General features: G+C 38.4%; 6 protein-coding genes across 13 annotated transcripts; 4 read left to right on the forward strand and 2 right to left on the reverse strand.

The window, feature by feature from the left end:
- The first annotated feature begins 21862 nt into the window (after positions 1-21862).
- On the forward strand, positions 21863-64093 carry IRAG1 (inositol 1,4,5-triphosphate receptor associated 1). Its single transcript, XM_009477556.2, has 20 exons — positions 21863-21931; positions 28492-28592; positions 31422-31492; positions 37310-37483; positions 38499-38576; positions 39016-39065; positions 39499-39540; positions 40114-40707; positions 42878-42956; positions 45822-45942; positions 48814-48844; positions 49931-50071; positions 52918-53049; positions 53806-53947; positions 54608-54657; positions 56293-56400; positions 57670-57737; positions 61369-61488; positions 62403-62534; positions 63853-64093. The coding sequence occupies exons 1-20, from the start codon at positions 21863-21865 to the stop codon at positions 64091-64093; spliced, it is 2544 nt and encodes an 847-aa protein (XP_009475831.1).
- Positions 64094-70221: 6128 nt separating this feature from the next.
- LYVE1 (lymphatic vessel endothelial hyaluronan receptor 1) lies at positions 70222-78917 on the forward strand. Of its 2 annotated transcripts, none has more exons than XM_009477545.2 (6): positions 70222-70501; positions 73171-73330; positions 73432-73571; positions 75922-76221; positions 77000-77078; positions 77830-78917. In XM_009477545.2, exons 1-6 carry the CDS (start codon positions 70420-70422, stop codon positions 78014-78016), a joined length of 948 nt encoding a protein of 315 aa, XP_009475820.1. In that variant the 5' UTR covers positions 70222-70419; the 3' UTR covers positions 78017-78917. The 2 variants fall into 2 exon arrangements, with proteins under 2 accessions (XP_009475820.1, XP_075568473.1); XM_075712358.1 differs by having other exon boundaries at positions 76123-76221.
- Positions 78918-81692: 2775 nt separating this feature from the next.
- RNF141 (ring finger protein 141) lies at positions 81693-93396 on the forward strand. 2 transcript variants are annotated; one of them, XM_075712278.1, is made up of 6 exons: positions 81693-81740; positions 83377-83576; positions 85087-85195; positions 86228-86409; positions 89624-89731; positions 91446-93396. In XM_075712278.1, exons 2-6 carry the CDS (start codon positions 83392-83394, stop codon positions 91594-91596), a joined length of 735 nt encoding a protein of 244 aa, XP_075568393.1. In that variant the 5' UTR covers positions 81693-81740; positions 83377-83391; the 3' UTR covers positions 91597-93396. The 2 variants fall into 2 exon arrangements, with proteins under 2 accessions (XP_075568393.1, XP_009487053.1); XM_009488778.2 differs by lacking the exon at positions 81693-81740 and having other exon boundaries at positions 83335-83576.
- Positions 93397-100130: 6734 nt separating this feature from the next.
- AMPD3 (adenosine monophosphate deaminase 3) lies at positions 100131-134341 on the reverse strand. 6 transcript variants are annotated; one of them, XR_012831126.1, is made up of 15 exons: positions 130653-130878; positions 127955-128150; positions 127324-127489; positions 124816-125035; positions 121892-122021; positions 111887-112081; positions 111503-111634; positions 110442-110605; positions 109111-109237; positions 108111-108274; positions 105892-106012; positions 104260-104433; positions 103062-103172; positions 101307-102132; positions 100131-100831 (listed from the first exon to the last, which is right to left on the reverse strand). XR_012831126.1 is itself a non-coding variant. In XM_075712419.1 (15 exons), the coding sequence occupies exons 2-15, from the start codon at positions 130871-130873 to the stop codon at positions 101956-101958; spliced, it is 2298 nt and encodes a 765-aa protein (XP_075568534.1). In that variant the 5' UTR covers positions 130874-130878; positions 134322-134341; the 3' UTR covers positions 100131-101955. The 6 variants fall into 6 exon arrangements, 4 of the variants coding, with proteins under 4 accessions (XP_075568534.1, XP_075568537.1, XP_075568536.1 ...); XM_075712419.1 differs by adding an exon at positions 134322-134341 and having other exon boundaries at positions 100131-102132; XR_012831127.1 differs by lacking the exon at positions 100131-100831 and adding an exon at positions 100876-100894.
- Positions 134342-172335: 37994 nt separating this feature from the next.
- Positions 172336-173697, reverse strand: ADM (adrenomedullin). Its single transcript, XM_075713120.1, has 3 exons — positions 173600-173697; positions 173170-173310; positions 172336-172645 (listed from the first exon to the last, which is right to left on the reverse strand). Exons 1-3 carry the CDS (start codon positions 173695-173697, stop codon positions 172336-172338), a joined length of 549 nt encoding a protein of 182 aa, XP_075569235.1.
- A 7157-nt stretch (positions 173698-180854) lies between these two features.
- On the forward strand, positions 180855-469153 carry SBF2 (SET binding factor 2). The gene is made up of 41 exons (XM_075713224.1): positions 180855-180909; positions 232505-232590; positions 304429-304566; positions 321009-321122; positions 322785-322895; positions 325279-325384; positions 347226-347358; positions 348964-349072; positions 349805-349918; positions 350758-350835; positions 353745-353858; positions 354363-354491; positions 355262-355360; positions 362206-362410; positions 364681-364790; positions 366302-366451; positions 392188-392256; positions 409909-410079; positions 411664-411920; positions 413184-413356; positions 413623-413696; positions 414087-414282; positions 415481-415608; positions 418237-418412; positions 419367-419512; positions 423423-423621; positions 425705-425901; positions 430666-430803; positions 432007-432102; positions 438684-438868; positions 442758-442934; positions 445605-445706; positions 446910-447095; positions 453620-453746; positions 455087-455214; positions 457217-457450; positions 464016-464120; positions 465546-465739; positions 466164-466251; positions 468620-468751; positions 469055-469153. The coding sequence occupies exons 1-41, from the start codon at positions 180855-180857 to the stop codon at positions 469151-469153; spliced, it is 5628 nt and encodes a 1875-aa protein (XP_075569339.1).
- Positions 469154-535108: the final 65955 nt, after the last annotated feature.

Consider the following 535108-nt stretch of genomic DNA (forward strand, 5'->3'; position numbering starts at 1 on the left):
CTGGCTCTGACTGTAAATTTAAATAATTCTTTTAACAAAACCACAAATGTCATGTTCAGTTAGTAACTTTATCCTCTTATTCTGTAAAAGTATACTTTTTTTTTTTTCTCCAGAAGGGTTAAAAACAGAACACTTGGAGGGAACACTTAGAAAATGAATTTGTGGGTTGCCATTAGGCGCCATGGAAATTAAAATAAACATTGTTCTAACTAAGAAACATTAACAACAACAAAAAAAGTTTGTGTTGGAAAAAATCTTCACATGCCTTAGAAACACGTTCAGCACAACTTGACGTTGTCTTATTTACACAGATCAAACAGTATCATTGTTATTAATTGATCTTTAGATTTAATTTTTTTTTGCATAGATATAGACATTGCATATCTTGTTTGTTAAGCTAGCTTGGCAAGTGTTCTTGTTTGTAGTCAGTTGTTACATGTTATAAAGAAGAAATAAAGGAAGGATATAAAAAGAGATTAGTGGAACATACATTAAGTGTTTATAGAAAACGTAGTAACTCTAGTTCTGGCTTTGTTTCTTTCAATTTGTGAGGCAAAACTATGGGGAAGATGGTTTCCTAATGACTGCAGCTTGGGATTTGGATAGAAGAGAAGACTAATAAAGAGAATTAAGATTTTAATTCTTAAGAGTTTAATTTTTTAGCCAATAAAATTAAGAATTAAGAGAAGGATAGACACTGTCTCTCTTCAGCCTACTATTCTTTCCCCTGCCCCAGGCAATTTATTTGGAAGGTAATCTGAAGTAAGTCACTTCAAGAAAGGGTGGGTTTTTTTATATATATATATATATATATATACACACACACACACATAAAAAAAAGGTTAATTTTAACCTAACAAAATTTGTCTCCCTGGGCTTCCCCTGGAGTCAGATGAGAAGAGAGAGTTTCCTCCAGAGAGCCTAAATTAAATTCCTGATTTTAGGGCAGGAACTTAAGTTGACTTAGCAAACAAAAAACCAAACCAACCAACCATCAGAAAACTTAGGGAGACAAATGACCTTAGGCTAAAGTGAGTCTCCATGAAAGGTCCCCTTTATACACATTCTCATGCCTCTGAATCTGTTGAAGGCATGTGGTATTATAATTCTTTTATTGAAGATGATGTACGGAATGGAATAGGTCTAGGCTCTTTTTCATCTCTTGCTCCTTCCCCTGCAGAGAACATAAAATCTGGTGTTACTGGTTTTGTTAGAAACATTTGAAAGAAATCTTAGATCAGTATTTAGCAACTGTATCCAGCCACATACCAATTGGTGAATCTTTGAAGCATTTTCAGTTGACAAGTAAAAGCAAATATCTGTGTTATTTGTAAGGGAAAAAAAAAAAAATCACTTCCTCAGCTTATCAAGTTTTGCTTTCTTTATATGAACTCTAATAACTATAATAGTACTAATGTAAAGCTAGCGTTTGCTTCAGTTTAACTGAATTGATAAAGAGATATAAGTAAACCGGAGAAAGTTTCATAGTGGGTACCAAAACACAATTTCTAAGGGAAAACTTGAGAGCTTCAAGGGCAAGAGTGATATTAAGATGAGAATTAAACTTTTGAACGCTGGAAAAACTCTTTTGAAAAGTTCTCTAATGCTTTATTTATGTGCCAAAGCAAAAAAAGTTAAACCCCTCTTTTTCCTTGAAGAAATTGTCATCATAGTGATGGGAACAAGCAAGTTATATTTTGCTCCTACTTTGTAGCACATGTAGATAGATTTTGTTTAGATAAAGTTCTCAATCCTGATGATTTTTAATTGGAAGAAAATATACCATTTTAAATGCTTGATACTAAAGCTTTGTAGCACAGAAGCTTTGAACTTGGAATACATATGTAATAAAGATGATGACTAACTTTTCATAACAGTTCCTCCCTGGGCCAAAGACAGGAACTGGAATAAAATCTTTTTAAATAAAAAAAGCATACCTGTAAAACTGACTATGGAAGCAATCACACAAGGTACCCTGAAATTACATATATTTCACTTAGAATAAATATGTTGCTTTAATTAAACTACAACATTTTTTTATACATCATTAAATCCAATTATTCTTAAGACAATTCCTGTTTACAGCCAAAAAGAGGCAATATAGCAAAACTCTAATGGAAGCAAATAATTTTTAATGAATTAGTGACATAGGCTATTTTTTGTCTTCAGATATTAATTTGCAATTTGTATTTTGAGAATGCATGTGCAATAAAAAGGGCAACAAGCCCAGTCTTAGCTCATTTATCAGTATTATGTTAGGAGTGCTACAGTTTTGTGGGACAGATTCTCACTACTGAGAAATTTATACTTTGTGTGCCATAAATGTATATTTCAACCCATTTGACCCACCTCAGTAGAAGAGGCAGTGAACTGGAAGAATGTATTCCTGTCCAAACCAATTATGCATGAATACTAACTGTTATTCCACTTTTTCTCTCCTCTTCCATGATAAATTTTAAAACCTTTATCACCAGGATTGAAAAGAATTGTTTGGTTACTTTCTCAAAATAAAGCTTTACTTAGTTTCATGAGCTGTTTCAGGTGTAGCTACCAGTATGCCTTTTGACATGTAGCTGGAGAAGATGTTCTGCAAGATAATAAGGGTCATACTAGACAATAGAACCCAAGTATAGGGTAAAAGCATGGAAAGTTATATTATCTTCTAGAAAACATGATGTTTCATTTAAAATTAAGTTGAAAAGGAGGCAGTATTGCAGCCTCTTACTTGTCTGTTATCAAGACATGACATTTTTTTCCAAAATTTTCATACTGGCCTTATCCTGAGTAGTCAAGCAAAGCTCTTATGATGTCAGTGGGTAAGAATGTTGGCTTTTTTATTTTAGAAATTATGAATTATTTTAAGTTCCTTCACATACGATCATTGTGCCTTTATTAAGAGACACTCCCCTTCCCCCACACCAAAAGACAGATGCTTGCTGCTTTCTGAGTAAAAGTCTTCTGGTGAAGTTAATCATGGAATGGGTATTCAGAGACCATGAACGAAGCATAATAGCTTTCTAAAAATGAGAGTTATTCCCTGCTTGGGTATCATGTTCCTTTGCTTGTCTGTACTCCCAAGATTTGAGGTTAGTAAGCTTTCCTTGCTTACTCCTGTCCTGCAGCCATTACAACAGGAGGACAAGATGTGGCCCCCTAAGGTTAAAGGCATAATATTTAACTCTAGTGTTGCAGCAATCCAGCACCAGGAAAACTTGGAAGTTTAGAGGCAAAGAAAATGCACAGTCTGTCTCTTCAAAGCCTTTCTGTAGTGAGTGGAAGCTTTGATTGTGCTTTTCATTACTGGAAAAGAAAGTAGGTTGCTTACAGAATTTGGTAGACAAGAATTAAATATAGTTTGTCTGCTTTGATCTTGTGCAGGGACTGTTAGTTGTCTATGTACAGTTAACCTATGAGGTAGAGACTAGCAATAATGCATGAAAGTTGTAATATATATTATCTCTTTGTTAAAGCAACCTCATTGTGGAATTTCTCTTACAGATTCAGCTTATGAGGTATACAAGGGAAATATTACTTACAGTGTGAAATAGCTTTTAGAGTTGTAAAATCATGTGGCTAATACATAGTATTTCTAATTTTTTTTTTTTTCAAAATTTGAATACCTTAGGGGGGAAGTCCATCCATCGTATCCGAGACCAAGCTTTTTTTTTACGTTTCCTTTTCTACTGACACCTGATTTTTATACTGGCTGAACTAGAAGGAAATATTAGTTAGAGGAAGAGAAGAGATACTTCCAGCATCTAGCTCAGAAAGCTTGATTTATTCCTTTGCACTCTACTGGTATAGATTCTGTGGGGAAAAAAACAGTAGGAGTTGCAAGAGAGTCTTAAAACATTCCCCCAGTTTGTACTGCTGATTTGAGAAGAGATTATTTTAATGTTTTTTCCAACTTGGCCACATGTGAGGCTTTGGGAGCAGCAGTGTATGCAACACTCTGCAACTGAATATATGATAGGTAAGGGGATGGCAAAGGAAGAAACCGGTAGGCTAAGATAATAAGAAGGAAAAAAGATGGAGAACGGCAATAATCCTTTGTAATCAAGGGGTGTGTAAACCTTCATGCCAGTCTCAGTTTCTTGATCTTCTGGGGAAAGGAGGAGGGGAAGAAGATTCTATATTGATTTTCACCTGTGTCTTCTATTAAATAGTATTGCAGTCAAAAGAAATTTTCTTCATACAGCTATAAAATTAGGAACGTAATTTAGTGTGTGTGTGCGTGAGCAAATGTGCATATGTATATGTAAGACTGCAAAGTTTGAAAAGTGTTGGCTCACTGTCTTTTCTACTGTGAAATACAGTACTTCTTGTATGATGAATCTTAACTGAAAATACTTTCAGTGGCCTGCCACCCAAATAGCCTCTTAAAAACATCTGAAGTTTGTTCATATCCAAGAATCTGAAATGTGACAAAAGAGGGAGATGCCAGACATTCTTCAGACTGAGATATGTTTACTTCTTCAAGAAGGCTACTTAAGAATCCAGCACAGTACTATCCTATGGCAGCAGAATCTTAGTCCTGGATATGGTCTTAGCATGTCCTGTCTCATTGACAAGAAGAAGTATTTTTCTCCCATTACTTTCTTCTCTCTGTTCTCTTTTCTATCTGTCCCTTCCTTTAGCATTGCTAATTACTCATAATGGACATAAAGGCAATTTTCCTTTGTTCACTTTCTCAAATCAGTTTCTTTCAGAAATTGAACCTGCTTGCACCAGTGAACATTAGAACTGCATATCCAGGTCATGCAAACCATTCACCTAATTCCACATGAGGATCATGTTTACATTACGCCAAAAGCAGGAACATTCTTTAACCCTCCCTGATTTCAACCATCTGCAGGTTAGGGTTTTCCAGATCCAGAGGCTACTACCACTGTACCTCTCCTCCGAATGCATCAAATACCTTTTTGAACTCACTTATATGCTCCAATTCTTTTACAACGTCCTGTGATAAATTAAATTATTTAATTATATACTGTGTGAAGGAGCTTCTTTTGTACTTAAACTATTGCCTAATAACTGCTTTTGGCATCTTCATCTTTGTGTACTGTGAGGAATTGTGAGTAAGTAATTAAGAGGCTACCCTCTCCAGTCTTTTCATGATTTTTTAAAAATTTCTAGGCTGTTTCTATCCAGAAGTGTCCCCTTTTCAAGTTGAAGTGCTCTAGTCTTTTTTGCATGGAAGCCATTTGCAATTTCTGATGATTCTTTCTTCTGTGTACCCTTTGTATTTATGTCACATTTTTTTTGAGATGCAACTAGAACTGTTTTGAAGATTTGGGCATAGTATGCTCATAATATATGTTGTTCTCAATTCTTTCTTACTAATTCTTAACGTTTTTGCCTTTTTGGCTGCTGCTGAATGCTATTTTCAGAGAACTATCCAAAATGACTCAGATCTTTTTCCTGACTGGTAAAACATAATGATGGGGTCTGATTTAGCTAAGTATATTTTACGGTTCTTTTTCCCCGTGTGCATTGATTTGCATTTTTCAGCAGTGTATTTCAGCTGCCATTTTATCCTTCAGGTGCTTAGTGTTCCATAAGTTGCCTTGGCTGGCTTGAGATAGGATAATCAGATCCAATCTTTAATCAGGTGTACACACCCTCTTTTCCAGATTCTTCATGACTATGTTGAACACAGTCCCTGTGGGAGTACAATCTCTGCAGCAGAAAGGAAGACCTGTAACTCCTACCCTTTGTTTTCTTCCTTAAATTACAAGAGGTGTTTCCCTCTTGTTCTGTGAGACCAGTTTCCTTAAGATGTTTGGTAGACAACTTTGTGAAAACCTCTCTTTGAAAATACATATTGCCTGTATTAAAATGCTTGTTGACTTCTGTAAAAAATTTTAATGAAATAGCAAAGTTTGGAATGCTGTACAGCACCATGTTAATTTATCATTCTCACATCTGCAACTATTTAGTAATATTACATTAATTTCTCATGTAGAACAGTTATTATCTTAAAGGTAGGAGCTAGGATGAAAGCCTTATGTGATAATAAAATTATAAAGCAATCAGTCCTCAAATGAGAGGTTTGTTTTGTTTTGGTCTAATAGTAAAGCACTTCAAGGTCAACACCAAAATACTGAAGGAGGTGTTTGGAAAGAATGAGCATCATTCACTGCTTATACTGTTTGCCTGTATCTCAGTCTCTTTAAGGTTTGGGTTTTTTTTTTTAATTTGCCCTCCACTACCTCAGGTAGTTCATGTGCAGCTTTTTCTCTCCACATTTGCCAGAATGTTGTTCAGAGGCATTCTAAAACCCTGAAATTTTGATTAATAATAAAAGCATTGGTATTTCAGCATTTCTTCCATTTTAGATTAGTCTTATCAGTGTAGTTCTATGGTATTGTAAAAATTACATATATCTTCTTTTAAAACACATTTTCTAAATATTTTGCCTTGTTGTGTATTTTTTTATAATATATTAGTCATTGAATCTTTTTCATTCTGTAACTTTCTACAGCTGTTTTAAATTTAAAATAAAGTAGCCACATTGTTACTTTAATATAATTTTGTTTAGCTTATTCTCTATAAGGAAAGAATAAAAAATGGTAAGACAATAAATCTCAATGTATACAGACTATATGTTTATTGTATACACATTTTTATAAGTATACAAATACAGAATACCGTTTTGTCTGATTTTATATATAAAGTTATAAAATGAGCAAAATTAGATACACATCACAACTTAAGACAGTAGTGACGATAGCAATATTGAATTCTAACACAGCTGATAAAGTGCTATGAAACGGGACAAAGAAAGATAAGTTCTGGTAGATTTAGCTCATATCAAGGTGTGAATGCTGCTGCTCCCCCACATTGTCACAATGCTCCTCTGCCAGAAGTTATCAAACTTTTAGCAGCTGCAATGGAACAGGACATGTTATACAACCTCAGTCATTGGCAGCTTGAGCTGAACTACTGGTTGCAAACTGAGATGACTGAGAGGCAAGTATGCACCTTATTCACTTGCTCTTACTGTAGAGATGGTGTACTCTGGAAGAGACACAGAGAACAACTGGTGTGGGATCTTAAATTTCTATTGCAAATCATGACCCATGATATGTCCTGTTTCTCCTTTAAAGTCTCTTCCATGAGTAACTCTGCTCCTTTTACGTCCTCCTCACCTCCCCCATTTTCATTTTAGGTTTTGAGGCTAAAACTTTAAAACCTAGTATATAAAATCTAAACCCAAAAGTCTATAATTCTTTTTCTTGTAGAAGTAACACTCTGGTTTAAGCTCACCTCTTTGCTTGGGGCTCCGTGTGTGCAACACTGATAAAACCATAATACATGAGTGGGGTTTTTTTAGATGTTGATAAGATGAGATTGTGCAAAAAGCTGGTAGATTGGTTTTGCATCAACTCCTGGATATAATCAGTGGTGGAATGGTGTTGGCTAAATAATTTTATCAGGGAAAGATTTTGACAAATTGGTCATGAGGAACATTTTGCTACTTTTGGCTTGTGCTATTCCAGAAGAGCAAAGCTGTTTGCCTCAAAGTTTTGTTATGAACTGTCTAATAAAAAAAAAAAAGTGGTGTTTTGATACAGTACATGCCAGTCAATCCATAAAAATTTCTTTCTTGTTCTGATAGCTTTGATCTTTATTATTAACTTTCCTAGTTGTGGGTTTTGGAGAACAATTGTTGAAAATAGTAAAGATAAGGTTAGCAAACCATCTGTTCTTAAAGACTTAGAGATTTGTATTTGGTAACTTTCTAAAGAAAATGAAAAGTTACTGGTTTTCTTCCAATGCTTTCTAGTAGACATAAGCCAATGAGGATAGTTTCCAAATTAGAGTACAAATTGTAAAGCTCCTGAATCTAGAACTTTAGCCAGTAACCAAAATGGGCCTCATTTTCTTCCATAGGAATATCCATAAATCCTGCTGAGAAGGACTTAAAAGTAAGAGGAATTATATACTTCATTCACTTAAATCTGGTTTTAGGAGCATAGCTTTGATGTTGCACATTTGGAAATGCTGACTTCAGTGTAGTCCATGTTCAGTATACATCTGTGTTTCCTCAAAGTGAGGAAACCAGCAGTAGATAGTTAAACTCTTCTTTGGGTCCTCAGTGTTAATATCTTGAAGGTCAAGCAGTATAGAATGATTGAGCTGCTATTGGAGTGGATGGTCTAAGAGAGCTTTTTACTTTTAAGGATACCTGCAAAATAAAATATTAAGTCGTCACTTTTTTGTATTACCATGTTTTCCCAATCCTGGGAGTCTGTCGGTAAGGACTTTGATGATAGATATAGTGGAAGGCAGCTCTGGAATTTTTTTTTTTTTTTTTTTTTTGGTACTAGCAATAGACTCTCATACCTCACTTTCAATTCTGATGAAGCCTAGGGGCAGAGCTTTGAGAACACAGGAAGTGGGAACTTGCTTTTCTTTTCTCACAAACAACTGTTTGCTTTGATTTTCTGACCATCCTTTCTGCAAGTCAGCAAATATCTTCTTTCTGAAGTGATAAACAGTATGCTTTCTCCCTTTTCCTGACATTAAAATAAAGACCTCAGGTTTATTTTTCCTGAAGCTACCTCATCTGCATGTCAAATAAGGATAAAACAAGGGCAAATTATTTCTCCTGTAATTTTGGCTGTGGGTGCTAGACTGCAGCCAGTGGGAAGTCTCCTTCTGGTAGACTTTCTGTTCCTTGATGAGGCCACATATAGGTCAGGCCAAGTAGCTGAGTCTGGCATCTAACAGCAGGAGAGAATCATGACAGTTAACTCCTCAAGTCAGATATACAGCCAGAGATTACTTGAGAGAGGTTTGCAAGTGCTGCCTGAGATTGTCTCCCTCCTGGGATACTGATGTTTTCAAACTAGGAACAGTAGGCAGAGCCTTACTTCTATAATCAGTTGAAGTACCTGTGTAGTTAGTTAATTGTAATGCTAATACGATGCACTGCTTTATTAAAAGTTTCAGTCAGAACTCAGCTGCCCTCAATCATTTGATTTCAGGGACTCGTTTGCATTGGGAGTTTGGAACATGCACTGATTCAGATTGGAAATCTGAACAAAGTTTGGAAAGCTATAATGTGGGCTGCTTGCAGAAGGGTTCATCTCGCAAAGCTCACCAAATGTTATTTATGACTGAGGTTTAAATCAGTGCTGTGGCTGCATTATGAAATACCCATCTAAAGAATGCAAATTAATATTTTATTGTATAAGACCAGCCATCTCATGAGTGTCCCTGATGGAACAGTTTATGTGCTAACATGCTATTTCCGCATGATGTGTGGAGTTCAGAGTATTTATTTTACCTCAGTCTTAATTACTACATCATCCTGTCTGATAGAATACCTATGCAGCCCTCAAATTATTAAATCAAGTACTCTTTGTTGGTTTCACCTTGAAATTTACAACTGTCTCAATTAGCACAGTTAGCTGAAGAGGAAGCACAACTCTGAGGAATGTTGCTGTTTCAGCTAATGTATGTACCTTATGGGAGAATCATCCAATCCATTTTAACTTGGCCAGTAAAACGCACATTGAATTCCTTTGCTAAATTCAGCAGTATCAGGGTGCTCTTTCTGTCTCTAGATATTGTGGGTCTTTGTTTTTAAATCGCAGTACAAAAAAAACCCACTTCCTCCAAACTATTGAAAGTCTGACTTTATACAGTACATAAGTTGAACTGTCCAGTAAATAGGCTGCCTCTTCCCATCACACCTTTTAAAAATTAAATTTAAATAAAAACCAAATCAGTTAGGGAACGCTTACTGTAAGAACTTCTTAGTGTGAAAATAATACTGTGTGACTACATCTGAAAGGTGCTCTTCAGCATATTTTTAATATGATCCCAGCAGCATACTTTCAGTAGCAATGAATAACACAGCCCACAGAAAACAGCAGATGATTCAACAATACAGGCAAAAGCCCTTCTGCAAAGTAAGTTTGCAAAATCTTGCATTGCTTTAATAGATCTTTTGAGCAAAATAGGACCTTTGGCCCTGATTCTGCATTGACATCACACCTGAATGAGACACTGAGAACTCTCCCCCTCCTCCCCTTTGGATAATACTGAAATGAACAATCATCCTTTGTATCATTAATCTTTTTTTTTTTTTTTAATCATTATTATGACCTGTTTCTGAAGATAGCTATTGATGAGGGAAACTAGTGTAGTTGCTGGCTTTCAAGTTATTTCTGTTTCCAGCAAAAGAGCCTAAAAGATGGCATTACAAAATGTTATTGCTTATTCACAGTTCTATATCATACGTTAGCAGGCGGCAAGAGGTAGGTATGTTGTTTTTTGCTTCTTCACACACAGCTAGGCCTGCAGAATCAATGTGTAATCTAGGGTTAAAATTGGACTGTTTCTAGCAAAAGCAGCAGTTCTTGTGATCTAATATATAGCATCCCTATATCCAAGCTGGGACACTACAGTCTAAATGAATGAACTACTAGATCAGTGGAAAAAGCAGCTGAATAATTAGATTCAAATAATGTAGTTAGTTCATACTACTGGCATTACATGTCACCTGGTGTTACAAGTGAAGTTCCTTGAGGGCTTATCCGTTTATTAGATGTGGAGGATGAGTAGGAATACATTTTCATTGGATGTGGTTTACCACATCTGGTTTTGGGCCCCAAGTGTTGATAAACTTGAGCAAATCCAGGGAGAGGCGCTATGGTAGTCCGAGGCACATATCCTGTGGGGGGATGCTAAGGGAATGAACTGGTATTGCTTAGTCTGGAGAAGAAACTAGTTGCAGTCTTGCAATACATAAGAAGATGTTACTAAAAAGATGGACTCGGGCACTTTACAGAGGTGCATGGCGCAGGAGAATGAGAAACAATGATCATAAAGTACAACAAGGGATGTTCTGACCAGCTGTAACAGAGGAATTACTGTGGGGGTACTTAAACACTGGATCAGACCTACCAGAAATTCTGCAATTTCTGTCCTTGGAAGTTTTCAAGTTTCAGCTGGACAAAATCCAAAGCAACTTAGTCTAATTGCTTCAGTGCTGACCCTGCTTCAAGGAGGAGGTTGGTCCAAATGACCTTTCAACCTGAAGAATTCCTTAATTCTGGGAATTGATCCTCCAGTCTGGCCAGCATACAGTAACATACGAGTTAACTGTAGTCAAATAAGCAGTCAAAGTCCACACGATGGCTGATTATTTGAACATGTTGATACTATAGTTATTTCTTTCCTGGTGTACAGCAATATTTAAAAAAAACTCAGTGGAATTATATTCATAATTCTTTTCTTATAAACAAGGAAGTGAGATGCATTCATGCTCTTTTGGGTGTCTTGATTTTTGCAATGCGAACAAAAATGTGTACATGTGTCACTAAAGTAAGCAACTGTGAATCTGTTTTTGTACAGGAAGCATAAAATGAGAATAAAATACTTTGCTGCTTTTCCATTTTTCTGTGCAAGATGGAGAGCTGAGTATAATCTCCCTGCTTGAAAGATCACAATTGCATTTTAGGATACCAAAGCAAGCTATTTATTGTTGGTTTGTTCAACAAATTGTGCCCTTTGGGATTACCGCTTGTAATTGGGAAAGAAAGAATTTTGTTTAATTTCTTCATTTGGAAAATTTTTTGCTTGACTAGCAACAAGACTCCTAGGTCACTAAGCAATAGTGTTCTGCCCTAATTGCCTTCAACTTATTTATGTTTCTAAGTTAGGCCTTTGGTAGTTGTTTTTTCCAAATTATATAAAGTTGATACCCAGCTGTTCTGGAAAACAGAATAGTTTATAGAATGCTTATATATAAAAATTGCATTTGAAAATATTACTTCCTGTAACAATCTTAAGGTTTTTCTTAAACAAGAATGATTTGGCAGCAAAGGACATGATTTTTTTTTTCCCCCCTGATCTTATCTGTTTCCCCTCCCCACAAGCAAATTTGTTCTCTTTTTACATTAACTAAGAATATAGTCAAGCGGCAATTTGAGAAAATATCATCTCAAGTTCCCAACTCTGCCTACATCATAGACAAAAATAAATGTGTAACTAGATTGTGATGTATAATACATGCAGTCCAGACAGTAGAAACATACCTAGGTTTGTCCAAAACTGTGAGAAGGAGTAGAAGAAAAAAGAAACCCAAATGACCCTGTGTTACTGAGTATGTGATGCTCATTTAGGCAAAAGCATGTTTGGTGGTAATATTATCTCCTGATATTATTAATACTGCTATCATTAGCAATTTCTGTTGGGCAATTTGTCAATGCATAGGTCCTGCATCAGAAGTGTCTTTCATGACCATGGAACAAAGATTGATGCTGCCTCCTAAACAAATTTTCATGTTTCTTTCAAATAGTAAGTTGTTTAGGAGGAGGAAGAGAGCAGCACTTTTTACTCGCATATCATTTTCAACTTTTTTGGATTTTCTCCTATTTTAAGGTCACTGCCTTTATGTTGTAAGACAGTAGGTTTTTCTCCAGATACTTCTTAGCTCTAGATTTCTTTTGAACTACCCTTCTGAATGATACTTAATGTACTGTTCTCCTACTCTTACCTTCACGCTTTCTCATATGCTGTTCCTTACGCTTAGAAATCCATATTCTCCATGCCAAATATCCACCCAATTCATGGTCACATTCTTCCCTTAAACTGCATTTCCTTGAAGTCTATCAAAAATAATCTGCAAGTTAAGAAACGTTATCAACTCTGCCGTGAGATCTGACAGCCTTCTGATCATCAGATTTGCTACTGCAGGCTGAATTCTTTAACTTGTGCATAATACTGAATAAAATCACAGTTTGTTTTTTTCCTTAATATCACATGTACTATCTTTTTCACCAAATATATATTTTTTTAATATATGTATATATATTTTAAAGTACCCCAAAGTTCAGCCCAGCTGGTTTCCTAGAGGCCATCTGGCTGAGCTCTGCTGCTTGTTATCTTGTTCTTGTCATTCTAGCTGAAAGCCTACTGATGGAAGAAAAAATGAGGTCAGTAAGAAGTAGGATGAAGTAAAATTTTTGTTTGCAAGTTAACAGAACTTATGGAAACAGCTATGAGTTGTAGAGTGCTGGGATTTTTTCACATTGTGGGGTTTGGGTTTTTTTGTTTTGTCGGCGTTTTTTTTTTTGCGTGGTATTGGGGTTTTTTTTACAAAAAACAAGGGAAAGAATTGCTGAAATGACAAAAGCATGTTTGTTTAGGAGTGATTAGTTGAAATTTCAAATGCAGGAGGCATATCTAAAAACTTCTGGGTGGTAGATCTGTTAGGCAGTTAGGACTATTTCATGACCTAGTCTGGCATCTGGCATGCTGGTGCACTCTGTTCATCATGTATAGCAAAGGTTTGTTATGTGGCAAGACAATTTCCTGTGAGGTAAAGGACCTACCATAATTAAAATTTTAAATCTCTAACTGGTTCATTGTTGGAGAGCTTTCTCTAAATAAGGATTTGAGCATAAACTTTTAGGAAGCTCAGTGAAATATATAGGTGGCTTTCACTATTCTGTTTTGAAAGACTGAACATGTGGCTTCATATTCATTTTAATTTCTCCTACTTTCTGAAGTAACTAAGAAATACGCATGAGTACTTGGGGAGCAATAAAAGAACAAAAAAACCATGTAGATGGGAGGAAAAGAAAAAAATAAAGAAGGAAAGGAAAGAGATACATGCATCATTTTCTCATTTGCCAGAGAGTCCTTGGCCATGTTACTTTTCTGCTCTGGAGAGAATGTCTTAAAAGTGACCCTGGAAACAGCTGCCAGTTAAATTAATGTAACTGTAGTTCATGCTGGATGCAAGCCATTGAATGAGGGGGAACAGATGAGTAAAAGCTTTCAGGTCTGGAATCCCTGAGATAGTGCCACCTCCCTTTGGTTCTCCTGCCACAGCCATCCTGTTTCTCTCAAGCATGGGATGTGGGGAGTGCCAGGTTCTTGCAATGGCATGACTGGGCAGAAGCCTCGGCTCTAAGAACGTCATAGATCCGTCCTTCCACACAACTCCCTTTGGCTGTCCTTTCCATAGAAGAGCTGGGTCCAGTATCTTAAGCACATACTTAACCAGATAAAATTATGTTATTGGAGTTTTGTCTTAAGCCGATTAGTTCCAAGAAAACCCCAGAATGAATAAAAACTACAAATGAATCAGAACATATTTTTTGTGAACTTGTATATAATTCTTAAATCCATTTGTTCTCACAGGGAGTCAATGCTACTTATAACCTCATTTCCTTAAATTCTTTTTAGTGCTAAATAAAATAAAAAACTGAGAAAAAAACTTTGCATCCAAAACAGAGTAATTCATAAAAGTTTGATTCATGAAATACTAACTCCTAATTGCCCCTAAAAAAAAATGGAATCAGGAAACTTTCAGGCTGCCTAAAATACACTTACCTTAAAAGAAAAACTTTTTTTTTTTTTTTAATCTGGGTCTAGTAGTCTAAAAAGTTAGTGAAATACTGCTCCTCAGTATTTCTAAAATATGTACATTCCTCAGTTGTTTGCTGATTGTCTGAAGCATGAAATTCAGCCTAGAATCCTTGCAAAAAAAAAAAAGATTGTAAGCCACTCCTCCGATTGCTTTGCTGCAAGAGAAGTAAACCTAAACATTGACTGCTAACGAAACAAAAATTGTAACTATCGCTAAAACAAATGAACTGGCTGATAGTATTTCACAGCGAAAAATGCTAACCAGATACAGTTGTGATCTTTTAACAAGTCTTAAATTTCCATTTAAGTATATTAAAATAATTGTCTGTGCGTGAAATTGGGTCCAATTGATTTTTCTCTTAATGTATCAGGGAAAAGCCTAAAGCTGGGACCAGAATGGATCCTATTGGAGTTACGTGCATAATTCCCAGAAAATATTATCCATTAAACTCTGTAGGAGTTAGCTATCAGATTTCTTTAAACTCTGATATAAAATTTTAGATACCTAACCAAACCAAATGGCCTTGTTGTAGGAGTTGTTCTTGTTGGTAATGGACCAGCATCACCTCTCACCCCAAACTTCTTGTTTTTCTGTCAGCAGAGTGTCATAACTAGGCATTACTAGAGATATTTTCCTGAGTGCTCCCAATCAGATCAGGCTGGACATGCATCAAAGGAACATTTTACTTTCTGCCTGACCTAACTTTTCCTTTCTCTCATTCAAGCAGATTATTGAAAACCATCAAGTTTTATGTGTTCCTGAGCTATGAGGAAAACAGGAAGTAGAAAAGGAGATTCTTTCCTGTCATGCTGCTCTGTAAAGCAAGTGCTATATGGGTAGCTTGTAGTCCTGAGGAAGACTGTACCCACTGAGTTTGAGACACAAGTTTTTTAGAAGCTGGGGGACATTTGCTGTATTCTTCTTAAGCATCTGTTAGTTTCTTCCTTTAAAATATTTTTGTGACAGAATTATTCACGTTTATCCATTGTCTCTGAGGTTGCAACCTGGGTGCTGTTTGTCAGGAAGTGTTATTTAAGTCTCTCAGGAATTAATCTCAGTGCTTCTCAGAATGAAAACAGGTGCTTTGAATTCACATAGTAGTTGCATATACTTTTTACGCTCCACCAGTATTGTTCTGTATCTTATAAACAGAAGCATCATTTTGTCTTCCAGTTTTTACCTTGTACAGTTGTATGGATATTACTGTGGGTAGAACTCAGATCGTTACTGCTATCATAGAGATACATTATATTAGTCCTGGCGCTATGACTGTGTTTTGGTAAACTGACTGAAGCAGTATCTTAGTATCTTGCAAACATAAGTATTTAATATGAGAAATAACTCTCTTGTCATAGGAATTAGACGCAGTAGGCAACAGTCAACGTTTTTGGTGATTCAGACAATAAAGAAAGTGTCTTCCAATTTCCATGTAGTATCTTTTGTCACATAGGGTAAGAATGTAAATGAGTCAGCTTTAGTTGTGGGTTTGGTTTTTTTTCTTTTCCAGTGAATGTTTCTGTAAACAAAAATTTTGAAGTCCTAGTACAAAATATTTAAGGTTTTCTATTAAGATATTCTGGATCTGGTTTTATAGGTTTGTTTTGGTTTGGTGAGGTGGTGTTTTAAAATTTTTGAGATAGCTAATGTATGCCAATCTTAAATACTGTAACCATGGTTAGTGTTTAAAAACTTATTCTGTGGTACAAACATAAGAAAAACACCCTGTTTTGCTCATGCTTGGTTTGAATGAAGTAAGTTCAGTGTTTTTTAAGTACTTCAAAGCTGCAAAACCTAATTCAAAATGCTACATCAATTCCATATGTTCCATTTTACAGCTATACAAAAGGAGTGCAAAAAGATACCTTTCTAATATGGTAATGTTTTACAACCACTTTTCAGGACAACAAAGAAAAGAGTTACAAAAAGCAGCTCAGAATTGTGCAGTTCAGCTGTGCTCACGAGTATGCAACTCCCATTGTTGACAAATGAGTTGCTTGACTTGACCGCAGGCAGTATGAGGTCAAGAAATATTAATAAAATGCTTTCTTAACTGTTTATTTCTGCTTTTTTATATATCCTTGTTGTGATATGACAGAGCATTTGAGGTCAACTGCCAAGCTATCAGTGGAGATGGAGTAAAGCACCTTTATCTAAGCTTTGCTAACACGATACTCAGCCGTGACTCAGAGAGGGTAAGTTAACTGATTATACTTAGCTTTCTCTACTATGGTAAAATGAGTTGCAGAGAGAACACACTGAAAGCCAAGGGCCTCTAAATACTTTTCCCTTTTATGGAATAGAGCTCCCAGATCACCATTTCCTGGAGATTGTACTCTAAGCCTACACAGTGGTAAAAGAAAGTTCTCTGCATTCACTGATCTATATCTGACTCCAAATTTGAGCTCAGGGGATCATTTTTTTCCTAACTATTTTAAGCAGTAAGTTTACAGTAAGAGACCAAAACATCAAAAAGCACTGAATCCTCTCTTCTTTCTTTCTTTTTCTTACTTTTTTCTTTACATTGTCTCATCTTAGTGTGGGAATAGGCAGAATCTGGTGAATAGGATAGGTAATTTGTTTTTTTTGTTTTTTTAAACTCATTTTGTAGGTGCAAAAGGCTTGTGCAGACTAAGATTGTACATCTTCATCTACATCTACTCTTCTTGTGACATGTGAGCTTACAAGTATTTAATTTTAAAAGGTAATTTTGAAGCTCTTGCAATTTCTGAAAGACTGGAATTTGGAGGGGATCATTTACTCTGATAAAACACTACAGTAATCTCATGACATCCTTTGATAGGATAGAGGTAGGCCAGACAGTTTGATCAATACCTAACAAAAGAAACAACAGAATCTTGAAATTGTCTTAGTGACTAGGATGCTAACGTGCTTATGCACCTTGACCGTTTCTAAAGTGCAGATATATTTTTTTAATCTATCCTTTCAGTATCTTCAGGGACAATAATTACAGTTGTTTCAGTTGGTATCTCACTGTATTGCATGTGTTATTAACATATCATTTCCTTTTTTGAATGAAACATGTTTACGCTTGTGGAAAGGAGATAAAGCTGGCAAAGCTAATGGCAGCATGATTCCAAAGGCTGTTCAGCTGGCAGATGAGCCAGCTTAGAACCAGGATAGTTGTGCTCTCTGCACTTTGGCTCAGGATTCAGTAAGGCCATAAGCTGTTTTTGTAGATAGAGGTGCAAATTTCTGTAGGTTCCAAGGCAGTACTCCTCCCTAATGCTCTACTGAAGAAGAAAAAATGTACCTTCCAGGAAATAAGTTTTCCAAGGACATTTCTTTCTTTCCTTCCTACATTTGTGAGATGCAGATAAGCTCCTCTAATTCTTGTTAGAGTGTTCTCATGAAGCCCCCTTTTTCTGTATGTTTTGACTCTCACTGACATTTACTGGGGCTATTTTCATTGCCCGATATTGTGGTTTAGCCCCACCACGCAGCCGCTCGCTTACTCCCCCTGCCCCAGTGGGATGGGGGAGAGAATCGGAGGAGTAAGAGTGAGAAAACTCCTGGGTTGAGATAAGAACAGTTTAATAATTGAAATAAAGTAAAATAGTAATTTTAATAATAACAATATAACAACAACAATAATAATAGTAATAATATACAAAGCAAGTGATGCAGAATGCAATTGCTAACCACCCGCTGACCGATACCCAGACAGTTCCCGAGCAGCGATCGCTGTCCCCCGGACAAACCGCCCCCCCCCCCCAGTTTATATACTGAGCGCGACGTCATATGGTATGGAATAGCCCTTTGGTCAGTTTGGATCAACTCTTCTGGCTGTGCCCCCACACACACACTTTTCTTGTGCACCTGGCAGAGCATGGGAAGCTGAAAAGTCCTTGACTAGCATAAGCAGTACTTAGCAACAACCAGAACATCAGTGTGTTATCAACATTGTTCTCATACTAAATCCAAAACACAGCACTATGCCTGCTACTAGGAAGACAATTAACTCTATCCCAGCCAAAACCAGGACACCCAATCAAATAGGCATAAGGTCACTTCAGCAGTGGTGGAAGAAGAACATTTATTCACTAGTATCTTAAGGTTCCATCATTTCTAAACCTTTACCTTTCCTACTAGTATCAGAAGGCAGTAACTGATACAGAAAATGGCAGAACTCCTTGCACAGCATGGAGCCAGAATGTGGCTCCATTGGTTATATCCATTTGCATTTACAAGATGTGATGTTTGTGCTGGTTAAGCATCATAAAGTCTTGAAAGGATCTGGACTCTGATTTTAAGAACACTGCACAGGTTAAAAATAAGCTTTTAGATTGAAAAAATAATCATTCGAGAGTTCTAAATCGTATAGCTTATGAATTGAACTATGTCCTTATATATTTTGTTGAAATACCAGTAAGTAGTAGCCCTTACATGGGCACCTTAGAGGACTGCAGCAGTGCAGTCAAGGTGTGCAAAGACTGCATTTTTTTTAAGAAACCTCAGAATATGAATAATTAATGCAAGCTTTCACTGCTCCAATACAGTCCTCAGCACTGGGTTTTTTTGGAGAGATACTAGGAAAAAAAGGAAGTCAGAAGAAGAAATTTTCCTACTGATCAGCACCACAAAGACTTGGAGCTTTTTCCTATTTGCAAGATAGCTCTGTAAGGAAGTCAGAGTAAGGTTCTAATCGTGTCAGAGACGGACTGAACTCAGTACCCTCCAAATCTGAGTGGTGTTAAGGTGGTGTAAATTCATCCTTCTACCCTCCGTTCTCCCTTGGCTGTACTTTCTGTGCTGCATCTCTAAGACAACACAGCTCGGGATTTGTCCCTTTCTATTCTTAGACAAGCCTGCTGATTTTTTTTTTCTTTTAAAGTTTTTTTGCTTTTTAAATCTGAAAAATGAACTGAAACTTGATGTGCTTAATAGCTCTTTCTTGTTTCAATATGACTTGTGTTACTTTTTTAAGTTTAGTATGTACTAGGAACTCAGCTAAGACAGGGAATAAACCACTTTGATGCAATAGCTTATATAACTCCACACAGGACAGCAAATACACTTTGGCCATGACTTGAAACATTCCTGATTTTTCAGGCCCGGCATTCTGTTGAGTTCAGCCTATCAGAACCATTATAAATTCATAAGGCAAACAGTAAGAGGGATTAGATAAACAACCAAATTTATATCTTCTCTTTTTTTGTTATTGTTTGAATTTGAGTTCTTGCAAACTCAGAAATTGTGTAGGATGCCAGGATTTTGTTACAGAGATGAAAAGCAAGTCCGTGTCACTTTTTTTAGTTACCTCACTTCTATCTCATCTTCATGTGTTGTTAATAGTTGGTGACTGTTGTTTGATACAAAAATACTTAACTGTTGAAACGCACAGATGTTTAATGCTACTGCTACCTGCCTAATCTCTGTGGGTTTATTAAAATATATGTAATCATAAATGTCTGATTTGGATCATAGTAGGGACTTCTAAAGGCAAAGTTCCTTAATAAACATTTTGAAATCTTCTTTTTATTCATAGAAAGCATCCTCTACTCTTATTTGAAGTCAGAGGTGGGTAAAATCATGATGCAAACATGAGCTTCCATTTTTTGCAGTAGAGCTAGAAATTCACCTGCAACAGGTTCAAAATGTCTACAACAGCTTGAAACATGCTGTTCCTCCAGCATATACTGCTCTGAAAAAATTATGCTCACTGTTCAAAAAAGTCTTTATCTTGGTCTTCATAATGATGTCATATGTGCTGTATCTTTTCCACTGTCTTTATTGTAGAACTTCAATGAAATAATTATTTTTTCTGAACACACTAATACTTGTGTAGAGATATTTTTTACAATCTATTAGTTCTCCACTAAATTTTGTGTGAGGTGGCCTTGTGTTCCTCTTCTAGTAAAAGAGAAAATTCAGTTTCCAATATAATACGAAATAAATTTAATAAAAGCATGGGTCTTTAGCTGCTTCTGTACTCCAAAGTTTTCACACATTCTGTAGGTTTTACAACACAGAATTTTTTCTGTGAAAGCTGAGGTGAGGAACTTGTCACTACTGAGGTTGCTTCACTACTGAGGCTGCTTCAGTATTTCCTGTGAATGGTTTTGTCTTTTTTTTCTTTTTTTCTTTTTTTTTTTCTTTTTTTTTCTTTTTTTTCTTTTCTTTTTTTAAATCAACACAAGTATTTTTACAATTTTAATTGTCAGCCTCAATAGACCAACATGTTCCTGAATACATTTCTTTGCCCTTCCCTGAAATGGAAGGGAAAACTGTAGAAGGTTAGTCTTACAACACTGCTAAGTGCCTTGAACTTCAAATCCTCTCCCCATCTCAGCCTCTTTGTTCCATCTATCTTGATTTCCAGAAGAGTAAAAGAATTGAGATGAGATTAGTAATTCAGGTTTGGGAGAAGATAACATGTTTGGGAGGCTGAACCTATCCTTTCTGGGTATATTTATCTCCTTGACACACTATTGAAGTTATATTACTGTTTGAGTGTGTAACTCCATTCTATACACAGCTGTGAATTAACTGTAAAGGGAATATAGTTAGCTCTTATGAGTCCAGACAGAAACTGTGTACCAGATTGTCTCTGATAACTGCATTGTCTGTCATCTGTAGGCATCACCAAGGAGTCAAATGATTTATTTATGAGGACTGTTCCTTAACTATCCGGTAGGTGTCATAGTAAGTCTTGTAATACATACACTGTAGCTATAAGGATTAACATTTCTAACCTTCAGACTACTGTACAGGCTTTAATACAAATAATATCCTTGTGAAGGCAGTAGCTCCCGTTGATGCTAATAACAAGAGTTTTCTTAGCTAGTAGGCAGTGGTTTGTTTTTTTTTTCCATTTGGGCATTACTGCTGTTTTGCTTCTGAATTGTCTTGCACAGTGTTTTCTTGTGCAGATGTACACCAAGTCTTTGCACAATTCACCTAGGCCTTGCTCTTGCTCAAAGGAAGAGTGCCACCATCTGGGTTTCCAGTTTTACTCCTTTCTTTGAGACCTGAGATCACGCTCTGTAGCGTTAGGACTTTGTGAGTTACTAAAAAGCATACTACGGATATCCACGATGCTGTTTCCTTCTTGGAGAATTTTTAGAGAGGGTAGTTTGGTCCCAGCCAAAACAGTCATAGTAACAAAAAAAAAAATCTGTAAAATGATGGAAATAGCAACAAGAACGGAAGGTTGTCCATTTTGAATGCATTTACTAAGTTATACTTGACCTTGAAAACTTTAGTTAATAAAACACGAGATAGCATTTTTAATTTTAAACCTTAATACTGTTTGTTATTGTAAAGTGATCTCAGTGTTAGAGCGTAGTTTTAAACAGCTTTGATTCATCTTTTTGGCATCTAACAGAGCCTGCGGATCACAAGGCCTCTCAGCGCTTATGCCTTCAGGCTAATTTGAAACAGATATTCTCAGCAGTGCATGGTCCTGTTAGTCCACATTGCAGTTCCACGTGTTTCACGCTGTCCACCATGCCAACCTTACCTGAAGACAAAGGACAATCAAAAGAGGCACAACACAGCAGTTCTCCTCCAGCCAAAGTAAGCACTCTTACAAAGGTGTTTTCTGACACTTGTTGGAAACCTGAGGCTGAAACCTGTTTGTGTATATTTAGTAGTTTATAAAATAAAATCTAATCATTGCTATGTATTAGTGTGTTTTGATTACTTGATGAAGCTGTGAATGATCTTTCAGTTGATATTCTTAGAATTCTTCAAATATTTTATAGACTAAGGAATGAGAACTGAAGTTGCTCAAGCACTTGTTTATCAATTTGATCTGGAGGCTTATATGTCTGTCTCTTCTGAACCATTTATATCAAAGCTGTCCAAAAATGTCCTTTGTGATGTTATTAAAGAAAACTTTAACCTTTGAGAAAAGAACTTAGGCTTGTACTTTACAGTAGTCTTGAAACATCTAGCGTTGCCTTTACAGATACAGAAGATGCTATGCAATTTATGTGAGTGTGAAAGATAGAAATCTACTTTTTGGTTTGTAGTCTTTCTCAGTGCTTTATTTGCCACAGCAGTAGCTGAACATACAGTGGAACTATACAGAGAGCAGGTGGGTGCTCCCCAGATATATTCGTCATTTTGCTACTCAAATTTGTGGCATCTACATGTTTTTATATGTTTTATTTGCAGATAAATTTAAAAAATCAATAGAAGATGATACTTCTCCCTTTTGAATAATTTATACCACTGATAAAAAGTCATTTTATGTTCTAATAAAATGTGAGGTTTTTTTGAATTGTTAGCTTAGCTGAAGTAAAGAGCCTTACTGTGATTACAAAATCACAGGGTACCCAAATTGTCCTGTTTTATGCAAACTGGTGTAAAGAAAGAGAGGATTTATAGTCTGGCACATCCTCAGTTAAAAATGTATCACTGTCACTGGATCTGAGGACACTGTATTCTACACTTTAGGTGAAAACATCCGCTACTTTAACATTGCTGGAAAACATTGTCAGCAGTGAGCCCTACACTGATTTGTCATGCATTCCATCTAAATTGCATATTGTGCTGAGTGTTAGTTTCCTGACTTAAGATAAACACCCCAGATGGATGCAAGTTCATCAGGCTATTAGCTGAGAACATATATTAGGTCAAGAAGACTTTTTTTTTTTTTTTTTTTTTTTTGGTAACTCACCTATGATTCTATGTGAAGAGTATTTCAGTACAAAAGACTTTCTGGATAAAACATACCCAAAGAGAAAAAAATATGAAAAATCTAGCAGACATGAATGAATCTAATCCTGAGTGTGCTTGTCAAATGGGAGAAATGCAGAATTCCAACAATCTAATCTAAAAAAAAAAATTTGAAAACAATTTTTGAATACGGTCCTTTTAGAGGTAGGTCTTAAATGAACTATGATAACGTGGTAGTTCGTGAATCAGTTAACTGTGCATACTTTGTGCCTAAAAATAATTTAAGAGTGGAAGGATTTTAACCAACGCACTGCTCATAAGCCTACTTAAGTTAAGGATTGCAACTAGGCAATGTTGTGAAAATTTGATCTTGTTCATACCTGTTATCACTCTTGGGTCTTGCTGCAGTCCAAGTTCTACAGCATGACTATGTAATAAGTAAAATAGCTTATCATTGTGAGATAAGGACTTGCAAGCAAGGAGAGGGCATCAGAAGGAGCTAACAACCAGTGGACTTGTTTTCTGCCATTGAACGAAACTTTCCCAGTCTGGAATCTCATCTTTTCTAAAGTGCTGTCTGGTGTCTAACAGCTCCTCATTCTGTTTCAGGAGATGTTTCCCCACCTTTTCCCTGCATGCACAAATGCACGCACATTCACAAAACAGTTCTGAGAAAAAGAAAATAAACCTTACATCACATGTAGTTTCTTGTTTACTTCAAGTATCTTTTACATGATGGGAAGACCCAGGTTATATTTCTCAAATTCATTTTGAGAAAACAAATATGGTTTTCCATTTCATTATTTCTTACAGCAGCCTATGTTCACCATTCCGACTAACTCTAAACAACATGCATCGAAGTATTTATTAGCTCGGTGTTCCGGAGGGAAGTAGATGTGAAATTCCCATCAACACAGGTGTGCGGGCAGTTAGCCTAATTCAAAGAACTTTAGCCCCTTGTTTGAAATGGTATCTGAATTAAGAGTATGTAGTTGAACTCAGTTTGTGTGCTGTCTTGTTACAGTAAGTATTGAACATTTTACAAGTGTTTTATACAGAATCATTTCTCCCACCATAAATCATAGAACTTCATAGTCAGATGTCATTTTTAATAATTTCTATATTTTAATTTAATTAGATTTATTTCACATAGAATAATATAATATTATAATATGCTTTCACAGATACCCTTAAAAATTGATTTCAGGTTTTTAGTATTAAAAATGTAATTTCTATATGTGTAATGCATACCTGCAGCAAAGAAAATTAGATCCTTACGGGTTATGCTAAGTTTTATAGTGGTCTATAAATCTCCCCACACTTTCAGGGTTGGTTGTGAGCTGCCATCTTTCCCCCTTTTTAAATCAAAAATCCCTATTTCTATTTCCAGCTTTCTCCTGTCTTTGTATCCTGAACACTATTTTACTGGCTCTTCTGACTGCTGAGTCCATCTCTCTGATGAGTTCTTAATGTTTCTCATACACTGATTATTCCATCATTCAAGCTTCCACATTTCTTTTTTTATTATTCCTATTTAAATTTGTATTGTACTTTTATCAAATCACTGCGTGTTATCTGTTTTGTTCTGAAGATGTCCCATGTTTACTTTCTTCTCCTGTCTGTTTCAACTAGATGCAGTTACAATTGAATTTCATTACCTTACTTGCTAAACTCTAAGCTCAGCACTTCACTTAAACATCTAAAATTAAGTTTATTTAAAACCCCATCTCACTCAAAAGACTGCTTTCTGAGATGCATGACTTTTCTGAGGCATTTCACATTAAGTGTCTGTTTCAGGCCAAATTTGTTCTGAAATTCAGTCCAGACCTTTAATTAATTTCTAAGAATGTGGCCAGGTGGCAGAGGATTCCCCCCCCAATGCTTTAAGGAATTCAGGTGGTATACAGTAAAGCTTTATCATCTGACTGTCCTGGTGGAGTAGCAGAGAGATTCCTCCCCGCCCCGCCCTCCCCCCCCCCCTTACTGTTCAAATCCATCCAAAATAGGCTGGATTATAAAACTTCTAAAAATGCATTTTCTGTATGCTTAGTCAGGGCTTGGTAGAGCTTAATAGCCAGAACGTCTGCAGATCCTGTCCACCCTGAGTATCCCCGAGCCTCTTGGATCCTCTGTCACGGACCAAACTGCATGTGCCATCCTCTCAGCCCTGCACAAGCCTCGCTGCAAGGCTAGATGGCGCATGATCATCCTTGTAGAGCATGTGGATCAGTTTCCACCTGAGCCGTAGAGGTGGAATCAGTTTTACCCTACATTTTTATGGGAGGAGGGCTTGGGACAAAAAGGAAGCAAAGACTTGGTAGCAGGCAGTCACTGGTGCTAGGAGATGAGGCAGCTGTTGGGAATAGCTTCTAGACAGGTCTGCTTTTCAGCTAACATGGAGAGGGCAGTTGCAGGCAGGCAATGGGAGGGTGATGGAAAACTTCTGTATCATCTTCGTGCAGATGTACAACTGTGAGACAGCTTAAGCTTCCTGTTAAAGCTTCTCTTCCAAGATCTGCATATAGCAGCCTGACTACTCTTCAGAGTATAAAGATTTCTTTTGATTCAAGCCAGCTGGCCTTGCAAAGAGCTTCATGCTCTAGCTCTTCCTGCCCCTCTCCTATACAGATCTACAGTAGGTTTGGACAATAGGAAGCATGAGTTTTCGCCTGTATAGAAGTTGAACTGCTATAGCTGCTGACAAAGATTAATGTATTCTACTTGAACCGAACCAGCCTTGGCTACAGCCATTTTCTTTTTCTTTTCTTTTTTTCTTTTTAATGAGCTGGTTTTAGAGTCCTAAAATGGTCTTGAGTGACTTTAAGGCTGTTAGGTCATTCAAAAGCTTTTGCTCTTTAGCAGTCATAAGATTAGTATAAACCATGTGCATGTGTACTCAGCTGCTTTGCCCTACAAGCAAGGCAGTCACCTGAATTTTTGGCATTGACTGTTAGACAAAATACGTTGTTACTTAGTAACATTTTCAAGAATACTACTAAAAATGGCTTTCAAACTATTATCATACAATGTCAGTTGTGCTCTTGAATCACATAATATATCATGCTTTTACATTCTAACATTTCCAATGTTACAAGGATATTTTTCTTAAACTTAAATCTTCATATTATTTTCTTGGCATGTTTCCCATCCTGCTGTCCTGTGACTGAAAATGTGAACTTGCTGAGGAACGTTATACAAGAATTATGAGTATAGAAGTGTGGAGCTGCTTATTAAAAAAAATTTTATTATTAAAAAATTATTAAAAAAACTTTTATTATTAAAAAAAGTTATTTACGAACGAATCAAGATGTCCAAATCAAAGCATATTTTATTGCCTTCGAGAGGAAGAAGGGTTATGCTATATGCTTTAATATTATACCATTTTCAAAATGCTTCTAGAGTTCTTTAAACTGATCAGAAAACACATTATTTCAACAAGAATAAAATGCAGCACTGGGAGAGATATTGAAAGGAGTTCTATTGTGTTTGATAAGTATTAGCAGTCATGTAGCTGTTAGCTTTCTGGATGTGTGTAATTCCATTTCAATTTATACTCTTGGATACTTGTTTATTGTAACAAACCTTATGACTATGCTAATTTCTCCACATGACAGTAGATGACTAAAACAGTTATTCATTGATGGCCTTTGTTTCAAATAATTGAAATTATTTCATTTTCTCTGTTCTAAAATGTGACTTGTTAAATTGTGAGCTATTACATGCTTCATTCTGTAAATGCCTAAATTAGTGCTTTTATAACAGCTTTTTATTACCTGCCTGTTTAATGAATATTACTAAAATAAATGTTATCCTGAATTCATTACACTTGTGTCAACCTCTAATAGGTAAACACTCTTAATAGGACTAAGCAAAATTGCCAGCAAATGCTATTTCAGTAAAAGCAAAATGATGTTTATAACAGTTGAATGTAATTGGCTTTGTGCTATGGAGAGCAAGCATGCTCTTTTAGAAAATTCAGAAGCACCGCTTCTTAGAGAGGTGGTCGATGCCCCAAGCATGTCAGTATTTAAGAGGTGTTTGAACAATGCCCTTAACATGCTTTAACTTTTGGCCAGCCCTGAAGTGGTCAGGCTGTTGGACTAGATGATCGTTGTAGGTCCCTTCCAACTGAAAATATTCTATTCTATTATCTAATCCAATGCCAAATGAAGTAAAAATTTCTTATGAAACTTTGGGATGTAGTTTCAAGAAAAATTTAGACTCCAAATAACTAAATAAAATAAAATACTCATACATACCAGTGCCTAGCAGAAGCAATTAGGATTTGAGAATTTACAAATTATTCTTTAAATTTTACAAGTTGATTGATGGCAGTCCCCTGCCACTTTTGGGAAGCTTTCCCTCCAGCTATAATTACTCACCTTCTACAATATGTTCTACTTATGACTGTACTCTAAAATAAAAATTGCAGCTTCTAACAGGTGCCTACACTTTCCCCCCTCTGCATGATTTTATGTGAATCACTTTTTTCAACTTCTTGACTGACCGTAAACACCAGATTGCTTATGTAGCCTTTCAACAAGACAGGGGTTGTGTTTGCTTTTGGGGTTTGGGTTTTTTTTGGTGAATCTGAATGTAGTACATGGGGTAGAAGTAATCATTTTTTGACTACATATGAGAAATCCACAGTTCTTTATTCCAACTTGATGTGTCTCCATTTGGGATATCTCACAGGAAACAGATTCCTTCTCTTCAGCTGATTAGCATCATTGTGGTAGAAGGTGTGGGATTAAGTTCTCGCAACAAGTTCTCATATTTTTTTTAGAACGCAAGCATACACTGATACTCAGTGCCAGTTTCTTTTGTCACTTAAAAATTATATTGTATTTTGTTAAATATTGCAGTTATATTTAAAAAAAAAATTCCAATTAATGGGAGGGAAAACCAAGTAGAACCTAACAAGATAATCTTATAATTCTTTTTTTTTTTTTTTTTTTTTTTTTTGGATAGCATGTGTACACTTAATACTGTATTTATTCAAGCTTTCATTGCACACTAGTACCGTTCAGAGGTTTTGTGCGCCTGATTTAGCCCTGTTATATATAGTTGCTTTTCGCTCTTGCATTCAGCTCATAAATCCACTAAGTGTTGTACATGTACTTCAGTAGAGGAATGGTTTGCTGTATGAAAAATCAGTTGCCTACCATCTTAAAGCTTTCTCATTAGTTCTATGCTTATTAAATTTAGCTTGTGTGCATTCAAAATTTATAAAGAAAGCAGATATTCCAACTCTTCATCATCTCTTTTTAGCACTTTAAGTATAGGCTTCTAATTCACATTTGTTTTATCAAACAAGCTAATTGTCACTTAGTTCAGTCATTTTCTCTTTTAGCTAAATTGAGCAATACACATTATTTTCCACATAGAGCATCAATATTCAGTGTTTGAATTTCTGTTTAACTACATTTTTATATTTGTCATAAACCATTCAGGACACTACTGTTGAAGGGACAACATGCAGTACACCTTCTATTGTTCTTCCAGAGAATGCTGTTACGCCAGATGTAGAAATTGATAAAAATCTGGTAAACAGGTACTATATAATACATTACCAATCTATGCATAAATTGTACAGTAATTCCAGGAGCTGTGTTTCTAAAATATTGCTTTGAAATGTATATTGTATTAAAATATTATTGCTGTATCTCTATTTGTAATTTGATCGTATTGTCTTTGCATTTTGATGGATTTTGTGGGTGCAGGGAAGGCAGGGGGGACACAGGAATATAATTGATACTAAAAGTAGAGTTTCATTTAATACTAAGCCTGCCAACCTGAATCAGTATACTTTAAATTTACATGAACTTTCTTATATTTCATAATAGCATAATTTGAAACTAAAACAAAAATGTAGATTAAAGTTTTGCATAATTTGGACTAGTAGCTGTAACTTTTGAAGTCCATCCTTTTGCTAGCAAATAAAATCTGGCCTGGTGAGGAAAAAATTGCTTGGTCAAATCCTTTTATAGACATATAGTGGTGTGCGTGTGTGCACTACAATCCTACGCCTACTGCAAGGATGACTGACAGTTGGATTCCTCGTGTTCTGTGCATGGCAATGTGCAATACTGTCCTTCTGTCCAAATTTTAACCTTTACTTAGACCTAGTCAATGAGCAACTGAGACCAAAACAAGTACAACTGAGCATTTTTGTGTTTCCTGAAGTATTCCCCCCCTGGAAATTTTTCAATTCAGTAGCTAAATCCCTAATTCTGGTCTACTAATTTTATATGTACACCAGTAGTGCTGCCTTTAATCATATAAGTATTTCCACTGAATCAGTAAGATCTTTGCAGACTAATGTAGAGTTAGGAAATTAATCCTTGTAAGACTTAAAAAAAATCACTGTTTTTTAAATACTACAGATGTAATTTCCTCAAGGTATGCTCAGCCACCAGTGTTGACTCTCGCAAATGGGTACATTTATGTACAAAGCCTGTGTTGTCTGTTCCGTTCTTGAATTAAAGAACTAGCTATATTACCATCTTATCACAATAGTCTTAGTATCATGCTGAAAAATAGACATTGTAGCAGTCATATTTGCAATCTGTTGTAATTGTTTTGTCTATTGAAAGGAAAATGCAGCAACAAACTGTTGCATGATTCTTAAATTCCTAAAGTGTGTTTTAATGAAGAAGAAATGTTTTTGGCAAAAGGTGGACTTGCAGTGTATGACAGTTTGTATAATAAGGCTTATTTGTGAGGGCAGAAAATTTCCAAGGAAGGTTTATGATCATAAAAATACTTTGCAATTTTTACTAATAGCTTTTGCAAGTATTATATTTATTTTTATACTTAGCATTTTATAGTTTTATGAACTGCTGAAAATGCTTCTTATCTTCTTTTGACAGCTTTAGCATATTACATATATCTTTCAGAATAAATCTGACTTCCAGTCTTGTGCGTATTATCTTGGTATTGACTTAAAACACATACTGTTTTATATAACTTAAGGTGATGATGGTGAAGCTACTCTTATTGTATATTGTTTCTTTTTTTTACAAAAATTGTTGGTAGTCTGGCATTGTTGGCTAACTTTGTTTCGTAAGATAATATTCTGAGATATTAGAATATCAAGATACTATTAGCCAGCATCTTTAAAATTTTCTTCTAAAACCAATTAAGATATGCACAGTTCTTTTAAAGTCCTGAGTTGAAAGCATTGGAAATTGAGTTACTGGACTTTTATTCCTATCTAAAAACAGATGCAACAAGTGTAGGCTTCTTTCCCTTCCTCCCTTGTATGTGTTCTGTCCTCCTTACTGTTTCAGTGAAGCTGCAAAAGAAACTTCTGTAGCACCTGGAAACTAGGATAGGACCACATTCCTGATCTTGTGAAATAAAATAGGTCTCAGTTGAAAATTCAGGTAGATAATGTTTCTAAGCTAGACAATTGAACAGCTTAAATGTCTAGCTTGAATACTATAGTACAGTGAATTTTGAAGCAGATAGCATTGTTTAGGTTGGAAAAGATGATCAAGTCCAACCATTATATGTTTGGATGTTTGGGCCTGATCAGGTAGACAGGGCAAGAATACCACCTTGAGGTTAAGCATATGTGAAAGTAAGCTGTTGAATGGTAATAATAATCCTATTTGAAGTTGAAAACTTCAATTATATTTTGAGTTGAATTAAGGTTATTTTCAGTCTTCTGATAAAGCATACTTCTTGACCTGGGATTTTTAATTTATTGACCTGCCATTAGACTTAAAATATGGGAGAAAACTAATCAGAAAGTATTGATCATAAATTTATACTATAATTTGCTTGTGTTTTTAAAATGTACTTCTCCAAACTTCAGGATCATTTAAGAGTCAGAATTACAATGCTGCCCTTTAAAATCAGTATTATTTGCTGGATCAGCATTTAATTTTCTGCAGTCATTTGAGACTTTCACCTGGTTTTCAATCTAGAAAGTTCCTGTATTGCTCTACAGGAGTGTCAATGTGAGAGACTAAGAAATTACTTCAATCATAGAAGTTAATTTAGGAAGCATTAGCAATTTACAAAGACTAAATTTTTTTTTTTTCTGCAGTGTACCATATTTACATGAGTTTTAAGTCATGATAATGAACTAAAGAAATGTAGGTTTTCTGAGAAATCAAAAGTTCACAGTGTATGGGTTATCAGCAAATGTCAGAATTCCTTTGAGAGTGCAGTTTCTGTAATTTTCCTTTTTTCTGCAATCTTCCTCCATTTTCCAGTTGTTTGGAGATGAGAGGAATTGCAATGAAACCTTTCTGGTTTCATTTTTTTAATCAAAGAAAAGTGCTTTCTTTTTAATGTTAAATTTTTATAGTGAAGTAGAATTTTTTTTGGTGGCCTACTCCCATAATTCTTATTTGTTCACTTTTCTCTCTAGGCCTCGTAGTCCTCATAGGAGACATTCTAACCGTGCCACTAGGAATCCAACAAGTTCATTGACTTCCGTTGGTAAGAAGAGATTATTCATTTAAGCTAGGATGTTTTCTCAGAAAATATGACATGCAATAAAGACCTATATAGAGAGTCTGACTGTATTGACTACAGCTTTTTTCCTGTGCATGCTGTCTGTAATACATGCACAGGGAATACTGCTAGCATGTTGAATTGTGATCATGAGTTTATGGTCACAAGTGGATTGCATGCAGACAGATCCAGGGAAATATGCATGTTGTTAGTTTCATAAAGGTGTTAGTTTAGTGTGTTAGCTTAACATTTTTAGAAGGCTGGAGATATACATGCTTAAAATTCTTGTTGTACGCAAAATACTGTTCAGTACTGTTTTTGTTACTTTTGAACAACTGGAACTTTTTAGCAAGGAGCTTAACAGACACTTAAGTCTCAAGTTACTTAGTTTGGTTGTCATATGAGATTAAGCTTTAAATGAAAACAAGCTATCCGTGGGAAGGTTTTCTCCATTTCTTCACTTTCTAATGAGCCTCTTACTATGTAACTAGTTCTATTAGTTTTCCGGTAGCTACCTGTGGAGTAAATTGTTATTCAAGGGGACTAATGGTGCAGATGCAGATTTGTGAGTACTACAAACTGAGATAAATGCTCACCCTGTTAAGTCAGTGGCAAAGCTCCCATCAGTTCATAGTCTTTGTATGTTTGCATTTGCATTGTTACTTGTCTCCATTTAAAAATAAAAGTTGAACAGAGTTGATAGAGTGTTTATACTATCGCATGTAAAGGCCGAAGGAATAAGCATATGAGACCGCCTACCAAAATGGGGGGGTGGGGGGGGAATCAGAAATTTAGAATAAATTTTAAAAATTATTTTTATCTTTACAACAACATTACTTTCTCCCAGCCATTAATTTAATTTGAGCCAATTATCACTGGTTTATGCTGTGCATGAAAACAGTTTTCTGTGAGATCATGGACTTGTGTGATCATTGCATACCTTAAAAAAAAAAAAAAGGGTTTGTGACACTTAAAACCAAGTTTATCAGGTGACTATTCCAATACTCCCAGAGGCTTTTAAAGGGAAGCACCCTTTCTACTATGACTAAGGAGCCTAGTTATTAGGCATCTTGACACAGATGCATCTGTATCTTTTTTTTCCATTACTAAAGCACCAACAAACATCAGAGCCCTGCTAACTCTCTGATACTCAAAATATTCAGAATAAAACTTCTGTTTTATCAAATCAGATTGCTCTTAATAATTGAGATTCTAATAAGGACTCTGATTAATAAGTCCTCTTATGTGTTTTTATTAAGAAACTCAGATGTGTGGAGTTGTTCTTGGTCAATATATTGAACATAGGCATGGGGGTTCATGGAGCATTTGTGAATTTTCCAATAGCGAAGGGATTCCTGGAAGTCTCAGCAAATATTTCTTATAAGAAGCACTGATCTGCTGATGATAGCAGATCATGCATCCCCAGGGTTGAAAAATGGCTACAGCTAAGACTACTTTCCCTAAACTATAGGCATGTTTGTACTTCCTCTTATATAGGAGGTATTGTATGAAGAAAAAAATTAATTGGTACCTCTGAAAGTAACCCAAACTCTCTCTACTATTATCAGTGTATTTCCCGTATTTTTTTTCTTTCCAGTGGTCAAAACAGAGAGGCCAGAACCCTTTCCAGCGGAACTTAACGTATTGTTCCACATTTCATTTCCCTTTGTGTGGATTTATGAGGGTTAGTTTGCTAGAATTAATTGGATATTTGTGACATGACAAAAATACAATAATAATTTTATACACCTGGGATCCTGGGCTAGTTTCACAAAAATAGAGAATTGGAGATTTTTAAATTCAGCAGAACATTCTTAACATTGCCTTTTTCTTAATAAGATAATACAATATTTTATTTAAGTAGTATTTCCACTGTTGTACTAGACTTAGCTTCTCAGCCATGCAGAGATAAGGTGCTAACTATTCATATCAATAACAGTCAGAATTAATCCTTACTAGTTTGTGATTCTGATGCTTTCGTAACTGGGTACTCAGTTGCATCAGTATGCCTATAAAAGTGTAGTTGAGAGAAAGCCCACTGAAAGATTGTTAGGAGGCTTCAAAGAGTTGTGACTTCTTGTGCATTTGCTCCAGTTTTGTGATTGGTCCTTTAAATTCATGAGTAAAATGTTGGTTTTGCCTGCTTTCATTCAAAGGGAAACTTCCTTTATATGTCCTATAAAACTAAGATGGAGATAAGATCCATGTAAATCAGCTCAGATCCACTTAAGGGAACTTGGACACTTAAAATCTATCTTGCTTGCCAGCAGTTGATTTTAGAGGTAACTAAACTCGTGGAAACTAAATAAATTTATGGAACTATACTTCTAGAAATCAGACATTCAAAAGAATGATTATCCCTCCATATTCAGAGATGCAGCAGCAAGAGCTTCTCCCCCCTGCCCCCCAAATCTGGTATCCAAATTATGACTTTACAATCTGGATGGATGGACAACTGGACAGGTAAAATATTGGTTGGATAGTTTGGCTCTGAGGGTAGTGACTGGTTCATTGGTCATATGCTCCCTAGACGTTAGCAAAAGGAGATCTTTGCTTCAAGCCTGCTTTCTGCTCCAGCTGCTGTGGCTGGCCTTTGGCTGTGTCTTGGAACCCACTCAAGAAAATGAGTTGTGCTTTCCGTCTTTTATCAATGACCTGGAGGATGATGGAGTGCACTCTCATCAAATTAGCAGATGAAATCAAATTGGGAGAGATTAATTAGTAAATGCTTGAGGGCAGTGCTGCAATTCAGGGAGACCTAGACAGGCTAGAGGAATGAGCCAGTAGGAACCTTACGAAATTCAGCAAAGACAAATTCAGAGTCCTACGTCTGGGAAGGAATAACCCCTTGCAGTAGGTACAGGATGGGGATTGGCTGGCTGGAGAGCTGCTCTGCTGAGATAGGCCTGGAGGCCTTGGTAGGCAGCAGGTTGAACATGAACCAACAGTGCGCCCTTGCAGTAAAGAGGGCTAACAGTGTCGTGGACTGTACTAATAGAAGCTTAGCCAGTAGATCAAGGAAAATGTTAATTCCTTTTTACTTAGCACTCAGTAGACTGCAGGTAGAAAACTGCATCTGATTTTGGGACCTTCCATAAAAGAAGGATGTTGATAAATGGGAGTGAGTCCAATGGAGGGCCACAAAGATGGTCCAGGGGCTGAAACGCTTGCCCTGTGAGGGAAGGCTGAAGGACTGGCCTAATTTAGCCTGGAGAAGAGATGGCTTTAGGGGAAACCTAATACAGCCTTTCAATACCAATGAGAAGATTATCAAGAAAACAGATCCAGGCCCATGGCAGGAGGAGAAGAGGCAATGGACGTAATTTGAAACAAGTGAAGCTCTAAGTGGGTATAAAGAAGAATTTTTCACTCAGTATAGAGTCAAGCATTAGAACAGTCTGACCAGAGAGGTAGTGCACCTCCATTCTTAGAGGTTTCTCAAGACCAGATTGTCTTGAAGGACCAGCAACCTGGTCTAATTTCACAACTCGTTCTGCTTTGAACAGGTTGGACTAGATGACCTCCAATAGTCCTTTCCACCCTGAATTACTCTATGATTCTAACATACTGCTTTTCTAAGTTAGGTATTTAGTAATTAAACCTGTTACAAAAGATCTCCTGTTGGACGTCTGACTTGCCTAAAAGAAATGTAATTTCATGAACATGTACAAAATCATAAACTTGTAGACCTGAAATAATCAACAAGTGATTCTCTGAACACTTGTCATTTGTAAGCAGGTGCTAGGGTGGGATGCAGCAGGAGAAACTAAAGGGAATTCATGGGAAAAGAAGAAATGGCAGCAAAGGGGAAGGGAAATGGAAGTGATGAAGAGGCAGAAGGCAAGGCAAATATAAAAAGGCAAAGATGTTGAGTATAGTGAGGAAAACTTACCTGCTCAAGGAAGATAGAAATTACCATGCCTTACAGCTCTCCTCTTTTGCTGGCCCAAGGAAAGTGCCATGGGAGGTCCTTCTCAAACTTTAAACACACAAATCTTAGTGTAAAAGAAAGCAGATATGTCATTAAAAATAGATTGCTTTAAGAATATCCAATCTGTGGGCATGCTTATTTACAGCCTTGAAATGGAACTAAATTTATGGAGATTAAAAACACTCCCCTCAAAAAAGCCAAAAACCAAAACCCAAACAACCCCACACCCACAAACCAGAAACCCTTGAGTTTTTGCTGCTTACTTATGTCCTTAGCTTTTCTGAAGACTGATTGTTCTGTAATGGCTCTTGTCAAATTGAAAAATATTTTTCTCATATTAACTGATGACTTCCCTCCCCCTCAGCCAAGTTGTTCTTTAGTAAGTTGTTCTTATTGCAAAACAGTGTTATAAATTCCCTCTTCCCTAACAGAGGCATCAAGCTGAGGAAAGAGATAGTCACAACTGATATTTCTTAGAACACATTTGATTCAGTAAGCTGTTGTAAACGTGATCAAATTGATATTAATACCAGATAACACTTCACACAACACAGTCACTTATTCACTCATACAGTTAGTTCACTCACAGAGTCACAAATTTTCTCATAGTTACCTGAAAATAAATGTCTGACTTGCAGTCTGTTGTTGATGTTAGTGTGTGCCAGTGGCCTTCTACAGATTGAGCAGACTCTTGGTGATCCATTTATTAGTTCTTGCAGATCCAACAAGCTTACTAGTCTGTAGAGTTTATCAACCCATAAAAAACTTGCACACACTACCTTGTCAGCATGTATGTTTCCTTTCTTTGGCCTGTTGTTTTCAGGTAAGTCTTTCTCCATACAAGCCTAGATGCTTACAGAAGCCATTCATACCAACTCACACAGAAAGGGCCTTTCTGACAACAGGCTACATTCTTTGCATAAACATAGCCTGGAGAATTGTAAAAACTAGTGCTCAAAATTTAGTGGTTTTGACCAATTTGGAAGCCAGGGATTAATGGGTTCTTTCTACATCTAATTAATGCATTGTTTGCTAGACAATTTTTAATCCAAAGGTTTAAGTATAAGGCAGTGGCTTTTGGTTTGTGGTCCATGCATTCTCCTGGGTCACATATCTAACATATCAACTTAAGTGGGCATGAGGAAAAGCAGTCTCTCACAATGCCTTCTTTAGTCATTGGATAATCTAATGTGATTTTCAGTTCCTTTGGGAAAGTCTTGCAGGCCCACCACATGGAAGAGATTGATTTGCTTTTTGAAATAGCTTTATAATTCTCAGGCTTTAGCTATTCAGCTTCTTCTGCCTGCAGCTTTGCCAGATGCATCTTTACTGTTGCTTCTGCATTTGTGGGGAAAGCTCTTCTATCTGCGTAGAATAAAATCTTTATACTTCCAAACTCTGCACTTTAATTTATAGATTATTTGATGGAATCACCTGTATGTTAAAAGTAGTGTGCATAAATCTTTGCCAGGTGAGTTTGTGGGACCTTAGCCTTGAAAAACTGGACTTACAAAACCCGTGGGAAAACTGAGTCTATGATAGAAATGCCATGACTGCTAGTTGAGATGGATCTAATGCCACTTTTACTGATAAATTAGAAAAACTGTACTGGGGACACAGCCGGAAAAGCCAGACTAACATATCAGAGCATCTTTGATTATAGTGACTTAATCTTAGTGGGTTATCTGTGTTTTTGAGGACTTGCTCTAAACTTGAGAATATAACAACATTAGAAATGAGCAAACATTAATGTTTGTTAAATGCAAGCTCAAAGCTAAATTTATAGATATGTTTTGTACTTGTTACTCTGAAATGCCACAACCTATCTGGAAATATGAGGTACAGCTCTAATTCTGACATTGTCTATTCAGACAACAGTGGCCATGTGATTGATCTGGTAAATGATCAGCTGCCAGATGTCAAAATATCAGAGGAAGACAAAAAGAAGAACCTTGAATTACTAGAAGAAGCAAAGAAAGTGAGCGAGAGGTTTCTAATGCGCAGAGGCAGAAAGTCAAGAAGCAGCCTTCCGGAGTCACCCACAGGTAGGTGCAGATTCTGAAAAGAAGATTTTATATTCTACTTCAAAGATCTGCAAAGGCATAAACAAGCATCTACTGTAATGCATACATTGCTGCTGTATACGTACAATTTGTTAATTTGAAGATCAGAATCCCTCTGCCCCTCCTCACAATTCCATGTAAAACAGAAATGACCAATCTCTATATTCAGATGTAACAGTGGAAGATGGTGTAAAGTTTTTAAGTGCCTGCATGACACACTGCAAACACTGTAACAGGAAAACGTGAAGTATTTCTGTTGGAATCTAAAAAATGGTCACAAATTTCTGTTTGTGAAGATTTTCTTCCTAAAGCTCCTATTGTACATAAAACGAAATTTTAATGGCTATATTAATACTGCTGAAAAAACATTCCCCCCAGGCATAATTACACAGACTCTGTTTCTGAACATAGTCATAAACTAAGCTAAATGGAACAGATCCTCCTTTAAAAGAGCAGAATAAAATGTTTTATTCTAGAATTCCAATTTAAATTATTTTTTTCCCCTCATATGAAGTGTTTGAAAACTAGGACAAAATGCCATTTTATCATGAAGTAGGACTTTCATTTAGCTTTGGAATGCCAATGCAAAGCAAAGTTCTATGTTAAAATTGCCTTGACACTTTCTGGAGGAAAAAAAATCCTATACTTTTTAAAATTAAATTTTCCTTTTTTTCCTAAATTCCTTATGAATACTTCTCTTGTGTCTACTTCTCTGCAGTGCTTACAGTATCAGAACACTGAGAAGAATAAGGATTCTGTGTATCAACAGAATTGTATTAGTTTATGGCAGGTATATGAGACAAAACCTACTCTTTAGTTCCTAATTGCCAAGTGCAACTTGGCAATTAAAATGACTTGTCAGGTTCTGGACAAACACATGACTGATGACTATGAGATTCATGTTTTAATCTTATTTGAATTTTAAAAATTCAGAAGCTACAAACCTAGAAAGTAAAATTACCTTTTTTTTTTTGTTTTTGTCTTTGTTTTAATGAAGCAGTTTCCCCTACACTTAGTCCTAAAGTTTCACCAGCAGCATCTCGGAGCAACTCCCTCACTCTTCCAGTTCCATCAGGTAAAATGATCTATGCAGGCTCAAACTTTAACTTATAAGAGCTCACCAGAAATGTATTTTTTTAATATTTCTTGAGGAGAAGTCAAAATCTGTAGATTCAGGTGTCTCCTCCTGAATATAACAAAGCTCATGGATGCCCACAATATATATTTTTACATACATGGTTTTTTGTATTGTATTTTTATTCCTGTGGTGCTGCTAGGTTACGTGTTCTATTTTTTTATTCTTTTCAATAGTGGAGTTTTGAGAAGCTTTAATGATCTTTCATTTACTATATTTTAGATATTTTTTTTCCCTTTTAAATCGTATTTTCCACACTTAAATTTTGTCCTTAATATATTACATGGAACTGTGCACGTATGTGTTTGCTAATGCTGTAGTAGTAAAAATTTTGAGCAAAACATCAGGATATGCCCTAATTATGTGTGTGTCTTTCTAGGGTCTGATGCATGCACAACCACTAGTGTCGAGTCAATATCTCCAGGGCAGGTAAGAAAGAGCTGAATAGTCTGCACAGTAACCTGGTTATTACAGTATTATATTACACTATGCGGTCCTGTTAATCCCTGAGGAAAATGGGATGTTTTGAATACTATTTTATATACCAAGATTGGATTATTGATATGTTTTTTTCTGCAGAGTGAGGGACTAATAAATGTTTACTCTGAAGACAAAAATCCATGAGGTAACAAGCGCTGAAGGATCATAGAGGTCTGTTAAGTGTAGAAAATGGAAAAAGATCCAATATAATCGAAATCTATGGAAGAAAAAAAATCCCTAAAATTACTTCATAAATAAATGTGACAAGCAGTGTAAAAATTAAGAGGTTCAAAGTTCATCCATTAATATCTATATCTAACATTTGCAGCATAGATGCGAGAGATAACCTTGTAAGGCAACTTTTTTCTTCCTTTTTTGCTAGAATAACAGAACTGTGAAAGAGGATGACAGGCAAACTGCAGAGGTAAGTGTTTCACATTGTGTTGAACAAAATCTGCCTGTTTGTCTTAGGACACATATGACTTATTTATGTGACTAAAAAGGCTAAAAGACTGTTCACTGAGTGAAAAGAAAAATGATACTGATCTAAGAAAACATGAAGCACCTTCAAAAGTAGTGGAGGACACTGGGCTTACAGCTAGCCTTTGCATCCTATCATGCACCCTGCTCTAGCTCAGTTAAAATCAATATGCTAAATACCTTTATAAGTCAAGTAAAAACATCTACTCTAGCCACTTTGGTATATATGGTGTTTTAGACAGACATCCTCTTCCAGACTCTTCTGGCTTAGTGGAAGATGTTACTGTACCTCATGGTACATGGGAGGAGGTTATCTCAAAAGTTCGGAGAAGAGTTCCCCCATTCAGTGTTCTTTCAAGTGCCTTTTAAAAATTATTTCTCTCATCAACAGCACATGTTTAAAAGCAGATGTCACTGAAAAGGAAGTGGCTTTTTACAGTGAAAATCTGTCCTTGGGCAGGGGAAAAGAGAAATCTGCATTTGTTTCTCTGTTTTATGTGTGTCCCTCTACTTTCAGAATGCTGCAAAAGGATTAGTTGATAGAAGGCAGAATGATCAAAGAAAGATTTCTCAGGGAAGGTTGGTTCCTCGTTCTGCTGGTTTTGAAAACTCCAAAGAGAAGCTCTCAGAACAAAAAGAAAACTTTGATCCACGTAAACATATGGATACCTTACCTAAATGCGCCCCTTCAGGTGGTGATGGTGGCCGAATGTCTCTTAACACTTGCATGAATGTTTGTGAAAATGAACTTGGAAAATCATTCCTCAAGAAAGCAAAAGAAAATGATGTTCCTTTAAGAACCCATCTACCAGGACCAGGAATAGGAAATATAGACTCAAAGCTAAAAATTCCTGTTCCAGAAATGAGGGACCATAAAGTTTCATGTAAACCAGAATTTAAACTGTGTGGACTGCGTCCTCCTCTACTACGGGCTGTATCGTGGGATAGCTTGGAGCCTGGACAGAAAGATAAAACACCTTTAAAATTACCATCTGAGGAAGATAAAAGCTTTGTTGTTGATAATAAATCCAGCAATCAATTAAAGGCATTCAAAGACCTTCAAATCCAAGTTCAACCGGTTCGAATGCAGAAATTGACAAAGCTCAGAGAGGTGAGTCCTAGTCATCAGTTGTGTCCTGTTTTAAAGTTATTTTCATGTCTCACTAAACTTTCAACTTGCTTAGCATTATTTTTATCATTGCAAGAAACATAGAGTAATATAATGGGAAACAGTTTCAACAGAATCAATACAGAATTGTATCGTGTTTTTCCTTTGCAACTTTAGTAAATTGTAACCTGTAACTAAATTCCATGGCATTATTCTATTTCTTAGTTGTCTTCAAATATGCATCAGCTGCACTGTGGTCTCTTCAATATGCACATATGCATGTGCATATGGTCTTGCACATGCAGGTTTTGGCCCCCAGAAAAAAATTGTAACATTGGTGTCAAGAAAGTACTAATTGCTTTCCTTGTGACAGAAAGGTAGTCTAAAACACAGTATATCTCATTTTTGCATCATCTACGTGACCTATAAACAGGAAGCAGCTGACTAACGGTCATGTCATTCGTAAAACGTACTTGGGACTAAAATGATCTATTGTGATTTCTAAAGAGAATTTTATATCTAAGGAATCTTTCCTTCCTCAGGATGTAACAACATTCTCTTTAAAAGGGTCACTTGTGCTCTTTTGCTTCCTGTGCTTCCCTGTGTCATGCTTTTTCTGCTCCTTTGGAGTTGTCCTCAGATCCACAGGCTCTCACAATATGTTGACTGATTGAGTGATTTCTCTATGAGTGGGCTGAGACCTGCATATAAACAGAAATCTTTAACTGAAGCTTGGAGATGGTTACTATACTCTTGTTTCAGGGCTTACAAGCTTCTGCATGTCATATACTATTTGTAAACTTTCTTTGGATTTAAAAATCACTTTTACTTCATTTAGCTGAGTGGTTTTGAGTCCTGTATTGGTTGGTGTTCTCCCTTGTAAGGGCAGTAGTTCTGTCATTCAAGAATACTAGCCTTTGCAATACATTACATTTGCAAGATCTCAGGGGACAGGAAATTGCTTTGGTATGATTTTTTGCTTACTGAACATTCTCAGAAAATGTCTCAAATTGTCCAGAGTTTTAAAACTGGGTGTGTCTGAGAGGAAAGGCAGGTAGAGGATGGCCAGACTTACAGTTCCTAATTCTAACATGGTGCAAATGTGTCAGCTTCTTGAAGGATAGACTTAAACTATGAAATCTATAAACTAATCTGTTGTTAAATAATTGTCTAAATGATTGGTAAAAATTAAGAATTAAACCCTAAGAATTAACCAGTGTATTGAAAAAAGTAGAAATGTCATGAAATGATAAACCACCATCGTAAAGCAACTACCATGTGTATATAGCAAAAATGACCTTTGGAAGAAAAGAAAAAAAAAAATGTAGCAGTTACCTTCCTTAACAGCCTAATAAGAATATTTTCTTTGACCTCCAGTAGTTAATATTTTAAGACGAACACAGGGCTGACAGGTGAGGACATCAAATTCTGCACTTTGGTTATTTCATGCCCATTGTATTGCTTGAGAATGGCAGCTTAGTTTTTCATCTTGTCCTGTTCATATAATACACATATTCTTAGCATATATGAACTGGAAGTTTTGGTTATAGAGACACTTGAGCCACGTAATTTTGAATGTCCTAGAAGCTGTTAAGCACAAATAGTAGTTAGAGTCAGAAAATTAATACAATATGATATATAATTCCAGTTGTGTGAGATTTGAACTCTGTCTCCAGTAAGAATTGTCTATTTATAAACAAAAGCAGGTGTTTGTGAATTTTAAACATATTTGAGAATATGAAAGTAGAAAATAAGGAGATGATAGAAGGAGAAATAAGATAACAAAGTTTAATCCCTGAGAGTACATTCTTCCCTACATGCAAGGAATAGGGGCGGAGTACAGTAACAGTGAAGTATTAACTTGCAGCTGTACCATACCAAGCTTCAGTGTGAATAGGTCCTACTGAATAAGTCAAAGTGGTAAAGTCCTATATATCTGATTTTCTGAATTTTCTCTCCTTTCTGGGATACTTACTTATTGCTATGGCTATATCCAAAATTGCTTTTTTCACTCTCATTTACTAAATATAGCATCTGACTATAACTAAATATAAATATTGCCATTATGTTTATTAACTAAAGTGAATGTTATATTTAGTGATCACATGACAGGGATAGTTAAATTGAGATTTCTAGTTAAGTTACTCAGAAATGTTACTGTTTTTCTTAACAGGAGCATATTTTGATGAGAAATCAAAATTTAGTCGGACTTAAACTTCCTGAACTTAGTGAAGCAGCTGAACAGGAAAAAGGTGCAGTATCATAAAAGCTGGAAGGAGTGTTTGTTATAAACTGATTCTTATAATTGACTAATATGGAGGAAAACAAGTCTCTTCAATTGCAATAGTAGTTGTAATGAAGCAGTCATGGAGGAGGGTAGTAAATAATGAATGAGAGAGACCAATAATCGAACTACCTGAATTTCTTGGTGATCTGAGCCAAGAAGATACTGTAGGTATTGTTACAACCAAATGAAAAGATGCATACCTGGAACAGAGTGTAGCTCATATTTAATAGAGGGAGGACTGTCTCAAGCTTCAATGACTTTCTGAAAAAAGTTTCAGCAGTGATGGATTGAATGGATGTGACCTCTGCAAGATATTCAAGATATTGTGGCCATAAGGGTGAATTTGATCCTTGAAAGACAAATAAGAGATGGAATGCTTTATTCCTGCTTTTTTATTTTAGTATATGTGTGGCAAATATTGGAATGGCATGTTCACTTCTGGTCCACAGCTCTCTGTCAATATGTATAAGTAAGAGTAAGGCCAGAGAAGAGACATAAATGTGATTGAAGGATTGGAAAAATATGCCTTACAATAAGTGTGTGTGTGTGTGTGGGGGGGGGTAGCTCAATTTGTATGATTTTTTAATAAGGAAAAGGCTTAAAACTCTACAGAAATGAGGAAACAGAAATCTGGCAGCAATTTTTTTTTTCCGGTCTAACACAAGCAAATGAGATTTGATGCGTGTAGGCTGCATCTAGAAAGATTCAGAATAGAAATGAATGGGAAAGATATAATCCTGAGGACAATTCAACAACTGGAAGAACTAAATAGCAGTAGTGCTGAGTGATCAGTTGAAAATACCTAAACCAAAACTGTGTATTTGTTTGGAAGTAGTTAAGTCAGAACTCGTTCAGAGTGTTTCTAAGGCCACATTAACTGAAATAGAGATGGTTAATATGAAAAGAGCTGAAATTGATTGTCCAAGACTTGATCCAAAACAATTCCCATTTTTCCTAATACCGTTCATTTTGCTAATTCATAGATTTGCTTTGGGACTGTTTCATAATGCTTAAAGTTTCTGTTACACAGATGGCCAAGATACTGCATTTCATGTTATCTCTGGAAGCAGGCTCATCTTCAGTCTGAATGAAACAAGATTAAAAGAGACTTCTTGTCCTCTTTCTGTGTTTAGTGATTATATCTTCAGATTCTTAGATATGGTAATATTATTCCTGTCACTCTGCTAATATATCATTTCCCAGAAATTATTTAGCAGGCTCTGTTTGAAAGTGTAAAATAGCTGCCATTTTACCAGCCTGTTACATATTTTGGCAGATTTGAAACTTTTAAGGAAAACATTATGAAACCCTAAGCATTATTTTATTCAGCTTTTCAACAAAGACCTCATGAGCATCATGAGCTTTTTAAAGTCTACTAACTTATCTAAATGATAGCCAGAACTTTAAGGGTCAGGTCCTTGTCCTCAGTGGGGAAAACAAATGAGGGGTCAAATCCTTAGTTCATTTGTTAGGGAGACTTACTTCCTTACATTGTCATAAAAGCCCCCTTGTGCTTTTTAACTGGAGTAGTAATTTTGCTTCAACAATACGAAATAGCCAGCTACTTCATTCGTACTCTTATGAATCAAATGTACTGGCTCCATCGTGTTTTGCTATCAATGCCAAGTTATTGTGATCATCTTAGGAAACACAACTTTGCATATATGGAAGTTTGGATAAGTGGCATATATTAGTTCTGGAGACATGGCGATGTCTGGCTGGCCTTTTTGTGGGGACACACATGACTGCTTTTAAGTAAATACTGGAATTTTTAAATATAAAGGAAATGCACAGAACTAAAATGTAGCTAGAAGGAATCTCCCATTCTCTTTTGCCTTTCATGTTAATGCTCTCCACATTTACAAAATTTGAGCTTTTTCACATTATTTGTTTTGCACATCTAAGAATCTTTCTGCTATGCCAAATGAACAAGAGAGCTGTACAAAGATGTCTTCCCAAGTCTGAGATTCAGACTGGGGAACCTGACTTTGCTGTAGGAGAGTACTTCATTAAATTTTGGCAAGATAGAAGGAGATAAGGGAATTATTATATATGAAATTAAAGAAAATGAAAATTAAAAAGTTAAGTAACATGAATTTAAAAAAAAAGTTTAAGCCATGTTTTGGTCCTTATGAAAGTGACAGAAGTAGAGAATGCAATTATAAACTTTATGTCCTGTTTCAACGAACATGCAGTGCAAACAAGTATATGTTGTAGATTCATCACCATAAATGGTGCGCAAAATCTGTAGTATAGTACATTATACCAGACTTCATCTTGGCAGGTGGCATTTAAAGCCTTAGAAAATAACACTACTCTATTACAAAATCTAAACTAAAATATTCCAGAAATGATGTAACTGTACTGGTAAAGCACAAATGCAAAATGTTAGGTTAGATGTTCTAGTAATGAATTTGGGTTCAGTTTGAATTCTAGGAGAAATACTAATACAATAATTATTTTTCAGTGCATTAGAGACTGTCAGAATACATATTACTTCAGTCTTTCTACACAAAAGATGACAATTTTACTGATTACTTTTGTTGCCACTGCTCAAAAGGAAAACACAGGATCTTTACTTTAGTAGTAAAGGAGAGAAAAGTGATGTATCACTATATGCAATAAAGGAAGTAACATTCTGCACAAAGGGATGGACCTTTTCTTGTTATTCACTTTTGCTCCCAGTAGAGTTGGGGTAAAATCCTCGTTGACTTTAAAAAGGACACAGTTACGCTAAAAGGTTCTTTTTGGCTCTGAGATGCTGACTATTAATAATTAATGCATTACTTTTCAAATAACATAAAAGTTTTTTATCTGAAAATGTCTTTAGGCCCTTCACCTCTCCCCTCCCCCACTGAAGAGGAAGAGACAAAGAATAGCTCTGATGTCATGCCCAGCATTCCTGATGTATTGCTGCGAAAACTACGAGTGCACAAATCACTTCCGGGAAGGTAAAAGCTCATTAGAAGTAGAAAGACATCATCCGGGGGAAGGCACACTAATGGTTTCCCTTTATGGAGTTCCATTCATAGGGGATCCATATAAGTAGACAAATTGCTGCATCTTAAAACATGCAACACAGATTTTCTGAAAAATTTTGGGGAGTGCACCAACTTCCAGTAACTGGCCACCTTTTAAAATTAGTTTGTAAGTTCTACATAAGAAGCCTGAAACCTAACTTGTACACTGCAAGTACATTTATATACAGATTTTTCTACCGGTCTGTCCACTCTTGGTCTTCAGGATTGCTGCTGCAGATATAAATTCATGTTGAAAATGTTAGTATCTCTATCCCTCAGAAAAATAATCAGGTCAGATAATGCTTTCCAATGGTAAAATTTGGGCATGTAAGAATTCTGCAGTTTTTCTGCAGGTGACGATTTTTCAGGGAAATGGAATTTATTTTGCAAACATAGTTGAAGGACTCACTTGCTAATTCCCTGACCTTGGGCTGTGCAAGTAGGCACTTATCAACAGATTGCTTAACACCTGCCATGGCTTAGGAGTTTCTCCTTTCCATCTTATGCAATCTGAAACAGTATGTCTGCATGTTATAGATGTGTAGGGTAGCACCATACAAGAGATCATTTGAAACTAGAGCTATTGTTGCATAATGCAATGTAACTATAGCAAGGGAGTCCTCTGGTCCATACTTTTCTGAGGTAGAGTCATAATAGACTATACCTGCCAGGTGTTTGTCCAGACCTTTATAAATACCACTTTTCGTTCCAATTTGAGTTTACTGCTATCCAAACTTAACATTTTCTTAACAGAATTTAAGTGGAATCTTCCTTTTTGGGGGGAGGTTTATGTTTAAAATGATACAAAAGTCCACAACTTCAGAACATATTTTGCTCTGGCCCAAGAAATATAGGGAAGACAGCTCAAGTGAAGCATTTATCACCACGTCTTGCGTACCTTGCACCACTGATAATTTTAGAGACTCAGCATATTTTATTTTGTATTGCATTAGAATAAAGCTAAGCTTCTTCCTTATTTCTGCATAAGCCTTTTCATTGAGAGAAATAAAACCATAACAAAAAAATGCTTATTAGACGTTAAAACAATCCAAACATATTTAGCCAAAACTATGCCTACATTCATCCATGTGTTTTTATACTATAAATACCAGAGGCCTTCAAATATTTGAAGTAGTTAATAAGTGTTCTCTGGGCAGATGAAATAAATATTTAGCATTTGTTGTGAAAGAACTGTTATATACAACATTTTATATAAATGAATGAATAAAAGAAGTTCTAAGAGACCATTGCTTGATTGTAATCGAATACTGAAAAGAGAAGTAATTTCATAGCTAAGTACAAAACAGGTAAATGCTGAACTGGCTTTGAGGATCAGATAACATACAGATCTTCTGTTCTTCAGGTCATGTTCTTTCATCAGTTGGCTTAATCTATTGATAATAGATTACACAGATAACTTTTCATTCTTACTATAATTTTCTCAGAATGTTCCCAGCCAAAGACAAGACACAAATTTTATCATTCTGTGTTGCGTTATATAACACATGCAGATGCTTGAACTTCGTTCTAGAAGGGCTACTCCTTCTAGTAGTCCTCCTCCTAAAATAACAATAAGTAATATGAGTACTAATATTTTAGGCACAAAATGGTTTTCCAACACAGGGGACATGCTGGCCTCCCTTCTTCTAGTCACTACTCTAAGTATCAATATTATTCTACCCAACAAGAAAAATCTACTGCTCATTTATGCCAGATGCATTGATTTCTGGATTTAGGATTAATGGTGCAATGAATATTACAATAATATTTGAATTTTCTGAAAGTGTCATGTCTGCACAGTGCATGACAGGTATGAGAACCACAACTCCTATCATGGGCATCTGCTAGAATTTGTATATACAGTCCTGGTCATTTCTTTCAGGTGTTTCATGTCTCTATTCACTTGCATAAAACCAAATAGCGCTCTGATGTTTTGGAACAATCACAGGGAATGAGAACCTGTAAATTAAAACACATGGGATGACTGCCTTTAAGTGAGATCTTGCAATATAGTGTTGTCTATCTCATTTCTTTTATAGTATTCTGTGAAACTGCATTTGGTAACTTCTTCTAGTTTTTGCATAGTCAGTAATCATTCTTGTGGTGGAAAACTCATAAAACTCAAACATATATTTTATCAGTGTCAGAATCATGGTCAGAATCATTGTTAGCTAACTTCTAACAAAGTTAGCAGCCAAAACAGGATAGTTCAGTATACAGTGAGCTGGGTTTTGAATTCTGCCCACCTGTGATTATCTCTGATCATCATCATGAGGTTTCAACTGTTAACAGAAGGAAAATGGGTAAAGATAATAATCCAAAGTATGGCATATTAAGTCACCCACAACTCCAAAAGGGTAACGTCTGTCTTGTACTCTTGTACTCACAATTTACCACAATGTAGTGCAGATAGCAGTATTTGCAGTTGCCAGAAACTTTAGTATGTTTTTGCCAATGCTCAGGTGTTACTGTGCTGTTGCTTTTTAAAAAAAAAGGGGTTAGCCATAAAAAGTACAATGGAATTAATTAAGTACTGGTTTCACCTAAAGAAAGGCACTTCGGGACATGGTTTAGTCTAGTCTACCTTGATTGGTTTAGTGTGGACTTGGTAGTGTAGGTTAATGGTTGGACTGGATGATCTTAAAGGTCTTTTCCAACCTAAATGATTCTATGATTCTATGATTCTATGAAAATATTTAAGGGGAGGATGTCTTTTGTTGTTCTTTTTGATTAAACATTACAATAGCTTTGTTTTTAAAGACAAAGCTAATTAAAATGTGAATTTTTTGCTTTTATTTCTAGCTCCCCTCCACTTACTGAAAAAGAAGTTGAGGTAAGTATGTTCTTGAATTCATTATTTTAGACATATGCCTCAATTTTAAGTGGTTGCTGTATGTCTAAGGGCGGTTATTAGAACGAAGTAATGGGATTTTTTTCCCAAAAAATATTTCTCAGGAAAAAACTACATTGAGCTCAATGAAAATAACAATTTTATGAAATATGGGCAATTGTCCCAGGCAATATAAACTGTAAAAAGAGTAGGAATAAGCAAAACACTTCTTTGTGCATTCTTCGTAATAAAATATGCATTCATTTTGGAAATTATTATAATGTACTTAAAGTAGTAAAGAAAATTGAGATTAAATGAGACCAGAAACTAAATTAGTTAAATTGCATTTTTGTATTGGCCAATAGGAGCTTTGGGGCAGTTTTTAATGATATCTTGCAGTTAGTTTACATAGTTTTTACTTTTTCAATTCAAGCCAATAATTTTTTTATAGGTTGCTGTTTAGCTTGCTGGCTTTGTTTCTTCTTTTTTTTCACATACCAGTCAAGAAAAAGATCTTTAGTTACATAGCTCCAATCTAATGGAACTGTTGGTGCCTTGTGCTTTGCAAAGTGTTAATCCTAAGAAATAATGCATTTGGTAAAGAAAGAAACAATCTTTAAAAGCAGAGTGCAAGAGAATAAAAATGTTAGCACTTAATCTTTTGCTGGCTTCAGTGGTAGGTGTTTGTCCCTTAGGTAAAACAATGCTAATGGTGAGCTCATCCCTGGACTTCCTCTGCACAGACTATCTGTTTAAAAACCTTGGGGACCCTTGGAGGAAGTCCAGCTAGAAAACAGATCCATTGTGATTCTGATACTTCTGGTAGGCTACTTCCTTCATTGTGTCTCTGCTCTACTGATCTCCCAGAAAAACATTCAGGAAAAGAGGCAGCAACACATTTATTCATATTTTAGAGGAAGGAAACAGAAGTGATTTTTTAAACCATCTAATTTAAAAAATATTTTCAATTTTCTGTTTCAGTACTTATTTAAGCACCAAAGTTTGTTAAACACACCTTATTCATAAGTTTTTACTGGAAATTACGTTACTGTGACACTTATTTAAAAATGCCTTTTTTAATCCAAACAGAATGTATTTGTACAACTTTCCTTGGCCTTTAGAAATGATAGTTACACCTTGGAATCTAGAATTAACCAAGCAGAGAGAGAGAGAAATCTTACTGAAGAGAATGCTGAGAAGGAACTGGAAAACTTTAAAGCAGCCATTACGGTAAGAAAACAACAATAATTGTTCTTCTGAACTGTAGCGTACATGAAAGTGCATGCACATTTGAAATATGTGTGACTGTGCTTGCTTATACCTATTCTAAATTCAGCCCCAACTCTTCATTTACTGCTGCACAAGCTCCTTACTGTAAGCTGCCTACCACTCTATATGAGAGAGACCATTTTCTGCCAGAGTGGGCCACCATTGCTGGAAATGCATAGAGAATGTTGCCCTACTTCTAACAGATTTCAGGAATAAATACTATGAATTTACTGTTCAGTTCTTGGAATAAGCCTGTGACAAAGCTAGTAGCATTCAGAACTGCAATTTGAGCACTGATCCATGCTCTCCTGGGCAAGACCTTCTTTAGCAGTAAATTTGAGGTGTCCACTTTGGTGAGATACTGAAATGATCTGAGTACTGAGATTTGTGACTTGAAAGACCTCTTAACTGCAGATAATAGGAGGTGGTATAGGAAAGGAAACAGCGAGGATTACTTAGGAAATATGTGCAATCCCAGGATCAGGTTATGGGCCTGAATACATTCTCATTCCAGCTGTCCCTGATGTTCTTTTATCAGCAGTAGTTTTCAGTCCTTCTTGCCAGCTTTCTCTAGATTTTCTAACTGAAATGGCAAATATATCTCTGTGTCAACTTATGTGCTGCACACATTTTTGTGCAAAAAAGGAAAGAATGCTTAGATACCATGCTGCTAAATGAAATACTCATAGACCCAATTTGCATGTTACAAGGAGGTGCTGCCATAATTCTGAGAAATAGGAGAACATACTATTCTCCCATTTACTTTATCAAGAATATCATCAGGTAAGAAAGGGTACAATTTAAAAAAGATTGTGATATTTGCACCTTTTCATCTGGAATTTCAAATCTGCATTCCCAGATTAATTGTTCCTGGGGAAAAAAAGGGTTTTGAATGTTTTGCTGCTCTTCCCTCTGTTCTCTGTTTAAAGAGCAAGCAGAAACAACCTGTTAAATCTCTGGGGTTTATTTAGTGTAATATTTTGTGTACATACACATTTTTACTAGTGTATAAGGGCTCTTAAAACTACAAACAGTTAGTCTGTTAGATTTGACATGTATTTCTGTTGAGAATCCCTAGTTAGGCACCAAGGACCATGTTGCTAGCATGGGACAGATGTGATCAGCTTTCTCCTCCTTTGTGCAGTTCACAAGCTACAGTCTGGCTTTTACAAGCTTTTTTAAGTAATTTATAACAAAATGGAAACTGCCATTTTCATATGAAAGCTTTTGTTCTGTACAATGGAGTAAACTAACAAGCAATTAAATAAGTGACTTCTGTATAATCTGTATCATATTAGACCTAGACTTGTTCCAGTCTCAATGGGGGGTTATCTTAATTTCTGTAGGACAGGCACATGTTATATGTCTCAATGACAGTTCTACTAGTCTTTATGTTTTTTTATCAATCTTGTGATAACTGATGTTTTATTCAAAAACCCAACTTCAAGAGAAAGCTGATTTACATGAACTTCAGATTTGTTCGAGAAAATAAGCAAGCTACAGTTGCCAGGAAAAACTTGAAAATCTGAGATTTCGTGCATGTTTTTCTGAAACACATTCCCTCATGCCTTCTTGGGTCTTGCAGTCAAATTTCGGTTGCAATTTGTAATCGCACTAGCTTCAGTGATAAATAAGTTTAAGACTTTGTTGTCGTTGGAATTGTTGTTGGGCCAAATTCATCAGTATCTTGGCTGTGTTTCTACGCCAAAGGTTTGCGCTACAAATGCAAATTCTCAGATGGCTTTACCCAAAAAGTTACTGCACATCACTCCCTTTTGAAGGGGGGTAGAAGAAGAGGAGGACGTGGAGAGGTTATTCTTTTCACACAGATAATTTCAATGCATTGACTTACTCTTGCAGTAATACAAGTGAGGGGTTGCAGAGAACTAGGGCACAACGCAACTGGTCAGAGGGAGAATTGTGTGAACGGCAACACAGTGATTAATTACTTAAGACAACCTCAATGCCAAAACTGGTGCATCCTGAAAATGCACTTTAAGAATATAGGAATCATCCAGCACCATAAAGTCTGTTTGTAAGTCTGAACTAAATTGTATTGGGCTTTCTTTGTCAAACTTTTCTGTGAACAGAAAACTCCTTCAGTGAAGAGGTGTTCACTAAGGCTTTGGCTAATAAAACATCTACATTCACTCTTGCTTTTGGTAACTAATCTGAAGGAATTTATATGCTTCAGTGCTTTTCAGTATTAATCTGAGCTATCAAAGTGACGATATTAATCCAGTGCAGAAACGTGTGTATTGATTGACAAAAATGGTTAAGAAATTGCAATTGCCATTTGATTTACAGGCCATATTGGTTTTGATTACTCTTTTACATTTGGAAGTCTAGAGACTATAATGTCTTATTTTCCAAATAAGTGAAGTACCATGAAATTGAAAGAACATAAATAGCCTTCTTAACACCTTGTATGCAGCAAATTAAAATGTTCTTTGCGTTTCAGCAATCATTTGTAAGTACTAGTTCAAATAAGCTTGTCATTTGTAAAGTACATAGGTAGCTAGGCATGATTCATCATTAATTTCAAAAGGAAAAGTATTGCAAATGTGCTTAGCCCTTTTTAACACCTGGAAGGGTGTGCCTGCAGTATGCAGTGAAGCACCATTCTGAAATAGAGCAGCAGCACTCACTAGGTTATCTCTGGTGGTAGTGATGGTACTCCTCTGGGGCTAACTTGTCCATGTGTAGTTCTGCCTAGACATGTCCACCCCGCTTCTGTGGCTCAGGCTACTTCATCTGAACTAAAAGTGGCAAGACATGACAACAAAGTTTATGTATTTTCACTTCAGTCTTCAGCTCACTTATGGCATCACTATGAACACAGAGAAGCTTACCAGAAGCTATTGGAGGATATTGCTGTTCTGCGGCGTTTAGCTGCTAGACTATCTAGTCGTGCTGAGATGGTTGGAGCCATTCGCCAGGTAAGAACATCCTTGTTTCTAACACGTATCCTGGCTGCACGTGCTCTCTCTTTCTCTTTTTCAGCCATAGCTGCAGGTTATATCAGCCCTTTGAATTTTATTTCCCATTTTGACAGATTAAAGACGTTTATTGTAGTGTCAGATAAGATACTTTTTTGGTCTGGAAATAGAATTCAATCAGAAGAAGATTACCCATGAAGCTATTCAACATCTGTACAATAGGAGCATATATATTGTTCAGAACTATAGCTGCATCACAAGAAATTTATTTAAAATCAGTGCAGCATGAATAAGAAAACTTTTCTGGGTCAAAAAGCTCATCTAGTTCAGTAAGCGGCCTTTGGCAATAGCTTAGTCAGACAACTATAAAGAGTATAAGAACAGAGCAAGTATAAATGAGAACACAGCAATATCCTCCCAGATTCAACACTGTTGCCTCTGCCCACTAAAGTAACTAGACTGATGCCAGTGACTGAGCCCTTCGAGGGTTTGAAAACAAATGTACATATACCACATAACTAATAACATAGGCACACAGGCAGACTGTATAAATACATGACAAAATAAATTATGATATTCTGTGGATACATGTGAATGCATGTGCATTTGTATTCTAATTAACCTCAGAATTTTCAGTCATGGAGGTACAAACATTTCTTTAAGAACAGCTGTTCCAGATTTAGCCCTGACAGGGAGTATATGATTTGTTTGAGAAGCGTAGAGGTTACCTGAGCATTCCCCTCTTTTCTTCCTTAGGAGAAGCGTATGTCAAAGGCAACAGAAGTAATGATGCAGTATGTGGAAAATCTGAAAAGAACATATGAAAAGGATCATGCTGAACTAATGGAGTTCAAGAAACTTGCCAATCAGAATTCTAGCAGAAGCTACAGTGCATCTGGTAAAAAAACCAAAGTGGGGGGAGGTAAAAAGGGTTTGTCTTGCCTCTCTGTACAGCGAGGTGTCTGGTGCTATTGATGATAAAAAGTAAAGTATTGTGAAACCTGTTCGCGAAGTTCTGATCTACAGGAGCAGATTTCAAAACAGCTAAAATATTTCATATAAGCCATACTTAATGCTATGGTACAGTAATTTAAAATCACTATAACTTACTAAACTCTGATGAGATCCAATGACATTTTCATTGGCCTCTTGCACGTATGCATAGCTTGCAGTTTTAACGCACCTACCTCTTAGATGACAGAAAGGGCAAAATTTCATTATTAAAAAAATTATTTTTTTCTTTTTGCAACCTTTTCTTTCCTAGTTTGCTGGAAACTGAAATATGAGTATTTCTTTTTGCAAAAACTTGTATATGGAGGCAAATATGGGACTTTGCCTGATCTCAGTAAAGACAGTAATGGTTCAATTCTTTGCAATTATTTCAAATTTCTTCTGCAGGTGTAATGGAGACCAAAACTGTGTGACAGATAAATGTGCAGTCACTACAGACCTTATATAAATATACTGTATCTGAGTTTGAAATACAAGCAAGGGGTCTATTAATATTATAGATACTCATATAGTCTAAGACTGTTCTTTATCTACTGTTTTTATGCAGAAGATGGAGTACCTCGTTCATCTAGATCCATGTCTCTTACTGTTGGAAAGGTATTTCTACAATATAAAGAAAATGAAGTGAATGTTTAATATAGTGAAATTTCTTTGTCTACATACATTCAATTTTATAGGTTGTGTTCAAAACATAGTGCTGGTAAATTCTCAATATTGTTCATGTAATTTAGTGCAAATGCTTTGTAATCTTCGATACATGATTAAGAATGACTCTGTACCATAATGATAATGCTTGCTGTGAAGCTATAAATAATAAAGACACCTATTTATTTAAGAATAATTGTATTCCAGGCCACATACCTGTGCTCCAGAGAATGGCTTATGTCCTGTGCTTTATTCTAGTTCCTCAGTGAGGAAGCTTAACATTGGATCAAAGCTTACTATATGATTAGGGATTCAACGATCATATCATTTTCATTACCTTAAGAACTGTATCATGTTCAGAGTACTTTAGATGTAAACAGTTATTTTTAAGTGGGGCTCATTTTTCAGTTAGCATCAGAATATCTTGTTTGGTTTGACAAAGCATTCAGAGTGAGAGATTATCTCAGATTGTTTTGGCTTGACCTATTAATAACTTTAATATGGCCAGTGTTCCATTTCTGCTAAACTTCCAAGTGTTGGAGATCAAGTTTATCACAAAACTTCCTAAAACAACCAGTGATTTGAGAGAGCCAAGTCCCAGTGTGACCATTATGAAATTTGGTGGTCAGAGGCATTATATTATTATTGTCTACTATTACTTTTCATATTTTTATGTGCTAGGGTTGTAGTTCTTTAGGTTTAATTTATTCCTGCCACCTCTGAGTGCTGAACAGAAACAATTAGAGCACAGAGCATGCTGAGGGCAAGACTGGGTTTCAGAATGAGAACCAGATAAGTTGAAACAGAGGTGCCAAAAAAAGATGAAATTTAACAAGGACAAGTACAAGTCCAAATAATAAAGGCTGGGGTGGGGGCGACAGGCGACCACCCAAAATGTTAGAACGGACTGCCTAACATGGCTTCAGACTCTCCAGTAGAGTTTTTCAGGAGCACATTAGATAAACCTCTGTCATTAATGAATAGGTATAGTTGGTTTTATCTAGAACCGGGATCATGGAGTAGGTGACTCCTTCTAGATATTTAGTAAATCTGTGTTTAACTCCTTTCCTGTGAAGTTATCTAGAGCAGAATCTTAGAAGTGTTTGGGTATGCACTAAGATGGTGCTGTTAGATGCTATATGTGCTTAGATTTTTTAGTCAGTGGGAAGTGTAGATTTCACTAGGGGCATACCATAGGATGAACTATTTGGCTACTTACTTAATGACAGCAAAAACTTATATGACCTATACTAGAGCTCGAATATGTTGTGTAAAGCTAGTATGTGTTTATCGTATAAAGAATTTCCATAGTCTTTGGGAAATATAAGCAATGTCGCAAGATGCTAGATAGATATCTAACGACTTAAGGGTTGGGGAGAAGGCTCTGTTCTTTTGTGGAGGGAACAGATGTTATTGTTTCTGTAAGTTATAATTTGTAGGTTTAGAAATAATTAATGTATCATAGTGGGTACAGTTTATCATAATGGGTACATAGCAAGAGAATACTTTAGTTAACCTATTAACTTGTAGAATTATTCTTCAGCCTATCTTGTTGTATGATAGGAAAAAAAATGTTGTTTGTCACAGAATATGCCTCGGAGGAGAGTCAGTGTTGCTGTTGTTCCTAAATTTAACTCCTTAAACATTCCTGGTCAGTCATCAACAGCTTCACCTATGCCTTCAATGCCATCCCTGGTAAGTAAAACCCAGAGTTTAAAGATACTAATTTTTGTCTAAACCATTTTTGCATAGGGCCAAGCCATAGTTACTAAAAAATGTAAGTCCTTTCATTGGTTTAATTTATTTTGACTCCATCCTAGTGAAGAGAATGGACAAAGGTAATTCCTGCTGTGTAAGGGACATATGCCTTCAGAATCTACCTCCATAAATGATCACTTTGGGCACAGAGCTGAATAGGGCTAGCTGGTGATTCAGAGGCATTAGACATTAGTTGAGGCAATTTTCCTTTTTATCTGTAGTAACATACTGAAAAAAAGTAGTAAAAATAATTGTCCACTGTAGGAGAGAAGTTTTAATGAGAATCCATAGAAGATGATGGGTCTGCTTCTCTTCATTGCGAGAAAGTCCACTAAACAGAAAAGCATGTAATTAATGTACAGAAATGTATGTGATACAAATTCAGAAGTTCTGTGATGATCTGGGATTAGTGGAGCTATCAGCCTTTGCCTTGACTTTTTGTTTATAAAATTTTAATAAATTAAATGAGAGTCTAATCTGAACCTAGTAAATCTATATAAATGCTTCAGATGGAAACTGCAAGGCATACCAACTGTTCGGAGATGAGGCTAAGATGGCACATAACCTGAAAACTATGCAGTTTTCTGTTAAAAATATAGGGCTATTTAAATGGGGGGTGTTGCTGAGAATCATAGAAATCATAGAATCATTTAGGTTGGAAAAGACCTGTAAGGTCATCCAGTCCAACCATTAACCTAACACTACCAAGTCCACCACTAAACCAATTAAGGGTAGAGTAAAATTTCCATTTTAGTTTTAAGAAAACAGTCTGTGCAATTTAGTTATAATGTAGTCAGAGTCAATTGCTTCAGGAACCAAGTGTGTTTATTTACCATGATTTATTATGATTTATTTTTGTTTAAAATTTTCCATTGACAACTTAGCTAACAAATTCTTGTTCCTAGGCTAATATGGAGAGAAGTAATAGAGTAAGTTTACTGTTCAGTGATCAATATATGAAGAAGAAAGACTTTTCTTGGAAAAAATAAGCATGGTAGAAGGGAATGTCACAGAAAGTTCTTCTTAGTGTGCAAGTCCATTGTTCACTGTGGTTAGTGGGAGTAATTTGGAAGCTCCATATTAGAGATAGGTTGCTCATGGGTGTGGGAAGAAAACCTAAGCAACACATTGACTCTGTCATTTTACTGAAGACTCAATTGAAATTAATTCATGGATGTAACATTTATTGCTGTTTTTCACTTACAGTCTGAATCACCTAGTAATGGAAGAAGCAATCTAACATCTACTCCTGTTCTGCCAGCACTTTCAGAAAAGTGAGTTTTCTCTAGGTCATCTCATTACCTATTAAATCCTAGCATGAAATGAAAATGTTATAATTTCTATCTTTCCTAACAGAAGTTATACCAAGGCATAAGGTATTGAAATCAGTGACACAATACTGGCTTAGGATGATTCATGATCTGGTAAATGTATTTTACTATGTAACCATCATATTGTTGTTTTCATGTTCAAAGGGTTTACAAGCAGTATCTCAGAACTAAATCGAGCCTGCTATGATCATTAGAACTCATCAAGGAAAACTGCAGCAAAAGATTATATATTTATATATTTGAGTAGGTCTGCCTTCAGAACTTGACAAAACTAGGAGTATTGCATACAATGCATGTGGCTTTTTTTTTTTTTTTAATACATTTCCTGGAACAAATTAATGCTGTATCTAAAGTTGGCCATGAGCAACCCTGGGTATGAAAATTCCTTAACTTGACTCTCCCAGTAATAGAAGTTTGTGTTCCACCCTTGCCTTTTCAACATGTGGCCAGCTGGTAAGAATAATATTTTGAAATACTATGATATCCAGCATCATGTAGATTTTTAAATTTATATGAATAAACATAAGTATAAGAAATTCAAAAGTATAATTTATCATAATAGTAGATCATCAGAATTTTACGGAAGTCAAAACAATTATTAAATTGAGTAGTAATTCTTTTTTAGTATAAAATGAATTGAACTTTCAACTAAATTAAAGCATTAGGTTTGAGATTTTGGTTTTAACAACCTGAGTTTTAGTTACAACAGCCAGAGAAGTTTGCATTTTAAAACTAAAAAATAGACATATGAAAGAGGAGAATTTTTTTTCAGCCTGGTGACAGGCAATTACCTCAATATCTATGTTTTTCTAGTACCTATAAATTGCAAAAATATTTTTCATTAAAGCATTTGCCCTTTTGACTCTGTTTTACTTACCATTAGTGTAGATGTCCTGGCTGGATTGAGGTGCGCTGTTGTGTCCTGGTTTTGGCTGGGGTAGAGTTAGTTTTCTTCATAGTAGCTAGTATGGGGCTATGTTTCGGATTTGCGCTGAAAACAGTGTTGATAGCACAGGGATGTTTTAGTTACTGCTGAGCAGTGCTTGCACACAGTCAAGGCCTTTTCTGCTTCTCACCCCACCCCACCAGCGAGCAGGCTGGGGGTGCGTGAGAAGCTGTGAGGGGACACAGCTGGGACAGCTGACCCCAACTGACCAAAGAGATATCCCAGACCATATGATGTCATGCTCAGCATATAAAGCTGGGGGAAGAAGAAGGAAGGGGGGGGATGTTTGGAGTGATAGCATTGGTCTTCCCAAGTAACAGTTACGCATGATGGAGCCCTGCTTTCCTGGAGATGGCTGAACACCTGCCTGCTGATGGGAAGTAGTGAATTAATTCTTTTTTTTGCTTTGCTTGCTTGCACAGCTTTTGCTTTACTTATTAAACTGTCTTTATCTCAACCCATGAGTTTTCTCGCTTTTACTCTTCCAATTCCCTCCCCCATCCCACCAGGGGGGAGTGAGTGGCTGTGTAGTGCTTAGTTGCCGGCTGGGGTTAAACCATGACATGCTCTTATCCATTTTCCATAATAGTTCCATGAGTCATTCCATGGGTTTAAATAGTACTACTTTTGGAGCAAAATAATAGTTATATGGACAAGGAAAGCAAAGAATTTCTCTGCTGGAAAGCATGTGCATCTGCACGTTTCTGGAAAGAACTTTTAAGTTCTTCCAGTTGAAATTCATGTAGACATGTAATGTAATTTTATACAAGTTCTTGGAATGTAAAGCCTCTGCAGTAATAGAATACAAAGATGGGCAATATGAAAACATGTGAGACTGGGATGAGAACAGAAAGCATACTCAAGCTGTTCTACAATGTCTTTGTAAACAGTTACCATTATGGATACAGGTACTGGTGCATTTGCAAACCCGTGTGTGTGTGTGTATACTTTATTCATATGTATAATCAGCCTAGAAAGCCAAAATAAGATAATTGTCAGGCACCTTTCCAAATACTTATCTCTTTCAGGAAATGTTGCACATTCTAAGGAAGTTGCTTGCTGATGTTTCAGAAGTAAAACTTAGTAAAACATCACATTGATTTTTGTTGTTGTTGTTACTAGTACTACTTTGGTCATTTATACTGTTTACAATATCACAATAAAATATCTGCAATACTAATTTAAATTAAAGCTTGTTAGGATGCTTTAAACATGCAAATTAAATGCTTTAAAATACATAGATCTCATGTCAGTACAGAATCTTGATTTTCACATATTTTAGATTAGTGCTGAGGCAGGACAAAATTTATCTTATGTCTTTGTTTTATCTTTATGCTTTACCAAGAATGAAATTATGCAATAATTGGGAAAATAAAAACAGTGAACTATGGCACTAGTTGTTACAATTCAACAGAACTCTGCACAATTTAGACCATCTTTTGAAACTGTACAGAAATTCGGGGGGGGGGGAAAAATTTAAAACCTTATCAATATTTCTTAAGAAAACAAATCATGTTATCAAGTAACAAAAGTAGAACTTGAAATTCAAGTTTGAGCATAAGTATATATGCATGGGACATGTTATAGTAGTGTAAAATTACATAGTTCAGCAGAGTTTTGTTTTAAGCACTTCAAGCTTATATTCATGATGTGTTTAAAGTCCAAGTGAAAATAATGTCTACTGTTAATATGATTTCTTGAGAGAAAATCCATTGCCCACAGACAGTGTCAATCAGGATGAATTATTCTGCCACTGATTTTAGTGCCAGAAAAGTAAGGCCTACAAAAAGGGTTAGATTCTAGAAGTTGAAAGGGAATCCACTGTTGAGCTTATTAAACCTTGACTTTGATAGATTTGCTAAGTCATGTCTGAATCACGTAAAGTTCACAGGTTCAATCCCTGCTTACTGCAGGGGGGTTGGGCTCGATGATCTTTCAAGGTCCCTTCCAACCCAAAGCATTCTATGATTCTATGATTCTATGATTAAACTCTTTGTTCCAGACTTAAATAAATACAGACAGGTAAGCACTGCAGAACGAAAGCAACATATAATAGCTTATCTTTAGGCTAAATGCTCAAAGCTTTTACTTAAGAAACATTTTAGTGACAGAAGCTATGTATGTGTTTGTGGTTTTTTAACCTGTATGTTCAGTGTGTAAAGTCAGCAGAGAGGAGTACCTAAAAGGCAAATAAGAAAAACGTTTTGTTAAAGTAATATTTGGTATTATTTCTATTATTTTCCTCTGATGTAGCAGGCTACAATTTCTAAGCTGATTTTTAGAAAGTTGAGGGGAAATATTTTAAAGAATAACAAATAAACGCCATGGATAAGCCAGGAAACAAATGCTCTTTTCTTTTTTAAAGAAGACGCAACAAAATGCAAGTTTGTATACCTTAAAAACATATTAATTACTGTTCTTAAATTACAACATTTTGAAACTAAAATTTTGCTTAGTGTTTAATCTTTTTCTTTTGAAAGACATTTTATTTCTCCCATGTATATTAAAGAAGGAAAAGTCAGGAGTCACAAAATTGTGTGTTGATTGTTCTTGTTCAGTAGTATACTCCAAATACAATATGTTTCAGTGGTGTTATTTTCTGTTTGTCTGTTTGTTTCATCTGGGCAGTGGTAAGACTAATGGAGAGCCTGACTGTGAAACCTCTACTTCTGTGCTGACACAGAGTGGGTCAGAAGAAATCAGTCCTGAAACTAAAGCCAAGATAGAAGAGGAAGCGTATAACAAAGGGTGGGAATACTTTATGTGAACTAGATCTGTATATATGTGCTACCAGATGAGGACATGTTTTTGTAATGTAATTTTAAATGCAAAATTAGTGACATAATCCATATGAGCTCCTAGGAGATGGAATATTTGAAGTAATGTGGGAAACAATGTGAGTGAGCTTCACTCATTGTATTTGCATTGTAGCTGTTCACTTGCATCCTTTATTAATGTTAGCCAGACTGTGGGAGAAGAGGTACGTCAGAGATTCTGAGCTGAGTGGGTGTTTTTATGTCAATAGTGTTCAGCTTCATGATTGGGTAATCCAAAACAACTTTCTAAAATGTTCATTCTGAAAAGTGTACATGGAAATGAGTAAAGAGTAGGTATCAACTTTTGCAGTAAACTCATGTTGTTTGTGTCACGAAGTTCCTTACACGGCATGTTTTGGGGCAATTAACAGCTTTGGGATCTTTTTCTGAACATCAAGCAAAGAACTTTGTACTATGTGAAGAGTGAGACAGAAGTTTTGATCCTTTCCTGCAGAATCCAACAAGCCATCTGTCTTTAGCGTTGATTTGCACTTATTTCCAGGAAAATAAAACATCTAGAGGGTGTTCAAAATGATTGAAAAACAGTAGAGAAATACTTACCAACTCCTTTACAATAGACAAAAGTTGTGCTCTGCTGAGGACTCTAACCTCTTTTTCTTTTTCAGTATGATAAATTTGGTAACAGCTAATACAATCCTCTGTTAAGGAACAGTGATTGTCTGTGTGCCATACTCATGGTCTATAGCTAGTTTTTACTCGTCCGAGTGCTGCAACACTTCTGCTTGTGTCTTATTGCATGTAACAAAACATAAAGCTGATTTTTCATTACGTAGGAACAGGCTTATACAGTGTGCTAGACTAAGAAAAATTTTTTGTGTGTTAAAGCTATCAAGAAGGCTTGAAGAAAACCAAAGAACTTCAGGAACTGAAGGAAGAAGATGAAGAGACACCAAAAGAAAGTCATGATGAACATGAAGAAAGTGAAAATGAAGATGAAATAAAAAACCTGAAAAGCAGGTGAGACAGTGGTGTAATATATCCATACAAGAGGACCCACTTTTTTCTATTTGTGGTACCCAACTGAATATTGTATACTATTATCTTGAGATGCTCTCTTCCAGTCTAGGGAAGCATATTTGAAATAACAGTATTTTCACAGAAAGGCATATTCCAAGATAACACAGTTGCAAAATGCAAAACTTTTTATTTTGATATTTCAACTAAAATTGTACGTTGACATCAAGATGCTTCATCTTGATCTTCATATTGATGGGGTGTGGTTTTGATTTGAGGTAAAAAATATTCCACAAAAGTTGTTTAGATGCCAGAATGTGTATCTCAGTAGGCATGCATTGTCTCATGAAAGTTGTAATTCAGGAATCTGATGCCCATATTTGTGCCCTATGTCATTCCCAAAGGGTCTTCACAGGTGAGTCTTTCAGTACATCTGCAAGATGAATGCAGATTAAGACAAGCTCCTCAGCTGTGTTGGACTTGCTCTGACTTGGATAGGCAGGTGCCTGCTCTCTCTGGAAGCTGCGTAGATGCAGCAGAAAAGCACTATGCTGGAGTTCCTGCCTTTCAGCAGTGACATGTTTACTGCATTTGTCTGTACCCAGTGCTCTTCATCTATACTGGAGACTTTTGAATCCTCTGCTTATTGTCTTACCTGAAGCATTTAATGCCTAACTGGAAAACTTCTCTGAAATTTTCAACTTGTCTTGGAGTTTATTGTCAAGTCTCCTCGGTGGTTCTACCACCAGTTCAATATACCTGCAATTTCCTGCATTTTAAAAGCAAGGAGACTTTTGTATTAGAGAGTAATTAAATGCTGGCCAAAACAAGTAGTATGTCCCATTGCACGCTAAGGTAGGAATCCTTACCTGATCCAGAAGAATTAATTTCCATTCTGTAAGCATTATGGTTATAAACATCTGTTAATTCGAGATTTCAGCCATGTTCAGAAGGGCAGCCGTCTCCCTAGTCATGAAACAGTCATGAAAATGTTTACAACATGTTCTAATGTTTAGTTTAGTTGAGCAAGCTATGAACAGTGCAGAATTTTACATCATATCAAGTTCTGAGATTTGCCAGTTGACAGGTGGGAGAAATAGAAGTCAAGTTTACAGTCTTCAGCCATCTTGCAAATATCACCCACATCTGAGTGTACAGCTCTTCTTAAAAGAACTTAACAGTCTGATTCTTCTTTGACAGGGTGTTTGTATTTGGAAGAAAGATGGTGCACCATACATCTATGAAACTTCTCAAATTGAAAAGCTTAAGATAATAAATTTGTATATGATTAATATATAACAGTTTTCTTTTAATTTTACAGCAGACTTGAAGTCATCCTTAATTATTTACATATACTGTACCCCAAACTGTGTAAACACTGGAATGTGGTATGGCTTGTAGTGGCTGCGATAATCATTTTTGCTGTGGTGTTGGGAATCTACCATTCGTACAACTCCTGTGATGAAAAATCAGAGGGACCTGAAGGAAAGGCCAGCTGTTCTGCTGCCCATCAATATTCCTGGTGGAACTCAGGATTTCAACATGAGCAACGCACTGAATAATAAACAACCAACCATGTATTTATGGTACCTCAGCAAGTACACACATTAGAACACAGTTGTTAAAGGTAGTGCTTAGTCATCCTTACGGTTGTTAACTGTGATCTGTTAGACAAGTGAGTTACTCCACACCGTCAGGTTTGGGGATACATTGTGAACATACCTTGCCAAAATGACAATCTGATAAATAATGCTGTCTGTCCTCTTACTGTAAATTGCTGATACAAATAAAGTAATATTGAATCATGATAAGGTTGTGGCAGTAATCACCAACCAGCAAGATATTTAAAAGAATGACTTGCACAGGACATTCACGTCTCTGCTATGATTTTGAAGAAAATTGTAAAACCTGCATTTGGAGTTAGTGCTTTACTTTGCATTTCCTGAATTTGTTGGTGATTGTTGAAGTACTGATGACATTTAAATCCTTTGGGTTTTAAAAGTCTAATTCATTCCCTTATTCATGATTATTGGGTAGAAATAGAAACTCTTCTATGGAAGGTTAGAATTATATTATCAGACCAAATGCCTTGCTGATAAAGTAATTTTATAAGAGGAATCTGTGTGATTATTTAAATGGAATACTAAGTACATGCATAAATGTGGTTTATGATATACTTTAAGAATGGGACCGCCACTTTTTTTTAAACAGGATACACAACAAATCCTAAAATGAGGTCTAGGTGGCACAGCTGATATTGTCAAATAAATCTGGGAACTTCTGATATACCAAAGGGACATGCTTTGCAACAAATTTGTGTATGCCACTCAGTCACTACTGGTTACAGCAAAAAGTAGTTGCTGTCTGGAGGATTAGATATGTTGCCCAAGCCCAAAATACAGCAGTCTTGGGTGTGGGAAGCCATCTTCAATTCTTTTTAAAAAAAAAAAGTCTTCAAACCTGTGTGTATACAGGTGATCACACTAAGTGGACTCTGCCCTACTGCTAATACTGGAAATAGATATCCTTTGAGATCTGCACTAGGAACACAGTTCTGCGTACAGCCAAAACCCTGCCAGTGCCTAGATGAATCAGGACATGAAAGCAGTGAGGACTTTGAAGAGGTCACTGCATGTTTTTAGTAGTTCATTTTCAGAATCTGATGCCAAGTATATAACTGTTTTAATATGCTTTCAAAGCTAAACTATCAGGTCATGATAGATTAATCTTTCGCCCAGATTTTTTAACAGTTCTGCCTATTTAGAAGTTGAGAGCTCTTATACAAGAATGTGAAGCCTGAAATTTTTAGACAAGCAATTTCAAAATGGTGAAGCCATTATTTGTAAAAAAACACACCACCTAGGGCTGAGACCAAAATGCATGTCACTTAAGGTATACCATATGTACCTGCTGAATATCGCTTCTGATTGAAGATGAACTACATTTGTCTTTCCATAGCTATATGCTTGATTCTAACCACAATATCAAAAATCAGTGTGACACTTGATTGCACTCATGTCTTACATTCTTCTGGCGTTTTCTGACTGATGAACAGGTCTTTTTACCTGTTTACCTGAAGGACAAGTACGTTATGAAGTACTGTAATTTCAGTTCAGATGCAGTTAATATTATCTTCTTTTCTTTTGGTGTAAACACTGAACGTCAAGCTAACTATCAAAGAAAACAGGTTTCTAACTCAGTCATAAATTTAATTCACATATCTGGCACTAGTAACAAATATCCTGCTGGTGGATTTTGTTTGTTACATCTTTAGTCACATGTTTTTTAAGAGACATTTATATGGAGAAAGAAAATAAAAATAAAAAAAAAAGTAGACCACTGCCACTTTTTTTTTTGGGGGGGGGAGGTCTATAAACAGTTGGGAGGTTTGTTTTTTATTTTAAAGTATGTATTGTTGAGGAATAGTGTGCTTAAGGAAGTTCAAAAAGGATAATGGGAAAGTGTCATTTGGTCTAAAATTGTAATTGGTAAAGAATAAGACAGAAGAAGGTTTCTTGCAAATTACTTGGTATCTGTTTGGTTCAGTTAGAATATCTGACTATGAAGAACTACTGTGACATTTCATGTACTTTCACTATTTGAAGAAACTTGTCAGATGCTCTTTGAATACTTCTTTATTAAAATCGTTTCTTTTACCTTTACTCTTGACAAATAGCATTGATAACTTAATAAGGCAATAAAAATTGAAGGGAAATAGTCCTCAAGATTCAGAATCCTCTATGCCAAAAATTATGGCATATATTTGATTATGTGATTGTGGAAATGTTGGGCTGCACTGAGGAAAAATAATTAACAATGCCTGTAATCAAATTAATTTGCTCTTATTTACATCTGCACTGATGTGGGTCGAACACTTTATTTTAAGTACATGTAGAAAGTTATTGATATCAATAGGACTCTTGAACTGCTTAATGTTAAGCACGTGCTAAGTTTTTTTGGTCAGTGCGTGAATGAGGTCTCCATCCTCTCTTGAAATTCAGAACACTGGCTTTTTGTGAACTTTGTGCACAAGGGCAAATTTCCATAGCAGTTGTACTGATTTGAAGTGAACTACTTGCATGTCTAAGGCAAGTGTAATTTAGCCATGAAGATATTAATTGTTGTGTGGAATGGACTGAAAGAGGCAAGAGATTTTAATGGGGATGAAAAGATGAAGATAAAGTTTCTTTTTAAAAAAAGTGTTGTTCTTTTTATAACTACTTTGAGCAAACTGTCCACTAAAAATAATGAACCACAGTGACTAACAGCACATTAAATATTTTTGCTTATATTTTTCAGTTAGTTAATGAAGACACCTTTTTTTAATAGGAAACTAGATTGAGCTCAAAAGCTATTCTAAGTGTAATTTTATCCATTGGATATTAGTTTGCTTTATCTGGAAAAAAAAAGCCCAACCTCTTCTGTGTTCAAAGATCACATCAGATAACAAGAAATAAACCTATTATTTATGCTATTAACACTGAAATAGTTTTCTCGAGGCGCAATATTTATTTTTCTGCTTTAACAAGACACGTTTATTGTTTTTCCTGCACAGCACAGATGTCTAGTAAAAGGAATTTTAAAGGGCACTATTTTTGTGTATCATATTTAAATTTGTAATATTGTAAGATTTTGCACAAGTGTGCTGGTATTGTACTGTATAGTATCACATACTTGAGATTTGAAATAAAAGTATGGTTTCAAAGTCCTCAATGTTGCTACCTTAAAGGTTTGTTTTTTACATGCGCTCTGCTCTGTCTGCATATTAATGGCTATGTTCTTATGAAATACATAGTGCTTTGTCTATACTGTGTAATGTAGTGCCATGTTACACATATCAAAGATCTTGTTCTTAGTCTTTCAGTTCTTCAGGAAAATCATGTAGAAGAAGCAAGCAAACTCCTGTTTCAATAGAGAAAGTGTTTGTAAGCAGGGTCATCCCTGTCATACCCTAGAAACAAGATGAGAGAGGAAACTGAAATATCCTGGAGAGAGTTTAACTCCTGCTTCAGAGGGAGGCTGCCTGTCACTGAGGAGGTTGAACATGGAAAGCCACAAGGGAGATCTGTATCCAAAGGAGACTGAGTGAAAGGTTAGGATTCTTTATTTGCTTTGGTTTCTTGTAGGCTTGGGAGGTCTGGGAAGCCTGGGCTTTGTGGAGAGCTGAATTGCCAGACCAGTGGGAAGGAGACAATGCTCAATTTCCACAAAGAACAGAAATGTCACTTCTGAATCTCTGATGGTCTATGTCAGGGTGAAAAACTTTGGGACAGCGACAACCTTGAAAGGAATGACTGTTACCAGGAAAAGCCCCTGATATTTGTATTTCCTACATAAACATTTTTTTAACTTCTTTCCTATCCTGCTGTTCAGGCTTCAAGGTTCCTTTAGAAATGATTGTAGAGAACAGTTAAGTCTGTTCTCCCATATCAAAAGTTTTCTGTTTAGCAACCCTCATCAGCATTTTAAAACATGCTGCATGAGATGCTGGGAATTTTCCTTATAGGTTACTAGAAGTATTTAGGTCAAATGCTAATTAAACATTCAGTATAAGGCTGCTTTTTTTTCACCACACAAGTTAAAATAAAGACCCACAAATAGGTTAAAGACCTTTTATACTGTTCCAGTCCAGGTAAGTGATGTTCCACACAGTTTTGGAACAGCTGAAATATAAAAAGGAAGAAACTGACAAAAAAAAAAAAGATTATTTCAGTCTCACTTCATCATTCTAAACTTCTTTTCTCCCTCTCCTAATCTGTAGTTTGCTACAAAACCATGTGAAGGAACCTATTTTTTTATTTGGTGTTACAAAGGTGTTTATCTCATTTTTCCAGCTAAAAATCCTACTAAATGTCAATAGCATGGACAGAGTTTGACTAAAGGAAATTTGCCACAGTGAGGATAATAGGCACAAAGTGTTAAAACTTGGAAGGACAATTAGCATGCAATTTTAAAATGTCAGAAACCCAGCTTTTGATTAGTTTTCATGGTAGGAAATACTTAGGAAATTCAAGGTAAGCATGGAGATGGTAAGATTTTATTTAATGTTCTCGGTGGTTTACAGCCACAGTCTACTAGTCCATGAGAGCTACAGAATAACTATGAGTTTCTGCTCCTACATTATAAATGCAAGTGAATCTACTTAGAACTTGCTTCAGTGAGAGTAAGTCTGATTACAGTATTTGACATTGCCATCACTTTGTAGAGGCAGGTAAGTACAACACAATAAAGGAGTGAATAGAAATTGGAGCAAGATTGTCTTAAGATCAAGGAGTTTTACCAACATTCAGGTCCAAACCACAGCCCAAACACAACCCAATTTTCATTTCTTTATTGCTAATGGAGACATAATTTCATTAACCCACAGCATTCTCCACTTGGCTTATCTGTGTTATAGGATACCCATAACCATGTTATATGCTGCTGTAAGAGATTGGGCCTGTGCTCAGATAAAAGTTAATACTATCTTAATATATTAAGTGGGAACTTTCTACAATGCAAACTGCAGTTTAAAGAGGTAGCTACCGTTACACTTATGTTTACGGGACCTTGAAAACAGCCTGGGGATGTAGGACATCTAAAAGTTTACTGAATCACAAACTGAACATGATGTAACAAAATCATCCTGTTACAAAAAAAGGCTCATACCATTCTGAACTGTATAAACAGGTAGAGTAATTTATTGAACAGTACTTGGCATTGGCAAGGCCTCAGCTAGAGAGAAAGAGTGAGCAAGTTTGGTTTTCTTAGCTGAAAGAAAAGCGGGGGCAGAGGCATAACTCTTTAAATAAATAAGATTGTTGCAAAATGTAAGGGAATAAACTATTTTTCATGCCCATTTCCAACAGAAAAAGGAGTGATAGGTTTACACTGCGATATGGGTAAGTCAGCTTAGAGTAGGGAATACCTTTTAACAGTAAAGGACAGTGAAGCACTGGAATAGAGCGTTTGAGGAAATGTTAGGAATTTGTCACTGGAAGTCTTTAAGAACAGGTTAGACAAACATCTGCCAGCAATAACATAAATACAGCTGATCTTACTGACAGTAAAGGGAACTAGCTGATCTCTTGAACTCCATTCCTGCTCTATGCTTGTTGGAATCTCTGCAAAAAAATAATTTCTTTGCTAAGACTTCCTGAAGGTTTTCTGAGTTATAGCCGTGAGGATCATCTGTGTTTTGAATCAGTCTATTGGAATCACTGTTTGTTGGAACGTCACAAAAGGCAGCAGTGAAGGGACTGGCTCCCACCTCTGTCCCTACAGTCTCACAACAATCCCATTTACAGTAGTGTATCTCCAAATCTGTTCAAAACTAGGTATCATATTATCTCTGTGTTATGGTACCTATCTTTGCATTGGAACTCTAAGACGAAGGTAAAAGTACTACATCAAGACAAATAGGATATTGGGGAATGGATGCCCTTCCAATTCCAAAAGAAAAATCCTGCCTGACATGCTGTGATACAATAGAGAATTCATTTTATTTACCAGATGAATAGACAACATGAGTAATGAGTTGTTAATCAGTAAAACAGGAAAAAAAAACAAAAGAAAATCTCCTTTCAAAGTGTTTACTGCCTTAGCAGTCTAACAGTCTTATCTCCCTTCCTCAGCTGTGTTCTGAGTCAGCAGTAGTTAAATTTTCCAGCAAGCCCTACATGAAAGAAGGTGTTAAGGGTGATTAGGGATTTCCAGTCAGTGACCTCACCTTTGAGTGGGACAGTCAACACATTTGCTCTGGCATTCTTTCTATGAAGCAGTGCAGTGACAGCTGAAGTTGCTTTCAAGAAGTCATCTCAAAGGTGGTCTGACAGTACCCAATACCTTAACTTTTCTTAGCACAGGAGACAAATCACCGTGCATTTCTTAATTTTCTAAGTTGGTGACAATGGCAACTTATTTTGGAGTTACCTCAGCAGTGTTTTTCATCTGGGTTATGACATTCACGGCTCAAACTTACTTTACAACAGGTACGTAAAGTTTTGCTTTTTAAAGCATCCTAGTTGAACAATAAAGTACTTGAAAAAAAGTAGCTAGATTTGCAAGCAAAAATGTGGGGAAGGGAGCATGTGTAAATGTGTTTCTGGCATAGGAAACCACAGAGTTTTGAGAATACAGTGCAATGAAAACTACTCTAGCATATAAGGGAACTGAAAAGACTTGAAGAGGCTACTGTTCTCTTTCTGGATTTCTTCCTCACACTGTAAAACTATCTGGAATGTAGATTGAAGCTGATAACTTTTCCAAAACATTTCTTTTACTTCACTGTTTTGTTTTAAAAGGTTTAGCGAATTCTAAGCTACAGCTGTGGACCATGTCCTACAGTCACTTTTCTTATCACTTAAGACTTCATTTTCTGGTACTGAATTTTTATATTATGCTATGTATCTATCATGCAATTCTCATGTAAAAATATTTGTCCTGTAATTGAATGACTAAAGACGGTAACAGTTTACAAGTATCTAGGCAACTTTCTAAGGTTTCAGGAAATTCCATTCAGTCAGCTGCTCAGCTTTATTTGAAATTTGTAAAGTTGGTCATTGAGAAACTTTGATACTCAACATTACATTTTTTAAAAATTGTATTAGCTCAAATCTAAAGATAGGAAAATAATTGACTAAATAAGCAATAAGAGTAAGAGTGAAGTCTGAGCATAAAAAGTAGTAAGGAGAGAAAGGAATTAGGCATAAACCCTAAAGGAGGAATGGGGTCTTCAAAACTAAGAAAGAGGGGTGGGATGTGCCTCAGCAGCTGCAAGAGGGAGTTATTCAGGAAACCAGAAACGATTCTCAAGAGGACCAGAAGAGTTGCCTGTTAGCAAGAGGGAATAAAGTAAACTTAACACTGGAGTACATAGAATAGAATAGAATAGAATAGAATAGAATAGAATAGAATAGAATAGAATAGAATAGAATAGAATAGAATGGACTACTTCAGTTGGAAGGGACCTACAACAATCATCTGGTCCAACTGCCTGACCAATTCAGGGCTGATCAAGTTAAAGCATGTTCTTAAGGGCATTGTCCAAATACCTCTTAAACACTGATGGGCTTGGGGCATCGACCACCTCTCTAGGAAGCCTGTTCCAGTGTTTGACCTTTCTGACACAAAAGTACTTTTGCCAAAATGAAGACATAGAAGAGGACATTCATGAAGACAGGCTGGCTGAAAAGAAGAAATTTGACATTGTGAATCATCTTCACACTGGGACTACTTGGATAGACTTGAGATCCTCGATACCTACACACACATCTTCACTGAGCAAAAGGGTTTCTCTGCATCCTTATGCAATGTTTGGACTTGTCTTATGTTCAAGTCAGGGCTGGATGCAGCCACAATTTGGCTATGGGGACTGCTCAAGTGTTCAGTGGCTCACCTGCCATGTGACTGGGTCTACACCATACCAGCAAGTGTTAATGGGGGCCACAGCTTCCATTGCTGTTGAGATAAATCCACGTAATTCAATGATTGCTCTACCAAACATTTAAGTCCAATTAAACTAAAGGTAAGGACAGCAGAGAGGCATCTTTTACCAGAAGCCATTTCCAACCCCATCACACCCAGTGGGAGCAGGGATGAAATGCCTGCCTTTCTTTTAGCACTCCACAGAAGCTTAGTCATCTTTTTATCCCCTTCTCATCATGGGAGTGTCTTGGCTGCTACTTCTATCTTTTCATTCATAAAATTCAATTTAACCTCTGTTGCTAAGAAGTCATGTGGTGGATCTGTAGGAGTCACTTCGTCCTGCCTTGGGAGCTTGTGGGTGCCTGTATTCTGATGCATAGGTTTTATGAAGTATTCATTAATGTACGTACCTGGTGAGCACACAGTCTGACAAGCATATTGAGCGAGGAAGTAACACCTGTGGCTGTTGGTTATCTGAAAAGTTTGCAATGAAATGTTGAAATGTTTCATTTAATACAGCAATTACTGTATGTAACTCAAAAAGAAAAAATCTTTTTTTCCAGTATATGTTTCGAGTGACATATGGAGGCAAAAGAGTAATATCCTTTCTCCTTGTCTGTGTCAAATCCTGAATTCTGTCCTATGTCCTTAACACAGGCTAAGAAAGTAGAGCAGGTGCAATCAGACCTCAGCTATGCTTTTCCTGGTGCAGGTGTCATGAATAGTGTGCCAGCCGTGGCTATCTAAAAAAGCTGGATGAACTACCTATGGAGGAGGAATGGGGAAAACTGCCATAAATTGAGCCGGCCTATCCCTTCTTTTCCTGCTGCCTGCCAAGCACTCAGTAGATTGAACACCTGACAGTGGCTGGCAGGTGGAAGCATCATGCCAAGCTAGGAAAAAAAAAAAAGATAAGTCTAGGAAGAATAAGGAACATAAGGAATGATAAAATCTTTATAGGAATATTTTCTTATTGGTATATTAATTCCATGGAAAATTATGTATAATACCTTTGATACAACTTATATTGGTAAGAGTGGTGTACTGACAGAATCAGCACCTTAGTGCCACTGTTAGTTTTATCATTTTAATTAAAAAAAGGAAAAAAAAACCCTGTCTGATTACTCTTCCTATTTTGCATGAATAAGTTCTTCAGTAAGAAACTTAAATTCTTCATGAGGAATAAATGTTAGTATTCAAATACTAACCTTGAATATTTATGTCTAAATTACAGGTTCCATTCTTTCACCTTGCAGGATCACAGGTGTTGGAATTTATCATGAGAAGAAAGCTAATTTCTCAGAAGCAAGTAATGCATGCAATCAACTGAATCTACAACTGGCAAGTAAAGACCAAGTTGAAAAGGCTTTGAAACATGGCTTTGAAACATGCAGGTATATGACATCAGCTAGGGTCTCATTACCTTTAGTGAATGCCTTTACATACATCTGAGGCTGGTGATTAATATTAAAAGGACTGATGCTTTTTATTGTAGCTATGGATGGGTGAAAGATGGATTGGCTGTCATTCCTCGGATAACATCCAACAAGAAATGTGGTCAGGGCAACATTGGACTAGTGCCATGGTATGCTGAACCCTTTAAAACATTTAAGGTTTACTGCTTCAATTCCTCAGGTATGTAAGCATGACAGCTACATTTTTTGTGTTTTGGTTTGGTTTTTCTTTTTTTTTTTTTTTTAATATCTGCATGAAAAATTCATAACAAGTGAGTTCTTATAATTTGTTGGCCCTTTCACCTGCAGTCTTAAACGTTGTCCATCTCTACTTAGCTCTGTAGGGGAAAACAGCTTCCAAGAAAAAAGGTCAATTCAGTTAATCTGAATTAATAATTTGGTGCAGCCATGAAAGCTCTTGAAGAAGAGTTGCTTTTACCATTCTGTAATGTTGACACAATGTTCTTAATATGTTTTGATTATTTAGGCACGTTAATTTGAAAGATAGTGAACCGAATCTTTAACCAGGGTGTCTGGTTGTGGTGTGTGTTTTCTTGCAAAAAGACCAAGAGTGGGGTACTTCAGGAAAAGTTGAATGTTTTTTGATAAAAGGAAATGTATCCATTAAACTAAATTAAAATATAAGCTAGAACAGCTGAGACACCATAAAATTAACTAGATTCCCAATCTAGTATCAGTAAAATCAAAAGTTTTCTTTAATGTGCATCATCATCCCATGTGTGAAAAGACCTGTCCTTCCTCTCATTTTTGACTGTCTATTCCCAGATTGAAGATACAACAGTGAAATTTGGCCTTGATATGTTAGACCTTCTCAGCACAAAAGATCTGTACTGTTTCTTAATGACTTCTGTGGTATTAACCAAAAATAAGTATTTAAGTATTAAACTAGAGGCATTGTGTTCCTGCTAGTGTCCCATATCTATGGTTATTATGTAACAACTATCCCAATAATTAGACCATATACAGGATCAATAAATTATTTCTAATCAGTCCCTAGACCCTGCCAATGAGTTTTAGATAACAAGAGCAAGATACTGTGTACAAAATCCTGAATTTTTTCAGGAAAGATGTGTGAACAAGGGTTGGAAAGAGCAGGAGAAAGATGGATATGCAGGATATGCCCATGCAAAGATATAAAGACCTAAGACCATGCCTGGTGACTGTGAACATTGGAGCTTATTGCACTAACTTAGTTTTTCTCTACAGTCCATAGCTTTTATTGATGAATGCATAGGTGAATTAGTACTCAGGTAACATGCTCTAAGAGAGGTTGCTCCTATTGGTACTGTTATTTCTTCTGTTCCTATGCAACATAGTGTTTCAGTGCATGAAATATGTGTCATTCTGCATCAGAAGTGCTGGATACGTTGAGTAATGCTAAGGAGGTAGCAAGTCATTCCAAATTACTTGCTTTGTTTAGCTTTAATTAAAAAAAATATACTGTTACAGTATGTGAAGAAAGTTAAGCTTGCTGAATGGTTAGAAAATAACTTGAAGTAATGTATATTTAACATTGGGATGATTCTGCATTTATCTTAATTGCCAAACGATTGCTTGTTCTAGGTATTTCTTACCCAAAATATTTGGCAGAAGCTCATTCTGTCAATTTTCTTTGTGCCAAAGAAATGCCAAAATCACTTGAAAACTGTGGTGGAAAAAGTAAAAAGCTCCTGCCATTCAGCTTTTTATTCTGTGAATCTAACTGCGTCATCAGACTTCCTATGGGGATTCATTTGGAGAACAGCACATATGCCATTTCCCTGTTATTTATGTTGTAATTTGCTTGTTACTTTAGTGAAATTTTTATAGCTTTACAGAATACAGAACTTCACTAGAAAGGAAGAATTTTCACATGAGCCTGATTCAGAACTCAGCTTTTCCATTTACATACAGAAGTCCACTTGCACCCACGTTTTTATATAGACAACATTCACATAATTTAAACGGCTTAATTTCTGAGTGTGCCTGAAGTTTGCTTCTTTCTAGCCCTGGTTAGAATTGTGTCACCTTTTTCTCTCACACTGGTGCCTGTTTTACCTGAAAGTTTTATGGGCTACTTTTGTTTCCAGGAAATCAAAGTAGTGTTCCAAGTATCAACAGTGCATGCATATGTTTTGAACATATACATAATATAATAGAAATTTTTTTAATCTTGGATCTGCAGGCAAGTCTCCTGCTCTGCAGGAGGTCATATTATTGTTTTTGTATGCATTATTATTCTAAGTACTTTTCAGGGAGAATCTTGTCATTGGTATGCAATTATAAAATGAGCACCACACCTGCTCAAAAAAGTGTTTAACTATGTGAGTAATAATAAAAGGTGCATAATCTGGGTTGTAGCCACATGTTTGAAATAGGCATGCCTGACTTGGGTAAGGCTTTTGTGAATAAACGAATAATAATTTGCCAGACGGGAATGACTGAGGAACAATTTCAATAAACATGTTTGTACAGTAAGTACAAAACTAACATACAACACAATTCTTACGTATTTCCTTTCCCTGTTGCAGATGTTCAGATTAATTCATGTAAACCAGATCCAACTACAACCATATTACCTTCATCAAGTGCACCAACAAACTTAACTGCATATTCAGGCTCTGATTTGACTGAGAACATCACAGCAGTGCCCAATGTGGCCGAGTCAGAACAATCGCTGAAAAATATAAAATTTCGCCTAATATGTATAACTGAAACTATATTACCAACAGAAGCAACTACTACAAAAATGCCAGAGGAAGACCCACCAACTGACTCTCCTAACTACACTTCCTATGCTGCCTTTAACAATGATGCCATTGTCTTTGGAGGTAAAGGCTATTGGTAGCTATTTAATCTGAAGAGCTAGTTACATAGATGTTAGTAGTAAAAAAGTTTACTGCTATTTTTGTTTGCTACTCCAGCATCCATTTTGATATAGCTGAACCTGGAGGCAGAATAGGAGTGTTCTGGTTTTGTAAAAGCAAAGCTTATAAGGCAGAGGATTTTAAAATAATTTTTAAGTAGAAGTAAGATCTTATTTTATACTCTTCGATAATATTTTAATATGAAATGGTGGAAATTCATTCTGGTTAATGTGATTTGGGGTAAATAAATTTCTGAGAAAGTCTTAGCAAACACCATGTGCTCAGAGGAATGGAAAACCCAGCAGGCTCATAAAAACAAAAAAGCCAAGACAGTTTTAAGGACAATTGTTGTTCTCCAAACATGGAGGTGTTCTCGAGATATGAGGTGTGAATAAGTAATCCTAATATACAGCAACTGAGAAATAGACTAAATACAAGGAAAAGCAATCTAACTGTAAGGATAGTTAATCGCAAAATTGTGTTCTCTAGGCAGGCTGTGAAAACCCTCCAATGAGCAGATTAGACAAACATCTGTCAGGGATTGCCTAAATACCAGTTTTACTCTCTCTTGAAAAAATGAGCAGGAGTAACTAACCTTTTGAGATTCCTAATACCTCTATTCTTGAGTTGATGTGTATGTACCTCTTATACTAGGCTGTTTTTAGAAGAATCTGGATTTACGCTCATGAGCCTTTAGAAAGTCAGAATTAAGTATGTATGCTTACCTCGCTTTTATCTCTAGGTATCCCCACTGCACTTCTTGTACTGGCAGTCATCTTCTTCATTATTTCAGTTGTTCTAGCAGTCTGCTATATCAAAAAGTAAGTTAGTTGGTTTGTTTTTTTTTTTTCCTCCTGGACTGAGTTAACTCCTAGACTACCACCAGTAAATATTTTAAATATATAGTTAAAGAGCAGAGAAGTAATGATAATGACATAACAGTGTAGCACAAAGAATAAAATCTTAAACCCTGTTGTTATGCAGATAAAGTTTGTTGTTGCTATTGCCATTCCCTGCTTTGGAAAAGGAGCCAAAGACAAATATTGCCCTTTTTTGATTGGGCAATTATGCCTAGTGTGAAACGTTTCCAAGAGTGTCCAAATAGCAGCACTGAAGTGTGCATCTGTTTGTGTATAAGCCTGTTCATGCAGTCTTAGTCTTGTTTCTTTCTACATCAGACTCGAGGTAAAAGTTTTTATTTTTGGACTATGATTGTGTTCAGAAAAAAATAATTGTTGAGCTCATTTGTCATGCATAAAGGTCTTCAACACAGTGCATCATTAAGTCATATCAAGAAGTTGTGTGCATGTCTTACATCCTAGCCCAGATAGCTTTATCATTATGGACCATGAATCCTGAATATACATTGTCTGTTTTTAAAAAAAAAAAATTTCTTTAAAAAGCACACTGCTTGAAAAAGCACAATGATCTAGCATACCATTATTCTCTGTGAGACTTTTCCTTGAGTATGGCAAAGAAAGTTAATTCTAGATATTTTTCACTTTATTTCTTGAGTGATACTACCAAACTATGTCAGTGTTACTGCTTTACTATCCTTTTTTCTATTTCAAGGTACAAGAAAACCTTCCCATTTTCAAACAAGAATCAGCAAAAAGACATGGTTGAAACTACTGCTCTCAAAGAAGCTAAGTCAAATGACGAAACACCTAAGAAGAAAACAAAGAATAATGGAAAAAAGGTAGAAGAGTCTAAAACCAAGCCTGAGGCCACAGTAAAATGTCTAGAAGCAGAAGTTTAAGGGGAAGAATGTACACTTCTTGATAGAAATATAAAACAAAGCACACAGAACTTAGCAATGCTTTTAAACGTGGGTGATTGTAAATACTCATGAATTAATATTTTCTCTATCTTAACACATGAAAACTTGTTTTTTTAATAATTACATCTTCACAGCTTCAACTATAAATGTTCTTGCAGAAGAACATGGTATCTCATTTACTTGAAATAAATAAAAATTCCATATTGCAGCTCATTTTTCATCTTTAATAAAGAAGTAATTAGGAATATGCTATTAACAACATGCAGTGTGTTAACTATTTGCACTGAATTCAGATCAATATATAATGAAAAGGGTTTTTTATCTGGCTGGAGGATATCTGCTAACTTAATGTCTGAAATAAAATTATGATCCTGTAGCTCTTCCTCATGTAGATTAGCTTATTTCCATTAAGTAGTTGCATACTGTTTTAAAAAAGGCTGTTTACAAACAGAAGAAATGTCTGTTTACAAGAGAGTAAAAAAATCAAAGGATCAACCCACTGTCATTCAAATACCCAAGGAAGGGTACAAAGATGCTGATGTTTATATGTATACAGCAATTAATAACTTTCTTAGATATCTTCATCATATCGTAATTTACTGTTTTATTTATTAAAACCTGTATCATTCTGCTGCATCAGATATTTGACAGGGGAAAAAAAAACCTTGAACTGTATCTCAACAGTTATATTTAAGATCTTTTGTGTATATTTAAGTGTGGCTTTCATAATGAAGATCTCAAGTGGTATGGGACGTTTACAGTACTTCATAAAAAAATAAAGTATGGTAGATACGTTTGTCTAGACAATTTATTCTCATGAAAACTGTCTCAGTAAAAAGAGCTCATATAACTTTAATGTCACAGAAGTAATTAGTTGTTATAAAAGAACACTAGCAATTTATCAAATATTTGCTTGAATAAATGGTTTGGATAACTTATTTTTATATATGAGGGAGGTTATTTTAGCAAAGGAAGTCTCTTCTTAGATCAAGCAGCTTTAAAAACATAGTCTTAAATAAAATAGCAATAGAACTGCTCACCTATATTGTGTTTTCTACAATGTAGGATAGTGGGTTATGAACTTTCATATTTTTGATGCACAGAAATTTCAAAATTGCCCAGTGGTTATATAATCCACTAGATAGTGAGTTATAGTGTATTGCTAATAGCATACTTAGACATTCCCCGTGTTGTTGTTTGTTTTCTTTTTTTTTTCTTTTTTGATAGCTCAGAAATATTTCATGGCTCCAAGAGTCTGGACTGTGTTGCTATGCAGTCCACCACTGCCATTAAATCTATACTACTGCAGAAAGACTGTGATTCAGTACAACTTTAAACACCGCTAATTTCAGATGTCCATCAACAGAATTTTGGCAGAAAAATGCGCAACAGAGGAAAGCACTAGATACAGCCTTGCCACTCAGTTAAGTAATTCCTCTCCTTGCAAAATACTGCAGTAATGCCATGTATCTTTCCTTGCCACCTGACTGAAAGCACTCTGTGCCGTGTGAGCAGTGAGAGTAGACAGCAGAAATAAGGGCATCAGGAAAGGCCACAGCCAATACTTGTCATGATGGTGTCAGAATAGCAATTGGGCTCAAGAACGCAGGCTACGCTAGTGGATACCAGGTAATCTTGGACTTTTTTGTGACGTTATTACAATTTCCCTTCTGCCTCTCTTTTCCATGTTTTAGAGATTAGAAATCACCTGTTTCTCTCTTCTTATCCGTACCACCAAGAGATAATTATCTGTCACTTCTCTTACTCTCCTACTAACATCACCTCTATTCCACAGGTATCAACTTCCTTTTCTCTCAGATTGTCTCATTCATATCTAAAGAAATTTGGAAAATTGTTCTCTAGTTCCACTCAGGCTGGACGTTTGTTGCTCCTGGTTTAGATCTAAATAAGGGCTTTTTTTTCCCCAGAAGAGTTTACCTTCTAAAAAACCTATACTAGTGGATATAATAAGATATTGCCTTAACCTATAAATGTCTTGTTTTATCATGTACCTTAAAAACTCAGGTAGCTTTCATCCTGACCTTCACACTGACACCTGGCCAATGCAGTTTGATCTGCTCCTCCTTTCCATTACACAATTTATGCCAACACTACAAAGGCTAAAAGGAACCTGTTACACTATTCTGTATGTAATAAAAGCTAGCTATAAGTACTAATCAAGTACTCTATTTGATATTGTCTGTATATAATCAATACTACTCAGCCACATTCAAATTAGAGAGTACAAAATGTTCTTGCTCATAGTTTTATAGAATTGCAAGGGATGTACCACTACAAAGCAAACAGGAAACATTTATTTAAGTTCTAGACAGAAAGTGTCAAGAAGCCAAACCCTTAACTGGTAGTAGCAGAAACTTAAGGGAAATTCTTCATTATGTTTCTGGCTTTTCTCAAGTGTTGTGCTTTTTTTTAACAAGACATTCTCAACAGCTATGAAGTTCCTTGATGTCTCAGAAATTGCATTATGCTCAAGTGTCTTGGACAAATAATTCATTCCACCTAGCAGGAGATCACAGTGTGTATTAGTCATTTGACAGTAACACTACTCGGATTCCCACACTGAGGCTACAGATGTTTGCTGACCTTAGGCGAAAGGGGTGGTTGGCCTGCAGGAAATACAGCGAGGTTCCCAGTCCAGCCCAATCCCTGTCTGGAATACAGGGGTGCCTTTATCGTGGGAAGTACGTGTGTGTCTATGTGTGAACAGAAGTGGGCAGGAAGGGGAAGTACTACTCCTTTTCTCCTCTTTAAATTAAAAAAAACCCAACCCCCCAAAAACCCTCTAGAGTTAAACCTCGAAGCATCAGAATGCAGATGACCCAGAGGATGTTCTAGGATTTCTGTTCCTAAATGTCTTGTTATCATTTATGGGTGTTTGGGGTTTTTTTGCAAAAATGTCAGCGAGCATTGACCTTTACCACACACACCCAGTTCCCGCATCCTCCGTGCAGACCGGGGTGCAATCTTCCCCCACGCCCCTGGCTGTTCTGGCAGCGTGGGGGCTGTTTTGCACGAGCAGTTGCCAGCCTGTGATGATCTCACCAAGGCAGGCACTCAGACTGCATTAAGTATCATTTAAACTGCTATTTATTAGAGCTAATAGAAAAGAGAGAGTAGTCTTACGTCCCTTCAGAGGCTGGGAACCCGGGGCTGCGCAGCACCGAGTGGGCACCTGCTGCGGGTGCAGCAAGGCCTGTCTGCGGCAAAGTTACCCCATTTCGGTCATTCAAGCTATTACAGGATTTTTCTTCAAAGAAAACAACTCAATGCACCGCTTCTACCGCGGCACAGAAAGGATGTTCAGGCGGGGCCTGCTCAACCCTAACGCGATCGTCGACTCCCCCGTGCGCAACGCTCTTTCAGCCCGGATCGCTACCGGCGGGGGGCGGCGCCGGGCCGGGCAGCGTCGCGGGCGCCGAGGAGGCCGGCGGCGGCCCCGGCAGTGCCGCCTCTGCCCCGCTGGCTCCCCGGCCCGGCCGTGCTGCCGGGGCCCCGGCGGGGCGGGCCCGGCGTCCGCCGTCTCCTGGCAACGGCGCGCGCCGCGCGGTGACGTCACCGAGCCGCGCCAGGAGCCGCCGCCGCCCCTGCGCATGCGCCGCTCGTCGACTGCCGGGGCCCGCGGGGGAGCGGCCCCGCTCCGGTCCCCGTCGGGCGGCGGCGAGCAGGATGCCGGGGCGTTGGGGTGAGGCGGCTGGCGGGGCCCTCCGGCCGCGGCCCCTCGGGGGCTGGCGCGGCCCACACTCTCGGCGCCCTGGGGGGAGCGCAAGGCTCGGGGCCCGGGGCGGGGAAGAGCCGTTGGGGCGGGGAAAGCCGTTGCGTGCGGGCGCCCTGAGCAAAGCCCGGTCGTCTCCCTGAGCCGGGCCTGGCGGCGGCGTCCGTCCGAGCAGGACGGCTCGAGTGGCGGTTACTGGCGGTTACTAGCGGTTACCCGCGGGCACAGCGGCCACGGGGAAACGGCGGGGGCGCTGCGGGTGTGACGCCGCCGGGCTCGTGCGCGCGGCCTGCCTCGAGCGCGGCCGTTGCGAAGGGCTCACGGGCCGGGCGACAGCGGCTGCCCCGCCCCGCCCCGCCATGGCCCTCAGCGGCGGCGCCCGGGCGAGAGGGCTGGAGAGCGGGAGGTGGTTTGGAAGGAGGACAGCGGCTTGAGGGGGAGCACATCTGTCTGAGAATAGAAGCTGGTCAGAATTCAAACATTAAACTGGAAGCTTATTCTCTTCTGTGAAATAGCGGAGTAGTTCGTAGGACGCTCTGATATGAACTCACCTTATGTGTGCTGTGTTTTTCTTACACCGTGGCAAGACCTTGACAGCTGTAGACCCTGTTCCTGGGCAGTTTTATGCCCAAATGCAGCTCTCCGTACATGCAGGATAACGTTCTGTTTTTCTGTGATGTCTCCCCTAAGGTGTTTGTAATGCCCTTAGTATCCCATTATTCCATGTTTAAGGTTGATATTCTGCAGTTAGCTTGCTGTTGCAGACCTCTGTAGAAGTCTTAAAAGGGTGTGAAACTACTGCTTTGCATTACAAGTGACAAACTCTGTACAGACAGAATTAATTTGCATGCCTCTGCTATTTCAAGACAGAGAAAAGAGAAATTTTGGGAGAATATCAAATGAGAGGGATCAAGGGGAGGAAACGGATAAAGACTCAGAAGGCACAGGGTAGATCCTTATGCAGACTTTTGGGGAAAAAGATACGAGCATAAAGGAAAGGTGAAATAAGTTGAAGTTGGTTTGAGCAAGTCAGTTCTGTAATACATCCTAAAGTTGAGGTTTTTGTGCAGGTAGGGAGATTTCTAAATTGGTTTACCCTGGCCCTGGATTCCTTGGCTTACTGGTTTAATAATGCCGTGAGAGTTCTTTTGATCCACCAATGTCAGTCTGATGTAAGAAAGCTAATTCCTAATGTAACATCTGTGTATAGACCTACATTGATACACTTATTTGTAGACATTCTGATTTTCAAATGCACAAATATTTAGGAAAAACAGGTTGTCATACATTACCACTGTCATCTTAAAATTTTCTTTTCCATTCCATTGGACATATTTATACGTGTGTGTTGGAGTTGCTGAAAAATCTGTGTGAAAAGTGATCAAGTATTGCTGTAAGCAAAATAATACATTTTTCATAAGTTGTTAATGCCATATTGCAGTCTCTTTTAAGTGTTCTGCTTTGCTTCTGATTTGACTGTTCAAGTTGTGTTACTGTAGAATAATTAGACTGGTCAGTGGGCAGCTAAACTCTTACACTAAAAGGAAATGAGGGAGTAGCCATTCATAAAACACACAAATGTAACTCTCTAAAATATTTTTAGCAGAGACTCTACAAGTGAATGAGAACTTCTTTCTACGGAACTGAGGTGAAGAACTTCACCATGGGTCAACAAATTTCAAACCATACACAAACTGTAATTAACAAGTTGCCAGAAAAAGTAGTAAAGCATGCCTCTTTGGTTCAAGAAAGTGGTTTCCTAACGTATGAAGAGTTTCTGGGAAGAGTAGCTGAACTTAATGATGTGTAAGCCTTACTTTGTTTCCTTCTTTTTTTCATGTTTTACAGAGACCTTGTATGCAATATATTCTCTTGTGCTGGCTAAGCCAGAACTGGCCATCTGGTTTTGAAATGTTTCCTTCAGTTCTTAAAGTTTCTATAAGGATTGTAATTACGCTCCAAACCCAAAGCCATTTCTCTGCCTTAAATTCACTTTTCTCCAATACTCTTCTTCCAGCAAGTGTTGCTTCTCTCTTAGAAGTTCACAAGAGGTAGACGTTTAGCAGTATCTTTTTGTTGGTGTTACCTGTCTCCCTTACTCTTCCCCCCTCCACCAACCACATAAAGATGCAATGCTGCTTCCTCTCTGCCCATCGCTTTTAGTAGGAAGTAGCAATATGAGCCCTATAAAGACAGTACAGCTACACTAGGAAGGTAGTACCTGAGACAGAAGGGTTTGTGACCATCTCTCCCACCTCTGCGGATGTGCAGTGCCGTTCCTCATTAAAGATGAGACATGCCTTACTATGTGAAACCAGTGAGAAAGATAATCCCCCAAAAAAGGCTGCATAAGTAATATTTCTCATAGCCTGCCTTTTGTTTGATTGGTACATTGATAGTAAAAAGAAATGAGCAGAAAAGCAGGGTGGTCATTTTTACCCAGTATTTATGGTATAAAATGATACAAAGTGGAAATGTACAGCCTGAAAAGGGGCTTTGTAGTGTGTGGCTTTTGGTAGTGTTTGATGTTTAATGCGAATTTGTATTCGGTTTAGAAATTGTCTTGTACGGTGTCATACTTCTATGAATGACCTTCAAGAAGAGATAGCTGTCTTCTGGGTAGACACTTAAATAGATTTTGAAGAACATTACTTTAGGTTTTGCCCGAGAATCTAAGCATATCTCAGTATAATTAATTTCAAAACAACGTTGTTATTCAAGGGGTTTTTTTATTTCTTTACAGTGTTTACTTCAGCCTGAATGTAACATAGCTTGTTATGATTCTTACGGAATAGACCTTTGTGTCTGTGTTCCATTAAAAAACAATACAAAACCCCAAAAATCTCAGGATCACCTGAAGCTTTCACCTGGCTGCTTCATTATTAATATATACTAACAAAAATACACCTCATCTGCATGTGTTGGTACATGCATGCTTTCTTTGCATACATGGTAAGGAAATAACCTTTTCAGATTGGACCACAAGATTGTGTGATTACTGTAATAAACAGTGAAAGTGTGTGTAAATTAAAATGTCTATAAAGGATCCTTGCTTGTGGATGCTGGATCAAAAGACTTGCACATCATTTTCTGAAATTTACTGTGCAATTTAAAGTGAAATGGACTGTGTATTTTATATTTAATGACATGCTAAGAAGGTCATTACTCTCTAATTTCATGTCTCTGGGCAGTGTCGATAAAATCTCTTTAAGGATAAAGAGCACATAGGTGAACAAGAAATAATACCGCAATGGCTGAGGTTGCTGATCTTTGCATGTCTAGCACGTGGTGTAAAACTGATGTTTCTTTATTTCAGTACTGCAAAATTGGCTTCTGGACAAGACAAACATCTGTTATTTGAAGTGCAGCCTGGTTCTGATTCTTCTGCTTTCTGGAAGGTGATCGTTCGGATCATATGTACTAAAGTAAGATTGTTGAAAATTTTTATTTGGTGGGGGTTTTCTGTACAGCTGTTTCAGCACTGTCACTTTTACTTGGTAAAATCCAACACCTGCTACAAATATTTTGCATATATATTTTGATACAGATGATGTATTCAAGGATACTATTTGAGATAAATTAAGTCCAAATTCAAAGTTTCTGCAAAAAGCAGGTTAACAAAAACATTTTCATAGCTAAGTTTAAAAAAATGATATCTTCTCATGGAGCACTTACAACCTATTAGTTACGGATTCAGATGACTTGTGAGGTCAAGTCATGGTAATCAAACAGTACAACAAATGGAACTATGTAGTTTGGTAGTAGCAGAAGTTAGTCAGCAATTCCAAGCATTATTAGTTGAGCTAGTGTAACTAACTGTCTATGTTCTGATTCCGTAGAAAACCAATCTAAAAGTTAAATGTTTAACTTAGTTTGAAGACCATGACAAAACAGAAAGTTGGTTCTTTCTAATGAGGAGATTTTTCCCCTCTTGTGTCCTATCAAGTAACATCCTTAAATGGTCCGGAATCCACTGAGCAATCTTAACATGCAGTTTCAACCAAGCCAACTCTCAAACTTTGTTTGAAACTAACAGTTTGTAATTTTCTGTTTGCTCTTAGTTTTCATTAAGGCAGCCGTCATTGTAGGCTATTTTAAGTTCAAATATGAAATGACTGATTATTCTGTTCTTTGTTCTAAGTTTAGCCTAGTTTTTTAGGCATTAGGTCCCTACTCACGACTTAATCCATTTGAGTAGTGATGGTAATTGTCTTGCCCTAAAAATGTAGTCCTAACTGTGGTATTCCTCATGATGAAGCAGCTGTGTTTGCAGGTGTTAACTCTTACTGAAGCAGACTGCAATTTGCTAACATAGTGATGGACACTTGGGAAGGTGGCTACTGCTGTGAGAATTGCAGTGCATTAAAACAGTTTTGAGCAATGTCAAGTAAAAATCTGATATGTAATTGTAAACAATTCTTATTTAATTTAATTGTAAACAATTCTTATGTCTTAAGATAAATAAAACAAGTGGCATTGTGGAAGCTTCAAGAATCTTGAACTTGTATCAGTTCATTCAACTTTATAAAGACATCACCAGTCAAGCAGCAGGAGTTCTTGCACAGAGTGGTACTTCTGAAGAAGCTGCTGAGAGTTTGATGTCTGTGTCATCTTGTCAGGCCAGCTTGTGGATGGGAAGGTATTTTGATATCCTCTAGCTTCTAACCACAGTTACAACATAAATATTTTAGAAGTTGTGTGTAAAACGTGAACTACAGACACCTAATGATCAAAACTGCATGCTCTTGGCAGATGCAGACTTTGTATCATCACAAACATGAATAGCACACCTTCTCTTGTACCAAGAGAGCTGTAGTGTACTTTGGTGAAGTTCTGTTGGTGCTACCATACCTTAGCTTCAGAATAATCATTTTAATCATCGGCTCTAATAGAAACATGGTATATGTTGAATATCCTGAATAAGGAAACAGGAGGAAATGGAATCAGCTGCAGCTACAAATCTAGGGGTTTTGACAGTGTTTGTTTAAACAGATTTTGTTATTGTTCCACTTAAACTTTCTCTTCCTCTTTTACATTTTGGCATGTGAAAGTTCCCATCTGTTGCCACTAGAAACTCATCAATTGTAGTAATAATTTAACTTGTAAGACTGGAAAAATATGAACTGTCTCACACATGTTGACATCCTGCTTTGTTAACTAGAGGAAAAGCAAAAGACTGAGGTCAACACCTGCAATAACTTCAGTTCAAACTGAATGTAACAGCAAGAAGCTTGTCACCCTTTCCCTCTGTGGAAATGTTGCTACCAGTCATTCCTTACTTTTAACTTTCCCAATTAGTTCAGAGTTCTCGCTCAGTTTTGAGTGAGGTAAAGATAGGTTTTACAAGGAAAAGTAGTAAATGTTCTCTGTATCAACCAGTGAAGAGCTGGTAGCCAGGTATTTTAACAAAACAAGTTGCTTAGCTGGTTAACTGTCTTTAGAATGTCACACTCCAGCTGTTAGAGTGAGAAAGGGGTCAGCTATGTTGTCATTCTACAGATAGAGCCCACTGGTTTTTCTACATCAGTGGATTGTGGAATGTGTTCTTTTCATTTAACTTCCTGTTTCTCTTGTTTGGGAACAAATAATCTTAAATTATTGGCTGTTCTGAGTTACTGAAATGCTAAAATTAGGTAGCAAATGGTGGACATGTTTGGGAAAGCATATTTTCCCGCTCTTTCTCAAGGATACATGGTTATACTAGAACACAGGTATATCTGGAAATGGCCTTTTACTTCAAACCAACAAACCAAACAAAAAAATCCCTATATGCTTATGCAAAACAACTTCATATATTGCTGAAGTCAGTGAGTAGATACGGGGTTTCCTAGGTGAGTTTCATTTTTCAGACTTGAGATGGGAGAGTTGAGCATCCTTCGTGTTTGTAAACTTCATCACTTGAGATAGTATTAGTGACAAATAACAACAAAAAAAGAGTATACTTCTCTAATATGCTGGTAAAACACTGGAATTTAGTGAGCTTATATATTATCCAAGTTTTTCAAGTCATTGAGGAAAATACAGGCTGAAATACCTTCAAGTATTTTACACCAAGGAAATCTTCTGTTTGTTTTTCCGTGATATCCTCCCACTTGCCTAAATTCTTCTCACCTTTAGACATCTTTCAGCTCTGCAAGAGCTAGCCATCACAGTACAAAAATAGTAAATATTATCTGTTTCATTCTTATCTTAACTTCCTCCACTGGAATAATACCCCATTTCTCTAGAACATCCACTTCCTACTCGGAGCATTCAAAAATGTCCATAAGTGTTTTATGCTTTCTGATAATGAAGGGACAAGCATTTCCTTAGTTTGTCACTCTTGTATTTTACCATTTCTTCAGAAACTTAGTCCTATGGCTAAATCTTAGCTGCCAGAAACTTTATAAATAGGGCATCCATTTTAAGTATAATTGCTTGCATATACACCAGCAAATCTCAAAAACTGATGTGTTATCAAAGGTTAGTTCTCAGAGTTGCATGGGGGAGGGAAATGAAAAGGAGCAAGTCCAAAGAACATGGTGAGCTAATCAAAAGATAGGTGTTTGGAAACTGTTGTCCTCGCTGTACGTGAATCACCATCTGTAATTCTACAAAAAAATCTCCGAGCATTCTAAAGTAATTTCTCAAAAAGCAAATTGAAAAGGAAACCCCAAGGACCTACTGAAGAATAAAACACAAGCATGTTAATAGCTGTCCATTAGCTGGCCAATGTGTACAGTTAAAAAATTACTCTGTATTTGACAAACTCCCAAGATACCTAAGCAAAAGCAGTCAGGTCTATAGTCATTAAGGTGGACTGTCTGTCCTGAAATGCCATTCTTCCTAGAATGCTGGCTCTGTGCCCCAAGTCACAGAAGAGATTACCAAGTCAGAATTTTTGGAAAACCTAAAAATCTCAGAACACTTGCTTGGCTGTCTTGGAAGTGAGCCATGACTATAAAATTAGGGAACTTTAGATGTCTAGTTAGGTCAGTGAAAGCTGAGCATTCTGTGCACCTTTTCATGCTTGCAAAGTCTTAATAATGCAAATATTTGAGATACTACTGTTAAGAACTTTAGATATAGATGTCTGTTATTGGGGGGGTGGGGGGGGAGACCGATAAAATGAAAATGTCTGTCCTAATTTTTAAACTTCCCCCTCCCGCCCCCCTTCCCCAGCAAGAACACCTAGAAAACTGGAAAAGCTGTGATAACAGTCAACTTGAGAGAGAGTCCTAATTTGAAGGAACAATTATGAGGAGTGTACGGCAAGCTAAAACCAGCCTTTTCAATCTAGTGAGCAGTTTAGCTCTTGGCATTTTGATGGCATGTGAAATTAGTGAATATACATGCTAGTAGCGATCCTCTCAACATTGCACGTTTTTATCTAGGATATAAGCCATTACACAGAAATTTGACAAAGTTCATTAAGAAATAGTTCAGCCTGACACTCTGAAAGGAAGGCAGATTCTTCTCCTGCTTTTAATGCAAACAGTGTTTCTGTTCTTTCACGGGGTCATGTGATATGTAAGTTACAACTTCTTGCGCTTCCTCATTGATATGAAAAAGGATTTACATAACCCGTTGCAACACCAAAAGCACCACATGACACAAAAAATAGATGCATATTCTAACTTAGTTTAGCTCATTGACTGCTGTTTGTTGGTAGCTTGAGGCTGTGTCTGCTGACATAGACTGAAATGATGTAACTAGTCCATTCACAAATGACATGTTCCTTGCAGATAAACACAGGTGTTTCTTGCTGTCCATCACTAATTATTATGAAAAACGTAGTAACTAGCATAGTTATTAGGGCATAAATATAAAACTTAGTAGTTATCTGGGAGAAAATACTGTCTTCTCTTCTGCAGGGTAAAACAATTGACAGATGAAGAGGAATGTTGCATCTGCATGGATGGGCGTGCTGATTTAATCTTGCCATGTGCTCACAGTTTCTGCCAGAAATGCATTGATAAATGGTAATACACATTAAAGGATATTCATTATTTTATAGTATGTACTGGGTATCTGATATGTTTCAGTTTGGTCTGATGGATTCCTTAGTTCCCATATAATTTAATGTCTGATGATGTTTGCAATGCTAATGTACATATGACACATAACAAGCTTGAGTAAAACCAGACTGCAGCAGAAGGAAAGGAGGACTTCAGAATTTGTAAACGTCTTGTGAAGAATTTCATTTTGGAAAAAGAGATGCGAAAGTGCTTTTCAGCATTTGTTTGGTAATTTCTTATCTCTCTTTATTTTTGTAAAATTAAATTACTGTATTCTTGCTTGAAGACTAGAGAAGACAGGGTATGTGCTGATGCTGGCATGTTGTGCTTCACAAAATCTCATTAAAAGCTTTTTAAGGAAAAAATCAATAGTTTATAAGACTCTACAAATATGAAGGCAGGTTAGACTGTCTTATCACTTATTTGGAATATAACTATCAGAGGGATGTTTTTTCCATATATTATGCTTTCACTTGAAATAAATGGCATATGTTTTACTAATTTAAATATATCAGACTTTTCCAGGAAAAGATTTCTTGTCAATAGCAATGCCTTCAAATTTATGTATAACATGTATCAAATATGTTCAGCTTCATAGTAAACTGAACAGCTTTCAGCTTCTGCATCTGTCTGATGCACCAATTGTTGGAAAACTGAGAGAGAAAAATTGCTTTGTGGAGGAACATAGCTCTTCTCTGACCATGCAGAAGACCTGCAAGGATTAGGCAGGTGTTCTGACAGTCTAGCATTAGGTGATACAGATATTCTCAGTTAAAGGCTTTTTTTGACTAGTTAATGTAAATGATTTTACATTTAAGTCACATAATTTGTGCATAAGAATTTCTTTTGTGCCTTTTTCAAAGGCTTACTGAGAAAGTTACTCTTACAACACCATGGTCCCACAAGGAAAAAACGTAGTAAAAATTGCTGGATCTCAGAGTGTAACTAGTCATCTCTCTTTCCTGGGAAAATATTTTAACATCGATCAGCAATACAGGGCTTAGTTTTGTGACCGTGGTGGAGAGCGGATTATATTCTACTTTGGCTAATGAATCAGCTGAACTCTTAACTAAGTTCCAGTTATACCATCCTTTTTTTGGCGTTCAGTTTTTAAGGTTCATCTCTTCTTAACCTAGACATACAAAGCAGACTCCCAGCTCAGAAGCAATAATTGTTTGGGACCCCCGAGTTAGTCAGTGGAGGGAGATGGGACCCTGAGGGACCGATTCTAAACTTCAGTGGGCTTGAATGACCCAGGAAAAGGGTTCATTTTTCTCTATATAGGAAGCTTATGGGGACTAGTTTCTGAAGTACCTCAGCTGAATATCTAAAGATAGGAAGAATTAATTTAGAATGTGGATTTCCATTTAAACTTTCTGGACAAGTAGCTAGATGCATTCTGTTTAACCTGAGCAAACTTGATTATGAGGAACATGAGTCTGAATTTGTCAGTCAAAGAATGGAGCTACATTCAGAATTGTTGGCCAATCTTCCTCACAAAGAATGAGTTTTTAAACAAAAAAAAAATGCATAGGTGGTCTAATCTAGTTAACCTGATCATTCTTGAAGTTCTCACTGGGTTGTGTGGGTTTTCTTGTCTGGGGGCTCTCTTGGGGTTTTGTTTTGGCCAGGAAGAGACTATCAATGAAAAATACTCATTTCTCTGGCTTCCTAACAGGAGCGATCGTCACAGAAGCTGTCCTGTCTGCCGTCGGCAAGTGACTGGGGCAAGTGATTCTTGGGTGGTCTCAGATGCACCTACAGAAGATGATATCGCTACTTACATACTTAACATGGTAGATGAGGCGGGCCAGCCTCACAGACCCTGACACTGGCCAACAAGCTGATAATAGCAGAAGCACTTGAAGCTTTCGTTTTCACGAACGTCTGTTTTTACCTCTTGTTGCCGTTCTTCCACAGTCTGTCTGCTCTTCTTGGCTGCTGTGAATCTACGCTGCGTTTTTAAAACACAGGGTATATGAGCCAGTGTATATGTGTGCAGTCTTAATTATTAATCTGTACTTTCAGTAAACTCTTCGATCATTAACAAAGTTTATTTTAACAACTTTTGATATTAATTAACAGTTCAACTGCTAGATGAAGCAATTTATAACAGCACAACTACAACTGCTGACTGCTGTTTGAACATCACAGCGTACTGCTATAGAAGGTGAACCATGTCAGACGGCTTGACCTCACGGTTCTTATCTCCCTTTTAGTTTCATGATAAATGTGAATAAAGATGATGAGTTAGCACTAGTGATTATTAATTTGAAATTTTACTGCTGAAACTTGAAGATGTCCCACTACCTGTTCTTCAGTAGCCAGTTACTGCTGCTTTTAATGTTGCCAGATACTGATTTCAATCTGATCTGTTATGAGTTTTAGTATTAATTATTTTAAATCTGTTTTGGAGAGTGTAGGCAGCTCTGTATATGTACTTGTGCACTTCCCTTTATTCTTCTAAGATTCTCTCTTAGAATATTTTTTTAAATATGACATTTAGCATGGTCTTACTAGCTTCAAAACATTAAATGGTTCCATATGGAAGCCTAAAAAAAGTAAATCAGTTTCTTTATAGTTTTTTGATCAAGAACAGCCAAAATTATTTTTAAACATTAGGCATATCCGAAGAGAATGACTTTATTTGAATTGGCGGTTAAGGTGTAGTTTAGTCTGATGCTGTGGTTTTATCTGCTTCTCTTGAGTTTTTGAAGTGATGAAATCAGAGTTATAAGGTATACTAAAAGTTATAAGGTGATAATCTAAGTAAGGGTGCTGTGCTTTATATCTACAAGTGCAATATGCTTTTATGTAGCAGAGAAAAACTTCTACTTTAATAATAATGTTGCTTGAAGCGAGATGTGCATGTGACAACTTGGGAAGAGGGGTATCGCAGCTGGAGTGCAACAGTGTATTTCTGTGTCTAGCAGAGTAAAATCTTTAAAGAGCTGGGTTTAGACAGTCTAAAATAAATTGGTAGTATTCAAGAAACCCATCTGAAGCCTCTTTTGCATAAATAGTGTTATGGAAATCAACTGCTATTGTAAAGAATTAATGATTTTTTTTTAATATATATTAACAAATACTGCTCTCTTAACTTGAGGCTATTGAGTGAGAAATACTCAAGTATAGCATTTGAGGGAATATCAGCATAAATCTTGCTTACTGTAAGACTGCATTTTTAATTACCATACTTGTTAAAATTCTATGATGCCATAAGGCTAAGGCCTTTCATCACAAACAGGTTCTGAACTAAAGCATGTGTGCCCATGTAGACATGCACATTTGGGTTATTTTTCTTAATTGGCTACAAAATAATTTAAATAGGTTAGGGATCAGATCCTGGGAATTTCTCTATTACGCTTCTATTTGTTAAGGAACGTGCATAGCTTATGGCACCTGTTTGAGCTTGGCTTATGGCACAGTTGTCAAATTTATCATAGATGTTAAGACAGATAAGCAACATACTCTTCTTGTGTGTATCATCTAAAAGCCAGTATGGCTTAGCGTGTAAATCTGTATTTAGCTATTGAAAAATCCATTTATGAATGTATATAGCTTAGAACTAATTTTTTCCCTTTGTTAATCCTTTGATATCAAGGAGATACTCTTCAGAAAATGTATGGACTGTTGGGGGGCATAAAGACAGTTATTATTTGGGCTGAAAATTGTTAATGGTCAGCAATTTTCACTAAAATATTTGCAAATATTCCTAATCACACACCAGTTTGGTTTCTTTTTGCTTTTTGAGCTTGCATTAGTCCATGTTCAGAACTTTAAAATAACCTTTGAATTTTTTAAACTTTTTATATCACTGGAACAGAAAGAGCATCTAAATTAAAGCTTCAAGCTAACTTTATTTTTCAAGTATTTCAAGAATTATACTTCTGAACTGAGCTTTTGTAAGTTGACTTTCTGCTGAGAACTTACATGAACTTCTTAAAATGTAATTTTGTAATGATGCAAACAGATTATTAATTGCAGCATAATGACACTTGCAATTACAATATAAACTAATGCAAAAATTATTTAAATAGTGAAAAGGTAAACTTTGTATTCTGTACAGCTTTTTTTAATTAAGTTGCTGTAATTCACACTGCTGTGATGTAGGTACTGTAATGTGTGCCTTGTAAAATATATGTACTGTATGTTATATGGGGTAATAGGCATGTTAACACTGAAAAACTTGGTACCTAATTTGGTACTGGTGGTATTACCTAGTCTGAAGTGCTACATTTGGCAAACGATTTTGGAAAAGGAAAAGGAATCACATTGGCAGGGACACGGCAATGGGTTCCAGAAGCTAGACCTTGAAAATGTGAGTTACTACAAATAGCTGTCGGTGGGGGGCATTAGAACCAACTAAACTTATGTTAAGTAAAGATTTCTTACAGGTTTAATGTGAAATTGTAATTTAAACATTATAGATTGTATTAATATATAGATTGTATTAATAGCTAAGGACATTCCAGTATATTAAACTTTGTGTATGAATCGTGCAATAAAGTTACTTTGGAAGAAATATCAAAGTTCTTTTAAGCTTAAGGAATCTCTTGGCTCTAACACCACAAAAATCTGAAAACTGAATTTTAATTTTAATGCAATTCCATTGTACAGGTGGTAGTGTTAAAAGTATGCCGTTATGAGTCAGATGTCTCCTGAACTTTGAAGTGTGATACTAACAAGGTAGCTTAAATGCAGCTCTGCAAAAATGACTCACTCCTATTCTTCTACTTTTCTTTTGTCAAAATAAATAATTTGGGACATTCTGCAGTGATGGGAAAAATTAAACAACCAACCAACTCTACTTCTTAAAAGGACAGTACTGAGGAGCAGTTTTTTGGGGGGAAAGGATTTTTTTTTCTTTTTTTTTTTTTTTTTCAGAGAAGTGTGGTTTGCTTTTTCCCCAAGTTATTCCATCGTGTTTCTGGTAGTATTTTAAAGCTTAAGAATGGTAAGGTTTGGAGTATTCTTTCCTCTCAGATTTTTTCTGGTTTTTAATAAGAATTGAAGTATATAATTAATTTGTTTCCTCTGTCTAGTTACTTGGTTTATCTGCTTGGATCTTTCGAAGCCAAGTGAGAAATGTGAGAGGAATTCATTAACAGATCAGGAAATTAAAATTGGAAAACTTACCAGTTGACAGACACACCAGGAGGTAGGTGCACTTGAGGAATTAACAAATGTTTATATTTACTGGGTTTCACGTTTAGACACCATATTAAGGTAACATGCATGTTTCTTCTTTTTAGTGGGAAATGGCATATTTAACTTATGTATCTTTTCTTTAAAGAGAATTCTGTATATAATCATAAAGGTTTTCTAATCCATACTCATTCCAGTTCTGGAAACACAAGGCACCCAGGGAGATCTCTGTGCTGTAGGTTTGAACTGAACTGTTAAAATCCACACCTACATAGCTGTATGTGCCAAACGGATTATTTTTAGAAGCAACATCTTAGCTATGGTTCCTTGTGCTTTGTGTCCTGCTGAATCCTGGAACAGTAGCCTCCTCAGGGAGTCTTAAAGATGCTTGATATAAGTAAGTGGCATCTGTATGTTAACCTGTCCAGCCTTAATTCTTGACACTGCATATATATATTCTTTACTTTTGTATCCACTAAATACACACGCTCTGTAATGGAAGTAATAATATTATGACTAGTATTACAGTAATGAATTATTTTCTTTGTTATTCTTCTGTTAGAGCACTCTTGAAGATAACTTACCATAAGGTTTTATCCTCACCTGCGCTAAGTGGGTGAATGGAATTCTGCTTCCTTATAAGTGTCTCTTAAACATTAGTAATTTCAAAACTGAATTTTTTTAATTGTAATTTCTTCAGATGTTTGGTTCTAAGGCCTAGAATTTATCATAAGGCAACATACTCCAAGGACTGAACATTCTTCTTCTGTTGCTACGTGTAGCTGAAATTAACCTGAATGGGACAGTGTTCTTTTCCAGTAACCACAGTGTACAATCACCAGATAATGCATTTTGCTGTGAACTAGCCATGTTCCAATTAACGGTATGTCTGTGAGGGATCTGACAACATGTTCTGCTTTTGTATCACCTGAGCTGTCAAGATGTTAATCACCAGATGATTGCTTACCTATTGCTTACCTCACTAACCTAATTATTGAGGTTAAAATACTAAACACTGAGCATGGGGTTTGTAGGCCTGAAATTTTTAAAAAAAAAAAAAAAAAAAATCAGTTTTGTGAACTTAGATGGAACTTTGCCCAGTGTGAGTCTGGTGGAATGAAGAATACTATCCAACAGATAATTAAATGAGCATTCTTCTTTCATTCAGAATGCTATTTAAAAATACAAGGTGTTTTTATGAATTAAGCTTAAATTAGTCAGAAACCTGCCCTTCTGGAATTTGATGGTATGTGGAACAAGGTAGGGTTTTGATACAGGAGTCTATGCTTCCATGCTAAGGTGCTTCCAACCTGCTTTAATAGGCCTTCCAAAAAATATTTTTTTATGTGAGACTGTACCCCTTAGTCACGGTTAATGAATTAGCGATGTTGATGTCTCACTGTGATATATACTATTCTCTGTGCTGCTTAAAAGTGATATTTAGGGCTCTGAGAGGCATGGGGAAAAAATACGCATTCTTCAGTTACAGATGAATCTGTATTCTTGAGCTTCATGAGTGCTGCTTGTATACAGAAAAAAAGGGTTTGTGTACAGAAGGAGACACATTTTAATCTTCATCTAAAAATCTTGATTACATTACATCCAGTTGGTGACTGGTCACGAGCGGTGTTCCCCAGGGCTCTGTTTTGGGGCCAGCCTTGTTTAATATCTTTATCAACGATCTGGATGAGGGGATTGAGTGCGCCCTCAGTAAGTTTGCAGGTGACACCAAACTGGGCGTGAGTGTTGATCTGCTGGAGGGTAGGATGGCCCTGCAGAGGGACCTGGACAGGCTGGATCGATGGGCCGAGGCCAACTGTATGAGGTTCAACAAGGCTAAGTGCCAGGTCCTGCACTTGGCTCCCAACAACCCCATGCAATGCTACAGGCTTGGGGAAGAGTGGCTGGAAAGCTGCCTGGCTGAAAAGGACCTGGGGGTGTTGGTTGACAGCCGGCTGAACATGAGCCAGCAGTGTGCCCAGGTGGCCAACAGCATCCTGGCTTGTATCAGGAAGAGTGTGGCCAGCAGGAGCAGGGAGGTGATTGTCCCCCTGTACTCAGCACTGGTGAGGCCGCACCTGGAATACTGTGTCCAGTTTTGGGCCCCTCAATACAAGAAAGACATTGAGGTGCTGGAGCATGTCCAGAGAAGGGCAACAAAGCTGGTGAAGGGTCTGGAGCACAGGCCTTATGAGGAGCGGCTGAGGGAACTGGGGTTGTTTAGCCTGGAGAAGAGGAGGCTGAGGGGAGACCTTATCGCTCTCTACAGCTACCTGAAAGGAGGTTGTAGTGAGGTGGGTGTTGGTCTCTTCTCCCAAGTAGTTAGCAATAGGACAAGAGGAAACAGCTTCAAGCTGCATCAGGGGAGATTTAGATTGGATATTAGGAAAAATTTCTTTCCTGAAAGAGTGGTCAGGTATTGGAAGAGGCTGCTCGGAGAGGTGGTGGAGTCACCATCCCTGGAGGTGTTAAAAAAAAAAATGCGTAGACGTGGCACTTTAGGACATGGTTTAGTGGGCATGGTGGTGTTGGGTTGATGGTTGGACTGATGATCTTAGAGGTCCTTTCCAACTTTAATGATTCTATTCTAGTTTTACCTTCATTAAAAAATAATCCAGCCACCAAGCCAGGAGACACAAAATTAATTATTCCTCTACCTTTAATTGGTTTAGTGGTGGACTTGGTAGTGTTAGGTTAATGGTTGGCCTGGATGATCTTAAAGGTCTTTTCCTACCAAAACGATGCTATGATTTCATACCGAAGAAAGTAATTTTTGTTAAACTTTTTTTTCCTCAAAAGTCACCTTGACTGTAGCAGAATGTCTATGTTGGTATTAACTATTTATTTCAATTTGTCACTTGTTGGCTTCTTAGTTGTGTTCTTTTTGTCAAAATTGTTCTGTGTACTGTTTAAATTGTTTCAACTGTGAGTGTCAGAACTGCTTTCCTGCTCCCAAATTCAGTTGTTTTGACTCTCAGTTTAATACCAAGATGAGGCTCCAGGATCAGGAAGAGGCGCTGCATGCCCTGCCCTGATGGCCAGTTTGGATGAGCAGGGAACCAGGACACGAAGAGCAGGGGGGGCAGCCCTGCAATACTACTAAACTTCAGGACTTAATGCCAGCTCTTCTGTTGGCACAAAACAGAACAGTTGGTTTTCATTAACACTGAATTGCTTTAAGTCAGCTTTTAGCTGCTTCTCCTAAATATTGCTTATTTTCTCTATCTCCACTGGGGTTTTTTCAGCTTTCATGCTGTGGTAGTCCTTAATTTCAGTTTAGTCTTCTGTACTGCTCACAGTTTAATTGCACAGGGTTTTAGTTGTACTTAAATACGGAGATGTTGAGCAGCTACTTTTATTGAGAGGTATACACACACAAAAACCCTAAACATATTCTTTTATAATTTATTTGTGAAATGTTTAATGCTTCCACGAGGCAAATAAGAAACATCATTTAACGCAGGCACAGAAAGAAAAAGCAGTTTTTACAGACATCACCACCACCACCTTTTTCAGATTTCGATTTTAACTAGGCAAAGAGAACAGAAACGTTTAGCCACAAGTAAAGAACAATGATATAAGAAGGTAATGGTAGCTCTGGGGTGAGGAAAAAAATGTATTATCCAGTGGCAGAACAAATGCCTTAAGTTTGCTAAAGTAACATCACAGACTGGAAAAAAGCATCACTAGAAATTTTTCAGCTAGATATGTTGTAAACATCAAATAACCGTAATTAACCATTTTAGGTGAAAGTATAAAATGCTCTGAGCTAACAGACTTAAGGAACTCTTGAATAACGTTTGAACCTTAACACCGATGAAATGCTGAGAAAATACGAGATTCTCCCATTCTGAAGCAACACTCACCCCAATCGCCACCTCCAGTGATGTTCTTCTAGTCCCTTTCTGTTTGACTAAAACGTCAGCTGTGGTATAACCAGGTTTGATCTCAACGCTGTTGGGGGGGCGGAATCGGCAACTGCCCTGTCTTGCATTTGAGTAAATATGTACAACAGTAATTCGGATGTCAGTAACACTTCACCACTGGATCTGCCCTTCATTACATACATATCCTAAGACTGCAAGGTTATTTTGAAGAGCCATACATTAGAACAAAAGTGCAACTTTAAAAAGAAAAGATGCTGAAGAACTGAACTTGAGAGTAACTTTTGCCTAATTAAAAAATGACCAAAAGAGATGTAGCAGTGGAAGGTTGAAACGATGTTGGTTTGTTTCCCTAAATATAACACTATTAACTCAATTTATCCTTAAAAGCAGCACACAAGGAAGCACAGAAAGCAGAACTTGTGGTCATGGCCACTTGTGTGTTATTGTTATTATTGTCAAAATCCCAATTACTGTCCATTAACTGAGAATCCAGTTTTGGGTTTGTTTTTTTTTTTTTTCCTTAATAAGAGCTACAGACATATTAGAACCTGATGTGGTAAGGAAAGCTGAAAAGGTATTAAATGTACACCAATTTGGTATAAAGAAAACTAAATCAGAAATCTAAGTGACAACAAAAGCAGCACTAACAGCAATCTTCAGGTCAAACAACCCAAGTAAAGCAATGTTTATCAGATGAAAATACTTCTTAATTAATACAATTTAAATTCTTCAAACCAAGTATGTTGCTTATTTAGCCTGGATGCAGATGCTTTTCTCAGATAAATAATGTTATGTTGATAACAATTTATTAGTAAGTTGTACTAATGAAAACAAGATGTCTGCATTTTATGCAGCTAAAATGCTTGAGCCACTGTTTTCAGGCTTCATCCTAAGAAAATTACACTCACCAATCCTTGTAATGCATTATATGAGCTGCTAAAGTTTCTAACAGTGAGGACAATAGGCATTGTTGACTAAGAACTTTGGACAATTTTATTACCATACAGTTGAGCAGCATAGCACGGTTTCACACAATTTTTTTTAGCTGCACAAGGAATACAAAATCAATCTGGTACGAGTCGAACACTGCAGACATTCGGCTAGGTCACTGAAGAGCTAAAGTCAAGTCTCCCACCACCTGTCTGTGGCCACATGTTGGATGAAGAGCGTCTGCAATCACTGCAGCTCCCTATGCATGACACTGGCTAACAGTAATGGTGACCGGATGGCCAGAACTCTGTTCCTGCGCCTCGGTCTCCCTCAGAGCAGCCTTACTCCAGGCTGCTCCCTAAGGGTCTTTAGGTTTAATCTCTCTTATAGGGCTCTTATAGGGCTGCCCAGCTATAGGAGGTGATAGGGAATTCCTCCTTCCCTTCCTTTGGTGCCACTTCCCTGCAATCACTATTCAGGACAGCAGGTATGTTAAAGAAGCGTCCTTGTAGGTATTGCTTTGAACTGCCACAGCCTGAGGAGGGAGTGTATGTGTTCAATGCGTATATATACATTTGTGCCATTAATGAGTTGTTTGGTACTGGTGATGTCACCACTGCTACTTCTGGCTGCATTTACAAGGGAAAGTGAGGCCTGATCAGCTCTTGAAAGGAAGCATGTAGGTGCCCAAGCCCCAGGAGAAGGGCCTGGCCTAAGAAATGCAAGTGGCACAAGACGTCTGATGCAGTAAAACATGCAGGGTTCTAGGTCTAGTGAGGCTTGATTGGCTAGTATTCGTTATTTGCTTTTTATGCATTAATTCCAAATTACTGTTCTAAGATGCCTAACTTGCCTATGTATTATATTAGATACCCAGGTCTGTAACCCTAGGCTCAAGATCCTAACTTAGGGACTATAGGCCTTCAAATTAAGAAGTGTAATGTTGGACTTACAGGCATCCACATCCTCTGCTGCCCCTAGCCTGGAGTCGTTTCTGGTGTGAAACTACATGCAGTTTCTGCAATACAGAGATGCTATCATGTTATTACCTTTAATCCTTTCTGAATGAGTAGTACTGTGTCTTAAGAAGAATGATCAACTAAAAAAAAAAAGATTGGAAGTGATAAATGTTCCAGTAGCTGTATTTTAGTAGCCACTCCATCTTAAAAAAAAAAAAAAGTTAAACATAACATGATTTGAAATGACATATTTCAAGTGGGCTAGCTTCTGTATAAATAGACAGTTTGACTTCTCATTCAACTCTAATTGACTAAAATACAAACTAACACAAATGTGTAAAAAGATGTCAGAAGTAGGACCAGAACCCAGGTCTGGAGTTTCTACCACTGAGTCATAAGAACGCTTCCTTTGTTCAAGTAAAAAATTTCTTTTTACATGCAACCAAAATTATCTGCATAAATTTCCAAGTAATTTGAACTGGCATATCCACATATTCCCATTACAAAGCAATAAAAAAGTGTTCTCAACTTTGAAGGCAACGTTTTCGTGATATAATTAAACTCATTATTACAACGTACAATAGTGATGATTTTGACACCATGTTTTCTACTTACTAGATTAAAAAGCATTAACTGCTGTTCTTCACAGACATCCTACATGACAACAGGAAGTGATTAATTAGTCATTAAACAAGACTACCGGATTTTGGTTTTTCTTGTTTTCCAGTGTAACTGCTGAAACATTAAGATAAAAATTGTGTCACAACACCTTCCCAAGTGAAAGGGTAGCCTCAAAATTATGCACCCCATACAAACTGCTAATGAATAAAGGGTTAAAAACTTACAAATGCAAAATGCCATGATTGCTACTGAGACTAGCCGGACAAAAATGGGTGCATGTATACTGGCAGCATCTGCAGAATCCTAAGGTGCATATCACAGATGCGCTATGAATATTCTCTGTTGTTTTCCAAGCAACAATACAGTGCACAGTTAAGACAGTATGAAACAAATATTACATGATTCTGAGTTTGCATTTAATATTTACAGCAATCTTACAAAGCCTAAGGTTTGTAGAAACCGAAAATTTTGCAATGAGAATAATGCAGTAAAAGATAACAGCAAACGCTGTTTACCTTCCATAGATACTCTATTTTTCTCTGTACTGTTCAGTTATTTCTTGGTGGCAACAAAGAAGATTCAGTGTTAATTAGCATCTTATCCTGCTTCGGAGTGAAATGTTCTGGTTTCTCCGAGTTTGTAACTACTTCGACAGAGTAGAGATCTCTTCTGTTCTCATAGCATCAGACAGGAAACTAAGTTCATTGCACAGCGTCTCATACCTGAAGGCCATCCGGATCTGTGCAACATTTGTCTTTCGAATGTCATTTCCCTCAGGCCCTTCTTTACAGTAATTCACCCCTAAGAATTTCTGTTTTTCCTGTGAACGGGATTAAATGTCAAAAGGAAGAAGTCAGTTCAACTGCTTTGATTTATTGTATAACTGAGTATTTGTTAGTTGAATGACTCCAGTGCAAGTGAAAAGAGCAGCTTCAACCAGCTGGCCATTGAACTTTACCTCAGAGTCTTAACCGGTTTTGGAGATTTTAAGGCCAAAGTTTATATAATTACTCAGCAGTGCACTCAGTCTGGCTCACTAAACCCTTCGTGCTAGCGTTCAGTCTTCCCTACTACATCTTTCATGTGACAGGTCAAAAAGAGGCTTAGGTTTCTTTTGTTAGTTAAATGTTGCACAAGAGGAACATTAGTAATTGTCACTAGAGAATATTGGAAGAAACGACAGAATACACTTGTAAAGCCCCTTTGTGTACGAGCTCCTTGAGAGGAACGTTTGAAAGTGACTTAGAAGAGAGGATGCTCTGAAGTAAGTCCTGGAGAAAGCCATGGATGTGTAGAATTTTAAAGCCAAAAGGGAATTTAGTCCAATCTGACTGCCTCTCTAAACCAGAATATTTTCTGTAGTACTCCCTTCTAAGCAAAAACATGTCTTGCTTGTGACACGCGGTTTGTTTTTATTCAGTGCAAGACAGGGTGTATGAAATTACTGGGGATATCACCCAAATAATCAAAGGTTTGGGACTGGAGGCAGAACCGAGTATAAACAGGCACCTGGTCTCTCTGCCTGTCTTAAGAATTCCAAAGCAAAGCTAATGAGAAAAAACGTGACATTAATACTTTTTTTAATTGTAAGACTGCATAGCACATAGTTTGTGAATATTTCTGGAAAAGAGGACAGGAGTGTGCACAAATACGTCACACGAGCACCTACTATTCAATTTTCAGACTATTGACTTCTCAGTTCCTACTTGCTCTAATATTCACAGAAGAGATTTTTTCAGACATAATTACCTTATCTGACAAACCACTCTGTAGTACGCTGTTTCTTGCTATTTCACACAAGTCACAGGTACTCAGTTTCCACACCTGGGCTGCAATAGCATATTCTTCCATGAGAGCTTCCTGTATTACCAAAATATGTTTAGTATTAAATTATATGTAAATAAGATAGAAATGGAGATATGTACTCAGTACTAATTAAGGAATTTATACATGCTCTCTAGATAGCTGTGAAAAATTAGAGGTTTCAGACTTTAACATCACAATTACTAACGAACAGAATTGCTTATTTCAAATTTCCCAAGGGCGACTGTTAAATAATTAATAGGCACTGGGTATCCACTGGGTATCTTAGGCTAAGAAATTGCAGCCTGCAGTCCAGATCCTTAGAGGCATTTATTAGGCAATTTCAAACGAGATCCCAGGGTATATAAACACCTTGGAGGATCTAGTCATAAATCTGTAAGGAATATGTACATAGACAGATAGCAGGGCAATTTCTCACTTCTGACATTCCACACAAGGAGGTTGGGTCTGACCCTAGTGGGCTCTCACAGCTGAGGATCTCCCACGCTACGTGTAACTCGGCTGGTGCTGCGTTACATCCATGCAGAAAGCCCCCACAGAAGCTCTCTGTCTTTTCTAGCAGGGACATGTCATGGGCCAGAACACAGACAACGGGCAACGTACAGGCCACTCTAAGGCACAGCATGGCTCAAGTCAGTGCCAACCACAAGATTGGGGCATCAAAACCAGTGACCGGGCATTTCTGTCCTGCCAGGCCACCCAAATACAAGAATGAGTTTCAATTCACTGAGCAAACAGCTCATACGTCATCTTCAGAGATTCCACATGGTGTTTTTGTAATGTACTTCCCCAGATTTATTAGTAAGGAAACTGGACTTTCCTGGCACTCTAGAGGATTGTTTATGAAGGCTCAAACCTCCCTTCAGCCTCATCCTTCATTCTATACTTCAACAGCCAACACTGGAGAGGCAAGAGTACAAAAGAAACATAATTAGGAAATCAGACATTTCCCTCTGAAACCTAACAGTGAGTAGTAGACTGAGAATGAGGAAGAAAATGAATGAAGTGACTGAGACATGAAACTTTGTATCCTAAGCAATGATATAAAATAGCTTTCAGGTCATTCTGCGCCTATGCGGTACCGTTGCCAAATTCAAAGACAAGTGCTTTTTGCAATTCTTACCTTTGTATAATGAAACTGCATAGGATCATCTGTGGAGAGAGAGACATGAAGTCCCTTATGTAGAAATTCCCGTAGTGGATTTTTTGAGTACTCCAGGAACAGGCTGTTGTTACTAAGTGGAGACATAGCAATGGGTATTTGTGCAAGATAATAAAGATACTGGAGGACAGGACTCTGCAAGACAAAACAGTCAGCATTTAATGGTACTATAGGATAATGAAAAAAAGAAGGATTTCCCTTGGATAAAATGGAAACAGCATTACAGAGGGAGGACGAAGACCAAAAAAATTTAGGTTGACACTAAACTCTGACTTCTTTAGAAAATATTTAAAAGTCTGAATTTTAAATGTTACTGATCTTCATAAAAATGATTTACATTCTTCAAAATATATGTCATCTTTTTAAAAATATGGTGACTAATATTACTGTAGATTAGTAAGTATATATGACTATCAAGGGCACTGCATTTGATACTAACCACATACCTTCCCCCAAAACCTGAAAGTCACAGATAACAGATGTGTAAGAACTGCTAAGCAATTTGTTATTTTCAAAACTGCAGTCCAAATTTTAGGAGCAGAAGAAGTTTTAATTTATCAGAAGTCATGTGTTGCTGTTGCACATAATATAAATAATCTCTGGGCACCACATCTTTATTACTAGTTTTGGCTTAACCAACCTGTGAACCTAACAAGTGCCATTATTATTATCTGCTATGCCAGGTTACTGCACCAGACTAAGCAGCAGAGAGTGAAGAGGAGAACGCTTTGGTCACATACAGCCTTAGTACTACTCTGTCTGGGTCTAATTTTAGGAATTACTGGTTCTGAGCACAACATGAGACATGATTTCAGGCAAAATTTTTCTTTGTTCTTTTATATTTTGAAAAATACAGAAAGAATTTTCCAGCATTAACCAGAAAATCCAACTTACAAGAGAACTCTTTCCAAAAAATTACAATAAACTCAGTGCAAGTCTGCCACCCACTGACCAATTACTTTAATTACAAAACAGTGGCCTGGAGTTGTGTGATGGTTTTTAACTGATACACCAATGTTTGTCCTGTCATAACTATCAAGTTGTAAATAAAATATTGCTGTGTTATACAGCTGTGTTAAATTTCTTGATCAAGTGATCCCAGTCACTCTAGATATAAATAATCAAAACCTTAATGAACTTCTGAATGAACACTGAAATACAGGGATGCCAGTCAGGGAAAATGACCTTTGTCCCTGTACAGAAGAAACTAGAGCTTTCCTTAAATTCTTCTGGGACCTAAACCAGGGAGTAGTAACAAGTCTAAGCAGTTTCTTCCATGTAATTTTGGCTCTGCTTGGAGTAACCAAAACCAGGTGCTGCCAAGTCCTTGACATATCTGAACAGTTACCTTCCCTGTAAAGACATAGCTTTAAAATATTCACATAGGAAAAGCGGTATCTTTGTAGCTTAAATAAGAAATAAGAAGTTCAGCTGAGCTTACTTATTTCTGATCAAAGTGAAGGGTTACTTGTGCCTTGCTCAGAAAATTAATTTTGGGCTGCCCAGATAAAGTCAATTTGGTGACTGCTGTTTGAACCAGTGACTGATGTCTAAGCAGGTAGTGATTAATTTATGTGAGCAACCAAGCAATACCTTCTTCAAGAGCAATCCGTGAGAAATGTTGTCTGCTGTCAGAAAGGCCGATACAAGGTGTGTGATAGACCCAGCTTCTCCACAGTGAGGTCGAAACAAGAAAGTACACATGCCTCTTTCCCTGAGGAGATTAAAAAGTTCCACTAACAAAAAAAGGCACTGTTCTTCATCTATTTTGTATATAATTATCATTAATATGGGAATTTAAAAAAAAAAAAAAAAAGTTACACGTTCTCATACAATTTGACATGACATCTAATCAGGCCTACCTGTGGGCTGCTGTCAAAAGGGGCAGGTCCCTCTACCCACGCCCCTTCCACCACCTGACATATTTATGTCTTCCTTCTTCTTTCCTTCCCCAGTTAGATCTCATTTAGCAATTGCTTAGCTACGGTGCAAACAGTTATTGAACTACTTCAGTTGAGGGAACTGGCAGATAGAAAGCTAAGTGAACTGATGCAACCTATGGCCACATAATTGCTGGATTCAAAATGAGGGAAGAAGTGTAAGCATATTGCCAAGAGTTAGCTAACACTACCTAGGGTGATGACAACCTGCCATTTCACCGGGTTAAGTGTAGCATAAAACACACCCTCAGTAGCACAGAGATGATTTAGGAGTGTTAGTTATTACAACTAGGCTTCACACTATAATTTCTAGAACTATTTTATTTTTATCATCTATATTAAAAATGATGCTGGGTTTCATTCAGTGCAGACAATGTCCCATAATTATTGAGATGTTCAAAACAAAGAATTTCAACAAGGACTACTGAGTATAAGGCAGTTCTAGGATGGATGTTTAGTAACATTTCTCCTGAAAATGGATGTGAGGATGTAATCCATCCTTGCTGCTTCACTAATACTACAAAAAGTATAAAACAGTCTTGTAATGGACTGGCTGTGGTGCCTCAAATACTCAGGATGTTTAACAGGGTGAACAGTTTTACTGACTCATTGATGAATTGTGTCATTATCTCACCTAGCTGTAAAGAATATTTAATGATTATCTAAGGAGATTTTCAAACAGTAGTTGAAATGATCTTGAGGTAAAAAAGAAATGCGTAAGTTCCGACTGAATCTCTGTCTTTGGAAAAGAAAAAAAACGTAGACTACAGAGAATGTAAAGGAAGTCACAAGAAAGGGATGACTTAGATATCTGCTGTACTGTGTCCTTTCCATTATAGAACTAACAACTAGGCCTGTTTGTTGCAAGTACAAGGTCATTTAAGGTGGATGTTTTTATTATGAGTTTTGATTATATAGGGTGGGAGAGAACGAAATGCTTCAGGTATCAGTGGGAGAGAAGAAATAACATTTTGAATGTTAACTTGGATAAGACCTGTTAAAATGACAAATCTGTGCACCTCCTATAAGAAAATCCCCAAATGTTTTATAAATAATAATGAACAAAATCCTTGCAAGGTATGTGATGACACCGTAATGTCAAGGGATAACGTCACTGTGCCTCAATTTGAGTCAGTTGTGCAGATCACTCCGTGAGTCAGCCTCAAAGTCAGGAACATAACCTCAAGCTGAATTTCAGGCTTTATTGAGCCTGACATCAAAATCTACTTTTACAGTCATGATCTCACATTAAGTATCATAACTCCTTGCATTCCTTGCCTAGACATCAGTCTCAAAAGTAGTAAAACTGAGTGAGTCAATAAGCATGCTAAAGTAAGTTAGCTACATGTGTAGTTTATAATTATGTCCTTCGTCTATCTTTGATAACAGCAGAAGCCCTTAAACCAACATTTCACAACATAACTTTGTATCTCTTAAATTACCAGGAGATAGCAAGCTACCAAGAGGTACATTATATTTGGAAATCCACTGTGAATCCAAGCAAAAGTCAACAAGTCAGTTTTGTGGGGTTTCTTCTTGTCGTGGTAAATTAACTCTATCCCAGCCGAAACCAGGACACTTCTTTTGTTTTGTTTGATATATTCAGGTTTAAGGAATTCGCAAAACAAAAATACACACAAATGTCAAACCAAGATATTAATCTGATGCCTTCACAATTTCTGAATATTTCATTTGAATTCATTTTGCAGTTACCTTTTCAAAATAACTCATGTACTGCTCTTGGACTCTTTAAAATAATTCAAGATAACCTTTGCTTCAAAAGATACATGATCTCGACACTGACTGAGATTAAGACCAAGATTATTGATTTTTCTTTCTGGAAGCTTGTAAAAGAGAAAAATTACTACTTACCTCCTAAGGTTGTTTAGCAACATGATGTTCACATACATATAATACAAATAGTAGCTATACGGGGGATTCTTCTCACTGGTCCAGAGGTCAGGGTTAAGGCTCTTGTCAGAGAACATATGGCCACTGTGTTTGGATTCATCATCAACACTGTCAAAGCCAGTCACCTGGCGGGAGAAGAGATTCACAGACATCAGTGTTTTCAAGAAGCAAACTTCAACATTACTTACTCTTGCTTCAGGACTTGCTTGTACAAAGCATCTAGTCCTCTTCTGTTTCCCTCGTTATGCTAACAGTCCTGCTGCTCTGCCCTCCTACCACACCACGCAGACAGCAGGAATAATGTGTTTTCTCAAAAGAAGTTTCACCCATTTTTTTCTTGAGACAAATAGGAGGCCCAGGTGCACAACAGCCCGCAGACTCCTGTGGGGGGCACAGGCCTGTAAGACTCCCTCAGATCCAGATTATAATCCTTTAAACTCACCTGTTTTGTTATTTGAAAAGCAGCTGAAAGCCAGAGGCTCCCAGAAAACCTCCCAGTTCTGATTTGGGGCATACTCAGAAATGTCTCTTTTAGTCACGTCCCAGCAGCTACATCCCCACCTCTCTCCTGAGTCCCATCAGGATCTACACAATGCTTCCTTTCAGTTGCCTCCTTCTTGGAGGCCAGTCCCAGAGGCAAGCTCGAAGTACACATCCTGGATTATGATGCTCCCTCTGCACAAGAGCATGCAAACGTTTTTTGGTCATTCTTTGTAGAGAGGATTACAGAGAGGACAAATAAATAGCTGTTGAGCTGTTTCAGAGGAAATAAACAGCAACTATTTGACAACAGGACCTTACCCAGGCTTTTATTAAATTGTATGTCAGGGCTTTAAAACAATAATACAAGTAATCTATGGAGGAGGAAGCTTTTTTAGTGTCTGGAAACAGCTGTGAACAAACAAAATTTATGAGTAGGAGGATCCATTTCATGTGAGAAAGAAAATCCAAACATACTTACATATTTGAGGAAAAGATGCAATTCTTTGTGGTCTTTGGGATTGATAGTTGCTTCAAACAAAGGTACAAAGATGTTCTCCAACATCTTCCCAAAACTAGGCAAAATATTTTTTGACCTAAATATGTCACTGAAGGGGAAAAAATATACACAGTCATGACCATTCTTTAATCAGCTTATATTTTTCCTCAACTTTCATATTTTCTGTTATTTGTGTATATTCTACAGTTTCAGTTCTACCAGGATTCAGAAATTCAAAGTTTATGTCAGGGCAGAGATTGTCTCTGTGCTCTGTTTCCTGCACTGCCGGCACCCTGCTTTATCCAGGCTCTGCTGAAGCTCCCAAGTGCTCCAAAAATAGAGACAGTATGCAAAGGTAGATGCTGTCTCAAAACAGCGACCCTTTCCCTTACAGCAATCCAAGTACTAATAGGAGAGATAAGGAATTACCTCTTGTGAAAGATGCTGTTTTCCAAAGTTGTAACTACTCACAATGAAAGTAGAATGTTCTGCTTTAGCGAGCCTCTCGGAAAAGAGGGACAGTACTTCAGTGTGTCATTACGTGCATGATTTAATGAAAGTGTTGACTCCGCTATGTACATAAGAAATTGCTACATAAGAAATTAAAGGAGAGAAACTTTCTCGCTAATGAGAAACACACTCTGCGGGATATATGCAACCATGACAGCTCTTTCTCTACTCATATTCCAACTATGCAATTTCAAAACATGAAGCTCAGCTATTAAGGCTGACAAAATTATTGTTGGAGACTGTATTGCAATATACAGTACTAGAAACAAAGAACCATTTAATAAAGTCCCAGAGGATGCTTAAAAACTAAGAAAAACTGATATTTATTTAAGCTTGCAAATCAGCAATCTGGGTTGCGTTTCCAAAGTTCACTGTCATTTAGTCACTGATTCTATGATCTTGAGGAAGTTTGATGATAGCAGTTTTACAGAGCATTTTCTACTCCTTTATGGAATTCAAGAGTTGATTTATTTTCATTACTGAATTGTATTTTAACTTGCCTTTGAATGCAGCATTAATTTCACCCAGTTGTAATTTTTTGTTTTAGTATCTTCAGACTTACAAATAATTCACAGTAGTTTTGAATAGCTTCATAAAGAACAGATTCAAACCCTATCTCCTGTCTTCCACCCCCAGACTGTCAGGAAAACTGAAGGAATGGTCAAGAATAAGTTTCCCAGGCTGTTGCTTATAAATAGAACTACAGGACAGCTCATAAGCCATCTAAAAAATATCAGAAATTAAACCAAACCATTGGTATGATTTCAAACTAATGAAATTACCAAGAGCTCCTGATTACTTACTAGATTCTGGGAACCTGAATTATCCAGCGCATATTAGGGGAATAAACTTTATGCTTAATGAACCATTTTGCCAAGTTCAGCCATTCATCTGGAGACCGTCCATAAATGGATAAGCGGGGCTCTGTATACTGGTACTTACTTTCTTCTAGTTCACGGGCTACTTCCTATTAAGTAATAAATATATTGCTTTAGTATGGACACTGAAGATCATTTACAGCTAGTAGTATATTTATCATTGTATTTTCCACAGACCAGACATAACTGTATTGTCACCCTTTAAAGATAAAGGGAATCTCTTGTCTATTAATCCATTATTTTATTTTAGGCATCTAAATATTCTACTAGTAAGCTATCTCAGATATCATTTGAGTATAACTAACTGTAACACCAAGATTTAGAGGACAGTATTCTTGTGCAGTTATTACTAACACCTTTGTAAGACAGATGTTTAAAATTGGTAAATCAGAATTATACTATTTAAACTGTAGTAAATGACAACATAAAATATGCAGACCAATGGAGAATCTGACCCAGAATCCATGGTAGTAAGCAATTGTAAGGCTATTAGTTTTAGATAAGCACTTCTATACATCTAGGAAGAGCTGACATCTAGTTCATGAAAACTACTAATGCTTTTGTTGTAAGAAATTAATTTGAAGCCTGTGCATGCATGTGCAGATATAGATTTATGCAGAGGCACTTCCCTAGCTCCTCCTTCCCTAGCAGCTACCACTAGCCAACTACATGCTAACAAAATATTAAGCCAGTGAACTGACCCTTGGCTGCTCTCCATTAGTTTGAAACTGCACACAACTCTGCTCTGAACTCATACACAGCTTACGTTTCTAACTCATAAAATTATTTAGAAAGCAGCAGTGGCTGACTTAGCAGAGATCTTTCTCTGGTGAATTGCTAGAGCAAGCCCAATACTTGGAATCACTTAATCATAGTGTTCACTCTATATGATACATTTTGATATTGATAAAGATACAATTATGACATCACAAATCTTTTACAAACCATCATTTCTCTACAGCTGGAAAAGCTTGAAACTTATTTACCTTGACCATACGAGCAAAATATTCACCACCAATGTAGTTCTCGGTTTTCAAATACAAGTCCCTCAGCTCACTGGCACCAACTGGATTGTACTTGGAATTGAATTTGTCAAATCGATGAAATGTTTGACGACCCTGGAGGAGGAAAAAACCCAAATAACAATAACCATGGTTTTAAGTATACACAATAGTTTATAAATTAACTTGCCTAGCAATAAAAGGCACAGAAAAGAAAAAGCCTATGCTAACTTACTTCAAACATGCAAAGTAATGCATGAGTTCAAATTCTGATTTAATAAGTTATCATGCAAAAACTGTAGAAAACAGAATTTCACACTTAGAAAACTTAGCTTTTTCTCGTTTATTTTGTCACTTTAATAGACTTACTGCATGGACATCTAAAGAGTCTACAGTGAGGTCATAAGGGTCCATGTGAAGGCTTTCGAAGACTTGCTTTAAAGTCATCTTCTTGCCTTTTTTCTCTGCAACAATCCTGTTGGGCTCTGTTTGATACGTGTGCTTAATAAACCTCAATAAGTGTTTCTGGTTCATGCAAGCAGCAGCATGGATATGAGTATCAACCTGAAATCAAAAGGTTATTCATGCTCATCATCCATATACATAAACGTAAATTAGGAAGGCATCTATGTCAGTGACAACAATGACTAAAGCCTTCTAAAATATTCCTTAAGTAACAAATGGATTAGTGCCTAAGCAAGTCAAAATGTTTCAGAACCCTGAGATTTTGGTTTTGAAGGAACTAGTCAATAACCAGAACTATAAATAAAACAGCCCTCAATTAACAGTTTCCTATTTAAATAAGAAAATTTTTAACAAGTTAAAATACATTATAAGTGCCAATCACAGAACCTGGGTTCAGATTAAATTTGATACTTCCTTAAAGGACACTATGATCCTTTAGTATCCTTTTATTTCATCCATGAATCAATAATGTCTTTCTAGTTATAGACTGTAGTTATAACCATCCTCTCTGACTGGAAGGACCTGGAATTCTCAGCCATTTCCAAGAGCATAATTATTTTTTGTATTTCAACCACATGAAACATCTTAGTTCACTAGAACTGCAAAATGTACACATGAGAGATTTTGTCGCTATTTTTTCCAAGTTTAATTATAATACAGCAACTCATAATGCTGACAGATTTTTCAGTTTCTTCAGATATTTTCACACACTAAGGGAAGTGCAAGCTTCACAGAAGGGCTGAGAGTACTCCTTCAGTTTTTTGTTGAAGTCCCATTTTAAAAAAAAAAATTGACAAGAACCAAGTGGTTTCCACAGGTATGCTCTTCTTTTGCACACAAGTTTGCACTGCTATTTGAGCAGCTTATATTAGAACACAATCCAAAGAAACAGCTGATGAGATTTGGGGGTTTGTTTGTTAAGTTTTCCCTTCAGCATGTGTAATTCCTTAGGTGCCTCCAGCAAGCATGTAAAACAAATCTGCTGCAATTCCTTGCAGTCAAGGGTTTATTAACTACACTGATAAAGAATAGAAAAAACAACAGGTATCTTCCCCAGCTGCTTCCTGTTTGAAAAGGCAGGTAATACTAACTGCAGTTCCTAAGGACCAAGAACCTGGAAGGGAAGAATAGGCCTTAGCTAGGATAACGGCCTTAAGGAATCTAACAGCACAGCAATATCCAGTGTGTGGAGCAGCAGAGCTCCATTTGCTTTGAATTTCCTTGAGAAATTCTGACTGAACAACAGGACAGCCTAATGCATGTCCTAGGCAAAACAATTAAATTACTCTACCAACAAATTCTTATCAATTTAAAACCAAACCAAAACAAACCACTGTTCTGATTAGATTTCACAGTTGACACATAATGAGCACAACGGCCCTGGGGACAGCTCGACAGGCTCTGAAATTGCCTTCAAGTCCAGACTGCCAAATCCTAGCAGAAGCAGTTTCAGCTCACCCAGAAGCTGCAGTGCTGGAGCCTGTCTGCTAAGCTTCCCATTTTCCTACAGCCCAGGCCCGACCTGGACATAGATAGCTGTGGTCAAAACAGGGATGTGGTCAGAAGCAGTCGCCAACTGTCACTATTTCTAACATCTGCCTTGTGCACCAACTGCCTGGTACTGCAGACAAGTCTTACAAGCCCAACTGGCAGAACGGTTCTGCAGGAGTAGGAAGCAAGACAATCAGTTTGTAATACAACTTTCAAGATGATATATGACAGGACAGGATGGTTCAGATAATAAGACTAAAAAGCACCACACGCTACTGTCCTATATATTGGTAAGAGATGGTTTGGAAGTGACACTTTACCATGAAGTCCTACGTGAAACTGTAGTGGAAAGGGCTGCTCTAACTCCTCATACAGAGTAAGAAAGGAGCTTCAAAGCAGAAATATAATAAAAATAATATCATATCAAAAAATAATCTTGCTTCTGCACAACACTGGTAATGCAGCTGTCAGAATGCACCCAGTTTTGCTGTCTAAAGGTTTAAAAAACCCAAATACTGACAACATTCCCAAGAAATGCCACAAAAGGAACTAGGAGCTGGAAAACCCACACTGCCATGTGATTGTAAAAGTGAAAGTTAATTGGCTTTCAAGGTTCAATTTGAGAGTTAATTTCATCAGCTGTATACAGGTATTTGTACATATAAAAGAGACCACGAGGCAGAGAGGGGGCTTTCCAATCTCACAAGCAATGACATAACAAGATCCAAAGGTTGGATGCCAACATTAGATACAGGTTCCTAAAGATACTTACTACATTGGAACATTTGAACCCACTGCACTGTGCTTTTTAAAATGAAAGTTAACTAGCATTCCCAGGGACACACTCCCAACAAGAGCTGCATAGCCTGTGCAGGACGTCACACTAGAAGGAGTTCTCAGGTAAACCAACTATAAGGAGTCACTGAACCTACATGTCTGCAAGGACTCTCATCCAGGACTTTTCCGTCCAGGAAACTGCAAACATGGACATGTACAACGTGAGACCAGTGCGTCCCCCTTTGCGTAGTGGCTATGTATGCAGGTTTCAGATTCCACCAACAGAAGTAGCTGACATCCTGATCAGCTTTTAAGGATCAGTAGGAAACAGATCATGGAGCATCTGAGTAAGTAACAGCCACACTCCTGCAATGTAAACCTCAGCTTATGCTATGACATACAGTCCACAGAAATGCCACTGTTTTACTTGGCACATGTAGTCGTTTAATTTGCAGTTTATACATACAGAAGTTGTTGCAGCCTTCTAAGGGTAAAGCTATCTCCATGCGAATGTTAATAGCGTAACTAAAGACTGGGATATAAATTGAATTCTAAACATTAACATTTAATCGTTAATCACTGCCTAGTTCAAATATGCTAGACGCTTCAAAGCTAAATGAAAAAGCAAGAAACATATTACTGTCTTGAAGTACACAATATGAAGTACATTACTAATGCACAGTAAACAATGCTGTGTCTAAAATAGTAAAAACAGCTCCACTTAACATATTATTACACTCCTCAGAGTACCTGTATATATTTGAACCCAAGTGCATTATATATATATGCTTACTCAGGTTAATAAACATCTTCTGTTTTAGAAACAAATATTGTTTACTATAAACTCTTCCTGGTCCAGTGAAATACTACAAACTACTAAGCTTCATCAACTTATATGGGAGAGTGAAATAACAGTTAATAGATGCCCTATAAGCTCTAAACTTTCAGGAAAAGCAAGTCATAAGCATAGAATACCAGGTGTAGGGAACCTGACTAAGTGTAGTTAATTGAATGTCAGAATGCACTAGTTCCAGTGGTGGGTCAGCTACTGGAATTAATGAGTCTTGGAAAAAACCAAACCAAAACAAAACACTTCCTCTTTATTTAAATCAACATGAATACACTACTGTTAGGAGGGCAAGGACTGAAAGCAAGGAGACATTTTGTTTCTTTTGTTTGCTTGTATGCAAGGATCACATGACACAGCAGTAACTGCATTTCTTTTAAAGTCCTGCTTCCCTCTGAGAAACAGTTCTCTCAAGTGTGCCTCTGCAATTCAGTAAGCTCCTGTGAAATCTTCTCCAGTCCCCACAAGCATATCGCACATAGCTCTACAGCTGAGCTAATCACGTCAGGCTTATTCTCCAAGAACCAAGATTTTCCTTTTTTTGCCCCCCCTCCTCCCTCTCCATAAATATATTTATTTCCCAAGAATAAAAATACTTTCCTGGAGTCTCTTTCATGCTTTTTCCAAAGAATAGGCAGTACTTTGGCTACCTTTTTTAACTACCCAGTATATTTTTGACCTTTAGGTAAGCAGCCACCTCAGTAACAACAAAAGTCTTACGAGTATCACACATCTTTTTCTTCATTGTTTTTTAGAAGCAATGCAATTTTTTGGAAGGTTTTAGTGACTTGAGTTTTGACTTAGCCTAGCACATAATTAATTAGTGCGTATGCGTTTGTGCATTTTCACAATTCAGGGGGCAACCCTATCTAAATGAAGCATCAGACATAGCTTATATGGTCTGATTTGGTTAGGGGGGTTTTTTATTATTTTCATTTGAAATGTTATCATGCTAAGAACTTGTTACTAATTTCATTATTATTTATTATGAAAGGCATCTACTAAAAGAATTTGAACAGACTGAGTTCATGTAAGGGTCACAAATGCCCCCTTTGCCTCCTCCCTCCCCCCAAAAAAGCCAAAACCAGTCCCATTTTAAGCTATTTTGTTCTTCATACAATACATGAAGTAAGCTGAGGCTTTTCTGGGCCATGAGTAACAAGCCCCTACCACAAGGTCTATTTGCTTCTATTTGCAAACATTCTTCCTGCATTTCCAAATTTGTTACAATGCCACTCCAGCCTAATCTCCCCTTAGTGGAAAAAAACTTCGGCTGCATGCCCTTAGCCAAATTCCCTGTTGCAGTTCTTATTCTTCCCTCCCCCCAGGAGGAAACCTTTTACTCCACGTCACATTAATCTTCAACGAAAATAAGAAACACAATGACTGACAGAAGCCTATCTTGGAACACACTATGCCTTCAGTGAACTCACCTTTTTAACAAAAGAAAACAATTGTTAGCACAAAGGTTTCCTTAATTCGTTTAATTCCATCATCTCGTTCAAGCAATGGTGGCCATCAGTCTTCTTGCAATTAAAGGATGGTAGAATTCCCTTCACTCCATGTAATGAAGCCAGCCTGTCTCCCCCTGCACTAGAAAAGTGCAGAAAAGGAAAGGAAAGGAAAGGCTAGCCCTTTCCTTTCTTTAATGACCTGACCACCCATGCCATTCTGTCTGCAGGCTTTGTGGATGAAACGCTTGTACTTCTCAGTCAAGATGCTTACATCTGTGTACAACTTAGAGCTTGAAGGAGTTCCCATCGCCCTCCAAATCACATCTCACCAGCACCAACTTCTCTAAAACACTCTGCCTCCCTCATCTTCCTGCATTGCTTCTCTTTCCTTCCACTGCCGCTCAAACCTCCACAAAACATCCATCTCAGATCTATTTTATGGATGCTTATCTGTGCATATCAGAAATAGTGGTGCACTGAGTTAGGCATATGCTCTAGATTGAGAGTGATAAGTGATAAAATACAGCAAAAACAAATGCCAACGGCAGCTCTTTTAACAACACTGAACTTTTCCAGTGCATAGATTAGTAGTATCCACAGCTGCAAACTACCTGATTTTCTAAACACATGCACTTTAACTCATAAATACTTCTACCCCAATAACTATGGGCTTCATGAAGTCGACCCTGAATCCTCTGCAGTCTTTACTTCCATGCTGGATTGAAGGGAAATCATTGCATATCCCACAGCTAGATTCCCTGCTCACCAATACATTCACAGTGCATTAGCTTTTCAGATAGGATCCAACAGCTTTATACAATAAGCTTGATTCTTTCCTTGCAGCTCTGTAATAGGCATGAGAGGCAGAAGACACAAAATACTCTGTCCTAGGGTAGCGCAGTGATGCTCCTGGCAGCTGAAATAGTCCCTAAAGCTGGGCAGAGCCCCTCAAATTCATACTTACGCCATCCAGAGCAACCCAGAAACCAGGAGACAGGAGATGCGAATCCCTATGTCTCCAGCTCGTTTGGCTGTGCTCATTGCAAAATGCACAGAATCAAGCCCTACAATGTTTGTATTCACACAAATACAGAAAGACACTACTGTGAAGAGAAACAAATTTCTTCTTCTGTTCTTTTAACTACTAAAAGAAAGGATAGAGGAAAAGCTGTCTTTATGGTATCTCCAGAATTCTTGCATTATAATGATGGACAGCTTTCCACCTGATCATTTTGTGCTCACTTGCAAGATTGAGGGTAGACACAAGAATTTACCTCAGCATCTCTGCAAGATAGGAGGGGACAAGTAGTATGCACAGTGCTTTGAAAGCACAAAATACAGCTTTTCTGCCAGTTAACAGTGGTAAGGCAGCATTACATGTAATGCTGACAGAGGTGCAGAGGCATTCCTGGCCTTTGAGTCCAACGGTAACCCATAAGTCTTTCCATTCACTATCACTTTTGGTTTATATGATGAAACTGAATTTTATCACCATAGTCAGTAAGTAGCTACTGGGGGGGGTAGAGGGGAAGAAAAAAAAAAAGGAAAAAAGGGGGTGAAGGGGGGCGAAGAAGAAAGAACAAGAAAGAAGCAACCTCAGAATGACTCTAAGTTCAGGGAAGTTAAGGTACAGATTCACTATTCACTCATAAGGCTTTTTATCATACATATACATACATATCATACAAAAAGCAGACACCTGTTAATTTCATTCAGTATTTTGTAAGATCTATAGAATTTAGAAGTATATAAACCCACTCTAACTTCCTTTCTTAGTAGTAACAAGTGGTATTTCAACCCTACAGTCACCAAAAAAAGCTAGAATTTACTTCTTTTTTGTCTAACCGATACTTTAAAAAGAAAAAAAAAATCAGTTGCAACAATCTAGACCAAATGGTCTGTCACAGCAGCAACCAGCTATTGCAACACAGAATTCAGCAGGGCTGTATAAGCCACTCTAGAAACTGCATTCTTCCATGCACAGTTACCCAGGCCACACAAGACTAGGCATCTGAGCTAGTGAGTCTCTAGGCAGAAGAATATGATGTGTAAAAGTCACTGCTATGACATATCCTCAGGTTTGGTTTGCTTACACACTGAAATAATGGCTAAAGAGAGAAAGAATATGGAAGGAGGCTTAGGCCGTCATTTTTTCATCTTTAGAAAACTGTATCAAAGCTATTTGCAGTGAAGGACACCTGCCAATGCAGTATGTAGATATACGTCATAAAGGTAGCAAATACATGTTATGCAAACAAGTATCTTGGCTTCACCTTTTTTTTTTAAAAAACAAAAGGCAACAACCTCCCCCCCAGAAAGAACAATAGAGACCAACCAAAGTTGCTAATAACAAGAACAGCTCCAAGACCAAGAAAGCACAGTAAATGGCTCCTGCAATTAGCAACATTTTAATAAAAGTAACATAATATTTGCGTATAGGTCCTTTATTTTGAAGGTGTATTTCAGCTAAAAAACTGAGCTATCAACTCCAAGTTATCTGAGGCTGTTGGGCACAGTGGTCTATTGGAAGCCCTGCTCAAAAAACCACACATACTTGCTTTGGAAGTCAAGACACCCTAGTACACAAAGGCTAAAACTCAGTTCTGAGTTTGTGCGCTGTAGAGCTAAACTCTTATTACTTAATTTCATCCTTAATGCAGGCAACCCAGGAGTTATGCAGAGAATCTGTGTTGACTGCACTTGCTATGCATCAGCTGGAGAACGTGGGAGAGCCCTGCTGATGGCAGACTCAAGAGTCTTCTCTAAAGTTAGCGTTCTCCTACACAGACAGTTGTCCACCTCCTGTGGGGAGCCAAGTGGAGCCAACCACACTGTCTTACCACCTGTGGATTCTTGTCTGTCTAGAGAAGGATTTGTCTGGTTATTAAGGACAATTTTCCAGTTCCAGCTTCATCAGTGCAAAACATATCTTTGGTTGCCTTCTGGTTAAGTCCAATATGTAAGATATACACATACATCGCCCTTATTTAATAGGAGCCTTATCTTGGGATTTATTAAATAGAGGAGCTCACCAGAGGAGAACTCCTATTAAACCAGGAAAAAAAGGGGGAAAGGAGGCAGGGAGAAGAGGAAAAAACCACAGTAACCTTTGATTGTCATGCCAGCAAATAATGCTGACCAGTTTTCTACTGTACCTTTCTAAATACAGTAATACATGTTCACTGATTGACCTTGCCACTACATTCATAACTGGTTTAATTTTGGCATTTTCCATCAGTTACTTTGGCTCTTTTATATAAGCAAACAGATTGTACCAGGATCTCCACACTAGCATCTGAGGGATGTAATAGATAACTTCACTAACAGCTCTTTTGGGAGGTGAATCTTATTTCTTGCTTTCCTTATGAGGAGTACGCACTGTTTAGGATTGACTAACGCAGAGAGACATCCTGAAAATATAGGCCCTAGAAGTGTCTGTTTCATATGCTAAGTTTCACTGGTGATGCTGTTATTAGGGAGGAAGCACTTTGGGGGGGTTAGAGATCCAGACATTACATGGGCTAGCAAGGCATAGGGAAAACAAGATTATTTGGGGGCTTACAGGAACTCTGTCTACAATGCAGTTTACTTTCCATAAAAAGTGCTTCCTAAAAATACTACTTGTAAGCTTGCTTCATAAAAATACTACTTTAAGCAAGACTGACTCTGTGCAACAAGAATTTTTGAAGCAATAACTAGCGGTGGGAATGATCTCTGCCAGAGAAGAGCAAACTTGTTCCTGCCCTCTTGAATTTGGGTATTGCCAGAGGGGAAGTGATGCACATTTTGTGCTTTTGAACAACATTAATCCATTTGTAGATTGGCTTATTTAATAGTAGATAATTAGGAAATAATTAAGATAGACCCAGACATTGAACATTTGCTTTTAAAACAACAGCTGAACTTAGCAAGTACAATCCTGTTAATTACAGCTTCTCAGTAATCAAATTGATCATCTAGGCAGTTACCCAACTGACACCTCTGTCCTTTGCACCTCTCAGTCACCACGTGTTTTATTATTGACGTCTCTGTCAGCTAGGGAAGTGTTTTATCTGCATGCGGTATGGAGTAAGTATCTTGTCCAGGGTTATGCAAGAAAACTGTCAAGTTAGGAGTCGAGTCTCTGCCACTTGAGTCCTGCTTGAGTGAATTAGCTAACAGATCCTCCCATCCGTAAACTTAACAGATAAAAGTGTGAAATTCATTAGCATTCACCTAACAACCTATCTGCTTCTAGCCTTGTGATAGACAGGGGTACATTCATCAAACACTTTTGTTTAGCAGATTTTGTATTTGACAGTTTATTACCACAACAGTAGCAAACATTCAGTAGCCAGCATGCTGGATGCTATAGGGAAAAGCTAAAAGGTCTTTTTGATGTACTAGCGCTAATGAAAACATAACAAGAAGGATTAAAGTTTTGACCTGAACGCTGAAGTTATAAGGAATAACTCTTCCAGTTGCACATAGAAACAATGCAAAATGCAGCTGAAGTCCAAAGCACCAGCAACAATTACTGCTTTGTGAAATCTCACCTATTGAACTGAAGCATTCTTTCTCCAGTAACTTCCTCTTAACTTCAGGAAAGGGAAGCAAACAAAGCAGTAACACTGTTGCTTCCATGCTTTGAAGAGAATGCAGCTCCCTTGGGTGTGAATATGTCAGGAAATGAAATCAGCTCCTTGATTCTCCTACCTGTCTCCTAATTACATCCCTGTGTATCCCAGAGGCAGCTAAGAATATAACTCAAATAACAGTCTTTTTACTTAATACTTCACAGACATTTTTTACCACATACTGATGGCAGCATGAACCCTCAGTTCAGTTTCTGTAGGAGGTCTTTTTTCTTTTGACATGTATTTAAACACCTATTTTCAATATGAAGTGAAATTTTTATCCCAAATCTATACAGCTGTTCCTGCTACAGTCTAGTATGACTTACCTACATGAAAGCAGGAAAATGCACTAGACTGTCTTTGAATGAATTAATTAAAATGAATTAAACCTCCATGTGGTTTTTCTTATTCATAATCCAAGTGAGCTTCATCTGATTAACTGTTTCACTCCTTTAAAGCAATCTACATACAATTAAGCCCCTTTGATTCTGAATAAGTAAACAGATGAGTTTAGCATAATCCATTTAACCCACTTACATTCAAGTTAATTTTCCTGGAGTGTTCCCATGTAGAAAAAATTTAATATTCTTAAAATAACGTAATTCAATTGAGTGGTATGCACACACCACTTCATGGATATCATCTACACCTCACACAAGAAAAGCAAAATTGCTGGAACTCCTACTAAAAACAATGTCATGCCTTTAATCCTTTTCACACTTACCTTTCTCACATTATAAAAGTCTCGATGGGGATTACTCTTTAGTTCTTTAAATTCCGACATTTCATTTAACATCTCATGTAAACTAAATTTAGATTCTAAAAAGTTAAGCCTCCGATGACAATATGTTTTTCTGTAAAAGAAAACACAAAAATTAACTTTAAACTGTTTGTATTTAAAGTTCAGAAAGAACTTGAAAGTTTTCACAGTAAAAACAAATGTGGTTTTTTTATGAAGACTAAGACAAATCCATTGTTCTTATCCTACTGGTTAACAAATATGTAAGTCAATATCCAATATGATTTCAGACCAAAGTTATTAGTGAAGCCTCAAACAGAACTCTACATAACCGTGTTATGTCCTTTAAGTCCTTTAGGACGAGAGGAAATGGGCTCAAGCTGCGCCAGGGGAGGTTTAGGTTGGATATTAGGAAAAATTTCTTCACGGAAAGGGTAGTCAAGCATTGGAACAGGCTGCCCAGAGAGGTGGTGGAGTCACCATCCCTGGAAGTGTTCAAAAAACGGGTAGATGTGGCACTCTGGGACATGGTTTAGTCTAGTCTACCCTTGATTGGTTAGTGTGGACTTGGTAGCGTAGGTTAATGGTTGGACTGGATGATCTTAAAGGTTTTTTCCAACCTAAACAATTCTATGATTCTATAAGTCATCCAAGTATTGTTATCACTGTATCTGTGCAAAACTGCAGTTCTTTTGGTAATGATGACCAGAGAAAGTATAAAACCTATACTAAAATGTGATGTCAATTGCTACTACTCTCAAACTGTACCTCCAATAGAGCAGATCGCTTCATATATAACAGAAACAACCTGTAATCCAGACTTACTCACTCTGGAAATAATTTAAAAAAAAAAAAAAATTCCCAAAGTTTAATTGCTTTTTCATTGTGAATATAAGAAGCCAAGATATGATCCAATATACTTTCATTTTTATGCCTTAAAACCACATATATTGTGTAGAAATACTTTTTTTCCAAAATAATTTCTTGTGCTCTTCTTAGAAAAATCATGCTTTTTTTCTTCCTGCTTGCCTACTCCTCTGTCTTCATCTTCTGTTATGCTTCTCATTCTATTTTTAACCAATGACGTGGTTTTTCTCTTCACCATCTGTCAATTCTTAGAGAATCTACAATATTTTTGTAGCACTATTAATGTAATAGCCTTCTTTTTTCTGCTTTATTGTTGACAATCTCTCCTCAGTGGGACGCAAATCCCATTATGGGTTTGAAAGGCCGATTCAAACACAGTCTCACTGTATCTGATACTGATCAAGACCCATTTGCCTGCTGCAGGAAGTCTTTGTTGGGTTATACTATTATTCAAGAGACCAGAAGACTGAGGAGTAGGAGTGAGATTTCACCAGTTTAAGAACAACAAAGACGGAAGTACAATGGGTTCTTGATCTTCAAGCAGCCCCACGTGCGATAGACATAAATGACAGGAAAGCACTTGCTGCAAACAGGGAAACAATACCGTATGAAGAGTTTATGCAACAACATTACTGAAAAGACTTTTTCCGTTTGGTCTGTGTGCATTTATCAGGGAGTGTGGATCAGCCTGCAAAAGCTTAATCTGAAGAAGTGAGAGGAGAGGATGATTGCTCCTACATTTGCAGAGGTGCCAAGTGTTCTAACATGTCCTACTAAGACCCTTCTTATGGCTTCCTGATAAAGACTGTTAGCAAAAGCTGCAAAAAGAAGGGTCTTCAGTATGACTTTTCTTTCAAGTTTCTCCTCGTCCTTTAATCTTCTCAGTATCTGTCTCTTGGGATATAACACACTGAAACTTGCATTTACCCATTGCATACTGTAAACAAGCATACTCAAGCTAGCTTTGATTTGGAGCAGGAGTGCTGGTAATGCTGGGGAAAGCACAGGCTTTTGCTCATGAAAAAGTACTTAGGGAATAGGACAGTTCTGTTCAGCCCATCTGCTTTGCCACTATCAATGCGCAAGGCAGACAGATTATGCTGCAGCTGTCAGACACAGACTCAAAGGGGAAAGAATGCATCAGGTGTGACTAACTTGTCACATTGTTAAGTGATGATCTCTCAAAGGCAGAAGGACTAGGAATGCAGTGCTGGCAGGCAGGGCAAATCGTTCAGAAGAACAGTCCAGGTTCCTGCTTTGTTCCATCCTATGGTGGATTCCTTTCCTTTCCCAGTGTGAAGCCATGAGAAACCTTGGTATTTCCAGTCCTCAGCTGGGAAGTAAACTTAAAAACTGGATGCACGTTTTTATTATGCACTGGGCAAGGACATTGCTTTGTGACTGTACTAGAGTTTTTATATTTCTGGTTTTGAGAGATTTCCCAGGAGTTTTTGATGGTTCTGGGAGATTTCAGACCTATTTTGATTGTGCATACATGGATCAATTTGCAGCACGTGAGCAGTTAATTCACATCTGGAACAAATCAGGCTGAATATGTAATGTTGCTGAGCTGTTCTGTATCCTCTACAGATGCAGGGTTTCTCTTCATGCAGCAAGAGTAGAACAGACATGAAGGAATTCCAGACAACTGTTCAAAAGCCTCAAATTCAGCATAGACCAAAACAAAATAAAAAAGGTGAGGTTCAAGTTTCAGTTCCCATGCCTCAAGAAGTTTGGGTCAGATTTGACTTGAATGGGAACATGTGGCCAATTTCTTGCTTTTCTGTTAACTGCTTCTCATTTTGCCATGGTTCATGCAAAGAAACTGAAGAAATGAAATATAGACGTATGTGGGTTGGTTTCCACCCCCCCCCCCCCCCTTTTAAGTCTCTCCAAGATACATTACTGCTTGAGAAGGGCAAAACAAAACATTACGGTAGAATGATTATGTTGAGGAAGTAGATATCACAAAAGTGAAAAGGGTTAAACTAAAGGTAACCAGCAGCCTGAAGGAGCAGAGAAAATAAGAGAGAGAAACATACGTTGGACCATCTGCAATTAGAGCAAGAACGTGGCTTAGGTCAAGGGTATAGGTCTCCAGGTCAGGATATGGCAGACTCCGAGGCTCATTGAGTTCCATCATTTCTTTGTTATCATAAATAAAGGGAATGCCACCTTTCATCTTGATAACATATTCCAAATTGTCTGGAGCATCATCAAGATTGTAAGGGTCTTCATTTTCTTCTGGGGGTGAATGGAAATCTGGAAATAAATTCACATTACATTTAGAAGAAGTAACTTACACAAAAGGCAAAATAATTACAAAAAGGACTTTCTGCTTCTATAATGCTTCATTTCTAACAGATCTTAATACTTCCATTAAAATTACATTTTCAGTTACTATAAAAGATCTGTTATTACAACACAGCTTTATTCTGACAGACTTTAATTGCAGTCCCTCTCTAAGCTAAGTGCCTACCTTAATTCAAATATTATACATTATTAAAGTTCTCTGAACCAACGTATAAATAGATTTAATACTATTCTTTTTTAATGTATGATGGCACAAGTTTCAAAATAAGTTTCCAGAAGTATTTAGATTAGGATGGTTGCAAGTACAGTCGACATTTTTGAACAATAAAACAGTTGTTGACTTCATACCCACCTTCATTATTTTCATTTCACCTTCTGACTCACTGTAGTAATTTTGGAAGTTTGTATTTAAGCACAGTAATGCAGCTGTTCTCATATTGAAACATCAGTCAGAAAAGAACAGGCTGTGCCTTACTTCTTCACCTCTGCCCTTCCCACAATCCAATGAGCTAGACTAGTGCATACATACTAGGACTGTTTCCTCTTTCAACCATTAGTGAATATACTTCACCCATGGTAGAGCAGGATATAATATAAGATTCAATGCTTCTCACTCTGACCAAGGCAGTGGTTGGTTTGTAGCTTTTTGGAGTTTGGTTGGTTGGTTTTGTTGTGTTTTGATTGGAGTTTTTTAGTTTGTAGTTTTTTTGTGTGGTGTTTTTTTTTTTTAAAACAAACTCCTTATTTTTATTTTTAATTGCTTTTGAATAGAACTAAGAAGTGCAGAAGCTGGAGACAGTACAACACAACTCTAGTTTTCCCTGATCATGACCAAAATCAGAAAGTACCAGAACAGTTGGGATTTGTTCAGTACAGTTTTGTAATCCCTTTAGAAAATTATAATTTTTTTTTTTTTCTTTTCCTCTGAGAATCAGGTAAACATGCTTCTGGGATATTCAGCTGATGTGAACACTCAAACAGTATCACTCATGCTAGGGAATGTTCATTGCTTCTTTTACAGTATTTTACTAATGCAAATAGCATAAAATATCTCAACTACATTTATGTCAACTGAACTACATTTTTGGGCTCAGTCTTATTACTGATATTTCTTCTTTTACCTGTTCAGTTAAACCAAGACAGAAAAGTAATTAACCAGTCCTTTTATTCACCTAGAGCACCTGAATGTACACTATAAACTGATACCATTCTTATCTCTAATATTCATAACTATCCAGCTCAAACTTGTGCTAATTAAGACATTGTGCAATGAGATTTTATTGTCTATGTCATAAGTTTAAAATCATAACTGTAAAAAAGTTATTAACCTAATAATAACTTCGAAATATCTCCCTGCCAGCTGTTCCAAAATAGCTTTCCTGTCTTGAATACTCAGTATACTGTCCTCTTTACACTCTTTCTGTATAACAAACACTTGAAAACACGTTATTTCACCCTCTTCCAATCACTGAGCTAGAGGGTGATTGATTTAAAATATCACTTTATGGTTGAGAATACATTGCCAACAATATGGACACATCTACAGTGGCATATCTGTACCGACCAAAGGTTGCTCCTCACAGGCTAATCCAAAAACTAGTAGTGCAAACAGTTTGATGCACAAGCAGAGCTTTCAAGACACAGCCCACCTAAGGGACAAATATAATTTGTGACATATATAGGGGGGAATATGCTCAACCTAATAAACCCTGTTGAGAGATCAGAGTTTATTAACCCAGGCAGAATGCCCAACAAATACAACTATACCGCTTCCAGTCTTGACCTGGTAAGTGTACCGTGCCTGTGAAATTACTGGCTCAGGGCTTGCTAACTGGTATGTCTGTATCGTGCTTCAATTTACAATGTAGATGAGCTCATAATCCTTTTTATTGCAGCATGCCAAGATCAGGAGGAATGACTTTTCACTTTAAACCATATCCATATTATCTTTTTCCTGCAGGAACACAAGTGTACTACTTACCATCCCATTTGCTGAAAAAAAAAAAAAATAATCAATGAGAGTCTAGTAGGGTTTTTTAGCTTTTGACAGCTTCAAAGTTTCAGATGAGACACAGGATTTATAATTTAGGTCCGTCAGTGATTCTCCACCACTTACTAACAGAATAAATTACAGAGGCGAAGGCACTCAGAAGAGATCGTCACAAAATCCAACTTACCTTTATTACAGCAGTGCATGTGTTTGACTTTGTATTTTAAAAAAGAACAAGGATATTCACCTGGATACACTTCATCTTCAACCTTCCATTTTTCATCTTGCATGCTACACAAATACTGAGATGTTGTTCTTGGGAAGCGATGGTAGGCAAGACGTGAATACTTTTCTCGAATGAGAAGAGCTTTCACCAGGCTCTTGGCAGCTTGTTCATAATCATCGACTGTAACCTGAAAGGAAAGCCTGGATAAATACTGACAAAAATAAAACAGCAGTTTTAGCAACAAACTGAATCCACGCCGGTAACAAGGAGACTGAATTTCCAGAAATGTAAGTGTATGTGGCTTGATGATAAGGATCACCCAAGGTCTCAGGAAGCCAGTGACAGACACAGAATCCAACTACAATGTGCAAAACACACACACAAATTTTTTTCTTCTACCATATATATTACCCATTTATTTAATGCCTGATTATATTTTTATTTATTCAGTTTACATTTTATGATAAAAAGTATAAAATGACCTGACCTTGACTTTAACTGTTTTACAAATCAATGTGTTCACAAAGCGATTTACAGTTTGTTGCAGAGAGCCATAATATACTGGCATTTCACACTTCATATACATTAGCTGCTTGTGGTTTGGGATTTTCCCCCACTAAATACAGAAAGGGGAAAAAAAATGGTTTCTTACCCCTGCACAGTAGTCCCCACTAATTGAAACTCTCTGAAACTCTGGTACATCATATGGCACTTGGACTGGCACAAAAGCACTTGGAAGAACTGGTGTTGCAGGAGACAGAACAGGATTGGCTGATGGTGCTTTCCATTCCTGAGACGGAATTTGTAATGACAAAGACTGGGATCGAATCATCTTGAAACTTTTCTTCCTACAAATTCATGGTATAAAGCATAAAATAAGCCATGGTATAAAACATAAAATACACTGGAAAACTGATTACAGCAAAGAAATCACCCCCTAAGAAATTTTACAAATGAAATCTCTCATACCACAGGAAAAATGTTGGTCACAAAATATTTGTGCTTTTAGCTTTTTTTCTATTGACATTTCATATGATATATGCTACACAAATTGCACTTACCCTCCACGCAAATACAGTATGCCACAATTTATTTACTATCACTGTAAGATGCCCTAAGGTTTGTTTTGTTTCACTTCTTACAAATTCAGTTTCAGCAAGTCACTGTACAGAAGGAAAATGCGATCACTGTGCTTAACTTTAGTAGGAGTTGATTCTTAGAGACCAGCAGCATCAACAATCATGAAGTATCAGACAGAAACAAGTGAATGTTACGTACAGTAAGTTGTTATAAGTTATCATGGTTCCCAAAACACGCAGGATTTAAAAATTCATCTAGTTGTCAGACAAGACTATGCATCAAAATTTCATATATAGTCATTCAGTTAAACTTGTAAGAAAAAGGATGAGCATACAGTTATTCCTTAGTCAGTGTTTGATAAGACTTGAGCTTTTGGCTAATGTTGGTTATCAGAGTAATAACATAGCATGGCTTTGATACCCAAGTCCATTCCTCCCCTCAGGCCACTAAATAGCTAACACCCATAGATTTTAAAACTTTTACCCTTTCTCAGCAAAACTGTGATAGGTGTGAACCTTAGACAAACCAGCTAAAAAATAATGCTGTATTTTTCAGTGAAGTAATTGCAATGCCTCAAGTGAAGTTCTGGAATATCTCCAAGAGTTAATTATTTTTCCTTACTCAGTGTAAATGTATTTAAGTGTATTTTATATTTATTTATTATATGTGTATTTAATGTTATAAACGACCTGCAACATCACTTTCTTTTGCACTGTGGAAATACTCTCTTGTTTTATAAACTAGATGCCAAAACCTTAAAATGTTAGCAAGAACCACTAACCAAGAAAAAGGAATACTGGAATACTCTCTGGAAGTTGCATATTACTTCTGTGACTTTCTGAAGAGTAAGAACATGCAGCGCTGGTACGATTAATACCCTATGACCAAATTCCATCCTCTCTTAAGTACTTGTAGCCACCTTTGAAATCAGTATGAAATTCTTGAAAGGCAACGTTGGATCAACTGCAACTGAAAACAAGAAGTTTTATTTGTGTAACTGTCCTTAAAGTACACTTCAGATCTGTAGGACAGGGAAGACGACTTGTTCTGTTCCCACATGTAAACAATGTACATATAATATCCTACTTCCCACAATTAAACTTGTATAAAACTTGACATACAGTTTGACAGAATATACTTCTATAAGACAATTTCCCAAATTAAAATTGAAACTTACTAGTTCAGGAGGAAAGATATACTAAATAGTTGTTTCAATGAAAACATCTAGTTTTCCCTTCTGTGCTTGTTTATGTCTATGAACATGCCAACTGGGAAACCCACTTGTACAATTCAAAACCAAAAGTCTCAGCTTGTATCATCAGCATGTCATAGCTTAATTTAACTAAATTGACTCTTCACCCTTCTGTTCCAGAAATATGATGCCAAGCATTGCCCAACTGATTGTCTGCAGCTAACTGGATATATGTGTTTAGCTATCACTTTCAAAGGCTTCCTTGTTTGCCTGCTTTTTGAAGAGTCTGTACACATCCAAGCCATTTGCTGTCAGACTGCTGTTGAGCTCACATGACTCTAGGAAATAGTCTAGCCAGTCTACTGAAGTTAAGATACCGGAACAGCCTGACATCAGGGTAAGGCTACCTCTCTCACAGAAGACAATCATAAACCAAATCTGGCTTCATTAGATTCATGGTTAAACCAAAGGTGGACTGTACTTTTTTTTTTTTTTTTGAGAAAAACTCAAAACGTGCACTTTTATGGCTGATAGTGGTTAGATTTTATCTCTCCGAGTTAAGGAAACCTATGAATAACCTCATTATGCCAATACCACTTTTTACCTTCTCCCTTGATGTTAAATGTCAAGTCTTTGCTTTCATCTATTTTTACAGAGACTAACAGAAGTATCAAACTGTCATTTTCTCTGTGTTAAAATTTTCCGTTTCTCTGAATTAAACTAGAATAAAGGCGGGGGGCGGGAGGTGTTTCTTTTTCTGACTCTTTTTACATTAAAGAGTCTTACGGTTGTGTCCATTTCTACCCAGCTATGCTGTTTGTTAAACTTGCATAAGCAATATCTATGCTATCGCTGGAAATGCAGCCGAGACAACCTCACCAATCCAAGCTCCCTAGGGCCCATCCCCACACCTTCTGCACAGCACGGAAGGACATCACACAGGTCCCCTTGGTACCTGCTGTTGTCCCTTCTCCTGAAGTAATAAGAGGTAGAATGTTACTTGTCAGACATTTCAATATTAACTCAAACTCATTTAAAAAAAAACGTTTTCCACTAAGAAAGCAACTACTGAACAAACCTTTTAGCTGTTTCCACAGACTGTTGTTCTGCCAGTTCCTTCTGCAGTTCTCTTTCCTTGGCCTCTTTCTGCCCAATAGGGCAGTCTTCAGGCACAGTGAATAGTGACAAGGCATCTTTGCTGTCTTCTTCTCGGAGAACTTTAGCAAATACCTTCTCTGCTAGAAGTCGCACATTCTCATCAACCTCAGAGATGTTCAGCTTTGGAAACTGTCTGGGCATCTCGGCTAATAAGGAAAACAATTGACAAAGTTACAACTACAGGAAGAATAAAAACATGTGAGAGACTGGGGTTTTTTTGTGGTACACCTATCAAAATTAAGAGCTTAGAACAAAAGCAGAATAAAGTAGAACAGCTATGCAGAATTTATAGTAGTATGCAGTACACAAGAACCACAGGTATCCTCTGAGCACCTTTACTTGTAGAGCCATGCCAATTTGTGTATCAGGAAATTCTTGGTATACTCACGAAAATTCTTAAGATATGTATGTACAGATTTGCCAGTAGATTCCACTTACTTGCATAATCAGATAGACTATTAATTGCGATATAATGTATACTTAGCTGTATGTACTTGTAGTGAACTTGAAAATCGCTTTCACCCACTTGCCTGCCTTCTTCCCTGCTCAGTGAAACCAATTTTAGAGCCATGAGCAAGTCAGAAAGCAAGGTTGCACATTTCTACCTCACCCCATCCTTTCCACAAGTAAGAAAGTCATGGAGCTGCTGTGAAGTAAAATGGTTGCACAACTGGAGCACACATGGTATAGTTAACTTAGTGACTTTTTTTTTCTTCCCCATTTGTTTTCAGTATTTCATATCCTGCTTCTGAATTGTATGTGGGAAGCAGTTAGGATATGGACTTTAATTTCTACTTGGCATTTAAATATTGTTTTTCTAAACAGTATGTTTTATATTTTAAATTTTTATTTAAGTAGCCTTTCACCACAAAATACTTCCATTTTGTTATAACAGCGCTACTGAAAATACCATCTTTAGTGTTTCTTCTGTAGTTTCATGGCTTTATTTGTATTTCATTCTCATACAATCCAAAATGTGAATTTTGACATATCTGATAGCATTCTGGAGGGGAAAAAAATACAGTGCTTGTAAGCTAGTGACCAGCATTATTAATTATATACTGTAAAGCTTTTTGAATGCCTTCAGTATGATGGAGTTCATAACAAATAAGATTAAATTCTTATTACAGCAGTTAAAAATAGCTATGAACATGTCACAACAAATGGATCCAAGCACTGCCAGAATGTGAAGTCTGGGTCCAAAAGTGGCATTTCACAATCCTTTTTGGTTACAAAAATGCAAACATATTTTACAAGACAGTATTCATTTAAGTAACGATGTATGCTGAAAGTCAGCATGGAGCATGGCAGTTTTTAATCACTCCAGGCATAACTTATCAGGGCCCCCATTACAGTATTTCTGTAGGCATGCTGAAGTTTCACATGTTGATATGTGATCCTTTTGATATGTGATCCTGTTGTTTTCAGCCTAAAAGATTCTAATTAATGTCCACCTGTTTTCACAGTTGTTTTGAGAATGCTTTTGCTTTTATTCTAAAAGCAAATATAGTATGAAAATGTGACAAGAGCTATATTGGACCATAACATGGCACTTTAGTGATCATCTACATTATTTTGCATTCTTATTTTGTAAAAACCAATTCACAGACCAGTGGAAAAACGTCACTGGTTTTGAAGAACTGTGGATCTGACTCTCTGCAGTTTTTCTGCCTGGAGAGTATTTGTTTTGCAATTAGTATTAAGTCTTCATAAAATCAAGCATAACTACATAAGAAATACAAAAATACACACACATTTAGCTGCATGATTCGATGACAATGCACTACAATGTCTTAGAACCATCCAAACTTAGATTCGGTTTCTCAATTTCAAACCTCAATGAAGTCCTGTAAGTCTTTCCACTGACCTCAGTGAAGACACTTGTCAGCAACAGGAACTGCCATACATACAGTTGCCAGCAACAGGGGCCTTTTGGGCCACTTCAGCAAGTCAAGAACAGTCTTTATAGTTACTTGACTACAGTAAGAGTGCTAGCAATAATAGTAAAGTGTGGAATAATAATGTTTCTTCTGCTGCTAAATCAACAATTAAAATACTTTCAGTATTAGCTGACTAGGACAGGAGAAATCAATTGGTTATATGTTTATCACCAGCTGAGCATTTTCCCAATATAAATTAACTTTCTTAGAGAATTGTGATCAGAAACAGAAATGCAGCGCAAAATACATTGCACGAGAAACCATACTGTATTTTAAATCATTACAATAAGATAGCGAAGAGTCAGAACATATAGATACAAGTACGATCCTCTACTGAGGCCAAAGGTTTTTTTCTTTCTTACAGAACCTCATCTCATGTTCTCCACTCAAGCAAATAACAGACTAAGGCACAGAACACTTTCAAAGATAGGTTCACCCACATCACTGCTAGCTTATGTCACTGAAATGGGTTTAATAAACCTAAAATAGTCATGAGGCACTTCATGGAACACTCATGCGAGCTGTGCCATCCCAAACTGGAAGAAGGATGAGGATCTTGTATCCAGTATCCTTCTATAGAAGTGCTGTCCTTTACCCAAGGTGAGCGACAACTAGACATCTTAATGGGATGGGGAGGGAGTATGAATGCCATCCAGCAACCAGCAAATGCTCTTTTCCTAAATATCTCTGTCTCGCAGAATGTCTGCTTTGGTGGCTCGTTACTTCTGCACCTTTGTGGAAGAAAAGCAACCTCTTTCTCTTGAAACACGCTACATAAAAAAATGATTGAATGATTATTTAAAAAGCAATTATTGATCAGGAATTTAATAGGGTTGAATATGCGATGAGCTCACGCCACGAAAACAAGCACGGCCGCCGCCGCCGCCTCCAACCCCCGCGGACGGCCAGCCGGCAGCGCGGAGAGCTGCATCCCGCCGCCGCGGGCAGGTGGGGCAGGGCCGGCCGCGGGGCCCGGCCGCCCAGGGTCCGTCCCCGCCGGGGCGGCGGGCAAGGTCACCGCCAGCCCGGCACGGCGCTGCCTCCTGCCTCGGCACTTACCTAGCGCCCCGGGGAAAGCCATGCTGGGGCAGAGCAGGGCCGGGGGCCGCCACGGGCGCTCCCGCCGGCTGGAAAGGCTCCGTCAGAAGCCGCCGGCGGAGGAGGAGGAGGAGGTGGCGGAGGGAGGAGCTGCTCCCGCCAGCTGCCGCCGCTCCCCTCTGCCGCATTCACCCGCCGGCCGGCCGCCCCGCTACCGCAGTGCCGCGCCGCCCCCTCCCCGGCCCTTTATGGCCGCCGCGGCCCCTGGGCGGAGGAGCCCGCTCGCCGCGCCCCCGACCCCGCCAGGGCGGCCAGCTGCCTCCCGGGCGACAGCATCGCGGCCCGGGGCGGCTCGGCAGCAGGTGGGGGCCTGGGGCAGGTGGGGCAGGTGGGGCGCTGGGGCGGGGGGCCGGCGGGCGGGGGGCACAGCCTCCTGCCGGGCGGAGCGCCAGCTACAGGGGCGACCCCCAGCTGCCTGCCCTGCCCTGCCCCGCCCCGCCCCGCCCTGCCCCGGGGGGCGGGGGGCGAGCGGCGCGGGGCGCCGTTAACGGTCGCCCTGACGGGGCGGGGCGGGGCGAGGAGGGGCGCGCGCCCGCCCGCCCTGTCCGTACCTCTGCGAGGAGCCGGCCGCTCGGGGCGGCGGGGGCTGCTTCTCTCGGGAGGAGGCGCCGCTCGTCCCGCGCCTGCACCTGCGGCGGCCGGAGCGGCGGGGGCCGGGGGCGGCGCCTGCCCCGCGCGGTCGTGGCCGCAGCGGGAGCCGGAGGATCGGAGGGAAGCCTTCCTCCCCCGCGCCGCCGCGGCCCCTTCCCCTTCGGAGGCTTCAAAACAGAAGTCGCGCTGTCACATGTCTCCTCGCCGGCGTGGGAGGGAGCTACCCGGGGCGGGGCGGGCCGCCCCGGCCCGGCCCCGGCCCACCTCGGCCCGCCTGAGCTCGCCTCGGCTGCGGGGGGGCCGCCGCGGGGCGTCCCCTGAGTGCCGCCTTCGCAAACGCTTGTTTCACAAGTCCTCCTCAAAAAGCGCTTTTCTATAGAAAACTTTGGTTCGAGGCCAGAACGTCGTGAGGCTGGTGCAAAGATGACACCTGATAAGTAAGTTTGCTGACGAGGTATCCCTATCAGAAGCGTTTTCAACAATGTCCGTCCTTCGGTGTAGCGACACGGTTCAGGTGCTCGTATATATTAAAAAAAACCAAAACAAACCAAACCCAAACTTACCGGGTAAAGAGCCCAAGACAAATAACTGAAGGTCAAAACAAGGGTGACTCAGCAGGAATGAGGATCTTAATATGTAAAACAATTTGACCTTATTTTGAGAGATTCTGGGCCCTTAAACTGAAAGGTTTAGGGACGTTTATGCTAAGTTTGGGCTACGATACTTGGAGTCGAATCTGAAGACATTTAAATATAAAAGTATCTTTACAGTGCAGGGAAGCACTGGGAATGTAGCAACTGAAGAACAAGGTCCTCTGTGTAAAAAGACAAGCAGGGTTAAGGTAGATCTCCCAAAACAGGTGAGGGATCAGGTAGTTCTGTGGCAAGCGTGCTGTCCTGCCTATGTCCTCCCAACTTGGTAAACAAAGAAATGCTCTATTCATCAAACCTCAGGGGGTTTTGGCTTCAGAAAATCCTTTACTTCACACAGCTGGTGAAGAAAGGGAAGTAAAAAGAAAGTAGGTGACCATACAAAGTTTGAATAGCAAAGAAGAGTTGCAAAAGTTTGCAAAGAAGACCAGATACTTTGACTCTCACGCTAGTATCAACACTGTCACCTTCATGTGCTCGTAAAAGAGCTAAGAATTATGGCCGCAGCTGTTGTATGAGACATGTACCAATCCAAAGCATTTGAAAATGAGTCATCCATCCAAAATCATTTTTAAAAAATTGATTTTAAAATAATAGTACTAAAAATCCCAGACATTATTTCTTAGTTTGGAAAAAAAAGCTTATGCTGTGTGTGCATGTTTCTCCCACAGTAACTCTGAATGTCTTCATCAGCTGCCAGGCTACACCCAGACAAGCCATCTGCCACCCAGGAAACTACATAATGTAAGTGTCTGTAAGTCTGACTCACGGTTGCCCTGCCCACATGATATATGAGTAAAGGACACCTGTTGCTGCTGGCCATTCAGTACACCCATTGATTGCTGATCTCTTAGTCCTGCTTCCTTTCTCCTGTTCCTCATGTCCTTCTCCAACCACCTGCCTAAACTTGCCCAAACTTGCCTGCTTCCTGTTCCAGGGTTTGCCTGGCAGTTTGGGCTCCTCAGTGGCCCTCTAATCATAATTGTGCCCTGCCTGCCGGACGCAGGTATCCTATGACTTCTTGGATTCCCCTTCTCAGTTTGGCAAATGGGTCTTACCTCCACACTTGATTTAATCTCTCTTCTAACTATGGGGTGCAAAAGCCTGCAAGAGTTTCCTCTTGTGCTATTGCGGGCTTTCTACCGACCACAATGAAAAATGAACGATCTCAAAGATAACTGAGTTTCTACAGTTTTCTTTCATGGAAACAGGCAGCTCTGTATGCCCTAAATGAAGAAAACAGTGCAGTGTGAGTTCCCATTTTATGAAGGCCAGAGAATTCACACAGAAAGGAGACCTTAAAAATGCCTTAACAAAGAAAAAGCTTTTATGAGCACTGAAGTACAAATCCATAAGGACGTAGGACACTTGTTGTAGGTGACCATGACCATTTAAATGAGCTTTCCTTTTGTAACAAGTTGGAAACCTTTAAAGGCAAACTGAGATCATAACTTAGCAAATGCATCTATAGTAACTGGAAGCATTAAGAAAATACTATTGCAAGATCTGTAATAACATCAGGATGGATTGTAAGAATAGAATAGAAATCGAATAAGAATAGAAATTAACAAGAAAATACTTCAAGCCTTCTCACATTTTGCAGAAGCAATTACTATGGTCAGTTATTTTACAAACTGTGTTCAGAACATACATTTGACTAGTGGGTTCAGTGTTCACATTCCATCTCTGTTCTCATAATGAACAATTCACATGCATCTTTGGGAAATGGAAGTAGCACTAAGCTGGCAGCAATGAAATAGCATATTTTCAACAGTAGATGCTGTATGCTTCCATTAGCACCTGCAAAACAAAAGCATTAAACTTTGCATCCAGACTTAGAACACCCCAATCATGTCAGTCAACACCTTGTTAAACACTTGCCATCTGGCCCATGAAGGAGTCTTTCTGCCAGTCCAGTTTGTGGGTAGATTATGCTTTTATACACTGTATTGAAAGTAGTGCAATTGTCTTGAGAGTTATTTTAAATGTTCTGATTCCTCTTGTAAAATGTTGGTACTTTCTGAAACCATCTGGGTTTTGGTTCACTTCTTTTGTGTAGCAAGCAGTAGTTCTTTCAGGTAAATTTTGCACTGTGTAAAAATGTATTTCTTTTAATCTTCTTATACAAGAAAAAGGTATTCTCTTCCTTTTACCACAAAGTTACAACTGATTAAATTTCTTTGTATTATTTTTTAAATTCTGTATTTCTATTATGCCTTCAACTTACTTTAAGCTCTACTTTAGAGATTATTCTTTTGGTGAAAGTAGTAAACTCATGATTATTCCATGGTATTTGGACTGCTCTTTCGCAGTCAGTCTATTTTAACAAAAGGAAATGCAATAAAAGTTTTAAAGATTTGCTTGCATGTCAGCATCTACTGAGAAATGGAATAAAATAAAGAAAACACGAAATATACACCTGTATTATCAGTACTTATTTTTAGAAACAGACAAATCTTGTCTGGGAGATGATTAAAGCTGGAATGCATATTCATTGAAATTAGGAAATGGTCTCTCATTCTCACTTGAATTTGTTCCAGTTGCTACAATGTACTTCTTTCATTTGAACCGTGCCTTAAAAGCTAATGGATGTTGAATTCATTTTTTTAAATAGATTCATATTACTGACTGTGATGTTGATAACAACAGAACAACTAATGGATCAAATGAAATACTTCAATCTATAACATACCCATTAGTGGCATCCAAGCAATATTTGACCTAGTACTCACTTTTTGGATCTTCAGTCAGTTCAGTTAATGATATGCTTGGCAGACATGCATTTACTTACTGAAGAGTAACTGATATTCCAACAGCAAAAGAACATGGTTAAATAAAGTAATCTCCAAAAGCTGGAGGGGAGGTCTGTGTCAAATGTGAAACGTAATTGAATTGCATTATCAAATACTCTACTAGAAAGGAAGAATGATTCACCTTTTTAAACAAAACACTAGATGAAGATTGTAATCATTCAGAAAGGGAGAAAATTATTCCACTGAGTAATTGAAGTGATACAAAGCAAATCATATCTGTCTGTTTTATAAGGTCAGCAAATCAAAAAGCATCATCTTTCTTATCCAGTGCTTTTCAAAAAGCTTGTAAAAATTAATTGGGCGTATGAGTATTCAGTCCTGTATTTGAATTAGACCCAGTTAAGAACTCTTGATACAGATGATTGGGTCTTTCTCAGTATTGAGTTAAACTAGAATTTGTAAATCTAGAAGTTTGGTTCCTACTCTAAATATAAGCAGCAATTTTCCTGTCTTTTGCAGACTGCTCAAGGCCATTCCAGAAAGCATGCGAGAGGGGCAACAAGGAGAAACTTTGACTAGGCCAATTTTTTATAAACTCCATCTTGGATAGTTGTGATGTTTGGAATATGTACGCACAAGATAAAACTATGCTCACATAAAATGCAAAATGTTTTGAAAATTACTTGTACTGATGTTAGAACTGATAGTAGGTTTGGAATCCTGTTTCTTGTTTTTTTTCAGTCAAAGGACATTCTCCTTTCTGAAAGGATACCTGCGAGTATAGTTGTCCTCTGGTGTATTATTATAAAATAAAATACATATGGTATGCAAAAACAAATCTGGCTGTTTAAAAACTGAAATGGAAGTGGGAACTATAGAAATTACAAAAGGATGTTACTGTTCAGTCACTGCTTTAAAAATAAACTAGGAAAGTATCTGTACAGTCGTAATAATCTCAGTTTAAAGTAACAGAAGTTTTCCATGAGTTTATACTCATGGAATATACTGTAATACTTTATTGCACAAGAAAAGTTTACAAGCAAGATGGGACGCTTTGGTGTGTTTGGAATTGTAAGCTGTCATTCAGGTATTTGGAAGGCTTTATTTCCAGCCAGTTGGCAAATTCTTGCTGGCATCTACTAACTGCCTTGCTTTGTCACAACAGCCATGTAAAAGTGCTAGTTTAAATCCAGTTTATCTCAAACCTACTTAGCTTGGACTTTGCAAGTATTTACCCTTGATAGAAGACTGCCTTGGTCTGACGTTATACATAATTTATCTGAAATTCTGCAACTGTTCTAAGAAGGAGAGCTGACTGTATTAGACAAACCTGCATATGGAGCTGGAAGACCTTTAATCTGATTTACAAAAAGGAGAATACTCTGAAAGTTACGTTTCACATCTGTTATGTGATATACAGATGAAATACTTTTTAACCACCCCTCTGATGTCCAATGCTGCTTTAGTCAGCTTTGTTTTAAGAGGAATTTTATTTGCTCAGAATGCATATAAAATAAGATATTCAGCAAGCAACAGTCTAATAAATTAGACACTGCCAGTGCATGATTAATAATGAAACAGTGTAATTACAGCTCACAAAGGGGAACACTGTGGTCTACTTTGGAAACTACTAAAATAAAGAATATTCTGAATTACTTGACTTCTGTAAAAATCAGTACTGGAATCTAAACTGTATGTTTAGAATCAGTTTACATATTATGTTTGCAGTGGCAATGCAAATAGTTCCGTTAAGTGGTACTCAGTTCTGCGTTTCTGTTACTGTTAGAATACAATTAAGGTTTTCGTGATGATCTGTGACAAGGGTTTGCATCTGGATTATTTGGCCCTCAAGTCAGAAGCTTCATTCCCAAATAACAGATATCTGTGTGATGCAGGTGGAACACATAACTGCCCAGAAACTGGGAAATGCAAGATACGGTTTAGACATAACCTTACACAAACGTTATATAGCCTTAAATAAACTCAGGGCTAGGTGTTGCTGAACTGCAGTCTTCCCTGTCCCCAGAATACCCCCCATCTTCTCTTTGTTTTACAAGTGTATTTTCCAGGTCTCCCCTTTTACAAGTGTGAGTGAAACTCTGCAACCTCCAAAGCTGGGAGTTCATTTGTACACGGGGATTCCTAGTGGCCATTTACAGCCCAAATAAACCTTCTCTGTGTTGCTTGTGTAGTGCTAAGCAGGCATAGTTGGCAAGAAATCCAACCCAAAATGTTCTTATTTTCATGTAGAAACTTAAACTTTCACCTGGGGGGGACTTGCTTTATTATTTTTATGCAACCTGCCGGAGTGAAAAAATGCTATAGCTTGGCCTGTGCATATACGCAAAACAACTTAGAAAGCCCCTATCTTCTTTCCATAAAGCTCATCTAAAATATTAGATATGGCAATCTACAGCTTGTGAGATTTTCTATCATTTTTTTCTACCCTATAGACAGTGGGAAAATAACTTTTTTTTTTTTTTTTTTGGTAACTGATTTGCCAAGAGGGCAACATCAGCTTGCCACTATCAAACACCAGGACACACCCTGCGTTCCACTCCTCTCTCCCACCTGGGCAGGGCCAAGGGTGAGGTCTGCGGCACCACTGGCTGCGCAGGGCCATGGTGGCAGCTCGCCACACTCCCTGCGGCTGCGGCCGCGGCCACGCCAGCATTATGAAAACAGCAGGTAGATAAGGAATGCAGATTTCACCTCACATAACCGTTCATTCCTATCAGAGACTTCTTCATTTGTGCCACTAGTGCATATAAATTAATATGAGGGAAAAGCAGTGTTTGCGTTATTAGAGATATATCTGGCTCCAAAGTGACTTACGACTTGTTTGCTGCTGTGGTACTTTTCACTCAGGCGATTTTGTGAAACTCCCATCTCTTCCTTAATGTGGAGGAAATGCCTTTCTAGTCAAAAAAACAACACACATACCTAAGTCATATTTGTGCCCTTTTCTGGGTGTCTAAGAAGGACTTTACTGATTCATATTTATGGCACAGAGTGAACATAATCCAATACGGACAAAGGGAAATCAAGTTCTGTGTATCTCAAGCTTTATGTTTCAGCTGCTGCCACAACCAGAAGAACTGATTCCAATGTCTGTGTGCAAAGGTAGATTTCCAAGTCACTTAAGTGCTATTAGAGCTAGACAAAAGAGCTCCATAGGTCAGTACTCTGTCTCTAGCATTTATTAGGAGAGATCCCAGAGACGGTGGGGCCTGTTTCTGTTTCCTTGTCCTCTCATGTGCAGGCAGAGCATCATCAGGTGGTGTACACTTGGGATGCTTTCACAGAGTTGTAGGTGCTCTCAGGGATTCTGTGCTTGATGCATCACTCAATTGCCTCTATACTATTTTTTGATCCTGCAACTTTTACATACCTTTCCTTTCTTATTTAGTGCCCCTGATAAGTTGGGGGGAGGGTGGGAGGTGGTGTGCGGTTTGTTTGGGTTTTTTTGTTTGGCTGGTTGGTTTTATGTTGGGGTTTTTTCCACCCTTTCCTTTAGCCTTTTTTCTCCCTGGAAAGGTCTTGAATTCCATGGATACCTTGAAGGATTAGTGTACAGGGGTGCTCTGGTTAGGGTTTTGCTCTGGTTCTCTACACCTTCATATCTCTTTTTCATTTGCTGCTAATGCCCAGCCAGCGCTATAAGGAAAATCCAGTATGGACAGAAACATTAGTAGATAGTTAGATGGTGTCAAAGACAGAGCAATCATTTTCCTGTTGTGCCTCACCTGTATTGCTTTATAATCTTTATGAACTGGAGGTGGAATCTGAACTATCCTAACTGATTGTCATCAGTCAGTGAATGTCTTCCAAGAATGAGTCCAGTTCCATTTTTAACCATGTCTCTTCTGGTGCCCACAACATGCTATGGTAGTGAGCTTGTTCTACAGCTTCATTGTGAGCTGGGAACCAAGGGGATGTGAGCCAGCTTTGATCCAAAAATTGTATGACCAGATACAGCACAGCTCTTTGAGGTCTTAGATTTTGCTGGTTAAGACTACAGCCAGCGTAAGCTCACGTCTGCCCCCAGTATATTGCAAAGACATCCTCTAACTGGTTCTTAGACAGGACACAGCAATGCACTATTGAGCCAAAGGAATGTGCCATAGATTACCATGCTCAGTCATATTGTGCTACCAGGGAAAGACAAAGGATCTGTGGGGAGGGTCTCTGTACGTAAAAAACTCTTTGCTAGATCATGCAGCTGAAAAGAAGTAATTTCCACAGGGAGTAGCTCAAACACAGACAAATCTCTTTGAGACTCAGGCAGCCAATAGAAACTGGAGCAAGAAAGTATGAAATGAAAGGTGACCTGCTAGATTAGTCAGCCGTTTGAGTGACTTATACCTGTCATCTCCTGTATGATCCAGTGGGCATAAGCAGAGAGTAGGGGAACAGACAGTCTTCTCAGATCTAGACAAAAGTGGAAGAAAAAAAGAGCTGTTAAACTCATTGCCTGGTTTCCATAATAATTAGTTTCTGATTTTTGACAACCTTTGTTTACAAAGCAGAAATATCAGAGGAATCTAGACCTTAAATTAGTAGATAATTTAAAAAGAGACCATCACATTGATATTTCTTCAAATTTTTTTTTTTAATTCAGTTTAGTCTTTCTTCAAAACTCAAATTGTGTTGTTACTTCATATAAATGAAATAAATTTTTAAACTGTTATATATATGCTACCACAAAAAATGGGAAAAGGTAAATTTGCTGTATGCAAACATTAATTTAGTAATCTGGTACTGAAACTGGGTATTTGGTAAAAGAGCAAGAGTAAACTTCACATACATTCTATCTCTTTGCTTTTCTAGATTTGTTTTAACAGTTCATAATGTACTGAATCTGTTCATACAAAATACAGCTGTTGTTGATTGCCAAAATACTCTGCAAGGACTACTCCAGCGATTAATTCTACAAGTGAATATCGTGCACCAGGGAATAACAAAAAGGTTTTAAAGCAGTAACTTGTATGGCCATGTCCAGGGTAATAGTTGCAAGGTTGCTAAGAACAAAATGCATCCATTTCTTTTCTGACATGAGGAAGTATGCTAATTGTGGCTAAAGACTAGAGAAGGAAGGATTGTAGATCTGCAAAACCTCTGAAAGACATATAAAATATTTTCACAGTCCCAAATGAAATTAGTCATTAATTTTGCTGACTGATAATGTGGAGTCAGTTTTCCCCAAAATTAAGGCTGGTTTGGGTGCCTTGAAAAGGCACTTCTGAAAAGAAGTTATCTGACTGCCAGTCAGCCTGGCCAGCCCTGGGATGATCACTTTGGAAGAATGGAATCCATGGATAATCCCTCAGGACAATTTTTCAGCATTTTGCAGCGTTGTGGGAAGGAAGGGGTGCTTACATGACTTGACTTAGGGATCCATAGCTGCCTTACTGGTGTCTTGAGTTACTTGTAACCAGCTCAAGACAAAAAGGATAGAGTTTTTTCTTGTGCCAGTTGGACACAGACTGGTGCAAAGAATTGGAAGATCGTATCAACAGCTTAAAACCGCTCTTGCCAGCTTTCTCCATCAATGGGGCCAGAATCCATAGCCCTCATTTTCCCATCCTTAGTCACCACACAGGCATCCCGTGGGCACAATTAACTGTGAAAATTCGGTAAAACACATGGGAGAAACTAAAAGCCAATGCCTTTTTGTCCCTTGCGCTGGCTATTACTTCCAAGTTGGTCAAAGGCTGAAGACAATTTTTTTTTTTTTTAGATAGTATCTATGTTTCCTTGTGATCATTCACAATAGAGGCTCTTCTAGAAAAAGTTACGTGGTCCATAATGACTGTCAATGGAGCACATCTCTGAATCGTTTCTACTGCTGAAAACGTGCAGGCTTAGGTATTGTTGTACTTTAAAAAGCCAACAGAGCCACCTAGTGTTTAAATTAAAAATGTACAGTTTTGTGTGTTTCGGACTTCCATGTGCAAGAGCGGGATCTAGGTGTGGAGAGGGAAAACAGCTCGTAGTCTTTCATATTAATCCCTGACAGTTCTTGTTTCTTACAAATTGTACAGTTATTGGTGCTAGAATTAACAGTGTTGAAATTGTACGTGGAGATTTCTATTACTTCACTAGAGACACCCAAGACTAGTCAAAAAGTTTTCTCTGATATTTAGCCTCACCCACTTTCATATTATCATTTTTAGTTATACATTTTCATTTCTTCTTGGCATTTAAACCCTTCAGATAGCTGTGCTCCTTCGTTGCCTGCTGCTTTAGGGTATATACTTAATCAGTTGTTTTCTGTAATGTGGCCTTCCTTCTGTGACCTGTCTTTTTGACAGTCTGGCATATCAAACTCAATGCAGTGCTCTGGAGTTAGTCAGAAAGCGGGGAAGAGGCCACGTTGCAGGTTTCTTACTTTTTTCCTCAAAATGCCGCAACAAGCTTCAATGGCTGTTATCTCCCTTCCTGGTGATCAGTACGCATACATGCATGCACACAACAGACACGCACACAATTTATACTGATTTTTTTCCTCATCATTTCTCATGGTGAGCTCAGATATAACTGCTCAACATTTCCTATCCACAGTCATTTCCCTTATTACATATTAACATTGTCAATTTCTGTCTCTGTGGATAACTTCTAGAGAAAAAGAAACATTATTTTTAAAGGTATTGTGAAAATACTTGCGCTGGCTTTGTTCTTCTAATGTAACCTAAGAAGGTGAGTGCAGATCAACTGATGACTACTCAACAAACAGGCAAAACAGAATTTTGCTGCCCTATGGAGAAAAGACTGGGGTCAGAGCAGAGCTGGGACCTTGACTGAGCCAACATAACAGCTTCTGCTGCCATGGGAGATGTAGGACAGAGGACAAAAGGAGTCACACCAGGAAGAGCCACTGAGGTTTCTGAGACAAACCACCTCTTCCCGGGTCCATGTCAGAAGTCATTGTCGCATAATCATTCTCCTTCTTTTTTTCTTTTTTTTTCTTTCTGTCCAAGTCTGGTCTAATAGTATGGTTTTCTTAGGCAGCATGCAGTGATTCATTTAAATCCTAATGTCCATTTAGCAATCTAGCATATGTGTAATTCAAAGGTAGGACAGGCTTTGGGCATGGGAACTTATCTGACCTAACTTTAGATGTTTGAAAGGTAGTTGTCTAAATCTAAGCTGGTGTTCTAAGATTCTTCATAGTCCATGAGAAGGAACAAACACTGTCAAAAAAATGGTTTCTTTTCATCTCCACATAGGTGCCTAAGAATGCTGGAGTCAGTCATTTGTAAGAGTTGAATCCCACATGGCCAACAGTAACTACTAAAAATCAGTTGCGTACCAGGAATCTCAGAGTGAGGCAGAATTATATTAGTTATTTTGGAAGCTACTTCTGGATGGCCATCTTAGACAGGAGGGGCTATGTAATAAGAATGCTGTCCTTTAAAGGAATCACCTAACAGCGGTACTCCTTTTAGTAATTGCCCAATGTGCTCAAGAAAAGCAACTGAGTGAATCTTGTGCTTTGTAAACCTATTTTGCTTATTACTGGTGGTTCTTCTGCCCACTATATTTTTAAAGTTTTTAAAAACAGTTAGAGTTTCTTCAGTGATAATGTTGCCAAAAGTCAAAACTAAGGTTCTGATAATATCACAATGCATTACTGCTGTGTTCTGTTTACTGAATCCCTTCAAAGGGACTATCATATTATCATTATGACCTCAAAAAAATGTTAGTCTTGTTTAATCATTAGAACAAAGAGCTGGAGGCCAGAAAGATCATAATACAACAATTAGAGACAGAGAAGAGCCAACAATGTGGTTCATAGAAAACAGAGACAAGAAGAGACATATCTAAGTCGGTGGAGTGTTTCCATTTTCCCCAGCTGATGTACTGCACAAACCCATGATATAGCCAGTTTCTCCAGAATTTAAGTTTACATTAAACTAGATCATGTGCCCAGCCGTCCTGTTTACAAAAGCTTTTGTCTACACAAGGAAGCTGACTGATACAGCTCTCATGCCATAAGCTATTTCTGAGCTATTCTAAAAGCTGCAGCTAGTTATTTAAGAGCAACTATTGTGGAATAGCTTATGCTACAGTGGTTACACCCATCATTTTCCCCAGAGAGAAAAAAATCCATTACAATATTCTAAACATGAACTCATTGTAAACTTTTGCAGCATTTTCTTCAGGACTCTACAAATAGGCAACTTGAAATAGTATTTTGAATGATGTTAGTTGTCTTTGAACAGTTAACTTTAAAATCTAATGGCATGACTTGGAATGCTTAGCAAAACTTTTTGATTGGAGGCAATTAGAATTCAGCATGAGAAGAAAGAGGAATTATTACAGGGAGGAAAACCCTGAGGGAGGGGAAGAGAAAGACAGAAAAGGGGACTGAAAGGGAATGAATAGCAGCAAAAGGAAAACTGTAAGGAAGAAAATGAAAGTGCGGAAATAACGGTGAAAGTCAAGATGGGAATGTTTCTTCAACTGAGAAAGAATCATGGTAGTAAGCCTGAGTTAGCTACCACAGTACAAAAATATAGTTTATCCCCTTGATCTTAATGCCAGTACCCAAGTGATATCAGTGTGCATCTTGCTGTAGATTAAGTGTATCATATAGTCCTAAATTCAGACAAGCAGTCATTAAACATGGAATTTGGCCTTCTCTGCAGAATGACTTTGCACATCCCTCATGTAGGTCCCAATGCCAAGACAATGTTTTCTCCATTGCATGCCCATGTGTGTGTTCTGTCAGCCTTTTCATTACTTGCTTCATTTACTCACAATATGTCAAAGCCCGACTCTGTGACATTTCAGTCTGAGTATCTTTTTAAAAAACTGTTTTTTCTATCTGTTTTGAACAGTACAAAGCAACTTGCTGTTTGTTTCCCTCCCCATGGAAGATGCTTCTGTCTTTCTAGCAGGCTTAAATACTGTGACAGATTGAAGGAAAAGTATGTTGTTTCCACACATATGGCACAAGCTGTCAAGCAGGTGAAATGACAAGGACCCGTGCTATGCAGCAAGAGCCAATAAGGACAGAATAGAGAAGCAGAGCCACCTCTATCAGACCTGCCCTGAGATACTGTCCGAGATGCTGTGCCCCTAGACTGTCAGCTTCCCACACAATTCATGGACGGGTTTTGCACATCCTTGCAGGATCAGAAGCTAAAGTGATTTTACAGAAGTGTTGCTTCTTTTATTTTCCTAATTCAGGAGCCAATAAAAGATTAACTTGATCAAAAAATATAATCGATCGTAGTTGTGATAACTGAGGGAATGTTATCTATGTAATGGAAACTTCTGCCTGTTTTTTAATGTTTTGGTGTGTTTTTAATGCCTGTGTATGAACGTGTATCCACATTTGCTAAGAAAGCCTTTCTATCTGAGATTAGGAATAAAAGGGAGTCCTCTGTTTGAAATCTTACAGTTTGACAAAACAATTAGTCAAGGACGTTAGATGAGCCTTTTACTCCAAATGTTTCTGCAGGGGAATGAAACTTCAACAAAAAAACAAAGAAGCCAGGTGCTATAAATGGGTCTATAAAGTGGAAAAGGCTCAAGCACATAAAAGTACTAGAGAAAGAAATAGAAGGATTTTGTATAGGATGGAACTGAAAACATGGGATGGGAGGTCTGAGTTAGCTGCAGGAAGTGAGATCTGAGAAAGTGAGCTGGATAGGAGAGACTGGATGGAGCTTTCAGGGAAGGGTTCTAGATAACTCCAGACAATATGGTATCTACTTGTAACAAGTGATTTAGGATGTGTCAAGAAAATACATGTTGTATTTCTTGGGTTATCCAAAAGAAGAGCAGTAATGTTTTTAAAATCCATGCAATGTCTGTTATGGTGTGTATACCTTCCCCTTAGGTACTTCCTAAGGTGTAAGATGTAATTCCAACTATAGTTTTGCAGAGAGTGCCTTGGGGTTCCCTTAGGATTCTGAAGACTGGAGACAGATCGGTTGTTTGGTCTATTTCTATGAAGGGGGAACAGACAACCTGTGTCCAGGAACAGTAGGTACCGTGGAGGCTGATGGAAGAGGTAATGCTATAGCCTACTAAGAAAAACTTAGTGCCACAAGTGGAATGAAATCTAGCACAGAGGTTTGGGGAGCATATATTGGTGCAGTTTGAACAGATCTGTGGACCAAGAGTGAGTAGATGAGTTCACAAATAATTTCTCTGTGTGAAGTTATCAGGGACATAAGGGCTCTTTAATATTGTAGAAAGAGGGAAAAAATGAGAACCAAGGGCAGTAACGCGAAGCCAGCAAATTCAAATGAGCAGTTAGGCATGCTTTTTAACAGTGTGTATGATTAATCAGTGTTGGGGAAGTTGTTGATTTTCTACCTCTTGATGTTCTCACTTCAAAGCACTGTACTTTTCTGGAAGCAATACTTCAGTTGAACAGAGTTGTGGATCTCAATAAAGTAATAAATGGGTAAAATGTAGTGGCCTTGACCAACAGGAGTCAAACTCAGAGATCTGTTGGTTCACCCTGGCCTTAAATTCTCTGAATCTGTGAAATTTCTTAGACAGCTTTGACTTCCTCATCCTAGATTTCATATTGCTTCTTTCTGCATTCAGTTTAATGTTTTAAATTCATGCCTGAAGGCCAGAGGCATTTTTTTTGGTTGTTGTTTAAACACTAACTGGCGGCTGAAAACATTTCTGTTTGTCCAAATCTGGAAAAATGCGGAGTGATTATATTACCAAAGGGAGAGAGAAAAAAAAAGAAGAAGGAATACTGTGTACCCAACAAAACAGAGGCAAGAATGCAGGAATGTAAATGTGTTACAGGCTGTTATTAGGATTTTGGATGCAAAAATAAAACTTAGAAAAGACTGAAGAGTTGAAAAGGCATAATATGATCCAATTTATTTAGACTAGAAATTGCCTTCCCTAGATTTTTAAGGTGACAGGAAAAAATTATGAAAAGAGGGTAATCATGTTTGTTTTAAGTCTGGCAGTTCCCACTGAAATGCCTGTCTCTCTATAACAGTTTTTTTGAAGAAAGTGCCTTGGGGAATTACTAGAAAAATGAGCTTTATTAAGTGTTCATGGCCATCTGAACTACCCACCCATCCAGTATAAATGTGTTCTGGCAAAACAAGTGTTTGTGTTGCCATGGCCTTTCCCATGATGTTATTTTCTTAAGCAAAAGCATTTTTCTAGCTGAGATCTTAACAAGGACACAGGCAGGGCGCCATGATTTAGTCCTTGAAGAGAAAAATAATGATTTGGAGGGAATGGTGAAGGAAGGAGATGGTTTCAGAGGGGGTAGAACAGATGACTTAGATATCTGGTGACTCTCTTGCCCAACAGAAGCAGTGATCCCTTCCACTAATCACTCCAGTTCTGTGGGAGAGTAGTGCAGCCTCCACCAGCCCTGCAGAAAGGCTGATAGGCCCAGTGCTAAGATTCTCCTGTAGCATCCTCAGTATAGGCAAAATCTCTCTTAAAAATAGCAGTTCAATTGTTATTTGCTGAGCAAATCACACGCCTCAGATACAGGCTTCCTCAGATCAAGTCATAGGGCCTGTGCTGTGTGCAGGTACAGCAATTCTACACAGAAATACGTCCCCAAGATCTATGTGCATCCGTGTGATATATCTGCAAGATCTGAACTGTTCTATATACTGCTTCTTTTTTTCTTCTTTTGCCTTGCAAAATCACTTAGGGAAGGTCCTGCCTAAGGGTTTCACATTAGTTTCTATCCTCCAGCGAATACTTCTGCAGCTGAAAATGATTGTGTATTTTACACTGTTTACTGATTTATACTCTGGTTTTAGATTGATATCAGTGTTTTATCATAAAAAGAAGTGAGCTGCTCACATAAGCATTGAACAACATTATTATATAGTTAGTATATATCACAGCGATTAAAGCAAACTAATGGGTGCTTGCATACAGTGCCTAAGAACAAGGCAGGTATTGAGTCACCCTTTCTCTGCATATCTTCCCAAATTTCAGTAATCATCAGTTTGTGAGGTAGAGGTCATATCTGAATCCTTCTGCTTCCCATCCACCAAGGGGCCACAAATTCCTTTCTGAAGGAATAAAAGACAAAAAAAGAACAGCAGGACAAAAGGCTGGGGCTTAGCTCTTGCACGGTTTCAATGAGATTTGGGCATTTTCCCTCCTTCAGCTCCTGTGTGACAACTCTTCTCTGTCAAACTGCTTTCATACCCACGTAGCTCTGCAAATCGCAGCCGTACCTTGATCTCACCAGAGAAAGCAGAGGAAATAAGGTCCATGAATGCTAAATGTAGGCCCAAATCCAGTTAACTACCTATTTATAGGAGAGAACACATTACAAAAAAACAAGTAATGAAAAATAAAAACAGAATAGGCCTCTTGAGTCATCTTATCCCCTCAAAATTAATTTTCCTCATTACCCTCGTGGTTTCAGCTGGGATAGAGTTAACCACTTCATGAGATGGTGAGCAGTATGCCTTCTGTTTGAAGCAATGCAGTCCACATCTCACTGATTCCTGAACACAACACCATTTTAGCAAACAGATCAATTACAGAACTATGGCAAAACAAACAAAGCAACATGGAACATTTTATTTACCTTTAAATAAAATTAATTAGCTGGAAACCAAGAGAGCAAATAGCATTTGATAGAAATAACAGCATATGCTAGAACTTTACTCCAAAATATGTGTAATGTGTTCCCCTCACTGCTGAGACCCATTCAGTCTCATGCTCCTGCACTGACATTACTTTTAGAAATCCCAGGAACAGAGCTCTACTCAGTCCTCTGGGAAACAATTCCTCAGCCTACCACCTCACGATAAGTTCTTCCTGTTGTTCTTCCTGTTCAAGTCAACATTCACCTGCCATCTCATTGATCTTGTTGAAGTACCTCCAATACCTCTTACTTGTTGTCTTTCATATTCATACCCACTGGAAAAAAATCTCAAGATATTTAATTTAAAGCTAAAAATCCACAGAAAGGAGAACTTGAGCTAAATCCAGCTTACTTTATGGAACTAATTCCAATGACGTTGAAAGGCTATTTCAGGGAAGGAAGCAGACTTACACCATTATGTACCAATCATAACTTTGATTTTTTTCTTACTATGAGCCTTTGAAAATTAGATTAGAAAGAGAATTCCAAATTAAAATTGAATCAATTAAGTCTCTGGCTCTTGCAATTCTGGAGGGATGTGTCTGATGCATGAGGCAATACTGGAACCACATATTGTGGCATATATCTGACTCATGGTCCTAAATGGATTTAGTTGTCACAGTGTGATGTAGGGAGTTTGCAAAAGCCATTCAGCAAGAAAAGGATTGACCTGGATAATGATTCTGGAGCAGAGGGAAAGGGAACCAGCTGCAGAGGATGACAAGACTGCCAGGAGAGCAGCAAGAATCACTCAGAATCTAACATCACTTAGAGGGAGGCATTTCTAAGATGATGCTGACAGGAATTTGGAGATGTGAGGGAACAAAGAGGGATCTAGAGGCTGGAGATAGGACTGTAAATTGAGTTACTGGTGCTTATTTGCTGTCACAAATCGTGACAATAATTTATAGGTGTACCTCAGTTGTCAGAATTCCCCCACGTTGCTTGTAAAAACTCTTGAGAGATGGCCTATTCACATGCATTTCCTCTCTTGGAGTTTACAGTCCCTAGAGCAGCAGGTGTTTAATGGGGGTAGTGTTCTCTACTTCAGCTACAGATGGGTGTATTGGTGAGAGCTGCTTCTGGTTTTATCTTTGAAAGGATCAGTCTTCAATTTGAGACTGCTGAAGGAGTGGATATGCATTTAATTCAGCCATTCCTACTACTGAAGCCATAAGCCCCATGGGTGCGATGGGCCAGACTGTGTGGAATGGCGTTGGGAATGGCTACAGTGACTTTTATTGTCTCTGTCTGCAAATATGAGTAAGCCTCCTTTGAATGTGATCATGGAAGATTAATTCCCATGACTTCAGCATCTGAATGGAAAAAGATTAAGGTACATTTATGTGTGATGGGAAAATTAAGCTGAATTAACCTCATGAACAATGAAAGCTTATAAAATAGTTCATCTTCAACAAAATGCTAAAGAACACAATGTAATTACAATTTAGTTCCAGGTATGTACTTTTTTATTATGAAAATTAATAGTACATTTAATTAATATGGAATTATTGGGAATGACATGCTTTACTGAAGAAATAATGATGAATTCCTGAACCTTAAAGATAAGTTTTGTGGTTCCTGTGATAAAATATTTTTGGCTGACTAACATATGAAGGCATTTAGAATTGTCCCAGTTCCTTTAACAGAAAATAATTTCTTTCATGAAATACTTTAAAATTATTCTTATATAACTTGCGGGGGCCTGACTGGACTTTTATTAAGTTAGAATGTTAATCAAGGACATGTATTGCCTTATCTTAAAACAAATAGAAATCAGCAGGTATTTTATAACTTTGCAGTATGTTACATACTTCCCAGTATGCATGTGGGATCAATTAGATCCCCAGTTCTCTTCATATTTCCAAATAAGCTATGTGATTCTAAATTTTGCTTAAAGAGAGATCCAGAACCTCATTTGTTATTAAATGAACAGTAAGATAGCTCTTGTGTTTAGGACTTGAGGATGGGCAGTGGGAGATGTGGGTTCAAATTCCCAACCTGCCTTACCACGCAAAAGCTGTTGAGAACCAACCATTTATTTGATTTCTTGATGGTTTGTCTGTCAATTAATTAGCTGTCCTTTAAGGTGTACTATCATGGCCCTACATGGAGATGTAAGTAAACATAAAGTGTTCTTTATTTCTCTGTTGAGCTTAATCTTACAGGTAAGAGCGCTAAAGCAGGCTCTGCAGAACTACAAAGGAGGCTTTGATTCACTTTCCCCAATCATTTGCTAAGATCATTGCACTAAAGAGACTTCAGTTTCATCTGATACAAGACTGGAACAATTTTCTTAGTCTGGGGACACAGACAACTCCATGCTATTACTTTGTTCAGGGCAGATTACGAAGTGATGATCCAGTCCTGATTGTGGGAGGTTTTTTCCATCATTTAATAAACTAAGGCTTAACAAAATGTAAAAATTAGATTTAGTCTAATTATAAAACCTTAGTTATAGATGCATACCTTTCTGTTATGCAGTTAAAATGTTGCAAACCTTCTTTATAAAAAGCTTAAAACAATTTTGACCTAGTTCATGTTTACATTCAGATACTGATGTAAGCTGAATTGCAATAGTCCAGTTGTATATCTCTTATGTTTTAGATGAGAATGATCTGGTAATGTATTTCACTTTGAATTAGCGATTGAATAGCATAAGTTCAGCATTTGTCCACTGCTTTTTAAATGCCAGTGCCAATGTATGTTGTAGATAGTCTAAGAATGACTGTCACCATTGGTCTATGACAGAGAGGTATTATCCATATCCCAAGTCTTTGGAGGAATTAAATCCTCTGTTGAGATTCATAAACAATATGCTGTTAATTTCTAGTATAGAAATGAAGACAGCTGATAACACCCAACAGTGACACAGTGGGATTCAGCACAGTGGGACTCAGCTTGGAAGTGGAGGCCTTCCCAGTGCCTATGACTTGCTGCTTCCAAAGATTGTCACCTCTACTGCAGGGGCAGTTGAACTGCATGCAGAAAAGCTCCCAAATCACCACATTCTGTAACATAAGCAGAATCAGTCCTGATTTTATAGTGGAACAGTTTAGAAATGGCTGGATGGATTATTCCATTTCCCCATTGTGGGAAGCAAAGAACAATCATAAAAGTAAACAGCTGAAGCTGTGAGCAGCAGACTCACAATCCGCCTACCTTTGTGAGTCAATACCTTCACATATTAGAGGGGGAAAATACCAAACTTTAAAGGAAAATACTAACATTTATCATGTCAACTGGCAATCACTTGTCTGCAGCAAATCAAGAGTTTGGTTGTATGTTGAACATTGCCTCCAAAATTTTAAAGGGCGAGAGAACTGGCAAACCTATCTGTATTGGGTCTGGCTGGGATGGAGTTAATTTTCACCTAGCAGCCCTCATAGTGCTGTGCTTTGTATTTGTAGCTAGAAAGGTGTTGATAACACACCAGTGTTTTGGCTACTGCTGAGCAGTGCTGGCACAGCATCAAGGCTGTCTCTCCAACATTCCCCCTCACCCCTAAAGGCCAGTAGTCTGGGGGCAGGCAAGATCTTGGGAGGGGACATAGCCAGGACAGCTGACCCAAACTGACCAAAGGGATATTCCATGCCATATGATGTCTGCTCAGCAATAAAAGAGAAATGAGGAGGAGGTGGGGGCATTCATTAGTACGACGTTTGTCCTCTGGAGCAACTGCTACTCGTACTGAAGCCCTAATTCCTGGGAAGTGGCTGGACATTGCCTGCTTGATGGGAAGTAGAGAGTAAACCTTTTGTTTTTCCTTTCCTTCCACACACGGCCTTTGCTTTTGCTTTATTAAACTGCCTTTATCAAGATAAACCCACGAGTTCTTTTCCATCTTATTTTCTCCCACCCTGTCCTGCTGAGGAGGGGAGTGATAGGGCAGCTTGGTGGGCACCTGGCGGCCAGCCAAGGTCAACCCACCACACTATCAGACAGACATTATGGAAGTGTTGTGATGAACTTAAATTAAGTTGGATGCATTTTTATTCCTGTAAAGATTGTGACATGGTCAAGAAATGGAAGTGTGTTCTTGTTCAAATTGTGTGTTTGTCGTCTGTGTCTGAAGGACTGAAGTACATTTACCAAACTATTCAGTTGTTGGTCAGAAGTTGGAAGAGCTACCAGAATATGCTCCCTCAGTACTTATGAATTATATGATTTCAAGTATCATGTTGCCAGCTTTTGAAATAGTGCTAAGGTATCTAAATGACTAGTATGATCCAGAAATTAACTACTTTGCAAACCTGATCTGTTACTTTGAAGGAGATCACCTACCTCAGAACACTGTGGTTCCTCTTCGATGTTACTTAGATGTTTGTGGCAAGTGATCTCTGATTTCGAACTCTTAGAAAGAATTTGAGAATATGGATTGCAGATCTCCAGCACAGTGGCGGATAGTCATCTGCATTGATAATGTGTTTGGGATAAAATCTTGGCTCCACTGAGGTCAATGCGAGTTTGCAATTGCTGCTTGAATAATAAAACCATACAGCTGAATGAGGGGTGTGGTTCTCTGGGTTTTTTAAATTTTGCCCTAAACCAAATTAACCATCAAGGTGTTACCAGTTCTGGGAAACAATGAAATCTCTCGTTCTGCTCTCTGGGATTTCCTGTTATTGGATGAATGAAAAACAAAGAAAACGGGCTCTATGTCTTGGAACCTTCAGAAAGGGAACTGAGGCCAGTGAAAGTGTCTACTCCTTTCAGGAGATTTTGGTGTGGTTATGAGTCTTGGAGATCAGTTTGAGTTCACATACTATCTAAGAGACAGCAATTATAAAACTAAGCTACTTGAGGTCATGTCAGTGTTGCTAGGCACTAGACAGCCACACTTCTTGGTGCTGGGCCATTGTGCAGAGCCTGCCTTGGGAGGTATCCCAAGGATACCCGCTGAGTATGAAAGGAGCACTCAGCCAAGAAAAGCAGGAAAAAGTGTTCTTCTGAAGTGGGGGAAGGGATGCTGTTTGGTTTTTGGTTTTAATCTGTGGAAGTCCAAGAAAGGGAACAAAAAATTAAAGAGTGGGAGGACTGAACTGCAGGGAAGGGGGAGTAAAAGTATCTTTTTACGTCAAGAATGGCCCGAGCAGACCACTGTTTAAACCTTGGAACTTCATTGTTCTTGGTCCAGCTGGCAGTCTGTTAGAAGAGTCCTCCTGACTCCCGGGTATCCAGACAAGTATGGAGAAATGCAGGTTTTCCCGTTTCCACTCTTGCAAGAGTAATAATTTCCTTGCCAGAAGCACTGACCAGGGGAAAGCTACATATCTGCAACTAGAGTAAGGACAGAGAGAGATGTGTTGCTGCTTCAGGAGCCCAGAGGGGACTTCTAGTATGTTGCCAAGAAAAGTCTGTCAACGTTGGCATTGAAGACAGTTAACTGACTGCATTGTGTCTGTGTTCAAAAAGATTCCCTCAAAATACTCTATTAGTCAAAGCCTCTGCTGTAATACACAAGTTAGATTTCCAAAGGTTAACTGCTCTCTGCCAGAAGAAATTGGTGTCTGTCTCATCGTTTCGTGCAGAGCTTTCAGAAGCAGGACATAAGCATGTCACCAGAGCCACAGGAAGGGGGTGGTTGGTCTTGTCTGGCAGCCCCTGAAAACCCACGTCCTCCCTGATGCTTTTTTGCCTAACTGTTTGAAAACATACCATTGAAAGGTGCTTGCAAGCAACAGACATTTCTCTTTAGTGCTTCAGTAGAAATGTCCACCCTGGCAAAATGCAGTGAGACAAACTGTGATGCTGCCTGAAGAAAAGAGTATCAGCCATGGGCTTTTTCCAGTGGCCAGTGATAAGGGAAGCAGAGATTAAGCTCTCAAAGTGAAGTGAAGGCTTTGCCTCTTCCCTGACATAGCGGATCAAGGCTAAAGTGTGCCTTGGTATTGCAGTGAGACCAGGAAGTCCTTCTCTCTATTATCTGTATTCTTTTCAGTGCCTTCTAGTAACCAAAAAGACAGGCAAAAGATCCATCAAATGGCACATGAAGAACAAAAGAGAAACGTGGGGCAGGAAAAGGCACTTTTCTGGAGAAAAAATGAAGATTGTGGGAGATAAACTGAGCTCCATTTTGTTAATTGTGTTGAATTCAGCAAGGTAAACCATAAGCCTATAAATTCTAAAAATAATATTATCTGTTGTAATATGTAACAGTCTTTATGAACTGTTATTTCTCTCTTACGAGTTCGCCTTTCAAGGCATTTTGAATTTTAAAGTCTTCTGTCCAAATGAGAGTATATCTGCATGTATCACCTAACCTCTTTAATGATGTATATATACATATTTTTTAAGAAATCTGTATAGAGGGAAAATAACCAAAATAATAGAAGCAGATAGTCCTGGAACCTTAACACAGTATTTTTTGTTTCATTGAAAATTATTTGCAGATTTGCTGAAGAAAAACATGAGTTCACAAAGATTACGGATTCCTACAAGAGGTAATAGGAAAAAGATTCTAACTTGATGCGTCTCCCATTTTCTTAAAGTTCTAACCAGCTTTTTCCAAAGCTAAACACTAACACCTAAACGCTGGCATACACATGCAGATTTCATATAGAATTTTCAAAGGTCGATTCTGAGCAGCTATGTGCTTTGGAAATCTATTTAGGGGCACAGATACTGTTCTTAGTAAACAAATGAAGATGGACATTTATGCCTCTAGCTGAACATTCCACAAACTTACAGACAAGTCCACATCTAAATAAGTTTAGTATTAAGTATTGTGATATTCCGGGATTCTATACATTTTATAACTTATTAGATACATTTAGGTAATTCTTGTTATCAGTAAAAGGTATCTTTAACCAGATATATCATCTCCTAACTACTACTTAGATCTTCTGGATTAGGCACTGTTATATATAGTGTATGCTATTATTTGCATTTTTTTTAATAACTTTTATTGCACATGGAACCTGTGTTGATCTTCTGTAAAAGTGTATACAACACACTGTGTTCCCTTACAGACTAATGAATTCCTGGGTCTCTCCCTTGAGAACTGACTTCTACCACATGTTCTCTAATCTGTGTTATGCCTGGCCTGTCTGATTCTCCTTGCCTATCTGTTCCCAGTGTCCACTCTTCAGATTTTTGACCCCTCCTAGCTCTTTTTGTTTTGGAGTCTCCATGTTCTCATTTAAAGACTGATCCCTGGCTGTTTTTAATCCAGATAGTCCCAGTTTCCCAAGAACACCCCAGCTGTCAGCGTGGACATAGCCAACCACTCTGCACGGCAACGTAGCAGAGTGGGCATGAAACAACATAGAACTGCTTGGCTCAGGGACCAGGGATTGCTCCTTGGAGGAGATGACATAATCCATAAAGGTGTAGCTTCTTCACATCCACTTGGCTCCCAGGCTCCCCAGAGTATCCCTGTTTCCTGTTCGCGCCTTAATGTGATTAGTGGTAACTGTTTCCTTGCCCAGTGAGTCCTAGTACTTTACAAAATGAGTGTCAGGTACACAGTAGTACAGGAAAAGAAAAACAACCTGTCACCAAGCCCAGGAAGAGTAAGATTTTGCTAAAAAATGTAACTTATCTTAACAAGTCAGCAAGAGAGATGTCCCCACAAGCTCACAGACTGTGCCATCATACATGCTCAGCTTTCTAATTCTGTACTTCCTTAAATATTTAGTCAAGTGCAGCTGTATTGCAGACTAATATTTCCATTTCTAGGTTATCTGTGTAGCCACATTCTTCATAGGTGTCAGTGAGGCAAGAAAGTAATTGTAATATAGCATTTGGAAAGTTGGCATACACTTTTATGTCAGCTTCCGTTTTTAGTTAAACGCTGTTTCAAAAATCTTCCATGTTAGACATGGATGAAAATAACTTAGAGATTGGAGGAGCTTTTCAGACAGGAGTCAACAGAAACAAAAATCCTACTCTAGCTCTCCACAGTACAAGCAGTATTTAAATATTCCAGGCATTTTTACAACAGTTTGAGTTGGAGGAAATCTGGACTGAACACAGACCATAATCTTTCTAATGGCATTTTAAATTTGTTGAGCACATTGGCAGTTAGCCAGTTGTCTGACAATATTACAGGAAAGGGGTTAGGTCAGAATGACCTAGACACATGCAGGAAAACCATTACCTTCTCAAGGCATTCTGCTTGGGATAATTTTGAAACCTACAACACGGAATGGATTGTGTCATAGCAGTGAACTGAGGAGGGAACACCTGGGCTAAGGAGTGCTACAAATGTGCGGAAGTGTTGATACTCCCCTCGTTGCTGCTACCGAGAAAGAGCCCTAAAAGGCTGAATGCTGTTTAAGTGGAAAAGCTTGACAGCATGTGTCTGGGAACATAGTTGCCTTCTGGCTCAGGGTAACACTGTCAGGCAGTACCACGTCAGAGTACCCAACATGGGCGTTTGGGCTCAGTGGGGAACGCTGTGGTTGTGAAGTGCAGTATCATTTTCAGACTGGGAAAGAGCAGCTGTGCAGTGTGTAACTGAGCACAGTTACTACCAGACTGTGCTGAACACAACAGAAGGCTCTAAGGCTATGCTGTAGCCTGCAAATTGCAGTTTTGTACAGTTCCATTCCAGCTATTTGGGGGACAAAAGCACTCTGATCAGCCATCTGATCCATTTACTTTTCTCTCTCATGTCTGTGACACTAAATGTTTGAGAGAAATCCAGAACAGAACACTGAATGTGTCATAGTAAGCAGAAATATTTTTCTCCTCCTCTTGATTCCGAGGCTGTGAGCTAAATCATGATGTTTGCTTTCCTTTGCCATCCACTTCTAACACATAAACAAAGCAACCGCTCTTCTGTTGCAATGTGTCTGAGGTAGCTGTAATCACCGTGCTGACTGACAGTAATTGGTATTTGCTTCAGTCAGCTTTAAAGTCATGCTAAGTAAAACTGATCTTCCTACTCACATATTGAAAGAAACACCGTATCTGGAAGCAAGATCATGTTGTCAAGCATCCGGGGAAAGCTTTAATAAATCCTCAGGCACCCATGTCTGCCTCCCTCAGAGCTGGCCACAGTAGCCTCCATGCTCCAAAAGAACACTTTGTCATATTCTCTAGGCTCCTGTCTCTCAATGTGCATCAACGATTCCATTAGTAGGACAAGGAAAGCTTATTATACTAGGAAGCAAACCAGCACATGTTGTCAATCGGGCATTCATGTGGTAGCAAAAGATATTTACTATTTTTTTTGAAGTTTCCTTTCTCCAGTACTTCACTGGAGCACTTTCTTGAACGTGCATAACATCCCCAGAGACCTGTAGAATGGGGAAAATACTGAAATAGGAGGAAGAACTAAGGAATACAGCGTGCAATTCCTCAGGTGTGGGCTTTAGTCAGGACGCTGGAATCCGTACAGAATGCCTAATAAACTCTTTAATTATGGCACAGTTTAACGTTGTCTTAAAGTACCTCCAGCAGCCTGTTGCCACCCATTTTAAGATGGTTCATTATGGAATCAGCAGAAAGTGCTCACCCTTCTGAAGCATTAGCACACTGCCTGCTGTACTGGTTCAGCTGGGTGTTGTCCATTCAGTCACTCACTAGCTACTGACATTTGATAACATGAGACTGGAGTCAGAGGCTTCAGAACAATAGAATGTCTTTGTCTTGTAACCTCTGTCTGCTCAACAAAAACCTCTGTAAAGACTTCAAGGTGATTTGAAATCTAGCAAAATAGTTTTCAGAGGATGCCTTGCAGTTTCATAAGATATTACATATTTTCACTTACGAAAACTTGAAATAGGTGCCAGGAAAGCTAAAATAAAGAACTTCAAAATCAGATTAAATAGATACCAGTAAATTTTCCAGGACTCTTCCATCCTTCATTTTTAACTTGTTAATACAAATGCTTCTGCAAGAAGGAGGTCAGTGCCAAGAAGAAAGTTACAGTGTTTGTGTCTTGTTCAGCTTTAATTAATGCCATGTTATTTCATCAGTGTTTTTTATAAACCACTGATAAAACTAAAGATGTACTTGCTTCAACATCCTCCTTAAGATGCTGCCAAACTCACGTTAAGTATGTACAAAGATTTTATAACTGAAGATACATATGCATCAATCCATGTATGTTATCATTTCACAGCTTTGTCATAAAATGCTATTTTTAGTGCCAGTATTGTCTGCTTTAAGTATTTTATTTTTTTGTTACTCTGGAAAATGTGGAACTTGTCTGAAAATATTCAGGTTCTGATGTAAGTGAAAACCACAAAAATTGTAGGTTCCAAATGATTACAAGAACTACAAGATGTCTTGATTAACCCAGATTTACCAGCATGAATGTTAGTTTTTTCATTGTTCTGTAATATAGGACCATACAAAGAAAATATACTTATTGTGTTCGTGTAAGACATTTTGACAGCTTGGTAGACATTGCATTCCTACTTTCTTTTCTGTCCTGTATGGCACTGCTGTCTTCTATACCATTTAGTAGTTGCATAATTGTTCCCTTTCAAGCATACAAACAATGAGGTCAACTTGAGTCATGTCAAATAACTAGAGCAAATACCACATATGAAACCATTTAAGATAACAAGTCATGTGATCACATATATTACCTCTCGCCTGGATTTTCTGGATCATAGTAGAAGTGCATTAGAATACACAAAAGCAACAGAGCTTAGCAGCTGACTGTTTTGCCTATGATAAGCAACTGATGAGCAGTTTATTGCAAAGTATTTAACACAGACAAGCTAGAATTGAAAGTTACCTTCCTCTAAATCATTATGCTGCTTCTTTAAATTGATATTTTCAAGGCAAAACCTGTGTTTCCCTGCAGAAAAAAAATGACAGGGATGAAGGTTTAATTTAATAGTGGTTTTAATAACATTCAGCTATGTTACATTTTAAAGCTGCCTAATTATCAGATGTAACATCTGGGATACAGTATCTATCAGACTGTGTTTTATCCAAACTGGGCACAGATACAAGAAAGTGTTATTTGTATTTATTAACTGGAACATACAGAGAAAGGTCAACACTCTCCCTATTCATCCTTCACCAGCAGAGAGGCTGGTGAGAAAGCAGGGTAAAAGTAAAACTCCTTAATCAACAAAAACTTGTGACTTCAAAAATATGCAAGACACATGAAAGCAAAGAATAAGCTTCTTACCCATGCATTTTTTTCTTTTATTGAAAATCATTCAGTTCAGTTATACTCATAGAGCACATCACAGGCCTCTGCTGTTCTTAATAGTTCTCAACTTAAGTTGAAAGAAGTGGTGTCTCTCTTGCTACAGCCATTGACAAGAAGAAAAGAATTAAAACACTGTTCCTAAATAAGCAGCAATTAAGAGAAAGCAGAACATGGTTAAAATAGTTCCCATTAATATGTTTTATTCCACTCTGCAGCACCCTTGAAGTAGTTAAACTGGTCAGTTGCTTCTATAACCCTCCCAACTATTTGTGATAGTAGTTACAATTACTGGCCCTTCAGTGCAAGTTGTTCTGCCTCATGTCCAGAGATTTTGTGAGTCTTTCTCTTTTGTTATCTGCACTGCAAGGCCTCACAGAGAAGAGTTAACTCTCTTCTAACTTCATGGTCCTAGAGAGTTTCAGGCTGCTGCTGGATGGGGTGTGGGCACATAGGTTGAACAATCCTGTTGGTATCTCTTACTGTGTAGACGTGTGTTTCTATATCTACATGCTCTCATTAGCCAGTTTTCCAGTCATCTGCTACAGCACTGGCACCATTCACATTCCCAATATAGCACAATAGAGTGGCTTTTCTTGCCTGGAGGGGATTCTCAACACAGAAGTTTTATTCATAATAAGATAAAAATTGTCTGACTGGGTTAGAGCAGTAGTTTGTCTACGCCAATGTGCTGCCCCCACTGTCTCCTGCAGTGAAAGGAGATACTGTTTAGGGACATCATGTGAACCTGGCCACTTCCTGTGGTCTATTCTCATACTCTCCCAGCATCATTGGATTAAGGATTTTAAAGAGCACGCCTCTGCCTATTCCCTAAAGTATCTCTTTTGATACTGTTATCTGAGATATCTTCTCATATTTTGGGGGGGCTTGCTGATGCTGTCTACCTCCACAGCCTCTCAGGACAAGAAATTCCAGGAAGTCACTAACTGCTGTGTAAAAAAAAGTATTTCCTTTTATCAGTTTTAAATCACTTCTCTGCTAGGTTCAGTGAGTGGTCCCCTACCCCAGATGTAATATTGCAGGATTTGATGAATGACACTTCTGTGTTCACCTTATCCACCACCTTAATGATTTTATAAACCTAAACCACTCCTCAGCCTTCACCTCTCCAAATGGAAGAGTTCCAGCCTTTTTAGCCTCTCCTCAGAAAGCAGCCACTCCATCCCCTTGACCCTTTTCATTGCTCTTTGATCTGCCCTCTCTAGATCCACTGTTTTTCTTGTGATGTAGAGATTGGAACTGTGTGCTGAACTCAAGGCGGAGGTGCACTGAGGTTTTATATAGTGCCAGACTGACCCCTCTGTCATGTTCTCAGTAACCTTCCTGATGATGCCCAACATACTGACTTCTGGCTGCTGCTGGACACTGAGCTGGAAGATCACTTCCCCCCTGGCAGCATCTCTGATTTGGCCTACAGCACCTATTCTCTTTCTAAAAGGACTGGGCTTTTCCAGTCCCTTTCTCCATCACGGGTCTTTTTTTTTTTTCTCCAGTCACATTTACTTTGAATACATGAGAGCTGCCAGAGTTAAAATCCGGACTAATTCAGTGACTGGTGGCTTCAAACTGTTGTGTTTTTAACCAGAGAGCAGAACGGAATCCCAACTGGAAACCAAAACTGGATCTGGAACAGAATTTGAAATATCATTCTGAAGCCCTTTTCAAACATACATATGTATAAAAGTTACTATTTCAAAATAGTAATTTGACTGAGATTTGGCACCCCCTAGCAGATACTTGTGCAGTATGAGGACTGTTTTGACTAGTTTTTTGCACAAGCTTTTGTTTCAAGACTGTAGCAAGGGTCCCCTGGCTGCTCTGTGCTGCTTTTTAAATAAATTCTCACTGGGCTTGTTCACGCAGGGGCCTGCCTCCAGTGATCACCAGTAAACAGCCTTTAATGGAAGAGGGCTGGCAATAGCTTTGATTCCTGTTCTTCTGTATTTATCAGTTGTCTGGTTATTACTAATGACGTGCCCTGTAGGTGACAGTAGGCCTAAGTTTCTCAAGCTTTTTCCCATCACTCCTACGGTGTGCCTTACTGAGTAGGTGTGTTTACATGTGTGTTTCTGTGCTTCCATGATCTATATTTGTGTGTGTGCATTCATCTGTTGGGTAGTGCTGGTTCAGCCCGTTCATTAGTCCTGTCTCCCACTCCTCTGCCTGAACTGCCAGTAGTTAACTGCAGTGCTTCACCTTATTTGCAGCCTTACCTTAGGCAGGGAGAAGCCGCTTTTCTGGCCTGGGAACATGACTGATGCCTATCCTGAGGCAAGGAAGCAAAGATGTAGGCTGAAGTAACTTTCGGGCTGAAGGTCCACGCTCCAAGTGTGCCCCATTCATACATTTCCATTCTCATATTTCTAATTGTTCATAATAGAGTATGTAATATGTAAGCTGGGTGGGCTAAATGAACCAACTAGTGAATCACTGTATATCCAGTATAGAGCAAGATTAAACAGCACTGATTCCAAACCAGAGGTAAATAAAAAATGTACCATTTCAACTAGTTGTTTTAAACCCATTATGAATAAAGGGCTGAATGTCGTATGTAGGCATCATATAGTACATAAATTTTTGAAGAAACTCTACGGTCATAGGGATGAAAAGAAATATTTTGATGGAAGTCTTATTTTTCAATGCCTGTTTGAGTTACTCAGCAGGATTAAAAATAAAATTTAAAAAAATCCTTCACATAAGCCAAGAGATCTTTACAATCTTTTACAAGTCATCTCTACTGTCTTTAGGTTCCTCAGGTAGAATTTGAAGAAGCCTTTCATACCAGAGATATTACTTCCTTCTTGTGTAAGTGTTGTTGGATTATGTATTATAATAAAAACGTTCTGCAGCAGGTTATTTATTAAAAAAAGAATACTTGTTTTGTACTAGGTATATATATCTTACATAATTGTATCAGAGTATCTATGTCTGTGATTTCAATCCAGTATAAAAATGTCATTGCAGAAAATATTCCCTTCTGTTTGTAACAGTTAGAGGAACAACTTCACTTCTGTGATCGTAGAAGCTGACAGATCGCACCTAACTACTACTGACGCGGTGCATCGTTTATGCCTTATTTAGATAAATGGGAGAAACAGGTCAGTCTGATTCATCACACTGTTCTGATTCCTGCCTTTTGAAAAGCTTTCTGTCTAGAAATGAAGAGCATGTGTACATCTCTCCAATCATGAGTTCTGAAAAGGCAGTACTTACTGTCTTTCTAACTTCAGCCTTCTTTACTCATCAGTAAATAGTTAATTCCTGTAAGACACAGGAGCCAGTGCTCTCCTTTGATCCCTTCATGTCACACCTTGAAAACATTATTTTCTCAAAAAATCCTGCTATGTTCACTGTTGTCTTGGTAGCCCACAGTGGCAAAAGTGGTATCAGGATAGGAGAAGTATCCAGGCATCCACTGGGCAAAGTGTAACCCCTGAGCTTGCTCAGAACACCAGAAAGAATGGAATAGTTTCCTTTCCTCATCTCCTCAGAATATGTAAAGGTATTGTGCTGTTCCTGCCTTTTCTGAGTAAAGCCCGGGAGGAATGAAAAATTTGAGTCTCTGCCTTACTCAGCATATTGAGTAACCAGCCCGGGCCAGATATAAAATTCTTCTAAATGCAGGCCTCCCTGCTGGCAGCAGAACTGTGCCACTTTGACATCCAGCAATAATTTTAAATGAGAGTGATTTATTTTTCTTTAGAAGGCAGCAGATGGCAGCAAAGTTGTACAGATGCGCCAGACTAGTAGAAGAAGAAAAATATCTTAGCACACACATTCTAACAACATTCCATGGAAAAAACATATCATTTGTTTCTGTCTGTCTTGCAGTGTGGTTTAGACAATAAATCAGGTTTAATGGCCCTCGTGCACTTGTAACGTGAGGGTTTTTTCCCCCCATTACCAGGAGTTAATGAAATCAGATTGGGGCAAGATGATGTGAATTATCACTCAGTAAATCATCTTTGTCTCTGCAGGAGTCACTTCTTTGTGGAAATCTTTTTATATCCTTCATTACACAGATACTGATTGCCCTGTGCAAACATTATCTCAAAGTGCTAGGCTGTCTGTGTGTGCACTCTGACTGATACAGGAGCTTTGACTGCCAATCTCTGCTGTGAGCTATGTACACCACTCACTCTCTCATTTGAGTTAGTTGTCTGGATACATCCTTTTCTGAGGCTTCAAGACAGGTGATGAGATTTTTTTTAAAAGTAGAGAGAAGAGAGAGAGAGGAGGAAGGAAATGCTACTATGCAAAGTCATAGTGTTTAAAACACTCCAAAATCCTACTGCGTTAAGTAAAAAATGAAGTCTGGGTTTTGGACAAGAACACTGAAAGTTTCTGGGATTCAATCCCTACTCATGAACACATTTAGTGCCGCACTTGACACATGTATGTTTGTTGAAGCTGTCATTGCCAGCAGCACCACATCCACTTAAGAGGAGCAGCAATGATCATACATTGCTGAACTCATTTCAGATTGAACTGAGAGTCTGGATTCGAGTTACCTCTTTTTGATAGACTTCCTGTCCCTTACTTCTACCTTTTAGTAGTTTCTTCAGTCTTCAAAACCAGAACTCATGAATAAATTAAGTACAAAGCAAAACTTATGATACAATCTTTCAGTATAAAAATAGACATGGTTTTGAAAGAAAGCTGGGGCTTAGGGGTTTTTTCCTGCTGAAGTCAGTAAAGTTTTATTTCAATTAGATGGGATCAGTCTCAGGCCTGGGATTTGGTGTTGAAATTCCTATCTGGCTCACCAGTTCATCACCACCAGAATGTCTGATGTTTGTAGGCAGTAAGGAGACTAATTATATATGCCAGTTGCATATTTTTCATGTTGTTTATCAATAAAGGGCCAGACTATGAATTTGTTCCTTTAGCAGAATGAGATGCAGAGCTGCACAGCCCCAGGAAAAAAAAAATTACTTAGAAAAAGTGACTTAGAAATCCATCACTTTTTCCTTGTCTCTAAAGAGAACACATTTCCAAGGTGCAGCAGCTGTCTTCTTCCAGCATGCAGATTCATATCTACTCCTGAGTCCTTATATACAGGCAGGGAAGTGTAGCGGCCTCTGAGAGTTCACTGCTTTCTAGCAGAGAGCCACAACAGACTCAGGTCATGTGAGGGGAAGCGAGGAACCCACACACCCTTTTGTCCTCTCCTGTACCAGCAGTGGGATGAATTACATGATGGCCTTTCACTCTTTGAGTGTTGCAGTTTCACGATAACTCCTGTGACAGTAACTACCCATTAAAAGGACAATAATCATGTTCGTTTGATGAACTGCTTAGTTTGCTCCTGAACTAACAGATAAGATCCGTTATGTTTGTTCTCCTGTTTCTGTCAATACTACTGGACATCAGAGATTAAGACGGGGACATTTGTTTGTTTATTTTTACACCATGTTAGCAAACTATGAAGAAAATATAAACCGTTTTATAATTGCTGGAAAAGTTGCATCTAATTTGCAAACTGACTGATCTGAGAAGTGATAGCTGACTGAAAGTATTGGAGGAATATTTATTTTGCAAACCTATTCTGAGAGTCAGAACTTATTACAAAATACTTGCCTTCAGCTGTGTTGGACTGATCTTTCCCGACTTTGGAAAACCCAGGCTTTTGTAAATGGATGGGATTCTCAAGGAGGTCTAGTTGAATGTTTGGTAAAAGTTATCACAGAATCAAAGAAAGTCAAAAGATCTCATTTGGCCTCCTCATTGCTGTTGCTGTTGCTGTGAATTTTGCAAGCAAAACACTCCAGTCTTATCAAATCATTAACATTGATTCTAGTCTTAATGGAACCATTTGGTTTTCATTTGGAGACGTTATAGTTATCAAGCATTTTGACTAGTGTATATAGCATGTAGTAAAAAGGCTTTTACATAGCAAAGTTCTTTACCTCATGAACAAATTATGCTCTTTCTCCTCATGAAGGTTACATGGCCCTGCTCCAAAGAGTTAAATATTTAAAAATTAAAACAATTTCAAAGCTGACAATTATTTGATGAAAAAACTGTTCTTTAAGAAATATTTGGATAATAAAAGCAAACCCTTGTGAACACAATAAACAAATTTTAGTTAGGCATAATTGGATTTAGTTATTGGTTGTACTCAGTCATGCTGGAATTTTTTCTCCTGATGCCTGTGTGCTCTACACTACTTAAGTATGATGTGAGATAATATAAAACGGTGTATTGACGGCACAAGGAAAATATTTGGATGGCTGTCTGGAGTTGCCATTATTGGCTTTAATTATGACTTGCTGTCCTTTGGGTACTAAATGAGCCAGAAAAGGCTTCATATGTGCCAAAGTATTCATTAGTATTCCCCTTTCTGTCATTCTACTTGCAGGAAAAGTTTATATCTGGCACCTGACTGCAGTTCTTATTACCACAGACCAAGATGCTTTGCAGATTTTGATAATCATCTGAAAGTACACTAGTGTCTCTACTTTTTGGATACAGTAGAAGTTGTTCCTAGGTAACAGTGGCAGAAGGCTTTGATCACTTTCTGATGTAACTGGAGAACAAACATTTTTTGCAGTCCTCCACATGACGTGGCTGCTTAAAGTAAGTTTTGTGGTACCAACTGGAGAAAGAAAAATAGTTACTTGTTTCCCTCTTCCAGGTTAGGGGACCTGCACTAGGACTTTATGGGAAAGCGCTCGTATATCAGCATTTTAGGCACCTTGCCACCGTTCTGTATAGCACCAATAATGGAGCCACAAAAATCTTTCTGAGGTAAAAGTAGCCTTTGGAATCTATTTTGATAATAAAAAATTGTCTATAGTGAAGTACTTTTTCTTTGCCATAGGGTGTCTCTAGGGTAGGCACAAAACAAAATAACAACTCATAAAGAATATTCCCTGAACTTTTCTGACACTTCACTGTGGAGGCTCTGCTGAGAATGGTGACCACTCCTTTGGCATCAGTTCTTGAACAGACTGGTGGACAAGGATGAATTCCTGCTCCAATACATGTTTACCATTGCAAAACTTAGTTTTAATTTAGAACCTTGTTTGAACTGAACTTGTAGTCATGTTTTAAGCAGCCTTTGAAATGCTGGCCTGTGGGACACCAGACTCTTCTCAGAAATGAATAGTTTAACTAAGGTGTTGTGTAAACAGGTGCTCCTGGTTTTGGAGGCATTTGATGACATCTTCCACTTCTCATCTGTCACATTAGAGCATAAGCTGGCCTTGACCCAGGCACACAGCTCTTCTTGAACTTCTAGGACTTTAAGAGGATGCTTGCTTTCATAGGCTGATACTGTTTCACAGTCTTGTTCTCCCTGAAACCTCAGGGGTTTTAAAAGCCTCACACTCCTCAGAGATTTTAATCTAGTTCATATATGGGTTTCAACTCCTGTTTAAAGGTTAGTGCCCAACATTTTGCTGTGTGGGATGTTCAGAGTGAAAAGATGCTTAGCCAAAGTTCTTCGGTAATGTCCCCTACTTGGGCAGGAGGAAGAGCTTTCACCTGGACAGCAGTGCAGAAATGGATCAGGAGGGAGAATGCTGTCTATATGTTTTAGCCCTTGCAGACCAGTTCCCCAAAACCTGGAACTCAGTTTGGGATATGGGGTTAGCTGTGCAATGGGAAAGAGTCCCTGCCTGCTCTGTCGTTCTCCTCCAGCCTATCTAGCCTAGCCTAACTAGGTTAGCTAAAAGTCATAGTATTTCCAGGTTACACAGTCATAGTTTTTCCAGGTTACACAGTCATAGTATTTCCAGGGTTTACTTTTCAGCTCCATATATTCAAAGAACGTGCTGTCTTCCAGGCACAGGGCTACTCACTACCTTCTGGCTTGTCTAGTTCAGCAGTGTTGGTCTTTACGCTTTAGAAGACATGGTTTCAAAGATTGGGGGGCAGGAGGAGGGGTGTACAGGGAATATAAAAAAAAAATCTTTGTTTTGTTTAGTTGCTGTTTGTTGCAACTACGGAGTTTTGGTTCTCCATACAAGCGCAGCAGGTGGTGCTCTTGATCAAAACAGAAATTGCACTTACTAAGCTTCAGTAAGGTCAGAATTGTGCCAGCCAGCACCAGCTTGCTGGTTTTAGCCCTGTCCAGTTAGTCCAAGGATCTTTCAGCTTTGAATGAAGTGTTTTCCACCATTGAAAGGGACAGGAGGGAAGAAAAGGTATTTTAAGTGGGGACTGGGTTTTGGCAGTAAATGAAGAAAAGATCAATACAAACAAAAATAGCTAGTTGGCAGGTACATACTTAACCGTGCTATAGCCCAATCCAGCCTTATGTCCCAAGTTTAGATGACAAAGATGCTAGCTGTGTAACCCATAAGCAAAACATTGTAGCTATTAAATTGTATGGTTCTGTTGTAATTTCGGTTGTGCCATGTACTTTAAGTAGAATCACGCTTTCACCTACACATTGTAATTCCCCCTCCCCCCCCCAAGCACCCCAAAACTTATAAGCAGCAACTATTCTAATTTCAAGATCTTCTGTTATTTGAGAATAGCCACTTGGTTGTTTCTCAGCTGGCAGCTATAATGCGTGCTGAAGATCATGCATTTGCTGTCACCCCTTACATCTTACAAAATCTGGATCAGAAAGGCCAACAGCAGTAGGGAAGTAAAGTCTCTTCCAGCTGCTAACAAATAGATGGTAATTAAAACTGGCAAGTGTCAATATATATGCACTTTTTTAAAAAAGAACATTTCAAGTGGAAAACCCACCTCTCCAGATTCTGAAATTCTTAGCTGAAACTGTTTAGGAAAGTGACTAAAAATAGGCAATTCTGAACAGAACTGCAAAACTTTTGGGAGAAAAATCATTATGAATATATGCCAGGTGTCTAGTCAACTGGATTCCTACCCAAGCTTTTTTGCAGCAGTATTCCTAGAAAGGTGTCATTGGCCGTTCTTTTGATATTTTTCTTGTAAATGTATGTTACTTAGGCATCTAGTATCAGGTAAAAAAATATGCCCACTTCATTTATTCTAGCAGCATTTGGTGCTGCTGTTCCCCAGTCCTCACCTGCACATGTTAACTCTGTTCAGCAATACTGTAAAATAGAGGAAATTGTATGTTTTACCCAAGATGTTATTCACATACACTTGTTTAGGTTTTAGGTTTGTTTTCTTGGCGTGCAAGAGCACCAATAGATGGTGCTGTTGGTGCATTAATAAGGTAGGTTCAGTTTCACATTTGTTTTCTGCTCTATGGTTGGAATTTGTTTTAAAAAAAAAAAGGAGAAGAAAAAAAAAAAGAACAAAACAACAAAATCCCTAATGCTAATCTTTTATGCAAGATGTTCCACCCGCACTGAACCGGTCACCGTTTAACTTTAACCTGAACTGTGGCCCAGGAAATCCTTCAACATAAATAAACTTGGAAGCTGCCATGACCATTTTTGGAACGTGCTCCCTCAATAAATCTGTTACTTTGTTGTGCAATGTTGAAGTGTGCAGTTGTTTCTCTGATTAATTAGGACAAAAAATAAACTTGCACGATCAATCTAAGCTGTGACACGTTTCAGCCCTGGCTAGAACACGTGGGTAGAAAAGGCCTTAGAGCCTTCTCAACAGATCTGCCCTGGGATTTTAAGACGCATGCTTGCTTTTGAGTTTACTTGATTTGACTAAATAAGGTGGCTGCTAACGAAGTCTGTAATTGAGGAGTTTTAGCCTGTCACAGAAGTGCCGTGCTAGGTTAGTAAGGGTAGGACAACACAGTAAGAAATCATTCATCTTGACCACCTGCCCCCGCTAAAGACAACATAACAGAATCGTTTTATGTAATAGTGTTTATTTTATTTCACATATTACCCATGGAGAACAGCTGATACATTCTCTACATCTTTCACCAGTCTGGAATGCAAGATAAAAAAAGGTATGGAAAAAGAGTTTAACGTTTGACATTCACGATATGAAAAATAGAGGGGATACAATGTTTTAAAATGCCCTTATGCAATATATATATATATAAAATGTATAAAAATAAAATATATTTTCCAAAAACAAAAGATACAAACAGGACATGACAAAGGACAATCTTAAATATCTATACGCATCTCGTGATCCACACACACCGCACTTATAATTAACGAAAACCACGTACAATTGCACTTTTCCTCTCTGTGACGTTCAAGTATATCGCAGTCCCCGCAGGGACTAGTGAGTGTCCGATTCCCTGCCGGGTGCAGACAACGCAGAGGGTAGAGCAGATGCGGGCGACCTGTCCTTGCCGAGGGCCGAACGCGCGCCCCCAAACACTCGGGGGGCGGGGGGCGAGGCCGGGGCCGCGGCCCCGGGGCTGCCGCGCAGCGGCCGGCGCCCGCCGGCAGGTCCCCGGCCGCGGGGCTCCGCGGGCAGCCCCTCCTGGCGGCGGACGGGGCCGGGGCAGCTCGGAGCGCAGCCCGCCGGGCAGGGAAGGCCCGGCCCCGCGGGGTGCAGCGGCGGGGCGGGGGGCGACATGGCGGCCGGCGGGGCAGCGGCGCCTCCGGCGGCCGCGGGCCGGGCGCCTTCCAGTCCCGGGCGGCGGCGGGCGCGGGAGCCGGCGGTGCCTCGCCCGGGGAGGGTAAAGAGTCGGTGACCGCCCCGCCGCTGCGGCGGGCGGCGGGCGGCGGGCGGGGGGCGACGGGCGGCCCCTGCGCGTCCCCGGCGGGACGCGGCCTTCACAGCTTCCCTGCGCCGCCTCTCCGCGCCGGGCGCGGGCGCGGTCCCGCCCGGACGGGCGCTCTCCGCGAATCCTGGCGGCGGCTCCCGAGCGGCGGCGGCGGACCTGCGGAGCGTCCGCGCCTCAGTCCATCCATCCGAGACGGCCTCGGCCGGGTGGTGCGGCGCTCAGACCCCGAGGACGGGGGCGAGGGGCTGCGCCCCCCGCGTCCGGGGGCGGCGGCCGGGCCGGGGGGAGCGCGCCGGGCCGCGGCGCTCGGGCAGGGAGCGCCGCCTGCGGCCGTAGCCCTGCGGGCTGATCTTGCTGGCGGGGGCCGCGTCGTCCTTGTACTTGCCGGTCAGCTGGTAGATCTGGTGGGCCAGCTTCTGCACCGTGCACGTCCCGAACCGGCACCCCGTGTGGACGGCTTGCAAGTGGGGGAAGGTGTTAATGCTCTGGCGGTAGCGCTTGACGCGGATGCGAGCATCCTCCCGGCTGCTGCGGGGCAGGAAGAGAGAGAGCGGGCATGAGAAAAGCGCAGTGGGGCCCCGGAGGAGGGGACCCGGTGGGCCCGGGGCGGGGAGGGCAGGGAGCCCCCAGGCTGGAGGCGGGCCCGTCCCGACGGTGCAGAGCTTCCCCCCCCCCCCCCCCCCCCAGCCCGGCTCTGCCCTCCGCCGAGCGGCGGGAGAGGGGCGATCCGGTCGCAGAGCAGAGCTTGCTGCCGATGGGAGGAGTGGCCCCGCCGTTTTACGGCTGTTACTTTATCTATGGATCCAGAGCTCAAGTTACTATTTATATTTGACTTTCACAGTAAAGGCGCTGCTATCTCCCGCCAGCTGAAGAGCGCGGGGAAGGGGAGGCGGGAGGCTGCTTTCAGCGCGATGTGCAGCCCGGGCAGGACCTGTCCCCGGGGCTCGGGGGATCCACAGCGAGAACGAGCCCATACACCCGGAAACGAGGGGACCCTGAAGCTCTCCACTGCCTGCAGCAAGTGCCCGAGCCCAGAGAGGGCTGGAATTTACCTGGGATGCGAAACCCGGGGATCCTCCTTCACGTCCTGGGTCCGTATGAGCGGCTGCACGTCGGCGGCTGCCCCCAGCCCTCGGAGCGCGCCCGAGGGCTTCACGTCCCGCTTGGCTCGGCTCAGTGCCCATTTCGTCCATCTGAAAGGAGCGCAAGGGAAGAGGACAGCCTGTTAGCGCAAGCCTGCAGCGCGGGAGCCAAACCAAATAGATTCGAGGGGCGATAATCTTTGCCAGCGCCGAGATTTTTTTTTTTTTTTTTTTTTTAAAATGTTTCCTGAAAGGGCACGAGGCCTTTTAGGAGCCGTGCAATTCCCGGAGGGAAGCCGGTCCCTCTTGCCCAGGGCCGGAGCCCGGCGCGGGGCGCGGCGGCTCCGCAGCCCCAGGAGCGGGGCCGGGCGCTGGCGGGACGGAGCGCTCCCATACTCACTTTCTTTTGAACTCCGTCGCTACGTCCACCCTTGCAGCATCCACCCCGAACAAGGTCACAGAGCCGAGACAGAGTAGGGCAACGTGAACTAGTTTCATTCTGGCTGGGCTCCTGGTGGAGGGAAAAGAGAAGAACTGTAAGCGTGGTTGCTAGTAAAAGTCAAGTAAGGTCTGTCCTGTATTTCTGGTGGTTTCAGAGCTCCTTCCCTCGGAGAGCCCCCAGGCTACCGGGAACTTTGTGTGCGATATGAACCAGAAGCTAATATTTGCTCAGCAACTTATCACAGAGCAAATAACAGAGCCTCCAAAGTTTACGTTTGTCGGGAGTTTTACTTGCAGAGGCGACTGAAAACCAGCAGGATTTCCAGAATACCCCCAGCGGCTTGCACTAGGATTTACCAAACCCGTGAGATTAGAGCGAGCTGGCTATCAGACGCATCGTTTCCGAACTCCAGCAAGTGTTTTGCTGCCTGAAAGTTTATCCCCGATAGCTCATCGTCCCACTTCACACGCAGAACCAGCTAGCTCTGGATCTTATGTTGTAAACTGCAGCTGATGCCAAGAGCCAGTGCAAGACTCTGCAGCACAACTCCAAGCTCTTCAAAACAGTCCGGATTTAGCAGATTTTAACTTCCTCTCCACCTCCCTGCGTTTTTGTCGTTGTTGTTGTTGGGGGGGTGGGGTGGGGGAAGGGGAGAGTTCTTACCTGCCAGTGAGGATAATCCACTGAGGCAGATGTTCTTGTAGTAGCGATCCGAACTTGCAGGGTTTCCTGAGGAGCGAGAACTCCTTCTCTTGTGTGTCTGAAGCAACCGCTGCCGAGCTGCGCTCCAACGCTGCCTTTTTGAGCGCGAAGTGGGTGGACCCGGAGGCGTGGCCAAAAGCACCCGAACATCTTCGGGGCAACGTAGGGTCTAATGCTAGGGTAGCACTTCAGGGCACGATGACTGCAGGGTCCAATGATCCTAGGCAACAATACTAGGGCAAAGATAAGAGGATTATTGAAAATTATCTTAAACAACCCCCTTGGTATTTTGTTAATTATAACGACAACGTTTAGGTGTGGATTCCGAGTCAGGGCATAACTTGCAAAATCTGATAAGCCCCTCAGCCTGTTTTGCTGGGGACAGACTTTTTAACTGCCGATATATGTTTACACGGTCTGTAGCATAATTGCTCATTCTAGGCATCTTAACTTCAGGTGGGTGGAAGCAGGGGAGTAGGAACTAGACCCGATGAATTTCAAAATCCATGCGAATCCATCAAATACCGAAGTTCACAAAATAAATCCGTATTTGGACAACGTGCATTATAATGAGTAACCATAATGAATACCAGCCTTCCTTACATAAGTAAGGAGGTGACAAATCAGGCATCATTAATATTTATGACTCAACTTGGGTGCATTTTTTATCTAATAACATTTATTTCATTTACTTGATCGATTGAAATAAATCCCAATTTAAATGGTTTTGGAAGATCAAGGTCAGAGCGCGCTTCTGTACCTTTGAAGGAAGGAAGCGGTATTGCCCTGGGGCAAACACAGGGTCACGGGAATGCTTGGGGTTAGGGACTCCAGTGAAGACCTCCCGTGCGTCGTTTTAGCCCCAATCCGCAAACCTTTACAGACGTGAGTTGCACTTACTTCCCCGGTTATAAAGCTAAACCAGCGCAGGATCAAGGTCCCTAACAGCACTCTCCCGGCTGACCAGCAGCAAAACCTTAGCCTGCCCACCTTTTTGGTTTTTTACAGGCTTTAACATCTTTGCCTCCTGACGTTTCAGAAGGGCAGAGGTCCGGGTTCGCAGCGGGTGCTGGAAGCCAGCACCAGGTGGACTGTTTAGCTACTTGCTTGTCGCAATGCAAATTCAGCGGAACCGAGGGAATGCCCCGGGAGACCTGCGCCCGGGGGCGTCAGGGTCCCCTTCCCAGCCAGAGGTACTCGGGAGGGAGAAAGGAACAGACCGGCGTGTGCGAGATGTTTCTCTCGCATCTTGCCCCAAGCAAAGCGTTTCAAAAAATCGGGTGAGTATGTACTCGTGACTCTGCCTTTCTAGATAACCGCCGTATATAACAACACCCTGGAGAGGTATGTGCAAGGGGATGACGGAAACTTTCCTGTGCACGGCTGACTCGGTCTAAGGTGCTGCCTCCACAGCAGCGTCCAGGCATCCGGAGGCTCCTGTCTCCGGCACCTACCTGTGCGGCGGCAGGCTGGCCCGGGAGCCGCCTCCCCGTCCGGCTGCCGCCCGTCCGTCCCTCCACGCTCCGCGGGCTCTCCGCCGGCAGAGCGGCTCCGCGCTCACTCTCGCCGGCGCCCTTCGCACCCTCCAGCCGGCCCGCCATTCTTCCCCGAGCCCCCGGCGCGGCTCCCGCGGGGCGAGGCCGTTTCCCCGGCCGTGAGCTGGCCGCCGGGGCAAGCCCGGCTCCGCTCCTCCGCCGCACCTGCCCGGCCAGAGCGCGGGGCGGGAGGCGGCGGCGGCTCCGGGGGCGCCGGGAGGCACCGGGGCAGCGCGGCGGCTGCCCCGGGCGGGGGGCGCAGCGGGGGCCGGCCAGCCGCGGGCTCCCCGCCGTCCCCTCCGCCCGCCGGCTGGGGCAGCTCCGCGGAGCCGCGGTGCCGCTGCCCTCCCCACGCACCGCGCTCCGGAGCAGAAGTGCACAGGGCGAGAGGCTTGGGGTGCAAACTCGGAGAGGAAGGAAGTGGAAAGGAGGTTTGTGTGGAACGGGGCTCTATCACGACCAGAGCTGCGCGACTGCATCAGAGCGCGGGGACTGGATTTGAGAGACCTCATGAGGCAGCTCAGGCTCCAGCGAGTTCGAGCGTTTCCCTGATCAGCAGAAGTTGAAACCGAATCTAACTTTTCCTTGTGAGAAAGCAGGATTTTGTGTGATGACTATTGCTTTGATTCAAATTAATTGTTCCAGTAAAATATCACACCCTTCCCCGAATGCTGGAAAATCCCTCATTAAAATCCTTGGTTAAACGGGAAATGCATTTGTATACTCTTAGGCAAACAATGCAGAAAGAATCCCATGTTGGTTTAGGAATAGTAACAACAGGAGTAACACAACCCACATGTGACTTCCACACTGACTACAACTGTCATTTCAGTGATACAAAATTAGCTCGTTCTGCTTCATGAGGTGGCACACTTTGGCACATCAGTTATCAGTTTGTTGCTGATGTGATTCATGAAAGGCCTTCAGCAGGTAAAGCTGGTTCAAATGTAACACAAAACACCACGTTCTTTGTGCAGATGCTCATTTTGTTCTTCCCAAGCACTTGCATTCCCGTGCAGTTTGGAAATGAGCAATAGTCACTGAATTTGTACTATGAGGTAACAGTGGCCCTGTTTTAAAAAATTATTTCGTAAATACTGAGTTATTTCCATTTCGAAAAACGTTACGCAGAATGTTTTGCGGAAATACTGTTCACAAACTATTATTCTGAGGCAATGCCACACAGTTCAGCAAGACCGGGCTCTCCTCTGAAGTCCAGGATCTCCTGTGGACACTGCCTCATCCGTTGCGGGGAAGTTGGCCTGGAGGAACATCTCGCTCTTGTTCTTGTTTACTGATTATCTCCGGCAGTGTCATTCAACCTCTCAGTGTTGCCATACGTACAAAAGACTTTACAATATGTATCTGCTCTGGCAGGGAGATTGTGAAGATTAGTTGCTGTTTGTACAGCATTTTATTCAGGCTGAGTTTTATTCCAAAAGCAAAGGTCTAAAATCTGTAGGCATCGATGGGGAATCATCTCGAGGCAAATATTCTGAGCTGATTATGCAAGAAAATTGTTGTTTGAAACCAGTGGAAATACCTTTGCATGTTTCATTTTGGGTTTAAACAGATTTTACTGAATTTGTATGCCATGAGTATGAATATACTTGATTATATTTCAGGCTGTATGAAATCAGCAGAAAGATGATACTAATAGAAGTATGACACCCCATGAGGGATGGAAAACCTCAGTCAAGGTGCACACAGAAAAGCCTTGCTGTTAGTGTGTGCACTCAGCCAGCTTTGTCTGTGCCCAGGGGCGATTCCATTTCTGGTAGTGCCATTGGAGGTGTTTTCAGTGAGCCTTACATCTGATCGGTTCAAGTACACCAAACAAAGCCTCCTAAATGAGGGTGGGATGCATATTGGTAGGGGAAAACCCGTTTGGGGTCATGGCTGCTTCCCTGTTCTGGCATGGGGTGGGGTGACGCTGATTAAGGGGCTGCAGGCAGAGGGTGACCTTTATATTTCCTGAAGGAGTTGACTGTAGAAGATATTGTGAACCTTCACAACTTTTTGGTGGTAAGCGTACAGTCTGAGTGTGGCAACATAGTCCCTTGTGTGCTTTCAGTCTCCTGGAGGGCCTGCAGCCCCACAGTTCTCCCCCCCACCCCGGGGTAAATATGTGGCTCCTTACTGGGTTATTCTGGAGACCTCGGCCTTGGTGTCCACCCAGAGCCACAGCTCTGCGAGCTCCTTCATCTCCCGTGAGGAGCCAGGCTACTCTGCTGCAACAGAGGGAATTATGTTTTTGGTGGTCTGAATGAAAGTTCAGTTTACTTTGCATTAGACTTTAGGTGAGCAAACAATCTGTCTGCTCCACCTCCTCATTTGTCCGATGAGAACATAAGATTGCTCTACACTAAAAGGAAGTTAAGGAGTAAGTTACAGATGACTGACTCTTTTTGCTGTCCATGCAGGTACACAGCTGTGTTCAAACCCAGATGAACAGTGCCCTTCCTGTTACATGAGTACTTAAGATGCGCCACTTCTTACGGCATGCTTTATAAACTAACCAAGCTTTGGTTATATTGGTCTAGATGAAAGAAGGAGCAAGGCTGTAAAGTGGGCACTAGTAGTATTGGGGAAACAAAAAGTAACATCTTCCTCTTGATCCAGCATTTGCTAATGCCCTGGGAAAAGTGTTAGGTGGTATTCTCCTGCTAGAGGTGCTGGCTTAAAAGAGCAGTGAGGCTTAAGTACTCAGATTTGTTATTACATATTGAACCTTTTTATGAGTGCAGATACGGTACCACTATGGTCCCATTTCAGCTCCAAGTTAGGTAATTTCTTAGCATCTCTAAACTTTCTCTCCAGGTTTAGCTGTACAGAACATTACCCCTTGCTTTTGTAAACCATTGCATGTCCTGGCTTTGTGCTGTTGAACAACTGCAGCATCCCCCACTCGGAGTTACGGCGATGAGCTTTGTCCTTGTCCACCTCACTGGGGTAATGTGTGGCTTCATTAAGATTTGTGTTCCTTTGTTGCTACTTCAGAAATGCTTTTAATCAAAAATTTCAGTGTTTTCAAAACAGCTTTGTGGGTTTCAGTCATTAAAGTCTATAGGTTCATGAACCAAAATGCCTATGCATAACTTAAGAAAGGTCGTCTTCTTCTAGCTCCTACCTAGTATAGGAAGTGACTGACCCCACAGAGCTCATCTCTTTCTCGAAAAGTATATTCAGTCTTTTCAATGTAAGTATTACGCATGTTTCTTTAGTCCTAAAGTTAACAAGCGATTTTATTAAGTTTAGATCTTTCTACATGGCATCAGACTTCAAAACGGTTGAGTCGTGAAGTTGATTACTCCACCGAGATTTCGACCGCTGCCCTCTGCTGAGAAGGCACAAGCGAGAACACTGTAATGGATGGTTGAAGCTTGTTGACCAACTTGCCTCTGGGTTATCAGCAAGACACAGCATCGGTATGTCCTAGCTAAGTCGGAGGTGCAAGAATTGCACGTTTGAAACAGAAATGTCAGTGTGAAACCGCTAATGACTGTCTGCTGGCTCCTTCGCGGTGGTGGATTGTCAGGAGCAAATCCAGTGAACTTGCTGCATTTCTACATGCGCCACGGTACCCACGCCGGCTGCAGCTCCTCACTGTAGCGCAACTGATGTCCTTCGCGTTGGGAAGCTTGTTGGAATGCTTTGGCAGACTCTGCCAGTTAAGCAAGCACCGTACCGTCAGACACCCTGTTACGACCAGCGTGTCTGCGACTGCTGGCAAGCCCGCCGGGCTTTCGTGGGGGAGAGTCCTAAAGGTGTCGGCCTCATCTACACGTTATAAATAGCAACACGAAATGTGCCCGCTGCCTTGCGGAGCGCCCTGGCGGCCGCCGCGTGTGCCCAGACCGGCTCGTCGGAGGCCGGGAGGGTTACGTCGAGGGGATGCCGGCCGCCGCCCCCACCAGCAGCCACCGCCAGGCTCCCACCCGCCGCGACCCGCATGGAAGGGGGCACCCACGCCGGCCAGAGCGGGCAGGAGGACGCGGCAGCCGGCGGGATCGGGCAGGGGCAGGGCAGGGCAGCCTCCTCAGGCCGCCGCTGCCGCGCCCGCTGGGGCCAGCGGCGGGGGTCGCCGCCGCTGATGTGCGAGGGCCGGGGCCCAGATCCCTTCCCCGCCTCGCTGCTGCCTGTCAGGCGGGCGGCGGCACCGCCGGCCGAGCCGCGCCGTGGGGGCCGCTGGGGCCGTCAGCGCCGCGGCCGCCGCGACTTCCCCCCCACGGCGGCATGTTCCGCACATCCCGGACGAAGCGTAAACAGGAAACATCCTGGTAACGAAACGTCCCGATTCCCCAGGCTGAGCTCGGGGCGGGGGCTGGCGTTAGTTCGCCGCCGGGTTTTACTTTCGCACAGCCTAAGCGGGGGCGATGCCCGGCCCCGGCAGCGCCTCTCAGGAGGGGTCCCCGCCGAGGGCGGTGAGGTGAAGTCCCGCTCAGGCGGCCGAGCTTTCCTGAGCGTGCAGACCGGTCGGACCTGCCGCGGTGGTTTTTTTTTTTTTTTTTGTTGTTGTTGTTGTTGCTTTTTTGAAGGGAGAAAGTGTTCTGGACCTCCTGCCCCCTGTGTGGGCACCTCACAGGGAGGCTGCGAGGAGACAAAGCCCACCGCGGGCGGGGAGGGCCCGGGCGGGTCCCCCGCCCGGGCCCTCCCCGCCCGCGGTGGGCTGCGAAGCGAGGCGATAGCGTTTGCCCCGGTGACCCCCGACGACAGCCGGTGGCCCGGGGCGGCGGGGCCGTGCCGCCTCAGCAGCGTGCCGCCGGCGAGCCCTCAGCCCACGCCCAGCCCGGCGGGGTCACGGCGCAGCGGTCTCGGCCGGCGCGCAGGCGCACAGCGCGCCCGCGCCTCCAACATGGCTGAGGTGGTGCCGCTTCTCTTGCAGCGGGCGCGGAGGGGAGGATGCTGAGCCTCCCGGGAGCCGCCGCCGCCGCCGCAGCAGGGGTGGTGAGGCCTGAGGCGGGCTCCTCTCAGCCATGGCCAGGCTGGCCGACTATTTCATCGTGGTGGGCTATGACCACGAGAAGACAGGTAGGTGTGGCTGCGCGCAGGGCTGCCCCGCGGTGCCTGGCCTCTTCCCCCCTCCCCTCGTTCCTGCCCGGCCCCGGCCCCCTCCCGCCTCCGGTCGGGCCGCAGGAGGAGGAGACTGCCGCGCACAGTGTCCGGTCGCGGGGAGGAGGGCGGCTGAGGGCAGCGGGGCCGGCCTCACCCCCGCGAAGGGGCGCGGCGGTCGGCGGGGGCGAGGGAAGGGTTAATCCCCCTTTCCTGGGGCGGAGCGGGCCGGCGGGAAAGTGGAGGGGCTCCTCTGGCGGCCCGCTGCCCGGGGCCCGGCAGTCTGCGGCCGGGGGGGCGGCCTCGCCTCCGTGTGGCGGCCCCGGCCCACCTGGCAGCCCCGCACCGGTCCCGCGGTGAGCGGGGCATGGGGCGGCAGCCGGCCGGGGCGTACCCCGCGGCCTCGCCCCACCGCCCCGGCCTTCAGAAACGGGCAGCGGTTCCTTCGAGAGAGCGGGGGCAGCTGAAAATGTCGCCCACAGATGTGCGGAGCGCCGGCCCCCCGCCCCGGCCGGCAGCCGGTGCCCATCGGCCGCTCCCGCGGGGCCGGCCGCGGAGGCCGGCTGGGTGCTGCCGGCGGTGCCCGTGCGTGCCCGTTTGCCCAGCCGCCTCTGCGGAAAGCGGCGGCACCGGCTGCCGTTCCCCGCCTTGGTGCTGTTAGCTGAAGCGCCTACGCCCGCGACCTCCAAGGAAAAGAAAGACTGAGGGGTCTTGGAGAGCAGTGGGGCTCTTTGCCCGTTGTGGCTGCGGGCTTGCAGCTTCTCGCCTGCTGACAAGGTGCCGCCGCTAACACCTGGGGAGGTGCTGCGGCACTCGGTAGGCTCTTCAGGAATGGCTGCTTTTCTTAGGGAGTCGAGATGTTTTCTGTCTGCTCGGGTGAAGGGGAAGTGGTGTTATCTGCTATCCTTTTGTGGGTAAAGAGAGCGAGGTTTCTATTATGTAACTTTCTCTTATCACAGTTGTTGCTGGAGGGACCTTGAATCCGTATATAAACTGATTTGAAAATGAAGTGATTGTCAGCTGGTATGTGTTTGTACTGGGTATTTCAGAACGATCCTTTGAATGTATGTTGTTAATAAACAATATTTGAAACAGTTGAATGTCCCCTAATTTATTTGACTATGCATAAACCAAACAACGCTCAAGCTTGTTATTCTAAGTAATTCCTTGAAGTAGCAGTTGTGTGTAATCTGTATTTGTTCATTCTAAAAGTGTAACTAACAAACTCTTAAAGTAAGATTTTTTTTTTTAAAGAAATACAATTTTCAGAGAAATCATTATATCTATGTGTTTGAAGACACAGTGGCTTACAAAATTCTGCTAAGGGTCTCCTGGATTTTACTGTACTGCTATTATTATTCCATTAATTACGATGTGGTTCCCCCTCCCACCCCATTTGGAAATAGACTTGTCCTAATTGTAGTGATAAAATTATTATAAGACATATGAAATGGAGGGTACTTTATGTTAAAAATAAAGACCTCCCAAAAAATCCAGGAGTGCTTTTAAGGAGAAGACAAAGCAAGCAGGCTGCCTTCTTTAAAGGTATGATCAATCTGACGTAGCCACTATGTGAAATAAAGTCACAGATTACATTGGAAAGCTTTATGTTTGTAAAATGTCTTCATCTGTAGCATTTAAGTATGTGTTTAACTTCCTGTACATAAGTTGTCTCATTAAGTTTAGTAGAATTGCTTGCATGGATGAAATTGAGCAGATTCAGAAATAACTCCAGAACCTTAATTTGAAAAGGTCATGCCCAGAAAGTAACTATTTAGACTTCATTATTTAAATTGCTCATTGCTACTTTAATCCTTCATACTAAAAATGCTTGAAGGAACAACATTCTGTTGAAGACTAGGCATGCATTGTTTTCCAAATTCCTTTACCCCCACATGCGATCCCATAATACACGGAGTACTGACCTTTCTTTTTCTTGTAAAAGTCATAGTTTCTTGATGCATTTATTATGTTTCCTTCTATATGAAAAAGCAGGGGCAAACATTTCTAGGATTGTAGGCTTATTACCTGTGAAGCTTTTAAATTTTTAAGTATGTTCTTCCCCTCCCCCGCCCCGTCTTCAACAACATTCTGGCTTGGGTTTAATATTTCTGATTTTAATGTTGAGTGTGATTACATTTTATAGTGTTTTTTCAGGAATAGTCTGTGGAATATCTTTGTGTAAATAAGCAAACAAAAAATCCTGTGACCTTTCCCCTCTTCCCCAACCTGAACGTCAGCAGCAGTTTGGATAATATGCACTTGAGGTTAATAAGAAAGGATGTTTATAGTAATAACTGTTCTTCCAGAAAAGCCCTACTGCCTCTGCTATCTTTCTGTAGCAGCCGTAATCTCCTCTGACTTCATGTGGGTTATATGGATTTATTTACAGGTGCCAATATCTGCAATATACTGAAAGTATGGTAAAGGTATTGCTTTCCTGTGCAGATTGTCTAGCTTTATTCAAAAACTGTAATTATAAATATCTAAAATGCTGCGTTTGTGCAATTTAGGAGCAGATTTCTAGATTCTTCTTGTTGCAGAGAAACTTTGTTATTGGTGCTTCAAGTTTGTATCCAACATAGTCAGTCTTGAGGGGATGTGAACGTTTTTGTTGTCCTCAAATAAGCGACAGAGAGTATCCTTTGGGGGTCAAACATCTTCAAGTTCATTCCTGTGCTGGTCTAGGCCTATGTAAATTGACGTTACTGCAGTCCCAGTGCTGTCATCCCTATTGCGTTAAATCTTCCTTTCGTTTTCAGCTTGCTTTAGGATGCTGACCTGTCAAAAAGACCTTTCTTGCTGAGTATTTTGCCTGTGTTGCTTTATTATTTTTTTTCTAGGTTACTTTTCTGCTAATTTTTCAGAGTTGGCTCACCAGGATGTCAGATGAATGCCAGTATCAGCATAAAGGAGGAGCAGAAACATGCAGGACAGATCACTGCAGCCTGAATTTATGTCAGCTTAAATGGTCCTAGAACCCTGGGTATAAAGATGTTAGTCAGGTGCCTTAGTCTCCTACGTGCTCCGCGGAAAGTAATGGGTGCCTTTGAATAGTTCGCGTAACAGGCAGTTTATTCATGCTTGGCAAGAAGCGTGGAGATTCAGCCTGAATGGAGAATGAGCCTTGCCATTGACAAGTGTCAGCAGACTTTCAGGCATGTAGGAAGTTAAGAAGTCGTCTTTGTGTTGTAAAGGATGATCTGATTCGCCTAGCTTTTTATGTATATCAGGTACAGTTGACTGTATTCCAGCTTAAAAATTACTTAAAAAAGATCTTTCACCATAAAAGTAAGCTGAAATATATCACAGTTTTAATTGCTGTTGTGTATTTTAAAAACTTGTTCTGAGCCACTACAAAGAGCTGTAATAGCAATAGCTCCTATTGGAAGTTCGTGTTAAGTGTCTTGACAGAGTTGGAGAAACCAGATTTAATAAATACCCTAGATTTAATACCCACCCCACCCTTTTTTTTTTTTTTTTTTTTTTTTGTTTTGTTCTAACAGTGGGAATGTAAAGGATTTCAGTGATATACCAAGGTTGATTGCTTTACCATGTTTATTTTGCATTCAGCCAAATCTTTACTAAGGTAGATAACCACATTTTTCTCCAATGTATCGGCACAATATAAAGCTGTTATGTAACTTGCTACAAAAGGCATTTACAGAAGTCTCTGAAGGGAACAAAGGTGCTAGAAAACGTAGGCACTCTGGGTTAAAAGCTAGAGAAAAATCCCAGAAGACCCTACTGTATATCCATTTTCTTTTTCCATGGATTTTGAAGTGTGTTTGATCTGCTTCACCAAAAATTCCCATTTAATATGTTTGCATAATGGCACGTGGATGGGATTTGGGAAGAACACACATGTTTGCAAAGATCGCAGAAGGGCATGAGAAAATGCCTTTTTGTTTTGTTTGGTTTTGGTTTTGCTGGTATAAGCCATAATCCTACATTTATCCCTGGAATTTACATATGGTGGTACTTGAAAAAGGTAAAAGAGAGAATGTTTTGTGTCTTCCTTAGCTCAGCAACTGAAAGGTAAGGTTAAAGAAGAGAGAACTAAATACTGGATTTGATTAATTTGCCCATAATGGCTTTCCTGTAGGATGCTGCTGTGTACCCAGCAGTTAACTCTGAAAACCTGCGATATGGAGCAAATGTTTTCTGTGAGACTTGTTTGCTGTAAGAAGACAGAGAAATGGTTTTTGTTCTTGCTTGTATATGCAGTTGCAACGTCTGTGACAGAAGGCTTGCAACAGTATAGCAGTTTTATTTGGCTGCTGTCATAACTGGTAAATGCTGATACAATATGTGTAGGCTCTGCTGTAGTTGTTTCTGTTCTGATTTTTACCAACTTCTTTTCAGGGAAGCCTTTCTTGTCTAACGTAGCTTCATATCTTGGTGGATTTTGAAACTAGACAAGTGATGATAGAGTGGGAGAGGTTCCTAAATGCAGTTGTCTGATTCTTTTATTTTTCCTGTGGGCAGATTTTGCCTATGAAGAATATTCTTTTCATTTTGGGGGGTAAATAGCATATAATATCATGAGGGGTTTTTGGTGTATTTGTTGTATATTCATAGTTGGGCATTCCTCTGGGCTAATACGTGTAAAGGAGTGGATGATTTCTCGGTGTCTTGGTATGCAATCTCTGTAAAACCGAAAATGTAGAAAAATAAGGGAATCAAGCTGTTACTTCAGTGGCTTTCTTATCTGACCTGCGGCTTAATTTGATTCAAGTGCAATCTAGGGAAATCTCAAAGGGGGAAAAAAAACCCCCAAACAAGCACTAAATCCTTCTTTTTGTGGCAGAAGAATTCTTGAGCTGTAATTTAATGAAACATCAAGTGCACTATCAGAACTGAAGCAGAATGCAGAGATGTAAGTAACTCTGTATTGGTAAGAGATTGCTGTAGTTGGCTGTGACTGGAGAAGGGCATGGGTGCCTGAAAACTTTTCCAAACAAATTAGTTGCTCTAGTATTAGAAATTATCTCTTTCTACAAACCTTGTCCTTGCTCACTTTGGTTTTCACATACAACAGTCTCCTCAATACCATGCTGAAACAGAATGAGAAAATAGTATTTCCACTGCATGTGGTGGTGGTTTTTTTTCTTGTTGTTCTTTTTTGGTTTGGTTTGGGTTTTTTCGTGAGCTAAGGCTATCTTGAAAATCTGCTTGGAGGGAAAAAACCTGACAACACCAGTATTTTTTTGGTAGCATGTCTTCCTAAAATGTACTCAAGCAGTTTCCTCTGATATATAATGTTGACTAAAAAATTATTGTTATTTTGGTTTATGGATTCACTGTAATTTTGGAGAAATCTTAAAATCAATACAGATTAGTATGACTCTTCCTCAAATGTTTGCTAAATCTCTGAAGAGCTTGGATTTGAAACTCTTGCTGTCATAAACAGCAGCAATGAAAATACTTTTTTTTCCAGCCTTTCAGCTTAAATTAAGACATTCATGGAGGCTGAATGCTTATTCTGTAAGCTACCTTCATTTGTCCTAAAATGTGAGGACACAGATTCTGTTGAGGGAAGTAGCATTTCATATCTTTGGGGGTATTTTAAGACTAAATTGCAGTAAAGAAACTGTCTCTCCCTTTTTCTGTCCTGGATTAACTTTGTGGATTATCAAACAAAAAGACACTTTTCCTGCAGCGCGTTCATGGAAAACAGTTTGTTATGCAAGCCTGAATACTATTTAAGCACTGGCCTTCTATAACCGCAAGTATTTTTTTCAGTGGGGGGACAATGAGAATGACATTTAACTCCTCCAACGTCACAAACATAACAGTCTTATCTTATAACACTGAGGAAGATAATTACACTGCTACAGTAGTTCACTGACATGAATTTAAATTACCAACTACCTCCCCAGCTACTGGTACTTACAAAGTGAAAAACAAAGAAAAACCATGGTCACTGTGGAATCATTTTTAAATGTGGAACAGTAGATTCACTGTTCAACCTTGAAAAACATCAGTGAAAGTTGTATCTTACAAATATATACTGGTAGTTAGGAAGTATTCCTTTGATTCATCTCTTCTTTTACTCCTCCTTTGCAGTAACATGAGATTTTCAGGCTCCTTGCTTATATAGTGAAAAAAATTAACAATAACACTATCGCTATTGATGAGAGTAATTTTCTTCTGTTTGGTGTTTTGGGAATTGTGTTCCAGTTATATGTATTTGTTGAAATAAATTATTCCTTTGGTGTCAGTGGTATATTCTGAAGTCAAGAACAATCCAATTAGTGTTGATTGGGATTTGGCAGCTAAATCCCTGCTCATTGAGCCAAGAACATGCTTGTTATTGCTTATGTGTCAGTGACTAGATACATCGTGATTTCGTGTCTCTAATGTTTACAATTTTTGGTCTTCTACAAATTGTGTAATACGAAAAAAATGGAATCATTGAACACAGTTTGAATTCTTTGTTTGCATTGTAGTGGTCTTGCGCTCAAGGTAACAACAAAGTAACTCATCACAAAATTTTCACTAAACTTGGACATAGGTAACAGACTTTTAGTATTGCAGCCAAAACCAGTAGTTGGTGACAGTTAGTACAGTCTGAGGTTTTATGTAGCTGTAGTAGCGGAATACCAATATACAGAAAATACAAAATCGTCATAATTCTGAATACAAATTCAGGACAGCTGCATACAAAACCGCATTGGACCCTGGGAGACCTCAATGGATAAAAAGAGACAAAGGAATGTTACTGGGGTTACAAAATCAACCACTCAGAAACTCGAGGGGGGGGTGGGAAAGGTAGGAATAATGTCCTTTTAATGTGGTTTGTATGTCGTTTCCTAGGATTTAAAGACACAAAACACAGAAAATTCACTCTCTGACACTTGGATGGGTCTTCAGCAAGATTGGAAACGTCTTTTTAAATGGTAGACGTGGGGTCTATATACGTTGGGTCTAATGGAATAGTAACTGGAAGGAAGATGAGACATTCTGGCAGAGGATATCTCAGATACTTGTGGATGCAAAGGAATGACGACTCTTCTTTCTAGAATCTTGACTTCACTTGTGGAAAACTGTGCTTTGGAAAATGGGTTTCATTGAGCTGCTTTTGCCAGATGCCATAAATATTAATGCCAGGAGTATTGAGTGTTGTCGGTTGGCAGCATCCCCTTCAGGCTCTGTAGTGGGCTGCATATCGCTTTGATGTGGTTTGGGAACCCTTGCTCTGTAAGACGGTGGCTACTCTTCCTGCTTACTCTGCTTCACATATTCTGGTATTTTAAAATTCTTTCTGTCTTCTAGTTTGGTTTTCTAGGTTTACCCTAGAAGAATCTCTGACCTTAGTGTGTCTCTTTCTTTCTCCCTCCTTCCCTCCCTTCTCTCTCATTTAATCTCTGTTTAGCCATTTTTATGTACTCTGTGTTTTTCTGAGATGAAGCCCTCTTGTCCAGTCATTCTGATTTCTTGTGTTTTTCATCTTTAAATAAATATCAGTTCATCACATAAACACAGAGGCCAGGTTTTGTTCCTGCTATAAATTTAGGGCCTAAAAGTGTGTTTGCTAGAATTTTAGTTCAGGCAAAAAAAGTCCTTTTCCCCAGACTTATTTCTTAGAAGCAGAAAAAATATTTGGTGTGAAGTTTTCTGAAATAATTGAGCTACGGACAGATATTAAGCATTGAGACTTAAGATGGTACATTTACTTTGGCTAAGGAAGAAATAATTGGAAGTACTTCTAGAATAAGAGGTTAGAGCACCCTTAGTAATGCTTATGGCTGTTAGCTATTTGCGTATTTAAAAAGCATTGCACTCATGTTTCTTAGTTTCTTATAACTGCACCAGTTGTAGCACAATAAACCTTTTATCTTGATTGCTGTGTTGATAACCTCTTTCACATTTTGAATATGTACATTTAACACATGTATTTGTGCTTTGGACAAAGAAATGCAGACACTTGTCCTTTTTGGTGACTATTGTTCTATGAACTATAAATATAATTCCTAAGTGGCAGCAAGCATAAACTGACCGTATGACTAACAAAATACTCAAGACTTTTTCAAAAGGACAAAGCTGTGATCTTGTCATAAATGAAACTGTAATGGACTTTTAATTCTTGAAATACTGTTCAATGGGCATACTGTACTTTTAAAATAACAGTAAATTAGGTAATCTGTGTTTTTTAAATGCTATTACACAGGCTGCTTTTCATAAAAATGCAAATTGTAATTGCATTAAAAAAAAAGAAAATTAAGCAAGCCACACTGTTTGTTCCTGCAGAGCTGTTTCTTCATGATTAGTCTCTTTTCCCAGAAAAATATATAGTCGTTTTATGAAGCTTGTGGAGTGACTAAGCTGTAACTGTTCTATATTGTTAGTATATGCTATTTTTAAATGAAGATTAACACAAATCATTCCAGTAGAAGTTACAGGAGGATTTCAGTTTTCTTTCTTCTTGATTGGGAACTTGTGAAGAGAGAAGTAGGTTTCGTATTTTTTTTTTTTTAAGAACTTAGAATTTCTAAAAGAAAATTTCAAAGGAAATTGATTATAATTTCCTTTCTAAAACACAGACTTAAACCCACATTTTTTTTCCATATTGTATTGGTAATTTAATCTATTTTTAGTCTCTTTCAGGTTGTGAGTTCTTAGAACCTTCAGTCTGTGAGAATTTTTTTTCTTCACTGTTTTGTTTAGTGATGGACACAGCTCTCAATACTGAACCTGTAAGAGCCGGTAGCAGATGCTGATGTGGTTGGTTGAAAATTGTTATTGAATTCATTGTGTCTAGTAAAAGGGTCTGGATTTGCTCCTGATAACCTTTTCTTTCCCAGCTTTGAAAACTGATAGTACATGCTGGAGATGGCTTTTGTGCAGTTCCGAAGGTCACCGCTCATTTGGTAAAGCAGCGGGTCCTTCTGGAGGTTCCTGGTGCTGTGACTGGCGTGGTTGCTCATGGGCTTCTAGGCAGAATTTGCTTTTTGTAAAGTAGCTTAGCCTGGGGCCTCTGCCTGAGCAATAGATTGTGCCTGGCTGCAAGGGAGGAACTAGTTGGAATTCCCTGTTAAGGGAGGGAAGAGCTGCTGCCTGAGCATTGCCTTTGACTTTGGGATTCACCCCACGTTTCTTAGAAACATGATTAATGAATTACTCTAATTTTACGCTTTTGAGGAGCTACTTGCTTTTGCAAAATAGGAAACTACTTAGTGTGTGTTTCTCATGATCAGCAAGTTTCAGCAATGGGGGAAGGCACAAAGTTTGTAATGGATGCTTTTAATAGTATTTCCAAAACAGATAAGATAACAAGGAGTATGCACAGCATAAAATTATGTTTTCCGTGGTAATAAATAGTCAGAGTTTGGAGTTTGTGTTCAGAAACTCATGCAAGTTCTAAGTGTTCAGAGTGCTGCAGAGAATTAAGTTTCCTCTCCAGATATTTTATAGTTGCTAAAACTTAAGTGCTTATTTTAAGTAACAAATTCTGGTCCACTTTGCTAAAGTGAGTTAAGATAATGCCTGTGGAAGTCTCAGATTTGCCCTTTAGCTGGAGGCAACTGCCCCTACAGCAATTTTAGATACTTGTGCCAGTTCCTAGCTAGTTCCACTAATGAGCTGAGGTTTTTGACTCAAGCTGCCAGTAAACATTCTTAAAGCTGAGACACCTGGGTTTGTATTGACATGATTGAGGCATGGGGCACATATTCCCCTTTTCGAGCTCTGAGGGGCTGATCGTTTCCAGCAGAGAAGCAGCAAAAAAGAGTTAGAATGTCCCAAACCATCTCAGTAGGTTGTGCTAGGACTCTAGTGTCAAAGCTGTGGTGTGTCAGCTGTGATGGCATTATAATTCAGCAGGACAGCCAAAGCAAGTGTCATGTTTTTTCAGTTACAGGCAAATGAAAAGAAAACAAAACCACAGAGTGCCATGTGTGTGATTTGGAAATCAAAACTTTTCTTTCAAAAGATTCTATTTCCTGTTTGATTAATCTGCATAAATAATGATACCAGGTTTGCCACTGAGTGTTGATTCAAGTAGTGATACTTTTGTAAGGTTGTTGTTTCAGTACTGTGTTTTCCAAATATTTTGTTTAGAGTGTTTATTATGAAGAGAGATGAGAGCATATGTATTGAACAAAATATCCTTGTGGAGGCTGTTTTTATTATTTCGTTCTCTTTTGCCACATGGCATCTTTTTGGAAGAGGCAAGGGTCTTACTGAAGCATTTATTTTTCGTGAGAGAGTGGTCTTGAAATGTATCTAGAAGACACACTTTCTACCTCTCTGACCTTGTGAGACGTTTTTGCATTTAAAAAAAAAAAAAAAAGTTTGTCTACGTGTTTGCTTGTGGGTTTCTTTTTCTTTTAAGAAAACATGGTCTAGTTTTTTAGTGAATGGCCTGTTTTTAGAAAATTGCAGTTGAAGAACATGTGGCTTCACTGGTCTAGTCTCTAGACATAGTCATTGATAGTCATAGCTGTTGTCTTGTTAGTAGCCTAGTAGAAGACAGAAGGTAACAATTTACATCCATACTTAATTCTAACAAAAATGAGGATTGTTCCTTATGACAATGAGATAGGATTTTAGAGGAGTAACTCAGAAGACTATTGTTTTCATAATCTGTTGTTTTCTTGATATTATGCTTACCGTTATTTGAAGTTAGAAAACCCAGAGGTAAGAGTTATAAAAAAGTAATAATAATAATTAAAAAAGAAAAAGTCTTTTGGACTGGACCATAGTGTATATCTTATGGAAGTGACCTTGGAGATGTTCCCTTTCCCAAAGTTGTGATGGTTAAAGATAGGATGCTGAAAAACAAAGTAAACCTGCGCAACTTATATCTTCCTTTGTTACAGAGTTGTACGTGTTCTATTTATTCTTGGCCAGTGTGCTGAAAAATATAATAAAGTTTGTGAGTTGCATTGTCTCCCATTGCTAACCTCTTTCCTCCTTCCTCTCCCTGTCCCCCCAAAAAATCTGTCATTTTTCTTGTTTCAGGTTTCTTGTAAAACTTAGGTCATGGCTGCTAATAAAATACTTTGAAATCCCAAAGCCGAAGCCTCTTGAACTGCAGCATATAGTTCTGAATTAAAAATCAGTTCCTGTTTTATAAAGGCCAATTTTACTCATTCTTCTTTGGGTTGGAAAAAACCCCCAAGGGTAGATATTTCAACAGCAGCCCCAAAAGGACAAGCATATGGCTTCTGTGAAAAATCTGATACAGAGGTGTCTAACTTTTTAAAAAATCCCCATATGAAGTCTGGGAATGAGCAGTAGTTATTGAGCAGTAGGAATCCCTAACTATTTACTGTCTAAATCTGGTACGTACTCCCTGCCTAATATTAACTGTGCTTTCTAAAGGTTCAGAAATAGATTTGCAGAGACCAAAACATAAGCTTCTATATTTTATTAGATTTACTCTATTTATGGTTTTATGAAGGTTCTGAATCTCTTTTTATTCTTATGTATTTGACAGTTACCAAGAAGAGATTTGGACTACAGTGATCTTAATATAGTTGTACAAAGCATCATAAGCTTTTTACAGTTTTTACAGCAGATGGACAAAGTTTTTGTTAACATTGTCTTGCCAATCTTAATTTTCAGCAAATTTTCATATCTGGGGCTTTTTAAAGAATCTAAGCTGTTGCTGGTTGAATGGTAAGAGTCTCAAGAGTAGATTAAAGGATAGAGGGAAGTGGTCACTATTCACAGGCAAAGTTGGTAGCATGGACTCCCAAAGTTAATTTTGCAGACTTTTTTTGTTCAACTTGCAAATATCTCATAAAAAGAGTGGTGGAATGGTTAGGGGATGAGACTTTCAGATGATTTTAAAAAAAAAGAAATCATTCGGCATAGCTGAATCTAAAGGTTATGGTGAAGGCTCCAGAAAGAGCTTATGATACTGAGTGACTAGATGTTAAAATTTTGCATGAAATGTAGTATTGATAAATACAAACTAAGGTACAAGCAGTGGTGCGAAAAGATGGTCCTAACATACATTCACAACAATGATCTCTAATTTAGCTATTGTCACTTAATGAAAAAGTTCTTGGACTTTGTTGGAACAGTTCTCTGTAAACATCAGCTTAGTATCTGGTGATAATGGCAACAGTAAACTCGGAAATAAACAGTATGGAATTGTGGAAAAAAGCAAGCCACCAGAAGACATTGTGGTGTTGGGCCTTGCAACGTAGGGGGCAAGAATGTATTAAATGAATCTTAGAGGTCCTGTTCCACCCTGGTTTCTATAGTCCTGAATCTTAAGAAAAACTGAGCAGGACCTCCGGGGATCACCTGGTCCATTCTTCTCCCCCAGGGCACAATTAGCTGTAGCCTTTGCTGGTCGGGGTGGATGTTTAACTCATTCTTAAAAACCTTCAATAACAGCACTTTCACAACCTGCTTCTCTGTCTGACTTTTAGAAAGGTTTTCATAGTGTTTGACTCAAGTGGGTTTTGGTACAGTTTTAAGCCTGTCATTACTATTCTCCTTGAAGTGTGGTGACCAAACTGGATGTAGTAGCTTACATGAAATCTTACCAAAACTAAGAGTGAGACTGTTATTTGCTGGTTTTGCAGGCAGTTCCATGTGCAGATATCACTGTGATTTTTTTAATTTTTTTTTTTTTTCTTCTTGTTTCTCAACATCACAACACTGAGGGTCACTTTGTGGTCTACATTAACCTTTACATACATCCCTTTTAACCAAACTGATAACTATTTGGCTATCCCAATCAGCTGTTCTGACCTAACTGCAGCTCTGCAGTTCTCCTTAGTCATACTCTAATGTTTTTTCATAACTTTTTCCAGTCTTTCAAGATCACTTTGAATTCTTATCTTGTCCTCTAATGTGCTTATTATCTGCATTTTCTGAAAGTAATTAATAATTTATAAAATACTTGTGTGTGTATGCATATGCTTTTATATATATAAAAACGAACAACTTCAGTTATGTTTTGTGTTTCAGCCTGCAGTGACTTTAATCAAAAAGAAAACAAAAAACACCCCAAAACAAAAACTGAGCATTGAACCCCATAATGACTCACATGTCATAGCTGGAGATAGAATGAATGCTGCTGTAAATATGATTGAATGTGTGTAGTGAGTAAATTTGCAGAAAGTATATTCAGTTGATGTTCCTAGGCATATTAAATTTGAGGTGCTTTGTGGTATATATAAATAGGGCTATATTTTAAGAGTCAGGGTACTTGGAGAAACAAGTTAGCAAATTATTTCATAAACAACAGAACTAGTGACATCTTTCTGCACACTTTTGTCTTTTGTCTTGAATGTCCCTAGTAGTGCTGCTACTGGACAAGCAACAGGGTGTCTTGCATACTAACTTTTTTTCAAATCAGGGTCACTGACAATATTTATTTTGGTTAAAGGCAGTTGATCACATAAACCTTGCTTCTGTAGGAAACCTATCTGAAAGTAGCATTCTTACTTGCAAGAACATGATTTACTGTCACTTAAAAGAATATCTGCTTTCCTTTGTAATAGACACATTATAGTATGCTCCAGGTAATATTCTGAGCCTGCCACAACCTCAGAAGGGAGAGATTATGTTCTATTAATTTATTATAGCCTCGTAGTCAAGTGGCATTTAGTTGTTTGCTAGGACATGGATGCAGCTCTATTTTCTTCAGTTACACTCTGATTTCAAACATTCAGTTCCTTCAGTTTCTTACAATTGCAAAGTATGGATTGAGCATTTTTTTTCAATTGATATTTTTACTGCTAATGTTGCATGCACCGGAAATGGATTTTGACGTGTAAAATCCTGGCAGTGTAGCTTATTTATGGAGTGGGAGATGGCAGTAAGGAAATAGGTGACTTAGCACGTAAGCAGAGAATCATACTTTATTCTTGCACTACAGTTTTAAAAGAATTACCTAAAAACCTGAAAGAACGTTCTCATTGTTTAAAATTGCAAATTGATGTTTATTTTAGGCCTTTCTATTTGTTGATGTTTTTGCGTTTTAGTCACCTAAGTATTTAACAGCATTTACAGTACTTGTTTAAGTATGCTTAGAGATCAGGTGAGATAATGTTATGCTACATGGACAAAATATAATTCATGTGATGCAAAGTTCAGCTTTAGTGAAGAACTGACTACTAGTGTTAGAAGAAATACAAATACACAGTAATGCTTCTGATGTTTCAAAGTTCATGTGTGTAGATTTAAAATAAATTTGGATGCAACATACTATTTTTCAGCATATCTTATAAAGGAGTACATTCTTTGTGTTGATCTCCACTTAAATTAAGTCACTCTGGCAGCTGCATTCTTAGGGGGAGGAGGGAATGAAATAAACTGTTAACCTTTGAAAGCCAGAACACAAACAAATAGTGTTTAACTTGTGGACATTTGTGGATGTTTCAAACAATGGTGTTAATTTTGATTGCCTTTTTGAAGTAGACCCATTCTTTTTGTTCTTGGTTCAGAAGCTAAACATACCGTTTGGAACTTTTCTGCAGCTGTGAAGAACAAAGTTTGTCATGCAGTAGGTTAGTAAGATGACATCATGGGATGATTTTGACTACCGTGGCAATCTGCTTGCATTCGCCCTTGTGTAAGCGTGATCACTGGCATGTATTTGTTTCCATTTGGTTTAAATCAAGTAAACATTGATGGAATTGCATTCAGTGGCTATTTACTTGATCCCATTGTTCTGGGCTATTGTTATTTTGACCTGAAAATCATTCTACTCAATTTCTGTTCCAGTTTGTCCTCCTAAAAGGTGCTCCAGGTAAGTCCTCTTATCTTTAGATAGCAGAGCATTCCTATAAGGCTGTGTCGGGCTGTCGGTGGGTAACTGTGGGATGTTTGAATGGTGACACACCAGTTCTTTGAAATTCCAGCATGGCACAAGGCCAATAACTGCGGAGCCTTGCTCATGCCCTGCCACATCCCTGGCTTATGGAGTACTGGAGAATGCAGAGCAAAATGTGTCTAAGCACTCGGGGCCAAACTCTCTTGGGATCATCTTATATTGCTTTACAGTACTGGCTTGCATGTACTTGTGTGGGGTTTAGCTCGTAGAAACGATGACCAGCCTGAACATTGGCATTAATGCCATTCTGGCAGGTGGGTAAGGAGCTAATTTTTGCTAAATACATATGGGCAATAAGATATGCTCACACTTACTGGAAACTCTTTGTTTTTGATGTCTTTTTAGTCTGTAGTCAGTCCAGACAAAATATTTGGCCTACCAGGATATGTGAATCATTCTTCTTTGTAGGGCTTCATTTATCATCTGTGTTCTGAAACTGTTTTGTATGAGGGAAATATTGAATGTGCTCAGATATTTTATTGTTAATGTGCGTTTTTACAGCTGTTATGTAAAAATCATGCTTTGGTAAGATCAAAATATTATTTAATTGTTTTAGTCTATTGGAACCACAGGAAATACACAGGGTGAGAAACTCCCAAATGACTCGTCACTTCTCATTATCTGTAGGTGAGCAATGGCATGCAGACTTAAAAAAAATCCACAAAAACCCAAAGCTTAGCAGCTGGTTAGTTCTGGGAAAAAAAGAGAAGAAAAACTGCTCCTTCATCCTTTATGCATTGCTGGTACTTGCTCTTTGAGTAGAAAAAATGCTTTAAAATTTCCTTTATCAATGCAAAAATATATGTACAGTACAAAATTGATGTTAAGGATTGAGTGAACAGATTGACTTGTATTGTGTTTTTTTTTTTTCTTTGTGGTCTGGTGTTAAAAGATACTAAAGGTATATGCGTGTGAATGCAAGTGAGGAGGGCACTGTCTGAAATTCTATATGGACTTTCAATGTGCATCTCATTACCTGAAGGAATGCGGGAGTTGCTGTGAAGTTGAGGGGAAAATAATGTTCTAGTAGGCAGTTGAGATGACCTTTCCAGTCACAAAATGCTGTAAGTTTTGAAGAAATTTTAAATTAAGTATGCTGTCAGGAAGTTTGATGACGTGTGATATGTATGAATGATGTCTGCTGGGGTGTGAGTGTGTATAGCTCCCTGTTCCAGTTCCTCTCAGTAAAGGAGTGTGGCTCTGTAAATGCTTAGAGGCAGGAAGCATTATAGAAAAATGGTATTTTAAATAACAATAAGGAATGAAAAAAGGCACTGAAAGAGGAGCTGAGAGATTATAAACATTGTCTTTTAGAGAACAAGTCTGCAGTGTACAGAGGAAGAATCCCGTGAAAGTAGTGGAGACGTAACTGAGGGACTTGGAAGTTGAGGCGGCTTCTTATCACAGAGGATTGAAAAGTAGATCAGGAGGAAGTGAATTTCAGAGTAAACACCTTGCATGTTGAGGTGTGCTCAATTCTATTTACAGATTGGAGTTTATATGTAGGTAGCTTGAGCAAGCCACGAAACAGGAATTTGCGGTGAGAATTTGCAGTGATGTGTGATATGGAACTACAGATAAACACTTGATTTAAGGCTAATGTGAGGCAGTTGGAGAAATGAGTTGCATGCCTTCTCTGCAGCACTGTCACAGTGTGGGCTGTCAAAAAGGCCCGTATGAGGATGATTCTGTCTTTATGGATTTCAGACTTGAGGAGGATTATTTTGATTTGGGACAGATGAAAGAGAGATGTGTCTGAAGATACTGCTTTCGAAACAAGAAAGTGAAGACAGAAGGGATTTATCTATCTCTACCACCTGAACTATGTTGCAGTTCATAGGCACAGTGTTGAAAATTTCAAATGAGCTGGCTTGATCACATATTGCAAGAATGTCTTGAACTTAGAGATGTTAATTTTTAACATAGTTGGCAAATGCTGTTCTAAAGTAATTTTAAATTTTTGGAGGTCATGATAATTCCCTAGCTCTAGAGTCACAGTGTGTCCAGTGTAAAGCACCGTTAAGCTACACTGATGTTGCAATTTAGCAGGAAATGTTGGTCTTTCAAATAAGTTTTGGGTCAAGTATGTATTTCCTTTGATTCCAAGCAAGTTCTTTTTACTAAAGATCAATGTGTTTTTTGATGTTATGGAAATACTTCTCTTATTGGTCAACTACCCAACCTGGAAATGCTTTTAGAAGTGATGATTGTTTTCCTTGAATGTGCGTCATACCAACTTTAGCAAGTTACACTTTGCTGTTTCTGTAGAATATCTTCCTGGTATTGAAAACAACAAACCACACTACATCTAAAGTTAAAGTAGACCTAAAACTTTGTTAATCTTCCTTCACCTTTAAAATTTTAGAAAGTACATTACCTTCTGTATAAAATATGTCACTTATGAAGGGTTCTTCTATTTATCGTAAAGCAGGATGCACATGGTAAAGCACACTCATTTTGGCTCCTCATTTCTTGGCTTGAAGAAGGGACTGCTTTTTTGCTGCTGTATCTTTTACACAGATGTGCATTTTATTTCTTGCTTAATTTTACTGTAACCCTTCACGTGCGCATTTGATGACAAAGAAGTAGCGGGACATCCTTTACAAAGCATTGGGATACTTTACTGTGTACCAAATCATCACTTTGAATTCTGGGAAAAAAAAAAAAAAGTGTAATGAAACAGCTGAGATCCAAACATGTCAGAATTGAGCTTGAGAATAAACATTCTGCATTTTCAGCTGCTCTGTGCAAGATAGGCTTTTGGAACATGAAATTCATTCATTAACCAGACATGAAGCCCAAATCCTCACGTTCAGGGAAAAAACACTGCTCTGTCACAACAGAACTTGTCATTCTAATATGGAGAGGTCTGTAGAGCTTGTCAACGCAGCCGAAGGCAAATTCTGTTCTGTCAATGGGATGGTACAGTGAAACAGTTGAAGGAACCTGTGTTGGAGGATTTGTCTGCCTAGGGTCTCCACTGTGGGAGTTGCCATGTGGGGGATAACAGTCTGCACGGGTAAGGGTGTCTTATCCTTAATTAAAAATTCCCTTTTTGAAAAAGTATAAGAAAATATTTGTGCGATAGTACCCGTAGCATTTTCTGAGGTAACCATTCTTTAAGAAATATGTTTCCCCTGTTGGATACTTCTGAAATAATATCCTTATTAAGTGCCTTCCTCTTAGTACATTACTACAGTAGTGTCAACAAATTTAGTTTTGGCTAAAGATTTACAGTTTAAAAGATCAGTGGAAAAACAAAACCAAAATGCCTTCCACCAAAACCAGATATTCTTTTTAGCAGCATCTTTCCCTTGCCCTTGTCCCCCACCAACAGAGTTCAGACTTTTCATGGGTGTACCTCACCTAGCTCTTTTGCTTGAACTTGTGAAATCTAACTTCAGTTTTCAAATTGCAACAAGTGATTTGGTATATGGATAGTCACTGCTCCTCATATAGTCTATACATGACATCTAGATTTTGAAATATTCTTAGATTTAAGATTTTTTTTTTCAGCCTTCTGTTTAAGATTTATATGCTAGTGAACTCAGTGACTATTTCTTTGTCTGAGACTTTCCTCAGACTTCATGCTTTATAGTTTTTGCAGCAGTTCTCTTTAAACATCTTTAGAATTGTGAACTCAGGCTAAACTTGATTTTCAATATCCAGTTGTTGTTGGATATTCTTCATGGGCAGCCTGAGGATACAGTAGTTATTCTTTCCAAACACATTAGTTAAGAAGAGATAAAGTAACAGGTTAAACAGTTACTTATTTGCTACTAGCTTGCAGTTCTGCAGGTGTCTTCCCTCCAGTTAGACAATGTGCATGAGAAAACATAAACTTTCTTTTTTTGGGGGTCCTTGCAGATTCTTAATGCAATGGTTGGGTTGAGCTTTGCTATCTATTGCCTCATAACTTTTTCTCTGAATGAGACAGTAACAGTGTCTTCTAGATGGCAGCTCTGTGGTCTCTGCTGAGAGAAGAATATGCTACAGACACTGATGCATTAGTGTCATTGCAGCAGTTGCATTCATATCTTTATGCTTCTAGGTTATTCTTGGCCTAGTGCAGATGTGCAAGTGTAGACACCTTTCTTCACTGTATAATCCAAGTTTGTCATACATTGATAGCAAACGGAATTGTAGCTTCCTCACCTGTTCAGTTCAGACTAAGGCAGCATGCTTCTCATGTTTTTCAGTAGATGTAGGAGTGTTGTACCAGTGTAACACAAAATGTTTGCCTAAGCTGTTTTATCAGATGGTTTATCACATAGTACAAGTAAATTACCTCATTTAGAAGAAGAAAGCTTTGAGGGGAAGCAGAGGTACTGTGCCCATAGTTGTGCATTTATGAGTTCAGCATTGTCACATTGACTCCCTCTCCCACACTCTTTGCGTGGTATTAAGAATAAATAATCCCTGTATCTTTCCCAAGACATAAGCTTTCCAGAAAGACCTGGAAAATTTTGAGTAAAATTATGATCAGTTGATGCTCTACCTATAAACATGCAACTCTGAGGTAGCAGATGTATGTGGAATGTATATGCAGTGCCAAAGAGATTATGTAGCAATTCCAGGTCTACACTGGAAGTGTGTTGCTACAAATGAGGATTTTGGGGTAGAAGGGGAGGTTGGTGTGAGTATTCAGAGTTGCTGTGGTGGGTTCTGCCTCTGTGTCGTCTGATGCTCCAAGTAGGATGGTGTGAAGCTGGGCATTTATGCTGCCGAAATACAGGTTGTATGGTTATGGGCATATTCTAGGTCCATTATTTCTGTCTGTATGTAGGGCTGCCTTATTAGATCTTGCAACACTGATCAGATGTTCTGTCCTAGTGTTGAACATAACAGGAGTGGCTTTGGCCTCTTCAGTTTAAGCTGAAGGCCATAATTAAACTTTTTTCAACAATTGTTCTGTTTGGTTATGTTCTGGTTTGAGTCGTGAAGGAGTTGCCTTTTTCATTTATTCTGATTGACACAATAGGGTTGGGGTCTGACAGGATTAGTAAGGCAAGAAGATTTCTGGAGATACATTCAGGAAAGGGATTTCCACTCCTGCCCCGGGGCGGGAAAGATGCTTATAAAAATAAGCCAGGATCCAGACACTTAGCACAACATTTTGATTTCCTTTTAAATTGAGAGTAGGTATCCTATTAAGTTCACAACTTACTTTTCAGTTTTATATAGCAATTCTTGTACCTGCATCAGAAAAATTGGATATTTGCCATTTTATTTACCTGTAGTAAGATTTGTTTTTTCCAAATTGATGGCTAAACATTCTAATTTTTCTGTTAATGCAAAGCCTTGGGGTTTTTTAATTTTGAAAGTGGATTTTTAAGTTTGAAAGTTCTGAAGTTTGAGTACTCAAACTTCAAGTAAATTCTTTTCTCCTCTGTTTTTCAGTTGACAATAAACTTAATAAAAAAGTCCAAGAGGCTAAATAAATGATGACAGGTACAGCTATGGGATAAGGGTAGTAGGATGACGAGTGCAAACCCTGTAACTCCTTTTTGTAAACTTCTATTAAAACATGTAGTTATTAAGTAATAGAAGTCCTCAGAGGCCTAGTGTACGAGATATGCATACAACACTTGAAAGTCATGGTGACGCCAAACAATATTGGAAATTCCTATTAACATTTAAAACTGCATTCATTGTATGACTGGACACAGAATATACTATAAAGCCAGTGATACTGTTTCATGACTGCTGACTTTCCAATGTATTACCTGTTGAGATTTCTGAAAAACAGCTCCTGTTGAAAGACTTGATGTTTTTACCAGCTGATTAATCAATTATTTCTATATGACTGTTTTGCTAATACAAGAGAATGACAACAAGTTACAAGTGTTAGGCAGTAGCAAGTCTGCATCTCCTCTGTCTGCAGCTCTTCTCAATAATTTCTAAATATTTTAATTTTTGTTAGAAAGCATTAAGTAACTTGCCTCAGCTGCCACTTGAACAAAAATCAAGCCCAAAAAGCCAACCCTGGTAAGTTACACAAAACCAAGGGAAACCTGGAGGGCAAACAAATAAACAAACACCGCCACAAAAAAACACAACCAAACAAACCTCCCCCCCCAAACCACCACCAACAAAAAACTGAAATAATAAAAAAAAAACAAACCAGAAATCACTTCTTTCATTTTCTTTATATGTTTTCTATAGAAGTTTGGGGCCTTCAGATCCACAAGTGGATTCTGTCATTTAATTTATTTAAGTGATGGATAATAACAGGTTTTATAGTGTATATGGTCTGCCACTTGAGGGAGGTAATACATAGAAAGTACGAAGATGAAAAGGTAAGACCTGCTTCTGCCACACAAGAGGTTTTTTACCTCTCTGCCAGGAAGACGTTTTTGCTAAATCATGTCAACCCTCTGTATGGTTGAAATATTGTTCAGTGGTAGGGCAGTGAGGTGCAAAGCATTGACTCTTGTTCAACTTCTCTTCTGCAAACTGGTGGTGCTCTAACTGAAGCATAATGAAAGTATGTGGCTCACTTGGTTCTATGTACTGTGCATATAAATTAAAATGCTTCTGCATTTCCAGTTTCCAGGATGGGGGAGGAACAAAACAGTAGAGACAATATCTTGATTTTTTTTCTTTTTTTTTTCTTTTTTTTTTTTTGAGGGGTGTGGGGTGGGGGTGTACTTTTTAGGGATTGTTTTGGATATGTTCCTGTTTTATTTCATTGTACCTCTGCATTTAAATCTGTCCCACTTCTGTTAATTTCAGGTTTGTATGTGTTATGATCATATTGTGGATAAGTAGGACATAACCTGGAACTTGGCTGGAGTATATGGAAAACTACTTCAGTTTAAAGACAAATGACTTCTTTATAAGTTGCATCTTAGAATATTTATGTTGCAATATTGTGTGTTTTTGTCATAGTAATTGATTCAGCATGATGTATTAAGTCTGTAGAGGGCCACCTTACTAGCCATCCACAGTACCTTCATGATTTAAAGAAAAACCTTCAAAAGCCATCAGTGGATTTTTTCCCCTCTTAAATTCTTTCACAGCACATGAGAAAGTAACAAATACATGAGGAAATTAATCTAGCAAGGTTTTTTCCCTGATAAATTTAATACTACTTTTGTTCAGTGCCATACCTACTGGGGATACAGGACTGAAATTGTAACTTGGACTTTTCTGTTGCAGTGCAGTAATCGTTACTCTTGTCATCATGACTGCAAGAAAGTAAAAGATGAGTAATGAGATGGATTGGGGAAGATTTCTTGCGTAAAGTTGAGACTGGGGTAACTGAGGAGCAAAGAGAAGTGAAAAATAGAGGTATGTAGGTAGAGCGTGTGCCTGGCTGAGCAAAGTGGGTAGAAGCTGTGCTGTTACTTTAATAACAGCTGATACAAAGTAGATATACCTTCAGGAAGCTGGCATAGTCTGTAGGAAGATTCTTATGCATCTGACTGGTAGCGTTTTCTGTTCTACTAGTATTGATGCTCCTCAGACTTCTTTCATTCTGACAGAGAGGTTCTGTTTTCCGTTGTACATCTCCATGGAGACTTTTTGGAGTTAAAGTTAGCAGAGATTATGTACACACAACGTTGTCTTGTCATCCATAACTTCTCAGTTCTCTAAACGAATCCCAAGCATTTTGTTATGTGTGTGATGGCTAGATTGTAATACTGTACGTAAGAAAAGAAATGTTAGAAAGGAGAGGGCTGTTTGGCTTGGGCAGTGTTTTTCTGCCATGCTCTTCTTTCAGTGTCAGGGTTCTGACTGATACCAAACACTGGTTAGATTAGTGAAGAAGCTTGCAGCTTATAAATTGAGCGAGCTGCTCTCATCTGTATATGTATTTGAGTTATTTGGCATACTAAACCAGAAAATCAGATAAGTAGATTTCAAAGTACTGGTACTTTTTCTAATAATAACAGAATGATAAAACTTTTTACTTTGGCAAATAGATTGTTTGCAAGATAGAGATTTTGTTTTGCTTACAATATTTATCAAATAGAACACCTGTTAATCCTTTGTTCGTGTGGACCAGGCTTATGTGTTAAAATGTCCTTCATAGAAGGGCTAGCAGAAACAATTTTCAATGTATTATATGGCATATTTCCTGAATTTTGAGTGTTAAGTTTACAATGGTTTCTTTGTTATTTCTAAAATAAGATAGTCTAAGATAGATATTTCTAAAATATATACTATATATGCTCTTGTTGCATATGTATGTATTTTTTGGGTAACATCTGAAAATATTGTCATCCTGAACAAACGAATAGGCCACAGTAATTTTGTTGTTGTTTTTTTTTTTTAAACCCCTCAGTAGCTACTGGTTATGTAGGGGAGGTTGGAAAAATGAGGAAAGGATAAGCCTGAAAGCATATGGCTTTTTCCTTAGATTGTAAAAACAATTTCCTTAATGGGTAAAGCAGTTAAATAAGATCTTGCAGATCCAGTGAAGAGAACTTCAGGTTGATGATTATTATTATTATTATGGAATTATAAAGCTGGAAGCTTTTACATTACATCAGAAATGAATGTGACATAGAATACTCTGGTTTTCAGTGGATTCATTAACTTAACAACCAGTCTGAAATCTCTCCTTTTTAATACTGATGTGTTTGGCTGTAGTGTAATGGTAGCAGAGTTTAATACTTCATTTGTCAGATTAAGGAGCGCAGAAGGCTAGAACTGTGTTGATGCACAATAATTTTATAGCTGATGAATTGTCACTGAAAGAAACTTTTGTGCTGCCATGCTGTCTTGGCAATTTTCAGCTTGTGTAACAGCCACTTGAAGGGCATGTTTAAGAACAGCCCTTAGGCTTTTTGTACACAACACTGAGAATTGGTCTTAGTCCTACCAGGCAAAGGGTAAGGGAAGCGGAAAGGTGGCTTATAACCAACTGCCACTTGCCCTCTGGTCCTGTGCTTCTGTTCCGGGGCACCTGGCCAAGCATACATAATGTGAAAGACTTGCTAGTAAATCACATCATTTGAAGATAGAAAATATATGCAATTTGCAACAATTTGTATGTATTATAGAAAAGGTTGTGTTTAGCAAGTAGCAAAGAAACAAAGTTATGTTACAGACTTGCTTAACAATACGAGTATTTTATAATAATGTGCAGTAGTCTTAAAAAAAAAAAAAAAAAAAAAGCCAAAGTACTTTCAGACATGTTAGTCTCATATGACAGATTCTTCATTCATGAAGAGTTGAATTCTTACTGATCATTTCCCCTATTAGAAAGTAGTAGCTCCCATGTATTCTCCTCATCCCAAATGTGTTGTATGTTCTAAAGAACGTGAAAGGTAGTTGTTAAAGTAAATTCTTTTGTCCTCAGATAAAGTATTTACTTCCACTGTTTAAATATTTAAACTTGACTGAAGAACAAAATAATATTTTAGTATCATTTGTAGTTAACAGGTTGCATCATTCTGATTGTTCTACACATCTTACATAGAACACTTTCCTGCTGTTTCAGTTTTTGGCTTGTACATCTCTACCATTCCTAGATCTAAAATGTGCTCTTCCGAAAAGGCCCCAAACCCCAAAACCACTCACTCCTAAAAAGCAAAAAACTCCCCAGCATTTGATGTTGTTATTCTCTCATAGTACACCTTTGTTAGTAGTACAGATGAGGCTAAAGTCATTCTACTATGAATGTTCACAGCTCAGTGTTCTCTCCTCTCTCCTTCCCTTTCTGCGCAGGACTAAGGTGATCACCAATTGAATATTGTTTTCAGTGTATGAGGACCTAATTTTGTCTTTGTTCATAATTACTAATTTGTGTCATTTGAAGCCAGTTTTCAAGCATGTTCTGTCTTTGGCATGTTGAGCTACAGCATTAGCTGTTCTCCAGAATATAATTAAATTATTGGAAGTTATTACTACTAAGGGAGAGGAAGCATCTACCATTCATCCAGAAATAAAACATTATTACAACTCAAGCCAAATGGGATAAATGGCCCCAAAATATTCTTTATTAAATGTCCAGGTCAAGTGCCTAAGCTTTTGTCATGAAACGTGTTGGTATGTATGGAGATCTTTATAGGTATGTCTGTGTTTCTCTCTTCAGACCTGACTTATCATTTGAAGGCTATTTTATGTTCCTACTGAAAACAATAAAACTCAGTGCTGGTATGCATTGGTTTAAAATATATAGTATATTTATTTATATGCCCAACTTTTATGTTTTTTTTCTTGCTTATTTTGTAAAATGCTATGAGACAAAGTATTCTGATGCTTTTACCCATGCAGAAGAACTCCAGAGGGGCTGCTGAAGTTGAATCCATTTGTTACAGTTACTGTGCAGTACTGTGTGTATATCTCTCCCAAATTGGAATTGATCCAATAAAGAAATCTTTGAGGTAGTCCAACAGAATCCACAAAGTTACTGAAATAAATATACTAAATAAATATGCTGTATTTAAGCTAGTATGAAGTAATTGCATCACCTCTGAAACTAACAGTAGTGTGATAGAGGTGAGGATTTTTTAAAAAATCTTATTTAAAACTTAAGATTATTTAGAATTAGGTCCATTCCTTTTTTTGTGAACTGAAAAGAAAAAAAAGTTTCACTTCTTAAGGTAATGTTTACTTTTAAACCTGTGGCAGCCTTCCTCTAGATTGTACATTGTCTATCTCAAAGCCTATTAGATCATTCATTCTTTTGTTACTGAATCACTAGAATTATTTGTTTGACAATGAATCACAAAGCAGGTTTGAGTGAAGCTTATTGAGGAGTGTATTATTATCAAATTTGCATCACAAATGCTACATTCCTGCATGTATTTCATTGGGTTTCATTGAGTTACTGATCCTGTTCTTCTTCTCTGCTGCTTCTTTCTCCCCTCCCTGCCTCATTTTATGTCATTCTCTAAGCGGACAGCTTGAATTCAAGCTTACTACCTTTCATAGCCATTGCAATTTCTTTTCTATTGCTTTAGTGTGATAATTTGCCAAGCCCATCATTTTTGTAGATAAGAATCTGCCCTAGCTTTAAGTGCACCATTTACTAACTCACAGTAACACTATTTCTTACAAGTAAGATTAGATGTAAAAATGTTTTGATTACACTGAAATTACCTGAGTAGATGTTCAGAATTCTATTAAAAGCAGAATTTTACAGCGTAAAAGTAGCTGAGAATGTAGATACTGGTTTCTAGGTCATGTTAAAGAAAAGATGAACTGCTAGTGCCTGGAAGTAGTCTACACTGTGGAGGTGTATCATTCAAGTTTAGGATTTAAATGATAGGGAGTTTCTAATCTTATGCTTCTTCGTATCATACAACCAATTTTCATGCGAGTCAGATTTTAATTACAGGTGTGTTTTGATTTTTCAATAAATTCTGTGTTATCTTCAAGAGCTTTCTTATGTTCTTCAGACTGTTGCAGTAGTACGTCCCTGTCATAACAATGTTATCAATGGCATCTTAGGTGGCATTAACAACACAACATCTCTGAGAAAATACGGTTCTGAACATGTTGATCCAGTCAGTAAACCCCAAAAATGTGTTTTCTGTTATGGGTATGCTTAGTTAGCTTAGCATCTCTGGCTGTTTCTGAACATACTTGGTTCTTGGTAGAAGAAAATTGGGTAAATGTAGACTGCTGTGAAGTAATAACTGGGAAGTTCATAGTGTGTTGAGACTTTAATTTATCCTACTTCATTTTGTGTGGTTCATAATGCTCTGGCTAGTTGGCTAGAGAAAGTTCTTTGTGGAGTAGTGGGGAATTAGTGCAAACAACACATTTAAGAGAACTGCAAAATCTTTATTGACTGTGTTATTTGCTTGAATTTTTTCCCCTCCTTTTTAGAAGAAGAACATGAAAAAGCAAAATAGAATAATGGAAGAGTTTCAGTACAATATAAAATTTATGGGTGAACAAAAAAGCCAAGTGTATGTGCATGATATTAACAGGCATAAGTTTTAGTTTACTGTATGTTTTGACACTGTTTATGAGTTTGTTTCTACATAGGCTTTTTTTTTTTTTCCTAAAGACCTATGAACTAAACAAAGTGCAGTCAGGATGTGTGCTTTTCCATGTTCTTACCTTTCCTTTTGTTTCTCCGTCCACTTGTCAGGATGTACAGGATCTATCCTTTGAGGTGTAGAGCTGTTTCTTAATAGGTGTGATATTTGGGTTTGCTCTTGTTAGGCAATGTCAAGGCTTTCAGCAGCCTCTGCTGCCCTCTCCTGCTGCACTTTCTGGCTTCTGTTCTTGGAAAAGTGAGTGACTTTCAGGACGGAGCCAGGACAAAATGGACCCTTTTGGCTTCGGAAACTGGTAGGGTGGAGGGTTCCATGCACCCTGATGCTCTTCCATAAAATTGAGATATTTATAGCTTAATGCAGGTTTCCCTTGCCTCCTAAAGCATATCAGTGCTAGTTATGGGCTGTCAAACACACTACTTAAATTAACGTGAAGGTGAATAAAATCACATGAAATTGTCATGCTAGTTGTGATGGTAGCATGGTTTCTTACACTTGAAGTGGTAGGCTAATCCTGTGTGTTCAAGAACTTCTAATATACTTTTTCATGTTCCTGGGTCACAGGTAGTAGGAAAAACACCTTCAGTTGTATTATTAGTGGTACAAGAAAAATAGATACTGAGTACGGAAGTTAACATTTCATGTGTAATTTGAGTGATCTAGGCAACGTTTGACCAGATGCAGGCTAGAATAGCAGTTTGCTTTCCTTTTAAAAAATGCATAATCTCTCATTTCATAAAATGCTTGCATATATAGTTAAAATGAGAAAAATAGCATTGAAAGGTTTGAAAGTGAAAATTCTGTGTAAATATGTGTAGTAGGGTATGAGAACTATTTTGATAATTCTTTCTCTAGGAATTAATTGCTCTGAGGATAGTTGGTGGGAGCACTAAGGAAGGGATTAGAAGCACAAATGACTGGAAAAAAAGTCATGTGGCGTTTTGCATATATGCCATTAAATGGTATAACAGTATTTTTAAGGGCTCCTGTTTTGGATAACAAATAGAAACAGTTTTGAGAGAGTGTTTAAGAATACATTTAATTGAGTGTTGTATAAATATCCAATGGAAACAACTAGGACTTGGATGATATTGTACAGGACAAAGAGTACTTAAAGTGCAGACCTCTGTGGGAAAAGTAGTGTTTACTTCAGAAAGTATCGTCTATCAGTTTGACAAATAAAGCTTAACTGGCATAAATTTCTATTCTAAAAATCTGCTTATGTAAAGACATTATTAGAATCTAGTTCCATAGTGAAACCTTTCTGAATATATTAATCTGAAATGGTGTCTATTCTGTCATTTTTATGCGTTTATTCTAGCTAGCTATATTACGAAACAGGTTTTATTTGTCCAACGTACTTTTGGCTTTCAAGTTCTGGTACAAAAGGCTGCAGCACTTTGCTAATTCAGTAGGCATGTGTCTTGGGTGGAGATTGGTCTGACAGTCCTGAAAATAAAAATAGCATGTAAGTTGTTATCTCTCTTCTGGGGAACATTGTAGGTGCATTTATGATACTATCAGTGGCTGCTGGCAAGTGTTTGACGGAGGCTGTGTATTCCACAATAGGTACTGAGTAATTAGTTGGGTGCCCAGTGCACACTGATTGACTCTTAGTTTCTCGGTCCAATTTGGGTCAAAACTCATCCTAGAAGATAAGAGTTTTCATGTTTTAAAAGTAAAGCTAGGTAACATCTTGTTTAAACTCAGCATGCTAGGCTGCACTGTTTGACAGAGCATTTGGTAGGTTTTGGATAACCCTGAAGTTGGAAAAATTCCATACTGAATTAAGGTGACAACGTGCATAAGGAAGGATATCTTGGAATAGTTTGATGGGGTATCTTTTTGATGTGTCACTTTCAACATGCAGAGAAATTCTTTCCTCTTTGTAGTTGTGATGATCTGGAAGGATACTTTTAAGAACAGTTGGAAGTAATTTGGCAATTTGATACTCAGACTTTATTACACATGCAAGTCCCACAGGATTTCAAAGTTTGTAGGGCTTTTGCACTTTAATACCCTTTTGCATGTAGTGGCAGGGCTGGATAATAGCATAGTACTTTCATTTGGAGGTTGCATGTTAAAGACGGTAGTGCCTGTGGCCCCCAGGGGGTCTTCAGTGATAACCTTCTAGGTCTGGAATCTGGGAAACAATGCCATAATGGTTTGCTCTTATTTTGATGTTTGCATTTTAAAACTGGAAGTGCCACTTTTAATTAAGGATTTACAGTGGAGTTTCAGTTTTGTGATAGACATCTGAATAAAAGCAGATGAATAAACTCTAATGTCTGTGGTGCTGGGTAGTGATTCTGAATACTTAACATTTCTATCGAGTATTATGATTGTGGCATATGCTGAATCCAATTCATTACAGTTATTGACTTACACACATTTAGATGCTCATAAATGGCATATAGATCAGATAGAAGGCACGCCAGAGTCATAGCTGGTAGCTGGGATTGGAATATGGTAGCTTTGTATGTATATGTGAATGCTTTTTTTTTTTTTGTTTGTAGATAGCATAGTTTTAATAGTAACAAATCTGGTGTGCCGCTGTTCTTCACCATTTTGCAATATGTACATACGGATTATATGCAAAAGTGAAGCAAGTCCTTGACTTTCCTAGTCATTAATCATTTATATCACTTTTGTGTTTTTTCAGCATGTTTGAACTAACAGCTTAGAGCTTAATGCGAAGACAAATGTAGCCTAAGCCAATGTTCTTTATATACAGGTGATACTTATTTCTGGGAGAATTTTAGGATAGTCTTTCCACAGTTGAACTCCTGTTCAGTGATTTTCCTTTGGAACTTCGGATGCAGTTTTCATTTAGTTTCTATTGGGAGGTAAGAGTGGAGTGTTGGCTTTGGTTTCTTTCCTAGACTAGTTTTTTCCCTCATTTGTTTTGGGGTTTTAATTTTTATTTATTTTTTTTAAAGTGGTCTCTCTCAGTGACTGCAGCTTGTCACTGCTAGGTAGGCAGTTCTCCCAAATTAAATATTTAAGGTTTAGTCATGTAAAGCAGATTTTGCCTGAATGTGCCAGAATGAAAGAACTTACTCCGGTACATCTGTTTCTGTTCCATTGTTGAAATTCTTGTAGAGTTCAAAAATAAGAACAAAAGGTAACAGAGAACACCAGTACAGAACAATTTTGCCTGGTTGTACTTTTTTTGGTCCTTTATTCCAGAGGGGTAAAAATCCTTTTGGGTACAGTTGATGTAATTTTTCTACAGAATTACAGTATAAACGGAAGGGTTTCTGAGCCCTGTAACAGTATTTCTTCTATAATGCATTTTTCATTTGAAGTACTACAGGATTTGTAGTTCTATATTTGAATGTAGCCCACATGAATATGAACACACCACTTAATATTTGAAAACTTGAGAATAGGAAATATTGTCCTTGTACAGACTCTGTAGATGGAACATTCATGCTTCATGTGTGGAGAATGAGAAAACACATGGACACATTAGCTGGAATGCATCTGGCAGGTCTCTTCCTTGGGGAGAGGGAGTGTTCCATAGCTGTGAGTTGTTTTCTTTTCAAAGTGGCAGAAAAAGTTGTTCTGTATTTGTTCTTTATCCAAGATATTCTGGCTTCCTGAATTCTTATTTTGCAACTTGAGAACTAACTACATCATGTACTCCACATATGTTATATCCCTGTTACCACAGGGATGGAAATGTTAAGATGCTCCACCAGTCAGCCTTTATCAAAACAAAAATGACCAAGATCTTTATACTGGAAGATTGTCGTCTTGAAAAGGCACTGAACATCTCCCTGGATCTGAGGACCTGTGGCTGTCACAAGCTGACATCACCTGAAGTCAGACCATTTAGCACCATCTTTAGTGCCAGGCAAGTTTTTGTCAGCAAGCTCATTGGGTGCTGCTATCCTAACAAGTCCATTTTGAGGATATTACCTCTCTGTCTACATGATAAATATGACAACATCAGCATCAGGTTGTTCAGTAAAATCCAGGAAGACAAAGTTAACGTATGCTTGAAGTGCTATGTTTTCAAGACCTCATGCCTTGGAGAATATGGCCACTTGTGCCTGGGAAATGAAATTAAGAAGCCAGCATTATGATAGTAGCAGTCGTCCTCCTTATCTGTGAATTCTAGATTTCCCTCCACAAGACCCGTGTTCCTTTACTGTGGCTACAGTTCAGGCATTCAGCCAGTGTATATCAGTTACAATATGCTATCACAGAGAAAAATAGTGTAAATTTATTTTATTCTAAGCAGGTTCATCTTTATTTTTCCAGTGAAAATTCCTCACCGTCATGGAAGTAGCACCTCAAAACCTTTCCAGAAGGCGGTCTCTGTTGGAACCGTTATTTTCTTCTTGGGAAGGGTGTACTGCAGTAGTTAAACTTGCTGAAATAAATAGAGCATGTCCTTCAGTATGGAAATGAAACCATGTTTTGTGGTGATGTTTTATCATCTGTCTGCCGCCTGGATGTCATTGCCTGTTAAGGAAATCTGATTAACCTCCTGAATCCTCTGTGTGGTGGGTTGACCCTGGCCGGTGGCTGAGCCCTCACCCAGTTGTTTGCTCACTCCCCTGCAGCGGGATAGAGGAGAGAAACAGAAGGGCAAAAGTGGAAAAAAAAACTTGTGGGTTGAGATAAAGACAGTTTAGTAAGTGAAGGTGGGAGGAAGAAATTAAAAAAAGCGGAGGGAGGGAAGGGGGAAGTGATGCAAAAGTAATCAGTGTGTGTCACACCAGCAGACCAAAGTCCAGCCTGTCTCCAAGCAACATCTACTTTGCCTGGAAAAACTCCCCCAGTTTTATTACTGAGCATGATGTTACATGGTATTGGAGTATCTCCTTGGTCAATTTGGGACAACTGTTGCAGCTGTGTCCCCTCTCAACCTCTTGCCCACCCCTAGCCCTACTTGCTCTGGGGGGCAGAGTGCGAAACACAGAAGGCCTTGATGCTGTGCAAGCACTGCTGAGCAACACCTAAAACACCAGTTTATTATCAACACTCTTTTAGTCACTTATCTAAAACACAGCACCATATGGGCTGCTGTGAAGGAAATTAACTTTATTGCAACTAGACCCACTAGACTCTGTCCCTGAAAGTTTTCAAATTCTGTCATTTCACTGCTCACAGGGTAAGTGGGGAATACCAGGTTTCTAGGAAGTGAATACTTGCTTTAATCCTTCTTAGCTAAGCTTTCCAGGTTCAAAAGCAAGCATTTGAAGCACAAGGCTGATTTCAGCAAAGGCATTTGTTCCTTTGCCTCAGTGCAGTTGGGCCATCAGATTATTTCATACTGCTTTCCTGAAGTGAACAAGCTGTTCTTCTTTGACTTCCTGCCCACTGAAACCAGGCAATTACTTCTTACTCCAAGTTGTCTTCAGGACGTTTCTTCAGGAGTTATTAAGAGAGACCTAGATGATACCGGTCTGTGGAGGTAGCTGTTGTGTAAAAGCTGAACACTATACCAATGCAAGCTGTGGAGTAACTGACGTTGTTCTTGAATCCTTGGTGAGGAGAGGTCTACTTCCTGTAAAACTGATTCCAGTCTTTAAGTTTGGTTCTGCGATTACATACTTGGCTAACCACTATGGTAAATCAGTATGTCTTCCTTCTAAGACAGATGACCTATTTATCTTATGTGACTCATTGCACCAAATGTTACCTCAGATGACTTCAAGTATCTGGAATCATTCTGAGTTCTCCTGGCAAGCATTCCTTCAGTGAGTGGGTCAACATTGCTCAGATTTGCTGTTGATAGTGCTGTTCAGCACTTGTACTTCCCCGAATCCTCCAAAAAGGTGACATCAGATGTATTTCATGAGAGTTGGGAAGCTCATTTTCACTGTCATGTTGTGCAAGGACTGTGGTCTTGGTTAGAAAAGAAGTTTTACATCAGTGCTGTAGGGCTCTGGACTCGTTGAAGTGAGTGAAAGCTTAGATATGATGGGCAACCACATTGTCTGTTACTAGGTTGACAAGTAACATGATGCAGAGTCATTTCTCTTTTGATAAGAAAATCGCTTTTTGGGATAGGTATGTGGAAATTCACCTGTCAGCAGTTCACCCATGTGGGGCTTCAAACTCTAGTGTGCAAATTTAAGGTGTCTTGCTTCTAAACCATGAGCAGCAGACATGATACTCTTATTACAATGTTGGAAGTGGGCTATTGATCTCTTTTCCTTCCTACAGCAACTGGAAGCTCTTCTGCACCTGAATGAATTTGTAGCCAAACTTTTCGTGGATACACTCCCAATTACATCAGGGTGTTTGGCCATACTTATGTTTTTCTGGTTCTGTTGTTAAAAAATCTTTGTAGCCAAAGGAAAGACAAGGTATGTCACTGATAATCCATTTTTTTTATATAGGTGAGAAAGTTTGATATTTGGACCTTCTGCAGTTTTTGTTTTGTATGAAAGGGTAGAGAAAACTCAAGGCCTTGCTTAGCTTTGTGGTTGTTCACATGTGTGTACACACCTTATTTTTCAAGACTGGTTGAATGAATTTCTTATTCTGCGTTGAAATGTTCTCCGGTCTCAGGTGACAAGGTATTCAGCACTGCATGAGCACTGCATCACTCAGGTTCTGGTTCTTGGTAAGTAAACTTCCTGTAGCGCTATTCCATCTCTGTTGTTTCCTGTTATTATGGGTGGAGTGTAGTAGTCTGTTTCAGTCCCAGTAATTTGCCTTTTTCTGTCTCGAGTAACTGAATTGTGAGGCTTTCTATGAGTTAGAATTCGTATTAGGTCATTTAATTTACGTCCTGGCAGGGCTTCAGAAACATGTAGAAGAGTGTTCTTAGCTGATGTTTCCTTCAAAACTACTGTATAACCAAAAATGCTCTTGGAGGGTCACCATCTAGTGCCTTTCATACCACTGAATTCTTCTCACTGTTACGTAGTCCACACATAGAATGTTCTCTTAATGTAAGAATACCACAAAACTCAAGAGAATTATTTATTAGAGTTTAAAGAATGCCTATTATTAGGCTACAGCTGAGAACAGGTTATGGTAAGAATTGTTTTTTGTGGCAATAGTACTGCTTAATAAAAATGGCTTTTGTATGAATTTATCTGTGTGGGGACACAGGAACTTAAACCCCTTGGTGGAGACATTTCACTCAGACATAAAGTAGCTGTACGGGTGTTTTATCTATAACTTTGTCACTTGTGGTTTTGAGCGATTAATCTTTCACTGAGTATAAAATGGGGATGTCCCTGTTTTGACAGGTCATCTGTCACCATGGTAACCGAAGATAGTGACCTCCTTTATTAAAAGTGTTGTGTTATTATGATGGAACGTATTTTAGAAATTGAAGCATTGTTTGTGTTCTGACATCTGGTGCAAGAAAAATGTCTTTTGAGTACAGCTGTTAGGCTGAAGAGAAATTAGTAGGCAAAATCTTTGAAAACTAAACAGTCTGTCTTTAAATATAACGGTCCAGGATAATGATGTATTTAGTAGGCAAAAAAAGAAAAAATGGGGGGGGGGGGGGGATAGGCTATTAGCTTACCTCTCTGCGAGTCACCCATGATAACATAGCCTTATGCTACAGATGTTTGCGCATCACATGATATGGCCACTGCTGGGTTATACCTAGTTTTCTGCACTGAGGTTCAGGGCTGCACCTGCAGCTGATGTAGGATAAGTATTTTATATCACACTAATGGAGGAGCTCAATCAACACAGCAGCAGTTGTTATATGATTCTGAAATAAAACTTTGTTTTTTAGAAACTGTAGTAGTAGACGATACAGGTGCTACTCCTTTATAAATTAGTAGTTCCTGAGACTTACCAAAATTAAAAAACTCAGATCTGAAGGTGACATGATTCTGTTCCTCTAACAAAAAAATGCAGTAACCACTGTTGTAGCTGTGTGTGCATGCGCTGTTGCATTTTAACTAACAGGATCCCACCTATTAAAGTCTGTAAGATCAGGCTAATCTGGGGAAAATAAAAGCTGAAGGGTGTTAGCTTGTAGTTCCTCCTTATTTATGAGTATCTTAAGCATTGCATATTAAATCTGAACCTTACGTTTTTACTTTCTTTACTTTCTATAATTAAAACAGCACTCTCTTGCATTTCTTCCCCTGACTCCCCTTAAGGAACTTGTATGTGATGCATAAGATTATTCCTATGGAAAGCAGGGTAATACAGTTTTCAACTGAGATCTTTATGTGGAAATGGAGTAGTGTAGTGAATTCTGTGCAGGGTGTTGACCAAAGAGAATGATTGTGATGGGTAACTCAAATAACACCTTTCTACCTGGTAGAAGAGTTAGAGGAAGCTCTTTGGTTATCTGTTACTGTAGTAAACTTACTTTATTTGCTCAGCTAGATTTGATGTTAGCATCAAACCAATAAAGATATTAAAAAAACACATTATGCAGGTCTACCTCATTAGCAAGCTGATCTTCAAGGAGATTAGCTAATATAACTTAACTCTGTAGAAAGAGCCAGCATTTTTGGATGTATGAGTAATCTTTCAGGTAATCTACATTAAAAAAAGAGATCTAAGTAATGACAAATGGCTTGGCTTTAAAACTTTACTTGTGTGTTTTGTTGATTTTTAAAAGGACAACTCCTTATTAGCTTTTTGTAGATAGCTGTAAAATATTTGACTGTCAAAATACTTAAAAACCATTCACAAAAATAACTTGAAATGCTATAGCTATTTATCTCAGTATTTTTGCTTGCAAGTCAAATACATGAAGCTATGTAAACCTATAGCTGTGTGTTTCTTTTCTTACTACACCTATGTTCTTTACACAGGTCAGTTTACTTTAAAAGGTATATGAAGATTTAGGGAAAGGTAGAATGTATTCAGTTTAAAAGAGGAAAAAAGTGTCTGATTTGTAGTAAAGATTAATCTTTCACTAAATACAGAGTCCAAACCTTCTACTTCAAATATGTGAACTTGGTATAGCTAGAACTGTGTTCTACTGCTGCATTTGCTCTTCCTCATAGGATGGAAAATCTGTGCAGAATCTTCTTTCTGTCTCTCAGAAAATGTATTCTCTGCTTGCTTATCATGGGTCTGTATGTTGGTGAGCCCTACATTGAACTAAAGTTATCAGCCAGCTCTGGGAAGTGTTTTGCTTACTCTTTTGCAACATTGCATTCCCTGCTAATTAGATACATCCGACTCCCTGGTGCCTTTGAAACAAGTCAATGCTTGAGAAGACACATTTGGTCTTGTACAGTGACAGTTTTCCTCATCAGCAAAATTTTCAGGTGATAATTCACACTGGTAATCTAATTTTATCTTTTTCAAAGATAGACTGCGGTAGGGATAAGATTCCTCATGCAAGCTGAATATTTGCTTGAAGTCCTTCTGACAGTAGGTCTTAAATGATGTTACACAAACCATTGTAATTTTTGGAGGAAAAAAAAAATTATGTTCATCTTAGTGGTTGCTTATAAATCTCTTTAATAGGGAAAATACGTAATTTTGTATACATTTTGAGAAACCCATTTGCTTTGCATTGTTTCTGCTTTTTATTTGGAGATGCAGTAGGCATGAAATCTTTGTCTTCCATTTTGGAATACTTTTTTGAACATTCTCATTTTTACAAGAACTTATTTCAGAGCTCTTTCCTTTTTGACTGAATTTGAGCTCTGTGACTCCCTCCCTCAAACAAAACCAGTTGTTCAGACTGGATACAAATGTGTGCTTCAAGGGAAGTCTCATTGTTTGCCTTAGAAAAATGTCTTTGTCCATGAGTTTACACATCTTTTACAAAAGAAGACCAAACCCCAAACTTTATGTGTATGTTTATTCCACCCTGTATATCCAGCTACTACTAATCTTATTCTGTCAAATAGACTGGATCTAATATTATTCTGGTAGCATATACATCAGTTTTGGAAGCATTTCTTGAACTCAAGACACTGTTTCTGTAAAAGAATTTTTTCCCTACTTGGGTCTTAGGATAAGCAATACAAATAGTAAGTGTTATGATGCATTAAGTTTAATAGTAACTTTATCTTATTGATATATTTCACGTTTTGTATTCCTACTTTTATTGTAAGTATGTTTATAGCTAACAGCTGAAGGGAGTGGAGAGAAGCTGATAGACTAACACAATATGCACTGCATAAGCCTCATGTCCTTAGGAAACCCCCTGGGGAAGTGTGAAGATATCTTGCTAAAGCCAAAGAGCTAGCAATTCACAAGATGCTCAAAGTACTGAGCTCTGACAAGTTTTGTGGAAGTAGGTAGTCTAATAGAAGAACTGTGCAAGTATTCAAAGTTAGAAAAAGCTTACAGTACAATAAAAATGCTATTGCACACCAGACTGCTGCAGAGCAGGTGTTACAGATTGGAAGAAAAATTTATCTGTGCTCAGACCTTATTAGACTGAGATTCTAACGAACAGGATCAAGCCCTTTAGGAATTCAGGCTTCAGTAGCTTGTTGCTCACAGTGCTACTTGTTCTTCCTCTCCTCATCCAGATTTTTGATTTTGATTTTTTTTTTTATAATTTTATTTTTTTTGTAGTGAAGCTTATGGATTTTTTTGTTTGGTTGGTTGGTTTTGGTTGACTTGATTTTCACCTTACTCTAATTTATTATTTAGCACTTTTAAAATGAAAATAGAATTGCAATGTTAGGAAACTTCAGACTTTTTATATAGGATTTAGTCTGTAACTTGCCTAAATTCTGTAGGGTCTGAAATGTCCTATTAAAAATGTAATTTCATGATGATATATATGGGTTTTCAAAATGAATAATTTTATTATGAAATTACTTTGAGCAGTGTTGTCTTTTTTTTCTTTGTCACATGACTCTGATATTTCCATTGAATGTCACAGAAGGAATCTCTTTTTGTGTTGGCTTTGTAATCTTGTTTATCAATGTTCACATGGGTATGAATGATGTTGATGTCAACCCACCCCCAAACTATATTAACATTTTCAATAGAGCATAGTAGTATATTTCCATATTCAGTTTGCTGGGCCTGAATTTTGTTTAGGATTATCTGCATGATGTCATTCATAGATATAATTATGACTTTCTCTGACTATTACTGAGCATGATTAGACACTTCCAGAAGCTATGTTATTTTGTGTGTCTGAACAAATAGCATATAGTCAGTAAAATGATAAATGTGGGATTCCCTCCTCCCTGCCCTGGTTTAGCTTTGTTTCTACTCTGCTTCTAGGAAAAAAAATAGTAATAGAGGTTGAAACATGCTTGTACTTAAAATAAGAAGTAAAACGTGTTTCAGCATATGAGAGGTAGGTATTGGGATCAGTGCTGTTTAACATCTTTGTCGTCGACACGGACAGTTGGATCGAGTGCACCCTCAGCAAGTTTGCCAACGACACCAAGCTGTGTGGTGCCGTCAACACACTGGAGGGAAGGGATGCCATCCAGAGGGACTTTGACAGGCTTGAGAGGTGGGCCCTTGCGAACCTCATGAAGTTCAACAAGGCCAAGTGCAAGGTCCTGCACATGGGTCGGGGCAGTCCCAAGCACAAATACAGGCTGGGCAGAGAATGGACCGAGGGCAGCCCTGTGGAGAAGGACTTGGGGGTGTTGGTTGATGAGACGGTCAATGTGACCTGGCAATGTGCACTTGCAGCCCAGAAAGCCAACCGTATCCTGGGCTGCATCAAAAGAAGCGTGGCCAGCAGGTCGAGGGAGGTGATTCTCCCCCTCTGCTCTGCTCTGGTGAGACCCCACCTGGAGCACTGTATACAGCTCTGGCGTCTTCAGTAGAAGAAAGACATGGACGTTGGAGTGGGTCCAGAGGAGGGGCACGAAGATGATCAGAGGGCTGGAGCACCTATTCTATGAAGACAGGCTGAGAGAGTTGGGGTTGTTCAGCCTGAAGAAGAGAAAGCTTTGGGGAGACCTTATAGCAGCCTTCCAGTACCTGAAGGGGGCCCACAGGAAAGCTGGAGAGGGACTTTTTAGTAGGTCCTGTAGCAATAGCAACTGAAAGAGAGTAGATTTAGATTTAGATTAAGAAATTCTTCACTGTGAGGCTGGTGAGTCACTGGAACAGGTTGCCCAGAGAAGTTGTGGATGCCCCATCCCTGGAAGTGTTCAAGGCCAGGTTGGATGGGGCTTTGAGCAACCTGGTCTAGTGGAAGGTGTCCCTGCACATGACAGAGGGGTTAGAACTAGATGATCCTTAAGGTCCTTTCCAACCCAAACCTTTCTATGATTCTGTGATTTAGGGTATGTTTTAATTACTGCATTTAGATCTGAATTTTCATATTCAGGAATCCTGTAAATGCATACTGATAGAGAAGAACATTCTTCCTTACCTATTATACTCCTATAAAGTGATTTAGAAAAATAAGTTTCAGCAGGTGAACTGACTTCTTTAAGAATAAATGTAGAAAGCCTTCTTGTGAAGTTGTTTGCTGGATATTAGAGCATGAATAACTTTTCTTTATACTCAGCAAAATCAGATTACAATACAGCTACTTACAGCTCTGGACTGTAAATATCTGTATACTTATTCTAACCTTGGAATCCATGTGTGGTTAAAAAACAACCAAAAAAAAAGTAAAAAAGGTAAAAGAGAAGTATTTACTCAAGCTAGTTTTGTATAATGTATTCAAATTTTCTATGCTGAAATGGGTGTTGATTAATACATTGAAATAATACTGAAAATGCAAAATTGTTTTAGGGTAAAATTATGATCTTACGTTTAGGAAATTTCAAAGTGGAGCTCAACTTTTAGTTATTGGGTATATCAGTTAAAGATAAATCAAAGGGTGGTTGTGGGAGGAAGATAACTTACTGAAAACAGAAAGCAGAGTTAATAAATCGGGCAGTGTTATTTCTAAAGTAAAGCAATACACATTCTTTGTTAGACCTGAGAAACTGCCTAAATTTTCTTTTTTTTTCTGTGAGCAGTCTGAGAAGCTCTAAAACATTGATTCAGAGTACAAAGCCGAGTACAGTTTTGTCATCTTAATTTTTATACCTTCCTTGAAAATAAATAAAAAAGATTTTTTTCCAAGACAGCTGGGGAAGTCTTGTTCAGTTAGGTGTGCTCAAAAGAATGTTTCTTTAACTTAGAATGTTTATTTTGAAGTCTGATCTTCCCTTCCTATCCAGAAGCTGGCAAAAGTGATTTGTTTGCAAACAAAAAGGGGAATTGTCCATGAGCAGGAAACTTTCTCCCTGCCAGCCCCCCAAGCTTTTTTCCAATTTCTTGAATATTAGGCCAACTATTGGATAGGGCGTAACTTGAAAATGATTTAACATTCATTGTTGCTTTCTCTTGTCTGTTATTTTCTTTTAAGACTTTTGCAAAGCCATGTTACTGTCCACCCAGCAAAAACACAGTGTATGTCCAGAAGTGTATTATGTCCCAAACTTCTCTTTGAAAGGAAGAGTCCTGAGATCCAGCCGTTACTGCCAAGCTGTGTTAATTGTATCAGTAACTTATGCAGATAAAATTTTGGGGGAGTTGGAATCCAAGTGAAAGGTGGAGGATGGTGATATACTGAAGGGTTCTTCAACAATAACTGACACCTTCATAGGCCCTAGGACAGAAAAACTTTTTAAAGGACATTTCATGTTATTGCAGAAGTTCCCACATGGGCTCTTAAAAACAGTAGATGCAACAGCAGCAAAAAAGTAATTTTTTACAGAACTAAAAATTGAAAAATGTCAGTGAGATCATTGCCACTCATTGCTAAGGTTTTGGTCTTCAGCACGGCTCTCAATGAGGTAGCACTTTACATGACTAACAGTTTTTCAGGTATACTACTGACTTGGTGACTTTGGTATGTGGCCCTTCTGAGGGGTTGGAAGCTGATGGAGCCGTGGCTGATGAGATCATTGTGTGCCCTGTCAGCCAGTGCTGTTGTGCATGATACCGAGCAGTGTTAGAGGGACACCACTGCAGTAGGTAAATATGCATCTAACCTATGGTCGTGATTATAACATCCCTATTTATTCACTCTTCTTCCTCTTCATTCTGCCCATGCTTCCCTTTTCTCTGATTTCCTTCCTCTTCTGCTTTTTATGGTATTTCTCCATTTTCATTTCGGTTTGCATTGATACAACTTCAGTGGATGAAGTTCATCCTTAAATATGAATTTTCCCCAGACTTTTCAAACCTGTGTTAGAGGTTTTCTAACTGAGTAGCAATTGCTGGCCTTTCAGCAGAAACACCTTGGTTTAGTGGAACAAGATACGGCATGTATTGCCATATTCCACATCTCCCCTGACACCACCTCCCCACCCCCGACTCCCCTGCTTGAATTGAATTAAAATACAAGCTAGAATATTTTTCTTCCTTTATTTACAAAACATAGAAATTATTTCTGATACCCAGGAATAATGAAGATCATAGTTGACCTGCACAGGAGACAATTTATTGCAATAGGGTGATCCTGTGAATAAGGCAATAATCTAAGATCTGGGTGGTATTGATTGACCCCATTTCTTGTACATTGTTTGGGGGCATAGATCACTTTCTCTGTGCTTCCTTCTCCTGTGTATGAGATGGGTTAATGGCTCTGCAAAATAGAAAAGTACCAAAATCAAATAAATATTGAGGCATTCGGGAATTTGGACCATCCAAGTATTTCAGGTAGTCCTGACTAGCAGTGTCAGGACGTTTGGGGGAAGATTGAAATACTACTTTTTTTTTCTGAAAAGTTCAACAAATTTTTTCTGTTTACAAAGAAAAGGGCCTGAGGATCATCTTATCCTGTTATTTGTTGTATCCTTGATAATATAGCAAGCCTCCAGAATGTCTGTTGTTCAAATTCCCAAGATTGTTGCATGCATTTCTTTGACTTGATTAAGATGAACTGACTATGAATTGTGCCAGTTGTACAAATAGTGTCTTTGGTCATTGTGGGAAGCTTGTCTTCACTTGTCTTCCTAAAAGTACCAGCATTCTGTTTAACCTTTTGTGGCTGTTAGGCTGCCATAAAGTCTGTCTTCTCTAGTATACATCAGAGTTAAATGCTCTTTATGTAAATTTTGGTGTCCAGGCTACTTTAGACTTCAAGATGCACATAGCCTGTGATGTGCTGTAATGGGCTTAGGCAGATTTTTTTCAGAACTTTGTGCCATGTGTTTTAGGCTTATCAAAGACATATTTTTCCTTCTAGGTATTTAATGTTAGTTCTCCTTAGGCTTCTTGGTTACTTCAGTTCCAGCTCTGACTTCTGTATTAGGACTGAGTTAAAATGGGGATATCTTCTGAAGTATTTTCTGTCTTCTGGCATGAAGATTTTTAAATGTGTGGGGAGACCTCAACTACATTTCTCTTCCCTTTTACAAATGGAGGCGTAAGATGGAATATGAGTTGTCTTCATACTTCTATAAATAGCTTTTCCAAAACTAAAAGTGACAAGAATCCTCGATAGTTTGAAACTTCTGCTGTTTCAAATTGTTTAAGAGCTTTGATACGAAAAAGATTTTTCTTCACAGCAGATTCTGGTGATTTCTTTAGTACTAGGTACTGTTTTGAAAAGAAGGGTAAGTGGTACTGTACTCTGCCACCTGCACCTGTATATCTTTCGCAATACAGTGTGTTTCTAACTTTGAATGTGTAAAGTTGTACTTCTGAATACTCAAAATAAGTTATTAACTTCACATGTAGAATCTATAATGGTAGTTTTAAGGTGTTTTGTGTGGCATAATTACTGATGTTCTTTCTCTGATTTGTAGTGTGTTTCTTCTGCGCAGACCTGAAAATGGTATCTTTTGTAACAAATCACCAAAGTGCTTACATCCAAAGCTTTGCATGTATGATTAACAATACTTAGAGCTCAAATGTATTTTTATCAGGGGTTTGTAAGTGAAAAGACAGAGTTTATCACAGTTCTCATTAATTTGGAATGTAAGTTGCATTAACAGCTCGCTTCTGGAATTTCAAGGGCAAGCAAGAGATGGCATGTGACCTTTCATGGGGAAAGATTTATACAAGAAGGGAGTTTAGGGGACTAGGGTTCAGGAACCAGCAAATTATGCCAGAATTTTAATGTGTTGCTTGTTTGTATTGTTTAAAGAAAAATATGGGAAAAGGGGAAGGAGAAAGAGGGCAGATCAGAAGAGGTTAGCTGGGGAGAAAAGTTGCTTTTTCCTTAATAGCTTAAGGTGTAGTCGGCTCATTCAGCATTCTTACAGGCTGAAATCTCAGTTTTGGTCTTGGGCAAATTCACTCTGTGTATGTATTGTTGTACAGGGACAAGAATCTAATGTCTAAAAATTTGAAGCCTGATTTACTGTGTGGTCAGTTTTGATTCTTAATAGATTAAAGAGTTAAGCCATCTTAAAGGTAAAGGTACTATTGGATGATGATGTTTATTACCTGGCATCCTTCATGAAAATGAAATTGCAATTCATTGCTCTAGTTGTAAAAATACAACTTTCAAAATTTCTGCAATATCTTCACAATTACTATACTCCACTTTATATGACATATAAATATTTTACTACAAAATGTAAGAAAAAAAATACTACAGTTAAAGTATAGGAATAGTTTTGCTTTTGTAGGAATAACAATTTTTCTTTATGAAGATAACAATATGGGTGTTTAATGAGAGTAATGACAGTAGTTTTGTTGGAAATATCTTTTGAATTCTTATTGCTGCCAGGCGTGTTTTGCATATATAATTAATAATGAAAGCAATTAGTGTTTTACGTGAAATGTTGTTGGCATGCAGTGATCTTCCATGCTATGCTCACGCACATGTATACTATATTAAGAAATTTTGTCTGAGTTGTCTGAGTGATGTGTATAGTGCATCTGAGTTTAAGCAGTTTCAAAACCCTCCAGAAACTTCTGTGTAAATGATTTGAATTCAGTGAGCAGTGCTAGCTATGGGGTTTCCACCAGGTTTTTGGGCAGCTTGCACATTATTTGAAAGGATACCAAAAGACAGAAATCTTTGATGATACAAAGATCATTCTTGCTGGCTGTGGCTGTCTGAATCCATTAATGCTGGAATAACCTGTTTTTCCAATTTAAAAACAAGGTGTCAGTATTAATGAGTGCCAGTTCTTCCTGTCACTCTCAATAAAGGGAGTGGAATGAAGAGCAAAACCTCTGGGATCTTTATAGATCTGGGATCTGTAAAGCAGATACTGGCAGGCACTGAGGAGATTATTACTGGTGTTCACTGGCTGTTCAGTATGTGTGTGTTTTTAATGTGGTGTCACATTTGGTTAATTAGCTTTAGTTAATAGGAATTTCACTCGGATATTGAAGGAATGTCCTTTTAGCGTTAAGAATTGATAAAAGGGGCTTGAAAGAAGACTTTGGAAAGGGTAGATGCAGAGTGGAGGGAATCTGGTAGGGATCTAAAACTTATTCATGGGAAAATTTTAATCACTTTATTTTTTTAATTGGGAAAAATGGGCCAAGGCTGTTACTTGTCCTGTGAAAGCAGTTAGAGACCAGAGTGGGGTAGAGGTTACTGAGTTACTTCCCTCTCTAGTTTAACTAAGTGAGCTGTACAGTATAATGGAATAGGAAATTGCAGTCTGTCACAATATCAGTGTATGCTCTTTTGAAGCCCACCTGATGTAGTGAGTCTCAGTCCACGTAGACTCAGAGTAACTGTACCCGTTACACAAAATGTGGGAGACCAGTGGATACATTTAAATGCATACTGAAGGCATAGGCATTACTGGAAGGGCAAAATTGTGCATAGAAGTGTTCTCTACCCCCTGCTTCAGATTTTCTAATTTGTTCTTTAATAGAGGTCTTCAACTTCCGTTAACTATTTGTAATAGATTCTTTTACATAACATAGAACTTTGCATTATTAAACATGTTTTCAAATACTTGATCAGGAGAATAAAAAAAGCCCCAACAACCTCTGTGTTTGAAAAATCATGAAAAAATAAAGATGAGAATGAAACCTGATTTAACAATGCGTTAACATTTGGTATGTGGCCTTGATATTTTTGGAAAGTTGTCAGTAGTTATCAGTAGCATATATTGAAAAAAATTATATCTGTTTTTGAAATCCCATGATCTGATTTTTTTTTTTCTGTTTCTGCTTGTTGCACTATAACAATTGAGAATTTAAAATCACTTAGGAGTTGAGTTGCAGCCACCTCTTGAATAATCTGATATCTTCAGACATAACTGCTCTGTTGAAAGATGAATGACTTAATAAAAGTCAGCGGAAGGCAGATAGTATTGACATCTCTTCACCCCAAACCATGGAATTTAGGGACTTAGGACAATTTTACTGTTACTCATCTAGTTGGATTGAAAAATGCCAACAGAGAATCAACAGTAATTACACTATAAAGTATTGGAAAAATGTGGTGAGCATACTGTATAGAATTGCTTTTATTATTAAATGGGAGTGCAGCTACTGTGTCTTCTCTTGCACAGGTTTTAATCTTGTGTAGCAGCATTAAGCTAATTACTTTGTATTTACATTCATGTAAAGGAATAGAGTCTGTAAAGACCTTTTCTATCTATCTTTTTGCTACTGTATAAGGATTAAATGTAAATTTCTGTATTTGGGTGAAGTACACTTCCAATCAAAGTAAGTAGCTTCTTGTGGCAAGAGCAGGCCAGGTACTCACTGCCTGTAGAATGGAGATTCTTCCAAGTGTTCTGGGTCTAAACTTTTCACAAAGAATGCAAATTGCAGCTCAGTAACATGTGTTTTTGAAAATAATAATTTTATTTCTCTCCAAATTTATCAGATCACAATGGATTTTACTTTGTAATTGAAAACACATAAACCTGTGATATTTTGAGGAATTGTCCTGATTTGGAAGGAGTGCAGATTCATTAAAAAACCCCCAACACCCCACCCCACCCCCCCAAAACCAAACCAAAGTCTGGTGGGATGGAAGGAGGGTTTCCCATCCATCTCTATTGTATACAGTTTAAGAAACTATGTGAAGTAGTTAGATTTTATGCATTATAAGTAGATTTGTAAATCTCTGTCACAGGACTTTTCTGTGGAAGGATTAACAGTGCTTTTTTGGTGGGTTTTTAAATTTTTTTTTATTCACATCTGATGCATAATACACATCTGATGCAAAATACTTATTTTTCTTATTTTTTCTGATGCTCATATCTTGGCTACAGAACTATTCACTTTAATTTTTTTCCTTTAAAATGCTGCATTTCTATGATGTGTCCTTCATGCATCCTTCCCTAAACTCTTTTTTCCAACTTTGATCTTTCTTTACATTTAAGTTGATGATTTTCTGAAGATTCATCTTAACTGCTGTGGGCCTTAATGTTTACTGTTTAATATCTGGAATTTTTTTGAAACTTCTCTGAGCCTTTCTGAAAAGGATGCTTTTCTAATTTTTTGAAAACTTGGATATCAAATCAGTTGTACTTGAACTAGAGGTAGATAGAAAATGTTTCTTTTTTCAAGAGTGTTTTCCCAACAGTGGCCTCTAAGATGGAAAAATCAGGAATAACTATACTGGGCATAAATTGCTGAGTTTTGGGAGCAGGGGGCAAGTTGTACGAGAGGAGGTCAGGAACTACCCTGTGCCAGTCACAGCTGCTTCCAGTCAGCTTTGAAACCTGTGTGAACACCACCCCGATGTGTGCCAGAACCTCAGCCACCTAGAGGAGCTGGTGACACATCTGCTGACATGCATTTAAGATAGAGCAACAGCCATGAGAGGCAGGAGATGTGGAAGGGGACATTGCTGGGGACACAGCTAGAGACGCACTCTTGGAAGGAGGTGCTCCATGCCAGAGGAAGCATGCATCCCAAGGGATGCTGGCCACTGGGTTGGGGGCATCACTGGAGGAGCTGAAGCCTGTAGATCAGTGCTGGAGCAGAAGAAGATGAGCAAGAGGCAAGGAACAGCAGAATAAAACTGCTGTGTACGTCACCCCAACCTCCTGCACTGCCAAATGAATTGGAGTGGATGGATTGACAAGGGAAACTGAGATTAGGGAGTGGGGAGGAGAAGCGCTGGACTGAAGTCAAGCCTGTGAAGGGAGAGGAAAGATGTGTTCCCAAATGTTCATTGAATTGTCTATTGTCTTCTTTCAGTGGCAAAACTTTGTTACTTAGCAATAAATTAAATTGAAGTACCAGTTCCCTGAGTCAATACTGATTTTCCTGTGTCAATAACCAGTAGTCTATGAAGCCACCAGTTGTTAATAAACAAACCATTGTCTAGCCCATATATATTATGTAGAATCTGCTAATTATCTTTGAAGATATTTTGAACTGTTTAGAGCAGGTGATGTTTCAGACCTAATGAATCAATAGCTAAATCCGCTAGGTGATGCTAACAATGAATTTCTGAATCCCTTGAGTATCTAGAGTGATTTAACACACATTATTATCATACTGATGGTAATCTAATCTTAGCTACAAGGAGGATATAACTCAATATGATGGTGTGCTGTTATTATATTTTAAAGTTGCCTTGTAAAACTATTTTGAATGTTCTGAACCAGGTTCCAATTGGGCAGCTAGAGCTTATTGCTACTCCTCATTTTTTCTCTTCAAAGCACTTACTTCCCACTGAAGTAAGAGCAACCCAAACCTGTTTGGGTGTATTTGTATTTGTACATCTTTGTATGTCTTGTTTTGAAACCTAGTAACTTACTAAGGTATGTTATGCAATGAGATTAAAAAATGTGGCTTCAATTAGACTGTGATAAAGCATTCAGTTGATCACAACTCTGAAAGCATCCTCTACTTGCCTTCAGTACCCCAGAGGAAAAAATTTGAAACGTGTAGGAGTGTTGTACAGAAACTCTGTTTGTGTTTGGTAGTGGAGAGGAATAAACCAATTTGAAAGTAGAAGAATTTAAGGGTCCATGCTAAAAATCTAGTTGAAGGATTCAAGGACTCACCTTAGCTTTACCTGAGACTTTAAGAGAAGAATAATGCATGTGCAGAAAAGTGCAAAATGATTTTTCTCTAAATAGTACTTAGAATATTTTATTCTATGTATTTCAAGGTATCTCCTCAGCATATGAAACTTACATTTAATTATTAGTTGTTTTGGAATGATTTCCCTTTGATCTCAGAGATGAACTGAAGTGCAAATTCAGGTAGCATAAGAAGTTTAATCTGGCATTCAGAAAATGTTCAGAGGTGCGTTTCTTTTGGTAAATTCCTACTGAGGTTTATGATTCATCTTGAAAGCAAAATGGAATTACATGCAGTAAGGTCTTTCAACACTGGTGGCCAGCATTGGTGGCCTTCCAAGGAAAGTAACCAAAACAGAGTGAAAATGTTTTGACATATAAAGGAGTGAATATTAAAAATATTTAAAAAAAAAAAAAACTGTGTGTCTCATAATTCTGAATTAAAAGAAGTTCCTGTAGTGTAACGTAGGGGGTGTCTTTCTAGCAGTGTGAAAAAAGAGAACTAGAAGGATTGGTAGCTTCAAAACATGATGAAGGAGAAGGAATTTTGAGCTGCTTTCCTGGATCTCATTATTTATAGGTGTAATTGGTAGTGTCAGAAGTCTCAGTCTTTTGACAACTGGGGTGGATCCAGAGTAAAAAAACCTGTCACCTGTGTTCCCACAGAGAAAGTTAGGGGACTTATACATAGCAGGGACTGAACATTTTTTGCTGCTGTATTTCTCTGACACTTCCTTTCCAGGAAGTCTCAGCATCTCTGTTCACCTTGATCCTTTTGCCCTTTTTTGCTGTTGGCCTCTCAACCACAAGTTCTGCTCCACTTGCGGAGGGTGATTGGGCTCACTGCTGTCTTGGCTGCATTTGTTTGCTGTCTCTTCCTTGCTCCACCTGCCAGCATTAGAACAACTAGAGGAAGAAGAGACAAAGATAGGACTTATGAAAGGCAGATAACATGGTAATTTGAGACTTTGACTCAACAAGGGAAGAAGTTCTGATACTGAGTCAGTGAAGGGACAGCCTTCTCAGAGTGCAGAATAGAGTAGTAGAGACTATCAAGTCGGCAACTGCATAAAGGAATGGAAGGAAAGACAAGTTCTCTGAGTGGGGTGCCAAAGGTGAAGGGTAAGAGGAGAGCAGAGAAGGCTAAAGGCTAGCAACAAAATACATACAAATTCCTGCCATATCTAGTTGAAAATGTAGCTGTTCTGTTGTTTGGGTTTTTTTTTTTTTTTATGGAAGAAGGAAACAGGGACTGGATGCCTGTAGAAGAAAGAAGGAATGCAGGAGTGTGTTTGCCTGCCTTAGGAGGGAAGGTGTGTGACTCTGCTCTTCTGAGAGTTGTTTAGGGAGAGAATGATAAAGCCTTTCCATTTATGCCTCCTAGTTTTGGAAGGATGTTGAGATGAAATGGTGGAGGGAGAGGAGTGAGAATTCAGTAGAAGATGCTGTATAAGAGTGTACATGAGGCAACACTTAAGTGAAATTAGTGCCTGGTGACCCTATTCAGTTCTTAGGGTCTAATAGCTATGGAGCTCCCTTTCCTTACAAAAACTGCAGCTGTAGCCACGTCTGTATTTGTTCCTTGGTTTCTGGCACAACCTAACTCTGCTTTCTCAACACCTCTGCAGCTTCTCTCTAAATATGATATTTCCTTTGGCTTTTAACTTGCTGATTACATCTCTTACTGCTATTTACATCTCATAGCTAACCCAGTGTGATTGAAGTTCTTCAGCATGCTGCCCTTGGGAATCACAATCAGTATGTGCTATCTTGGGGGTAGGATTGCTGTTTGGAGTTTTCTCTGTGTAGTTTATATGCCCATTGTACCAAGAACATCTGTTCCTAAGTTATTTTCAAGAGAAAATCATAGAACATTAAGTGTAAAAATACATAAACTGGAGAAAATACTTCTTACTAAGTTGTCAGATTGATTCTACCTAAACACCTTGTAAAATTTATTGTGGGTTTTAAAATAGAAGCAAACTCAAACTGTAAATTAGCAGGAAGCGTAAAGGAAGCATATTTTTTTCCACCATAACATTGATTTATGAATTGCTTTATACTAGCAGACTTGAGTTGTAGCAGACTTGAGTTGTGTCAGACTGAAAATTGTTTTTTATGGTAAAGCCAGGAAAATAATGTATTCATTGCTGCTGCTTGGGTGTCTGCAGAGGAAGCAACACATATGGACTGCTACTACTAATGCAGAATTTGTACTGTTTCATAATATTGAAGTATAGCTTTGAGAATTTCACAAGAAAATGTTTAAAAATTTTAATGTTTAATCTCAAAGTTTTGTGATATGACTTTAGAGAAAGGGTGATCCAATTGAATGTGATGGGTCAGCATAGATTATTATAACTATTAAAAGATACTTGAAATGATTGCGAATTTCAACTTTGCTGTTTAGGAAGCTTTGTGTGTAGTTTGATGAAAACTGGTTTACTAAGTACCTGTTTTTATTTTAAATCAAACTTTTATCCATGCTTGCAGTGATATCAGCTTGCTCCCTTATCTACCCTGTTTCTCCTATGATCCACTTTACTGGGTAAGGGAATGCAAATACGGTGGTAGTCTAGAGCTGTGTGCTCTGCTTGGTTGGTTTGAATGTAAGTGCTGATCACCTGTGTGGATGCTGCCTTACAGAAGAGGTAACTGTTCAGCTCTGCTGCTTTTTCCTTCCCTTCGGAGTGGAGGAAAAAACAGGAGTTTGGGCCTCTCGTCTTTACCCAGCGATTGACTTGCAAGCATGTGTGTGTTTTGTGTCTGCTTACCTCTGAAATTACATTGAAATCATCCAAGAGATGCAGAAATTGCTACAGTGAAGACTGATGGATAGATAATGTTATCATAGAAAGCTTGTTTTCTTGGGTTTAAAATGTGTAAAATGTGTTAGACAGGTCTTTGGTGTGCATGTGAAATACTTGGCCATGTTAAATCAGTTTCCTTCAGAAATCAGAATAATACTAATTTTTCAATTTGTTTGGTATGTTTTTAAGATAAAGCAGAGAATTTGCTTTTTTCTGTAGGAAAAGGCAAGATCTGTGCAAGAGAAAAGATCATTCTTCCCACTATTGTACCATGCTTTAAATGTGGAAAACATAAGTTGAAGGGTATTGATTGCATGCTTTATGTTGTGTAGTGGCTCAGTTCAAAATAGTGCTGGCTTTCAACATTCCTTCAGGACAGTATTGATTAACGTAAAAATTGCTTTCACTTTGCCACATTATATTGTGGTGTATCCCAGAGCTAAAATTCAGTACAAAAAAGTTATGATTGTTTCAATATTTATTCCAGGACTTCAGCAGGTGAAGAACAAAATTCATGTTTGTATGTGCATTCCTGTACCATTCAGGGTGACAGGACGCTACAGTTGAATATTTGTGTTGTTTCTGAAGGGCTTTCTATCTATAACACTGTGGCTTTAAAAAAAGGAAGGGGTAAAAAAAAAAAAAAAAGACAGACAATTGCATCAGAGAAGTTATCAGAAATTAGCAGTTTTTCTCTACACCTTTCTGTGGAAAATCACTGCTGGCTTGTCCAAGGAAACCAACTAGAAATACTGGCAAGGAACTAGAGTGTCCTGGATAAATCATGTGGATTTTTAATCTATAGATTTCGTTTTAAAGACCACTTGTTGACAAATGTTTTATTTCTTTTTTAAATATCATATTATCCATTACATTAGTTTTTAATTTACTACTGTTTGTAGAGAGAGACTAGAATTACCAGTAATCATCTGTCACTTCGAAAACATGTATAACAGGCATAGCTGGATGCAGCTTGCACTTCATTCCATGCAGTGACTCCTTGTGTTACTACTGGAGAATATTAAGATTGTATTTATTATATGACTTGCCAGGCACATTTGAGGAGCCTGTTCTGCCTCTTGTGGCGAAACATTTCCTAATATTTGGTATATTCTGAAAATATTCTTAAATTTATGGCGATTTAAATTCTACCAATTTGCCTTTAAGTAATTGAATTTTATCTTTCAGCAGGCCCAACAGAAGGTTTGGGAAAAATAATACAAAGATTTCCTCAGAAGGACTGGGAAGACACTCCTTTTCCACAGGGAATAGAGTTGGTAAGTTTGTATTACATTTTATAATTTTTAGAAATTCTTTCACATACAATTGGAAGATAATATGCCTTCATGCAATAATCTGTATGATCTAACCCGACAGGGACTGGATAGAAATTACGTGAGTAGAGGGGATAGATGATGGCTTTAAGAATAATAATTTTGACTAACAGAAGATAATTTATTCTGGTTTGTACCACTAAGTAGATATTCCTAGAATACAGAAAAAGTCTGCTGCAAATTTAGAAACAGTATTTAAAATAAATGTTTATCTGTGCCAATAAGTTTATCATTGACTATGTTTTCAGAAGTATCCTTCAGATGGCAGATGACTTTTCGTTGTCATGTTCAAATAAATAAAAATGTGTATTTGTCTATTGTAAATTAAAAAAAGAATAAAAAATAATATCCCAATAGACTGGCTTGATTAAAATGGTCATTCTGTCCTTGACAGATGACATAATGGGTACTTATGAAAATGGTACACTGAACAAGGCTAGCGTACAGTGATCTATTCTAAATGCCCTCTCTGAGAATTCACTAAGTGCCACTTCTTTCCCTTCCTTGGTCTCATATTGTGAGGTGCAATGAAAAGGTGTATCTTACTCATCTGGATCAGGGATTCATTAAATGTATGGCTCTAAAAATCCTGCAGAGAAATGAAATTCTGTGGTCACACCCTGCAAATTAGATTTCTGAGAAGTCAGAGTGAAACTCTTACTGCTGTGAACTTAAGAACTTCTGGGACAGGATGAGCTAGAGAAGGAGATGGCCTGTAGGAAATGTTGCAATAGAAGTCTTTGTACTGTGGGACAAAATCAGCTGCAGAGGACAAAGACACTGACTCTTCACTGAACTTATTACACAGATATAGAAACATAGAAAGCTTTTACCAGTATGATACCTTTCAACCAGTGCTCAGCTCACTTGCTGAGTCATAACATGCCATTGGCTGTGTGTTGTCTTTTCCAGTGAAAGAGAGGGGAGGGATCTTGGTGTTTACTGCTTGCTCTCTGGTGTAGCTGAGGTTTATGTTACTCACTGTGTGCTGGTGTACACGACTCATTGCTCATTTTCTTCTACAGTGTGGTTTTAATTTCTTCATAGTCAAGCATAAGCCTTATGTTTTGGGGGAATGTCATACATTAATTACTGGTGTAAGCATTATTTCTGATACACGTGATGGATAGTTACAGTGCTTGTGGTACACTTGCATAATACTAGATTTGGCAATGTAGTGCTGTGCTGAAACAATGGAAGCTCCTGCTTTCTCTGAAGTGTTTCTGCTACTGTTACAACATTATACCACTCTGTATGGCAATTGTTTGCTGTAGCTGGTCATTCTCTACTTAATACATGCCTAGCCAGCATGTGCTCAATGACTGCTGACTGAGTTCAGATAAGTGGCTTTTTTTTATGCAGTGCACACAGTTGTAGTTCATTAGAAGAGAAATAAACTTTTGATGCCAAGGCTTGGGGGTGTTTTCTTTTTTTAACCACACTCTTGGGGTTGAACTAGGTGGTTTGATCTTGCCTTAAACAACTGCAAGAGTTTGAGTCATACTAAGATTTATTTTGTCATATAAATATTCCTTATCTATTTCAAAGAAAGTAATGTGCCTGACTTCCAGTGATGTTTTGAAGTAAATGAGCACAGCTTCTCTGAAAGCAGTGAAGCTTCTTAAGTGATATATCTGTACCCAAATGTTATTTCCCATTTAAGTTTAATTGTAGGATGTTAGCACTACAAGAAATACCTTTCTAAAGGAAGGGTTCTTTTTTTCCTTGATTGAACAAAACATCATTTTTGTATCGGTTCTCAAATGACTCATTAGGCAAAGCCATTAAGACTTTAAACTTCCCAAGTAAAATGCAATCTGACAACTTAAAAAGTTAAGGATGTCTATTCAGCCAGTTGGCAAAATTAACCAAATTTTGATTTGCTTTCCAAATGTGGTAATAAAATTTTAATTAATTAAGATTGAGGAGTTAGAGATACTGCAAAGATCAAGTACTGAAGTAAATCACTTATGAAGGTCAGATTTTGGCAGGATGTTTTTTTTCAAGGTTTTGGATGAGTGTGACATGAATCAACATTAATTCATGGAAAGGAAAGAAGAAAAACTATATTACTGTTTTCAGTTTGTCATCTTAAGGGTAGCTTTATATCATTAACAAGGTAACAGACAAACTTTGGGGGAGGGAGGAGAAAGAAGGTAAGAATAGAATAGTTGACATAAATGTATATTGGAATGAAGGTAGACATTTTTATGAACAGCACTTAGTTCTATGAATAATTTTGAGTTAAAATCCTCTGAAGTGTATTTCCTCTCCTTTGAGTGAAGGATCTTTATGTAATTATATGGTTTCTCTGAAATGGAAAAAAAAGCAATGGTTTGTATCTGAAAAACATGTTAAGCTCTCTTCACTGTGTTTTCATGAAGGAAAAAAAGGCCAAAGCTTTTCATGCCTAGTGATAGGATTGAAGGGAAATCTGATTTTTGAGTCTTTGCTTCTGCCAAAGGTAGTTCTTCTGCCATGCATCATGGAGTTCTTCAACTGCTTATTCGTGAAGATGTCACTGACCCATCCTCTGCCCCCCCTTTCAGAAAGTGAATTATTTGCCTGTGAATTTGGGTGTTTGGATGTCCAAGTATCTTTTTCCAAATAATACAGGTTGAATCGGATAATTCACCTTGGCAACTAATGGGTGATATGAGATAATAGTAGTTTCCCATTCATGTTGTTAATAGCATTTTATGAAACAAGGCAGGGAGGAAATAGCGGAAAAGACCTATGCCCAGCCCCAAAGTTTTAATACTTTAAGATGGAAAATGCCTGTTTGGACCCTTTGTGATCTCCATAGCTTGTAGAGATGCTGTTAGTCCAAGCTCCAGCTGAAAACTAATAGACAAAATCCTCTGAGACTTGTGGAGGGCTCTTCTCTTTCCCCAACCCTGCATGCCCCCTGCTCTTCTGGGCTTGAATTCACGTGGTCAGATTTCTGAGACATAAATTAAGATAATGGAGAGAGCAGAGTTGTGCAGGTAATTTTTAATTTAAATAATAAAAACACTGTAAATAATATTTTTCATTTTGTTGAGCCCAGTTTTGAAAAATGGGCTAGCATGGGAAAAACTGTGCCTAATGGACCTGCCCTTGGCTGAGTGAAAAGGGATCCTTTTGAGAACATCTTATCTAGGAAAGATGATGATCCTATTTCAACTTTTACTTTTGGCCTTGACTGTATTTGTAGTTTTGATAATTTGACACAAACATGTAGAGAATTGGGTTGTCATAAAATGTAATTGCAGTTTGAACTTTACTGAAGAGTATTTTGTTTGGTGTATTAATATATTCTGTATTAAAGGATTAAGAGTTACTTAAATGGTTTCTATTTTCATGTGTATAGCATGTTAGCTATGTTCTTGTCTTGTTTAACAAACATGTAAGTTATGGAATAAGCACATGGTTGAAAATTCAACAGAAATACACTTTATGAAATTTTATTGAAAACAAGTATTTTAATTTGTCTTGTTAAATAAATTGTGTGTCTTCTGGTTGTCAGTGGTAAGTGAGCAAAGCAGTGAGTCTCTTGAGGGAAAGATACTGTTAGTAGGTCTTGGTCAGTGTTCTTCTTAGAGCTTCTACTTGTCTACATTTACCTAAAGAGATTTTTCTTAATCTCGCACTCTTTGCATTTGCCATTTCTCTAATGGCTTCACAGTTTTAAACTTTGTTCTGTTTATAAATGAATACAGAAACTTTGATAAGTTAGCCAACTGCAAATTGCCATGAAACATACCTGAGGATTTTTGTAATGGATTATTGATCATTACAATAGTTAGTAAGGGCCCTAATACTTTTTTACCGTTTGTGGAATTGTGATATAACTGAGAATAAGGTATGATATTTGTTAATATTATATATCAATAATATTATATTGGCAGTCACCAAGGTGAAGGGCTCCGGAGCGGAGGCTCATGCGGGACACCCTCGCTAAGGCAGGAGAAGCACAGGGAGAGAGAGAGCACCCCAGCCCCCCCGAAAGAGCAGGAAGGAGCGAGCTGCTGACCAGCGGCACCTCAGACTCAGCGTGGGCAGGGACAGGGGTGACAGCAGCCAAACCCCCACACCTATAAAAGCAGCCCCCAGGGAGCGCGAGCGACCAGGAGGGGCAAACAGGGCATGGCACTGCAGAAGGGCGTGGCACGTCAGTTTGCATGGCAGTTCGTGCGGGCAGGGCGTGTGGGGAAGGCCAAGTCCCCCCTCCTAGCTCTAAAGGAAAAAACTTAGGCAGTGGTCATTGCCCTCCCAGGAGAGGACCTGGCAGCCATGGTTTCCACTCGCCCGAAAGCCGTTGCCAGAAGGAATGCAGCGACCCAGACAGAGCTCCCGCACAAGCATGCAGCCATCCAGGTCTCTGGCTCCAGGGAGTGCCTGGGCCTGTCACTCGTACCGGAGGGCAGCAGAGACAGCAGCTGCCTTTGGTGTGACCAGGTTGATGATCTGCTCAGCCTGGTGGCAGAGCTGAAGGAGGAAGTGGCAAGGCTAAGGAGTATCAGGGAGTGCGAGAGGGAGATAGATTGGTGGAGCAACACCCTACCGTCCCTGGGGCCAAGGCAGCAGATGGAGGCCCCACCAGGAGCAGAGGATCCCCTACCCTCTTGCCAGCAAGCAGAAGGAGGGGACCTAAGAGACAGAGGGGAATGGAAACAGGTCCCTGCCTGGGGCAGCAGGCAAATCCCCTCCCGGCCTCCCTCACCTTCCCAGTTGCCCTTACACAACAGGTGTGGGGCTCTGGAAGTCGAGGGCCAGGCAGGTGAGGAGGTAGGTGAAGGTGCATCCAGGGGGTTGTCGAGGGCGAGTCAGTCAGCCCCATGCATTACAACTGCCCCTGCTAAGAAAAAAAGGAGGGTAATTGTTGTAGGCGATTCCCTCCTGTGGGGAACAGAGGTCCCAATATGCCGTCCAGACCCATCGCACAGGGAAGTCTGCTGCCTCCCTGGGGCCCGGGTTAGAGACGTTACTAAGAAACTCCCCAATGTGGTACGGCCCTCTGATTATTACCCACTGCTGGTTATGCAGGTTGGCAGTGATGAGGCTGCAGAGAGAAGTCCAAAAGCGATCAAAAGGGACGTCAGGGCACTGGGGCGATTGGTTGAAGGATCAGGGGCACAGGTAGTGTTTTCCTCTATCCCATCAGTGGCAGGGAAGAATGCTAAAAGGAACGGGAAAACTGACCTGATTAACAAGTGGCTCAGAGGCTGGTGCCGTCAGTGGAATTTCGGGTTTTTTGACCATGGGGAGGTTTACACGGCACCGGGCCTGCTGGCAGCAGATGGAGTTCAGCTGTCTCCAAAGGGGAAAAAAAGTATTCTTGCTCATGAGTTGGTGGGACTCACTGAGAGTGCTTTAAACTAGGTTCAAAGAGGGCAGGGGATATAACTAGGCTCACTAGAGAGGAGCCTGAGGGTGGCATGGCAGCGTTGGGGGTGAAATCCATAGCCCAGCTCAAGTGCATCTACATCAATGCACGCAGCAGAGGCAACAAACAGGAGGAGCTGGAAGCCCTTGTGCAGCAGGATAGCTGTGACATAGTCACCATCGCAGAAGCATGGTGGGACGACTCTCATGACTGGAGTGCTGCACTGGATGGCTATAAGCTCTTCAGAAGGGATAGGCAAGGAAGGAGAGGCGGTGGGGTGGCTCTGTATGTTAGGGAGTGTTTTGACTGTACAGAGCTCAACAGTGGTGATGATAAGGTCGAGTGCTTATGGGTAAGGATGAGGGGGAAGGCCAACAAGGCAGACGTCCTGTTGGGAGTCTGTTATAGACCACCCCACCAGGATATAGAGATAGACGAAGCATTCTACAAATGGCTGGCAGAAGTCTCACAATCGCTAGCCCTTGTTCTTGTGGGGGACTTCAGCTTGCCAGACATCTGCTGGAAATACAACACAGCAGAGAGGAAACAGTCTTGAGGTTCCTGGAGTGTGTGGAACATAACCTGCTGACACAGCTGGTAAGTGAGCCTACCAGGGGAGGTGCCTCGCTTGGCCTGCTGTTTACAAACAGAGAAGGGCTTGTGGGAGATGTTGTGGTCAGAGGCCGTCTTGGGCTCAGCGACCATGATATGATAGAGTTTTTGATTCTTGGCAAAGTAAGGAGGAGGGGCAGCAAAACTGTTACCGTGGACTTCTGGAGGGCAGACTTTGGCCTGTTCAGGACACTGGTTGGGAATGTCCCATGGGAGACAGTCCTGAAGGGCAAAGGGGTCCAGGAAGGCTGGTCCGTGTTCAAGAAGGAAGTCTTAAGGGTGCAGGAGTGGGCTGTCCTCATGTGCTGTAAAATGAACTGGCAGGGAAGACGACCAGCCTGGCTGAACAGAGAGCTTTTGCTGGGACTCAAGGAAAAAAGGAGAGTCTACCGCCTTTGGAAGAAGGGGCAGGCAACTCAAGAAGAGTACAGGGATCTCATTATGTCATGCAGAGAGGAAATTGGAAAGGCAACAGCCCAGCTAGAACTCAATGTGGCCACTGTTGTAAGAGATAATAAAAGATGTTTCTACAAATACATTAGGAACAAAAAGAGAGCCAAGGAGAATCTCCATCCTTTGTTGGATGTGGGGGGGAACATTGTCACCAAGGATGAGGAAAAGGCTGAGGTACTTAATGCCTTCTTTGCCTCAGTCTTTAATAGCCAGACCAGTTATCCCCAGGGCATTCAGCCCCCTGAGCTGGAAGACAGGGATGGGGAGCAGAATGAAGCCCCCATAGTCCAGGAGGAAGCAGTTAATGACCTTCCACACCACCTGGACACTCACAAGTCTATGGGGCCAGATGGGATCCACCCGAGAGTACTGAGGGAGCTAGTGGAGGAGCTTACCAAGCCACTTTCCATCATCTATCAGCACTCCTGGTTAACAGGGGAGGTCCCAGATGACTGGAGGCTTGCCAATGTGATGCCCATCTACAAGAAGGGCTGGAAAGAGAATCCGGGGAACTACAGGCCTGTCAGCCTGACCTCGGTGCTGGGGAAGATTATGGAGCGGTTCATATTGAGTGCACTCAACAGGCATGTGGAGGTCAACCAGGGGATTGGGCCCAGCCAGCATGGGTTCATGAAAGGTAGGTCCTGCTTGACCAACCTGATCTCCTTCTATGACCTGGTGACCTGCCTAGTGGATGAGGGAAAGGCTGTGGATGTCATCTACCTGGACTTCAGTAAAGCCTTTGACACTGTCTCCCCCAGCATTCTCCTAAGGAAGCTGGCAGCTCATGGCCTAGGCAGGTGTACTCTTCACTGGGTAAAAAACTGGCTGGATGGCCGAGCCCAGAGCGTTGCGGTGAATGGAGTTAAGTCCAGTTGGCGGCCAGTCATGAGCAGTGTTCCCCAAGGCTCAGTTTTGGGGCCAGTCTTGTTTAACATCTTTATCAATGATCTGGACAAGGGGATTCAGTGCATCCTCAGTAACATTGCAGGTGACACCAAACTGGGTGGGAGTGTCGATCTGCTGGAGGGTAGGATGGCCCTGCAGAGGGACCTGGACAGGCTGGATCGATGGGCTGAGGACAACTGTATGAGGTTCAACAAGGCCAAGTGCCAGGTCTTGCACTTGGGTCACAACAACCCCATGCAACGTACAGGCTTGGGGAAGAGTGGCTGGAAAGCTGCCTGGCCGAAAAGGACCTGGGGATGTTGGTTGACAGCCGGCTGAACATGAGCCAGCAGTGTGCCCAGGTGGCCAAGAAGGCCAACAGCATGCTGGCTTGTATCAGGAATAGTGTGGCCGGCACAATCAGGGAAGTGATTGTTCCCCTGTACTTGGCACTGGTGAGGCCGCACCTGGAATACTGTGTCCAGTTTTGGGCCCCTCAATACAAGAAGGACATTGAGTTGCTGGAGCATGTTCAGAGAAGGGCAGCAAAGCTGGTGAAGGGTCTGGAGCACAAGTCATATGAGCAGCGGCTGAGGGAACTGGGGTTGTTTAGCTTAGAGAAGAGGAGGCTGAGGGGAGACCTTATCACTCTCTACAACTACCTGAAAGGAGGTTGTAGCAAGGTGGGTGTTGGTCTCTTCTCCCACGTAGTTAGCGATAGGACGAGAGGAAATGGGCTCAAGCTGCGCCAGGGGAGGTTTAGATTGGATATTAGGAAAAATTTCTTCATGAAAAGAGTGGTCAAGCATTGGAAGAGGCTGCCCAGAGAGGTGATGGAGTCACCATCCCTGGAGGTGTTCAAAAAACAGGTAGAGATGTGGCACTTTGGGACATGGTTTAGTGGGCATGGTGGTGTTGGGTTGATGGTTGGACTGATGATCTTAGAGGTCTTTTCCAGCCTTAATGATTCCTAGTTTTTACTTTCGTTATAAATGATGCAGCCACCAAGCCAGGAAACATGAAACTGCTACTGTCCCCTTAATTGGTTTAGTGGTGGACTTGGTAGTGTTAGGTTAATGGTTGGCCTGGATGATCTTAAAGGTCTTTTCCAACCTAAAAAATTCTATGGTTCTGTGATTTTATACATATTGATTGTTACTTTAAAAGCAGTAAGATGCTGTTTGGTTTGCTAGAACCTTTTGTGGGCTATTCAAGATGAATATAGGAAGCATTTTTTATAATTTTGGCTTAGAATCTGAGCATCTTGAGTTTGCTGACAAATACAAGTCAAAGTGACTTTTCTCGAGTTGCATGGAAGTAAGCTGACTTTGAGGAGTAAAGAGAGATTTATACTCAGTCTTAAAATTAATAATGTCTGGCTCAGAAAAGCATTTAAGTCATTGGTTTTCAAAAGAAAGCAGTTAGAACATACCAATCTGATAATCCCCCCCCCCCCCCCCCCCCCCCCAAATATTTTAAACAAAGATGTTTGAGTATCATTCTGCATTGTCTGTTTCAGAGAAGTTATTTCGGTTTTACACAGATACAGCTTAAGTTTAAAAATAACCCTCTAAAGTCAGCTGAGCCATATAGAGCAGTTTAGGATAATCATACTTCTTGTTCTCGCTTGTAGAAAGAATCCTTAAGAGAGTATGTTGGTTCAATGAGTTAGCTTTATATTTTTGCATATTTTTCTTATTTATAATCCAGTTTTAATTCTGCTATATACCTTTCTAGACATCATAATTCATTATACATCAAGGGAGGAAGCTTTGGTATGTAATGTTACACTGTATACTCATTTTTGTCCCAGGGCTAAATTAGCTAAACTTAAGTGTCATCTGCATTACTCAGTGTTGGGAGGGTAATGTTAATTAGGCCAATGAAAGTCATAGCTAGAAATAGATGTGTTGTCTTAAGTTTAAACTAGATAGAATATGTTTGGGCAGTATGTGAGTAGCAGGGAAGAAAATTCCCCACTATAACCGGTGGTGGTGGTAGTAGTAGTGTCATGAATTAGTAATTTTCATTTCAACTGTGTGCAGGTATAGAAATGAACATACATTTCTAGACGAGCTAATCACCTATCCAAATAATTGCTTAAGTGATAACAGTTTTCACAATTTACAGTTACATTTTATTTAATACAATCCTTTGAAGACAGCTTACACATATTATGATACTAAGAGAAGTGCTTCTGAAGAAAGACATATGTGTCCCTTTGAGATCTGGTAGGATGCCTGCTTCCTCCTAGAGGAGGAGGAGTTGGTGTTGTTGGAATGAGCATATTACTCCTTTGTGTAGAGCCTTATCTTTGCTGTAGATCTTAGCATTTCTGCACCTTTGAGAAGCTTCAGATGTGAACTCTTAGACATGAAGTATGTCTTTTATGAAATAGTGGATGCAACTTTCAAATTCCAACTAACTTGAGACCTGATATATGGAATGTGAGAGTAAGAAATTGTATTTATGTATTTTCAAAGTATATCTGTATTTTGACTGACCTAGTAGATATCAGTCTTTTGACAAAAAACAACTTCATAGTCCTGTACAGATTTCCACTTCATGATGACATATATAACTTATGAGTGACAGGTATACCTCTGAGATCTTAAGTGAATATACACTGCTGTTGGAGCTTCACAGTGGGGTCAGGGAGAAGAAAGCTATCAAAAAAACCCACCCAAACCCACCTAATTTGTCTTCAGAGGGGCATTGAAAAACAGAATTTCTGTTAGTGAATTGAAGTAATTTTAAGGTAAGCTAGATTTTAAAGTAGTGAACTCCTAAACTTTTGGAGATTCCCAGTGCAGAGTCTGAAAATTATTGCACATGCTGTCAAAAGTAATACTTCTAAAATTCAAGTGCTAATCATTTAGTGTTATTCTTGTTTTACCACTTTGGTGTAAGGCATCTTTTCTAGGAAAAAGAAATCTGATACTTAACATATTACTACTTATTTAAAATAAGACATAGTAGGCAAACTGGGTTGCAGATTAGCCAGTTAAGGCCTGAAGTGATTAAAGTTTTAAGGGGGTTAATCTTTAAATGCTTCAGTCTTAGCTAGCTGATCTGTAAGCCCATTTTTCTGCAGCATTAATGCTTTTAAGACCTGAATAAAGGGTTGTCTACAGCATCCATTTAACCTTCAGTGTACTTGGTCAGCTGCAGAGATTTTGGTTTTGTGAGGTTTTTTCCTTTCCCCTCAAACTGTTTTTACTTTTCAAGAATCATTACATATGTAATTATTTAATGAACAACTACATGACAGAGCTCAGTGTACCACTTATAAATGCATTGCATTCTTTCTTTCTCATTATATTGCAGTACAGGTGCTTTCACCAGTTAGTAGAGAACAGATGATAGCAAAAATACAGCTAACTTTGTTATCTGAATTAGATTATGGACTCAGTTTATATTCCTTTAACTTGGCTATATTAGCCTCCAGTGGAAATCTTAGAGTGCTGTAAATGTGGTGTATTTTACAGTAATGTGTCTGCTGCGTTGTAAAATAGTTATATTCTGGTTTTAGAATCCCACTGCTTTTACTGAGTGGATTTTAGCTCCTGGATGTTGTGGACTAGTGGGGTAGAATAATTTGATATTGAAATCTAAGGACTTGCAAGTAGTCCTTGTGTAGCAAAACTTGGTCTTACTTGACTAAATACTGTGAAAGAGTGCAATTAATATGTTTTACCCATTTTTGTTGTTGTTGTTTTCAATTAGGGAAAAAAAAAAAGAAAAAATGGAACACTTTATAATACATACAGTCAACATTTTTAGTAAAAATGGTAAAATATTGAAGTGACACCTGTTTGGAATTTCAACTCCCTAATCTTTCCATGGAGATTATTAAAAATAGTGTGTATTGAAGTGTAACCTTTTTTATAACTACCAAGGAGTTTTAATATACCTTTTGTTTTTTTCCTTGCCACTGGAAGATATTTAAAGTTAAATTCTTTTCAAATCTTCTGGAGGAGAAAACCGTTCTTATAAGCTTTCTTAAGAAGTGCAGATGTTTTTAGAATCATAGAATTCTTTGGGTTGGTTTTCTTTATTCTTGGTATCTGTCATCTCCACAAATAATACTTGGCTGCATAAGATGGTCTTTTCCACCTAAGCTTTGTGTATAATTCAGTATCTCTATTGCCTCTCCATAAGTTTTTCTCATGTTGTTTAAAAATTAGAGGAAAGACTGCAACACGGGCATTTCTGTAAGTCTCTCCTTGTGGGGTTCGTGCATAACAGTCAAGGAGAGGAGATTCTGAGACCTACAGTTAAGTCACGTGGTGGTGTGACATTTACAAAACTCTGTGAGTATCTTGGTATTTTCAGCTTATAACTAATAGGCTCATCTGTGAGAAGTCTTCTGGAGTCCCTGCTTTTCCTGAAGGTCATGACATTTTGATTATTAAATATTTTTTCTGTTCCTTGTTAAAAAAAAAAAAAGCAAGCTCCATATGTAATGATAGAGATAATGGACGTACACACTGAATATAGTGATGCAAATGTGATTATGCATCATTTAAATAGTGTTACTATGATGGAACCGTATCAGCGTCATCATTCTTACTCTTTGAGTTCCTCACTCTTGCAGGTATTTGAGAATGATCTGTAGTTCTCCTTAACAGTTCCGTCTGCCTGTGTCCAGCCTGTCTAGGATTGTGTTCTTGCACAGATGTGGCGTTTTTCTCTCCTCCTATGCTGCTCTGAGATTTGAGAGTCTCAGTGTTACAGAACATTCTTTGTGCTCTTCAGTTTCACAGGGTACAAGACTAGAGTGTATAATACCCTTGGAACAAATGGTTTTGTGTTTAGTATGTTTCAGTAAGAATTTTTTTCCCTATCGGTTCATAGAATAGAATCATAGAATTGTTTAGGTTGGAAAAGACCTTTAAGATCGTCCAGTCCAACCATTAACCTAACACTACTAAGTCCACCACTAAACCAATTAAGGGTAGAGTAGCAGTTTCATGTTTCCTGGCTTGGTGGCTGCATCATTTATAATAAAAGTAAAAACTAGGAATCATTAAGATTGCAAAAGACCTCTAAGATAATCAGTCCAACCATGAACCCAACACCACCATGCCCACTAACCATGTCCCAGAGTGCCACGTCTACCCATTATTTGAAGTCTTCCAGGGATGGTGACTCCACCGTATCATCCTATTATCTGTATGTACTCAGTGTGAACACATAAACATTTATGAATATTTTTCATGCTTATTTAGAGGAACTAAGAAATGGTCAAGACTGAAGAGGGAGAGCAACATGAAACTCAAACACATGGTATGAAAATGGGCTATATCTCCAGAAACCAAAACTGAAGAGCAGAAATCCTATTATATTTCATTTTTTTGAGAGGAAAAGTGTGGGCAAATTTTTATTTTTTAATTCTTTTCAGCTTTATTTTCCTAGAACCCTTTATAGAGTAGCCTGGTTATGGATGTGCTTTGTCTTTTTTCCAAAAATGTTTCTTTATTTAGCTTGGTGAATGCAATACATGACCTTGAAGTGCTGTATTTGTTTCTGAATATCTGAACATGTTCTTAACATCGGAAGAGGTTCTTTTCTTTTAAGTGACCCATTCCACGTTGGACTAATCATCATTGAACATTATTTCAGAATAATTCTATATAAAGACAAATCATATAAGTTTGGAACGCAAGCAACAAAAACAGAAATTTGTCCAGAAAGACACAAACAAATTGGGGAGGTATGGATTTGATGGGTGGACTGTTCGGTGGATAAGGAATTGGTTGGATGGTCACATCCAGAGGGTAGTGGTCAATGGCTCGATGTCCAAATGAAGACTGGTGACAAGTGGTGTCCCTCAGGGGTCTGTACTGGGACCAGTGCTGTTTAATATCTTCATTAATGACATAGACAGTGGGATTGAGTGCACCCTCAGCAAGTCTGCAGACGACACCAAGCTGAGTGGTGTGGTTGACACGCCAGAAGGATGAGATGTCATCCAAAGGGACCTGGACAAGCTGGACAGGTGGGCCTGTGTGAACCTCATGAGGTTCAACAAGGCCAAGTGCAAGGTCCTGCACGTGGGTCGGGGCAACCCCCGATATCAATACAGGCTGGGGGATGAAGAGATTGAGAGCAGCCCTGCAGAGAAGGACTTGGGGGTCCTGGTGGATGTAAAGCTGGACATGAGCCAACAATGTGTGCCCGCAGCCCAGAAAGCCAACCGTGTCCTGGGCTGCATCACAAGCAGCGTGGCCAGTAGGTCGAGGGAGGTGATTCTGCCCCTCTACTCTGCTCTGGTGAGACCTCACCTGGAGTACTGCCTCCAGCTCTGGAGCCCTCAGCACAAGGAGGAATTGTTGGAGTGGGTCCAGAAGAGGGCCACCAAAATGATCTGAGGGCTGGAGCACCTCTCCTGTGAGGCCAGGCTCAGAGAGTTGGGGTTGTTCAGCCTGGAGAAGAGAAGGCTGCGAGGAGACCTTATCGTGGCCTTTCAGTACTTAAAGGGGGCCTATAGGAAGGATGGGGACAATCTTTTTAGCAAGGCCTGTTGTGACAGGACAAGGAGTAATGGATTTAAACTAAAGGTGGATAGATTTAGACTGGATATAAGGAAGAAATTTTTTACAATGAGGGTGGTGAAGCACTGGAACAGGTTGCCCAGAGAGGTAGTGGAGGCCTCATCCCTGGAAACACTCAAGGTCAGGTTCGATGGGGCTCTGAGCAACCTGATCTGGTTAAAGCTGTCCCTGCTCACTGCAGGGGGTGGGGTGGGCTAGATGACCTCTAAAGGTCCCTTCCAACCCAAAGCATTCTGTGTACACTATGAAACCAGTGTACTCTTTTAAAGTCAGTTAAAAGTACTGTAAGTGCTGTACCTTCTGAGTTTACAGCACTGTTCTGATGTTGTCCCAAATACTCAGAAATGAATAGAGATGTATATTTGTGCACTGTAACATCCAGGTCTGCTACTGTACAAAAAACTACGATGTTCTGCTTGTTTCTTGTGCCATATGCAGTTCACTGTCCTTGTCTGTTAGTAGTATACAGGTGTCAGCATTTCCTCATCCTTCATCTTGGCAAACAAGTGTTGTGCATCTTGAGCTAAGCGTGAATCAAGGAAGTTTAGCTTTGCAAAAAAGGTAGACGCTATTTTGAGATGGCCAGAGGTTAGACATGAGAAGACTTCTGATAAATAAGAGGAAGGAAATAAACAGTTCTCCTTGTCCTTTGAGAATAAGATGAGTAATGGTGAATGGGTACTGTAGCAAAGAAGATTTGGTGTAAATAGCTGGAAACATTTAAATAGATGGACCTCACACTGCTTAGAATGAAATTTTTGGGCAGTATTATTTGTTTGTAATGTTAGACAGATACCTATGAGAAATGACTTGTGTGAGGTTAATGGTATGGCATGAAAAGCTTGGATAGTCTCCTGAGGTTGTTTTTAGAGTTGTTAATCTGAAAAGCTAAGGCTTTAGCTCTCTATCTGCCTGCTTGTTTGCTCCTCTGCAGAGAGAGACAGTAGTAACTCATGGGAAGATACCAAACTGAGACATCGGAATGGTGATGAGTGAAGAAATCTGTGTGGATTACCATGAGAGACAAGAGCTGGTCTTTAGGTACGAATGTCAGGTGTTTGTCCTTGCTGTTAACTACAGCAAGCTTTTTTTTTTTTTTTTTAAGAGTTCTTTATGTCAGTGTTGGATCAGGTTCCTGTAACTACCAGAGAGGAAGCGAGAAAATTAAATTTGGACAAATGTAACAGTCCAGTAAGGCATCAAAGTGAAGTACCTCAGAACCACTTACCAATTTGGTGTTTAAAATTCCCATGTTTTGTTTCAGCTCATTATTACAGATAATTATTTGTCAGCCTTCTGTAAGAAATTGGAACTTTTTTTACATTTGAAGTGCTGTAATTTAGGTATTTTTTTGACTGAAGTTTCTGGGGGGTTTTGTTTGTTGGTTTTGGTTTTTCTGTGTGTTTGTGCAGGGAGCTGAGGATTTGTGTGGCTTTGGAGAGAGCCAGAAAGCAAGACTGTTCTCTATTGAATTTATAACTGTATATCCAGTTGTCACAAACTATCCTTTCTAGGGTTGTGTGAAGGAACAGAAAGGCAGATAATGTGCATCTAATCAAATACAGTCTATTGGGCTGAATACAAGATTGTGAAATTTGAACTGGGTCATTGAATGTGTTCTGGGAATCCAGAAATAATTTATTGGTGAAGTTGATTCCTATGACTATAAATCAGGTTGGAATGTTTTCTAATAGTTCAAGAAAACAGACTAATGGAAAATAAAGGCTTTTTTACGTTTTTCTGAACAAATTTGTTAATGGTTTGTGTTTTGGTAAAGCTGATGCTTTTTGTGGTAAGAATTTCTAATCAGTAGTACTTGTAAATAATTATATTCCCCAAACCCCCCAATTTGACCAACTTCCGATTTGTACTCTTTATATAAATTTTGTTACGCTTGATGCAGGTTTCTTTTGCTGGCTTAAATCATCTCAGAGGTTTTAAAGATTGACTTCTTAAACTTGAAAACTTCTGTGATGCCTTTACACAGTATAAGTGCTTATTTATAATATGTTATAAAAGGTGTATCCTAGTTGTGTTCATTAAAAAAAAAAAAAGGAACAACAATAAATATTAAGATGACACTTCACAATTTTGCATATTCTGTGTGCCACAGCTCATTGTATTAGCCCTTGTATTACCCAGTTAGAAGCCAGACAGAAACACTGGTGCAGAGACTTTCTGCTGTTTCCAATTTGTGTAACTCCTGGCTTTCCTTTCTGGACTCTGTGCAGAGCAGAGCAGCTGGGTGCTCTAAACACACACCTGGCGCAAACACCTGTGCAGGCCTGGGGAGCAAGTGGCTGATTTCAGTGGTTCAGTGTCTGACTGAGACTGTGTCATGCAGAGTCCTAGGGAGAGGACTTGGGGGCTTATTTCCAGGTTGTTTTTTTTTTTTTTTCAAAAGCAGCATGTTGGCCTCAAGCACCATCACTAACTTAGGTGTCAAAAGGATTTGAATTTATAAATTCTGAGGTTGGGATGTTGGTGTGTTTGTTCATAAAGCAAAGACTACTTAATATTGTTTCAGTACGGCATGTTGATGCTGTCTTTTGACTAATTGCATGGAATTGGCACAACCACTTTCCGTTTTTAATGTACAGCCTTTTTAGACTCTTCTGTCTATTTCCTAATAACTTACAGCATATTGTTCTCTTTTATGCAAAACCTGGTATTTGTAGATGGAAAAAGGAAAAGTTTATGAATGAATTTGCAGGTTGGAAGATATAAAAGGCAGCTAGGCTGTTTATATGGCCTTCTTCCTCCTGTATTATTCTTTAATAATATGGTCTACAATAATTTCTAATATGGTTCTGATGTCCTGGTTTTAGTAAGGATTTGGTAAATGACCATGAGAATTTTAATGAAGAAACCTCTTTATTTTTAGTAAAAGTCAATAAATAGTAATTTTATGGAGTTTGCTTTTGGTCATAGTAAAGTGAGAGAGAAAGAAATAATGTATGCTCATATGCAAAATGCAATGTATTAAGAGGAAGAAATAAAATATAAATATATTCGGATCTACTTTGTGTTTATTTTAGGGCTAGTCACTGATGAAGAATTTTTGTCTTTGCATTGAAATTCTCCTGAGTGGGGATCTGCCATAAGCATGGCTTCTTATAATGAATTCTGAGTATGGAACCGGTATTGTGGAACCAATAATTTTGTCAGCTGTTCACCTGGACTTGTCCTAGCAAAAACTTTTATCTTTCTCTGTTTTCATTGCTCTGTGAATGTCAGAAATAAACTGATGCAGGCCAAAACCTTTAGAAGTGGCAAATTCCTAAGATGAGAGTGTTAATGCTGCAGTCTGATCTGTGAAGTGTTATAACCTTATTTAATGTTGCTAAGAGACACCTCTCTTAGGCATGTTTAGTTGCAATGTCTTTATGTTTTTCAAGGACATGCTGTCAAAGGATCACTTGAACAGGTGCTTTTATTTAGCTGTAATGGATAATGTCCTGGTTTCGGCTGGAATAGAGTTAATTTTCTTCCTAGTAGCAGGCATAGTGCTGTAGTTTGGATTTAGTAGGAGAAGAATGCTGATAACACACTGATGGTTTAGTTGTTGCTAAGTACTGCTTATGCTAGTCAAGGACTTTTCAGCTTCCCATGCTCTGCCAGGTGCACAAGAAAAGGGGGGGGGGGGGCACAGCCAGACTAGTTGATCCAAACTGCCCAAAGGGCTATTCCATACCATATGACGTCATGCTCAGTATCTAAACCGGGGGGGGGGGGGGGGGGGGGGGGGTTGGCCGGGGGGCAGCGATTGCTGCTCGGGAACTGTCTGGGTATCGGTCGGCGGGTGGTGAGCAGTTGCATTGTGCATCACTTGCTTTGTATATTTGTATATTGTCATTATTATCATTACTATTTTACTTTATTTCAACTATTAAACTGTTCTTATCTCAACCCAGGAGTGTTTTTTCACTCTTACTCCTCCAATTCTCTCCCCCATCCCATCGGGATAGGGGGAGCGAGCGAGCAGCTGCGTGGTGCTTAGTTGCTGGCTGAGGCTAAACCATGATAACTAAAAAGGAATTTTATTTCTGTATCAGCAATAGAGTAATAAATTAAGCATTTGAACTGGCCTGTAGTGTGGATCTCTGAAGCTCCAACTTTCACAGATTTGGAGATAAGGTAGTTCAGGCTTCGGTTGTCGTTAATGCTACTTGTATGATGATCCTTTCATGTTGGTTTTCTCAGCATGCAACTCATTAAATCTGAGCTGCAGAGTGAACCTAGGCAAAGAGGAAGAACACTGATACCCAAATCTTCTTTTGAATGGCTTTTGGAACTTATTCTCAAGAGCTTCCTTGACTGGGTATCACAAATCTTGCAGGTTTTAATGCACGTTGAGAAGATAGGACATGACATCTCCCATCACCTTCTGTACAAGGGCCCATATCCCAACTCTCTTTGTTTTGATACAACTCTTTACTGTTACCAAATTTCTTCATTTCTGCATCTGTCTTTGTTTGTTTCTTATAGTTACTGTGTTTTCCCTTGAGGATAAAGAAAAAGTGGGTAGACTTTGAAGTGTCACCTGTGCTCTGCATGTTTCCCTAACAGAAAAATATTGCAGTACCTGTCTCCATTTTGTGTGACTTCAAGAAAAAACAAAACAAACAAACAAAAAACCCCAACCCCACAAAACCCCAAACATCTCCCCTCCCCCTCACCACCCCCCACCCCCCTTAAAAGCAGAAACTTGATCATTATGTCATGGTCCTGAGGCAATTTTTTTTTCCCTTCCCCATCTTTTTGGATTTATGTATCTAACTAAGGTACTACCGATGTTTTTGAAGAAACTTTCCCATCCAGATTTTGTCATATAGGTGTCCCCAAACTACTTGCTTGTCTTTTCCTTGCACTGGCTGGTTCCTTAACCTTCATGAGAAACCATCTTTTATTTATGTCAACAAAAAGAGATACGAAAAACAGATCACACTCAGATACTGAACAGGTTTTCAGTTATCCTCTAGTCAAAAATGTCTTTGTTCTTTTTTTGTTGAAAGTATATGTATTCTGACTTGAATCTCTGCCAAGTTACTTGAACTAAAGCAACCAGTATATAAATAAAATTAGGAATAAAGCAATTTCAGTGTAATAAATAATGTGTGATAACACCCCCCACCCCCAAATAAAATGATCTGCTGTTTTACTGAGCTGCTAATATTCCTGTTGTCATTCTGCAATAAATTGTGGGGAATTTAATATAAGAACTGGCTTTAACTTTCTGTTTCTTTTCCCCTTGTCTCTATGCCTTCAGAACTTAAAGCTTTAGTTCTTTACCTAAGTAAAGGCAGTTAAACCCAAATCCATTGTAGTGTGTCCCTAAACTGGTGGGCAAGGTCAGATTATGTAATTACTTTGTGTAGATTGATGCAGTATATTACACTGGATTATAATGAAACAAATATGCTTTTAGTATTAAAAATGCCCAATGCAATTATGATTTTAGTGCTTTATCTTAGGCTTACCTGTGTGCTAGGAGCGCAGGAAACATTCTTTTATTCTAAAAAATATAAATAAATTCAAAATTTTGGTCCAAGAGAGAATATCTGCTTTTGTAATTTACTGAAAGATTGATGTTATAATGTAGTATTTTAAAAACAAGCACTATTGCCCTTCTGTAAATGGCATATAAAAAATCAACCTCACTTCATTTTTAACTGTATTGTTTCCTTTTCTACATGTGTTATAGCATGTGGACAAGAGACATGTTCATTAAAATCATGGCTTATAAGCTTAGAATGAAGAATGAATTAGATTTAATATCAAAATAGTGGGATAAGAAGTGGGTACTAAAGTTACAGCGTGCATTTGTGACCTCAATGTTTTTAACATTCTTCGAATACCAGATTTGTCTAGTTCTCTGCATCACCTCATGATTATTCGCTATAACTGCATACCAGAAAAGCTTATTTCACAATGATTTTCCTTCATTCTGACCTACTAATATACTTGTAGAGACTTGTTGGCATTTGCAATTTTTAAGATTTGTTGTTAGACCATTTTCATATCTGTTTCATGTCTTGTATATTGAATTTGATCTCCTTCTCCCAAAAACAGAGGAATTGGCAAGACCTCTCAAAAAGTGGGTGGAGAGTACATTCTCCCCTCATTCCCCCCCCCCAATTTAGATATTTTGCTTGTATAACCAATGTGTGTTAGCAGCAGCAACTTCTATATGAGAAGCTTTTTGGTATCCACAGTGAGTTGTTATATTTGCGCTAACAAAAATTGCTTGGAAAAATAACTTGCTGGTTTTGGTTATGGCTGAATCATTTATATAAGCATGTTTTCAAAGTTTTCTGTTTTGAAATTCAAGATTTGCTTCTTGTTCCACTTTAATCAGTACTATTACTTAAAAGGATGTGTTTTGGTCATTTCGTGTCTGAATGTCTTTCATCTGAAAGATTAGCAGAATTTCCAACTGTGTAGTTGGAAAACTGTTTGGGAATATTGTAGTAAATGAGTATCTACAATTTTCTTTGTTCTTCGGTAATACAGTTGTGAAAACTTCACAAGTTGGGAAACTGTTTCCAATTTATATAACCAAAGAAATATTAAATGAATGGAAATCCATTATCATTTTGTCAAGTTTGATCAGGCTTAAAAGATTGTTGATGTTAGTTTTCTGTAATAGTATGCCTCAGCTCAAGAAAGTTAAGTAGTTGAGTTATTTTGAGTATGCCTGAGAAAGCGTATTGCAGTAATAAATATGGTGGAATCATATGCAATTAATAAATATTTAAATACATTTCAGTTGGGTTTAAGATGAAGACATATCAGCATAAATTTTGGTTATTCTGGCTGCCACAAACATAATATTTTTTGTATTTTGCATGGCAAAGGCTGAGTAGATAGTATTCAGTTAAAGTGTTCAATAATATGTTTTCCAGAATGTTTCAGTTTACTTCCAAGGTGAACAATGATATAATTAAGGAAAATATAATTGAATGTCAGATTTTTGTGCTGACTTTGGCTTTAGACTGCAAGTGGTATAGTGGTGTTGTAGAAGATTTCAGCTAAAACCACTTAACTCCTCAGTCCATGAGTTCAGACTGTGAATTAATAGAGATAACCAAAGTGAGCTGGGTTTACTAAACCATTTCTTGGGTTGTTAAAATAGAAAGGCAGAAGCTGTTTAACCAAAAAAACCCCTAAAAGCCTGTTTAAAAGTTTTAGCTGCACCTTGTCTTTCAAAACTCACCATTAAGCTTGCAAGAACACTTCAAAATTCCAGAAAACAAGAGATCCTTTTCACTGGCTTTCCTTCCTTTTTTAGCCTCTTTTTGTAGGAACTGTGAGTGCATTCACTGACACAAATAGTTTTTTAACAATCTGTATTTGTAATTTGATGATGATGAAAAAAGTTGTTAGAAATGGTTACCTGAGCAGGAATATTTGGTGACATGTTTTATGGGTTTTTTTGATGAAATATTTTGAGATTATCAGCCACTAAACCCTAATTTAATTTGTTAAATACATAGATGTGATCTATACTGAAGCATTTTAGGGTGTGTAGTATGGGATAATAATGACATACTTCTTGCATTATTAAGGTGTGTCATTATTACAGCATATGCACACCCTCTTTGTCTTACTGCTTAAATATGATAGTGCTTATAAGCTTTCCTTTTAAAGTATTCATTTACTGTGATGAGTTAGGTAACAGCATATTTATGTACATGATTTTACCTATTATGGATGATACCTTACTTGTGGGTTGCAAAAGCAATACTACAGTGGAAACCTTAATTAAATTAGGGATTGAATTTAGTAGTGGTTTCTGAAGTGTGTTCAGAGAAGGAAACTTAATAACTCTTGTCTCTTCAGATTATCAATTTTAAGGGTGGCAGAAAAGAACATACCTTTTCCATGTTAATTTCACAGTATTTTATGTCTTGCACTGAATGAAGTAAGAATGGAGTGGTCCTAACTCAGTCATCTAGCATTTCGTTTTAATACCAGTTACCCTCTTCTTCAGGGGTTCTTGTCTGGGAGGGTGAGGTTGTTCTCTATGCCAATGCTGATCCAGAGTGAGAGGAGAAAGCAAACTACTTTTAAGCGTCAATCTAGAAATGCACAAACAAGATTTGCAAAGTGAACTTACATATTTCAGATCCCAGTAAGAGAAAGAGGGCACACAGGCATGCTTTCTACTGAGACAGCTTTAGGATGACTTGCTGTTTAAATTTCAACCTAGTGGCAAAAAGCTGGCTGTACGATTTCTGCAAGGTTGTATTCTTATTAGTCCGTATTGGTTACCTTCCACTTCCTAAAGTATCTGCTTTGATGCGATGGGAACCATATGAATTTTGGAAGACTATGTTTTAAACATTAATTTTAGGAGTGTAGCAGATAAATAGGTTTAGATCTATTAATTCTGCTACAACTAGAAATGTTATGCTATCAACAGTTGAGCTATGTTCCACGGTCACGCAAGGTTTATGGGAAGATGCTGAAACCCCAGTCTTGGCTTCCTGAGGCTCTTCTGATAATTACATTGAAATGCAATGGAAATATTGATACCCAAGATCAGAATAAAAGTTGACCAAGCTTATTGTTGAGATTCCAGCAGGCATCAGCGCTGGATAGTTGAGGAAGGAGTGTAAGATACCATGAGATGACACACTGTTGCTTCTTTTGATAAATGCACTGGCACATGCTGTTCCAGGTTTAAAAGTCTTCCACAATGATAGGATGCATTTGGGCTAACGAGAATGCCAGTTCCTCAGGAGCTTCTCTCCCATTTCTTTGAAAGTTTTTAAGCCCATTATTCTTTTGTCCTTCATAATAGTCCAGGGCAATGTGTTCTGCAGTTTCACTATGTTTTGTGAAAGACTTCCATATGTTTTATACCCGTACATGATCATTTTATGTAATGCTCTCTATTTAATTTTCATGAGAAATAATGAATTATTCTGTATTTATAGTATTGATTCTGTTCGTAAGTATGTAGATCTCTGTTCAGTTCCTGTCCTAGAGCACTTTTTTTCCAACATGGAGGAAAACCCCTCTGATACAATCTTTCCTTGTACAGAAGCTCTTCCAAGCCTCTGGATACTGTTATTTTTCTCTGTGACTTTTAGTTCAAATGTATCTTTTTTGAACTGCAGGGACCAAAAGGGCAAGTCTTGCAGTATGCGCGTACCTCCCAGTTCCTTTCCTAATAATTTTGAGCCTTTGAATTTTTTTTCCCTGTGGTTACTACACATCAAAGTGAAACACAGATTCTTTTTCCTGAGTGGTAACAATGTAGTCTGTTACTGCCGGAATTATTTTTTTCTCGTGTGCTTTAGTTTTCACTTCTCAGGTAGGAATCATGTGATGCTTTGTTACCCAATTACTTGGTATTGTGAGACCCTTTCATGACACATGAAAGACTTCAGCATTGACTGTTCCAAACACTTTATCTTCCATAGACTTGGGCAATTCACTTGATATGTTCAGAAATTGTAGAAGACGAAAGAAAAACCCTGTCAATCAGCCCCTACTACACATGCACGGATGTCAGCAGAGCTCTTTGAATACTGTTTCTAATCTGCCTCCATTGGGAAAAACTAACCATTTATTTCTACTTTTTAAAATCAGTTATTAGTCCAGAAAAGAACTGTTATCTTATACCACAGCAATTTAGTTTGAAATTTTTTTTCCTTGTGAATGTTCTTGCTAAAAGATTTTTGTCTTTGAAAAGTGAACTATGTTGTTGTATTGAGTACATCCATTTGCTTTTGTTGAAGTACTGTTAACAGATGGATGACTTATGATCTTGCTGCAGAGAAGCCTTTCTGATTCTTTTCCAGTATAATTTCTTTATCTGTAGGGTTACTGGTTCTGTACTTTGACCTTTTCCTCTAAATTTGCTACATGTAGAGCAAAAATTCTGGATAACTTCAGTGCTCTTTAGAAACAGATGAAGCATTTGCTCATCTTCCAGTAACCTGCTATTGTCTCCAGGGGTAGAAAATGAAAACCACAACTTACAGCTCTCCAACTTCATATTTTGTTTACACAGAACTCTTGGAATAATACTGTCTGTTCCTGGCAGTTTAACGCTTTCATTTTCATTTTCTGAAATCTTCTATATCTTCCCCTCCAAAATACAGTTTTGTTCTGCGAATTTCCCGAGCTACCCCTCTAGAGAACAATAATATAGACAATTCTTACTGCAATTTTTTTTGAGCTCTTGATTAGTCATCTTTAAGTGATCATTTTATCTTTGTCCTCATTTTATCCATTGTCCTCACCAGTTTTTACAAGCTTTCTACTTCTGATGCATTTTGAAACATATTTTAGTAGTCATTTTTATTCCACCAAATTTCTTGATCAGTTTTGTTGGTAGTTTTACATTTAACTTGCTGGAGTTTATGCTTATTCTTACTTTCCTCAACCCAGACAAGACTTCTTTTTTTCCTGATGGTTAATTGTACTGTTTTCAAAAAATAATTATGGCTACAGTGTGATATTAAGTTTTCCTGAAAATTAATTAGAGTATCAGATTCCCAAGAATAGAATTCCATGTTCATCTCTTGAAATGCACGCTGACCTCAACAGACTTCAGACACATTGCCACTTCTTTAGGAAGAGTTAAGTCTATGTGAGGTTTGTCACACTGACATCCAACAAACAAATTGCTACAGGTTCTTGCTGGTATCGGTTATATTCCTACTCCCCTGCCTTTAGAGCCTGCTTTTCCTTACAAGCTGCGTTCATTGCTGCTGTGAGGGTGTCTTCTGTTGAAAGAGGATTAAGGCCACTAGAGTGTAGGCCTATCTTAAAATAACGCTCTCCTAATGTGCGACTTCTCTGTACTGAGAAAGAAACAGAGGCTTGAAGTGGCACTGCTTTGTTTGGCCTTGTTGGCCCAGCATGGTGTGACTGGCCTGGTGCTTTCCCAGCAGAGAAGCAGCTGCAGCGCGTTCGAAGGAGCAGTGCCTGGGTGCAGCTCACCAGGGGAACTGTGTGGGCCACCTTGTTGCAGCTTGGGATGTGAGAGGAGGAGGAGGGAAGGCAAAATGGTTATTCTGGATGCTGACCTTTCAGCTCTTACATGCTTACTGTCAATTTTTTCTTAACTTTTCAATTGATATTTGATGCAGGAACATGTAATAAAGAAAAAAAGTTGAAAAGAATGAGTTTTAATGACGTTTACCAAGCAGGGGGTTTGACTCTGAAATTTCCAACCAAGTTGCCAAGAGTGTGCTTTCGTGAAAGCCTGTGGCCAGCTCACTCATGTTCATTTGGAATAGAGCTGTGGAGCTTGTGGTGCGTTTCACTGCTTGAATCTTCCTCACTAGGAATGGTTTTGAAATTCCCATACCAAACCTCCTGTTTGTGATTATCTTTCCTCTTTGAAATTAATTTGTGTATGTTTTCACTGCATATTGTGTATTTGTACTATGTTTACCTTTTCTTCAGGTTTACTTGAAAATAATGTACCTCTCCTGAAAATACCTGAGATGATGAAAATTGGATGTTAAATTTTTCTTGCTCAGATATGTATTTCAGGTATTTTAGTAAAGGTCTCTTCAACAAAGAAATATCAAAGATATTTTCATACCAAAGTGTTACCACTGTACATTGCACTGTAAAACTTGAGTGCTTATCTTAGAACTTGTTCGTGCATCCTCTTTGAGATGCAGCTGTGCCATTTGAAGTGGTTACAGCCTAGTCTACCTGTAACTCTTCCATCAGCTCTTTGAACTGCAGGCCAGCCACACTGTCATACTCTTAAGTAAACTGGCAGAAGATGCTAGAAAGCTTGCATGTTGATTGGCTTTAGTTTTATTTTTAGTGAGAAATTTTATTATGATATTATGAGATATTAGAAGGAACTAATACCGCAACCGAATGGTTTCTGCTTGCTATAATCTTAGCACTAAGTAATTCCTAGGAAGAAGAGCAGTCCAAATCTGAAAGTGTGGATCTAGTTTAAATTATGAAATACTTTAATCTATATTACTTAGCTCAGCTTTAAGTATTGATATATAGAATATATTAAAAGAACTCGTAGTTGTTGGTTGGCAGGTTCTAACATAAGTCTTTCAGCCAGTAGGATTTTTCCTTCTTTCTTAGCTTTAAAAATAAAAAAATAAAGAAAAAGATCCAAACAGTACATTTTTTACTTTGTACGCACAAATTGTTTAGTAGAGTCATAGTACTGGAAGTGGTCCTTGAGCATTCTGTATGATGTCCTAGGCTAGGCAGGGGGGAGGAAAAACACTGACAGGAGGCGTATCCAAAACCAGCCAACACATTCAAGGAGAATGTACCTGTGTTTATATCTTCCTGCAATTGACTGCAGTGTCAGGTGCTGTACATGTTGAATTTTCCTGATCAAGTCTCTTTCTTTCCTCTGTATTGAGGAGAGCAAACAATTCGGTCAGTCTCCTTCACTGAGGAACCTGAAGAAGATTCCCAGATGCTTGGCTGACTAGGAGGGGGAGTGGGCCAAAGCCACTGCTTCTTTCAGTCCTGACCAAAGTGGGTAGTACTGAGAGCTAGGAAATGTACTAGTCCTCATTTTCAGTTGATTTGACACTTGTGGACTTTACTGTGATTGGAAAACGAAGATTTCACTTAAAGGCTGTAGCAGTATCGTGGCACAAAAGTACTGATGTGGGTGGCTGGGTTTTTTGGGGTTTTACGGGTTTGGGTTTTTTTTTTTTTTTTTTTTTTTGTTTTTTTTTTTTTTTTTTTTTGAGATTTCAGGCTCTAATTTCACTGCCACATCCCATAAATTTTGCACAACACTGCATCCTGGCTTGTATCAGGAATAGTGTGGCCAGTGGGAGCAGGGAAGTGATTGTCCCTCTATACTCAGCACTGGTGAGGCTGCACCTGGAATACTGTGTCCGGTTTTGGGCCCCTCAGTGCAAGAAAGACATTGAGGTGCTGGAGCGTGTCCAGAGAAGGGCAGCAAAGCTGGTGAAGGGTCTAGAAAGCAAGACTTATGAGGAGCGGCTGAGGGAACTGGGGTTGTTTAGTCTGGAGAAGAGGAGGCTGAGGGGAGACCTTATCGCTCTCTACAACTGCCTGAAAGGAGGTTGTAGTGAGGTGGGTGTTGGGCTCTTCTCCCACGTAGTTAGCGATAGGACGAGAGGAAATGGGCTCAAGCTGCATCAGGGGAGGTCTAGATTGGATATTAGGAAAAATTTCTTCACGGGAAGAGTGATCAAGCATTGGAAGAGGCTGCCCAGAGAGGTGATGGAGTCACCATCCCTGGAAGTGTTCAAAAAACGGACAGATGTGGCACTTTGGGACATGGTTTAGTGGGCATGGTGGTGTTGGGTTGATGGTTGGACTGATGATCTTAGAGGTCTTTTCCAACCTTAATGATTCCTAGTTTTTACTTTCATTAAAAAATAATCCAGCCACCAAGCCAGGAAACATGAAACTGCTACTGTCCCCTTAGTTGGTTTAGTGGTGGACTTGGTAGCGTTAGGTTAATGGTTGGCCTGGACGATCTTAAAGGTCTTTTCTAACCTAAATGATTCTATGATTCTAATTTACATGCAATGTTTTCTATTACAATAAACGCTATTAATAACCTCATCTAGAAGAGAATTAGAATCCTTGAGGTCGTGAACCTAGTCCTTGGAATACCATGGGTCATAATTAGAGTTAAGTTTAGTCAGTGTGACTGAATGAATATGTGGATGAATATATGTAAAATAAATACCTAATAGGTTTTTTCACATACCCCTTATTTTTTAGAATTTCTGGGTAGTTAGAGGGTAACTTTGAGAGTTTTATTGCATTTTTACTGTATTTTTACTGTGGCCTTTAAAATGCATGTAAATAAGTACTTGCATACTTTAAATTGAAACAGCATAAATGAATGGGGTGATGTTTTGTCTTACATATACTGGCTATCTCAATATGTTGTATTCACTTTTTAGTAATACAGTAGCTAATCTTTTATGGTTTTTTGTCTTGTTTTGAATCAAATTAATCTTGTTCTTGAACTCTGTTTAAGATAAAAATTTGTGTAATACTTTTTTTGGGGCAGGTGGTAGCAGCTTGTTAAAGCTTGTTAAATATTGATGTACATTTCCACAAGTCTTTGTGAATGCTTTCATGTGGATTCATTGGAAATGACCAGACAATATTTTTCTCAGAATTTTTTTTTTCTTTTAGTTGGCAGTATTTCCTTCTAAGGGATTTTTTAAGATTTTCCTTTACTAAGACTACTATTTTTATATTACAAAATCCTTCTGTCTCTGGAAAGAATTATTTTAGATGAGGCATTAAAATTGTGCATAAATATGAGCACTTCAATTTTTTTCTTAACTATTAACTCTGGATAATTTACTCCTTATGTATTTTGAAGAGCAAATTTATTCATTACTCTTGATATGATAGTTTACTTTTTATATCATTATTAACAGTAGTTTTGCAAAATAGACTAGCAGGCCTCATGGGAGTCAGTCATGAGTTCTGTTTGCACTTTTTTTACATAGTATGTAGTGCAAGCATACATGAGTGTAATATTTTATCTTGTGTCTTTTCTTTTTTGGTGCTGACATTAGAAGAATATATTTAGTCAGGTATTTACAATCTAAGGGTTTTTTCACTGTCTCATTTCAAGTATCTGACCCTTGGTGCTCCAAACTGTGTCTTTGTTGAAGTGAATTGCCATTTAAGAACCCCTCTCTTAGAGCAACCAGTAGAAATTGGTTAGCATCAGTTACATGAAGAAACCACAAGTATATGGCTTCCAGCAGATACTGGAATCTGGTACTAGAAGATACTGTCTAGCAGATACTAGATCCAGCAATCATAAAAAAGGCAGTACTCCAGTCTGATTGCCTTTACTTTTTCTCCCTTTACTCTAAAGTAGAAGTCAGTTTATTAATTTTTAATGTTGCACAAGGATGTGCTTTCAGTACGTAAAAGAAAAATTCATGCTCTAATTTCATTTGAGAATGAGCATTATAAAATGTAGGATTTTTATGTCCAAGGAATTTTTTTTTTCCTGCTTTTACGTGAGTGATGGTAATATTTAACCACTTCTATTATTACACTTTTGGTTAAAAGTCCCATTCAGTTTTCTTTGTACTTAGACATGTAACTGCTAACTACAAGATTAACAAACCTCAGAAATGCCAACTTGGCTTGATCCGCCCCCTGTGCAATTGCAGTCCACCAGTCACATTCATTACATGACTCTGCAGTCTGCCTTGTCCAATGGATGCTGGAGTGGAGAGGAGCAGTGGCACTGGTCCAGCTGCAGCCTCTTTCCATCCAGCACCTGACCTTTCTTTTTGTCTTTCTCTTACCCCATCCCAGTCAGTTTAAAAAATGATGAGAGTGGGGAAATTAAGCAATTGGTAAACCATACTTGCTTCTTGGAGTTAGGGTTTGTCAATCCCTGCTTAATACTCTAGATAAGCAGCCTTTTCTTAACTGCTATACAGAGGTAGGTTACCCTGAAGGGAAAAGTGAGAGATGCTGAAGAGTGTGTATATAATACAGTGTCCCTTTAGCAAAGAAGCCAAAATTCAGTAGATGCATGAAATGAATAATTGTCTCAACATCAGAGGTCATCTGTTTGTTTCCAAGTAAATGTGTAGTAGTAGAGGGTTTGCAGTTTGGCCATCATCGTACTTGTTTTGCTTTCAGCTGTCTGCTTGAGAAGATGAGGTAACATCACTTTATATACACCGTGTTCATCAGTAAAGAGAGCTCTCAAATCCTCCTGCCCCCATGTTTAAAATGGGAAATTTTAATAAATAAATAAATAAAGTAAATTGTTTTCACTGCAGGACTGGGGTTTTTTTCAGCCATTTGCTGAATCCCTGCAAGTGATTGCTCCTACAGATGAAATTGCGGAGGTGGAGTAGGAGTATTAGATTGCAAAATTGCCTAGAAACTTTCAAATTCAATCCATAAGTTTAAATATAATACAGAACTGCCTGAGCTCCTAGCTGATCAGTTGAACACATTCCAACAGTACTAATTTTACTGTATCCCATTTCTCAATAATATGTATGCAAATACCTCAGTTTCTCTTTATTTTATATTTAACCTGGAACGTTGTGGTCTTAATTTATAATTCTTTGGATGCATTTGTTGAGAAAATGCTCAGAAAGAAAAACTTCTGTAAATTATTTTTTCCTCTGTTGTCCTAGAAATGTTTACTGTTCATAAGAAAGCCTATTGTGAATTTGCAAGTTATAGGAAATGAGTTATGGGCAACCTTTATGTTGATACTATGGGTACAAGATGTGCATCCATGAGATCAAGAAGTTGATTTACTCGTAGTGAAGGAAGAGTAGCTCAGCAATTTATGGTCTGGATGCATGGGCAACCAGATGGGTCAAAAACTGGTTGGGTGACTGGGGTCAGAGGGTGGTGGTCAGTGGATCATATGCTGTCTGGAGGCCCATAAAAGTCGGTACACTGTAGGGGTCTATCCTGGGACTTGCCCTGCCTGGAGAAGGTGATGGAATACTTCCTCATAAGGTTAGCAGGTGACTCCAGACTGGGGATGTGAGTTGATGCTCTCGAGGGCAGGGCTGCCATCCAGAGGAACCTATATAGACTGGAAGAATGCGCCAATGGAAGTATTATGAAATTCATCAAGGAAAAATGCAAAGGCTTGTGCTTAGGAGGGAAGAACCACCTGTAGTGTTTCAGGTTGGAGACTGGCTGACTGAGGAACACCTCCACTGAAAAGGACCCGGAGATATTGCTAGACAGCAAGCTAAACAGGAGCCGGCAGTGTGCCCTGGCAGCAAAGATGACCAACAGCATCCCAGGCTGTGTTATCAGGAGCACAGCCAGGAGACTGAGGGAAGTGATTATTCATGTCCTGTACTCGGCACTCAACAGATATCATCTAAAGTGCTGCATCCAGTTTTGGGCCCCCCAGTACAGGAAGGGTGTTCATCAACTGGAGCCATTCTGGAGGAGGGCAACCAAGATGGTCTGATCAGGGCCCAGAGCACTTGCCCTACGAGGAGAGCCTGTGGGAGCTGGGCCTCTTCAGCCTAGAGAAGGGGCGGCTTTGGGGGAACCTAACAGCAGCCTTCCAATACCTGCATGGAGTCTATGAAGAAGATGGACCCAGGCTCTTCTCAGTGGCATGTGATGGGAGAACAAGAGGCAATGAATATAAATTGAAGTAAGAGAGGTTCCAGCCAGGTAAAGGAAAAGCTTTCACCATAAGGAGACTCAAGCATTGGAACAAGTTGTCCAAGAGACTTTGTGTGGTCTCCATCCTTGGAGGTTTTCAAGACTGACTTTGTAAATCCTTGAGCAGTCTGGTCTGAATTCATTGTTTATCATAGTTTGAGCAGGAGGTTGGACTATAGACCTCCTGAAGTGCCTTCCCCAGGACCTCCTGTGATCAGCACCATCTTACGTGTCATACATGTGCAGAGGTTGGTGATGAGAAGAAAGAACTGTGCAGTGAGATTACGTCTAAGTTAGAGCTGCATCCCACCTTGTGACAGGTGGCTTTATCTACATCAACAGGAATCTTTATCTTTATCAACAGGAATCCCTGTTGAGGAGTCAATACGGAGAAAAAAAATAGCATGTCTCCCACTCCAAGTTCTTCCTATTCTTGCAAGGTACAATGTAGTTTTACATTTCCATGTGTCTTGGGGAAAAACCTTTGAGATCAGAGGAAAGTTTATTTAAATAATAGGTAAGTAAAGGAAAAAATGTTCTAGAAATCACTGTCTGATTTGAGTTAAAAGTAGGTTGAGTTTGTAATACGGTGAATTTATTTTCATTCAAATATCTTGGATTTCTTTTGATTAACATTAATTCTTAATTTATTGGTAGTCCCTTTGTAATTTTTGTCTAAACATTTTCCCATCATCTGTTGCTGATGCATATTTCCAATTTTTACCTTTAGTGTAAAGTCTAGAGGAGTAGAAATAGGAAAATATCAGTTGTTAATTCTGCAGAGAGCAAAGGCTGACATGGATTTTTCCAAGAACTTGAGGGACTTTGTAGTTAGATGCAGTAGTCCTCTGTATTGAAGCTTTTGAAAACATTTCAGTTGATATTTCCTTGTATTTTGCAGTTGTGGATGTTTAGAGAAACAGTGGATGGTATTCTGACTAAAAGAAAATCATGCTATAGTTCCTGGTACAGATGTAAAAATATTTAATTTTACAAAACTTTCTTTCCTTGGACATCATGTTCCTTCTGCATAATAGTTGGTGACATATTTCATGGTAGTATGTTTAACCTTGGAATTTTAGTAGTTTGTTGGGGAAAAACTATATATTGGAAATCTATCTTGTAATTGGGCTAGTTTGTTTCAGTTTTAGCTAGTTTGTCAGGAGTTCCTCGTGTGTGTGAACTATAGCAAAGCTGTCTTTGGAGAAGATGGACTGTCTACATATTTGTTATAATATGCTTTTAGGTCTGAAGTGTTTTGAAGTAGCTTAGCTCAGTAAAAACATTTGCAAGGTTACTCTGCAACTTCCAGTTTCACATAGCATAGCAAATGAGTGATGTTTGTTTTGCATAAAAAGTGACATGGCAGTTTCTGTTGTCTGGAAAGAACTTGTACAGAACGAGATGGAATTATTCCATAGACTTTGGAAAGTATTTTCTTTTTGAGGCACGGAGTCCCACAGGGCCAGGACTTTGCACTTGCCTTTGTTGTTGAGGTTCCTGACCCAGTCTGTTTCTGCAAAGCGAACAGGTCTCCTGCGATAACAGTCCCACTGCTCGTCTGTCAACCGCTCCCTCCCCACCCCAGTTGGTATCATCTGCATTTTTGATGCAATTATGTCCAAGTATCAGATGACCTAGCTGAAACAGGAACATAAAGTGGAATCACGAAGAGAACAGTATTGACAGATTTATTCAGAGATGTGTATATTTTAAATCTCTTTTATATTTTAATAGTGTATTCACTGCACATATAAATACTATTGTTCTGCCTTCTTAAGCTTAGAGAAATGCAAGTGATTATGGATAAAACATTCAATTTGCAGTTGTAAACGGATGATTTTTTTTTCTACTGATTTTTTTCCTATATATCTTAGCATTACAAGAATGAATATGTTGTCTTTCTCTTTGGCTTCATCCCTTGAATTATCTTACAGGAAAAGTTTGTCATTCAGACAACTGTCTCTCTCCCAGGCAATATCACTTTTCTTCATCTAGTTTTATATTTGCTTTTATTGATTCCCCCCACCCATGATGTGAAAATACCTAAGAATCTGAAAAGAATAATTTAGAAGTACACTGTATGCTTGTCATTGCAGTTTGATTTTTAATGTAAAACAAAAAAGAAAAAGAAAAAAAAGTGCAACCACTGCATTGCAAAATGTCCCTAGTACTGCGCAAGAAGGGTAGAGATGACTTCCAGCATGTAGCTCACTCAATGACTAGATAGGTCACACACATCATATGATTAACTCTGTAGTTGGTTTCTTATAAGTAACAGTGCAGAATTGTTGTCCAGCTCTCCTTGTTCTCCCTGCCCAACATCCTAAGGGTACTCAGCCTGTGAACTAGTTCTGGCTGCCGTTCTTCAGTCTGGCTGCTGGTAACAGCAGACTTCCTTCAGTTGCACAGAGCTAACAACTGCAATTGCTGCTGTGACCTGTTAACAAAACCAAAGTGCGTATTCCAGAAATACCTTTTAAAGGACCTCGTTGGAAATAAGTACATTTTAAAAAATAAAACATTGTCAACATGCTGAGGAGATAGACGTTTTAATTGCTGCAAGTTCTCCAACATTTTGATGTAACTGGTGGCCTACTTCACAAATCTGCATTTGAAAAAGGTGAAGGAGAAGAAAGCAATTAGTTTGAAAATACATTCTTCCTTCTTAATATTTAACAGGTAGTGATGGGTCGTTCTCACTAGTCCACCCGGTCACTTGGTTTCTGTTTCTTTTTCACATGTAGAACCAGATACGGAGCACGTTGGTTTTAGTAATCGCTGTGCCTTGGTTTATGGTATTAGTCAACAGCATCCGTTTTATAGCAATGTGCAGTGTTCCTAGAAACCTGTAGAAGGCAGAAGAAGATACCACTTCTAGCTCACCAGACCTCTTGGTCAAAAGTTATTAGAGGTCTGGAAGTTCTTCCCTATACACCTGCTATCAGCCCTAACTAGAAACAGAATATATGCTTCATTAACTTGAGGTAGCTGTTCTTATTATAAATAATTTTTATTAATTGGTAGATGGTGTGTTTGTTAGGAATTTTGTAGGTGAACATGGATGTTTACTGAAAATGCAATGAAGGTAAAAATGGCAAACTTCATGAACAGCTGGTCTGAATATCTTTTCACATTTTGTTCCGGAAGGAGCATGCGTCTTCTATGGGAGGTGAGGGAGGTTGTTATATACAGAGTGGTCTTTCTTTTCACACGTGTATTGCTTGTAGTTACAGCACTTAGAATGTGAGAAACAGCAGCTGCGAAGGCTGGAGAAATAAATTCACCTGCTTTATCCCATAATAATTTAATTTTCAGGAAAAGAAACCCCTAAGCAGAGATTTGTTTCAGTGTTAGTGTGTCAACTTGCTCATTTTCTTACCTCTTCTATCACAGATGTCTAATTGTGGCCAACAGGCAAATGTTTCTTTCCTTTTTATTTTTTCAAAACTTTAAAGGCTCCTTAAGAAGCCTAGTGGGCATAACAATGTGATTTTTACTTTGCTTTTTAATTTTTTTGAGAGTGATTTTTAATCGCAGGTTGAACTTTGAACTCTTTTGGTTATGCTACATTATTTGTATATATTTTTTTTTTAACTTCAGGAAATTATGTGAAAGACGAAGCCATAATGTTTTGCAGCTATTTATCATCTATGTCATACAGATTTATTTTTAGTACCTAATTTTTTATTTTATCAAACGAATGTTCAAAATTTAAGTGATTCCATCCATTGCAAGAGCTTTTTAAAATAAAATTAACCAAGTTGGGGAAGTGTATGGTTTTCTCTACAGAAATATTAAATACTCGCTCTTTTCATATCTAATATCAGTATGTTTTGTGTTTACAAAATGCCTATTAAAAGTTTTATGGAAATTGCTTTGAAAGATATTTAGATACCTTGAAGGTGCAAATGGTGAAAATGTAGTTTTTGCGTCTTACAGCTGAAATGTAATTAAACCGATGTCTTCCTCTAGTTGAAAATAAGTGGCTTTTTAATGTGCCATCCTGAAAGAGTGTTATTGAAAAGGAAGTGAAAATATCTAAATGTTTATACTCCATTTATTAGTACTGGAAGATTTTTTTTTTAATACAGAAAGGGAGTGCTCATAGAGAACTTTAGGCTGAGACTGTTTTCCAGTGCAATTTGCTTTTCAATAATTTTGATGAATAGGTTCCATGAGGGAAATGAGAATGAAACTTAAACACGCACACTCCCCCTGCCCCAAGCCCTCAAACAAGAATGTGATATAGATAAAGGCAGCTTTATGGGTAGTCTGCAGTTCATGTAAATATTTTTTTGAAATCTGTTGTGTTTCTGTGTTTTATTTCATGTGAGGTTTGCTGGGAAAACCTGACTGGGGCTTCACCAGATAGTTATGCATGGAGGTATTTATCTGACAGAGACTGCTTGACTTTTTAAACTCTGGTCATTGTTATAATGCAGTCCCAGCTGTAATGTGGAATGCAGCACAAGCTTCCGGGAAGTACTCGAACACTGCTTTAAAAAATGCCTAAATAGGAGTATCATCAGTTGGTGACTAAGGGGAACTGAACTCAGTTTAGCAATTCTTCAATTCTTTTGTTTTCCTGTCCTGTGGTGAGACGTGGTCTTGGCAATGGGGTGTTGTGATAAAGGAAAGGAAAGGTGAACGCTGCTCATACAGCAGGAACTGCAGGAGGCTATGTTTGTTTCTCTTACTTGTTTTGTAATGAAATCTGTTGTTTCAGTGAATAAGCAAGAGGCAGTGACATGCAGAATCGCACGTTCTAGTGAGATACTGACCTGCCAAGATTCCTTTCATTTGCAACATATTCCAGAAAAACCTTTTGACCAGAAGTGTCATGTTACTAATTAGTAAGCTCCTCTTAGAACAAGAGAATCCAGCATTTCTGAAACTGCAGTTTGACATCTTAGTGAAAGAGGTTGATGTGATTATAATCAGAAGAGTTGTTTGTTTATGTAGTATTGTAAAATTCAGTACTTTACACGTTGTTTTAGTTACTGCACTATATACTACTTACAATTGCAATGTTTGCTCACATTGTAGTTGAGTTTTTAAAATTAATTTCAATTTCTCCACTACTCTTAAGACCTTTCCTGTGAAAGGAGGTACCTATTCGTTTTCTTTGCATCTTGAGAGGTTTTTTTGCACTGTTTCACTGATGATGCATTAGAATTAGATTTCATTGCAGTTCATAGCTGTACTTTGCTGATGGTAAATTAAGTACTGATGTCTTTTATTTGAGTAGCAATGTTGTCATGACACAGAAAAACTTATGGCTATGCATCCTAGCCGCTTTCATACTTATAGTAATACACTTACTGCTTATATATTTCTAGCAATTAAGAACAAAATCCTGCAAGAAAGACATCATTACTATAAAAAAAATACACTGAATCATTTGGTAAGTACTGTACATGTCAGGTCTTAGTTGCACAGGTGATTCAAACTCTCTATGGAGAGTGAAATGGGCATTGTGGGGTGGTTTTTGGGTTTTTTTGGGTTTTTTTTTTTTTAGAGGACATCTAGTGCATTCCTTTTGTATTAATAAAACTGAAAGTAGCATCAAATCTTTCAAGTGTGTGCACTGAAAGAGTGATAGAACTTATCTGAACTAATTAAACAGCAGATTATTTTTTTTTGAAGTGAGATGAACAAGATACCAAAGAAGAAAAAGTTAATGGTTCCACAGAAGAACCATTGCTTGTGCAAAGGTTCATGTTTGAGTGCACATTTGGAACTGGATCTAGCCATACTGCAGATGGAGAGGCTGCTCGGTCCATGTAGCTGATCCCTTTATCTTGTGACCTGGAGTGTGTGACACATCAGATAAGGGATTCATTCCTCTCTCCTGCGTTCCATTTCAGTAAGTCCTTCCATGTCCATCACCTCATCTTAAGCACTTTTTTTTGGTTGGGTTTTTTCTTTTTTTTTTGTCAGTTCCGGAGTTATTTAGGGAAACCCCAGAAACAACGTACACAGAAAGAAGGATGCATCCTGCTGACATGCTCTTCCTTTCACAGGAACTGACGTTCTCTTCACCTTGACTGACAAACACAAGGGATATTAATTTTTTAATAGTTGTATGAAATAAAAAGGAGGAGGGGGACGGCAGTATTTGAGAATTTGAAGAGTAACTGCAGTCAGTCTCAGAAGTTGTTTCATATTGTAATTAGACTACTAATTAAAATATGCAGTTTAAAAAAAAAAAAAACAAAAAACTGTAGCTGAACAAAATGCAGAACAAAATTCTCTTGGTTCCACAAAGGAAAACTGTCCCTCGCTAATCTATTAATACTCTCTGAGTGCATAAACCAAACAGTGGATACAGCTGAAGTCACTGACATCATTTATTTGAAGATTCCAAGTCCTTTGCCAACCCCTTCAAAATAGGTTGAGGAAATTACAAGGCATGAGCAGTCAGGAATCAGGTAGTGACCGAGAGAGCTGAAAGAAAACAGGTACCGTAAGTGTTCACCACAGCAGAAGTGTTCCTCGTTAGAGATGAGAATGTTTATATGCAATAAATATCAGGAATAGGATTAGCAAAATTCCAGACATTAGAATTATTTATTTAGTTAGCATCAGAGAAAACAGTTGGGAGAATTTTGGGGGACCCAACTAGCTGGATGAATATAGCAAGATGGCAGATGATGAATGCAAAAGCATACATATTGAAGGAAGTAATTTGAACTGTGCATAAGCTTTACTGTGTTATGAATTAATTTTACAAATTTAGAAGACATCTGAGCAACATTTTCGACAGCAGAGTTGAAGATCTCCGGCTTGGTAAGCAGCAGTGGTCAAAAAAAGCGAAAGCTAAGATGTGTTAAGAATAGCATTATGGAAATAAAACACACAAGTGAATAGCTCTAATGTTGCCTGGAACCACAAAACCAAGAAATTTGGGAATGATTAGTAGAATGACAAGGTAAATGAAAAGCTTGTGGAGGGGGGTGTGTGTGGGAATCTGAACATTTGGAACATTTTGTCTTGAGGGGTAGCTGTTTGAAGTTTGGGAAGAATGTGCAGATTTTTGATTGGAAAGATCCTTTGTACTGGATGCAGTACAAAGACACCTCTCTGCTCCAGTTGAGCAGGGCCAGTCAGTAGAACAGACAACTTGTGAATGCAGACCCCCCCATTAGCTACTGCTCTGCATAGTGCACATCTATGTTCTGACAGCTGTTCCCAGGGTTTTATTATGGAGGTGAAGAATTTAATTAGATTTTAAAAGAATTTCTTGGTAGATGTATAAATGTAGACAATAGTAGTGGCTCCAGAGAACAAAATTTGAGAAGATTATAACTTCTGTGGTTATGCAAGAAGTCCAATGCCTAATCACTAAGAGGCGCAATGAAACTTTTATTAGGACGTGCTATTCCATTGCAACACGCTAGCTGGGCTTTTTCTTTGTGAGGTGGCACTGAACCACTACTCAAGTTTGAAATAAGAATGAAAAGAAGCCAAGTTGTTTCAAATTACAGATTGTGTACCTTTTCCATCAAATCACCTTTCATTTCTTGAATGTTTTACAGAAAAGTATTACTTGAAAAGTTTGAAAATATGTTGTATATATCTTTCTTCATCTTCTGGAACCTGGTATATTGTTATCTCTTGTATAACAAAGAGCTATATTGGCAAGTCTGAAGACAAAAATTGGAAGCAATGTTAAATGCTCAGAAAAACTTTTTTTTGAACAAGAGGAAGTAATTGTAAGATCCTGTGATGTGTGTAGGAGACCAAGTTCCTTCTTTTCACCAGTAGATTCTTATATTTCCATTTTTGTATAGGAAGCATTCACTGTAATTGAAGGATTTTCAGGTTAGTGAACGTAACCTTTTAGTTCTGCAGAAGTAAATTTTTACAAATCCTTTAACTCAGGTAAATTTAATTTTGGGTAGAAATTCCATATGTAGGGGAATGGCTTTTTTTTTTTTTTTTTTTTTTTTTAAATTTAAAAACAAACAAACAAAAAACCAGAACCAAACAAAAAAAAACCCCACTAATTCTGTCAGAGCCCTGAAATGAGTGCTTTGTTTCAACAGGTAATAATTAGTGTCATAATGAATTATTTCTTTTGTACATAAATGTACAAAATATCAAGTCTTGCCACTTCAAAAATAACTAACATAATTGCTTGGGAAACAATTTGTTATCCTAATTATTTGATGATGAATGTCTGTACTACTGACAACTAACTGTCATTGCGTGTCCCTTAACTGTATTTTGCTGTACTTCTGTAACAGCCTGTACGATTATATATTTGCAATGTAGTGCCTGTATGGCACTCAGGCTGGAGTTGGACACTGTGTATGTACAGTCTTAGCCTACCTCCTCACTTTCTTTTTCAATACTCATCTTTGTGCCTTAGAGACTGGTGGTGGCCTTTTAAATAAGTCGTCAAAGTGTATTAGAGGAATTATATCTGAGCATCTCATATGGTTAGTAAATGTTCCTCTTCCTGCTTGGAACAAGTGAAGCAGACATCATATTAAAAGTTACAGTGCTATTTAGTGGATGCAGTGCTTCTGATTTAAATCATGTCTGTAAGTAAATCCTCCGTAATACTAAACAAGCTTGGCAGGTGCATAAAAATAAATTTGGGCTTCACAGTGAATTTTAGGAAACAGCAAACTGTACCAAATATGCTAGTCTTATTTCTGCTACTCAGAAATAGTACTTTAAAAAGAGTTTCTGCCTCAGCCAAATTTCTGCTAACAGGTTTTTTGCAGCCACCTTCTTAACACTGAGAGCAGTTGTTATAAAAAAAAAAAAAAAATGCTAACTGCCATGGCTGTTGCATACCTTTCTAATTCAAGGTCCTCACTTGGCAACATTGCAAAAAAAATAAACCATCACAAAGATTCATGTGATACTGTCTCGCTTTGCTAAACGATGCAAATGATTGTAGATAAAGCAGGTAATTCTGAGATAAATATATCCGATAATGATGATTCTGTTGTACATATTTTTATGGCACAGATGGAAGAAGCATTGGTTTGTTTTCTAGAAATCGTATGTTTTGGCGGAGAAGCTGGCTTTACAACTGTGTCTGCAGGAAATTACTTTGGAATCAGTGTGACTGATACATGAGAGAAATACTAATGACTGACTTTTTGAGAATAATTTCTCATTATTAAAAATAAATGTTCTTCATATGTTTCTAGCTGATAGAGGAATTTACTATCTGGATTTCTAAAAATTTATATCATAACTGGAAACTTTTCATATTTAGTGTGTGTGTTGGTGATGTTCTTATGCTTGAAGGTGTAACTAGTGAAATAAAAGCTTGGAAAAGCCAGTGCTGCTGCTTGGTTTTGATCCAAGGCTAACATAACGTTTGCCAAATTTCATTTCTGAATGTGGGTTTTTTTTTTCATCTAGTGTGTTTCACTTTGCTAATTAATTTTAATTTTCATTATGCTAACGTTTCTTTTATGTGTATCTCTGCTAAAGAAGGTGTTAGAACTCAAAGTCTTTGGTTCTGGGAATTGCTGGGAGTGTAGCTCTTGCACGCTTACCATTAAGGATGGCCTTCACCGTTCAAATCCGTTTGTAGTATAATGAGTAGGTATGTAAGGAGCAGAGTGACCACTTTAATTTTTCCAGTAGTTAATGTAGCAGTGTGGGATAGCAGACAAAGAAACGGTTTCACATAAAACTGGATGGAATTAAAAGATCATCCTAAAACACAGACTGAGGTGTTGTAGCCCTTTCCATTCTGAAGTCAAGAAAAGGAGCAAGAAGGAACACATCAAGGAAACTTCTGTCAATCATCAGATGATTTTGATAGTTACACAAATACTAGAGCTCTGTATTTGACAAGTGAAGGTAAATGGCAGTTGGAGGATATTGTTGTACAAGACATTCTGGCCGTGAAAAGAAAAGAGGTGGGTAGCTGGCAATATCTGTTGTAGTTCTGCTGTCCTGGTCATTGGGTTGTTCTTCCAGTTCCATTATCCTCATGTTATCCTAAGAAACCCAGGATGCAGTTTACCCCAGGGAGGGTAATATTTAATGAGTAAGATTATTCCAGTTCTCAGGCTTGTTGAATCCCTCTATTCAGTGTTGTACAGCTATATTAGATATCCTCAAAGTCAGGTTACTTTTCAAAATCTTTCCTGCATTATGCACCATGGATTAACATATAGCTTACTGACATGTCTAGACCATGTTTTTCTGAAAAGCAAAGCCTGTTTATCCTGGATAAAAAGCACAAGCCTAGTAGCAAGTGCAGAGATTGGCAGTTAGGGCTTAATGTTGCCAGTTGTTTACACAGAGTGCTCAGCTAGTTATAGTACATTACCTTCCCTCTTCAAGAGCTGTGGACTTTCTCTGAGCTCCCTGAATGCCCCCATCAATTATCTCAGCTTTTCATGCTGCAGTTGAGCTGTTTGACACTTTATGTCCCAAGGAAGCAACTTCTCTGAGCAGCTTCCTATGCTCCCCATTAGATAGCCTCCCCTACTTAGGTTGTCATTAATTTCCTGAAGATATTGGATCCACCTCTTTGTGCCTAAACCTAGACATCTCTAAAATATCGAGTCTTTTAAACGTTGGTAACAACTGTGATAAGGGAAGTTTTTCTGTAGGAAGAGAGGAAGTTATGTCAACACGATAGTGTCCCAGAGGCTACAAGTTAAAAATGGAACAAAACAGAAAAACCTACCATTACCGCCCAGAAAACCCTTAAAAATCCACAAGACTTTATCAGGCCTCATTACAGCTGTCAGCAAGATTCTTCTAGGCAACAGTGAGTGCATTTAAGTGTATATATAATACATGTGCCAAAGCAGTAACTTGTAAGTCCAGGTACGTGTGAAGTGTTTAACAGTTAACATCTCTATTGGGCAGTACAAAAGCATTGGTAAGCTATAGGTAGCAGGTTAGTTCAGTTGGATGGTCTCCTGAATTTTGGTATTGCTTGTATGTATTTGGCTAAGAGTGTACAAGGATTTATTGTTTGTTTGTTTGGGTGATACTCTTTTGCTTATAAAGCTGAATTCAATCTATATATGCTTATGTGTGTTTAAGTCATGCAGAAATGATCAGCCTTTTTGAATTGCCACCTGTTTTTAGTTAGAGGAAATCTAAGGTCTGAAGTTACATATTTTCAGGCCTCATTTTCTTTGGCAAAAATGCAGGCAGGAGATGCATATTCTTCTGTCATAAGAATACTGACTGGTTACATTTAGGCATCTTAAATTCTTGTATACATTGCATTTAACTATGTAGTAAAACTTTTCAGTCCTCATTAGAAGACTAAATATTTTTCTCTGCGTAGCTGGTTAATGTCTTTATGCTGTTGTGAATGTATGAATTTCAGTTCTATTATCAAGAACATTGCTTTTTGAATCATGTTCAAATGAGAGTATCACATATTAGCTTCAATTCGGTTGACAAATTTAGGATATGAGAATACATCTCTGTGTAATTTCACTTATGTCTGCCTCTTTAATCCAAAATCTTACTAACCCTTATTAACGCTAATACTTGAGGGTTTTTTTTAAGCATTATAGTTACATAAAAACCGCATTCATCCTTTCTGTATTGTATCTATTTCAGGCAAGAGTCGCTGCTACTGAAAGTGCTCTGCTAATTAAAAATAACATATCTGTGTAAATGCTTACAGTACTTTATCTTGTACAGACTAGTGATTTGCACTGAGGCGGTCATATTAACATGTTTATGCCGGTAGCATAATTTTACGCATATATATTGCTTATTGGCTTGGAGGATTAAGTGTTCCTTATCTTACATCATGGAACTCTTCATAAAACAAACAAACAAACTTCAAGGTTTGGAATGTAGTCTCTAGTCTCACATTGCCTTTTTGTCTCTGTACTGCATTGTGCTTTTTCAATCAAAGAGGAATGTATGGTTGTTAATTTAAACTTTTGGTTTCAATTTATTTGTTTTATAAGTATAGCCCAATTATTTGTCCTTCTGAAAGAGAAGAAAGATACATAGACAAACATTAGAATTATGCTTTTAAAAATCTGACATTACTGCACATGGTAAAACCTAGTAAAAATTATAATTTAATGAATTAAACCATGTGTCTCTATTTTTGATGCTGAAACTTGTCAGGGAAGATGCCTGTTGACTGGAGAAAGATATATGTTGTATCCATCATCAAAAACTGTAAAAAGCAATGTCTGGAGGAGGCAGACTGCAGCACAATCAGGTTTGCAGATGATGTCAAACTGAGGGGTGCAGTTTGCACATGAGAGCAGATGTCATTCAGGTGAACCTGAACAGGCTGGAGGAATGGACTGACAGGAAGCTCAGGAAATTCAGCAAGAACATAAGGAAAAACTTTACTACTGGTCATCTCTGTCTGTATAAGTTTATAGAGCTAAGTGAAACTGCCACTCCTGTCCAAAACTCCGCTATGTTATACTCTTACACCTAGTTCCGTTACTGATTCCATGATACATTTAAAGTTTTTAGAGCAGCTCATCTCAGCTTCTCTCTTTTGGGGTTTGGAAACCCATAAAACTGTCCTGCGGAGTTGCTGTCCTTTTTCAAAACAGCCATGCTTCACTGTTCAGCAACTCCCAGAGAAAGGACAAGCAGCTAAGGGTGCAAACTTTGGCTTCTCTGAGCTTTCTACTCAACTTTTGTAAGCTATCATCTGATAGGTGTGCTGCTTTCCTGTGTACCTCTTCAATAGAGACCCAGTTTCTCCTTACCCTCTATTGGGTTTGAGTTTATTCTTTCACTTCAGGAGCCTGAGGACCACGGACCAGCATGCCTGGTGTTGTGTGCTTCATCACTGATAGAAACACAGAAGATTTGTTTTATGCACCGAAGACTCTGTTGATGCTAATGAGTAGAGATTTCACTGTAGTTATGAATGGTTCCCATTAAACTGAAGGACTTTTGTTTCTGCTGGGCTTGACTGACTAAAAATGACTGTCTGATATGCAGAATTTATAGTGGTGGTATAATTTTTGTATACATAATGCCTTTCAGTAGAAAAAAAGTTAATTTTTCACTTACAATTGCTGAACTTGAAAATTGCAGAATGCAGTAAAGATTACAGCAAGACTATGATGTGCCTAGTCAGTATAAATATGCATTGTGATGGTTTTATGCTTTAGTAAAGTCTGCTAAACCTTCAGCAGCCCATTGAGAATCATCCAAAATGAATTTTCATTACACTTATCCAAGCGATTTTTATAATCTTAGCAAACATACTCCATCTTGAGGTTTACTTAGATGAATAATGTTTCAAATTTAGCTGCTCAAGATAACTACTTGGGGAAAAAATAGCTCTGTATGTGGAAAGATTGCCGTCCTTTTTGATGCTTGTCTATATATTTACTGGTTCTGGGCTTAATAAAAATAACTTTCTTCATCAATAGACCCAGGGTAGGTGTGTGTTTCAGAGATATTTGCAAATCTAACTCCTGCTTTCCAGTTGTAAGAGGAGTAATGCATGTTCCTCCAGCTCAGGAGAAATTCCAGAGCAAACTGGATAACCTCTCTGTTGTCTGTTCAACTCTTCTGTTGTTTGGTGTGTTCTAAAACTTAACAGGAAACTTTCTCATCACTGCCAGTTTTCCAGGATTCATCTGTGGGCTACCCCCTGTAGAGCACTGAAGACACTTTATTGGGGAAGGCATAGCATGGCTTTAGCCTCTCTGGCAGACTTCAAAGTATGCATGGTTTGTGAGATTATTTTTCTATAGGCATTTTCTCAATTTTAAGACAGAAGAATGTTCTTGGGAAAGGCTGTTGTTTTCAGGCCTTGCGCCTAGAGGACTTTGCAGTGGTATGTCTAGGATCACTTGAGAAGATGGGAGGTGGCAGAGCTGGACGATTTGGGGAAATTGGACCCTGCTGGAATGATTTGTCTTTCAGACTGGCCTGCTTTCCTCTGTTGTCTAACAGAGATTGGGGTTGTGACAGAGAGAGCGTTCATTCCTGGGGTCACTTGCTGTTCGGGACTCCAGATACTAGGGTATTCTTGCTCTTTCTTCTGGTGTGTGAGCTTGGAGACTTAGCCGTGTCTTTCCTGGGCCACCATGAATCCTGTTGTCAGCTTTAGTGCTACACTAAGCTATTTGCATCGCCAAAGATAGATGGCTTTCCAAAATTGTAATTTGAATAATGGAAATGTGGTGTGTAGTGAAATTCTAGATTTGAACTGTGCTGAGGACCTGAAAAGAAGGCATGCCAGTTTTATTCTGCATACCATAAAACAAGTGTGGTAAAGGGGCCAGATTTGCATCTTCAGAGGTTTTGTCCTGCTTACACTTTCTACTCTCAACAGAAGAGATTCTTATTCTGGTTACTGTAAATGGAATTAGCCTAGCTAGACTCAGAGAAGTTGAGATTCATTCTCTTTGTGTTCTTCTATCCATGTTTCATTTCTTAGAAGTTTAACCCACAGGTACTGCTCTGTGGAGCTTTCAGTGACTGGTGGTAAGAAGTAGGGCATTTTCCTTAGGAACAGAATTGTTGCATCTGCCAGAAGGAAAGCAATTTAGGACAAGTGGAAAAGGATGTAATGCAAAAAAACATGGAAGGCTCCCTATGATACACTTTTTGCAAGAGGAAAAAAAAAAAAAAGTAGAAGAGGAAGAAGGGGTGTTTGGACAGTTTCTTATACTAATTAAAAATACAACTGTTAAAACCAGATTTATATTCAATAAAACTGAATGATGCTACCTAAGATTTATCAAAAAGGTACATATCTCTCTGTCTGCGTACAAATTTCTTACTATGGCAAGACCTGTGCTATGCTTCCTAGGAAAGCAAACTGGCAATTCTTGCTCTCTTAACTTTGCTTGTGTCTAGTCATTTGGACCATGGTAGGGGTGAAGCGGGGGGGAGAAGGGAGAAAGGAGGGAGGGGGCAGGGGGAAAGCAGCAGAGTAAAAATCCTTTTCTGACATGAAACAGCCAGCTCCCTACACAGAGCTGTCCATGCTTTGAGCATTTGCATTGCAGACTGTGACCTTGATGCAGTCCCGTAAGGTGGTTACTTTCCAGAGTATATGTTAGCCTGCCTTAGGAAACAGTACCACCCTTTTCTGCCTGTGTGGAGGGGAAGTTATAATGGCCTGGGGCTGATTTTGCCTAGAATCTGCTGGGAAGTCTGTGCGTCGTGTTTCAAGATCTGGAGCAGTGGCGAATGCAATGCAGAAGTTATTTCAATGGTTTCTGCATTGTCAGCTGGAGCCTCACTGGGTTTGTTAGTTTCAGATATGAACTGCATCCCTGTGAGACTATTCCCACAGTATTAATTTTCCCATGCTCAGACTCAGGCAAGCTGTCTAGAGTTGGGGTCATCATGGTCTCTCTTGAGCTGAAATTAGTAAGTTCCACCCTGAAGACAGTGTAAATGTTCTTCCCAAATGGCAATGTGTGTTTAGGGTTATTGATCTATAGCAACTTTTGTTAGTGTGAAAAAATAGAGTGAAAAATAGAAGACTTGAGTCTCTGAGTAGAGTTGAAGGAGGGTTTGTTTTTTTTTTTTTTTTCTTTCTTTGTTTCTGGGCTTAGAAAGGAACGTACTCGATTGAATTCACATCTGGTTGGCTGATTTGCTTCATGGAGAAACTCCAAATTCATTGTGAAGATTAGAGTAAGCGTTTATGGGTTTTCAGGATTTTGAATGGAATTTCAAGTATTGTGTTTTCAAGCAGTGGACAAATCAGTTTTCTCATAGGTATTTGTTCATGTTCTAATTTTGGCATTTCTTTGTCTACATTCTAATTTTAAAAATTGTTTTATACTTCATGTTGTGTCTTGGGATTTCGTAATGTGCTCGCTTTCTGTAGAAACGCACATGAATCCATTGAAGTTCCTCATGACCAAAAGTTCTCATCTAAAAGATGTTGCCAAGGTAGTTGGAATCAACTTATTTATCAAAATAAGCTGCTTATTAATGAGAGTGGAATTTGCAAATCATAAAAAATGATGAGTGTATTAATATGCATGATTTGTTTTAAAAGAGTACAAACACGCTATCTTACTGTTGCCTTATTTTCTTCATAATAATGGTTAACAAATGTATTTGTGTCCAAAAGGGGTCTCATGAGCAAGATAAAGAAAAATGGTTAGCCTGTAAAAAGTGCTTGCCAGCTAAAAACGTCTTTCCTCTCAAACTTTGAATCCCCTGTTTTGTATTTAAACTCATAAATTGCAAATTATGTAGCTTTTTGGTGTAAATTGTTCTGGATTTTTGAATGTCCGGCATTGCAAAACTTGAGTTTTCCACAGTTTTGGCGCTACATTATTGACTCATTTCTGGCATGTCTCTCCATCTTTATTCATTTATATTTCTTATAAGTGTTCCTTATTCCAAGAAGCTGAGAAACTGGAATCTCCCACAAAACTTTTCTTGATCTTCTCTGTTTGAAAAATTAATTTTTTTTTTCCTTGATTAATTGTATTCGAACCTTTTTGCTATGACACACAGGCAGACCAGTTTGTCTACATTATTTTGTATTAGAAACCAACCATTTGAGCCTTCAGGTTGTTAAAAATATCATAAGTGTCTTTACTTGACTGTAAATAAAAAGAAACAGTTGTATGTTAAGGATATGTAAGAGTGGGATGCAGATATTACTGAAGTACTTAATTATTCATTTTGATAATTGTGATGCACATGGCAGCCACATAAAATGATCATGTGGTCGTATTTGAGATGTGAATTGTTTGGTTGAAGACATGTTATTTATTCTGGCTAAAGAGGAGGATAAAACTTTAGATTGGAAATTAATGTTCTGAAAAGCCCTGACAACATTTTGTTTTTTTCAAACTTCAACATCTTCTTTGGTTTCAGCAGGAACTTGAATATTGTCAGCAGCTTGTTGCAAAACATCTGCGGACTGGGAATCTAAAGACCAAGTTCAAGAAAAACTTTTGCTGCCAGTTCCGAATGTTTTTAGAAGGAAGACTTGAGGAGGTTTAATTACTGTAGGATTTCTGGAGCTTTTTCCTGAATCCTCCATGCACATTATACTAAGTCATTGTAGGAGGCATTTCTCCAAAAAGCTGTCGTCTTTGGTTAGTCTCCTCAAAACAGAAAAACCCTCCTGATATTTTTGTTACCGTATGTTAATCTAGAGGCAGAACTGCCCCAAACAGTCACTCAATGGATTGTCTTTCTAATTTCATTTTAATTTCCACACTGTGTTGGAAAAGAAGATCTCCAAACTTGTTTAGGCCCTTAATTGGCTCAAAGAAGAGGATACGAATAGAATGATGCAGTTCTGGATTGATGATTGAGTCCATGTGGTACAAATTCTCTCTCTGGTGTTGGTCTGGTCTCCTTAAAGTATTATTACCATTGAGCTGTCACAGTTGATGAAATGAACTTACCTTTTAGAATTTTTATTTTCATTCCACCTAGAAAGCAAGCAGGCATCAACACCATCAATTTGTTTTGGTCATGTTTCCGTTATTTTTTCCTCACAATTCTGTGGATATGTAAAGTTTTTGTTCCAGTAGAGGTAGACAATCTATTTGCATTATATTACCATACAGAGAGGGGTTTGAGGCACGACTGATGGTGTAACCTTGTTCTAGAAATGGTTGTCATCACTTTGGTCTGTGGTTCTCTCTTAAGAAGGGGGTTTTGTGGGGGTTTTTTTTGGTTTTTTAAGATAAGTATTAGAAAGTCTTAACTTTTTATTGATTAAAATAAATTTTAATTCATTACTTAGGCTGAAGTAGCGAATATCTTAGAGATGATCACAAACAAGTAAGATCACTCAAGATCCTAGATGAATCTAGATTGTCATCTCCTACTGCAGCCTCTGTTGTGTTGAAAGCCATTGTGGAAGGGTCTAAAGTCACTTTCTTTCCTGTAAATGGTTGTTCCCTAACACAGGGGCAGTTCCTTAGAGCTGCTGTATTCAAGGCTCATATCACAACATCATGTTTTATTGAGATTTGACAACTTCAAGTCTGCAGCAACGTTGGTTGCCAAATCTTAAATATCTATAACCCAATTGTTTTCAGGCTGGTAATACTGCTGAGTTTCCTGCCAAATTAAAACATTTTCAACAGTATGTCTGCTCAGCACTTCTGAAAGTCTGGCTCTGTGACTGTGGCATCCAGTTGTAGAGATTCGGGGATACCTGTAAAAAGTGGCTTTTCAACATCACACAGAAAATCAGTAGCAGAGGCGCGGGGATGTACGCTAGTTCCTAAGATAGTAATTGGTCAACCGTGTGACTGATCAAACACATATATTATTTTACCATATAAACACTTCCCTTGATTTCTTTTCTGCTTATAATTGCCCATCGATTGCAGCTGTTCTCTCCCTCTCTTAGAAGCAATGAATCTTCTTTGGAACATTTACATGATTAGCACTGGAATTAAGAAGCCACCTTTAAATTTCAGCAATGTCAAATACAGAATTATGCATTTATCTTCCTTATTTTACAGTTAGCTCACAAATGCTTTTAGAGCAAGGATTGTTATGAAACATGTTTGGATTCTTTTTGCCTTTTGTTTTTGTTTGGTTTTGGGTTTTTTGTTTTTAATGCTGATTGTGTGTTGTGGCATAAGACAGAGTGGCTATTTACCTGTTTGCCTTCATGGCAGTGTTCGTTTCATAGGCTTTAGCTGCAGGCTGTCTTACTTTCATTATGTAGGTTGTATGTGGAATGTATCCTTCAGTGCTCTGGGGTGCACATCAGCATGGTTCTGCCACAGGGGAGTCATCTAAAATCCACATCAACCATCAGTAGGAATTTCACCAATGTATAAGAAGCTCAGTGTGCATTATACTGTAGTGTTTTCTATCCAGCTGATCTCACTTCTTTTAACAGATGATAAGCAGAGCTCTTCCCTGCTCCTTCACTTTTCTGAAGTGCCTTTTGCCCACTTACAGGTGACATATTTACAGGTGATGAATTTGCTAGTAAAATTGGTTTGCTGTGCAACAAGGAATTGTGAAGTTATCTTTATATTCCATCTGAATTTGCTTGTTTCCGTAAAATGTTTCTAGTAAACTCATTAGCAAGTGGCTGTAGTCAGTTGTTCAGGGAGATGAGTAATTTCCCACTCCCAGCTTTCTACTACTGGGAAGTAGCAGCATCAGTTTATACCCTATTTTCTGGAGTTTGGAACAGTTTCCAAATCAGTGTGGAAATACTGGATTTGAAATAATTCTCTAGTTTTGGACAGCTTGCTTATGTGCTGAAAGATGCAGAGTATGTAACTGAGCATCATCTTGTCTCCTTAGATGTGTTTTGAACAATAGTTTTGAAGTGTAAAAAAAAAAGGGGGGGGGGAAGACATTTTATGATTCTGTAATGGTTTTAGAAAAGTGCAAGGCATTAGAGCAACTGAAAACAATTCTTGTTGCATTTAAGTAGTGCAATAGGTCATTGACACGTTGCATGCAAAGTTGATTAGTGAAAATGTTAAGTAAGGTGAAAATATTATGATGCAACTTTTAAATGCATCTTGAAGATGCATTTAATGTTACTTGACGATTTATAACTTTTTAATCCTAAGAATATTGGTATCAAATCACAGAAAGTGCATCATTAAATCTGCATTTCACTCATGAAATGTATCTGGTAGTTATATAGCTCTTAGCAAGTCACGGCTTTTACAGAAACAAGAATATGATCCAAGCTTTGTGTTTGTAGCGTTTCTTTCCGTACTAGTAACTTGTGTTGCCAAATGTTGAGTTGCAAGGTATCATTCATAGATGGCCACTTTTTAAAGGCACATATAACTCATAGTATCAAAATATGTACCATTTTATAAATCATTTTCTTTCTCAGGTGTAGTTTCTACTTCAGGTTAACCTTTAGAAACTCGTAAGAATATCAGTCAGTGTAAAGATTCCCAACTTTTTTGTTTCATTGCTATTTTAAATCTTTTGAAAACCAAAGTAGTTAGTTGTGCAATTTGCTCTTCTTTTACTATATTATAAGCAAGACACTGTTCTTGATCTTTGTTCTATGCTGTACATTTTACCTTACCCTGCAAGCGTAGCTGAATTTGCTGCATAAGCTGTCTTTGTGGCTGTTGTTGAGCAGTTGGAGACAAAAAGAGAAAATGGACAGTAGAATGATAGTTTTGAGGAGCAAGTGCACCTAAAGGTTACTAAGATAGGAAGAATAACCCTAGTTTTAATTGTAACCATATTTGTTGGCTAACATGCTATTAAACATCATCGTATCTGGGGATTTACATTAAATCATGCAGAAATAAATCCGTTTTGGTTTGGAGAAAGAAAAGCTGTTTTTTTTCTCGCGTATATTGTGAGATATGATCTGTTGACATTGCACTGGTAGCTATGAATGCATCTGATAGAATGTGCCACATTCTCAGTGTTGGGGGGTTCCTTTGTTACTTTGTTATGTTTTCACCACCGAGTAAATCAGAGAAGTAAGGAAAAGTCTTCAACTGAAATTAAAGATGTTGGTGAAGATCTGAGTTATTTCATCCAAGAATATTGAACAAGTGTTCTTAAAAATGAAAGTTTTAATGCATTTAGCTAAGCACAACTGCACCTTACTAAATGCACAGTCCACAGAAGTGGAAGAACGACCGGATTGTTCAAATCCTGTCATATCATTCCAGAAGTTGTAATCACTGTTATTACGGTTAGAGGGTGGGGTCAGTGCTTCAGGCAAGAGGCCAATGAGTAACATATTGCTGTGCCAGTTTTATGAAGATGGGTTTGCAGAATTGGACGGTGTTAGGCAGTTCAGTTCCATCAGCTTAAATTGTACATAATTTTGTTACTAATGTTGTGCATAGGAAAATCTTTGTCTTGTAATCTACAACTAAAGAGCTAAAATATATAATGCTATTTGTTCCTTATTGGTATGATTTTGTGTTTAGGATAAAGATTATGGATTACTTTGTTTCTGAGGCAAGGACTGAGATTTTCTTTCTGCAGCCTACAGTTTCATTTTTACAAGACGGGAATTCTGTCTAGGAATTGTTCATCTCTGAGACTCTTTGGAGTAGGATGCCCAATATATGCAAAGAAACGTCAAATAAAATTCACAGTGGTACAGGGAAAAGCAGGCGATTCTTTCGGGATTGAGTCACGGCTACAGTGTTGCTGTCTCTTTGTGGTTTTGGGGGAATATTTTTTGGAATGGGCAGCTTTCGGTGAGACATAAAACCAAGGCCTGCCCACTGTAAGCACCAAAGATCCGTCCACGCAAATGTAGGAGTGTTATCCACTTTGTTTTCTTTAAACTTCTATCTTGGGTAATGATGTTCTGCCTATGTTTCTCCAGCAGCTTTCCTGTGATGAAGTGCATTGTGTCCAGCTTTGAAATTTCCCGAATGGAGGAAAAAAGTTTCAAAAAGGGCGTGTTACTCTTCATGAATGGGACACCATGAAAGTGTATGATCAAAGTGAGCACTGTTGAAAGTCAAGCTGAATTGGATTGCAAAATGTAGTGAAGAGAGAATTCTTCAGCTGTACAAATGGCTACAAAAAGAAATAGCAGCACTCTGTTACACTGTGGAGTTTGGATTAGGGTGAAAGATCTTTGTACAGTCCCCAATGAAATTGTCTGGTGCAACTGTCCATAACTGCAGTGGTAAACATGGGTTCAAAGGCAAGATGACTAATGAGAAAAGAATTGGAAAGTAGCATTGCATCTCATACCTCACTACTAATGGAGATTTGATCTTAAGATTTATTGTACTGCTGTTGGGGGCAATTAGTGGAAGTATATGCTGATCAAAAAAACTGAGGATTTAGAAGTAAGTACTGCTGCAAAAATTAAGGAAAACTATGCCCAGAAGTCTTAATTTAACCAAACCATTTCACAAGAGGACAGCTCAGAGGTGAGAAGGTTTAAGGCACACTTGAAGGCTTTCCAGTGTATATTGATTTTGGGAAGTGTTGAAGAAAATTAACACCTGCATTAGAAAAAAAGTATGCTATTCTTAAGTATGTGGTTAAATAACAAAAAGAAAAGTAGTGTGGGGAGGAAAAAAAGGAACATTTGTAAGAGTTTGTGTAAGGGGAAGGTAAATTCTTGGTCTAGTTTTAAAAATCTTGATATTGCTGTATAAGAGAGAACCCCAGAAAGGGTTCCACAAAGGAGCTGATGTAGTTGGAGCCAGGAAAAAGCTCTGCTCAGCAGGACTTTTAAAAATCAGTTAAAATTGTAATTGTAGTGCTTTAGTTCTTCAGTATAATGATCAAGGGATGTGGTATCTCAAACCACGTGCTAATCAATAGAATGTAAAAGAAAGATATTTGTTAGAGGGTATAAAGGAAACAGTATAAGATAAAGCAAGGTTAGAGTCAGAGGTAAGTGAAGTATGGTCAAAAAGATGCGAGTCATTGGGTGACAGGAAGAGTAGGTGGTCAGCTATGGCAGAAAATTACATTTTCCTGGATGCTGGTGGGAAGACCAACTGAAATAGACTTTGTGGATAATGATTCAAGTTTTGGTCTGCCACTCAGCCTCTAAACATGTTTATACATCCAGTTCTTACTCTGAAGTGCTGATGTATCTTTGTATATTGCTAATTTCTTTTGGCTTAACAATAATGAAACAAATGATATATTTTTGTTGACCTTTCCCTCTTTCCCTAGTGTGGTTGTTATCTCACTGGTTTTGAACCATAAAACATCTAAATCAGATGGTGAATTGAGGGCATGGGGCCATCAGTTCTATTACTGGCTGTGTGGAGGGGGCTGTTTGACAGTTTTGCCATTACATGTGGACGTTTGATGGCAATTTCTTTGACTTGGAAATACTGTTTAGCTGTGGTTTACAAATGAAGAACACATTCTGTGAGCTCTCTCATAACATATAGTCTCAGATAACATTGTCTAGATCCTGGCAGAATTGTTATTTCCATTCCCTCTGCTTAATTTTGACCTGGTATTGTGGTATGTTTTTCTTTCCCATATCTGCTGCTCATCTGCTTAAGTCACTCTTCTCTTGCATTCACTTGTTTATTTTATTTCAATTCTTTTTAAAAACGCACATGTGGAGGAATGTTTTTAAAAGGTGTCAATTGTTCCGTGGTAATACAAATTAAATTTTAGTTTTTAGCTATGAGAGGTTTAGTTATGAGAAGACAGTTTAAAATTTTGATGTTTTAGTAGATGGAGGTAGTTGCTTGGAGAACACTACAGACATTTTCAGTAGGTTTTTTATGTCAGCCTCTCTGTGTTTGCTGTAATGGATCGCTTTCCGTATTTGCAGAGGGACAGAAAGTTAAAGCAGGTCTTCAGAAATCACTGCACAGTAACAAGTCAATTTACTTCTATAGTTTTCTTTTGAGAAATCCCTCCCCAGTTGCAGGACTTTGCACTTCTCTTTGCTGAACTTGATGAGAACTTCTTTATACGTGAATCTAGGAGAATTCTTGGATATAAGTTGTTTGGATCCAGATTAAATATTGAAAAAGATAAGTCAGTATAGAACTATAACTAGTGTCACCTAGCTGGCATTTTTAGTATACACAAATTATACCTCTTTTTGTTTCAGTATGGACTATCTCTGAAAACATAAGGTTCAGTCTTTCAAACCAGCAGTGCCAGCGTGAGGTTTTTTGTAGTAATACCGAGAGGAGCTGGTTCTTTTTTAATATATTTATTTCTTAGCCCTAGGCAAAATTTTGCAAAAGATGAAATTCATTAGGGCATTTGACTTTCAGGCTTACGTTTATGTATTCGAGATTTCTGCTCAATTAAAACGAAATTAGAACATGGCTCTGGCTTTACATGGAGAGTTCTTTTTGTTCTGGGTGAAATACAGTTTATGAAATACAGTACAATAAGGTTCTGACTACTAGCAGAAACGTGTAGGCCTGTGTTTATGACTTGGTCTCTACACAACCAAGGTTTTCAAGTTGCTGAGGCTTAAGTTTTTAAGGACATAGTTGTTATGAAAATCAGGGGGTGGGGGGGAATACTATTTCTTGAAATATAGTCTGTTGGTTTCTGTTTTGGTACAAATCTGCTCATAATTAAAAAATCATTTTGGCAATCTACTCTGAGTTTATCTGTATGGGCTGAAACCGTTAGGTAGTGTCTACTGTCTGTATTCTTTTTTGTAAGAAAAAGAAATTGTTTCTTAAATTGCATGGTGTGGACTAGCAAATAAATAGCAGAAAATTTCTGTAATGTTTTAAAGGGTCCTCCAATCCTCAAATACTTGGAAAAATTGTTTTTCTTCTGTGCTGTTGTAGGTTGTGTGTAGGACAGTATTGTTAGCTGTTCAAATGTCATGGGTCAACACATGTTTCCTGGTATGCAACTGTTGAAAGGGGTTTATTTGCTTGTTTTTCGGTTCTTTTTTTTAATGTAACCCATACACACATTGTCAAAGCTCGTATATTAATGTCTTCTAATGTTTGTCTAGTACTGCATAGTTATTTTTAAATTTTCACTTAATTTGTTTGGAGTTTACAGCAAATATTTTTCATATTATTATTCTTTAGTATGGTCTGTTTCATATTTTGGAGACTTAGGAATGTAGGAAACATTGATGCATCAGGAAATGCTGCATGCAGTAGGGTATTTCTGCTCATGTTGTATCATTACTCCTGAGACAAAGTGATGAATATGCTAATATTTTTGTAGGCAGCTTTGCAGTTGTTGCTGCTCAGATGAGACCATCATGCCTGAGATGTTGACATCTTCAGCACTTATGACATAGTAGTCATCTTACAGACATAGGTTGTGTCTTGTAGTAGCATTTTATAAACCTCTTCCTGATATATTGAATTTTAGTTTTACTCTGAGTGTGTAGCTAAGCTGTATGTTATTGTTTCTTTGTTGAAATGTTACCTGACATTTTCTGTTGTCTAAAGCACTGGCTTCAAACTTTCATGGCCTTGTAGGTGTCAATGATGAACTACGGATGCATTTTAGACCTTAGGTTTTGGTCTCCTTTGAAACTTGACTGTAGCGGCATTTCATAGCAAATCAGTAACTTCATACAGTTTCACAGTCTTCTAGAGATGGCTTTTGCCCATATAGTAATATTTTACGTTAGATGAGGGGAAAAATAAAAGAACCAAAAGTAGTTCAGTGTTTCAGTGGAACCCTGTATAATTTGTTCTTGGTAGTTAAAAAAGCCCAAAAGTTTTCAGGTGATTTTTATGTTGTCCGTATCATGAAAGAATGAGTAGTCATTCTTTTAAAAGAACATGCTGTCCTTTTGGAGAGCTGTATTGCACAAGTGATGTCCAAGTCAAAAGTGTGTTGTTTTTTTTGTGTTTTACTTTTTATTTTTCCTGCAGATGGCTTCCTCTTGGGTATAATTTGGAATAAAATTCAGTACTGTTAAGTGTTTTGGCTCTTTATTTTATTCAAAGTATGTAAGACATTACAGATGCCTTGAAATATTTCTATTTCCTCTGTATGCTTATGGGACAGTAGAAGGGAACCCCCCACGGTTGACTAGTGTTTCTATTTTTATATATAGGAGTAACACTAACATTTGATTAATTTTGGGAAAGAAACATGTTAGTTATTTAATGTTTTCAATGAGAATGTGATCTTTACAATGTAATTTTCCATGTGTTAATTCCTACTATCCAATAGCTTCTTGTATTGTGTAATAATTATTTGATAATGATTTAACAGATGTATAATAACAACAGCAATATATTTTCCCCACCTCTTGTGCAGTTTACATGAAAAAGATGTGGCTTCTGTTTCTACTCCCTGTATTTTATGAGATGATCTATAATTGATGATGTTCAATGATGTTCAGTTTGAAAAAACTGTAAGGGCAGCCCAGGTGCCTTTGAATGTAAGAGACTGGAATTATCCCACCAGTAAAGAACTAAGAGAAGGCCTTTTCTGGGCATGCTGTCACTGCAGAGGACACTTGTATGCGGTTGAAATGTACAAGTTTTTCTGCACTTTTTAGCTGTCTTGGGACAGAATGGGAAATGTCTGTTTTTTCCAAACAGTAAAGTTAACAGCTTAGATTCTTCAGTTCTCTTAACATTGCATTGTTTTAGTTAATTACCAGTAACTGGCATTTTTAAGCAGTAAAATATTTTACAAGTATTGAGTCTGACCAATTATTTTGTATGAAATTATCAAGCCAAGATAGAACTATCTAGTCCCTACCAACCCACTTGAAAAATATTTATTCCTTCATATCCACTCCTACTTGGTACTTCCCAAGAACCAAATTTTACAATATAAAATGATACAACATTTTGGGTATGTTGCTCATAAACAATATTTTTTTAATTTCTTTTTAAAACGTGTCAGGTTGAGTTTTTTTTGTTTTGTTTTTGTTTTTTTTTAACACCACCCCACCCCACCCCCCCTTTCTGGCTTCACAGAGAAGACCATATGTAATACATCAGTTTATTTAGTGTGATTAGAGTCTGTTAATTAGCACCACTGATTTGTGATACAGTATCCAGCAATTCTAGTTACACCAGCTAATTTCACTTCTGTCCAAATTGATGGTGGTCTTGAGATTAGGATGAGACCAGAGCATCTTCTCAGTTTAAAGGAACTGATTGCATGATTACCAACATGCCATATGCTACAAAGGAAAACAAGCAAGCAAAAGAAATCGCTGAATCCGTCTCAGCTTGATTTGGTAGAAAATTCCTTCTCAGCCCTTGGTTTGGCATAAAACGTTTAGTCACATGAGCAGGACAGGCCAGCCAGCTGGATCACTGCTACTAGCTCTTTTGCAATAACTCAGATGTCCAATTAGGTATTCAGGTGGAAATTCTGTCTAAATCTCTAAGGTTGAATGGTTGAATCTCTGAAGTATGAGATCTGATTATAATCATATCATAATGTAGAGCTTCAAGTGTTATGAGCATGTTCAAGCCCTGAAAAGGAAAGAACAAGAGGTTTCATGTATAGATTTCCAGGTCCCACATCAGTCTGGGCTGACTTGTGCCAACACACATGGGCTGAATAATTTCTTCCAAAAGCAGTTCAATTATTACTTGAAGGACTCCAACTGAGGGGAGCCTAATGCTTACCCTGATAACCTGTTCCTGTTTTCCATCTCCTTCACTGACTAGAGAGTGACATCTTATTTTGAGGTTTGAATTTTTATGATGATGGCTTCTGGATCTTGTAATACTGATCTTGTAATACTGTAATACTTCTGGATCTGGAACACTTGTATCTGAAATCCTCTTACTAGCAAACACCTTATCTACATGTAACTACCCTATAAAGTGCTTCTCAACTCTCTCTGCAATAAACTAAAAAAGCTGAGTTCTTTTAAACTCATGATATGACACTTGTTTTCCAGCCCCAGGGTTTTGGGGTTTGTTGTGGCATAGATTTTTTTGGGGTTTTGTTGTTGTTGTTGGGTGGTTTTTTTGTGGGTTTTTTTTTTTTTTTGTCTTATTTGGAAAACTCTCTTCTGCATTGTCTGCACCATGTTCTGAAGTGATTTTCGTAGCAGTTCTGTGACTGCTCAGTAATGACACGTGGGAAAGGATGAGGCTTTTTCGCTGGGAAGGAGGGTGGGCAATTAGATAATAGAAAGAAGAAAGAATAGACTAAAAACTTCTTCAATTCAGGTGGCTTCACTGATGTGTGTCTCTGCTAACGGTTATCTTTTTCAGTCTGTCAGCAAGCTAGTGTTTTAATCCATGGAATATATGCTGTACTAATGTCATCCAATGTACTTCTAAAACATAATTGTTAAAAAGCATCAAATCAAATATCTTCAAGAAGAAAAAAAGAAAAAAATTCCAAGTATACCATGTGGTTGTGGCTGCATGTATTAGCTGCACTGTTGTCATGGTTTAGCCCCAGCCAGCAACTAAGCACCACGCAGCCGCTCGCTCACTCCCCCTACCCTGGTGGGATGGGGGAGAGAATTGGGGGAGTAAGAGTGAAAAAACACTCCTGGGTTGAGATAAGAACAGTTTAATAATTGAAATAAAGTAAAATAGTAATGATAATAGTAACAATATAATAATAACAGTATACAAAGCAAGTGATGCACAATGCAATTGCTCACCACCCGCCGACCGATACCCATACAGCTCCCGAGCAGCGATCGCTGCCCCCTGGCCAACCCCCCCCCAGTTTCTATACTGAGCATGATGTCATATGGTATGGAATAGCCCTTTGGGCAGTTTGGATCAACTCTTCTGGCTGTGCCCCCTCCCAGTTTCTTGTGCACGTGGCAGAGCATGGGAAGCTGAAAAGTCCTTGACTAGCATAAGCAGTACTTAGCAACGACTAAACCATCAGTGTGTTATCAACATTCTTCTCCTACTAAATCCAAAACACAGCACTGTGCCTGCTACTAGGAAGAAAATTAACTCTATCCCAGCCGAAACCAGGACAACTGTATTTCTATTTCCCCGCCCCTCACAAATTGTTTTAATGGCTTGTTTTCTACAGAAACATACCAGTCGTCATTCTGTTTGTATCTTTTATTTCTGTCTGTGATACAGCTTCAAATTACCTTCTGTTAGGTTACCTGAGTTTACTGTTGTGCTGAACCAGTCTATAATTTCCTGTGGACTTTTTTTTTTTAACCCTTTTAAAGCATAGGAATAATGTCTGTAGTCTCCGGTCCCCTGGGATTTCTCCCTTTTAGAAAACTTGTGGAACATTAACATTAGTGGTGAAGAGCTCCTCAGTTCTTTTCTCTTGCATGCAAGTTACTTGAGCCAGTCTGTTTGAAAATGTCAAATTTTATCAAAGGTTCTCACGTTTTCCTTTTGAGATTCTTTTTTTTATTCCAGTAACATCTTATGACAGAAGCATGCTCCCATTTTACAGATGTACATTTTTGACTAGAACTTTTAATGCTTTATTTTGTTCTGTTTTAATTAGCATGTGATGGAGAACAGAGAACATACAAGTTGCAGTCTTCTGGAGATTATGCAAAACTCAAGATGTCTTCCAAACATGGAGTATGGTGGAGAAATGCCAAAAGGGAGGAAAAGTGGTTAGCATGATCAGATAGGAACTCACAAGTACAAACTTTCTCAATGCCAAACCTCTTTGAAGTTTCATTTTGACAGATTTTGGAATCTCTTATTATCTTCTTAGTTCAGAAACTGCTAAATTCTGCAAACCTACCTGGAGGAAATACAGTCTATTCATCACAGTAGCTGTTTACTGGCATGCCAACAGTGCACGTGAAAGCATCTACAGTGGCACAAAGCATTTTTGGTTAGACTGGAGCTTTTGCCAGGCAAACTCTCATACAAGTGTTTCTCTTACTGCACCCATTAAAGACATCCTGTAGTGTTGTCCGGTAGTAATGCCCACTGGTTATAGTACAGGCCTCAGTTTTGTGGGAAGGAAGGGACTCTGTCTCATACTGTTGATCCCATTTTTCTGCACAGGAAACTGAAACTCATTGGAAAGCACCAAACTTTTCAGTTGTCTTTTCATGCTACTTATTTTACTGTGTTCTTGGTGAGCGTGCTGACAGGAAATGCATTTCGTATTTTCCTTAATTAACACTGCAGAAATGTAAAATTCTGTAGTAGCAGCCAATCTAGAGAACTTCGTTAATGGGATACATTCATATTGCAATCTAGTGATTTATTTATTTATTTATTTATTTATTTATTTCAGGTCCTAGCCTGAGCTTTCACTCATGTGAGAAGAAGTTTCTTTGTGAAATTTTTAGCTACATTTCATTTTCCTATGTTTATGTACTTTCTCTTCTGCTTCTTTGTAGAAACTCACACCTGCAGTAGAGGAAATTGATTGTGACCGTAAGTGGGAAATAATAACACAAGACATATAAATATTGTTAAATTCCCAAAATGAACAGACCAGAAATATACCACCCTTTCTATAATTTTCTGTGCTGATTTTTTAATTTAAGTTCCCTTAGCTGAATAAAGCTTTTGGTGCAGTGAATTGTTGCAGTTATCTCTGTCCCTTGCATCTCCAATCAGTTTGAGGGTGATGGTGAGCAGGCAGTGTGAGGTGCAGTGCAGTGGCTGGTGGGAGCAGTTGCTGCAAGTGCACATTTGGCAAGGTGGCAGGGTGTAGGACGTGGTCGTGCTCTCTTTGTAGGCCTTCTACTATTTATTCACACGGCTAGAGGGGCTCATGTTGGCCTAGGTGACTGCCAACCCATTTAAACTTCCCCAGGCTTTCCAAAAGCCCCTTCCCCATGCCAACCATCCCCTCCTCCTTTCCTTTGATTTCTCCTTACTAAATATAAGCATTGATGTTGGGAGGGACACGCTCGCTCAGGGGAAACTGGCAGAAAGCAGCTTGGGGCGAGTGTTGTCCATGTTCCAGATCTTGGAGGCACACTGAGTTAACAGTATTTGGATTTGAAAATAAAATTTTGAGTAGGACAGGTTAAGGTAGGTTAATGTACTTCAACTTGATGTCTGGTGTCCAAAACGATCAAAAGAGGTAATGATAATTCACTGGGATAGATGGCACTGCCAATTTGCTGGCATTATTTCTAGAGGATTGTTAGACCAGAAGACATAGATCTGGTCTCAGGAAACCCATTTGTTTCAGTCCATGGAGGCTTTTGTTGAGGGGTGAAAGCTGGGCGTGATTACTGTTGATAGTGTGAGTATGTTTTCTGTTGGTTGGATTTTAGTGGTGTGGCAATGCTCTGTTCCTGTGGGGCACGAACATTTTTAGTAGCAGGGTGGGGATTGCTGTTGACTTTGTTGTGCTGGAGCTTGTGCAGGGACTGTCTTGTGGGGCAATTCGAGCAGTTTGGGGGGGAGATTAAGTGGAAGGGGGTCAGAGAATAGTTTAGTGTAAAATACCAGCTTTGGGAGTTGGAGATAGAGGTTTAAGTCCTTTTTTTTTCTGAGGTGTGCTATTTGGGGCCAGGGGGTTGGTTTAACTCTAAGAAGGGGTATGGCCTTCATTCTTTGGTTTACAAGGCTGATGTTTTTTATAAACTATTAGGGTGTTTTAGTAGTTGAGTATTTTGTTCTCTAGGGTTGTAGTGATGGGGAGGAGGATTAGGAGGATGGTGAAGTAGGTGGGGGAGGCTAGCTGGCCAGTAATAATGAATGGGTGCTTTACTGGCTGGCTGCCTACTCATGTTAAGATGAAGAGGTTAGCGACTAAGGTTCAGAATAAGAGCTGTGAGAGGGGGCGGAAGGCTATTGTACACTGTTTGGATTTGTGGAGAGGGCTTAAGGATAGCACTAGTACAGAGGCAGCTGGTGCTAGTACTCCTGTTTTATTTGGGATTAGGCATAGGATGGCATATGTCAATAGAAAGTATCACTCTGGTTTGATATGAGGGGGTGTGACTTGTGGGTTTGCTGGGGTAAAGTTTTCTGGATCACCTAGCAAGTTGGGTGAGAATAGGACTAGGGTTATTAGTGGGAGAAGTATGAGCATGAACCCTAGGATGTCCTTCAGTGAGAAGTAGGGGTAGAATGGTGAGATTCAGAAGTTAGCTGAATCCTGCACAGGTTGAGTATCACCTACCGCAAACCATGGAGATTTTATATAAAACACGGGAGCTTTGGAACAAACTCCCTGAGAGCCAGATCTAGAAGCATATATCCCTTCCTGGTATTACATTTGCTAACTTGCAGCCTGCTGCTTGTATTGATCCAGTTTCCTGTCATTCATTCTGCTGCTCCTCCTGGGCACTTTTTGGAACTCAAAGTGAGTTTGAGAGTTGCATTATGAAGGGGTGTATTTCAAAAAGAAATTGATTGTCATTTTGTTTGCACAGAGTGCATTTTATTCAGGGGTTTTAAGGTATATATTATCCTTCTTATGGTTTGTTCTATAAGTGTATGTTCTAGTCTAATTTCTGCTTTCTATTTCAAGAGCAAATTCTGACTTTTTAATTCATTTGCGTGTTTGAAGACTTCCTGTGCTGTATTTTTAAGTCATCTCGAGGCCATTGGCATCTCTCTTAAATCTCTATTTTGCTGCAGCAGTCACAGGCCTTTTAGTTTCTAGGCCTCTGTGAATTCAGATCAATGTTCTTTTTAGTATACACTGCTTTACTACATACTTACACACACCCCCGAACCTATGTGCTTTTTTCCTCAAAGTGTTGAGTCTTCGAACCCTTCTCTGGCAGATATGTTCTAAGGAGTTATAAGATCATGAATGCAAAAAACTTAACACAAGGCTGCTTGCACTTTTTTGAACAACTGCTAGAGAGCAACAGAATGTATCTTCAAACATGGTAGCAAGGCTGGATATGGTATTAACAATGTGGTTTAGAATCTGACTGTGCAGGTGTAAGCTATAAAAATAAGATAATGAGGACTGTGTATTACAGTAGTATTTTATGTAACATTGGCCAGATCCTCTGCAGCAATATTTAAGCACTAAAATATCAAATCAAAATTTATGATATAAATAGCTTACTGTGTGCCAATTGTAATTGTTGAGTGATGTACATTAATTACCCTGCTGGATTTAAGGATTTAATACGAAGAACTAATTTCTTTGATAATGATATTCTTTAGTGTCCTTCTTTCAGAGTTGCTTCAGGAATATTCTAAATATCAGATATTTTCCACCCATACTGGTTTTTTTTGTCTCATAACCAAACACAATTCATTTGCTATAGATCTGTATTCTTCATATTGAAGTGTGATTTACTGAAGTCACGCCTCACTTGAATTTATTGCTGCACAGAAATTATCTCTTCTGCTTTCATGTTGAATATTTAGTATCCAGACTTCTCATTATTCTTTTGACCAGCGGTGGTGTTGGCAGCAATTATTGCTGACTAACAAGCATTTCTTGGGAAGAGAAGTTTTGAAGGCAGGCTATGTGTTCCTGAATTTCAGTTGCCAAGTCCTGAGAGTTTAAATTTTTGACTTTTTTACTTTTTGATGAAGTTTAAAATGTATGTTAAAAAAAAAAAATTCTCTGGCATAAAATATCTGCTTCAGACACCTAACATACTTGTATTTGGTTTGACATATTGATGTGTGTTTGAGAATTTCTGGTTACTGTCCACAGCTGTCTCACTGTTTTGGCCTGAGGTAGCCCAGAGCATGGTGGGTGTGTTGGGTTTTGTTGGGGGGGGGTGGTAAAAAAAGATTCTGGGTCCAAGGGTCTCAGAATTTTTAAATTGCCATAAGATTATCTTAATTTAATGGGCACTTGGCTGAAAACAAGAAGAGGGAGCATGGTTTAAATAAATGAATAAAAAGTCCAAACTATTAATTATTCACACAAGCACACTAAATTCACTTTCTTATTAAACATGATTAGAATAGAGATGTTGGAAATTAATTTTGAAAAGAAAACCCCATTCAGAATGTCATAATTAATCCTGTGCTATTTCTGAGATAAAGGATTTAGTGGACAATTGTTGTTCGTAAATTACAACATCTGTAGTCTAGGTTGGGTTTTTTCAGAAATAGTCACCAGATTATTTGACAGGTTTTTTTTTTTTTTTAAAACAAGCCACTGGGGTGGAGCTATTAAGTGTTCTGAAAGCAGAAAAAAACCCTGTTTTCCCGGTGGGTGTAGTTTTCTTTCTAAAAGCCGGTTCAAATATTTTTTCAGACAACAAACTAGGAATACAGTCCTTGTAGAAATGCTCTTTACAAGTTTGGGTTTTCAGCATAGTAGTTCACTGTGGAAAGGTGTTCAAAATGACACAATGTTATGAGGTTTTAAAAAAGCAAAGCAGTGAACTTGGAACTGATTTTTTTCATATGCATGTGTTGATGTACATCCAGGCTTATATATTTACTAGTATGTGGGGGAGGTTAACCTAATTCTTGATGAATTTCAGTAAAAGACTTCTCCGTGTCTATGGCTTTTGAGGATGAATTAGCTGATTTTAGTTGAGATGTTCTCAAATATTTTAAATTTTCTTCTTTTGTTGGACTTTTGCTGCAGGGTCTCTGTGACAAACTTGAGCATCTGATTATTGAGGATCACTTCAATCTGTAGCTCACGTTAGAGAATACCTCGGCTGTCACTTGTGCAGGATTAGTGTCATTGAGAGATCTTTCAGCCTTAGGAAGCCTAAGAATGTGGGTGAGGATCTTTTCTCTGAGGGGAAGCGTTTCTTAGTGTAATTTTTGACATGGTTTTTACATTTGACTGAGGAGCTGACTACTGAGGTGGAGATGTCTAGAGTACGTGGGGAGAGTCTGTCCCAGGCAAGGAGGGGAAAAATTATTCACCTCTAACTCTTCTTGGACAGTAATGTCACCTGTAGTCGCAAACAACCCTCCTGCCACTTCTAATGTGGTTCCCAAAGTATTTCAGCCAATTTCAGGTTGAAGTGAGAGGGTAAGGGGGAGGTGGTATGCAATAACGCCAGCATGTGCAGGCACCTAAGTTTGGTTTTTTCAATTTGCTAAGGGGATAAAGCAGTTCCTTGATATCAAATGAATGCTGTGTATTTGCACTCCTTTTGCTTTTCCTCTGTCTCTGGTGTCATAGGTTAGAAAGTCTGAAATTAATGAAATATATTAATGTTGGCTTCTTAACCTCTTTTCTGGCTTCGGCACCCTGCCAGCCTCCTACTGGACTGGGCAGGAGGGGTGGGCAGCTGGTCTGCACGCACCTTTGTGGGAGATCCTGGCGGCAGGTTCCGGCAGTTCACGGGTGCCACAAGGTGACTGTGTAAAGGTGCATCTTGGGGAACTCAGAATTTCAGTGTATTCCAGGGCAGAAAAGGCCTTTGTATTTCTTTTATGATTAAAAGCTATTTTTGTCTTTGAGTGAGTTTAATCGTTTACAGTTGATCATCAGAATATTGTACAACACTTGAAATGGGCTTTTACCTGGAAATAATTTGGAGTATACTTTAAGTGCACTAGTTTTATTTTAGACTAGGCTAAGGATAAGTATGCAGTTTCTTAGATACAAGATGTTGAAAGGCAGGAAGATGTTATAAAATTCAGTGTATATTTTGTATTCTGTTTACGTTCAGAGATATCCCCAAAGCTCCAAGCATTTCCTCAGATTTACAGCTTCATAACATTACTTTTTTATTATGCCAGTGAGCATTGTAATTGTTTTGTTTTAAGTAGAGGTATGCATCTGAAAAAGAAAATTCCCTTTGCCAAAATTCCATACATAAATGAATGGTGAAATGGTGAAACACTCAGCAGCTGGTGCTAGGTCATGCAAGTCCAGATGGACATAATGTCCAGAACAAGGTCCTTTATTTTCAGGGTGGTTTGTAGAAAAGATGACGATGATACATGTTAAAAACAAAGCACAGTTATTTCAAAAGTAAAAGAAAGCCTACCGAAGCACTCTTAATAAAATGAAACTTTGTGCCCACAGTGATCCAAGGGAGAATCAAATGTTTGGTGAAAGAGTTAAACTAGAAAAGAAGGTGGATATCTGTGTCAGATGTTTTAAATTCTGAAGTCATTTTGGGATATTTTAATTCAAGTCTTGTCAATAGAGTTCAGATGTTTTCTGTTTTATGTGTATCAAGATTGCTTCGGATTTTATTTAACAAGAAACAAGTACACAAATATATTTTGAAGAAGTGTGAGAATAGTTTTTAAATATAATTTTTTTAATTATTTATGTGCAGGGTTGTATAATGGTATATCACAGACCTTATCTTCTGTTCTTTATAAACTCTTCAACAAACGCTTTCAACAGATGATTTGCAAAGAACGTATCATGTCGTAAACTGTTTGAGCAAGCTTTTTCCCCTTTCTACTTTGGTAGTGCCATCAGAGGTAGTGGATTTCTGATGGAAAGCTGACCAGATCGTTGATAGAGAAAACAGTGTAAAGTGCAGAGAGAGCAGTCTTCCCATCTGTAGCTACACGGACCCAACTAGAATATCGGTTTGAGTTTTTGTTATGGACTTGGTTGTGCTTGGGATGCAAGCCCAGAGGTAAATGACAAAGTTCTAACATGCAATTCAGCAAATGAGTAATTTCTGATCAACAGATATAGAGGGCAAATAGTATAGTTCTGCCATAGTAAGGATACAAATGACTAAAATTTTTCTTGAACGAAACTTAAACACTATATAATTACTGTTCAGTTTAATAAGAGTATTTAGTCTTCACTTCCATAGTAAGCAGCCTTCCTACATCCTAATTCCTCCAGTGTTTTAATAGAATTTATGATTATTTTTACATTTTCTTCAATTTTTCAACAGACTTGTTGCTGCTCCCCAGGGAAGTGGTCATGGCCTCAAGCCTGTTGGTGTTAAAGAAGCATTTGGAAAATGCTCTTGGATAAATGGTTTAACTTTTAGGTTGCTCTGTGTGAAATCAGGAGTTGGACTCTATCTTCATTGGTCCCTTCTAGTTCAGGATATTCTATGATTCTGTGATTCTAGACACCAAAGCTGTATACAGTATATCTAAGGTATATGCTGATTTATGCATATAATTCATTTTAATAGAGAAGCACAAGGCAAGGAGTAGGAGTACAGCTATGGCTCTGGGTAGGAAAGAAGGAACAAATTTATGAATCAAGCAAAAATGATGTTTTTGGCTTATAAAAATTGGAAGAAACAAATGTCACTTAAACATTCATTTATCGTGTCTAGACTTCAGAAAGAAGGCTTGTAGTGACGACATAAAACATTTTTAAAGGTAACAAGTCCAGCTACACTGTTTTAAACCACTATGTGTAATTTTTAAATCTGTCTGGTTTCTTGTTTAGTCTGAAAGCATTTGTGGGAATAATTAAAAAAAAGTTCTTTGCTTCAATGGGCACCTGCAGTTTCAAACAATGCTTGAAATGTCATTTCAACACCTTGAATGTAAGATCTCTGTTACATACACTCTTCAGTGCAACTTCTGGATATTTGCACTAGATTTTAGAAGGCAGTCAGTTGTGCTGTGGAGTCGATTTGAAGCACTCACCGCCATTAGAGGCTTTTTTCTATAAATAGTGAGTTGGACAATCTGATTCTTTCTAATTTTTAGTGTCTTTGATAGAAGCTATATTCTGGTTCCAAGAATTTGGGCAAATAAGTGAAACAATATGGGAGTGTGTTCATTTTTAAAATTCTGGGGTTTTTTTCTTGTTTACTGAAGAAGCACGTGACCTTTGAATTATATTCGCAGTGGTGCTTTTGTCTGTTTTGGTGTAGCATCTGGTTTGGTAAAGAAATGTTTCCCATTTTAGTGGCCAGACTCTGCTGGTAATCGTACTGGATAGATACTACTGGATAGTAGCTTGTATTTATAATAATTCGGAAAGTTTTTCTCAATGTTGTTTGCATTTCAAATATTACACTAATATTTATTACCTTATTTTAAGGAAACTGAGAATCATTCATTGTTTAATTTCTTAGAGGAAAATGTTGTCTTTATCCTCAATTGCTGCATTTACGAATTCCTTCCAGTTTATTTGAAAACGCAGATTCTTTGTGTAGCCAGGGGATGTACTCTACTTCAGCTGTTTTCCTTGACAATCACTAGCTGTTGTTTTCTAGTAAAATAGTTAAATCTAGAAAGCATACATTATACACAAGATCATTTTGAAATCAGGAAGAATTCTCACTGACGTGAGTAGGGTTTAGACATGCATAAAGATCGAGAGATCACTATTGAGAGCAGCCTGCCCAGATCAACAGTCACCTGTGATAGTTAAAAATTTAGCTGTTGGTTTTCCCTTTGCATTTCCCAGTTTACAGGGCAGACGTTGATATAAATTTTATGCAGTAGACCTGGTAATAATGGCCCATTACAATAAAAAGAGTTATTTTAAAAGACATTTTATTTTAAAATAACTACAAAAAGTATATTCAAAATGAACCTACCAATACCTCAAAGTTCAAAATTGGTAGATCCTCTGTATATCGTGTGAAAAACAGCTGTGCATAAGCCACACATCCCAAGCTCACATATTTGTCATTTGGGTGCAGAATACATAGTTTGCAGATTATCTGGATATACCAGCTCTTCTGTGCCTTTAGTACGGTGGTTTTGGTGCATGCAGAATGGTCATTTGTCCAGGAATTCCAGACACTCAGAAATCTGATAGATTGCTACTGCCAGGTATGAGATGGGAAATTACCCATAAAGCTAAAGGGCAATGGCACCAGCAAGGAACTCCTGTCAGAACAGGTAGACTTGGCAGATCTGAAAGAGTGCTAACAATGTAAACTCAAGCATTCAGAGCTTAAGAAGTGCCAGCACTAAGACTACATAAGCAACCTTAAGTTGACCTACCTTGTATGGATGATTCAGTTTTAATGGTATACCATGGTATACCACTTGCAGCCCAGAAAGCCAACCGTATCCTGGGCTGCATCAAAAGAAGCGTGGCCAGCAGGTCGAGGGAGGTGATTCTGCCCCTCTGCTCTGCTCTGGTGAGACCTCAGCTGGAGCATTGCGTCCAGCTCTGGGGCCCTCAGCACAAGAAGGACATGGACCTGTTGGAGCAAGTCCAGAGGAGGGCCACCAAAATAATCGGAGGGCTGGAGCACCTCTCCTGTGAGGCCAGGCTGAGAGAGTTGGGGCTGTTCAGCCTGGAGAAGAGAAGGCTGCGAGGAGACCTTATTGCGGCCTTCCAGTACTTAAAGGGGGCCTACAGGAAAGATGGGGAGAATCTTTTTAATAAGGCCTGTTGTGACAGGACAAGGAATAACAGATTTAAACTAAAGAAGAATAGATTTAGACTGGACATTAGAAAGAAATTTTTACCATGAGGGTGGTGAAGCACTGGAACAGGTTGCCCAGAGAGGTAGTGGAGGCCCCATCCCTGGCAACATTCAAGGTCAGGTTGGACGGGGCTCTGAGCAACCTGATCTGGTTAAAGCTGTCCCTGCTCACTGCAGGGGGGCTGGGCTAGATGACCTCTAAAGGTCCCTTCCAACCCAAAGCATTCTGTGATTCTATGCAAGGTTTTATTTATTAACAGAATCTTACTGCATTCTTTGCATTTTGGCTCATACTCATTGAACAAATAGCTGTTTAGAGGTTTGGGGGGTTTATCTTGTTTGAGCTACAGATTCCAGGCTTCATTTACCACACACCACCTAAACTCTGCAATACATACAGAACTCTAATGATTTTATTGTCAAACTTCTAAATGATCCTTTTTTATAATGTCTGTATATATCAACCATATTACATTAATCTCACAGGACTGCTATAAAGATAATAGTGGCATCTTATTGTTAACTGACGTGGGATGAAAAAGAAAAGGGAGATTAGGCCCGTATTATCAAAAGCATGGGCTAATACTGGATGCTTAGCTTGGAATGACTAGGATGTCTTTTCTCAGAGTACTTTTTGATGTTCAGAACAGTTATTCTCAGATGCAGGAGGGGGTGCTTAGCACTTCTGAGGATACAGACTCAGAAGTGTTAAGCTGACTATTTAGAATATGAAGAATGTAACATGAGAAAACGTTGGTTTTGAAGATTTTTTCCCAGGATCATAAAATAAACTGTATATCAGAGGCAGAGTTTTAACTGCTATTCACCTAAGACTACTCAGGTTTTATTGCAGAGGTTCTGTAGTCAATGTTTGTTTACAACTTTGTGCTCTTTCAGATTTTAGCAGCTGTCCAAGGGAAAGAAGCAAGTGCTGGAAACATGAGATTTTGACCTCTCTATCTGGTTCCTTTGATATCTGCATTGTTCAGCAATTCTAGAAATGCCTTGGTTTGGGTTTTGGGATTTTTTTTTTTTTTTTTTTTTTTAATTCTTGATATGTATGGGGCTACTACCTTCACCCCATGTAAATTCTAAGTTTAGAATTTTGCTAATAATAATGTAATTGTGAATTTTTTGTGTATGTGACTTCAGCCTTAAGTAAAAGAAACAGTGAATGCAAAATTCCATAAAGGCCATCTCAAGAATCTTCAGCATCTTCGGTTGATTGCTGAATTTCAGCACACTCTTCCATTACTGGGAACAAGTTATTAACCGATGTTCCACACCAGTTGTTTAAAAAAGAAGAAAAAACATACATTTTTCCCTTTGCTTTTGAGCTGTAGTTCTCTTTTTGTTCATGCTGCTCGTGCATCTCTGTTCTCAGGTTGGAATTGCTGTCTTTGGTTCTGGTGATTTGCACTGCCATGGCCCTGGTCAGCTTGAAGGAACAAATACTGAAAAGACTTAGGCTTATTTGACGTGTGTTTTAAGTATTGCACATATTTAGTCTGCTCATTGCTGCAAGAGCTTGGAAACATGTAGTATTCTAAGTACATACGAAGTATTTGCAGAACTGCAGCCTCTGTGAGTCCAAGAAGCAAGTGCCTTTCTTTGTCCCTGAGACGTATGAAGTCACAAAACTTGAATGTGTTTTTCACATTTTATATCCCTGCTATGGTATGACCTCTTACAAAATTTCAGATGTCCACAGTGAAGTTTATAGAGGTAACCAATAAATGGATGAAAAATATTGCTCTATAAATAGTCTTTTGTAGGAGTAAGTATTGAATAACTTTGCAAGGAGGTGTAAGTGGAATGTTTATGTTTGATTAGATAAATTAATGGAGAAATTAAAAATGTAGAGACATTCCAAGACACAACAATTTTAGCTTCAAATTCTAACCTGTTATCCAAATGAAACCCGCATAACGTGTCAATGTATTCCTGATGTTGGCCTGTTAAATCCTGCAAAGGTGATCTTGAATACTGAATTCAAAGGTATACATCTTCAGTTTGTGGAGTTTATTATATCTCCCTTCATGTCTATAGAGCTACATTTGTATCAGTCTGACTAACTCCAAGACCTGTTGGATTTTTCCCATTTTCTCCAAATTGTGCAACCCTGCCTATGTTGATTTTAAATGAAATGAGATTCTTGTTTTAGATAATGTTCTGTTACATTGTTTAAAAATATTTTTCCTATTTCTTAAAACAATTTATATTACTGCTTAACTATATGTCCCTTTTTTTTTTTTTTTTTGTTTCATTAGTTTTGCCAGCCTGGAGGATGGCAGCTTTCGAAAGAGAGAAAACAGCCAACGTTCTTTGTGGTGGTTTTGACTGACATAGACTCAGAGAGGCATTACTGCTCCTGCTTAACTTTCTATGAAGCAGAGATTAACCTGCAGGTAAAAACTTTACAATAATTAACAAAAATGCAGAAAAAGATGTCTAGAAACAATAGATTAGTATTATAAAGGGCAACTTTAGAAAATATTTTGCTGCTTCTGGTAAGGATATATTTTCCCATCATACAGAAATGCATATATTTTTGTGCGAAGGTAAGCTCAATGTATATGTTTGTGGGTTTTGGTTATTTTTATCTGCTTTGCGGGGGCGGGGGGACAGGACCCACAACCCAAAACATTTCATAGAATTTCTTTTTCTCCACCACATGGGATTTTTTTATTGGACAGACAAGATGGTGTTCCTTTCATTTACTTCTGTGTTTGACATAGCATGAATGATTCTCATCTTTGTTTTAGGAGAAAGGTTTATTAATGTCTGCTCCCTCTGCTGGCCAGCTCTATCAGGCCAGCACAGGACAAATATGTACAAGTATGCTGTAATGTATATACATATTTCTGTAAGTGCATTTATTGGCAAGATTTGTGTGGGTGTAAATAGCGAGATTTTAAACGTGGTAGAATAATTCTTCAGTTTTTAGGTAGGTCAGATTTTGGGTGTCAGCTACTTGGCAGTGTTTGTTTTTAAACATGTATTTAATTATTTTTGGGCAACCTCAGTCTTTCAAAAATAGACATTTTGTTTCCCATTTGATGTAAAGTACTTCACAGAATCTCTGCTATGACATAATACTTGGAATCTTTAGGAGCTAGAACCTAGGGAAAACCTAATCCAATCTGTAATTGCAGACTGTCATTGTTATGTTTTTAAACATTTTCTTTCTGACATGAAAATTAAAAAATAACTAAGTTTAATAGACTTAATGCCAAGGTTTTATTTAAGATTAGATAGATGGCTAAGTAATTTTTTTGCTATTTTAGTGAAGATCTGTAACATTATTGATTATTTTAAGAAAATGCTTTTAATAATCCAAGTGTACTCTGTTTAATTCTGGAGTTGAAATGTTACCCTATTTATAGAATCATTAAAATATGCAGTGTAGTAATAATAATATTGTGCTTTTTCTAGGCACAATTAGAAGCCAGAGAATAGTAGTTGTTCTTATTTCATTAATGCTACAGTTTAGGTGGATATTTTTGTAGATTATTAAAGAGAGTTAAAAGCAGAAATGTAACCAAAAATTAGATGTATTTTAGTCTTAAATTTAGCATAGATCAACTGACATTGTCGTATTAAATATTTTGTCATTATTTAATGTCTGTCATCTTTATTTTATAAGTAAAGAGTGAAATATTCAATAGTAGTTCTTTCCCAGCTGATAAAAATTTACAACAGCTGACTCTTCCTCCACTCTATGTATTTCATAACATATACTAAATTTAGCAAACTTGTTATTTATCCTGTGGTTTCTAGCAGCTGCTTTTGATTCATGATCCACATCTTTCAAGTAACGCTTGTCACAAAACATCCAGTATTAACTAAAAGGTTTTTTTCTTATATTGCCTAAGTATTAATAAAAAAAAACAAACAACAAAATTAAAAAAAAAAAAACAAACTGAGTGCAGCAGGATGTTGGTTCTCAATGCCATATCTGGCTGTGTTGTAAAGAATGCATATTTTTCAGATGAAATTACTGTGGTGAAATCTATTCTATGACTGCATTGTTTATAGCCAAACTTCCTGTTTCTTTCTAAAACCCAAAGAGAATAATTGAACATGCCCTGTTACATGGTCATTAGTCAAGAATTCAGCACATGTACAATCTGTAATGAAACATAAGCTTATGAAGGATTGGGCTATCAAAGTGATACTGATTTAACTATTCAGATGTGTGCCTCATTAAACAAACAGTCCAGGAAACATAGTGTCCAGGACTTGAAATGAAATCTGGAGAGTAGTTTTCACAGTTACATACAGTTCTTTTTTTTTTTTTTTTTTTTTTTCCTGAATGATATAACTTACTAAGACACAAGTAAGATTAAATTTCAAAAAATGAAGGGTTACTTCTCTCCCAGTAGTCTTCACCAGGTAAACCTTGCTGATACACGAGATGGGTTGGAGTTCAGCTAGAGCAGATTAGATGTTTGGCTTGGCAGAATCACCTTTACAAAAAAATGGAATTAACCAGCTGGAAGTTTCTGTGGTTAATTAAACTGCAAAGTGAAAATAAACTAATTTTCAGCTTGTGAATACTAGAGGAGAACTATCGATCCTTTTTTGAGCCTCCTGCATAATAATAGAAGAACCTTTTTGACACAATTGATCAAGCTGGGTCTGAGAAGGCTGCTTCTGTCATTCCAGTTCCCTTCATTCCTGCTTCAGCTGTTTGTTACAAGATAATTTATAAATAAATGCTGCATGAAAAGTAAGGCGATTGTACTCACATGGTATGTCGAGGTGGTACCCATGATAACCTAGGGTGCAAGATTAATACAGCAACTATAAAAGCTATATAGTCTGCAGGAAAAAAGTATTCTTCCTGGTATCTCTAAAAGCCCTGAATTCAGTTTAATCTTTTGGCAGTTGCATGTCATAACAAGTTTTACAGAGAGAAGCACAGGCTCTAGTAATCAGCTGATAGCCTATTTTCAACTTCCTACCCCTGGATAGAAAATAAAATAGTATTTTATTTGTTGACATCTGTGAATTGTACTTTGCATTGTTGCAGTACTGTCATTCTGAAGTGACCCAGAATTTATTATCTACGTGGATGCTGGTCAGTTTGATTAGCGATCAGCTCTCAAAGTTGTGATAATATATCAAAATGATTGATGTTATATTTAGTCTGATTAATACTCCATATCTGTACTCATGAGGAAGGTGAAAGTATGATACTCCATTAAATATGGGAATAGAACTCACCTGGTGGTATGAATGCAGGTGATAGAGCTTTGCCATGTAATCCTTCATGAATCGTTCTGTTTTACAATGCTAGTCTCACTTAATTGTCCCAGTAATATTTGTTAAAGCTATATAAGGATATGTTCTTCATCTGAGATTAAAATCAAGCGTTTGAAAGTTTAACCTTAACAAGAACCTGAAGTTTGGAACATGTCTAGACTACTAGAGGCAGTCTCATAATGAATTAACAATGGTAAAGCTGGTGTCATTTAAAGACTTCCTTAGTATGTTTCAGAGTAGTTTAATATACAAGATTTCTCTCTCACCTCAAGTTCCTACCAATAGAAAGTGTAAAGAAATCTGAGCTACTACACTGGTTTCTCCTTCCAGCTCCTCCAGCACATGCTTGTCTGATGCGTGTTTCTGTCTGGCTTAAGGTGCCGTTTAGATGCTCTAGTGAATAAAGCTGGATGCCATACTGACTTGCATGTATCTACAGGAATTAGGAGGTGGGAGAATAAGTCAAAACATTCCTAGATCCTCTTCTCTCCCAGTGCCTTGAAGGGTTTTTTGTTAGGGTTTTTTCCCCTTTTTTTCATTACTATATTTTAATGATTGCTGTGGACTTCAAATCTTATTGATTTCAAATCCACTTGAAAACTTATTGATTTGAAGAAAACCTTGCCCTAGCAAGCAAAAAAATAGTCTATTTGGCTTATTTTTCTGGTGACTGAAGCCAGAAGCTGTTGAGCAGCCAAAGGGTATTCAGAAGAAGCGTAGCTTACATCTACAGAATTCACCCATAAAACTCAGTTGCTCCATGTGTGTAATTTATTAGCCATAAAAAAAAAAACCCAAACAAAAAAACGTATATGTATACACACACATATCATTCTGTGTGGTCTATACACTGTTTGCTAAAATGAGGTTTTTATTTCTAACAGCACTTTCTGGATGTTACCACTTAGCGCACAAAGACTTGATTTAATACTTTTGACTCAGCAGATACTTCTACTGACCTTAGCTGTGCTTCTTACCAATTGCACAGTTAGAATTTATACTAGCAATACTTGGAAGAGCATTGTAGACAGCATCTTTTTAAAAAACGTTGATTCACATTGTTTGGGAACTTAATGGTCAAATTGTACGTTGCTTTGCACTTTGACAGAAGTTCATCCTCTCTCCCCAACACCGCCATCAACAAATTAGAGAATGATTTATGCCAGTAACTGAGCCTGTGCAACTGCATTTTTTGCATTACAGAAAATCTGCTCAATGAGATCAGTAAAAAAAACCCAAACATTGTTATAAACAAATGTGACTACAAGATTGTATCATACTGGTGTGTTGTCTTCAGCATATGTACACAAAAACATTGCAATCACAAAGCTGGTAAGATTAAATATATCACTCTGGAAAATGCATATAAGTGATAATTCACAAGTCTCCCATTTCCTGCCATTCATGTTCTCTTTCTCTCTCTGCCCCCTTGCAAAAAGAGGAAAAAGATATTGTAAAAATCCCAAACCATAAAATGGCAGATTCACAACATTCACAAATATTTCCTGAGTCAAGGGAAAAACTGCCAACAAAATGACTTCATGCTTCATAAAGTTTTAATTTTTATGCTTGGACTGGAGAATTGATGATCCTACTGTGTTAAAGCATATGCCACTTGATTGATGAGTCACTGACATTTGGTTTTTAGGAGAGGATGAGAACACTCAGTTCAGTTGTACCCTTTCTGAAGTGTGAAATCGGATCCCCCTTTGGGTATTATATTAGCATGTTATTCTTAAGATCAAGTTTAATAACTTCTTTTGAATATCCCAAAGGTTAAATTTGTTCTGAAAGTGACCTCTTACTGTCAATGCCCCAAAACACATTTTGTGGAAAGAACCCCCAATTTTTACAACAATGTTTAGTATATTACATCATCATCTTTCTAAATCTGCTGAAAAATGGATGGTATGATAGCATCCAGAGATTTAAGTAATGCCTTACTTCCTTTCTGCTTCTGTGTGAGGAGAAAGTTGCAGGTAGTGTTCTATATGATAAGAAATAGACTTGTATTTTTAATGTCCTTTTATGCATTTAAGGTCCCTCTAGACCACAATTTAAAGTTAAGGTGAGAACAGTTCTATAGAGGAAAGGATATTTCCATCTTCCTAATAACTCTGGCAGTAATTTCTCCTGTCCTGTTTATCCCCTGGCTCATGCAGTCACACACATGCGGACACATCCTCAGTTTGATCTTATGCTATTGCAGGTACAAAAGCTTGTTTTGGCTAGAGGTCTCCTTTTCCTCTTTACTCCTGTGCTGTGTCTACACAGTGGCCCCAAGTCTCAGCTCACAGGATAGGGGGATGCTATCCTTTAAGCAGAGACTTTTCTTTGTCAGTAGAGATCAGATAATTTATCTGACTTTCAAACAGTAGTAGTACTAATTCACTAATTCGTTGAAAGTCTGTTCAATGCGTTTCCCCATATGCAATTTAAAGGAATTAATTGACTGTATTTTAACTAAAAATACCCAAAAGTCTGTGCATGTAAAACTTTGCTTTGGTGTACTTCCACATATACTGTTCTATATTATATAAAAAACGTTATGACTGAGTTAAAATAGGGTATGAATTACCAGCTTGCTTAAGTTAATTTGATTTTTGCCATTTGTTCTGCTTACGTCGCTTAGGTCTCTGAAGTATCCTCACCTTAGGTGTGTAAAGCTTGAAAGGGTGGTATCCGTAGGTCAAGTTTGCTGCCTTTGGGAAAACTGAGATTGATTTAGTAAACTATAAGCTCTGAAATTACTATTTGCATAAGCATAGTTCTTGCTAAAGACTTGTTACTATATGTCCTGGTTTCAGCTGGGATAGAGTTAATTTTCTTCCTAGTAGCAGGCATAGTGCTGTGTTTTGGATTTAGTAGGAGAAGAATGTTGATAACATGCTGATGTTTTTAGTTGTTGCTAAGTACTGCTTATGCTAGTCAAGGACTTTTCAGCTTCTCATGCTCTGCCAGGTGCACAAGAAAAGTGGGGGGGGGGGCACCGCCAGACTAGTTGATCCAAACTGCCCAAAGGGCTATTCCATACCATATGACGTCATGCTCAGTATACAAACTGGGGGGGGTTGGCTGGGGAGCAGCAATCGCTGCTCGGGAACTGTCTGGGTATTGGTTGGCGGGTGGTGAGCAATTGCATTGTGCATCACTTGCTTTGTATACTGTTATTATTATCATCATTATTATATTGTTATTATAATTACTATTTACTTTATTTCAATTATTAAACTGTTCTTATCTCAACCCAGGAGTGTTTTTTCACTCTTACCCCTCCAATTCTCTCCCCATCCCATCGGGGTAGGGGGAGTGAGCGAGCGGCTGCGTGGTGCTTAGTTGCTGGCTGGGGCTAAACCACGACACTATAGTTCTTTAACATTCTTCAGTGCCAAGGTTAACGTGTTGAAAGCAGTTACTTAATGCTATTGATTATTGCCCCATGGAATTTCAGCATTTATAGGGCAACTGCATATGCATTACCTTGGACTACCCAGATCTTCGAGGGTGTGCTTAGCCTAATGGCCTCCTCAAGAAATATGCTTTGGCCTGTGGCTGCATAATCTGGACTGAAAGGTGGAGAGCGTGGGTACTATGTTACTTTCGTTCCGAAGTTCTTTCAGTGTGTTTAGCTGATAATGCATGTAAACATCTTCTGGAGTTTTCAGGTGAGGTGCATTAAATGGTGAACATCTAATAGGTGCTGGTGGTGTAAATTTTGTGTAATGCTGGAAGGTGCAATGCAAACTCCTTATTATCATATGTGAGTACTCTGAAGTGTTAGTGGTATTTAGGGAGTGAATGAGCTCACCTGTTACAGAGCCTTGAGGTTACTCTATTCGGTAAGCTTATGATTTTTGCATAATTTTCTATCTTTGGTCCTTTTTTTTTTGTTGATAGAATCCCTACTATGAATTATTACAGTTTATTAGCCTGTTTTGAAATTATTAAATCAAGATAATGGCTTTTATGCTGGTATAATTATTCCAGTATAAGTTTAGCTGCAGTGGTATGATTCTGTGTGTGTAGACATGCCATGAAGTAGATCTGTTCACCTGTAGGTTTAGTTCAATACAGCAGATTGTAGGCGGAATGCAGATTTGTCTTCTGGAGGCAGTCAACTAAGTTTATTTTAACTGTTGTACATGTGTTAGAATTTATTGGATACATGCATTTGTATAATCTGAAAAGTAAATAAAATGAATTGATGCTGAACGTTTTTTTGGCCTTTGATTGTTAATAAACCAGCTAAGAGTGTATTTAGCTGCAAATAAGACCAGCAGAGACTAAGTCACATGGAGAGAAAGGGATCCATCCCAAATGAGCAATTGGCACGAGATTACTAAAGCAAACTTCAAATAATTTTTCTTAAAATAAGAAATCATACGTGGTCTCTAAATCTTCTTTGCTGGGCAGTTAGTAGAAAAACAACAGGCTTGCTGAACTTGGCACAATTTCAGTGCAAAATTTTGCATAGGGCAAACTGGTTTTGACAGTTATAATGAAGTACTAGAGTGAAAGTTTTGTAATGAGAGATGTTCTTTCTCTCTGTAGGATTGGATGAATTAATGAAAGTACAAATCCAATTTCACTTTCTGTTCACATTTGGTTTCCTTTGAGTTTCAAGTAATGCTTGCCAGCTTCCACCTTCAGAATGGTAAAGCTACGTCTAATGCTTTGTGTTTTCTAACTTTTCTATTAGTGCCTCAGTTTAAATTGATTTTCCTCACTCTGACATGAAGATAAACCTAATTTTCTCCGCTCAACATTAATCAGAACTAAATGTACTGACTTCAATAACATATGCTCCTGGAGTGGAGATGTATGGTCAGCATGCCTGGATTGTCCTTGTGTCTGAAAATGAGTGGCATCTTTAACAAAGGCAATTCACGCAGCTGCCTGCCACAGAGGTGGTTCAGAGACGCCGAAGGACACAGTGATCCAACTGGGGGGAGTCAGAGCCAATGTAAATGAAGCGTGGATGGACAGCAGATAGTCTTGGAGAGTTGGATAACAGTTCAGAGTTGCTTTCTCTAGGAGCCTTCAATGTTGGAGATTTGATAAATGGCAGGTTTGGGCATACATGTTCAAGTATTAAGATGGACATGTACAAGTTCTGAAGATGGGCCTGAAAAGACAGGAGAGGAAGAATAGTTAATGGTTCGTGTGTGCTATAATTCAGCTGCATATTGATGGAGCAAATGTTAATGTGTTTTCAAGCTGTGTAAGTTCCTTAACATCAACTACATTCAGTAGTAGGGAGAAATTTTTTGGACTATATTGATGGGTCATTTTCATCTTTAAAAATTGACTTCAGTTCCTAATGTAGATTTTGGCGAGATTGTTATTTTTAAGTTACATTTCAATATTTAGAAGCAGAGCTGATATCTTAAAATGATTGTTGTGGCAAAGTAAGGTTCATGAAAGTTCAAGAGGAAACCTTAAAGTTTGAGAGTAATGAATATCTCTGTTGAATAAAAAAAAAGATAAGGTTAACATGAGTAAAGTTGGCTGCTGTCGTTTGTTTTCTTGGCTGCCACATCTGTTGCCTTTAAATGAGTTGCAGTTTTTCACTGAAGTAGCACAGTATCAGTCACCTTTTTCTACTAAAAGTTTTAACATAATTTCTTAAGCTGAAATTATGGCTTACATGAAGATGTCTGTTTATGTGCTGATTTTCCACATGCAACATTTTAAATACATCTGGTGTCAGCCAGATGTGACTGACAGTAGAGATCTTGTACTTGCAGTAGCTTTTATGGAATTGGGTGGGTGGGAGGCAGAACAGTACGTTTTGTAGTCCACTGCCACATGAGGGAAAACTTGGAGTGTGAGATCAACCCTTATCAGACATCAAGTAATCCACAAATGTTTTTAACTTAGACGTAAATCTACAGGAAGTGAAATTAATTCATAGCTACAAAGAGCTATTTGCTTGTTATGTGGATGCTATAATTATTTTTCTTCTCTATTCCACATACCTGAGGCCAAGTCTGAAACCGTGAATGAAATTAATTATATTTTAGATTTGTATAAATGTGGTTTTTTTGTGTCCTTAAAATTCGTTCAGTCAGAGAGAAAAGAAAGAAGGGAATCAAAAATAAGTCTGTAATCACTTAATTGATGTTTGGTTTTTTTATTTAATAAACTGTCTGACTTAGGCTTAACCCTGCATTAGTACTTTTTGTGTGTGTGATCTGGGTATCAAGAGAGAATTAATGTGTTCTTGAAACTATTATCTGCCAGTGAACACTAAATAAGATACATTCAAATACCTTACATTAAATGCTTGGAAGAACATAGGAGTTGTCATTTTGGGTCAGAAGGAAAGGACATCTTGCATTGTATTTTGTCTCTGTGGGTGGTTAGGAGTGAATGTCTAGGCAACAGCAGAGGAACACAGCAGACATGTCTCCATGAGTGCTCCCTCCTCTACCTCTACAGTCCAAGGACCAACTGAGCCAAATATGCCTGCTGCATGTTCAGTAATCTCTGTGAATTTCATTAACTTGTCCGGCCTTCTTGTGACCCTGTATGCATTTTTATTACTACCGTTCTGTAGCAGAAGAGTTTAATAAGTTAAACAACCGTTGCATGAAGAGCCACCACCATTTGTTTGCTTTGAACGTATTTCGGTTAGCATGCTGTTTATGGTGGTCGTTGGTTTTGTTGTTCTTCTTTGAGACTAACTGTGAATGACCAGTTTACTTTGGGTTTGGTGTTTTGGGGTTTGGTCTGATTTTCAGGTGCCCAGTTTCTATGCGAGATTTTCGGTGTCAGCAGTAAAAAGTATATAAAGAGTAAAACTAAGCAATGAGAAAAGGACCTGATGCAAAGGACTTTCTAAGTTTTGCTGTCGGTTTGATGGGTTGAGCTTTTGTCATGTTTCATGCAGTGTTACTACTGTTTTGGCAAGCTAGTACGCAATACAGCTCCAATGAAATTTCTCTCTTATGCTCCTTTAATGCGAAGCACAGAAACTAAACACTTACACTATTATTGGCCTTACAAGATGTCATTTAAAACTTACAGTTTTCAACTCTGAATATATATTTGTGATCTAAAGCAAACAAAATGCGTTGGGCAGGAAATGTCACAGGACTACTTCATATTCACCCTTGTACCTGCTTAAGTTTTGTGAGTAGTACATACAACACATACTGAAGAAACAGGAGACCGTGGTGAAGTTTTGAAATGGTGTCAGTCGTATGTTTTTAAGCCAAGTCTGTGCGCTCCGTATGCTTTCATAGATTCACAGTGTTCATTACATTCCCTTTAACGTCTCCCTAGATAGACTGGCATGGGTACTGAACTGGGAGGGCTACGTGACTGCTCATCATTTTTCCACAGTACCCTGTGTGTAGCATATGAAGAAAACATTTAGTGTACATTTCAGTTTTAAGAAAGTTTTTGCTCTGGATCTACACCAATTTATTTGAGGAAAATATGCCGTATTTTATTATTAAAATTACTCCTTGTTTAATACCTTTCTTCTAATACCAACCTTTCAAACTCTTATCTCATTACAGTGTACTTGATAAAATGCTGCAAACTGTGCCCAGTTCTCACGCTTTTTATAAACATAGAGGGAGTTTTAAATCAAAAGGACGCCAATTTAAAGGAAAGCAATACCTGATTTAAGAATATGTGTATCAAGCCCACAAGTATTTGATTTTAACTGCGTGTATTAAAATTCTATTAAACCTTTTTCTAGACTGTGGATCTGGGACATCATGCCTGATCAGTTGGTAGGTAACTCCAGTTGTCAGCTTCCTTCCTTATTAAAAAATGCTTGAATAATTAGTCTGAATTTGTCTAGCTTGGGCTTGACGCCATATACATCCCTTGGCTAAACTGAGGAACAAATTATTCTCAGTACACAAGCAAACAAATAAATAGCAGAACGAATGATGATGAACAGTGCTGATCACAGTTAATTTGTCTACACTATTGGTTATCAGTCAGGGGATTAATGCTGATTTTTCTTTCTTTTTTTTTTTTTTAATTTGGTCATGTGAACTTTTATTATTTTGTGAGATTTTTTTCCAAATGCTTGCACAAACGCATTTATTAATTTAGCTGCTTTTACTGACCAAGTTCATAAACTATAAAGTGATGCTCTTAGTTCAATTAGTTGGTTATTGTACATTCTGGTTTACCCCATCACTTTAGGTCACAAATACGATAAATGGATACTTCTCATGATACTAGAAGAAAGGCAAACAACTGAAATATATGCATTCATGCTCTCTCTAGTGCTGTACTCTCATTTATGTAAGAACCTATGAAACTCATTGCTATGTTATGTCAGGGGTTGTACATATATATTTTTAGTGTAGATGTGGGTGTGGACATTTGTTAAAATACATGAAAAAAATTGAGTTTAAGAATATATTTGTCTGCTTTAAATGTACAGGACATACAATTTTTTTGGCCAGCCTCTTGAGAAGCTACTTTACAGCTATAGCAAACAAGTTGAGCAAAATGAAACTGCATCATATGTCCTTCAAAAGAAGTTTCACCCTTTTATGAGTTTATGAGTTTTATGGTTGGACTGGGCGATCTTAAAGGTCTTTTCCAACCTAAACGATTCTATGATTCTATGATTATATATTGTTTATGCAGGAAAAGAGGGTGAGGGGAAGACAAGTAAACAAATCAAACACCCTGCTGTAAAACCAGATAAGATTTTTCTGGTTAAACTTATGATACATCCTCAGCCATGTTATACTTCCACCATAAATAAATGCTTGTTTAATTGTATTTTAAAATTTTAAGAATCTTAATTCTGTATCTAGCTTTAAAATTGGTTATCTTGATTTTTCCTATCCTTTTTTTTGATCTCACAGGACACAAGTAGTAACATTCAACACTATCATGTTGTATCTATGTTTTTTTACACTTTGGAATACGATGATTTAAAATTTGTTTAAGAAGAATCTAAATCTAACAGTTTGGCAATACTGTTTCTCCAAGATATGCAGTGGGGGCTAGAAGAAAAAAGGCACTCTAAAAAACCAAAGAGAATCCTATGTACCTTTCATGTTTCAGATGCCCACACTGTCACAATTGTATGTATGTGAACAAGGACCCCTCGCAATGAAGATTTCTGCAAAGACAGTTTTTGTTAACCAGGTGATATTGTGGATAAGAAGTTCCGTAATGAACATTTTAATAATTGTGGTATTATCTGGTAGATTTTGTAAACGGCTCTATGGACTTGAAGTCAGCCATAGTTTACACATCTCTGCACTATATTCTCCTTATAACTTTAGAAACCAAGTCAAGATGCAGAAGAAAAGAGGATTCTGGGTTTGGCAGGCAGGGAACACGACCCTGATGGGCTTCAGTCAAACACAGATATAATTACAGGGGACCAAATATTTTAAGCATGGTGAAATCATGTATCATCACAGGTCATCATACAGCTCCTTTCATTAATACAGTTAAATCAGTCTCTGTTACCTATTCGTTAGCCTGCTGAAGCGTTTTTCAGAACTTTATTAATCTGATGTTTAAAAAACATTCCTTCGTTTCCAATCTAAAGGCACAGATATTTCTGAATTAGATTTTAAATGTGTGTCACCTTTAAATGGATCTTTAAGCATTTGGAACACTGGTTTGCTCTCTAGTGGTACGTTTTTCTCATCTCAGCTGTTTTCAAAGTCTGCCTGTATGTAGAAAGAAAAGGGGGGAAACAAAAAAAGAAGTCTCTTTCAATATGTAATTGAAATTAAGAAAATTCTTAATCTGTTCTACTGAACAGTCTACATGAGATATATCAGGGAAGCCCTATAGCAGTATACGAAATACCATTATCATCTTTTTCCAGCCAATATAAGTGCAAAAGGAAAACTATAATAATCAACTAGATTTAAAAAAAATAAATTAAATAGCAGTATTATCTTCTTATGTAACCAATTTAAATTAATCTTTTAGTTTATGTATCAGCATTAGCAAGGTTTTCCTTAACATACAATTATTCTTAATTTAGTTGTAAACTGAATGTTATACTTATAAAATAAAAAAGTGTTGAGGAAAACAAAACCCTAAACCAACTCTTTTATTTTGTTAGTTTTGATTAGAGAATATTTTTTCCTTAGATGAGAAAGGGGATAAAGAAAGATGAAATGTATATGTGTCTGAGCAAAAGCTTAACCAGAAAGAATGAAGTTTGTGGGTTTACCGCTTTGTATGTAGTATTGCTACAGAATGCTTGTGCTGTTAATACTTTGCCTGAAAAGTAGGTTAAAAGTCATGTGTTTGAAATGATTATCTACTTAGTCTAGTGACTCCTAATAAATGTGCCTGCGTGCCTGTCAGAACGTTTAGCTGTGGAAGAAATACGGCTAGTCACATTACATTTTTCCGTAAATCTTTTATGAAGTAAGAGAGTGTTTTTATGGTGTAAATGATTTATCAATTCAACACGGTGCTGCTATTGTGCCCTTAAAAGTTTTAAATTAAATCTAATTAAGAATTAATTCAAGACTTGATCTGAAGTGGATTTTATGAAAATGGCCTTTTATAGAAACCTCTTCCCTGTCTACGCACCCTGATTTTTCATTATCTTAGTACCATGTGACTCTAGAGAAGCATCCATATTCCCTTGCCTGTAGAAATGTGGAATATGTTTTAATTTCATTTTTCCTAATCTTGTCAGGGTCCACAATTTGTCATATAGCCAGAATCTGTTGCCTCTATGCCTAGAATTCATAACTACTCTTTAGAACAGTTGATATAATAAACTTTTGTTGATTATATGTTTAGTGGTGTATAACCACTAAACTATAATTTAAAAATCCTTCTTGCATTTTTGGGGTTGGGGGAGGGAACTGTAATTAATCTAAAAGCTCTCCCTGTCAACATTCTAATGGATGGAAGTAAATGAACATGTGTGGGACATGTGATTGTTAAGTTACTGTGTTTCTCTATTAATTTGTGAATCACAATTTTAACCTAGAAATGAGATGCAAACTAGACTAAGCATGTATGTTGCATATGTATAGGTTGCTCTTTAGGTAAGAATTAATGTACAAGGCCAAGTATAAGACCATATATATATATGTATATATGCGTATATATATTGCTGTGCCAATTGTTTTTACTTTAGTAAGAAAATATTATACATATCTCTTAATTGGAACAGCTTGGTTAATACAGACATAAGTACTCTCTTTTTAAACCATTTTTACTTGAATGATGAATTGTTTTTTAGATAGGCTGTCCTCAGGTCAGGAAGTTCCTGAGCTGCAGATTGCTGGAGACAGGGAGAATGCACTGGAGGAATGGCCTCGCTAAGCTTGCCCTCTGTTCAGGAGGGGCCCTTGACACCAAGACGGGGTACTAAGCTATAGATGAACCTTTTGTCTGACTCAGTACAGTGATGCTTATACTTTCTTCTTTTTTTTTTTTTTTTTTTTTTTTTTTATCTTGCTTAGACAAGGGATGGCATAGCATAAGCGAATACCACCGAACTTTTATGTCCTGAAGAATCACAGCGGCAGTTTTACAGGAACCCCAGAATCTCATTTAGTTTTTGTATATAAAAGCATAAGAATATTTTATAGCATTTGTGTCTCCTCTGGTATACATATAAAAAACTACATGCCCTTTTTTGTTTAAATAGAAATGAAAATAGAGCACCAAGGTGTATGTGCACACACACATACCTATATAGCTTGGTTTTTAGGGAGTTGTGTGTGAGAAGTGTTTTAGCATAGGTTGACACAAACTTGAGTGTGGTTGAGCAGCTTCCAAGAGACACACACCCCATGTCCAAGACGCAAGCCTGAAAAGCCAGGTCTGACTTTATGGGTGGAAGGGCAATGCACAAAGGCTCTAAGGCAGATACCTGTACCTGCGGGTCGGGTTAGGAAGTAGCTCTCTATTACTCTACAGCTTTCAGTGCAGCTTCTAGCTGATACCCAGCTACTGGACCTTTTCAAGTGACCTTTTCAATTCAGTGCTGGAGCTGAGGAGAGCATTTATATAATAAAACGCAGGTCTTGGTGTGGAGGCAAAAACGATTGAGTGGTTCACAGATGATGACTGCTGCCTGACAGCTAAGGTCTTCAGCTGCCACCATTTGGCTCTGACCAAGGCAGACAGGACTGGACAGGATAGCACTGTTACTATGTATTTTGTTTCAGTAGAAAGTCATTTAGGTTAGTTAAAACAACAAGTGCTTTCGAAGGAACCTATTTAGTTTCCTACTAGAAGAGCAACTATGCTGTAGGGTGGTGGTCTCCAAACTTCTTTGATTGTGCACCCCTATCAATAAAATTCCCATCTGAATTTTATTGTAGCTAAACATTTTTCATAATTAAAAGCACTTATTAAGTCAGCTTTTTAATTTCTAACTGCTTTTATTTGGATACCTGCATTTGCTTAAAGAAACCATACATTCTGAATTGAGGTTGTGAAGTAAAGCTTATGAACTCACAGCATGCCTGGCATTTAAGAGCATTTTTATCAGGTTTCTTCCATTTAATAGAAAAGTGATGTTGGATTTTTTTTTTTTTCTTAAAGACACTGAAATAATGACTAGTAACATGATAGAAATAGAAGGCAGACATTTCATGTTGTCATATGGAAAGGGAAGTAATTTTTCTCGTATTCCTAATTAAGATAACATAGTGATTTTTGCTTAGAAGAATGCCCGGTCAGAGGAACAAATGAAATACTTTAGAAATTTGGTGGGTGGTGTGTGGGTGGAGAGAATTACGTGCAAAAATTGGAAATCGCAGACTTTCAGTCATTTGAAGACTTAATCAGTTAATGAATTTGTCAAAGAATGTGTGGAATTTTAGAAATGAAAGTATTTAGTGACATCTTCAGTTTTGGCCATGAGTAACAGTAAAATATTTGTGATTGCATAGTAAGCACTGGCAAGGAGGTTATAGCAACTTGAACAATCTCATGAACAACTGCAAGTTTATCTGCATTGTACCTTTCTCTTTTTTTTTTTTTTTTTTTTTTTTAAGCAGAAACTTAGTAGTTCATAAGTTTGAGGGATTTCTTGAGAAATCTGAACTAGTTTTCTTGTGAAGAAATTCCTTTAGATTCCAAATTCATTGGGTCAGGCTGGAAATTACTTTGTACGTAATAATAGAAATTCTCTAAGAAATTGAATTATATGGATATGAGTAGGACAAACAAACATTCTTTTGTGAAATATGTATTTTTTTCTCTGTTTAGAGTATGGCTGATTGTAAACCAGCTAACACTTCAATGTGAAAAGATCCCATTCTATAATCCACTTCACTATCTAAAATGTGAAACAGGGAACATTTAATGTGAAACATTGTTCTGTTAAACTGCTGTCTCAGAGAACTTTATTTTAGGTGCATTGGTGCGTGACTTCCGAGGTGAGCTCTAACAAGTTGAACTACATCTAGAAGCTTTTAGGGAGTTCAGGCAACCATTGGAATGTGCTCCTGTTAGTTGACTTCATTACCAGTTTCAAATAATGCATTCATTTTCTTTTCTAAAGTTCTGAGAAATGTTAACTTTTTGCGAGAACACTAACCTTTTAGTTTGAGGTTTCTTTCTGCTTATTAATTGAAGTGTTTCTGTTTTCAAGGGAACAAAAGAAATTGAAGGTGAAGAGGAGTCTGGTTTAATTCCGCCTGCAGAAGTATTTGCTCCTAAAAGTCTGGTGTTGGTGTCCAGACTAGATTATCCAGAAATTTTCAGGGTAAAGAACTTGCTATTGTCATTTATAATATATGTCAGCAGACAAATCCGTTTTTAATGACTAGCAGTGACAGTACTTTTAATTTAAAACATCTCAGGATTGATTTGGGAATTTAAAAGCAAAAGTAGGGTTAGATTGAACTAGATAAAATTCAATGTCTATGACAGTAAATAGCCCCTATAGGTTGAAGCAGTGCTTTTTTTACCCTCCAAGCAGTTTTAAATCGACATAGAAGATGAAATAAATTTTCTGAGCTCCATTTACTGTATAATGAAGGGAATTATTAGGACAAAACCAGACTTGTTCAGGTAAAAACAACACATTAACAATATTTGATTAAATATATAATGGTAAATTAATAGTGAAATCCTAGTTTTCCTCCATATGTAAGGCAAAATGTCAGAGCCTCTTCCAGATCAAATTAAGATGCATGACAGAGATTTAGGATCTTGGATTACTTTCAGCTGATGAAATATGGCTGATCTGAGATAAATGAAAAGCTTAAATTTTTATTAAGCTAATACATATTAAGAGAAACAAATATAGTTCAGTTTACAGATCAAGGGAGGAAATCATTCAACAGTTAAATTGTCATTAGACATTAAGAATGACTGTACCGAGTGAGATTAAAAGTCCACGTAGCCCAGTACTTTGTCTCTGATAGTGGCCTGTAGTGAATGCAAAGCAAAGTGTGTAAGAACAGGGCAGGGTGTAGAAATAATTCCACAAAATACTTTCATAATTCAGTGTGAATTATAGTTAAATGACATCCTGAACCAGAGGTGTCAGTTGTACAGGGTTTTTTCATATAATTTGTCCGGTTTCTTAACACTCAGATTTTACAACAACTCATGGCAAGGAGTTTCACAGCTTAACTATGTGTTATATGAAAAGTTACTGTTGGAATTATTTTTAAGAAGACAATTCCTAAAATATTTGCTGAATTGTCAAAATTACAGCAGTTAAAAGGCACCAAAAGGATGCTGTGGAACAAAGTTATTTCTTTCCTTTTTTCCAAAGGCTTCTTAGAATGTGATGTTAAATCATCTCATATTAAATTATTAGTAAAAATGATAAAGCTCTATCTGTGATTTCTCAGTCAAAACTAGATCCATACAAAAAAATGGAGATGGTGAACTGTTAATATACTGTTCATTTAAAAATATATTTATATTGAAATAATAAAATAATTAATGTAAGTTAAATAACATGGAATTGTTGATTCTTGATGCTAATCTTAAAGCGAGCCTCAAAAGCTCATTGATTCATCAGTGTTCTACTCTGGAAACCAGTCGGGTTTAGGTCCATAGAATCCAAGGCTGAGACTGTTGATTTTATAATTTTTAAAAGTAACTTGTAGTAAAGCACTTTTTGTGTAATAAACAAAGCACAAATATTTTAACATTTAATTCCTTTTAAAAAAAAAATATATATATCTACACCTGCCAGCACATACATCCCTTCTAAACAGCCAAGCTATTTTTTTTAAATGAATGATTGCTTCTAGAGCAGATTACTTTGCCTTCAGTTGGAAAGTACTTCACTACATTAATAACTATTAAGATACACTTATTTTTAAAAAAATATATACATAGATCTTTAAGTAATTTGACACCTGCCTTCCCTGTATAGCGGTCTAATGTATTTTGTCTGCCTTTCTAGGCTTGCCTTGGTCTGATCTATACCGTGTATGTGGACAGCCTGAACGTGTCACTGGAGACTCTCATTGCAAATCTGTGTTCATGCCTTGTGCCTGCTTCTGGAGGGTCTCAGGTAAATGGAAAAAAGGGTATTTTTCCAATTAATTTAATTTATGAAGAAAACAAAAAATAAATTCTTGAAATATTTTTGAAGAAAAAAAGATCATAGTTCAGCTGAGTGCTTTCCCTGTGGCCTGTAAGTGCTTTCCCTGTGGCCTGTCTTCTAAAGACAGCAAAAATTCCATTCCAGGATAAGGTCAAAGGGTTAATTTTGTCACTGTGTTGGCTTTTTACAAAGCATAGTAACAAATCAAGCACTTTGTATAAGTTTAGTTTTTAATAATAATGTGTGTTCAGGAATATTTCTGCTTGCTACAGATTTTTTTTAAAGGCTTTTTTTCTTTGCCATTTTTTAACATGTCCTTCACTTTAGTTCATTTACCCCTGTCTTTTCCTTGATGCAATTCAGGATTCCACTGGTCTTTTCTCTGGTAACTCTTTTAAATTTCAACTTTCATAAAATTTTTAAAAAGTGCTAAAAAAGTAACTTGGACATGGTTTTCTCAGAGGTAATTAAATATTCCAGGTAGCCCATGCATTCAAAAGTAAGAAAAAAGTTTTCCAGCAACTACACTTCTTTCTGCTTTTCACCTGTGCTTTCTGTGAGCAGCAAGTCAGGTGTGTTTGTTGATTTACTTTAAATAAATTATTCCTATGCATTTGAGGGTTTCTGACAAGCCAGTTTGGTCTTATTTGTTTGGCCTTCACTTTATGTTGTGACATTGCTGGGAAATTGTAGTCCTTACCATGAAACGTTACTGGAAACTAAGTATGCAAATGGCAATGTTTTAGAGTTGATTTCCTACACATTTTCTCACACTTCCCACCCACCCTATGGATTGTCAACCTTCCTGAAATCCTAGAAATCCCTAATTCTTTTCTGTTTTTCCCATAGCCCTGGCTGCTTTGGAATTTCTCTTAGTGCTGTAAGTGGCAAAATGTCCTCTCAGCTTAGTCAAGATCTACCTTACTGTTCTCCAGGCAACCACATCTCTGTGGTTTTGCATCCCAAGCCTTTTGGTTTTGAAGGGGAGTAATTAGATTGTATCTCCCTATCAGAAACCCTCTTTTCCAGTGGTATTTGAACGTCATATTACAGGTTTTGGTGATCCACTTGAACTTCTGGCTCCTTTCCTAGCCTCCTCCCCCCCCCCACCCCCCCCCACCCCCCCGGAAATATGGCTTTCCCCAGTGGCCATTTCCTCTGCTAGAAGAGGGAGGAAAATTCATGCTCCTCTGGCTATTCTCCCTTCTGCTTTCTGTCTTCAAATGAAATGTTCTTTCAATTTGAAGTTAAATTTGCTAGTGTCAAACTACCATTTTAATCAGAAATTAATCTGTTTTCTTTCTTAAGCTTCGTGCTTCCGGGGCTAAATTTGAATTAGGTATCTTAGAATGAGAACACCCTTCTGATGTTTATCTCCAGAACTCCTAGAGGAGCCTCCCAGGTTATTCCTGTGTCCACTGTTGAAATAATCAACTGCAAAATTAGTTACTGACCTGCATTCAGGTCTGCTGCTAAAGTGCTGGGGAAGAGCATCTGTGCTACAGCTCAGGGACTTGCTTGGTTTTACTGTGGAGCATTTTGGTTTCAAACATCTGCTGTGCAGCAACTAGAGCTTGCTACCTCCATGCATTCAACATCTTTGCTGCCGTACAAGGTGGAGTTGTACCACACTTACTGCTTGTACAGAAATGCCCCCCACCCCACGGTTGTTAGTGGTTAGAGGTAACCGCTTGAAATTATCCGCTGCTTGAATGTCATGTGGATTTACTCAGAGGAAAGCAAGATTATTTTGCAGTTACGATACTTTTTGGGATGTGATGCACAAGTGCATTCCTTTCACTCCCATTTCCTGCCTCCCTCAAGGGAGGTATGTTTCTTGTGCTGGAAAGGTAACTGAAGTTTTAATTCTACTTTAATATGCAGAGCAGGAACATACTTTAATATGCAGAAGTGCCCTCTACAATACCCATATATTACAAGTATGTTCATACTTAAAACATGCATGCAGGCAGTAGATAATCAAAGAACTTCAGTTAGAAAACAATACGTATTTTTCTGATTTGAATGGGTTTTAAACTTCTTTTTTTCTGGAAGATTTTTTAATGTATTATTAAAAATGTAATATCGAATGCCTTCAAAACCATAACTATTTAACTAATTCGATGGAAATACAAGGAAGGCACTATCATGCTATACATTCAAGGAGCCATATCATTGTCCTCAAATTATATTTCAGTTCCCTATTGGTTAATTCAATTATTCTTACTGACTTTAAACTTCTGTAAACAAAATAAATAATATTTGCAGGATCAATCACTTACCTGTATGACAGCAGCTTGTTTATTCTATATAAATTAAACTTATACGCAATTAAAAATTATTTCTACAGAAATTGTTTTCTTTGGGAGCTGGAGACCGGCAACTGATACAGACACCTCTACATGATAGCCTTCCTGTTACAGGCACCAGTGTGGCTCTTCTCTTTCAGCAACTGGGTATGTCTAGGTCTGCTTTGAAAAAAAAAATATTTTTTTTTTATTTTTTAAATTACAGAATGAGGTATTGTCTGTTCTCATTAGTTCAAATCATGTGCCAAGAAAGCTACATGGTAAATATTAATTTCTTTTGAGTGAAAGAATGACTAAGAGTGCTTGTTTTTAATCAGACATTCATATAACATTTTTGTACATCCTGCCTGTGGTAAGTTACCTCCAATATTATCTAGTATCTGTCAGTGTACTGTGAGCAGAAGTGAGCCTGGCCTCTGCTTCATTACAAAAATGTTCATGTAAAAAGTTTGCCCACCCCTTGGATACTGTACAAACTCCAAACAAAACGAAAGAGGTTAATAATAAAACTGGTGTTAAACAGAAAAGGTTAGTAGAAAAGATACCATGTACTGATATTGGTAACTATGTGGAACTCATATTATTCTGTTGTTATCTATTATTCCGTATGTTTCAAGAAGATGATGTAACACAATCTTCATCAAATGCTTACTTGTTTGTTGCAACTTTAAGTCACTGTTACCTGGGTACCTCAATACTACTCTCGTGTGTCTCATTAAATTTTAACATTCTTAGTCTCTTTCTGTTGGTTTGTGAAGTGGCTTTTCATTATTTTGTTGATAGTTTAAATTAAAAAATGTGGCTAACATGGTATAGACACTACTTATGCTCACCACAGTCCTTGAGGTTTTACTTGGCTTATTATGTCAAGATTCATTAAGATTACTCTGATCAGATTGCAGGCAATATTTTAAACATGGATAGGCCCAACAACTTTTCCCCTTTTCTGAAGATATAAAATATGGTGTGAGGTACCATAAGTACAGTATGATATACCATGTGGTATGGTATGTTTGTTCTGTAAGTACAGTAGGTGATACCTAAGTTGAGGCAGTTTATTTTGGGCAATTGTAGTGAAGGTTGCTATAAATTCACAGTTCTGAAGATGTCAAAGAAAGCAAGGCTTTTAGCTAGTGCTTAGATAGGTTAGCTACCATGTCTTGTGACACTTGGCTTTTGTATTGCAAATTGGGATTGTAGTGTTTTGTCACAGGATCAGTCTGAGGAAGACAACGAAGGCAAATAATCTGAAAAGTCATCATATGCATCAGATTTATAGAGGGAAACTGATTAAAGACAGAGTAGGAATGTCAATATGGAAGAGGAAACTGAGGAATATATTTTCCTCTTGGATTCTTAGTAAAAGCATGTTTGCAGAGTGAGCTTTTTTTAATTCCAGTCATTGTGTATAAAAGTGAACTATAAAACTTACATATGAGAATTTAAAATTGCTTTCACACACATAGGATTTAAGTTAATATTATTAACCACATTTTAATAATGGGTAAATATATACAGATGGATGTCATGTAACTTCTATAACTTCTATACTATAGCAGAGTACTGAAGAGTTTGGAGTGTAACCAGGACTCCTAGATTGTTGTGCTAGCAATCAATGATCCTTTACCTTTATATTTTGAAATTGTGTAATTCCTTATTAGCTCATATACACTTCCCAATATCTATACCCCTGATTTACTCTTTGTCTACCATCTCATCTTTCTTTTCCCATTCTCCATTAGCCATCTTGCTGGTAAACAGTTTGGTTTCTATGGATTTGCTGGTCTTCTGCCTTCTTTTCTGAGTTCCAGTAAGTGTTTGGAGGTCCAGTCTTTCTGGCTTTTTGGTGGCTTGTAAGCAGTACAAGTAAGAGTCAGTAAGCCCATGCTTACCAGGTGCCCTTCCCAGTTATGGTGCACAGAAGGATATGAAAATCAGCAGAAAGAGGGGGAGAGAAAGGGAGATATTGAAGGAAAACTTGCTCATTGCTCACAATTCGGGTTAGTGACACTTCAGCTGGCATGAAGAAGAGAGAAACTGAAGAAAATATGTGATTATAAGACTTGGCAAATCTTCACTGAGAGAAGCTATAGGCTTATATCCTATATCCTGTTTCCCTGAAGAGATCATAAAAGTTTGTAGGAAAAAAAAGGATTGTCTCAATACCCCTTCTTTTCTGTTGTAGCATAATCTTCTCTTTTACAAGACTATCAAAACTATTAGGAAGAGCTTGTCTAATGGTCTTGTGTAGGTGATCTTCCTGTCTCTCTTCTATTCTTTGGTGCGATGAGGACAGCAGTAGTTGCTTGGGAACAGGCCTGAAATTAATTAAGGAATAGGCAAATAGATTGGTGGGTAGGTTGTTTGCTTTGTTTGGGTTTTTTTAAGCAGCTACTTGAACCCTTTTCAAAAGAGACTTACTTTTCCCACCTCCTATTTCTGTCCACTGCATGCTTGCTCTTTTTTTTTTTTTTTTTTTTTTGTGCAAGTGTGCCTCAGTTCCCAGCTGATATCCCTTTCAAAGTTTTTGTGTCTAAGTATCTAGGGATATAGCACAATGGTAGAATCACCTTGTATCTCTAAGGACACAAATTAAAAAATATTTGTGTTTTCATAGTGCACATCACTTTACAGAATAGCACATAGTTCCTTTCACATGTAGGCGGTGGACTGTTTTTGTTCTTAAGGCCAAGGCTGTTAATGCTAAATTTCTGTTTGGATTTACTAAAAAACCAGTTGTTATACAGCTACATATGTCTGTTTGCAATGGTTGTTGAATATAAAAAGAGGACGTGGAAATATGAACAGACTGTTTTAAATAAATTCTCATTTATTCTCACTTTTCATGCGGTCTTAGGAAGAGTTAAAGGCAGTGAATCTGGAAGGATGTGGTACAACCTATTTGCTCATCCTTTTGAAAAAGTTTATTTTTCTAAGATAAGGCCTACTCCTTTCCTCTGGAGATCATAGTTGAGCTTCTCAGAAGTTTTTTGTAACAATATTCACACTTGCTCTATTTCTCTCATGCCATTTGAACAGGAGCTTAATGTGTATTTGCCTCTACCAACCCAGGCAAAAGCATTCTACTTCTGTTGTCCAGTCTGGTGTTGGATAGTTACTTTAATGACAGCTGTTACCCCATCAAAAGCTTGTGTTTAGGACACAAATATTGACTAGGCTGTTTGTCAAGTAATGACATGTTCAGTTATTTCTCTTTTAGTACAAGTCATTTAATCCTATTTAAATTATTAATAGAAAATTGAAGAGCAGCTAGAAAAATATTTGTGAACTGTATAAGTCACCTTTTTAAAAATAGCCCTTTCTTTGAAGAAGGTGGGCGGCAAGACAAAATGTCCCACTATGAATAGATACAAAAGTAATCTCAACATTTATTTTGAGAAATATTGTGCAATAGTAGTATCATCATGCTTTTTCTGCTTGGCAGGATAATACTGTGTCAGCGGATGACCCTCCCTGTATTACTAAGTTTGCAGCATATCTGGAAATAGACGTTATTTTTACTTAGGCGTTAAACTACAGTTGGGAAAAACATCCCCAAAGGTTTTAAGCTTAATAATAAGCAACAGCAGTGCTTGACATTTTAAATCATACATTCTTTTTTTATTTTAAAAAAATTAATATATGGGAATAATGTGACAAAAGCCAGGCCTGTAGCTGGATCACTGTACCTAAAAATGATTTCATCAACAAGGACTAGCTGGAAAAAACAGTAATCATGAAGTTACTTCTAAAAATGATCTGTGGTAGCTAGAAGACTTTCAATACGCTTCTATTTCTCACTGTCTGTTAGTAAGATGGTAGGTAAAAAGGTAGATAAAGCTTCAAAACACAGTAGCCTTCTTCAGGCTCAAAGGAGATTTTGGTTATACTTCTCTCTCACTTTATTAACAATATATTCCTGTGTTTCTGCCTTGAATTCTTCTCATTTGTCCAAACTCCAACCCTACTTGCCTTCTCCATTCTGCTGACAGTATGGTTATTCAGCACTGCCATATTCAGTCATTTGTATCTGAGACATACACCTCCATCTCCCCAATGGGTGTTTTTTTCCAAAGAACCTAAGACACAAAATTATATTGGGGACCTGAGCAGCAAAACAAGAACCTAAGGTTTAACCAGCGCTTTTAATTTTTGCATGTTTCAAGGACTGGTAGCATGAATCACACTGCTAACCTGAGCAGAACAATTATGAAAATTTATTTTCCTGAAGAATTAATGTCTCCCCCTACTTTCTAAACACTTAATCGAAAACAAAAGAGTTTTCCTTCCTTTCCTTCTTGTTTAGTCTCTTGTCTGGGCTGTCTCTCTGTTCCATCTCATTTGTCTGTGCTGGTTTTCCTCCTCCTATCTTTAGTTCACCACTCAAGTATTTTCAGTAGAACTCAGACTGACTTTCAGTGTTACAAAGAATGTAATTTTTTAAGTAGCAAAAATGAAATTTTGAAGTAAATTCTACTTTGAATCTTCTGGATGAAGACACAAGGTAAGGGTGCTTTCAAATTCAGGGCTGTGTAGAATAGAGATTAAATAGATGGAACAGGATGAAGATGAATGCTAATGCTAGGTTGAGCCAGGTTGCTTGGCAAGCTTGTCTTTCACTTGTCCAACCTATGATGTAACTTATATGAAAGTGTTAAACATCATTATCCTTCAGCCTTTTTATGTATCTTGAAATATTTTTAGTCTAGAAATTTTGCATATACCGTTAGGCAGTATATGAAGCCTCTAAAACAAGTACTTTATAAATAATACCTTTGAAGACTGCAGTGTCATTAAATGTCAGTAATTCCAGAGGTCAGAAGTGATTGGTTGATTAAACTTCTAAAGATTGTTACAGTTGCACAAAATATAAATACTAGGGCAGATGTATGTGATGATGGCAGAGTTGATAAGCAGGGAAGTAATTCAGTACAAGCAGTATTAATAGTACTGGTAACATGTATTTTTTTAATATGGCTATTCAATTCCGAAATTCAACACTGTGACTTGAGACTGAGAAGTTTGGAGTGTTATCTGTCCTTTCTCCCTATTTGCACATTCCTACCTTTCTTTTGCACCAGAGCAGATACTTCTCTGATACTGCAGAGAACTGCTTATAATTAATTAATTAATTAACACTAACCAAGCAAATAGAAGTGAATGATTTTCCACATGTTTCCATGGTGGGACACTGACAGTGATGATTTTTATTGCTGTAAACAGTGATGGAGCCAAACCCCATTACTGTTATATAATGATAAATCCATTAATAACAAAATGATGGGACCATATATTAACTATCATACCTGTCTATCATTTTTTGGGTGGGCTATCAAAGTGTAGAGGAGTAAAAGAAATGCTGTATTTTGCCATTTTTCAGTCATTTGATTTGTTAGAAATTAATGAAGAATGATGGATTTTTAAAAATATTTTTGTTTTGATAATGAATATACTAAAATTGTTTTGTGTGTTCAAAAATTTGTTTGGGAGGAAGATCTTACTTAATTACAACAGCATTATTTTAATTATTTTTTAATGAAGGTATGCCGCTCCCTCTCTATTTGGAAGTAGATATTTGTATGTGCAGGGCAATTTTTAAACTGACAGACTTGCACTTTACAATTTTGGTTGACTCATTAAAACCCGCGTTTTTTTAAATGGTTCTGTAGTTGTGCCAATGACATTCAGCATACATTTTGCTCTTGGAAGACTTGAAATCTCTGCTTAGGCTGATAGCTCAGCAGGCTCTGTCCTTGGTTCTTATAAGTATTTCCTTTGAAAGCTGATGTCAGGGCCCTGAGTGCATCAACAGCACGCCCCCCGAACCCCTCCTTGCAGGGTTGAGCTGCCTGTGCTCAAGGTCAGCATTGATGTAGCACAGCTGTGCGACCTTGGTTCAGACTGTTGAGGAAAGAGCTATGAAAGGAGGGGCCTGTTGACCTCTTCACTTGGATGCTGTACTTAAGCTCAGGCCATGCCCTCGGTCCTTGCCTGAGCCATTTTGCAGCAATGCTTGTGCCTGGCAACATACCTCTCTGACCCAGATCCTCACCCATGGACTGGACATCCTGGCTTGATCTCAGGTCTTCTTCATGACTGTGGACTTGCCTGGTGATTACTGTGACTGACTTGCCTGCCATTGCTGGACCTGATCCTGACCCTGCCATGCTGACTTGGCTTCCTGGCTTGACCTCAGACCTTCCTCATCACTATGGACTTGTCTGGCTATCTCGACTTTTGGGTGAACCTAACTGCTGTCAGCGGACCTACCCAACTTATCTTTCTCTCCTGTCCCTATCTGCGGGACTCCACCACTTGTTGGTGTGGGCACTGCCCCTTCCTGCCTTGTTTCCATACTTGGTCCTGCCTTGCTTTCTGTTGTGGAGAGTGTGCCATTGCTGGTCCCTGGCAGCTGGTGGTTCTCAGTTTTCACTGTTTACCTTCTAAAAGTCTTGAGAAAGTTGATATTTTGATATTAGTTCTTCACAATAGGTTTTGATCTCTTACATACTAAAAATCAAGCTTTGCAAGTCCTACAAGAGATGTAGGCATGCACCACTACCTGCCTGGTATAATTTGATCCTGAGAAAGAGATCTTTCTTGATCTTAAAGTATGCACACTGGTTGGACTTTCAGCATTCTGCAATAAAGCTGGCTTCATCTGCTAACAACCTTTGCAACATTTTATTGCTTCCCAGTGCACTACCTCAGAAATTATGATGTGAGCTACTGGAGCACGATTGTTTATATATCGCAAAGATAAACATCCCACAATTCAGCAACTGTTGACCTATGGAGAATGCAGAGACATGATCTGGTGGGGATCATCTGGTGGGGATCATCTGTAATTTTTTGTTTCAATTCTAAGTACAAAGAATCACTGTGCTGAGTCAGACATCAACACCACTGGACAGCAGAAAAGTCCAAGTGCGAGGTATTTTGCTTTGCTGAAGAAAAAGATGATCTTGTAGTCTGCTGACTGTCACAATTTAGGGTGCAAATTAGTAGACACATATATACCAAAAGAGTGCAATATTAGCAGTGCTGTCAAAGGTGGGTGATTTACAAGGCTGTTATGGTTAAACTGCGTCCTGTATAGGGGAGAGGCTGAAAAGTTTAGTTGAGTGTCATGTGTAGCTTAAGAGCAGGAGAACCTGAATACTTGGGAAAAGAGTACACTCTCATGAGAGATCGTAAGACACTGCCCTAAGTGCCCTCCATCACAAGTCCTGAACTTAATTTCTTCTTTTATGATAAGGGAGGTCTTAAATACCAAGTTGGAGATTTTCTAGAATAATCAGATCCAAACACGATTTTGCATTTCTGATAGTCAATAGCTAGCAGGATGCAGAAATTTTTTGCCTTTCCCAGAAGCACAACCCAATTGTGCAGTCTGATACTTGTGGATATTGGTTTCACCTCCCCTTTTCAGTGACCCTGGAATTTGACTTTCTTCTTGCTGGGCTAGCATAAATTACCTTGTTGCTCCTTCACAGATAGTCTTTAACTTTTGCTGTGGCTGGTTCTTCTAGCTTTTTAGAATGTGTAAGTCAAGTGGAGGAACTGCGTTCTGGACTACAGAGTGTTGTTTGAGAAAGATTCCAATTGTATTAGAAGTATGTCACTTCCAGTACTGTGAATGGAACTACTTTAAATAATTCTTCAGTTTCAGAAAACAGTAGAGTTCGACACAGGGTAACTCAATGCTGGCTTAACTGTAAGTCAAAGGATACATGTTGACTAGTGGCATGATACAGGAATGGCACTTGCTTCTAGTTTGTTTTTCCAGCAAAATAGATGTACTTGGTCCATAGTTAAACACTGGGATGATTATTCATAAAAAAGCATTAGGTAAGTAAGAGATCATAATGTGTGTTTAGCTGCTAATTACTTCTGTTTATGTTATTGTTAATAAAATAAATTTTATCTTTTTTCTTTTTAAGAATGATCAAAACTAGAAATTTCCTCTGTTACCCCAGTACACAGTCAGGTTGTGCATTTATGGTGTGTGAACTTACAGCAGTCACACTCAGCAGTCACGGTTGGTGCAAGGTTATCTGCAGTGTTTTGCACTTAGGGAAAGTAAAGCTGGTTGTCTTGAATGGTCTGACAAATGCTCTTTCACAGAGGGGTTAGCCGAATTCCTTGGCTCTTACCGTGATGGAGGAGCTTGTATAGAACTGTAAATAATTTAGGTTAGAACAGACCTCTGAAAGTCAAAAGGTCCAATCCCATACTCTAAGTAGGCCCACTTCAGAGTTAGACCAGGTTGGTCATGTAGACACGGATTGTGGAACAACTGGTGCATATTAATGTTTAGGAGTTTGAGTATTTCTTCAGGCTGTGGGCAAAAATATGTGAGAAGCTCTTAGTTTAATGTCTGTAAATATAGTATTTTGGCACATGGCTTAATTTTCAACAGTCCGCTTTGATATATGGCTTAGCCCATTCTTGTTCAGCTCTATCAAAAGACCCCTGAGTCTACAGCAATTTTTCTTTTTCAGCCTAGTGTTTTGCGCAACAGGGGTATCCATGGCTACCTGTTAAAGTCTCTTTGACTTTACTTTTTATAGTGGCAGTTATTATTTTATAGATTTGCACTCTCATCTGATATATGTCCAATAGTTCCTAAGGCATATAGATCTTAGATGGAACCATGTCAGGAAAACAATAGGAAGTAGAGCCAGAACTTACTGCTTCTGTGATGAAGATTTTTTTGGGGTGATATTTTATACTTAAAAAAAACCCAACCAATGACTCTTCGTAAATAGCACTGTCATTTTCATATAGCTTTTGTATACATTTTATAAGATTATATAACAACATTAAAATATAATTAATTTTACCATTATTATTAGAAAATACCTATCCAATCAAAAAGGGAAAAACTGAATTATGATGTTCCTCAAATTAGCTAACTTTAGTGGTACCTAATTTTTAAACTGACAATACTTGTAGGACATGCTATGCTTTACATTTTTATTCTGAATGAAAGTAAAAGTAGTTCTACTGCTTAAAAAGTGTAGCCTCCTTAGGAAAGCATAAATCCCCAAATAACCCAAAATCTGAAAGGAATATTTAAATTGTTGGCCATATTGTTGCTCATATTGGCTTTTCAAGGCTGCTTTTTGAATGTTAGGTTTTCCTGCTGTATTTTGTAATTGCTCCATATCATAGACCATATGTGCTACCATTTGCTGCTTTTTACATCAATATTGTTCAGAGAGAGGAGTTCGTGGGTACACCTGCTTAAGCTACAGAAAATGGTGAGCATCAAGAACAAACTAATATAAAAAGGTCATGAATCAATTAAGGCTGGAAGATAAAAGATGATTTCTAACCATAGGAGGAGAAAAATTCTGAAGCACCTTCTGTTGTGAGTAGTAATGACAAGCAGTACCACTACATTTAAGATGAAGCTTGATCAATTTGGGATTGTCTGATACAGTCATGATGGTAAAAGGCTGGACTCTTTCACTGCAGACCCTTCAGTCCCATATTTCTAAAGCCAGGGTATATTAAAATACCCAGAATTTTTGCTTTCAACTATGTTTGTTGACACTTTGGGGAATGTTTTCTGTAATGTAGTAGTTTCTCATTATTTTAATTCTGGTTTAGGGGAGATACAATGTTTAGCCTCTCGTGTAGTGTACTTTAGGCCAACAGATGACTATATTGAATTACTGTATAAACGGGAAAAGACATTCCTGATAAATATATGTGCATTTGTGTGGCTGGGAAACATTACGAAATGGTCACTGCACAGTCAGCACGTGAGCTGGCTTCAACTTGTTGACAAAGAAAATCCTAGTGTCTTCAACATAGAGCAAGAATTGTTCATATTTTAATACTTCATTATGTTCAGAAATAATGTAAGGGCAGCTAAGCAATGAGAGATTTGATCTGCACAACGTATGAAGTGACCAAATGTAGCATTTTCAGTACAGTAATAGATATAACTGCGAGGTGCACTGAGATCAGAGCGTCAATGTGGGGCCCTTTCCACATCCCATGTTTGTTATGAGACTTCAGTGGTATGAACCAGAACTTTTTTACCTCTGTCAGGTTGTTTACAAACTTCTTAGTCAACTCACTCAATTTTTTTTCTTTCCATGAGATGTCATATATCCTGTGATGGGAACATATATACCCTTTGTTGGAATTTAACAGCATGTATGATTAAATTAAGACAGTTTTATTGAAGTATATAATCAAGAAACTTCTACTCTGTCTTTGATCTGCATAAATTGTATACTCTCCAGCCTGTGGAACCTGGTGCCACATGTTGCATGAGTGGATGCTGCTGGCTTATGTTTTAGTTTCAGTTTAAATCCCAATGGCCAGTGAGCTGCGCTTAGCTCTATAACCCAGCAAAAGCCAATTTGTTGTTCAAGCTTTCTAAGTAGTTTTGCATAGTCTGTCAAAGAACAAATAGATTACCAAGTGATTTGATGTGGCGTTTACTGCTAATGGGCCTGTACTGCTGCAACAGCAGAACAAAAAGAAAGTGTTCTTTTAGATGCTGTTGGAAATAAAGGGGTATTGTGATAGTGAATTTTGTACAGGGACTCTTCTGCACTCCCAAGTAACTGCACTTTGTGGACAGTAACTGAGGATTCATTTCCCCAGCAGCATAAACTGCCGGGCAGCAGATCCCGTTTGTGAATGTCCATTTCCAGTTGCACAGTCCTGCCCCATCCCCTGTACTAAAGTGGTGCTTGGCTCACCCGTGCTGAGCTATTTTATCTCACCAAGTTAACAGAAAATATTTGGAGGGTGGGAGGAGGGAAAGTCACATCTGTTTTCTGTCAGCAGGCTCAGGTGGTGGTTTGATGCTGTGGTTGTCAGTCTAATAGTGAAGTGCTGCCATGAGAACGGATCCGTCCCTCTTGCAGCTTGAACTAGCTCACCTTGGACTCTAGTGAGCTTTAATGCACGTGTAAGAAAGCAGCAGCAGCATATGGGTGGGATCAGACCATCCCTTTCAGTGATAGCCATTAGAGCAGCTTACAGTTGGGTATGTCAAACTATTCCTTCAGTACACGCTACTCAGGTTTTTTACATTAGTTTGTTATATATGGATACACTGAGAGCTCGGGCATTACCAGTATAATGCTGGTGTCACGATGCCAGCCGTCAACAGACAGGATTCTGAAATGTGTTGGGAGGCGGTGATCAGTATTTCTTGTAGTGTTCACTGTTTTGCAGAACAACGAAGCACATGAAATAAGATGCTCACTTGCTTTTTATCCAGTTCAAACTGTATTACTAATGCCTCTTTTAGGGAGACACAATATGCAGTAGTTCATTTTAAGCAAATTCTAAATCTCGGAAAGAAAAGTTATCTGACAAAAGTAAATGCTACTGTTAAAGTAAAGAAACTTGAAGCTGTGTATTTGATAAAGTGTTGTATTTAATGAACTTTTTTTAAAAGGAAGCTTTTCAAATAAGATGAAAAATAATAAAATTATATATTACTTTTTTTTTTTAAACAGTTAAGTGAACATTTCTTTTGAGATATGTGAGAAGAGGTAATTTTCTATTTATAGTAGGAATTCAGAAAAGACCTCAAAAGAATGAAAACCAATTATTTTTTTCCAGAGATGAGAAAAATGTAAATGCCAAAAAGCAAATGTCTAACAAATAAACAAACAAATTAAGAAAAGGCAAAAGAGGCTTACCTCTGGTTATAGAAAATACTGAAACAGATCCTAGTCGGAACAGATTATTTTTTCTTTCTGTTTTTGCTGGTATGAATGCAGAAATAATTTTCCTCATTATTCCAAAGCAAACTTGATAGCAGTTAAATTATAAGACCTTGAAAAACTTTAAATTTCAAAACTTCAGTGTCGAAATTTGTGCTGAAGAGGAAAGAAAAAAACGTTCTATAGAAATTTCATTCCATTTGTTCTTGTAAAATTGTGTTAAATTATTGCTATTTAGTTGCAATGTGGGCTGAGTTATCAGTATCTCAGGAGGTCAGGAAAATGTCAGATGATGTCACAAAGAAAGAATTTTTAAAGATTGCTAAATATTTTGCAGAGAATCCAAATATGATCTTTTAAGAAAATAAAACAACTTTTTTCTCTTTTCATGTTTATGGTGTTTCACAGTTTTCTTACTTGAATATCTGTGGTATTATGCTCCATGAATATCAACCAGCAGTGGCTGAAGGTAGCTCTAACAGAATATCCTGATCAGCCACCTCTGTTCTTGTTGTCTTTACGTTTGTTTGATTCCATTAATACAATGCTTCAGTAGTTACGTCCCTTGAGAAAGACTTTGTAGTCTTTAGGCAGGAAACAGATATGTTTGCAATTTCTTGTGTATCCTTGACCATTTTTCCTGTGTACACTTCAAGAATGACAATACTCTTCTCATTCTTGGATATTTTCTTTCTAAGGATCATAGTGGTATTACTCTCACTCTGCATTGTTTTTTTTAAAGGATATTTTTCTGCTTTAAATGAATCCAGTCAAATTATGGGTATCCATTTACTCCATCAGGATTTAATTTGTAGTATTTCTACTAAGAATATGTTACAATCCACTACACATGGCAGTCTTTCCCATATGTTATACTGCTCTTTTTCATATTGCAGCTACTCATAATTTTGTGGGTTTAATTTTCTATTTTGACTATCTGTCAGCTTTATTCTTAGCTATGAGTGAAATACTTGCTTTTAAAATTTTATGTAATTGAATAGGATGTATTTATCTGGAATTAGTCATTGTAGTTTGATTCAAATCACTCAAGACTTGCTGGTTTATGTGTAGCTGCAAAGATGACAAAAATATTCTCCGAAGTAGTTAGCGATAGGATGAGAGGAAATGGGCTCAAGCTGTGCCAGGGGAGGTTTAGATTGGATATTAGGAAAAACTTCTTCACGGAAAGGGTAGTCAAGCACTGGAACAGGCTGCCCAGAGAGGTGGTGGAGTCACCGTCCCTGGAGGTGTTCAAAAAACGGACAGATGTGGCACTTTGGGACATGGTTTAGTGGGCATGGTGGTGTTGGGTTGATGGCTGGACTGATGATCTTAGAGATCCTTTCCAACCTTAATGATTCCTAGTTTTTACTTTCATTATAAATGATGCAGCCACCAAGCCAGGAGACATGAAATTAGTACTCTACCCTTAACTGGTTTAGTGGTGGACTTGGTAGTGTTAGGTTAATGGTTGGCCTGGATGATCCTAAAGGTCTTTTCCAACCTAAACACTTCTACAATTCTATGATTCTATATCCATCATCAAGGTAAAAAGTCATTAAGTGTTTTCATATGCTTCTTGTCTTGGTGGAAGTGAAATGTACCAAGTTCATACCTTTAGCATATACCTTTGTATTTTCAGAAATTCTGGTTTGCACGATGCGTCTATGAGTAAATAAAGATTAAGGTTTCAAGATCAGTATGTGTGGTACGCTGGTATCTGTAAGTGGACATCACCATACTGGGTTTCCGATGCTACCTAGCTAACATGGCTAAGTCCCGTAAAAAGGCTGTCATTAATGTATAAAAGTTGTTCAGGCTTTATTCCCAGACAGTTCTTGAATTGTTGAGATCTACAATGATGGGATAAATACAGTAATTTCATTTTGATGTGCCACTTCCCTATTAGATAACAGACTTTGATAATTAGCTTATATGCAGAATAATTTCTAATAGTCTCTAAAGAGTCATGGTTATAACTTTGCTTTCTGTTCATCCTGCCATGGCTTTGAATCTGTGGTCAGAAAAGTTAATATTTCTTTGTTGTAATAATTTTCCTGATTTCTAAAGTGGAATTTTAAAAACAAATCAGGTGGTTTGAAAATATTTTTAATTCTCTTTCTGAAATTTAAAATGTCTGTTGGTGGTTGAACAGAAATCCTGCTTTACTTTCAGACAGTTTACCATACATGAATCAATTTGGAGAGATGTTAAATTGCAGTATCTATTTTTGATTACTTTAAATAATTCAGCAGTTGCAAATAATTTCTCCTTCACATTAAATTACGATTTTAGATTTCCTATCAGAATAAAGAAAGATAATTTTGTCTAATTTAACTGCTATAAATAATTTTTATAGCATGCGCTTATTTTTGCAATGTCTTTTGATGTATGTGGGAGAGAAGGTTTCACAAAATATTTGGTATAAACAATAAATTCATGTTCCCTAAAAGGGCAGTTCTAAAGAAGGAAAGTCACCTATAAAAATTTCTAAAAATGTGGGAACATTTCAGCAGCACTCTCCCACCTCTACTTAGGGAAATCGGGCAGCATTTCAGTTCATTAGTATGTATCTGCTATCCCAGTCCACTCAGATTCTTTTACAAAATTCTTTCACTGAGTTTTGGTTAGTGTGGGCCTGTGAGGGTTATACAGAAATTCTGTATCCTGATATTAGTTTTGTACAGGATTACTGTTTGCCACCCTCCCTATAGGAGAAAAAAATTAACCTCATGTTTGATTTGCGTGAAGATTATCTTCCCCTTAACAGCTCTGAATTTAATTTTATATGTAAACCTACTTAGACTGACATTCTCTTGGCATTTATTCTTTGCTGGAATTTGGTTTTGATGTGTGTTCATTTAAAAAAAAAAAAAACCCACATTTAAAATAAAGTAACTACATTTATTTTTAGTAGCACCTATCAAGCCTGTCTGTATGAGCCAGACATACAGTCAGTTGCAAACCTTCAATTGGTAATGCAGGTTATGTTAGTATAATTCAAAGTTATTGCTTTCACGTAAATTTGGCATTTACCTCCCTGTCATGTGAGTACTTTCTATATATGAAACCATTATTTGTCTGTTTTGCCTTCCATTGTCTTTTTTGCTTTACTGAGAAAATTCACTCAACACACTCATATAAATCTTGAGCTTTTCAGTCTCACTTTTTATGTGTATAGCTTTAAAACTGTGCATATGAAGAGGTTTTGCCCTTCTGTCTTTCAGGGATGAAGACCTTCTTACGTAAATATTTTATTATTAATTGTCTTTAGCTGTATCATTGTCTCTGGAAAAAAAAAAAGGTTGCTGATCATGTTCACTCAGTGTATTGACAGACTTGTGTTTGAAGGCTCAAGAACTCCAGAGGACTTGTGCTTCTCCTTTAAGTAGGTCTCCAGAGGGATTTAATGAAATTGGTAATAATGAAGTGGTATCAACATGCAAATTACAGACATCATTGTGTGTCTTCCTAAGTAGATCATATACCGTGCTTAATCCCTGTTTCCTTGTAATTTTGGGTTTGGATGACAACCATCTGCTTGACTCAGTGTTGACAGAACACAGCTGATATTGTTAGACTTTGGGGGAGTGGTAGTGGTAGGAATATTTGTCCATCAGCTGAAAAGATCTTTTTTTATATATATACTTGTTTTCACAGTCTCTTTGATAGGCCGTTTAATGACCAGTTGGCTTTTATGGCATTTATACCAGAATCTTTCTGTGTGGTCCTCCTGTTCCTTACCTCTTCCCACCCTCCCCAAAGGCTGGTTTGTAAAGAAGTCTTCGTTCTGCCCTGCTTCTTACAAAGAACACGCAACATTGGTAGTTCAGATACTGAATTGCCTTCAGTTCCAAAATCAAACGTTTATCTCTAAAAATGTGTTTTCATTTCAGTACTTCACGTTACACCCATGCTTGCATCTATGTGCACAGAAATTAGTACAAACACTTTATTCATGAAATGTTTGATTCTTTGAGGGAGTCTTTGCTGAAGGCTTTGTGCTTTAGAGACTTCTTCTCTTCCTCCTTAGTGTGACAAAGATGAAATAAGTTAATCTCTTGGGGTACTCATCTGACTCATGTTCTCAGTTACCCAGCCAGAAAGCAGGATAAATTAACCCTCACAAAACTCTCTGCTGGCACAGCTAGATCGTTTTCCATTTGTAAGCAAGTTTGGCTATGATTTAATCATGTAGTGTGCGGTGTAGTCCTACTCTAATAACAGAACTGCATACTTTTCTAAATGTGAATTGATCCTGAACTGAGTGACATAGCAATTTTTTGGGTTTGTTTTAACTGTATGTGGTTGATTGGAGATACCGTGTAATTTTTGGATTGACAAATGAATGCAATTTGGCAAGGGTTACATGTATGAGTATTGAGTGCAATTGTTGCCTCTTATTATTAGTTAAGCTTGTATTTTGTTCATTAGCGGTGCTATGCAGCTACATCTAAAAATAAAAATTAAAAGAGTTTTGTTTTTCTCTACTTTTTTCCCAGTTATCTTTAGAGCTTGACACTGCCTGGCACAGAACTTGTACTATGCACTCTCCACTGGCCTTTCAAAAAAGCTTTTCAGTCTTTGTTGACCCATTTCCTGGATTAGGCTGGCTAAGTTATGGATTATTTTGTCTATTAAGCTTTTTCTTGTGTCCAGTAATTCAAGAATGGCATATTGGTATAATAATGTATTCAACTAGTTGAGTTTCCAAACCTCATGTTTATAACTCTACAAAAGTCTGAAGAAGTTAGTGATAATATTTTGACTTCATGCAATATAGAGGACAGTTAATAATTTGTCAAGCACATTTTGCATGTGGTTTTTTTTTATCATGCTTAAACAAATACTTAAATTCTAGAACAACAGGAAGCAGGCAGAATGATACATTTGTTGATGTAGGATGTCAGATAATTTAGTACAAATTACAGATTCTTTAAATACTTGAAAACAGTGAAGGTCAGGAAGCCTCCATTCAAAATTTCCCAGCGTATGTATAATATTTTACAGGATGTCTGTCTGTCTGTAGACTGCAAAAGAGTAATCTGTAAAAATCAACTTGTTTTGTTGTTTTTCGTGTTGTCTATTTATGCCCTGACAAATTAGCATCGGATGTAGTGTGGAGTCTGAAGACCAGTATACAGTTCAAGGTTACAGACAGACATGATTTTGTCTTGTAGCATGAGGAAACTGGGCTCAGGCTCTTATTTGGAACTGTTTGTTTTAAGTAAACAACATGCAAGGCTTGAAACAACACCTTGGTGGCTTGGTCAAATAATTTAATCAGTAGTTTAAATGGTTTAAAAAAGGAAAGTAATCAAAAGTCTTACTATTTTTAATTTGTTTGAGTCTATCAGATGAAAAATGCCTTCACAGTTATTATTGCTCATATTCCTGAAAACATGTATTTCAAAGTACATGTGGAGCAATAATTTTGTATTTAGTGGCTATCATCTTAAAAATAAGAAAATTCCAGATTAGGTGTCTATATTGTCCACTTGATTTTACTTATTTTATATTCTTCTGTATTGTATGCAGAGTATTAAAAAAAAAAAAAAAAGAGAGAGAGAGAGATGGAAGGAAAACAACTGATACCAAAGAAGCTGTCTGGGCTTTACAAGTTTTTCAGTCAGTGGAAGTGGTTAGCCTGGGTGTCACTGTCCAAGTACGTTTCCAAACTGATGTCCAAGTGCGTTTCCAAACTGAGTAGCCTGTATTCAAGATGTTGGTCAATGTTGGTGATTACCTTCTCAATGGAAGAGCACTTCTATTATGTGGAAAAAAAAAACCCAAAACAAAACCCCCCAAAACTTCAGAACCTCTCCCTCAGTATACATTTAATATTTCTTAGGCTGTGAAGCTTTCATTCAGGAAAGAGAAGAGTAAAAGCCAGTGAAGTTCTCACTTTAAACTGGCTTTTGTGAAAGATACCTAAAGAAATGACCATGGTTATTTCTTGGTGTGTGTAGGGGTTTTTTTTGTTTGTTTTTGTTTTTTTATTGTAGTGTTCTTTCTTGTAAGTTATTTATGTATTTTTATATGAACTCTAATTATAAAGAACAAGTCAAATACTCTCACTGTGGTATATTCATTTGTATTGTAGGTACCTTACAGAAATGAAAAGAATTTTATTTTCAAATGCAAACACACAAGACTCCTAGTCTCTTTTCTTCTGTTTCTGCTGCAATGTGGCCAGTTTTGGTGAGGTGACTTTGCTTTTTATGCATTCAGAATGCAGAAAATGGGCTAGGTTATTTAGAAATAACTTTTAGATGGAGATTCAATCCATTGAAAATTCCAGGTTCAGCGTGAAGAACATCTATAAAGTTATGTTGGTCACATATAGGTAACTATCACACGTTTCCCATGCATGTTTCTTGTATGTGTTTGGACTTAGCCCAGATGTGCAGACAAGGAGTGCAGGAGATCTGTATCCTGCACTTGGTTCTCTAGTGCTCTGCTGAGGTGTTTCCTTGTGCAGGGATTTTAGCCAATGATAGATTGGAAGGCAGTAATGTACATAGTTCACAGCTGCTTTTAACTGCTTTATCCAAGGACCTGCTAACTTGGGCATGTGACAGGGATTGCCAAACTGGAGAGACAATGCTTCTTATCCCTTTTGATATGTGAGCAGTTGTCCAGTGAGCTTTCCTTGTCCCTACCAGCCTGTCTCCTTGCTTTGGTGATGGTTTTCATCTGTCCCTGTTAAACTCACAGAGAAGGTTGGATATTTCCCAGTGTCCTTACTGGGTTTTTTCCTGCTATTCCCTGCAAGACCTGCTAATTTATGACAGAGATATGTTTAGATGCTCTCCATTTTGGTCACTCTCATTAGTTCTGCAAATAAAGCAATACTTTTGTCTAACAGCAAAGCTGGGGCTACATCTGGTGCATTCATATCACAGCAAACATTTCAAATTCATCTTTCATGGCCAGTTAAAATGTAGTGAGCATCTGAGAGACCAACTAGCAGAATGTAATAAAACCATGTTTGCAGTAAATATTATTCTGTGTGGCATCAAGTTTATACATGGAGATAGTTGCTAAAAGTAGACATCTTAAATATCAAATTATATTGGTGCTGATTAAGCTACAATGAGAAATGCCTTTGTGGAGTACAAACTGAAGCTTTATCTGTGGCCACATTTAATATGCAGCAAAACCAGACTAATTTCCCTAATGAAACTATGAAAGCTTTACAAACTGTATCATCACTTCTTAATAGTTTAAGTTTAAAAAAAAAAAACAAAAAACATTGGTTTATTTCTTCTTTTTTTTCCTCCTTTTTATTCCAGTAAGTGTTGCCTTTTACATATAGTCCCTTTGTCCTCCAATGACACCTTGGGAGGAAGGTAGAACTTGTGAACTCCAGGCTTACTGTAGTTGAGTTCAGGTGGCGAATGATGTTGTTGTACTTCTTTTTTTTCCCCTGAGTTTTACAGAAACAAAGACCTTATTTTTCTGGTTACCAAGAACATAGTCTATTAGATAGAACAGTTGAACTTCAGTGGAACTTCAGCGCTGAGTTTTGACCTGTTTTCTAACATAATGTACAAGAACTTGCTTTCTTAAAAGAAACTCTTGAAAACAATCAGCAAGAAAAAAACCTCACACTGACTAGACATCCAAAATTTTTTGTAAATTGAAGACACTTACCAAAACCCATTTCTTACAGTGGTAAAGATAAAAATCTAAAAGACATGCATGTTAACGCTGTACATGAATATGAAGATTACCTGTATTAGCTATACAACTGTATATCATTTTAGTAGTTCCTAGGAGACTGCGTGATCTTGTGCTGTACAGCCAATGCGTTCTCAATTTTTTTAATAGAACAAAAAAATCAGTGTAACCATGCTACTTTGTTTTGGCTTCATAGACAGGTATCAACACTAGAAAGTCGGAATGTTTTGTGTACATCTTTTTAGAAGGCCAGTGTTCAAATAATATGAAGTATTTGCAGGTGTTCTCCTGTTTTGTTAGTAAAAATTTTGCATTTTTTTAAGTGCTCATTAATTATGTACTGTTGAGAATTGTGTATTATTTTGATATCTGATGAGGAAGCCTATATTCAGAGGAGATTTCAAGGGGAAAATGCTGATACTGGATAAGTTTCAGGACTTTTAAAGGTATTAGAATTAGGATATTCCTTCTAGACTCTTGAATCATCATAATCCACTGGAAGACAATGTCATATAGCTAGAAGAAAGGGCGATCTTTTTACACAGCTTGATTTCAATTGAATCCTTTCAGTAAAGGAATGTTTTAATTCTTTGTAAAACACAATTTATAGTAAATAACATCCAGAAGATATTTTATGTCTGTTACCTCTCAGCCTAGGTTGCAATTTTAAGACGTGCAGAATGGACAACCAGGGTTTTTTTCAAGAATTTTTAGTTATACTTTGATCACAAGAGGGATTTTTTTTTTTTTTTTTTTTTTAGAGAATTTAGTTGTACCAAATGTTGTGAATATTTGTGAGTTTTGTAGGGGTTATTTTCCTCATTAATACCTGTCAGAACATTAAAGTTTTATAGAGGATTGCTTGAGAATTTTTGTATCTCATTACAGGAAAAAAAGTGTCATATGTTTATAAAAAATATATTCCTCAGTGTCTTAATAAGATATTTGATGTGGAATGTAATGGTGTAAAAAGCCCACTTCACTTGAAAACAAAAACTTAGTTTAAAACAAAAAGTATACTCCAAAGCAATCTTTAAAATCTGCTGGGAAAGGAACAAGGGCAGTTTTGCATAAAAAGGGCAGCTCAAGTTTTTAATTTCTTACAGAGATTTTTTTTTTAAACAGGCACCAGTTTCTAACTTTGTGTTCAAATGTATACATACCCTCGTACATACATACACAAGCAAGGACACTATTTCAAGTTAGCTTCTAACCATTCACTGATGAGTGCTATTTCGTTCACATAAGGAAATTAGATTGGTTTTTCTTTAACACTATCCTTACATTGTGTATTATAAAGCAGTTTGGTTTATACTAATGCAGTATTAATTATGCCACTGAAAACAATAGCAAATATTTGCAACAGTAACTCACTCAGCATTATAACAAAACCTTCTGAGTCCTCTCAAGTCTCTCCCTTGGATTTCATGAGTCTGTCCTTAGGATTCCTGGAGAATGGACTTTGAAAGCACAAGCCACTATGTTATTGTTTCACTTGTTCATCCTAAGAATTAAGTCTTTTTCTCAAAAAGCCTCTCTGAATCCTTGTCCCTTTATGAACCAAGCTCCACTCCAGCAAAGCAAATTTTCATACATCATAGAAAAAAAAAGATTTGTCAAAACATGTAATAAAAATTACTTAAGCAAAACAAAGTGTTAATTGTCATATGAATATAGTGGCTCTCAGTAGTCACACTTGTTACTGGGAAGATTATTGCAAGATAAGCAGTAGCTTTGTAAAGGTAATACAGGCTGTCTTACTGATAACACAAGCTATGCCCTCAGGGAAACATCATACATTCCAGCATATTTCAGGAAATTTCATAAATTTCAGCATATCTCACATATCTCAGACATATCTGCTTCTCAGGATGGGACTTTGTTTTAAAGGAAATGTATTTTTGGTTTTCCCTGAAAGCACATGGCTTTGTCTCCTAGGTAAATTATATTGTCTTTAAAAAAAAAAAAAAATCACGATCTGATTCATGAGTCTTAGCCTAAATCTAGTGGGGCTTGTTTAAACAGTCAGCTCTTCTTTAACATATCCTTCTACTGACATGTACACACTTACTGCCCTTTTTTAACCTTGTGACTCCTAGAATGCTCTCTATGGATAAAGTATGAACGTATTTACTAGGAAGTCTTTGTCATTTACTTTTGAGCTCAGCATTGTGATATTCCCCTCCCAACCATGGAGATACATAAAGGTTTAGAAGTTAAGCCTGGATCAGTGACGAGAACTGAATTCTAGATACACAGAAGGCTATGCAGAAATACACATAATACTGTTTGAAGTCATTATTAAGCATTGCTGGGGTTTGTGCTGAGAAGAGGAAATCCTTAAAAGTAGTATTGAAAGGGAGATATAATACATTTGAAATGCAGAAATACATTTGGATAGTATTTTAGCAATCTGAAAAATAGAAAGGAAGCTGCACTAACTAAATAAAAGGTAGAAGAACTTGGGGTTTGGCAATTTGTGCATTTATCATATGCTTTTTGAAAATTCCTCCAGAAAATGGTACATTGTAATGTAATTTTGATTCTTCTTTTGGCACGTTGTTACAGGTTTTTTTTCTTTGGTTTTGTTTTTTTTTAAGGAATCCAAAATGTACTCAGCTTATTCTGTGCCGTGCTTACGGAAAATAAAGTTCTCTTTCACTCCGCAAGTTTTCAGAGGCTCAGTGATGCCTGTAGGGCTCTGGAGTCTTTGATGTTTCCCCTCAAATATAGGTGAGTTGAGTTTTGAATCTTTGAACTCTGACTAATTTTATAACACATTTTATAACTATATTACATATATATATATATATTACATTGTCCTTAACAAAAGATTTGTGCTATGTTTGTTCAAATGAGCAAAGGTTTTCATGATCATTTATACAAGTTCTGGTCTGTCCACATAATTCATAAAAATCTGATTGCATCGTGACAGTGGAAACAATTAAAGGAGAAACATCCAACCTACAAATACGGTAGAAACCTTAACTCACCACATCAGTTGGATGGTAAAACTTGACAGTGATGATCCGTGAGTAAGTGCATGGGAAAGATATGGGGAGTTATTAAACAGCCTGCCAACAAGTAAGAGGAGGTGCATGACAGGAGAACAAGGGATTGGGGTCATAAACCAAAACAGGGGAGAGGAAGGTTGCTGACTGGATGCAAGGCAAACATGTTTTATTATGAGGATAACTAAGCAGTGGAAGGGAGAGCCCGTGGTTGTTCCATCCCTGTAGGTTTTCAGGACTCAACTGGACAGAGCCCAGGGCAACTTGATCTGGATTCAGTCTTGACTCTGCTTTGAGCAAAGGGTTGGACTAAATGGTCTCCTGAGGCCCTTTACAACCCGAAACATTCTGTGATTCTAGGATAACATCTACATTAGCTTGTGTCACAGTTTTAAGTCACTGACAAATGTCCACCAGAGAATGAATTTAAATGAACTAATTGATTCTCTCTAAAAAGCCACGTGTGAATCCAGCATTTTGAAATGGTAAACTTAATGTCAAGCTATTTGGCTTTTTTAGGAAGAAGACATGTAATTCTGACTCATGTGTTTTAAAAGATGCTTGTATTTTAGTAGCACATTTTTATTTAAAATATTTCAGAGATGGGCTTCATTTTAATATAGAATAAGAAGGAAAAAAATTGTAAGTGGGTTTTGGAGTATGTTCCCTAATGCTAAAATAGTAATGAATGTAAATTTTTAATAACTGTAAATTAGGTGTTGAAATGCATTGATCAATTTAGATACAAATCTTCATGTTGCTCTGATGAAAACACAGATTTTTATTAAATTGTCAAATCAAGTAAACAATATCTGAAATACAGAGTTCTATACATAATGTTTAGTTATCATTTCAATAGCAGAGCAAAAGATTTCATTTAAAGATTTCTTATTAATGATATTTTACAAAAGCCTGAATTGTAGGTGGCCGGCCAAAAACTAGCCATCTTCTTAAAATGGAAGTATTATGCATAACTTTAATGTCCCTAGTTACCTAAAAGTTGTGGACAAATACAATATCTATATAACATAAATGCTACAAATATAGATAGTCTTTTCTTATTTTGCAAAATACTCTTGTTTGCAGTAAATTGTAGACCCTATAACATAATTTCTGGAGTTTACATGACATGTTCTTTTAACAGCATGGAACTTTATAAAGAAGTATTTAATAAATACTTTCATCTTTTGTGTTTTTAAAATACAGGTATTTATAGTAAATTTAATATGTGACAGGAAGATTTTTTTTTGAAGAAGAAGAAGAAAGCTGCCCTATGTGAAGGGATAAGTCAGGAGCTTTTATTTTATTTTATTTATTCTTTTCACAGTTATCCCTATATTCCAATTCTTCCTGCACAGCTATTGGAAGTTCTCAGCTCACCAACACCTTTCATAATTGGCGTACATTCTGTCTTTCGTAATGACATTCATGAGCTTGTAAGTATGTCTACCCAGTATATTCATAGTCATGATGTCATTTGTGATGTTTAGTTGCAGAGATTTGCTCTGCTTCAGAGATGGTTATATGAACAATGCATATGTTTTTAAAATATTACCGTAGAAAGCAAGGCAGGACAATCAGGAGGAAAAAGAAGAAAAAGCATCAATTCTTTTGTAAATACATTGAAACGATAAAGTAGAGGAGGGAAACAATTTGATTCTAGTGCAGGATGGGAAGGAATGGATCCATTTCCAGCTTTGTCATGTATTTGTCATGAGTTTGAACAATTCACTTACAATTTTCAAATGTATCCTCAATTATTTTATTTTAGCCTTACTTTTTAAGCACGTGCTTGGAGAAACTGAACTAGGGTTACAGAGGTACCTGGAAACTTGTAATTTTATTTACAGTTGTCCTCACTGTGTCCTTTTGCAAACAGCCTATTAGATCACTGAACATGGACTTGGAACATCCAGAAACAGAAGTCACTTTGGAAAGTTTGGCCTTATTTCACTTTCTTTGGTTTACATTAATTTTTCACAGCTAGATTCAGCAATATGAAGTATTTGGAGTATTTCTTTTATCAAAAGCATTTTGTACATTAAAGTTAGTCATGTTTTAATTTGTTTGGTTTACCTTATGTGCAGATCAGGAAACTTGAACTGTTGCGTGTTTAAACTATGCTCACAGTATACACTACTGATAATATTTTTGTTTGTTCCTTACAGTTAGATGTAATCATAGCAGACCTGGATGGAGGCACAATTAAAATTCCTGAATGTATTCATCTTTCTCAGCTGCCAGAGCCACTTCTACATCAGACTCAAATGGCACTTTCTCTAGTACGTTTTGATATAAACCCCATTTTCTATCCTCTCACCTATTTTTAAAGAATGAAAAATGAGTTTCAGTGTTAAATTGCTTTCAAACACACTGGAAATGTGAGATTTAAAACTATGATTCCTGCCAACATTCCTGTTTTTAGAAGAATTTATTTTCTGAAGTTAGAGTTAATATCATCAGTAATTCACTACTAAAATGTTTTTTCACTATTCAAGAGGAAGTTAGTGATTTTTCCTTCCTAATGATGATTTTTTTAGTAAGAGTTCAACCTCAGTGTTTGGGCAGCATTGTTACTATTCATTTTAGCTTCTTTTCTGTTTTCATAGATTCGTTTCAACTGTACATTGTCTTGAAGTTTAACAAATTAATAACCAATTAGTTTTAAAGTTTATTTGTATGATGCCCCTATAGCAATATTCAAGAATGATTGATTCTACATTAGGGAATCACAAAAAAAAAGTAGTTCTGTTTGTCTTTTTACTATCAAAGTCCTAAGGTAGAAAACACCTTATTTGGAGGCTTCTGAACAAATCCTATCTTCAAGAGAAGAATTTTCTGTCTCTTAATCTGTTTCAGATGAATCAACTCTAAAATCCCGAACTATGTTGATTAGCTTCATTGACTGTAATAGGAGTTTTTGGTAACTAGTTCACTTATAGAAGCCTGAAGCTGAGAAATTAATCCTGCCTTTATTTCCATACAGTCTTCATAATCTAACGCAATCTATTATTTGAGGTACTTAACATCAGTGAATATTAATTTGAGAAAGAAGAAAAAAATAATTTGTCCTTTCCTCAGCAAAATGAGGGAAAAAAATTTTGTTTAAAAAATTCTCTAGGTTTTGCATCCTGATTTGGAAACAGCAGATTATGCATTCCCTCCCCCACGAACAGCTTTATCACACTCAAAAATGCTGGTAAGATTTCTGTGTTATGTCTGACTTTCTTAAGTAGAAACTGTTGAAATTTTAGACGAACTTTCTTTTCAGAATTTCTGCTTTGTGTTTTCTTTTCCATGTCCATATCCTTTATAGTATTATTGATGGAGCAAAGAAATCACTTCTGCCCTCTAATAGCATTCCAGTGGGTTAGAAGTTTTTATGAACGTATTTGTAGTAATATGGAAGCACCTTATTTTCTTTTACTGTTGCTGTCTATTAAGTTAAACCTATTCCTTCTCTGTTTTGTAGACCAGTAAAGCTGCAGAATTTTACATGAGTGGACAAACTGGTCTTTTTGTGTGTGTGTGTGTAAATGTTAAAATTAAGTTCTCTTATAGACACCTCACCCCACCCCCCCAAGAAAAAAACGTTCAGAAACATTAAAAATGTCATTCAGGATCTAGATTTTAGAGTAAATATGAGTAAAGATAGAAGTGCTAGCTGTGTCAGCAAAACATAAGTCACTGGTTTTACAATAATAATGATAATTATTATGTATTGTATGCTTGGACATATTGGGAGAGGAGCTGTATGGTTTTTAACATTGGATTTGGCTTTAATGAACCTCAACCTGAATGAAACAATATGTAATTGTCTACACAAAAAAGGTCTGTAGAAAGTTTTCTACTAGAATCTAGTTAATTTAGATTAAAAGCGGTTGTGAAGCCATGATAACTTAACAGCTTGGTAAAGCTGCTGGTTTTAGCTTGTAGGAATGTCTAGAATTGAACATGAGTTGGTAGTCCAAACTAAAATCCAAAAGCCAATTCAATTTAAGAACTCACCTTGGGTTTTTTTGTGTGGGTGTATTCAAAAATGTAAAACTCTGAAGTGGTACAGTATATTTGTTGTTCTTATTTCTTGCTTTAAGATTTTTTTTTTCCATTGCTGAAGACAGAAAATGTCATCAGATCTCATTTAAACTAATGGCAAAATTCAGCTAAGGTCTCACTTTGAATGGTGGAGTTATAAGTTAATATAATTTTGTATCAAAATAAGAATTTTGTTAAATCTGAAAGAAACAACCATGTTTTCAAGTAGTCCAAAAAGTCAGGGTACAAATGTGCCTGTTAAAATTGTAGAGAGCAGCCTGGACATAAAGAAAATTAGAATATCTCTCAGTAAAGTGAGCCCTTACAAAATTAAGTTAAAAATAGAATAACAGCAATCATGTTCCAGAGAAGAATAAACAGACATCTAGAAAAATATTCCAATAGGACAGCTTTATAGAATCTTGTATATACCTAAACTTATTTCTTTAAAAAATAATTACAAGCTTTAACTTATTTAGGTTGTAGTTGCTTGTTGATTAGCTGATCAGCTGTTCACCTGATTCGTTAAGGTCAGCTCTTTACTTGATTCATTAATATTTTTTGTTGCTTGTAACTTTTAAAGTTTGTTTTAAAAGCCCTTTGAGACACCATAAAACCTGAGGTCATAAAACAATTTTTAGGACGTGGCAGCAGTCTGAGTAGGTACCTGAGCTAAGATAAAGTAACATGGGTGGCACAGGATTTGATCACAGTCTTCAGTTGCATCTGGGCCAGCTAAAGATGTCACTGCCCCAAGTCTGCCCCCAACTGTTCACATCATTTCCATTAACCCATAGATGTTTATGTAAGCACTACCTTACTCATTTAAATCAAAATAAACCAGGACTTTAAACATCTACTATCTTAAACTTTTTAAACTAACCCTGGCTTATTTTGGCTGCAGTAGATTGGCAAGCGAAGACATTTGAGTTGGAAGAGTCCTAAACAAGTAGCTCAGCAAACTTAGAGCAGTCTCCTCAGCCGGCAGCGCCGCAGCGGATGACTGTGGTGATGTCTGTGCTGCTCTGCGCCTGGTTCCCGGTCGTGGTTTAACCCCAGTCGGCAACTAAACACTACACAGCAGTTCGCTCACCCTCCCCTGGTGGGATCGGGGAGAGAATCGGCGGGGGGGCGGAAACAAAAAAGTAAAACCTGTGGGTTGAGATAAAGAGAGTTTAATAGGACAGCAAGTGAAGAGAAAATAATAATAATGATAAAAGAATACACGAAACAAGTGACGCACAATGCAATTGCTCACCACCCGCTGACCGATGCCCCGCCAGTTCCCGAGCAGCGATCACTGCTCCCCAGCCAACTTCTCCCAGTTCATATACTGAGCATGATGTCATATGGTATGGAATAGCCCTTTGGGCAGTTTGGGTCAACTCTTCTGGCTGTGCCCCCTCCCAGCTTCCTGTGCACCTGGCAGAGCATGGGAAGCTGAAAAGTCCTTGACTAGAGTAAGCACTACTTAGCAACAACTAAACCATCAGGGTGTTATCAGCATTATTCTCATACTAAATCCAAAACACAGCACTATGCCAGCTACTAGGAAGAAAATTAACTCTGTCCCAGCCGAAACCAGGACGCTCCCGCAGCAGCAGCAATACCAGTTTAGGTTCCTATGGTTCTCTGCTGCCCCTGCCCACTCCAATGGCACTGCTTGTGTAGTGCTGCAGAGCCACATTTATTTTAGGGAATAAATCTAGGCTAAAATATCCTCTTTCCTTTATTTAGCACCAGTTTTCTCTCATGGCAGTTTCTTCATGGTTCACCACATGACCACCCCAACAGTTACACTTGCATTGCCCAGAGGCTGTTGTGCAGGTGTAGAAAAGAGCAGTAGGAATAAAGAGGTGAATATGTACTAAATCTGTCATTGCCATCTGAGGACAGGTCAGTGAAACTGTAGCCTCACATAAGATAACTTCATATGTGTGCAAGTATCTCCATGTGCTACACTGCTGCATTGTCTGATGAATCTGTAGGCATTTCTCAGATTGCTTTATACAAAGTGTGGAAAAGCTTAGAATATGAAAATGTTTTCATAGCATATTCAATTACTGCTTACAGGATAAAGAAGTGCGAGCAATCTTCCTTAGGCTATTTGCACAACTTTTCCAAGGATACCGGTCATGTCTTCAGCTGATCCGAATTCATGCTGAACCAGTAATTCATTTCCATAAGGTAAAAGAGAAGCGGTTTTGTATATTTAGTTAGTATTCCTTTGTGTCGCGTTATTCCCACGAGCTTGCCTTTTGAACAAGTGTTAAAGTTTAAAAAAATAAAATAATCTACATGTGATAAGCATATCATTTTGACAAAGCACTGTATGAATGCATTTTAGTGGGACTAATTGCAGGGACAGTGATAAAATGTGAAACAAAGTTAACATTAAAATTTAATACAAAGAAACATTTGAGGAATCATTGAGGAATTTTTAAAACATATTTATGTAATTAGAAAACAATACTTGAAAGTACTAGTTTTCTTTTATTGCCAGCGAGATTTATAAAATGCGTGCATCAAACTTCCTGTTGCATCACTCCTGAATTTAGGTAAAAGATTTAATTAGAGAGTACCACTTACTAGTATAAGCTGGTGAAAATGTTTAACTGCTAATACATAAATAGTGGGTTGTAGTTTTGATACTGATAAAATACATATTTTTTTTTTCTGTCTTTATTGCAGGCAGCCTTCTTGGGGCAGCGAGGCTTAATTGAGAATGACTTTCTAACCAAAGTTCTCAATGGAATGGCATTTGCTGGTTTTGTGTCAGAGAGGGGTCCTCCGTTCAGAGCCTGTGATCTTTTTGATGAGGTGAAAAATGTTTCTGTATTCCCAAGGAAATTAAAACGTACCTATGATACTTCAGTATGTGAAAAACTGTTGAAATGCTTCTGAATCCTCACTGTTTATTATATAAAGTTTATACTAAACTTCTCAATTCTCATTTTCTACTAAGCATACATTTCTAGCTTACTTCCATAAAATTATGCCCTGCTCATATATATGAAGTTAAACAGTTGTATAAATCATGGTAATGCTGTTCCTACTGTCAGGTTTGGAACTTCATAATGCATCACATGTGCTAGTACAGAATTATTTTGAGTAATTTAATTACATTCTTAGAAACATTGAGAAAGTAATTGAGAAATATTAAATTAAACACATACCCAACAAAATAAACTGGGACAAACATTTTTTGCTTTTAAAAAGTAATGCCATATTTTCACTGTGCTGGGTTTTTTTTGAATGTAGAGTACAAGTAGAGTTTGGTATTATTTCTTCATAGTAGTAGTATATATGAGAAATATGGATTGTGGTATTAGAAATGTTAAAGGAATGTTTTAGGTGCATAGGACTTTCTGTGTAAGGTAGGACTATAAAACCTGGTAACAGAAGCTCTAAGAAAGTGAAAGAAAATGTCTCATATTCCAGAGCAACATAACATTACACGGTTTTCAGTGTTCAGTTTTCTTTGCTCAGTTTCAGTTTAAGATTAACACATCATAACTTAAATGGGAAAGAAATTATTTTCAGTTGAATTATCAACATTTTTATTCTTTTGTTTTTATTTTATTTTGAAGTTGGTAGCCTTTGAAGTCGAAAGAATTAAAGCTGAGGAAGGTAATCCACCAAAAATGATAAAACATGTTCGAGAACTTGCAGAACAGCTCTTCAAAAATGTAAGTTTACTATACCTGCTGCACTTTTAGAGTTGAGATAGTAACACTGAAAATTCTTATTTCTGAGATCGATCCAGTATCTGAAAATGGAAATGGCTGCTTGTGGTAGTCATCATCTGTATTACGACAAAAGACTTCGGAACTTTAAGTGTCACTGTGTACATGTGAAGGAAGTTCAATATAGTAATATTGATTTATTAATGCTAATATTTATTTTTGTATGGCTACTGCTACTTATCATTCTGTTTTCTTAGTGTGTGTCCACATAATGTAATATAAACTGTTATTTTCTCTGCTGCAACCTGTCCGTGCCAAATACATCTCTTTTCTTGCCTCTCAACACTTTTCCGTATTAAAACTGTACATCCAATTTGGCATAACATATACTTTGAGCTGATCTTTCCTGCTGTGCAACCCAGTCCCCATGGTTGTGTGCTCAGCAAGCACTATTTCATTTCTTACAGCCTGTTTCTTGGACTCTTTAGGTTTCTTTCTGCCTTTCTTCTTTCATTCTTGCCTTCCTATCATGCCTTTGTTACATGGTGCTTTTGTAAAATCTCTTACCATTCCATTAGCTGGTTTTTTTTGTTGCTGTTGTTATTTCTTTTTTTTTTCTTTTTTTGGCATCAGCTAATCTCCCTCCCCCTCACACTTCCTGTTGTTCATATCCACAGAGCAATATCTACTATGCAGTCAGTTAACACCTTTATCACCCTTTCTTTTCTATATCCTACATCCCCAAAACTATCATTTACATCTACACTTCTATAAAAAAATCACAAGAATTACTAAGTACTGCTATGTTCCAGGGTGCTGGGGGCGGAGGTTTGTGTATGTCTTTTTTTTTCCCCAAAATTAATTGCCCTATGCATTTTGTCAGAGTCCATGCAATCTTTGGGGTAAAATTAGTATCTTTTCCATAGGAAATCCAAAACTTTACAACCAGTGCATTCAGCAATCTTTTGTGTCAGTAGATTTTGGATGGAAAAAATACATCTATGTATTTCAAGTAAATGGAATGTGTGAATAGTAAGGTGTGGGAAATTAGGTTAGTCTGGCTTTAATTTGTCCTTTGTTGCAGAATTGGTGTGTCTGTCTTCAGACACACTCATTCACTTACTCGCTCCATCGCTCTTTTCCTTTGAAATTGCCAAATGACTGTTATACTTTTTTTTTAAGGAAAGAATTGATACACATTTTAATCTATGTTGTTAATAGTAGACATTAGAAGAGAGAGCAAATACATCTGTGTGGACTAAAACCATTTCACATTTAAAAATCTGTATGAAATGTCTCTTGTCCAAATGTGGTGTAGCATACTTATTGGAGTATCCTAACACTGATATCCTTACACTGACAGTTCAGGCTTACAGTAAGAGAATGTATGTTGTGCAAAATGAAGAGAAACGTCAGGCATTAGAATTTGTTACATAGATTCATTTCATCTATGAGATTTCATCTGTAATAAAATATTGTTTATTCTGTGGTATACCTCCTCATCCTATAGCATTCTCTTAATGATAAGTACTGATGGAATCATCTTCTACAAAGGGCTAAAATTGTTATCAGAAATAAAAACTTCTAAATAAGTATAAAATTCTCTACTACTAATTTAATAGTGGTGCTGTATATAGCAACATACATTTTCCAAATTCAGGTCTGTCTTTCAGGTTAACACTGTCAGAAAGGTATATTAGTTGACAGTTCTGTGACATTCAGAACAGTTTGTTTCATTAGAAAGTCAATGGACAGTATTAAAGTAAACTAGTCTGGTTCTTTTTGATCAGATGGCAGAGCTGAGTGAATTCAAATTTGGGGAAGATATAGCAGAAAAAATGAGGACAATTTACACAATATGCACTAAAGTTTCTTTAAAATCAATCTATCTTTTAAAAGTTTTGATTTCCCCAGGAGGTAGGGTAATAGTGTTATAAGCATATGATTATTGTGGTACTATCCCATAAATATGGGAAATTGCTGCAAACAGGGAAATTATTATTATTATCATAGAATCATTTAGGTTGGAAAAGACCTTTAAGATCGTCAAGTCCAACCATTAAACTACCTAACCACTGCCAAGTCCACCACTAAACCGTGTCCCTAAGCAGAACATGTACTAGTCTTTTAAATACCTCCAGGGGTGGTAACTCAACCACTTCCCTGGGCAGCCTGTTCCAATGCTCGATAACCCTTTCAGTGAAGAAATTTTTCCTAATATCCAATCTAAACCTCCCCTGGCACAACTTGAGGCCATTTTCTCTCATCCTATCACTTTCTACTTAGAAGAAGAGACCAGCACCCACCTCACTACAACCTCCTTTCAGGTAGTTGTGGAGAGCAATCAGGTCTCCCCTCAGCCTCCTTTCCTCCAGGCTAAACAACCCCAGTTCCCTCAGCAGCTCCTCATAAGACTTGTGCTCTAGACCCTTCATCAGCTTTGTTGCCCTTCTTTGGACATGCTCCAGCACCTGAAGGTGTTTCATGTACTGAGGGGCCCAAAACTGGACATAGTATTCGAGGTGCAGCCTCACCAGTGCCGACTACAGGGGGACAATCACTTCCCTGCTCCTGCTGGCCACACTATTCCTGATACAACCCAGGATGCTGTTGGCCTTCTTGGCCACCTGGGCACACTGCTGGCTCATGTTCAGCCGGCTGTCAACCAACACCCCCAGGTCCTTTTCTGCTGGGCAGCTTTCCAGCCACTCTTCCCCAAGCCTCTAGCATTGCATGGGGTTGTTGTGACCCAAGTGCAGGAATGAGCACTTGGCCTTGTTGAACCTCATACAGTTGGCCTCAGCCCATCGATCCAGCCTGTCCAGATCCCTCTGTAGAGCTTTCCTACCCTCAAGTGGATCAACACTCACGCCCTTCATCTGCAAACTTACTATGGGTGCACTTGATCCCTTAGTCCAGATCATTGATAAAGATATGAAACAGAACCGTCCCCAAAACTGAGCCCTGGGGAACACCACTTGTGACTGGCCACCACCTAGATTTAACTCCATTCACCACAACTCTTCCGGTTCAGCCACCCAGCCAGTTTTTTACCCAGCAAAGAGGACACCCATCCAAGCTGTGCACAGCCAGTTTCTCCAGGAGAATGCTGTGGGAAAAGGTGTCAAAGGCTTTACTGATATCTAGGTAGACAACATCCACAGCCTTTCCCTCATCCACTAAGCAGGTCACCTTGTCATCAAAGGAGATCAGGTTAGCCAAGCAGGACCGCCCTTTCATGAACCCATGCTGACTGGGCCTGATCGCCTGGTTGTCCTGTATGTGCCACGTGATGCCACTCAAGATGATCTGGTCCATGACCTTCTCCAACACTGAGGTTAGACTGACAGGTCTGGAGTTCCCCAGATCCTCCTTCTGTCCTTTCTTGTAGATGGGCATCACATTTGCTAACCCCCAGTCAACTGGGACCTCTCTGGTTAGCCAGGACTGCTGATAAAGGATGGAAAATGGCTTAGTGAGCACTTCCACCAGCTACTTCAGTACCCTTGGGTGGATCCCATCTGGCCCCACGGACTTTTGTGTGTCTAAGTGGTGTAGCACGTCGATAAACATTTTCCCTTGGATTATGGGGCCTTCATTCTGCTCCCCGTCCCTGTCTTCCAGCTCAGGGGGCTGGGTGCCTGGGGAGCAACTGGTCTGACTATTAAAGACAGAGGCAAAGAAGGCATTAAGTACCTCAGCCTTTTCTTCATCCTTTGTCACTATGTTTCCCCCACATCCAGTAAGGGATGGAGATTATCCTTAGCCCTCCTTTTGTTGCTCATGTATTTATGGAAACATTTTTTTAATAGTCTTTTATGGCAGTAGCCAGATTAAGTTCTAGTTGGGCTTTGGCACTTCTAATTTTCTCCCTGTGTAACGTCACAACATCCTTGTAGTCCTCCTGAGTTGCCTGCCCCTTTTTCCAGAGGTCATAAACTCTCTTTTTCCTGAGTTCCAGCCAAAGCTCTCTGTTCAGCCAGGCCAGTCTTCTTCCCCACTGGTTTGTCTTTCAGTACATGGGGAGAGCCTTCTCCTGCACGTTTAAGATTTCCTTCTTGAAGAATGTCCAGCCTTCCTGGACTCCTTTTCTCTTCACCACTGCCTCCCAAGGCACTCTGTTGACCAGGTTCCTAAACAGGCCAAAGTCTGCCCTCCAGAAGTCCAAGATGGCAGTTCTGCTGCCCCCTCTCCTTACTTCTCTGAGAATCAAAACGTCTATCATTTTGCGCTTGCTATGCCCAAGATCGCCTCCAACCATCACATCACATCAGTATTATGATACTAAATTACTCCAAAGGAGATGGCAAACACTTGTATTTGTTTTTTAGTGGATATAGATCATTTTTAGAATGAAAGAGCCTATAAAGCATAAGTGAATGTGCATATGTGCAACTTTTCTCTTAGGTTATTTCTTAAAATCAGTGTCAGAACTAATTCATTTTAGTCTTTTCTTATGACGAGATTTATTTATACCATTGTGATTCATCACTACCACTGTCAATGACAGTGTATTTAAAAGTCAGATTTTTAGTAGTTACGCATACAGCTATCTTTGAATAAAGCACTGTGGTGAGTAACATTGCTTCTGAAGTTATGCCTAGAGCTGCCTGATTTCGAACTCACTGCATGACATATTTTGACATCTTGTTCGAGAGTTTAAATAGTCATTGTATTGTAGCTGTAACAATGTAGATATGTATGACAAACAAGGTTTGTTAGGGAGAGATAATGTTTGTATTAGTCTGGCTGGTACAAGTGGAAGATCTAGACAATCTTTTGGCATATGCTGCTTCAGTAGTTGAAGACATTAGACCTACATTCCTAATACCATGTACAGCTGAGATTAGGTTTGTGATGGGCAAGATTAAAGTAACCCTTTCTGTATCTTTCCTCTGGATTTCTCTTCACTGTGAAATTGAATGTGGAATAGTTATTCTCCCTTTCTGGCTTTTTCTGTTATGTCATCTGTTATCCCCTGCAGAGATTGTGTTCCCTTTCCCTGCCTTGCTGCTTCTGGCATCTGCTGCTCTCATTCCCCTAGCTAGATTTTTTGCTTGTTTCATTAAACTTACCTCGGCAGAGAATGTGTATGGCTAAGTAGCTGGTTTGTTTTGACTGCTGTTTCTCAAGTTGATGCATTTGATCTCCTTGTTCCCTTTTGCTCCTGTGAATGAAAGTATCAAGCTAGCTCCCGTTTACAAGTTTTATTGCATGCTAGTTGTGCTTGTAGAACAGAAACCTACTTGAATGAGTAGCACTCTTTGGCAGTGGTACATAGCCAGTAATAAATAACAGCATGGAGTCAAATTGGATAACAGTAAGTTCAAACATAATTAATGATAACACCTGGTATATAAATGAAGAGATTAAAATATCCTGGTTTGTTTGATTGATCGTTACACTCCTCAAGACTTGAGGTGTGATCCTGTGAATGGTGGTAGAATTCTCATGGAATGTGTAGATCTCAGCTGTATTTTGGAAAAGGTACAACCTGAAGCCAGAAAAGAAAAAAAAAACAAAACAAAACCAAACAGGAGAGATGATCAACCATTTGAGGAAAAAAATGAGGAAAGAAATGGTGAATTTTCATATCATGCTCTCTTCAGGATATCTTTCTGGAAAGTTTTTTTTAAACAAGCTGAAATCAATGTGGAGGCAATTGAGTGAAACTTAGAAGTTTGTGATGTACATGGTCTTTCTGGTTGCTGAACTCCAGAGGCAGAAGATGCATGTCCACATATAGGAACACATATTGCACTGATACTGCATATTGACAAACACCAACAGAGTTTACCTACATAGAGCAAGTCTTCAAATATCCCACATGCATTCACATTTCTTTGTACGGAACAGGGAGTATTTTGCTAATGTCTTCAATATTGCATGATAATGTCAAGATCAAGACAAATATAATAATTACGTAGTAGCAGATGCAGCAGTTATTTTGGTAAAACAGCTAAGTCAGTGTTCTGCAATGTGAAACTTGATTTTTTTATATTTTTTTAATTCTGAAGACCTCTGCAAGAAAACCCAAAAGCAAGGATAAAAACTTTCTTTGGGGCTGCTTATCACATTTTCTTTCAAAGAAAAAGGAAAAAAAGACCATAAAAGAGTGAGTGAAAAATCACACAGGCAAACATTTATTTTCACAGTGGAAATTCTGATAGTTTTGCAACAATAGAAATCTCTTCTATCCTTGGAGAACACCCCAAAATCTGATGTGACAGCTTCTTTTTACTTTCCTTGTAGTTTAGGCCCATCATTTACTCTCTCTGATCACCTATACTAACTTTTTTCATTTTTTTAGTGCAAACAATGAGCTATGTGACATATTTTTATGGGACATACAGAAGATAGAAAATTGGTCCCTAATGAGGGACAGCCATAGTTTGATACAACATGGTACAAAAATGAATTTTCCCTTCGTAGTCTTCATCAAGATGAGACTATTTCTCAGTACTTGGTGAAGAGATTGTATGTTTTAATATTCTTCAACCCTCTCTCTAATTAATAGGTTGATTGTCAAAGTAATTTCTAGTCAAGTCCTAAATATTCATTAAGCTGCATAAAATCAACCTAAGTTAAGCAGTGATTTTCTTTTGCTCTCTTGATTTTGGAATTTTGCATGTTGACAGAAATAATTTTATAAAAGCCTTTACAAAGTTGGAAGTATTGGGTAATGAATCAAGGGTGATATGAAACTTGATATTAGTCGGCTGCATTAGGTACTTGGCTTCTTAATCTCTCAGGTATGGCAGATACACAAAACAGCAATAGAATTGGATGAGACAGATGGTAACACTGTGCAACACATTTGTGTGTAACCTTTTGCTTCCGACCTGCAGGAGAATCCCAATCCCCACATAGCGTTCCAGAAAGTGCCGCGGCCTACGGAAGGCTCCCACTTGCGGGTTCACATCCTCCCTTTCCCCCGGATCAATGAGTGCCGGGTGCAGGAGCTCCTCCAGGAAGGCCTCGCAAGGAGTCAGGGTGCACCCCCTGCCACCCGTGGGGACAAGAAGTGCGTCGTTCCAGCGGGTCCCCCTGTTGGTATGTTTACTTGTTCCCCAACTTACCTGTTTGTCATCCTGTCTCACAAGTTGAATGTATAATTAGCATGGCTGCAATGTGTTGCTCCCAATTTCATGTGAATACAGTATTTTTAGCGACTGTAGTAAACTTTAGTACATAGACTTGCCTGTTTGCCTTCGCAATTTTAAAAGCCCTTTTGCACCAGCCTTTACTAAGTCAAACATCCAGAGTGAGTGGCATAATTACTAACAAGAAAAAAGGATTTGATCTGAGTTAGATTGAGCTATTAAATTAGATATTGTCTACTCATCTAGGTCTGATGAATATCACCATAGGTTGCTTTGTAGGACTGGCTGAACCAGGCCTTGAAGTGTTAGGGTTTCTCTTTTGACACTGGTGGAAGACATGTAAATTACTGGAAAAAGGCAAGGAACAAACATAGCATCTGTCTCAAAATAAATATACCTATATTTAAATATAAAGAACAGATGTAGATGTTGTAGGCCTGCCAATTCCATTTTAATGCCAGAAAAATTCCATTAGTCATAGTCATATTCATCAATGTAAATGATGGTGTAAACAAGTACGTTTAGTAAACTTGCAGGACACAGTGAAGCTGACATAGTTTGCAAAACTTTTTAAGGATGGGATTAGAATTCAAATCAATCTTGAAAAATTAGAGATCTAGTCTCTGTTGAATTTTGTCCTTCCCTAACTGTTCTTCAAATAAGGTATTGCACTTGCATAGGCCTGATCAGCTGACTAGGCAACAGTTCTTCAGAAATTAATTTGGGGATCATAATGATCGTAGGGCAAACATGATCCAACTATATCAAGCTATTGCAAAAAAGACAAACATCTTAGTAGGATGTATAAACAGGAGCACAGTCAGTGAACCCTATGGAGAAATCCTTTCGTGGTACTCAGTGAGACCTCAGCCAGACTGTTTGTATCCATTTTTGGACACTGGAAGACTGTCTCTGTTTTTGGTTCTGTTGGAGCGAGTCCAGAAGAAAGCAACAAGAATGACCAGCGGTCTGGAGAATGTGACCTACAAGGAAAGATGGAGCGTTGTTTAGACTGAAAAATAGAAGACTGAGGGAACACATAATAGCAGTCTTTAATTACATAAGAGGATGTTAAAAAAAGAAAGGGAATAATCTGTAATGATAAGAGATAATGGGTTTAATTGCAGCACAAAAGTAGAGTTATTTGTCAGGAAAAACTTGGCAAAATGAGGATTGTGAAGCAGTTGAATGGATTTCTTGTGAAGCCATGGAGTCTCTGTTATCGCAGAACTTTGGGAACGTATTAGACAAACATGAGAAATAACATAAATACAGTTGATCCTGTCTAGGGACAGCAGGATGAACTAGATGGCCTCTTGAGGCCCCTTCCGGGCCTGTTTCTGTTTGGGTTTATGTAAGAAGATAAACTCTATTCACCTGCCTTTGCTGTTGACTGTATCATTGAATCTGTTACTTACAGAAAATTTAAAGAGTATGTGCTTGTGTTCTGTTGTCTTTCTTTAAAAGGCTAGGTGCAAGAGAAGGTTTTCTTTTAATAATGTTATTTTTATGTCAATTTTTTTTTTTATTCAAGGAACAGCTTTCACACTCGTACTTGCTGCTGTCCTGTGTGTCAAAATCCTTGGATATTAGGAGCTCATTATTATCTATAAGACGGGCATACTCTGCATTTATATTCTATTTACTTGATAATAAAGAGAAAAAGAGAACGTTAGTTCTTCCATTCTGATTTTCCTGAAAATTCAGAGCAAAACACTGCATTAAGAATATACTCTTTAGATCTCAGCAAATTGGAATCTAGATAAGTGAACAGGTTTGTCAGGTTTATTCCATGTCACAGAATTCTTGACATGGCCAATGAATTCTTTAGGGAGAAATAGTTATCCACTGCTACAAAATATGCAAAGTTGCATAGTTCACCGCAGAACACACACACACATATATATATTTTTTTTATTAATTTGTATTTATTTATATATTTCATTAGTATCTTAGAGGTTGGAATCTCTTTGTGTGTGTATGAGACAAGTAGAACAAGTAGTAAAGAGAATCAACTGCTGTAGTTAAAGTTCAGAGCACTCTTTTCTTCAGCTACTACAGGAAAAACAAAGATTTAGGATTTTATCTTCCCATCTGTATATGCCTACTAATGGTATTTGCTTTACAGAACAAAATGGAGGGCACAGTAATTCTCTGGTATTCTTTGTGGTTCTTGCAGAAGACATTTCACAGATGTATATTCTTCTTTCTCTTCATTAGTTTCAATAATGGAAAAAGGAAGCACAGTTTTCAACAGTGCACAAAGGCTGGAAGTTGTTAGAAACTGCATCTCATTCATTTTTGAAAACAAATTTTTGGAGACTGAGAAGGTAATAAAGTGAAATTTTAACTTTCCCAAATAAGCCTCCATTCTGTTAATGAGAAAATGGAGACTGACCTTGTCACAAAGTACATTTTGAAGTCTTGTTTCAAATACTAATGATTATTTTAACCATTTAAATGAATGAATTAAGCAATAAAAGTAATCATTTAAATGCAATACTGTGTGTAATATGAAGCTAATGGATTTGAAAACCTGTTTGTAATACTATGTGGGTGTGTTGATGCCCTTTTTGCTAGTTTATATTACCATTATAAATAGTATTATCCACGTGTTTTTTTTTTTTAAAAGGTGTATATATTGGTCTAGCAGTATTGATTAGGAGGAATGTAAACAAAAGACATACATAGATGTTTCAGTGTTTGTCAACCAATACTCTTTTGAAGTTCTCAGTACAGTAAATTTTGCTGGTTTTAAAAATCAATAATTTGATAGAACTCAGAGATGAATGTAAATGCTTGACATGCCTGTCTTCACTAAAATGTACTAATGAGTTGTCATCCCTGACATTCTTATTTTTTCACATTAAGAAGTTGCCAGGTTTTATAGATTCTACCCATACAGTTTTCAGTTATTGATTCTAGAACAATTACTCAAACTTACTCTCAAATCTAATTCTACATATGAAAATGACTGTAAAATTATTTTAAGAAATTTTTTGATTTCTCAGAAAAGTATCACCTGTATATCTCTGAGGCTGTGCAGCTCAAGATAGAAAATGAGTGTTTCTTGACTTAGAAGTTACGTTATGGAAATGCATATGGGAAAAGTCATAATAAAATGTGTAGCTCTTTTGATGCATGTGTAACATGGTAGTTTTTAACCTCATTCAACTTACAGGCACTTGGAAAATTTCAGTAGTTTTTTGTCCCCCTGCATGGTAAATTTGGCCTTAGACACTAGGCTACCTTTTCTTATTTATCTGTTACCACCCATTAAATCTAGTCTAAAGGGCCACAGTTGATAATCACTGATGTAGCACTTGTTGCATCTTTAAAACATTGGCATAAATATTACATTGGCACTGGTTTAGGGTAAACTGCATAACAGTCTTGTGGCCTCATTGCTATGGGAGGTATGCCACTTCTAAAGCCATTTGTCATTCACTGCTTATCAGAAAACATGCTGTTTGGCCTTGATAGGTTAACTCGAGACCTGGCCTGGCTGGTACAGAATAGAGCATTTGCTTTCATGCACAATAATCCATTTCTGATTTCACATCCATTCAATGCCTGTCCGTATTCAATCATTCCTATTTACAGATGTAGGTGAGAAATGCTGCTTCATGCATTTGAAAAAAACATGGGAAAAATTTAATACTTAATGACTCAAGCTAAACTAACTATTATGTGAAAGTTTGATATTTGAGCTAATGAGTCATTTCCAAAGTTACCTCTACTGTACTGTCACTTGCAGTTTCTTAATAAAGAATGAATGTTATTCAGTATGAATAGTGCCATTTAATTTCACTTTCATAAAGTTAGATTTTCTTGTCTCCAGACCCTGCCGGCAGCTCTGAGAGCCCTAAAAGGAAAGGCAGCTCGGCACTGCCTGGCACAGGAATTAGGCCTGCATGTTAAACAAAATCGAGCAATACTGGACCATCAGCAGTTTGACTATATCGTGCGAATGATGAACTGTGCTTTGCAGGTACAGTATGTGCAGGTTTTCTTCTTTGGTTGTCTTTGTTTTGACATGTTGAAAAGCAAAAAGTTGTTGAGAGTGATGTGGAGAAGCAAAAAAAATTAAATTGTAGGACTGTGTACTACAGTGATGTAGCAGATGCTACTTGACAGTGGATTTAAGGTATTCTGTTGTTGAAAGGATAAAGGAAAAAACGCGCAGGTCTATACCGATCTGCCTGATATGAAAAGCAGAAAGAAAACCATTCCCATTATTAATAATATAGATATAATTTAGTTTTGGTAAGTATTGAATTTATTTTTCTTAATAGGTTTGTCCTCTTTGTCATCACAAGTGTGAACATACTTCAAGAAGAAAGCATACTTTCTGCTGCCATGGTTCATGGTGGTAGTTCTGTTTGTCACAGTGACATCTTACTTGGTCAGAGACTCACTGAAGGTGTTTGCAGTTCATCTACTAAGTTATTCTACTGTTAAATTAAATAATTTTGTGCTGAATAAGCATCATCATACAGTGGCAGCTACCTATGAGAGTAAAACAAGTGGATGACTTCTTTTTCATTTGAATAACTGTTCTGTTTTAGCTTTACTTGTTGGCAATTCACTGTCAGAAATATTTTAGACATCAGTGTTTTCAGTCTGATATCTGAGAATGTAGTAGTATTTTTTTTAATTTGTAGCGTGATCACATTTGGTTATAATTTGCCTCTTGTTGCCCCTAAGTTATTTTGTAAAATTAGGGATTTGATTGAGACATTGGTATTTTAACCCCACTCTCCTCTAACCTAAAAACTGTTGAAATTATTTTGTAGCAGTTTGTTGACCCATGTTTTTACAAAAGTGAGTGCTAAATACAGCTTTCACTTAAGTATAGAAATAAATTAACATTGACTGAGCAAATGCAACCCAGTATGTAAGTTCTGTTGTCTTGTTGTATTTCTTGTTTGTTCACAGTAGATATTTTTCTAGTGTTTGGAACAAAATCCAACTTTGCCTAAGCAGTGGTCTTTGGAGTAAAATTACCTGCAGTTAGCAGATGAAAACTGAGGTCAGCTGGCTAAAATTGCACAGCATGTACCAGAGTGTGCTTTTTTGGCACAGGCATTGGCCTTTTCCAAGCTCTAAGTTTAGTCTCAGAGTTGGAAGAAAAATTGAAGTTATCTGTGAAACTGCATTTCTCTGCCCAAAGTCATGACCAGTGGAATACTGTGTGCCTGCTGTGTATTTCAGAGCTAGAAATTTTCTTTCAAACCAGAAAACAGAATTGTCTAGATGTGCCACAGATTTTGCCTCTACTTTTTTGATTGTTCCTGGGATAAAAAAATTGAGATGTTTTTATGCAATAGGAACAAAATGCAAATCCCCTTTATTTGCTGTATCTTAGTACAAAACAGATGGCAGAAGAAAATGGAGAGTTGAGGAAATTTCCTTTGCTGAGGAAAGAAATACTGACATCAGCTTTTAATAAAGCAATAAAACCCAGTTTTCCTCTCGGAGAAAAATGTTATTTTTCTTCCCAGTGATGTGAAGACCCAAGAAGGACCTTAATGTTCATAGAAATGAATGTGTCTGAAGTCTTACTGAAGTTAAAATAGAATGGGTTTTTTCCTCAATTAAGCTAGCAAATATAACTCAAATCATGCAGAGGAAACAGATAGATTAAGGAAGGAGGCATAGTTTCTATGCTTCCCCCGCAATGGTATTTTCATATCTTTGGAAATATAAAATAGAAGTTTCCATTTCTCAGGAGTAAGCTTGGCCAATATGAAAACATCTGAACTCCTGACACTGGGCAGCTAGTTAGAAGCAAGTATTTAGTACATCTACTTTTATGACGTATGAAATTATTTATTAAGATAAAAGCATGATTTATGATTTGTCTGTGCACTTTGTTCAACTGTATTATTTGGAACAATGTGTAAATTGTGACATTTTGGAGCTTCCCTGTATCGGTTCAAGAAAACAAATATTATCAAGAACTTACTTAAGTTTGCCCTTGCTGCAGCGGGACTCAGCAAGTCAGCATTTTGCTGTAAAGACATGAGTTCTGTTAGCTGCAGGTCATAAGACCAAGTAATTTAAACAGTGTCTGTTAAAAAGATACAAAAATCTTATTTAAGAAACGTGGTCTTAACTGTAGATGTAGTCAAGCTTTAGGGAAATACCAAATTAATTATGATGGATTTTTTGGGGGCGGAGTTAGATTGCAGTATTGTTTTAAGACCTCACCGAACTATTGGAATTGTAGAAACTACCTCAGTCGTACCACCAAACGTCTGGTCACAGATTTTTCTGTTAACATTATTGCATGTTCCCATTGGCTTCTGTAAGATACAAACTAAAATATCGCTGTGGCCAGGAGGCGTGTAGCAGCTGATAGAAAAGCTGAGAAGGGAAGGCCCTGGGCATAGTCCATAGGTTGGGCAGAGCCCTGGCTCTCTACTCTTCCTGCTGGATTGAGCTGGGATGTGTGTGCTGCAAAGCCCCAGCCTGATGGTTTTCCCTGGGAAATAACTAGTCTCTGCTGGCTCACTTGCTCATGCAGATAGGAAATCTGATGCTCCCCAGCCACCAAACCTCTGCTACTGATGATGTGAGTTGTTGCAAACCATGTGTATTTCAAGAGGTACAGGTCAGCCATTTCTGAAAGTGTCTTTTGAACAAGAATCTGTTATTGACATGCAGTGAATTCTTTGTCTTACTGGGAACAGTGCCACATATTACAAAACCAGGAAGACTGCATCCTGCAAGTTTATTGCAGATCCCTCCGTTACTATTCAAGATTTTCCTGGTTGTTTAGTGTCAGGTTTTTTCTTTTAATAGAGTGTATTCTCTTGTTTTACTGGAGTCCATAATAATAAAGGCCAGATGCTTTTTCAGAGCTTCTGTATACTTGTTTTGTAGATGAAGAGCAGTGTGTTAACCAAATGCTAGTAATAATCCCACCATGTATATTGTTGCTGGTCTCATTAATCTGGTGTGACGTGTCTGCTACCCGTACTTGAGAATAGATTAAGGAAGAGGAATAAAATATTCATACCATTGCTTGAAGTTAATAGCTGTTTTATTTTAGTGTAAAATTACTTAGGCTGTATTTCCCCCAGTATCCGATCTCTAGCCATTTTGCAACTGGGAGGAAGGGAGGGTGGTATTTTACTGATTTCTCTAGAGATGGCAAAACTTGGGCTTGCCAGATCTCTTGTGTTTGTCAGCTTGAATCTCTCAGTCCAAGAGTGGCATTCTTTTGAACTATTCTTCTTTAGACTATTTACACTCTGAAGGTACTGGGCAGGACCTCGCTGCAAATTTTTAATAGGCCTACGATCTATGGAATAGTACAACAGAATTTCAGGTATTCAGCAGGTAGGCAGCTGCATGTCAAGCCTAGCGGTAGTCTTTAGGTGGCTTTACAAATACAGTTAAGGTAAGGCACGATGCAGTAAGTCAACACCGAAGTGTTAAAAACATGCATTAGTGTGTCTTTTTGTGTCTGGGAAGTATTGACAATCTACTGGGGCTGAAATGAAAATGAAAGAAACATTTCTGATCGTTCTTAGTAGTAGGAAGATCAAAATGACATGGAGATTGTATTGCTCATTGATAAAAGCAAATGTATTCTGATGAGAGCAATTAAATTCCCAGTTATTTGCTTTTATCTCTTCTAGGAGTTGTCATTGGCCACTTGCTAAAAACTTTATTGTTGTGCCCTAAGTAAGAATTTTTCCTCTGACAAATCGTATACTCCGACAAGCATTTAAATCAGCCTCTATGACAGCAGTGATTGATAGCTATGATAGCGAAGCAAAGAATATTCTGTTCCGTATGTTATATAACTAAATTACTGTTAAAAACTATCTGCAGTGTTGTGAAAGCTTAATATATTGATTGGCAATTTATTCATACAGATAGCACTGTAATAAGAAAAATGTGAAATTATTTCTCCAGAAACTATTGATATGGTGTTTGCTATCTGCTGCTGTGCCTACCTCAGAATAATTTTCAGTTGCACATAAATTGCTATTTTAAAAGGGTTTTTTCCCTTTAATTTTCTGTAATGATGTTTTTCTCTCACATTTCAGAAAAGACTACTTAACTTTTTTTCAACTAAAAAGTCTATTTTTTACCAGAGAAGCACTTCTATGTAATTATGTTTCCAGCAACACAATGGATTTTTAATACTTGTCAAGAAATAATGGCAAAAACCATCTGAAGGCTTAATTTGCATGCTGCTCCATTAATTTATTAAAAACAACATGACTTGTCCAGATTTTCAATTGTGTCTCTGACTTTCCTCTGGCAGTAGCAAGTGAACTCTGTATTTTGAAACAGAGTAGCACTTAATTTGATAAAATGTCAGTAAAGGCAAAAAGAGGCCTGAAGATGGTAACTTTTCACACTGCTAGGTGGAGAGTACTTGATAATCAGAAACAATTTTTATATTAAAAAGACATTCTAAGCAATTTGCATAAAGTACTTAACAGTAACAATAAGGCTTCCTAAATTTTTTTTGTTTTTTTCTGGGGAAAGATTCTCTTCAGATAGTGCAGGACTATGAACTACTTTCCTTTGGTAGCTTCCGTTGGTAAACTTTTTATTTAAAGCTATAATGTTGCAAGATAACATTTCCTCTGTAAGATGTTGGTCAGTAATATTGCCTAACTGCATATCAATGCTTTTCTTTGGCAAATGCAGGTCAAATTGGAAGACAGATGTGCCCCAGACATCTGGAGTACTTAAGCTAAATGTGGTTAGAGAGGGAATAAGGCACATAAAATGGTTAAATACATAAATACTTCCAAAATTCTGGTCTTTAGGTGTAGGAAAGGGGCGGGGTCTTCTAATGATGTGATTTAATCTGACAACCTACAAAGTCATCAGTGCTGTTTTAGGACCTGGTTTGCTCCAGTGTCACGTCTGTGTGAATACACATGTTGTAGCAGTGTAACTGAGAGAATATCTTTAATAGTAGAGAAATTATTCATTGTTTTAGTGCTTTAGATTATTTATAATAGATCACTAGGGCTTTCCGTAGTGGCAATAAGCAGATGTTTATCTTTCAAGTAGAGTATACTGAGTATTCTGAAAGTATACTTATAGTATACAGTGTGAAAAACAACTGTAGGAAGTCTTAGTAGCAACCAGGGCAAAACTAAAAAATTTAACCTGTATTAGGTTACAACAAAGGTACATCTGGGCCAGCATCTGTTCTCCAACAATGGCCAAAAGCAGATGAAAGACAGTATTGATTAATTTTGCCTCTAGAATTTCTCTTGTGACTCTTCTGTATCACTTTGGTGTAATGAGGGCCTCTTTATAGCACTTACTATACAGTCTGTTGTGAAAGAAACTTCAATATGTGAAATTAAAACCAATGGCATTCTATAAATAATATTAAATTTATTTTTCTTATGCAAATAACTTTTGTATTATATTCTGACACCACATAAAGTTTAAAAATTGTCAGTCAGTTCTCAGAATTCAGAGGTTTGCAGATACTGTCCAATAACAAGACAGATTTTATTACTCCTGAGAGAATATCAGCTGTGTGTGTCATATGATTCAAATTCTTGGCAATATAAAGGTTAAATGAACTAACATTTCTCATATTTTATGTTGAAAACTATGTTGCCAAATGTCTTTATTTTGGAGGGTTACAGTAGGTTTCTCTCCTTTCAGACTTTTATTTCATGGCCTGCGTTTTGTTACTCAGTTTGACTTAGGTTCTCTGAAGTAGAGACTCTCGGAAGTAATGTTTGAACGACAGCAGTATTTGAAAATATTTTTAAGGCACTTTAAAACATAGAAAATACATCATGAAGAGAAATCATGGGAGTTTAACAGGGCTACACTTAATTCTATTAATTCTTCAGTTATTAACAATTTGATCTTTTTCATCCTGCTACACATAGTCATGGTATTTAAGTGAGACTATATAAAGGAGATTCCAGTGTTTAAGGCTTGGACTTGAAACTTCCAGACTTAATTCCATACTGTACTGCAGATTTTTTTTTTTGTCACAGTGGGCACATCATATAGTTTCTCTGGTGCATGGTTTATTACCCAAAAAGTAGAAATAACAGTTTTTCTGTCCTGCTGACTTTTCAGGGGTCCACATAAATTGTTCTGGACTTAATAAAAGAAGCTGGTATTTCTGAATCTTTCTGATGATGTTTCTTTCCCGAGAAATTACAAGATACTAGAATATCATTGCACATGGTTGAATCAATGGTGCTCACATAATTTCTCTAGGAAAAAAATGGAAGTACACTGCAAAAGATTCTATTGCTGATCTGTTTTTATTTTTCCTTTCTTTGCTGTGAGGAACATACTGTTGTACCTATCCCATCTCATTGGATGGCCATGTAGTCCAGAAAAATCCATTCACAAGCATCTTTTTATGAAATCCAGAAAATACCATTTCTTTCTTTGCGGGATTGCCCATGCATGTGTGTCACTCAACATTGCAGACTTTTTAGTTTTATTACTGCTGCTAGAAGACCAGCCCACAGTTACCTACTCAGCAGGTATCAAGGGAGATGACCACCTTGACATACCAGTGGCCGTTCTTCTCTGGGCCAGGACTCTCCCTGTGGAGGTGGCAGTGTCCAAGTAATTCCTTTTTTGCATCACTTACGGAGATTTGTTTGTGCAGTGGTCTCCACAGAGAGGCGTCTGGCTGGTTCTGCATGTGTGTCCAGGCACCAAGGTGGTTGTCTCAAGCTGCGTTAAACTGCCTCTGTGGTTTTAGTGAGGAATTTCTTTGATGACCAGGCAGCACAAAACCATGACTGCTTTTCACGCTGGCACTGTGCCAGCGGAGGTGTTTGGGAATGAGCTTGTGTGTGGCTGGGCACTTCCTAAATTGCTGTTTCCTGCAGACTTCTGAGACCCTGCTTCTGGTAAGCTGAAAGTGTTTGTGACTTCTGCTTAGACCTACCCTCCATACGTATTGCACAAGACTGTTACTCAAAGAAAGGAAAAGAGAAGGATGAGCAGGAATGGGAGTCCCATGATGTGTTGTCCATACCTATATCTGCCTTCGGCCTCCCTCTCAGCTTCTCACCAAGTGAGAAATGTTCTCACCAAGTGTTGTGCTCACACACTTCCTCCTCCCCTCTATGTATACACATATGCATGTGCATACGTGAGGCGCAAGGGTGATACGGATACATATGCCTGCTATATAGAGAAATATGTATACACATAAATATAAACTCAAGAGTAATTTAGAAGTTAAAATAATCCCCAAGTCCCACTATGATCGGAGCAGCATGTTTGGAGTGTGAATGAATGTGTATCTCGAACTTACATCTCCAGGGCTCCAGTTGCAGGGAATCCCCTGGTTTGCCCCAGGGCTCTTGGTGCTAATGTAGAAAGGGATGAAAAATGCCAGAGTAAAAATGTGATAGTGTCGTCCCTTCTTTTATACAGCTTGCCATAGATGTAACTTGTTTTCTAGACTGCAGGGTGCAGGGATATTAATTAAGTCTTCATTGTGTTTCTGTGCAGTTCAGCCTTGTTTTAAGGGTGTCTGCTAAATACTATATTACAAATATTAAATGATAGAAGGGTATCGGTTTTCATACAAGAGTAAGCAGAAATACAGGAGCAGCAGCACCACCGGCTCCTCTGGCTGGTTGCAGCTTTGGGGCTCGCCATGGGGTCTCCAAGCACTGCTGTGGCCAGCCCAGGGTGCCCCGCAGCCCCCAGCTGCCCACAGCCTCAGGCACGCCCTCACAGGGCTACTGCACAATCCGAGTCAAGGCCTGAAGCAAAACAGCAGCAACAAAAATAGGTATGTTAAGAGCTGTGATGATCTTGAAGAGGTTTTAGCATATTTTAGCAGATTTTTACATGGCATTTACATAGCAATGTAGATATTTTAGAAAAAAATATATGGTACGGTATCCAACCTGCAGACAACTGGTCTGTGTCTGATTTCAGTCAGGTCGCTATCTGGCTTACGGATAGGTAAATAAAAATGTGGCAGCCTTTTGGACACAAACATAAGAACTAGAGCATCAGACACCAAACAAGGGTGTCACACGAAGTAGCCCATGGCAGGGCTAAGGAGAGTGGTATGAACCCACCTGTCCTGGTTGGGTCTCTGGGACGTTCTTCTGCTAAAGCAGTCTTTACTCTTAATGGATGTCTCCTGTCACTGTCCTTTGTTCAGTCCTCCCATTTTTTGCTGTTAATGCAGGGCATGCTCGCATGTGTTTGCTCACACATAGGTATCTTATTGAAACCATGTAGCTTCTTGGAGCGTTGACGTGGTAGGCTCTGCCTGCTCTTAAGTGTTCATTACTGTTAATTGCGGCCTTGTGGTTGCCAAGTGTTCCTAATAACTCTGTGTTCTAAATATTTTTGGTTGTCTTGATGAAAAGCAGACATGTACTTGTATGCTACTCACGGCTGTAAATAAAGCAAGTCTGGTTCAGAAATTGTGATATACTGCTGTGTAGTTGCTCTCTAGCCTGCCTGTGAAAGAGGTGGACTGACGAAAGGTAGTAAAAAAAAAAAAAAAATTGATGTTGGAAAGAACAGGCATTTTGCTAATAGAATAAGTTACGTGAAATCAGTGACTTCTGTTTTTACAAGTTTTATACTTAATAAAAATATGGAAGTAACACACGGAATTTTGTTTTTATTTTAAATTGTATATATGTAATGTGTATTTCAGTACAGGTACATAATGCCTTATAGATTTGTGTATAAAACTGTTAGGTATGGGTACATGCGCTTAATCTGTATTGAGTGTCATTTTATGTATACAATAAGTAACAAAATATTATACAGTATTGATGTACTCCACCCATTTAGTGAACGTACCTCTGTGGCTGCCAGTATACACATGTGTATTTAGCTTTAGTGCAGTCTTTTATTACTAAAATGAAGGGCAAGAGTTTGTCTGTCTCACAGTCTCACTCTGGTCTTACCCGCCCCATGCTTCACCCTTCAAATAACTGTTAAACGGGGGTGTAGTAGAGGAGTTGAAGTGGAATGCTTCTCTGCTCTGCGAGTGAGGTGTGTGCTCCCTTGATCATTGATGACACCTAACTTACTGGAAGAAACATGCCATATAGAAGACTCATTTGTTGTTTCTATAAGCAATTTATGAAGTTGTCTGTTTTTAAATGTTTTATTTTGCAGGAATTTGCATTAAAGTTGCCAATGAGTGGCTGTAAGATCATAATATTTTCTTTATTTTTCACATACAGTCATTTTGAAAACAGAAAGAACATTGAAAAATATTCAGAGTCTTCTAATCATTTGGTTGCTATAATGTTTGTGTAACCTTTGGTTTAAACAATTGAAATCTTGGCAGCTTGTATTCAAAAATTGAAGTGTGATGTTGAGATAAATACCATAAAACACAGGCCAGTTCTGGGTTTTGTCAGTATTTTGTGTAAACTTTGACAAATGCATGAACACGACAAACATAAAATAGTGAACATATGTGGCATTTTAGAATGATTTTTAAGGAAAAAAGTGTAAGAATTTATTTCTTTACAGTAGTAGACCTACATCTACATTTTGTTACATAACAAAAAGTGTATGAAGTTATAGAACAAAATCAGAAAATAAAGGTGTAAACAGAAGAATGTTTGACAACCTACAGATGTTGTAAAAAATTCTTGCAGCTGTTGACATTAATTTTCAATATTATAGCCCAAATTTATGACTTAGATGAATTGGTTTTTAGGATGCATGGGAAAATTCAAGGTAAGCATGTTGTGGTGGAGATTACTTTTAGTAATTCCACCACCACCACCACCACCACCCCCCCCCCCCCCAGTCGGGGAGCAGGCTTTGGTATCTAGTGATCCAACAAAGTATTTACAAATAACTTCACCTAATATCTATAGATAAAAAAACCAACCAAACAAGCAAACAAACCCCCACCAATCCCCTTCCCTGCCTCTCTCCCCAATTCTTCAACCCTAAGCTCCAAAATTCCACTTGGGAGCTAGGAATTAAAATTTGAATTGCATGTTTAACAGTCTAAAGTCTCATAGTGTTTGTGAGTGTACAAATGGAATTAATTTTCTATCTAGATTATTTAACTTTTGAGGACAAAAGCAACTTATTTTGATGAAATCCATTCCTTGGGTCAGTTAACACCTTGTAAAACCTTTGCTTTCAAGGTTAATTGATTAAACACCTTAGAGAATACATATCCTTTGTTATACCTAAATAAGTTGCATACAATTGGCATATAATACTCTTTATCCCTTCCAGGTGTATGGAATGAAATCTCTTACTAGATCATCTCTTATTCTAACTGTAGTAGTAATAATACACTTAAAATCAACCTGGACTATGAGGATGCCATGATTTTTCAGCAGTTCTTCTTTAGAAACTTCATCTTTTGCCTTATCTGCATTATAGTATTCTGTCTACCTCTGAACCATAGGCATCTGAGTTTTATGTATCGTACATACCTTCAACAGTACTGATGATTTTAATTCTCAGCAAGTTTTTTCATCACTTTTAATACCTTAATGTAATTGCTAATATTTGATATGTTTTCCTATACTTTCAAGTCTCACAAAATTTTGCTTCTGTAAATATCATGCATGCTCTATTTTCCACTTGTGCAAGAACACTAGCTCAGTGTCTTGCCTGTGTACCAGCAGAAGCTGGTGTTCACACCCTTAAACCAAGTAAAGTCTTCACGGAATAATTGGGGTTTTTTTCTATTCAAACAGAGGCAAAACAAGTTGTTGTTTTGGACATTTTTTTTCCATAAGAAAATAAAAAAATGTTAATGCAGGCAAAGCCAGTGGACTTAAATGGCCTTTAATTTATTGTTTCCAGGCCAAATTCAAGATTCTAGACTATTGATTTCATTGGAATTTAGGCTGTTATGTTATCAAATTAAAGTTATAACTCCTTTTGTGAAAAAAAATTTAAAGGAAAATATTTATTTTAATGGACTATTTTGGAGCCTTGCCTTTGTCATTTGGGAATAGCTGAAATACTAACCATATGTGGTTCTGTTTAAAAGCCACAGGCCACAACTACGGTGATGTTAACACAATTTGTTAGTCAGCCTCTGAATTGCATGTGCAAGAAAGTCATAGACTTTGATCCTGACTTGATGATGATAGATGGCTGTTATCTTCTCAATCCCCTACCCATTTCGCCTCCACCCCTACAGAGCCAGTTACTCTGTAAAACATTTTCTGTGAAGAAAACTTAACTGACGGTAGGCTTGGGGTTTTTCAGTTACTTTTCACAACCTCTCGGGCATAGTCAGTAGACCAGCAGTGTTGCCTGGATCAAAACATGAAAACCATAACTACAGAGAAAATCCAAACCAAGATGCTGTGAGGTATTGTGAGAATCCCTTCTTTGAGTATCCATATTTCAGCTAAACTTTAACAAGGGACTCAGATTGCCACATGCGTTTTACACGTGCTCATTGCAAAGAAGTGCTTCAGGATAATTTGGTATAAAAGTACCATATAACAAAGATTTGAATTCTATCAGTCTTGTCTAATTTAAAAATTGAAGATACAACATACATATGAAAACAGTAGGCATCAAGAACTGATTAGCTTAAAATCAATTCAACAAACCATAATTAACTATTCCAAACCATAATTACATATTCATGAAAAATCGGCTTGTGGAAAATGGAAAGACCCTACCTGAAGTCTACTCAGGGTGCCATTGATGGTGTTCATTCCTGGCTTCAAATCTGGGGGCATTCGGTGCTTAAAAGTAAGAACAGCTATACTAAAATATATGAGCATTCCAATTATTTCTTTTACACAAACATTCACTTTCTTCAGTAGCCTACTTGAAAATTATCTATCTGAGATCACCTAGGAGTAATCAAAACTGTGGGGAGACTTGCTGATTCTTGGATACTTTTTTTCTACAAGAGCACATTAAAGATTGTTTCTGCAGCCAGAAATTTTCTGAATATTCCACAAACATTTCTGAGGTTACATGTTGTCCATTCAGGTTTTATCGATCTCCATAAATACTCTTATTGGAAAAGGGGATTAGGATTTGTTGGCGGGGAAATAACTTTTTTCCAAGTCAGCTTGAACCAAATAATGTTTAACAAATTTATCTAGGTCAACATATTTTCTTGGTGCACATTGTTTCCATGAGAGTTTGAATTTTTTTTTGTTTCAGTTACTGATAATATACACCTTTGGGATCATGAAGAGGAACAAATAAGGATGCTTGCTAAGAGGAAGAGGGCATATTACAGGGAATGTCATATGTTCCCTGCTACCTCTTAGTAAAGGGACTGTGTTCCATATTTTCCATCTTAAAAAATTAAAATCTTCTACATCTATTCCTATCTAATTTTCAAAATTTGAAGCATAATTACGTACTTAATAAAATGAACAAGTGTGTATCTCGGTTTTCTGGTCAGTAAAAAGAAGCTGGCCTTAGATGTCCTTGGGGGTAGTTGAAATTCTGGTGGAGCCTGTAATCTCCATGTTGGTGATGAAACATCTTTGGCTACTCAGGCAACAGTCTAATAAGAAAGAAATCATGAACAAATTCATTTTCAATGAAGTCATTTTAGGTCATAACCTAAATACTTCCAAAATTGTCCAATAAAATTTTTCCTGAAGAAAGACTTTCAAAAACTTACTGAAAAGGCTAAAACCAACATTTGATAGTGAACTTTAATATCTAGTGCAGAAACCTTTAGCTTGTACCATACCACTGTAAAGCTTGGTCCTATCACAATTTTGTGTGAATATGTAACTTTTTTAGAAATAAAAGCTGAAGTACTTATGCAAAAATGAATTTTGGTTAGCAATGCATGCAAGAACTATAGTGGTTAGCAGCATTTGAAATCCGTATTGTTAACAAAAGTGTTGATATATTTCTTTTCCTAGCCAGCACGCAGTTTTCAGTTCAGAACAGATGCCCCTGGAAGCAGCTAACGCAATGTTCTCTGTGCTTTCTTGGTCTCCTTTTTATTCTTTTCTGTATTCTTTTCACTGTGTTTGGTAGTCATCGTTTGGCAGTCATTTTTTCGCTAATACGAAATCTCTTGCATTTATTTTACAATCACTCCATAGTAATTTCTCCAAATTTTTTTTTCCCCTCGTGACAGATAACAACCAACTTTACTAATCGTTATTACAAAATAGTTGAATTTGTTGACTATGTTTAGGAAATCGTATATCAGTAAAAGATGGATCTGGAAACCTGATGTTGTGAAACATTCTGCAATTCAACTGAGAGGTGTTTCCTTAATTTAAGATTTCTTCATGTCTTGTTTTGAGACAGTGGTGGATTATAGGACTTTTACGTATTCCAGAAATTGTTTCAGTACTGTAGACTCTGCTATGATCATCTAATGGTTACCAGTATTACGATATAGACTTCCGTTATCTCACTTTGGTGACTACTAGTATGCTAGTAAAAGTTGGCAGTCAATATGCTTTTCTGAATACTGTATCTTTAATTTTTTTTTTTGTTTGTTTGTTAACTCTGTGTGTGCCCAGATGAAGTAATCATAATATTTTAGGTATACAAAAGCTTCTATTCATGTGTTGATCATGCTAAGTTTATTACTGTTATAAGATGAGATAGGATAATCATTATTTTGTTGTGTACTGGCTGCAGTGATGCCATTATTACAAACTAACAAAACAAAAATGCACACATAGTATATCTCTGTACTTAACTCATTCAGGATGAAGATAAAGGATTTGGATCCAACATTTAATGACAAGGTATTTTCTAGAGATTTTAATCAAAATCAGATGTGCAGCACCTCCATGTTATTGTTACAGCAATGGTGAATTTTGGCTGACACTTAGCTGTCATATTTAAGGTCAGAAAAAAAATCATGTACTTCGAAGGCAATGGTGAATTCTTTTGCAAACTTGGGAAAACATTTTTGTAGTTGCATACCAGATACTTTGTAAATTATCACAAAAAAGTAAGACCTTTTTATCTTTGCATTCTTGTAATTTGTAAAAATTTATCAAGTTTAACATATTTTTTGAGACAGCAACTGTATCTAACTATTGGATATATACCTTTATTTAATACAGTAAATCTCACAAGACATTTTACCTTATGAAATTCTGGTGCTTATCAGTCAGCTTTTGTATCGTACTTATAAAAGTACGATATTAGCAGATTACTACCATGCAGAGTTAAATGAAAATCCTGTAATATGGTGTAAACTTCAGTGATAGCAAGGGGAGCAGGGAGAGGGGAGAGGCTGTTTTGGAGAAGAGTCAGGCTAGTGGAAGTATTTATGAATTTAATTTATTAATTCATTAGTGTAAATAAAATATAACAGATAAGATCAATTGCAGATTGAACTGTGAATGCAAAATGGTGAGGTAATTTTTTGACAATATATAATAAGTGTAATGTTTGTCTATAGTGACAGAGGAGCTTTGTCTGCTCAGAGGAAGGAGGCTGTTATTAGTCCTCTACTCAGTTGTGGTGCATAGAAATGTTTTCTATTCACGCAATCAAATCCTTGGAATGCGTTACCTAGCAAGATAGCTTATGTTCTGCATCTCGCTGAAAATGCTACAAGTTTGCTCTTCAGTTCATGTGCCCTCATTCAGGTGGATCGAGTGGTACTGCTGCAAGTGCCGAACTATGTGTTTGGCATCCTTCCAGGCTGACTTAATGTGTTTACATGCTATGTGCTCTCAGGAGTAGCTTGGACTGCGTGTCACTACCCTTCCTATACACCACTGCATCATCACGTTCATGTTTCACTCCACAAATGGGCATCAGTACACGACACGGTAGCACTGTACTGTGCTTGTGTATCCATCTCTCTCACTGTGTATTAATACAGAAAGCCCAGATCTTTAGTATTTATTATTTTCTGTGTAGAGGAGAAGGTTCAAAGAAGAAGGAGAGGGATGGTAAATAAGAATATTTGAAATTTTTATTAAATTGTTGACTAAGTGACTAAGATCACCTAGCAGCATGTCTCACAGTACTGAATCAAAAGCTACGCTCTTAAATCTCCTTACAAAACAGCAAATTTGGAACAAGATCCAAAATTTCAGCAGTATAAAGAGCTTAGACAAAATGTGGCCATGGGACACTAGCATGGTACTGAAAGAGAAGGCAATGGCGACTGTGGGATTCATGTCAACTGATAGTGAAGGTCTTCCTGAAAGCCTAACGATTTCTTTGCTACTTAGAACTGCAGGTAAGATAAAAGGACTGAGAAGATGGTGAAATGTATTAGGATATCTGCTCATGTTTCTTGTTAGGAGGAGACGCAGATTAGAAATATTTATCTTTTGAGTCATCACATTTATGTTTATTGTACATGGCTGACAGTTCATGCTGATACAGTGTGTTTCATTCAATATACACACTAAATAATGCCATGCTGTCCAGAAATTAGCTATTGATCTTCAGAATTCTGTCCTGCGCTCATTTGGTAATTTGCTACTGCATTCTCAGGAACTGGAGTCTTGATGTTTTTAGGAGGCCAAAGGCATTGCTACTGCTTAAACTTCTCACTTTTTATTTTCGCTACCCACTCTTTTTTTCCCAGCCATTGCAATCTGGCTCATCCTTCTGAAAGCTCCAAATATGAATTGTGTGGAAGGAATTTCAAACAGCATGAGTGTAGTTGGGTCTTAATACTTCACTAATATCTCACTGTACCCCAAGTTGCCTTTTATGAATCTTTTCATTGCCATTTACTGTGCTTCTGTAGCAGAACTCCCCTTTCCACGTTTTTTTCCTATAATTTCAAGAGGGTAAGAACAAAGCAGAAAGGTGTTTGGAGTAAAATCCTCAGGAAGGAAGACCAGATAACCTAGGAGAAGATCTGTCAGGGTTTTAAAATGGATTAACTGGCAACCCAAAAGCTGGCACAGAAGGCTTTCTCTGTGGCTAATTAGCTGGATGTTGCTACTAACAGTGATTTAGAAGGCTATGGAACAGAAAAGGATCATACCAAGATTTCTTACAATTTTTATCAAAGAAGCAGTTTTGCTCAAGGCAGTGCTACAGCAAAGTTCCCTGTACACTTCTGCTTCTTTCTTCCATGCAGCAAGCTCAAGGATTTCTTCTTTCCTCTAGCAGTGTTTGCTCTGCAGAACTGATTTTACAGAGAACATTAATTTGTTTCAAGGACATCCAAGCATGCCTCTTCAACTAGATGACAAACCAGTATGTTTTGGGAGCTTACTTTCTCACTTCTGTAACCAAAGTCAGAGGAGCCACTTCATGGAATTCTAACCTTCAGATTTCCTGGTGCCATTTGAAAATCCCAGAGAAAAGTATCAATACAACAAGTTCTAAGACGGATAGATTCAAGGGATAGTTTTACAATTGCCAGTTGAAAATTATTTTACTGTTTCTACCATTGTCTGTATTTCTCTCTTACAAAAAATGCTTCACACTTGTTTTCACTTGTATTCTTAGAAAAACAAACACTTTATTAACATTAAAGGAGTTAATTTTTAATAAAAGTTTCATAAGAAACAGTTCCCACATCTTGCATGCACTTATCATACTTGTATTATTGAACCACAAAAAAGTGTAGGATTTCAAATAAAATCTGCATCCATATGAAAGAAGCTGCTGCCCATGCACTGGAAAGTACAATCTGAACTCTTAAAATACTTCACATTAAGTTAAGTAAAAGTACCATATTTTTCTAAGTTTTCCATAGTTTAAATATTTGTATTAGAATGTGTATATTTCATTCATGAATGTTATCTTGAAGGGACCACTTTACTAAATCAAGCAGCTCTCGAAATCTCTGAATCTCTTGGGCTTTGCAGGCTTTGCAACAACATTCTTCCTTGATCACACAGATTTGATGTGTTAATCAAGATGGACACTGCTCTACAACATGCTACCTAATCACGCACAACATCTGTCCTTCAGTTTCTCAAATTTGCTTTCGGTATTCTTTTCTATGGACATCTATCCTTTAGAAGACTTTATCAGCCAGGATTATAAACCCTTAAATTAGCTACAAGCTTTTCTCTAGAAAAATAGGATATTTCTCGTAATGGCTTTAGTAGCATGATTTTTTTCATGATGTGGAACAAGCTTGCTCTCATGTCGTTACAAGGTTGATTTTTGGATTAAGCAACTTGTACAACAACTTGTATTAAAGTTGTTAAAACTGCAACTGCTCTTTGAAACATAATAGAAAATTTACATTCCAGTCTATTAAGGAACTGAGAGGTCTGGCGGCAGGGTTGGCAACAAGGGATTTTAGGTTCTCTCAGATGCACCAGTGCAACTAATACAATGCGTCATTTGTGCCTAAACATGGAAAAGCCCTTGCTGGCTGAATTCAAGATTCACAACCTTATAATAAGCAGAATTACCTCAAAAAAACCACAAAACCCCCCTTTGTCATCCTTGAAATTCTGCAGCCATTGCAGGTCATCCCAGAAATATCCGCTTCCACCAGCTGACACTTGTTTCATGAATCCAGAAATGAGGCTACACCAACAAAGCTGATCCAAGAAAACTTCTTCCAGAAGCAGCTGGTCATTGTTGTTCTTGTTGTCCTTTGGTGCAGCTGTACACAGACTAACTGGTGCCTCTGCCAAAACTGTAGTAAAGCTTCTCAGTACTGTCAAGGTTGGCGTAGAAGAACTGAAGCTGTCCAGCAACAAGATGTCAAGTACATATTGAAAAGACACTCCACTTTTGGCAGTGTTTGAAAAATGCGTCTCCCAGAGGCAGTGTTGCATCCACACAAACACGTATTTGCGTTCCCGGGGGCATCTGCCAGAACCCTGTGGATGCATTTTGGGGGGGTTGGGGGGATGTGAGTATATATATATACACATATACTTTTTTTTTAAAAAAAAAAAATTGTCATCGCCTTTCTCTCCAATACTTTTTGTCTGTGCTGGTTGAGCATAGTGTTTTCCCTTTATATACGTATTTTTTTCTTCTGGGCTTCTTTCAGTTCTGCACTCTTCTGACAGTTTCCGTCTCTTGGATGAGATCCTTAAACTAATTGTTTTGTTCTTTTGCCCCTACTTTATCTCTTCGTGAGACTAATGTTTTTAACATTTTTTACTTGGTACAAGTTACTCTTCCCCTTCCTACCTCCTGTCTTACACATTGTTTCCAATTATTTACACTTTACCTCACGTAACTGTGAAACTTAATACCACTACTGTAAATCTGTTCACTTCTTCTGCCTGTTGCTATTCTTATAATGCTTTTTTTCTGACATCAAGGTGCTTCATAATATTTCCATTTCCTCTCATGTTGAGTGCCTGTTCAATTCAACTGCATTATCTATTTTACCGATTCCTTGGATCTGTCTGTACTGTACAGAGTTTGCTGATATCTGCAACAAAACAAGGTAATGAATTTTGCACCTTCTTCTGAATTTTAGGCCATGGTCTTGTTTTGACATGTATAACAGCACATGGTTCCAGGTGCTGTTCATATGTAGCTTAAGTTTTGCATGGGGTCACCCTGTCCCTTGTGCAGAACTTTGCACTTGTCTGTGTTGAAGTTCAGGAGGTTCTTGTCAGTCTGTTTCTGACAGGCTGTGATACTAGTCAGTAGCAGTCCTGCCCTCCAGCTTATTTACCACTCTTCCAAATTTGGTGTCATCCAGAAATTTGATGAAGATGCATTTCATGCCATTTTAGAGATTGTTAAGGAAAACATTAGGTGGCGTTTGCCACACAGTATCAACCCCTGAAAACATGACAACCACCTGCCTGTTAAACTTAGAACCGTTGACCACTGCATGTTCAGTCTGATGGTGCAATCAGTTTTCCACTCTTTCATCGAGATCATGTCTCCTCAGCTTGCCTACAAGGGTACCAAAGGACCCTGTGTCAAAAGCCCTGTTAAAGCCAAGGTAGATGAGACATGCTGTGCTTTCCTCAGCTACAGAGCTTGTTATTTCATCATAGAGGTTGATCCATTTGCCCTTGGTCAGCCTGTGCTTTCTGTTCTCAATCACTTTCTTGTTCTTCATGTTTCTGGAAATGCCTTCAATGAGGACTCGCTTCCTATAGTCCAGCCTGTAGATCCCCCATACCTGTTCCTTGACTTCTTTGAGGTGTTGCCCAAGGTTTTATTTCTGTTTCCCCAGAAAATCTGTTATAATCGACAACTTATCAATTGACAAAAGACTAAGTCTCCTAAGGGGAAAACTTTGGGGTTTAGAAGTTCTCTTTTCTAAGATGGTGTCAGTGAGGGTTTTTAGCATAAATAAAAAATTATTTTGCCATCACATGATATTCAATGGAAAATTTTCAGTGAGCCCTACTTCCAAGTTACATTTCATCAGCTGTTGTTTGTTCAGTTTCTCCATAGTGAACTAGACCCAGAATCTTTTGGTAATTGATTTGAGCTGAGCATTAACTCTTTGCATTTCAGAAGATAGATGTAAAATTCCACTTCCGTCCAAACAATATTTTTCTGAAGTGAAAAACTGATTTTTCAGTGAATCACTTTACATACCCATAGAAATCTGATATTTTTAGAAAAAGGTGTTAATTCCTGTTAAGTTGTAAAAATTGTACAGAATGTGCACTGATGATGTGATGCATTTTTATTAGAAGTGTATGAAATTAGAAAAATCACGTGAAACTTAGAGAAGAACAGTAAAACTAAATTAAGCAAGATGAATGTATTCTTACATGTTTGAAAGTTTGTGACGGCCTATAATTTAGGAGAAGAGATGCTGCTGTGCACTGAATGAATGCTAGAATGCATAAGAATGCGTGCTGCGTAACTTGTGAACTGATTTGCTAATAGATAACTGGACTATACTGGAATATTGCATCTATTTTAATAGTTCTAATATTTTAAACATTTTTCCATTGCTCCTGAACTCAATTAAGCAGGCTGTCTGTAAAGTGGTTTACAAAGTATCCTGTATTTATGTTTTGCAATCACGGCATAAGTGCTTTGGTCTACCAGGGCTTTAGGAGTACACTGCAGTCTGTAGATATATTATGAATTAATCACCCCTTTCCAACTGAGTAGTTAATGGATATTGATCACTGTTTTGTCATGAATAGCAATGTATTCTATCATTTGAATGTTGTTTGTCAAATACTTTTTACAAATTACTGTGCAGGACCTTGTATCACAGCTGGTGTAGTTTAAGGTTTGGACAGAGTCACTGTGAATGAAGCCCTGCTGTGAAATAAAAGTCAAAAGGCATCTTGGCATCCCAACCATTTCCTTGGGAGAAGATTACAGCCTGAGTATGTTGAACTTTATTGCCATGGGCCTCATGACAGTATTCAGAAACACGCATGGCATTTCAGTTAAAGAAACTCAGATGTGCTTAGACGCAAGGGATGGCATTCTTGTGTTTATCAGTATCTGCAAAAAAACTTAAATGTTTTTACACTTTTGGGGTACAGCAAAAATACAGTGAAGAATGTGTAATTTAAGCACATAAAAATTGAGGTTCCTGATTTCCTAAACATAACTTGTTACAAGAAGGAGGAAATGACTAATCTCAACCCTAGACGGAAATGTATTTATTGAGAAAGAAAGGCGGGGGGGACTCGACAGCTCTTTGAGTAAAATGTTGTTTCTTGTTTTGGCTTGCTGTGAGATCAGAAGTACAATGGAGCTGCGTAGAGAAAATGTGCTGCATTTGTTAATTTGTGAACATGCGGAGTAAAGCAAAAGGAAACTTAAAACTCAATTAACGTTATATGCTTGTGTAATTCCATCTAAATTGCATCAATTGAATTCTGTCCCTTATACCACTATGTTTCAAGGACAGACAAACCTATGAGAATTCAGGGCCAGGTAAAGACAAACATGATGCTCTTCAGGAAGTAAAATCCTTCTAAAATGGAATTGGATCTCCTGCTACCTGGAATGGGAGACCTACAGCATCTTGCATCCTGTTGCTGACATGATAGGTTCCTTAATGAAATGGCCATTATGAAGGCTACTACTCAGGCAGAAAGACCACAAGGACGGTACAAATTGGTGAGGATTTTTCCAGGTTGGGTGCAGTTCCTTTGTCTTCTGTGTTTGCACTTGTGTGAACGTAATAGTCTTAGAGGATGAAGGAAGTATTACATCTGGCATAATTCAGAGCACAGGTTAAGTCTGTCTGATACGGACTTTGTGTTGAATTACTGCTGTTAGATAGTAACCAGGTAGCAATCCGAGAAGTTGCTCCTCAAAAGCCCAAAGTGTGATTCTGGTCAATGTTTAACCTGGAAACAATAGATAATAAGAGCGTACTTTTTTGTTTTTATTTACTGAGAATTACTGCAACAGTGTTTAAGTAGAACAAAAGTTAAATTAAAAGCTTGTGTTAATGAGTAACATAAAATGTGCTAGGGTCATTTATGAAGGAAGAGGGGTTTTGTGAGTTAATAATTTTGAAAGACTGTATATATCCTTATCAAAATTAGAAGTTTTAAAAGTAATGAGAATTACCTAAGGCAGTATCTTCCAAGTTTTGAGTGTGTTCTTGTAGTTCTGCTGCTAGGTAAGTCCACAGATAGTCAGCTCTATGGGCCTCCTAGGTACATCTGTCTTCCATCCTGTTTCTCAAGTCCTAGAAGAGTTGCATTTAACAAAACTGTAGCTGTCTCAGTAAGGTTTGATTTCACCTTTGGTGACAAGAAAAAAAGATTCAGTAAAACTGCCCATATACTATATCTGTAACAATAAGGATTAAATCCTGGCACCACTGAAATCGTTGAATTTGGAACCAATATTTCACCTGTAACTTGTGTCCAATGTACTGCACGTAGTTTATGGTTACCTTACACATGCCGACTTAACAATTCTTGTCTTAGTGCTTTAAAAACACATATGAGTGTGAAGTTTCAGGCATTTTTTTCTTGATTCATTATGAGCTTAGTCCTGCATGGTGATCAATGTTCTTGGTCTTCATGAAAATTGAGGGCATTCAATACTTCTCAAGAGGGACAATGCAGTGTTGAGGGTTACTTTAGCAGTATTTTTAATAGACCATACGTGCATCATACTGTACTGCCAAAAAAAGTATGGATCAAGAGCTGCCATGTTTAGCTTTGAATGCATTCACTGCATGTTATGTTAATTTCATGCGATAGTCAGGCCTGCGGGTAATTCCATTTATTTATAGTGCTGCTGAATGTAAAGCAAAATTGGGTCTCAAGTTTTCAGCATACTCAGATTTCTGTAGATTATTAAAAATGCGGTGTCAGTCTGAAAACCTTACTGCCCAAAGCAGAATGTGGTTTAACACAGGAAACATACTGTATCAGCTAACAATTAAGGAGACTATCAAGATGGATTTAAAAAGAAAATTGCATTCCAAATGTTATCAGATATTTAATATATCTCTCCTCATAGATTTTTATCATGTGACTGAGAGAAAGTAGAAATCCCTAAGTATGAGTTGTTATTTACTGCAGCCTGTTTAGGAAGGTATGTTAAGCTTGTGCTTAACTTGTAAGTTAAGCTTGTGCTTAACCGTCCCTGTGCTTCACTGACTTCGGCTTGCTCTTGTAGTCAGTGGGACATCAAAGGGTGCTTAAGGGCGCTGTTGGATCTGGGCCTGCACCTTCAGTAGCAGATCGAGGAGGAACCTTGATGTGGGGTGGCTTTTCTTAGCTGTTCATCGCTAGGATCAGATTGTGGAGGTCATCTCAACTTAATGATGACATACAATACCTTGTTTTCCAAACAAAAGATCAGGTCAGTACTTGTTCTGAAGTCAAGAATGAGGAAAAGAGTTGCCTCTCCTCTCCAGTACCAGAAGCCTAAGCCACCTACCAGATTCCAAAAGCCATCGGTGCCTCACCAGATACTAGCAGTCCCATGCGTCCATCCAAGCGGTCAAAATCTGTAACTTCCTAGCTGTCAGTTCTGCAACATAATGACAATATCTAACCACCAGTGTTTTGCTGCATATTTAAACTGAGCGGAACATAAAAGTAAATCACATGTATTATCAAAGTAAGTAATGTAAGGAAAAACATTCTCATTTTATTATTCACTTGTCAATTCAGTATAGTGAAGCTATTTTAAATGTACGTGAATTCCTGTAACACTTCCAATCTGCTACAGAGTTTAGCAACTATCTGAATATATGATCAGTAAGGCCAGAATAATGTGCCAGGTCTTCACTCAATTTTGTGCAAATTAGGGGGAACAGCTGTGATTATTTTATGGTATTTGCTTTGTCTACTTCTGTAGAAGTAGTAAGAGATGTTTTTCACAATTGGTAAAGACATTATTATATATAAGGCAGCTGGATTGCTTTGTTTCAGGCATCTAAATTAATGGCATACAATACATACATGACATTTCTAGTACTTTGGTTTGCCTGTAAAATTGACAAGCTAAGATTTCAGTGCAACATCTCTGTTAACTATGGCATTCTGTCTTGCAGCAGCAAAGCAGGTAAACAGTTAATTAATTTCACTAGTCTTTAAACAGCAGTATTGTACTTTATTCCTAACTGAGATCATTTTACATTTTTTGTCATATGCTGGAGAAGAAAAAATATATATAGATAATACTTCCATACTGCAAGTCCAGGGGGTACTGCTGACATAGAATATGTGGAGAATTTTGTATTTGCAAGAAGGAATGGAAAAATAATCTACTGTATTGTTTATGTGGTGATGATATATATCTTTGAGACATATGTTAGCTCTTGAAATATGGAATGCTCTCTAGGTGAAGATACATTGCTCCATTTTTATAAAGATGTTTTTATGTATATTTTGGCTAAAAGCCAAACTCTTACAAATAATTTGAGCTAAGGGATTAAGTAGATAACTTGAAACAATGAGGATGGATCATTTTATACCTAGTTATAAATAAGCATGTACAGAAATAAGATACGTATTTCTTTGAAAACTGTTAGGCGTTCCTAAGGGTTCTAAAGTCTCATTTTAAATGGGAAGTTCTCTGATTAAGTAAAAAAATATTAACAATATTTATCATATCTTTATATTAAACTACACATACATCTGCTAAATTCTGAATGGGGGTTAAGGATATGGATAACAATAGGAAGTAATGCAGAAATTGAAAATGAAAAGCAGCTGAGGCTATGTCCTTTAGTCTTACTGTTCTGTCATCTTGCAAACTAATTTCAGTTTTTTTATATACATGTCACAGTACTGAAAGGCATCATTAAAACATATATTGAGTTTCTTAGAGTCCATTTTTCTTCCTATTTTCCTCTACCAGATTGGAATGTGTTATGAAGTATGAGCACTTGCACACCTTTTGTTTTCCATGTGCAGTTAGCATACATGCATTCATGCAGAGTTAGAAATGTTAAAACTTTCAGTAACTCTGTGCAGAAATAAAGCTTCACATCTATGAACTTATTGTACACCTTTTCAGAATACATATGTAAGTAGTTTTCTAAATGCTACTATATTTAACTGTCTATGGTTATTGATATTCTGTTTAGGTGAGCTTTATTAAAGTAATAGAAGATTAAGTATTTGTTATGGGAAAATCACAAACAATGAAGTGGACTTTTAAAGTAATGAGAAGCAAAATAGTCTTGTGATGAGTTTTTTGATCTATTGTTTTCAACCTGCAGTCCATAATCACTCAGCAGCCATTTAAGAAAGAAGAGTGAGATGAATACAAACAACATCCTAATGATCCTTAACATGATTGGTTTTGTAATGCAGATTTTGTATTTCTGCTATCACAGTTGGCTGGTGCCAAGTTTTTTGCTAGTTGCTTTGTTTTAAAGAACTCTGATATGAGATGAAGGCACAAATGAAAAGTCTGGCAGAGGAACACTTGAGATATTTCAATTTTGGAATTTGGTCAGGTGTTACAGATAGCTAATAGGAGTGTGGTTTGAGTTGGAGGGTGCCTGTTGTAAGAATGAATGCTAAAAATATTGAAATGAATTGTTCAAAGTGGAAATGTTTTGCCATTCGTCATCCACGGGTGCAACGGTGATACATTTGCCTAGTAAGTATGTGTGTTATTGTGTTGTTCAGTGTTGGCAAAAAGAGCTAATGAAAAAAATCTAGTCACTTTAAAAAAAGTGTCTTTTTTAACTCTTGTTGAGTATTTTTTGTTTTATGTTTTTAAAAACGTCTTAAAAATTCAAGTAGTTTGTTTTTTAAATACTAAGTTACATTCCAATTCTGGTTTCTTTTAAAAGTCTTCCATAATAAAATCACTATTTTCATCAGTGCATTTACTAGTTGATTTACTCTGGCATACCCTTTAGAGCCTAGAGAGACACGAATGACACACTTGACTGTTCAATGGGGCATTCTGAGACTGTGAAGAGAATGGGTTTTCATCTTCTTTTAAAATTAACTTTCTGCCAAACTTTCGTAGAGACTGTGGAGGTTATTATTTCATATGTCAATTTCTTTGTAAACTTTTTGAAAGTACATTCATCACATTGCATCTATTTTAGTCAGATTTGCTGTTGACCTAAATGGAAGCAAGCTACCTTTTTATTGTTTCCTAAACAAGGAACGCTTTCCTTTTCATATGTAAACTATATTTGTGAAATAATGTTTCAGACATGGGAGTGAGAAAGCTGCTAATAAATTCCTTAAATAGGAAGAATCATAGCAATACCTATCTAGCAAAAATTGAGGGAAGATATGTATATGTACACACACATGCGCACACATAAATATATATTATTCTTACATGATATCTAGTGATTAGAAGTTACATTGTGTATAGGAAAGGTATCATAGGGACTCCCTAAGGCAGAAATGAAATTGTAATGCAAACATTGAAAATGGTTTTGCTTATTTTCTTTGTATGCTTTTCTTGAAGGATTGTTCATCTTCAGAAGAATATAGCATCGCTGCAGCATTGCTACCACTGACGACTGCTTTTTACAGAGTAAGTTTTTCTTGAAAAGCACTCCTATTTTGTATTTTTTTACATTATGTACATTGTGAAAATTAAGAAAGTGATGACAAGGAGATACATGGCGGGTAGGAACGTTCTTTCTAAAATTGATTGATGTCAATGGAAGTCTTTTAATAGGCTATTATGGACATTGCTCCAAATTACACTTAGTGATGTTGGGTGGTGATGATTATGGTAAGTTTACCCAGAACTAAAAGCATGATGGGTTAGAGAATTCTTATTGAATTATAATTAGTCACTAAAATAATTGAAAAGAATAATTTCTGATCTTATTGTGTCAAAGCTGTTTATTGGAGTACTCTTTTGCTTAATTTGGCATGTTAAACATTCACCAAAAAGTACGTGTTAAGTTTTCAGTCTGTGTATTTGTTAACTTTGGAGAATATTATGAATGGATTGTTTTAACTGTATATTTGTTTTCAATTTCTGGTGTTGTTTTTTTTCTTTTCTTTTTTTGCATAGTATTTGATAGTGATAAAATATCATACAATCGTAAATATGAAAATGTAACTAATGCAAATTCTGCAAGAAATTACTTCAAAAGCAGAACTTTTGTAGTATGACTGTAGGTACTTCAATGTCCCAATACAGTAGCATTTTTGCCAGTTCTGGTTAGTCCAAGTGCCACTTTTTAGGATGTACGTATCTGTGGAGATAAGAAGTTCAGAATATGGACTTGCTCGCAATATTAAATAATCTTTGTTTAACGGGAATATTGTTATACAACCCAGTTTGGGAAATAAGTGTTTAATCATTGAAAATTGGTACATCATGATACTGCAAAATAATAGTTACTGTGACAGTCTAGCTAGACATTAATAATGTGATAGAAATTAAGAAAAATAACCTTCCGTCCTTCAGATGGTGTATGAGGCACTTGTAAGTAGCCATAAATAAAGTGCAGGGATTTCCTATTTTAGCTGAATAGAAGCTAACGTTTATGCAACAATAAGCTGAGAAATCAATCAGTGCTTTTTAATTTAAACTATGCATTCTGACTGAACAATTTCTGGTTGTCTTAAACTAGAAATAGATTCTGTGATGTAGTTTTTAGAATAAAAAATGTGGACCTTTACCAGTCATACAAGCTGGAGAGGTGGGCCTGTGTGAACCTCATGAGGTTCAACAAGGCCAAGTGCAAGGCCCTGCACCTGGGACGGGGCAACCCCCAATATCAATACAGGCTGGGGGATGAAGAGACTGAGAGCAGCCCTGCGGAGGACTCAGGGGTACTGATAGATGAGCCGGCAATGTGCGCTTGCAGCCCAGAAAGCCAACCGTATCCTGGGCTGCATCAAAAGAAGCGTGGCCAGCAGGTCGAGGGAGGGGATTCTGCCCCTCTGCTCCGCTCTGGTGAGACCTCAGCTGGAGCACTGCCTCCAGCTCTGGGGCCCTCAGCACAAGAAGGACATGGACCTGTTGGAGCAAGTCCAGAGGAGGGCCACCAAAATGATCCGAGAGCTGGAGCACCTCTCCTGTGAGGCCAGGCTGAGAGAGTTGGGGCTGTTCAGCCTGGAGAGGAGAAGGCTGCAGGGAGACCTTATTGTGGCCTTTCAGTACTTAAAGGGAGCCTACAGGAAAGATGGGGAGAATCTTTTTAGCAAGGCCTGTTGTGACAGGACTAGGAATAATGGATTTAAACTAAAGAAGAACAGATTTAGACTGGATATAAGGAAGAAATTTTTTACAATGAGGGTGGTGAAGCACTGGAACAGGTTGCCCAGAGAGGCAGTGGAGGCCCCATCCCTGGCAACATTCAAGGTCAGGTTGGACGGGGCTGTGAGCAACCTGATCTGGTTAAAGCTGTCCCTGCTCACTGCAGGGGGGCTGGGCTAGATGACCTCTAAAGGTCCCTTCCAACCCAAAGCATTCTATGATTCTATGATGATAGAACACAGAAACATCTTCTGAAGATGAGAGCAATTTCGACAAAGTCATATGCATAGGAATTTTCTTTAAATCTCCTATTTTAGCCAGTATTTACTACACGCATAGAACACAAAGTGGTAGATTTTCTGTCTTCTAATCATTTGAACTGTGAAAAAGTTTTGTTTAAATGGGCTTTATTTTAGAGCTGTACATAATGCCCCAAGACTGCTTTCTGGAAAGAGTCTACAGAGTATTTTCATTCTCTTTTATAAGCTAGTGTGGTGAGACATTAAATTTTTCAATCCTAGCAAATAAACTTTCTCGCATCTTTAGTTACAAGTTCATCTTTTTCTATTCCCCCTCTTTTCCTCTTTTCTATTCCCTCTCCTTGAGTAGCAGAATCATGAGTTGTTTGTCATTTGTTGCTGCCACTAATACTTAATTTGGAGGAAGAGTTAATGAGCTATAGAGATTTTCCATTTCCCTATTTTATTTCTTGCTACTGCATTACTCCTATATTATGAAGAAAGATTGACTTTATTGGTTCATTTTCTGATTTTTAGTTCCTCTAATAAAAATGGCCAAGAGAGTCCACATAGCTCTGTACTTTGAGAGGTACAGAGAGTATTTTGGGGATTTGTAGCAGTTTGGTTAGATTCCTCATTTGGTAAAGTTTGAAGTAGGGGAAAAAAAAAAAGGCAGTAAAAAAAATACTTTTTTTGTGTGGAGTATCATGAGTGTTGAAATAAGCTTAAATGAGTTTCAATTTCACAACCAAGGCCAGCGAAAGACTGGATTGAATATAGACTATCTTTAAGTAATTTGTTTTATACACTTGTATTTTTGGTAGGAGTACTGAGATCTCACACCATTTATGTCACAAAAAGTTCTCTGAAATCTTTTGTAATATATTGTAATATATTTTGTAGTAACCTAGTCCCATACTTACTATTTAACTCTAAAGCTATACACTCAGGAAACTGAGAGTCCCTGGATGTAAGAAACATGATGATTTTTTTTTTTAATGTTCCAGACCTGAATCAAAAAATTGAAGTAACCTGACTGTTAACTTGCAAAAGCCAGCTGTTAATGCATAATAGAAAAAGAATTTTGTTTTTCTCGGATCTAATCCTCAGGTTCAGTGATGGTCCCCTTTGGTATGTCCCATTAGATACAATTCTTTGGCAAAAGTACTTATTTTGGTATAAAACTATTCATACTAAACACAAACTGATGTGTTGTTCAGAACATAAGATCAGTTGACAAACTTTGCAGTGATTAGTTAAAATTAAGATTAACAGTTCAAGGTTCTATTTGGAATTTGAGTAAAAATGAAACTTTTTGGAGCATTTTTCAGCTTCTCTAGAGGTTTTCAAAATTGTGTCCTAGACTAGAGAGAGTATGTTCTACCTGGCATGAACCTGTGTAGGAAAAATGTTCTGTACGAGTATTCTTAAATTAAGAAAAATGGGTGTCATTTTTCCACCCCATTAACATCTCTATAACCCTTTGGAGTGATTCCTGCTCTAGAATTACACTAAACTAATGTTCCTTTTCCCCTGTTTTGGGGAGAAATAATATCAAATCCTGCTGCTTTACTTTTCTCCCTTGAGCTTCCTGCTTTCTAATGTATTAACAGTTTATAAGTTCTCTTTTCAGTGGGTTTCCCTTTACCAAAATCTTAGATAGAAAGATTAAAGTTTTGTTGCTTAACACAGCACAGCATATTGCTGTTCTGTCTCTGATAAGTCCAGAGGAATGTACAAACTAAAATTAAGGTCATTTGGGGGATTATTTGGTTTTTATTAAAATACCTTCAGGAAAACTGGTATGTTTGCACTGTCAAACTATGTCATGGCCTTTTCTGCTGAGTTGCTTGTCAATTTTATTTAATTACCATATACAGTGTAGTTTACACACACATGCATGTGCACACACACACTTCAAGCTGTATTTAATTTTTCTGTAGGCAGGGCACAGGAATCCCAGTGCTGTTGCTTCAATATGCAGAACTGTCTTACCTCTGCTGTAAGTGTGATTGTGTTTATGCTTTCCAAAAAATGGTGAAGTAGTGCTTGGCAGTATATACTTGTTTTTATTGATGTTTCTGTTATCAGAATACCGTGTTTAATGCCAGCAGCATATTAAATATTATTTCACCTAGCCTTGTTGAAACTGCACAGTGTTCTTGGTAGCCAGGAAGAGACAGGAATTGTGAATCTAATAGTGACACAGGTTTTCGTTTGTGTGTGTTCATTGGTATTACTGTGCAAGTGGTATTCCAAATCAAGTTATCAGTGGGAAAACCTGTAGTAAATCTAAGAATGCTATAGAGTTATATAGGTCAAACGTATCATTTACCATCTATGTTTGCTATAGCATTTTGATGGGATTTCATATCACAACATTTTATTGTTAGTGTAATTCCTGTTGTTTCAAATGAAATAATAGAAAGAAGTTACACAACATCACAGTTCCTTTGTGAAAGGACTGTTGTGTATATGAAATGTTGTTTCATTTTATTTACCTAACACAAAGCAGACCACTAATGAAACAATTACCTGTTCTTCCTAAATAGCTGTACTGTACATGGCCACACATAGTGCAGGCTCCAAGTGTTTGAGGTGTATAAATAAAGAGAAGGATGTGTTTTCATGTGAGTCCAGCAGATGAAACCAAGAAACTGAGTAGTAAGAGAAACATACTCCTAGAGGTGGTGTTGGTAAGATTCTGGAATGGTCTTCCTATGAAGTAGTCAATGCTCTAGCCTTGAGGTATTTTAAAATATTCTTGGCAAGACAGTATAAAATGTATAGAAAGGAACAAGCTTGCATGTCTAACAGGTCTTGTCTTAATGTCTTTGCTTATGTAAAGATTAGTCTAGGTTATTTCCACATGCATCTAATTAAAATAACAAGAAACATCATCCTGTGTACAGCATGCTACATGCAACATGTACAGCTCTTGGGATGTCTGGTGGAATTTCAGAATTCCAATTCCTGAAGTCTGGTGAGTGATCTGTTGTGAAACTTGACCAGGCAGGATTTGATCGCACTCTAACTCATAGGTGGTGGGATTAAATTCATAGACAGGAAGTCAGTACTGGTTGCATATTTGTGGCCTGGAGAAATAATTGAAATTTTCTAGAAAAAGTAGTCACAATGATTTTTAAAAATTTTAAATATTGGACATGAGCTGTTAGCAAAATGTGACTCATCAGTGACAGTGGACTTTGGTGTGTACTGTTCATGTCACAAAAACAAACACATCTTATGCTTCTGGGTTAGAAAAAGGTTTTAGTTTACCATTAGTAATACTGTTGGAATTTTGTTTAAAAATGAAACAGTATAAATAAAATGTATTTATACATGAAGATAAAACAATTTTTCCATGTTTTTTTGGTACAGACGACCCATGCTTATTTGGTATGCGGTCACTTTTTCTGTGTATAAAATAGGAACATAGTATTCCCTGGAGCTGCGGAAAAGAGGTCTTTTCCTACACGTGGGAAGAAAGGACAAGATGAAAAGGACATATTTTAATCATATTTTCATTTTATTAACTTATCAAGGAAGAGAGTTTGATGATCATATAATTGGCATCGTCAAATTCACAGGATTTGTATACTCTGCTTCAATTATATCTCTTTGCCAGCGTGGCAAGATGTCATGTAGACTATGCTGCATTTCTTGAAGGTTTAGTATGCAGCAAGAGTGATGATCAATGGCAGGCACCAGTTTCAGCCTGTCCGCTGGACAACAGGGAAAGGGAGCAAAAGCTCTCTTCCTCACTGCTATTCCATGCCAAGTCACAGTCAGGGTCCACTTCTCCATCTTCCCTCCCTTTTCAACTAAGGTGATGTTTGGCAGTCTGATCAAACATTCTTGCATCTCTCAACCATTGCAGAACCTGAATGTGCAGATTATAATACAATTTTCTCACTTTCAGGGGATTTTTTTTTAAATTTAATAATTAAAAATTTGTGCTTAAACTGTGTATAATCATCTGTGTTCCCATACCTTTCTAAGGATATTCTACCACATCACATAGTAGATAGTAATACACTTGCAAATTTTTGTTATTTGGCATTCAGAAGTGACAGTTCTGATCACCTGTGTTTGAATAAAGGAAGTGGCATAATAAAAATACACTATTCTGAAAGTAAAGTTTGTTCTGTGTAGAAGTGATGAATGGACTTCCATATTTTATAGATGAACATTTATTTAAATTGCAGTAGCCAGAGCAGTATTATTTTTCAGAATGACAAGTATTTCATTTAGATTTCTGAGTCAGTTGTTGTTCTTAATGGCTTGATGTACACTTGGATGGTGCTGATATAATTTCAGCAAAAATAACCCAAATGCAGTAAACTGTCTCACAGATTGGATATATTACATTAAAATTGACCTTTATCATTTATCATAATGCAGTGAGATGCATTGGAGACTGCTTCATACTTTTTATGTGGTTAAATTAGTAATTCTTGGGAGGGATGGAGGGAAGCATTGATTTTTAATTTTTTTTTTTTTTTAATGCTTTTAAGCCAGCAAATTTTGAATAAAATTACAGTTGGATCCTGATGCTAATTTTATTCTAGAACTTGCAATGAAACATCAGAGAAATATTCTGCAGACTACGGCTAACTGAAATCCTTGGGGTATGCTATTGCTTGGCTGTTCATCTGCATGTCTGCCCATTTATCATTTGTACTCCATATGCCTATACCTTTCTCTATTGAGAAGGAAGTAGAATTACGTAAAATAGAAGAATTGCTTTATTCAGTGTTTTTAAGAGACTACCAAAATTTGGTACATTATTTTACTTAAAACTTTTGAATATAGTACAGAACGTTTATTCAGGTCATCTTAGAAATTATCCTGGTAGCATTTTCGAGATGAAAAAGATGGTAGTCCAGGTTTCTTGGAAGTGTTTTTTGTTTAAGTTTGTTCAAGTTTTTTTCTTTAATAATCTTCAAGGTGAGGACAAAATTGTGATTTAAGAAAAAAATTGAAGTTAATGATAAAATGTGAAACTGGAAGTATTCCATGTTAAGACACCAATATAAATAATTCTAATATTTTCCACAATGAAATATATATGCTCTTTTGCATGGCATAATAATAAAATGAAATTTAATTGAGTACATACTTTCCTAGTTGAAACGAATTACCAAGTTTCAGTAACAGTTATGACCGACGTTCAATGGAAGAAAGCCTTCACTCCTTGAAATGCCTAAATAAATGACCACTTTACTCCAGAGCCTGTTAGGTGTGGGAGGGATTCCCAGTTATAAGGATAAGGGCTTTCTCTGAAGATTAGAGAGGCAGTACTACAGAAATTCAGAGTAGTTTATCATATGTTACCTATTGCCATCAAACACATTTACAAGAAAGACCCAGTTCAAGGTTAATTGTGTAACAGAAGCATCATAATTTGAAATGTCCTCTCTGTTGTATAGCATCAGCTACGAAGTCACAGGGAAGCTACTTAATGAAAGGCTGATGTGGAAATCTATGATGATGGGTGAAGAGTTGATTCCATTTTTATGTCTTTATCAGGCAAATATTAGAGTTAGTATCAGCTGGAATAAGTAGAATATTGGTCCAACTGTAATGTGGAAAACAGTGGAAAATTTGGTACTAACACTCTCTCTGTTACTTTATAGGAAATAATAATATATTAGTCTTTATTTTAGAATCTGTGTAAATAGCAGGGAATTGCATAAAGTTATTGGATGATACAGTTAATTTTGCAAAGCAAAATTAGTGGGGTTTTTTACATTTAATATGAGTTTTCGTTCTTAACTTGTATTTCTGCACAACTGCGATTGGCCCAAGGAATTCTCATAAACATCAGCATGCTGTTAGCCTTCTATAAAGCTAGAAAGACTTTCTGTAATGCATTAGCTTTCTATACTGAAATATTTTCATTCTTATGTCTAGTTACTATATTTCCTTCTAAACATTTCTGTCTTACTCTGATGTGCTTGGGATGAAGTCAGTTCTACTTTATTCTCCACTCTTGAGTTGCTGGCTTTAATTTAGGAAACTCCCATCCTGAAAGACTTCCTTTATTGTCTTGGCAAGAAGTTTTTGTCTGTTTCCATTAATTTTCTTCTTGTATCTCTATTCTACCAGTCTGATACTATCTTAGTCTATGGAAATGTTTTTGTGACTGAAATTGTATTAAATAACATTATTTTTAATACTATACTACCTCTTATTTATCCATTCTTAGAATGGCAGTCCCTTAAATGTAGAAATACATTAAGTTGCCTGCTTAAAAACCAGCAAGAACATGCTTGTATCATATAGTGGATACTATGGAAGAAGCTGAACCACAAAAGAAAATATATGCAGGCAGACTTCAAGCGATTCCTATTTTTTACATAGCTCTTCTAAAAGAAACAGCAGTGAATTCAAGGACATTAACAGGAGAGAAGAAAGCTTTTTCTGCAGTACTGCAAATGAAGTAATAAGTATCAAAAGAACATATATTAGCTTTCATCATTGGTGTTCTTTCATTATCAGAGCCCTAATGCTTCTTTATATCAGCAGGGATTGTAATGGTTCAACTCCAGATGCCAGTCTGGCTTGTTAGGAGAAAGTGGGTAGTAATGTTGGTGAAAAGTATAAAAGGGCATGATACACATGCCCTGTTTTGCAGGGGTAGGGTTGGATGTTAATCCTTTCAGGTGATTCATATTTTGTAAGGAAAAAATACATGTTTATCCTTTAGGTTGAGGTCAGTTCCTAGACTTCTGACACTAGTGTAACTTAAAACACAGTGCAGTACATTTACAATATAAGCTAGATTTTTCAATCTCAAGTTAATTTAATATGTAAATTGCTTTTCCATACATCATCTTGTTTAACAGTTCTTCATTCAGAGATCTTACTCATTTTGCACATATTCAAGTTGACAGGCAAAAAATTAAGGGCACTTTACAATATTATCAAGTGTGTATTAGCATTATTTGCATTCCTGGAAAATCCAGGAGCCCTAATTATGGACCAGAACTGCTGGTCTTGCTTTTGTACAAAAGAACACAAAGATAAAGATCCTTATCCTCAAGAGCTTATAATATGAATTTGAAATAAGTAATAACATTTGAAGCCAGGCAGTTTGAGGCACTGCAAGGAAACCATGGAGCAGTATTAGTCATCATTATTGTTGGTGATTCTGTCCACCAGTAGGTTAACTATGGCTGAAGTTTTTCTCAACATGACATAAAAGCAGTATTTTACTGAATTATGAGAGAGGATAATGTGGTTGCTTGGCAGGTGCTTATAAATATGAGTGGGGTCATGGAAGAGAATAGAAAGGTGGTGGTCAGAGTTCTGTGAATATTTCCAAACACTCTCCCAGTCAAGGGTTTTTATTACATCCATTAAAAGTTCCTTTCTTATAAAGAGTACGGTTCAGTAAATTATTTTTGTGAAAGCAAACATACTTTTAGAGTTAAAACAGAAATCTGGGGATTCTTGTTAGCTATGATTGAGTGGTTTTGCAGTATCGCTTGCAAAGACAGATGCCAAAATGTCATCTTTGATCGTTAAGATTTTAATTGGTGTACTTTGGTTTTGAATGGATACATAATACATGTCTGTAGAACAGATATTATGTCTTTGCAGGTAGAGCATATCTCACTTCCAAAACTGGTTTTAGGTGAGAAAAAAAAAAACCAAACCCGGGAAGAAATAAAACAGGGAAGTACAATATGACAGTTTAGCACATCAGTGGGAGAGACTAACTAGAGGGGTTTTTAACATGTGTCTTTACAAGGAATTTTGGAAATTAATTACTGCAGTAACTTTGCTCTGTTGAAGAAGCTTGCATTCTCAGAATGATAACATGAGAAACATTGAAGAGAACTTTGCAATTAAAATAAATTAAAATAAGAAGTAAAGATAAATGTTGTAGTATATGTTTAGTTCTGTAACTGAACAACTGATCCATTATCTCCTAGAATAAACAGAAACCTTTCCATTGTGTTCCCACAAGCATTGCATTACATAATTTGTAACTATTCCTGATTCCACTTGAACTCATTTTCTAGCAATGATACAGAACTCTGGTTTAACTGTAACAATTTTAATCTAGTCATAGCCCATCTCTACACTGTTGTTATTTCTAGGAGGAATTACAGTGTTACAGAAATTCTGCTTAATTTAGAATTTCCACCATGAAAGAATTTCTGGTGGTTTAATTAAAATTTCTGGTAAAGCTTCTGACCTTAAAGGTAAAGAACATAAATCTGAAGTAACAGTGTCCCATGCATTTTCCATATCTGTAAGTTCAACTTCACATGATCACTACGTCCTTATTCCAGTAGAATGGAACTTAATTTTCTGCATGAAAATACAATTCCTTTTATTGAATTCAGTTTCATTGGAGCATTATTATCTGTCATGATTCGAGCAGCATTATTTTATGTTTCCAGAAGAGAACAAGTGCTTACAGATGGTAAGATAAGTTGCAGATATATTTGTATATATTGCCTACTTTTGTGTGAATTTCGATGTTGCCATCCTAGGTATCTCATCAATTTAAACTGGATGTGGCCAAAGAATTAGGGTGTCACAGATGCTTTCCTGTCATATGGTTTTCCACTTCACTCATATACGTTATTATTCTCCCAGTGATTCAAGCCCGTAATTGAAGTTTGTATCTGCTACTCTTGTTTTCATCCACATCTGTGCATTTTATCCACTTGCTGCTTCTTTATCCTTAATAGTTCCTACAGTTGAAATTCTTGTTAGGACCCTCTTCTTTGCATCCTCTGATTCATCACTGGCTTTCTGAACTTGTGAATACCACATCAGCTCTTTGTCATTAGTTCAAAGAACTCCTGCGAATAAGAATCTACTAGGTTGATGTTGCAGCTGTTCTCTTCCTCATGCATTGCTCATGCCATATCTGGATCTTACCATTTGGCAGAAGAGTTCCTTACAGTATCCTGCTCTGTAAGGCACTTGCATCCAGCACCTCCACAGGCATTTTTTTGCCTGTTGGTCGGACTGGACCTTTGTGTAATCTCTCAAATGACTTACCTCAGAGTGCAATAAGGTCAGGTTTCTTGTCCTTACTTTCAGAATTCTTCATGATATTGCTCTTCTCGTTTTTGCCCATCCTCTCTATTTCACCTTCTGAACCAGTATATATAATTTGTACTGCCAAGATGAGATCTACTGCTGTTACAATTTTTTTTATTAATTTGCCATTTATATTCTGTATTGTACCCTTACATCTTTCTAACTATTTTGCTCATCCTGTTCTTGAGGACTATTTGAGGACTATTGTTTTAATAGTTCTTCAGATAAGGGAATGCTATATATTGAGAGAACTTCAGAGAGAATTCTACCATTGAAGACAAAGAAAGCTGCTATAGGAGAAGGAAAATAGTAATTAAAGAAATACTAGAATGATGTGACAGAAGAACTTAAAATTAATTACTTTATTACCGTTTTGGGAATTACTTAGATGCTCTATTAACTGGGCTTTAAGTTTCATATCAGGTCATCAATAGTTCTAAGAACCACCAGCTGTATATAAATAAAAATATAAACTTGTGAGATTTACAGGGTTTATTTGATTCTGAGCGTAGACTAGAATAACAACTTTGTTGCTGGGGGGTTATTTTTGTGGGTAGAGCCAATACCACCATTCCAATGCAGTCACACAGGTGTGCACTCACTGCTGAGCCACCTAATGCCAAAGGAATACGGTGACATTTTAGAAGAATTTCAAAATAGCTGTGTCACAATTTTGAAAACTCTTCAGATGGATTCAGCACTGCAACTGAGAATCTGTGAGATCTGTAACTTAACTAATGGATTTAAACCTTGATGAGTAGAGTCATGGTAATGTCTGTAATGAAATTGGGGTTTTTTTAAAAAATACTTTAATGTACTGTAGACAGGGGAAAAAACCAGCATATTTCTTATCCACTTCTTGGAACTTACCTTATTTAGAACTGTGAAGTCTGGTATGAAAATGTCTTCTCTCTCTTTTTTGCGGGTTCTGAACATCCTTCATTCTAGATGATTTTGTTTCCTTAGTGTGTTCCATGTATAACAGAACTTTGTAAGTCTTTTTGTTATCTCTTTGGAGAAAGGAGAAGTATGTTATTGTGCATTATTTAATTTGTATTAGCATTTATCTGTCTGCCTTGATACAGCTATATAGAAATCTGAGATATTCTATATGGCTTTAAGTAATGTACAGTAAATTATACTGATCTTCAGGAATCTGGGATTAAAGATCATGAGTAGTTAAATGCTTAAGTCACTTTTGCCAGAAAATGTATATATTAAATAAAGCTCCATCCAGAATTACATCCAAATTTTTCAAAATTCTAGAATTCTATTGCCCTCTGCTGGTTTAATGTACCTGTCTGTGATTTGGTAGCACTGAATTATAAGTGAATTGGCCTGTCTTTTATTTTTCATGGTGAAATAATAGTAGATAAACAGTGTAATGAACCATTTTGCTACTCACACTTTGAAGTATTTTTAAATCAGTCTTGAGTCCAGTCTTGTTTGGTGGCTTTCTGAAGGTAGGAGAGGTGGCAGATTGTTTTCTTTTTTGTTGCTGAGGTTTTCAGGTTGGAGAAGAGGCTTTACTTAGTATTTCATCTTTTTTTTTTTCTAACACAGTAAAAATCAAAACTAAAAAAAATAATAATGGAAGCTTCACAGTTCTTACTTTATGCTTTCATGACCTTTCGCCACATTTCTGTGTACAGTACATGTGGGTATAATTTTATATTTTAGACCAAAAGGGAAAACCATTTATTGAATTGAATTTTTTGACTCATGTTATCCATGCAGCACTCAGTCAGACTTGAAAACATGTTCATATACACTTACACTTGTTTGAGTATGTACACGCTGTGATAAATATTGAGATATATATATATGCACGGTGTGATGAAGTGTTGTCTGCAAGTAGTACATAGATAAGCCTCACTCCTGTGGGTCAATCTATGTAGGTTAATCCTGTGGGACTTCTTTGAAGTCTTTTTGAACTTACCAGGTATCTGTGTGGGCACCACATAGATCCGAATGCAGGACTGGCTCACAGAATATGTTCAGCTGCAGAACTTGGTTTACATTGCCTTGGGGAGGGGCAGTGTGTTGCCTACAGTAAGTGGTACCTGCTCATGGTATGCAATAGGTGGTAACAATTTAACGTCTACATAAACAGCTCGTAGATGGGGAGTAACCCTTTAAAGTAGCAGTGTCACTATGTCCTGGATGATCTATAAGCTTACACTTGCAGACTTCCAGGGAGAACCTGACCCAATACAGGAGAGGAAGCACTGTGGTCTCATTTGGTATACAAAGAAGATTGGTGGGTAGTTTCACCGGTGTTGCAATAGCTTTCTCACAGAGGTCAAGCAGATAACCCATAGCACAATGATTCCTCGAGGAGCTGAGGAGGAAGCTGTTCTTTGCATTCAGCAGCAACTTCCTTCTCACCTCTTTTCCTTCCTCTTCTCACCAAAAATATCCAAACCAGTAACCCAGGATATAAGCTGGACACAGAAATACAGCTTACTTCAGAAGTAAGCTGGATTTCTCTAAAAAACGGAGTACTGTTGAGTTTGCCCCTTCGTTTCCATAGCCAAGACGCATACAGCAAAATCCTGTGACAAAAGAGCAGTCTCAGGTATTTATATTCTCTTTTTTATACTTTTTGTTTTGTAACTCTCCAACTTCACAATCAATAACTGGATCCTTTGCTTTGATAGAATAAACTTGCTTTCTTCTTTAAGGTTTTGTGGTGTAAAGGATAATGACTGATGAGTGATCAGCACAAAGCATGTTTTTCTTTTCCAGAAACAAGCAAGCTAAATAATATAATATCATAGAGAAGCTCTTTGGGGATCTGCACCTCACAGTAAGTTTGGGAGTCTTTGAGTTGGTGCACGTTTTTTACTGAGCCGCAAGTATCATTTTCAGAATCAGAAGTATCCAGTGTCAGGAAACAGAGAAAAAATTCTAGGCAGATATTATCCAGTGCCACTATGTAAGGTGGAAATAATGGAAAGATAATTCCTGAATTCAGGAAGTTGCCTATAGACACATACAGCAAGTCCCAAATCTACCTTGTGTTTTCACAAACTGTGGAATGTAATTCATTATTTTGATATGGGTAATGTCTGTTTCATACATAATTTGGGAGGGGAGTGTTTGGGGTTTTTTAAGTATCATTAGTCTATTGAAAGAACTTTCTGTCCTTTGCAAAAGTGAACTCACTTCCTGTTGGTTATACAATTTACACCTTAATGCTCATTTAAGCTGTCATGGGGACGGCTTTAGAATAAGGACTTTATCAGTTCAGAACTATTTTTATTATTTTCTTCTGGGGTCTTTTTTAAGCTGACAGCCCTTAAATCCTCCCTTATAAGTAGGAAATTCTTTTGCTGCCTCCTACCTTCATTCTGTCTGGCAGAAATGAATTATCGGAACGGGGAGAAAGAGATTAAATATCAGTATACTTTAGCTGTGCTGTGGAAAGATAGGTGAAGATTTGTTTTCTATATGTAGTATTGCTTGATGAAAAACTCTGAACTACTGTTTTACTTAAGTTGGAGAAATCCTGAGCAAATTCCTTTGAATGCAACAGTAAACACTGGGGCCCTTTTGATGTATTAGATTAGTTTCCATTCTAGTCAAATGGGCTGACTAAGCACTGCCAGGGTAGGGAATATAGACACTGCAAGCTTCATGGAATGCTTATATTTGTACCAAGAGTATAATTAATCCATGGATTTTGACTGCATAGGAGCAGCAGTGTGCTTCTTAAGGTTGGTGTTCATATTGCTTTTTTTACAAACAAACAAACCAAAACAAGCTGAGAATCCAAAGTGGTTTTGCCCAAAATAACTGGCAGAGCTGGGCCTGGAACTACAAGTCCTGACTTTGATTCTGTGCTCTGGCCACTATTAGGTTTTGCCATTTGTTTCAACACATGCAGGTGATAAGAAGGATAATGTTTATGATTGCTTAGCTTTTTGATGGATTTTCTTTCATCCTTTTGTAAACAAACTATTTTTATTTTGCCTAGAAGTTACTGTCAGTGTTGATTTATGTCGTTATATTTGAACATAAATCTCCGTTGTTTAACCATTGTGTTTTGTACATGACTGTTAAGGGTTTTAAATTATGAGCACAGGAAGAGCATCTAAAAGTCCCTCAGCTTTCCTGTCATGTTTATCCACATGTGAAAATAATTTGTTTATTTCTGTAACACTATTACTGTGGACCCAGGGTTATGAGTTTAAACTTTCTTTTGGGTTTGTGCCAAAGATCACCCTCTCTTTACCTAGTTCACATAATTACCTGATTTCGGCTGAGGCGTCAAAGGCAGCTGGACAGGTTGATACTCAAATCACTCCTTTGTGTGGCATTCACTACACAAATTGGCATGAGTTAGCTATACCAACTAGCTAGGCTTGAACAGACATTTACCTTTTCCTTTTTTTCCTTTTTCTCTTTCTAACATCATGCTCTGTTTTTGCAGTGCATTGTGACTGGGAATTACTGCCAGTGAAAAAAATAAAGAATAAATCAAAGTCATGATACGGCTTAAGCAGTAATTGTAGCTTTCAAGATGTGTTGTCCATATTTATATTCCATGATTTACCTGTCATGCCCATTCCTCTGTAACACAAGTTTTGTGCATCTAGATTTTGAATTAGCTGAATGATTGGGCCAGATCCATTCTCTGGGCCCTGTGTTAATTGCCACAGCTGAACAAATTAAGCCATTTTAAGCTAGCTATATACACACCGGCCAATGGTGAAAGATATTAAATATGTACAGCTCTTAAAGAATAAAGATTACTGTAAAGGAGGTAGCTTTACAGGACGATAGAGGCAGTCCTCCTGTATATTTTTTGTTTTAACATTTTCTCATTTTTTTACAATTCAGAAACTCAGTTTCATCTACAGTTAGTTGCCCTGCTGATTAACAGGCTTGACATAGTCATTAGTTACTGTATCTTTTGTATGCCTCAGATTTTTTCAAGGGATGCCCAGCAGTCAATACAAAGAGCAGTAGGACACTATTTGAGCTTTCCTGTTCTGTGATTTAAGAGCTAGATCAAGCATGAGAGCCATTACTGTGTGATCAGTTATCATTTCCTGTGACTACCAAAAACTGCATCACAGCTGAAACTTGGGAATCTGTTAAACAAACCAGCTATCTTTTGTTTTAATCTATAATGAATAAACAACGTCACATTTAGTGTAATTTGAATCTTCCACACATTTAGATTTCTTAACAGGTTACCAAGAAATTTTAATGACATTCTGTATGATTAAATAAAAATTATATTTCTCACTTTTTGATGGTTAATTGTGAGAAGGTATTTCAATTGGGCAAATTTTAGTAACATGTCACATCTCAAACATACCATTTCAAAGGACCTTGTCTTCGATAGGGAATGAATACATGGCACATGGTCAGAACTTCTGGTTCATGATGTACTTGGAAGAGCATAGTGTGGAAAACACAGTTTGAAGGATTGCAAAACCAGAAATCTGTAAAACAGACTTTAAAATTTTCAGTTGTAATTCTCTAGCCTTCCACTTGAATGTCTGGGTGCCTACTAAGAAAGTATAACATGTGCTGGCTGTTGTGTACAATTGTACAGTTATAAATATTAAGTAGTATTTATGCTCTACAGGAAAATGGTTTACAACATAATCATTAAAGTAAAATTAACTTCTGTATATAGTGTATATTTCAGGTATGGGTAGTATTCTGAGTGAAAGTCATTAAATAAGGCACCCAGTAATGTACTTTATTCTTCAGTTCTACTGTAGAAATAATCATAAGCAGGTATTTAGATTGTCTGCTTCTTTCCTATATGCAGTATACAACACAAATTCTTCTGTGGCCTTTTCTTCAAAAAGTAAAGAACATACGATATAAGGTTTCACTCTTCATGATTTGGGTCACTGAAATAAATTTCCTTTCATTGTATGTGGTTATCAGGAGTATTAAACAACTCACTGGGAGACTAGTGCCACCTAAATAAATAGACCTACTTGAAAAAAATGATGCACTCATAATGAGTAATGCTGTAACAATTCTGGTTTTGTCTGAGATCTTACAGGGATCCAGACCATTGCGGCTTCAAAGAACACACCCCATTTAGTACTCTTTCAGGAGCTGGATTTGGGTCATACAGTGAGGTAGATAACAATGAAGAGAAAAATTTATCTAATCTTCTGCTGTTGCAATAAATGCAGCTTATTGGAAGGACTCAGTTGCCACTTACAATTATTTTAAATTTCATTACTGTAGTTCTGACTTTTAAATAAAATAAGAAATAATTTTCATCTGTTCGAATACTGATTTCTATGTTGTAGGACTAGGTTATTAAAAATACTATGTTTTGTTGGCAAGGAAAATGTTTTCTATTAGAAATGTGTTCTGTGCTGTCATCGTAGAATTCTTCCTCTCAAGTCTCATTTTTCTACTGTGAATCAAGAAAGCCATGCCTTGCACTGGCATTAGGCTTGTATACAAACTTCCTGTATGTTAATTTCTTTAATGGCAAAAAACTGGAGATAATTTCTCTTTCCTATATTGCAGTACAAAGGATGGTAGATGTTGCATATTTCAGTCTGTACAACTGATTTTATATATGTATATTTTTCAATACTCAACCCATAGCCTTCAAAGGAAATTAAATAATAGGACTAATTTGTCCATTTTGCATGTTTTTTCCTTTCAGAAATTAGCACCTGGAGTTAGTCAGTTTGCTTACACCTGTGTACAAGACCATCCTATCTGGACTAACCAACAGTTTTGGGAAACAACCTTTTATAGCAACGTGCAAAATCAAGTTCGCTCCCTCTACCTTACAGCCAAAGACGACAACCATGCAGTACAGTTGAGACAAAAGGTAGGAGAATATATTAAAGTAAATATCAAGGTACTATTTTTATTCACATTTTAATTGTCTCCTAAGTTACAGAGAGCTAACTTATGGTGTCTCCAAGTTTACGTATTTTTCTTTCATTTTTCCCATATTAAACAGCATATAATAACATGAAAATTAAGAAATATTTACATTTATCTGCAAAGCATTGTAATTAGGTCTTCTGATCTTTTAAGCAACCACTTTTTGTATAATTTTCCACAATTGAAGGTCTATGTTTTTCTTGAGAGTAGTAACTTACTGTATAGCAGTGTTATAAACTAGTGACAGTTCTATTATATGAACAGCCTAAGGTAGCAGCAGTTCTAGTGTTCAGTGTCAGATTATTATCAAACCCTAGGGTGGTGGTTTCTGTTGAATGGCACTCAGTCTGCTTTATTAAAATTGGACAGATCTTCCAGAACACAATTTGTCTGTATCAGTAGGAGGAAAGTGCATCTCTAATGCAAAAATGAAAGTATAGTGGGAAGCCATGCAGCATGCTAAAATAAGATTTTTTTTTTTTTTTTTTAAGAAGGAGCATATACACATAGTAAAGAGCCATTTGTAATCTCTTCTCTTGTATGAAAAAATCATTATCAACTATGTGACTGAAAAGTGTATGCTACCCAAAGTCATACAGCATTGTAAAGAAAGGAAGTAAAATGGGCAGAGATATTCCCAGAAATGCAGTCAGAATGAAGAACTGAAAAGGCATGTCAGACATATCGGGGATAAAGAGAAAAGGACCATGGGGCTGTGTATGGGGAGCCCCTTCCATTCTGACACTATGTAAAAATAAATGTGAAGAATAGTAGAACTTACAAGGAAGCATCTACTTTAACCCTCATGTGCTTATATGGAAAATTAGCTCAATGTTAATTTAGTATGGAAAAAACATTTACAAGATACTTAGTCCTTTAGTAATTTAACATTAGGCGTTAGGTCACTAATATTGGCTGCCAGATTCCTTTATTCTGATTTCCTCAGGTTATAATATAATTTCACTGTGTACCATCTACCTAGTTTGCTTCAAGCAAATGCTAGAATTGGACTCCAACATGTGTAAACATGAATGTTTCAGCTAGTCTGGAAACTGTTTATATAAAAGCTTGCCTCACCCGAACATCCTAGGAATTTGGCGAATATCACCTGCATCAAGCAATGAGCTGCATGTTATTTCTCAATCTGATTTACGCTTGTTCTTGTGTGAGCTAAGTGGATAAGCTAAGGAGAGCAGCTATATTAAAATCAGTAAACCATTCTAAAGAAAATGGAAGATCATATAGCATAAAAAAGATCTAGAAAGAAATGATGTTATTTAGATCTGCCTGCATTGTGCTACTTGCATATTTCAGTAAACTGCCTTCAAAGCTCAGTTACTATAATCATAACTCTCCTCAAACCCTACTGAGTAGTTATTTGCCTTTTCTTTTAAAATTAATACATAATTTAAATAACTGAAGAAGTTTAATAAACAATTTAAAGTAAAGTTTTGACTAAACATTGTTTTTTAAGTTATAGCTTCATTATTTCTTCTGTGTCTTTCTATATATATTCTAGGAGAAGAATTCTGTAGGTCCAGACCAGGATAAGACAGCAATGGACCTGGCTGCTGAGCAGTTGCGGTTATGGCCAACTCTTAATAAACAAACGCAGCAAGAGCTAGTCCAGAACGAGGAAAGTACGGTTTTCAGTCAGGCAATTCATTTTGCTAACCTCATGGTCTACCTGCTAGTACCATTGGACACAAGTAAGAACAAGTTATTGAGAACATCGGCTACTGGTGACTGGGAGAGTGGGAGCAACAGTATTGTCACAAACAGGTGGGTACGCAAGTTCAGTCCGGATGGGCCACAGTTTTCAAAAGCTTCTTAATTTTCAGGACTTATTCTAAATACCAGATTATTTCAGTGTCTTCTCTTCTTTTCAAGTTTTATTAATTAAGGAGAGCAGAAGTCTAACATGATTCCTCTTAAATAAGAGAACTTAATCCAGAGTAGTTTACCACCATTTAAGGAACATAAGAATTCTATTGTAGCAGTAAGAATTTTTAATCTAGTAATGCAAATGTTGAAAACAAACATAGGGTATGATGAGAAAGAAACCATCAGCCCAAAACCTACTTGTTAGTTCTCACATAGCTTGAAAAAAAACAGTGTATGAACCTAAAATCAAGAAAGCATTTGTATAGCATCCATAAAATCACAATTTCTGTGCAGCAGCTGCAAGGAAGAAAAGCACTGGGGTCATAAAAAGCGAGAGGGCTAAACCACTGTGGCAAAGGTTAAATTACTAAGGAGGCAGGAGGAGTATAATGCCAGTTACATTCCCTAGCATGCAAATCCAGGACATTTAATAACAAGTCTTCCTCCCTCTCTATTTATTGTTTCCATTATCGCCTATCCATCAGAATTCCCACCTGATAAAATTGTAGAACACTACGCGAGAACACTGACATCAAGTAAAAGATAGGCAGGCTATCAGTATCAGACTCCCCATGGCTACTCATTTCTGCTGACTAAACACCTCTAAACTCAGGCATTAGGACATGCTCAGTAGACAGGTTGCAGTGTAAGTCGCAATGTATGAATCTGGCCCTTAATATTATTATGGGAGGCATTTTTAGATGTTCAAAGTACATCTCCCACTGGCTTGCTTGCATTTTCTATCTGAAGCATAAAAAAAAATTCTTATGGTCTTTTTAGCTTTTGAATGCTTTGCTCTGCAACCAAAATACTTATTTAATGTATCTTTCTGTATGTAACTGAATATTTGTTTACAATGAGTTGCAAATAACGTACTTGACTCTACGAAGAGAGGACATAGAGCTCACTTCCAAGCAGCTTTTTTTCTCTTGTGGGTCTGTCTGCACTGGAATCATGGAGGAAAAGTTCTCCATGCAGTTCTGACAGTGTTAATGACAGTGAAGTTAGAGTGTAACTGTGGTACCACCATATGCTTTTAGCAAGGTTTATGTATTGTAACTAGAAAAAAACCCCACAGCTTGTCTGTCTCTAGCCAGGTATCATATGTGCATCACCAGCTGAATTTTTCACACTTGAAATTTCTTTTATTTATGTCCATAGTATTGCAGGCAGTGTTGCAGAGAGTTATGACACAGAAAGTGGATTTGAGGACTCTGAGAACAATGATGTTGCAAATGCAGTTGTACGCTTCATCACCAGATTTATTGACAAGGTTTGCACAGAGAGCGGAGTTACACAGGATCACATCAAGGGTCTTCACTGCATGATACCAGGTAAGAATTGTGACAAAAAAGTAGTTTGTAGTCTTTCTTTTTTCTTTTTTTTTCCTAGTGAGAGAAATGCACTTTTTGATGTCAGTTACTTTCAGTGAAGTTAGATGGTTAGATTTCTTTCCTAGACTATAACTGCCATTGAATTTCAAATAATTATTCCCTTGATGTTTAAATTTGAGAATTTCGGAGTATCAGAGTTTTAATTAGATTGCAACCTTCTCTTTCATATTATGTGAGACTTCATTTATGGTACTACTGCTTTCCAGGCATTGTAGCAATGCACATAGAGACACTGGAGGCTGTCCATCGTGAGAGTAGGCGGCTTCCACCAATACAGAAGGCAAGTATTATGAAACATATTTGTATTCTTTACAAGTATTAGGACCATGCAATTTAGTCATCTTTTTTCCCCCCTCATAATATTAGGAGGAAACATCAAAACATTGAAAGCAAATTTCCACCAGTGATAAATAAAGTGCTTGGCTTTGGTCTCGTGAAATATGAACTTATGAAACTAGTAGAGCCAACCTTCTCATCATAAACAAGCTGTTGCATGCCCACTGTTTTTTGAGACCCATTTTTCTTAGTTGAGTCCAAACTCCATCTCCCTTCTTTGGACTCAGTCTCATAACAATTTTGTTTTGAAGCTTTTTAAGCCAGATATTATAACTAGACTGAGGTGTAACACTGGTATCGCCATTACACTTACACTTTCATTTATTTGCGTCAGCCCAAAATTCTACGACCAACTTTACTGCCAGGAGAAGAATTTGTTTGTGAAGGTCTCCGTGTGCTACTGGATCCTGATGGCAGAGAGGAAGCCACAGGAGGACTGCTTGGAGGTCCTCACATCCTCCCTGCTGAAGGAGCTTTGTTCCTTACCACTTACAGAATTATATTTAAAGGCACTCCTCATGATCAACTGGGTAAGAAAAATTAAACAGGGATAAATGTGGTCCTTCGGATAGGCAGGACTTTGAGCTGGCCTATCCACCTATTCAAGCATTAACATCAAAATGTATATACCTCACAATTTTTCATGTTGATCAGATAAGAATAATCTCTTAATGCAGGTTTTTATCACTAGATATGATAATGATTGATTTTGCATTTAACTTAACTAGAACGAATTTCTTCAGATGAGGCATAGGTGCCAAATGTTTGTTTATTCCTGCATATTGGTAGATATTTAGAGTGCTGTCTTCAGTAATTTATGTAATATAAAATCATAATATGTACTTGTATTAGAGGAAACTTCAGCAGACTGTCACATGGTATTATGGGCTTTTATGGACTACCTAAAGTTGGAGACAGAAAATAAGGACATTCCTGATCATACTTCCGTAATTTCCATAGTCTTCCTGTTTCGAATGGACAAAATGCTTTGTATCTTTATATCTCAGTTCCATCTGTAAAGTTGGTCTAATAATGCTGCTTTGCAGAGCAATGTTTGTAAGCTTCTTCACCACTAAGAGAGAACATATATACTGTGTAAGATCTGCAGCTTCCACTGCCCCTAGCCTTTCATTAAACAGGGGTTTTTTCAGCCACTGGAAGCGTGTTAAATGAAAAATATTCGTGAGTTAGTATTCTCCCTAAAATGATTATTAATAAATTAAGTATTCTTTTCAATATGTAATGGAAATAGCTCTTCTGAATGTTATATTTGCATATGTTGACATCTGCCATTTCTAAGCAGATTGTCATTCAGAAGTATAAATTTATTGTGTAAAGTTCATGGTCATATGTAAAGATACCAGTGTATATAATTCATTGTTTATAAGTTGTATAATGCAATATGAAATTTGAATAAGCTTGAAACTGTTTCTTCATCTGCTACCAACCTAGATTTTGGGGATGCGTTCCCATCGTGTAAAAAGACTCAGAAGGAAGGAGAGTATTTTTCTAATCATCCCAGCTGAAATTAAGGAGAAATTCAGATTACAAAAAATACTTTAGGAATTTACCAACTTTTCAAGTATTTTGCCTGAAATGAATTCTGTACCATTATTTTCATGTTGCTTTGTGCTTACTCATCGTATCTATTCAAAATACAAAGTGACCAAACCAGATCTGAATCTGTGATCTAATAAGTATCTGTAAATACAATTTTATGGTCCTCAGTTGGAGAGCAGACGGTGATCCGGAGCTTTCCTATTGCATCTGTTACAAAGGAGAAGAAGATCACTATACAGAACCAGCTGCAGCAGAGTATGCAGGAAGGACTGCAGATCACTTCAGCTACCTTTCAGGTAGAAGGAAGTTTTGTAAAAATTTAGGTGACAACACAGTCAGCTCAAAATACTTATGAGCAGCACTTTGTCCTGAGGAGTTCCGTTTTCTGCCCTGTAAAGTCAATAGAGAATACAGTCCTCTCATAGAAGCCCTGACGTTTCTTGGCCCAGTTGATATTTACAGAGGGTTACCATTTTCATATTTGATTTCTTTCACTCCTTTCCTCGCCTTTCTATTTTGGATCCAGTAAAGGGCTATTTGGGGTCCAAAATCTCTTAATTAAGAGTAAGTAGAGGCCTAGGCAGGCAAGTGGAAATATGCTTTCTCTCTCTTCCAGCTACATGGAATGAATATGGAAAAGCTATAAATACTGCTTTCTTCTCAAGACTTGGCACTTTACCAGCTTTCTGTAAAAATCCATGCACAAAGTCATGGTACATCTCACATGAAAGCTGTGCTTCCAGGAATCTTTAGGGTAGCCACCACTGGCCGGAACCAATGAGCCTCCATATGATTTGCACAGATCCTGGTAGTTTCCTGACTTCTGTACAGATCCTGGTAGTTTCCTGTCTGTAGGATCCCCCTCGGTGTGTTCAGCAGAAGCAGGTACTGCAGGGCGATTGACAGAAATGACTTCTAAGAATTAGGAATCATGAGGTCTCTGAAGGCTTCCCTCAATGTTTCTTCCTGGTGGTGATCTTAACTGTGGTCAAACCCTAAGAGATGGGAAGTTGAAGGCAAAGAATTTTATATCATGGACTGAAAGTAGACTGCAGTACTTGAGATATGAAATATTTTGTTGGGTTGACTGACTGTAGAAAGTATATTTTCATTGAGAAGAATAACTAACATTTGAAAACATAATAAAATACATCATCAGCATTTTACTGGTTCTTTACAATAATGGACATTATTTAGCTAATCATCCTTCAATATTTTATTCAAAAGCATAAGATTAGGAGTACAAGTGAGTAAAACAACCGAAAGAAAGTTGTTCTTGCGGACTTTCGAGAGGACTTCAGAATGACACTTATTTTCCAGAAATCTTTTTACCAGAATAGTTAGCGTGCTTCAACGATGTGCTAAATACAGACATAGCTCAGTGTTTTTAGTGCTGGATTCTGGTCAAACATCATCTTTGCTTTTGTTTAGCATAGTTTTGTATTAGGTTATGAGAAGAAAAACAATCAGCAAACAGTTTACTTTGTTCCCTTTGTAACAACTAGTCTCCAATACAGTATGAAATAGCCCCTCCTCTTTGTTTATTAATTATGACTTGCAGAAGGATTTGGCTGCAGTTATGCTATTTAATGTCTTTAAAACTTCAAATCAGTGTAACCCCTAAAGATTCAAGAGCTCTGTTCAAGGAGGTCCTAGAACAACAGAGTTATTAGTCATTTGGAAAGTATTTACAAAACAAGTGAAAAAAAGCAATGATGAAATCCACCTTCTAGATGGCAAACAAAAGACATTCAAAAGGTGTATAGGTATGCACTCAGAAATAAAGGTCTAGGATATTTCTTTGGTTTTGCACATTCTTAAAGTTCTTTTGGGCCCTTTTATGGATTCCCTATTTTTGCTCTTTTTTTTTTCTTTTTTCTTTTTTTTTCTTTTTTCTTTTCTTTTTTTTGCTTTTTTGCTTTTTTGCTTTTTTGCTTTTTTGCTTTTTTGCTTTTTTGCTTTTTTGCTTTTTTGCTTTTTTGCTTTTTTGCTTTTTTGCTTTTTTGCTTTTTTGCTTTTTCCTTTTTTCCTTTTTTCCTTTTTTCCTCTTTTTCCTTTTTTCCTTTTTTCCTTTTTTCCTTTTTTCCTTTTTTTTCCTTTTTTTTCCTTTTTTTCCTTTTTTTTCCTTTTTTTTTCCTTTTTTTTCCTTTTTTTTCCTTTTTTTTTTTCCTTTTTTTTTCCTTTTTTTTCCTTTTTTTTTCCTTTTTTTTCCTTTTTTTTCCTTTTTTCTTCTCCCCCCCCCCCCCAATTGCTAACTATCATTGTTTTGACTGAGGGTGATGGGATGGGTTCCCCCCCCCCGCCCCAAACCTTTCAAAAGGCATTTTAAGTGGGGTGGATGGATCAGTGTTCAATAGCATAAGGTTAGTTCCTTTTTAAGGATCAGATTTCACTATTACGTTTTTATGATCAGCCGTTTTCTATACTTTGCAAGGTGAGGCAAAAATTGGAATGACTAAGTAAAGGAAGTATAATGGTTGTGACGTATGAATGCTGAAATTATTGGTTTGATGAGAGTCTTTGAAGTGCGTTACCAACCTTAGTTCCCAGAATATGGGTAGAGCTGGCAGAGTGTTTCCAAGCTAAGCTGTCCCGTGTGACTAGTATTTGAACTGTTGTAGACATCTTAGTGCCAGCACTACTACTTGGATTTACCAAAATATTTTGTATTTGATATCATGAGAATTCCAGATGCTTAGTGAAAATACCTTAGTATTAGGACATAAATGTAAAAATTAAATAAAAAATTAATAAGCTGTGTAATATCCCTCAAAATCAATAAGATATATGTACGTATGTATTTTCCGATGGGCATAGTACTGCATAAGTATGGGAATTCTGCTAATACATTTTAGGATCTTTTGATTTCTTTAATTCTATAATTTTTTTTTCAGTTTCTAACATGTCATGTCTTTAATATGCAGTTAATTAAAGTAGCATTTGATGAAGAAGTAAGTCCTGAAGTGGTGGAAATATTTAAGAAACAGTTAATGAAGTTCCGTTATCCTCAATCTATCTTCAGCACTTTTGCATTTGCAGCTGGGCAAACAGCACCACAGATAATTTTACCAAAACAAAAAGAAAAGAACACTTCATTCCGGTATAGTCATTCTTCTTTTATTACTGATGTTCTTGTTTAGTATTAGTCAAATACATTGAACAATGACAGCTTTGCAGAAATGCAGATCATTCAAGCAGTTTTCAGGAAAGTCAAAATAACTGATAGCTGTTCTGCATCTTTTTATATTTACTGAATAAAAAGGTAGATTAATATGATATACATGTCAGTTTGGTATAAGAATATATTCTTTATCCAAATTTCTGTCTGCAGTAAATTTGAACAAGCATCTCATTACATTTTGAAACACAGCATGTAAGTAGCATCTTCAGCTGTGCAAACTATGCCAACATAAAAACCAAGTTTCTTGTGTATTAATTTATAGGTTAATAACGTAACGTGGGTTAGAATGAATTTTACCCTTCATACAGTTTGTACAGTTGTCCTAGTGTTTGTTAATCTAGAGTCTGAGCTTTGAGTCCTCTTTCTAAGTTTATCTTATACATTAATTTTTACTAGACTAGATGGATCATTAGTCTGTTCTAGAGTGATAGTTCCTGTGATTCTCTGTTGATTATTGCATTGTTGACACAGGAAAGTAGAACCCTAAGCTAGTCATAGAATCCTAAAACTTTAAGGTAATTTCTGTCTTTCCTGCCCTTACTTTGTCAGCTTTGTAGATTTATCACATTGCCAGCAAAATACAAATACCTAAAGAAAGGGGATGGCTGCTTATTCATTACTGTTACACATAACAGACACAGATTTATCTCAAAATAATAAAATTTGTGTTTAAAAATTAATATAGTGCCATAGTTTAACCAGGACATGTAGGAAGTCATTTTTCTGGAGTTTATAATTTTTGTTGTTATATTAAATGAAAAATTATGAAATACATTTTATTTGGGTGAGTGGGTTCATCATAAAAATCTGTACATGCTATCGGGGAGAATCATATGCATCTTTCTAAATATTTTTGTTGCTATGAATTTGTAGTACCTTCTCAAAAAGCATTGTGAAAGGAGCAAAACGTGCTGGGAAGATGACAATTGGACGCCAATATTTATTAAAGAAGAAGACAGGCACAATAGTGGAAGAAAGAGGGAATCGCCCAGGCTGGAATGAAGATGATGATATCTCTGGTAATAGTAAAACACTTTTTTCCATGTTGGTTGATAAGTCTCCTATTACACTTCCATTCCAATATATTGAATAAGTAGTATCTTCAAGAAGAAATTGCAGAGTCTTCCTAGACAGGAAAGAGAAAGGTTTCAAATATGTACATTTAGTAAGTGTTTTCTTTTGTGATGACGAGGCAAAAGAGGAAGTTGACTTCAGTGGTAAAGCAAAATAATAGATTATTATTTTTTAATTATCAAACTATTTGCATATAGTATCTTTTTATCATTTTTTACATCATCATAGTGTAGATGGAACAGCACAGAAGCATGCTGTAGCTTCCATTCATCTTTAGACATCATGACATCTGCAATTAGTCTATGATGAGAAAGCAGTAATTGGTGAGATTGAAGAAAGAGCAAATACTATGGGAGGCTTTTGCGGATGTGGAAGTGACAAATGATTTCTGAAAGCAGCAGAAGGCATCATTACTACTGAAAATATCATTTTTCCAAATTTTGGTTGAAAGGATTTGGGGACAGAAGGTAGAAAGTGATTTGGACACTTTGTATAGTTCATGTGATGGTGTGGAGTTTGACTTTCTTCCAAATACTTCTTTTCCTACCATGTGCTGCTGTCAGTATATCCTTATCTGGACCAGTGCTAATTTATAATAAACCACTAGAGGGAACCAGATTCTCCTGTACATAAACAGGTATTGTTTTGTCATACCATTCTTTCTTTTTTTGGGGGAAAAAAAAAAAAAGCATTTCACATAACAAGTGTTTATCAAACACTAATAATTTCTCCAAAACCTCAAACAAGCCAAATTTTCCTTTTGAATATTTGGTCAGTCAGCAAGGCAACTTATGTGACTTACGAGCAGATATATAAAAGTTATCTGAAGCAGGACTGTGTTATTGCAACTGTCTCTGTTCTCTCCAAAATGGAAGAAAGCCATTCCAGAAAAGCTAGAAAATATTGATTCTCTTCTTTCATTCCAGATAAAAGTGCTGGAAAAAAGGCAAAAAGAGAGGATTACAAAATACAGAATGTCTTTACAGTGCCGAAAAATTATGTTCTTAATTGAATTTCCAGCATCTTCCTTAAGTGCTGAGTTAGTATGCATTCTGATGTTGCAGATTCTTTGGGTCAGAAGCAATTCTGCAGGGTGTACCTGTGTGATTTTCGGGTGATTTTGCGTTCTTCTCCCAGAGGAACCAAGCACAATCATAGCTGTGTATTCGTACTTCTCTTGACGATGAAGAAATTTTAAGAGTTTTTGCATTGCTGATGTACAAAACAACTACATTCTTCTATGAGCACAGGTGTTACATAAACATTAGTGACAGTCACTTTTTTCCTCCCCTAACAAAAATATAAAAATATAAATTGTGAGGCTTCCTACCTGCTGCTTTCCAGATGTTTTGACTGGGAACATGTAAGGTGATCAGAGTCGGACAGTTTGCTTTTCTCTGCACTGACACTTCAGGTATAGTCAGCTGACAACAGTAGTAACTCTTTGCTTCAGACATAGTACAAAATAGCCATAGGAAATTTGCTATTTAATCATGGCATTTTCTTTTATGTTGACTGCTGTGAATTACTTTTGGTTTGCAAGTCTCAAAAACTGAAGTATAGGAAACTATGCAGCTATAACAACAATGAAGCAAACGGGAACTATCTGCAGCAGGTGATGCATTGTCTTAAATAAGAAATGTTAAAGATAGGGTTGGAAGGAACTTCAAGAGATCATCTACTCCATCTCTCTGCCCTAAGGCAAGATCAACATACTTAACCTGTTCCTCATAGGTGTTTACCTAACTTTTTCTTAGAAGCTTTCAAAGATGAAGGTTCCACAACTCTAGGCAATTTGTACTAATGCTTTAACCATCCTTTAATGCTGGAGAAAAACAAACAACTTTGACATTCAGGCCTAAACAATTCCTTGCCACGATTTAAAGCCTTCACTTCTTATTCTGCCACCATATACATATAGAAGAGATGATTCCCTTCATTCTGATTGCAGTGCGTAATGTATTTATGGACTATTGTAATATTTCTCCTCTCTGTTCTTTTCTTGATATTAACTGTCTGCAGTTCTTTCAGTTGTTTATTAGTCTTGATAGACTTCTGATCATCTTCACTGCTCCTTTCTCAGTCCTCTGTAGCTGGTCCACATGTAACTTGCAATGTGATTTCCAAAACTGGGTACAGTACTCTAGTTATTAGTTGTTGCTAATGAACACCTAATTTCCCTCCAATTCCTCCCCATCTTTTTATTTTCAGAGTTTAGAAACTCAATGCTACTAAAATCTGTTTCCTATAGGTGATCATACTGGTGTGTTCCATAAAATAGGAGACTGTAAAACTCACTTTTACAAACAGTCATATCTCAACAACAGTAAAATAGAGGGATTATTCCTCTTCTTTTCAAAATCAAATTAAAAAAAAAAAATTAAAGTTGAGACAGCAAAACATCTCTTCAGATTAAGGGCACTGATATGAGCTCTTATAATCTCTAGCTCTTTATGCACAGGAAAATGCTTTGCAAATGCTGGTCACCAATGTGCCTGTTTTCATGAGAGAAAAACACATTTAGAAAAAAAATATTTCAAAAAATGCACCCTCATCTTATCTAAGTCAGTTATAGCTTTCCATTCAAAACTGTTAAATACCAAGTTTCTGTATGCCTCAAAATAAAATTATTTCTAAAACTCATTTAATTTGTTTCTCATTAGTGCACTTTATACTTGTAAATGTTTTGTAACTTCTTTCTTACCATGACAAATATGAAAACACAGAAAAAAGAGGTGATATCCACAGCGTTAAACTCTTTATTATTTAGGTCAATAGAGAATTGTTGGTTTTGTTTGATGAGCTCAGGGGCAGTAAAATTATTCATTTAGCTTTTATGCTAAGATACACGCAAAAAAAGGTACATGGGTTCTACTCCTGAAATTCTGAATGTTGTGTACTGCCAATAAAATTTTAATTGTGTCATAATTTTTATTTTGAAAAATAATTTTAATTTCCAGTTTTATAAAGTCCTGTTTTAAATTTAAATCCTTACATACTTTTCAGTGCCTCATTCATGAAGAAATACTTCCCCTCATACGCACATATTTCAATTCTTGAGGTGGTAGCAAGTAACTGATACATGCTGTGAACAGTAAAACTGCTTTCAGAAAAAAAATATTTGGAAATAGTTGGAAGTGTCAATAACAGGCAGGTGGCAGGTTTTGTACAAAGACCTTGCTTGACTTGAATTTCAGCGTAGTCTGAACTTGTGACATGGTTTTTATCTCTCATGGTTAAAGGTTTTTCTGCTTTGGAAAGTGTAGCTGACGTGCACTGCTGAAGAAAGCTGCTGTTTGACATTGAAACTGAGGCATTAAGAAACAAACAGTCATCTGTTGTGAAATTATGACACAGAAACATTTTTTTATATGAACCAAGCCTTAAAAAGATTGTTACATGTTCTGAAGATAGCTTAAAAGAATTGCGAGGTCCATTTTATCTTGGATGTTTATTGAATTTATGTGCACATTTTTCGTTATTCTGTCTTGTGTACATCTTTTTATAGCAGTTGTGAGTTTAGCAGGTCTTCATAAACTGTTGAAAGAAAGATTATCTGCCTTCGGTTCAGTTCAAACGAATATATGAGATAGCTTTTTCCAGGATTTTAGTAAGAGGGTTGTCAGCCATGCCAGTCACAAGTGCAGTAGGTAACTGTGATATATTCAGGTTTCCTCACTGAAGTATTATTTTATTGCTTATAATTTCTATAAACTGTGGTTTGTATATATGAGTTCTTGTCATTTGTCACTGACAGTAAGACAAACTAATATTTTGTTCAGAAGAAAATAGCATCATTTTCTGTGTAACTGCTGGCCTCCCCAATAGCAAACTCTTAAAGATTTTTAACTTTAGTTTCAGATGACAGTGAGCTGCATACAAGTGGTACCCTAAAAGCATCAGAAAAATCAACAATGGAGCAATTAGTAGAAAGAGCCTGTTTCAGAGACTATCAACGTTTGGGACTAGGGACCATCAGTAGTAACTCTTCTCGCTCGAAAACGGAATACTTAAGAATAACTGCACTGAACAGGATGTATTCACTTTGCAGGAGGTGAGTTCACCAATTCAGTCAAGTAGTTGAAAATAAACATCACATAACACACATACCACATGATGTATCCATTTAAGCAACTTATTCTGAGAAGATTTCTGTCTACAGTAGCCGTGTTCAACCAGTGACCTTGAAGTTATTTGTATTCCGCTCAGAGATTTGTCTTCTGGTGGCTGCGTATGTATTCATCAGATTCAGAAAGAGTGCCAGCAATGGTAGCCAGAAGTAAGCTTTCAGAACTGCCCCACAAGCTCTGTCTGACAATGCAAGTCTCCCTTCCTAGGTTCTTTCTATAGCCTACGGAAAGAGAGTGCCCCTGGGGCTTTTGGAGGAAACTAACCTAGATACTCTGAATTGCCTTTTGAAGGAGTTTCTCTCTCTTGGCTTTCTACACTGATGTCTAAATCATTAGGATATTTTTCAGCCTTCTGACTTAGCCAATAGTGTTACCTGGCAGAACTCGCTTTCTCGGTACAGTTTCTGTAACTTGCTGTGTTGCTAGTGGAAATTGTATATGTGAAATACTTGCATATAAAATCTATTGTGTTCCTAAATAAAAAAGCAAGCCTCAGAAATAGTTATACGTAACTACTTTTTTCAAATTAAAAACATGTTTTAAAATCTAATTCATGAAGTTATCTACACTACGTGAAAAGTTTGTCATGCTGAAAGTCACAGGCTGTGTTTTAACACATGAATGTTACCAACTCATTTTTGGTTGTGAAGGCTGATGTAGTTTGCTACCACTGCCCACAAAAATTCTTTTTAATACAAAAGCGTATCTGCATGAGTCATATCAGAAAGGCATTTGCATTCTCTGAAGCCAGTTTTGGGTAGTCATTGCTTTCATTATGGACAAAGAAATTGCCAGTTCTTAATGGAAGAAGAGCACACAAGAATATATTAGATCCTTTCTTGTTTTCTGACTTATCTAGAGTAACAGACTAATAACTGGTTTTGTTCAATCACCATTGAGTACCGTGCAGATGAAGGCATTAAATCTGTACATTTTTGTTATGTTTTGAACATTATGCAGACAACTCTTTCTTCCCCTAAAACCTCCAGTTTTTAATATTCTATAGGATTTTTTGGAAAAGATAATAAATATCTGATCTGAGCAGATTACAAATCTCAGGATATAAATACTTATCTAGTGCCATATTAGTTTGGTTATTGTGCTTTAAGAAGTAGACTGTAAATATTATGTACATTGATTTTGTATAAGGGCAGTTTAATAAACATCAAAGAACCGAATTTACAGGAACAGTGTATATTGTAGACGAACAAAGTTGTTTAGTAAGCACTAACATTTGCCTGCTTGTCATCTTAGTTTCTTCTTAACATATGAAATCGGCACTTAAATTGAATATTTTTTTGGAGGAGATAGAAGATAGGTTTTCATATTGCTTGAATCCTTCTTTTGCTAACGTGAACACAACTACCATCTTGCTGGACTTTCTATTTTTAAAGCTATTGTATTAGTGAATTTCCTAATCGCTCAATGTACTGTAGTGTTTTAAAAAGTACACCAAAATGCAGTTTCAAATACACTGTTCAAAGGAATCTGTCTGTAAAATTTAAATGTATTTTGACATAAACCAAAACCTATTGTTTTAGTTGTCATACTTCAGGCAATCTAACATTCTTTGCTTTCATTTCTCATATTTTATATACAAGGGTCAAAACAAAACTACTGCACCATTTGCATGCCTCAAAATTCTGTTTTCTGTCATGCTTAAAAATATGGCTTCGTTATAGTGACAGATAAGAGATATACTAAGAAGAAAAACATTACCAAATAAAGTATATCCTTAAATGGAAAGAGAGTAGTAGTGATAGTCTTACAAATTTTTCATAATTAAAGTTGGTTTTAAAATGCAGTTTTCTTTACAAATCAATGTACTTGCTAAGATTGGACTCAAAATGAGAGTTACTAAATAAAAAATAAGTCTAATGAGGTGTATTTTCATTAAGATCTAGATGTATATTCAGCTTGTAATTTTAAGAATTTTTTTTCCTTGTTTAAAATTTTGAAAGCAGTATTAATTGCTGTTCAATTTTTTTCCCCTTTTTGTCAATACAGTTATCCTGGGCTTCTGGTAATACCTCAATCTGTTCAAGACAGCAGTCTGCAGAGAGTTGCCCGCTGTTACCGTCACAATCGCCTACCAGTTGTCTGTTGGAAGAACACTAAAAACAGTACTCTTCTGCTTAGATCTGGGGGCTTTCATGGAAAAGGTGTTGTTGGCCTCTTCAAATCCCAAAACACACATACCACAGGTGAGTTGGTGCAGCTAGGCTTTCTGTATAAGTAATTTTATCTAGAAATACTTATTTTTCTAGAGGAAATCAGTGATACAATTGAATCAAAAGTCTCAGGATATGAATGGTTGGTTATCTGATATTATATTAGTTCAGTTTAATTACTATATGTCAAGAAGCAGATCCTGAATGGTGTGAAAGTGGTTCAAAAAATGTCAATGAATAATTCTAAAGGAGATTATATGCATACCAAAAGTCTTCAGTAAAATCTGGCATCTGCCAAATGCAATGCAAACTCCCCCTGTTTCCCTGAAATTATCTTTTTGCTTTGCACTGGGTTATGTAATGAGTGTATGTTGTCCCTTTTAATAGAGAATGATATAAAACATTAGCGAGATCATTATCCATTGGATTCTCTCATGCTTTTCAATTTAATATTAGTTTAACTTTTATCTTTCTTTTATAAAGTATAGACCTGAAAGATTCTAGTTGGGGTCTTTGCGTTAAGTAAATCTCTTCCTTTGTGTGATCAAGATTGGACCAGCATAAGATTTGTCAGAATTGTTGATTGTTTCAGAAGAGTATAGCATATGAGGGCAACATTAATTTTGGAATTTGGAAAGAATTTGGAAAGAACATTAGCTGACTTTCATCATTCACAGGCAGTGTTTAGGATTCTTATTGTGACTGCCTGGATTTCCATCTCTTATGCTGATAGCTTATTCGGAGTTAATTTCATGCCAAGAGTGAATTTGGTATATTGCTGAAGAAAAGTCAGTATTCTCTTTAATCAAACTGATAGTTGCTTAGAAATTATTCTAGAATTAGGGCATGATTCTTCTTTTTTGAGAAAAAGAAAATGTGAGGTAGAATTAGAATACCAGGAACTCATTAAGGTAGCAAAGAAATTCCTCAGTCCTGTTTATGTTTGCGTTTCACCCCAATAATGACTAAAACGCAATTAAAGGGTTTGGCTTTACTGAATAGTTTGTTCTATAGAATTTTTCAAAACCTATAACAAGCATACTGTGCAAATATGTGCAAGTTGCTTAAAAGTAGTTTGAAGATTACATGATTTAAATATTTTCTGCATAGTCCTCCTGAATTTTTCCTTCACAGAGTATGTTTAAGAAAACCACAATTTTATTACTTAGAAAGAACAGTTTATATAAGACAAAATATTTAGCTATATGAGGTTTTGTGTATATCAGATTCTCCTTTAACATCTCACAATTTCAGAGATCTTCATTTTTTTACATCAGACAGTGTCTGGACTGGCTATTAACACTAATTTGTGAATCAGTAATTATCTGCTGAATATTCACTGCTATAGCATTGATTCAGTGTGTCTCTTCAGTGTTTTGTGGGGGTATTTTTTAGTTCAAGTGATGAGCAAGGTAATGAATTGAGTTTTATATAATGCATTTTTGTTGAAAAGATTCATAAAATGAATCAGTGAAGTACTACCGATAGTTAACATAGCAGCTGCCAAAGCTGTGACCTACACCAGTTGTTCCACAGGTTTATGGTGTGAATCCTAAGCCTGGTAAGTCAAATGTTAGTCTTATAAACTGATTTAATACTGATTGTCTTAGCTGAAATAGTGTCCAGGCATCTTTAACCTGGTATAAATAGAATAAATTGGAAAAAATCTGCAGGAATAGTCTGCAAATCATATAAAGACAAACACTTTCATGTTTCCTGTAGTACCTATAATTTCTATGTGCATAGGAGTGTGAGAGCCTTCCAAAACAAGATCTTCGAAGCCTGACCCATTAAATACATTTCCTGTGTGTAATCTCATTGCTTTTGTAGGTGGTTTCTTTTTTTAATTTTGTGTAGTCTTTTATATTGCCATTGTCGTTGCCATAGTTCCAGCAGTATATTAGGCAATACATAATCTGATTGACAAGAACTGTGTCTGTCAGACATCAGCTTCTGGAGTTACTGTTTCTTTTAAAATGTGAAGAAAACGGAGACTCTCCTCAGGAAGGTACTGCAAGGGAAATGAAAAATATTTATAGGATATTTGTTTTATTCATAATGAAGTTGAAGCTTGGTGAAACAAAACTTTTGAAGAAACTGATCAATAAAGATAGTTATACACAGGTGCATGTATTTGCCTCAGTAGGAGTTGTGTACAATGAAGGAAAGTCTATATTGAAAAACGCGTTGTGGTGCAAACTGGGAGGACAAAGGTAATCTTAAGTTAAATTCAAGTTGACAGATACATACCTTCCTAAGCAGAGATTTCACAGGAGTAGATTTTTATTCGGTGGTTCTGGATTGATACACAGAAACAAAGAGGACCTGTTGTAAGATAAAGATGGAGCAACCTGAAACGAGGCATACAGAGCACATATTAGCAGCTGAGGCAATCTTAGTGCATTACTAAGCAATGCATTTCTTTCCTGGGATTTATAAAATTGCTACCGGGATCTCCATTCCAATCTTTTGTTTAAATCTGTGCTGTTGTGATGACCTTCATGTATGTACAACACTTAAAAGATCAGTCATTTTACAGAAAACCCTGTTTACCTGTGCAGGTAAGGGATTCATGCTTTGAGTCACCGGTAGTCTTTCATCCCTTTGTACTGCTGTTAAGCACTGTGTGAGGGAATGATTGGGGGTAAGGATGAAGGGCAAATTTTCCATCTATAATCTTTCACAAGAACATTATTGCCCTCAATCTTCAATTCAGGTATCTGCCCAGTTCAATAACAGACTTTCATACAAGTCAAGCTGTTCATCCCTTGAGTCTCTTTCCTAAAACACACACTACACTCTTCACAAAACAAAACTTCGTAAGTGCAATTGGTAAGGACATTATCCTTTCTTTTAGACATTTCATTTCCTTTCATTTAACTAAATTGTTAAGACCTAAATTGACTTTTTGTGGCATCACTTCAAGGACTAGGAGACCCAGAGATTATTCAAGATTTCAGGATGTGTAAACCCTGCTTCAGAGTTGAAGAGAAAATAACGTTTTTCTTCAGGCTTGTTCCACTTCGTCAGCCAGAAACAGCATGATGTTTCCTGCAAGTACATTTTCTAATCACTTCCTAATTGTACTTCCAATTCAGACACTAATTTTAACAGGGCTATTTAGATACTAATTTTATCAGGTCTATCTTGAAATTTCTTTTGCCACCTCCAGCTAATTAGGTTACCATCTATTAGTCTCCAGCGTAGAATCTGATTGGATCAGCACTGGAGAAAACTATTTATAAATTACCATTGTGGTTTGTCAAAATGTGCTCGATCAAATTCTTTGACTCTCTCTCTTCATCTCTTATTCTAAACCTTGGCTCTTCTGGTCAAGATACAAATCCTGGTTTAAGCAGCTATGACATTTTTGTCCTATTGTGAGTCCAGAGGTGGCTGCAATAAACTGGAATTCAAAAAATTTTGTTTGGCATTTGAAAAAAATCTGACTCATTGAGACTGGACACTTTTTTGTGTATGGCCCAGGACCTGACCTTCATCTCCTTCCCTTCCTTTAAATCCTTGCACCTGGACACAAATGGGTGGAGTTTTTCTGGTTAAGATTTTATTTTTTTTTTAATTATTATTTTGGCCTTTTCTTTTTCCTTGATTCTGTTTTTTGTTATTGGTTTCTTAACTTTTTCAAATCTTAAGATTGTCTTAAGTGGACTGTCTAACTTCAGTACTTTCTCAGAGCATCATACCTTCTCATCTTGCCTTTTTTTAATACCTCCACTGTTTTTAAAAGATGTCTGTTTCCTCTCTGGCTTTGCGTTCATCCAGTCTTTTGCAGCCACTTCTCTCTCTCTCTGAAATGGTCTCCAGCAACTTAAGCAACATCAGTAACAGTTGGAAAATGATTCTGTTTCTGAGACATGTAGAGTAGTCATCTGAAACTACATGCACCTAAAGGATTATTCAGAGGTTTTCAGAGAAGGAACTGTGGTTCTCAGAACAGTGCAGCCTCCCCTCCTGCAAGTTACCTAAGCATGTGGGAAGACACTTCCTCAAGTTACCTACTGGTGAAGGAGCAGGTGGACTGTCACTAGGGAACAGGAAAGTTACTTTTCATAAGTGGAGATCCCTTGATGTGTGTTATCCAGGTGTGCATGCACTGTCCATCCTCTTTCCTTCTCTTCTTTATTCCATTAAAAAGGCCAGATTCTGGGAGTAGGGTACCTGAAGGACATGTAGATTGTGTCCACTGATGTCTCTAAATGCAGCAGAGTGCATGAACACTGGTGTCTTTTGATATATGTATACTTTCAGTAAATGGGCAGTGTATCTCAAGGAACCTCCAGTTATAGGTAAGTAACCTTCCTTTACTGGAATGAGGAAGAAGCTGGTCGAGTATGGGTTTAACTTACTTTGTTAAAGACGAAGTTCTATCTATTCTCTATGGATTTTTTTAAAAGGTTGAAATTTGCTGACAAGTAGCACAAATTTAGAAATGTTACTTTTTATTCTGAGAATGAAGGGAAAACTACATCATCTCCATTCTGTTTGTATTGATCACTGGCTAATGATGAATGTTCTGAGTAGTAACCATGGGGTTAACAGACTCTTTCAGAAGTTTAGCTCTGTGGAGTGGAATGCAAGAGAACATTGCTGGGTGCTGCTCTGCAGCCAGGTGATGAACATCTGAGCATTCTTTATCATCAAAGGAGTGACATTTTGAACTTTTGACAGACAAACCATGACATTTTCAGTGTTCTACTTTACATAGTAAGCTTTTATTTTGCTATTCTTTGTATTTATAAATGTACTTGTATTTTAATGTATTCCATGTGACTCTAGCTCCTGCTTCTTTAGAATCTTCAAGCAGTATAGAACAGGAAAAATACCTACAAGCCTTACTGAATGTGATATCCGTCCACTGCAAAATGAACGGCAGTAATACTCTCACTGTTAGACCAACAATTGCTCTGTCTCCAGGTAAAATTGGTTTATATAGTGCTTTTCTATGGTTAAGTTGAAAAGTGAGTTTTCTCTGATTTGGTGATAGTTCAAGTTGTCCCATATGAATTCTGTTGTTCCTTTATTGTTGCACTTTCCAGATAGATTATTCACTCTTAGTTTCAGTGAATTTTTTTTTCCATATGTAAAGGATGGTTATAATCTTTCCCAAAATATTTTAATATTAATATAAGTATTGTTTATATTAATTCTTATTAATGTTAATATAAGTATTCTTAATCTGACAGTAAACAATTATCCACCTGTGGGTCATAGTTTTTGATGAAATTCACTTGACTATGATGGGCCAATCTTGAGGCATTAGTAATTTATTACAGTTCTGGAACAAATTATAAAATAAACTTCCCCAGAGTATCAAAATGCCAAATCTTTCCAGGTTTGGGGTTTTTTTAATATCAAATGCAACAATTACATTATATAACAGAATCAGAAGCAAAGATCCACTTTAAAGTCTTTTATAACAAATTAAGCCTGTTGAAAACTCTATTGAATAAGACTGCCAGATTTAAGAGAATGAAAAATACTACTCTATTTCATATAATGAGAAAATATGAGATTGCAAGCTCAGATTCTATATGAACAGATGAACTATTTAGCTACAGCAGCAATGCAAGGTATATAGGCATTTTCATGTGCGTTACATACTCATAATGGACTTTTAACATCAGTTCCAAGTAGAGCTTTACTTGCAGTGAAAACTCTTTCAAAATACAATATTTGAGTTATGCATATGTGGAACCATGAAGAAATGAATCCATGTTTTATTTCAGCTATTTTGTGATGTTAAGGTTTATGTGAAGGTAACCCCAATGTCTCAGAAAGAGGAGTGCGTGACTTGAAATTGTGTCTGTCTTGTCTTATTCAGTTCGTGGTAATTGGCCTAATATAGCCAAACAGTGGCTTTTCTTGCAAAATAACACCATTTCCAAAGTGTGCGTGTTTTGCTTCATTTGTTATAAAATATGTTGATTGCTTAGCTGTATCTAACATCTCCATACTGTTGCCAATCTATACATGTCTTAAAAAATAAAGCTGAAGTACAAAATTGGCAAGAATTAGCCGTATTGTATGGAAAAGGGCATTTTTATCAGTTATGTTAAGTGTTAGTCTGAGTAATGCTGTAGTTTTTTAATCTTCTATTCTTTTTTTGGCCAACTTTAGGCACTGAAAGGAGGGCTTCAAGAATGTCTACTGTGTTTAAGCAGGTAGTGCCAGGACATTTGGATGTAAATCTATCCAATAGCTTTGCTCGAGGAGGTTAGTAGACTAGCTCAAAGCCTATTATTTGAAATAATAAATGATAACAAAATGTTAGTGAAATAAAAATAATTACACTGCTTACAGATTCATTACTCTGTGAAACAACAAAATAGAAATTGCAGATTAGCCTCAGTCTGTAACATTATTTAAGTATCTAATTTCTGTTTAAGTCCTTTACTTACCACTGAAATAAAGCTTGTTTCATGTTGGAAATTAGTGGAAAATTAAGCACTCAATTAGGAATTACATTTCTAAATACTTTGTGATTCATCCATATTTTTAATTTGACTAAAATGTATGGCCTGAATATGCATATTTTATGTTAGGACTGAATGCACTTTAGAATCTCGAATTACAGATTATTCCAGCATTTGGCTGAAGATTAGCTGATGCTTCATAAAGTTACAGATAATCTATCTGAATAATTTTACTCTAGATAAAGGAGGGAGTTACGTGGCCAGGCTGTAATAAGTAGGGAGATACAGTGCGTTCTTGCGAAATAGTTGTTCTTAGGTACAAGGGCTCATCAGCGTCATTTCTACAAAAAGCTTTCATGCTTGAAGTGGATTCCAACTACTTATACTCTTCTAGTCTGATGAAATTGTTATGATTCTTTATGTGCAAAACATGCATGAATTAGTGCATCAAATTCCTTAAATACTATTTTTAGGATAGGCATGAATCTGTTTTCCAGAAGGGTGCATTTTATATTTCCTTTATTGCCTTTTAGCCCTGAAGGCTGCTCTTACAGTTATATCTGAGCATCTAAAAGTTGCTTTTCTTCCTTTTTGACTCCTTCCAGCTTTGTGAGCAGTGCAGTAACCATCTTACAGCAAATGCAGCTCATATTTTGAGAGGTGGGAGTGAGAAAGGCCGTAAGATACCTCATCAAAAATGAATTAGGCATACTTTGACCTGCTGAGGTCCATTCAACCTAAATTGTTGTGCGATAGAATAACTGTAGCTTCATATGGGGAAGAATAAACCAATTTTGTAGAGAAAAACCTTAAAAAGAGATGGGTGGGACTAGAGAAATGAAGGAAGGAAGAAGGCTTGAGGGAGGGAGAAAGGAAAGAAGAAAGGAAAATACTGAGAGCTGTGCAGAGAAGTTATGTGAGAATTGTAGCAGAAGGGAAGAGAGGAAGGGAAGTTAAATGGTGATCACCAAAGAATGGAAAATTCTGTGCGTTTTCATTAATCACAGTATATGCATACTTCATATCTAAAAGTTCTGTTTATGCTCTCTGCTCACTGTCTTTTTATCATAGTACATGGAGGTGAAAAAAAATAGTGATTTTAATTGGATAAGTAAAATGGCTAGGGACCTAAGAGTACAGGAGTTAATAGTATCTGGAATTGTTAGATAAATTGGTGGCTGTGCCCAGCTTGACTTTGTGCTGAAATGGTGAAAATGGTGGGTAGCTGGCAGCAGGCATTTGGTTCTATTCCATCGTCTTGTGTTGGGACAAAAGTGCCAACAGTAAAGTGGTGCTGTGGGGCAGTGAAGGTGCTCCAGATACATAAGAGAAAGCTTGCTGGTTGACTGTATGGAAGTTGTCTTTTGAAGATAAAAGGATTACTGAAATAACTATTGCTGGTTTCTGGGGTTAGAGTTTGTGGTAAGTGTGATAGGATGAGTTTGTTGCTACTCAGTGAAGAAAAAAGGAGTCTCAAGGCAGTATTAGGTCACAGACGTGTTATGCTGTTGGACATTGAAGTCTCTTGGCTAAATTTCAGCAGTAATCAGGAAGAGGGCAGAGAAGTTATCTTGTGTCTTGCTGGATTGATGCCACACCTGCTGTATATGTCTGAAAGGTGTAATTACAGCCCAGTATCTGCAGTCTATTCACAGTTCAGCAGGATACATGAGGACTTTGCTGAAACGTAAGAATGTTTGACAAGTACAGTGGGAGCCCTGGTGAAGGTGAGAAGTTGACAGGGTAAGAGAGAACAGGGAAAGGGAATATATCCCTGTAGAGAAGTAAACACCAGGGTTTTTAGATTAGCTAACGGAATTCTTTTAGAAGAAACTCTAATAAAACACACAAAGTATATAGAATCTCTAAAATTGTTGCTCTCAAATAAGTTGATTCACATGATTTATTATTGCAAAGTTTTTTACTACTTTTTCACAGCTACCTATATTTTATATGTGAAGTAGTGTCACAAGACTGTATGCAGGACCAAAAATACAGGTTTTTGGTCAGCTGAAAAAAAAAGACTTATTTTATGCAGGCAGTGTAAAAATGGTGATTTCTCTCTCCTTCATATTCCTAAGATTAACTCAAAAAGCAAACAAAGAAAAAGAAAAAAAAAAAAAGGCAATGGGGTTAGCTAGTTACTTTATCATAGCAAGCAGCTATGGATTATGCACTACACTGTACGAAGTACAATAGCTGTATTTTTGTGGTTTTGATTCTGGATCCCTCTTTCTTTCCTTGTTTTTATTCTCACACGTACCAGGCCTCAAAAGCCAGGTTCAGCTATGATACACCAATTGAAAATCACGATTTCTATTTTTTGTGCCAGACTATGTATTTTTAATACACATCCATTTAAAATCTAAGTTCAAAAAGATGTAACAGTGCTTGAATAGTATTTCTCATTTTTAAAAATCATCATTATTCTGCATATTTATCAATTGTCCTGAATATTTGTGTCCGCACTAGGCACGGTTTTTTACTTTATCTGGAACATTGTAACAAATTAGTTGCCTAAAGCCCAGTTAAGTTGTTTCTGATCTGAAATATTTGGCCAAATACTTATATTTCATAATAGGTTTTCATTCTTGTACCTTTGTTTTTGGCAATAGCTTTGTTGATACCTTTCATAAGAATTGTAAGTTCACTCAAAATACATACCTTTTCTTCTTATATTACTTTGTAAGTATAGTGTGGTTCTACAGAACAGCACTTCTTACCTGGCATTGTTGTGTAATTTAGTAGAATAAATGCTTTCTCAGTCTGATTTTCTGCTGTTGGAAAAATACTAGGATATTTATAATTAATAAATACAGACTCAATTCAGACATTTATTTTAAAAACAGGAGTCTTTAATACTTTGAGTATGTTTTAACAGAATATTTGTATTAAAAGAAGTTGCTTACGTTGATGTGGGTTTTGAGCCAAAAAATACACCCTCTGATAAGCATATAAGGCTCCCACTGAAAATGAGAATTTTTGCATGGGGGGAGGAAATCTCTTTGTGTGATATGTAGTACATGTTTTCTAAATTATATACTTTTACACAGTCCTTTAAGAATCTTTGTAGGTGTATAGAACTAACATCTTGCATTCTGATTTGATTTTGAGGTCCATCAAATTATGTACTTAAAATAGACTAAAACAGTTTTTAAAAAAAGCACTAAGGTTTGGGATTTTTAATTAAGCTAACTTTCAGCTGGCTAGAAGCTTTCAATAAAGTATTCAGCAGAATGATTTAATCATTACATTTCCTTTGGTATTATAATTATGGAAAAACACATGATGGCTGTGCTACATGTTTGAAACTATTGCAGTGACAATGAAAATTACGCCTTTTTGATAAATGGGTACTTCCTTCCCATTTTATATTGGTTTTCTAGCTTGATTGATGTTTTGTCTTGTGATGACTAAAATTTGTGCTGTCTGATAAAACATGTACTATAAAGAAATTCAATATATACTAGATCTCTGGAAATTAATAAGTAACCCTTTTCTTTTCCCCGGCAATGTGTCTCGCTGCAATGTGCATTCCATTCCTCCTTCTTCTGTCTTAACTGTTATCTACCAGTGCTTGGGTACAGAGATAAATGTTTCACTCATTCAAATTCCAAATCAGCAACTAAGGGAAGAGTCCATCAAGGTACTGTATTCTGTGTCCTGAAAGCACATTCTTTTCTACCATCTCCATAACTACTGCAGTGTCTTAATATGTGCTAAAGTGGTACTGACAGAAAGCCTTCATTCTGTATTAACAAAATTTTGGTTTTTTTAGTTCACTGTTGTGGTTTTGTTTTGGCTTGGGTTTTTTTGGCCATTGAATGTGTGATGCAGTGCAGTGATTAGCCACACACTTCACCATGTTATTCTTTAATAATATTATGATCTAATGCGGAGTGATATGTAGAAAATTTGCGGTGTGAAAATTTTAAATAGCAGAAAATTAATTCTACAAAAGAGCATTTAGTACTCCTACTGCTTTAGTAAAATAGCTAAGACATACTGTTACCTAGTCAATGAACTTTCTTTCCAAAATTAACGTTAGTGAACAGGGAAAAATTGATTTCTGTCAAATTAAAAAGTCATAATAATACAATATATGCCAAATAATGAAAGCTAGATACTGCTGACAAAAAATAAGGCAAAAAATACTTCGCAAAATTAGAATAGAAATATAATAGAAATATAATTGTGTCTTGTAATCACTGTTATCCATCACTGGTAAACATGTTCATCTGCATGTATTTGTAGCCAGTTTTGTTGCTTTTGATGTCCTACAGGCACTAATGATGGCCTGCATTTGTAAAATGTTAGAAAGTGTGACTGTGCATTTTTGTATATATCATCTTTGGGGACAGTTGTCTGTGTTGGAGCTAGCATTTTTTTCGTACCAAATGAGCAAGAAATTATTTCCTTATTAAATACTTGCTGTGATTTCTGCTTGCTAAGGTCTTTATTATTTCATCTGTTCAGATGTGGAACAGAAGTTTATACTAAACATACTACTTTATTATGTGAGGTATTTTACAAAACTGACTCTCTTTGAAATGGAGACTGTTTAGCACTGTTACCAATTCATAAGTTCCTAGCCAACCATTGTCAGTTACTCCTATTCGTTTGCTCACATCTAAGACTAGCAGCCAGACAGGCAGACAAGCTAAACTGTACAGACAAGTCCCTGTTGAGGATTACTGTACAGAATTATTCTTTAATAGAAACATAATCCTGCTTCTGAAAAAAAGAATAAAATTATTTTGCTGGTTGAGCTATCTCAGTGGAATTTTACTGTTAGCTGCAGCTTTTGTCTCTGATGCAAGAAATGTTAACTATGCATATTATTGGATTTTACTGAAAGGGTTGGAGGGTTTTTTTGGTACTGTATATCCAAATTGCTACTACTACGAGGTATTTCTGGTGCCTCTTTTGGATATCGTGCTTCACAGATTTATGGACAAGAGTCTCTTCTGATAATCTGATTTACTGCATATTGGGTTAAAGAATTTCACGCTGCCATTTGAATGCCAAATTTAGTATACTTTAAGGCATTTGATTTTCAAGTAGCGCTATTTATATTCTGAAAATCAAGTACCTTTCACATACCTCACATTGGACACACAAAAACAGTCTCAAAAAATCATTGTTATTAACTAAGGCACAAGAAACAGAAAAATATTTACTACTTGTCTTTCCTTCTGCTGGTGCTAAATAGGCCTTGGCAGTCTGGTTTATCACTGCTTTATCTTATGTTGAAATCACAGAACATACTTAAGCACGATCAGATCAGAGAATGTCTGTGTGCTGTAGGAATTCCCTCCTCTGGAAATGACAGTATAGCTGCATCAGCAAGGCACAATATGCAAACTAAAAATGCTGTTGAGAGGCAGAGGTTATTAGGTTGGTATGATGCCATTCAAATATTGCTGTGCTGCTTTCAGATGCAAGTCCATGGTTCCACGTCACACTGCACTGTTTCAAGCTCATGTTCTTGCTAGCTTTGGGATTTCTGTACCATGGCCTGCTGCCAGAGTAATGGTAATATTACTGCCAGATTAAAACTGTAAGACTGTGATCTTCTAGGCACCCTTCTCTCTACTCACACAACTGTACTGTAGTCACATCTGCTAGAATATAGTCATGAAACACATGATTAAAAAAAGAACTTCCTTAAATTCATTGTCATTTCTAATTGTCCCTTAGACATGGACAATTAAAAACTAAAATTCATGGCATTCTGCATTTTAATCATGCCATTTCAAGAGTAAATATGGAATACTTTATCCTGAAATGTAATATTTGAATTGATCATCCTTATATACATTTTCATTATAATACGATATGGTTGATTCTATTACATTGTGTAGGGTGAAAGGAACACAAGAATTCTAGGTAACAGGGAATGTTAACTGATACTATTTCTGTTTTTGAAGAAAATAATTATATAATATTCTTACTAGTTAGACTTCCAAAATAATATGCCTTTGACAAGGAGCTACATCAAATTTTTGTCCCTACTTCTGAAAAGATCAACACTAGCAATTTCATTTCCATAAACTTAAATGGACATTAATTACTTGTAAGTTGTGAATCACTTTATCGTTGTATTACTGATATCATAGCAACCATTTTCTCTACAACAGAAAGCACTGTGCAGAGTTTGATTACCTTAGGTTAGATGACAATGTAGTAGGATGCTTTTGACAGTTTTTGTTATGAAAATATTTCTTTCCAGTACGTGCTGTTAATTATGTCCTATGAGGGATGCAAATGACGTGTTTAAGCATTCTACTTTCCAAATTATGTTTTAGCATATGCCTTAATAATTCCGATCTCCAGTGCCTCACGCAAAGAGGATTTTAAATATTTTTCATCTTTATGAAGGTGTATGGGCAAGTCTTCGTTCAAGCAACCGATTTATCAACACTCAGACTCCATTTATTGATGTTGGTGCAAGACTTGCAGGGAAAGATAACACCACTTCCTACAGTAGCAGCAGTTTTCTACAAAGTCAGCTCTTGAGACGGCAAGCAGCCCTCTATATATTTGGAGAAAAATCTCAGTTACGGGTAATGGCAATTTTTTTTTAATGATAACACAGTTTTTATTTGGCTTGAGTTTAATAACCCTAATGTTTTTACAAAATAGTAAATAATATTCTAGATCAAGTGGATGGATAACTCTCCTAAAGGTGTAAACTCTTATGAGGATTATTCCTATACACAGAATAACAATTAATGCTGTATAATTTTTTGGGTCCTGGGGTAGGTGTGTGAAAATCGAGCTCTGTGGTTGTATAATACAACAAAGTTAATATAAATTAAAATATACTAAATTATCTTAAAGATTAGTTGAAGATCAGGCTCAAACTCAGAAAAGTTCTGTGAGTAGAGCCCTATTTGTCACTTTTGGTCAAATGCTGATATGTAGTAGAGCTAAGAGATACAGAGATTGGTAACAGATGACTAGAGGAATGGAATAGCTTTTGTACAAGGGAAGAGCATTCAAATTGGGAAAGACATGGCTAGGAAGGAAATACATTGCTAGGCAACAGAGCATCCAGCAAAGCCTTCATATTCGGAAGTCATTTAGTCTTTGCTGTCTCCCTGCACTGGCTTTGCAGGGAGCAAGGGCAGCAGAGTTTGGCTCTGCTCAGTGCAGCTGCTGGGACGCAGATGAATGGTGGGGCTGTAAGCAAATCAAGTGGGGCTGGTGTAGCAGCAGTGGGGCTTGCTGCCCCTTTCAGAGCTATTCCAAGGGAAGTGCTGGAGTTCTGTATCTGTAAGTTCCTGCTTTCAGAGCCACACTTAATTACACCTAAATACATACTACTGTACTCTGACTGCTCATCTGACGCTCAGCTGAGTCATCATCTCAGCGATTTCTGTTTTGGGAAACATGAAACAGACTTATTTGGTAGTTTAAAGTGCAGTTTTATTTTCCCTGATGTGTTGAAATATGTTATGAAGCAAATGGGATGTTGTTAGTCAGGAAAGTGATTACCAGAGAAGAAAACCTTCAATACTGTGGGCAGCACTTAAACTCAAGTGAAGCTAAATTGATGTGAATAAGGCCAACCCAGAAGTCTGTCCGTCCTGATTTGATTACATCAAGAGGACCATGATGTCTACAGTTTCATACACCTTTTTGGATAGATTTTAATATTTTAGATGCAGTTGTTTAAGAAACAGGTATCTTCTATATTAATTCTTGGTAGCTTTACTTTTTTTCAGAAAATGTTTGCATATTATTTCTTTTTAATCTCTGCATTCAAAGATTGAAAAATCAGTTGTTCTCTACTTTCTTATTCGAAATGTGATCATACATAAAGTGTTATGTACTTTTTGAAATATGTGACTTCCAAAAGCAGTTATTGGTAGTAGGAAAATACGTAAGTATTCAATTCTTTCTGAAATTATGTTATATCAGGAGATGGAAGAATCATGCTGTATCAGAATGATGAATCAAAATTCTTTGCAAATTTTGTTTCTATTTTGACTTTTCTTTTGTAATTTCAATTTTTTTTTATATCTTATTCGTATTTTCAGTTATATTTTTAAATTACAGCTATATAACAGGTATTAGTTCTTACTCCATTTTTACTTTGTCTTTTATAATTGCTTTGCAAATTCATTTTTCTTTTGGTTTCTTCATTACACATTGGTACACAAAATAGGAATTTTTAATTAGTTGGATTTCATTTGACATTCTATCGCTTTCTAATACGTTTAGCATAACAATAATTTGCAGAATTATCCTGTTAAGGCTATAATCAAAGTCTTCTGATTTAATAAAATAAAGCATAAGAATATAGCATAAAAGACTAAACAGAAATTTTCAAAGTAAACATAATTTATGATTATTAGAACAAACTGTTCTTTTAAACAGTAACAAAACTGTTTATTTTCCTGCAAAATTTTTCAGTTTTATTGAGTTGGCATTTTCATTTGCTTTGCTGGAGAACATTCTTCCTGAAGTTTTCAAACAGGTCTGTTCATATCAATTTTTCATCTTGTTAAGTCATCTTTTGTAACAGTAACCCCCAGAAGGCTCTGGCAAAGGAGACACTTCAATGAAAAGGAATACAGAAGAGTAATGCAAGAGAAACGATTACATAGAATTAAATTGCCATAATCTAATAGTAACAATTATTCGTGTTTTTATTTGTTTAATATCTTAATGAATGGTAAGTGAAGAGTTCAGTTGCGCATCTAAAGATATGTGGTAGAAACATCTTTAGTCTGCTGCTTTGAAGTGACCCTTTAGACCACTTGGGCAAAAAATGGAAGTTGTATCAGCAGTCACAAACTAGGGGATAATGTTAGTGCTTGGTATAGATTAAAGCACTTTTAATATATTACCATACAGATGTCTATTATTGTGCAGAATATTAAAAGAGCTGACTATTGGATGTACAAACAACAAGCATTGGACAAAATCAGCATGAAATAGGCTGAAGTCCAGTAGGATGTATATAACTTGGAAATTGTCTAAAAATCAATACTTCAAGGATCATTAGATTACACTGGATGATTTCCTTGCTGGTTTAGAGCTTATGGGTTTTTCACTTTTTTGTTTTGTTTAATAATACAATTTTGCAGAAGATGAGTAATCTCTGGGCATTTCTAAGGAAAAGTGTATTGTGTTAGCAAATGTAAGAATAAAATTACATGGTGATTAAGGGATTGTTTCAAACCTTCCCTCCTTGATTTGTATCTAGTGTATAAGATCAATTCAATTTTTGTTTTTGTATAAAGAAATCTTGTTGATTTTTGATTGTGAAGTATTTTCCTACCTTTTGTTAGCATCCTGCTACCTTGGAATTTGCTGGCTTTGTAAAGGGCTTGGCAGAGCATGCATTACTGGTGTTGATTCCTCTAAGGACCTGCTTTATTCTGCTGAATATCATGTCACATAAATTGATGATACAAACAGAAATATATAACATTTTAAGGAAATTGTGCTACTTCTCTCAATTGCTTTTATCATACATTATTACAAGTCAGCTTTCTAAAAAAGCCAGTTTGCTAGTTGAGCTGTTGCATTTGGTTTTGAACCATGCCAAAATATAAACAGAGCTAAATCTGGGCTTTCACTTTCCTACATTTTCGCTTGGCATCCTATGAAGCAGCTTAATAAAGATTATTTGCAGGCCGAGTTTAATTCCATGAAAGAGCAATTTCTGAGGAAAACTGAAAAAGTTTGCTGTGAAGATCTTCAGTGATGCTTCATATGCATTATTTTCCTAATACTATCCTCCATATTATCCTTCTCATCATAGTTCTTTTTTTTTTCAGTTAGCTAACTTGATCCCTTAATTCAGTCCTCCTCTCTTATTGTTCATTTTCTAAATGCAGTAAGTAAAAAAAACCATGAAGAATTCTGCTACGAAAAACTCACATACCTCTTGGAAATTATATCAGGTATTCCCTGACTGCTCTTCTGTGTTGAACTAGGTACTTTAGACAAACAACTGTCTCAATGTGCAATGACCACTTATCTAAGTCAGCTAGTTTGCAGTTTTAGGGGTTCTTTTTGGATTTGGGGGTCACTTTTTTTCTGCTTTATTGAACTACTAGAATCTGTCCTGCACTGTTGGTATGTCATCCATACAGTTATTTTAATTTTTATTTATTTATTGTTAATTTGGTTTAAAAATCCTAAAGGAAGCACATTATGTTGAGTATGAAGAACTCAACAGATTTATCATTCAACTTTAGGGGTTTTACTACTATTATTACTATCATTATTATTATTATGGGTACTTTATTATGATACATTTTGCAAGTGTTGTAAAGTTTTTTTATTATCCTGAGCAGGTGCTTAACTAAACAGATTTTTAATTAGGAATTGAAATATTTAGCAATAAAGCAGGCAAGACTTTGAGATTTGATGAGACTCTCCGTGAAAAACCTGCTTCCCTTTTAAATTACATCTGCTGTTGTCCTTTTCATACAGGGATTCAAACTTGATTTTGCTTTGAATTGTGAATTTGTTCCTGTTGAATTCAGTGACATCCGACAGACAAAGGCAAGCTTTAAAAAGCTGATGAGAGCATGTGTTCCCAGCACTATTCCTACAGATTCTGAGGCAACATTCCTTAAAGCACTTGGGGAGTCAGAGTGGTTCCCACAGGTAATTTATATGACAGGTACTTCTAATAATCTATATGCAGTACTGCTTACACAAAATAAATTTCAGGCTCTTCTGACAGAGAACTATTGTGTTCTAACCAGCTGTTCTTCTTTGTTCATTGTAATTATTTTGCATACTATCAATTCTGTCATTACATAAGCATTATTATTTTAATACAATCATAACATTTACAAATGTGGGAGGCATTTTTAATAACATAATTTATGGTTTATAACAGGGAACATGTACACAAGTAGAGTTGACTGTTTTTTCTGCCTATATAAATTTATGGTCTTGGTTTTAACCACTTTTTCTTATTTATATATTTTAAAAATCAAAGTATAGAATAATAAATGAGTCTTTTGATTTTAAAACCGACATTCTACTCTTCATATGTGTTCCCACCCTGAATTTTCATATGCACAAGTATTTAACAAATAAGCTAGTATCTGTTATCTGTTGCAGCATATGGGGAAGTATTTGCAGGCGAGAGGGGATTGTGTATGTGTTAATCTGTTCCTTTACTTAAAGATTAACCAAATGAAGGCAAGACTGGAAGTAACTTCGCAAAATTCAAATTAAGAAGGATGTGGGGAAGTCAGCTCGTTGTAAATCTAAACCCATTTTAATTATAGTGAATGGTTTTTTAACAGTTGCGTGTTATGTTTGGAATCCTCTGCTGAATATATTCTTCTCAAATGCAATTAATCATAGAAAACAGTGTAGACTTTTATGCTGATTTCTTAAGGAGGAAACACATGTAACGGTCATTTCAGTAATTATGCATCAGAAAACATACTCCTGGTTGAAATGTGCTGCAGTGCAAGGAGTGGCTTAACTTCTTCCCTTGAGGTGTGATCACTCCTTAGAGAGCATAGGAGCTGGTCATTCCTGTGTGACATTTAAACCACATTTCTGTAGTTTAAATCATGCCTTATGTGACTTACGTGATAAAGTTAATTTATGACTGATTTGACACATTTTCTACTATTCCTGTGCAAGAACATAGATCTGTCATCTCAGAACTGTGTTTTTCTTGTATTAAGCTTTCCTCTTCTGGGCAATGGAAGTTGCACGGTATTGATTTTAACGCTGTATAGGCTAAATATTTCTTTATAAGGATGTGAATACATAAGAAGAAATTTGAAGTGCTGCCCTATCTTCTGAATACAAATTATAAAAATAGTATTTTGCATTTTTTATATTGAATCTGTATAACCAGATCACATATGAGTTTCTTCATTAAGGATGGCAAAAACCAGCCTTTCTTCTATTCTACTGCCTAAGAATGTATAGAACAATAAACAAACTTCTTGGTTTAAAAAGTGGTGCTCTTTTCAATCTTTTCCTGTTAAAAATTGCAGGAAAATTAGTTTCTTTTATTTTCTAAGTAATGGCTATGTGAATGTTCAGAGGAGTTAAGTGTTTTCCATCACAATTTCCGTGGTAATATTCATAGGATTGCGGGTTTTTTGAGAGGAAAAAATCAGACTGCCCTAAACAAGGATGAATTTTCTAGGGTTTAACTGTTGTTTGGTTTATCTTTTTTCTTCTTATTTTCTCCAGTTTAATTTGCTCTCCCTGAGTCACTTTCCTGTGCCTTCTGTACTTTCTGGACTTACTTTTTCCTTGCGTAAATGATCTTAGATGTCTCTTGCCATCCTTTGTTTATTTGTTTTCCTATACCGCTTTCTCCCTTCTTTCAGGCTTTCATCTTTCCTACTGCTGCTATTGGTTGGATTGTATTCAGTGCTCTGCAAACAGCAGTTTCATTCTCCTGTAAAAAACTGAATTGCTTACATATTGTCTAGTATGTTGTTTACCAAGAATGCTGTCACAATATGACAAAAATGGTAGAAACATCATACAGATTTTCCTTTTAGTAATAATAATGTGAAGTCTCATAGTAAGATAAAATTGCTCAAACTCATCTAAATTTTTTAACCTGCTTATACCTATGATGTTTGAATCAATCTCATTCAAGTCAATAACCCTTCCCAGAGAAATTAACTAACCCACCTGCTCAAGGAATTTTAGTATCACTACATAATGAATATTAGATTGCAAATTATTAATGTGTCCTCTTTCCATATGTTTTAGCCAGTCTGGCCAAGTATAAGAAATACTGTTTAATCTATCTAAACCATTTCCAGATTATAGGAATAGGATTTTTCTGTGTTTGTTTTTAGGTTTGTGGTTTGTTGTTGTTGTTGTTGTTATTATTAAATTTATTAATTTCCAACTTCCATGGGATTGAGCATTAGAAATATTATCTTGTAAATATCCCGTCAAAGTATTTAGTGACTTTATGGAACCTTAATATTTCACAGGAAATTATTTTAGCGTTAAGCCCAGGATGGAATTTCTCTGCAATAAATCTGTCAGCTGTATTGTTCCCATTCTCCTTTTTATGACAGCTATTTTATTACAGTACTCACTGGTTTTAATAGTTTAAGTTCCTATCTTCAAATCCTTGCTTAGTTTCATTGTAGTTCAGATGAAAATCCTGAGACTGTTACATTTTATAGCTTCCTAATTTGTTGCATCAATGCATTTCTCTGCACTATATATAGATTTCAGAATACATATTTTAATATTAAATATGAAAAGATTCTATTTATTGATAATATCTTATACCTGAGCATGTTACTTATTTGTAATACTTTATAGCTTCACAGGATAATGCAATTGGGTGTGATCATCTCTGAGCTCCTGGAAAATGGTTCTTCTGTTATGGTTTGTTTGGAAGATGGCTGGGATATTACTGCACAAGTAAGCTACTGTTAAAACCTTGAAATAGCTAAATATTAAGAAACAACACCAGGCAATACTTTTTTACACAAGTGACTGATAATTTGGTATAACATTAATAAATTTGTGTTGTGGCAGCAGAGAAGAAACTAGAATGCATGAATCTTTGCATTCATTTGCAACTTACACCATGAAAGAGTTTCTTAAAATGAATTTGTTACAAAGGTCCTGATGGACTTACAGTTCTAAGGCTTAGATATAAAAGCTGCATTTCTGCACATGACCATAAGTAAGAATGAAATCTGAAAGTTGCCACAACTGTTCATTTACCTTTGTAAACATAGTACAGTTTAAACGCAGAAGGGAAGGAGAGGAATTCTTTCTCTTGCCATTCACTTTCCATAAATGAAATTAGGAGACCACACACGCGGAGAAAACTAAATTTGTGCCAAAGTGACTGTAACACCTGCTGCAAGGACAGATGACCACAACAGATAACTTTCTGAAACAAACTATAAATTAGGTGAATGAAGACCCGCTGCCTCATTTAATGGCTGCATTGTGTCCCTGTAGTTGCTTCATAATTTAGAAGATAAACTCAGATACCGGTAATTCTAGTAAATAGAAACTTCATGTGCAGCCAGCATCCTGATATCAGGTAAACAAACCCAAACAATGAAGAATAGAGAAAGGGGCATACGCAGCTGGAAGTGAAAGAAGTCTGTGCTGCATTTTAAAGTCTCCCGAGATGCTGTCTATAAAACCAGGCTGAAGTTGGCTGGTGAGCAGCATAGCATGGCAACACTGCAGAAACTCTGAAGTCACCCTCAGGACCAATTCTTTAACACTTTCTTTGCTGAAATAGCCGATACTATTTTATAAATGTTTATTATCCTTATTTTATTAATAAGAGCGGTTTTATTTCAAATGTAATTTAAATGGGGTAAGCATTATAATGACTTCCAAAGTCTATAGTTGCTCAGGTTTGACTTTTACAGATATTGTAAAGTCTCAATTTAATTGAAGCTTTTTCATGTGAGATATTATTTGGTTTGTTTTATACAAATACATAATGTATGTGGTAAAATACTTGTAGTTGAGTTTATATGAAGGGTTTTGGTTCCTTGAAGTATGAACAGATTATAGAATATTTATATTCATTAACTAAAGTGTTCTCCTAACTTCTGTCACTCTTAACACAATATATCCTGTCTTGCGATCTAGGTAGTATCTCTGGTGCAGTTACTCAGTGATCCTTTCTATAGGACACTTGAAGGCTTCCGAATGCTGGTGGAAAAAGAATGGCTCTCTTTTGGCCATAAATTCAGTCAACGTAGTAATCTGACTCTCAATTGTCAGGGTAGTGGATTTGCTCCTGTTTTCTTACAGTTCTTAGACTGTGTGCATCAGGTAAGTCAATCTCTATCTAATTTTAGTTTGCAAGAAGAATTCATAAATAATAATAATAATTTCAGATGTTATAGATAATGGTTTGAGAAAAGACTAGTAACCTCCTTCTCTAGGTTTTATTAAAGTGAATGGATTTCACCTCAAGAAGAGCCGGAATTGTTGCCTAGAGGAGACTGACCCATCCACACAAAACAGACTAAGAGGGATGGTTGGCATTACAGATCTTTTAAGGTCATTTATGCAGAGATTTCAAATAGAAGTGTTTTTAAGCTTAAGACTGGATTTTGGCAGTCTGGAGTACCTTTATTCAGAAGAAGAAATTGACTGATTGTTAGTACAGTGACTAGACAGTTTTTAATTCCTTGTACTTGATGATGAGCTTTGAAGAGGCCTTGTACTCCATCCATTCTGGAAACAACAAGCTATAAACCAGGGAGTCCTGAGGTGTTCTTATTTTTATATATACTGCATGTTCAGAAGATGAACACCAACTGTTACGTCATGTAGGAAGAAGTTAGGTTAAGAATATTACACTCATTTCAGGTTAATTCTAAAGTATGTCCTTTTCTTCATCTGAAACCAGTAAATATAAATGTTTTGCAGTGTCTCTGTGTGTGCAAACACAAGATACAAGCTTGCATAGTTCCTCTTGTACGTCTTATATGTCTTTCTTTTCCCACTTCTCTCATTTTTCTTGCTGAAAAAGCTGAAAAGACTCCTGGACATTATTAACCTATATTAAAATTTATAAATGACTCTGTCTCACAGAAGACGACTGTTAAAGCACCAGCCTCCTTACTGGGCACAGGCATTCATAGTGAATACTTTCATGAAGTAGACCCTGAAAGAGAAGTCAGCAAGTAGACTTACTTTGCTACCTGAAGCAAAGTCCACAGATTGAATTGGTTTTGTTGCTAAACCAATGAAAAACAATCTAGGTATCTATGGGAGACTGATAATGAATGAGCTTATAAGAAGATAAGTAAAGACTTACTGAAGAACATGTTACAGAAAAGAAAAATTTTGTTTGTATCCCAACATTAAACACCAACAGCCATCATCATCGCTGTCTTGCAAGTTAATAAATCATATACTTGGAATTTGGTTCGATTTCTACAGCATTCCCCATTAGAAGACCTTTGAAGTAATTTGTCACATCTCCCATTTCATCAATCTGTTTCCCAATGGCTGTGGTCCTCAGGCTAATTTGTATTTGAAATGGGGAGATTTCTCTAAAGAGAATCAGTACTGCATTTTTCATTCATACAGGTTAATCTGCCCAACTGTCACACTAACTATTCCTTAGAATAGTTTAAGGTTATTTCTCCATTCCTGAGGGAGAAAAAACAAATTCTTGGTTGCAATGGCTACAACAGTACAGAATTACCAATACTGAAACATATCTGCTTGGTGGTTCATTCAAATCTGTGTGTAAATCATTTGACTGGTGCTGTATTCTCTCTGCTGTCAGATGTCTTCTCCAAGCTTTAATGAGCAGACTGGATAAAACTGTCTATTACTAGAGTGGAGTAAACCTACATTTGATTTCAAGCAGCAGTGTAATTTCGAAGTGAATCCCTCCAGTATATCCCCTTACCATTTGTTGATGCTGTTTTCATGCATGCGTACTAGATTTTACTTTGAAGAATTTAACCCAAAAGTTCTGCTTCAGGTATAGAGTAAATGCTCACCAGCTCTTAAAAGGATGTGAACCAATGATTCATCACTTCACTTAGAACCATGGGGGTCATCAGTGTACAGTGGGGTCATCAACTCAACTGGACTAGACCTAGTCCAAAGTAAAACAACAGATGTGTCGTATAGCTGCAGGGACCTCAGCACCAGCTGCTTCAGTCTGTTTGTCTGCTCCTTTTGCTCTGAATTACTTGCTAATGTAGACATAGCCTACATCCTGTTTCTGACCCTGGAAATGCTTTGCTCCAGTTTTACTGTAATAAATCTTAGAAAGTTGGCATAAAGAAAAGCAAGGAAATTATTCACGCATACCTGTACAGTATTTTTTTCTCGAGTCCAGAGATCACACAATCTTTGGAAACAAATGGATTATCCAGAACAAAGATAAAAATTAAATTCAAGGATTTTGATTTATTGTCATAAAATAGAATGTACCATGTTTTCTTCATGGCAAAATTCTTGGGTTTTCTTTAAGTTATGTTTGACACAATCTGCAGTTTTAAGAACATAGAATAACAGGTTATAATCATCTCGGCTTTAAAAGTTAGGATGAAATGTAAAGTGGGATAAATCCTTGCTGTTAACAACTCTCAGGTATGATTTTGCCTCAAGCTGCAAGGTGCGTAAAATATTGCTACTCTATACATGTGAATGTGTCAAGGAAATAGAAGAACATTGCCTTTGTAATTCATCTCAGACAGCAGCTTTGATGCATGTCACTAGGTGTCTGACTTTTCTCTATCTTCAAGAGGTAATATAAAGTATACAAGTTATTAACATACACATTTTACAGAAAGATCTGTATTTTCTGGATTTTGGTCTTAAGCTGTGTCCACATGCCCTGGCTGCAGCTATATCATGAAAAAAGATTACCTCCTGCAGGCCATCTGGAGCTATTCATCACTTCTCCTCTGGTGGAGATACCAGCCTTCCAGTCTGTTAGCTAAGGGGTTCATGTGAACCTGCCTGCCTTTTCCAGTCAAAATGGTAGAAGAAATTTGGTAGAAAAGACCATCTTATTTTGATGGGTGTGGATTTTGAAGCAGTTCAGCAGGTCAATCTGAAGGAGGCAGTAACTTCTCATAAGGAAGGATAGGGCTGTCTAGGGGTTATCATCTTTTCAGCCAGTGTTATCTTCAGCCAAGAAAGGGCATGGGAACACAGCTTTACTGCATGATCAGTGTAATATAGATAATACAGACTTGTCTGTTATTAGAAGAGATCTTCAAGCTCCATGACTTACAGTCCTATTTAGAATGCAACTCTGAGTAAGTTTTCTAGAAATAGACTTACGAAGATTAGTCTCCTAACTCATGATGGCATAGTATTGACTTACCAAATTCTAACAGTATGGTTGTAAATTCTAGGAAAATTACTTTTGAAGTCAAATTAATGGTTGAAGTTTCATAGGAATTTACTATGAAAAATAAATTTACTTAACATTTGTACTTGAACATTTCTGTTAAGTTTCTTTGGTTTCTGTGCAACTTACTAGGCAACTACATAATCCAATTAGATTGCAACTTGACCCTGCAGTGTAATGTATTGTGATCAGTTTTTAAAAATTGCCCATTCACTGGATATAAATATTTGGTCCTCTCAAAATATTTTTAACCATTATAGTCTCAATATACTAGGTGCAGTAAGAAAGTCATCATAGAGCCAATATGTGCATTAAATGTCATGGGTTAAACTAAAGATACAGAGAAAACAAATGAAGCAGTGATTCCTAAATTAGAACTGCATCATCTTGTAAAAAGTCATTGTTTATGCCAATATCTCCAGGTGTCAGCTGAATTATTAGTGCAAAATCATTCTTTCACAATAGCAGCATCTGCCAGATGCTCTCTCTGCTTTGAAGAAGACTGAGTGATGACACTGAAAGTGATGTCAGTGTAGGAAGCTTTTCTTATTTTTCTTCTGTATCTATTTGTTAATTTATTAAATATAATTAAAATGGAATGATTTTCTAGAACTGACTTCTTTTAAGCTCAATAAGGCACTCTGTTACAGCACCCTGTATAAGCGGAGGTGAGTGTGCTAGTCCCATGGTAGATGCATTCAGTTATTCCAGTGTTTGCAGGAGTAGCCTCTTAGCGATTACTACCACAGGACATTTTGGAGTATTTAAACTAAGTAAATGTTGATATATAATGGGATTGGAAAACCAAAATGTATTGGAAAGCTAAGGAAGGCTGATAGAAGCTTAAGATTATTGCATACATTCAAGAGATATTTAAGTTAATTGGGAACATGGTGATTTGAAAAAGAAGTCTAAAATACTAAGTTTCTCTAGTCATAATGTCTGAAACACATATTGGTTTACTCAGGTTTTAAATGTTCATATATTATGGAAATTAAGCATTTTAAAAGATGTTGCAGTTGTAATTTTCAAAGATAGGTCCCTGTAGACCTATCTTTCTAGGTGGTATGTGTTGAAATTGTAAAGTATAAAACATTGCTTCTAACTTCCATGTAAATTTTGCATATATCCCTTAAAATCAATGAATTAACTGAAATTGCACCAAAGAGTTATCAGAGAGAAACCAGCCACTCAACCTAAGTGGTTACACTGCCTACAGTAATAAAAGTATCTCTTTTATGTTTTTTTTTAATTGCTTAAATTAATACAATTATTTTCTCCTATGTTACATTTCTAGTTTATCACTTCTGATGTTGGAGCTGTATTTTATCAGGAGCTTTTTTCCCTGATAGCTCAGCCATGTGTTAAATTTTGCAGACTGCACTCCAGCTAAACAAATCATCAATAACAGTAGTCACTTCACCTAGCTGTGGAATCTTTCCCATCTCCAAGTGTGCTGAAATCAGCCACAGCCATTAAAACACAGACAATAATAACTACATTATTCACCTTTATCAAAGAAATGTTTTAGATGATAGTTGTTTTCACTTTAAAAGTAAATTATATTATTATAAATTCTAGTCACTTGTAGTTCCAGAAATCTCAGAAATGGGATCACTCACAAATCCTAGATCCATGACAGGATTTTAGTAGCAGCTTATTCTTGTAAGTCTTCAAATGTATTAAAATAATGTAAGTAGAAATTAGGACCCTGTATAAGTCATGTCAAATAGCGAGAATGTAGCCTCTCCTTCTTACAATATATTAAAGAAAACTTCTCATAACACAAGGAGAAAATGTATACTAAAGTACTTGTATATGTGTGTATATGTGTCTAAATGCACACACATATGCAGAGCTTTTTGAATTTCAGCACAAAAGTACATTATGTCATTTTTGAACAGAACTAGTGCGCTTGGATTATATTGTAATCTAATCTATGACAAAAATATTTTCTTTTTTATAAGGAAAACTAAAATGTTACTTTATGAAGTTGAAGTCTTGAATTTATTATAGAAAAAAATTTGCTTAGCTTTATTCTTACAAAACAGTGCAGGAATGTAGTCATTCGTATCAGGGGAGAAGTGGGGATAAAGTAAGTGTGCGTATGATGATCTGAGATATCTTAAAGTATCTTAGCATTTTAAATACCTAGCCACAAGCTAATATTGAGATATGATAACAACAAATTCTCTGACTGAAATGCTGTGTATGTGTTTATAGGTCCTTTGAAGGGATTTTCCTGTCACTGTTGTACGTTCAGTAGATAACCGTTCCTTGTTAAACGCATATTTTTTTTCTTTATTTAGCTGGTTGGGTTTTTTGCCAATTGGCACATGTGAAAATCTAAACATCAAGGAGCTTCAAGTAGTCTAATACTAGTTTCCATAAGTACTAAAAAACCCCACATTTCTCTCTTGAGGGACTGATAAGTAGAGATTAGAGAGAAAAGATGTAATGGGAAAATGAGAGTGGTGAGAATGCAAAAGACAAGGCATGGGAAGATTACAGAACTAAAGGTATTTTACAAGTTTGATGTGAAGCCAGGCAAAGCACAGTAGGACATATTTCCAATGTGAAACTCAATCAGCAATTTCTTTTTTGATTGCAGACTGTACTTATTTCCATTGTAATTGGGAATTTTTAGTTAATTACCATGCTTAAATCTGAAAATAAAGATTGCAATTCATAAACTTAATTGAAAAGTAAATTTGAAATTAATACATTAAATTTCTGTGAGCAGTATCTCATCAAGATTTTTGGAATCTGGAATTTTATATGGATATCAAGTATAAATATCATCAATAATTAATGCTAAAAAATGTTGCCATGAATGTTAAACTTCATCATTAAAATCTTACACCAGGCTCTTTCTGATCATGTTCAGGAGAAAGCAATTGTGAAGAGCCAACTATCCCATAGTGCTGTACTCTGATAATCTTGTATTGTCTTCTTAAATATCTGCTCCTGACTCCTGTTGGAGACATTCACTAAATTAGATAGAACCCAAGCCTAACTGAGGATAACAATATAAGACGTTATGTAGTTTTTACTGTTTTAAAAAAATAATGGCAAGACACGTCGTCAGTATGGGTTGGTGGGGTTTTTTTCGGTACTGTAATATTTTGGTGCATATTTTGAAAGAAAATGTGTAGACTAGCAAGTACTTCAGAAGTTAGCTATTTCAGTAATGGTAGATGGAATATCATTTGCAGCATTACCTCTGTACGTGTCTGCTATGTTGGGTTCTGAGCAATATCAAGAAGTCCACTGCAAAACCTTCCAATTAAATTTGATTTCCAGCTACATCCAGGAGTAGCATCTTTGCCTATGAAGTTACATGGTGTAACTTCATGGGAACATGGGAAATTATTTTGCTGTCATATTTCACATTATTATTTTTTACATATCTGTTTGTATTATACCTCAACATCCTTTTTTTTTTTTTTTTTTTTTTTTTTTTTAGATTCATCACCAGTACCCAACAGAGTTTGAGTTCAATCAATACTATCTAAAGTTTCTGGCTTTTCATCACATATCAAATCGATTTAAAACATTTCTTCTGGACTCAGACTATGAAAGACTAGAACATGGTATGTGTAATGTTTGTTTATTGCATATTGGTTTTGTAGTTGTCGGTATTTTTCTCGTCAATATTTGGTTTACAAAAATTTGCCTAGTTTGAGATGGTCCAGTAATTGCATGGTGATGATGTAATGAATTCCATTTCAGGAACATAAAGCAAAATGGAGGTGAAGAACATGTAGAATTTTCTGAATGAATAATTCCTGAGCCATGCCACTGATGGGACTAAGAAAAAGTGGAAGAAATTGCTGCCATGCCTCAGGGTTTTTTAGCAATTTATCCACATGGTTCAGCTTCCCCTATTAAATATCTTTTTTTAACAGAAACAAAGTCCTTGGGAATCCTTCAGAGAGTGCATGAGGTTTCAGGAAAGGACTTTCCATCTATTCTCTCTCACTTCTTTCTCTTGCATTCTCTTCAGTGTTTCTCTTCTTTTATATTTCCTTTTTACTCCATCTATCGTGTGCAACTTTACTGGTTCCAAGGCCTTATCTGCCCTCAGAGCCCTCTTAATAAGACTACACAACCACAGTTGAGGCTGTTCTTGGAACTTGTTCACTAAGCAAAACACTTCTGTGCTCTGAATTTCACTGCTTCGTGGGGTGGGTTTGAATGCTTTTCTTAAAAGCTGTAGTAACTGTGGACCAGACTAAACTTGAGCGACCATTTCATTGCAGCAAAAAAGTTAATTTCCATTATATACCTTCATTTGAACAAAAGCAAGGAGTTGGAGTCAATGCCCTGTGGTTCCTTCCAACCTGGATTGTTAACATGGTTCTACAATTTGGGGTGGGGCGGGGGTGGGGGGTGTTTATTTATTTAGGGGTAGTTTGCTTTCAAATACCATTTAATGCAATATAAAATCCTGTTTCCAGTAGTTTTTGGATAAGAGATATGTCCTTCTGAAGTAATTTCAGATAGCACAAATCTACAGCTAACTTATTTACACTAGCCTGATTTGTTTTCTCTGAAATGACTTAGCAAGTAATTTCAGGTGCAGCTGGTCCAGCAGATTGGAAGGGCTGGTACCCTTGGGTAGTCAGGGGCAGAATCGGTTAGTAGGGCATGGTGGTCTGCTGAGTCAGCATAGCTGCAGGCAGAAAGGGACATTCATAAATACACTCAAGTATTTCAGTAAATTTCAGAACAGGTTTATAAACATAATGCTACTGAATAGCTGCAGTTGCAAAGTACAGCAGTTGTGTCATCAAATACAATCTCTTGTTGCAGTGGCATTTGATAGCAGATTTTACTATACATTTAGTCTGTGAAATTCCTTTTGGCTGTGCTTTAGTGTTTGTTATGCATTATCATAAAGCTATCTTTTTGCTGCTATTATTTTCCCTAGGGACATTGTTTGAAGATAAAGGAGATAAACATGCCAAAAAAGGAATTTGTATTTGGGAATGTATTGAAAAAATGCACAAAAGGAGCCCTATTTTCTTCAATTACCTCTATGCCCCTGCTGAAATAGAGGTATGATTTTAAAAAAAAACCCACATGGTTTGTTATTCTGTGGGATTCCTTGAGTACATTTTGATATCTTAATTGTTCTTAACTGAATTAAGCATTTGGCGGACAAAGTTGACCCCCCTTGATTGACTGGAGCAGTGTCTCATAGGTTTATATTCTCAGTCATCTTAGTTACGAAAATGTCATTTAAAGGGCCAAAATCTGGAACATGTGTTTATGCATCCTGCTGAGGTAAATAAGGGTCTTTGTTTGATTTCATTTAATTATATAAATATATATATAAATGTATATAATATATATAAATTTATATAATTTAATTATATAAATGAATATAAAAATGATCTTAAAGTTTACACAGATTGTTAAAAAAAAAATAACCATTACATACTGCAAACCACAGTTATGGGGAAATGAGTTTAGAGTCCTAATGGGATACATTTCATAACGATCTGATTGAATCACATTATCTATATCACTGTCTCATATGATAATGTATGTCCACTAGATTGGACTGTGTCTTGAATAATTATATAAAATTCACAATACACTCAACCATTATAGAATACTGCAATAGCCAGGGAAGGAGTCAAGATATGTCAGAAACTGCAAGAAAAGGGTGCTGTTCTTACTGTAGTTCTGGAGACAAGACTGTTTTAAGATGTCCCTGGCATCCACTGCCCCACAGATGTTCATTCCTGTGCTGCTCTCTCCTGCTTTGGCAGTGAGCTTCACCCTGATAAATCATTTGTTTGCATGCCTATCCACTGCTGATGGCCAGAAAACGTAATGACGGGACAGTCTCCATTGTCTCGGAGGCCATGGTGCCACTGATATTTTTGTTGGTGTTTCTTGGTTTTCCTTTTTCCTCAAATTGTTTCACCACAGTGTATCTTAGCATACATAGCACCTTGCACTCAAATCTGCTATATAAACTGACCTCATTTTTAAAAAAAGAAAAAAAAAATTATTTTCTTTAAGGTATTTTGAGTCTGCATCCGATCATTATTGCAGTCAACAGTGCAGCCCCCTTCAACCCACACACACCCCCCACATGCACACACACTTAAACGCGCCTAATAAAGTGATGGTGCAAAAGGGAGGAGGGAGAATGCGTAACGTTCAGTAGACAGAAAGTGCTTCAGCTGTCTTTGTTTTAGGGAAACATCTGGTTTCTCTGTAGAACCATCACCGTGATGAATATGGAGCTTGATGGGCTGCTTGTTCACTGTATGTTCTATCCATTTTGCTGCAAGCAGTAGCCCGATTAGTAAACAATCAGGAGTAGCTTTTGATATTTTGATAGTGTTTTCTTTCTCTTTTTTAGAAGAAACTATTTTTCCTCATATGAAATGGCATCATAGTAGCAGAATTAGTGATAATAGCAGAATTAGTCATTATGACTATCACTCTCCAGACTTCAAAATTGCCCGTTCACCTGAAGCAGTAATTCCCTTCAAGTAAGGTGCATGCAAAATGAAACTTTTACGTTATTTTTTAAAAGGGAAAAAAAAAATTAATACAAAGTGATCTGTTTTAAACTACTCTGGAAGATCTGCAGTCTCTGGCTGCCTACTTCATATTACTGTGTTTTTTCCAAGTGGTATGTTCACCTCCGTTACACAGCCTGTCTCCTTTCTCTGATGGTAAAGAGTCTTGGATTTTCTGCTGAGAAGAATTGAAGGGTGACTGCTATTGAGTGCCTTTTGTATCCTTAACAGGAGACACAAAGACTGTGAGGGTACTACATATGCTGAATTAGAGGTCTTGGTAGGCACCTTGTTTAGTAGAAGGATAAAAATAAGCAGTATATTCCCAAAGCTAGTATTAGTTTTAGGTTTTGATCTGACTGAGCCAAGATCTTGCTGTGGAAATTATCAAACTCCAGCACTACTCACCCAGTGCAATATACTATTCAATTTAGAATAATGTAGAAAATGTAAGTATTGTAAGTCTGAAACTCAAGTACTTCCTTTCTGTCATTATAATAAAACTGTGTTTCAAATAGGCACTGAAACCAAATGTAAATATGTCCAGCCTCAAAAAGTGGGATTATTACGTAGAAGAGATTTTGGCTACGGGCCCTTCCTATGATTGGACCATGGTAACTGCAAAATGCAGTGTTTCGGAAGAAACTGACCAAACGGATGGGTCGCTCTCTCGGACTAAGAGGAAAATAGTATGGCCGTGTTATGATGATGTTAAAAAAATACAACCTGATGCCATCAGCAGCCTTTTAAATGTAAGTACACGTGTTACACAGAAAAATAGTTTTCTTATGCTCATGAAATTAATACTTACTTTTTATTTAAGTTATTGCCTTATAGATATTCTGTTATTAAAAGGATCATGATAGATGTCAAAACAGGTGTTCAGTAGAACTGACTGATTGATCTTGAGAAGTGATGGTTGGTCTGGGAATCAATCAGACTTCTGCAAAGCTTATGTTGTTCTGCGTGAAAACTTTTCTGGGAGTACACTTTAATAGTAGTTAACAACTATGAGAAAGCCGGTCACTGATTCATTTTTTTTCATTGTCTTTTTTAAATAATACGGTAGGTAGCATAATAAATTTTTAGGTTGCTTTTTATAAGAAATGCAGGAACTATTTTAATTTGGGAAAATGTTGAATCTAGCTTTCTTGTCCTCTTTCTACTCAGTTTAAAGTAGGTGTGCGGTAAAATGACAAAGACCCAGATCTCCAGACAGGTCAGAAAACAGAATCTGACACTTGTTGATTTTAACACGGGGGAGGCAGATAACAAACATAAACTAAACATCTTGGCCCAAATTTCTCAAAAAAAGCTTTCCATTATGGCTTTTAGTTTATTCATGTTTACTAGCACCAAACTGGTAAATTTAGATTCTTCAGAATATTCTGGTACTTGAAATAGATGCTTGATTTTGGCTTTTTCTTGTTTGAGCTCATGTAAGCTGCTTAGGTTTTGTCCTTTCTTCATTAGAAGATGGAAAAGGATCCCATTATCCTGAAAATTGCTGTAGTTATTTTGAATGATTTAACATCTGTATTTTCTTATATGTTTGTTGGTTGATTATAATTAATTAACAGTCCTAATATTTAGATTCTCATCTTAATTGATAGTGCCGGAAAATGACAAGGGCATTCGTCGCTCCCTGGAGTTATTGTTTCAAGCCACATGCATATTCAGATACACATCACTATGTACAGTTTTTTTATTTTGAAAACTATTTGTAGACTTCACCTTATATTAAAGCTGGGATTATGGAGCCTAATATTGCAGTGCTTGGAAAATTGGGATATGCCGTGGGTCCCTGAACTCTCCTGAATCAAAGATGATTTTTAGCAAAGTCTTAAGGCAGAAAATTTCTGAATGGATTTGAGTCCTTGAGGATAGACTGCTTTTGCTAGAGCATTAGCTTTATCCTGGCACATTCCTCAAATTTCTTTTGGTCCATTCCTTCCATTTATAATTGATCAAACACAGGAACAATGCCCAATTAAAAAAAAAATTATAAAATAATCACTTGTAAAACTCCCCTTGACTCAAAATAAGATAGCCAGAACTTCTCAGAGCTTATAACTTCACAAATTAAAGAGCAGTCTCTCAGCAGGGGTCATATTGGGGATTCTTTAGCAAAAACACAGAGAGCTTTCGTATCAGGTAACTAAAGGCCAGAAGTACATCAGGAATATAGCAACAGTGTTGTTCTGCATTTCTTCCTGGGGTAGATGCCAAACTATCTATATCCACAACTGTGAGAAATAGCCATATAACAGGGAAATTAGCCATATTATATTCTAAAGATATGTGGGTCAGGTTTTATAGAGTTTAAATGTTATTTGTGAATTAGATTATAGTAATAAAAGATAGCAATGGAGAGGAACATTTGAAAAACTTTGAAGAGGTTGTATAAAGGTTACAAAAATATTCTCCTAAGTTTAAAAAGCAAAGTGAACTTTCTTTTAAAACAAGTTGTTAATTTAGGGCTATTGCTGATGTTGGAGAAAGACCTCTCTTTAACCATAAATCCATTGAGAGTGTGTTGGTATCCCAAAAATGTTTGAATTGAGACCATATTTAGCAATGGTAAGTTACTAGGGAAGATTGATTCTCCCCTAGTTTATAATGATAAGCCCGAATTTGTTTGTTCTAAAGATATTTTTTTCAATTGAAAACTAGATAGTGCTCTTCAGGACGTAAAGCTGAAACAGAGAAGTTATTGAGTGTCTTAATCAAAAATTTTCCTTGGTAGAATGTGCTGCTCTTCTATTAAGAGCAAAAGGTGTAATTTTTTTAGCAGTAAATGTTCTAAAGTGTTTTGGGTACATAACAGTCCACCTCTAACCAGATATGTGTACTGGCTCTATGGTTTCCATAAATCCTTGTGTTTATGAGTTGTAGGAAGTTAACCAATCTGCATATTTCATTCATTTAGTCCTAAATGAAGCCTTTTAAAGTCTGCGGATGATAAAATGCATTTTAAAATACAGATTTCTGTATAAAGCTTCTGAATTCATTTCTACCACATCAGAGGCAGCTAACAAATATGAGCTAGGTTGCTTAAATCTTAAATTCTCAAAAGTGTACTTTGGAGACATAAATGTTCAAAAGCAGATACAAACAAAAGTGCTTCCCTTTAAGACCATTTTCTGATGGCCTTTCTGCATGACAGAAATCAGAAACAAGGTACTGACAGTAAGAGTATCTACCCATCCATTTTTTTAAAGAAAATGAAAGGTAATTGTGAAACAGTACACCTATGCCTCTGTTGTCTCTTTCAGAGATCAGTTGCAAATAGTTTTAAAATATTTTCTCCATTTAAAAAAGGTAGATTTCCCCATAAAACTCAAAACCAACTCATTTGACAGGAACTTTGAGGTTCCTGATGCCTTTTTTTTGGGGGGGGGGGGGGGGGGGGGGGGGGGGGGGGGCGGGTAAGCATTTGCTTTCCTTTCTTGTAAAATTCAATAAGGTAATGCCACAGTGTAGCACATCCAAGAGCCATGTCTTCAGTACAGGCTAAAGTTCTGGGTTAAATGTTTCCCATAAAGACTAGCTCTTTAAATGATCGTTTGACATGAGTACGTTGTGATACGTTACAATGAACTAACTTACCTAAGTGACATTCAGCAAAGGAAAGTGCAAAGTCCTGCACCTGGGGAGGAACAACCCCATGCACCAACGTATGCTGGGAGCGCCCACCTGGAAAACAGCTTTGCAGAAAGGGCCCTGGGGGTCCTGGGAACAGCAAGCTGACCATGAGCCAACAACATGCCCTTGCAGCAACAACGGCTCATGGTATCCTGTGTTGGATTAGGAGTGCTGCCTGCAGGTTGAGGGAGGTGATCCCTTCCTTCTGGTCAGCCCTGCTAAGGCCAAACCTGGAGTACTATGCCCAGTTCTGGTGTCCCTGGTATAAGAGGGAGATGGGGCTACTGGAGAGAGTCCAGCAAATGGCCATGAAGATGATGGACTGGAGCGTCACTCATATGGGGAAAGGCTGAGAGCTGGGACTGTTTAGCCTGCAGAAGAGAAAGCTCGGGGGGAATCTTATCAATGTATATAGATACCTGAAAGGAAGGTGTAGAGAAGATGGAGCCAAACGCTCTTCAGTGGTGCCCAGTGACAGGTCCAGAGGTGATGGGCACAAACTGAAACACAGGAGGTTCCATCTGAACATCAGCAAACACTTTTTCACTGTGAGAGTGACTGACCTCTGGCACAGGTTACCCAGAGAGGTTGTGGATTCTCCATCCTTGGAGATACTCAAAACCCATCTGGACACAGGCCTGGGCAACTGGCTCTAGGTGGTCCTGCTTCAGCGGGGAGGGTCAGACCAGATGACCTCCAGAGGTCACTTCCAACCTCAGCCATTCTGTGGTATATGCTTGGTTGCTGGTTGTATTAGAGGTAGCAATCTACCTATATTTCGGTGAAAATGCAAGTCAAATCCTTGAGGGCAGACACATCTCCACTGTTTCCCACTAATTTGCTAACATTCCTAAAAAGGTATTCAGTCCCCATAATTCATTGGGAGTGGCTCAGATTCTGGTACTTTTAAGAATTGTGAGAGATGAACCTACATGTCCTATTCTTACAAATAAGCAGTTACATCACTTAACATTAGATGGTGATTGCTCAGAAAGAGGTTGGCAAACTCAAAGATGCCACTTCAGGATGCCAGTCACTCAAATTAACTCTGCCATAAATATATGCCATAAAAAACTGAAGCTCTATAAGGGGTCGGTGAATAACCAGCAAAACAATAAAAATGGCACTTCTGATTGCGAGCTGTTTTATAACTTTTGGTTATGTGCTAGAAAGGCTAATCCATCAAAGTGGACCCTGAACCAAAAAGTTTATTCCAAATATTGAACAACTAGTCATGTACAACTTGTTGCACACACAGGTCTGAACACTTGACAGAGGCAGCAATTCAATCATTGGATACACATTCAGCACCGCTCCATTTGTAGTCAAAGTCTCAGAAGCCTTCTAGCCCAGGAGTTGAAGAGAAAATGCTAACAAGGAAGGACTTCCAAAACAGGGTGCTATGTCACAGTCAAGACAATTCACTAGTGTAGGACTTTGTCCAGATTGTTTTTTGTGTGCACAAACACATTGTGGATACATAGGAGGTGAACAGTCTCCACAGTTCTGGAGTGTCTGCAGCATTAACTCCTGTCTGTACCATTCAAATATTACGAAGCAGATTACTTAGCAGATACATCTTTTGAAAGGCACAGCAATGCTAATTGCTTGTAATTACTAATTTCAGGAAATGGATATTCATACAATTGTATTTGTTATAACCTTTCTTTTTATACATATTGACTTCTGCTCCTGTAAGTCTAGGCAACAGGAGATGAACCAGAAAGATAACTTTAAGGCATTTTTCTTTCAAGGAAATGCAGCTATTCATATTCCATTCCATACATGGAAGGAAAAAAATCTGATGTTTTCAGTAAAATTTAAAACTGAAGGGGCAGGAGTAAATGTTAGTGATTTATTGCCATATAAGTTTTTTACATGGGGTTTATTAAAGGAGAATTTATTCCTAACTTTTCAAGTTATATGTAGGAGATTGTTGAAAGTTTTTCATTTTAAGTTCTGGAAGCACTACTCATTGTGGAGCCAAAAAAGAAGGAATGTGACCCAGTTGCTAAGTAACAAGTTTCACTTACTTCCAGATTCTGCACAGAAAAACTCATACTCAGAAGTCAAGACTAGGGCAGAAAGAGAATGATCAGATTAAAACCTGACGAACTTTTAGCACTAAAGAGCTTGTATCCTTTTGCAGCAATTTGGAAAGCCTTTTACATAAAAAGTCTGTGGTAAATTGGTTCAGTTGTATGTATCCCATCAGGAAGCATTTTACACTGAGCACTTTGAAAGAGGAACAAGTAATCTAAAGAAGCCTTTAGTCTGTCTTGTGTTCACCATTCCTTATTTTTGTATCTACCTATGAAGATACTCCAAACAAAACTGTTCTGGTTTTATTTCTTGGCAGGAAGAGTGTCCCATAATATTTAATATATATGTGGCTTTCAACTGCCTTCCACATTTAAAACTTCTGGTTTGATTCTTGCTGTTAAGCCAGATTTCTTATATTTAGTTTTACTTTCGAGTTTCCTAGTTTACCTTCAGCCAGGAAGAGTTGGTAGAAATATTTTGTTCCTGTTAACACTGTCAAATACTGGCTTTTTTATTTTCACTTCAGAGTTCAAAATTTAGCTCAAGAGTTAATTTCCTGGTCAAAATATTTTCTTACCTTTAAAAATATAGTCATTTTCTGTAAGTCTTTCAATCAATAACAATTTCCTGAAGAAACTGTCATTCTAAAAGACCAATAGGAGTTGGAGAATATTATGAAATCTGCTTCAATCACTTGGTATAGTAGAAGTAAATAAAGTCAGAGACTTACTGCCTCTACTTTGAAAATAAATTTCTTGGGTTTTAGTTGGCTTTTATATAGGATGAGAATTCTCTGTCCTATGGCAATTTTTTGTTCCATCATCAATTCTTAATTGGATTTGCAAAATTGAGTTTTTAATTTGATTTCATTAAGAATCAGATTTTCTCAACAATATAGTTGTTGAAAGTAAAAATATAGAGAGCAAGCATGCCAAGGAATATGGACCACACATCAAAGTAATGACAAATGTATCGATGAGTGTTCACAAGTAAACATAAACTAATGAAATTGCCTCTTTTAACTTAACTTTGCATGCACTGTCTTATTAACAGGAAATAGCCCTAACTGGAGGTTATCGACATGGGTCATATTCCCAAGTTCCACAACAAGAACATGTTGTTACAGTTTGGCATCCAAATTGAATAAATCTTTCTGTTTCATTTCCGTCTTTTATTACAGCTTTGTATCACATTTTATAAACCAGGGTAAATGTTAATATTGGCAATGTACGATGTTGGTGTCACAGCACAGAATTTGTTCTTCATAAATATTTTTATAAAATACAGCCTATCCTTATCATTGTCATGTTTCTATTATGGCAATTGGTGTTGAATGTTATGTGTTCAGGAGAACTGGCAGGGAATTGAAAGCACAGTGGCTCCTCCAACCTGTGACATGCAAGCAGAATGATGTGGCTAACGCTGTACGTGGTTGCCTTTGACTCCTGAGTCTGACTGATTTCAGTTTATAGCTGGTTTGACAGAGGGTTTTGTACTTTACTGGGCAACGTGGCCTAAAAGTTCCTTGCGTAAAAATATTGACTAGAACGTGGTTGTATAAAAATGATTGCCAGGAAGTGATCAGTTAGAAATGTTTATCCTTAAGAAAACCCTTGTTATTTGTTTCAGGAAATTGAAAGGTTGGAAAGTAAATTAAATCAGAGCCCAGAAAGGTGGCAGCTTTTGTGGGAAAGGGTCAAAATGAATCTAAAGGATGACACCAGACAAGACAATGTAAGTAATAAAAGAGCTTATCCAATAGAATAATTCCGTTCCTACTATATAGGCTACCTGGGGCACTGACAAAATGACTGTATTTCTTGGAGTAAAATACTGCTTTTGAAAAATTGAATATGTTGTTCTAACCCATGATACTGGCTCTGTATTTCTGCATGTAGAAAAACATAATTATACTTGTGCTATTTATCTAATTGCTTTTCCAGAGTAGATTAAAGCATACACGCAATGACCATGAGCATTTTACTAATACACAAATATATGACTTTATATATTTAAAAGATTCTTGAAGTACAAAAAAACTCAGTTCCTGAAAGTAGCCAAAAGGACGTCACAGAGTTTCAGAGATGAGTAATGATATTTTCATGTCTAAATGGAATTTTGGAATTGTAGATTCTAGTAAAGGTAGGAAGTGTTCATGCTCATGTTTCCAATTCTTGACTGCAGTAAAGAGAATAGCTGACAATATAGATATTTTCTAAGTCAAAGGCTGCCTCTTTGCTATCTGCATGCACTAGGAAGAATGTTAGATACTGCTTTTTGTGAGCTTTCCCTATAAACTTGACACAGTGAGTTACCAGCTCAAGGCTGTACCCTAACTCTTCAGCTTCATGTGCTTGTTCAAATTTGCCAACCTCCATGCAATGGGTAGTCTGCAGCACTACTTTGTTATTTGTCCTTTGCTCTCAGGAAAGCAATATGCTTTATGCCTGTCAGACTCATTCAAGTTCACTTTATACCCTAGACAAATTCAAGATGAAAAAAGTTTTATCCTAGCAAAGCAGAGGATTTTTGTATTGAATTGGAAGCAGAAAAGAAAACACAAGTATAAATATACCTGCTATCAGTTTCCTGTCCTAGCTGTTATTTAAGGATTCTCAGATAAATGCAATAGCTAAGGGTCACCCCCAAATAACGCTGTCTCTAGGATACTTTAGATTAAGTCCAAATTCAGGATCCCTCTTTTTCCAGGTTATTGAGATTCTACTAAAATGATTTGGATCCGTAACGTAGTTCTTGGAAACTGCACTCTTTTTTTCCTTCCGTCCCTGCCTTCCCTTCCCTTCCTTTCCTACGAAATTTGGGAAATTTATTGCATCCAAATGTCTGACTAGTTCTAGATACTTCTGAGAAAGCAAGGGAAACATTGTTCGAGATTATGTCACTGGAATATACAAGGCTTTTCTGAAATGCTGATTTCTCACACCACGTGAACCCTTCTGCTTAAGAAATTCCCTGAATTGCCATCCCTCTGACTTCTTTTCTGAGGCAGCACTGACTTGTATTATGAAGATTTTTTTTTTGCCTCATAATAATTCATAACTTACATGTTGTACCACGTATTATTGGCATAATGTTGAGACAGTCTCACAACACAAGACACATTGCATTACCTTTTACTTTTATTTTCACCTTTTTTAGCTCCGGAGACATCCTTCTGGCTCCTCAGGGATGATGTCAGCTAATCTACATTCCTATCAAAAGAGGTCTTTGCTGGAAATACCTGACAGTGGGATGGGTGAGGAACAGAATGCAAGCATCTCTCCCTCTAATGGAGTAGATAGAAGAACAACTACGCTATACAATCATTTCACATCAAAGAGTGATGAAAATAGGTAAACTGAATAATCATAGAGTATTTATGAACTTTGTAGATTGGTACAAGTCTCTGCCTTAGCAAAAAAAAAGAAATTTTCATGTGCACAGAATGCATTGTGACTACTTTATTCCTTCTTTGTGGTTTTGATTACATTTAGTTGCCTTGATGGGTGGACCTCTATCTCCTAGCAGTATCTTTCAATCTTCCTCTTTATATGCACAAGCAAATTGTAGCTGCACATTTAGTGCATCCAAAGTACTGAAACAGCATTTATCAGTGTATCAGAGTTACCGATAACTAAACTATTCGTTTAAAACAGATTTGTTTAACTGCAGTAAAAGACGTGCTTGAACATGTATGTAGTCATTTTCAGACTTTTATATATCACCAGTATTTGTATTACAGAATCATGTGCCATTTATATTTTCTGTACCTTTCAGATCTTTTGAAGGTACGCTATACAAAAGAGGAGCTTTACTAAAAGGTTGGAAACCTCGCTGGTTTGTGCTGGATGTGACAAAACACCAGGTAAAACCTTTTCAGATAATGTATGTTTTTATGACTAGTTTGCTGCTTTTTTATTTACTGGGTTTGTATAGATTGATTTTACAAATAATACTAATAATTATTATTTTCAGATGCGATGCGTGTGTTACGTCATTATAGACCATATATCTATGTTTGTCTTGTGTATCTTGTAGCTGATACAGCATTCTGAATGGACAGAGGGGTTTTAGTATTTTGGCTTTTTAAAAACAGTGATAACCGTTTAGCATATAATCATAAAAGACTTCTTGAACTGGAAGTCATACTTTATTGTTTGTGCCCAAACATTTTTTGCCTGCTTCTTACATCAGGAAAAAACCACCAGGTAGTGCCTGAGGATATTTTCTGGGCACTGTGGTACGCAAGCAATAAAGCAACATTTTAAAGCACTGCTAACTCTAGAATGTCATTAAGCAATTAAGTGGTGAGCATAGTTTGCCCTTTAATATGACCTCTTTAGTTTCCAAAAGAACTAAAAGCTCTTTCTGAACTAGAGAGTGAAAAACTTAGAAGGTATTTCCTAGAGTGCAACTGGGATTCTGACAGCTAATATGGTAACTGATAGTAAATTTATTTCAGGCATTCATGTTGAAACTGTAGTAGTTACTATATGTTCAGTGTGTATTTTACAGCCTCTTTGTTCCTCAAGCACTTTGCCATGAGCATCTTTCTTTGCAAATGAAAAGGCATGATATACTTTGGAAAATTGTGATCTGAATTGCTTCAGCAGAACAATCCGTTTACCTCACTTGACTTCTTAGCATTTTTCAGTAACCTGTATTTGAGAAAGCTGGCCTGGAATCGTTGTATGAAGCTCTTTTCAAATATGGAGAATAGGACCACAGATTGTTCTGAAATGAGTCTGAGTTTTGTAAATGACTTAAAATGAGTTAAAATTTCATCTCAGATCTGTATTTCTAAAAGTCCTGAAATGCCAAGTTCCAGATTGAACAATAATTTCAGGTGTCATATATAGGAGTATTTTAGATTAGTCATAGTGACGTAAATTTAGTAGCAAAAGTATTCATAAATATTGTGACAAATCATTGTACAACAAGGAACACTAAAAACAGAGGAGATCTGTTGGTCTAAACATTTTAGCCAACTTACAATGTATGCCGGAATTCTGCAGTGGAAATTTGTGGTCTTACGTACTTTAAATAATGTTGGGTCATCAGGCAGTAATCTTCATTGAGCCAAATATTCCACACAGTGTGGGTTGTAACCTCTGAGACTCATGTATGCTTTTGTTTAACAATATTAATTTATTGTAATCAATACACTTAAAAAATATGTAATATAGGTAAAGACAGTAATCTTTTAAAATGCTAATTGAGGATTTCTAGATTAGTGTGGTAAAATACCAATAAATGTGCTGATTATAATTATTCTTCCTGATATACAGGAGAAAAGGTTCATTTTGCAGAAGGAAAAAATACTTCAAGATTTTTTTGTATATCCAGATACCCTCCTGAGTATCACAGCTGTAGGAGTAATACAGGTCAATCTTAGATGGAATTCTGTTGTTTGACCTTTGCCATGAAGGTTTGCTTTACTGTCTTGCCTTGGATTATGGGATTTTTTTTTTTTTTTTTTTTGGAAAGCAAGTATCAGATTTTCTCTTCTGGAACTTGTTTGCATATTGAAACTCAGTTTACAGAGTGGTTAACATTCATATCAAAGTATCTTTGCAAGGAGGGAAAAAAAAAGCAAGCTTCATTCAACCACTAAGTGCAGTATAGGAAAATGTGAGTTTTCTATGTAGTTTATAATTATGTAAAATTATACTTAAATTTTTGCTGATCATTTTGAATTCTTGAAATAGAGTAAATGTTCTGTTAACTCCTTGGTGAAGTAAAGCTTTTGTGTTAGTTTCAAAGTAATGAACAGTGAGGAGGTGCTTTCTGTTAGAAAAACTGGTAAGGAATGCTGAATCCTGAAGACCAGGTTCTGCTTTCATCCTTCGCACGTCCTCTGCCCAGAGCAATGCATGACTATTTCAAGCTTCTCTGCTCTGCAACTCTACTGACAAAATGCTCCTCCCCCAACTCTGTGTCCACACAGGAGCGGATGGTGGACACTTTGCTATTACCCAGAGATGTCAAATAGAGGACTGGCCAGTTAACAGCTATCACCAGTCCCACCATTTTGTATATACCAAACCTATGGTTTCTGTCAGTTGTGTCTTAGAAATTTCCCATATCTGATGTCCTCAGGTCCTCACAATATTTGTGCCTCCCACCCTTACCCCTGCATGCCCCCATGCTGTATCCAGGAAAAGGGAAGAAGTAATGAAAGGTCCATCTAAATAGCATATTTGGATTTTTTTTTTTTCTCTCTTGTGGTCTAGCTGCGATACTATGATTCTGGTGAGGATACAAGCTGTAAGGGACACATAGACCTTGCAGAAGTAGAAACTGTGATTCCTGCTTCTCCAACAATTGGAGCCCCAAAACACGCAAGTGAAAAAGCATTTTTTGATGTAAGTGTATCTGGTCTTTACTCGATCTTTATGTGAAACTTTCTTTTCTTGGTGTGTTTAACCTACTACTTTCAGTCCTGCTGGAGGGTGTGAGCTGGGAAGGAGCTGTCATGACAACTCAAGACAAAAAGTTTTTACACAGCTAGCATCTGGCCCTCGCTCTCAGCAGCAGAACTTCAAAAAAATGTCACATTCAGACCCAATTATTACATTGAGTATTACAGTTTAAAGTAAAGCTTTTGCAAGTTTCTTTTTCTGTTTTGTGTGTTGACTTGTCTACATGTTCTTATTTTCCCTTTGCAGTTGAAGACAAATAAACGTGTATATAATTTTTGTGCCCAAGATGCACAGAGTGCTCAACAGTGGATGGATAGGATCCAGAGTTGCATTTCGGATGCTTAGAAAAGAAAAACATTCCATAATAAAGACACGTTTAAAGCACCTCTTCCTGTAAGAAGCTAAGTTCTGAAATGTTACTGACAGACAACCAGCCTTCCTTACATTTCAGCCATAAAAGTTCACAATACGCTAAAGTTCCTTTTCTGTTTAATAATTTTAACCACTGTAACTGCAATTTTTTCCTGCAGGGAGGACTTTGAAAAATAATAATCCATTTATTCTGAATTTCCGCTTTCTTCAGTACAATTCCTAGCTATAAAACTGGGCTGTATTTGCACTATCATCTAATCCTGGTTTTCTCATTTCAGAGCTATTCTGTTAGGAAACCTGTCCAAAGGAAATTGTAGAAATTTTCCCTCCAACAGGAAGTGTATTTTCACTTCATTTATGTTTTTAAACAGAATGTTCTTATATCCAAGCTAGTCATGAATAAAGGGGAACATGTCTACAATTCCTAAAAATAAAGAAATAAAGCTTGTCAGTCCAGTGACACATGTATCGGTTGCCAATGTTTATAGGTAGTTAATATTTTTAAAGACCAAAAAGTGAAATTACCCGATACTAGACTTTCAAGTGTCTTCTCAGTGTGCAGGTTATTCTCTAATCTTGTGCTCTACTGAGCGCTTCTGTAATGTTGTTATGGAATTTCAAATTCTAGGGATTATCTGAAAATCACAGCACTTTTATTTTAGATTCTGTTTGCAATTACAATGGGATAAATGAAAGAAAACTGGCCAACACTATCCAGGAGAAATGGAAAACAACAAACTAGGAATTCAGTAGAAGAAAGATCTCTTATGTGGGAGTTGTATATGTTAATTTATATGCTGTTCTGCTCACTGTAAAATAAAAAATAACAAACATGATAATGCACTAAACAATGAAGCAAGCACTTGCACTGAAATCTTTAAAATGCAGACATTTTGCAGGACAGAGGTAAGTTATTTATAGCAGAACAATACTAGCTAGTTAACAACATTTACAGATATTAAATATGTACATAATCAGGTTTGATGTGTTGTGATTTGATACTTTTTAAACATTTTTTGCACATGAATTGGAAGACTGTTTATAGATTTTTACATTTGATAAAATTGTGTTTGTTGAGCTTAAAATCCTGGTGAAACATTTTTAATAGCCCCAAATCAGTAGAAATTTTACAGTCTACAAATATTGATGACATTGAGTAGAATATGTAGGTAATTAAGCCATTGTTTTTATTTTGAAATGTTAATATGTTAAATAGCACACTAATATTACAAAAGGTTTGTATATATGATTCATTATTTTCTCATTTTTCCAGACGTTCTGCTTGTAATTTAATGTCAGCCTAACCCAACTGACTATACTTATAAGATTTTTCAGTTATTAAATTGTTTGTGGTTTTTTTTATAACTAATGTTTTTTGTCAGAAAGGAACATAAATTTCTCACCACACACAATAGGAAATGCAGCTGTTTTTAATGCATTTGCAATTTCAAAACAAAACTATGAAGGATTTTTCTAGCATTTTTCAACTGAGAAATTTCCACCTGTGGCAATGGTGTTTGCACATTTGTATTTTTCTTTGTATATGAAGTACTTTTATATGTACTTTGTAAAATACTGATCCTGTTCTTAGGTTATATGAAAATATACGTACCACTACTTATTTTGTAACTAGTTAATTTTAACTCTTGTATGTTATGTGATATATGTATGCTAACCATCTTGTAATAAATACACTTCTTAAGGAAAAGTAAAACCTTTCCTTTTACTGTAAAAGAGAAAAAAGCAAGACCTACATGTTGAAATATTTCCACAGGCACAAGACAAATCCTTATTTACTCTGTATTAAGAATAATGGGTGTATTAAAAACTATGTGGTCTTTTGTATACTTGTAAATATTCGTACATAAAAGTTGCACCTGAGCATCCTTAACTCAAACACTTGTCAACAGTAATACTAAAGACTAAAGAAATCAGAATTTAAAGCAAAATTATCATTCTAACAAGTCTCAGTGTATAGCCTTTATTAAAAGGCTAAATACATATGATGTTCATACTAAATTGTTGAATAATTATGTTAAACATATTTAAAAAAAAAAATCAACCACATACTTTCACCCTGAAACGTATCTCACTCATTTATATCACCTTATGCAAAAATGATCTAGTTCATAAGAAATAAAATTTTAAAAATGACAAAGTCTTACTTGAGAATGTTGCATCTAAATTGAATTACTGAGTGTAGTGTGGGATAGCACAGTTAAAATGGAAAGGGAATGTGTGACGGAGGTAGGGGACCTGTGACAGTTCTTGGATGCTGTGGTGCTTAGATGATAAGGTTTGCATATTGAGCTTGGCATGGATGCTAATGTTGCCTTAAATGTTGATCTCAATTTTTAGTGTCTGTATTGATGGAAAATGGACTTGAGCAACTTAACTTAAAAATACCCAAATAAAAGCTGAAATGAGATACATGATATTTGTGGTGTTTGTATAAGGAATATACAAAGGAATGGTAGGAATAGGCTCTTGGTGTGAAGACACAAAGTTTGCAGTGTCCCTGAGCGTCTCTTCTATACAAAATGAAGATTCAAACAGAGACTTAGAGAAAATGTGGAGAAGTTAGCATAGCATAAGCTACAGGGTTTGTCAGTGTGTTTGAGTTGTGGCAGCAGAGTAGAGAATTAGGAACAGAGAATTTGCTTGGGAAAAGTTCTGTGTACAAAGGGATCCATCTTCATATTCTATGAAAATTTTCCAGAAAAACGAATCCATCCAGGAGTTGGGGATGAGGTAAACATGTGCTCCCTGTGGTGTGTCATATCACTATTCCTATACTGTGTATCATAACATTCCTACTGTAGAAAAGAGAGAGCATTATCAGGGGCTTTACATAAGGAAAGAAGATTACTTGCCCTTCTCTGTGGTGAGTAACAAAATGCCTGCATAATAGGTGGCAGGATGAACTGAGTTTAAGTTTTGAAGAGTTGTTACTGGTATATTATATTAGTAATTTCTCTTTCCTACCTAACATACAAGTATTTTCTATAAAAGTCCTTACTTTTGATGGAAGTTCAGAATTACTATACTAAATAATAAAATACTTAGCATGCCACATGTGTGGGTCAGTGGTTATGTAATAATACACAAACAGCTTACAGACCCAGGAACAAATGTTCAAAATTTTGTATCACATCCCACACACGTTATTTGTATCTGATATTTTGTGAATTGCAGACATAACAAAAATGTGGTGATCTTGTCCAAATACTGTCATTTTGCCTTTTCATCCTGTAATATTCTTGGAGTATGTCTAAGTGGCTGCACCACATTTCTCATTTTTCATATTTGTGATCATCCAAATATTTTGTCTGTTCATGATTATCCTGTGGTTGCTTTGGGGAGTCAGAAAACTGAAATGAATCTACCAGTTCCCCAGTTATGCTAAAGTTCATGCTGAGTATCACTGTTGCACCTACTTTCTGGGGTTTTGTCTGTATTCGATCAGTTTCTTCCCAGATTTTGGCTACTGTGCAAGCCAAGGGCAGTATTAGCATCCACATTCTCATTTAGGAAATTTTCATCTTTGAGTTTTTTCCTATACAACTTTTTCTTAATTGACTGTCAAAGGAGGATGCTGCAAGTTCACTATTGTTTTCTCTCTTTACTTATTATTCCAGCTAGCCTCTCAAAGGAATGGATTACTAATACAAATACTGTTGATAAGAATTGGTTTTATGTTTCTTTTTGCATAATACAAAATCTCCAAAGACTAGTTTTACCTTTTTTTATTTATCTGCTGTAGACCTTTACAGTCTAAGCTGATATGGCTTTTCACCCAAAGGGACTCTTCAGTTCTTTATCTTTAATTCAGTACTCTTTAAGATTGTAAGAGCAAATCAATTAAGTGTAATCAACTATGGCTGGCATCTTTATCCACAGTCACATTCTAGTAATTAAAACCCAGGTACTAACTTCCCTTCTTACCACCACCGCCAGTTATGGAAGTTTCTCCTTCATCACAAGACTGCCTGTCGAGAGCTAAAGGGACTGAACACTGATACCATCTCTGGTTTAGCAAGCAACTATGAAATAAACACAGCTTTTAATTAGTTGAGATTGTCATGATGCTCACCTGAGTCATTTCTGAGAAGAGGAAGAGTCTTTCTTAAACTGAGATATTTGATTTCATATGTGGACTCCAGATGTTACTCCTAGAAAGTTCTCAAAACCCAGTCTTGGAACTAAAGGTAAAAACTGTGTTTTAAAGGCAGACTCTCCAACATAATTTATTTGTTTATACTTTGGTCTCTATGCAGACCCTACAAACCAGCAGATGTGCTAGTGGCAGCTGAATTATAATTCCAGATTGCTAGTCATATCTAGGCAAAATACTGTCTGTCTGATCTTTTTCACGGTGGTCTAATATGACTGATCTCTGCTTCTCTAAAATACTGCTTGTTGTCAACATCCAATGGGAAATTACATTTTATCCCATTTCAGGTTGTACCATATAGTTCAAGATTCTTCCATTCTCTTCAAATTTTGCTTATGTGACAGAATTAGCACATGTATGAATAGGAAATGTTGCTTGATTGTGGCAAGTTTACTGTCGCTGTTGTTCATTGCCTACTCGTTGGTAAAGATGTTTTGTTTATGTGTCTTCTAGGAGGTTCATAGAGAGCCCATACTTTTATCTATAAAATAGGCAATAATAGAAGATGGAAACAGTTAGGCTAAAAGGACCACAGTATTATCCTAGAAGGAGATACAAAGGTAGCAGTTGTTTCAGGTATTGAATGGTACTTCTTCCTGCCCCTCATACTTACCTAGAAGAACCTGAGGCATAGTCTTGGTTTATTTTAAGATTTATTTATTGATGACTTACTTATCAATGTATATTGACAAAATATGAATATATACATTGTTGTTTAATGAATTTCTCTCACTGTTCAACTCAGTAAGGATTCTTGTATTTCAAACCCACTCAGCCTGTCACCAAACAGGACCTCCTAAACTTGTAGTGTCCCTCTGTGATAAAAGTCTCCATTAATTGTCAAAAATTTATCCTAGGTACAACACTCCAGTTTAATGATGGACAGATGAGACTGCTTTGAATTTAACACCCAGGAAGAGTGTTCTGTGCAAATGCTTTCTCAATGAAGAGAGATTATCAGGTAGCTCAAGAAACAAGCATCACACTGACAGCACTGATGGCTTTGCCAGGTTACACAGGCTTTGGGCCATCTTCATCAGTAGTGCCAGTGAGTTCAAAATTCTATTCACATCAAGACCTCCAGTTATGTTCAAAATGATAACTTCATAAAATTGTGTATGATTATGAATTAAGATCAATATAGTAAGCTATGGTACAGGTAAAATCACTCTCATGTTTAAATACTTATATGTTCAGGTTTTGCCTATGTTGCATTTTTTTGTGCCACCACAATAGTTAAAACTTTGATTTTTATTTCTGCTGTGCTCAGATTATCACTGGCAAATATTTTAATGCAATAGTTGAAGCAAATGCTTACACTAACATTTTTAAATTGAAAATATTTACATTGTTTAGTATAAAGCATTCAAATCTTTGTAGTGCTTCATGCAGGCAGATGATTTAGGATTGGAATTTTGAAAAAAAAAACATTGGAGAGTTGGTGATGCAATTACCATTGAATTTTCATGAAGTTGGACAGCCTGTTTCTCTGAGATGCCTGTAAGATATTTTTCTTTATGATATTCTTCTTAAATTTTCAAGGAAATTTTATTTAAAATACCCAGCTTGGTCCTAGTGCCTCCTGAATTAGAGTGTCAGTAATTCATGTATTTGCTTTAAAGTCAAATGAAATTAAGTTCAAAAATCTCTTCTGCTTTCCTTACTTTACTCAAAACAACTAGTTTTTGTCATCTTTAGAACTGTTTTATGACCAAAAAAAAAAAAAAGTAGTCAAAATTCAAGTTAAAATTAACTTGGCTTCTTCCACTTCAGGCTCCTGACTCAAAGGAAAGCTTGCCGTAAGTCTCCTTTTCTGGTATGAGTATGTAGCAATGCCTGAAAACCTGGAAAAAATCCCATGAAGTGATAATGAACCAGAGCCAGGAATAAACTGAGGAGTTAGTTATGGTATGGAGAATGGTGGTGTTGTGATCACTGTGTGTATTATGTCCATTAGAAGTGCCAGGGCAGGCTGTAGGTCTTACTACAATCTCAGAAAGTATCATAGTATCATTCCACAGGCAAGTACAGGTCAACCAGGGGATCAGACCCAGCCAGCATGGGTTCATGAAAGGCAGGTCCTGCTTGACCAACCTGATCTCCTTCTATGACCTGGTGACCCGCCTGGTAGATGATGGAAAGGCTGTGGATGTCATCTACCTGGACTTTAGCAAAGCTTTTGACACCGTCTCGCATAATACCCTCCTCGGGAAGCTGGCAGCTCACGGCTTGGACAGGCATACTCTTCGCTGGGTAAAGAACTGGTTGGGTGGCCGAGCCCAGAGAGTTGTGGTAAATGGTGTTAAGTCCAGTTGGCAGCCGGTCATGAGCGGTGTTCCCCAGGGCTCTGTTTTAGGGCCAGTCTTGTTTAATATCTTTATCAATGATCTGGATGAGGGGATTGAGTGCACCCTCAGTAAGTTTGCAGACGACACCAAATTGGGTGGGAGTGTCGATCTGCTCGAGGGTAGGATGGCCCTGCAGAGGGATCTGGACAGGCTGGACCGATGGGCCGTGGCCAACTGTATGAGGTACAACAAGGCCAAGTGCTGGGTCCTGCACTTGGGTCACAACAACCCCATGCAATGCTACAGGCTTGGGGAGGAGTGGCTGGAAAGCTGCCTGACCGAAAAGGATCTGGGGGTGTTGGTAGCTAGCCGGCTGAACATGAGCCAGCAGTGTGCCCAGGTGGCCAAGAAGGCCAACAGCATCCTGGCTTGTATCAGGAAGAGTGTGGCCAGCAGGAGCAGGGAAGTGATTGTCCCCCTGTACTCGGCGCTGGTGAGGCCGCACCTTGAATACTGTGTCCAGTTTTGGGCCCCTCACTACAAGAAAGACATTGAGGTGCTGGAGCGTGTTCAGAGATGGGCAACAAGGCTGGTGAAGGGTCTGGAGAACAAGTCTTATGAGGAGCGGCTGAGGGAACTGGGACTGTTTAGCCTGGAGAAGAGGAGGCTGAGGGGAGACCTTATCGCTCTCTACAACTACCTGAAAGGAGGTTGTAGTGAGGTGGGTGTTGGTCTCTTCTCCCAAGTAGTTAGCGATAGGATGAGAGGAAATGGGCTCAAGCTGCGCCAGGGGAGGTTTAGGCTGGAAATTAGGAAAAATTTCTTTACGGAAAGGGTGGTCAAGCATTGGAACAGGCTGCCCAGAGAGGTGGTGGAGTCACCATCCCTGGAAGTGTTCAAAAAACAGGTAGATGTGGCACTTTGGGACATGGTTTAGTCTAGTCTACCCTTGATTGGTTTAGGTGGGCTTGGTAGTGTAGGTTAATGGTTGGACTCGATGATCTTAAAGGTCTTTTCCAACCTAGACGATTCTATGATTCTATGATTCTACAGCAATCAGACCTGTTTTTAACCCTAAAATATCTAAACTTTGTATCCTCCTCTTCCTGCAGAAATAGTCTTCTGAGACTTTGTTTCTTTAGCAACACAAATTTCTGTAGATAAAATAATTTTTAAGGTAAACTCATTTTTATCAATTATTATTTCAGTTGTTAAAACCACACAGCTGACCACACAGTGGCATGTATGACAAGTTTCTCAGCCTAGGAATAAAAACCAAACATGTAGTTATTTCCTGTGAGACAATGTGTTTTAGTTCAAAGAATACTGCACACAGATTTTTGTCATGTGAGCAGATTTTCCATTTTTGCTATCAGAACTAAATATTGCTGTCAATAAGGTCATGTGTACCCTAGTGACTTGCTATCAGTAGGGTCATGTATACCCTAGCAACTTGCTATGGACTACCACAAAATTTTTTAGTTGTTGTCAGAAAGGCCTCAGTTTAAAAATATTTCTCCCCTGTCCTAGAACACTCCATACATCTTGCCTTATGATATTCAAGTATTTCCTGAAGACACAGTTCTGTGCAACTTTTCCACTTTTTCTTTTCTCAGACCTGTTCACAATTTCACAGTGAAATATTATGCATATTTAAATTGGTTTAAATTAAATTCATATAATACTTGAGATAAGGACAGCTTTCCTTATTTGATGATGGTATCTCAAGGCAACTTGAGAACTTCATTTGAAAAATAAGTATGTGCGACCAAAACAGAAAGAGATCCTTCAGTTTATCTTGGGATTCCAGCCCATTGACTTCTATTAATTTTCATTATCAGTCTGAGTTACATGAAAGTATAGCGAGGCCTTCAGTCACACCTGACATTACAAGTGACTGTATTACTGCTCTCATTGGTGTATGTTAGAAGTTAGGATTTTAGATGAACCTTTGTATATATTCTCACCAAGCCAGGATGAACAGAGATTATGAAGGCTATGGACGTCAAAAAGTAGAGAGATGCAGGGGAAAAGCAAGCTCTGGCTCCTAGTTAGTGCCTAACAGAGCAATGAGTTGATGTCAGTGTAAAGCAAAGATCAAAACAGCACGTGCAAGCAGCTTAGTGCATATTCTCCTATTGGACAGATGATCAAAGAATTAGAAAGGAAGAAGGCGGGTATCTGTGGCAGAGTGGCGTGTAGGAAAGCTCATGCTGCAAATGGGAAGAATTGCAGGTAACCCGGCCGTGGAACTGGATCCCATATACCCACATCCCCAGTAGCAAAGGAAGGCTTCCAATGTCCTTTGCTTTCCTCTGAGCAGTTGCATTATCTGTTCACCAAAATCTCCCTTTATACTTGTCTGACCCCCTGTTTTGTGTTTTTGACCTTTACTTGTCTGATCATGTCTAAATTTAGATGAGAAATTTTTGAGAAGCAGAGATGATTGGTGTTAACTTGTTCCCTAGAGGTGCCTAGAATACTTGCAGGTGCTGTGATATAATTAAAGCCAAAAGGGAAAGAGTCTTTGTTTTTCAAAGTGCTCTGAAAATAGTAGCTTATTCAAGTTGTACATCTATATTTTGGAATTTTTTGGGGTAGGGGAACAGTGTTGGTGACTGAGTTTGGTCTGCCCTAAGGAATAAGGGGCCAGTTTGTAAAACTGGATCTGAGCCTGGATTTCAAACACTCTCAGCATTTGACATGTGATTATCACTCTTTGGAATTAGATGCAACAGCACCGAGGAAAGAGGTTAACATGAAGCCAGCAACAAGTATGCTGAACTCTGGTCATTGAAAATACCATTGCTAATATTACTATAAGTGTATTTCCAGTAGAACATCACAGCTTTGTTTATCAAATGCAGACTTAGCCAAATTATTATCAGCTGCTGGAGATGGGTACAAAGGATGCGCTGTCAAGTCCCTACTTTACTTTCCAAATTTGGGCCATTCTTTCCATGATGTCACATGCTTATCTGTTACATGGGTACTCTCAAATGTGGAATAATTAATAATACAGAATTTTATCCACATAGTAGAATATGGATGCCTTTGCTTGAAATTTGTTGCTTTAACCAAAACAATTCAGTTATAAATTTTCTTGCACTTAAGTTAGCTGAGCATGAGCTACTGTCAGAGACAGCACAGAAGGCAAAATGGACCAGTGGGCTGACCAAAAATTGCTAATACAATGCTGTGTCCTATTACTAGGGTAGTTATTGGTAATATCACTTTGAGCTATTATGGAATTAATATTGTTATTTCCTGTAACAATGAGAGAATTCCTAACGGTTTGAAACACAGACAGCACACCTAAACCAAAATCTCCTGTGATGCTGCGCATACCGATTGTTTTTCAACCAGACACCACGCAGCAAACACACCTCTTCCATTTTATGTGCATAGGGAGGAAGCAAAACATAGAAGTGATATGCTAGTAAAAGTGGCCCCAAATATCACTCATCGGTGCTAACAAATGCTTGAGGAAAGTGATTACCTTTGCTTCTCTTAAAGGAACTTGGTAGGTAACATAACCACTTAATTTTTGGTGGACTGCTAATATGTGGTTAAAACAAACCTGAGCTTTTGGCACGTTAAGTAAAGCCGTTCCTTTTAAAGACACAAGCACAGTGACACTGTGCACTAGATACTGTAAGAAGAAAAAGTCATACAGCCCTTGAAAAAGATGACAAAACACTATGCAGGATTTCTTGCAAAATCGGAAGTGATCATTATCAAACTCTGGTTTGCAAGGCTTGAAGAGAATGGGAGAGGAGAGAGAAACCTGTAGGCCTTCTTTGAGAACAAACGTGGATAGTAGTTATAAAGGGAGATGTGTACTTAGGAAACAAACCCTCATATTAGCCAACATCTGATTTATTCACTGCTGGATTAAAAAAATAAGTGTTGATGAGGTACAAAACACTTTTTTCTTAAATTAGGAGTCTTATCCTGAATTTCTATATAGAATACAAGATCCATGCCTTTATGAGAGGGCATGTACAAATACAACACATGCATAATAAGAAAAGTATAAAATAGATCCTAAAACTGGTAGCCTTTGCCTTGTTACACAAGGTAGCATTAAATGAGGAGGAGAGGGACAGAGGAGTGAGCTGATCTAGAGTTGGTGGGACAGCAGCCAGGCAAATGGAGAAAATGGGAAATTATATTTTACATACAAAACTTGAAAAAGGCTGCCACGTTGCTTGGTATTGCATAGGCTAGCAGAGAGCTTAGAAGAATGAAAGACTAAAAATCTCAAGCCCAGGACAGACAGAAATCGCAGACTGCATTTTTACCTAGTGTTGATGTGTTTGAGTTATGTTGCAGGAGCATGGCAACCTTTTCTTCTGAAGGAAAAGACTGAGGTCAAACTCTGAGGTGGAAAAACATGTGTGATTTGCATTAATTTTACCATTTTATTAGATGTTATTTAAATTAATACTTTGTTACTCTGAAAGGGAAAAGAGGATTGTCATCAGCACAACAGATTATTAAAGCCCTTGCCAGAAACACATTCTGGGTGAATAATATGACAGCTTGTGCACCAGAAGAGTTGCCCTGGGGTGGTGGCCTAGAACAACTGAAAATGGGCAACACAACACACGTTTGGAAATGGTTAATCAGCATGAAAGGGTTTGCAGCTGCAAATGGCTCCGCTCAGCTGAGGGCAGGGACTGGCTGAGCCTGGCAGCAGTGGGGAGGAGGGGGGCTGCTGGTCTCCACAAAGATAGGTCTTAAATCCTTAAAAAAGGATAGGCCTTAAACTGAACAAACACGGTAGAAGACAAACACACCTAATGCATTCTGAAACACACTCCTAATGGCAAGTGGGGTTTACTCCTACTTGCCCTGGGAGCCCTCTCAGACAAGAAAAGGGCCCTGGGCCCAGGCGGGCCTCGTGCGCAGCCCAGCAGGCCCCAGCAGCGGCTCCTGTGCCTGCACCTGGGGCAGGGCTGCACTGGGCAGAGAAGGAACGGCGGCGACGGCTCTGCCTGGCACTCTGCCTTCGTTCCTGCCTGGCCGGATGAAAGGTGATGGACTCTGGCAAGAGCAGCCCTCAGTACCTGCAGAAAAGGTGAGGCTGTGGGGCAGAGCTCAGCTGCCAGAAGAACTCCTTCTCGGGGGGGGGCGAACCCTAGTCCCCTGGCTCTCCTCAGCTTGGTGCGAGGCTGACAACCTGTTTGGGACATTCGGGGACTGTGACCCTTGCGGCATGGCCCAGGGACACAAGAGCCCTGTGGCCCTGGGTGGTGTTAGGAGGCACTGAATGGGAAGCAGCAAGGGTCTGCATCGGCCAGGAGCTGAGGCTGGTCGGGGGCGGGCTCCCCCTGGCAGGCGTTCCCCAGGTGCAGCAGGACTCCTCTGCACCTTGACTGAGAAGGGAGCAGAAGCTGCCATCTTGCCAGAGCGTGTGGGGTGTAACCTAGAGCTCGAAATGGGATTTTGCCCAAGGAGGTTCCAAAAGGTAAGCAGGGGGCATAGAGAGTTTGGAGGGCAGTGTGGAAGTTTTGATATGATGGTGTAATTCCAAGAATTATTGTACTCTAGAAACTGCTAAAACATTAAGGGCTTTTGAACAGTAATAGTTCAGTACGCGGCAGTCTTTTAGCGTGGTATTTTGGGAATATGGTGTTGCTGTACTTGAGGGTATGTTCTGTTCTGGATGGTTTGTCTGCAGCCTGTGTTGGGAAGATATTCAGAGATGTCTTTTGTGTTAAAGGACCTACTACCTGAAATGAAGGAATTCCCTGGTAACCTTTTTGTGTGCCATTTAGCATGTCACCTTCCTCTTGCTTCATAGGGAGCTTTGAAGTATGTGGTGTGAGACTCAAATGCTATGATCCGGGTGATGAACTCAGCCCTGAGAAGGGAAGCTTCTGCTTACTATTCAAACAGTTGTTCTAAGACCAGCTGCACGACTCGGTGGTTGGTGTTTGAGATGTGTCGCACCACTCTGTCACAGTACATTTTATGCAGACTTGTTAAAGCAGCATGTGGATACTGCATCCTGCTTGAGCTGATCTGTGTCAACTTTGAGGTAAATTTGGAGGTGTTTTCCCTTCCTTTAAGTGATAACACCTAAAGCTTTGCAAAGTCCTAGCAAAAACTGCTAATATGCTATAGAAATAGAAGCAAGCCAAAAGGTGGCTGCAGCTGTTGTTTACTACGTTATTACACATTTTGGTTCCATATGTGCCTCTGTGGAAAAGAAGTGCTTCAGAATAAGCAAATAAAAATTACACAAATTGGAGAAAATAAGTACAGCTAACCCACCTTCAGCATCTAATTTCTGCATTACAACAGAGCTTTTCTGTATCCAATCCCCACTCCCCAAAGGATTTAGTGTAGATCAGAAATACCTCTGAGCCTAATCATGTCAGTGGAGTTCTTCCACAGAAAAATAAAATACCAAATCTGCACATATGCTGAACGTGTTGAAGTTGTGTAGAATAAAAGAAAGTTTGGACATTGTGTTAATGTGATGGAGAATATTTTAATGTTGTAATTTGCTTAAAAAGCATGTGTAAGTAATTGCTGCATGAGGCACTGAAGTCAGACTGACTGTTCACAGATGCAAACGTTTCCATCTTCCAACCAAGGATTCCTGATTCATTTTGTATTACAGTGTATTATAAAGCACTGATAGGTACTCAGCTTTTTCCTGTTGTTAACCATGTCTTGTGTTTTATGTGAAAAATTTTCATGCTTCTGTTGTCTTAGAAAAGATTTTTTTTTTTTTTAAATTCTGTTACCATTATGAACAAGAAATCTCCTGTGCTCAGAAGATGATGTTCCTCTCTATTCTGATCATGGGAATAGTATACTTGCATGCTTTGCATTTCATGCACTACATGTGTCATTGACATGTGTATGACATGCCAGTTGAGGCAGAATCTTTTTACATGTCGTTGCCCATCCAAACAGCTCATACTAGAAACAATGATATGACTTAGTATGTGGCTCATTGAAGAAATTCCCTATAGGTTGCAGGTGAATGCTACAGGGGAATTCCATACAGGTGGCTATTTTGGGAGTAGGGTGAAACCTGCAATTAGCCCTCTTTCTCTATACAATAGGATGAGTACATCATCTTAAACCACTTTTTAAAGATCCCTCGGCTACTGTATTTTAATGGTTGTACCAATAACTTCAGATAAGCCTACCATCTTAAATGAGATCGATCTTTCTTTGCTTTACCACAGCACTTTTGGATGTAGCTGACTCTCAGAAGGGATCAATCGCTCTGGTCTTAAGTGATATTGTAGCCAACCAGTGCATTTCTCTGTGATTACATGAATATAAACAGCATATATTGGATATTACAGTACTTAGTTTGACTTATAACTAACTTCCTGAATGGTATTGTCAACAATAAAAATATTTGGAGTTCTCCATTTTCTTGGGACATTGTTTGACAGGTCTGTTTCTTTGCTGTCATAGGTAGCAAAATCCAGGAAAACATGCAGCTGAACAGCTGTCATATATGTGGAACCAGGAAAAGGGCTGGGTTTAGTTCCTTTGGTTTTTTACTCTTGTTCCTGAATTCTTTTTGTGGGGGGTGAAATTATGGCCTGCTTAACTCTTTGGCAAAGCTCACCCTGAGTTCAGCAAAGCAGAGATTTCATCTCTCATGAAGGTTATCATATCTGTTAAATTGAGTTTGAGCTTTGGTCACATGGAAACCGATACTTGCTGTTATTATTAAAGTTGCTTTCCTTTTAGTAGCATACTTTGGAACCATGTTTCTGTCCTCTCTGGATTTACCATCATAATTTCCAAAATACTGTGTTTTGGAAAAAGAACAAAAATAATACATGTTAATAACCATGGGATGAAGGGAAACTTCAGCTGGGTTTGAAAGTGACACCATAAATTGCTTTTAATTCTGTGGATTTATGATTTCACAAAAGAAATGATGAGATAGTGTTTGTTACAAGTAGTAATCAAGATGAATATATGATGCAGGAATTATTTTCTTGCAGAGTCAGCTAGTCGGATTGTAGCTCTTCACTAATGCAGCAACTATAGAAACTAGATTGTACTTCATATGCAGCATGTTCTCGTTATCTGTAAAATACATGGAAAGGTTTTACGTCAAAGCATTCGGCAGCCTGAGTGCACAGCCAAAGGAGTGACCCTGAGATTTTGCTCAGGTGGGTTATGTTTACTGTGTTACATGGGACTCAATCCTTCAACCATTACTTATAGAGACATAGCTCAAAATAAACTAGTGTAGAGTCATAATTTATAATATAGCCTACAGAATTTTTCCCAGTTATCTCCGGAACTATTTATAAGTAAAATACGTATTCCTAGATGTCAGGTCAATATTTGATGGTATGAGGTATATAAAATTCATCACTTCGTATAACGAGCAGTCGCCCCTGGATGAGCAGAGGCCTTGACTCGGGCCAAGCTGCCACGGGAGGATGCAGGTCTGTAGACCTGGGGCTGCAGGGGTGCATGGGCCCCCTCTCTGAAGCTGGGCAGACAGTGTCCTTGCCTGCCCGAGGTGGGTGCTGGTGGAGAGCCTGTGTCACCCCATAAAGGAGCAGTGGATGTTGGTGTGGTTAAAGTCTCCCATGAGTACCAGGGCCGATGAATGTGAGACTTCATCCAGTTGTCTGAAGAAGGCCTACTTATGCCTGATCATATGGTCTGTAGCAGACACCCACCACAACATTGCCTGTGTTGGTCTGCCTGCTGGTTCTGACCCGTAGGTGGTCAGCTGGCTCGCTTAGGTTCAAGGCAGAGCTCCATGCGTTCCTGCTGCTCTCTCACATAAAGGGCAACTCCCCCTCTTCACTTTCCTGGCCTGTCATCCCTAAAGAGCCTGTATCCATCCGTCATGGCACTCCAGTTCTGTGAGCTATCCCACCATGTCTCCCTGCTGTCAATGAGATTTTAGCCCTGCAACTGCCTGCAGACCTCTAATTCTTCCTCTTTGTTTCTCAAGTTGTATGTGAGTGCACGGGCACTTCAAGGAGGCATCCAGGTGTATTGATTTCCCAGAGAAAGTACTATAGTATGTTAGTATTGCTCTCAGTGTCACTGTACATTTTAATTTGGACAGCTCTAGTTATTAGAAAATGGAGGTTGGCCCAGCACATAGGATAGGAATCTGTTCCTGAAGTGATGTTTGGTACAGGGCAGCTCTTTGCTTATAGCATAGCCTCTGAGAGTGAGCATAATTATTTATAGCTAAAGAGAAACTTAAGCAGGGCTATGTTTGCTCTCCTGAAGTCCTGTGCTGAGAGATATCCACCTGGATAAGTAACACAACTCAGAAACTTTCCCTTGTGTCATGATTCAGTGCAGAGCTGGACTTGATGGATCCCTCCAGTCAAGTTACAGACCAGCTGAGCAGTTTGAATCCAAGAAATTATTTAAAAGCACAGAGAAATTCAGATCTGTTGTTCTGGTTCAAGCCAAACCCTAGTGAAGCCATGTGATGTCACTTACACTGTTTTATGGCAAAGAAATTCAGCATTCCAAATATTTTACGAAGCTAGTTAGTGTTCATGTAAGTTTGACAGGCTATGCAATGTGATGTATTATTTTACGAAGCTGGTTAGTGTTTACGTAAGTTTGACAGGCTATGCAATGTGGTTTGCCAATGACATTTTTACTGTGGGAGCAAGACACGCAATACTTTCAAACTCAGTTTTGCTGGTATTTGTCTACCTCAGACCCTTCAGATGGAGACTTTTTCATATGGTTTGCATTGAAAAATCATTTGCATTGCATTTCATATCGTTTGCAATGATATCCTGCATTGCTTTATATTTGGACATGGCTTTGTATTGGTCAGTCCTAGGGTCCCACTTAAGTTTTCTAGTCTGTCCTTACAATGTATCACAGATAAAACTGCTATGTCAAGACACCACAAAAATGCTTCTGTGTCTTTGGCATCTGTGCTCTGCATGCCAGAACCATTTATTTAATTTACATTTTTTCCTTTTGAATATCTATTATTTACAATGTAGAAACAGTAGCACATCTTCCTTTTAACCTCAGCTTTGATAAAGTTAAAAACATTCATTGGAAAAATTTTGCATTTTTTGTGCACAAAGCAGCTAATTCTTATACAGGAAAAAAGCCTTGTTTGTTATAAGTACTGTAAGAGCTCGAGTTATGTCAGCTGCTGTCATCTCTGAGAAAGGTGATGCAGTACCAAGGATCCACAAGGTATATAACTGAGTTCAGGGGTAGGGGGGTGGCATTCTTTGTTTTTCGTTGTGGGGTTTTGTTTTCTCCCCCAGCTATGCCCCCTCTACTGACATCATAAAAAGCAAAAAGGATATTCCTATTGGATATGAGCCCTACTAGTTAACACCTGAATTGATACTGTAGTGTGTGTTAAAGCATTAAGCTCTTAAGTGCATTTTATAGATGGCGTGATAAAGTTCTATCATCTTCTGTCATTAACATCTGTAAGACCTTCTATTTCCTTTCCTCTCTGCCCCCAGAAAAAACTCATATACTTTTTTGGGTGCTGAAATGTTTTAAAAAGATAAATTGGTGAGAAATTGCTATATTTACATTAGAAGAAATAGACCAGGTGGTTTTGATATTTCTTTCATTTTCCCAAAGACACAAATTCAGAGGCATCATGAGGTTACTGTCATGATTTAAAACAAAAAACAAAACCAAAGCATAGACGCATCACAAAATAATACAGTTTTAGACTTCTATAAGGAATTTGCTCAAACGCACACGACCTTAAGCTGAATATGAAGTATTTGTGTATTTAACCCATGAAAAATGGAAATAAATCTGGAAGTGCTAACTAAAATCAGTGTTCTGTAGTGTAACAAAGAAAAGACCTTGTGAATCAAGAAGAACAAGCAGCAGAGAATCATACTTGACTATTCTTTGCTTTTTATCTTAGCAGTCAGTTTTCTCAGAAATTGAACCAACCACATCTGTATCCCAACATTAGATTTGAAGAAGCTGAAACAGCGCAATGGATGCTTATAAATGAGGAAAATTACATGAAGGCCTTTAATTGTTCATTGATGCAGAGAAATCTCAGAGCATTCTAGGGCTGGTGCTTGGCAATATGGGCAAATGCACTGTCTTTCTGGACTGCCTATCCCATAACAAAATACTTTGTTGGTAATACCAGAGAGTATTTTGAAATTATTTATGTACCTTTGTTCTAGATCTTCTAGTCCTTTGCACAGTAAAACCAAGATATCAGACAACGTAGTAGATTTTTTCAGGTATAGATCTATGCACTGTTATCTTTTTGTATGCTGTAGTTTAAAATATAGAAGAGATCTCCTAATTTACAGAGAAGGTGGCTGCCACTTTTGGTTTTTGATTTTTTTTTTTTCCCCCCCCTTTTTGAGGATTTTTTCCCTTCTTAATATGAAACAGTTTCTAGACTGCAAATATGACCTGGTCTTTGTGCATTGTAGGAGGTGAGTGTTTGGATGAGGGGGTTTTGGGTGTCATTTTTGCTTGTTTTCATTGATGCTTTTTTGGGGGGTGGGTCAATCTTATTTGAGAGACGCTCTCGGCCTAAAAATTCCTTTTGCCGTTCGCAGCAGTTTGCATGGGCAGGGCATGTGGGGAAGGCCAAGTCCCCCTCCTGGCTCTAAGGGGAAACTCAACTAGTGGTCATCACCCTCCCAGGAGAGGACCTGGCAGCCATGGTTTCCACTCACACAAAAGCCGTTGCCAGAAGGAATGCAGCGACCCAGACAGAGCTCCCGCACAAGCATGCAGCCATCCAGGTCTCTGGCTCCAGGGAGTGCCTGGGCCTGTCACTCGTACCGGAGGGCAGCAGAGACAGCAGCTGCCTTTGGTGTGACCAGGTTGATGATCTGCTCAGCCTGGTGGCAGAGCTGAAGGAGGAAGTGGCAAGGCTAAGGAGTATCAGGGAGTGCGAGAGGGAGATAGATTGGTGGAGCAACACCCTACCGTCCCTGGGGCCAAGGCAGCAGATGGAGGCCCCACCAGGAGCAGAGGATCCCCTACCCTCTTGCCAGCAAGCAGAAGGAGGGGACCTAAGAGACAGAGGGGAATGGAAACAGGTCCCTGCCTGGGGCGGCAGGCAAATCCCCTCCCGGCCTCCCTCACCTTCCCAGTTGCCCTTACACAACAGGTGTGGGGCTCTGGAAGTCGAGGGCCAGGCAAGTGAGGAGGCAGGTGAAGGTGCATCCAGGGGGTTGTCAAGGGCGAGTCAGTCAGCCCCATGCATTACAACTGCCCCTGCTAAGAAAAAAAGGAGGGTAATTGTTGTAGGCGATTCCCTCCTGTGGGGAACAGAGGTCCCAATATGCCATCCAGACCCATCCCACAGGGAAGTCTGCTGCCTCCCTGGGGCCCGGGTTAGAGATGTTACTAAGAAACTCCCCAATGTGGTACGGCCTTCTGATTATTACCCACTGCTGGTTATGCAGGTTGGTAGTGATGAGGCTGCAGAGAGAAGTCCAAAAGCGATCAAAAGGGACGTCAGGGCACTGGGGCAATTGGTTGAAGGATCAGGGGCACAGGTAGTGTTTTCCTCTACCCCATCAGTGGCAGGGAAGAATGCTAAAAGGAACGGGAAAACTGACCTGATTAACAAGTGGCTCAGAGGCTGGTGCCGTCAGTGGAATTTCGGGTTTTTTGACCATGGGGAGGTTTACACGGCACCGGGCCTGCTGGCAGCAGATGGAGTTCAGCTGTCTCCAAAGGGGAAAAAAAGTATTCTTGCTCATGAGTTGGTGGGACTCACTGAGAGGGCCTTAAACTAAGTGCATCTACACCAATGCACACAGCAGAGGCAACAAACAGGAGGAGCTGGAAGCCCTTGTGCAGCAGGATAGCTGTGACATAGTCACCATCACAGAAGCATGGTGGGACGACTCACATGACTGGAGTGCTGCACTGGATGGCTATAAGCTCTTCAGAAGGGATAGGCAAGGAAGGAGAGGCGGTGGGGTGGCTCTGTATGTTAGGGAGTGTTTTGACTGTATAGAGCTCAACAGTGGTGATGATAAGGTCGAGTGCTTATGGGTAAGGATGAGGGGGAAGGCCAACAAGGCAGACGTCCTGTTGGGAGTCTGTTATAGACCACCCCACCAGGATATAGAGATAGACGAAGCGTTCTACAAATGGCTGGCAGAAGTCTCGCAATCACTAGCCCTTATTCTTGTGGGGGACTTCAACTTGCCGGACATCTGCTGGCAATACAACACAGCAGAGAGGAAACAGTGTCGAGGTTCCTGGAGTGTGTGGAATATAACCTGCTGACACAGCTGGTAAGTGAACCTACCAGGGGAGGTGCCTCGCTTGGCCTGCTGTTTACAAACAGAGAAGGACTCGTGGGAGATATTGTGGTCAGAGGCCGTCTTGGGCTTAGCGACCATGATATGATAGAGTTGATTCTTGGCAAAGTAAGGAGGAGGGGCAGCAAAACTGTTACCGTGGACTTCTGGAGGGCAGACTTTGGCCTGTTCAGGACACTGGTTGGGAATGTCCCATGGGAGACAGTCCTGAAGGGCAAAGGGGTCCAGGAAGGCTGGGCGTTCTTCAGGAAGGAAGTCTTAAGGGTGCAGGAGTGGGCTGTCCTCATGTGCTGTAAAATGAACTGGCGGGGAAGACGACCAGCCTGGCTGAACAGAGAGCTTTTGCTGGGACTCAGGGGAAAAAGGAGAGTCTACCACCTTTGGAAGAAGGGGCAGGCAACTCAGGAAGAGTACAGGGATCTCATTATGTCATGCAGAGAGGAAATTGGAAAGGCAACAGCCCAGCTAGAACTTAATGTGGCCACTGTTGTAAGAGATAATAAAAGATGTTTCTACAAATACATTAGGAACAAAAAGAGAGCCAAGGAGAATCTCCATCCTTTGCTGGATGTGAGGGGGAACATTGTCACCAAGGATGAGGAAAAGGCTGAGGTACTTAATGCCTTCTTTGCCTCTGTCTTTAATAGCCAGAGCAGTTATCCCCAGGGCATTCAGCCCCCTGAGCTGGAAGACAGGAACAGGGAGCAGAATGAAGCCCCCATAGTCCAGGAGGAAGCAGTTAATGACCTTCCACACCACCTGGGCACTCACAAGTCTATGGGGCCAGATGGGATCCACCCAAGAGTACTGAGCTGGTGGAGGAGCTACCAAGCCATTCTCCATCATCTATCAGCAGTCCTGGTTGACAGGGGAGGTCCCAGATGACTGGAGGCTTGCAATGTGATGCCCGTCTACAAGAAGGGCTGGAAAGAGGATCCAGGGAACTACAGGCCTGTCAGCCTGACCTCGGTGCTGGGGAAGATTATGGAGCAGTTCATCTTGTGTACGCTCAACAGGCATGTATATGCGGGTCAACCAGGGGATTGGGCCCAGCCAGCATGGGTTCATGAAAGGCAAGTCCTGCTTGACCAACCTGATCTCCTTCTATGACCTGGTGACCTGCCTAGTGGATGAGGGAAAGGCTGTGGATGTCATCTACCTGGACGTTAGCAAAGCCTTTGACGCAGTCTCCCATAGCATTCTCCTTAGGAAGCTGGTGGCTCATGGCCTAGGCAGGTGTACTCTTCACTGGGTAAAAGACTGGCTGGATGGCCGAGCCCACAGAGTAGTGGTGAATGGAGTTAAATGCAGTTGGCGATTGGTCACGAGCAGTGTTCCCCAGGGCTCTGTTTTGGGGCCAGTCTTGTTTAATATCTTTATCAATGATCTGGATGAGGGGATTGAGTGCACCCTCAGTAAGTTTGCAGATGACACCAAACTGGGCGGAAGTGTAGATCTGCTGGAGGGAGGATGGCCCTGCAGAGGGATGTGGACAGGCTGGATCGATGGGCCGAGGCCAACTGTATGAGGTTTAACAAGGCCAAGTGCCGGGTCCTGCACTTGGGTCACAACCATGCCATGCAACACTACAGGCTTGGGGAAGAGTGGCTGGAAAGCTGCCTGGCTGAAAAAGGCCAGGGGATGTTGGTTGACAGCCAGTTGAACATGAGCCAGCAGTGTGCCCAGGTGGCCAAGAAGGCCAACAGCATGCGGGCTTGTATCAGGAAGAGTGTGGCCAGCAGGAGCAGGGAAGTGATTGTCCCCCTGTACTTGGCACTGGTGAGGCCGCACCTGGAATACTGTGTCCAGTTTTGGGCCCCTCACTACAAGAAGGACATTGAGTTGCTGGAGCATGTTCAGAGAAGGGCAGCAAAGCTGGTGAAGGGTCTGGAGCACAAGTCATATGAGGAGCGGCTGAGGGAACTGGGACTGTTTAGCCTGGAGAAGAGGAGGCTGAGGGGAGACCTTATCACTCTCTACAACTACCTGAAAGGAGGTTGTAGCAAGGTGGGTGTTGGTCTCTTCTCCCACGTAGTTAGTGATAGGACGAGAGGAAATGGGCTCAAGCTGCGCCAGGGGAGGTTTAGGTTGGAAATTAGGAAAAATTTCTTTACGGAAAGGGTGGTCAAGCATTGGAACAGGCTGCCCAGAGAGGTGGTGGAGTCACCATCCCTGGAAGTGTTCAAAAAATGGGTAGACGTGGCACTCTGGGACATGGTTTAGTCTAGTCTACCCTTGATTGGTTTAGTGTGGACTTGGTAGTGTAGGTTAATGGTTGGACTGGATGATCTTAAAGGTCTTTTCCAACCTAAACAATTCTATGATTCTAATTCCCTTAGTGTTCATGACAGAGACGGTCTTAGTTCACATCCTCTACCTGCAGCCCAGCTTCTCCTCTCTGCTTTATGGGCAGCTGGCACCTACTCTGCCCAAAAGCAGAAAGGACAGTAGCACAGTCATGCTTCACTTCCTTTCTGCTACTGTTGATAGTGAGGCACCGTTTGAAGTCCAGTCACCCTGCATATGTTCCTATTTTTATTTAGCTTTGTATGGTTCTTTCCTATGGCGGTAGGGGAGAACAAGCAAAACCTTAAGATGTACCATCTTTCTTTAAATAAATCTATCCTTATCCAAGAAGAGGTTTCCAGAGTCATCCAGGATGTTACAAAGCTATTCCTGCATGATACTGCAGTGCTTGCTATTAAACCCGATTTTAACATGCCCGGCTGTGCCTCCTCAGGTGTTACTTTTCTTTTGAAGGCTACTAAGAAGTGGAAAAAAAGGTTGTCAAATTAATCACATTGGTACAGGACTACCTAGGCATCAGAGGGAGAGCTGTGTGAAGCCTTCAGGTACTATCTTGGTTGCTTTTGATCAGTGCACAGTTCCACCTGATCTCCTGAGCCATTTGTGCCACGTCCTCAGCTGTGCCACTCATTTCGCGCTCATTTGTATAGGTACCACTGAGTCTGAAAAGGGCTGTTCTTGTAAGTAGGTACCAGCTTTACACAGTGTATGCGATACCTTCTAAGAAAGCTTACCTAATATAGCAGGTGATTTTCAATGAGCATTTTCAAGTCATATATGCTCAATCCTCCTGTGAATGAGAACGTGAGAATCTAGAGCCACATAAAGAAGCACAGAGATATCCTGAGGAAGAAAATACGCAGTTTAAGAGCTCTGGTTTTGCACTTAGTCATGAAGAGGAGATAATGATATTTATTCTGCAGTGTAGATGTGCTGAATTGCTAAAGGTTTCCTTAATACTATAAAGTGATGACTTGGATGGGAAAACTCTTAAGAAAAGTCTGTCAATAGGCTGCAGCATTTTATTCCTTCCTCAAAAGATGCTTCAAAAGGCAAAGGGGGGGTGGCAAGACTTAACGTTCTGCAGGTAGCACTGGTGTCATCAGAGGGAAGGATCCTTGTGGTTTCAACAGCATAACAGTAAGTTACTACCACCCTTTTTTCCTGACTAGGGGACTCTGCTGCATAATGAAACCTGTATTTTGCTACATTTCTCAAATGCAGAAATGGCCTTTAATTTATAGGACAGAACCTTAACTGAGCTACCTGCAGACTTCCTTTCAGAAAGTCCTGAATGGCTCACATGGTGATTTTTCAAGAACATTCACTACTACAACCTGAAATGCAGTTGTAGTACAGAGATTATTTTAGTTTTATTCTGGTATCTTTCCTCAAGGATAAACCTCAGATAGCATCCTGCAGTTTATTGAACATAAATGCCTTGACTGTATCAGCACAGGGAAGTGTGTGTTCTTTTGCTCTGATTTATTTATACTTTGATAATGAATTTGGAATTGGTTTTAGCTCTCCACAGGGGCCTAATTGTAAGAATAGATGGAAATGCAAATGTTCTTCTTCAAAACAGCAGGAAGTGTGTACTTAACTTGCTAACTCAAATGGAACTTAATTATGGTAGACATGTATTTACTGCTGTCCTGAACTGAGGTCAGTAAGACCTGGCACTGTCAAGAGAGTTTTTGATTTGGTTGCTACAAAATTATTTATATAGGTGAAAGAAAAATTTTGTTTTGAGTCCTAGGCCTCTCAATGCATTATGATTAGTAGCTTAGAGAGCATAGTTCTCAGTATATTCTAAAGGATTTACTTATAAGTCTCTGTTCTTGTACACTTCTTCAAACTAGCCTGATAGGTAAAAACTTCTGCTTATAAATATTTTCTCTGTTCAAGAGAGATTACAACTGCATTTACCAGATTTCATTCAAATGAATGTTAGAAATGTGCCTCAGTTGGATCCAAGCTTTTTCAAAGTTCAGGAACACTCCTGGACACATCCAGGGCTTCAAGGGGAAGGAACTGTGAAGTTCGAATTCAGACCCAAATGTTTGGAAAGAGCAGACACAAGTTGTAAGCTCTATAATAAATGCTGTGGAAAAGCAGAGGTATCTAGTTGGAGCCTCTTGAAGTTTACTGTTAATGACTGTGGTTGTTCATCAGACTGCGTATGTATGAATCCCACCTAGATTTGTGAAACTGACCATTTGTTTTCAGGAAAGGAAGCTTGTGGGGGGGAAAGCAGTCCTGGTTTTCTATATATCCTTTAATACTCAAGGATATTCTGGCACCTGCCTTGCAGCCTTTGTGCAGTATCAGGCCTAAGTCACAGTGAGCAGAAAGTAGAGTCTGGCTGTGCCCTTGATGAGGGAGCTGATCTCCTTGTTACACTGGTTTATCTGGAGGATCTCAAGCCTTGTACTCTGGGGTGGCATTTTTCTTACTTATTTGCTCTTTGTTTAGCCCTGCATTTTTACGTGCTGGCTGCAGGTCAGTCACTGCTCAGCCAGCAAGCTGTACTGGCCAATTCAAAGACTCACTAAAATGAAGTAAAATGTGTCTGTTTGTCCCTAGGCTTCCCAGGATTTCCAGCAGTAAATCTGGAGAATACATCTAATCCCACTGAAGCATTCACCAGCTTTTTTGACATGAAGGATCGTGTGGTGGCCATTGTGATTTGTGTGCAGCAATGGAGTCTCAGGGACACAAACCAGTGATTAGGAGCTGTGTGATTTGGGGGGAAAGGGGAGAGTTCGTTTGCTATTTCTGGATTAGGGAAGGAAGGCAGTTAAACTTTATATTAATGAACTGACTAGAGGAAACAGACCCAAAATCCAGAGATCCTGCCAAATATTAACTTTCTGTTGACGATAGAATTTGTTCAGTTTATACACCTGCTGTAGAAGTGCTTTTTATCAGAAGTTGGCTCACTTCCAGAGATGAATATAAGCCTCTGGCCAGTAATAGACAGAATAATAGAGAGAAACAAAAACAAAATCACAAGCATCTGTCCATAATGATTTACTCGCATTTTCATCCAAATGGAAAGCAAATGTTTTGATTAATTTGCTGCAAGTTTACTTCTCGTTTCCATTAACATTTTTCTTTATTATTAGATTTACATCTTAATACAAATAGTCTGCTATATATTTAGATATATTGTTTTGTTTATAACAATATAAGTGGAAAGAAAGATGAAATTGAAGATAGCTACTGAGATACAATAAATTAAAGTTTAAATAATTTTGTTTTCCTTGTCGTAGAGATAGTGGTGCTGACTGGAAGGTTGATGATGGCAGAGTAAACTTTAAAAAAAAAAAAAAAGAGAGAGAGAGAGAGAGAAATACTTGTGATTTCTCTAAAATGGAATGAAAGGGGATCTCTCCTAGTGTACCTTTCTGTCTGTACCTTACCTCCTCCTGTACCTTTCTGTCCATAGATACGGTATGCAATGGAAGAAATTGGCTCCAGAATGATCTTGCCAAATAAGCCAAAGGGGGGTTGAGATGTTTGGTCTGATGCTGTAACTCCCTGTGAACTTGGACGCTCTTGCAGAGCTGGTGCAGGAAAACTGGGAAGCCTCCATGCAGAAACAAACAGATAGATATTCCTTGCTAGGCTTTTTTAGTTATTTAATTGTTCTGAACTCCTGGATCCAGTTTGGGTCAGAAACTGAGGAAAATCTAAGTTGGTATTACTTGAGCTCTTATATGAGTTGCTTCCACAAAACTTGTGCAGTTGTATGTTTCATATACTGGAATAAACGTGTCGAGTGTTGGGTGCTTCCCTTTGGAAGAATGCCCAGCTCTTAACATCTTTTCTGATCTGCCCGCTGTTAGTGCTTTCACAGTGGCTGATGTGGAAAGGAGCAGCTCTCTTCCAACGGTCTGAAATGAGCAGAGTAACGCTTCCTTTTTTTCTTCTCCCTTGCTGCGTGCTGGGAAAGGGTGGCTGGCTCTGGCTGGGTGCACCAGCTCCTGCCTGTCGGCTTTCGGAGGGGGACAGCCTCCACCTGGCCTCCTGTCGGGCAGTTCCAGAAGAGGACTGCAGAGGCAAATTACGTCCAGGCTTACCTTTGCTCCCCAGGACAAGCTAAGCAATTCTCACCAAGTGTTCTGCTCTACCGGAAGTAGCTCTGATTTATTTAAATGAGTAGCACATCTGACTCTCCTGTTTGCTGTCTGAAAAGCTGGATCCCATTTTCCATGGCCTCACTCCTCCTTCCACCCCCGCTCTCTCCTCCTTTCCCCAGAGAAGGACAGCGGTGCCATACAGAAGTGGCCAGTTCAGGACAACTGGAAAGGAATTTGAGCCATTACTGGAATTCTAATCTCAGACTTTTCTAGAAAAGAGCTTAACAGCTTTTTGCTTGTCCTCTTGGGTCTGATGTTTGACAGGAAATGAGTTTGAAGGGTTCAGGAGCAGGTCACAGAACTTGCCTTGCTGCCAGCTGCTCTGCCGACCTTAACAGTGTGTTTGCAGAAATCCGATACACTTGCTTATTATTAAAGCCTTTTCTCTGAGGAAAGTTACTTCCAAAGCCAGGTCCTACCAGACGTATTGCTAGCATATTGCATCCTCGCCTCTCTGAATTCTTCTCCACTGACACTTGTTATGACCTAAGACTCTAGCCATGTGAAAAATGCTGTTTTGTAATTCAAGGCAGAGTGAACAATTGTGTTTGCAGGCATGTTTATGTTTGTCTTTTGCAGCACTTACTTTGTTTGTCCTTTATATGCCCATCTGTGGGATCTCAAAGAAACCTAGATACTTTCCTGATCTTGCATAATTAATGTTAGACTTCATAAAATACCTCAAATCTGGTCTCAAGAAAGCAATTTTAATGGACAGGCTGACTGTTTCCTGTGTAGCAGCTGAGAAGTATATTCCCAAGCAAATTGAAAAATAAAGCAGCCTCCATACTTTCTTGGAATCCTATTGGCAAGTCAGTGTTGTTCAGACTAGTACAAAGTTCAAACAGGCCGTGGAACTGATGGCATGTCCCTCTTTCTTCACCATGTTTCTGATTTAGAAATTGCTTTCCAAATTAAAAATATCAGAGCAGGGCAGACCAGGACAGTGTGGAAGCCCAATAGTGGAGCTATGCTGGCAGGAATATTGCAACTAAAAAGCTGTAACAGAAGTATCCTTGATCACCTGCTTTGAGTGCTACATCTTCCCAAGAGGACAGTTTAGCAGCTTTGTATGTTATCTTATAGAGGGATGTGTCTAGAGAATAATCCTTGCACAGTATGAATGGATTCCTCTACTTTGAACTCAGGAGGCTTACTTTTCCCCTCTTCCTCCTGCCCAAGGAGTTTAGATGTTCTTGCAAAAATAATTCAGGAGATGAAATTAAAATAACACAAAATATGTAAGACTGGCTATATCACTGCATTTTTTTAGCACCTTTGTCTTTTTATTTCTCTCATGTCTTCATTTCTGTAGGAATTTGGCTCATCTGCAGCTTCTGCTGCTTTAATACATTGGTCAGTTTGCACTTCAGTTCAGCCTTCTCAAATGTCTGCTGTCTCTTCAGAATCCTGGAAAACTAAATGTGTGCAAATACACTGACAAAAAACAGACACATGGAATACCTACATGTACCATTATTTTGACTTCTTAGTTTAACTGGTGAAAAGTCTTCTAGAAATCTTGAACAACAACTGAAATGGGTTTGCAAGCTCAAAAGACCATTCATGGATAACAACTACTTCAGCCCTAACCATTTGTAGTTCCTGCCCCAGTTTAAGAATTACTGCATAGGGCAGTCTACTATTTATGCAGAACTGAATAGTAGCCCTCTGATTCAACAGTAAGATTACCAGACTTGATAGCACTGAGCAAAAATAAGATGCACCTTTTGCTTCAGCACTACATAAGTACAGGACTCCATAGAATGGAAAAGCCAGGAATTAATAACAAGTAGGATTCTGACTTGAAATCTTTCTGGTCTCCTTGTCTTCCTTAGGGGTTCTTAAAACTCCTCCTGCCTGTCCTTAGCTGCACTATTTGAGAGGAGCTACTTCTGTCCTAACAGGAGTTCACATTTAAATAAAAGAAGAGCGGAAATGTAGCAAAACTATTATATTACTTTTTAGTGCAATGACTGCTGTGGGTATGGTTAAGTAGAGTAGGTCATGAATAGCACAGATAATGCCAAAGCCAGTTGAAGCTTACTGCCTGCTCAGGACCTCTTTCTCGTAGGATACAGTCAGTGTTTTCTGTGGAAGAGCTGGAAAGTGGGTGGGGAGAAACCCACCATGTAAAAGCAACAACAAAAAAGCCATCAATGCTCCAACAGTCTGGTCCTTTTGCAAGTGCATCCTTCCCCAAGAACAGAACCAGTTCCCTTGCTGTTGATGGAGGAGCTGTAACAGACTGCATAGTTTCCCATGAAAGTACTTGGGAGCTTTAAAACAGTGACCATTTTCCTTAACAGGAACGCTCTGCGCACCGCAATGAGGCAGCAGTCCTGTCTATATGACCCCTCAGGTAAAACCTCCAGACTACTAGCAGTATAAAGTGGCAGCTCAAATTCACATGGGATCCAAGCACTCACTTCCATGCCACAACCGAGTCTTCAGAGTACAGGACATGTAGGCACTAAGAATCACTGACTTTTAGATATTTATGAACTTCTAACCTTTTCTGTGGTGAAACAATAGTTTTGGATGCTCTCAGTGCATCAGGACGGTTGTGTTTAGTGTGTGCAAGATGAGAAACTTTGGGGCAGTGTGGATAGGGATAAGGTACACTGATATTGGAGTAAGTATGCACATGACATGACTCAAGAAACCACCTATATTATTTCTTTTTCTAGATGAGATGAAACATGGGACCAACCTTAGCAGCAGGAGTCAGTACTAGCTTTAGAATCAGAAGAGAACATGTAATTTTTCTTTCCTTTTTTTTTTTTTAATTGCTGAAGGATGCCTTTTTGATGTAGGCCTAATTAAAAGATTTCCTTCCATAAATACCACTATTTCTAAGACCTGTTTTGAGTGTGGACATGGGAGGTGATTTGTGTTCTATATCTGTTAGGAACAGTTTAGGTTATAAAGAAATGAACGTGTCTGTTAGTACAGCAATAATGGAGTTGTAACATGCCTCTGTAGTAATGCTGGATGTATCGTATCCGGAAGAGCATCTGTTCCAGCTATCCAATGAGGATATTTATTCTCCAAACTAACAAAATCATCAAAATTATCTAAATTAATAAAGTGCTTCTGCCTAATTCCTTGAGCATATCATATCCTTCTCATTAAGGAAATTGAAAGGTTGACTTGTAGGTCATCTGTATTCACCCATATGTGAAGTATGATGGAGACAACAATGAGACTGAAGCTTGCCTTAAGCACACTGAAGTGAGAATGAAGCAATTGGAGGACAAACAGTTCAAGGCTAGAGGAAGAGATGGGAAGAGAGACAAAATCTCATCTCAGTAATTTGATTTACAGCAGGCATATAGTGGCAGAAGCCACAATAGCCTAGTTCCTGGTTAATGGTGACCTGCTGAGACAAGGATGCAATACACTGTTCCTTTAGACCATTGTAAATTGGGCATGACTTTGCTGAGGGCTTTCATAAACTTGGGGTTAAGGTATATGAATCCAAAGACTAACTTCCTAGTGAAGGGGTGGTCAGTCTTCCTGACCACTTTACCAAAATACCTGTGTGGCAGGGGCCACAGGACATGTTTCACTTCTACATCTGTATATCCAAACCCAGAGAACAGATAACCTTCAAAAGTAGCTCACAGAAAGGAGAGAGCAGTAGCTCTCCAGAGACCTGTTGCAGAGGCTGCGCTTCTGCTTACAGCTTTACTCTAATCACTGCCTTGGCACAGCACTGGTATGGTGATGTTCTCCTGTGGGCACTGCCCTGGAAGTGTGTCAGCCTCTTCCCTCTTTGCCCACATGAACATAATTAGCTAATTCTTTTGATCATTCAGTTGCTCCTCTGCATTGTAAAGCGCTAAGAACTGCAGCTTTTAAATTCCTCTCTGCTGGCTGACATTTTCTTTAAATTTTTAGGCAGATTAGCAAAGTACACTGATGAAACAAACATCAAAAAGGAAGTTCAGTCCTGGAAAGGTTAAAGACAGGAATGTTTGTAGAAGAGCTTCAGAGTGCAGGCAACTACTGACCCAGTGAAGTCACCTGGATGGAACCATTGAACATTGCTTCACTGTATACGGTATGGCTTTGGGGGATTCTTTTGCTTATGTTTTCGTGATTTTGTTTTCTTAAAGAAGAACATTCCATTTTATTGCAATGGAAGCTGGGAAATCAGTACTGTTCTTGACTGGGCCTTTGTTTCAGAAATTTCGTATCAGGTCAAAAAAAAAAAAAAAAGCCAGAAACATGACCCAAAAGATAATAATGATTCCAAGGATCATTAACTTTCCCCTTCTGGACAGAGGCCTGAAAAAACTTGCTTGTAAAGGCAGAATTTCAGGGGAAACTCCAATTTAAAGAGTCATCCTTGACTCACAAGCCAAACAACTGTAAATGATGAATTAAGAGCAGTTTAAGTCAAATCGGCATGTGGATTCTCCCGTTTTTGTCATATGCTATCAGCTTTTCACATTTAAAGGTTGTCCTCACTGTTGTAAAAGAGCTACACAAAAATCAGAGGAAACAACAAGCTTGACTGTGCACAAAGCGTTATCAAATGTACAAGTTCACTGAGGTGGAGAGAAGGAACAGAACACTATTTTCTATTATCACCTCTAGTCATCCTGGGTATGCGAACAGTAAATGGATGGGAAAAAATGTTGAAAACAAATGTTGTTTTCTTAAATTGATGCTATTCACAGCAATTCACCCTTGAGTGCTGAGGCTAGATGCATTGAGTTTTGACTGCCTCGTGGGGTCTGTGATTACCTTAAAGGAAAATGCTGATTAAATATATTCTGAAACAAACTGGATTCTTCTTGCACAGCCACTTTAGTAATCATCTCTTGTGGCCCGATCGAAAAAATCCAGTAGAGCTGCAGTGGGATTCATTTCATTGACTTCAATAAGCTCTGGATCAGACCCGTGGGGAATGAAGAATGACTTTCCCCTAATCTCTTAAATTCTTCTCCTCTCTCGTTCCAAAGTGATTACAAAACTGGTGAAATGGAAGGAATAGTTTCTCTTGGTCTCGTGTTCTTCATCAATCTTTGGGTTTATTTTAGGCTATAAATCGCCCTAATCGTGGATGCTTTCTTGTTTTTGTCGTACAGTGTTTAGCTGCAGAAGGCCAAAATGCATGTTTACTGCCTTTCTGCAGCTGCTGTTGTACTGGGATTGTTTATCTGCATAGTGCCTGTCTGCTGTGGATTCTTAGGTATTTCACAATCTGAGAAGCTCAAAACTCTTTAGTAGAGTTTTCAAATTGATAAGAGAACTGAACCACAGTGTTCTGAGAAGGAATCTATCAGACTGAAAAAGCTAGGGTTTTTCTACTTTTGTGAAAGCATTGCTGGGGGCCAGCATAATAATAGCAATTTTCTGTGGCTGTGCTGTCTTGTGGTGCTACATGCCCCACTTTGTTGCTGGCAGAGCACAAATGTATGCAGCAGTTTGCTTAAGGGTTTGCATGAGGCTAGTAACAAGATACATACAGTGGTTTTATATAGTTGAATTGTATATCCATAAACATTGTGCAGTGAATACTGTCATTCTACAGCCAAAGTAGTTTTAACTACAACTGCCCAGTGTTTGCAGTGTTTCCAAACAAGTGTTGGGTTCATTAGCCAGGCTTCCCAAGATGTGTTGCCACTGCTGTGTAAGATCCCAGGACTTTACATACTGTGCATTGTGGCATCCAACTGCAAGATGATGGAATTTTGAGGCTTGGAGTAAAATTTAAATTCCCGTGATTCTTCTTATCTCACATCCATCTCATTTTTAGCAACCCAGCCAGCACCAGTTTAAAAACATTGGCAAGCACTGAGATGTTCATGGTGATGAATATAAACAGGCTGTTGCAAACATGTCTGAAGACATGCAGAGTTTTCAGGACCAGGGCAATAAGGGCAGCCAAGGAGTCATCTGACACCAGCGACACAGGGCGCTGCCCCTACCCCTACCAGGGCAGCCTCACTTGGTGGAGTGTGGTCTGTCTTGGGCAGCCGGTGATTATTGATAGCAGGTTAGTTTTATAGATCTGGGATTACAAATTGGTAAAATCCATTGTGACCAAAGTTCTCCTCAAAGCCTGTACAGAGCCCTTTGGAGGGGTAGCAGGGGATGTTATGTAAAGGCAGTTCTCCCTTTGACTCGTGCTTCTCCATCCTTAAGCATGCCATGAGTTAGCTGCTGACTATCTGTGCCAGGTAGAGCAGCTGACTGACTTGCACAGGAGCCATGTGCTGCTGTCATGAAGATGTGTTAGGCTGAACAATCCATAATAGGTACTTGCAAATCTGTGCATCTGTGAGTCCCCAGGTTGGTTGATTTGGGTGACTCTGTTGCTTACACTTGGAGCCCCTGGAATAAATCCATAAAGAAGGGCCCACAAAGCCTGAAATTGCTGTGAGAGGTTCACCTGTGTTAAGGCACAATGGTCTTGAAAGCCTGTGTGCCAGGCTTCCCACAGCCATGCTTGCAATTCTTGGCCTTGCAGCCTCTGGCTGTGTCCCTCACTGCTACTACAGAGGAGAAACACTAGTTTGTTTGCCTGTTATCTCTGTCAGGCACATCACCACCAAACTTTACAGTGACTGCATGAGCTCTTCTGCACAACTTTTCATGAAAGAAAGGGCTGCAGCCTTATGCAATAGATGGGGGGAGGAGGCTGGTAGACCCTGAAGGCAGACTTATGCTATAGCAATTCAAAACACTAAACAAATGCTGCCACCACTGGACTATAGTCACTCGTGCTCCTGCTTTGAGGATTAGGGTTGCTCATGGAAAAATGTGTGTTGTGCTTTGTTTGGAACTCATCCCGCATGTTAATGTTGTGATGTATAGCCTCCGTCCTCCCCTTAAGTGTGTGGCTGGAGTGGTGAACATGCAGAAATGTTTTATATGGGGGAGGGTTCATGCTTTGTACAGAAAGAGAAGATTTCTAATAATAAACACATTTTGTGTGGGTGTGTGGTGAGTTGTTTGTTTGCTTGGTTGTTTGTGTGTTTTCTAAAGAAATTATTTGTGAAAGATCATAAGTATGTGTCCTCAGTGCACACTGGTCATTGAATGCTAGAGATAAACTATCCTACTGCTAAGAGTCACTGTTAAGGGCTCTCCCACTGCCCAGAATTCTCTTTGCATCACTTCATGCAGAAACGCATGATGGTGCGGGCCAGACAGCAGCGCGCAGTGTGCTCTGGGAGAGGATGGTTGCAGAAGCAGGGGCCTGCAGAGGATGCCCGGGCTGCAGTCTGCAATCTGTGGTGGACTCTTAGAGCCTGAGTCCCTAGCAGGGTGAAGCAGGCTGACTCTTCAGCTGCATCTGCAAGGCCACTTCTCTATCCACTGTTTCGCTTCAGGAACCCTTTCCTCCACTGCTCTGTCTCTTTATTTGCCTCCTGGGATGCCCTTGCAAGCATTTTGAACATGTCGTCATCTCTGGAGCTCTTCTTTTTCCTACGTAGATTGGATAAGTGTTTGCTTAACGACAATAGCAGCCCTGTCCTTAGTTGCCATGAGTTGTCAGCTGTTGGGGGGAAGGCGAAAATGAGCTATTGTAAGAATGATGCTTTCATGCCAACTGGAACAAAGAGCTTGGGTTGTTTCCCCTTCCCCCTTTGTTTTAGCTTTCTGGTTCTTCCCAGTTTTGGAGACAGCAAGACATTTTCAAAATATTTTGCCTCTGAAGAATGGGGGGCATCAGTCTACCTTGAGGAGAGGAGTTTAGAAAAATTCAGTGTAAATCAGACTAATGTCTGCATCTATTCTTACAGATGGTGTTGTGGCAAGGGGAAGACAATGGTGCATGCAGAGGCAAGGTGGTGTTTGTTTGCACGTTGGTACTGGCTGTCCTTGCTTAAGCAGGTATCCCTTTTCCAAAAGTCATCGGACAAAGGGAGCTGTTGCACTGGAGTGGAAGGACACCACTGGCTCTGAATTGTGCCATCCATTATGAGTCACTTTGAGAGAACTGCACTGCTGTGCAATTCTCTTCCCTAAATTAGATTTCCTTAAGGTTGCTCTTATTTTTTGGTTCTCTTACCTTTCCCAACAACTGCAGTCAGCATGAATTGCACAACAGTTAAGTGACCCAACAGTCCAGAAAGAGGTATGCAAAACCCTGGTTATGCCTTGAATCATTTGTATTTTTGCAATCTCCGGATGCTTTTTTTAACCTTCAGCTGCTTCTTTGCCACTACAGTTAGAGCTTGTGTTTCTGTTCTGTTAATTGGTGCAGTGCTGCAATCTTCAGTTAGGTGACCATGTAGGGTGGAGTGGAAGAGAGAGTGTTAAAAGGAAGATGGTGTAAGTGGCCACATGGTACATGGCAGGACTGAGCAAGTAAAGTGGTCATTCTTGGTCGTCATTAAGGGGAATCCAGAGAGCCTGTACTTTTTCCAGCATGGCCTCTACTTGGAGTGAGTGAGTGATATTACCTTTTGTTAAAAAAGAAGGTGGGGATAGTGTAGATGAATACAGCAGCCTTGTAGGCTACCTGGAACCAGGCAACCTCAAGTGATGCAACTGTAAGGGCAAGAGGAGCTCTGACACAGTAGAAACATTCCCACCTTCAGCTCTGTGGTGCACCTTGTTTCACTGATCAGCACCATGGTCTTCAGACCATCTCTTCTCCAGCTGAACGTACTGAGGTTGAGTGTTTCGGTGTTAATGTTGGTCCTGTTTGGCTCCCTAATCACCTGCAGCAGGGACAGATTTCTTCTGTGACACCCACAAAGTGCTGTGATGGGTTTTATTGGAAGTATATCCCAGTTCAGGGAGCAGTAAGGTTTGGGTTTTTTGTGAGCACTTGGGTCATCTGGGGCTCTGTTCCATCCTGTTGGCCACTGCTGGCAGTATCATCTGGATAACTGCTTTTATGCATTTGTTCCTCACAGCGGCTGCAGCTCAGATGTGTTCTGCTGCCCACCTCTCCACAGGGCAGGGAAACCAAAGGCCTGGGCACTGCGCCAGGCAGGGGCACAAGCCACGACTATTTGTCCTGGCAGGATGGGGAACGCAACATAGCTATCAGGAGATGCTCATGACTGGATCTGCAAAAGAAGGTCCCAGCTGCCCATCGGCACTGGGAGCTCCGGTTGGGATGACAGCAGCATTGTGACATCCCTGGCAAAATTTACACAGGTTGCTGGGAAGCCAGGGGGATGTGGGGTGGGACCAGCCTCTGGCTTCACTGGAAAAAAACTGAACTCCCATCTCCGTTGTGCACAACTGCTAGAAAATTCACAAGTAGCAGCAACAAAATTTGAATTCACAAGCAACTTTTTGGAGTTTGGGGTATTTGTTATGTTTGTTTTGTTGTTGTTGTTGAAGTGGAAAATTTCAATGCATGGTAAATTACAGCTACAGGTAAGTTGTCAAAGATGATATAGTGTAGATCATTGGTCTGCTGATAGAATCCAGGCATGGGGTTATATTGAGGATATGTCACAGACTGATCATAGTTTAGACTTTATCCATTATAGGTTTAGGTCTGATTCCTAAAACTGTAATTCATGTATGTGATCCTTTCTCTCCCTGAAGCCTCATTAAATGTATATTTTAGTAAATTGCTTTATGTTTCTAATACAGTTGACTGACCCCTAGTGCTTAAAGGAATTTCTTGTAGCAGGAGTGTTGGAGCTGCAATGGGATGATGGATAGCATCAAACTGCAGGGCAGCTTGCAAGATGCATCAAATGTGAAGTCAAAATGTGTGCACGTATGAGGGACAAATAGCCTCCGGCAATAAAAATAGTTCCCTATTGCCGTATGAGTTAGTATGTCATAAGAGCATTAATCAGTAGGTTTATACCAGGAATTATTCTAGGGCTGAAGGGCAATCTGATCATCAGCATAAGGATACCGGTGCTGCCAGAAACAAAGCTGCAAACAGCATAGGAATTTGAGAAAATGCATTCAATGCTGTATTTGTAATGGATTTACATATTTGTATAACTGCAGAATGAATTAATTATATTCCCACTGCTTACAAGGAAATCCGAGAAGATAATACTTTCCACTGATGATGATAATAAATGTGATCTGTATTAAGCAGTTAAAAATTATTTGAGCCAAAATTCCATAAAAGTTGGCAAATCACGTAAGGGCAGTTTTTCCTGAAAACTGGCAAGAAAGTGAACTCAAGGAGCGTTGCTGAAAATCTGTATGTTTAGCTATATTTCTAATGCTGCTGGAAAAAGCCAGGAGGTTTTATACTGGCTTATGCAAAAATATGTAAAATGATGAAACACTGCAGGAAACTGAAATTATTTCCCCACCACCTTTATGTTGCTCAATGCAGCTGCTGTGCCAGCCACCTCGTATCGGGGCCAGGAGGCACGGCCGCATTGTCAGCGCCCCCAGGTTCCTCCGCACCAGGGCTGGGCCAGGGGTGCTGCGGTCGGCAGGGCTGTGATTGCCTCTGGTCTGCACCACCAGCCACCGGCTGCCTGGGAAATACCTCCTCAATGGCTCTGTCCGTGCTTTCGGGTCAGGGAGGCTGAGACGTTTCTTTCAGACTCCTTTGGGAGTTTCTGGTATTTCCAAAACAAGGTGGTTTTCTTACCATTGAGAGGGGAAGCTTTCAAAACACTGTGTGTATTTATGTGGGTATATAACATAAAGATATCTCTTAATATACATGTTTAGAGCTATATTTATCTCTAAAATAAAGATATCTCTAAACATACGTATTTAGAGATGAGACTAAAGCCAAATCTACCTTTTAAGCCCCAGATTGCCCCTGTCCCTTTTCAGCAGACACACAGCAGAGCCAGCTGCAGAGATAAGAGTCAGCCTCCCTGCGGCAGAGTGATTAAAACCTCCTGATCTGAACTCCCGCAGACTCCCAGCACTTCTGATCCAGATCTGAGCTTGGTGGCACAAGCCTGTTTCTAGCACTAGTGCAGATAGCTGAACCACTACAGCAATCACGGCTGAGCACTAGAAAATGGAAGAAGTGAGTCACATGAGGGAGATGAAAGCCAATGCTAAGTGCTGAGATTATTCTATCAAAACGACTGCTATAAACATGTCTTTTAAAAAAAAAAAACCCTTAGCTAAACAATACCATCAGGTGATATTAACTGGTGACACTTTCTAAGCTGGGATTGTGAACTAGCTGCCTTTGTGTATGCTTCGCTTTGCAGCAAAGTGTCAGGAGCAGAGGGGGAGCTGCACTCGCCAGGCTGGAGGCTCACTGGGGTACAAACCACCAGTGCTGGAGCGGGGCTAGCAACCCCCTGACCAGTTGTCACAGAAAATCATTTGTGCCAGTACCGCCCTGGAAACAGTTTTGCCAGCGCCCAAGCGAAGGGCAGGGGCGGTGCGGTGGGTGGATGGCACACAGAGGTACCAGTTACTGCACCTCAGGGCCCTGGGTGATCCCTGCCTGGCGGCACTGGGGCGAAGAGCACTGTGCCGTGGGGCTGCAGTGGGAGAGGAGTGTGGGACCAAGCGTGCAACGCCGCTCGCTTACTCCATAAATGGGCTTAGCAGAGGTGGATTCAGATGCAGTTATGTAATCTGACAAATTATTTGCTGCCGGAGCAGGAGACTTAACCTGTAATCCCCAGGGGGATTTTGTAACGCTGCTTCCTGTACCTGTGCTAGCAGCAGCCAGAGGTTCACTGCAGACTGTAAAACCTGGCCAGAAATCAGAGTGAATTTTTGGGACCTTGACTGGGATCCTTTCTGTATCGTTGCTTGGGATGATAGTTTGAAACTTGTTTGTGTGTCTCTACATACACCGCATAAACATTGTTTGAGCTGCACTGTGGATGTAACAGGCACATCTCTGCTTGGGCGAATTCAGGAGTCTGCTGTGGTTTGGTTCAACATCCATGGCTCACACAGATACAGCTACTACAAACCCAAAAAGTCCAATTATTTTAGTGCATTGATGGGTGGATGAAACCTGCTGTTTTGCTGCAGTGGTTACACTTGCAACTGCTGTCAGCAGCTCTCCTCGCGTTCTTTGTGAGCAGGCTGTTTTCCGGAGCTCACCTCAGCAGGAAAAGCTGCTCTGTCTGGAATCAGGGATATTGACTGTCCCTTTCAAAGAATTGAAGAACAGGAGAAGAAGGAGAGATTTTTCTCACACCACTGACTCTCTTCATGAGACCAGGAGAGTTAAACCCTAAAAAATGGGTTCCTTTAAAATGTCAAGATGATGTAAGGTACCTGTGTCCCACCCTTCTTGGGTGTTCTTGGCTCCACTGTCCTTGACCTGAGTAATTTCAGTACTATTTGTTTTGAGTAATTTTGGTTTTGCTGCTGCATGTTCCTGTGAATAAGAAACAATGTTTCTATTGGCAACAGCTATTTCTCCATCCACCCATGTCTCATAAAGTATGATAAAAGCGCAGGACCAACCCTCAGTCTCTGACCTTTCCGGCGTGTGTGTGCGTTTTGTCACCCAAGTGGACTGAGTGCAACGTTTCATCCTTTAAATGTTCACGTGTCTGTGCTAATGGGAGAAGTCATAAGATTTGGGTCTAGACTTTAAAGATACCTCAGTATTTAGATTTAGAGGTTTGGTTGATGCCACTTGTAAATCCAGCTCCAACTTCTGTAACTTGAGAACCAACTGTGTGAAATCACTGGGAACTCTGCCATGCCTATTTGGGTGTTACAATTTCATACTCATCATTTCCTGGGTTTGAGAGTCAGTGTTTCTATCTGAATCAACTTTAAGTAGGGAGAAGCAGGTTATTAATAAGACTAGCTCTCCAGGGATTTTTTTTTTCTTCTCTTTTCTTTGCATGTCCACATTTCTGGGAATTCCACACTGCAAAACTTTGGACCAAAGGTCTTCTCAGGTTTAAAAAAGCAAGAAGGGTTCTTACAAGTCTGTGGGAGGCATCTCTCTGGCATCCGTATGCTCTTGGCTGCAATCTTCAAGCCTACTGGGAAATGAGTGAGAATCCAGTCTTCTGTGCACAGTGTCAGAATGCCTGCTAGTTTTAAACTTGCATTTTTTAAAATGGTTAAAATGCTTTCTGTTTAAGAAGAATGAATCTCCCAAGAAGTATGTATGCTGCAAATGAGAGGACTGCAGTTCCCATAAGTTTCTCCAAAGCTTGATCAAAGTTCCCTGCTAGATCTGGGAACAGCCTGTCAAGTTCTGAGTTACGGAAAGTATCTCTGTTGAGTTCAGATTTCATGACCATTTGTTCCTTGCACAGACTATAATTTGTTTACTCTTCACTGAAATGTTGAATCACTAAATTAATAACATTGACTGTTGTCAGTGACTGCAAAAGGTAGAAGCTGTCACTTACTAGGAGTGTTAATAGACATGTTGGATGACTTTGTGGGATGCCTAGCTTATTTTTGTTCTGCACTGCTACACAGCCATGGTTTTTATCTTGCTATGTTCCTAGAACCAACAACAAGACCTGCTCTTGCATCTCCCCCACTCCTCCTTTATGGCCTAGAAAGGAAAGTGTAATGCTGCTGCTGTTCATGGGGGTGCACAGCTCTGTGGTAACAGGGGTGCATGGTGATGGTAACCAAAGGTCCTTCTGTGACTGGGTGTCTGCCCCAATGGCATCTTTAACTCCAAAGCTCTGCTTTCCTTTTCCTAGATGGGATACTCTATGCTAGAGTAGCTACTTCTCAATGTGTGACTGTAGCAAGATAATTATCTTCTAATATGAGATTTGTACTTGTGCTGTGCTCAGGATATAGGTTATTATTATCCCAGAACAGAAAAGTATGTATAAAGTATATACCTATACAGTATACATAAAAAGTATACACCTGAACAGAAAAGTACTGATATTGTTTGCAAGTGAAATGAAGTGCTGCTGGAGCGATTGCTTTGTTGTTGTGTGCTCACCTGGGTCTCGTTTCCTTTTTTCCCCTCCCCTTATAAGGCACTAAGAGCCTATATTAGAGAAAAGAAACCCCTGAACTTTTTGTCAGGGTCACATAGTGGTTACATGATAAAAAAGGAATGTATATCCTTGAGCAGACCATGGCTTGCTTGACCTGGTGAAATCTTAGGGCCTGTGATCCCATGAGAATTAGACAAACTGTGGAGGTTGGACTTTTTCCTATGCGTCCATGTTATTTTGCTTGGAGTCTCCCTTCACAGCTCTGCTGCTTCTATGTGACCCTGCACGAATCCCCAAACTTCTCAGTTCTTCAGTCTTCTGCTCAGTGAAACACAGAAAATCTTGATTTATCCCTGCCTTACAGGGTTAACATGTGGCTTGTTTGCACTGCGTTGTGTGATCCCCTGATGAAAGCTATCATGTAAACTCTGATAATCCAGCGTGCCCGTACTGAAAAGCATGCAGTCTGAATAGTTAGACATGCTTTCTTCTCACTTTCAGAGAAGACAAGTCTTTCAACATGTTTTGTTTTCAGATTTTGAGCTTTAACCTTGATACTTACGATGGTCAGAAAAGGGAGAGGGTTGGCAAGTGTCTTTCTGATAGAGATTAACCAGACCAAGACCAGTGGAGCAGCTGGGGGATCCTCGCTCTTTCCTGTACAGCACACCTAGCCCAAGAGTGAAGTCTGTCATGTCAACAAGGAAAGATCTGCCTCCACTTGGCAACAAGTCCGTAATACTAAACTTTCTTTCTTGCTGTTCTTTCTCTCAGTATTGCTGGTATTTTCTTCACCTCCCTATATCAGCTTTCTTTGGCACAAGGAGGGTCACCACTGTGTTCTCTTAAGAAACTTGAGATGAGGAAGTAATGCTAAAAGTTAGTCTTTTAACAGCACTTAAGAATCCTTCTTTCCCCCCTTGCAAGAGGGGAGAAGATGATGTGGGGAAGTTTCAGGATTTTGTTTTGACTACGATTTGCCAAGGTGCAGAAACTACATGAAGCAGCCTGGGGTTCTAGTTACATTTGTTCTGTCCTCTGGTTTCGTCATTTTGGAAATGTAAACAATGCACAAAATGTCTTGTTGCAACATCTTCCGATAAGACCAATATAAAATTGGCTTGGTTACGTGATTGTTTTAAATCCCCATTTGCCCATAATGTTCTTTTGATTAAGTAATTCAAAGGTATATGTTCAAATCAAGATGTTCTTGATCTCTCTTGTTGCCATAGTGGCTTCTACCGTAGAAAAGACTGTAAGACTTGGCCCGCTTTCTACAATGGTCAGTCTGCACTCCTGCAGCTTAAATATTAGCACAACATTTTGAAAGACACTGATACCTTTGTAACACTGGGTGAAGTGCTGCAGCAGTACTCCCCTCCTTGGCTCGCCCTAGGACAGGGACAGGGTGGAGGGGCAGGGTCTATACCTACCAGGCTAACTCCTGGATGTGCAGAGAAATGCTCACTGGGTATATTGTGAATGATTCCCACCTACATCCCCAAAATGTTCTTTCTTGGAGACGTTTTGCATGTGTCTGTGCAATTTTCTGAACAAAGCCCTTCATTTGTAAATCTGCTACGTTTGCTATATACCAAGAGCGCTATGGTTATAAACAAGTGACAGTTCTCACAATTAATGCCAGCACATCACTAGCCTCTTTCAGACTAAAATAAGTAATTCCACAGTCTTGTGAGTGCGACTATGAGGAAAGAGATTCTGAAATACTAAGTACTTGAGGGGATTAGCAAAAAATGCAAACGTTTGTCTTTCAGGTTAATAGCCTGTGTGGATGCTGTCATTCTGCCCTCAGGATCCTGTGGGTTGGCATCAAGGCTGTCTCTGAGCATGTTGAGAGAAGTTAAAGTATTATTAATACGGGCCACATTCCACTGATGTGCACCTTCGAGGTGCTGAGGACGCCCTTGTTAAAATCTTGGCAGATCATCACAAGCATCTTCCATGCTTTTGGCCTGAGGGAGGTGTTCCTTCGTGAGCTGCATTAGTCAGGAAAAAAAGGGAAGGTTTCAAAACAAAGCCAAAGTTCAAACTCAGAAAAAAAACCTCTTTTGCCTTTCTAAACTAGCGTATGGTTCTGGGGCATGTAGTTGCAGGTATGTGCAAAGCCACAGGAGTCATGAGGAAGGTGTAAGGCTTGCTGAGAAGGGAGCTCTCGAGCTTTCTGCATGGTCTGACAAGTACTGACTCCTCTGTTAAAGACTTGCACTTTGCCAGGAAGCTTTCCAGCTCAAGCAGGCATGTTCCTAGCAATGAGAAAAAACAGCTTACTGAACTTCGATGAACTTGCAGAAAATATCTGAATTTTTACTGTAAAAACCTTTTCACCATGCAAGTGAATGGAATGTGTAGGGCTTTATGGCTAATGGCAAAAACTTTAGAGCAAACTGAGGGTGTTATAAAGTCCAAGCCTGTTCCTTAGCACCTGGCCTCCCTAGGAGGCTGCTCAGGGGGCACCCTCTTTCATTGGCCTCTTGCAGCTCCGTGAGGAACTTGTTGAGAAGTGTTAATATAATAGATACCAGTTCCGCTTGCTCTTCAATGGGGAATCTCAACGGCTGGGTAAAGACAACAGGAGCAGTGTCCTGTGCAGTCTTACCCTACTGGTCCCTGTCCTTTAAGCGTAGGTTACATACAGATGACTTAATTCTCTGGAAAAGGAACAGACAGGATAGCAATTTAAAAAGCATTGTAGAAAAAAGAGAATCCCTGTTACACTAAAACTTTGTTTCTGTTGTGCATTTACTTTGAACAAGAATGCTGGAAGCTGGTTTTAATAAATGAGTGTGCTTTAAGTTCCTCTCTGCTTTGTACTAAGTGTTTTCAACCCCAACTCTTGCATGCAGATAGGTAAGTCCAAAGAAAATGTAATTATAGTATATAGTTAGCTTTTCTCCCCACCTCAAAGCTTGGAATCTGGTCATTTTGACAGTTTTGTAAAAATTCATAATGTTTTCAAGCTTAATGAAGCAATACTAACTTCTGTGTAGCTGGGGACCTCCATTCCCCACTGTATTCTGCGTAGCTGGGGACTTCCATTCCCCACTGTATTCTTCACAAGAGGCAATTCCTGGCCACTGTAAAGACTCGAGGGGTTCCTGGAGTGGTCACCAGTTTGGGCAAGGTTGTAGTTTGAATATTGCTATGGGTTTTGTGCTGAAACTTCCTGCTGAATAGGACAGCAGCTGAACCTGCTGGTCTGCTCTGGCATTGGTGATAGACCTGCTCTGAGCAGGAGGTTGGGCTGAGTAATATCCAGGGGTCCCTGCTGACCCATGTTTTGTGGTGCTTTGTGGTGGTTCATGGAGGTGACGCTGAGGTTCAGTAACATGCAAAGCCAAGCAAGCAGGCAAGGTGTGGAAAACAGACTGAATAATGACAATAGCATTAGGCTACAAAGGGGTGTTGAGGGATGGCAGTTGGGTTCACATGCCTGTACATATGCTGGGGTTTGTCTACTCCTACTGCATTAAGATAAAAGTGAGAAGATGTAATTCTCCATCTCAAGACATATCCAGTCTGCTTGAAATGTTTATAGCAGTTAAAGTTTCTCTGTTCAGAACAGGCCAAAAAGATTGGCGTGCTTTGGATGAGTGTGTCTCAGCTCATTCATGTGTCTATTTCAAAAAATGCCTGCATCTTAAATTACCTTCTGCAGGCTGCTACGAAGACTGAAGTGTCAGGGAAGGACCCTTATGTATTTGTAAAATGATACAATGCGCTGATGTTGTATTTGTCATCTGATTTTGAAAAAATTAGCATGAACAGAGGAGAAAATGTTTCCTATTTTGAATCTGCCCAATTAATCTATCTGTGAACAGTTTATTAATCCAGTTGGCTTGCTGTAAATCTGGGAGGGATTCTTTGGACAAAACACCTAGTGTATATTGTACAGTTTTAGCTAAGAACAAGCAATCTTTTGAAAAAAATGTTCACTGGCTAAATTCAACAAAATCTTAAGTGCCTGTTGGGGGTGGTGTTAAGAGAAGTCTGAAAACAATGCTATTTGGTATTCAGAGAAAAATTTTGTTGGGGTGAAGAGAAATTATTTGGGGTTGATATTGAACTGCAAATAAAGGGGGGCAAAATCAATTCTCTCCCATATCTTATATTGATAAGTAGGGGATGGTCATGCTCAGCAGCTCACTGCACAGAGAAGAGAAACTACAAAAATTACTCAGGACTCCCTTGTTCTCTCTGATGCATTTGCAGGGGGACTTGGTGGTTCAGCAAATGAAGTCTGAAAAGCTTGGTCATCACCCCCATTTTCTTCCCTCTGGGGCCTTCAGGTGGATATAATGCTGCGCTCCCAACCGTTGTCCTGCGCCCCACTAATGACATCCTGGGCCAGGGCTCCCCATCCTGGGGGAGGCAAGAGCTCTCCTGCGTGGGAAGCAGCACCGTATTTCCAGCTTTCCAGCCTGCCAGAGAGAAGAGCGCGCTGGTGGTAGCAGCCAGCGTGTCCCCAGCAGCCATGCTGGCTGCAACCCGCTGCTTTGGCAGGGGAGGAGGCCGCAGCCCAGCCAAGCCCAATGGAATGGAGGCATCCAGCCCACAAGGGGGAAGAGCAATGCTGTGCTGGGGTGGCAGGAAGGTCCACTGCAAGGAAGAGTTGTCCGACCAAGATGGCCTCCCGCAAGAAATCTAGGGCACATTTAAAGTCGACTTGGTTCAGCATCTGCCAAAGGCAGACCCAGGAGCCTCGTTCTGTCCCCTGGGGCCTTGTTGAGACAGTCGAACGGATATTCAGGGGTATGCTGGAGCAGAGCTAAGCCCAACAGCACACAGCTGTTATACCATCGTAGAAAGTCTAACTTACGAAGAGGAATTTTTCCTTGTTGATTTGTATGATTTTCTTTGGAGAGGGATGGTCCTTTGGGCTCTCTGCTTTTTCACTCATCTGTTAAAAAGCCCCATTTTGGGACATCCCAATTCTTCCAGCCAAGAAGAGCTGGATTCTGCTCCTGGCTTGCTGAGAAGTGGTTGCTCAAGAGCAAAATGAAGCATTCCTGTCAGGAATTGGATGCACAACATCCAATGCACTCCTGGGGTCAGAGAAATAGGTCTTAGGCTCGAAGAGAAATCCTCCGCATGGCAGTACATTACGTCAGTACAGAAATGGACCATCCAATTTTGCATTCCGGTATGAAACACAGCAGCCAGGTGATATGTCCAGCAATATGCAAGTTTAATAAACTTCCTGTTTGACTTGTGGACAGAATAAATAGTTCCATGATGTCTGCTTAACAAAGCCAAATCGCACACCTCTCTATATAACCGCTCCAGTTAAGGGACTGTCAACATTTCCCATCTGGATGGATGATTTAGCTGCTTTGCTTCACATCAGGGCTAACTTGGCATTTGACTTACCCAGTACAACTACAAGATTTCTGTTTTTACTGACTACAGTTTGCATCCACTGGCTATGTCATTCTTGGGCTCGAAAAAGGAGTTTTAAGCAGCATTAGTGTAGAAGGAAAATTAATATTTAAACACATAATTTTGCAAATCCCTGGAGAATGGGAAGAAACTTAGAAGCAGGCGCACACAGGGTCTGGAGGTGGCAAGCATTCCCCCCCTTCTTGCTTGCAGTTTTCAAAAAGGTCCATGGGATTGAACTATTTATTACTCATTAGTGTCTGCCCCCCCAGCTTTCTGTTCCATACCGGATGCACAGTGTTTGTATAGAAAGCAAACTTATTGCACTGTGTAATAAGATTTGAATGCAAACATTTAATTAACGTTATCTGTTAAGAAGCATTGTTTAAACAAACATTAACCTTTCTGTGCCAAAGCTGAATGAAACTTTGAAACTGAAAGTTAGGTTTTTTGTGCCTCTGACCAGTGCCATGGATTGATGTGCTGTGGATACAACCGCTTTCTCAGATTTCATGTATGGAAGTCTATGATGGAGTAGTAACTTCATTAATTTGTCCCATACTGATTCAGTTGAATACTAATATTTTGACCTTATTCCCTAGGAAATATTCTTCCTGCTGCACAAACTTGGAAAGCGTGGCCATCCCTGCGGTGTGAGCCACATTTATGACAAGCTTTCAGAAAGATAATATTTCACACGTAAATACATGACTGTTGGTTCTTAACACTTTCCGTATTATCATGAAGAGGTATGGGTCCTTATTGTCCTGTAGTTTCTGATGGTTCCTTTCTCTCCCTTTTTTTAGTACCCTGAGATTTATATTTCTGTGCACCCCGTAACCCAGGAGGGACAAGGATGTGAGTCCTGTGCGCAGCTGACCTCACCTGGGCTGACAGAGAGTTTTGAACCTTGAGCCCCAACACAGAGGATGAGGATGCATATCTACAAAGGCATTCAAGCAACCAACTCCTTTAATGCTTTTGTGTGTCTAAAGCCCTGTAGTGGATCCACCAGCCTCCATTAAGTAGGTATGTGAAGAAGCTGGATATTGGTTACATATTGACCGACCCCTATAGTCTAACTCAGTAATCACAGAGGTGGAATCTGCCTGGTTATCTCAAGGAGGAAGAGGAAACTGGGCTAGGAATTATGTTTTGTGAAAATACAATACAAATTCCTAACCCAGTTTTCAGTCAGGAGAGCATGTTACTGTTGAACAATTGATACCACTTCATGGAAGCTTATTTTCTGTGCCTTAAGGGGAATTCAATTAAATGAAATTCTATTTTAAAACACTGCTCTTTCCTGTCACTGATGAAGCAATAACAATTACAGAACATGGGATTTTCTGGGAGTGTTGGTTGTGTTCTCATTGATATTAATTTTGCTGCCTCTATTTGAATCTTATCTATAATATTCCTTGAGGCAACCCACTAGAGACCTAACTGATTTCACTGGTGACTCCAGTCTGGTGTGTACTTGCTGCCCGCTAAGACAAGAAGAAAGGCATGTCGCACAGCTGCAGGAGTTAGTGCTAGAGGTGCTATGGCCCTGATGAATAGGACTGTATATGACAGTAGCCGAGGTTTGTGGCGTGCTGTACCCATGGGCTGTTGCTGATATCCAGACAAGCTCGTTTCTCTACATAGAGAACAGCTTCTGTCACTAACCAGCCCAGAAACCAAAATGTTCACAAGTGGTGCAAGTCCATTGTCTAGTCCTTGCCTTTCCACGCTCATTACAGCTCAGCAAATGCAGAGATTTGAATCTAACATGACAAGAAGTGTCAGAATCAGGGATTAATTCTCTGTGAAATAATTTCCTTGGTGGGATGCTGCCAGGAAGCTTGACTCTGCATTCCTTGGACACCCCAGATTCCCACAAACTGTGAGGAGAGGACTGTGTGGGCAAGGAATGCGACATGAGCTTGTAATCTTTTCAGCTAGATAGAGATATCTTAGCACATAAGTGGGATGCTCTCAAGAGCCTGCTGTGCCAAAAAGGCGACCCTTCTAGGACTGGGACCATTTATAGAATGCTGATTTTTAGTGCAGAGCACGTTTTTATAACTGACTTCTATAAATGTTAAATACCAGACCAATTAAGCATGACAGTGCTGACAGAGTCTTAATTAAATCAGTGTGAACAATATCAGTCTTGCATAACTCTGTTTCCATCAAAAGCATCAGAAATTATGATTTTTTTTTCTTTGTCCCTTGTAAGAGATGAAGTTCTGACAGCTTGTTCCCGTTTCCAGTACTGCTGGTTCATTAATTTGTGTCCATAATTCTGAGCTTTCTACTCCATTCCCATCTCTCTTTGGTTCTCTGGTTTGCTTCCTTAGCATTGACATTTTGGCTCAGTCCCTACAGTGCTATATACGGGCTACAGGGAGTTCAGGTGTGCCTTTCCTGTAACCCTTCTGTTCCTCCATTTAATGGCAGAGGGTACAAACCTGCAATCCTTCAACAAGGATGGATCTTGCAAAACGTTAACTACCAAGAGTGCTTTTTTTTTTTTTTTGGAGACTGAGTCCCTGGGCAAAACTGTCATTTAAGCACAGTGGAAATTCAGCATGCAAGTAGATTGCCGAGCCAGGGCTGCTCCGGGATGTTGGCAATCCATGTGACTTCTGTGAAACGGGTGCTTGATTAATTACTGGGTAAGTAAGAGTTAAAGATAATGTAATGTCTGATCTTGCTGTCAGTCTCCTACCTGTCTGCCCATGCACAAGGGGGACCGCTTGCATGCCAGCCTTTGAGTCATGCGGCAAGACAAGGGCAGCCACACGTGCGAAAGAGCACAAGCCAGGGCAAAGTCCTCTGGTTTCTGCACAGATGAGGGGCAAAAATCCTGGCAGGCCCCCTGGTAGCAGCTCACTTCTTTCTCTGGTTTTGATACCTGCAATTTTGATACCCAAAACAAAGCAGCTGTTACCTGAAGTGAGGGCAGGAAACGCTCATGTGATTTTTGCCACTTTAGCCTGCTGGGCTCCTCCCGAGGGGACCACAACACTGAATGCTGGTTGTCCCCTCCTGTCGCCAGATGAGAGAGGAGCACCCGCTTTGTCAGCCAGGAGCAGACAGCAGGAATCTGGCTTCATCTGGCCTGATGCCACCTGTGGGTCCCCCCAAGAAAAGGAAATTCCCAGCTGCTCCCAAAGACAGCTTGAAGTCCTCTCTTTTTCTGGAAACGGTGCAAGGGGAACTTAACCTGGACGTGATAGCTGGGATCTGGCCTGAAGTCTCCTCTTCAACTCAAGAAATAGTTTGCCTGTCTCTCTCTAAACATTTTTGGCTGTCTCTGCTTAAAAGCTTTATATAATTTCAGAAAACTACTTGCATGTCCAGCACTGCAAAACAGATAAACGGGGAGAGGAGCTGAGTGTGTGTAACAAGCTGGAATACAACCAAAAAGTACTGACAGCCTGTGATCAACTTGGTAGCACACGGGGACCACCGGGGTGGTCGCAAGGCTTGACTTGAGTTCTGTTCTCTCTCTCTTCTGCTTTCGTATCCCATTTACATCCTTGATCTCCGAGTTAATCATTCTGTGATGACTCTAGGCTTGATCAAACCTTCAGCTCTTGTGAGTAAATGTTGTTAGCACCTTCAGGGAACATGTGGATCAAGTTCTCAGGGTCTTGAAAGTGCCACTACATCCTGAAATCCCATTTCTTAGACTGCAGTTCATCTTCTCTGTTCTCGATTTGTGTTCAGAATCAGACCACAAGATGTAGAATGCAAATAAAGAGGTTTTGTGGAAGACTACTAGAAGATTGTAATCTTCTGGTCTTATCTCTCATTCCAGATGTATCCTGAAATGACTCGTTCATTCTTCTCTTTTTATTTCACAATGTAAGCATTTCACAGAGGAGGTGACATCTTTCAGTGCTTTAGCATTTCATCTCCCTCTGTCTTCACATTTTTTTCCACTTTCTCATCTGCATGTTACCAACTTAATTAAACTGCACAATGACTTTAAAAATACAAACTCTTAACAAAGACTAACGAGGATGTTTCTTGGCCATTGGTCATTGTTTTGCCTTGGGCCCATAGCTTCGCTTGCCGCTCTCCACTGGGCACTGAACCCATACTTGTGTTTAAAGATAACTGCTCTGAGCATGATTATATCACAGTTTCTGTGTAGGCTTTCAGGAGGGTTTAATGTTGTATAATCTGCCCATTATAACCACATTTCCAGACAACAGCAGGCTGCAGAATACAGTGCAATAAAGTGTTAGCAAATCTTGTTGCTGTTCATTCCCTGTCATTATATTTAGGTTCTGATGAGCTGGTTTAAGAGCACACAGGGGGAAAAAAAAGCCATGCGCTCAAAGCAATGGCTGCAAATGTATCCAGTTTTCTTAGTCCACAAGCAAAGATGACGTGGCTTCTAGCCATGATATGTACATGATATTTTTCCATCTGAATCTGTCAGCCAAAGCAGCATAAGCTTAAGTAAGACCTTTTTTATCTAATCATGCAGGCTGACTAATCATGTTGATTTGACTGGACCAGCTTTCAGTAAAGGCATTGGAGAATAACTGCAGCAGCTATCATCTTTCTCTGTGGGATTTCAGGTAAATTTCTGCAGCTCAGTGTGTCTTGCAAGTATGAGCAAGTGGAGTCTGTTGAGAGCAGAGGAAGTTTCTCATTCTTATTGTCATCTTATGACCTGTTTTCCACAAGCAATACCACAATGCTAATTACTTTTGTAGCAGAGCAATTTGTCATGATTTACTTATTTCTTCTATAAGCATAGTTAGTAGCTGAAGGAGTCAAATCCCATTCAAGATTGCGTATCAGTGACTTTGCCTCAGTCTCCTATCTTGTTATAGATATAGCTGATGTTTAAAGAGTTGGGAAGTCACGTTCCTTGAAAAAACTGTTCCTTTGAATTCCTGTAAACAAATATCTTTAATTTCTGAGTGCCACACGTCAGCAAAATCCTGAAACCATGCTGAAGATATATTATTGCCACATAGGTGCATGGGTCAGAACCATCTTTTGCAAGACTAGAAAGGATCTGATCTTGTCTCTAGTTGTACTCCTGATTCCTAGAAATACTCTTGCTAAAAGATAAGCAAAATGATGTAATCACGGATGTCCACTGGGTATTCTGGATTGAATGAAATCCTCCTTGTGTACCATGGGAATGGTCATAGATAAAAATTCCAGATGGGCTAATCATAACACAGACATTTTCCGAGGTTTCAAGCTGGAACATCTGGGAGAAAACTATGGTAAAAAGAAAAGGTGTGTTCATCCTGACGGGGTAAAGCTCTTACCTCGGAGTGCCCAGGGCCCCTTACTGAGGGGGAATGCCCTCTTCATTTGGCCGGCACTAATTAATGACAGGATTTCACAGCCAGTCCACTCTTGGACTTGAAGGTGAGCTCTTGAAGCTACTTATTGGGTGGGTCTGCTGGGGAGCCATGTCCCTGGGGAAGGGCATCATGGAAATCCCTGGTGCCTGGGTGAGGCTTTAGAGCAGTGTCCCCTGTTTGTCTTCATTAATGTTTAAATCTGTTGTGTGGAGAATAGAGCCGACCTTGAGTTTGCTCTATATGCCATCTACAGGTATTGGGATGAGAGAGACTTCTCCTGCTGAAACTGTCTTTATGCTTTGCATTTAATGTAAACAGTGTGTTTAGAAGTGTATTGTCTGTGGCAGATCTGACATCACAACCAAATTCTTTAAAATAAAATGTTTAGGGGGAATCATGTGTCAGCTGCCTAGCACTGAAATGTATGGAATGGAATTAAGCAAACGTTTTCTTAATTAAAAAATGAAAATGGATTCTGAACTTTATCTAAGGGTCACTTTGGGATGATTTCTAGACAGAAAAAATCTTGGCTTTCTGGCAGGACAGCTGTGAGGGAGTGTTCTATTCATTAGAACACAATTTGTCCAAGAAAATACGTTCCAAGTCCTAATCAATTTAGATGAAAACTTGCTGGACAGGGTTCAAGCAGGCCAGTTATGGAGCCTTATAAAGCCAAACCCACATGTCTCAGTGGGCAAGAGGCAAGATAATCTTAGCTTACAATGGAATGTTTAAATTTATACAGCTAAGACACTGACATAGGCACAAGGGTTGGTTCTTTTGTGCTTTTTTTTAACCAGAAACATGTGAAGAATTAGAATTTTTAAAGAGAGGCAATGTCCCTTTAAGATATAATCACTCATGGTGAATGGACTGTAGCCAGATTCATCCTTGCTTTAGCATCTATAGAAAGATTTTTGGAAAAGACCATCTTCCAAAGCACTAGAAACGTAGGTGTGCCTCCAAATGAAGGTCCTTGGCATCACAAGCTCTTGCAGAGTTTTATAATTCCCAGCTGTATAAGGATTTTTTTAATGAACTGCTTCAGCAGTGGAAATTCAGCAGTTTGGAGTTGTTGTTGCACAGTTAGCCCTTGGGAAGATGACACCATGCGTGGCATTGTTGAGCTGTTAAATGTACACTCTTTATGATGACACATTGCTACCAAGCACAGAAAACCACAGGATAACACCTCCAGCCTTCCTGGTGTTATTGGTAACTATATTAAGGGTTTGCTTTTCTGTCATTCAGTCAGTTTCTCCATTATTGCAGCTAGCGTTTCAGGCTGCAAAAGGGTAAATAACTTTCAAACAACGCATTTGCAGATCCACGCTAAAAATTCCCACAGGGATGAGATATAACCTGAGCAATCTTTAACCTGGGGAATATTTCATTTCTTAACTTGAAATGGTTTTCTAACTTGCAGAGCGTTAGCCAAGGTTAATCTCCACCACAAACATGAATCAAGCGTGTCTTTCGCAGTAACTGTTGATGCTTGGTAGAAAGCCACAGCAACAAGTTGATCTCTGAAGTGCCAGCTTACATCCTCCTCTTTGCTAATGGATCCTCTGCTCTCCTGCATCCATCAGTGGGAAGTAGGCAAGCACACCATTTCTCCCGTCTCATCATTCTCTTCTGGCACTTGAAGGCATCCACTGAATTCGGGGGCGGAATCTAGCTGCAACTGGCCCTGTCTACACCACAGGGCAGTCCCTCAGTCCCTAACTTGTTACTCACAAGCCCTCTCCCATCCAGGGACCAAGACCTGAGTCAGGAGCTGTCTTTTCTCATCATGACTCCTTTAATTTCAAGGGGCAGTGAAACGCCCCCTCTGCTGGTCCTCTTCTCTCAGACAGCACCGTCCACACCACCACACATGCACCTGCGTCCACCCTCTTTACTCGAAGGGGGATTTACCCACATGACCAGGGCTGGATGTGAAAGCAAAGAAGCGTACAGTATTGTTAAGCAACTTGTGGTTAAAGTCACAAACTCCGGAGACTCCTTGACTACTGTAAACGCCAGCAGTTTGTTGTCCCACAGCCTCTTTCTTCCTTCATGCCCCGCTCCGCCAAGTTGGCCACCTGAGACTCTGCTCATTGCTCTTGTTTTCCCTGGCTCTTCTCACTTGTTTACTTAAAAATCTCTTTCCCTACCCTGCCCTTCATTTGAATTTCTTGCAGGAGGGTCTTATAAGGACACCTACTTTAATCAGAATTTCCTGTGAGTTAATAGGCAGCTTTTGGGGGGTTTTGCATGTTTTGAAATAAAAAGGTAATAATTTCTTAAATACCCCTTTCCCAAAATCTCCTTGAAAACAAACCCTTTTCTTACAGAAAATAATGATTTTAAAGCTCCAGTTTAAAAGACAAACTCTGTACAGAGGAGGAGGGGTACTTTGATGCAGCAGGACAGCCTGTCACCCAAGGGAAAACAGCCGACATGCTGCTGAAGCTGGCTGCATATTTTCATTTTCAAAAAGCACTCGAGACTAAAACCACCTGTGAGGGAGTCTAGCCTCTCTGGCTGATTTAGTAGGGCCTAGTGCAGAGTGTCCTGTCAAAAGGCACACTTATTTTCACAAGGCAAATGAATCAGTTTTATGTGGCAGCGCTACAGCTCGTTGGGATGAACTCGTTAAAACTTTGTAAAACAAACTGCAAGGAAGAGGTGCAATATTTTATTATTCAAACCCAGAGAATAGACAGGCGTCCTATGGAAAAGTGAGTCATATTCTCTGTGGTACATTCTGTTCATTCTGTTATAATAAACATGAGTGTTTGCTTGATGAGCCCATTAGCATCCAGCTATAAACTTGATTAGGAGGACAAGTTCCTCGGCCCACTGCTGGGTTAGCGTGTGCGCTGCCGTTTGGTCGCTCCCTTGTATAACAGCACCAGTCATGTCAGACTGCCATTCCAAAAGGAAATAACAGCGCTTTCCTCATTTCTTTCAAATCCATCCCAAATTTCTTTTAAAGACATCAAAGCAATGACTCTAATACTTTCCATGCTTTCCAAACGACTCATCTTTTAAAGAAACTGCTGGGAAATAAGGCACCGCCAAGGTTCCTTAATTTCAGGGTTTGAGACTTTTAAGAATCTCATGGAAAGAAGCCAAAACAAGAAGCCACAAACCCACCTTCTCATAAAACCGTTTTTCATATTTTATATATTAGTATTAATTTCTGTGCTACTGGTTTGAGTTGGTTTTACAAGCTACATGCCAGAAGATAAAACCATCTAGCTTCACGATTGCAGAAGGTAAATTAGCTGATCAAATGTATTTATTGCTACCATTGTTGGAACACGATGGCCAAGGGAACGACTTTTAAACACGATGATGGTTGGCTGCATCTAGAACTAGTAGTGAAATAAGGGATTGTTTGCTGGAGACAAAGGGACTTCTGGGAAAGAAGTTGCTATGCAGCGTAAATAGCATTTTGGAAATCTGACTCTTGCCCAGTTGTAAGAATGGGCAAGGTCTTCAAAACTTTAAATGCTTGCTGCTTTTCCAATGACTGTAGATGGGGTGGGAGGGATTGCTGCTGACTTCAGCGGGAAGAGAGTTGGAGATTAGCCATGGGTTAGAAACTCATTGGGTTATAGCTTGAAGTGTTTCATCTATTTCCATAGAATCACTTGCTTATTATAATTATTTGTCTAGCTCAGCGCTCCAGGAAGTGATGTTACTATCCTGCAATATCTGAAAGGAAGGGCTGAGGACGATGAGTATCCACTGTCTGGCTCTGACAGGTAGGCATTCCTAGCTTCTGGGGTGCATGACAGTATCCTTAAGATGGCTCATTTTGCTGACTTTTTTCTTCCACCTTCTATCCACATGTCAGAGGGGCAGTGGCATGCAGTTGCAGACTCTCGCTAGCGCAAGATGGAGCACGCACTGAAAAGCTGTGAAGTAACAGCATGAGACTGCAGGTAAAATGGCTACTTCACTCCTTAAACTGAACCTACCCTGGGGCACTCAAGTAGGAAATAAGGAGCCTTCCATCTTTTTAGTATGGTAAATATCTGGAGATAGTTTTTGGGGTGCTTTCTGTCCCTGATAATTTTTTAAAATAAATTCCTCTTCAAGGTATCTGGTTACTAAAGTCCATTCCTCCTTTTTAAGTCTGGTATTGCAGGTATTTTTAGCTGTCAAGGAAACCCCTGTATTGTCCCTCCTCAAAGTCTCCTCGTGCCATTCTTTGTCGGAGAAATGCTTCAGAGCCATGTCAGATGCTTTTGGCATGCAGCTGCATGGACAAGCCAGCCCCAGGAGCCAGTCCAGCTCCAGGTTCCCACCCAGCAAGACGTCTCCCATCACACAGCGAAGCAGCAGCCGAATGCTCTCCTCACCCACTGCAGCGCCTCAGCTTACCTCTGTGAGTTATGGGTCGCAGGAGGCCATCTCTTAACTATAAATGGGATGTTTAATGAACCTGGAGGGTTTTTAAATCTTGAGATGTTCACAGCTATTCACAAAAAATAAAATACGCAGTCCAGCGTGACTGCTACACACTGGGAAAAAAATACACAGCATTGAAGTGTTGTACTTGAGCAGGGCCAGGATCTCTTAGTGGGTTCTCTGGCAGGAACTGAATGGTTGGCATCATATTTTTCTAGGTAAAATGCAAGAAGTTTATCTAGTAATAGAGCCTGTTGAATCCAGAGTAGCCTGAAGTCTTGTAACACCCCCTGCACACACATGCCTGTGTCACAGGTAGAAACACCATGTTTAAGAAATGGAGAAGGACTTGATTTCTGCTATTTATCCCTTACTCTTCGCTACCATTAACTGTCGTCTTCCCACCGTGGAAGGGTGACGTGGTTGAAGTGATTTTTTTTTTTTTTTTTTAATATCTGCTCTCCCTGGAGAAAGGGATACTATATGTGTGTGGGTGCTTAGACCAAAGCAGGGATGCTGGGAGCTGCAGGTCCCAGTCTTTGCTGTGCTGGCTCCTGGTGAGACATGGATACGTAAAGCTGTTTGGTATGTGCTGCTGCAAGAAATAAATGTGCAAGCATGACGTGATATCTGTGGGTGCAGGAGCATCTTTTTGGGAACTCTGAATTTTGGTTTGCTGACAATATTGCTCTAGTGAAGAAGCTTTTAGTTGCTTCCCACCTCAGTTTGTTTATTTGTAAAATAGGAACATGAAACTTCCTAGAGAACCTAGAGCTAAATTTTTAATTATTCATACCTTTTCCATACCCTTGAGGACAGTATAAGCTGTAAATCTCTGAAGCTGCATACCAACATTTCTGTGGTTTAAGCATCAGGGGAGCCCCTTTTCCAAAGACACTGCTGTATTCTTCTGGCTGTATGTTTTGTGGCAAGCCTGTGTTCAGCCCTTGGCATGCAGAGTCTCAGCACCTAGACCCCACGACCCCCTTCTGTGTGCAGACCCAGCATTTTTTCTCTGTGGAGCCTGACCTGCTGGGGGCTGCAGGTTTGCCACTGGAGCTAGGAAGGTGCCTATTGTGTGTGCTGTGCTTTTGAGGTGCAGAAAGCAGCATCTGGCAGACCTGGACTCCATGGTCTGTCGGGGCACAGCCCTAACATGCACAGGCAACGGCCCCCTCCCAGCGTCAGCACACAGGGCCATTCACCGCTGGGGCTGTGGGCATGCACAGTGCCTCCCAAACCAGCTGGAAGGTCAGTCAGGTCACCCCGTGCCTCTTGGTAACAGGCCCCAATGCTTTACCATCGGCTCCTGGGATGCTGTGACATTTGAGCTTACGCTGGCTACCCCAGCGCAGGGAGGTCAAACAAATTGAATTACGCTTCAAATTAGCTGGATACGGCTTTGATCGTTGTCTATTTGAGACCTGGTGTGTTTTGGCTGCAAGAATGCATGCCATGTTCCAGCCACCTCCTCCAGCCAGGGGAGCGGTGATACCACTGGCAAACGCGTGCGCTCGCTGAGCATCACTTAGCTGGAAAGTTATTGCTGAAGCGTGTCCTCCACCAAGAACGATCTCAGCTTCACTGGGCCTATCTCTTACAGATGTTAATTCCCTACTATTATCTTTACAAGTTCCAACAGAATAGTAAGCTGCAGTAAAGAGGGGATATGTTCAATTTAAGCAATGAGATTACTATGCTCTGAATAAAGCCACTTTTATTAATAATTACCTCTCTGCCGTGACTTTAAATTCGAACAGCTGGACAGCCTCTGCTCTTTATTAATTTCCTTGGATCCTTTGGCACAAAGCCCTCAATTCCAGTGATGTAATGGTATAAAAAGTTGGCTCCTGCCTGAGCTTCCACCCACAAGTTCTAAATTTGGAGCATGGCAAATTTCTGCAGATTCCAGAGACAGGCTATGCTCAAGACGTGCTGATGCCTTCAGTCCCATCCTATTGCACCAAACAACAAGATTGTGTGCTTTTTTTATAACTGGGATCATAAATATGACTCAGATGCACATGTTGTCTATGTAAGCACTTGGGGCTGGCTATCACTTTATGGCACTGGGAAGAAGCCAAGCCAAATAAAAATTGTTTTGAGTAAATATTACATTTCTAGAGCATGAATAACTTTTCTCTGCAGCCAACGTGTCACTAATGGGAATAAGGAAGAAGACGGGGTGGGGGGAAAGCAGTAACTAAATCATCCCACTAAACACAGACAGTCTGCAGCAAGACCTGTTGTTTCGACTCGTCTGGGGTGTAATATCCCAGATAATTCGTAGCAGGTCTCAGCAAGGCCACAAGCGGTGGAAATAAAAATAGCTATATAGCTCAGTGCCATCCTGCTGCACGGCTCTCTCTTGGGTGGGATCTCCACCAGCGGTATGTAAAACAGGCGACCAAAGAACCAAGTGTCCTTCTCTCCCCCGCTCCCAAATGTGCAGAGGCTCGAGCATGGGGATTGCTCCATGGAGATCAGTGTTGCTACTCACATGCTTAGCACTAAGCATGTGCATATGTCTGTTCAGGATCCGGGCCAAAAGGAAGGATGAGTTTTTCATCCTGCGACTTTGGGACCTCGGGGGATGTCTGCACTGCAGAACATGGGGAAACAGAAAATGAGCCCACATGCAGCTTTGCGCTGCTGCACCAGAAGGCGAAGCGCTTATCAGCAGCTCTCTGGGACAGTGACATGCCATGCCACCACTGCGGGGCCGGTCAGCATGGCTGCTGGCTCTGCTCCAGCTCCTCCAGCAAGCTGGTATGTCTCAGCCTCCCCCCACCCCCAAAAACCCAATTACTCCTGCCCTTGAGCAGTGCTCAGCGAGCAGCTTATGAAGTGCTTCATCTACCTGAAATGCAAAGGGATATGAGCAATGCTCTTTCTGTAAGAAATTATCAGGAAACATTCACTGATAAAAGGAATCTGCAAGTCTCCCAAAAATAATAGCCAAATAGAAATAACGAATGAGAGTCTAGCTTTGAAAATCATTAGTGACTTTCTCATTTTCCTAATGGGCATGTAATCCTGAGCATTGTGCATTCCTTCGTGTTGCACCTGTGAGCTTTTGCATATCAGATCAGTGCTTTCCTGAACTTTGCTGTCTTTTCCTTTTTTATAGGCAGCTTTGGCATAGCAGGAAGAAAACCTGGCTTTAAAAGAGGCGTTCAGACAGGAAGCAGCTATGTTCCAGGAGGATTTCTGAGCCAAACAGGAGAGCAACTGGCTTCTCAAAGTGCCTATTTCAGAGACCCCTAAAACATGCTGCTGCACAGTTGGAGCAGGTGAGTGGGGAGGTGTCGAGAGCACTCAGCATTCTCATGTCCCAGCCGTCTGTATCAGAAGCGTTTGAAGAGCTTTTCTGTGCAGTGGGCTGGACTAGGACTTGCAGATAAAATGTTTCAAGGGCTGTGAGCCCTGCACAACCACGACAGCCTTGACGTCAGCAGACCTGTACCTCCAGGGACCAGCGCTGAGAAATCAGTGCCAATTTGCCCAGCTAAGGCAGCTTTGACTATGTTTCCAGGATCTGGGTGATAAGTCTTTTTTCCATGCCTTGCAAGCTGCCAGTGGTCATTTTCTGCCAGGAGAGCAGCCCAAGCAGCGTACAAGGGACTGACTCCCTCCCCTTGTAATGCATTTTACAATTCAGAGAAACTTTTGCAACACAAGAAAGTGTTTTTACATATTAGAGCTTCTAAATTGTTAGAACAGTTGGAAAATCCTTTAGTAGACAAGAAAAAAACAGCGAAGAAAACATTTTGGATTGCAGAATTAACAAAACCGGAAGCTGAAGATCAGTTTCCAAGACCAAAAACATATTCAGGGAGTCCTGTTGTACTTGCAAGTTGAACACAAATACTCGAGCCTTCAGCAAGTGATTTGCACCTACCTGCAAAACTTGTTGCTCTGAGTTGCAGAGCTTAAGCTCTGAAAACTGTCCAGAGATGCAATGTCCAGGTCAGTCATGTTTAGATTTACCCTAGCATGCTTCTGGGGCTCTACATGCGCAAGGGAGGGGAAAACCTACCTGGGATTGATTCAGCAGCCTGAATTAGAGATGATGAAAGAGGGCTTGGCTGGAGTGCAGCGTGACTTTATGACTACTGGCTTAATTTTCCTGACACTTTGGGGGTAGCTACGTGGTGATTTAGCTCCAGTTAATTAGAGAGCTAAAGGCTGCTTCAATTTGCAGTTGTTACCCAAGAGCTCAGAGGAGGTTTTCGGGCCGCCAGGGATCGTGCATAAAGGCAGAGGAGCTGGAGGTGACCCTGCGAGGGGCTGGCAGGGGCCAGGGGTTGCCCTGGTATACATAGCCCTTTCTAAGGACCCAACGCAGTAATCTCTGATTTGCATCTTGTGGACGCAATTTCAGTTTATCCTGGTATCACTTAAAGAACTCTCTTTTTAGGGACAGCTGAGTATTTTGCAGATGCCCGTGTGCTTTTTTAGTGCGTAAATATCACTCATGTTTCATCAATGAGCAACTGAGGCATAAGGAGGTTAAGGGACCTGACGAAGGTGATAGCAAGTCAAATTGTTTGGAATTTTGCAGCTCTGAAATATCATCTTTCTAAAACAAGAAACCCTCTCAGGAGTAGTAGGTTTTCATTAAAACAACAGTTCAAACCTGTCGATCTTGATATATCAGGAAAAAGAGGAATGTAGAAAATGTGAGAGCTAGCCTAGTCTCTCTTAAATTAAACCTCCAGGTTCACGTTCCTATGGAGAAACAAATACCCCGCAGGCATCGTGGTGTCTTTGATTTATTTTTGGAAGCTGAAAACTCCCCCTTTTGGTGTCTTAAGTTAAGAAAAAAACAAGGATTATGTGGGCCAACAAAAGGTTTCTGGAGGAAAAAAACCTCCAGTCCCACTTCTCAAGAGTTTATGACATGAGCAGTTAAGCTAATGTAATCCAACTTAGCCTCCCCTACATTTCAAAATTGGATTAAAGTTCGTAAGTTATTGAGGGAAAACGTTACCCAACAGAGTAACTGCATGACTCTCAAATTAGCGTCGGGCCTTCGCAGCTGTGGGTGCTGACCCTGGTTTCAGTCACCTGAAGAAATCAGGGTAACCAGTGTGCCCGAAGCACGGGGGGGGGGGTGAGACGCGTCGCTGCTGCTCAGCCTTGGCCATTAGGTGGAAGCCCACCAAGCCGTGACGACTGGCTGTGCCGACAGCCTTCTCGTTCGTAATCTGCCTGGTCCTCGCTCTTTTTACTTTCCTTTGGTGAGATAAGTCATCCGAATCCTGAGAAAAGGTTTTTGGTTTGGCGTTACGTGTGCTTTGCTCGCAATGGAAGAGTGGGTTTTTCCTCCCGCAGTAGCAGTGCGCTGCTGCACGTACACAAGTGACGCAGCTCCAAGCATGCTACCAACTCAGCTGTAAAAAACCCGTGTAGTACCGCATCTGTGTGAATCTGCCTTTCAAAACAGGATCCGCAGATGTGATTAATTACCAGCCCGCGGAGGAGCCGCTCTGCTCCCGCGGCGGCCGGCGGCGGTGTCCGGCTGCCATCTGGCGTCCGGCGCCCGGCGGGGGCCACGGCGGGACCAGGCCCCGCCGCGCATCCCCCGAGTCACCCCGGCCCGACGACAGGGCTGCTCAAGTGGCAACCTCTGGTCTGCGTCCAAGCCGTGAGCAAATCCTGCCCAGACTCACCAGGGCCCCCCGCCACGGTATCTCCCGCATTCCTGCGGCAGATCTGGTATTTCTTATTGTTCTCCCCGTCTCTGGGGGAGCAGCTGCAGCTGCCTGGCCGGCCTGCCGGGGCAGGAGCTGGCGGAGTCCTGTGCTGCGGGTCCCAGAACTAGCCGGGAGCTTTGGAAAAATCGCGTCAGTCTTCTCGCCCTGCTTCGGCACGCAGGGAGTCGGGGCCGATCAGGAGGGGTGAGATAAAAAAGAGGAAAGAACGGAAAACTGGAAGAGCAGCGAGTGGTCGTGCAGCACCGCTCGCCTGGAGGTGGTGCAGGCTCGATGCGTGCTGCCCTGGGCCCAGCGCTCACCCAGGAGCTTTCTGCTAAGACAGCTGTGCCAGCTGTGCCAGCCTGCAGCAGGAGAGCGCGGCTGAGTTGCTGCGTGGTAAATGCCTGGCAAGCGGTGTGCTGTCAGCTGGGTCGCAGGGGCACCAGTAGGAGCGACTGGTCAGAGCAGGGTGAGGAGGGAAGCAGAGGCAGAGCTGTCTTCGAAGCTGTGCAGGACCGGTCCGCGCTCTGCAGAGGCAGCAGAAATGCCGCGGAGCGGCCCGGCCCGGCTCGGCAAGGGTGTTTGTCACCCACTGGTTTTCTTTTTCCCCTTTCCCTTTGGTGAGCTGTTCTGCCAAGCTGGTTCTTGTACCGCAACTCATGCCTGCGCCCAGCCCTTGGCTGCCCAGCCCGTGGAAATACAATTTCAAGGAATATATGCTCTGGATTTTCGCCTGCTGGGGGGGGGAGGATTTGCTGGCTGGAGGTGGCCTGAGAGCAGTTGTGGGTTTGGTTCTTGCCATTCGTAATGGTGACAGTGAAGGGAGCATGCAGGAACACGGGCAGCGAGTTTCTTTTGCAAGTAGAGCCACATACGGCTGTGCTGCGAGACCAGGCTTGGGGTGATGGTTGTTTCTGGCCAGCTGTCTCCCCAGGATGCTCCATGGGCCAGTAGCGACCCCCTTGGGCATCGTGCAACCCTCACAGGCAGGCAATGGCCACGCTAAAGCAAAACAGCAAACGCAGAAGGCGGCACCTCCATCCCCACAGGGAGCAGCACCACACCACTCAGCTTTTTTGGGGGGGAACCTGTGCGTGAGCAGGCTGTACCCTCCCCCCGTCATTTCCCACCTTCTGTCTGCAAAAAAGCAGCCCAGGGCCAAGACAATCTTTCTGGTAGGGGGGAAAGCCCAGCCACGAACTGGGGCATGCTCCTCCCTCGCAGGCAGACGTGGTAGTTGACTTCATGGCTTGAAAAGAGCAAAACGGCCCAATGCATCGCCAGCAAAGGAAACGGTTGGGAAAACAACCTCAGGCTGCTCCAAATGCAAAATTTCAGTCCCAGCTATGCTGTGAGAGGGACTTTCTAAAGGTGTCTAGGCAAAGTCTGACCTTAAATAGGTTTTTTATTGGTTTTTTTTTTCTTTTTTTGGTCAGGACCAAGGAACCAACACCCCAGATGACGTGGGCTTCCCCAGCACTTACACGCTGTGTCAGGGCTGAGCGGCACAAGCTTCTTTGGAGTGGAAAGAGAAATCCTCATGCTCTGGTAGGCATTGAAACAGCTAATAAATGTCAACACCGAGGATGCCCAGGCTGCTTTTGAAACTGTCTCATGTCAGCGCTTGAGTTTTTAATCCCATCTGAGATACTAATTCAAATTCACAGGTGTTCAAATTAACTTGTTGGCCAAGTTAGGTGAAAAGACACAGGCACCTTGTGTAACAGTGGGAGACAGCAGCCAGCGCAGACCTGCGTGAACCGCACTCAAATGTCCCCACAGACACCCTGGTAGGTTCCCCATGGTGAAAACTGCATTGCCTCAGCAAATCGCTGTCGTGTGCTCAGAAAATAGGCAATGGCAGGAATAAGGGCAGGTGAGCATTTGCACAAAGACATTATTAGGCCCAGATCCTTTAAGAGCTGTTTGTATGCTGTAGCTATGGCAAGTAGCACTATTAATTAGCAATGATATTAATAACAGTGTGTAAAGCTGGAGCTAGAGCAAGCTCCTTTGATATAGGCAGACGAGCAATGTGAGCAGTGAGCATGCTGACTAAGGTAGAAAAGGTTATATTTTTGTGCTTGTTTTATTTATTAATGAATTTAAAATAATGGCCAATGGGGAAAAGTGAGTGGAACTGTTCTGGGGTTTGTGGGTGGGGTGGGTTTTTTTTAAATCAACATTCTGCCCAGTCTATCATGGTCCTTCCCCTGACCAGCTGTAAATATCCTTTTACATTACCTCTGTCAATTAGGCTAAAACATCAGTAAGAAGCGGGGAGAGGAGCTCTCCTCAAGTGGTCTTTCCGGGATTGTGCTTGTAGGTGTTAAAAACTGCCTCATTAAATCTCCCTCTCAAGGCTTTTCAGGATGTTTTTATCTTTTGTTTTTGCACCATACTGTTCCAATTTTAATTTATTTTGGCGGTGAGCAGGAGCTACCTTTTTCCAAATCTTTTTTAAGTGTTAAAACAACCACTGGCCTTTCCATTTTTTGAAGTATGTGTACTTTTGATGCACCCAGAAAACCAGTTCATGGAACAGTACTTTTCTGCACTTTTGCTTCCCTGGCATTTCCAAGTAGTTGAAGTTCACAGCGAAACTCAATGTATGAGACTCATGGTGGTCTCTAAATTCATAGAATCATAGAATCGTTTAGGTTGGAAAAGACCTTTAAGATCATCCAGTCCAACCATTAACCCACACTACCAAGTCCACCGCTAAACCAGTTAAGAAGGGGAGAGCAGCAATTTTGTGTTTCCTGGCTTGGTGCATGTAGTGTCACAAACTTTGTGTTTTATTTTGTAACTCACGGCCACGTGAGCTGTACCAGGAGTCCTCAAGACGTGCTGTCTGTATGGCTGCTCACCCTGCCAGGCAGGGAGCCCTGAAGTGTTTCAAACCACAGGCTGGTCTCTCCCCACCACGTCGCCCTCATTTGCGACTTTAAGGGATGCGTCTGGGTCCTGCTCCCAAAAGGGGAGTACATGTGAGCCGTGTGAGCCGGCACATTGCGCATCCTTCTTACAGCCTGGGGGCTTTTTATCCTGCAAGTCAATGAGCAACGTTCAGTAGGACGATGGAGACCGGGAAGGGGGCGAAGGATAAATGAGGCATGTACACGACACACCTGGGAAAACACTATTTGCAGGTAGGTAACCTTCCTTGCACATTTTTTTCCTTGCCCTGCTTTACTCCTGTTAGAAAAGCTGTATGGCAGCCCAAGCTTTGCACTGCAGCCGAGAGCTTGCTGCGTGATCTATCCAACCGTACACATCGTCCTGCCATGGAGCAGTGGGGTTTTTTGGGGAAAATATAGAATCGTTTAGGTTGGAAAAGATAGAATCATAGAATCGTTTAGGTTGGAAAAGACCTTTAAGCTCATCCAGTCCAACCATTAACCTACACTGCCTGAATTAGCTTCACGGCTCTGAGCATAAATTTATCCTGGGCCCATGGTAACATTCATATTGTAAAAAAATCTTTTTTCCTAGGCTCACAGGGATGTCGCTGGGATCAGATCTACTGAGCTAACAGATGAACCGAACTGGATCATGAATTGAAAGACAGCGACGCGCTACGATGACGGCAGGGAGGTAAGCATAATACAGCAGGAGACCTGGATCACTTCACATATTTTTTTTTTTTTCCCCCCCAGCCTTTGTACATCATTGTACCCCTCGCTGATGAGGTGGGGGGGTGTCTCCGGACCCACCAGCGGGCAGAAAAGGGGGGGGGGGGGGGGGCTTGCGCATGAGCCACCACCAGGTGGCAGCCGGAGCCCAGACACGAAGCGGCCCCGGGCCACGCCCTGGCACCTCCCCACCCCACCCCCACACCCCGCGGTGGGGGGGGGGGGGAGGTGCCAGGGCTCCCGCCGGGACGCGAAAAGATTTAAAAAAAACCCCAAACAAGCGAGAGCCACAATTAGCAAACCACCAGCATCACGCAGGCAGAGTTGGCAGGTCCCTTCACTGATGAGCGGGGGGAACCAAAATTCCCCCCCAAATTGTGTTAGAGCCGACAACTTTGTGGCACGTTACAATTCCTCTCTTCTGTGCCCTTTACTTTATGAACAAATAATTAACTGTCGCCCCCAAAGCAGCTGAAAGACCTTATGGATATCCCCTTTCCTGCCCCTGCAGCGGTTTGCTCAAAAATTGTTTACTTAACTGCTTCACCTCTTCAAGATAAAAATCAGAGCAGTTATTTTCAGTTCACTTTTACTGAAGGGGATGGTGTGGCTACTGTTCCAGGCGGCCTGCATGACTGAACAGTTGCTTCTTTTGGGGTTGGGGCCCCCCCCCCGCCCTAGGATACAGATATTGTCCTAACATACTGTTGCTTTCCCATATAGGCTTTGCTTTTGTGGCTGGTTGTGCAGGACAGTTAAACAGAAGTAATACGAGTTGCTGGAAACCAGCCTGTTACAGTTCAGGAATGTGTGAATAAGTATGCAAGTCTTATAAATCAGCTCCATAAAATGGTCACAGTGCGGGGGGGGGGGGGGGGGGGGGGAATCTCATATTAGGAGGGGGGAAAAAAAAAAAAAAAACAAACCAAACCACCATGGTACTGTGCTATTGGTTTGCAGGACTGTTCCACCATCAGCGGCAGGTAAACCTGAATCTCAGAGCCGAAACAAGCAGACTAAGCCCTCCCGTGCATCTGCTGAGGATTCCAGAACAGCAGACGCAGCTTTCCACCGGCTTCTGCACAGGTAAGCCTGTCGCGTATGTAAGGCACTACGATGTTGCAGGGCTTCTCGGGGCAGAACAGAGACGTCCATAGCATCACATTTCATTGAGGGTATCCTCACCATTAACAGTCTGGTTGGTTTCTTGGAATAAGAAAGAGTGGTGTAGCCCTTGGGCCTACCGGAAATGATACCGCACCGGGGCTGCAGTTTCTGTGCTGCACTGTTTCATGAGATGTGGTGACTGACTCACAGTTCTGCGCTCTCTCTCGCTGAATGCTGTGTTTAGTGTGGCTTTGATGGACTTACTCTACAGTGGTATTTTTTTCTCAAAATGCAGTTGGTTCATTTTTAAACCCAACTCTTCCC

The sequence above is a fragment of the Pelecanus crispus genome, chromosome 6 (genome assembly GCF_030463565.1).
Source record: "Pelecanus crispus isolate bPelCri1 chromosome 6, bPelCri1.pri, whole genome shotgun sequence".
In the NCBI taxonomy this organism is placed as follows: Eukaryota; Metazoa; Chordata; class Aves; order Pelecaniformes; family Pelecanidae; genus Pelecanus; species Pelecanus crispus.

Excerpts from the sequence above, each read along its gene's own strand:
- IRAG1 (XM_009477556.2), top strand. The coding sequence starts at position 21,863 with ATGCCAACCTTACCTGAAGACAAAGGACAATCAAAAGAGGCACAACAC. Across the intron at positions 37,484-38,498 it reads CCTTCCGGAGTCACCCACAG|CAGTTTCCCCTACACTTAGT; the intron begins GTAGGTGCAGAT and ends GTTTTAATGAAG. Across the intron at positions 38,577-39,015 it reads CACTCTTCCAGTTCCATCAG|GGTCTGATGCATGCACAACC; the intron begins GTAAAATGATCT and ends GTGTCTTTCTAG.
- LYVE1 (XM_009477545.2), top strand. The coding sequence starts at position 70,420 with ATGGCAACTTATTTTGGAGTTACCTCAGCAGTGTTTTTCATCTGGGTT. Across the intron at positions 70,502-73,170 it reads TCAAACTTACTTTACAACAG|GTTCCATTCTTTCACCTTGC; the intron begins GTACGTAAAGTT and ends TCTAAATTACAG. Across the intron at positions 73,572-75,921 it reads TTACTGCTTCAATTCCTCAG|ATGTTCAGATTAATTCATGT; the intron begins GTATGTAAGCAT and ends TCCCTGTTGCAG.
- RNF141 (XM_075712278.1), top strand. The coding sequence starts at position 83,392 with ATGAGAACTTCTTTCTACGGAACTGAGGTGAAGAACTTCACCATGGGT. Across the intron at positions 83,577-85,086 it reads GTAGCTGAACTTAATGATGT|TACTGCAAAATTGGCTTCTG; the intron begins GTAAGCCTTACT and ends TCTTTATTTCAG. Across the intron at positions 89,732-91,445 it reads CAGAAATGCATTGATAAATG|GAGCGATCGTCACAGAAGCT; the intron begins GTAATACACATT and ends GCTTCCTAACAG.
- AMPD3 (XM_075712419.1), bottom strand. The coding sequence starts at position 130,873 with ATGCCCAGACAGTTTCCAAAGCTGAACATCTCTGAGGTTGATGAGAAT. Across the intron at positions 122,022-124,815 it reads CTAATTGCAGATGGTCCAAC|AAAAACATATTGTCATCGGA; the intron begins GTATGTTTCTCT and ends TTTCTTTTACAG. Across the intron at positions 111,635-111,886 it reads ACTCTTTAGATGTCCATGCA|GGTCGTCAAACATTTCATCG; the intron begins GTAAGTCTATTA and ends TTCCTCCTCCAG.
- ADM (XM_075713120.1), bottom strand. The coding sequence starts at position 173,697 with ATGAAACTAGTTCACGTTGCCCTACTCTGTCTCGGCTCTGTGACCTTG. Across the intron at positions 173,311-173,599 it reads GCGACGGAGTTCAAAAGAAA|ATGGACGAAATGGGCACTGA; the intron begins GTGAGTATGGGA and ends CGCTCCTTTCAG. Across the intron at positions 172,646-173,169 it reads CCCCGGGTTTCGCATCCCAG|CAGCCGGGAGGATGCTCGCA; the intron begins GTAAATTCCAGC and ends CCTGCCCCGCAG.
- SBF2 (XM_075713224.1), top strand. The coding sequence starts at position 180,855 with ATGGCCAGGCTGGCCGACTATTTCATCGTGGTGGGCTATGACCACGAG. Across the intron at positions 362,411-364,680 it reads TCCAGCGGGTCCCCCTGTTG|TTTCAATAATGGAAAAAGGA; the intron begins GTATGTTTACTT and ends TCTCTTCATTAG. Across the intron at positions 419,513-423,422 it reads TGAAGATGATGATATCTCTG|TTTCAGATGACAGTGAGCTG; the intron begins GTAATAGTAAAA and ends TTTTAACTTTAG.